This window comes from Zalophus californianus, chromosome 5 (genome assembly GCF_009762305.2).
Source record: "Zalophus californianus isolate mZalCal1 chromosome 5, mZalCal1.pri.v2, whole genome shotgun sequence".
NCBI classification, from domain to species: domain Eukaryota; kingdom Metazoa; phylum Chordata; class Mammalia; order Carnivora; family Otariidae; genus Zalophus; species Zalophus californianus.
In genome coordinates this window covers 56,376,114-56,952,829 of record NC_045599.1, presented here as the reverse complement: position 1 = coordinate 56,952,829, position 576,716 = coordinate 56,376,114, and the positions used below count along the sequence as shown (strand labels likewise).

At 38.7% G+C, this 576,716-nt stretch overlaps 6 protein-coding genes, 1 non-coding gene and 4 pseudogenes across 19 annotated transcripts; 4 read left to right on the top strand and 7 right to left on the bottom strand.

The window, feature by feature from the left end:
- Nucleotides 1-193,936: 193,936 nt before the first annotated feature.
- On the bottom strand, nucleotides 193,937-194,697 carry LOC113928424 (annotated as a pseudogene).
- Nucleotides 194,698-200,846: 6,149 nt separating this feature from the next.
- Nucleotides 200,847-240,436, top strand: POC5 (POC5 centriolar protein). Of its 6 annotated transcripts, none has more exons than XM_027606775.2 (13): nucleotides 200,847-200,984; nucleotides 201,720-201,943; nucleotides 204,554-204,647; nucleotides 210,538-210,679; nucleotides 212,640-212,726; nucleotides 214,798-215,003; nucleotides 216,926-217,102; nucleotides 219,193-219,297; nucleotides 220,885-221,064; nucleotides 223,381-223,534; nucleotides 226,917-227,191; nucleotides 234,470-234,646; nucleotides 238,101-240,436. In XM_027606775.2, exons 3-13 carry the CDS (start codon nucleotides 204,564-204,566, stop codon nucleotides 238,239-238,241), a joined length of 1,728 nt encoding a protein of 575 aa, XP_027462576.2. In that variant the 5' UTR covers nucleotides 200,847-200,984; nucleotides 201,720-201,943; nucleotides 204,554-204,563; the 3' UTR covers nucleotides 238,242-240,436. The 6 variants fall into 6 exon arrangements, with proteins under 6 accessions (XP_027462576.2, XP_027462581.2, XP_027462575.2 ...); XM_027606776.2 differs by lacking the exon at nucleotides 200,847-200,984 and adding an exon at nucleotides 201,033-201,146; XM_027606777.2 differs by lacking the exon at nucleotides 200,847-200,984 and adding an exon at nucleotides 201,162-201,247.
- On the top strand, nucleotides 222,132-223,134 carry LOC113929187 (annotated as a pseudogene).
- A 1,114-nt stretch (nucleotides 240,437-241,550) lies between the features above and the next one.
- On the bottom strand, nucleotides 241,551-307,602 carry ANKDD1B (ankyrin repeat and death domain containing 1B). The gene is given in 17 exon segments (XM_027604413.1): nucleotides 241,551-241,669; nucleotides 242,688-242,754; nucleotides 242,757-242,821; nucleotides 245,015-245,154; nucleotides 245,156-245,214; nucleotides 249,126-249,221; nucleotides 253,362-253,460; nucleotides 255,952-256,050; nucleotides 258,570-258,668; nucleotides 269,248-269,346; nucleotides 270,095-270,193; nucleotides 280,689-280,793; nucleotides 280,900-280,998; nucleotides 289,384-289,482; nucleotides 292,215-292,318; nucleotides 303,659-304,073; nucleotides 307,492-307,602. Coding segments are annotated over 17 exon segments (1,974 nt in total).
- A 2,194-nt stretch (nucleotides 307,603-309,796) lies between these two features.
- LOC113928438 lies at nucleotides 309,797-310,483 on the bottom strand (annotated as a pseudogene).
- A 679-nt stretch (nucleotides 310,484-311,162) lies between these two features.
- On the bottom strand, nucleotides 311,163-377,169 carry POLK (DNA polymerase kappa). 5 transcript variants are annotated; one of them, XM_027604368.2, is made up of 16 exons: nucleotides 376,387-376,623; nucleotides 369,934-370,042; nucleotides 355,745-355,907; nucleotides 349,153-349,272; nucleotides 340,862-341,014; nucleotides 337,628-337,759; nucleotides 334,342-334,495; nucleotides 330,008-330,247; nucleotides 328,701-328,825; nucleotides 326,933-327,099; nucleotides 323,890-323,922; nucleotides 317,286-317,382; nucleotides 314,921-315,092; nucleotides 312,368-313,324; nucleotides 311,480-311,522; nucleotides 311,163-311,299 (listed from the first exon to the last, which is right to left on the bottom strand). In XM_027604368.2, exons 3-16 carry the CDS (start codon nucleotides 355,877-355,879, stop codon nucleotides 311,215-311,217), a joined length of 2,613 nt encoding a protein of 870 aa, XP_027460169.1. In that variant the 5' UTR covers nucleotides 355,880-355,907; nucleotides 369,934-370,042; nucleotides 376,387-376,623; the 3' UTR covers nucleotides 311,163-311,214. The 5 variants fall into 5 exon arrangements, with proteins under 5 accessions (XP_027460169.1, XP_027460171.1, XP_027460170.1 ...); XM_027604370.2 differs by having other exon boundaries at nucleotides 376,494-376,585; XM_027604369.2 differs by lacking the exons at nucleotides 369,934-370,042; nucleotides 376,387-376,623 and adding an exon at nucleotides 376,733-377,169.
- On the top strand, nucleotides 377,029-490,573 carry CERT1 (ceramide transporter 1). Of its 2 annotated transcripts, XM_027604374.2 has the most exons (18): nucleotides 377,029-377,520; nucleotides 383,089-383,223; nucleotides 409,061-409,177; nucleotides 431,663-431,770; nucleotides 432,573-432,711; nucleotides 438,180-438,263; nucleotides 450,241-450,398; nucleotides 454,441-454,533; nucleotides 465,922-466,008; nucleotides 468,388-468,480; nucleotides 468,991-469,068; nucleotides 475,393-475,488; nucleotides 478,614-478,746; nucleotides 479,699-479,769; nucleotides 482,304-482,432; nucleotides 482,960-483,089; nucleotides 484,007-484,143; nucleotides 487,557-490,573. In XM_027604374.2, exons 1-17 carry the CDS (start codon nucleotides 377,425-377,427, stop codon nucleotides 484,132-484,134), a joined length of 1,875 nt encoding a protein of 624 aa, XP_027460175.1. In that variant the 5' UTR covers nucleotides 377,029-377,424; the 3' UTR covers nucleotides 484,135-484,143; nucleotides 487,557-490,573. The 2 variants fall into 2 exon arrangements, with proteins under 2 accessions (XP_027460175.1, XP_027460174.1); XM_027604373.2 differs by lacking the exon at nucleotides 468,991-469,068 and having other exon boundaries at nucleotides 377,285-377,520.
- On the top strand, nucleotides 403,154-403,346 carry LOC113930097. The gene has a single exon (XR_003522463.1). It is a non-coding gene; the product is annotated as a U2 spliceosomal RNA (small nuclear RNA).
- LOC118356989 lies at nucleotides 423,521-424,904 on the bottom strand (annotated as a pseudogene).
- Nucleotides 444,097-445,835, bottom strand: LOC113928437 (glucose-6-phosphate isomerase-like). Its single transcript, XM_035727600.1, has one exon. The coding sequence runs from the start codon at nucleotides 445,788-445,790 to the stop codon at nucleotides 444,114-444,116; it is 1,677 nt and encodes a 558-aa protein (XP_035583493.1). The 5' UTR covers nucleotides 445,791-445,835; the 3' UTR covers nucleotides 444,097-444,113.
- Nucleotides 490,574-496,971: 6,398 nt separating the features above from the next.
- HMGCR (3-hydroxy-3-methylglutaryl-CoA reductase) lies at nucleotides 496,972-523,830 on the bottom strand. Of its 3 annotated transcripts, none has more exons than XM_027605386.2 (20): nucleotides 523,720-523,830; nucleotides 518,124-518,311; nucleotides 517,337-517,448; nucleotides 516,972-517,059; nucleotides 515,963-516,047; nucleotides 514,944-515,049; nucleotides 512,060-512,166; nucleotides 511,833-511,949; nucleotides 511,248-511,408; nucleotides 510,880-511,127; nucleotides 510,501-510,679; nucleotides 509,050-509,244; nucleotides 508,105-508,263; nucleotides 507,800-507,957; nucleotides 506,717-506,822; nucleotides 501,507-501,677; nucleotides 501,062-501,202; nucleotides 500,820-500,978; nucleotides 500,225-500,379; nucleotides 496,972-500,078 (listed from the first exon to the last, which is right to left on the bottom strand). In XM_027605386.2, the coding sequence occupies exons 2-20, from the start codon at nucleotides 518,286-518,288 to the stop codon at nucleotides 500,024-500,026; spliced, it is 2,667 nt and encodes an 888-aa protein (XP_027461187.1). In that variant the 5' UTR covers nucleotides 518,289-518,311; nucleotides 523,720-523,830; the 3' UTR covers nucleotides 496,972-500,023. The 3 variants fall into 3 exon arrangements, with proteins under 3 accessions (XP_027461187.1, XP_027461189.1, XP_027461186.1); XM_027605388.2 differs by lacking the exon at nucleotides 523,720-523,830 and adding an exon at nucleotides 523,307-523,435; XM_027605385.2 differs by lacking the exon at nucleotides 523,720-523,830 and adding an exon at nucleotides 520,202-520,310.
- Between the last annotated feature and the right edge of the window lie 52,886 nt (nucleotides 523,831-576,716).

The following is a 576,716-nucleotide window of genomic DNA, read 5'->3' as shown; positions in this document are numbered from 1 at the left end:
AAAACAACATAAACAAACAGAAAGACATTCCATGGTCATGGATTAGAAGAACAAATATTGATAGAAAATGTCTATACTACCCAAAGCAATCTAGAGATTTAATGCAATCCCTATCAAAATACCAATAGCATTTTTCACAAAACTAAAACAAACAATCCTAAAAATTTGTAGGGAACCTCAAAAGATTCTTAATAGCCAAAGCAATGTCAAAAAAGAAAAACAAAGCTGGAGATATCACAATTCCAGATTTCAAGTGATACTACAAAGCTGTAGTAATCAAAACAGTATGGTACTGGCACAAAAACAGACATAGTGATCAACAGAACGGAGTAGAAAGCCCAGAAATAAACCCATGATTATATGGTCAATTAATCCTTGACAAAGGAGACAAGAATATGCAATGGGAAAGAAACAGTCTCTTCAACAAATGGTGTTAGGAAAACTAGACAGCTACATGCAAAAGCAGGAAACTGGACCACTTTGTTACACCATATACAGAAATAAACTCAAAATGGATTAAGGACCTAAATGTGAAACCTAAAATCATAAAAAGCCTAGAAGAGAGCACAGGCAGTAATTTCTCCGACATTGGTCATAGCAACTTTTTCTAGATATGTCTCCTGAGGCAAGGAAAACAAAACCAAAAATAAACTATTGGGAATACATCAAAATAAAAAGCTTTTGCACAACAAAGGAAACAATCAACAAAACTAAAAGACAGACAACCTACTGAATGAGAGAAGATATTTGCAAATGGCATAACTGATAAAGGATTGGCATCCAAAACATATAAAGAATTTATACAACTCAACACCAAAAAACAAATAATCCAAATAAAAAATGGTCAGAAGATATAAACAGACATTTCTCCAAAGACATGGAGTTGGCCAACAGACACATGAAAAGATGCTCAGCATCACTAATCATCAGAGAAATGGAATCAAAATCACAATGAGAGGTCACCTCATACCTGTCAGAATGGCTAGAATCAAAAACACAAGAAACAACAAGTATTGGCAAGGTTGTGGAAAAAAAGGAACTCTTGTGCACTGTTGGTGGGAATGCAAACTGGTGCAGCCACTGTGGAAAACAGTATGGAGGTTTGTCAAAAATTAAAAATAGAATTACCATATGATCCAGTAATTCCACTACTAGGTATTTACCGAAAAAATAGGACAACATGATATATGCACCCTATATTTATTGCGGCAATATTTACAATAGCCAAATTATGGAAGCAGCCCAAGTGTCCACTGATAGAAGAATGGTAAAGAAGATGTGGTATATATATATATAATTGAATATTAATCAGCCATAAAAGAAAGAATGAGATCTTGCTATTTGCAACAACATGGATAGATCTAGAGACCATAATACTAAGTGAAGTAAAAGTCAGTCAGAGAAAGACAAATACTATATGATTTCACTCATGTGGAATTTAAGAAACAAAACAAATGAACAAAGGAAAAAGACAAACCAAAAAACAGACTCTTAACTGTAGAAAACAAACTGATGGTTACTACAGGGGAGGTGGGTGGGGGGATGGGTGAATAGGTGATGGAGATAAAGAGCACACTTACCATGATGAGGACTGAGTAATGTATAGAATTGTTGAATCACTATATTGTACACCTGAAACTAATATAACACTGAATGTTAACTATACTGGAATTAAAAGACAAAAACATTTTGCCTCTTATATAGCATCTCCCACTGAAAACAGGTTAAAGGAATTGGTGGACAAAGGTAGAATATGAAAACTATATGTATGTGAAGGCAAATGGTAAGTTCAGAACTGAGGACATGGTTACAACACATGTGTCCGTGAGGCCGACCATTGGGCAGAGTTTTCAAAAGTTGACTGTCACTGTGCTATAAAAAAAACGCAATGGGGCTCCGTAGGTTAAGTGTCCGACTCTTGATTTCAGCTCAGATCATGATCTCAGGGTTGTAAGATCGAGCTCCGTATCTGGCTCCACACTGAACATGGAGCCTGCTTAAGATTCTCTCTCTCCCTCTCCCTCTGCCCCTCCCCACTCACTCACACACATGCACTTTCTCTCTCTCTAAAAAAAAAAAAAGGCAAAATGTTCAAATTTCCCTAAACGAAAAGCACTACTACCCTCTGGGAAAGTCAAATGCTCAATCATTAAGACTCACTCAGAAGCTACACATGTTGAGACAATGGCCCCCTTCTTGAGGAGCTTGCTTCTTGGTTGAGGAAACAGATGGGGTCTACATTTGAAATAAATTAAGGACAGGTTTGGGTTTTTTTAAGATTTTATTTATTTATTTGACAGAGAGAGACACAGCAAGAGAGGGGAAAATAAGCAGGGGAAGTGGGAGAGGGAGAAGCAGGCTTCCCTTGGAGCAGGAAGCCCGATGCGGGGCTTGGTCCCAGGACCCTGGGATCATGACCTGAGCCAAAGGCAGACACTTAACAACTGAGCCACCCAGGCGTCCCAAGGACAGTTTTTTATAATAGCATTCTCAACAAGCACAAATGAGTAATGTGCAAAGCCTTAAATGCCAGGGATGGAGCAGATACAGCAATCAAGATTAATTGGATTAATCTTGGAAGACATCCAGGAAGAGGTGAAGTCTTGGCTCATTTAAATGGAGAATCCAGAAATGAACATGGTTTCAGGTCCAACTGGATCCAGGAGCTCAAACAATTTCATCAGGATTCTGATTTTCCCTCCATTCTCTGCTTTGCTTATCCCTGCATGATTTCATTTGCCAGCTAAAGCTTTGAACACTGATATAGGAAAAGACTCAAATTTGTTCTGCTTCAGCCACAGATCAATTACTAGATGAGTCAGTTTGCCTGTGGGATGGGATACATGACCAGCCAAGGCTGGGTAAGGAGCCCTCATAGAAGTATATGGTATTATGAGAGGGAAAGCATATTAGTTGGGAAAAATCAACATGTCTAACACAGAAATTACTATAAATCTAGGAAACCATGAAGGGTATATATAGCAGAAACAAGACAATTATTCTTGAAATCTTAGAATGCAAGAAATGAGAATAGGGCATATTTGAACAATTTGGCTTTGAGAAAATTAAATACAAGTATTACCAACAATAGTTGGTAATAGAGGCTTTGGTTTTCAAACATTTATATTTTTAGCAGCAGATCATTCTTTTCCCTTCAAAGATATTTTCTTACATGGAACCCTAAAACACAAACCAGATGAAAGTGGAACAGTTCTGAATGGAGCGGACAGGGGTGTGACTGGAAAGGGCACCCACTTGGTCTTCTCCTCCTCTGAGGTTGTGTCAGAAAAAAACCCACACTATTTACTTATTTATTTATTTATTTATTTATTTATTTAGATTTTATTTATTTATTTGAGAGAGAGAGAAAGAACGAGCAGGGAGGAGGGGGAGAGGGAGAGAGAGAGAGAGAAGCAGACTCTCCTCTGAGCAGGGATCCTGATGCGGGGCTCGATCCCAGGACCCTGAGATCATGAGCTGAGCCGAAGGCAAATGCTTAACTGACTGAGCCACCCAGGCGCCCCAAACCCTGCACTTTTTAAAAAACCTACTGGCTTGGAGAATTTGTTAATATAAAGACCAGTACACACTAAAAACATGAATGGCTTCCAGAAGATTTTAGGAATCATAATGGGTAAATCTATAGACCCATGACAAATTTATAAGGAAAGTGAAGGAATTGCTGGTACCAACCTAACCTTGAGATTTAGACTGTGCTCCCCAGGCCCTAACAAGGTGCCCTCAAAGCCACTGTGAGAGCAAAACACCAGTCTTGTGCTCCTGTGGTTGCTCTCACTCTTAAGAAGAGGCGATGGAGTTATACAGAACTAGATTCAAGTTCCACTTCCAAACTTACTAGTTGGGGGAACTTGAGCAAGTCGCTTAAGTTTCCAAGCTTGTTCTGTAATGTGTAAAATGGGATTCTTTGTATCTAAAGGGTCATCCTGCAGATAAAAAGAGATAATCTAAAATCTAAATAAAACACACTAGAAGGCCTATCACACAACGAGCACGCAGCAAACCAGTAACTACATTTTTTTTGGTCAACAGTATTTTCAAGAAATTTACAGATACTGTTATTTGTCAGATAGAAGGTTTTTTTGAGTAACACGGGATATGTGCCTCAGTAGTACTAAGAGCAAGAGAAACACTAACACTAGGACTGATTCTGATGCCGAAAGCAATACATACCCTGTGCCAAGATCCAATCTGTATGCTTTGTAAATCTCAGCTCATTCAATCTCTCCAATAACCCTGTAAGGCAGGCCCTATCATTAAGCCTATGGCTTCCCACACCTTCACCAGCTGCGTGTTGATGCCCAGCCAATAAGTGGCCAAGGTCAGAAATGGGTTTGACTTGAAGCAACTGTGCCTTTTTTTTTTTTTGTATTTTTTTCTTTAAATTTTTATTGTTATGTTAATCACCATACATTACATCATTAGTTTTTGATGTAGTGTTCCATGATTCATTGTTTGTGCATAACACCCAGTGCTCCACGCAGAACGTGCCCTCTTTAATACCCATCACCAGGCTAACCCGTCCCCCCACCCCCTCCCCTCTAGAACCATCAGTTTGTTTTTCAGAGTCCATCGTCTCTCATGGTTCGTCTCCCCCTCCGATTTACTCCCTTTCATTCTTCCCCTCCTGCTATCTTCTTCTTCTTTCTCTTTCTTTTTTTTTTTTTAACATACAATGTATTATTTGTTTCGGAGGTACAGATCTGTGATTCAACAGTCTTGCACAATTCACAGCGCTCACCATAGCACATACCCTCCCCAATGTCTATCACCCAGCCACCCCATCCCTCCCACCCCCCCACCACTCCAGCAACCCTCAGTTTGTTTCCTGAGATTAAGAGTTCCTCGTATTAGTGAGGTCATATGATACATGTCTTTCTCTGATCGACTTATTTCACTCAGCGTAACACCCGCAACTGTGCCTTTTGATGTAAGGAAGAACTTTTTGGTAGTAAGGGTGGTTTAGCAATGGATCTGGCAACCACTCTGGAGGTCCTTAAACATCAACACTCTTCTCCTTGGAGGTTTTGCTGACTGCCGGGCTGGTGAATGGAACTACTAGATTCCATAATTCTTTAACTCAGCCCTTGTGTAAGAGGTGAAATGGAACAAGGAATAGGCTGTGCCATTAACAGTTCTTTCCCCTTCTTTGCCCCTCTTCATCCCACCTGATCCACTGAAATGGCCTCTTAGCCCCACTTCCAACTCCTGATTCGACCCTCTTGTCTCAAGTGGGTTCTCTCTAGAGCCTATGTATTGAATTCTCCCTCTTGGCCTGGCCTCTTCTGATGGGCAAATAGCTTGAATAGTCTGCCTGACTTATGCTTTGGTTTCTCCCAAGGCACCCCACAGTTCTCTCAGCTCTACATGCATAGCTCCGAGAAATGGGACATCCTGACCCAGGTGCCTAGACCTTGTACCCCTACGGGCCCCCACTCTTCACTGAGGGGGGTCAGATGAAGCTAGGGTTGCTCAATACTTGTTTCACTTTCTGATGCTTCCAAGGCCACTAGGTTCATTACTTCATAGTAACGCATTGTTGTTCTTCTACCTCCTTCTCCCACCTTCCAAGTCCTAAAGTGTTTTGGGTGATAGGCTTAAAGAAAAGACATTACTGTCTCTGAGCCCTACAAGCAAAAACAAACCAACACAGAGGGTTTTCAGATCCCTAAAACTTTAACTGGCAGCAAGGGATATAGGCTAACAGTCATGGTTGCCTATGAATTTCTGTTTCTGAAAATCCAATTATTCTAATAACGGTACATGAACAATCCCACTCATCTCAATCCACCCACACCATCTCAGCGTCAGCTCTTGAGATACACTGTATCCTTAGGAAAAATAATAAAATAAATTTTTACTGAAATATAGCCCACATTCTCACCTCCTCTTTCTAGTCCCTCTGGTGACTTTACCTACTTAAAAAAATACAGAAGTAATGGGTAGGTAGTGCAAAAGAAACAGGCATTCTTATCTTTATCATTTTTATCTATGCTTCTTAAAAAGTTTCATAATTACTTTTCTCCTGTCTTGGATGACAAGCGTCCTACAATGTGTCCTTAGCTTGTCTGATGCGTAGGTATCCATGTTTGGCCAGAGAGTCACATTATAATTCACAAAGAATTTTCCGTTCTTTGAACTCCTAGGTATGTTTCCAGTGACTTTTAAAATTATGTTACAGCTTTGCGGTGGCTGGGTGGCTCAGTCGTTAAGCATCTGCCTTCAGCTGAGGTCACGATCCCAGGGTCCTGGGATCGAGCCCCTCATCGGGCTCCCTGCTCAGTAGGGAGCCTGCTTCCCCTCTCCCACTCCCCCTGCTTGTGTTCCCTCTCTGTCAAATAAATAAATCTTTAAAAATAAATGAATAAATAAATAAAATTATGTTACAGCTTTATTGAGATATAATTTACACACCATACAGTTCGCCCATGTAAAGGGTACAATTGGTTTTTAGTATGTTCACAGGGTTGTAGAGCCACTTCCACAATCAACTGTAGAACTTTCATTAACCCCCGAAGACACCCCATATCCACTTCATTCACTCCTCTTCTTCTTCCCAGTGGAACTCACCCGTCATAAGTGAGCAGCAGAAATTATGGAAATGGTATTGTACCTTTGATTAGCTTTGATTGGAAACTTCATTCAGTTTCCAATCCCACATGTTCCTGATTGGGTTGGGGGGAGTGGTGCTCTCTTCCAAGAGGCCGAGGAGGCATTGCACTAGGAGGAGCTCCAGTACTAATGGCTAAGGACGATATTTCAATAGCCACAACCATGGTCCACAACCAAGAACGTGTCTATATGGACCCAATTACTTGGAAATAGAGTATTAAAAACTTTTCTTCTTTCCAAGAACCATTCCTGAACTGGAAAAGAAGTTTTTATAATTCCCCCTCAGAAGTCTGTACACAAATTTTCCCAGGACCCTCTGTCCCACCCTTGGCACCCCTTCCTCCTTTGTAGCTCTCTCAAAATGCCACACTCTTTCAAAACGCTGGGCCCTCTCATGGCCCCAGCTGATGAGGGCCCCAACTTTAGTGTGCCACCAGGCTCAGACATAATTCCACACTTCCAGTATGTTCTTTCTGCCTGTCCATTCCTCAAGCCCCATCAAAGCTTAAGTGTCCCATATCTTATCTCCTCTGGGTACTAGTTTTGTCAGTTGCAGTGGATGGTATAAGGTTACTATGTCCTCCTCCTAGTTAATATAAAATCTTAACTCAGTGTTAAGAAAGCTGTTGTTCTGTTTAAAGGTGACAATCAATGTTCTGAATAATCGTATTGGGGGAATGACAGCAGGTACAGTAAGAGAAGAGAAGGAAGCTGTGATTCTTTTAGGAATTAGATGCATTTGAGTCAGAGAGCTGTGTCAGAGGCCACACTACACATCTGGTAGAACAAGCAGTGCATGAAATAGCTCCCTGATGAAGCAGTCAAGGCTTCTCGAACTTGAGTGTGCCAAAGAATCACAGGGCACTTGCTATAATTCCAACTCTTGAGGCCCACCTCCAGAGTTCCTGCAGATCTGGGGCAGGCCCAGTGTCATGCAGGCTCACCAGTGGTTCACAGACCACACTTCGAGAAACACCGGGCCAGAGAAACTCCAGACATAACAGTTGTCTGGTGCCAACTGGGAACTTGTAGGCTTCAGGAGCTTCCCTCTTTTTTCTCCTCTCTGCACTCTCCATGTGCCATAGGGAGGATAAACACACACAGGGAGAGGTCCCTGGGAAACATCACCAGAAAGTGCATAGGACGTAGCTAAATGTCTCAAAGGCTTAAACAAAGCAGCCTGAAATTTTCTTTTCTTTTGGAAAATTGTTAGCCCACAGAAAGATTGCTACCACAGTATGTCCCACACTAGGTCCACCAGCTGCTAGTATCTCATCGCACCCACCGCACCCCTCAGTGCCTGTAAACGTGCTCCCCTTCTAGCAAACTCTGAAACTGGACTCCAGACCTCATCACAGTTCACCCCTAAATTCTCCAATTTGCGTCTCTCAGAAACAAGGGCTCTCTCCTACACAACCACATCACCATTACCCCACCTGAAAAACCAACATTCATTCAGTAACATCACACCACACATAGTTGTACTGCAACCCCCTCCCGTGCACCACGGGCCTTTGTAGCTGTGCGCCCAGCCCACGGTGTGGGATTCCCATACTGAGTTTGGTCATTATGTCTCATTATCTCCCCCAATCCCAAATCATCTTTCTACTTCCCTTGGTTCTTCACGACGTTGAATCCTCTTTAGAGTACAGGTCAGTTGTCTACAGAATATCCCACGTTTCACATGGTTCTCTTTCCCGGAATTCAATTGAGGTCAAACATTTACAGCAAGGATGCCTCACAGCTGATGTGGAGTATCTTCCTTTCATGACTTCCGGGCACATAAAATGTAAGGTGATCACATGAAAGGAGCTGGCACAGTGCCCTACAGTGTTCTTAGGGTTTCTCCACTCACCGTGAGACCTTCTTTTTGAAGGAGTTTGCATTCATCCCTCTACTGCTAGTATCGGCCTGACGCATCACTCCAGCATAGCTCACCAGCTGGCTGTGCCGTGTTTTCATTTCTCCACTCTATATAAATTGAAGAGGACTGTATTATTTTCTATCTCCTAGGATTGTTGCAGACTTGAATTATACGTTATTGCATTTATTCTCCTTATGAAATACATGCTTTTTGGAAGATGTATGGAAAATTAGGACTTACAAGTCCTGTCATTATTTTACAAGAACTTGGAAGTCCTGAATGAGCTTTTCATGTCAAGATGTCTTAAAGCCTCTGAGAGTTTGAGCCAGATGTGAGCTATGAATATAACCAATATACTCTCATCATAAGAAAATATTTATGGTGAGTCAAAGCTTGTTTTTTACCTACATCAGAGATGAGAGTAAAGGGTAGATAGGCAGTGCTCGATTGTTCTTAAAATGGGCACAAAGACAGTTATTTAAGTGTTTATAATTTCTTCCTATTTTGTTACAAATTATTTTATAGCATTTCTCACTGGCTATTATATTAACGATGTTACATATTTTTTTTTACAATTTTATTTATTTATTTATTTGACAGAGAGACAGGGACAGCATAAGCAAGGGGAGCGGGAGAGGGAGAAGCAGGCTCCCCACTGAGCAGGGAGTCTGACGAAAGGCTCGATCCCCGGACTCTGGGATCATGACCTGAGCTGAAGGCAGATACTTAACCGACTGAGCCACCCAGGCGCCCCCGATGTTATATTTTTAATATCATTTGTTTCTATAGGGAAATCTTAATTGCCTCAGTAACGTGTTAATCTGTACTGCCAATCAAAGAAGCAATATAAAATACTTTCGAAAACCTCAGAAATCCCAGACCATGCCTTAGTTTAGTTGAAGGTAGCCATGTGCAAGGCTGGGAAGAAAAGAAACTTCCTCATATATGTAAGCCAGAGAAATAAAGTGAAAGCAAGTCACCTTAAATCCTTTGTACACCAAGGCTGGGTTTAATTCATATTTAAAACCCAACTTATTGTCAGAAACTGTCCCTCCAATTAAAAGCATTTCTCGTGAAGAACTTTAGAGAGTCACGAAGCCATTGAACTGAAAGACACTTTATTCTCCTTCGATCCTTTCGCTTTACAGATGAAGAGGCTGAGGCTGGAAAAGACAGTTTGCTCAAGGTCATACTGCTAATCAAAGGTAGATCCATAAAGACTTAAGAGGTCAAGATAAAGGCAGGAAGTCCAGGAACTTAGCAAGGACGTATATCCAATGAGACAGGTCTTTGAATTCCTTAAATTACATCTCAGCGCTGAAGTCAGAACATCTATAAATACAGAGGCCTCTGCCTTTTGTGCACCTTTACCCCAGAGATGAGGGAATGTTATGCATTTCGTCTAAGATTACATCTCACAGTCTGTCCTTTCTTCTTTGGACTCTCCCCCTCTAAAATATCACAGTACAAACATGATTTACGTTTTTAAATTTGCTCATGTGTACCACTGCAGACCTGTCTATTGGGCCAAAAATAGCAGCAGTCCCATCTGAGGCATTAAAATCAAATGACCCCATTAAGCACAGCCAGTCCTTGCTGGCCTTATAAATCACCACAGCATTGTAGATCATCATTGGGATTTTAAGGGAAAATCCTCACTTAAAGCCATTGACAGAAACTGTATTTCTTTCTTTCTCTGGTTTCTTCCTTGGCTTGAAAAATTCTTTGTGCTTTCTTTCTCCCTTCAAACCCATACATCAATCCATTCCTGGCTATCGGCCCAGGAAAGATGGGCCTGAACCCATTAGGCTGAGAGGGTTTCATTGTGTCACTGCACTGGAAGATTAAGTGGCCAGGATGACTTCATACGAAAGAACTGGAATAAATTCTATCACCCTCCCTGACACAGCAACTAAGACAGTGGGCATTTTTGACTTAGACAATCTTGACTCCTGAAGGAAAAGGAGCAAGGATGTAGACTCGGGCAACCAGAGCCAGAAAGTCCTCCTACTCTAATAAGCAAAAGCTTTAGAGAAACACTGTATTTAAAAAAAACTGATCATTGGGAAGAACCTTCTTTTTTTTCTTTCAGGTTTACTGAGATATAATTGACATACAACTCTGTATAAGTTTGAGGTGTACAACATACTGAGTGGACTTAAATAATTACCACAGTAAATTTAGATAACATCCATCATCTCATATAGATACAAAAGAAAAAAATTATGTCATGATGAGAACTTTTAGGATTTACCCTTCTTAGCCCATTTCCGATATGCAGCAGGGTTAACTACAGTCACCATGTTGTACAGTATACCCCTAGTATTTATTTGCCTTATAACTGGGAGTTTGTACCTTTAAAAAAAAAAAAGATTTTATTTATTTACTTGAGAGAGAGAGTGAGCAAGTGAGGGAGAGAGCAGTAGCGCGGGGAAGGACAGAGGGAGGGGGAGAAGCAGACTTCCCGCCAAGCCGGGAGCCTGATGCGGGGCTCGATCCCAGGACCCTGGGACCATGACCTGAGCTGAAGGCAGACGCTTCACCGACTGAGCCACCCAGGCGCCCCAAAGTTTGTACCTTTTGACCACCCTCCTCTACCTCTCCTACTCCCCTGACCTTGGGTCACCACAATCTGTTCTCTGTAGGTATGAGTAGGAGTTCCGTTTGGCTTTTTGTTTTTTGTTTTTAGATTGAAAATATAAGTGAGACCATGGGTATTTGTTTTTCTGTGGCTGGCTTACTTCACTTAGCATAATGCCCTCAAGGTCCATTCACATTGTCCCAAATGGCAGTATTTCCTTCTTTTTACTATTTCATTGTATACATATTCATTGTCTTTATCCATTCATCTGTGGATGAACACTTAGGTTGCTTCCATGTCCTGGCTATTGTGAATAAGGCTGCAGTGAACATGATGGTGCGCATAGCTCTTTGACACAGTGATTTCATTTCTGGAAGGAACTTCTTAAGCGGCAGTGTCCCCACATAACTCTGTACCAGCACATTCATCCTCCAGGCCAGTGTCAGGCTCAGGGGCATTATTTTCTCACCAAGGGGAAGAGCCTTTCCTTTTCCTGCCATCTGCTCTGAGCTGGGGAATTTTCTTTTCTTTTAAATATTTTATTTATTTGTCAGAGAGAGAGAGAGAGAGAGAGAGAGAGCACAGGCAGGGGGAGGGGCTGAGGCAGAGGCAGAGGGAGAAGCAGACTCCCTGCTAAGCTGGGAGCTGCATGTGGGACTTGATCCCAGGACCCTGGGATCATGACCTGAGCCCGAAGGCAGACACTTAACCAACTGAGCCACCCAGGGTGCCCTGAGCTGGGGGGTTTTCACTCAACTTAGTATTCTTGCTCACTCTGTCTTCTGTTTTTTCCTTAGTACAGATTGTGCTCACTTTGCATGGCAGTGCACGATCACAGAGGATGACTGTACAGGATGAAACCATGCAAAATGATCTTAATGGAAAAAATTACAGCTGCTCTGTGATCTTCAGAAAATGTTATCAGTGGCCTAACAGGAAATATGTATTAGTCTCTGCCTCCCTGTTCCTGGCACAGAGCTCCTGAAATCCTTATAATTTCCCAAGTGATAAAAGCGCTAGCAGCATCTCTCTAATATTTGGTCTTTGACCCGTCCCTGACACAGGGCTCCTAAAACCCTTGTAAACTCCTAACCGATAAGAGCACTAGGAATATCTTTTGTTCCACTGAGTCAACTGTGGGTAGGGACTGGTCACCAGAAGACCAAGCCATGATTAGAAGTTTGGAATTTTCAGCCCCACTTCCTAACCTTCAGGGATGGGGGAGGGTCAGAAGCTAACTTAATAATTGGTTATGCCTAGGCAAGTACGCCTCCATAAAATTCAAGTAGTATGAGATTCGGAGGGCTTCCAGGTTGGGGAACATCCTCACAGTGGGAGGGTGATACACCCTAACTCTGTGGGGACAGAAGCTCCTGCACTCGGAACCTTCCCAGACCTTGCCCTATGTATCTCTTCATCTGGCTGTTCATCTATATCCTTTCTCACAAACTTTAATAAACTGGTAAACATAAATGTTTCCCTCAGTTTTGTTAGCTGCTCTAGCAAATTAATTGAACCCAAAGAAGAGGTCATTGCCATCTGCGATCCACAGTCAGCTGGTCAGAAGCACAACCTGGGCTTGTGACTGGCGTCAGAAGTGTGGTGTATGTGGGGGTGGAGAGGGAGTCTTGTGGGACCCAGCCTTTAGCCTGTGGGATCTGACACTGTATCCAGGTAAATGGTGTTAGAATTGAGTTGAACTGTAGGACACCTCGCTGGTAGCCCCAAGAATTGCTTGGTGTGTGGGGCACCTGGGTGGCTCAGTCAGCTGAGCATCTGCCTTTGGCTCAGGTCATGATCCCAGGATCCTGGGATTGAGCCCCACATCGGGCTCCTTGCTCGGCAGGGAGCCTGCTTCTCCCTCTCTCTCTGCCTGCCACTCCCCTGCTTGTGTTCTCTCCCTCTCCCTCTGTCAAATAAATAACATCTTAAAAAAAAAAATTGTTTGGTGTGGAGAAAACCCCCTACCCATCTGGTGACCAGAAATGTCAGAAGTGAAGTGTTTTGTGTGAGTAGTGAAGGAAATACATAGGGAAGGAACTCACAGAAGGGAAAAACTAGGTTTTTCCCAACAGAGAAGGAAAAAGCTGTTTTTCCATGTATGTTATCCAAGCATTAAAAGCTCTTGCTGTTCACGGGGGTGCCTGCATGGCTTAGTCAGTTAAGCATCCAAATCTTGATTTCAGCTCAGGTCATGATCTCAGGGGCATGAGATCGAGCCCCGAGTGGGGAATACACGCTCAGCAGGGAGTCTGCTTCTCTCTCTCTCTCTCTCTCTCCCTCCCTCTCCTTCTGCCCCTCCCTCTGCTCGCACGCGCTTTCTCCCCGTAAACTAAGTAAATAAATCTTTTTAAAAAAGCTCTTGCTCTTTATAATAAATGTACAGAGAAATAGAAAAACGGCAGAATTTCATATATTTTGATTAAAAACATTAGAAACATTGAGAATTAAATTTATTTCATTTCTCTATTTCTCAAGAGTAACTTAAGCGGTGATCACTTTCTTCTTGTCATATAATTTATGACTCAGAGCAAGCATCTTTCCAACGCTGTGGCAGATCATCTCAATCTTTAAGTTTGGATCAGCTTTCAACATTTTATCCTTTGTTTTCAATGTCGTGAAATGTTTCCAAGAGTTCCTTTAATGTGAGGGTTTTGTTGTTTTGGGTTTTTTTTTTTTTTTTTTTGCCAGTGTTACATCCTCTGAGACTTGTTGACCCTTCCTGTCACTACCACTTGAGGTTCATGTAAGTCTGATTTGTTCCTCTGGCTGCGGATCTGGCATCTCCTGAATAGCAGCCGGGTCAACGTCCCCGCAGAGACGATTCCTTCTGGAATTCCGTTTACCTCCTATTTCGACTACACTTCCAGCATTCCGCTTCTCGTCTTTTGGGGGCCCTTCCATCTTTATTGGTCAATGCTCTCTTTCGATTATCCCCTCTCACAAAGCCTCCCGTGTGTGTGTGTGTGTGTGTGTGTGTGTGTGTGTGTGTGTGTGTTGCTGGGAGATGAGGAGGGAACACCACTGCGTACTCTGCCATGTGCGGATGAACTGAGTAACAGATATGCAGCAACCACGCACAGACAGACACTGAAGGAAGAGACATAACTGGTCACTGATCAACTTATTGATCTGTTATCACATAGTGATTTGTAGACTGAAAAGCTAGCAGTCAAGTTTGCACTTGATGCTATTACTCAGAGTTAACACACGATGATAACTAAAATTTGAACTGTGTTGTGGGGGACTCCGGTTATTAACTAAACCATGACAGCTGAAATTTATGCTTATCAAAACCAGAAAGAGGAATGCATATATATGATTATATGCATATGTATACATATGTATCATTTTATATGGTTTTTATGGTCCTGATATAAAAGGGTTTGTCCTGCTCCCACTTAGGCAAAATGGAAAAACTATGTCAACTATCTTATTGTTCTTCCTTAACCAAGGAAATTATTTACACCCCTATATCATTTAAAAACTAGCCCAAACTAACAAGACATATAGATCATGATCTAGACAGGAAAGCTCAATATTATAAAGATGTCAGCCCTTTCTTCACAAATTCATCTAGTGATATAACAAACCCAACTAAAATCTCAATAGAAGTTTAAGGGGAAGAGAAGCTTTATGAAATGGTTCTAAAATTCATCTAGAAAAATAAACACATGAGAAAAGGAGAGGAAAAAAAACTGCAAAACAATAATAGTGGTACAGGTCCTGTTCTACCAGATCTAAAGCTCTAATAATTAAAATGAGGACCTAACCCCAGAATATGGAAAGGGGTTCCAATTCCCCGATAACCAGTAGACAAAAACTGAAACAAGGCAAAACCATGTTTATCTACAAGATTGTCAAATATTTAAGAGAAAAATAACTCAGTGTGGGTGATGTTGTGGTAATAGTGCCAAGTGTCACATTTCTGAAGGTTATCATGTGTAAAAGCCTTCACACTGTGCACTTTACCAAGCATTCATGAGAAGTCGGGCTCCTGGCTAAAATCCCTATGTGTGATTTTTCAGGCCCAACCACAGGCAATTAGAAAGGCTTTATCTGACAGGCCTCACCGGGAAGCTGGCCTCCCCACACGAGACTCGGTGCAGCGCTGTGCATCGCCGTCTGAGGGGAGATGGAATCTAGGTCCCAGGGGCCCCCAGGTCAAACTGCGTATTTATAATCAGAGCCTTGCACCTGCATCCCTCAGTCTCTCTCTCTGAGGCCTTGGGCAGAGGTCTTCTTCAGATGCCTCTGGAGGACCTCGTCATGGGGTGAAGGGGAAACCTGGAAGACACTTCCCCCAACCCGGCTTAGTGCCCAGTACTTTTCCACTCTTGACCCTTCCTTCTCCTGGTTCCTGACAATCCCAGAGTCTACAAAAGTGCTGGAGACTTTTGTTCAGGGTTCCCTGAACATTGACACAACGCCCATAGGTTCTGTGGGGAAAATGGAAGATGGCGAGTCAGCGCCTCCTCCAGCTCTAGCTTTTGACTCTTAACTATTGTAGAAAGAGAGCAATATCTTGACTGTAACTTAAATTTTGGCTCATTCTTGCCTTAATTAACTTCAACACTTGACAGCTCAGCTGTCTCTTCATATCAGTTTGAACTCTTGAGAACCTCTATTTCTAAGAAATAATGCCAAGGAAATAATAAGGCAAATGTGCAAAGTGACATGTAAAGATGTTCAACACAGGACTGTTTAGAATAAGAGGAATCTTTAAAAACAAAAACAACAATTTCTCATCAATGGAAGACTGCTAAAATAAATTAAAATGCATTTATATATTGAAATACCAGACAACCACTCTAAGTGGTTGATTTATATTGATTTGTATTTATTGGCATGGAAATATGCCTCCGAAATAATGTTACGTGGAAAAAAAGTGACAATATCACATGCACAATGTTGATGAAAAATGAACAAACCTTTTTAAAAATTTTAAAGAGATAGGAAAGAGTTTTATTGGAGCCCAAGTTAGGTCAGCTGCCGGGGACAGACAATCTTCACAAAGTAGAGAGTGCTCCAAGAAAAAACATTTGGTAAAGAGTTATCTATGTTTTTTTTATATATATATATACACATATATAAAGAGTTACAAATGATCATGATGAAGGATACTCCAGAAAGCTTCCCTGGGAGCCCAAGAGAAGGACCCACAAATATTCAAAGCTGAAAATGTCCTTTCTCAAGAGTAAGGCTCTAGGTTGATTGAAACATGGGTGTGCCTGTGTGTGTATATACATGCATGTGAGCTCACAGAGAAAAGTCTGCAAGTTTGACCGTATTACATTTTGCGTATGCTTACTCTGTGTAAAGAGTTATTCTGAGTATTTTATGTACATTATGTAATAGTTCTCAAAAGGTAGGTGCCATTGTTACGTTCATTTTACAGATCGGAAATTTGATGCATGGACGATTAAACAACTTGCCTGAGGTCACAGCTAATAAATGATAGGGTTAAGATTCTAACCAGCACCCTAAACCAGACCCAGCCCATTCTGAGCCTTCCAATAAAGCAGTCTCACCAAGACAGAGTTAGTGATAATCTCTGGTAGTGGTGTTGCAATAGTGGTTGTTTTTTATGCTTTTCAGTGTTGTTTGAATTTTTCAAAAATACACTACTTTGACCCCTTAAAAAACAAACTTATTTTATAGAAAATGAATACAGCCCCCATAACATATTTCTCTTAGAACTAAATCTTTCACTTTTAATCAGAGATGCCATCAGCTGCAAGTAGAATGTCTGCTCAACATGAGCACAAACAGATAGGAGTTTCTTTTTCTCACATAAAAATCTGGAAGTAGGCTGTCCATGGTTGGTTTTCCTGTTCAAAGATTTCATCAGGCATCTAGACTCTGACTTTTTGCTCTGTCATGTTTAATGTTTTGGCTTTTGACCTCATGGTTACAAAGTAGATGGTGCATCTTCAGGCATCATAACTGAGTGCTAGGGAGAAGGAAGGAGGAGACTGATGGAATAATTAAGAAAGTGTCTTTAGCTGCACCCTCAGCAGACTTGTGTTCATAGTCACAAGCCAAAACTATGCTACATGGCTACCTCCAGCTGAAAGGCCTTCAAGAGCTGGGTGAACAGATTTTTACCTTACTGTAAAGCCAACCACCTAGTCTGCAGAAGGTCTAAGGCTCCTGGGTCAAACCCAAAGGACTGGATCATGCACAGCACAGTGGGCAGTGTGAACTTGATGTTTGCATGACTGCCCTTGCCCCCACCCACTCCGAGTCCCACAAGGGCAATGTAGAAGCAGGTCCAGGTAAATGCTGAGAACAAGCCAGGTTTGTGTCTCAAGTGAGAAACCCTGAGCTTAGTAAGGCCCTGACTTTGAAAGGGATGTTTGGCAAACATGCCCAACCTCTGCCCCAGAGAAGAACCTTATCTTTATTATCTTGCCCTCTGCCTCAGAGGTAGACACTGTCTCTATCCACCAAGAATCTTCACTCTACACATACCCTTAGAGTCAAAGTCCAACACAAACTCAGGCAGAAGACAAGAAGAAATGCAAGAGGCCCACAGGGAATGGTCTCCCAACAAAGGCCATCTCCAGCTAGGGATAAAGAGGTTATGGATGGAAGCTGTGTTAGCCAACCAGAAGTATTTGTCACCTGCCAGTAAAGGATTGTCCTCTAACTGTCATCAAGCTGAGAACAATTAACCAGCAAACAATTTCTCTACTGATAAATTAGTTTCCCATTAATGCCCTGACAGATTACCACAAATTTAGTGGCTTTAAAACAACACAGATTTACTCCCTTAAAGTTCTGGAGGTCAGAAGTCCAAACTCGGCGGTTTTACAGGGCTAACAACAAGGTGTCAGCGGGGCTGTTTCCTTCTGAGCAAACTGAAAGAACGGCCTGGTCCCTTGCCATCTTCACCTTCTAATGGCCGCCTGTATTCCTTGGCTTGTGACCTCTTCCTCCACATTCAAACCCCACCACTGAGGCCTCTGCTAACATCATCACACTGTCTCCTCCTGGGGCCCTCGAAGGGACTGCTGCGATTTCACTGGGCTCACCTGGGTGACTCAGGAGACTTTCCGTCCCAAGAGCCTAGACTGAGTACATATGCTAAGTTTCTTTGCCAGATAACATTCACAGGTTCCAAGAATTTAGCACCTGAACCTCTTTTGGCTCCCATTATTCAGCACACTACAACTGACTTTAGTAAATAAAACAATGGAGTTACTTCTTTAAATGTTATATATTGTAAAACTTCTTTAATTTAGAATGAATTCAACAAGAATGATAACTACAAACAGGACAGACTCAAGTTTTCATTTACTTAATAAGCCCTTTATTCTGAGATTCTTCAGATTCATATTTTAAATAGTATTGTAAAAATATTATTTCCAAACCCAACAATAAACTGTTTTTAAGCAGCCTTATTAAATACTATAAATGTACCTATTTCACTATTGCCCTTTATAAATCAGTCTCTGTCTTCTTTGTAGAGCCCCCTGAAGGATCTCTACTAAGCAAATTTTAGTATCACCAAACCAAAGGACTACTGAATTTTATGGCTGAAATGCACTCTTGTCTAACCTCCACCCAGAGCAAGAATACCTTTCCCCATTTCTGAAAAATGGTTAGGCAAATTATGTTTCCATATTTCTGGTAATAGTGAGGGCAATTTTAAGAGGCAGGCCCTTGTTAGAACATTGGATGAGATGATAACCAGAAGTGGGCACTGGCTTTGGGGTTAGGTTGACTTAGAATCAAAAGTCAGTTCTGCCACGTAAAGAGGGAATGACTGTGAGGGTGATGGTCACTTTTATGTGTTAATTTGGCTAGACTACAGTCCACAGTTAATCAACCAAACGCTAGCCTAGGTGTTGCTATGAAGGTATTGTGTAGATTATCAATTTTCTTTAAGGAGGGAAGATTATCCTGGATAACCTGGGTGGGTTTGATTCAATCATTTGAAAACCCTGAAGAGTAGAAGAGGGCTTCCCTGAAGAAGAAATCCTACCTGAGGATTCCAACTTCAGTTCAAGCCCAAGAGTCCCAGCCTGCCTTTCTAATAGCCTGCCCAATGGACTTTTGGATTTGACTAGCCAGCCCTCATAATCACATAAACCAATTATTTGCTGGATTTACCTACCTTCCTCACCTCACTTCTCTTTCATAGAAATGACCCTGAGACACTCCAATATTTAGAGAATGGGAAGTGAGGAACAGCCAGCAAAAAAGGGCTAAATGTACAGCTAATGGGGCAGAAGGAAAATCAAGAGAAATGGTGTCACATAGCTTAAGTGAAGAAATCATTTCAATAGGAAAGAGTAGCAACTGAGTCTGATGCTGTTGACAGATGGAGTAAGAGGAGGACTAAGAACTGACCCCTACATCATGGCAACATGGGGGTCAATGGTCACCTCAGCAAGAGCTATTTCAGTGAAGAGGTAGGGGGCAAAAGTTCAAGAAGTAATGAGAGGCCAAGAAGTGTGAAATGTGGGTAAGGAGAACTCTTAGAAGGACTTTTGCTGGAAAGGGGAGCAAAGCAGTAGGGCAGTAGCTGGAGGGTGATGTCAGGCCAAAGGATGGCTTTTTAAGATGGAGGATACTGAAGAATGTTTGGATGCTAATGGCAATGATCCAGCAGAGGGCAGATCTGATAATGTCAGAGAGAGGCGATAAGTACAAGAGGGATGTTCCTAACTCGGGGAGAAGGAGAAGAGCCAGTGCACAAGTGAAGGGAATGGCCATGGGCAAAAGCAAGGGCAGTACACCAGTTATAAGACGCATGGAGGCTATGCATGTGTCAATAGGTGTGCGGGCAGGAGCGTTCATTTGGGATGGCTCTGTTTTCTGAGTGAGGCTCCCCTTCAGGCTGCCAAACAGGATGTGGGGCTGCTCTTTGACAGAACAGAAGACATTGACTAGAGCCTCCAATAACTTTGGTAGATCTTCTTGGGCTTGGTAAATAATCTCTATTTGTTATTTATGCAAAAATGTTTAAACTAAAGAATTTCCTTCTCCATTCCAACACCCATTCCTATCACTGTGGTTTCCTTTTTATTGCATCATCCAGAATTGCTGCGATCAGGTTAAATGATAATGACTTCCAGCCAGCATCTCTGACTTGTTTTTGAAATTAATGGAAATGCTTCTAGGTTTCCCCACTGGGTGCAATATAGCTGCTATTTGGGCAAAGAGCTGCTTTTATCAAATCACAAAAGGTATTCTATTTCTAAAGTTTTAAACTGGAAACATATTTGGGATTTTTATCACATACTTTCTAGGTATCTATTGATTATATAATTTTTCTTATTTAAGTTCCTGGTAAACAGATGATTTTATTCCCTAAAGAACTTACTGGACTTTATCTCAAATATTAAGAAATGCCCATTGTATGGGATCTGGGAATGGATTTTAAGTTAAAAAAAAAAAAAGCATGGTATTGTCCAATTGATCAAGATGTTTTGTTGTGTGTTTTCTTTGGGAAGCTCTGAGGAAGAAGAAATCTAACCACTGAGATTGGAATCTATCTGAAAGCCCTGTATTGTTATGCAGGCTGCATCCTCCCTGCACAGCTCATTCCAATCTCATTACAGAGAAAATTATGAATTAACAGCAGTTGATGAAGAAATTAAATTCCATTTTTTTCTCTTGCCAGCTCTAAGGCATAAAACAACTATAGGTCTTTCTCTGTATTCAGTAGATGGTCTTCACATTTCTTATTTTGTGATTAGCCATCCTTCCTTTAAGGGAGAGAGAAAAAAATCTGAAAACAACTCTCTAAAGAAAAAATAATATTAGAGAGAGGAAATGAAGAGCAACTTGGCACTGATCCATTGCTTTTAAACAAGTCAATATTAAACAAACATCAATCCTATTTTCCTCTTTGCAGACAATTCTCAATTAAGCTATACCTGCCATTCAAAAGTGCTCTTCAAATGAGCCATTGCTCTATTATTCCTGCACTGTTTCAGTAAGTACATTTGCATCCTAGCTCTTTTGCAGTGTTGATTTAAAGTTAATGACTTGAGATTACAGCTACTGACATAAAGCCCTTCTCTTCCAGAACAGGAAAGCACGATTTAAGCTTCTCCCCTCTTTGTCTATCACACAAGACAGTTTAATGCAGGGCTATAAGGAATGGAGAGACTGATGCTGCCTGAGCCTCTGTGTTCTGAATTTGCTCTGTCACTGTGTAAAGACAGCTGTGCTCTGAGGCTTTCCCTGGAGCCTCAGCAATCCAATTCTCTGTTTTATAGTTTCTGTGATGCGTGTATCCCAAGGCTCTGTATATAAAGCATAATTAAAATAGGCTTTCCTCCTAGAAGCCAGAATGTCCTTTCTATTGCCAGTTCTTAGAACCACAGGGACAGGTTCAGGATGCTAATCCCTCTATAAACTGTCAATCCTGTTATATGGAACCTGAGAATACTTAAGAGATTCATACCCAGTGCACAACATTATTGTATTCAACATGAGACACAGGAAAAAGTCAAGAATAGGTCTTAAGCATCCTCTAAGTTTTAAATAAATTCCTACATGAATTGAAAATAAACTGTGTCTATAAACATGTAGCTGATGTTGTTGATGAATTCACAAGTCCACTCTTTCCTTTAATTTTAGGAAAACTGACCTAAAGAGTATCAGTTGCTGATTACATCATTTAATAAATATTCTAAGCCACCGAAATACACACAAATAGTGCTTCACTAGGTGCATTTCTGTGATCTTACCTGAATATATGTTCTAGAAAAGCCCCACTTATCTGTATTTGAAAATCACCAACCCTATAGTACTGTGGAAGTGTGATTTTCTCTGTAGTGGCACCACCACTAAAGCACCAGGGTCAGGGACTGCCCGCTTTGTAGTAGAATGACCCTTAGAAAAAGTTGTTGAAAGTGATGGAGTGTCAATGGACATCCTATCAGTTTACAGGAGTCAGCAGGATGCTATAGTCAAGAGCAGGAGGCCTAGGGACACGCTGTATAGCTTGGATTCCTACCTGTTGTTTTCCTGCTGTGTGACTTCAGCAAGTTTCTTAGAAGCCTCTCTTTTTTCAACTACAATATGGCATTGGCAATAATAGTAGTACTTGCTTCATAGGTTTATGAGGAGTGTCTTATATAGTTATTGGGTTGTGATATGGATGATTCATAGACAAGTACATAGATACATAAATAGATAAACAGATATATAGTTATGAGGATTGTCCTCTGTTGTGTGGCACAAAGTAAGCACTCAGTGAGGGCCACGATGATGATGACTGGACTGATATAGTCCTGAAGAGTGACCTATTAGGGGAAATGTTAGTAAAGCAAGCTGGAGTCTTTCACGCTACTTTCATGTTTAATAGTACTTGCTTTCTAGGGTTATAAGGTATGTCTTCTACAGGGTCTGGTGCTAAGTAAATATATGATGAGTGACATGATAATGATGAGGATATGCCATTGATGATGATGATTTGACTGATACAGTCCTGAAGAGTGGCATATTACGGGAAATTTTAGTAAAGCAAGTTAGAGTCTTTCAAGCTACTTTCATTTCTTCTTCAAAGATGTAGGCTTGGCTAAAGCCCTTATCTAAGGTTGTCATCACATGCAACAACCACTCTTTTCACTTGACCATAAATGACAGCGAATCTGCATCCATGCTCAGAGATCTAGTTCTCTACTTTCTTTGGGATCCTTTTACCTGATTTGCAAGAACAATGATAGCATGTTGGGGTGGTGGGAGTGGTATCACACACTGAATTCAACAATACGTTAAAAGGATCATTCATCACAATCAAATGGGATTTATTCCAGGGATGTAAGAATGTTTTAATATATCTAAAATCAATCGATGTGATACATCACTTTAACAAAATGAAGGGTAAAAAATCACGATCATCTCATTAGATGCAGGAAAAGCACCTGACAAAAGTCAACATCTGTTCATTATAAAAACTCTCAACAAAGTGTGTATAGAAGGAACACACCCCAACATAATGAAGGCCATACATGAAAAACCAACAGCTAACATCATACTCATTGGTGAAAAATTAAGAGCTTCTCTTCTAAGATCAGGAACTAGATAAGAATATGCATGCACACACTTTTATTCAATATAATACTGGAAGTCCTAGCCACAGCAATCAAACAATAAAAATAAATAAAAGGCATCCAAATTGGTAAGAAAGAAGTAAAACTGTCACTATTTGGAGATGACATGATGTAATATATAGAGAATCCTAAAGACTCCACCAGAAAACTACTAGAATCAATAAATGAATGTAGTAAATTTGTGGAATACAAAATTAATACACTGAAATCAGCTGTATTTCTATACACTAATAATAAAGTAGCAGAAAGAGAAATTTTAAAAATTCCATTTATAATTGCATCAAAAAGGATAAAATACCTAGCAATAAACTTAAGAAGGAGATAAAAGACCTATACTCCAAAAACTATAAAACATTGATCAAAGAATTAAAGATGACACAAACAAGTAAAAAGATATTCAACGCTCATGGATTGGAAGAATTAATAATGTTAAATGGCCTTACTAACCAAAGTAATCTACAGGTTCAATGAAATCCCTATCAAAATCCTAACAGCAAAAAACCAATCTGAGTAAAAGTGCGCAGAGGACCTGAATAGACATTTCTTCAAAGAAGACATACAGATGGCCAACAGACACATGAAAAGATGTTCAACATCACTAATCATTAGGGAAATGCAAATCAAAACCACAATGAAGATATAACCTTATACCTCTCAGAATGGCTAGAATCAAAAAGATAAGAAATAACAAGAGTTGACGAGGATGTGGAGAAAAGGGAACCCTCATGCACTGTTGGTGGGAATGTAAATTGGTGCAGCCATTCTGGAAATCAATATGGAGCTTCCCTAAAAAACTAAAAGTAGAAGTACTATATGATCCAGTAATTCCATTACTGGGTATTTAAACCCAAAAAACAAAAACACACTAATTCAAATAGATATATGCACCCCTAAGTTTGCTGCAGCACTATTTTCAATAGCCAAGATATGGAAACAACCCAAGTGTCTATTGATAGATGAATGGATTAAAAAGATGTGGTATATATATAATGGAATATCAAACTGTAAAAAAGAATAAGATCTTGCCATTTGCAATAATATGGGTGGACCTAGAGGGTATTGTGCTAAGTGAAGTAAGTCAGTCAGAGAAAGACAAATACCACAGGATTTCACTCACATGTGGAATTTAGGAAACAAAACGAAAAAACAAACAAAAGCAAAAACAGACCCACAAATACAGAGAACAAACTGATGGTTGCCAGAGGGGAGGGTAGTGGGGGGATGGGAAAAATGGTAAGGGAAGTAGGAGATACAGGCTTGCAATTATGGAATAAATAATTCAAGAGGGTAAAAAGTACAGCATAGGGAATACAGTCAATGGTATTTTAATAGTGTTGCATGGTGACAGATAGTACTTACACCTTTGCTGGGCATAGCATAAGGTACAGACTTGTCAAACCACTATAATGTAACAGTGTGTCAACTATACTTCAGTGAAACAACATATGTATATGTATTGCGTATCTACCAGTCAGCATAGTGAAGGGATTAGAGCTGTATCCACATCAGGTTGCAAATTCCTTCAAGATAGAGATCATAGCTGTTTTATTATGTGTCTCATTTGCCTACTCCCAGCTCTCAAGAAGTGTGTGCTCTATAAAGGCTCATCAATGTGATAACCCAACATGATTTTTATAGATAAGGGAGTTTATGTTTCCATTACTTTTTTTAAACCTTTGGATTTATCTCCTAAAGGGTCAACTCAGTACTCACCATAAGTCCCAGGATAAGTAACTCACTCAACTAGTTTTACACCACCCCACCAGAAAGGTCAACATGCAAACTCCACATTTCTAGACAATAAAGAGATGCAAGAGTCTGACAATGTATTTAAAACAGGCTGGAAGGGCCCCTGGGTGGCTCAGACGGTTAAGCGTCTGCCTTCGGCTCAGGTCATGATCCCAGGGTCCTGGGATCGACCCCCACATCGGGCTCCTGGCTCAGTGGGGAGCCTGCTTCTCCCTCTGCCCCTCCCCCTGTTCGTGCTCACGCGTGCTCCCTCTCTCTCTCTCTCTCTCTCTAATGAATAAATAAAATTAAAAAAAAAAAAACAGGCTGAAGAATCATTTGCAAAATGGACTTGAAGTCAAACATCCTGTTTTCTATGTTTTTTTATGTTTCCATTATAATCAGCAAACACACTGCTCTTGGCTTCACTGTTTTCAGTTTTATTACCCCTCAGCCTGTTACCCTCGTTGTCCTCCTTCATTCCAGACTCTGTGTGTACCTCTGGCACACCCACGTAGAGCGGAAGGATGGAGGGAAATGGGAGAAGTAATAAGGGAACACTTCTGGGAGCACTAGCGGTGTACACCCCATGACTTCTCTTTCCCTTTAAGTCAGCACTGCCAGGGGCAGAGGAAACACTTTAACTGCAGAGTTTGCTGGGGTAGGAAACCCAGATCTCCATGGAGCTGTGCTGCCTAGATGTATTTCCTTCTAGGCACACAAAAGTAAAATGACATCTTTCATAAAGCCCCTTCTCCATGGTAAACCCCCTTAAAAAATAACAAAGATCCTCTGGTCTCATGATTAATCCACTCCACCCCCTATCTTCCTACACTCCATTTTCTTTCTTTCTTTTATTTTTTACACTCCATTTTCTAAACCACCAGCAGAGGTCATTTGTAGTTAGTATAATTCATTCATTCATTCATTCATTCATTCATTCATTCATTCATTCAACAGATTTTTATCACAAGCCCACAGGGTAGCATGATGAAGAGGTTAGAACACTAATTCTGAAGCCAGACAAATTGTCTTCGTATCCCAGTTCTGACACTTCTTAACTACGGGATCCAGGGCAAGTGACCTAACCTCCTGGATCTCAGTTTCCTCATCTCTAAAATGTAACAGTTTCTGCTTTTGTACCAACAGTTCTCTCTTCCTAGAATAGTCCTCCACCAAAGAATCCCATGGCTAACTTGGTCACCTCTGTTAAGACCTTGATCAACTTTCATTTCAATGATGCCTCCTCTGCCACCTGATTTAAACTTTCAACCACCCCTGTCCCCATCCCCATCCTCCTGATGCTTCTTACCCTGCCTTTTTAATTTTCCCCCGAGCACTTGGGACATTCTAATGTGCAAAGTATTTTACTGATTATATCTATTGCTTGTTGTCATTTTCCTCCTGCTAGAGAGATCCTACAGAGTAGAGATCTGTTTACTATGTATCTCAAGCATCTAGAACAGCACCTAGCACGTAGTTGGTGTGCCATTAGTAATTTCTGAATGAAAGAATGTTCTATCATGTGAGGAAAGGAGCACTAAAGAGTGGGTTTAATTGAAGAAACATTACCTTTTTGGTCACTTGAGTAATCAGAGACTCACCAAAAAGGATATATTTTTTAATTAAATTAATCATAGTACATACACCTTGTTCATTTGTTCCTTCACATAATCATATTAACTGTGAAATACATACATATGTTTCTTAAAGAGTTTCAGAAACTTGCAGAAAGTGAGGTACTAGGAAATACCAAAGCCCAGGGCCTAAACCTGGGTCTTTGGACTGTGTGCTTTCCCCACCTACCATATAATGTCGTAGGATACCGAAAACATATGGACATCTTCATTTTTGGCCTGGTGAAAGTGTGATTCCCCACATGAAACCTTAGTTTACTTGTTTCTTTCTCACTTTAGATGAATGCATTAGATTTAATGAGATATTCGAAAGAAAGTCTAAGCATAAGTCTAAATCATAACTAACCTAGAGGGCACTTAGCATTGGATCATATAAAATGCAGTTAGTTAGTTCAGTTAGTTCAGTTCAGTTAGTTAGTTCTAGACTGGAAAAGCTTCCTTCTTTACTATAATTTCCCCCACAATTTGTATTGAAGGCAGGTAATCAATAATGTCGAAAATTCTTGGCTTCAGGAAGTCAGACTGAGTGCAGCTGTAAAAGGGACTTTGCTTCCATAGCCCCACATTGTGTTCAGAATCTCAATATAGCCACAATGTTACTGCTCCATGAAGCTGACAATCTGGAAAGGATTTAATATGTGAATGCTAATCTTTTGCCTTTATATGTGAGCATTTTTGACAGTCAAGTAAAGCCATGCTAGGTAATTGATGTTTCTTGTTTCTCTGGAAAATTGGAGATAATCTTCCAGCACTTGAAAAGCTCAAGTATTTGCTCTTCCGGTATCCCTAGCAACAGTACAAGAGTAGATAGAATCCAAAAAGTCGGTCTATAATAAATGTGTAAAATTATATCAGGAAGACTACCTTATACCCATTAGGATGACTACTATCAAAACAAAAACAAACACTGAATCAGGAAGAAATAGAAAATTTGAACAGACTGATAACAAGCAGTGAAATTAAACCAGGAATTAAAACACTCCAACAGACAAAAATCCAGGACCACATGGCCTCACAGATGAATTCTACCAAACATTTAAAGAAGAGTTAATACCTATTCTTCTCTAACTATTCCAAAAAAAAAAAAAAAATAGAAGAGAAAGGAAAGCTTCCAAATTTATTCTACGAGGCCAGCATTACCCTGATACCAAAACCAGATACAGACAGAACAACAAAAAGAAAACCAGAGGTCAATATCTCTGACAAACATAGGCGCAAAAACTCCTCAACAAAATATTAGCAAACCAAATCCAACAATACATTGAAAAAAAATCATTCACCACGATCAAATGGGATTTATTCCAGGGATGTAATGATGGTTCAATTAAACAAAAACAAAAACAAAAAACAGAAATTTACAAGTGTTGACAATGATGTAGACAAATTAGAATCCATGTACACTCTTGTTGGGAATGTAAAATGGTACAGCCATTATGGAAAACAGTAGAGCAGTTTCTCAAAAAATTAAAAGCAGAATTACCATGTGATCCAGCAATTTCACTTCTGGATATATATTCAAGAGAATTGAAAGAAGCTTCTCAACAAGATATTTTTACATGATGTTCATATCAGCATTATTCACAATAACAAAAACATGGAAGCAACCCAAGTGCCTATCAATGAATGTATGGATTAGCAAATGTGGTATATACATATGATGGAATATTATCAGCCTCAAATATGAAAGGAATTCTGACATATGCTACAACATGGATGACCCTTGAGGACATTATGCTAGGTGAAATAAGCCAGTCAAAAAAGACAAAGACTGTATGATTCCATTTATATGAGGTACTTAGAGCAATCGAAATCATAGAGACAGAATGTAGGATAGTGGTTGTATAAGGCTGGGGGGGCAGGGAAATGGGGAGTCATTGCTTAATGGGTATAAAATTTAAATTTTTGCAACATGAAAAGAGCTCTAGAGATGGGTGGTGGTGATAGTAGCACAACAATATAAATATACTTAATTCCACTGAACTGTACACTTAAAAATGGTTCAGATAGAAATCTTATGTGTATGTTACCACAATAAAAAAAAAATAGAAAAAAAATTCATTTCAGGAGGAGAGGAATCAACCTGCTCCACTTTCTTACTCCATAATGCTCTGTCCAATGACTATAATTAATGAGTTTAGTTTGTGAGAGTCTGGTGTCTCTGAGGCCTGGGTGATTAGAGTGATCATTAGGTGGACAGCAAGCCCCAGTCTCTTATAGCCACCAATAGTGTCCTTCCCCTTAACTGCTGTTCTCACAGTGAGTGTGTTCCTGATCATAAGCAGGAATAAGAGAATGTGTCTGCATATTCATGATCTGTACACGAAGGCAGATCCCTGCACATATTCCTCTAATACTGTCACCTTAAATATAAAAAAAGAAGAGTTTTTATTTATATATCACATTGGGCTCCACTAGGGAATATATTATTGTGATTATGGGTTTTGTTGGGATGATAAAGATTTTTAAATCCTTTTCCTATTACCTTTTTTCCCTTTAACTAGTTGTAAAAATTGCTGTCATGCAACTGAATACATGTATTCGTTAACCTCCTTGCCCACCCCCAAATCCACTTAAGATGATAACAAAAGAATAAAAAAGGAATAAACTCATAGCAATAAAAAGACTAAGAGGGGAGCCACGAATGGATTAGGGATTCCAACAAATTTCTGAAAGACTAGTAGACTGGTTGGTAGAACGTGGTAGAGAAAGCTTTATCCATGGATATTGTTGCTGGAGGAGGATGCCCAGGGAGGCTTCAGCAGATATGAGGGTTAAGAATAAAAAGGGGGCTGATATCAGGCTAGTTGAGAGAATGAATGGTCTCCAACTGTTATCAGGAGTGAAGGAGGGGATTTGCTGACAGCCTGACAGGACAGAACTCTCCTGCCACGTTAATTAGCATGGTATTTGCAAGAGTTGAAGATGGGAGTCAAGAAGCATTTCATAAACCAATTTATATTGCTTTCAAATTAGCATTTCTGTGGAACTAAATGTAATATGTATGGAAATGTATACTAGTTCTTTATATTGGATATTGGCTACTAGATGGATCTTGAAAACTAAAATTGCAAATGGTTTATTTAAAACATTTAATGTTACATAACTAAAATTTCAAAACAAATTAGATTTCAGATTTTAAAATTTGATTACCCTCAATTTTTATTCCTTGGGATCGTTCCCTTCAATAGAACACAAATTATCTATAAATTCTGACTACAATATAATCAGTGAGTGTGCTAAAATGAAGGCAAGAAAAATCAATTTAATGGAAGACTGTTTGTTTGCAGGGATATGCAAAAACTAATTAAACCAAGTCATCTTCGATATCTGTTGTCTTCAGTCATATGCCTTACATGTATTTTTCAATTTAACTCTTATGAAGGTATATGTGCAAGAGGAGAGAGCATATTTTATTTAAAGGTGTGATAGCTCAATATATGACCTTTAAATATTTAGATGCATAGTGTATAGGTTGCCATTTGTATTCTTGCCCTGGGCCACAAATATTAGAAGCTGACCTTCAAAGAGGCACAAGACAAGAGTCCCTGAGAGTCAAATCAATCCACTCGAACAGCCCAGTGGATGCAGCTATGGTAGGGGTGAGTGCAAAGGGGTGTCAGAGCACAAGGAAGGGCAGGGACAATGCCTTCCATTCTTACATCTCTAATACAAACATTCCATAAATGTTTGGGGAATAAGTAAATGAATGTATGTGAGCATGCATGAAATATTTATACACATAAATACAAGAAATAACAGCAACAAATATGAGAAACATTATAAAAAGCCATAAAAGAGCAGAGCAATAGACAGCATCAGGCACTTGTCTTAACGTGGTTATAGAAAACACTCATGAGTTTTGAATTTGTTGATACTTGATTGACCCTCAAGGTCATATGAAAATAGCATCAGGAGAAATTAGAATTATGAGCAAGCATGCTAGCAAAAAGATTCTATAATCCCATGAAGACACTCTTAAGCAAGTCTCATACTTTAGACTTGAATATAATTTTTCACCATAAAGTCCTTTCAGCAAATTCACTCTGCAATAAAAATGTAATGTACAAGTATTACTGCTAATTTTGTCTGAGAAAGCAATAATGATGCTCCAGGTCTTTAAAAGGGTATTGATTTTTAGTGCAATTTCTCATTGCTTTGTGAATAGGACTGGTCTTATATTTCTTTTCCCTCTATAGGAAAGAAGGACATTTGCAGAATCAGGTATTTCTATCTTTGGACTGATGGAAGATACATAAAGAGTGAGGACGTGAGCAATGGACCCCACAAAGTAACAATGAAATAATGTTGTTTGAAATGTATATTATATCATGTCTTTGGATTTACATAATTGATATTTCTCCCAACGATCACAGAAGCTAGATTAAATTCCTTGAGCAGCAGGTTTGATTAGAAGGATGTGTGTTTCATTAATAAGCATGGACCTTAGCTCCACTGTAGAATCATTTGGGGAGCATTTTAAAAGTACTGTTATCATGCTCCCTATCCTCAAAGGTGGAAACTACTGCATTAGGTACCCAGGAATTATCAGTTCTAATTACTTAACAGCACATGAGACGTCAAACAGGGTAAGTGCTGAGGCAATTGATTGCCTCGGGATTGTATTTGGGATGTCCCGAGGAGGAGCACAGAACAAAGGATGATAGCTCCAAATAAGGGGCTATTTTGGGCAGATGGCAGGCACAGAGAGCAAGTCCCCTCTTTGGACAGCCTCTACCCAGCCAAATACTAGAAACTCAGGAATGAGATCCTTCCCCGTCTGTCTTCAAGGCATAATTTGTTCAATTCTGGACTTCTTTGGATCAGAAACCCCATGTTCTTGATCCTTGTATCACTAGTAGCTACCACGGTACAAAGAGCAGGTGTTTATTAATAAACAACTGGTGAAAGAATATCAGTGTGAATGAATAAAAACTAGTATCAGTAAGGGTCTCTTCTGTCACAATTTTGGTGTGAGGTCTCAAAAGGTGGGGGAACAAAAGAGTAGGTAGAAATTAGCCCACATTTGCCAAAGGGAACTGGCAACTCACCTCCGCAAAGGAAGTGTTATGAAACTCTTACGCCAATGTGCACTTCAAGAGTATCAAAAGGTTAAGGGTGAAGAGGTCCGGGACAGGGTTTCCTTGAGGAGAAGTGCTGGTGTGTTGTGAACACTCCACTTCTATAGGAGAGGATGACAGAGACTTCAAAAAGAACTGTGGGGAACCTGAGCCTAGGAGGTCAGTGGAAATCTACACCTGAGAAACCTCCAAGGCCAGAGGCAGTGACTGGAAACTGCTCACCTAAAGGGTGAGGACAAGTAGCCAAATTGGAAGGGGTCTGCACTCCCAGAGTCTGTCAGAGCAAAGGATGCAAGAATGTCTTCTGGGAACCAGATTATAGTCCACTTGGAGGCTGCCTTAAGAGACCCATGCCCAAGAGAGCTCCCTGCTAAAGGCAAGTTTGCCTCAATGGAAGGAAGCAGGAGGAAACCAGCAGACACAGAAGTCTTGTGGGTTGAAGGGGTGGGGATGGCCAGTTTGGAGAGAGATAAGTTCCCTCACATTCACATAACTTCAGATGGAAAAAAATGACAGGTATGAGGTGTCTCCGAAGAACCTACAAATGCATTGCAAGAGAGTCGGTTTTGAAAATCTACCAAGCCCATGGAGAGTCAGCTTTGACACCCACCAAACCCAGGGAGTGCCATCTCAAGTCACGACAGTCCCAGGAAAGAAGTTCTTCCCTGACCCCACCCTCCCTGACAAACTCCAGCAAAGGACATGGGGAAGGATAATTTCAAAGCACAGATATAGAGAAGCCATCTTAGCCTTTCCAATTGCAGGCCCAAACCATGGGAGAAAAGGAGCTTTACCTTCAAGTTGAGTTTAGAGTTTTAATTATTACACAAGAGTGTATTTTCAAATTCCTGAAATTAAACTGCTTTGTATGCACGTACATATGTGTGTGTGACCAAAAGTAACCAGAAGACTATCTATGTGCAAGTGGAAAAGATTCTGGGTCTACCAGAAATTATGTCCAAGAGAGAGAAGGAACCAGTCGACCATGTGGGTTTGACCAAAGGAATAAAACTGCTTTATGACCATGTACTATTCAATGATTCTTCTTCAGTGCAATGGGTACACTGGTTAAGGTCTGAATTCAGAGGTTTCTGTTGGTTTTTAAAAAACAGATTTTCTGAATTTTAAGAAGTATACCATTCTAGATAATCTCAGTGTTTCTCAAACCATTTCATAGGGTATCCATGAGTCATTTACAAATTATGCAGATTGTACATTAGTTGTTTTTCAATTAATGGTGAAGAGTAAACAAGGAAGGCAATGCCATGTTTGAGAATGCTGATTCCGGACTCAGAGTCCAGGGTGTGAAATAATGCTTCCCACAAGCTACGTGACCCATCACTTGTTTTACCATAAGTGATTGATGGCCCCTTAGTTTGGTAGGGGAGTAAGGAAAAGTCATTGATGTCCAATGATCCAAGAAAGAGTGCATTGTGAAAACAACTTCCATCGTAGGAGACTGGAGCATAATCCCATGGCAGGCAAGAGAATCAGAAATCCAGGAAATGGAATGAAACACACAACTCAGTCACTGGTTCAGTCTGTTCACTCTCTGTCATTTCTAGTCCAGTAGCTCACGAGGGAAACACTTACCAGCTTTCTGGATAAAGTACCCAAGCACAGAGATGCAGATACTGGAAGTCTGATGTTGGTTTAAGCACGTTAAGAGTAAAGTTGAGGGACATGGTGGGGCACTAAAGTACCCACTACATGTGATGAGGCTGAGAGAGTGAACCATGAAAAGAAACAGATTTTATGGGACATAATATAAATATATTTGATACATTGAGTTTGAGGGGCCTTTGTGATACATAAGGAGAAACATCTAAAAGTATTTGAGCTTAGGAAGGAATAACTGAGCTTTGATAAGAAATCTGGAGGGGTGCCTGGGTGGTTCAGTTGGTTAAGCATCTGCCTTCAACTCAGGTCATGATCCCGGGGTCCTGGGATGGAGCCCCACATCAGGCACCCGGCTCAGCAGGGAGCCTGCTTCTCCCTCTCCTTCTGAACCTCGCTCCTGCTTGTGCTCTCGCTTGCTCTCTCTCCCTCTCTCTCTCAAATGAAAACAAAATCTTTAAATAGTAAGTCTGAAATTTGGAAGGCTTTATTATAAGAGGGGTTTGAAACCATGACAGTTAAAGCAATCAATCAGTTTGGGGAAAGCTGGAGACAGAACATTGAGGAATCTCTCTATTTAAGGGTAGATGAAGAAGAAATCAGAAAGTGGGGGAGGGAAAAGGGGGAGGAAGGGACAGAGTGGGGGAGGGACACAGGGAAGGAAAGGAAATGACAAATGTGGGAGATGAGTGTATTAGAAGTGAGAGGAAGTGAAGCAATTCAAGTTCAACAATGTCAGATGAATTATCTTGGTCAGGGTTATTTCATTTTTCTGTACTTGAGTCTCACTAAAAGCGAGTAGGGATATCAATTTTTATTCCATTTTCACTGCTATACTTACAGAACCCCTCAGGTTATAATAAAGACTTGTGAATTCTTTGGGCTACATGAGTATGATTCCTTATTAATTTTACTACCGTTTACCAATCACCTGTGAAGATTTCCTTGCTTGAATGGGGAGCTGGGGAGAAAACAATTAGCCTTTTATATGCCCTTACTTCCTTTGCTGTAAAATGAGTTCCTTGGTGAAAAGAAATGTTATGTGGGATACCATAATGGTGAAGAAAGATTTTCGTAAGTCCACAAATAGTGCTGTTGGCAGAAGCATGGTGATCAGGGAAGGCGAATTCACGTCCATATCCAGAATAAGTGTCTATTTCAGTGATAGCAAATCACTGCCCTCTTCTTGAGGGAGATATATGTACAGTTATATTTTTTTTTTTCTCTTGTGCATGTGAAGCATCTCCAAATGGTCAGGTAGATCCCTAGGTTGAGACAGTAGTATTTAATTGGAATCTACTTTGTTACTTCCTGGTTTGGCCAAAACATTCCCCATGAAGCACAGGTTGGGGTTCTGTGGCATGGGATACAATCCAGAAAGACCCTTCAACTTTGAAAAATTCGGAAACCTTGGATTTGAGAGAGCTTTGCTGAAATGGAATAATTTTTTCATTCAGCTTAAAAAGCCATGGCAGTTCCCATTTCCCAGCAGGCAAAAACAGAGTGATCAATTCTGCACAGAAGCTCTACTGAGAGCATTTTAATCAACCAGAATGAGTACAGAACAGCTGGCTCGCCACCAAAAATTCACAGACATGTTTGCACCCAATTGGAAAACAGTAAACATCGGGCATCAGGCCAGGCCCATTTGGTGAATTAATTTCTTAGTCTAAAATAGATCTTGGAGACAAACTCGTTCTTCTACCCTCATCCACAAGAATCCATAACCCTTTCTTTCTCTCACCTAGACCTATCAGGACAGAACTAACTCACACCCAAATTACAATCATCAAGATAGTTTTGATGTCTTACAGCATTTCTGTGAACAAAACTGCAGACCAAAAATAGAAAGGGAAAGGGAGAGGGGACGGGTGATGAGAATCAGCATGTGGGAATCCAATTTCACCTCTTTACCATTTTCCCTCTTTTTTAAGTTAATTAGAATCATTCATTTGACTTTGAGCATGTGACTATAATGTAGAGATTTCAGCAGCAAAGCTTCTATAGCTAAATGAAGGCAGATGCCATGGAAGAAGTGTAATTATTCCAGGGATATTACCATTGTTCAAAAATATTTTTGAATTCCTTCTTCAGAATGTCTCTCAAAGCCACTGGGAAATTCAATCTTACAGACCAAACTCACATTTAACAGTAAAATGTTTCTCAATCTATTCATCCATTTATATCTGGCTTGACTCTGAATGACTTTTGGCAGGTTTAGAAATTAAAATCCAACCTCAAAAGGCATTTTGCCATCTCTAAGGAGTCTCAAAGCCCTATGTCTACGAAGGATAGTCCAAGTGTGATTTCAAATATATTTTGACCGATTGTAATATCATTAGAAAAAGTATTTAGCCATTTGAAGGGACTACTTCAAAAGAGGCAGTATTCTTTTGAATGTAGAAGTTCTCGTATGTGTGCTAAAAATTAGTCATAATACTTTATAATATTTACCATTTTATAATTTATCAAAGTGCAAAAACATTTTCCAATTCTTCCCCTCCATGCAGGGTCTTTCTGAAAACCATAGCATATTTGAATGTTGGTAATTATTAAACTAACTGGTGATGGCGTATTCCTCAGAGGTGTTCTCTTTATACCATCTTCTGGTTTAATTCAGTTCAATTATGTTTATTTCCAAGGTATGTGCTGTGAAACACTAGATCCATAAGATAGAGCACAGGTTTATAATGGAATAAATTTAAGAAGGGCAACCTATTATATTCCCTCTTAGATATTTATTATGTCCACATTAATGGTGCCCCAAAGCCCACGTGGCTTCATCAAGACTCAGGCTTTTCTCCCACAGTCCTGGCCTCCCACAGTTATCCCCATCTCAGTAAATGGAAACATTATTCTTCCAGTTGCTTGAGCTAAATAAAATCCTTGGACTCATCCTTGACTCCTCCCTTTCTCTTAGACCCATATCCCATCCATTAAGAAATCCTTGCTGGGTCTAATTAAAAATAAATTTGTCGGGACGCCTGGGTGGCTCAGTTGGTTAAGCGACTGCCTTCGGCTCAGGTCATGATCCTGGAGTCCTGGGATCGAGTCCCACATCGGGCTCCCTGCTCAGCAGGGAGTCTGCTTCTCCCTCTGACCCTCTTCCCTCTCATGTGCTCTCTATCTCTCATTCTCTCTCTCAAATAAATAAATAAAATCTTTAAAAAAAAAAATAAATTTGTCACCCTCTTGCCATCTCCACCACTATCACTTTGGTTCAAGCCGTCACCAACTTTCTTCTAAATTGTTACACCAGCCTCCTAACTTGTTCCTGCACTTTTGTCCTTCTCCCCTTCAATCTACTGTCAGCAGCCCAAGTTATGTCACTCCTCTGCCCACACACCACCAATCTGTCATTATCTAAATCAACATAAAAGCCAAAGTTCCAAGGATGACCTTCACGTGATCTACCATAGATGGTCTGTCTTTCTGCTCCCTTGGCCCCCCCCCCCTCCTATCTCTACCTCATCTCTTTTATCTCCTTTCCTATCCCTTTCATCCTAGATTAATCCCCTCCTGGCATACCTGGTTCTTTGTCATTTCTGGAACACACCAGGCATACTCATATAAGCTTTTATATTTACTCTTCCATTAAATATTCCTTCTCCAGCTATCTGCATGGCCCACCTCCTCACCTCTTCCAGGTTGTTTTTTTTATGTTCAGTTAGCCAATATATAGTACATCATTAGTTTTCGATGTACTGTTCAACGATTCATCAGTTGTGTATAACACATAAATGTCATCTTACTAAGGAAGGTTTCCCTGCCCACCATCCTATATAATTACCCCCCCAACCTCCTCATCCCAGACTATCACTCTGCATTTTCTCAACCTGCTTTGTTTATCCTCGTGACACTGAGCACCACTCAGCACATCAAATCTCTGTTTACTTACTTATTATGTGTCTGCCCACCAGGATTTAAGCTCTATGAGAACAGTGTCTTGTTTTTATGTCTTCCGGTGGACTTCTCCCAGGGTCCAGGATGGCGGCTGGCATAATGGGTACTCAATAAACATTTGTTGAGTAAATAAAATTATGAATGTTTCCGAGAGATCCTGCAGTAAATAAACCTGTTTAATCATCATTCCTAATCATATATCAACAAAACCATTTTTAAGGCATAATAACTAGGAGCACCTTATTGAGCACACTTTGAAAACTCATGAATATGGTATATGTGCTGCCAATCTAGTGTGCGAGATGAAACATAAACATAAACAGAGAATTCGGTATAACATAGTAAGTGATGAAACAGATGTATATGAAGGCTGCTATGAAAGTACAGGATAAAGCCATTTAATATAACAGGCCTCAGGGAAGGCTGCTTGAAGAGGAAATTCTGATTGTGCTCCTATAAAAATATGCTTCTGTAACTGGCCATTATATAAATGTGCAAGTTATGTTAATTATTAGTTTTCACTGACATTTCACTGACATTCACTGACAGTGGGAGTAAGATCACCCATCCTTGATAAATATTTGGAAAACATAAAGAACATAATTTGGGGCCCTTTTAATAAAAGCAAGACATAGGAGGAGACAAGTGTTACTTAGTCCAGTAATGCCCAGGGTGATTCTTTTGTAAGGAGAAGTTTCAAAAAAATGTTAATAAGGGGTTCTACTTTTCTCATTTGAGAAAGGATGTTTTTGTCACTAGAAAAGAAAAATTACATTTGTTGTAATAAGGTACACTTTGCCCTTGGGTAACTCAAAAGGAAATGAGGTGTGGTTGCTACTGGTGGAACTAGGAATTAGGACACTCTACAGACCAGAGCACATGTCTTCGTCTACCACTCCCATCTTCGCAACCAGCGAAGCATGAGAAGAAGAAATCTCTCAGTATTCAGAGTCTTAGGCACCAGACTTTTTAGAACACAAGACGAGTTTTAGGACTATGAAGCCTCCTTAATGTGGAAAGAGATGGAGTTTTCCTAGACAGGGTATGCGTAAAATAGTAGGGACAGGGTTCTAAATTGAGACTGCAAAAAGATAAAGCAAAAGCGAGATTAAAAAAAAGAGAGAAAGAGAGAGAGAGAAAGGAAAGAAAGAAAGAAAGAAAGAAAGAAAGAAAGAAAGAAAGAAAGAAAGAAAGAGAAAGAAAGAAAGAAAGAAAGAAAAAAAGAAAGAAAGAAAAGAAAGAAAGATGAAATGAGTGATCATTCCAAAGACAAGACTGGAACAACCTCCAAAGACAAAATTTGAGGCCTTTGCTCTTCCTCAACACCATTCCCAGGGGGATTAAGTTATTTGGATCCAAACACAACTTCTGATTCTCATGCTGTGTGCTAATTAAGATATTCTTTTTTTTTTAAAAAGATTTATTTATTTACTTACTTACTTATTTTTTGGAGGGGTGCAAGCTGGGGGAGGAGTAGAGGGAGAGGAACAAGCAGACTCCCCACTGAGTGCAGAGCCCCACATGGGGCTGGATCCCAGGACCCTGAGATCATGACCTGAGCCAAAGGCAGACACTTAACCGACTGAGCCACCCAGGCGCCCCGAATGTGTGTGTTTCAACCTGGTCATTTTGAACCACAGTCCGTTTCGCCTTCTGTGGATATTAGTCCCAATATCAGCTCATTTTTAAAGACTTTACTATGCTGTTTGGATCTACTTGGTGAAGACCTGGAAGTTAGCATGGGACCTGGTCAGCTTTTTTATATGCCAGTTTACTTTTCGAAATCTTTGCTGTTTGTGTCTGGTCTACATGTGCCAAACTTGGAGGTGAGCCTGGTTTGTGCAGAGAACTAAGGGATCCTCATCTCCAGTCTTCCCTCTCTGGTATTTCTCCCACACTCTCGTTCACAGTGACCCATTTTCTCTAGTTCCCTTGGCTAGAAAGATGGGGCTCTAGCCTCCTGTGCTTTGTACAGTTCCACATAACTGGTGCTGCTTTCAGAATAAAGAAGAGAGAGAAACAACATAGAAAACTAAAAGAATTCCCTCACACTCCTTGGACAGTCCTTTTCTCAGTTCCTTTAGCCTAGAAGTCAGTCTTCTCTTGGTGTTAAAAGTGCCTTTATCACAGTGATGGAAGTGCAGTGCCATGTCTGAGGCTAGCCGAGTCAGAACAAGAAGGTGGTGGGGGGTACAGAAAAAAAGTTATTTCCACACTCTGGAAATCAGGCATCCCTTTTCCTGGTCTTCTGAATAAATGCCTTCTCCCAGTGTTTTCCCGCTGGCACTTGCTGCCAAATTGTACATGTCAGCCTACCCCCGGTTCAAATCCAGGCGTCAAAGGAAGAAAAACAAAAACAACAAAAACAAAAAAACGAAACTCCTCTTTGCTACAGCTTGTTCATCAAATTTTTACTTCAGTGTCCGTTTTCCATATTATCGCTTGCTTTTCAGAGTCCTCAAGTCGTTGCCTTTTGTCTGTTGCCCAGAATTTTAGTTGTGATCAGTAAAGAGATAGGCCATAGTCTACAGACTTCACCTTGGCCAGGAATTTCAGTAATAACCACTTTTTTATCCAATCAATGAGGAGCAATTTAGTTGTTCTGCTAAGATTAGATAGATAGATATAGATATGGACAGATATATAACAACATTCAAATTTTAGTTCCAAGTTCTTAGTCAGCATTCAAATTAGCATATATATATGATCTCTCTCTCTCTCTCTCTATATATGAAGAAATTACTAATGACTTGATAAATGAATACTAATTTCCTAGAGTATTTGTCTGTAGGCCAAAAAGACAACAACAATTTAAGCTATACTACACTCATAAAGCCACAAAAGTGGATGTGGGCAAATATTAGAATAAGTAGGTAAGCAGCTTTTCCAAGTTCTTAGTCAACATCTCACTTTTCTTTTTTTGTGTGTTTTGCAACAATTCATATCCTCTACCTTTTTTTTTTAATGTATAAAAACACCGACACACTTCTGTTCAAATAAGTTAATTCTCCCGTATCTACAGACCTTTTGGCAGCAATACGAAGTTGTCTTGTCAGAGCAAATAAAGAAGGGTGAGGGTGCCCATAAAGAGGGGGATGGAGGTGGTATTTATTACATATCAGAATGAGTACTGGCACCTCTACATGAGTCTTTAACAAAAAGACGAGGCCCTGAATGTGCTGTTAGGGAAAAAAACTATTTAAAGATCATCCAATCCCATACTTCAGGACAATGAAACTGAAATCAAGAGAGGTGAAGTGTTTTATTCAAGGTCAACCATCTACCTCCTTGTTGCTCACATTTCAGAATTTAGCCTATCAGTTACAGATGGAGTGGTTCATTTTGAGAAACACTGCTTTGTGATTCGGAAGTTTGCAGATTGTGAATCTCTTGCAATGTTGAGCAGACAGGATGGGAAAATCAAAGATGTAAAATAGGGGTAGAAGAACAGGAGAAAGCATGAGGGGAAAGAGGAGAGAATATTACATGCTGAAAAAAGGAGGAGGAAGAGGAGATGCAGAAAAGCAGGAAAAAAATCTGCCCCCATGACATGATTGTTTTAAGTTCCATGGCCGAATCTATTGGGAACAGAATATTTTTTGCCATTTGGGAGTAAAATTCCATAAAAATAATGTCCATCAACAGTTGTACCCACTTAAAAGCCAGTTGCCAATTTAAAAGTACTTAAATTATTTTATTTCTCAAGCAGTAACATGAACTCTAGACTTTTTCATCTACAGCCTCATGAATTGTTAGCTAGACCTTGCTCCCAAAAGACCTCATTCTTTATTAGCTTTCACACTAAAATACGGTCTTGCTCATGTAGAGAATTCTGAATCTGTGCAAACCGGCACCTCCAGACTCAGCCCTACACGGAGGTAGCCAAATTCTCTACCTCAACTCAGGTTTCTTAAATTGAATAACACAATGCCAGTATTAACAACAGAATCTTCCTTTAATCCAGAACTGTGAAAATGGAGAATAAAAATAATTTTAAAAAGATTTTATTTATTTGAGAGAGAGAGAGAGAGAGAGAGAGAGTAAGGGGAGGGGCAGAGGGAGAGGGAGAAGCAGGCTCCCCACTGAGCAGGGAGCCCGACGCAGGCCAATCCCAGGACCCTGGGATCCTGACCTGAGCTGAAGGCAGATGCTTACCTGAGCCACCCAGGTGCCCCAAGAATAAAAATAATTTGATAAGCTAAATCATGTCAAGAAGTTTCTGACCAAAACACTTTACTATGTCTCCTCTCCCAGGGTAGTGGAGTTTTAAGAAGAAAATCTAGATGGTATTATGCTTTAGTCCCTAGGAATACATTGTGAGTGGTAGGAATTTATGCATACTGTGTATCTGCTAGGATAAAGGCTTAGGTACAACTGTAGAAAAGGCCAAAGAAACAGCAGCTTAAACAAGATAGCAATTTTTTTCTCTGTCACATAACTGACTGAGGTAGGCAACCTAGGCTCACGGAACTGCCCCATGATGCTGGAGACCCCATGTGAGAATGACTCAACCATTCTCAGCACTTGGTTCAATCTCAGGACCTAATGTGGCTGCTGCAGCTCTGGCCATCACAACTAAATTCTACCTTGTGGGTAGGGGAGAGGGCACACACCTTTCCTTTTAAAGGAATAACCAAAAGTGCATTTCGTTTCATCAGCTGTAACAAATGAACCACTCTGGTGGGGAATGTCAATAATGGGGGGAGGCTATACATTTGTGGGGTAGGCAGTATATGGGAAACCTCTGTATCTTCCCCCTCAATTTTGGTGTGAACGTAAAACTGATCTAAAAGATAAGGCCTATGAAAGGAAGGAAGGAAGAAGGAAAGATTACAAAAAGATTAAAAAAAAAAGCTGGAGGGTCTTAGGGAAGTGATAATGCAAACATAAAATTACATTTTAAAAAATACTCTTGGGATGCCTGGGTGGCTCAGACAGTTAACGGTCCTGGGATGGAGGCCTGAATCGGGCTCCTTGCTCAGCAAAGAGCCTGCTTCTCCCTCTGCCTGCTGCTCTCCCTGCTTGTGCACTCACTCTCTCTCTGTTAAATAAATTTTAAAAAATCTTCTTAAAAAATATTCTTGTGACCTAAGGGCTATCCACTCACTTACAAAGTAACAAAAGATCAAGACTCTCTTGGAATGTAAATCCAGTCAGTCATTAAACCTTCCAATCTTGGGCACCTGGGTGGCTCAGATGGTTGAGCGTCTGCCTTCGGCTCGGGTCGTGATCCCGGGGTCCTGGGATCGAGTCCCGCATCGGGCTCCCTGCTTGGTGGGGAGCCTGCTTCTCCATCTGCTTCTCTCTCTCTCTCTGTCTCTCATGAATAAATAAATAAAATCTTTAAAAAAGATCATCATAAGGTTTCACCATCTCTTTAAAAAAAAAAAAACCTTCCAATCTTGTTTTCTCATCATGAAATAGTGCTGTAACTACTATAAGGATTATTTGCCCTTTCCTCTAACTCTCTTGTATTGATTTGGTACAAGGCAAGTCTAGTAAACAGAAGGGCAGTCACACTTTAAAGGAAGAAACACACCCATTAAGAAGTAAGTCAACTGTGACAGAGACTCCCGCTGTCTATGAGATAGTTCTTGCAAATTGTGCTTGGCCTGCAAATTTTGTTGGGAACCAAAAGGATCATTAACTGGTAGGAAATAATTTGAGTCCCATTAAAGCAAAGGTATCAGATATTAAGAAAAACAAAACCTGAAGGCACAAGTGAATGAAAGCACGAAATACCACTTTAATTGTGTTTGTTAAATAAACACATATGGAATGCCTCTTATGTGCTAAGCATAGTGCTGGTACTAGGGATCACATTGACGAAAAAGCAAAGTTTCTCTCAGAAATATTTCACAACATCGAAAGCACAAAGGATACAATGTTGGGAGCCAATGCAAATCTAGAAAGGAGTACGACAATCACCAAGGCCTAGAAAAGATGCTCGCTCCATATCAAATGTATTATAAGAAGGCAATTATTCTTCAAATTGCATTTGATAACTTTTTTACAAAGAAAGCACTTTAATTCTTTATGTATCTAATGTTATAAATCATAGTGCACTGATTATATATTTGTTTTACTATCTTTTTTCATCTCCCTATACAAATGTGACAGGAAGAGAGTTTTTAATTTTTTTTTAAAGATTTTATTTATTTGAGAGAGAGACAGAGAGTGTGCACGCAAGAGAACACAAGTGGTGGAGAGGGAGAAGCAGGCTGCCCATCAAGCAGGAAGCCCGACGTGGGGATTGATCCCAGGACCCTGGGATCATGAGCTGAGCCGAAGGCAGCTGCTTAACCGATGAGGCCATCCAGGTGCCCCAAGAGTTTGGGGGTTTTTTATCAAAAAACTTTTGATAGAAGTTTTAGAAGATCACAGAACTATCATAATTTTTGCATTGACTATTAAAATCGTTCTGCCTGGTAATTTTTAGATTCCCAACTACTGTGGGAAGTGAGGACTGCCTATGTTGAGGAGAGTAATTGCTCCGTTCAGCTAACAAGCATGTGACACACTGCCCAACTGTCAATCAATTCCTATCCTAAATCTCTGTCCTAATGGGCTAGCTTTACAGGCTACGTTCCAATGAGGACCAATAGGAGTGTAAGTCGTCAACTTCCCTTCTTGTAAACTAGTAAAGGTAAAGCAGAATGAAGAGTAAATAATCATTGGACACTAGTTCAGACTGTGTCAGTAGCAGTAAGCCCTTCTCTCTGCTCATAACATGTTTGCCTTTAGCCACACGAAGATACAAAATAACACATTTTCTGGCTTGCCTGGCCCCACCCCGTATGTCACTGCCCACAAACTTCTGACTAAATAGGCCTTTTTCTATAAATCTTGGCTGCACTTTAGTAGCAGGACTTGAACCAAAAACAGTGACTATACATGTTTGAACTTTTAAATAATATTAATAGTTGGAAATTCATTTCAAAATTTAAAAATAAAATATCAGATGGAATAAACTGGTAGAATTAAAGTCATTATTCAAAGTACATATCTCCCAGGATTTCCTCAGCCCAAAATGGTGGGGGGCCTATAAAATGAGAGAGCCAAGGATGATTAAAAACAAACGAACAAACAACAGAGACAGGCAGTTTGCAGAGGAGAACTGTGCACATGTGCAAAGAGAAACAGATGTGAGAGACCTTGGAGCTCTGGAGACAGAAATGGAGAGAAGTTTCTGAACTTCCCTGTTCCCTTGAGGCTGGATTGTACAAGTTCCTTAATATCCTCCTACATTTTTTCAATAAACCCCCTTAATTCTACATATGCTTTTTTTTTTAAGATTATTTATTTATTTGACACAGAGAGAGACAGCTAGAGAGGGAACACAAGCAGGGGGAGCGGGAGAGGGAGAAGCAGGCTCCTGGCCGAGCAGGGGGCCCGATGCGGGGCTTGATCCCAGGACCCTGGGATCATGACCTGAGCCGAAGGCAGACGCTTAACGACTGAGCCACCAAGGTGCCCCTCTACATATGCTTTTTAAATGGATTTCTGTTCCTTGTAACAAAATCTACCCTAAGGTCCCATCACAATAATATTCCAATAATGTAGCATAATTCAAATGCCACATGCACCGCATACAGAGCTTGTAATTTTAATCTAAACACAAATTTAGAGATTCGCAGTAAGAATGTTTCATTTATGTTATAAAGGTAGAAAGGTAATTCATGTATGGATAGTCAGTGGACAAAAACCTAAAGAGAAATGTATAGAAACACGGTGAATGTGACAATTCCTCTACTTCCTCACCAGACTGGCCAATCCCATTCCTTCCCTAGAGGTAAACATTAATAACAAAGTTTCTGCTCTTTCATATGTCTCTACACATAAATGTGATATATTTCTTAACCGAAGCAAGATAATACTATATTTGCTCTTTTGTTACTTGTTTTCACAATCATTAAAATAAGTCTTAAATATGTCAGTCCATTTAGATCTTCAACAGCTCTATGGTATCTGTAATACTGATAATTATTATACTCTTAATTACACTCATAATTATTACCCTTTCCTTACTGATGGTTGATCTTAGTTTTACACTACTTAAAATTATGGTGCAATGATTTATACATCAATTCCTACGCACTTGACTGAGTATTTCTGGAGGGTATATTCCAAGAAATGGAATGGCTGAGACAGAGATATTTCCCTCTTACCCCAGTAGGTAAGAGAACAAACATATTTCCCCTAAATTCATACCAATTCCAGACATTAAGCATTATCTATCTTTTGATTAAAAAATTGGTAAAATTTGAAAAAGAATTTGGTAAAAATTTTTGACCAATCTGGTGGGTGAAAAAGTTCACTTTCTGTTGTTTTAATTCTTATAATTCAAGGAGCAAATACATAATGAATTTTTAAATTTTTATTTAATTTACTTTTGAGTATCTAAGTTAAAATGCATGGCTTCATATTGGGAAATCAAACATGAAATTTCAACCGTGTGTGAGAAAAATCATTATGTAAACTCTTTCATTATAGACAGTATATTTAAAAAATAACAAATCTATGGACACTTCTTTTTTTTAAGACTTTATTTATTTATTTATTTACTGGGGGGGAGGGGCAGAGGGAGAGAGAGAATCTCAAGTAGACTTCACACTGAGCACGGAGCCCAACACGGGACTCAATCTCATGACCCTGAGATCATGGCCTGAGCTGAAATCAAAAGTCAGACACTCAACTGATTGAGCCACCCAGGCATCCCCTATGGACATTTCTTTTTTTTTTTTTTTTAAAGATTTTATTTATTTATTTGAGAGAGAGAGAGAGCATGAGACGGGGGAGGGTCAGAGGGAGAAGCAGACCCCCTGCCGAACAGGGAGCCCGATGCGGGACTCGATCCCGGGACTCCAGGATCATGACCTGAGCCGAAGGCAGTGGCTTAACCAACTGAGCCACCCCCAGGCGCCCCTATGGACATTTCTTATAAGCAAACCCATGGTGTAGTTAAATACATTGGTAACATTTCTACATATCAATATTATATAAGTGTCTACTGTTTATCCATAATGTAACAAAAGTTACTTCGCAAGAGAAAGAACACAGGATAATTTAAAATGAAAAAAAAGAAAGTTGTCTTGGCTCACTCTGCTCCTGTCCACTGTAACAGCACCACAGTGTGCTCACTGTCTCTTCCCTGACCTTTTCCACCCTTGTGGAGCAGAGGATATAAGTGCAAATGGCCCCACAATGACCATGGACCCTCCTCCCCACCCTAGAATAGGACTCAAAAGCAAAATGAGTAAGACACTAACACAGTGAGACTGATTTTTCTAAGGTAGATCATTAGAATTTCCTTTTTTAAAATTTCTCTGTTTTAAAACAAAGAAAGAAAGAAACCAAAGCATAATTTAAAAGAAACTCTGTTTACTAGAAAATAAAGCAATGCCCTTTGGACTCAGTGGAGTCACTTACACAATTACAGTCTCATGCAGTGGAGGATTAAGAGCATGGGTTGGCCCTACAATCAAACCACTTGGGTTTGAATCCCAATGTCACCTCTTACCTTGGGCGAATCACTTTCATCAATCTAGTCCATTTTCAAATAGAGATAATAATAGTAGTTACTCCATAGAACAGTTGGGATTGAATGGGAATTGAATGAGACCATCCTTTTAAAATTTTTAGCCTCTGTCTCGTACCGCCTCAATGTTAAGTAACAGTATCTGAATTGCAGTGGAGGTGAGTAGTGATCCTGGGTTTCATGGGCAGGCTGTATGTGCGCTCAGATGAGAGGGTCTCTCCAAAGGGCTATGAAGTACACAGGAATGAGGTGCTTTTACTGGGGCTGGGTACAGTGGTATGAGTCAAGGCGGGACAGGCAAGATGAGAATATAAAGCAGAAGGGGTAGCGCCTGGGTGGCTCAGATAGTTAAGCGTCTGCCTTCGGCCCATGATCCTGGGGTCCTGGGATCGAGCCCTGCATCGGGCTCCCTGCTCAGTGGGAAGCCTGCTTCTCCCTCTCCCTCTCCCTGCTGCTCTGCCTGCTTGTACTCTCTCTCTCTAATAAAAAATAAAAAATCTTAAAAAAAAATAAAGCATAAAGGGATCATCGAAAACTGGAGCAAACTGCTCTAGAAGAAAGGAGGTTATAGAGATAGGACCTTTTTTTTTTTTTTTTTTTGATGTAGTGGAGATAGGACTTTAAGAGGAGACAAGTGTGGCAGCAGCTGGCCAGGAGCCCAGATGGCTCTCCACTAGATGCAGAAGCTACTTACCCGTGTCAAAACATTCAGCTAGGCAGTTGGCTATGATGGTGTTGGTCCTACCCTGGGGCAGCCCTACCTAGTCTTTAAGGGAGTCTAGCTCTCTGAATAGTGATCCTGAGAAGTGGCCACAGGGCTAGAGATATTCAGGCTTTCCCTTAAGCATCCTCCAGTTGATTCATTCATTCAGTTATTATGGAACACCTACTAGGGGCTCAGCATTAAGTTAAGTGCTGAGGATACAGTGGGTATAAACTGATAAACAGACAAGTGAATATATAACCACAAATTGTAAATAATTCTACAGACAAAGATAAAAGAATACTCTAAGAGAGAATAGGGGAAATAATCCAATTTATACTGTTAGGTTAGTGACAATGGTGGGGGCAGGGCTAGGGAAGGCTTCTCTATGGGGTTGACAATCAGGTTGAGGATAGATAAGCAAGAATGAGACACAGTTGGAAGAAGAGCTCCCTTGAAGAGAAAACCTCAGGTACAAAGACCCTGAGTAGGAATGAACAATCCAAGAACTGAAAGTAGACTGGAGAGTAATGTACCAGGGTACCAGTGGCACAAGATAAAGTTGGAGAAGTAGGCAAGGACCAGATAATACAGGCATTATAGGCCTTTCCTGCAGTTTGGGTTCAGATGTGGAGTTTAGCTTGCAGGATATTTATTAAAGAGTTTCCTTTGGATCAACACCTGCAGGAAAGGGGAAGAAAGTAAGCAAGATGGAGCAGAGCAAGAAGGGAACTGAGATTAAGGCCCAAATGACAGTTGCAGTTAATCCCATGTGGAGTCAGAATGGTTCCTCAGGGGAGTCCAGAGCTGAGCCAAGACAGCCAAGCCTTTATGCCCCTGCATGGACCTGTCACCAGCTAGGGACCACCCTGGGAAGGGCAGGACCTTAGGCAATGCAGCTTCAGGAAGCTGAAGCCATTCCTGAAGTTCTGACAGTTGAAGGCACCTACCAACAGCACTGCCAGTAACCCAGGGCAACAAATCCTTCCCTGAAGGGGAATCTGGTCAGGATACTGCAGTGTTTACTACAGACGTAGTCTTGGAAGTTGAAATTTTATTTGTATGCAAAAGGAAGCCTCCAAAGGATGGGAGTGAGGTTAGCGGCATGACTCAACATGCATGGCCAATATGGCTGCCATGTGGCGAATGGACCAGAGGGCATAACCTTGGAAGCAGAGAGACAAGTCAGGAGGCTGTTGTCCAGGGGAGAGTTGATGAAGGCTGGGACAAGGGTAGAAGGAGTGTAGATGAAGAGAAGTGTATGGGCCATTTGAGATCTACGAAAGAAGAAAGAAAGGAATTGGTGAGGGCTTAGATGAGTGAGAAGGGGGCATATCAAGTATGCCCAGATGGAGCCTGATTACCCAGAGGTCCGGGAGGTATCATTACAGTCCTGGAGCTAGCAATCATTTCAAGAAATCATCTGGTAAGAGATCAATTCTAGAACTGCCCTGGGAAAAGAAGTGTTAAGTAGAGATGATGTGTTAACTGAAAAAGGAAAGTTAGCACTCAAAGATTTATTTCAATTTACCCTGAAAAAAATAAAGAAATCTGGAAAGCCACATTCAGTTCAAACCTGGAAAAAAATGATAGAATTAAATTCTTCGGTCAATACAAAGTCCACTGACACACTGTGGAAGAAAATGTACAAAATCAAAGGTTATGCAAAAGAATCCAATATTCTTCAAAACGTAAATTTCATTTAGTAGCTTTTGCAAGATATCACAAAGAGAATCTGACTATTTGGGGACATAGCTTTGAACTTGCCTTCTTTTAACAACAAATTTGACTTAAAGCAGCCTCAGCTTTCCATTTGACATCAACGTAATGGGTCAGCAATGGATTGGTTCTCAAACAAGTGATAAAAACCACATCTTTGAAAAAGCCAGCATCTCCTTTCAACAAAACTCTGTCAGCTAAGTCCATGAATCACAGCTTACAGAAGTGAGAACAAAGTTACATGTGGTTATAAGGGCACTTTGCACCACAACATTTTGGAGTTAGAAGCAACCTTTTGAGTATATATGATCCAACTATTCCATCTTATAGATAGAAAGACTGAGACTAAGGGCAGTTGAATGACTTAAGACCACAAAGGAGATTTGTGACAGAGTGTAAACTAGAATCCAACTCTCTTACCCTTTCCACTATGCCCAATGCCCTTCAAATGATTAGAGATGCAAGGAAAGTTGCAGAGTGGAGCTCTTAGCCAATTATTCCTAAAATTCGATTCTAGCTCTTAGAACATGATAAAGAGGATTTGCTTATTATGACTCTTCAACAAAAGAAACTGACATCAAAGTAATATAGATGGCCCATAAAATATTTAACATTTTATTCTCAAATGTGTTTTTCTCTTGAATGTAAACTCTGTTTACATTTTTACATTTTCTTGAAAGCTCCGTCAAGCTTTAAATGTGCCATTAGGACAGTGCTCATGCCCATGAATTTTCCAACTTTCATACCATCAACTTGTAGCATCTTTCTTTTTCATAAAGTTCAGTGAACAAAAATTGCCCTCTGAAACGCAATCCCCTGGATCACAAACCATCCACAGAATTCTGTCTGATGTTCGAGTCATCACTTAAACTGTGGAACCAACTCCTGACCCATGAAGAAAACAGCATGTCACACAGACCTTTTGTATGATTCCTTTTGTTAACAGAACCAGTGAGCTAGATTCAATCTTAAATTTCTAGTGCACCACGGCTGAATGTCTACAGAGGAGCATGGGCCCTTCTAGAGTATCGTAAAACTTAAAATTGGTAACTTTTGTCTTTTCTCAGAATAATGTGAGGAAGCAAAACACCTTTTTGCTTGTGTTTGTAGATGGCCTCCTTCCCCAATGTCCCCACACTACACCTGCCACTATTTTAATGGCCATTGCCAGACTTAGTAGGGAGAGAGGAGACAGAGAGGAGGGGAGCAGAGGAGAGGGGAAGGATTGGGGTGGGGGAGGGGAGAAGAGGAAATGCTTCTGAATGAGCTCTCATTTAATTTCTTCTTTCATTGTTTCCTCCTAGAGGCTAAGAAGAACTTGGAGAAATTCCTACAAAAAAATAAAAGTTATTTTTGTTGATGTGACCAATATAAATTTGACAGCAAATTTCTGATAAATGACAATTACAAATACAATTAGTCAGAACCTCCAGGGCTTTAGGATCCAGGCATTATTTTACAAAATATAGTTTGTTTCTCTTAAAGTTAAAAAAAAATAGTGACCATATTCAATGAGTAACTGAAGACTAAAAACACAGAGTATAAGACTAAAATAAAATAATTTATATAATGGTACTTGGTGCTTAGAAGGAGCTCAGCAAATAACTTATTATTACCATTACTATTTGTGTAATGGTGCCTATGCCAATAAAACAACAAAATTAACTGGACAAAAATTACCCATAAATGTTAGTACATGTGGTAATTAGCCATAAATAGTAAATTCTCACAAATTCTTGTGATTAATATTACCTTTACAGAACAAGACTCAGTTCTTCTATTTTCTGTTTTAGAGCTCTGCATCTTTATAATGTATCATTGTTTATGTATTCCTTAGGTGCAGTTTAATCCCCTTTCCACATTCATGATAATGCTATTCCTGAAAAACCATAAAGGCCACATAGGATTTCCCCAAGTACGTGCCCCTGCTTCTCCACCTAGCCTTAGGTGATCATTCCTGGGCCTCCTCTGGAGGAGGCCTGGCCTGGGTACCAGAGGAAAAAGGTCCCCAGACTGCTGACTCTGGAGTGTGGACAGTACAGAGCAAGCCAGCAGCACCCCCTCAGAGAAAGAGCAGGTGCAGGTAGGGGACAGGGAGATTCCGAGCCATGGGGTTGAAGTGCTCTGGGAAGAGACCAGGGTGATATTCAACCCTGGCCCTGATCGATTCTGAGCAGAGTCAACTGGCAGGGTGGGCGGATGGGATCCAGCTGGGTCAGGACCGGGCCAGGGATGCCGGTAAACCATTTACTTCCTCAAGAGAAATTCTGCAGGCAAGGAGAGAGTGACATGGTATATTCAAAGTGCTAAAAGAAAAAAACTCCAACCAAGAATACTTTTACTAGCAAAACTGTCCTTCAGAAATGAAAGGGACATAAAGACTTTTCCAGACAAACAAAAGCTGAGAGTTCACCACCACTAGCCGTGCCTTATGAGAAATGCTGAACGCAGTTCTTCAAGCTAAAATGAGAAGATACTAATTAGTAATATAAAAACATGAAAACATAAATCACACTGGTAAGGCAATTATATAGTCAAATTCAGAATACTCGAATACTGTAATATGGTGGTATGTTAACCACTGAACTCTGGTATAAAGGTTAAAGGACAAAAATATTTTTAAAAATATAGCTACAATAATTTGTTAATAGATACACAGTATAAAAAGATGTAAATTATGACTCAACAACAAAATAGAGGGGAGTAAAAGGGTAGAGTTTTTGTATGAGATTAAAAAGTTAAGTTGTTATCAGATTAAAATAGACTGTTATAACTATGAGATGTATCACGTAAGCCTCATGGTCACCATACAGCAAGTACACAAAAGAGAAAGAGAAGGAAGTCAAAGCATAGCATTACAGGAAATTGTCAATTCACAAGGGAAGAACACAAGAAAAGAACTATGAACTAGCCAGAAAACAATTAATAAGATACCATTTTTCCTACTAATATTTTCTTTCCTTTCAGTATTTACTTTAAATGTAGACAGGTTAAATTATCCAATCAAAAGATACAGAGTGGCAGAATAGATTAAAAAAAAAAAAAACAAGACCCAACTATAAGTCTCACTTCAGTGTTAAGGAAATAAGCAGGTTGAAAGTGAAGGGATGGACAAAGCTATTCCATGCAAATGGAAACCAAATAAAAATGGGGGGTAGCTATATTTATATTAGACATAACAGACTTTATGTCAAAAACTGTAACAAGAGACAAAGAAGGTCATTTTATAATGATAAAGGGATCAGTTCATCAAGAGGATATAACAGTTGTAAATATTTATACACCCAACAACTGAGTACCTAAACATATTAGATCTGAAGAGAGAGAAACAGCAACAGAATAAAAGTTGGGGACTTCAATACTGCACTTTCTACAATGAACAAATTGTTCAGACAGAAAATCAATAACAAAGTATTGGATTTGAAATACACATTAAAACAGATGGACCTTACATATATATACAGAACAGTCCATCTAAAAGCAGCAGAATATGCATTCTTCTCAAGCATTCATAGAACATTCCAGGATAAATCATGTTAGGTCACAAAACAAATCTTAACAAATTTAAGAGTACTGAAATTATATCAAGCACCTTTTTCAACGACAAAGGCATAAAAACATAAATCAACAGATGGAAAGCTGGAAGATTCAAAATATGTAGAGATTAAATAACATACTCCTGAACAACCAATGGGTCAAAGAAGAAATCAAAATAAAAAGATACCCGAAGACAAAGGAAAATGGAAACACAGCATAACAAATATGTGATGCAGCAAAATCAGGTCTAAAAGGGATGTTTATAGCAACAAAAACCTACATTAAGAAAAAAGAAAGACCTCAAATAAACACTCTAACTGTACACCACAAGGAACTAGAAGAAGAACAAACTAAGCCCAAAGTTAGAAGGAAGGAAATAACAAAAATCAAAGTGGAAATTAATAAAATAGAGACAGGAAAGGCAATAAAAAAGATCAGTCAAACCAAGAGCTTTTTTTTTTAAAAAAAGAAAAACAAACCTGACACACCTTTAGCTAGACTAAATAAAAAATAGAGAAGATTTAAATAAATAAAATCAGAATAGGGGAAACAATAACTGATATCACAGAAGTACAAATGATCATAAAAGACTACTATGAACAACTATACACCAACAAATTGGATAACCTAGAAGAAATGGATAAATTCCTAGAAACATAAAGCCTACCAAGACTGAATCAGGAAGAAAAAAAAAAAAAATCTGAACAGACCGATAATGAGTAAAGACTTTGAATCAATAATCAAAAACCTCCCAACAACAACAACAAAAAAAGCCAAGGATACATAGGCTTCACAGTGAATTCTACCATTTAAAGAATTAATACCAATCCTTCTAGAACAATTTCAAGAAACTAAAGAGGAAGGAACACTTCCAAACCCATTTTATGAGGCCAGCATTACTCTGATACGAAAGTCAGACAAGGATACTACAGGAAAAGAAAATTACAGGCCAACATCCTTGATGAACATAGATGCAAAAATCCTCAACAAAATATAGCAAACCAAACTCAAAGGACATTAAAAGGATCATATATCATGTGGAAAACAACATGGAAGTTCCTCAAAAAATTGAAAATAGAACCACCATATGATCAATTATCACACTACTGGGTATTTGCCCAAAGAATATGAAAACATTAATTCAAAAGAATATAAGCACCCCTATGTTTATGTCAGCATTATTTACAATAGCCAAATTAAGCAAGTAGCCCAAGTGTCCATTGATACTTTGTCCATTGTCCATTGATAGATGAATGGATAAAGAAGAAGTGACATATATATATAATGGAATATTATTTAGCCATAAAAAATAATGAAATCTCACCATTTGCAACAACATGCATGGATCTAGACAGTATAATGCTAAGTAAAATAAGCCAGTCATAGGAAGACAAATACTATATGATTTCACTCATATGTGGAATTTAAGGAAAAAACAAATGAAAGAAGGGGGGAAAAAAGAGACTCTTAACTCTAGAGAATAAATGGATAGTTATTAGAGGTGAGGTAGAAGGGGAGATGTGTGAAATAGGTGAAGAGGATTTAGAGTACATTTATCTTGATGAGCACTGAGTAAAACATAGAACTGTTGAATCGCTATATTGTACACCTGAAACTAATATAATGCTATATGTTAACTATACAGGAATTAAAATAAAATAAAATAAGGATCATATATCATGATCAAATGGGATTTATTTCTAGGATGCATGGATGGTTCAATATACACAAATTTATCAATACGATACACCATATCAGCAGAATGAAGGATAAAAATTATATGATCAGCTCAATAGATGCAATAAAAGCATTTGACAATATTCAATATCCTTTTATGATAAAAACCCTCAACAAATTGGGTATAGATGGGATGCACTTCAACAGCAAAGGAAATCATCAACAAAATGAAAAGGCAATGAGAGTCACTAGAGTAGGCATCCTTCATAGAGGATGCCCAATATTCAACACAATATTGTCCTAGCCAGAGCAATTAAGGGAAAAAAAGAAATAAAAGGCATCCAAATCAGAAAGGAAGAAGCAAAATCATCTGTTTGCAGATGACTTGATCTTATATATAGAAAACCCTAAAGACGCCACCAAAAAACTTTTAGAACTAATAAATGAATTCAATAAAGTTGCAGGATGCAAAATCTGTATGCAAAAACCAGTTGTGTTTCTACACACTAACAATAAGCTACTGGAAAGAGAAATTAAGAAAGGAATCCCATTCACAAATGCATTAAAAGAATAAAATACTTAGAAATAAATTTAACCAAGGAAGTGAAAGATCTTTATACTGAAAACTATAAGACATTGATGCAAGAAATTGAGGAAGATGCAAAAAAATGGCAAAATATCTCATGTTCATGGATTGGATTAATAATATTGTTAAAATTGTTAACAATAACAATATTGTTGATACTGTTATTAATACTGTTAAAATTCTATTGTTAAAATCAATATTGTTAAAATGACCTAAAGTGGTCGCAGATTCAATGCAATCCCTATCAAAATTCCAATGACAATTTTCCACAGAAAAAGAAAAAACAATTCTAAAATTCATATGGAACCACAAAAGACCTAGAATAGCCAAAGCAATCCTGAGAAAGAAGAGCAAAGCGGGAGGCATCACACTTCCTAATTTCAAACTATATTACCAAGCTCTAGTAATCAAGACAATATTGTACTGGCATATAAACAGACACAAACCAACAGAACAGAATCAGAAGCCTAGAAGTAAGCCTACCCATCAATGAATCTTTGATAAGAGCACCAAAAACACACAATGGGGAAAGGATAATTTCTTCAGTAAATGGTGTTGGGAAAACTAGATATCCACCTGCAAAACAATGAAACGGCCTCTATCATACACCATAGAAAAAATTAACTCAAACAGATTAAAGACTTAAATGTAAGACCTGAAACCATAAAACTCCTAGAAGAAAATACAGGGAAAAATGCTTCCTGACACTGGTCTCGGCAACAATTTTTTGGATGTAACACCAAAAGCATAGGCGACAAAAAGCAAAAACAAATGAGTGTGCACTAAAGTATGGGTTAGCCTGGTGATGGGTGTTAAAGAGGGCACGTACTGCGTGGAGCACTGGGTGTTATGCACAAACAATGAATCACGGAACACTACATCAAAAACTAATGATGTAATGTATGGTGATTAATATAACATAATAATAATAAAAAAATAAATAAAGTAAAAGGCTTTTTCCGAGCCTAGATAGATTTCATATATATAGATATATGAAACACATATATAAAATGAAGGGGTGCCTGGGTGGCTCAGTTGGTTAAGAGTCTGCCTTCAGTTCAGCTCGTGATTCCATGGTCCTGGGACTGAGGCCAAAGTCAGGCTCTCTGCTTAGCGGGGAGTCTGTTTCTCCCTCTCCTTCTGCCACCACCTCCTCCCCCTCCCCCAGCTTGTGCATTTAAAAAAATGAAAAGGCAACATACAGAATGGGAGAAAATATTCTTAAACCACCCATCCAATAAGAGGTTAATATCCAAAGTACATAAATATTTATACAACAGAATAGCAAAAGAACAAATAATCCAATTGAAAAATGGGCAAAGGACCTGAACAAACATTTTTCAAAGACAAGGTACAAATTGCCAACAGGTACATGAAAAGGTGCTCAACATCACTAATCATCAAAGAAATGCAAATCAAGACCACAATAAGATACCACCTCACACCCATTGGGATGGTTTTCATCCAAAAGACAAGAGATAACAAGTGTTGGTGAGGATGTGGGAAAAAAGGACCGCTTGAACACTGCTGATGGAAATGTAAACTGGCTAGCCATTATGGGAGACAGTATGGAGATTCCTCAAAAACTTAAAAATAGAACTACCATATGATCCATGTTAACAAAATGAAATCACTATCTGGAAGAAACACCCGCACTCCCATGTTCATTGCAGCATTATTCACAATAGCCCAAAGGGACTCTGTGGGCTCCCTCAGACCATCTGCCTAGAGGCTTCATCTACCCATCGCTACGCTATTGCTCCCATGCCATTTTGAACACTGGCATTTTTAGATGCTTGACACCTGGCCTGGCTTTAATCACAAAACAAAAGCAAAGCACACATCCTGCCTGTTGTCAGAAACCCAAATCTGTATATGGTTTGGAACACACATACACCTCTGATCTTCAACCCTGGCTTCTGCTCCACTCAGGAGTCAGAGCACAGGACCCTCTCTCAAAGAAACTCCATTGGCATTGAACTGTCTTGCCTTCCAGTTCTCTTTTCTTCTCCCCAAAACTGTAGGATCCTGAGTTCCTCTTCAACAGGAAAAATGCTCTGACATCCACGTGCTTTTCTTCCAACTAATGTGTTAATGGCAAACTTTCAGGCACTGAGTCCTTCAGGATCTTAGCTTTTGATATTCAAAACTCAGGCTTTTGAAATCAAAACTTTTTCTTTCAAACTACAAAGAGGCCCAGAAGTCCATTTTGAAACTCAAACCTGAGAATTGCTTCCTCATTTTTTCCCTGGATAATACTCCTTTCCAGAGGAAATTGATGTCTCTGGTTTGGTATAAAGGGGAGAAGAGCCACAGGGATGAAAAGAAATTACTAACAGGATTTTTTAAAATGGTTAATATATTAAAATGTTATGACCTATTCCTCATCTGTGAGTATTGCTCACCAAAGGATTTTGGCCCTTTCTGGCTGTGCACACATTCAACTTGGCAGGAATACAGCCTATATGGATTGCTCTGGCCCACATCAGCCTTTCTTTTTTCTATTCATTGGCAATATCTGGTTATATACAATATTTATATTTTCTGGAACATTTGGTCCCCATCATTATTCAAGTGCCTTGGATTCAGAACCCACAAGATCCATAGAATATATGGATAAAAAGTAGAGCCAGCCTATTCAGTAGATTCCACTACTAGCCAAGAAAACTCTGGCACCAAGCAGGAAAAACAAAAATGGAAAAGATGTATGTGTTTAAGAATTACTAAATGAGTATCATTCTTTGAAGCAAATAAGAAAGCAAAAATTCTCTATCAATAGCAAACTCATCAGTTCTTTTGATGTCAAGTGAAATGCCATGAATCCCTCCTGTCTTTGCAAGAATGTTTTGTTATACTTGATAATTTTTTATTGAAATTTACTAAAATAACCCTGAAAGAAACTTCTATTATACAGCTCCAAGCCTTGAAGCAAATGTGAGTTTGGCTAAGCTCAGTGATGAGAATTTACATCTGTGTCAAGCTACCCTGGCTTATAATTCTTTTCCTAAATTACAACCAAGTTTGATTAAAGTGAATACTGCTATTTTCTATCAACCACAGTTAAATGCGACTTACATGGAAACCATTATAATCTGAAGATCAAAGAAGCCCTGATGTCAGTGTTTCAACAACAATTCCAATGTTCAATAATTCATACAGAGTCCTACTGTCTCTGGCTTAGATATGAAGTCAAAGAAAGAAAAAACTCAATGAAACCCAAGAGTTTTGCAGAAGCCTAAGATGAAGAGGTCATCCAGTTCATTTGAAGGGTCATATTTCAAATCACCCCAGGGGGTGATTTGAAATCATCCCTATTTCAAAAATCCATAACCTTCTCAAATTGCTTACTCTATGTTCTTTGTGTTTTTTTCTTTAAATCTTTCCTGCTTATAAAATTAATACTTTAAATATACATAATATAGAAAATAATAAAGAGGAACTCTCCCTTTCCACCCCCATGATACCTGCATCCAATGCTAATCAAAGAAATACAAGCTGAGTTTGAGCACTGCATCCATGGTGACTCAGATGTATCTAAGGTTTATCTCTGTCACTTCAGCGCTGTCCTCCAGAACCTTATTTGTATGAATATTGGGAAGTCTTCAGGAGGGAGCTCTCTTGAGGAGTGCTCATGATGAGCCCGATCTGGTGAGAAAGCCCTTAGTTGTTGGACGAAGGGATGGTTCTACACACAACATACATGGGTATTGGACTTTCTCATTCAATTACTTTCTGAGCCCTATAAGGGTATGGGGGGATGCTGTGAATAAAAACTGTAAAAGCAATTTCATTATATTCTGGACACACTGGGGCCCAGACACCTCTTCCTTGAGACCCCTTTACAGATTATGACAGAGAGCCTTCCTGGGGCCCGGAGATGGCTCAAGTGCATCTGTGATGGGCCTGGCATAGAGGTCTAGCCCCAGTGCCCACTGGGATCATCCTTGTTGGTAAGTATATATAAGAACCTGCACTTCCAGAACTCCAAGATATAATCCAGAACATGTTTTATAAAGAGCAGAAGTTCTTTATAATACAGGAAAGAAGCAAGGCCCGGGAAATAGGGTTTTTACTATTGTTGTAAGCTCATTAGTATCTATGGGCAGGTGAGGGCTATGAAAACATATTAAATAGTCATAATTTTTCATGATACTGGAGTTTCATTTTCTTAGGTGCTTTGTATCCTATTCTTCCTATTTTTTTTCATTTACTGCATCATGAACAGTTCCTTATTTCATTAAATATTCTTCAAAACGTGCTTTTTTTTTTTTTAATTAGCTCCTGGATTTCCAGTCTTGACTCAAGTCTCTCCCAATCCTGAGTGAAGCAGCTTGACATGGGGGGAGGGGGCGCACAACTAGACTTTGAGTTAGAATATTTAGCTTTGAGTGCCAGATCTAACATTTACTGCCCACATTATCTAGCCCTTTAGTAATTTAATCTATAAGATTAGGGGAAATAATACATATTTCACGGGACAAAATAGGGCTTAGTAAAAATATATGAAGAGTACAGATATTTTAAGCATCTATTATTTATCTATATTTTTATAAAACTTTATATGTTCCTTTATCAAGACATACACTCTATTTTTCAATGATTTGTCTTTATATCTGTATCTTCCACTAGACTGTGAGCTTTCTGAAGGGATAGAAGACTCATTTGTGTTTGTGTGCCTAGAGCCGACCACAATTTCTGACATAGAGTAAATACTAGGTGATTATTCCATAAATGAATGGATAAGTAAATGAATGGTACCTGACACTATTTTACTTACAGGTTTAAAAAAATAACCTCCTGCATACTACCTTATTGAATCCTCACAGCAATCCTTGGGACAAGCATGGTAGATACCATGAGTCGCTGAAATAAAATGCTGGAGGAACCTCAAATATTTGGCACCGTCTGGTCTTTGCCAGTTGGATCCATTGCTGTTAACAAATAAAGTGGGCCCAATCTTTAAACAATGATGTTAGTACCACATTTCCTTGTTCTCCGCTCCTAAATAATGCTCTCTTCTGTAGCTCTACCAGGGTCCACTATGAGAAGGCCTGCTATGTCCTCAGCCCCCTTCTAAAGAGTTCTTGTCCACAGACGTTTGCTTAAGTGCCTGAAGTCAATTCCTTAAACTTTGTGTGCCCATGCGTTGTACCACATATTTTACCATCTGACTATGTGTTTTGGACCAGGGGAGGGATTTGACCCAAAGGCAATAAATCCCTGAACTGACCATCAGTCCATAAAGATGCCTTATGCTTCAGCTTTGTCCAACAGGGATGACAGCAGTTAATCAAAACTTATCAAACTCTTACATTTCTGTAAATTGGGATTTAAAATATAGAATTTGGCAGGGAATAAAGTAGAAACTAAAGAGGTAGAGAATGCAGTACACAAATACCACTGTCAAATGGTGGCTCCTCAAAATATCACCAAACAACCTGTCCATAAGAGAAATTTGAGTTTCTTGTTTACCTACTTGGTTTACCTACTGAGTGAGAGAGAATACCACCTCAACAGAGTCTTAATAGCATCGTAAAAAGTAAACAGCAGAGTCAAGATGTTGATTGAAATTTTTAAGTCTGGTTTAAAGCGGGTCCTTTTGATGAGTGGGAGGGGCTTAATTCGGGTGGGGGCGGTCAGGACTATGATATAATAATTTAGAATTGGTGTGCATGGCTAGGTGAAAATTTTGAGGGGAAGGGTTCAAAGAGTCTTCACTGTAAACTGGTTTTTGATGCCTTCTATGGAAGAGTTGATGGATCTTTCAGGAAGTTACTGGAATGAACAATAAAGTTATTTACAACTTATATCTTCCTGAAGAGAATCTCCTGAAATAGTAAGTTATGGCGACAGTCAGCTCTGTGAGTGGTTTTGGTTCTTATCACAAAGCAGGAGAAGCAAACCGGTAAGTAGAAGCATAAGGTAGAGAAACGTTATACAGAGCAGAAACAGAAAGCTGGATCACACTGATGGCGGAGGGCCAGAACAACCAAAATATGTATTTTTTTCTCTCTGAGGTCAAGCCTGCTTTGCCCCCAGACAATTGGGGTCGTCATGCAGCCCAACCCTTGACTGATACTATTTTCTTATGTTGAGCAAAAAGAATGAACCAATCCAAAACAGAGTACTCCATGATAAGCCTTAGGCTCACAAGTTCACATTCTTACTCACAAAACCATTCACTGAAGTTTTGGAGTTGGTGAGATCCCAGCTGGATATGAGAGAAACAAATTACCAAATGAAGAAATCATGGATTCTGAGGGCATATTTGACACTTCCCTGGAATCAAGCAGGCAAAGTAAGCTCATTATGCAATGACTAGCGGATCTCACATTTGCTTCTAACACTCACTACCTTGTAAACTGTACATGTTCCCAGTAGAAGTGTATTTGCTTTGGATTTGGGAACTGTGTCTGGTCCTTTTCCTGCAGTATCCACTCTCTGGAGTAACCCATTTTCCCTCCTGTTTTCTGACCTTTGTTTCCCCTGGGAGCATCTGTAACCCCTCTCATCTAGCAAGAGCCCCCCAAATTCCATAACTGAAGAGCCAGTTCTTTTAATTTGGGTTAATTGCAACAGAATGAGTGGTAGGTTACAAGTGGAGAAGAGCCACTCAAAATGAGCAGCCTACCCCTTCTCATATACCAAATGGCATGAGGGGTGTCATATGCCAGAAATTCTTTGTGATGAGCAAGTTCCTCCTCTTATTTCTCCAACTCAGCTTTTTTCCCCATAGAGCCTACATCTTTCATCAAGATGTAACATTTGCTTAATTAAAAAGTCACAGCAAATTGTTTGTCACTGAAATGACAATAAATATGCCACTAACATTCTGTTCAATTGTCTATAAATTACATTAAACATAGGGAGAAGAGTGTACACCCCTTGCTTTTATTTCCTGAGACATCAAGAAGAAATCTGTTCAGGCTTACTGTATTTGTCTAAGTTTTATAGTGTTGTTTGGGGCAACCTATAGAAGGTTACTGTTCCTAGAGTAGCATGACATGGTGCAATCCCAGCTCTACGAACAACTATTACAAATAACACTCTCTACTAATAGCTCTCCTATCCAGATGGGATCTCACCAACTCCAAAGTTTTGTTGCATGGGAACTGTAAGTGAGAATGAAAACTTGTGACCTTACTCTGGGATCCTGAACAAGCTACTTTAAAAAATCACTTGTTCATTCACGAAACAAATATTTTTTAGGTTTTAATTATGTCTCACGCTCTGTGATAAGAACTAGACACAAGGGCAAGGAAGATACAATCACTACCTTCCTTGGCCTTATGGTATAGCAGTGCCCTCAGTTGAAAAGGCAGTAGTCTCTACTTCCCAAGGATGTGAAGTTACAATGAGATTATTTAACGTGGAGAGTGTCTGATTCAGTGCCAAATCCGTGGCAAATATTCCTTTAATGTATTTCTCTTCTCTTTCTTCTCTTCATAGCCTTCCAAGTACATTTCACTCTGGGTATGTGCTCCTTAGCATTTCAGAGGTTATATACAGACAGAGAAGATAAAAATGTCATGCACGCCTATCAGATACTCATGCTACCTTCCAGTGGCTAAATTCTCTATTTTTTGTTTTAATTCTCTATTTTTGCGTATGCTGACAGTAGGGGATGTCGTAAAAAGAGTCTGCTGGGTTTTTTTAATCTATCTTAACCTTAATCTATTTTAAGTAGATGCTGAGACAAGGATTAAAATGTAAATAGTTTCACTGGAAGGTTAAGAAAAACCTGTTTCTCTACTCACAACATTTCTGACACCAAATATATAGCTTTTCTACACCAAGCAATTCTCTAATTTTCTGCAAACACCAATTCAGTGTCCTAGAATTTAATTTATTCTCATACTAACTACCCAGAATTAGTACAGACTCCACAAGTCAAAGACTCAGTCCCACAAGACTGCCCCCCACTTCAGATGCCAATTCAAATACCGGGCCTCCTATACTTCTGACCAACTGGCTAAAATCAGAGGTTCCCATGACCCCCTCCATGGGTTCAATAACTTGCTAGGATATCTCACAGAACTCAGGAAAACACTTTACTTACTATTAATGACTTAATACAAGGGTTGTAACTCAAGAAAGGCCAGGTGGAAAAGATGTATAGGGCAAGGTATGGGGAAGGGGTGTGGAGCTTCCATACCCTCTCTGGGCACTCCCCCCTCCCAGTACCTCCTAGTTTACCAATCTGGAAGTTTTCCGAACCCTAGTTTAGTAGGAGTATTTGTGGGGCTTCATCACATAGGCATGATCATTGTTGACTCACTCTCCTATCCCCCTTACCTCCCCAGGGGTCAGGCTGAGAGTTCCAAGTATGGCTTGGTCTTTCTGGTCATCAGCACCCATCCTGAAGCTATTCAGAAGCCTACCAACTGTCATTTCATCAGAACAAAAGATTCTATAGGTCTTTATCACAATAGTGAGAAGAGTTCTTCTGTGTTTTGTATTTCAGTGCTATGTAGGCTACAAGTCCTATTCAAATACTCTAGGCTTTTGAGAGGAATCTTTTGCAAATGTTCAGCTCCGATATAGCATTTCTAAGAGCTCTGTTTCTAAAATACAGGGCCAAGGGATGGTTCACAAGTCCTGGTCTCCTCCAACTATGCTTCAGCACATCCTACCTGCAATCCGGAAGCCTGGGAAGTCCCCAGAAAGTTCGGGGAGATCATTCCCATCTGAAGATGGGGTCTGGAATCAGTCTTGGCATCCTACACACAGTGTGCCTGTAGTGAACTTAGGGCTTTCACAAGCCTTCAGAAGTACAGCTCCGCTCTACCCCAAAACTGCTCCCATGTCTTCCTAATCCTTAATCCTTCCAAGGCTTTCTAGTTATCTCCCCAGCTTCCAGCACCTGGACTTAAGCCCTTTATGAGCTCCCCTTCCTGGGACCCTGAGACTTACCTTGCTCTAATTTACACCATCCGGTATGGGTTTAATCTTTTCCCCCAAATGCAATGGATTATCCAGAAGCATGATACTGTCACCTACCTGATTTCAAGTATGCAAGTATGGCCAATTTCTGGAGACTTCTGATTTATATCTTACTCACTGGATCAGATACTGGGGACTTGAACATTGACCAAACCCACTTTCACCCTGCTTCTTAGGACGCTATCATTTGGGAAGCTGGGAAAGATTACTAGCCTCAGCCCAAGCCCCTGACTTCTTTCTCTCCAAATGGTCCATTCCTGTGATCCAGCATGCCTCACAGAAAACCTGCTTTGGAGTGACTACACCATGGATCAAGGCCATTCTTGGATTCTTGCCCTCATGGCTTCCACTATATCCTAAATCAAATGTACTCTTCAGTCACATGAAAAAGAATTCGGTAAATTCAGGGTTATTCCAACCCACCTGATTTAATCTTCCTCTTGAGCAGTATAATCTCAGACTATACCTCAAAAGCTACTTAGATGAAGTACATTATATTGGCTTTATTCTGAAATAATTATGCAGACATTTTCTGTGGAAAACTTTAAGACAGATTCCTATTTCTGTTTAGTTTCCTTTCTTCTACTTCACTGACTACTACTCAAAGGTGAGAAGAAAAAAAAATTGGGGTCTTCCAGAGTTTTCATCTGGAGACCACCCCCCACTGAATAAATTCTAAAGAAATGATGTGAGGTAAAAACAAAAATGAGGTCATAGCTGATTATATCCCACATTCTGGTTATACTTGCTCTAATAGTTTCATATTTTTTGACATTTCTCATGGCCAAGGGACATGTTCTTTTTTTACTTCAATAAGAAGATGTAACTACTTTACACATGAGAAAAAGAAGATGGAACCAATCAAACATTTGTTGAACCTACTACGTACTCTGGTTCATTCATTTCACAAATATTTATGGAGTGCCTGGTCTGTGAGAGTCATCATCCTAGGCAGGCCCCCCATCTGGGGATACAGCAACAAACAAGTGGGCATAGTCCTACTGTTGTGGAGCTTCCTGGGCAGAACACACTTAGATCAAACAGGGGCAATTCTTGTATTTGTGGATGGTCATCCAGACTCCTTTGTATCTGGCTGTTTGGTGGTGATGGTATGATTCTTTGCGATTTTATGTCTCTTGTGAGGCAGGTGGGGGAATAGGTACAGTTTTACCCATTGTTTGGGGAAGTTGAGAAGGATAAATGAAAGAGATAAGAGACATATTAATTAGCTATTTAGGAAAGTGATATCACCAAGATGGCAACATAGGTTGTTCCTAACTCTGCTTCCCTTCACAAGAACAATGAACAACTATTCATGAACAAGACACCACTGAGAAAATCCTAGAACATACTTAACAGTAGCTTGGGCTTAGAGGAAAAAAGAAACTAAAATTTAAGGTCAAAACATGTATTCATGCTATGCATGCTCTCCTAGTGTGCCAACAGCAGTTTAATGGAAAAAGACTGAAATCAAGAACCATTTACCCCCCACAATAATGTTAAACAAACAAAACACCACCAAGAGCAAACCCTCCTTCCCTCCCTCCCTCCTCTGCCTTTAGCCCACTTGTTGTCTCTCCCACAGACATACCGTTTCCCAGTCCTCACACTCCCACGGTGCCCCGACAGAAATAGGAGCGTGTGCTCAGCCACTGTAATTACCTCGTCACCGAGACCATGCTGATCCACTCGCCTCCCCTGTTTAGACTAAGTGACATAACTACATCTGAGAAAAGGCAAGCAGGAACACAGATGCCACTGCTACCTCCAAATAAGAAGGATAATTCTTAAGGTTCCCGCTGAGGAAGCAAGGAGAGCCGTCAGGACCTTGACATACATGGACAGGTTGTCATTCACAGACCAATTCAGTCCCATCTTGCTGTGGTTAGCGCTGCACTGTGGAGTCATTGTGGGACATTAGGAAAGAGAAGAGAGGGTTGGTCAAGAAACTTGATTCTGGAGCCAACACTGCTGCTGCCTGGGGCTTCCGAGTCCTGGCTTCTCTGCCAAATGAGAACAGTACTAGCCACCTTCTTATCTCTCTGCACAGGAATGAAAATCAGATGGGATAATACGTCAGTGTGTTTTTGCAAATCGTAAAGCATGATGCCTACAGGAATCGTTAACACTGAATGACATGTTGAATGTCAAAAAGCTTGTAAGTACAAAATGAGGCAACTTCCTAGGAATTTATGATACGAGATTATATGGAAAATCTCTGCACCGCTGGTGAGGTTACCCAGCACTTGGAGGAGAATGTCAGTGGCTGGCAAACCCCAAACCACTGGCAATGATAAAGCTACAGTGTTAGAGGAGAGGACAAAACAGAAACCAAGGGAATTGTGGAAAGGGCTTAGTGGTTGGCATAACCAAATCCAGACGTCCACGGAAGGAGAGGAAGGAAAATCGTTGACAGTTGAAATACACTAACAAGCCCTGAGTCACCAGTCAGGTGAGAGTTCTCTCCCCAACCCTACAGCCAGAGTGGCTCACAGGTAACAAAACCAATGGACAGATTTGGACTCATCACTTGCTCCTATGGCACATACAGCTAACTAATTTGTAAAAATCAGTGCTGGAAACAACCCAGATGTCTGTCAACTGATGCATGGATAAATGAAATGTGGATCATCCACACAATGCAATATATTTCGGCCATGGAAAGGAATAAGGTACTGACACATGCTACAGTGTGGATGAACCATGAAAACAGGCTAAGTGAAAGAAGCCAGACACAAAGGGCCACATGTTGTATGATTCCATCTGTACGGAATGTCCAGAACAGGCAAATCTACAGGGACAGAAAGTAGATTAGAGGTTGCCTAGTGCTGGAAAAAGAGGGAAAGAGTGGTAATGGGCAATCTTTCAGAGGTGATGAAAATTTTCTAAAATCAACTTACAGTCAATTTATAGTTGCATATATCTATGAATATACTAAAAACCACTGAACTGTATACTTTAAATGGGTGAATTGTATGGTATATGCCCCCAAAAACTTTATACAGCTATATTTTTCAAAAAGTCATGCTCCCTTTCTGACCTACTCCCACCTAACATTAGCATTCTCTGGCAGAAGCCCAGAGCATCACACAGTTAAATCCACCCTTTCTCATCAATGGCCCTACTAAAGATAAGAAGGAACAGGGACAAGGCTATCCATGCAGGGACAGGGCTCAGAGACCTTATTGCAGGCCCATGCTAGCAGTTCTTAGGTTAGGCCTCCTTAAGGCACTTTTAATGTTCTGTCTTCCTTCAAGCTCCTACTGAATTAGGACAACTTAGGTATTTTGCTTCATCTATTTTCTTTCCTGGCTTACTCAAGCATCAGATTAAAGAAACAAAAATGAACTACCACCTTCTTTTCAAAACCTATGGTGGTTTGAAGAGGATCTGTCTAGGTTAGGGCCAACCCTGGTCCACACCAGCAACCACTAGCTGACATTTCTCCACAAATGCAGTTATCACCCTTGTCTCTCACAAATGCCCAATAGTAAGTGTCCCATCTACAAGATAAGTCATTCCCATTACTCTGTCAGGGCTCTTTTCTTTCTTAGCACTTACCTCAGTTTTAGGTGGGTGTTTATTTCTACCTACCTCCTCCATTAGCCTGCAAGGGTCACCATAGTGTAGTAATCTTGACATCAAAGCTCACCACCTTGACCTCTGCACCAGGCACAGAGCCTGCACAGACTAGACCTTCTGTAGGCATTTGTTGAAGGAATAACAAAGCCCCGGATGTGCTGCTTTAGAGATGAGTCATGATCAAGACCACCTGGTTTCTTTTAAGTACTATTTAACAGTCAAAAGAATCAGAGCTCCTCCACTTGTCTCCTTAAACCAAATTTGTCATGTGCATATATTTTCCCCCAAGCATTCCTCCCTTTGAGAACCACCCCTCTTCTATGTAGTATAAATGGGGCTGTTCATGTGATCCTGCACCTGGCTGTTGGTATGGCGCAGGGTTGTTATTATGGCTACTTTGATTGGTTCAAGCTGGACACGTGGCCAAAACTGGGCCAATCAGAATCACCTAGAAACATCTCCACAAGCACTTTTAGGAAAGCTGCTCTAAGACAGCGTTTTTCACTATCAGCCCTGTTAACTTTTTGGTGTAGATAATTGTCTGTTCTATGCATTCTAGGATGTAATATTAGCATTACCAGTAACAAGTCCTAATTATGACAAGCAAAAATATTTCCAGACATTGCCAAAGAATCATTAGCAGTGCAAAATTAACGCCAGTTAAGAACCACCATCACTGGAGGGGGGCGGAGCAAGATGGAGGAGGAGTAGGAGACCTGGATTTCGTCTGGTCTCAGGAATTCAGCTGAATAGGGATCAAACCATTCTGAACACCTACGAACTCAACAGGAGATCGAAGATAAGAAGAGTAACAACACTCTGAACAGAAAAGCGACCACTTTCTGGAAGGTAGGACGTGCAGAGAAGTGAATCCGAGGCGATATTCGGGAGGATAGATGCCGGGGGAGGGGGCCTCCGTCGGCCGCTTCTGGCAAGTGATAGAGCCGCGGAGCATAAAATTGGAACTTTTAGAAGTCGGGTCCGCTGAGGGACGTCGCTCCAGTGGCTAAGGGGGGGGTGGAAACCTCGCGGGACAGTGTGGTCTCAGGACCCTCGGGGTCACAGAAAAACCGGGGGGGCTTGAGTGCGGCAGAGCTCCCAGGTATCGGAGCGGGGAAACCGGCTGCAGAGACGGAGCCAAGGCGCGGGCTCTCAGCTCAGGGGTGCCATAAACTGTGATCCACAGCCCAGTCGGGCCACTGCTCCTCCAGCAGGGACCCAACAAGCGGCAGAGCCGGGGAGACTCCCCTTCCTCCCCCAGGAGGAGCGGCACGGGAGCACACCGCAGGGATCTGCTGGGTTTGGAAACTCCACACGGGGTCGGGTGCCAGAGATAGAAACGCTCGATCACAGGCCGGGTGAGCACGGAGTACGGCCGGAGACCAGGGAGACGGGAGTGACTGCTTTTCTCTGGGGGCGCACTGAGGAGCGGGGCCCCAAGTTCTCAGTTCCTCTGGGCGGAGATTAGGAGGCCACCATTTTCACCCTGGTCCTCCAGGGCTTGCAGGGAACAAAAGCTCCTGAGAGCAAACCGGAGCAGCTTGCTTAGCCCGGACACACAAGGGTGGGGCAATTCCACCTCTGGCAAAGACATTTGGGAACCACGGCAACAGGTCCCTCCCCCAGAAGACCAGCACGAACAGCCAGCAAGCCAAGACCAAGTTTACCGATCAAGGAGAACAGGAGAACTCCAGCGCTAGGGGAATACTGCACATAGAATTCATGGCTTTTTTTTTACCATAATTCATTAGTTTTTCAAAGTTAATTTTTTAACTGTTTTTTTTTTAATTTTTCTTTTTCCCTTTTTCAACCAACATCTTATCAATCCCTTTTTTTAAAAAAACAGTTTTTATTTTTCATTTTTAGAGTCATATTTTTATCCCTTCAGAGTAGTTACCCTTATTTTTGGCATATATATATATATATAAGTTGTTCTCTCTTTAAAATTTTGAGATACAATTTCTTCTAACAGATCAAAATATACCCTAAATCACTAGTGTATGGCTTTGTTTTAGTCTCCTGCCTGATCACATTCTCTCCCTTTTTTTTTCTTTTTTCTTTTTTCTTTTTCTTTTTTAAATCTTCTTCTTTCTTTTTAAAAACAACTTCTTATCTTATCAAATCCTTTTATAAAATCTTTTATAATTTTCATCTTTACACTCATCTTCCATCGCTTCATTTTATCAACCCTTATTTTGTACATATATAAGTCTTTCTTCCTTTAAAATTTTAGCAGGCACTTTCTTCTAACAGACCAAATATGCCCAAAAGCTAGTGTGTGGCACTGATCTATGCACTAGCCTGATCATATTTGATCATATTCTGTTTTTTTTGTTTTGTTCTGTTTTTGTTTGTTTTTATCTTTTTCTTTTTCCTTTTTTTTTTTCTCTTCTTTCTTTCCCTTTCTTGTCCCCTGGTTTCAGGTCTTTTCTGATTTGTATAGAGTATATTTGCTGGAGACGTTGTTAACCTGTTAGCATTCTGTTCTCTCATTCATCTGTTCTCCTCTGGACAAAATGGCAAGACGAAAAAAATCACCTCAGCAAAAAGAACAAGAGGTAGTACCGTCTGCCAGGGACCTACTCAATATTGACATTAGTATGATGTTGGACATAGACTTCAGAATCATGACTTTAAAGATACTAGTTGGGCTTGAAAAAAGTGTGGAAGTTATTAGAGAAACCCTTTCTGGAGAAATAAAAGAACTAAAATCTAACCAAGTGGAAATCAAAAAGGCTATTAATGAGGTGCAATAAAAAATGGGGGCACTAACTGCTAGGATAAATGAGGCAGAAGAGAGAATCAGCGATATAGAAGATCAAATGATGGAAAATAAAGAGGCTGAGAAAAAGAGAGAAACAACTACAGGATCACGAGGGCAGAATTCGAGAGATAAGCGATACGATAAGACGAAACAACATTAGAATAACTGGGATCCCAGAAGAAGAAGAAAGAGAAAGAGGGGCAGAAGGTATATTGGAGCAAATAATAGCAGAGAATTTCCCTAATGTGGGGAAGGAAACAGGCATCAAAATCCAGGAGACACAGAGAACCCCTCTCAAAATCAATAAAAATAGGCCAACACCCCGACATCTAATAGTAAAACTTAGGCATCTCAGAGACAAAGAGAAAATCCTGAAAGCAGCTCGGGAGAAGAGATATGTAACCTACAATGGTAGAAACATTAGATTGGCAACAGACCTATCCACAGAGACCTGGCAGGCCAGAAAGGACTGGCATGATATCTTCAGAGCACTAAACGAGAAAAATAAGCAGCCAAGAATACTATAACCAGCTAGGCTAACATTGGAAATAGAAGGAGAGATAAAAAGCTTCCAGGACAAACAAAAACTAAAGGAATTTGCAAACACAAAACCAGCCCTACAAGAAATATTGAAAGGGGTCCTCTAAGCAAAAAGAGAGCCTAAAAGCAGCATAGATCAGAAAGGAACACAGACAATATACAGTAACAGTCACCTTACAGGCAATACAATGGCACTAAATTCATACCTTTCAATAGTTACCCTGAATGTAAATAGGCTCAATGCCCCAATCAAAAGACACAGGCTATCAGATTGGATTAAAAAACAAGACCCATCCATATGCTGTCTGCAAGACACTCATTTTCGACCCAAAGACACCCCCAGATTGAAAGTGAGGGGGTGGAAAACCATTTACCATGCTAATGGACACCAAACGAAAGCTGGGGTGGCAATCCTTATGTCAGACAAACTAGATTTTAAAACAAAGACTGTAATAAGAGATGAGGAAGGACACTATATCCTACTTAAAGGGTCTATCTAACAAGAAGATCCAACAATTGTAATTATCTATGCCCCTAACATGGGAGCAGCCAATTATATAAGGAAATTAATAACAAAAGCAAAGAAACACATTGACAACAATACAATAATAGTGGGGGACTTTAACACCCCCCTAACTGAAATGGACAGATCATCTAAGCAAAAGATCAACAAGGAAATAAAGACTTTAAATGAAACACTGGACCAAATGGACTTCACAGACATATTCAGAACATTCCATCCCAAAGCAACGGAATACACATTCTTCTCTAGTGCCCATGGAACATTCTCCAGAATTGATCACATCCTAGGTCACAAATCAGGTCTCAACCGGTACCAAAAGATTGGGATTATTCCCTGCATATTTTCAGACCACAATGCTTTGAAACTAGAACTCAATCACAACAGGAAAGTCACAAAGAACTTAAATACATGGAGGCTAAAGAGCATCCTACTAAAGAATGAATGGGTCAACCAGGAAATTAAAGAAGAATTTAAAAAGTTCATGGAAACCAATGAAAATGAAAACACAACTGTTCAAAATCTTTGGGATACAGCAAAGGCAGTCCTGAGAGGAAAGTATATAGCAATACAAGCCTTTCTCAAGAAACGAGAAAGGTCTCAAATACACAACCTAACCCTACACCTAAAGGAGCTGGAGAAAGAACAGCACATAAAGCCTAAACCCAGCAGGAGAAGAGAAATAATAAAGATCAGAGTGGAGATCAATGAAATAGAAACCAAAAGAACAGTAGAACAGATCAACGAAACTAGGAGCTGGTTCTTTGAAAGAATTAACAAGATCGATAAACCCCTGGCCAGACTTATCAAAAAGAAAAGAGAAATGACCCAAATCAACAAAATCACGAATGAAAGAGGACATATCACAAGCAACACCAAAGAAATACAAACAATTATAAGAACATATTATGAGCAACTCTATGCCAGCAAATTAGATAACCTGGAAGAAATGGGTGCATTCCTAGAGATGTATCAACTACCAAAATTGAACCAGGAAGAAATAGAAAACCCGAACGGACCTATAACCACTAAGGAAATTGAAGCAGTCATCAAAAAGCTCGCAACAAACAAAAGCCCAGGGTCAGATGGCTTCCCAGGAGAATTCTATCAGACATTTCAAGAAGAATTAATACCTATTCTCCTGAAACTGTTCCAAAAAATAGAAATGGAAGGAAAACTTGCAAACTCATTTTATGAGGCCACCATTACCTTGATCCCAAAACCAGACAAAGACCCCATCAAAAAGGAGAATTACAGACCAATATCCTTGATGAACATGGATGCAAAAATTCTCACCAAAATACTAGCCAATAGGGTCCAACAGTACATTAAAAGGATTATTCACCAGGACCAAGTGGGATTTATCCCTGGGATGCAAGGCTGGTTCAACATCCGCAAATCAATCAACATGATACAATACATTAACAAAAGAAAGAACAAGAATCATGTGATCCTCTCAATAGATGCAGAAAAAGCATTTGACAAAGTACAGCATCCTTTCTTGATCAAAACTCTTCAGAGTATAGGGATAGAGGGTACATACCTCAATATCATAAAAGCCATCTATGAAAAACCTACAGTGAATATCATTCTCAATGGGCAAAAGCTGAGAGCTTTTCCCCTAAGGTCAGGAACACGGCAGGGATGTCCACTCTCACCACTGCTATTCAACATAGTATTGGAAGTCCTAGCCACAGCAATCAGACAACAAAAAGAAATCAAAGGCATCCGAATTGGCAAAGAAGAAGTCAAACTCTCAGTGTCTGCAGATGATATGATACTGTATGTGGAAAACCCAAAAGACTCCACCCCAAAACTGCTAGAACTCATACAGGAATTCAGTAAAGTGGCGGGATATAAAATCATTGCACAGAAATCAGTGGCATTCCTATACACCAACAACAAGACGGAAGAGAGACAAATCAAGGAGTCGATCCCATTTACAATTGCACCCAAAACCATAAGATACCTAGGAATAAATTTAACCAAAGAGGCAAAGGATCTGTACTCAGAAAACTATAAAATACTCATGAAAGAAATTGGAGAAGACACAAAGAAATGGAAAAACGTTCCATGCTCATGGATTGGAAGAACAAACATTGTGAAGATGTCAATGCTACCTAGAGCAATCTACACATTCAATGCAATCCCCATCAAAATACAATCCACTTTTTTCAAAGAAATGGAACAAATAATCCTAAAATTTGTATGGAACCAGAAGAGACCCCGAATAGCCAGAGGAATATTGAAAAAGAAAAGCAAAGCTGGCGGCATCACAATTCCGGACTTCCAGCTCTATTACAAAGCTGTCATCATCAAGACAGTATGGTACTGGCACAAAAACAGGCACGTAGATCAATGGAACAGAATCGAGAGCCCAGAAATGGACCCTCAACTCTATGGTCAACTCATCTTTGACAAAGCAAGAAAGAATGCAATGGAAAAAAGACAGTCTCTTCAACAAATGGTGTTGGGAAAATTGGACAGCCACATGCAGAAGAATGAAACTGGACCATTTCCTTACACCACACACAAAAATAGACTCCAAATGCTTGAAAGACCTAAACGTGAGACAGGAGTCCATCAAAATCCTAAAGGAGAACATAGGCAGCAACTTCTTCGACCTCAGCCACAGCAACTTCTTCCTAGAAACATCGCCAAAGGCAAGGGAAGCCAGGGCCAAAATGAACTATTGGGATTTCATCAAGATAAAAAGCTTTTGCACAGCAAAAGAAACAGTCCACAAAACCAAAAGACAACCGACAGAATGGGAGAAAATATTTGCAAATGACATATCAGATAAAGGGCTAGTATTCAAAATCTATAAGGAACTTCTCAAACTCAACACCCAAAGAACAAATAATCCAATCAAGAAATGGGCAGAAGACATGAACAGACATTTTTCCAAAGAAGACATCCAAATGGCCAACAGACACATGAAAAAGTGCTCAACAGCACTCGGCATCACGGAAATCCAAATCAAAACGTCAATGAGATACCACCTCACACCCGTCAGAATGGCTAAAATTAACAAGTCAGGAAACGACAGATGTTGGCGGGGATGCGGAGGAAGGGGAACCCTCCTACACTGTTGGTGGGAATGCAAGCTGGTGCAACCCCTCTGGAAAACAGTATGGAGGTTCCTCAAACAGTTGAAATTAGAGCTACCATTCGATCCAGCAATTGCACTACTGGGTATTTACCACAAAGATACAAATGTAGGGATCCGAAGGGGTACGTGCACCCCAGTGTTTATAGCAGCAATGTCCACAATAGCCAAACTGTGGAAAGAGCCAAGATGTCCGTCGACAGATGAATGGATAAAGAAGGAGTGGTATATATACACGATGGAATATTATGCGGTCATCAAAAGGAATGAGATCTTGCCATTTGCAACGACATGGATGGAACTGGAGGGTGTTATGCTGAGTGAAATAAGTCAATCAGAGAAAGACATGTATCATATGACCTCACTGATATGAGGAATTCTTAATCTCAGGAAACAACCTGAGTGTTGCTGGAGTGGTGGGGGGTGGGAGGGATGGGGTTGCTGGGTGATAGACATTGGGGAGGGTATGTGCTATGGTGAGCGCTGTGAATTGTACAAGACTGATGAATCACAGATCTGTACTTCTGAAACAAATAATGCAATATATGTTAAGAAAAAAAAGAAGAAGAAGAAGATAGCAGGAGGGGAAGAATGAAGGGGAGTAAGTCGGAGGGGGGAGACGAACCATGAGAGACGATGGACTCTGAAAAACAAACTGAGGGTTCTAGAGGGGAGGGGGGGTGGGGGGATGGGTTAGGCTGGTGATGGGTATTAAAGAGGGCACGTTCTGTGTGGAGCACTGGGTGTTATGCACAAACAATGAATCATGGAACACTACATCAAAAACTAATGATGTAATGTATGGTGTTTAACATAACAATAAAAAATTATTAAAAAAAAAAGAACCACCATTACTGTAAAATGTGTCTGTGAGGATACAATAAACTGGATTTGCTCACATCTGTGTTCCCTGGGGCTCCGTGGAAAGAAGCTTTCTGCAGGAGGAGAGAATGAAGCCAATAGAAAAAGAGAAAGAAAGCTGAGAGATGGAGAGAGACATAAGGACATCTTTTAAATCTCATTTGGATTTGATTTTTAGGTTACTTGCAACTAAAGCAGATTCCTGATCTATGTCCATATGTGACTATTTCCTCAAGCCAAGCATGACCCTTGTATCTCTTCCAGAGCCACATGTGCCTATTCTAACTAAAGAAGGTGAGCTGGTCAAAAAGACACATGATCAGCCAAATCAAACAGACACAGAAACCCTTTGCATATCCATGGGGGCATCTAGTACAACTTGTGTATTCTTCATATGTTTTCTAGGACACCAAGTGGTATCATCCAACAAGTGGTTGAGGAAAGTATGTTAGTTTCCTAGCGCTTCCTTAACAAGTTACCACAAACTGGGTGGCTTAAAACAATGGAAATTTATTCTCTCACAGTTCTAGAGGCCAGAAGTCTGAAAGTAAGGTGTCAGCAGGATTGGTTCCTTCTGGAGGCTTCAAGGGAGAATCTGTTCCCTGCCTCTTTCCTAGTTTCTGGTGGTGGCCAGCAATCCTTGACATTCCTTGGGTTGAGGCTTGAGGCTGCAGCACTCCAACCTCTGCCTCATATGGCCTTCTTCCTTGTGTGCCCATGTACATGACTGTCTTCTCCTCTTATAAGAACATCAGTCACAGGATCTAGGACCCACCCTAATTCATTATGACCTCATCTTAACTAATTACATCTGTGAAGACTCTAATTCCAAATAAGATCACATGCTGAGGTCCCAGATGGATGTGAATTTGTGGGACTCTATTCAACCTACTATCGATGACAAAATAATATCTTATATTAGAGAGCTTTAAAGCTGTCAAGGCATTTTCAAGAAAAGAAATAAAGGAGGTAGGCGTACAATCATCTTTTTCCAGGATGCCTTGAAGAACCCTGAGCTTCATGGAGCAAGGTAGATAGCCACCTCGTAATGTCAGCTGGGACACTGGAGACAAGTTGGATTGGCTGTCTGAACACCACTATCTCTCTCTTACACACTCTGCCTAAAATTTCATCAGCAGCCTCAGCTCAAGGATCTAAATGTTCTGTATATTGTTTCAAAAGTCATCTGGATTTCCATTTAAAATTCTGTCCAAAGCAATATAACACCATAGCCAGCCAAAGGAGCTGTTCTTTTTCCAGTTTATTTGGCAACATGGATACTCATTTCTTAATGCGTGTATTAATCAAACTGATTAATTACTACATGATTTGCCCCAGAGGATAAGGACGAGGACTCCAGCAGAGGAGTAGCAGCCGGAAGGCGTCTGAGGGTTTTTATATATCAAGAGCCTTTGTTCTCATATGATCACTACCAGTAGCTCCTGGGTGGAAGCAAAGGAAAAAAAGGAAGACAACTTCGCTTTGTTTTATGGCAAAATTTTGGGGTAAAAACGTTCAACAACATTAGAGAGTCCTGGAACATTCAAGAGTCCTTTAATATAAAAGAATTCATGTTCCTTCACAGCTATAATATCACATGGAAGGACTAAAGCCTAAACTGAAGCTAAAAGCAGTACTCTATGGATACATTTTGAAGCAGGGTCATACTTACCTCCAGTTATTGATAATCATTTGAAGTGTTGGGATTATCTACAATCATTCTTGCTCGCCAGTAAGAAATAGGACTAAAATTTCACTTTCAAAAGTGAATTCCATGTTGTATTTACAATCAGGATCTAGTCAACTCAAGAATTTATAAGAATGATAATTCTCACTAAGATCTACTGTCTTTAGGTAACAAAGTTATTCATCACAGCCAGACCATAAATAGTACTTTAAGAGATAGATTTATTAAAATTGGTTCTTACATCATAGACATTAGCTCTGTCTGTAACTATGTCTGCCTAGAGGTAGGATGATAGATGGGAACCATGTTCTCCCAGGATCCAAGTCCCAGAAGTGATGGCTCAACCTTAGGAGGAAGATAAAAAGTCAAGTCACTGAATCGTGCAGAGAGATGGATCACTTTTTGGGGTCTGAAGTTCCATGTTACCACTCACATGAATAGAGCACAACTCTGTTCGTGACATTCTGGATAGAGGGCAGTTCTACTCAGTTTGCACCAAGACAGTGAGAAGTCATAAGACACCCAGAGTTACTAGGGTATTTCATTGACTTAAGCCTAACCACAGTCTCTCTTTTTCAGGACTATGGCCTCTGAGATCTCTGATTCCAAGTAATCCAGATCAGAATTATTTCAAGGGGCCCCTAACAGTGAACTAGTACCCTCCTTGCCTTCTGAAGACCTGTTTTGAGCAAACAAAATACTGTAGCCAAAAGAAATAGTTTATAGGCAGGAACCTAATCATCTGAATTGGGGTGGGGGGAAGCCCATCTCTCCCTAACCTTCTGAAAACATATCAAACTATATCAAAACTATCAAAAATTCATCCTTAAAATGTGAAAAACACAGATTTGGTCTTGTGCTGTAATGTGTAATTCATGCTTTAAGCATACATGTGTGTAATTGAAACTATGATATTGGCATAAAAATATAGATCAATGGAAAATAAAAGAGAGTCCAGAAATAAACCCATGATTACATGGCCAATTAAGCTATGAAAAAGAAGGCAAGAATATACACTGGGGGGGGGGGGGGGCGCGCCTCGGTGGCTCAGTCGTTAAGCGTCTGCCTTCGGCTCAGGTCATGATCCCAGGGTCCTGGGATCAAGCCCCGCATCGGGCTCCCTGCTCCAAGGGAAGCCTGCTTCTCCCTCTCCCCTCCCCCTGCTTGTGTTCCCTCTCTCGCTGTGTCTCTCTCTGTCAAATAAATAAATAAATTCTTAAAAAAAAAAATATATATATACAATGAGGAAAAGATCATTTCCTCAATAAATGATGCTGGAAAAACTGGACAGTTACATTCAAAAGAATGAAACTGGGCCACTTTCTTACATCATACACAAAAATAAACTCAAAATGGATTGAAGACCTAAATGTAAGACCTGAAACCATAAAACTCCTAACTTGCACAGTAAAGGAAATCATCAATAAAACAAAAGGCAACCTACTTAATGGGAGAAGATATTTGCAAATGACATATCCAATATGGGATTAATATCCAAAATATATAAAGAACTCATACAACTTAACACTCAAAAAAAACCAAATCCCATTAAAAAGGGGGCAGAGGACCTGAATAGACATTTTTCCAAAGAAGACATACAGATGGCCAACAGACAAGGAAAAGATGTTCAACGTCACTCATCCTCAGGGAAATGCAAATCAAAACCACAATGAGATATCACCTCACACCTGTCAGAATGGCTTGAATCAAAAAGACAAGAAATAGCAAGTGTTGGCAAGGAAATAGAGAAAAGGGAACCCTCGTGCACTATTAGTGGGAATGTAAATTGGCACAGCCACTGTGGAAAATAGCATGAAGATTCCACAAAAAACCTAAAAATAGAAATGCCATATGATCCAGTAATGAAGAAAACAAAAACATAGGTTCAAAAAAATGTATGCACCCCTATGTTTACAGCAGCATTATTTACAATAGCCAAGATATGGAAGCAACCTAAAAGTCCATCCACAAATGAATGGATAAAGATGTGGCATACATACACAATGGAATATTACTCAGCTATAAAAAAGAATGGTATCTTGCCATTTGCAACAATATGAATGGACCTAGAGGGTATTATGCTAAGAGAAGGAAGTCAGACAGAGAAAGACAAATGGAAAGAAAACTTATACGTGGAATCTAAAAAACAAAACAAATGAACTAACATACAAGCAAACAACAACAAAAAATAGAAACACACTCATAAATATAGAGAACAAACTGGTGGTTGAACCAGACAGGAAGGTGGTGGGGGAATGGGTGAAATAGGTGAAGGGGATTAAGAGGTATGAACTTCCAGCTATAAAATAAATAAATCACGGGGATGAAAGGTAAAGCATAAGTAATACAGTCAATAATATTGTAATAATTTTGTATGGTAACTACACTTACTGTGGTGAGCATTTTGTAGCATATATAATTGTCAAATCACTATGTGGTATACTTGAAACTAATATTATATGTCCACTATACTCCATTTAAAAATTGTCTTAAAATTTAAAAAAAAGAGGGGTGCCTGAATGGCTCAGTCAGTTAAGCATCCAACTCTTGATTTCGGCTCAGGTCATCATCTCAGGGTCCTGGGAGTCAGTGGGCAGTCTGCTTGTCCCTCTCTCTCTTCCTCTGCCCCTCCCCCTGCTGGTGCTCTCTCTCAAATAAATAAATAAAATCTTTTAAAAAAATAAAAATTAAAAATAAATAAATTTTTAAAAATACATGTGTGCTCACATAAACCTCTTCAACAACTCTCCCCAGAAGATTTTACTCTATAACACTGTGCTAATTCACAGCTTTTCTCTCTCTTTTTTTTTTGAAGAGCAATAGCAAGTAGAAAACTGAATTGTAAACAAAAATTTACATCTCGGGTGCCTGGGTGGCTCAGTTGGTTAAGCAACTGCCTTTGACTCAGGTCATGATCCTGGAGTCCCAGGATCGAGTTCTGCATCAGGCTCCCTGCTCAGCAGGGAGTCTGCTTCTCCCTCTGACCCTCCCCCTTCTCATGCTCTCTCTCTCATCCTCTCTCTCAAATAAATAAATAAAATCTTTTAAAAAAATTACATCTCAAAACAGAATTCTAAAGATAAAGTTGATAATTCTGCCTCCCTTGCGGGCATATTTCCCACAATTTCCCTTAACACACCCTCAGCTAGACTAGTTGCCATTCACAGATCCAAAATCCTTGTTCTCCTTGGTGACGTCTCTGGTCTCTTCAGCAAGAATATCTCTCTTCTTTGATCTTATTTACTTTCAGAGTCTTTCCACTGTGCTTTTCACCTAGCAGGTGTGAAGTAAATTTGTTGAATTAAATCCCACTGTTACGAGCTGGTCAAACCCACAGGATCTAGGAAATTTTACAGACCTCATGATGGCACATTTGCTTCATGTAAACAGATAACTCAAGCATCTCAATCCCAAATCCAGAGTTTGAATAGCAAACTGATTCAGTTAAACTTCTGTATTCTTCTCCAGTGCATTCCAAGATCCATCGTCACTGTGCCCTCTCCCCGACCCATCACTGTAATAGTGCATGTTCCATAATGAATAGAATACAGTAGCAAGAGAAATAAAAGCAGTGAGCCAAATTTTCCCCTTTGTAGGAAGAGATGAGTCCCCCAGGAGCCTCCCCTGTTGATCTTCTGTGCCGTTGATTAACACCAACCCAATTGGCAATTGAAAGTTTCCATAGATCAATGGGTTCCTGATTTTTTGGTCCAAAGGCTATTACTCAGAACCTTGAGCCTCTTATCCAATATCCAGGTCACATATGAGTATAATATGAACATCAGTTGGAATCTTCAGCCTCTTGAGATCTGAGTAAAATTGTCTCATCTCATTCAGCTCTCTGGCCTTCAGGACTCCAAAACTCCTCCAAGACAACTGGATCTGAGGACCCCTGGTGTACTTTCTCCCCAACTCAGGAGGCTTTCCCTCACGTGACACCTCAACATGATCAACCTAAACATGAAATGAGTTTACCTGCTTTAAAACCCATGTATTCTTACCCAAAACATTCTTAATTTTTTTTAGTATCTGGGATTCAGATTACAGATGTGACAAGAAAGTCATCTAAAAACCTCTATTAATCATTCTTACTCTCCAAAATGTTTGTGTTCACCTTACCTTGAAGGGTTCATCTTTTGTTCCTTCCCCCTCTCAGAGACCAGGTACCTCTCCTTTCATCCTTCTATTCTTCATCACCTCTTCTCTCATGAAAATGACAAATACAGTCCTCTCCTCATTCACGCGGGTCTGCCCTCTTTCCTCAAGTTCTGTCACCAGCTGACACCTAGGCTTTTGCTGCCTCACCTCCTACCCCACGTGCTTATCTGGGTATTTCTCCAAACATAATTCTCTCCCTGAGAGGAACTATCTTGCCAAATACATCAAGAAAGTACAAGTTTTTTTTTTTTTCCCCAACTTGTTTCAGAAGAGAAGAAAGTAATTATACATCTAACTCTACCTAAATCACATAAAGAAGCCAATATATGCCCCAGAATAAAAGTAGAAGTGATCTGCCAACTAGAAATCAGCACATTGAAGAATACAAATATTATTTGGATGGAATAAAAGGAAGACGGACTACATTGCAGGGTATTATTTAAAATAATCAGTGTCTACAGAACTCACCCCTGCAAGATGTCAGCTACCCAAGATAGCTCACCAGAGTTCCACCTGAGTAGCCTCTTTTATAAAATTTCCCATCAAACAGGTCAATTAATAGGATAGCGACTGACATGACATATAACAAAGCAAGTCCCAAACCAGGGACACATGAAGAGGAAATGGAACCCTTTAGCCCCTGAAGTAAGGGATGCAGGAGTTCTAGTGCAAGGCCAAAATCAAGTCTGAGGAATCAAAGAAGCCAAATGTCACAAAATGCAAGGAGAAATTCTCACTAGGGAATTCAGGCCAAAGTTTAGGAATCTGGAGAGCAAGTAAAGCAGTAAGAAACAGGTGATCACATTTTGTTATGGAGGTCAGGGTTTATCTGGCCCTAAGATGTTTTTAATGGACTAGGGTGACTTATTAATGGCCCCTCCTGGCATCAGATAGATCTCTGCAACACAAAATGGGTGGTGCTAGCCCACAGTCTAGACACAGCCCTAATAAAGATGAAAAAGGAGAAAGGAAATTTATTCTACAATTCAATTATGCCAGTCAGTGGCACGTTTCTTTCCCAAGTCACAAACACATTTACATAGTCTACGACTGCAAGGCAGATACCTCAAAAATAAACTGGAATGAATGAAAATGGATTTTAAATTACAGAGGTAAGATTTCTATTTCACGCCATCTGTTATAACTCAAGTTTCCAACAAATGGATTATTCACCAGAAATGATGCAAAAAAACGAGATCAAAATTATATTATAGGAAACAAAGATATTTTTAATGGTGATAGATAATTTTAAAAGTACGGACCCAATCTATTTTTTTAACTTAAAAGTTACTTATAGATTAATGACTATGCATCAGTGTTCTTGGGTAGACCAACATGATGATAAATTAAACCTTTTCGTGAAATAATCCTAGAAACACAAGTGAACATTTTATCTATTTTGCAAATCTCCTAGCACTAGTACTAAAGTATGGGTGTTTGCCTGGAGAATGTTCTACTCCACAGATTCCCTTTGAAATCTGAGATGGTAGGTAATGGCAATTGGGCAAGGATTAGGAGACCTGAACATCTCTGTGTTTCTCCACCATAGCACGGGGCACTGAGTGTTTCAGATCTGATCAATAAACAAAATCCCAAACTCCCTAGTTTTAATCATAATCAATACCAATTGCTGATATGTATCAGAAAACAATTAGGACACTGTAATTTAGTGCTGGCGCTAGTACCTCAGAATCAGAACTAATCAAAACATTCAGGCCACCACAGAATGTGGTTTAGAACAAACAAACAAAAACAAACAAACAGGGTGAGATATCTCCTACGAACCTCCCCACCTCATCAACACAGCAAGGTTGCTCAGAAGAGGAGAGAATACTTCAGTAATGTCTTGACTCTAGTATTTTCACATGGCCAGGCAGGAACAAGATAGCAGGGGAAGGCTTTCTTAGCATGATAGGAGTTAGTCATTGAGTGGTTCATCCTCATTCACCTCTCTACTGACACTGATACAGAGGCTCTCACCCACGTCAATGACAGGCGCATAGAGTAAGCAGGCCCCCAAGTCCAGTGACGCTCCCCATATTAGACATCACAGGAGCTCACACGGGGAGACTAAACAAGGAGGTACAAACTCTGTAGACCCCCAGTTTGGAGGACAGCACACATAGGCTCCTCCACGCAGGGGACTGACCTGGTGGTATTTATCTGCCCTCCCCTTTTGCTGCCCTTTTTCCTTTCTTCTACCAGAGGTGAAATGATAGAGATTTATAGAAATAAGGATCGTGGATCGTGGGCATTTGGGATTGTATGCAGGTGAGCATCAGCTTTGAAGGCTTTCCAGCTGTTGTCATGTATTCTCAAAAGCAAAGGCTAGCCCTCTTCTCAACTCTGCCTAGCCCAGGAGGAGAATAAAGGTGATTGCCACACTATTCTATAGACTATCGCTGTATTCTATGTATAATACAGATTTGCTACAATAGGAGGAGGTTCGCTAACACTTTCTCCTCCAATGAACAAGTGTACCTACTTTGCAAAACACTGACCTAGGCAAATGAAGGCTCAGTGGCATACTCCTTGAGTGCTGACTTCATTTTCATACATAGCTTAAAGTCTACATTTTAGCATTAGCCAGGAAAACGTGGCTCTCTTTGAATATGATGCACCAGAAAGAGCATAGAAGGCCAGGCATTTTGGTTTACATACTAAATCTGCAACTCCTTAACTGTTTGATCTTGGACAAGTCCCTAAATTTTCTAGCCTTTTTTCTTTTCAAAATCAGAGGGATTGGAATGGATCCGTGATCCTCAAGACTATGCATGAGAAGCGCCTCTGGAGTTTATACAAAAACAAATGCCACTGGCCAAACACTTAACCCACTGTCTCTACAGCAGGGACACTCAGATAAACATCAAGCTTCCTTTCTGTTTTACAATCTTTGAACTCTGGTGATTGTGTAGTCACTTATTCATTCAGTGTACACTTGTGCAGTGTCCATTATGTGCCACTGTTTTATAGGCCGAATTGTGTCCCCTAAAAGTCATATGGTGAAGTCCTAACCTCTAGTACTTCAGGATGTGACTGTATTTGGAGATACGGTATTTAAACAGGTAACTAAGTTAAAATGAGGTCATTGAGGTGGGCCCTAATCCAATATGACTGGTATCTTTATAAGAAGAGGAGATCAGGACTGAGATATGCACCAAGGGAAGACCATGGGAAGAACCAGGGAGAAGACAGCCATCCACAAGCCAAAGAGAGAGCCTCAGAAGAAACCAATCCTACCAACACTTTGGCCTTGGACTTCCAGCCCCCAGAATTGTGAGAAAATAAATTTCTGGTCTTTAAGCCATCCAGTTACCCAGATTTTTTTTATGAAAGTATATTCTGTGGTACTTTAGTATGTTGTTATGGAAGCCTTAGCAAAGTAATGCACAGGGTAAGATACAAGATTCTGGGTGTAACACAGGGCAAAACAGAAATGGTCTCCATTCCCATGGAGTATACGATAGAGGGGAGGGTCGGAGGAGAAGAAAATTACAAGCTACGGTAAGTCCTGTGAAGCTCACATACTGGTTGCTGTAATAGGGACAAGAGAGGTGAGGCTTGACTCACTCTCAGTGAAGTCACCAGAGAAGAACTCCCTGCAGAAATGACCTGTAAGCTGTCAAGCTGAGACCTGAAGGATGACAATGAAGCAGCCATGTGATAGAGGAAGGAAGAGCCTTCCACTCCTGAGGAAGCAGCAGATGCAAAGGCCCAGAGCTGAGAAGGAAAAGTGCTTACTTGAGGAAATGAAATGCCTAGCAGCCAAATGCAGTTCATGATGAGGGACGTGACATGAAATGCGGTTGGATACGTGGGGGGTGGGGGTGGGGCACAGTGCCTTGAAAGCTATGGTAGGGAGCTTGAACTTTATTTCAAGTACAGAAAAAGCAATTGAATTCAATTTTATTTTAAAAAAGGAACAAAGAAGTTTTTGAGCTCAGCCTCAGTTAAGCCATGCCTAGAGAATAATCTTTTTACTGGAATCCCAAGGTTGTGACCAAAGCATGGCTATCCCCCAGCTGCAGTGTACTAAAGTACCCCTTTAGTTCTTCTGAGTGGTAATTAAGCCTCCCGTGGCAAGTTTAAAATTTATACAAGGGCCTGAGATAAACAGAAATGTTACTTTTTAAATTTGTTATACCCAAACACAACTTATGAGATCTTATTTTCAATGATAACAGAATAAAAGTTTATCCCTATTTTTAAAAAATGGAATGCTCTTAAGCAGGGAATTGGCATTTATGCATAATGAAAATAAGGCTCTTGCTATCTGTTTTGGCCACAGCATGAAGACAACAGACACCATATTGTGAAGTTAGACCCACACCGATATTTCAAAGTCGGTGTCTAAAAACTGCTTAGATCACATCTAAGCTCTTCTCTCACATTTTGTGTGTAAAAAGATCAGAATCTGGAGATTAAAGAAAAGGTTTTTTTCTTTAAGGATTTTTGGGGAGAGCTGTAAGAACATCCTAAGTCCCACCATACAATGTTCCAAATATCACATTAGTCTCCTATATTACTGATATCACATCGATTTGACTGGATGAGCAAGAAGCAAGTATAACGGAGGCATTCTTAAAGTACTGAATTCCAGAGGATGGGAGAAAAACTCAAGAAGATACAGGATCCCGCCTGTATCTGTGGAGATTTTAAAGGTTCCATGCTCTGGGGTATGCCAAGGCATCCCACCTAAAATGAAGGTCAAATTATTACATCTCATACCTCCCACCACTGAGAAAAAAGCACCAAGCCTGGTAGGTCTAGGCTGGCTAGCCATCTCAGTTTGTCCGGGCCTGAGGGACTTCCTGAGTGCAAGACTTCCAGTGCTAAATCTCAAAAGTCCTGGTCAGCCTTGTAGGCGTCTTTGTTTTTAAAAGTCACTTTGAGTCAGGTGTACGTTTCTTGCAGCTACAAAGCATTCTAACTTATACTGCCCCAAAGTCTCAGGAAGCCCTGCACAAAGTAGGAAACTCTGCCAATGTCTGATGATTGAATTGAGCTCTAGTTGAATGAACTATTCCCAAACAAACCAGAAGCATCCATTAGATCTAAAGTGTATAGCACAATTCCTAGACCACAGACGATATTTGCAAATATCTGTCTAAAGCCAGAATAGCTTCATGATTTACCAAGCAAAAGAGAAACTTTAGGAGTCTTGAATGGAAGGCTGAAAATGAGAAAAAAAAATAGCTCAGTGAAACTCAAGTTTCAAGGAAGAAGAATCTTTCTGTTCAAATGGACACAAAAGAAGCTGCATCAGGCAGGTCAGGGGAAAAAAAAAACCTGAAGAGGTCTCTAGCCTCCTCTGGTGGCTCAGCCTGGATGGCAGCGTGTCACTCAGAAGTCTGTGCTAAGGCAGAGATGCAGAAGGGGAGTGGAAAGAACACCCACAAGAGACATTCCCAAGGAAACAGAGTCAGAATCTGATGTCTGCAAACTATCTTTACAAGAAGGAGAGGGATGAATTAAAGGAAACTCCAAGCCGTCCTGCCTGCACCCATTCCGTTAGCTACCAGGACTGCGGGCAGCTGAGAGCTCTCAGCAGAGTCAGTCTCCTGGACATGCGAGCTGATTGACCCCAGGGCAAGCCTCCTTCCTGGGAGCAGCCCAAATCCAAAGACGGGTCCGTGCAAACAGCACAAAGTCCCAGGCCCTTCAGTGCAACTGGGAACAACTGTGAAAGGCCATCCTGGCTTTGGAACTGCCCGTAACCGGGCTGGGGCTTCTGCTGCAGTTCAACAGCTCAACTTCTTCTCCCTCAGCCCAGCCCGCTTTCCTCCTCCTCACGCTGGTGCTCATCTCAAGAGCCTTCCCCACTAGCTGTGTGCATGCAAATCTCCTGCTCAGAGCCTGCTTCTCTGGGTCAGAAACTGTGACGGGTCTGAGATTCTTATCCTACTTCCAAGCTGGCACGTTAACCTGCCGCAGGTTCAGAGACGCTGGGAGAAGACACAAGAACCCCGGGGTCGAGGACCAAGAACGTCATTGCCTCTGGCACAGGGGCTAGCGTGAACTGCTTGTTCAAACTGGTTTTCCTTGCTCCACACATCTCAGCGGTGCTGCAGAACACACAGTAGGCTTATGTCACAGCTAAGGAGCCCTAAGCTCAGGAAATCCCCCATCTTTTTTTATTATGCAGTTTTACATTTTAATTCCAGTGTTGTGAACATACGATTTATATTAGTTTCAGGTATACACTATAGTGATTCAACAACTCTATCCATTACACAGTACTCACCATGAAGTGTGCTCTTTATCCCCATCACCTTTCACCCAACCCACTTCCACAGGAAACCCCAATCTTTTAAATGGGACAACTACCAAACCTGCCTACCCTTTACCCCAGAGGGAGACACTGTATTTATTATACTGGTCAGGAAACAAATCTGCCTTCTGTCCTGGAAGCAGATACTACATCTGTGAGCCTGTTTGTCATATACACGTCCTCGAATAGGTAGCTCAGAACAAAACTGATAGAAGCTGGGCAGAAATATGAGAGAACCATGGAGGGTGGTCTCCCAGCCCTCGGGGAACCCAGCCTGTGCGACACACACATGCTCATAAAGCTGTTATATTTCAGCATTCACATATATTTCAGCATTAATGTCTCTATTAATTTTCATAGGATAGTGTGTGTTTTCATTTTCAATTATATATTTGGAAGTTACCATAGCCTTTTTAAACTGGATTTTCACTTCTGTCTATTATATAGGTATATAATTTTAAAAATAAAAAAATAAAATAAAAATGAGAATGGGAATGGGAATAAAGAAAAATAGGAGTTCCCCAAACCTAGAGTAATCAAACAGTATGGCACTGGCACAAAAAGAGACATATACGTCAATAGAACAGGATAGAAATCCAAGAAATAAACCCACATTTACATGGTCAACTAATCTATGACAAAGGAGGCAAGAACATACAATGAGGAAAAGACAGTCTCTTCAATAAATGGTGCTGGGAAAACTGGTCAGTTACATGCAAAATAAGGAAACTGGACCACCTGCCTACACCATACCTCAAAATAAGCTCGAAATGGATTAAGGACCTAAATGTAAGACCTGAAACAATAAAACTCCCAGAAGAAAACATAGGCAGTAATTTCTTTGACATTGGCCTTAGCAACATTTTCCTAGATATGTCTCCTCAGGCAAGAAAAGCAAAAGCAAAAATAAACTATTGGAACGACACTAAAATAAGAAACTTTGTACAGCAAAAGAAATCATCAACCAAAAAAAAATGGCAACCTCCTGAGTGGGAGAAGATATTTACAAATGACATATCTGATAAGGGGTTAATATCCAAAATATGTAAAGAACTCATACAGCTCAACACCCCAAAAGACAACTAATCCGATTCAAAAAGGGTCAGAGGACCTGAATAGACACTTCTTCAGAGAAGACATACAGATGGACAACAGACACAGGAAAAGATGCCCAACATCACTTATCATCAGGGAAATGCAAATCACAACCACAATGAAATATCACCTTATACCTGTCAGAATGGCTAGAATCAAAATGAGAAGAAATAGCAAATGTTGGCGAGGAAGTGGAGAAAAGGGAACCCTCTTGCACTGTGGGTGGGAATGTACATTGGTGCAGCCACTGTGGAAAACAGAATGGACATTTCTCAAAAAATTAAAAATGTAAATACCATATGGTCCAGTAATTCCACTACTGGGTATTTACCCAAAGAAAACAAAAGCACTAATTCAAAAAGATACACATGCCTATGTTTATTGCAGCATTATTTACAATAGCAAAGATAGAGAAGCAACCTAAGAATCCATCCCTAGATGAATGGATAAAGAAGATGTGATATATATATATATATAATGGATAAATAAATACATGCATACCCAGTCAAAAAAAGGGATGAATCTTGCCATTCACAACAACATGGATGGACCTTAAAAAGCTTATGATAAAATAATCCACGGGACGACTGAGGTTCAGTTGGTTAAGCGTCTGCCTTCAGCTCAGATCATAATTCCAAGGTCCTGGGATCCAGCCCTTCGTTGGGCTTCCTGCTCAGCGGGGAGCCTGCTTCTCCCTCTGCCCCTTCCCCCAGCTCATGCTCTCCCTCTCTCTCAAATAATAAAATCTTTTTTTAAAAAAACAAGTGTTTTCTTTTACTCCAATCCACTAACACAGAACTCTATTCCCTACGGTGTAATTCCAGTGACAGTGTCACCAAAAGAAAAGCACATTTCCTTAACTATTGTATTCTCCAGACTGCTTGTTGGCTCAGGCTGACTTTCTCTGCTCTTCCATTTCCTGCCAAATAAATAACCTTACAGCCATACGCAGAAATGGAATTGCCAGGAGTAGAGGGGAAAGGTCAGGCAGTGAGAAAGGTGAAGGAAGGGCAGGCTCAAAAAGTGACAAGGACACATGGGATGGAAAAGGACTCAACGTGATGAATGCAGGAGGAGACGGTAGCAGCTGTAGGAAAAAGGGGGATCCAGAGAAAGGGCCGGGATAATCAGAAGACCGTGCAACGGGGCAAGGGGCTGGTGCAATGGGAGACCAAGGAAGACCTCAGGGCGGGTCTCCATCAGGAAACCCAAATACTCTGAGCTCTGTGGCCCTCTGAGAGTATGTCTGTGGACCGTAAGGATTCCAGGGATTCAGATTTGAGGAACACTGATTTATGAACCTCAAGTCGTACGAAAATGACTCTTAATCATGAATTATCTTTGTGAAAAAGAGTTTGGGGCCTTCACCTGGTTAAAAAAAAAAAAGTTTTAGATTTTCATGAAAAATAAAAATACCAGGTTTGAAGACCCTTACAGAACTCAAGGACCCAGTCTCTGGTTTGAGAGATATCATTGCAGAAGGCCAGGGAGAGAGAGAGGGTCCACAGACGCATAGCCTAAGGAAGGCCGAGGTGTAATGGGTGGAGGACACAACACATGCAGACATTTAAATGAAAGTAGATCACCTGGATTTCTGGCATGACCTGTTGCTTAAAAAAAGAGTAGGTGAGTAGGAAGGGTGGTGACAGGGACCATGGCAGGGAATGGTAGCAAACAAATAAAAGGAGTACTACTTCCTAGTAAGGTGGTTATAGATTCACAAGGCACTTACTGAAAATTAGGCTATGGAGGCACACCTGGCTGGCTCAGTTGATAGAGGATGCAACTCTTGATCTCAGTGTCATGAATTTGAGCCCCTCCACATTGAGGGTAGAGTCTACTTGGAAGGAAGGAAAGAAGGAAGGGAGGGAGGGAGAGAGGGAGGGAGGGAGGGAGGAGGGAAAGGGAAGGAAGGAAAGAAAGAGACCAAATGACATTTAAGTTTTAACTTTTCTTGGCCCAACAATGAAAAACTTAATAGTCACAGATCGTCAGAGCTATCCAAATGGGAAATCCAGCTTTCCTTACCACTGAGCAGACATTATTATAAATACAGCCTGTCTAAAAGCCTCTGTTGAGAATGCCTTGCAATAAACAAGAGAAATTCTGCAGCCCAAGGCAGTGACTCAGAATTCCTATGGTGTGCTCTCTAGCTGCATCCAGAAGCAAGATTGGGAGTTGCAGCACTGTTTGTCCACTGAGCCCTCCCACAGCCACATTCACCCACGCTCTGGTCACGGAGCAGAGGACACTGCCTACATGTGGATGCCCACAGGACACTGTGCCAAGGACATGACTGATGGCTCTAGGGTGGACTGTGCTGACAGCCACTCCTGTAGTCTGGCAGGCCTTTGCTTGAGCCCTGACTCCACGACTTGCTAACCTGTGACTCCAGAGGAAGTAGGAAGGGGGAGAAAAGTGTAAAAAGTCAGAAATAATAGTAACTGCCTCATAGGACCGCTGTAAAGGTAAGATGAAATAATGTATGTAAAAAACTTAGAGTACCTGGCAATTTCTCCAAAATACATCAAATTCCATTAGTATATCAGCAGCAGCAACATCACTAGTAGCTATATTAGATATCAGAATTTCAAGATTATTAGAGGGCTTAGAGGGTACGGTTTATTTGGAAAGGGAGGAACGGTGGTGGGACAGTCTTTGGTTGTATTTGTGTAGTAAGGAGACATGTAATGCAGGCTTATTTGAAATGGTTTAGCAGAAAGGCAAGATGCTCTTGATGGCACCACTTACCATTGTTGTTACTGCTTTGTCCTTGTAATTACTATGATGACTATTGTTGAAGTGGCAGAGTACCGTAAGTCCTAGCTGCCTGCATTTAAGGTACATTCAGTTTTATATCCGCACACATAGGTGTGTGTGTGTGTACACATATGTTTATTTTCCTAAAATAGCTAACAGGTATTAGCCTTCATTCAAATATTAGGTGAATTTCGGCTTTAGAATTGGTGATTGAATCCCTCTGATGTTCAGAAGCAGCATATGCTCACTCCAGGGAGCAGCTGGTGTGTCGGGGGAGTGAGAGTCTGCTGGCAATGGTTTGAAATTAACCCACTTCCCTACCCACTTCCTTAAATCCAGAGCTTCACAGAAAGCAACTAGCACAAAGACAGCCAACTTTCTCCTCCTTGCTTATGTAATGAAGAGGGCTTATTTGCTACCTAGAATGTTTAGCTTCTGTGCTTCCCTCCGTTGGTTTCTCCAGATTTATAATCAAGGTAAAACAGGAAAAAAGATAGGAAGAAGAGAGTAAGAATGAGGAGAAAACATCAATTTGTGTAACATATTTACTGAGGAACTACTATGTGCTTGGCTTTCAGCATGGTAAACCTATCCTGAAGCAAGGATGTGTGGGATGGGGGGGGTGGTGGTGATGAAAAAACTAGGTAGCTCAGACTCTGTTAGAGAAAGCTAAGAGTTAGAGTAATCAAGTATTGTGAAGACAGTACAGAAATTACATCCCAAAAGACAAAAGCAGACTGAAATTTGGATGACAGAATTAAGTATTCAGGATTCACATCACACATTCACAATTGCTTATTATGGCAAAGGTTCTATTGTAGTGCACCAGAGGAAGGATAACCTTTTTCATAAATGGTTCTGGATCATTTGGATATTCTCATTAAAAAAATAACCTTGACCCCTGCCTCACACCATAGGCAAAAATCAGTTCCAGGTGGATTGTCAACTTAAGCATGAAAAGAATAAAGCTTCCAGAAGATAACTTAGAAGCATATCTTGATAATTTCAAGGTAAACAAAGATTTCTTAAATAGGTCACACAAAACTTTAATCCAAGGAAAAGATGATAAATTGGACTACACTAAAATTAAGATTTCTACTTATCCAAATATACCATTAGGACAGGGAGAAGGTAAACCACAAAATAGGAGAAAATATTTGTAATACATAAATCCTGCGAAGGACTTAAATCTAAAATATATTTTTAAAAATCCTAAAAATCAATAAGGAGACAGACAATCCACTTAAAAATGGACAAAAATGTCAAACAGCACTTTACAAAAGAGGATTTCCAAATAGTCAATAAACAAATAAGGTATTCAACATCATTAGTCATAAGGGAAATGCAAATTAACACCACAATTAGATATTATACCACATAGCCACAATTATGGCTAAATTTATAAAAATTGACATGCACTGCTGGTGGGAGCATAAATTGGTATCAACACTTAGGAAAACTATTTGGCAGTTCACTGGAGTTGAACATAGGCATACCCTATGACCCAGCATTCATTCCCTAGGTATATACGCAACACAACTGCATGCATGCATTCACCAGAAGACATGTGCAGTGATGTTCACAGTAGACCCAAGCTGAAAACAACCTAAATGTCCAGCAACAGCAGAATGAATAAAGAATAAACTGTGGTCTACTTATGCAACAGAATACCACACAGTAATAAGAATGAACACATTTAACACATACACACAGAAGAATCTCATAAGCAACTTGTTGTATGAAAGAAGTGAAACAGAATAGAGCCATACTGCATGCTATCATTCATACAAAGTTCAAAAACAGACACGACACATCTATGCTGTTAGAAGTCACATTAGTGGTTACCCTCAGAGCACAGTAGGCATGCGAGAGATTTCCAGGGTACTGAAATGTTCTGTTCTTTTCACTTCGTAAAAATCATCACACTGCACATTTATGTCCTATACACTTGTCCATAACTGTGTTATATCCCAGCATAAAGTTTAATTAAATTTACACAAATAATAAAGTAATTCAGGATTTGGAGGGGCATGATTTGGAGCCAGGACTGCTCAAAAATAATCCTAGAGAGTCTAGAAAAGAATTCCTCTTGTTTGCCATGAAGGTGGTGGTGACAGTGGTTGTATGTGTAGGGGCTGAGGGTACCCATAGTCTGAATGGTGTAAGATTGTGTCAGGCTAAGAGGTCAGGTAAATAAAGCAGGGTAAAAAAAAAAAAATCCATTAAATTCCAAATATTGGGGATAATTTCATCTGGGATTTGTGTGTATGCATGCACATGTTACGTGATTGTTGGCACTGATTTTCCTGTTTTCTATACAAACCGGTATAAATTGCTAATAAGGCTGAGTGTGTTCACTTTCCCAGGAAGGTTCCAACTTCATTTCATCAATGGACTTCAGCTCTAGTTGTAGAACTCAGGCATCAGAGAACCAGGTGGGGGAAGCATTCTGAGGATAGTGCAGTGCTCAGGACACTGGAAATTATACCGCATAGCCACCACCTACTTGAAAAAGAGTTTGGATGATTCCAAAGAATCACCGTGGGGCCTTAGAGCTGAGCACCATCTTTAAGATGACCAGAGTTGTCTTTAAACATGTAAATTGCTTTTGTCTGGAAGGAGCAGGGGACTTTGCACGGTCCTTGAGGACGCAATGGGAGAGATTTCAGCTCACGGGAAGAAAGAACAAGGGGCTCTGTCAGGACCTATTGAGTTCACTGGGTGATTTCAAGCACAGTCTAGAGAACCACTCGGTGGGGATGCTGGGGTGGGAATTCAAGCCCTGCATGTGTGGCTAGCTGTATCATTCTAGAACAGTGGTTCCCAGCTGGGAGCAATTTTGCAGCTCAGGAGTTTCAGCAATGCTGAGACATTTTTGGTGGCTCCCACCTGTAGTGGCAGCAGTTCCTGGCATCTAGTGGGGAGGGCCAGAGATGCTGCTAAAGAGACTGCAAGGAAGACACAGGACAACCCCCACGCATAACAAAGAACTGTCTGGCCAAAAATGTCAATGGTGCTGGAGTTGAGACAGGAGGGAATGACAGGATTTACTTGGTAATTGCTAGAATTTGTTCTGCCACCAAAAGCTACACTTTGGATCAATAAGCACTAAATTTCTTGTATGTGTCACAGCTTTAGGATAAACCAGTTATGTAAAATTTTCAGATGTTAAGTCACAAATGCATTACAGATTCTCAAAATAGCCTTTATTTTATTGTTAACTTGCTTTTGTTGCCTTCAATTTCAAGTCTTACTTAGCATCTAAAATGTCACAAAGGTTTTCCATATTATTAACACTCACGGTGCTGTGAAGATCCAATGCTGTCTGCATACTAGAACGAAGTGTGTTGTTGAATTCTATACCTATGTTTCAAGTTCATCCTTTAGTTAAGTTTGTAACACAGTCAACAAGCACACATCAACCTAGTTTTACATTGTGAAATAAAAATAACCAAGCCATCAACCTTGTCTGTGAACAATATCTCAACAGTCTGAAAAAGCAAGTCTTCCTGTAATAGGCATATTAAACCATTATTCTATGACATGAGGATGTTGCTTCTGTAGGATATTATCTAGCTACGTAAAAACAAAGTGTATTATTTGTTATTAGAGTTAAAATAGTCTGTCATTATGCACAGTTTGATACCAATGGCATAAACGCAATTATGTTGCAATCAAGTAAAATGGCATTGTTGGCAGGCTCCACTTAATCATTCCTAAATTACCACACTGGCAAAAGTCAAGCAGTTATTAGTGCTACTGCAAAGCCAATCAAATAGTCTATTCACATGGTCCCCTTTGGTGTTTCTCAAAAGTTGTGCTCACACCTGGGGAGCATAATTATTTCATGGTGTTATTTTTTCAGTTTCCCTTCCTCAAGAACTGCTTCCCCACCCACCCACCAAGAATGGGGTTTATCTTTCTAGAGTTTAATAAGAACCAAATTCACTTTTGTTGAACCCCAGTCTCTATTAACTTCTTTATTAACCAGAATTTTCAATTTCTTGAATATTCTTCATTTATCAGGTTGACAAGGAAATGATACCACTGTGAAAATGCCACTGGGTATAATGTTCAGACAATGGTCTGTTCCAGTTCATTCTATTCCCCATTTAACAGGGTAAGCCAACAAGAGACCTAAAAGAATTCATTTTCTTGAAAGCCTTTCTATAATATATTACTTACTTTCAAGGTTTAATAAGTATATTAATACAAATCACAGCTAACACATGTTGTACTTACCATGGGCCAGTCACTGTGCCTTATGTGTATTAACTCATTTAATCTTCACTGCAAAAAGGAAAAAGCTATTTTTCTCTTTACTTCACTGAGAAAATAATTAACTTATAATTGATTATTGAATAATAATTATAAATAAATGATTCACCCAAGGGAAATAAATGCTAAGTTCACGTGGAGATCTGAACCCAGCACTCAGGCCCCACTCATTTAACCCCTATACTGTATGTATGGCCAGGGTAGAGTTTATGTTTATGTGCAATAGCTTCTTAATGATCTGATAGATTCTGTCAAGACTATCATAAGGGACATGAATTGCCATTGAAGAATATATAAATAAAGTAAATGTAAGAAATTGGGTCAAGGGTGGGTCCTGGGAAAGGGGAGGAGGTGGTTTAGGGCCTGAGCTCAGTTAATACAGGGGATTTAAAACTGTTGCAGTTTTCCCTCTGATATTAATACCTATACACTAATTGGGAGAAATAGAAAAGTATATAAAAGAAGGAATTAAAAATTACCAATTATTCCATTAGTAACATTTTAAAGAATGTTTTGCCAGTCTTTTTCTATATCATATTGATGCATTAAAAAAATTAAAGGCAGTTTATAATATAGTAGTTACATGAATTCTCAAACAGAAGCCTCTAAACCTCACATCTCTAGGCTGCAGCTTCCTCATCTGCAAAATGGGTATCAGATTAGAATTTACACTCGCTGAAGCACAAGGAGACGTTTCATGTAAAATGCTAAGTATTATGCTTGGCATATATAGCAAGCACACCACCAAAGGTAGGTACTATTACATTATCAGCTATATGTAGCATTTTAACTTGCCTTCCTACTCAAGTTTAGACTGTTTCCTCACTTTCATTAACTGTTCTTCAAAACAGTTAATAATAGTGTGTTACAGACTTAGTTTGTTTCATTTTGTAGTCTTCTAATTTTTTTCCTCAGGATAAAATTCCACAAGTGAAATGGCTGTTTCCAAGGATACAAATATAAGTATGTTGAAACTTTTATTGCATATTTCCAGATTATGCAAGATTATGCAAATAATATTTCCATCTTTGCAAACTGATATCCAGAAAGAGCATGCCATTTACATTGTTATCCGGGGTATGAGAATGTGTGAATCCGCGGGATTAAAATATTATGATTATTTCTAATATTTGCCAATTGAATTAGTTTTAAAATGGTGACATTTTAATTAGACTGATTTTATACTAATGAATCTGAAATTTTTATATGTTTGTTAAGCATTTGTATTTCTTTTGTGAATTCCCTATTCATGTCCTTTGTGTTTCCACCAGGGCATTCGTGTCTTACTGTTTCAAAAGAGTGCTTTCTGTTTTCACTTATTAATTCTTGTGTTCAACAAATATTTATTATTGGCACCTCCTCTAGGCCAGTTTTATAACTTGTTACAAAGACTATGACACATTTTGTTTTCATTTGCTTTCACATTTTGTACATAATAATTTTGATATACAGATATTTTTAATTCTTTGGTAATTAAATCTATCAGTGCTCTCCTCTAGTTTCTGACTTTGGTGCTGGACTTTAAAAGACCTTACTTAGAGCTGTATAATATATTCATTTATGTCATCCGAATTTTTTAATGACTTTATTTTCATATTTAAATATTTAAACTATCTAGAATTTATGAAGTAGGAATCTAATGTAATCACATTTTTCTTTCTAAGTAGCCAGTTGTTGATTTTCTCTACAAGAAAATTTCCTGACCTCTTTATTTCCTGAAAATTTCTTTTCCTACATCCACTCTGTTCTCTTTTCTTAGCATTTTGTTGTTGTTGTTAAAGGGGGAGGGGGACAGGGGTAGAGAGAGAAGGAGAGAGCAGGCTCCTTGCCCAGGGTGGAGCCTGACACGGAGCTCACTCTCACAACCCTGAGACCAAGAGTTGGATGCTTAACCAACTGAGCTTCCCAGGCACTCCTAGAATTTCCGTTATAGGTATATTAGATCTCCTTACTCAGTCCTTCATTACTTATCTTTTGAAATTTTTTCACATTGTTCTAATATCTTTATTCCTTGCCTCTGAAACTTGGATTAATTCCAGGAGTTATCATTTACTTCATTGGCTGAATGTCCTGCAACAGCAAATCTGATCTTCATTTAGGTTTTAAAAAATGGCAATCAATTCTTCTTCTTCTATGTTGTTTTCTGAACTCAGATTGTTGTTCTTCACAACCACCTTGTTTATTTCTTTTTTAAAAGTTTATTTATTATTATTAATTTTTTAGTAATCTATGAACCCAACATGGGCTCGAACTTATGACCCTGAGATCAAGAGTTGTATACTCTTCCAACTGAGCCAGCCAGGTGCCCCCCACCTTGATTATTTATAGACTTGACAACCTCTTCTCCATCATGTTAAGATCACAGACTAAAAACTTGAAAGTTTTTAATATAGTCCAGTAACTATAGCTCATAAGAAGACATCAGCTCTGGTTCTTTCAAACAGAAATACCTTTTCATATGTCTGATGGATTCTGCCTGTTTCCTTATCCTTAATGAGGCATTTGTGCTTCTTCAATTCTGGGAATTAAGACGGTTTCTGTCAAAGATTATTTGGATGTTAGTCTAAATCTTTCAGATCCAGATAATAAGTGAAATGAAAGTTTGGGCACTAATGCAATTTTCTTTCATTCGGAGTATAAATACTGAATGGCCTGGGTCATTAAAGCCAGAGGTGGACACAGCAGGAAGAGCAGTCTCCAGGCTGGAGCTGAGGTTGTTTGTTTGTTGGGCAGCCCAGAATTAGCTGCATCAATGCCTCAATTTTTTCTTTGTCATGCTCATCTTCTTGAGGAGCCAGATGAGACTCTCTGTCTGTGTTTAGCATAAGCCAGGAAAAACCAGCCCTGGCCCACCGAGTGTGACATGCCCTGACCTTGCTAGCCTGTGCCAGACCATCACACCAGCAGTCCTCCTAAACGAGGGCTGGACAGGGAGATCTACCAAGAACCATGCCCCCTGACTTCCCAGTCTCAAGTGGAAAGCCTTGATTCCTATAAGTCCGTCCTTCACCTGAGGCCACCTGCGCTATCACTGACAAACTGGCAAGGTGTGGCCACTCCTTCATACTCTCCACTCTCAGTTTCTAATACTTTTTTGTGACTATTTTATACTCAATCAAGTGGAAATCTAGGGAAGTGGCAGACTTCTTGACTGGGCTCCATCAGCTTCTTATCCAGGAATTCCTCAATTCCCTTCCAGCCTGCACTTAGGAAGTGCCAATGTGGATGGGGAGAAAGCCGTGTCCATTTTCTCTAAGAACACAGGGAAAATCAGCTTCTTTTTTTTTTTTTTAAATAGTTGCATTTCTTTTTTAAATTTTTTCTTTTTAGATTTTATTTATTTATTTGAGAGAGAAAGAGAGACAGAGATAGTGAGAGACAGCACAAGTGGGGAGGAGAGAGAGAAGCAGGCTCCCCGTAGAGCAAGGAGCCCGATGCGGGGCTCGATCCCAGGACCCCGGGATCATGACCTGAGCCGAAAGCAGTCGCTTAACCGACTGAGCCACCCAGGCGCCCCGGAAAATCAGCTTCTTTACTTAAAGAAACTAACTACAGAATTTTTCTACTCTTAGTATGGAGAACTTCACAAGCTGCTTTTTCTTTCTTTCTCTTTTCTTAATTGAGAGCAATAATGCAGAGAAACTCAGATAAAGGGTGTAGTGGGAACTTCACAGTCCTTTCTAACTTACTTGCCAGAGATAGAAATTTAGTCCATTTTTTTCAGCATTAGCAGGTAGACCATTATTCCGTCTGGCTGAAACAAAAGGTTACCACCAGGTACTAAAAATACATAGTCCTCTGACTTTTGACCCTATGATAGAATTCAGGCTGAATTTCTTAAAAATTATGAAAGTAGTCCAAGTATAAGGTTGCCAAAGAAATGAGAAGAATTAAGGAAGCACATACCTAAATGTACGTGGCATTTCTTTCTAATTAAAACTTGCAAGAAAACAATTACTTGCTTTCTTGGTTGCTCTTTTTCAGGTTTGGTCGTTTCAATAAAGAAATTGTTCCAGTTAAATAAAAAAGGAAAACTCACGATTGTGATATGAATCTCTCAAGCAAAGCCTGTACTTTGGAATTCATGCCACGAACCAGAGGAAACTTCTCAGGAGAGTAATGGCTGCAGACGTGGCCAGGGAGTTGGTGGGACGGAACCATGGGGGGCAGGTCCTCTGGAACAGAAGGATGGCACTGAACGAGCAGTGGTTTGGAAAACCACAGAGGGCAATAAAAAGCTTAGCTGTTTGGCCTAGAGGGCATTACACTAAGTGAAATAAGACAGAGAAGGACAAATACCATGTGATTTCACTTATATATAAAATTTAAGAAACAAAACAAATGAATAAACACACACACACACACACACACACACACACACAGAAACAGACCCATAAATACAGAGAACACATATGGTTGCCAGAGGGGAGGAGGATGAGGGGCTGGACAAAATGGGGAAGGAGAGTGGGAGACAAAACCTGGAGTTATAGAAGGAATAAGGCGTGGAGATAAAAGACACAGCACAGGGAATATAGTCCATGGAATTGTAATAGCACTGTATGGGGACAGATGGCGTCTACACTGACGGTGAGCACAGCACCACGTATAGACTTGTCAAATCACAATGTTGTACACCTGAAACTAATATAACATTGTGTGTCAACTCTACTTAAATTTTAAAAAAGTCTTAGTTTTGTATTATTGCTAAACAACGCAGAGAATGTAGATAAGAATTCAGGATCAATTTTCCTAGCAGAAACTCTTTTGCCTTTTATTTTGTCTTGTTATCTGGTAAATCGTGACCCCAGATTATGAAACAGGCTATGTTCCTTATATTGTTTCTCTTGACTTTTATAAAACAAGAAACTGTAAATAGGATGTATAGAATATTATGTTAAATTTATTTTACACAAAATAAAATAATGGGGAAACATAAGGTTACATTGGTTGGGACTAACTATAAACTGCTTTCTTTATATAATGAGTAGAAAGTTGGATATGTCCAAATTTAAAGTTGTCATTTATTGAAAATCAAAAACTTGATATATTTTAAAAACACTTTAGTAAGCAAATTGATATAGCAGAATAAATCAACAGGAAAACACAGTTTGGGGTTATGGAAAACAGGAAGGAGTGACATTTAATATGCTCACAATGTTGTGTGGGTACAAAGCCTTGTTCGGTAATGAGCTATCATTTCACTCTCAGAATGTTAGCCTTTAGAAATATGTCAGGCATCAATGTCACAAAGGGAGTCAGAACAAAATAACTGAGCAAACCTCAAAATGTGAAACCAAGACACTGTATAAAAACCCTTCTGAACCAGAGCAGCTAAAAGTAAAAAGAACAAGTGAGAAAACCACAAGTGAAGGAAAATGGGCCCCCAAACCTATTAAATGTTCTACATAATCAGATTATTTGCCAATAATAAGACCTTACCTCTTCATTTCCAGTACTAAAAACAAAGGTAATAAATACTCAAAACTCCATACCTTTCTAATTTTACTTCAATCTCCTGTTATCTATGCCCTTGAGATGATAGTGGTGTGTTTCCCTGATGGAAATGCTAAATATGGGCTCCTGTGCTTCTCTGCCTGACCCCAAGGTTAGTAACATAACACTGGTAGCTTGAAATCGGCCACAATGGGAGGATCTATCCCACAGAAAATGGCTAACACTATAAATCTGAGTTTTTTCTTTGTTCAGAGACGTGGTTGTTAAACATCTACCAGAAAACCCTGGCAACATTCTTTCTGGTCCTAAATATTTGGGAAAGGTCCCAGTCTGCACTTACCAATGACTGAAACACTAAATATTTTGGAATCCACACCAGCTGACAGATGGTCTGAGTTCACACTAGCAGTGTTCGATGTGCTCCCTTTTCCATGATTCCGAGAGCCAAGCACTGCACTGTGCCATGATCATAAAGAGTAAAAATTGCGATCCAGCAATTCTACTTTTGGCTATTTATCCAAAGGAAATGAAATTACTATTTTGAAAAGGCATCTGCACCCCCCCCATATTCATTGCAGAATTACTTACAATGGTCAAGACATGGAAACAACCTAAGTACCCACCAACAATGAACGGATAAAGCAAATATATGTGAGAGAGAGAGACATATCTCGCATTTGGAATGCAATGGAATACCATCTAGCCATAAAAAGGAAGGAACTCCTGCAGTTTGCAACAACATAGATAGACCTTGAGGGCATTATGCTAAGTGAAATAAATCAGACAAAGACAAATACTGTATGATCTCACTTATATGTGGAATCCTAATTAAAAAAAAAAAAGCTGAACTTACAGATACAGAGAACAGATTGGTGGTTGCCAGAGATGGGGGTGGGGGCAAGGGTGGGCAAAGTGGGTGAAGGGGGTCAAAAGGTACAAACTGCCAGTTATAAAATAAATAAGTTCTGGGAATGTAATGTATAGCATGATGACTACAGTTAATAATATTGTATATTTGAAAGTTGCTAAGAGAACAGATCTTAAAAGTTCTCATCATAAGAAAAAAAAATGCAACTGTGTGGTAATGGATGTTCACTAAAAGTACTGTGGTGATCGTTTTGCAATATATACATACATCAAATCATTATGTTGTGTACCTGAAACTAATACAATGTATATGTGAATTATATCTCATTTAAAAAAAAAAGAGTGGAAATTCTGTTCTGATCACAAGAACCAGCTCTACTCCCTATCCCACACCTGTTATCAGAAGGCTTTCTGTGTCTACTCAAAGACTGTGATATCATTGTGCTGCATAGGAAGCAGAGGGAAGGCTAAAGATGTCTGTCACTTGGGGATGTTAGTCGTCTACGAAAGGACAGAGAACAGATGAGGATGGAAGCTTCAACCGCTGTTCCATCTTCTCCAGCAAGAGTTGCTGGGGGTGAGTTTTTCCCGAAAACACCCAGAGGCAATAAACTGCCACAGTAAAACCTTTTTTCTTGTGAAGTCCAGCCAGTTTAGCCTACATGAAACACACTCCAGTTTCTTTATTTGAGATTTGCTTATTTTGCCTATTTATTTTACCATTTGCCAAACAATAACCATGGCCTTATTAGATAAAGGATGTTCAACTCTCTCCTGATCTGTGTTTTACATGTTAGCTTTGTTAATAAAATTCCCCACACTAAGTAACTAGATTTATCCCAAAGCTATCTTGCCATCCATCTAAATAACATGATGCTCACATAGTTTCTCTCTAAACCCAGGTTGCTTCCAAAATAAAACTGCTATTTTATTAGTATATTTCAGTTCTTCCCACCAGCAAGATAAATCCACAGACTAATGTTAAATTAACATTGGCTGCTAATAGTATTTGCGGGGTGGCGCCTGGGTGGTGCATTTGGTTGGACATCCGACTCTTGGTTTTGGCTTCGGCCATGATCTCAGGGACATGGGATAAAGCCCCGCGTCAGGCTCCATACGCGGAGCCTCCTTGAGATTCTCTCTCACTCTCCTTCTACCCCTCCAATTTGTATGCGCTCTCTCTCTCTCAAATAAATAAATAGATCTTTAAAAAAAGTATTAGGGGGATGGTTGGGGCTGAGGAGGGAGGGCAGAGGAATGTAGAGTGCACTAAATTCCTTGTCAAGCAAAGGAAAGAGTCTGAAATTAATAATTTATTCTTACTCTACTTTTAGATACGTTAATTAGGTTCTTTCAGGTACCATGAGCAGGGAAATGATTATGCTGCCTCAAGTACGGGAATTTATTTATGATGTAGCAGAACTAAAATATACACAAGTTCTACAAGAGATGGCAAGTAATTAAAGATAATTCTGACCCTGATCTTAAGAGAATTTATGAATGTTCCAGATGTATTCCAAAGAGTTGTTCATTTTTCTCCTGAAGACATTAGAGAGACTTCTAGAACATAAGTGCCCTCATGTGTGAAGAGACATAAGACAGATCAACAGATATTGGGATTCTAATTATTTAATCTGGATATCATTCAAGTGATGAACAAGAACTTTAGTGACACAACAAAAGTGAATCATATATCCTTAGTTATATGTACTCAGTCAAGAAATTGCTATTTCCCATTAAAACAAATACAATTTCAGATTGATGACAATTCACCCAATAGTAGATTTTATCTTAAAAAAACAAAAGGAATCAATGTATTTGATATTTGCAGAAACATTACTGACTATAGAATAGAATTGTATACTAGACTAAATGGATCTTGGGAGCTTACAAGTTGCTACTTTATGGTTAATGAACAGCAAGATGACTGAATTACTAAAACAGATTGTATTTTCAAATTGATGCTAATTTCTTATGTAATGGTGAAAGATTAAATGCATTCCTCTTAAAATTGGAAGGAAGAGAAGCCAGCTGGGCTTCCTACAATTCAACTCAATTGTGACATTAGGTCCCCAGAGACAGCACCCAGACTCCGTCCCACAAGACTGCCCTCCCTTGAGATGCCAAGGCAAGTCCAGGTTGTTTCCTGGACCAAGTGGCTATAGTAGGAGACTCCAATGACTCCCTCCTTGGGTTCAATTAGTAGGCTAGAATGGCTCACAGACCTCAGAGAAACATTTTACTTCACTGATTACCATTTATTATAAAAGGCTATAACTCAGGAACAGCCAGATGGAAGAGTTTCATAGAGCAGAGTATAAGGAAATGACAGGGCGTGTCCATGCCCTCCCCCACCCCACCACTCTCCCAAATCTCCATGTATTATATTCACCAACCTGGGAGCTCTCCAAAACCCATCCTTTTGGGCTTTTATGGAGGCTTCATTAAAAGAGGTATGCTTGATTAAGTCATTGGCCATTGGTGAATGAACTCAACTTCCACCCCCTCTACTCTCCCAGAAAACAGGGCAGGGAGACAAATGGAAGTTGCAACCTCTAATCACATAGTTGGCTCCTCTGGCAACCAGCCCCGATCCTTAGGTACTTCCCATAAGTCACCTCATTACCATAAACCCAGTTGTGGTGGAAGGGGCTTCTTATGAATAACAAAACACCCATTTGCCCTTCATGGCTCTGAAGTGATTTCAGAAACTGAGGACAAGAGACCAAATATTATGACAAAAAATGCTCCCATTGCTCTTATCACTCAGAGAATTCCAAGGGTTTGGGGAGCTATGAGCCAGGAATCATGGGGCTAAGACCAAATAATATGAAAAATATATGTTTGGTCATTCAGATGATTTACAATACATACTTTCTGTAAATCACAACATTCCGTTTTCCCATTTTAGCCTGAAGGGGACTACCTATACAAGTTATTTTATTTTTTAATGTGGTCTTATGAGAAGAATATGGTCTCTTGGATTTAGACATGAATTTAAAACTTGAATTTAAATTTTTTAATTCAAAACTGCACTTAGTAGCAAAACAGAGCTTAGCTAGTAGCTAATATATAATACATTATCTAGGTGATAAAAACCCTTTAAGATGTCCCACTCAAGAATTCTTTCACAGTGTGTATAGATATCAAATTATCACATTGTACACTTTAAATAAAATCCAATTTTATTTGACAATTATATCTCAGTAAAGGTGAAAAAAAATTAAACCTTGAAAGGTTAAAAAATATATATATCCCACAGAAGAAGAATGGGCTACTGTTAAATAATTTCTGCTGAAATCTCCTGGGTCACCTTGCACAGCTAGAACTCTAGCTAGTGATGCCATCAAAACTGAATACCAATCTGTATGCTAGCATAGGACTTAATAAATTCTTAGCAGAATTTATGTAGGTAGTCATAGTTACAAATTGGTCACTTTGTTCTTGGAGATGAAAGGTGATGGTCTACTAAAAAAGCTGATTTCATGTCATTGGTTAGAAAAAAAATATGAAGCTACAGTTTCAAACCCTGTCTTTAAAACCCTAGTAAAACATACATATTTTGTGGCTGTTAAAAATGAGTACTTTCTAGAAAGTATCTTTTTTTTTTTTTTTGGCATGTATATAACACATATTGACAAAACCTTGCCTTGGAGGTAAAAAGAAGGATCACACCAATCAGCTGGAGCTGACAGGGCCTGAATATATTTCTAAAATATATATTTTGATACAGAGCTTCTAATTCAATAAATCATTCTGCACAGGAAAAAAAATACATAATAATTATTTGTTGGTCCACTTCTAATGAATCTTATTTTATCTACTAAATCTGCTTAATAAAAATCTGCAGTCAATAGAGAAACAGTAAATATTCTACGAGGAGTAGTAATCTCTGAACCTCTAACTCTATTTTAGGGCGGGCTCACCTTCCATTCATAGACATGTTTATTGAACACCTACTGCATGTCAAACTCTGTGTTAGGAACTGAAGATAGAGCTGTAAGTCTTTTATGGCCTCTATCCTTAAAAATTAACAATGTTCCAGAAAGACAGACATCGAAACAATCATGACAATGGTGGTCAGTGCTACCTACGCAGAGGTACAGGCTGTTGCTGGAGGGTTACAATAAAGGCTAACCTAATCCAGAGGTCCCCACCCAGGAACCCAAGTTCAAACTGAGGTTTGAGGATAACCAGGAGTTAACAGGCTCTGTGAGCACAGAACACCCACACAGCAGGAAATAGCAGAGAGGAGAGAAAGCAATGCAAACCAAGTTTTCATTCCATTTCCAGAGATCCTGGGCAGTTTGATAATCTAAATTTATTGTATTCGACTGACTTATGGAACATCCTGAACTTGATTTCTCTTCCATCCAAACTTAAAGCATCTACTAAAGCAGTACCATTAAAATCACGGTCCACTTCCCAGCAGCAACAGCTTGTAGGAAGTTCACATTCTTCATCCACACCTGTACTAGTTTCCTAGGGTTGCTGTACAATTTAACATAAGCTAAATGATTTAAATCAACGAAAATGTATTCTCTCACAGTTCTAAGAGCCAGAGGTTAGAAATCAAGGGGTTAGCAGGACTGTGCATCCTTGGAAGTCTTTAGGGCAGAATCATTCTTTGCCTCTTCTAGCTTCTAACGGCTCCAGGTGTTCCTTAGCCTATGACTGCAAACTCCAATTTCTGCCTTCACATGGTTATCTCCCCTGCATGTCTTTTCTCCTTCAGTGTGTATCTTATAAGGACATTTGTTTTTGGATTTAGGACCTACCCAGACCATCCAGAATAATCTTGTCTGGAAATCCTTAGTTATACCTGCAAAGACCCCTTTTCCACATAAGGTCTCATTCACAGATTCCAGGGGATAGAATGTGTGACTATATCTTTTTGGAAGCCACCTTTCAATCAACTACATCACTCATTCAATCAAAATCTCTGGGTATGGGGTCCAGAGATCTGTAGTTTAACAAATTCTTCGGGTGATTCTTGCGATGAGAAAGTCTGAGAATCACTGGACCAACGCCTTCCTGCTCATCTGGAGTCTATAATTAGCTTCTCCTAGTCAACTCTTGGCTACTGCTGGTCTCAGAGAAATATCTTTAGAGGAAGCATGAAGTGTTCATTCTACATTATTAAATGATGACCTATTCAAATAATTACTTTCAAAAGAACCCAAGAATTAACCTTTTCCTTTTCTCATACATAAAAGAACATTTACTTATGGCTTGATGATAATGTCATAATATAAGGGCAAACCATTTTGTATGTAGGGTATTCCTTATGTGCAACGAATATGAAAAGCAAATGATGACAATTTTCAAGAAAAACAGAAGTAAACAACATCATTTACTATGTCAAGGACATTAAATCTTTAATCATTAGGAACATAAAATTCTCTTCTTTTAGGAAACCATTACCCATCATTCCCAGCAGTTATGATAAAAATAATAAAAACTACAAATGTGAGATTTTAAAGGTTTTTTTATTTAAAAAAAGAAAGAAAAGAACGAAGGTATACTATGCCCTAATCCAATTACCCATGAAGACTTTGCTCTTATTCCCAGATCAAGTCTGTTACCCATTTTGTAAATGAGCCAGGCCTAAAGGTTAATTGTGTTCTAAAAACCTACAGTAGTCTTCAAATGTCAAAGGAAAATCTTTCTAAAATGTCTTCATCTTTACAAGCTCTTAAAGATCCTTAAAGCATCAGTAATGACCTTGCAACATAGTTAAATTCTATATACATTTTTCATGTAGAAGTACTTAGCTTGCATATTATAGATGATGGAGAGATAGAAGATACAAAACAATCAGGTAAGACTGAAAAATCTAGTCCAAGTATTTTGCAGACATTCAGAAAGACACACTAGAAATAGACATAACACGTACTTTCTCACAAACATATACACACTGTTGGAAAACACAACCAGTAGTCTATAAAACTATGCTTTTATAGCTCAGGATTCTTTTGTCTATACAGACCACGGATTTCTGTTCCCTTTCTATTGTAAATATAAGTGTGCATGTGAGTATGAATGTGTTCTGTTTCCCTCACTCTAATGAAAATCTGCACTCCTGAAACCTACCATTTACAACCACCTGTGCTTCCATTCCTCCCACCCAGGTCTAAGTATTTCCCTTTCATGAACTTGGGACTTACTCTATGGGTAGACTCTACTTTAATACTCCCAGCTACCTCCCTAGAGCTCTGCCCCAATTTATTCAGTCAACAACTATTCATTTGACACCTACTGTGTGCCAGACACTATGGATACAGAAGCAAATAAGGTAGATGTTCCGCCCACACGGAGCCTTCTTTCCTGCTGGGGGGTGGAGGACTGTGGAGGAGAGAGGTGGTAAGGGGTGAGAATGAAGGAAAACACTGGAAGTCAAGAATATGACACACTGTGATTATATTCCATACAATATGTGCCAAAAGTGTAATATATTGTATCTCAAAACCTCACAATAACCCTATGAGGTTGAATATTATATTTCTGCCAATGAGGAAAATCAGATTCAGTAGAATCAAATACTCGGCCCTAAAACACAAAACTGGTAATTGTTGAGGCCAGGATTCAACCCAGGTTTCCTTGTTACAGATCATCTACTTTTGACCGTATCATCCACATTGTCCCATATGAGAGAGAAACTTCAGTACACTCCTCTGCTTCCTCCACCCACATCCCCTCAACCCCTTCTGTCTTAACACAAAACTAGGCTGAGCCACACAGGTACAAATGAAATGGGGTGCAAACATTCTTTATTTGTATAAATCAGCTAGAAATCTGTTTCTCCAGTCTGCCTACTAATGCAACTTAAAACAAATAGCTCCCGGATTTTCTAAGTCCAGCACTGATTTTTCTCTCCATAAATTCCAACTTGTAGTCAAATCACCACCAGGTTAAATCGTAGTGAACTGAATGTTCCATCTTCCATCATCACCTCTGGGGTAGTAACTGAGTGCTAGGGAAGTATATGGGAGCATTACAACATCGGTAAGCTATATGTCACTTCTCTGAGGTCATGTTTCTGCTGGTGTCTATTCTTATATTGAACTTTTGGTTCAAGGTATCTAGTGCTTCCCCAAGCAGAGCTCAAAGCTCTTGACCACCAGCTCCTCCTCAGTTCTCTGGTACTGCCAGTCATCTGGGTTCAGTTCTGCACTCCTTCTCATCCCTGGCAGAAAGTACAAGCAGCATTCTTTTTGGTGAAGGCTTTCTCAACAATGCTAGGTGGCCTCCTCCCAAGTGGTTTATCAACTTTCACTCTTAGCTATCTTGGAGGCTGGCAGTTGCTCTAGATTTTGCCTGATACTTTCCTCTCTGGGATCCTGAGGTCTAAGGTAGATTTGAGAGCGTGGAGACACATACACAGATGGGATCCAAAGAGTAAAGTCACTACACTGCTTCTAATTTCCTTTGTCTTCTCCCAAACGCTCTCCTCTCCTCTAGCTTAGATGTCATTTACTAAGTTTGAAGACTGGGGGCAGAAATATAAACATGTTCTTTCAGTTCCTCAAATCCTTTCTAGTCTCTTCTATCTCATATCCAACTCAAACTTAGAATCAAAGAGTAAGTCGACTTTGTTCATGCTATGAATTACTTCTACATCAATAGGAGCATTTTGCCTACTGGAAAGATGGGGAGCTATAGAAAGTGGACTGGAAATGGTGCAGTAATTCAGGATTTGAAATATCCTGTCCTAACAACAGCTATTTAACAGAATTATAGCTTTTAACCATTTCATCATTCAAGTCGGTTTATATGGGTAGACACAACTATAAAAAGCGAAGCTCTGTGCTAGGTATCTGCATAGACTCCATATTCTCTTAAATAGCAACATAGATGTTCAATTAACAGCAAGAGGTGGATCAGGAATAGAAGCCAGGAAAACACTCATATGGTACAAATTTTGATACTCAATTCAGGAAAACCAGATTGGTGGTGTTAGAAAGCATCTAGAATCTTTCATAGTGAAACTGGGGATTTTCAAGATTGTTTTTAAATATTTATCCTCAACTCTAAAACTGCAATAAGAGATACAAAAAAACAACAACAAAAAAAAAACAAAACAGTGGTGGAAATGACAATGGACAGACAACTACTTGAAAGCCTCACTTTGTTCAAAAACAAATAATGATCGTAACAAAGGTGGTTACCTTAACAGATTTTAAAAGGCAAATAATTTGAAATAAAAGGCACAGGATGTTTAATATGTGGAGTCGCTTAGAAAGTGGTTCAGTGCAAATTAGCTGGATCAGTGTTTCCCGAGCAGAGAAGCAATGACATTTAAGAAAATTTTAAAAGGTGGTTACTAAGCAACTACATTCAGCCTACACGCATTGTTCATACTCTCTGGTAAATTACAGAAAATGACAGCCTGTCATTATGGAACAGAGACATACAAAATTAGGGCATTGTTATTCTATGTTCCTCCTACAGGAGAAAGATCAATTATATCTTTGGCACAGTGATTAGGTTAAATAACTACAATAAGGATTAAATGTTAGTGTGTCATGGTAAAAATGTGTAAAAAGCCCGGGAGTTTTTCAAAGAATGACCCTTGTCAGCAGTTACAACCCTACTTTGACCTGCCTTCACATCATATCTTTCCTGTCACAACAAAAAGAGCTCAAAACACTCTACTTTATTGGCAGAATCTTACATGAGTCTTTGGCAGAACAGCTCTATAAGAAAGAGACATGTATTAGTATTATTTACAACTTAGAATTCTTTGTTCCCTCTAATAAGTTAATGATATTCTGGGAGTCAAAGCTGTTTTGATGGTACTGCCTTAATGACTGCCTAACTATTCCTTTACGTGAGAAGATCAGTATGTAGCAGTAGATGAAATCCAAATGCCCCTATCTTAAGAGTATGAGGAAAACACCTCATTTCTTGGGTGACAAAATAGTTCTTTTAAAAGAGTATGCCACTGAATTTAGTAAACATGTGACCAATATACCAGATAATAATAAGTATTCTAGAATTTCAGGGAAAATCTATTGAATGAATGTATTTTGAAGTTTTCGTCATTCCCTATTGGCAAAAATAATTCCTGTGGTTGGATAAAAGCAGATCTCTAAGTTTTCCATATCCTCTTCAAAATGCATTACAAAATAATACATCTTTAAAAATAATACAGTATTTTCTTGTGCCCACTCCCTATATCTCTTCCTAGTCTACAATGATCAAGTTCAGAGGGCAATAATGACCACAGAGTGGCTCTTTCTTACTACTCAGCAACAACCATTTTACACAGTTATTTCTCTCTAACGGTGGCTCTCACTATCACGTCAGTAAACATTCTGAGGAAAGAAGAAACTTGTTTCCTAGCCCCATTCATTTCACTACATTTTACTGCCAAGGAGGACACCATTATTGACTGTGACCTAGAAAACTGTGTAAGAAAGGTAAGACCAATGTCAAAACCAATGAATGAACTATAACTGAACAGGAACTGCCAAGCAAGGGGCCATTCCAGAGGCTCCCCTGCCTTATCATGGTCCCTCTCCAGGGCTACATGAATCTTCTTTTATTCCATTTCTCCTTCCCCCTTCATTATCTCTACTCAATACAGTTCTCTTTTCTCATAGTTTCTGCTTCTTCATAACCTTGGTTTACCCATGGCCTTGTCCATACAGCATGGTATTCTTTCATCTCTACCTCTCACTTCTAACTAGATAATTGCTTTGTATTACTTAGTCTAAATTTTGGAAAAAGGTAAAATAATTTACCCAGTTTATCATTTTGAGCCAGATCATGTTATAGACCACTATCTAGCCTATGGTTTGGAGTATCCAAAATTCTTGGACACTACGCCCACCCAGAGATGGAGGTCTATGTCTTCTCCCCTTGAATGTGGGTTATTGTGAACACAGAAGTGACACTGTCCAGGTCCAGGACCTGGCCTTAAGAAACTAGCAGCTTGCTCTTGAAATCCAGCCATGGTGCTGCGAAGAAGTTCCAGGCCACATGGGGGGCCAGGCAGGTAGGTATTGTGGCTGACATGCCCAGCTGAGGTCCTAGTCAACAGCCAACATCAATCACCAGGTATATGTAAGTAAAGCTGCCTCCAGATAATATCAGTCCCCAGCCATTCAAACACTCCTAGCTTTTGAGTCTTTCTGGCTGATGCATCAGATGTCATGGAGCAGTGACAAATCATCCTTACTGTGCCCAGTCTTAATTCTTGATCGACATCACCTATGAGCACAATAAAATGCTTGCTTTGTACCACTGAGTTTTGGGATAGTTTGTTGTATAGCAGTAGATAATTGGAAAAGATTTGGTACTGTAAGTCAATTATCTATAGCTATGTCCATTAACAATATATGTTGGTGGCCTAAAACAACAGCAATTATTTTCTTTTCTCTCCTGTTTCTGGGGGTCAAGGATTTGAGAAGCCCTCAGCTGGAGGGTTGAGGCTCAGGTCTTCAGTGCAGTTGCAATGACAGGAAGGCTGGAGTTAGGAGGCTAGCAGGGCTCAAACAACTGGCAGCTGGCCAGGCTCCTCTGCTGGTTCTGAGGTTTCAAGGGCTCTCTGTGTGGTCTCTCCATAGGGGCTAGTTTGGGCTTCACTGCAGCATGGTAGTCTCAAGGTGATAAAATTCTTTCATGGTAGTTCAAGGCTCCAATGTGACTCTTTCAGTGAACCAGGTGAAAAATATATTGCCTTCTAAGACCTAGTTTTCTAAGTCACATAGCATCATTTCCACCATACTCTTATTGCTTAACTGGTCACTAAGTCCAGCTTAGATGCAAAGAGTAGGGGAGATTTAGACCTTTGGAAGATTTAGACTTTCGAAAAGAGGAGTTTCAAAGAATTTGCCTCCTAAACCATCATTGTTTAGTTCTGGACCAAAGCTTACTCCTATCCTAATGAGCTATGCCCAGGTTGGTGGGATCATAGATGCATCCACAGCCACTCTTTTGTTAAGAGCTGGGGGTGGGGATGTCTCCCTACACTGGCTGACTCGGAGCACTACACTCTTTCCCTCCCAGCACCCAGGATCCTTCTTCTTATTATTTATGTCTTACACTCTGCATCCTATTGATCCCATTTGTTGGACATTTTGGAAGTTCTCTTCATTGATACTTAATACTATTTATACGAAATTTACAAAGCAGAGAAAAATACCCTTCTTCCCACATATTCAGTTCTAGACATGCTACTTCCAACATGGTCTAACTGACATGTTAACAAGTACAACTACGATAACCTTCTGATAATAGGAAAGCAATCCAAAGTCATGCCCAGTTATAGCATCCAGAAAAAAATTGTCAAAGAACTGCTTTAAAAGCTGCTTGCCTAACTCAAAGTCCAGAGTTGTCAATGATATGTAGCTTTTTTTCTGGTCTGTTCTCCTTTTGCCCTGCTCCCACCCAGATATTAGTTCTCACCCTTTCGTGGACAAAAACTGACCAATTGTGAACATTAAAACACTCTAACTATGATGAAGGAAAAATAAGTAATATTTATAATAACAATTTATATTTGAGAGTAGAGGCAAAATAAAGAACCATTTGTTAATCCTGAAATTCTAGATTTATATATTTGTGATCAAGAAATATTTATAAATTTATATTCTGCATTTTACTTTTAGTATTGTAATTTTTTGTTGTTACTATAAACTTGTAAATCATGTGTTCCCTTTTTATATTCTATGACAAAAAAATAGTCACATAAAGAGAAAAACTGAAGTAAATACCTAATAAGCAGTTCACTATTTCTATTTTTCCTCATTACCTTACTATTAATAATAAAATATTTTACTTTTAAGTTGAATTAGCTAATAAACTAATTTGCCTAATTATAACTGTTAACCATTTCTTTTTATCTCAAGGGTTTTTCCTCTCAATTTAAAATGCAATACACATAAATTCATGGGTAAACTTAGTGGATTGAAAATAATTGGGTTTTTTCCCGTTACCTCCTGAAATTCCACTAAAATTAGAGAAAAAGGAATTAAAAACCACACACACACACACACACACACACACACACACACACACACACACACCAGGAGCTAATTATAGCATATGAGAGACGTCAACAAATTCTGGAAACTGAAAAACAATAAATGAGAAGTAGCTTAACTGACCAGAGAAAGATGAAACCTGAATCTGTAATAGGAAATCCAATAAGAAGTAAGCTAATTATATCTCAAAAACTTCATAAGTTACAGAACTTTGGGAATTCTCCAGAATTAGATAAACCAGATATCTCTGAGTCCACAGTTTAGGTTGAGCTGAAGCAAGAGAATTGTTTGAAAATCTTTATAAGAAGTAGATAGGACACGTTTGCCCAAAGCACTCACCAGTCCATTCAGACAAGGCAGGAAGATGAATAAAGGACCAGAAATCAGAAGATCAGAAAATTGATCAGGAGACTATGACCTGGGCAAGACCAGTCATAACTGAGTGCAGAGATGGGGTGATTTACTGAAAAAGAGAATTATACAGACTGAAACCTAATCCATACTGAGCTCCCAGGAAACTGTTGCTAGTTCTATATCACCCCAGACAGGAAGGCAGAGAGTTCCTCTTTGAAGAAACTGGCCTAAGAAGAAAAACTTGTAAGTATTGATATTTAAGGTTCCCCTTAGAAGATGGCCTAGATTCCCCACCAAATCATACAACTTGGAGTACTCAATTCAACAAGCACCTAGAATTTCCATTCAGCACATAAAATTTCTATTCAGTATTTTAGGACCTCATTCTTAAATATGAATGGGCAATCACTAATTACCAGATATGTGAGGAAAACCCTAACACAGAGACCAATAAAAAGAGTCACAAACAAAAGGAACTCTGGTAAAAAAAAGAGAGAGAGAGAGAAAGCAGAGAGAAGAAACAAATAAACAAAACAAAGCAAAATCTTGTAATTAAAATATCAATCAGAATATAAAAATACTATATCCATAAAATAAGAAGTCTATAAAAAAAGGGAAAAAATCAACAAAGCAAAAACTTTTATTTAAAAAAAACTAAAAACTTCATATCAAAGGGCACAAATAACAAAGTGAAAAGGAATGGTACAAAATAATTGCAAAGCATATCTCTGATAAAGGATTAATTTCCAGAACATATAAAAAATTCCTTAAACTTCAACAACAAAAACAACTTAATATAAAAATAGGCAAATGTCTTCTTTCTCCAAAGAAGATACACAAATGACCAATATATATAAAAAGATGAGCGACATCATTACTCACTGGGGGAATGGTTACTATAAAAAACAATAATAACAACAATAGAAAGTAATAAGTGTAGGTAAGGATGTGGAGAAATTAAGCCCTGTGTGCAAGGTTGGTGAGAATGTAAAATGAAAGCTACTATGAAAAACAGTATGGTGGTTCCTCAAAACACTAAAAATAGAAATACCATAAAAGCGAGCAATTCCACTTCTAGATAATACATCCAAAAGAAGTGAAAGCAGGGTCTCAAAGAGGTATCTGTGTACCCTTGTTCATAGTGGCATTATATACAACAGCCAAAAGGTGGAAGCAACTCAAATAAACATTGACAGGTGAATATCCCAAATATGGTACATGCATACAATGGAATATTATTTAACCTAAAAAAATGAAGGAAATTCTGATACATGCTACAACATGAATGAACCCTGAGGACAGTATGCTGAGACAAATACTATGCAATTTCACTTAAATGAGGTATCTATAATAGTCAAACTCACAGAAACAGAAAGTAGAATGATGGCTGTTAGGGGCTGGGGAGAGGGGAAATTGGGGAGTTTTCAGGTATGAAAAAGGTCTGGAGATCGGTTGCACAACAATGTAAATATACTTAACACGAACTATATACTTAAAAGTAATCAAGATGATAAGTTTTATATTATGTGTATTTAGCTGCAATTAAAAATATTTAATGGAAATGTAATCATAATGCATTATGTGGCTCAGCTGTGGACAATGTGTATATATATATTCAGAATAATCTAGCACTCACTATTACTTTAGACAAAAATTCTGATATAACTATATTTGCAAGATAGAGGAAGTTTAGAGTGGGGGAGGATGGAAGCAGTTCACGAAAATAAAATTTTCAATGATTATCAATGGATAATGTCTAAAATTGAAAAATCAGTAGGGCAGCATAAACACATTATTCAGAAATAAAAGATAAACCCCGTGCTGGTCTTAGGGTGTTTGCTCTCAGCTCCATATTTAATCCCTCACCTGCTCTGTTCTATTTAATAAGGGAGGTATCTGATCTCTGCAGGCTGCATTCTCCAACTGTTACGTCTATTGGAAACAGCTTGTTTGTCCAATGGGTGGCACTGTCAAAAAACTGAAAGGCAAGAGGAAGAAAAAGTGTTTTTTCTCCCCTTCTACACCACAGGTGCCACCTCAAGCAATGTCTGGGTTTCTTCAGTGGCTCCAGCTCCCACCAGACAAACGCTCTATGGTTCTAGGTTCTGCTTGGGTAATGTAACTACCAGGCTGAAAAGCACTTCTTGTTGCAAATCTTTGAGTTGTTCATTATTCCCTATTTGGCTTCTCAGCTTTTCTATTTCTAATTCTTGCTCTAAAGAGAGTTTTGTTTCTGCCTAGCACATAGCTAGAAAGGTATCTGTCCCATCCCAAGTATAAGAGAAAAATGAATGAACTATAAATTCATAACTTTTCTGTAACCCATCAGAGAACTGAGATCAGAGGGCAACCAAGTAGAAAGCAAGCCAAGGAAAGACAGGAGCCTCCAAGAAGCTGGAAGCACTAACTTACCTGTGGCAGAGTATGGAAGAAAGAGACACCGAGGACCATAAAAGTGGGCAAGAGGAATTCAACCATAATTTTTAACAAGTTTCTAAAGTCCCCATGTGGACTACTGTAGAGATCATAGAACCCCCTGGGAGCTTCAGACACAAGGGGAGCTTATGCCCACTTGCAGTTCTTCTCCTTAGACCTTCAAAGGTATTCATGAGAAAGATCTGGGTAGACTGGGAAAGGCATGAAGCCCGCCCATACCCTTCTCTTCTATGGAAAAAAAGCCTTAAATTACTGGGGAGGAAGAGCAGCAAACCATGTCACCCACAGCAGAAAGTTGAAAAGCAAAGGATGCACATTCTAGACTTGAAAACAATCTCTAAAAATAAATGAATAAAACTAAATACAGCTAATAAGTCAATAGAGAAAATAAATGAAATATAGAAAATACTTAATTGACCCCAAAAAAGAAGAAAAAAGGAACGAAGAAGGAACAAATAACAAAGAGGTGACAAGGATCATAGGGGAAGGGAGAGAAAAATGAAACAAGGGAGAGAAAAACAAAACATGGAAGATACCAGAAAACCAAGTAACTTCAAGAAACAAACTGAGGGTTGCTGGAGTGGAGGGGGGTGAGAGGGATGGGGTGGCTGGGTGATGGACATTGGGGAGGGTATGTACTATGGTGAGCGCTGTGAATTGTGCAAGACTGTTGAATCACAGACCTGTAACTCTGAAACAAATAATACATTATATGTTAAAAAAAAAAGAAGATAGCAGGAAGGGAAGAATGAAGGGGGGGAAATCAGAGGGGGAGACAATGAATCACAGACCTGTACCCCTGAAACAAATATTACATTATATGTTAATAAAAAAAAATAAAAAAATAAAATGCTTTTATTTGACTGGGGGAAAAAAAGGTGACAAAATAGTAGTTTTTATTTTATTCATTTTTAAAAATTTTTTAAAGATTTATTTATTCATTTGAGAGAGAGAGAGAGAGAAAGAGAGAGAGCACAAGTGGTGGGGGAGGGGCAGAAGGAGAGAAACCCAAGCAGACTCCATGCTGAGCATGGAGCCCAATGCTGGGCTCAATCTCACGACCCTGAGATCATGACCCGAGCTGAAATCAAGAGTCAGATGCTCAAGTGACTGAGCTACCCAGTTGCCCCCAAGTAGTAGTTTTTAATTCAACTATACCAATATTCACACTAAATGTAAATAATCTGAACATTCTAATTAAAAGCCAAAGATTATCAAAGTGGATTAAAAGAAATCCACAAATAAGTCAAAAGCAAAAGTATGGAATATGATATACCACACAAACAATAACTGTTAGGAACCCAGAGTGGCTATATTAACATTAGATAAAATAGAATTCAGAACAAGAAATATTACCAGAGGTAAGGAAGTAAATTTCATAAAGATAAAGGGATCAATTCATCAAGACAATAACCCTAGATGTGTATGAAATATTATCGTTTATAAAAAATGAATATTTGGACATTCAGATGACCAAAATATATTTTTCATACATATTTGGTCCTACCATGGTTCCTGGCTCACGGCTCCCCAAACCTTGGATTTCCTGAGTGTTAAGAACAGTAGAAGAATCTTTCATTATATTTGGTCTCATGTCCTCAGTTCCTAAAATCACTTCAGAGCCATGAAGGTAAAATGGGTGTCTTTTTATTCATAACAAGCCCCTTTCCACCACAACTGGATTTATGTTAAAGAGGTAACTTTTGGAAAGCACCTAAGAATGGGAGTTGATTGCCAGGGGAACCAATCATAAATAGAAGACGGGAATTTTCACTCCCACCCCCTGATTTCCAGGGAGGAGAGAAGGGTTAGAGGTCGCCGAAGGCCAATGATATAATCAATCATGTCTGTGTAATGAAATCTTCATAAAAAGCCAAAAGGGGGATGTTTACTGAGCTTCCAAGTTCAGAAACCAGAACTGTTCCATGTGCCATAGTACCAGGCCCCAAACTCCATGGGAACAGAAGCTCCTTTGTTTGGGATCTCATTCTACATATCTCTTCACCTGGATGTTGATTTGTATCCTTTAATATCCTTTGTAATGAACTGGTAATCTAGTAAGTAAATAGGTTTCCTGAGTTCTGTAAGCCACACTAGCAATTTAATCAAACCCAACAAGGGGGTCATGGGAACCTCTGATTTAAAATGAAGCGGGGGTAATATGATTTTCCCTCTACCCTTCTAGGTTTTTGGCTGAGACCTCTTCCCTCTCCCCAATAATACAGACAGATTTACAGGGGAAAAGCAAACAGAAGTTTAGTAACATATATGTCTCCTGTATACATGGAAGATACCAGAAAACCAAGTAACTTCAGAAATAGACCAAACCATCACCTTACATACTATCTTAAGCCAAAAACAAAAGAAAGAGGTTGGAGGTTGTGGGGCAAGGGAGGGAGGGTTGGTGGGGGGGGGGGGTTGTCCAGTAATGGGAGGTTACCAGGAAAAGCACAGTAAACAAGGGTATTGTTGTTAAGCAGATTTAAGTCACGGCCTTCTCCATTGATGAATTTTAGAAATTCAGTCATCTTCTTCCTTACAGAGAGGGACACATCCTTACATATGGGGATTTCCTTTATAAATATAAATTTCTCTTACAAATGGGTAACTTCTACTCAGTTTTCAGAACTTTTCCTGTGTCTGCTCTTTCTTAAAAACAACCAGCCCAAAATAATCCTTATGCCAAAGAAGCTTATTTTGGGATAGAAAATTCTATTTCCCTTCAATAGCCAGTTAGTCAGAAGTATAGGTAACAATCTGACCTGCCATTGACATCCTGAGTTGAAGGGGGTCATTGGAACCTCCAGTCTGTAGCTAATTAGTCAGAAGCACAGGTAACAGCCTGGACTTGTGATTGGCATCTGAAGCTGGAGGTTTGGGGGGGGAGGCAGTTGTGTGAAACTAAACCCTTAATCTGTGGAATCTGATGCTATCTCCAGGTAGACAGTGTCAGAATTGAGTCGAATTATAGTACACCCAGTTAGTGTAGTGTAGAGAATTGTTTGATGTGGGGGGAAAAAAAAATCAACCCCTCCACACATTGGAAATATGGTCCCAGAAACCTTATTTAGCGTTTGTACCCTATAACAGAGATTTAAGGAAAAATAGACAAATACACAAATATAAGTGGAGAATTCAGTGGTTTTCTTTCAGTAATTGACAAAGCAGGTATACAAAATAATCAGTACAGATGAAGACTTGAAAAACACAACCAACTAACTTGACCTAACTGACAAATATAGGACATACCACCCAGAAAAAGAATAAGCATTCTTTTCAAGCACATTCAGTTCACCAAAATAGGCCATTTGCTGGGCCCTAAAATAAGTCTCAAATTTAAAAGAACTGAAATCATATAAAGTATGTTCTCTGACCCAAGGTAATTAAATCAAATAAATATTTAATAATTAATATTAAACATTAACAGAAAAATATAAAGAAGATTCCCAAATATTTGGAAGTTAAACAACATACTTAATAATATATAGGTCAAAGAAGCAATCACAAAAAAATTAAATATTTCAAACCAAACGGCAATACAATATATCAAAACTTGTGGGATAAGGCTAACACAGAGCTTAGAGGGAAATTTATAGCTTAAAGTGCTTGTATTAGACAAGACCTAAACATAAAAGTAAAACTTATAAAACTTCTAGTAGAAAAACATAAAAGAAAATCTTTACACTCTTTTTCTTCTTTAAGATTTTATTTATTTATTTGAGAGAGAGAGTTAGCAAGAAAGTGCATGAGCAGGGAGGAGCAGGAGAGGCAGGGTCCCTGTGAGCAGGGAGCCCAACGCGGGACTTGATCCCAGGACCCTGAAATCATAACCTGAGCTGAAGGCAGATGCTTAACTGACTAAGCCACCCAGGCACCCCAAATCTTTACACTCTGGATATAAGCAGAAATTTTTAAGCAAAACAGAAAAAGCATGAACCGTAAAAGAAAAAAAAATTCATCACAATTAAAAACTCCTGTTTTTCTAAAGACTCCATCAAGAAAACAAAATGACAGGGCGCCTGGGTGGCTCAGTTGGTTAAGCGACTGCCTTCGGCTCAGGTCATGATCCTGGAGTCCCGGGATCGAGTCCCACATCGGGCTCCCTGCTCGGCGGGGAGTCTGCTTCTCCCTCTGACCCTCTTCCCTCTCGTGCTCTCTATCTCTCATTCTCTCTCTCTAATAAATAAATAAAATCTTAAAAAAAAAAAAAAAAAGGAAAACAAAATGACAAACCACAGACTGTGTGAAAATATTTGCAATACATATATGAACATTAATTTTATGTGTCAACTTAATTGGGCTAAGGGATGCCCAGATAGTTGATAAAACATTATTTCTGGGTGTGTCTGTGAGGGTGTTTCCAGAAAATATTACCATTTGAATTGGTGAACTCAGTAAAGTAGATGACCCCAAAGTAAGTGAGCATCATCCAATCCTTTTAGAGCGCAAATAGAACAAAAAGACAAAGGAAGACTTAATCTGCTTTCTCTCTACTTGAGTTGAGACATCCATTAGTGTTCCTGGTTCTCAAATTTTTGGATTCAGATACGGACTTAAACCATCAATCCCGATCCTCACTCCTTCAGATTTGGATTATCCTACCAGCTTTCCTGGTTCTCTGTTTTGCATATTGGAGATCCAGGGACTTCTTAGCCTCCAAACTATGTAAGCCAATTCCTGTAATAAATCTCCTCTTATATATGTTCTATTGGTTCCGTTTATCTGGAGAAGCCTAATACAATACACAACTGACAAAGCATTTGTATCCAGAATACATAAAGAGCTCTTAAACTCAATTATAAGAAGACAAACAACCCAAGTAAAAATTGGCCAATAAGCACATGAAAAAAATATGCTCAACATCACTAGTCATAAGGGAAATACAAACTAAAACTGTATTGAGATTTGCCATACTTCCACTACAATAGTTAAAATTTAAAATATTGACAATACCAAATATTAGAGAGAACCTGGGACAACTAAAAATCCATTAATTGCTGGTGGGAATGCAAAATCATATAATGTGACAACCTCTGATGAGGTTAAACCTACCCTTACCATACAATCCAGCAATTCCACTCCTAGATATTTACTCAATTCTTTGTCCACACAAATAATTGTACATGAATGTTCACAGAAGCTCCATTCACACTTGCTGAAAACTGGAAACAATCTAAATGTCTGTCAATAGGTAAACAGATAAACAAGTCGATCTACTCCTGCCCCAGTGACACTGTGTTTAAAAAAAAAAACAAAAAAAACACGACAGTTTATGGGCACCTGGGTGGCTCGGTCGTTAAGTGTCTGCCTTTGGCTCAGGTCACGATCGTAGGGTCCTGGGATCGAGCCCTGCATTGGGCTCCCTGCTCGGCGGGAAGCCTGCTTCTCCCTCTCCCACTCCCCCTGCTTGTGTTCTCTCTCTCGCTGTGTCTCTCTCTAGCAATTAAATAAATAAATAAACTCTTTTAAAAAAATAAAATGACAGTTTGTATGTCCTAATACTTTGTGTGGCAAGTCTTCACTCCTTACTACCCTTTCAGAATTTTGGGGGTGATTTCATTTCATGTTTTTAGAATATTCTTTTCAATCCCTCACCCACAAAACTCCTGTAAGTCTTAATTTAAAGAAAATAAATTGGGGCACCTGGGTGGCTCAGTCGGTTAAGCGTCTGCCTTCAGCTCATATCATGATCTCAGGGTCCTGGGATCAAGTCCCGTATCAGGCTCCCTGATCAGAGAGGAGCCTGCTTCTCCCTTTGCCCCTCCCCCCCACTTCTGCTCTCTCTCAAATAATTAATTAATTTTAAGAAATTAAAAATGAAGAAAATAAGTTGTGTACAAGATTGAATCCACCTATCCAAGGATAAGACATCATCTTCACATATTCATGCGCACCTCTGGAAATGGAATCGCTCCTACTGATGATCTGCTAACCTATCCCAAAACCTCACTCCCAATATCTCACCCAGGACACTTTAACTTTTCTACTAACATAGTTGTTTTCCAGAATTTGTACCTGTGGACATGAAGAGATTCGTTGCAATCCTAGCAGTTCATCATGTATTTAGGGCCAGTTCTTCAGAGACATGATCAGAATTAGAAAGCAAGATGTCTATTACCTTAATTGAATTAAGTTTAACTTAATTCAGTAATCATGTATTGTGCACCTCCTATGTGTTAGACGGGGAGCTAATGTCTGTGAGGAATCAAAGAGGAACAAGTCATGGGCCCTGTTGCCAAGGATCTTTGTCTCTACGATGGTGGCAACCACAGAAACAAAACAGCTTCACAGAAGGCAACATGTCCTAAGGATACAGAGGGCCTGTGTAGGCACAGAGGACAAACTTGCTATTTAGTAAGGAAAAAAGCAACACGATAAAGCCAAAACTTTAACATTCTGTATAAAAACACTGATTTAACTTTTTTTATCTTCTTTCTAATAAACCCGAGGCCTAGAAATTGCTGAATTTTGTGCTTTGGTGACCAAGTCCAATTTGCTTCATTGCTCTTCCAACTGCAAGGTTTTGAACACCCTGAGCTTGTATTTTATTTTGCAATCATATTCCTCACATTACATGCTTAGGAGGTAATTCTTTTTTAGCTAAAAATAGAACTTGCCAAAGAAATTTCACAGAGAAATTAATGCAGGAATGAAAGGTGGGGCAACTCTCCATTCAACATTTTAATTATAAATTTGCTATATAATTTCAGTTCCTACGGCAACTTAAATTTTGTTCTAATTATAAGAGGCAAGTGGTGTGTATAAGAAACAGCTGCTCCAGAGAGAGTTTTTGCTAACAGTCATTCCCCAATTGCACACACACAAATGTATTCAGCTTTGTTTCTTTGCCTTTCAGCCTTGATATGTATGGGTTTGTAATTTCTTTACATATAATGTAAAGAAAAATCAGCTAGTCTCTCAAGATTTTATTATACACATTCACTTAATTTTCTCAATTTTATGAGTAGCTATGCAGGATAACCCAGCTGAAGTCATTTTTTAAAGCATAGGGTTGAAGGAAGGAGGGAGGGAGGGAAAAGAGGGACCGAGGGATTGAGGAAAAGAGAGAAGGAAAGGAAAATATGGGAGAAAGGAAACAGGAAAAGGATAAAAAGATGAATGGAAAAAAGTTCAGAGAGAGGGCAGGCTGCTGGATGAGTACAGAATGAAGAGAAAAATATGCCTCCCTGCATGGTTTCTGCATTATAATAACACATCTTGGCCCAACAGTGAAGCATAAGCTAAAATGTTTGCTCGGGGATCATTTGTAACTTCCTATCCCCTACTAACTATGAAGGCGTGGACAAATTTTTCCAAGTCTTTGATTCCCCAACAATAAAATTGGGTTGGGGCACCTGGGTGGCTCAGTCGGTGAAGGGTCTGCCTTCCACTCAGGTCATGATCCCAGGGTCCTGGGATCAAGCACCCCTTGCTGTCTCTTCCCCACTTGTGCTCTCTCTGTCGTTATCTCTGTCTGTCTCTCTCTCTCAAATAAATAAATAAAATCCTTTTAAAAAATAAAATTGGATTAATAACAATATCTGCTACAAAAAAAAGTTGACATCAGAGGAAAATAAGAAATATAATGTGGTGCCATGTGGTACCATATCACACCCATAAGATAAGCAAAAGGAAATAAAATTCTTATGCACAGTCGATAGGAATATAAAGTGGAAAACGATTTAACAATAGAAAAAGTTAGGAATGCACATACTTCGACTCAGCTATTCCTCTCCTAGGTATAGCCCCTAGAAGAATTCTTGTACATGTGACCAAAGAGACACACACGCAAGAATGTTTACCACTGTATTATTTGTGATTGCTCAAAATGGAAAAATTCAAATGTTCTTCAACAAAAAAATGGTAAAAAGGAATAAATCACAGCATATTCAGATAGTAATGAAAAGAAATGATTTAGAGTCACATGTGTCAATACAGATGACTCTCCTACACATAGAGTAGGAAAAAAGAATCAAGTTTCAGACTTCAGAATGTCAAGGCAGAATCACAATGGAACTAGAAGAGCAATGGATTTCACCCAGAAAGGCTGAACTTGAAGCTGGACACAGTAACTAATGTGTTCTTGGTTGTACACAAGACAGATTTTCTTATATTAGTAGGAGGCATTTAAAAATTCTGAAGGCATGAATCCATTTCCATAGCTCATCTAAGGGGAACACAGGGCTCTGTTGGCTCTAGGCCGAGAGAGGATACACTGAGGGATGAAAGGAATCTTCTACTCTGGGCTCTATCTAGCACATTCTTTCCTGGAGGGTCTAAATCATTAAACACATTTTGTCACCATAAGGATTAATTTTCACCCTCAAATCCCCCTGGTAAATTCATAGCATAATTTTGATGTTATTTTACACCACAAAATATCATAGCCTTATTGTGATGAGAATATTTGATCCTGCTTGTTACATGAGAAAGCATCCTACATTAACTGATGATACATCTTGCCATGCCCAAATTGTCTCTCATTAAGTGGTTTCCCTCAGAACTGGTAGAGGTAGAGGATTTGTTTAATTTGTCTCACTGCCCATGTTAATGGCAGTCTGACTGGCCATGAATTTTCTTGGGCCATGATAAAAGACAAATTTGGTAAAATGGTAAAAGATGCTTCCTATGGGAACAAAACCTTCACATTTTTATCATGGGTTATCATTTAAGAACACTTGAGTAGGCTGCCATCTCACCTCCAATGTTTTCACATTTGCCAGTGGAGAGCTGGTGTTCTCTGCCATTTTATATATCCTTAAGTGTCCTATTTTTCTATCAACAAGAAGATCTCTATACCCTGAATTCAACAATTGCCCATCAAATGATTGTCTGCCCCGAATTCCAGATCAGGGAACTATGGAACACAGCTACTGACAAAACTGTCATCATATTTTTCACAAGGAATCAGTTTTTGAACAATAGCATTGTCTTGGTCAAGAGATGCTATAGTCAAGACATAGGAAAGAATAGGCAGGCTGCGATTTTTGGAGTAGATTCAGGGCATCATTTTGATGACAGCTGTTACTGTAAGGATTTATCACACTGCTCAAAAAGTTCCCCTATAATCTGACTATCTTATGAGTGCATGGTGTTTTACACATAAAAAATACCACTGTAATGGTGTTCTGTTATACTGAAGTACAAAAAGACTCTATAATGAGAGTTTTGAGACAGGAATATAAGTATTCATATACCACCTTTGATTCTGATTGTGAAATGTAAATCTGATGATGCCCATGAGAAGCACACCTGTGGAAGCCAAGTCTTAGTGTTAAAAGAAGCAGTTACATACCATCAATATGATTTGGAACCACTGATGTCTACCCTGATCATCTGGCTGAAGTAGTGTTTGTCAGGTTTCTCCACTGTAAAGTTACTCTTCTCTACTCTTCTCCCCCTCCCCTTTTCAAACTGGGCTCTTTGGAAGGAAGTCACTACACATAGCCCACACTTAAGGAGTAAGCAGTTATGTTCCCCCCTCCTTTAGAGCAAAGTACCTACATAAGTTATTTGAAATTCTTCTGTATGGGAGATACTTAATTGTTCAATTCCAGTATAAATGTACAGTAGTATCCGAATTGTTAACTTGTACTGGGGCATCTGGGTGGTTCAGTTGGTTAGGCGTCTGACACTTGATTTCAGCTCAGGTGACGATCGCAGGGTTGTAAGGTAGAGACCCACATCGGGCTCCACCCTGGGCGTAGAGCCTGCTTAAGATTCTCTCTTTCCCTCTCCTTCTGCCCTTCCCCCACCTCTCTCTCTGTGTGTCTCTCCCTTTCTAAAAAAAGGGGGGCATTGTTAACCTGTACCCCCAAAAGACACACCTTAATCAACTAGGATACAGTGCTTATATACCATTTCTTTTGCCTTTAGTCTTATAGACTCCTTCTCTCCAAAGTTACTTAGACCTACGCTCTTGAGTGAAACTCTTTAAAACAATTGTAATACATCTGAATTTTCTTGTGTCTTTCTTGTGTCTGTGTTCCATGCATGAATCTCCTGACCTCCTAAATAATTTTTTTTAATTCTCATACATTAAGGTTCATTTGTCGTTCTGTAAAGTTCTATGCATTTAGACAAATGCATAATGTCAGGTATCTACTATTCCAGTATCATACAAAATAGTTTTGGCACCTTAAAATCTCCTGCATTTCCCCTACTTATCACTCACTCTCCCCTCAAATCCCTGGCAACCACTGATCTTGCTACTATCTGTACCATTTTGTCTTCCCAAAATGTCATATGGTTGGAATCATATAATATATAGCCTTTTCAGATTGGCTTCTATCACTTGGCAATATACATTTAAGTTTCCTCTGTGTGTTTTTATGGCTTTATAGCTCATTTCTTTTCATCATTGAATTATATTGCATTGTATGAATGTACCACAGTTTACTTATCCATTCACCTATTGAAGGACATCTTATTTGCGCACAGCTTTTGGAGATTATGAATAAAGCTGTTATAAACATGCATGTGCAGGATTCTGTGTAGGCATAAGTTTTCAACTCATTTGTGTAAATACCTAAGAGATTTCTGGATCATATGGTAAAACTATGTTTAGCTCTGTAAGAAACTGCCAAACTGTCTTCCAAAGTGGCTGTCCCATTTTGCATTCCTACCAGCAATAAATGAGAGTTCCAATAACAAATTTATTTAATGGCAAGAACAAGTAAGCCTTCAATTATACAGGATCTCACTGCTATAAAACAGCTCTGTCATGGGGATTAGGGAGACGTTCAATTTCCATGGTTCATGCCTTATGAGAGATGAACATAAACTTCTATAATTGTGTGGAGACAGCACTTATATTTGAGGGAAGAGAAAAGTATAGTTCTTTTCCTTCTCTGCACAGCAAACAAATTCTGGCCATAGCAGCATGCCAAATGCTAACTGTAAAAGGTTACTGGGAATACCAAGCAAAGAAATCCAGACTTACTCCCATACATAGTGACATTTTACCAGTGAGGGAGGGGGTACACCATCAACATCACCTTTTTAAATATATGGAAGTTCAGGAACTAAAAAGACGAGGTGATTATCTCCAGAAGACTAAATGCAAGACAAGCAGAGAAGTGTTATAATTATGGGCCCTTTACCTGAGCCCTCAGTTCAAAATATGTCTTTGCTACATACTGCCCATGTGCCACTAGGCAAATTTCTTAATTTCACTAGGCCCTGATTTCCCAGTTGTTAAATGAGAATAACAATAATAATACTCTTCTCATAGGGTGTCACCGGAATCAACCAGCATATGACTATTAACACCTTGCACCCTTGCCTCAATTCAGGACATCTCTGAAGGGTCATTCCAGCTCCTAAGCTCCAAGCAGAATCAGCAGAATTGGCTGTTGGGATACATCTTATTGCAACTTCTTCCTCTGCCCAATCCTGCCTCCCTCACTCCTTTGTAAGTATTATTCCTAAGAGCGCTTCCTAAGAAATTTCTTACACATAAATCTCCATCTGGAGAAATATGACCTAAGAGAGTGAGCATTACCATCATAACCACTACCATTATTAGTGTTTATTCCAAGGCCCCCAGTCCATGGCTGTATGTGTGAGGCAACAACACACCCTTCAGTCCTTCATTTGAAGGATCACTTCTTCCCTATGAACAGAGTGGTCCTCACACTCCCCAAAGTGATGACCCACCCGCATTGTTCAAGCTAGTCCTCAGCGTTGGTCATCTCCTTGGCATAGCTAGTAATGATGGAGGAGGATGGTCAAGGATGAGCAAAGAAGAGGAAAGAAGCTTTCAGCTAATGAAAGTTCCCCAGTGCAGCCTAGACGAAATCAATAGAATAGAATAAAAAGTGAGATCTGAAGGAACTTTAATGGCAGATGGCAATTTATCAGAAATAGTCCCCTTACCAGCAAAGCCGAGATGACTGGAAGTTAGTTATACAAACAGAGATTTAAGAATGAACTCCAGAAGGATGGGATTTTTAGAACTGTGTTGATTTTCACACAGCCAAAAACCCACAAGACAATGCCAGAGGGTGGGATCCATGCCTTGGAATGGCAGCAACCTGGAGCAGGAAACAAAATGATACCTAATGGCAACCAGACACTATAGAGAGGAAAATGTGTTACTAAGTATCAGAGTTAAGTGATTCTATTTTCTTGCTGAGAAAAGTAAGCTGCTTGCATTTAGCAATTTACAGGATATATAGTTTGTATGTATGAATATGCAGAACAGTTGATAATTTCCTTAAAAAAAGTTCAGAGTTTTCGGCTCAGGTCATGATCTCAGGGTCGTGATATCAAGTCCCAAGTTGGGCTTCACACTGGGTGTGGAGCCTGCTTAAGATTCTCTTCCTCTCCCTCTGCCCCCCCCCACCCCACGCTCACATACACACAAACACACACACACACACACACACACACACACACACACTCTCTCTCCCTCTTTCTCAAAAAACAAAAACAAGAACAAGAACAAAACATTCAGAGATATTTCTAATAAACTTACTCATGGCCATTCTGTTTTGTGCATTTCACCCAGAACTATGCGTGTTCTCTCTTTCTGCCAACCTAAAATGTGGGTCTTTAAGAACAATAATAAAGGGGGCCTCAACACTAGCAGTCACCCTGTCAAGAAATTTTTCCTTTTAAAACTAGGATTTCAGCTTCTCTTTTCTGCAGACAGCATTAATTATCTGATCACTACAGTTCTCAGGATTACTCTAAACAGCTTTCTGGAATAGTAACTATGAAGGTACAAATAGTAGACACAGGGAAAAATTGTCCAACAAAGGGAGCACTTTTGGTGACCTCTAGGAGTATACCACTTGCAGTTAATCAATTCCAAATTTATAAAGCATGCTCACATTTCAGATTTCCATCTCATAGCTTATTACAAAAGACACTTATGTTTAAACTACTTATGAACCCCCCAAAAATGCATGAAATGTATAGACTCTTTTTTTTTTAAAGATTTTATTTATTTATTCATGAGAGACAAAGAGAGGGAGAGAGAGAGAGAGAGGCAGAGGGAGAAGCAGGATCCCCTCTGAGCAGGGAGCCCGATGCGGGGCTTGATCCCAGGACCCTGGGATCATGACCTGAGCTGAAGGCAGACGCTTAACCATCTGAGCCACCCAGGCGCCCTGAAATATATAGCCTGACGAGAGATTCAGTTAAGCTAGCTCTGCTACCCTTGAATTTACCAAGACATGAAAACTACTGCCTCTCAGTTAGACCATATGCTGAAGGCCGAGCTCATAAACTGTCTTTCCTACTAATGAACTAAAGCTACTTTTGCCAAACTCAAATCCCAAGAAGAGGGTGTGGCTTAGGACAATCAGAGACCCAAAGAGTTTGTCCACTGGCTCCTGGGGACCTAGAAGAGGTAATGAATGTTCTATTGTCTCAAATGTCAATGACGATAGTGACACAACTGGATAGAAGATGCAAAACTGAGCTCAAGATCATCCAGAGGCACAAGCAGGACACTGGAAACCTTAAGTAAAAACTAAATTGGAAGCTGATGTGACCTGAGGTTGAGGGAAGTGCTGAACACAGAGCAGCACACAATAATATTTGATATCCAACATGCAAAAACTAACCAACAAAGAGAACAGATACTAAAGAATTTGTAACTGTAAAAGAAAAACAGCTAAACATCTTTTTTATCTCTATACTACCTCTTACTCTGATAAGTTCAGAACAATTAATGAGTCCTCACAGTTGGAGATTTCTCATAATTGAGATGATTTTTCCATGGATGCTATTCATGATTCATAGAAGAGATTCTTAAGGAATATTTTTTAAAAAGGAAAGAAACACTTATAAATCAAATCAGGTCATTTCAGTCCTCAGTCTGGTGGGAGAAATACAGTCCGCTTAGAGTTGTCACGAGTGTTCTCAGGTCTGGCACACCCTTAGGACTAGAAGAGAAAACTGCTTGAGCCATGTCCCTTATTGAGCAGTAGCCACTGGACGCTGGGTATTGAGAGGCATTCGGAGACCCAGTGCTGGCTTTGTGAATAAGGACACCATGATGGACTTATGTCTTGCGTGGACAGAGAAACATAGCAAATATCTGACAGCAAGCTTACCCTGAGACGTTCTGCTACAGAAGACTTATCCCAGAAGTGATAACCTCTCCATGTTGCCAACCTGCCAACTAGGGCAGATTAGTCTGTAATGGTACATTTACCTGGGTCATAGAGACTGGGCCAGGACTCTATTAACATAGAGCAGAGAAGCATGGGATGATAGGTGTCCAGCTCACACTACAGCAGGGTGGAGTTTTCAGTCCCCTTCATGTGGGTCATTCCTCCCCAGGTAGTTGCAAGTCTGTAAGTCACCGTTAAGCCATGAAGCTTAATCTTTATTGGCAAGAGAAAGATTTGCTTGAGTTTTGGGTGTTCCTATTGCAACAGAAGACCAGAGAGGGCTGCTGACTCCAAGAGCCCACTCTGGCCTGTTCAGGGTATGACCAGTGCATTCATTCCCTGTAGCTCCCATAACAAATCACCGCAAATTGGTGGTTCAAAGCAACATACATTTATTCTCACATAGCTGACAGTTCTGGAGGTCAGAAATCTGAAATCAATTTCACTGGCCTGAAGTCAACATATTGGAGGGCACTGTCCCTCCAGAGGGTCTAGGGTAGAAGCCCTTCCTTGCCCTCTCTAGCTTCTAGAGCTGCATGCCTTGCGTTCCTTCACTCATGGGTCCTTCTTCTCCATCTTCAAAGACAACAGAGTAACAGTCTTCACGTTGCCTTCTTTTGTAGTCAAATCTCTCTTTGCCTCCCTTTTATGAGAACAATTGTGATTACATTTAGAGCTCACTGGATAATCCGGGACAATCTCCCCATCTCAAAATCCTGAATTTCATCTGCAAAGTCCCTTTTGTCATATAAGGTAACATTCATGGGTTGCAGGGATTAGGATCTTGATCTACTCCGGAGCCATTATTCAGCCCACCATAGCGAAGAATATGATTATGCCGGCCTTCACCACACTAGCAAAATAAAGCTGGGCATGTGGGGAAAGGGAAAGCATAGGAAAGGGAAGAAGGAAGGGCATTAGGAAAGGTGGGTAGTTAGTCAGATTGTCCTCTTTCTGTAATATAGCCCATCTGGACATAACAATGCTCACCAAGGAGGTTTGGGTCCATTTTTCTTGGCTAAATAATATGCATTAATTTTTCCTAATTATAATATTAATACCTATTCATAACAGAATTTTGAGAATTACAGAAAATAAAGATAATCTACACTACCTCCACTGTTACTAGTTTCATATATTCCCAAGCCATATGAGTCCACCTTTCTTGAATTAAGTCCTTAGAATATTTCAAGTTCAAGAAAAAAAAATCAAAAAAATATTTCAAGTTCAGCCCTCTCAAAAAATTCTTACTAAGAAAGTTATAGACAGTCTTTAAATTTGTGTTCTATTGATGAAAAGACCATGATATCAAAAAGGTGAAATGCTTCATCCAGAATCAGTCATTAGAATCAACACTAAACAGTGAGACTTTGGCCTCTTCCTTTTCATCATTGTCATCTGGTCGTCATCAATGACTTCCTGGAATTCCACATCCAAACTCCTAGCCAAGAGCTCAGTGATTCATTTGTTACACGTGTTGATGGCACATCAATGTTTTGACCATTTTTTTTTTTTTGGCAAGCCATAAAGCAATCTTTCTTTCCTTATTCAGAAGCTACACTGCTATTATAAATCATAAAGTAGAATAGGGGTGCCTGGGTGGCTCAGCTGTTAAGCGTCTGCCTTCGGCTCAGGTCATGATCCCACGGTCCTGGGATTGAGCCCCATATCGGGCTCCCTGCTCTGCAGGAAGCCTGCTTCTCCCTCTCCCACTCCCCCTGCTTGTGTTCCCTCTCTCGCTGTGACTCTCTCTGTCAAATAAATAAAATCTTTAAAAAAAATAAAAATAAAAAATAAAGTAGAATAGAAACTGATCATTATTTAGACTGTCAAATCCCTGGAGAAAAGAGGAGTAACGATAAACCTAATACAACGTTGCTGTTGTTGTTGTTGTTGAGTACACTTTTGAAGGTGAGAAAATAGCAGTGTTATTCTTCACTGTTGGTCAATTTGAATCTCACCCACAAATAAGTAAAACCAGCTTTAAGATGGTAAACATATTCATCACCTCAAGAAGTTTCCATGTGTCCCTTTATAATCTCTCTCCCACATCTAAGTTGACCCACCCTATACCCCATAACACCAGGCAACCACTATTTTGTTTTCTGTCACTATAGATTAATTTACATTTTTCTAAAATTTACATAAATGCAATCACATTGTATATATTCTTTTCTGTCTGGTTTACTTCACCCAGCATTACTAATTTGAGATTAATCCATGTTGCCACATGATTCACTAGTTCATTCTTTTTTAATTGCTGAGTAGTATTTCATTGCATGTATATAGCACAATTTGCTTATTCACTCACCTGTTGATAAGCATTTAGGATGTTTCTAGCTCTCAACTACTACAAATAAAACTGCTATGAACATTTGTGTTCAAGTCGTTGTATGGAAAAAATGTTTTCATTTCACTTGGGTAAATTGGGATGGAATAGCTGGATTACATGGTGGGAATATGTTTAATTTTTTCAGAAACTGCCAAACCATTTTCCAAAGTAGTTGTTCCATTTTACGTACCCACCAGTAGTGTATGAGAGTTCTAGTTCCTTCATATCCCTGTCAACACTTGGTATGGTCAGTCTTTTTAATTTTAGTCATTCTACAAGTTATATAGTTTTATCTCCTTGTGGATTTAATTTCCATTTCCCTAATGACGTTGAGCATATTTTCATGCACTTACTTGCCATCTGTAGGTCTTTGGTGAAATGTCTGTTCAAATCTTTTCCTCATTTTTTAAATGTGAAAGTTAGTTCTTTGAGATTTAGAGTTCTTTATATATTCTAGATACAAGTTCTTTATCAGATAGATGATTTGTAACATGTTTCTTGCTAAATGTGGTCCACTTTTTCATTTTCTTAACAGTGTCTTTCAAAAGCAGAGGGTTTCAAGGATGAATGCCAACCTACGAATATTTTAATTTATGAATCACGTTTTGGTGTCTTTATATCTAAGAAATCTTTGTTCAACTCAAGAACACAAAGATTTCTTTCTTTCAAAAGTTTTATAAAACTTTTACAGTAAGATCTATTATCTATTTTGAGTTAACTTTTGTATATGGTATGAGGTTTGAAGTTCGCTTTTTTATATATGAATGTCTAATTACTCCAGTACCATTTTTTGAAAAGACTATACTTTCTTCACTAAAATTGCCTGTGCACCATTGTCACAAAAATCAGGTGTCAATATATGTGTGTATTCATTTCTGAACTTACTATTTGATTCCACTGATATATTTGTTTATCTGTATGCCAATACCCCACTGTCCTGATTGCTACAGATTTATAATGTCTTGAATATAGTGTTAGTCCTCCAAATTTACTCTTGTTTATCAAAGGTCTTGGGCTATTCTAAATATTTTACACTTTCATGTAAATTTTAATAGCATTACTGAACTCATAACTTGTATACCACAAGATTACTCATTGTAAGTGAACAATTCTATGGGTCTTAGCACATTTACAGATTTGGACAGCTGTTGCTGCAATCTAATTTTAGATTTTTCTCACCTGAAATTCAAACCTCATGCCCATTAGCAGTCACTCCCCTACCTCTTGCACAAACCACTAGCCAATTTACCCTCTCTGTAGATTTTCCTATTTTAGACATTTCATATAAGCAAAATCATATAAGGTGGTCTTTTGTGTCTGGCTTATTTAATTTAGCATAATTTTTTTATTTACTCTATGATTATCTTGTATCAGTATTTCATTTCTTTTAATAGCTAAGTAGCATTCTATTGTACAGATATACCATATTTTGGCTATCCGTTCATCAATTGGTGAATATTTGGGTTGAATTGTTTCAACTTCTTGGCCATTATGAACAATGGGAATATAAAGTGGTATACACCCTTTGGAAAATAGCTTGGCAGCTTCTTATAATGTTAAACATATGCTTAACATATAACCCAGCAAAAGCATTCCTGACATTTATCCTAGACAAACGAAAACTTACATTCACAAAAAAACTGCACATGAATGTTTATAATAGCTTAATTTGTAATAGCAAAAAAACCTGGAAGCAAGCCAAATGTCCTACATGGAGTGAATGGATAAACAAACTGTGTGGTATATCCTTCCAGTGGAATACTACTCAGAGAAGGAATGAACTTTTGTTACAATCAGAATTTGGGTGGATCTCAAGGATGATATGTTACATGAAAAGAAGGCAATCTCAAAGGGCAAGATATTTTATTATTCCATTTACAAAACATTCTCCAAGTGAAAAATGTATAGTGATGGAGAACAGGGGAGTAGTTATTAAGGGGTTGGGAAGAGTGTGACTCTTCAGGGGTGGCACAAGGGGGTTTCTTTGTGGTGAAGGAATACTCCTGTATCCCTATTGTGGTAATGGTGACTCAAATCTAGACATGCAATAAAATATCATAGAACTATACACCAAAAAGAAAAAAAAGTGCCCATAAAACTGGTAAAATTCAAATATGGTCTGTACCTGAATTAATGGTATCATACCAACATCAACCTCCTGGTTATCATGATATGCTACGCTTACGTAAGATACTATCATTTTGGGAAGCTGGATAAAGTATAGTAACTATATTACTATTTTTGCAGCTTCTCTGGAGTCTTAAACTATTTGAAATAAAGAGCTCTTTCTCTTTCTTTTTCTTTAATATTTTATTTATTCATTTGCCAGAGAGAGTGAGCATAAGCAGGGGGTGTGGAAGGCAGAGTGAAAGAGAGAAGCAGGCTCCCCGCTGAGCAGGGAGCCCAATGAGGGACTCGATCCCAGGACCCTGGGATCATGACCTGAGCACAAGGCAGACACAACCAACTGAGCCACCCAGGCGCCCCTAAAGAGCTATTTTTCAAAAGTCATAGCTTGATCTTGACTGTACTTTGGGGTACTTAGAGGAAAGGCCTGTCCTGCTCATGGAATAGATAAGAAGTTAAGAATTCAGTATACAGGGGTGCCTGGGTGGCTCAGTCGTTAAGCGTCTGCCTTCGGCTCAGGTCATGATCTCAGGGTCCTGGGATCGAGCCCCACATCGGGCTCCCTGCTCAGCCGGGAGCCTGCTTCTCCCTCCCCCATTCCCCCTGCTTGTGTTCCCTCTCTCACTGTGTCTCTCTCTGTCAAAAAAAATAAATAAAATCTTAAAAAAAGAGAGAGAGAGAATTCAGTATACAGTTTGGCTAACCCAACAATCATTTATATATATAACATAAATATATATATAAATTCCTCAGACTCAATGGCAACTAAATATGGCCATTTGACAAAGCCTGAACAAAATTACATAAGTAATAGTCAGCTAGTGCCAACTCTTCCCCATCTGCCTTGTTCCTACCCAGACTGTGGACATGATCTGGGGGTGCAAGCAGCCATTTGCAACCATGAGGATAAAGCCCCAGGCTAAGAATGGTGGCACAAAAGGAGTCAAGGCTATATACCTCTGAATTTGTCTTATGACAAAAACAGATCTGTATCCATTTAAGCCACTATAGCTTGGTCAGAGCTGAATGTCATCTCTACAAGGAAAAAAAAAAATCTATCTTTTCTCCTGAGGCAGTGGGGGGTCAGCTGTGCCATGCAATGCTTGAAGGCCATCAGCCAGAGAGGCACCACTGTGAAGGTGTGACAGGGAAAATGGAGGGCAAGGGGTTGGGGAAATAGGGCTCACCACCTAGAAGGCAGCATCTCAGAACCTCTCCAACATATGTGAGTATACCTTGGGGGGGATAAATAAAGCCAGTGGGTCTTGAGTCATCATAATGAGGTGATCTAGTTTCCTTGCTGACCTTCAAGATCAGCACCGGTGGGAAGGGCAGGGTGAGATCAAGTAGAAACTACTCGCTACACACCAAGCTCAGCAGCTCATTTCAACCTAGGTGACCAAGGGAAGAAGGTCTTTTCTCCTGTGGGTTGTGACATTAAGACCAGTCTGCAGTCCAAGCTTCAGTAAATGCCCTCAGTTCCCACCCACCACCTGCACCCTCTGAATTATTCTCCCTCTTGTCTTAAGGGGAGAGAGGCTGCTCTATTAGAGCTTACTCTGTCTTTTCTCATCTCCTGCTACCAGCTTTGAAAACTTTTATGACATTATTTCAGACTTTATCTATGTATGGGGTCTGTTTTTTTTATTTGCCGTGTTTAATGTGTGGTTTCTTCGTGCTTTCTGTAACACATTCTTATAAATGTTCCTATATATCCTAATGATCATTTTTTGAACTCTCGGTGACATTCTGGAGCAATACTTCCCATGGCCTGTCACTTCTGGCATATAGGCCAGGGGTCAGCAAATTCCAGCCCTCCTGCCCTCCTGTTGCGATGATAAAGTATAGGTTTAATGGTTCACTGCTACACCATTGCTTACTCATTGCCTGTAGTTGCTTTTGCACTGTAATGTCAGGGTTGAGTAGTTGCAACAGAGGCCCAATGGCCCCACAAAGCCTACAATATTTACTCTGGCCCTTTACAGGAAAAGTTTGTCAACCCCTGCCATAGGCTATCAAGTATTCAGGGTTAATATAAAATATTAACATATTCAAACTCCAATTTGTGTTGTTCATATACTACCCAGTTGAGGAAAACTTCATTTACTTGTTTGGTGATTGTTTTTTGCCATATTTTCTGTGAAAGAACATTTATTCTCTTACTCAGTCCCCTCAACTCCTACATAATATTGTGAATTAAGAACCTGATATTAAAATAAAGTTTACTCCTTGCAATATATGGTATGGCTTTCACACATAAAGCCTAAGATAAATGTGAAATATCATTTGTGGATTTGCTGTCATATTTTTTCTGAATTATTACTGTTAATATTGGTTTATTTTTAAAGGTACTTTTTGTTTTGGCAGGAGGAATCCTCCTAAATTATTTATATAAAATGTATTATCACTCTTGTTGGATCATTGAACTAGATGACAGCTCAATTTGAGGCATTAAAAAAACCTTTAGGGGAATCGTTTGTGGTTTTGGCAAAAAATAATATATTGCCTTTCAGAACGGAGATCATGTGATACTGAATAAGAAAACTGTAAGACAATAAATAATTGTATGACAATAAAATGTCTGCTCACTGAAATGAGATTTTTTTTTAATAAGCCAGCAACAGAGGAAAATAAAAAAGGGATGAAAATACATTTTCAATCAATTCAAAAGACAGATGTAGAATTTAGGAAGCCTGAAAACAATGCTCCCCAAATTTAATTGCTTCCTTGTTTGGATGCAAAAAGACCACATCAAAAATATGAGTAGAAATTGTTCCAATTTCTAGAAGCAATTTTGCAATATATACATTGTTTTTGCCATATGTATATTATATATATATATATATATATATATATATATATATATATATATTTAGAGTCTTAAATATACATACCTTTTAAACCCAGTTAGTTATGTTTAGGTATGTATCCTGAGGAAATAAGCTGAGATGTGAATGGAGATATGTGATGTTGGCTGAAGCATTAGTCATCAGCAAAAATAGGAATAAAATTAATTAATTAAATGTCTACTACAAGTACTGTGCTAGAGCTGATTGAATGAAACAGTCTTTGGTGAGGGAGTAACATGTCAGCTGAGACCCGAAAGAACCGGAACTTAACCACCTAAGAGAGTTAAAGAGCCAATAACCATCTTTGTAAAGCATGAGAGAGGAAGCTGGGAGAGATGGGATGGGCTGGTGACAGTTCTGATGACAGGGGACAGAGGTGAGATATCTTTTAAGAACATTCCAGACACAAGGACTGGGAATATTTGGAATATAAATACCAAACACAGAGTTAAAGTTCAGGCCTCCAGGAATCCCCTGGTTAGCACTACTGAGGAAGGGTAGCCCCACACCTTCCCCTAAAGGCAAGTGACCTCACCTGAAACAAGAAACTTCCTGTCTTACCCCTCTTTCTGCCTATAAAAGTCTTATGTTTTGAACAGCTCCTCGGAGCTCTTTTCTATTTGCTAGATGGGATGCTGCCCAATTAATGAATCATTGAATAAAGCCACTTTGATCTTCAAATTTATGCAGTTTTGCTTTTTAACAGTAGCAGTGCAAAAATCATGACAAAATATGCTTCATATTCAAATGTATAGTTGCTCACATAAAAACTAACCATCAGTAATATTAACTCTGCCTCCATTTTTTTTTTAATAGACTTGACAGAACGGGAATGTTTGGGAATATAAGATATCTTTTTCTTAATGCTTTACTTAATTACATCTTCCTAACCCCAATCCTTGGTGCTTCTCTTCAGTACTAATAAGTATGACAAGTGTACTTGGAAATTTAGTTCTAATAATTATTCTGTTATATAAAATGCTAACATAAGGGGAAGCTGGGTGAAAAGTGTATGGTGGGAAAAAAAGAAAGGTGTATGGGAACTCTCTCTACTATTTTTTGCAACTCTTCTGTTAAATCTAAAATAAAAAAGTTTAAAAAAAACCAAGAACCTCTTGTATAGTGTGCTGCCATTTGTATAAAAGGAAGAGAAAAGAAATAGAAATATGGATGTGATTTTATATAGTTATAATATCTCTGGAAGTACACATACAGAACTAGTAGCATAGGTTAACTCTGGAGAAAGTATCTGGAGGCTAAGGTCAAGGGTAGGAGAATGGACTTCCTCTGGCTGCTCTTTTTGAATATTTTGAGGGGTTTTTTTTCCATGTGAATACTTTACCTATTCAAAAATAATTAAAATGAAAAACTGGACACCTTGGAAAGGCCATTCCAGCTCCAGAGTCTGCAGTCAGCACAGGCAATTCAACTTCTTTCTGCTCAATCCTGCTTTCTTCCATTTTCATCATGGGTACTGACCTTAAGGGCACTTACTAATAAACACAATGTGTGCTAAACAGCTTCTCAGAGTATGCTTCCCAGGGAAGGAATCTTATAGCTACTCTTTCTTTCAGCGGATTTGTAAAATTTGCCAAAGTAAGATATTTTCACTGCAGTTGGTTAAGGTTGCTGACTCCTTTCCCCTCAACTTCCACTCCACGCCTCTGATCTTACCGTGTGATACTGGAGTGGCTTTGGGCATTTGGAGATCCAGTTAAGTATAAGTTCACTTGGGGGATACATTTCATCTGAGATGGTAGACTACCTTTATGTGATTCACAGAGATACTTCCTGCATAGACAAGTTATGGACAGCTATCCGACTGTAGGAATAGTTTTAGGAATACTCCACTGTATCAACTCAAGTGTCAGGACACAATGGTGCGAAGATAGATGTCATACCAAGATGTGAATGTGTCCTATGGCACTCAGCACTGGAATTTTGTGGGTAGTGGTAGAACAGTGCAATATGTAAGAAGCCAGAAGCTAGTTTGTGGAAAATACTTTCTACCTCAGACATGTAATAGGTAAAAAATATGATTCTCGTCAATGCCTAGTCAAAATGGAATTTCTCTCCTGTCACATAACAAAACTCATAATGTGCCAGGACAATGAGGACAACCCACGATGTGCTGGTAAATGAGCATCATCATTTTAAAAAGTACTTAAGAATAGTTACTGCTTAAGAAAATTTAAAATGCCCTGAAATTTTATTGCTCATATCAGAGATTTTCCAAAGTTCAACAAGAACCCTAACTAAAACTTTTCTAAACTATTATGAAATAAATGTTGATCAATTATGATAGAGGAAAAATTAAATCCTCTTTCTAGTCTCTCTATAGAACATAGTACAAAACCATTATCATATGAAGAGTATGATCAAAGATTATACAGCCAAAAAAACCCCACAAAAAACAGTAAGGGTTAAAAAGTACTAGAGAGGTATGTCAAGCAATTAGTATTTTAATTAATATTATGTTACCTTTCTGGAGTTCTACTTTTCTGGATATTTATGTACTTGTATATTTGTCAGTTTTATTTGTTTGTTTGTTTGTGTAGAGCTAGAGAAAGAGACAGAGAGGGGAGGAGCAGAGGGAGAGAGACAAGCAGACTCTGCACTCAGGAGCCCGACACAGGGCTCGATCTCAGGACCCTGAGATCACGACCTGGGCTGAAATCAGGAGTCAGACGCTCAACCAACTGAGCCACCCAGGCATCCTTATTTGTCAGCTTTTTAAATTTATAATTTATTTTTATTATCTTGTCTCATTTTAAATAAATTTTTACATCTGTACCTATTTTATATTCTTTTCTTAAAGAAAGCCTAAGAATTTGATTAATCTTCAGGCCCTACAAAAACCTAAACCAACCTATGAGAGTCATCCTTTGAAAATATCTTTTTTAAATGGGAAAAATAGCATTATTACTACACTAAAAGTCTATAATGGTTCTCTGCTAGAGTGTCTTTCGAGACAGAAGTCCTTGTAGTGAGAAACGCATATGTTCCCAGGGGATGGCTATGCAGGAAAATAACACAGCATTTTCCCAAATATTAGTGCATGCTCCTCAGTCATTACTGGCAACACAGCTATTAACATTTCTGCTTTAATGCCATGTATACATTTACTTTATTCTTCAACCATATCTTATGGCCAAAGCATTATACAGCAAAGTTTTGACCAGTTCTATTTAACAATTAAGTGCTGGTATGCATCCTTGATAAAGTTTTATTATTCCCATTTCCTTTGCCCCTTTCTCTTTTCTATCAGATTTATAATCTCCAACTCATGCACATTAAATAGAACAGACATACGCTTAGAATGCCACTGGGTAAAATGTGAAGAATAAAAGAAGCTTAGTGTTCCCCAAATATTATCCACACAAAAAGACAATAAATACTTTGATTCTTATTGGGAGGGTCCTAACCTTCAGCTCACACATTTGTGTACGAGTTGGTCCTTACCAAAATGGATGGTGTTGTGAACTGAGGATTGTGAATGTACGTTGATATTGCACTGAACAAGAAGGAGATGCTTCTGGTCTTATCGTTGTAAGCAGACGTCTAAGAACAGAAAAGTGGCAGAAGCTGCTGGGTGTCTGTTGATATCCACTCTCCTTTCTTAGCAACAGTATCCTTATTTTCAATGGGATGGCAATGTGCCCAGCTGTTAAACTATATTCCCCAGTCTCCCTCAAAGCCGGAAGTGTCTAGGTGACAGAGTTCTGGCCAATAAGAAGAAAGCACAAGTCACTGTACACAGCTCCCAGGAACACACTATAAAGGGAGTCACTCAGCCAGCAATATCTTTTGCCCTTTCCCTTAGGTACTGAAGTAGAGGCAGTCATCTTACAATCCAGAGGCAACAATGAAGTTAAAAAATTGCACAACCATGGGGCGCCTGGGTGGCTCAGTCATTAAGTGTCTGCCTTCGGCTCAGGTCATGATCCCAGGGTCCTGGGATCGAGCCCCACACATCGGGCTCCCTGCTCCGTGGGAAGCCTGCTTCTCCCTCTCCCCTTCCCCCTGCTTGTGTTCCCTCTCTCGCTGTGTCTCTCTCTGTCAAATAAATAAATAAAATCTTAAAAAAAAAAAATTGCACGACCTGCAGCTATGAAGACATGGAGAAAGCATTACTTACCTTCCAGACTGCCTACTTCTAGACTTCTTATTAGGTTTAAAATGTCAAGTCCTTAATTGTTTAAGCCAAATGTAGTCCAGTTTGGTTAGATGCAGCTTTACACAAATCCTTACCTGATACAGGGATGACTGAGATCACTATTTTTATTTTCCTTACATGATTTATGAATACCTAGTATTCTTTAAATATTCATAATAGTATATAAAACAAGGAGGAAAATATGGAGGAAGAATGAAACTAAATATAGCATAAAAAAACAGATACATAATCTACTTGGAGAGAAGATATACCCCAAGACACAACAAATTTCAGGACAACAAATCTTTCCTGCTTTTAAAGATATTCTCCACACCTGAAGAAATTAAAGAGAATAAAGACAATAGAATTTAACTTTTTAAGTAAAATTGTACATCTCGGGAAAAATATTAAGGATCTAGCAATATGCTAAATGCAGAAAGAAACATAATCAAAATAGGAAAGAATCAAGTTGGTGATCTGTAAGAGAACTTGGGAAAGATTACACAATGAAGAGACAAAAGCAATGTAAGGACAGTGGGTATAAGGGACAAAGGGGAGCCAACATGTGGCTTGATGCCACGGAAGCAGAGGACAAAATTAAGGAACTACTGTTCTGCAAAACATACTAACAAAAAGATCCCAAAGAAGACTTTCCTAAAAGGAATAGAATAATATTACTGAAAATTTTAAAGAGAAAAGCAAGCCTTTCATAAAGTTCAGTGTTTCTTCCTGTTTTTAAAAAAAGAAACAAGTCCTTCGTGAAATAGATATTAATATAAACCAACATTAAGCTTCATGCTTAATGGTAAAAGACTAGAAACCTTCCCAGTAAACTCAAGAATAAAATAAAGATGCCCACAAGAGCCACCAATATTATTACTTAAAGATATTATCATTACATATTTTGAAAACCAAAAAGAACCAACTGAAAAAAAAAAGCATTAGAAACAAAAGATCGGGGCGCCTGGGTGGCTCAGATGGTTAAGCGTCTGCCTTCGGCTCAGGTCATGATCCCGGGGTCCTGGGATCGAGTCCCGCATCGAGCTCCCTGCTAGGCGGGGAGCTGCTTCTCTCTCTGCCTCTGCCTCTCTCTCTCTCTCTGAGTCTAATGAATAAATAAAACATTAAAAAAAAAAAAGAAACAAAAGATCAATTGGACGGGTAGGTACAAAATACTATTTTATTTATTTTTAATAAACATAAGCACTTTATAAATATTAATTCCAGTTTGAATATTGATAAAAAAATAAATGCTTGGAGTAATAGCAAAAACTATGCTAAAGTCCCAAATGAAGACAATTTTTCAACTCAACTCAGAGACAAAAAAAGAAAACTGTTTAAATAAAAAGACACACCTCGTTTTTAGATAGGAATTGTAAACAGGTCAATTCTCCCTGCTGGATTCATAAATTCAATGTGATGGCAATTAAAAAAACACCAAAAAGTTATACTTTGTGAGGAAATGAGAAAACTTGACAAAATGACCTAAAAATAGGCATATGAGATATTTGGGGAAAATCTGGAAAAAAAAAGAGTAATAACTGAAACTAGCAAGTCCACAATTAAAACATCATAATGTTTCACTAATTTATAAAATATAACCAACCCAAATTAATAAATAGCAGTTAATGGAACATTATATAATATAGACCTAAACACAAGTATATATAATAATTTAATTTATGATAAAAGGTGGCATTTCAACTCTGTGTGGTAGAGATATTGGAGCAACAGCTTAGCCATTTGAAAAAAAAATAAAGCTAGATTCCTATCCCTCTCTTTCTATGCAAATAAACTTCAGATAAATCAAAAATCATAATAACTATAATTGGCACAAGGAACGTTTTGGGTAACGGCAATGTTCTAAAATCAGATCGTGAGGATGGCTGCATAACTCGGAACTCACTGAAAGTTGTTGAACTGTATACCTAAAATGAGTGAACTTGGTTGTACATACATTATACTTTAATAAAGCTGCTAAAAATTTTAACTGCAATAAAAGTAGAAGATGAAAACCATAGGAGTACTGAAAGAAAATATGGGTGAATATTTTTAGAATTTTTGGATTGAAAGCCCTTCCACACATGATGCAGAACCCAGAAAGCAATACAAACTTAAAACATGTATCTGGAGAGGGGCAGAGATGGCAGAGGAGTAGGGGACACTATTCCAACCAGTCCCTTGAATTGAGCTGGATATCTACCAGACCACTCTGAACACCAATGAAATCACCCTAAGATGTGAGAAGAAAAATCCAGATCTCTAAAAGCAGAATATCTCAGGCGGTTGGTTTCGAGGTAGGAAGTGGGGAGCCAATGATTCTGAGGGCAGATATCAGAGGCTAAACGGAAGGGATTGGGAGTTTCTGGGATCCTGCACCACCAGAGCACAATCCTCTTGTGCTGGGGATGGGGCACAGACTTGCAGACCGCAGACTGGTAGCGGCAGAGAAAGGACTTCAGGGCAGCCCCCCCAGACTGAAACCTGGAGCTGCAGGGGCACGTGTGCAAACTGAGGGCAGCTGGTAGTTTTAGAAGCACAAAAGGCAGAGACACACCTGGACCTGGAAGCAAGGGCTGGGAGTGCTGCTGAGGAGTGCACAACCCAGGACGCTGCAGTTTTAGCAGCACAGACAGAAACGGAGACAGTGTGGCCTGGAGAGCTCACTGAAGAACAGACTGTGATCTCTCTGTTCTGAGGCCGAGGTTTGGGAATGGTCACTTCTGCTCTGACTCTCGGAAGAGACACAGGAAGCCTCCAGGGAAAGCCACCAGAGAACAAAAGCCCCCCAAAAACGGTTTTCGCTGAACCCATCCACCCCCCACAGGGGGCAGGGCAACTCCACCCAAACAGGGTTGCCTGAGTAACAGCACAACAGGCCCCTCCCCCAGAAGACAGGCTGGGAAAACAAGAGGCCAATACCCTAAGGTCCCTATAAAACAGATGTATCTTGCTTGGGTTGTGGTCAATAATTTGGACTCTGTACATTCCCTCAACCACCCCTCAACAGAATGACTAGGAGGAGGAACCCCCCAAAATAGGAAAGACTCAGAGAATGTGACTTCTGCCACAGATTTACAAATGGATATAGATATAAGCAAGATGTCGGAAATAGATTTCAGGGTAACAATTATGAAGACGATAGCTAGGAGGAGAAATCGATTAATGGCAACATAGAGTTTCTAAGGGCAGAAATGAGAGCTGATCTGGCAGAACTTAAAAATGCTATCAGTGAGAGCCATTTTAATCTAGATACTCTAACAGCTAGGGTAAATGAGGCAAAAGAATGAATTAGTGATCTAGAAGACAAACTCATAGAAAAGAAGGAAAACAAGGAGGCCTGGAAGAAACAGCTTAAAATCCATGAAAACAGAATTAGAGAAATAAGTGATGCCATGAAACGTTCCAATGTCAGAATTACTGGGATCCCTGGTGGGGGGGGGGGGACTAGAAGATATATTTGAGCAAATCGTAGCTGAGAACTTTCCTAATCTGGGGAATGAAACAAGCATTCGTGTCCTAGAGGCAGAGAGGACCCCCTCCCTAGATCAAGGAGAACAGACCAATGCCCCAGCATGTAATAGTAAAACTTGCAAATCTTAGAACCAAGGAAACCATCTTAAGGGCAGTTAGAGGGAAGAGATTCCTTATGTACAGAGGGAGGAACATCAGAATAATGTCAGACCTATCCACAGAGACCTGGCAAGCCAGAAAGGGCTGGCAAGACATATTCAGAGTACTAAATGAGGAGAACATGCCGCCAAAAATACTTTATCTGGCAAGGCTGTCATTTAGAATGGATGGAGAGCTATAGACCTTCCAAGACTGGCAGAAACTGAAAGAAAATGTGACCACTAAGCTGGCCCTGCAAGAAATATTAAGTTGGGGGGGGGGTTCTATAAAAGGAGAAAGACCCCAAGAGTGATACAGAAATTTACAGAGACAATCTATAGAAACAAGGACTTCACAGGCAACATGACGACAATAAAATCATATCTTTCAATAATCACTCTCAATGTGAACAGCCTATATGCTCCCATAAAACGGCACAGGGTTGCAGATTGGGTAAAAAGATAGGACCCATCTATAGGCTGTCTACAAGAGACTCATTTTGAACCTAAAGATATATCCAGACTGAAAGTGAAGGGATGGAGATCCATCTTTCATGCCAAGAGACCTCAAAAGAAAGCTGGGGTAGCAATTCTCATATCAGACAAATCAGATTTTAAGCTAAAGACTGTAGTTAGAGACACAGAAGGACACTATGTCATTCTTAAAGGGTCTATCCAACAAGAAGATCTAACAATTGTAAATATCTATGCCCCCAACATGGGAGCAGGCAACAACATAAGCCAATTGTTAACCAAAATAGACATACTGATAATAATACATTAATTGTAGAAGACCTCAATACTCCACTCTCAGCAATAGACAGATCATCTAAGCAGAAAATCAACAAAGAAACAAGACCTTTGAATGACACACTGGACGAGATGGACCTCATAGACAGAACATTCCATCCTAAAACAACAGACTACTCATTCTTCTCAAGCGCACCTGGAACTTTCTCCAGAATAGACGACATACTGGGTCACAAATCAGGTCTCAACCGATACCAAAAGATTGAGATTATTCCCTGCATATTTTCAGACCATAATGCTTTAAAACTGGAACTCAATCACAAGAAAAAATTTGGAAGAAATTCAAACACTTGGAAGCTAAAGACCACTCTGCTCAAGAATGTTTGGGTCAACCAGGAAATCAAAGGAGAACTTAAACTATTCATGGAAACCAGTGAGAACAGAAACACATCAGTCCAAAGCCTATGGGATACCACAAAGACGGTCCTAAGGGGGAAATACATAGCCATCCAAGCCTCACTCAAAAAAATGGAAACATTCCAAATTCACCAACTAACTTTACACCTTAAAGAACTGGAGAAAAAACAACAAATGATGCCTAAGCCACGCATTAGAAGAAAAATAATTAAGATTAGAGCAGAGATCAATGAATTAGAAACCAGAAATACAGTAGAGCAGATCAACAAAACTAGAAGCTGGTTCTTTGAAAGAATTAATAAGATCGATAAACCACTGGCCAGACTTATCCAAAAGAAAAGAGAAAGGACCCAAATTAATAAAACTATGAATTAAAGGGGAGAGATCACGGCTAACACCAAGGAAATAGAAACAATTATTAGAAATTATTATCAACAACTATATGCAAATAAATTAAGCAACCTGGAAGAAATGGATGCCTTCCTGGAAACCTATAAACTACCAAGACTGAAATAGGAAGAAATTGACAACCTGAATAGACCAATAACCAGTAACAAGATTGAAGCAGTGATCAAAAACCTCCCAAAAATAAGAGTCCGGGGCCTGATGGATTCCCTGGGGAATGCTACCAAACATTCAAAGAAGAAATAATACCTATTCTCCTGAAGCTGTTCCAAAAAATAGAAATGGAAGGAAAGCTTCCAGACTCATTCTATGAGGCCAGCATTACCTTGATCCCAAAACCAGGCAAAGACCCCATCAAAAAGGAAAATTTCAGACTGATATCCCTGATGAATATGGATTCCAAAATTCTCAACAAAATCCTAGCTAATAGGATCCAACAGTACATTAAAAGGATCATCCACCAAGACCAAATGGGATTTATCCCTGGGATGCAAGGGTAGTTCAACATTCGCAAATCAATCAGTGTGATAGAACACATTAATAAGACAAGAGAGAAGAACCATATGGTCCTCTCAATTGATGCAGAACAAGCATTTGACAAAATACAGTATCCTTTCCTGCTTAAAACTCTTCAGAGTATAGGGATAGAGGGAACATTCCTCAAGTTCATAAAATCCATCTATGAAAAACCCACAGAGAATATTCATTCTCAATGGGGAAAAGCTGAGAGCCTTTCCCTTAAGATCAGGAACATGACAAGGAGGCCCACTCTCACCACTACTGTTCAACATAGTATTAGAAGTCCTAGCAACAGCAATCAGACAACAAAAAGAAATAAAAGGTATTCAAATTGAGAAAGAAGAAGTCAGACTCTCTCTCTTCGCAGATGACATGATACTTTATGTGGAAAACCCAAAAGATTCCACCCCCAAATTACTAGAGCAATTCAGTAATGTGGCAGGATACAAAATCAATGCACAGAAATCAGTTGCTTTCTTATATACTAACAATGTAACTGTAGAAAGAGAAATTAGAGAATCAATTGCATTTACAATAGCACCAAAAACCATAAGATACCTTGGAATAAACCTAACCAAAGAGGTAAAGGACCCATACTCTAGCAACTACAGAACACTCATGAAAGAAATTGAAGAACTCACAAAAAGATGGAAAAACATTCCATGCTCATGGATCAGAAGAATAAACATTGCTAAAATGTCTATGCTACCCAGAGCAATCTATACCTTCAACGCCATCCTGAACAAAATACCAATTGTGTATTTCAAAGTGCTGGAACAAACAATCTTAAAATTTGTATGGAATCAGAAAAGACTCCCAATCGCCAAGGAAATGTTGAAAAAGAAAAACAAAGCTGGGGGCATCACGTTGCCTGATTTCAAACTATATTACAAAGCTGTGATCACCAAGACAGCATGGTACTGGCACAAAAACAGAAACACAGACCAGTGGAACAGAATAGAGAGCCCAGGAGCACCTGGGTGGCTCAGTCATTAAGCATCCGCCTTCGGCTCAGGTCGTGATCCCAGGGTCCTGGGATCAAGCCCCACATCGGGCTCCCTGCTCAGCAGGAAGCCTGCTTCTCCCTCTCCCACTCCCCCTGCTTATATTCCCTCTCTCGCTGTCTCTCTCTCTGTGTCAAATAAATAAATAAAATCTTTGAAAAAAATAGAGAGAGCCCATATATAGACCCTCAACTCTATGGTCAAATAATCTTTGACAAAGCAGGAAACATATGCAATGGAAAAAAGACAGTCTCTTTAATAAATGGTGCTGGGAAAATTGGACAGCTGTATACAGAAGAATAAAACTTGACCATTCTCCTACACCATACACAAAGATAAACTCAAAATGGAGATGATGGACTCTGAAAAACAAACCGAGATTTCTGGAGGGGAGGAGGGTGGGAGGATGGGTTAGCCTGGTGATGGGTATTGAGGAGGGCACGTTCTGCATGGAGCACTGGGTGTTATGAACAAACAATGAATCATGGAACAGTACACCAAAACAAATTATGTAATATATGGTGATTAACATAACAATAAAAAAATTAAAAAAAAATAAACTCAAAATGGTTGAAAGACCTCAATGTGAGACAGGAATCCATAGAAATCCTAGAGGAGAACATAGGCAGTAACCTCTTTGACATCGGCCACAGCAACCTCTTTCAAGACACATCTTCAAAAGCAAAGGAAACAAAAGTGAAAATGAACTTTTGGGACTTAATCAAGATAAAAATCTTCTGCACAGCAAAGGAAACAGTCAATAAAACAAAGAGGCAACCCATGGAATGGGAGAAGATTTTTGCAAATGACACTACAGAAAAAGGGCTGATATCCAAAATCTATAAAGAACTTCTCAAACTTAACAGCCAAAAAACAAATAAGTCAAAATATGGGCAGAAGACATGAACAGACACTTCTCAAAAGAAGACATACAAATGGCTAACAGACACATGAAAAAATGTTCATTATCATTAGCCATCAGGGAAATTCAAATAAAAACCACCTTGAGATACCACCTTACACCAGTTAGAATGGCAAAAATTAACAAGGCAAGAAACAACAAATGTCGGAGAGTTTGTGGAGAAAGGGGAACCCTCTTATGCTGTTGGTGGGAATGCAAGTTGGTGCAGCCACTCTGGAAAACAGTGTGGAGGTTCCTCAAAAAAGTAAAAATAGAGCTACCCTATCACCCAGCAATTGCACTCCTGGGTATTTACCCCAAAGACACAGATGTAGTGAAAAGAAGGACCATATGCACCCCAATGTTCATAGCAGCAATGTCCTCAATAGCCAAACTGTGGAAAGAGCTGAGATGCCCTTCAACAGACGAATGGATAAAGAAGATGTGGTCCATATATACGATGGAATATTACTCAGCCATCAGAAAGGATGAATACCCAACTTTTACATCAACATGGATGGGACTGGAGGAGATTATGCTAAATGAAATAAGTCAAGCAGAGAAAGTCAATGATCATATGGTTTCACTTATTTGTGGAACATAAGGAACAGCATGGAGGACATTAGGAGAAGGAAGGGAAAAATGAAGGGGGGGATCAGAAGGAAAGATGAACCATGAGAGGCTACGGACTCTGAGAAACAAACTGAGGGTTTTGGGGGGGGGATGGGTTAGCCCGGTGATGGGTATTAAGGAGGGCACGTACTGCATGGAGCACTGGGTATTATATGCAAACAATAAATCATGGAACACCACACCAATAAAATAAAAATTTAAATAAAAAATTTAAAAAAAACATGTATCTGGATAAAGATATTCAATAAAAATCAAAGAAAAAAGGCAAACTGTGTCTGAGATAGGACTAATTTCTTTCATATCATCAATAACAACAAAATTAATGTATAATAACTCAAAAATTTAATAATGCCTGGGTCCACCCTGTCTCCACACATGATAAACTGATTAAAAATACACTGTCACCAGTTCATACCAAGGATTACCAATCTGATAGCCAAATCACACAATATGCCCGTGAAGAGGAAAGCTTTTCAAAAACCACTGTGGTCCACAGAGCAACAGGAGCTCACCCAGGAGCTTGCTAGAAATGTAGAATCTCAGGCCCCACCTCTCCCATTCTCAGCCAGAATCTGAATTTTAACAAGATCCTAGGTGACTGATACATACATTAAAGTTTTCAGAAGCACAGCTTTCAAGCATCACATTCCTTTTCTGCCTGGCAATTTCTGCTTCAGAAGAAAAATTCTCATCTAATAGTATTCAGGCTCTTCTAATCTAGGTTTGTTATCATGGAATTAATTCTCATATGTAAAAGACCCTAAGGAAAAACATCACATTTGAGGTTACTCTGAATAGCCTAGCAAATGTGCATTATGCTCCCATGTATTAGACCAAAATGATATTTTATCATATTTTTCATACTTTATTTTATATTGCCTTTTTTTATTTTTATTGTTATGTTAATCACCATACATTACATCATTAGTTTTTGATGTAGTGTTCCATGATTCATTGTTTGTGCATAACACCCAGTGCTCCACGCAGAACGTGCCCTCTTTAATACCCATCACCAGGCTAACCCATCCCCCACCCCCCTCCCCTCTAGAACCCTCAGTTTGTTTTTCAGAGTCCATCGTCTCTCAGGTTTGTCTCCCCCTCCGATTTCCCCCCTTTCGTTCTTCCCCTCCTGCTATCTTCTTCTTTTTCTTTTTTCTTAACATATGTTGCATTATTTGTTTCAGAAGTACAGATCTGTGATTCAGCAGTCTTGCACAATTCACAGTGCTCACCATAGCACATACCCTCCCCAATGTCTATCACCCAGCCACCCCATCCCTCCCACCCCCCACCACTCCAGCAACACTCAGTTTGTTTCCTGAGATTAAGAATTCCTCATATCAGTGAGGTCATATGATACATGTCTTTCTCTGATTGACTTATTTCACTCAGCATAACACCCTCCAGTTCCATCCACGTCATTGCAAATGGCAAGATCTCATTCCTTTTGATGGCTGCATAATATTCCATTGTGTATATATACCACATCTTCTTTATCCATTCATCTGTCGATGGACATCTTGGCTCTTTCCACAGTTTGGCTATTGTGCACATTGCTGCTATAAACATTGGGGTGCACGTACCCCTTCAGATCCCTACATTTGTTCTTTGTGGTAAATATCCAGTAGTGCAATTGCTGGATCATTTCATACTTTATTTTGATGATAAAACGAGTTTATACTGCAGAAACATTCTGGTTTTTTATTTTAGCAGAACTTTTCTTAACGTACCAATCCTACCTACTCTACTGTAACTATCACTGCTCTGAACCATTACCGGCAACATCACTGTGATTAGACACAGTTGCTTCTGACCATGGAACTGTACCTTAGCTAAGTATAAGGAATCTATCAGAACCATCAGCACTCATGTTTCACTACCTTCAAGTAAATGGTCAAGCCAAACTGTAAGAATGATGCAGGCTCCATGGAGGATGCTCAGGAGCAGACTACATGAGTAGATTCCCCTATAAAGGATTTCTTTGCATTTAAATGCCACTCCATGTTCAATAATGAGAATTTTTCCTACTGAAATACTAAAAGAGCTGGTTGGCCTATACTTCCCTAGATGAAATCTTTCTATACTGAAGACTTTGGGCACCAGAATTTTGACTCTAATATACAGGTAGGCTATATTCAGTTTATATGACACTACCTATATGGATTATTTAGCCTGGGCTTGACAGGGGCAACAAAAGCTTTATTGGAACAACTGAACCCAAACTCTGTAATGTAATGGTTTCTAAATGCTGATCCACAGAACAGTGCTAGGCCAGCTCATAAGAATTACCAGGGAAGTCGGCGGGAGCAAGATGGCAGAGGAGTAGGAGACCTGGATTTCGTCTGGTCTCAGGAATTCAGCTGAATAGGGATCAAACCATTCTGAAACCTATGAACTCAACAGGAGACAGAAGAGAGTAGCAACAACTCTCTGAACAGAGAAGCGACCACTTACTGGAAGGTAGGACGTGTGGAGAAGTGAATCCGAGGCGATATTTGGGGGGATAGACAGCGGGGGAGGGGACCTCTGTCGGCCGCTTCTGGCAAGTGATAGAGCCGCAGAGCACAAAATCGGAACTTTTAGAAGTCGGCTCCGCTGAGGGACATCGCTCCAGTGGCTAGGCAGGGGGTGGAACCCTCGTGGGACAGTGTGTTCTCAGGACCCTCGGGGTCACAGAAAGACCGGGGGTGCCTGAGTGCAGCAGAGCTCCCAGGGATCGGAGCGGGGAAGCCGGCTGCAGAGACGGAGCCGAGGCGCGGGTTCTCAGCTCGGGGTTGCCATAAACTGTGATCCACGGCCCAGTCGGGCCACTGCTCCTCCAGCAGGGACCCAACAAGCAGCAGAGCCGGGGAGACTCCCCTTCCTTCCCGGGGAGGAGCGGCGCGGGAACGCACCGCAGGGATCTGCTGGGTTTGGAGACTCCACACGGGGTCGGGTGCCAGAGATAGAAACGCTCGGTCACAGGCCGGGTGAACACGCAGTGCGGCCGGAGACCAGGGAGACAGGAGTGACTGCTTTTCTCTGGGGGCGCACTGAGGAGCGGGGCCCCAAGTTCTCAGCTCCTCGGAGTGGAGATTGGGAGGCCACCATTTTCACCCTGGTCCTCCAGGGCTTGCAGGGAACAAAAGCTCCTGAGAGCAAACAGAGCAGCTTGCTTAGCCGGGACCGACAAGGGCGGGGCAATTCCGCCTCCGCCAAAGACATTTGGGAACCACGGCAACAGGCTCCTCCCCCAGAAGATCAGCAGGAACAGCCAGCAAGCCAAGACCAAGTTTACCGATCAAGGAGAACGGGAGAACTCCAGCGCTAGGGGAATACTGCACATAGAATTCATGGCTTTTTTTACCAAGATTCATTAGTTTTTCAAAGTTAATTTTTTAACTGTTTTTTTTTTATTTTTCTTTTTCCCTTTTTCAACCAACATCTTATCAATCCCTTTTTAAAAAAACATTTTTTATTTTTCATTTTTAGAGTCATATTTTATCCCTTCAGAGTAGTTACCCTTATTTTTGGCATATATATATAAGTTGCTCTCTCTTTAAAATTTTCAGATACAGTTTCTTCTAACAGATCAAAATATACCCTAAATCACTAGTGTATGGCTTTGTTCTATTCTCCTGCCTGATCACATTCTTTCCCTTTTTTTTCTCTTTTTTTTTAAATATTCTTCTTTCTTTTCTCAAACAACTTCTTATCAATTCCTTTTATAAAATCTTTTATAATTTTCATCTTACACTCATCTTCCATCCCTTCATTGTATCAACCCTTATATATAAGTCTTTCTTCCTTTAAAATTTTAGGAGGCACTTTTTTCTAACAGACCAAAATACGCCCAAAATCTAGTGTGTGGCACTGATCTATGCACTAGCCTGATCATATTTGATCATATTAGGGTTTTTTTGTATTGTTCTGTTTTTGTTTTTATCTTTTTCTTTTTGTTTTTTTTTCTTTCTTTCTTTTCTCTTTCTTTTTTCTTTCTTTCCCTTTCTTTTCCCCTGGTTTCAGGTCTTTTCTGATTTGTATAGAGTTTATTTGCTAGGGACGTTGTTAACCTGTTAGCATTTTGTTCTCTCATTCATCTATTCTCCTCTGGACAAAATGACAAGACAAAAAAATCACCTCAGCAAAAAGAACAAGAGGTAGTACCGTCAGCCAGGGACCTACTCAATACGGACATTAGTAGGATGTCGGACCTAGAGTTCAGAATCATGACTTTAAAGATACTAGCTGGGCTTGAAAAAAGTGTGGAAGTTATTAGAGAAACCCTTTCTGGAGAAATAAAAGAACTAAAATCTAACCAAGTCGAAATCAAAAAGGCTATTAATGAGGTGCAATCAAAAATGGGAGCACTAACTGCTAGGATAAATGAGGCAGAAGACAAAATCTGCGATATAGAAGACCAAATGATGGAAAATAAAGAGGCCGAGTAAAAGAGAGAAACAACTACAGGATCACGGGGGCAGAATTCGAGAGATAAGCGATACGATAAGACAAAACAACATTAGAATAATTGGGATCCCAGAAGAAGAAGAAAGAGAGAGAGGGGCAGAAGGTATATTGGAGCAAATTATAGCAGAGAACTTCCCTAATGTGGGGAAGGAAACAGGCATCAAAATCCAGGAGGCACAGAGAACCCCTCTCAAAATCAATAAAAATAGGTCAACACCCCGACATCCAATAGTAAAACTTACGAGTCTCAGAGACAAAGAGAAAATCCTGAAAGCAGCTCGGGAGAAGAGATATGTAACCTACAATGGTAGAAACATTAGATTGGCAACAGACCTATCCACAGAGACCTGGCAGGCCAGAAAGGACTGGCATGATATCTTCAGAGCACTAAGCGAGAAAAATATGCAGCCAAGAATACTATATCCAGCTAGGCTCTCATTGAAAATTGAAGGAGAGATAAAAAGCTTCCAGGACAAACAAAAACTAAAGGAATTTGCAAACACGAAACCAGCCCTCCAAGAAATATTGAAAGGGGTCCTCTAAGCAAAGAGAGAGCCTAAAAGTAGCATAGATCTGAAAGGAACACACACAATATACAGTAACAGTCACCTTACAGGCAATACAATGACACTAAATTCATACCTTTCAATAGGTACCCTGAATGTAAATGGGCTAAATGCCCCAATCAAAAGACACAGGCTATCAGATTGGATTAAAAAACAAGACCCATCGATATGTTGTCTGCAAGAGACTCATTTTCGACCCAAAGACACCCCCAGATTGAAAGTGAGGGGGTGGAAAACCATTTACCATGCTAATGGACACCAAAAGAAAGCTGGGGTGGCAATCCTTATGTCATTGACAAATTAGATTTTAAAACACAGACTGTAATAAGAGATGAAGAAGGACACTATATCCTACTTAAAGGGTCTATCCAACAAGAACATCTGACAATTGTAAATATCTATGCCCCGAACATGGGAGCAGCCACTTATATAAGGGAATGAATAACAAAAGCGAAGAAACACATTGACAGCAATAGAATAATAGTGGGGGACTTTAACACCCCCCTGACTGAAATGGACAGATCATCTAAGCAAAAGATCAACAAGGAAATAAAGACTTTAAATGACACACTGGACCAGATGGACTTCACAGACATATTCAGAACATTCCATCCCAAAGCAACGGAATACACATTCTTCTCTAGTGCCCATGGAACATTCTCCAGAATTGATCACATCCTAGGTCACAAATCAGGTCTCAACCAGTACCAAAAGATTGGGATTATTCCCTGCATATTTTCAGACCACAATGCTTTGAAACTAGAACCCAATCACAAGAGGAAAGTTGGAAAGAACTCAAATACATGGAGACTAAAGAGCATCCTACTAAAGAATGAATGGGTCAACCAGGAAATTAAAGAAGAATTAAAAAAATTCATGGAAACCAATGAAAATGAAAACACAACTGTTCAAAATCTTTGGGATACAGCAAAGGCAGTCCTGAGAGGAAAGTATATAGCAATACAAGCCTTTCTCAAGAAACGAGAAAGGTCTCAAATACACAACCTAACCCTACACCTAAAGGAGCTGGAGAAAGAACAGCACATAAAGCCTAAACCCAGCAGGAGATGAGAAATAATAAATATCAGAGCAGAGATCAATGAAATAGAAACCAAAAGAACAGTAGAACAGATCAACGAAACTAGAAGCTGGTTCTTTGAAAAAATCAACAAGATTGATAAACCCCTGCCCAGACTTATCAAAAGAAAAGAGAAATGACCCAAATCCACAAAATCATGAATGAAAGAGAGATCACAACCAACACCAAAGAAATACAAACAATTATAAGAACATATTATGAGCAACTCTATGCCAGCAAATTAGATAACCTGGAAGAAATGGGTGCATTCCTAGAGATGTATCAACTACCAAAATTGAACCAGGAAGAAATAGAAAACCTGAACAGACCTATAACCACTAAGGAAATTGAAGCAGTCATCAAAAATCTCCCAACAAACAAAAGCCCAGGGCCAGTTGGCTTCCCAGGGGAATTCTACCAGACATTTAAAGAAGAATTAATACCTATTCTCCTGAATAGGTTCCAAAAAAATAGAAATGGAAGGAAAACTTGCAAACTCATTTTATGAGGCCACCATTACCTTGATCCCAAAACCAGACAAAGACCCCATCAAAAAGGAGAATTACAGACCAATATCCTTGATAAACATGGATGCAAAAATTCTCATCAAAATACTAGCCAGTAGGGTCCAACAGTACATTAAAAGGATTATTCACCAGGACCAAGTGGGATTTATCCCTGGGATGCAAGGCTGGTTCAACATCCGCAAATCAATCAACGTGATACAATACATTAACAAAGGAAAGAACAAGAATCATGTGATCCTCTCAATAGATGCAGAAAAAGCATTTGACAAAGTACAGCATCCTTTCTTGATCAAAACTCTTCAGAGTATAGGGATAGAGGGTACATACCTCAATATCATAAAAGCCATCCATGAAAAACCTACAGTGAATATCATTCTCAATGGGGAAAAGCTGAGAGCTTTTCCCCTAAGATCAGGAACGCGGCAGGGATGTCCACTCTCACCACTGCTATTCAACATAGTATTAGAAGTCCTAGCCACAGCAATGAGACAACAAAAAGAAATCAAAGGCATCCAAATCGGCAAAGAGGAAGTCAAACTCTCACTCTTTGCAGATGATATGATACTGTATGTGGAAAACCCAAAAGACTCCACCCCAAAACTGCTAGAACTCATACAGGAATTCAGTAAAGTAGCAGGATATAAAATCAATGCACAGAAATCAGTGGCATTCCTATACACCAACAACAAGACAGAAGAGAGACAAATGGAGTCAATCCCATTTACAATTGCACCCAAAACCATAAGATACCTAGGAATAAATTTAACCAAAGAGGCAAAGGATCTGTACTCAGAAAACTATAAAATACTCATGAAAGAAATTGAAGAAGACACAAAGAAATGGAAAAACGTTCCATGCTCATGGATTGGAAGAACAAACATTGTGAAGATGTCAATGCTACCTAGAGCAATCTACACATCCAATGCAATCCCCATCAAAATACCATCCACCTTTTTCAAAGAAATGGAACAAATAATCCTAAAATTTGTAAGGAACCAGAAGAGATCCCGAATAGCCAGAGGAATATTGAAAAAGAAAAGCAAAGATGGCGGCATCACAATTCCAGACTTCCAGCTCCGTTACAAAGCTGTCATTATCAAGACAGTATGGTACTGGCACAAAAACAGACACATAGACCAATGGAACAGAATTGAGAGCCCAGAAATGGACCCTCAACTCTTTGGTCAACTCATCTTTGACAAAGCAGGAAAGAATGTCCAATGGAAAAAAGACAGTCTCTTCAACAAATGGTGTTGGGAAAATTGGACAGCCACATGCAGAAGAATGAAACTGGACCATTTCCTTAGACCACACACAAAAATAGACTCCAAATGGTTGAAAGACCTAAACGTGAGACAGGAGTCCATCAAAATCCTAAAGGAGAGCACAGGCAGCAACCTCTTCAACCTCAGCCACAGCAACTTCTTCCTAGAAACATCGCCAAAGGCAAGGGAAGCCAGGGCAAAAATGAACTATTGGGATTTCATCAAGATAAAAAGCTTTTGCACAGCAAAAGAAACAGTCCACAAAACCAAAAGACAACCGACAGAATGGGAGAAAATATTTGCAAATGACATATCAGATAAAGGGCTAGTATCCAAAATCTATAAAGAACTTCTCAAACTCAACACCCAAACAACAAATAATTCAATCAAGAAATGGGCAGAAGACATGAACAGACATTTTTCCAAAGAAGACATCCAAATGGCCAACAGACACATGAAAAAGTGCTCAACATCGCTCGGCATCAGGGAAATCCAAATCAAAACCTCAATGAGATACCACCTCACACCCGTCAGAATGGCTAAAATTAACAAGTCAGGAAACGACAGATGTTGGCGGGGATGCGGAGAAAGGGCAACCCTCCTACACTGTTGGTGGGAATGCAAGCTGGTGCAGCCACTCTGGAAAACACTATGGAGGTTCCTCAAACAGTTGAAAATAGAGCTACCCTATGATCCAGCAACTGCACTACCGGGTATTTACCACAAAGATACAAATGTAGGGATCCGAAGGGGTACGTGCTCCCCAATGTTTATAGCAGCAATGTGCACAATAGCCAAACTGTGGAAAGAGCCAAGATGTCCATCGACAGATGAATGGATAAAGAAGGAGTGGTATATATACACAATGGAATATTATGCGGTCATCAAAAGGAATGAGATCTTGCCGTTTGCAACGACGTGGATGGAACTGGAGGGTGTTATGCTGAGTGAAATAAGTCAATCAGAGAAAGACATGTATCATATGACCTCACTGATATGAGGAGTTCTTAATCTCAGGAAACAAACTGAGTGTTGCTGGAGTGGTGGGGGGTGGGAGGGATGGGGTGGCTGGGTGATAGACATTGGGGAGGGTATGTGCTATGGTGAGCGCTGTGAATTGTGCAAGACTGTTGAATCACAGATCTGTACCTCTGAAACAAATAATGCAACAAATGTTAAGAAAAAAAAAGAAGAAGATAGCAGGAGGGGAAGAATGAAGGGGAGTAAGTCAGAGGGGGAGACGAACCATGAGAGACGATGGACTCTGAAAAACAAACTGAGGGTTCTAGAGGGGAGGAGGGTGGGGGGACGGGTTAGCCTGGTGATGGGTATTAACGAGGGCACATTCTGCGTGGAGCACAGGGTGTTATGCACAAACAATGAATCATGGAACACTACATCAAGGACTAATGATGTAATGTATGGTGATTAACATAACAATAAAAAATTAAAAAAAAAAGAATTACCCAGGAAACATTTTTAAAATACAGACTCTAAGGCCTTATCACCTGGATTCAGATTTCTTAGATTTGGGGTGAAATCCAGAATGGGCATTTGATGCACAACTAGGGTTGGGTACATACGCAAGAACTTGAAAGGCCATTTACTGGGGTCCGATATCGAATTCTCACGGCTCCACACTTTAATAACCATTAACATGGCATTTCCATACTGTAGTCACCAGGACACACTTCCCTCAAGATGCTACTAATAAATATCCAAATGAGCAAACAAAAATAAGGTTCTATATTCAAAAAGGTTTAAGAAACACTGGGTTTAAATAAAATTAGAATGTTTTCTTTACTTCATATAACTAATGTACATCACACATCTCCAGCTCAGAGACTACGGTCGGTAGCGTTTCCCTAACGTATTTGACCACGGACTCCTGCTTTTGGTGTGTCCTATCTCGACATCCGCCGGAAGCGGTGTTCTGCAGAGTACAGGTCGGGAAGCTGTGTTCACCAGAGTGACGAGGAAGCAGCATGCAGGATGCTCAGTCCCATCGTCCCTGTCGTTCTCTCCACTCCTTCCCCACTGTGCTGGGATGTCCCTTTTCCTCAAAGCCCCTTGTCCCTGGCACAGCCAGCCCTCACTCTTGGTCTGTGCACTTGTTGACGCATAATCATTGAGGATTAAATCACCACCAAGTAGCATGAAAGGGTTTGCTTCCTCTGGTCAGCTCTGCAGTATTACTGTGGCTATGATGAGTAGAGCTTGGTCCTTCCCCTTACCTCTCTCTCTCTCTCTCTCTCTCTCTCTCTCTCTGGAGCACAGGTTCTTTCTGCATGCTGAAAAGGCAACTGAAAACGGTCCTTCCATTTGAGGTTCTCCAATTCCTGCCTGACACCATTAAACACCCTCAGATAACCCCAGCTATGACAGTTTTTGTTCTTCATGCCAAATATTGTATGGGTGAAACCAAAAAGTGTTACAGACACAAGAACCTAATTCTCCATCAACCACAATCTCTGAAGTCCTGGAAGGACTGGGTGGGTGCTAGAAGACTTTTTTTAGAAAGATGGTATCCTTCTCATAATAGGGATCAGTCAATGTCCAAGTGAAATAAAGGTTCACATGGATTTTTATAAGCTTCAAATATTATTTTTAGTTCTAGTTTTCTCCTAATTCTCTCCCCCTCCTATCACCATGGCAATCCATAAAACAAAAGAGAAATCAGGAGAGGCTTCTGATCCTGTGGTGGTGTTTTTTTTAAGCACATAGTATATGCAAGGTATGATAGGGATTTATATATGTATGTATGTAGGTAGGTAGGTAGGTAGGTATCATTAGTTTTTGTTTCCTTTTGAACCCCTTCACTCATTTCTCTGATCCTGTCCTGACCAGAGACCCTTTTATTCCTTTGATAATGAAAACAGGTGGTTACCATATATGGAAAAATGTGTATGTTTTGCTTTTCCTAACCAATATTCTACTTCAGAAAGGCTTTCAAATAGTTTGATGTAAAAAAATCGTGACAGAGGAAAGGGAAGGAAGGAAGGAAGGAAGGAAGGAAGGAAGGAAGGAAGGAAGGAAGGAAGGAAGGAAGGAAGGAAGGAAGGAAGGAAGGAAGGGAGGAAAGGAAGGACACCCAGCAAAACGACCATGCAATTATGAAGCCACTCAAAACCAGGCTGCCCTATGGAGGGCATGTCAGATGAAAGAGAGAGGACAAATTTGAAAGGTTTTTAGCCCTCAATAGTACTTTAATATTAGACCCTCATAGGATTAGTATTAGTGCTCTACATGACTGCTTTGTAATTACGTATCTCCAAAAGTGACTACAGAGCACAGCCTAACATCAAGGTCTGTGAAGTCTGGGTCATGCAAGAGTGCAAACTGACCCATGTGCTATCGCCATGGTGACCAGACTTGAAACTGTTACTCCAAAGGTGATCTGATGACAGACTGTAGCAGAACCATTAACAAAATTGCTCTAGAGACAAATGGAGCTGACGGTTCAGTTATAACTACTGAGGACAGATGAATCCCTAAGAAGACAGGAGCTGGTCTTCTTCAGGCTTTTCTGCGTGCTGAGATACTATGCCCTGTGTCTCCGTACTTCTCCAAAGAGGAACTCACTGCAGGTAACAGTTATCAGCTACTACAGGCACATTTACAGTTAAACGTTTCTGTATTTCTGTTCCTTTGAATTCCCATTGTTATCAAATTATGAAGTGTTTAACACAGGGAGCCTTTACAACAATGAAAGACTGTTTGTTAAAGGCCTGCCTTGACTCCTCATTGGTTTTTCACTGTTCCCTAACCCAACACTGGAATAACCAAGGACCAGCCTGTCAGTTCCAGGTAGTAAATGGACCGGTGGCCCCAAAGAAGTGAGATCCAGGCTCTCTGCACCATGCAACGAAGTGATGGCAAATAGCTGGTAGGCTAGAAAACTTGGTGGCATTAACTGATTAAGTTCAGCCCTAGTCAAAGAAAATACACCCATGAATTACAAACTGGAAATCAGGGAATGTCAGCCCTGCCCCCAGCCGTGTGTAGAATGACCTGATAGATAAATTAGAATATGATACTGCAGATGGTGTTCCTCCCAATTTCTGTGTGTGGTGGCCATGAGAACGCCCCACTCAGATCTGTCGGCAGGAGTGGAATGGACCAACAGCCCCAGCTGCAGCCCTCTGGATCCATCATCGTGTCTGCACAAGGCATGCTTCCCTTAGACTGTCCCAAGACTTGACTGTGCATGGCAAGGGTACTAGTGCAGGACATTGTGTGGCTGAGAGACTCCGGTAACTGCCAACTTGGGCTGGAGAACTCTACATTGATCCAGCTGACACATTCTTAGAACTGCACTGCAGTCTGAGACTCCCTGCCGAAACCTCCTTCCTTCCCCCTTCTTCACAGGCGGCAGACTTGTTCACAGGCCGCAGCTCTCCCCACCTCCTTCCGCTCTCACTCCCCTTTATCTTTCACAGGCCTCTTCTTCAACAAATCTCCTGCATGTCTCAGCGCATCTTGGTGACTATTTCCCAGAGAACTCACCTGATGCAGGGAGTTTACATGAAATATTCAACACTGGATATTGACTTTAACTCCTCCAAAGTCTTTTCTTGTATGTAATCTTATTTGATCCATGCATGGAACTATTTGTAAGGTTTTCTTGAGATCTTTCATGAACAAAGAAATCCTTCCTTTTCAAATTAATAATAATACTCTACAAAAGTATCTGTGGCCATAGACAGCCATCAAGGATAAGGTATGTTGTTTATTCATCTGTTCAACAAATACTGAGTCACTTCTACAAACCTACTGACAAAGATTCTTTGCTTGACCAAATGTGAGTCAGCCTCCTGAACTTTCTTCTAGATCCATCTGTGCACTTTCTTGTAAAATCCAGTCTTAGCAAGCACCCTGCTTAGTCAGTTTAACCAGAACCTCCCACCCTCGACACCTGATCATGTCCCATCCCCCTGGCCCATCCTCAGTAAGAATACTGTTAGATTGGTTTAGCCAAAATGCCCCCGATCCCTGATGTTTCCTCTAAGTAATTTTCCATGCACTGACTCCCACACTACTCCTCGGCTATAAATTCCCACTTGCCTATGGGGTATTCAAAGTTGAATCCAATCTCTCTCTCCCCCACTGCAAAATTCTGTAGAAATGCTCTCTACACCTACCACAGCAGTACTGAATCAAGTCTGCCTGATGATCTTTAACAAGGGTTATGAATAATTTTTTCTTTAACACCACTTCCGTGCTGGATTCTCTTGGAGATATAGCAGTGGGTAAGACAGTGAGTCCCTGCCCTTATGGGATTCACATCGATTTTAAAATCATAATTGTGACAAGAGGTATAGAGAAAAAGATCCAGGTGTTATGGGGTTAGGGAAGAGTCTAAGGAACCTAATTTGGTAATCTTAGAGAACACTTCCCTAAGACCTATCACCGAAGCTTGGTTCAGAAGGAACAAGTGGACATCATCCGGAAAGGGTGGTTGAGCTAGTCCTGGGGGCAGATTGGTGCCATTGAGTAGATAGGGATAGGGGGAAAGGCCCTAGGCAGGAAGCAATTAGGAGCATTCAGAGAACTGAATAAGGATCCATATATGTTAGAAGCAGAGAGCAAATGAGTGGCAGGCACCAGATAAGGCTACCAGGCTGTACTTCTTGGCCAAAGGAGTTCCCAAGATTCTGCTTATGTATCCCTGTAAAATAATTTGGGAAACTATGTACCCACTCATACACGGTTAATTCACATCTAAATTATTTTAAATTTAAATAGTTACAAATGATTTGATTTCTGATATATTATAAATATTAACATCTTCAAATAATGGAATACTGTATCCAAGAAAATACCGAAGCTATTGCTACCCAACACCATTCACTGAAAAATAAACATATATATGAACAGGCTGATCTTCAACACTTAGAAACTTTATATCATTCTTTTTTTCTCCATGAAGTCTTTTTCCATTCCCCCTTCCCCACAGAATATCTTCATGTAAAATATTTTTAAACTTGAAAATTCTTTACCGATGTCATTTCATCCTTCAAGGTAAAATTTTCCTTCTGGATTAAGTGATTACAATTATTATTAATAGGTACTTTATGAAAAGCAATATAAACACATTGTAAATTTTAAACATTTTTTTTAAATTGGAAATTCTTTTGTTAATGGAATGAATGAGGATTTTTCATTTCATTTCATTTTTGGTGGATAATTATTAATGGCTATAATGAGACTGGGTTCAGTACCCATTCTAATATGTTTTTTGGGAGCTCTGAGAATCTTTATTCATACATATAAATAGATAGCATTAGAGCAAAATTTGCTATAAAATGTCATTCAACTCTTTGAACTTCTCCTACTTTACATGCCAAAACCACACAATGGCATATCTTCAAATACTATTTTTGTGATCCATCAGCTGACAACTCAATTAGATCTTCCTCAATTTTGTTGAAAGCAAAGGAATGGAAATCATCCTGAATTGTGAAGAGACTTGTTACCCATCATTAGAGATATCAATTTCTCAATTTCTGGGAATATATCAAAAAGGCTTTGCCAAGATTGATCAAATAACTATTAATTATACCTCTTACTCTTTCATCTAGAGGCATCTTCTTTAGCCTAATATACTCACAACAGGTTGGGAAAACTAAGATATTCAGTATTATTAACATGCTTTTAATAAGTTGAGTTAAATCTGTAGCTTGCACGTCTTTTTAAAAAGGTATTAACAAAAGTATATTGAAGAAAACACACTGTATAACCTAACTAGCAAAATGATCCCTCATTGTCAAACCAATAACCAAAGAGAATTCTGACTCCATTTTTCATTTCAAATAAGCTTGCCATCTGAATTCCAATTGTAGATATATGGATAGATAAGGCATGGAGTCCTGCCTCAGTTTGTAATCTGGATATGAGAGACATATTATAGACAGCATCCGGTCCAGGAGCAAATATGGCTTTTGGTGCGATTCTTATTAATTTGAGAAGGAATTATATTCATTATACTATGCAAGTTTAAAGACATATATTGAAAACTTATAGAGATAGGTATTTACAATAAAACATTTATATAATTATTATCATTGACATCTGTTTATATTCAATTAGAATTGTTTAATGATTAGGCTAATGGCATAGTTACAAAATGTGACCAAGTAGAAAATCTTAGATCCAGTTTTTTATGGTGGGAAAGGAAATGGTTCAGAGTCGACTGGAGTAACCATCATCAGCTTCATGTAAAATGCTGCAGTGGAATCTTCTGGATCAAGAGCAGGGACAGCTTTTCATTACCCCAGTCCAGTTCAATTCACTCACAAACCATAACTGGGTGTCACACAGTATGGTGCCAGTATTATGTACAAAATAAGCCATGGTCTATGTCCTAGGAGAACTTAGATTTTTACGCATGAAACGATACATATTCTTACCCACGTGAAATCTAAAGGGCAAATAAAATGTTACAGAATACAGTCCTTGAAAAGACAAAAGGGGAAACTGAACTGGTATAGTCAGAACAGGTTTCAAGGATCTTGCCCTGAAGGACAGCATAGATGAAAGGCAGCATTCCAGGCAGAGGAAAGAGGATAAGGAAAGACTAGGAGGTGTTCGAGGATCAGAAAAGAAGCCAACCAGGGTGGCAGAGTGGCTTTGAATAGAGGAACAGTGCAAGGAAAAACTCAGATTATAAAGAACCTGAAGTGAACCCGTAAAGACTGAGGCTTGATTTTATAGGCAATGAGAGCCACAGGAGGCTGCAGCACAAAGGAAAGATATAAAGAACACAAAATAGCTCATGGAAATGGGGAAGTACAACAGGAGAGATTCAAGACCACCAAGAGCATACTGCATAAGGCAGGCATCAGGGGCACCTGAGTGGCTCAGTCGGTTAGGTTAGGCGTCTGCCTTCGGCTCAGATCATGATCCTGGGGTCCTGGGATTGAGCCCTGTGGTGCGGAGCCTGCTTGTACCTCTCCCTCTGCCCCACCCCACCACTTGTGCACGCTCTCTCTCGGTCTCTTAAATAAATAATAAATAAATAAATAAATAAATAAATAAATAATCTTTTAAAAACAAAAAAACTAAGGCAGGTATCAGATGGTAACAGTGATGATAGGGGTAATGGAACCAAAGGGCACTAAACTTTAACTTGACTTCTAGCCCCAGCTCTGCAATTACTGGCTTAATGGTCTTGGACAAGACACTTAACCACTGAACCTTTGTTTCTCCCATTCTAACGACCCCTCGGGATTCAATAAAGCATCTCTGAAGGCAACAGCTAGCCAGCAAGAACGGACCACACAGATCGAGAACCGTGACCCTCCCTTCCATCCTTGCTTTAACCAAATCAACTGTCACAGTAGTAGCAGTAATTTGAGGGCTTCTGGGTATCATTTGCAGAAAAGTTTATGCTACTTTACAAGTGCTGAAAAAACTGGACTCCAGGAACATCCTTCAAAGACATAAAATTCTGAGATGCTATGGAAAGCAGCTTTACAAGAGAACAGGTGGTGGGACTTGGCAACTGCAAATAGAAGGAAAGAAAGGGGTCTCAAAGAAGACTGAATGACTAGAAAACATGAAGCGATAATGAGCATAGGAGCAGGAGTTCATTCTTGGGAGAAAATATTGAGTTTTCCCTCAAGTTTGAAGGGATAAAGTAGCATGAAATTTAGTGTCTTCTCTTCATTGTTTTCTAACCCTTTCAAAAATAGGTCTTTCTCTATAATCTGCAACATTCAAAAAGAGAATAATTTTATTCAAACATACAATTATACGATACCTACAGCATTAATTAGAAATGGAATCAATATAATCTCCAATGAGGGATAACTTTAAAAAATTTTTTTTTTAATTTTTCAAAAGGCAAAATGCTTTTGCTTCAGTGACATAGGTATTTGCAGTAAACCTCTGGGGCTTAAATTTTTGGCTTGAATTTTCTGTTTCCCACATGTAAACCAAGCCACACACTTGAGAAATATTTTTTTCTCCTAAGATATTTCTTGTAACGTAAAAGGAATATTAATTTGGTATCCTCTTTCAAAATGTTATCTGTGCCCTGGGTTCAGACTAGATTCTAGATGGTATATGTGAGAATGCTTTGAACCAAGCAAAACTATAATCCTTCCATATGTAAAGTCAGCATGTATTTTAAATTTTCGTTCACAACTACAGTATCACATGCAACTGGGAACAAAAGCTACAGGGAACAAAGTGTAATAGATCCTGATGACTGTTTTAGAACAGCTTGAACCTCCTTAGCCTACAAAACGGCTATGTGAGCTGAATTCAGAAGAAGTGCTGAAAATGAATTTTACTGCAAGCTACGCTGTCTCAGAGGCAGATCTGCTTTTTTATAACTTATAACTATAGGACTCTCAAGTAAAAGTTTTCATGCTAATGAAAAGATGGTTATCCCCCATGTCCTTCCATTATCAGTATTTCTTCTTAATACAAAGCATACAGATAATCACACACAGAATGGTTTCTAAACTACTAATACATTTTGTTCCAATTGCTTGCCACTAATGCAACAAATTGCATTTTTCTATCATTTTACTGGTGTTATGGTTCTTGTCCCTCGGGAATGGAAGTATTACTGCTATGGCAGATCAACTGGATTTTCATGTTTTGAGGTAAAAGAGAGGTCAAAGAGTGAGTTTTTGATTCATTGTCTCCACTCATTCTTTTAAATGTAACATAAAAATAATTGTATCAAGAACAGAAACAAGGAAAGGAGAGAAATATACCACCCTTGCATTCTACTGTAGCTTTTAATATCCTCAAGGGATAATGCTTTGTCCTATCTCCTTGGCAGAAACTGTCATTGAGTATAGGGCCACTTCTGTTCAGATTAAATTTTCCAAGCTAGGGCTCAGCTTCAGCAGATTCTTAATGAACGGAAGCCTCTCACGTCCCGGAAAACCATGTCTCTTCAGTGTGGCTGGGATGATCTCTTTCAATTCTCTACTGAGAGATTACAAGTAAGAGTATCTGGGGAAGACTAATGACCAAGGAGACTTGACACAGGGTAATGTTGTTTTGCCACTGAGGTGATCTCCCCACCTCAGCCTCCAACTGGAACCAGACATACTCAAATGGAATCTTTCACCAGGAGAGAATGCTATTATCGATACGTACCTTGGTTGCTTGAGAATCATGACACACAAGAGAGACAGATGCCCATCAAGCACATTAGTCCATTATTTTTTTCCTAGGAAAAACCCAGAAAACTCTCTTTGTTCTGCCCATTTCTCTTAATTCAAGTCTTCCCCAGCAGAACCCTGGCACTTCCATCTTCTTCTCCCTGTGATGGAACTTTCCCAGCCATTTCTGATAGAAAGACTCAAGCAGGCATTTAATGGTGCAGAACAAGCCGGCCAGCCCTCTCCACAGTGCACCTCATTGCAATAAGAGTGTGCTCCCCATGACTCAGAATGAATCAGATACCGAGTAAAAAAATAACAGCACAAAACGGCAGCTTAAGGAATAATGGCAACCTGTGATCTGGATAAAGAAGCCTGCCCAACTGATCAGTTACCCAAGAGCTAGCTGTCCTGCCTGCTGCATTCTTCAAAGACTGGAAAGAATGTAGAGTAGACTTCTCTTCCCAAGGAAATCAAAACATTCTCTTGTTTAAATACACTGTGGCAAAAAAAAAAAAAAAAAAAAAAAAAAAAAAAAACTCTGATCTCCCAAGCTATGCTATATCAAAATCAGAGCTATAGGTCAAAATCCTGTTCTTTGCATTTTCATTTTTTACTGCCTCAATTTTCTGCCCTTTGTGAAAGCTTTGTATATACTTAAATACAAAATCTAAAACGTGTGTATCTGTATTTCAAAATATTGTAAAAGGGAAGTTCTTTGGGTTATGCCTACTTTCTCTTGCATCATTTCTAAGTGAAATACAGGAAGTCCTTCACTAGAAAGAGTCGGCAAATTTGCTTATATGTAAGAGCATCCAACCTACACTGACCCAGACCTATTCTTTCTACTTGCTACTGGAACTTTCCTTCATTCCATCCTCCCCTCTCCCTTTGTTCTTGTGTTCCCACTGCTGACGGAATCCTCACTCCCCTTCTCATTCCCACAACTCCACATTCCATGCCTCATTTTTTTTAAGATTTTATTTATTTATTTGTCAGAGAGAGAGAGACAGCGCGCACGCGCACAAGCAGGGGGAGTAGGAGAGGGAAAAGCAGGCTCCCTGCTAAGCAGGGAGCCGGTTGCGGGGCTCCGTCCCAGGACCCTGGGATCATGACCTGAGGCCTGAGGAGAAGGCAGTTGCTTAACCAACTGAGCCACCCAGGCGGCCCTCCATGCCTCACTTTTGACTTCACTTCACAGCTACTAAATTGTGGAAGTTACAATAGGAGGACAAGTGGTCAAGGGAAGATAGGGAGCTCAAGGCAAGCAAAACTTCTCTGAACACTCCTTGCTTTTTGGCACATCACGGTGCAATCTGAGAGAGAAAATGGAAAGAATTCCCCAACCTTTCCTGCCCCTCGTGGCCTCGCCCCTAGTGCCCTGGCCTCAAAGCTCACTATAGGGGGAGAGAGAAACGGAGAAGAGACCAGTGAAGGAGGTGCAGTGTGGATAAGATGCCCTCCCGCCACCCCGTGCACCCTGGTACCACCTAAAGCCCTTGGGAAAGGAGAGGAGTAACGTGAGTTAACAGAGATGAAGGTCTCGCCATCTGGCAGAATGAAGCCCCAAATACAAATTTACCTCTGTTACTTTTCTTGAACATCTGAGTTCCTGGCCTGAGAGTCATACTTGGTGCACTAGGAACAGGGTGCTTTCTCAACAGAAGAAGTACCTATTCTAGGCGCTCCGGGGCAGCTGCCTTCGGCTCAGGTCATGATCCCAGAGTCCTGGGATCGAGCCCATGTTGGGCTCCCTGCTCAGCGGAGAGCCTGCTTCTCCCTCTCCCACTTCCCCCTGCTTGTGTTCCCTCTCTCGTTGTGTCTCTCTCTGTCAAATAAATAAATAAAATCTTAAAAAAAAAGTACCTATTCTAAACTAACATCAACAAAATAACTTACAGTGAGAAACTAGAGGCATTCTCATTTGAAATAAAGATCAGAACAAGCAAATCTACTACTATCATTCTTCTGTTGAACCCAAATAAAAAGGAAGGAAACTGAAAGTAGTAGTAGCACTTTACTGAAAATTAAGACACAAAGCCATCATTATTTGTAGCCCATATGCGAATCAACCGAAAAGCTCTTTTTTTTAATTTTGGCAAAAAAATCAGATAAATTTAAATAAGACGAATATACACTTTCAAAGTGTTGCCTACACAGCATCAATACCAAAAAGGTGTAACTGGAGAAAACCAAGTTGTGTAAAACAACAATATAAACCATAAAATAGCTAAGAATAAAACTAACCAAAAAAAGTGTGATTAATATGAAAAAATGGAATTTTGGTGAAAGGTATAGAAGATTTACATAAAAGGAGAGACATTCTACATTCTACATATAACAATGGAAACACCAAATACTACTAATGGTAATAAAAGGCATCATTTAGTAAGAGGTAATTTTTAGTTATTTTAATTAATAAGCCTCTATTATATGCCAAGAATTGCTCAAGGTATTTTATATCCTATTTTCATTTTATTTCATCTTTCCAGCCAATCTACAAGTATTGCTATCCCCATTTTACAAATAATGTATGTCAGATTTCAAAATATGTACTTTAACAACTTTGATATATTGTATCTATTAAAATATCAAGTTTTCACCCCTAAAGCATTTAGCTTTAACAAAATACCTACATAAATTGCATGGAATATTTAACATGATAAAATTATTCAAAATTTCTTCTGAAAGAAGGTGTGAAGGGAAAGACAAAAATTTCAAAGAGTAATGCCATAGAAGAATTAATAGAGAAATTTAAAAAGAAACAGATCCTAGCATACACAACTTTTTAATATTTGGTCGAGGAAGCATCACAAACCAGTGGGGGAAAAAATCAATGATTAAATTTTAAATGATGCTGAGAAAATTGACTAGTTTAGGAGAAAAAAAAAGATCCCTTGCTTCATGTCACGCATCAAACTAAGTTCCACAAGTTTTAAAGAATTAATTTAAAAATACACACACATCAACATCATAAACTAGAAGAAACCATATAGGGATAGACTGAGCATAAAAGCAAAAGAAATTACAATGAAAAAATTCAGCAAATTTAACTTATAACATAAATTTCCATATTTTATAAATAAAATGTGAAAGTAAAAACACTGGGGGAAATACTTGCAATATATATGACAAAGGGTTAATGTATTTGTATTTAAAGAAGTCCCATCAACCGATTTTTTAAAAAAACAAAAATCTCAATAGAAATATGGGCAGAGTATAAATAGGCAATTTGCAAAAGGATTGTTCACATTTTCTATTTCTACTTATGTCAGAAATAGATGTCAGTTTGGTAAATTGTGTTTACTAGGAATTAAATTATTTCACTTATTTTTTAATTCAATGGAATGAATTCTTATAGCACTCTCATTTATTTTTAATGTCTATAGGATCTAAAGTTGTGTCCCATTTTTAATTCCTGATATTGGTAATTTGTAGCCTCTCTTTCTTTTTGGTCAGTCTTTCTGGCACAGAACCAACTTTTATTTATGTTGATCCTTTCTACTATATGTTTGTTCTATTCCATTAACTTCTGCCTTTAACTTTATTATATCTTCCTTTTTCCTTTTTTGGATATAGCCTGCTGTCTTCCAACTTCCTGAGATGGATATTTAGGTCACTGATTTTCGCCCTTCCTTGTTTCCTAACATATGCATTAGGGATTATAATTTTCTTCTAAGCAAGGCTGCATTCCTAAACTTATAATTACAGTGATCTGCCTAAACGTGAAGCTAAAGTCAGTTAACTAAGTGAATTAATTTTTTAATAGCAATGATAATGGGAAGATAGTGGCAAAGGAAATAAAACATTTGGTTGAAGACAAAAATGGCAAGAGCAGAGATTGACCATAAATGAGCCATGATTTCAGGAAAACAAAATAAGAAGATAATGAGAAAATTTCTCCTACATGTGAATCAGATTTTGTCTTTATTTCCTCATTAAGGAAAGTAGTCTTACAACGATGCTCCACCCTCTTTTTTTTTTTAAGATTTTATTTATTCATTTGAGACACAGAGATACAGAGAGAGAGAGAGAGCATGAGCAGGGGGAGAGGCAGAGGGAGAGGGAGAAGCAGGCCCCCCACCGAGCCAGGAGCCTGATGTGGGGCTCGATCCCCCGACCCCAGGATCATGACCCAAGCTGAAGGCAGCCGCTCCATCCTCTTTTGATGGAACTAATGCTAGTTTCTCCCAAAGCATTGAGATTACCATATACGATCCCTGAGGTAGCAAGCATTAGGGGAACAGGTTGTAAAATCATTGACCAGAGTTCAATATGTGACAGAAAGGGAGGGGCATTCCTATTGATATACTCTGAAATTTTAATGCAGTTGACAAATTACAGAGGAACAGAGAAAGAAGACCATAATAACTGAAAGAGGTTCAAATCTATCAGCAAAACTATCTACTGGTTGGAACAGAACTCTGTCAAGCCACAAAGAAACACACACACTGACACACACGTACGTACACACACACGCACACAAGCACGCCCACCAAAGAGTTTTCAATAAAAGGGAAATGCTACACTTGAAACTATGACCTTCTCCGAGCTCTATTTTCTGAAGTCATCTGATAGTGGAGTATCCTAAGGTTCTGTCCTGACTCTGCTTTTCTTCTTGATTTATATTCCTGCCCTACATGAGCTTATCCAATCTCCTGGCCTTAAATATCATTTCCCAAATGTATATCTCATTCAGATTCCTCTCCCAAATTCCAGACTTGTACACATAAGCATATAAAATAGACATCTCCAATTTAGGATATCCAAAACTGAACTCATCTCCTCTAAAATCTGCTCTATATGCAGCCTCTTTCATCCCAGTTAATGGAAATGCTATCTTTTTTCTTTTCATTTTGAAGTAATTTTAGGCTCACAGAGAATTTACAAAAATAGTATAGAGTTCCTGAGAACCCTTTCCCAGCTTCCCCACAAAAGAACATCTTACATAACCATAGTACAATTATAACAACCAGGGAATTAGGATTGGTGCAATATTATTACCTAAATACAGACCTTACTTGGATTTCACTAGTTTTTACATGCACTTTTTAAAAAACGATTTATGTATTTATTTGGGGGGGGGGGGAGTGTGGGAGGGGCAGAGGGGGAGAGAGAATCTCAAGCAGACTCCCCTCTGAGCGCAGAGCCTGGCATGGGGCTCAATCCCATGACCCCAAGATCATAACCTGAGCCAAAACCAGGAGTCGGACACTTAACTGACTGAGCCAGCCAGGCACCGCCACATGTGCTCTTTTTTGTCTTTGGTACACAGTTCTGTGAAATGTTATCACATGTTTAGATTTTTGTAGCCAGCAGTAGATACAATGTATAAAGAGCTGTTCCATTACCCCAGAGAAATTCCCTGGTGCTACCCATTAATAGTCACATCCTCCTTACTTCAGCCCTAATCCCTAGCAACCACAGATTTGTTCCCCATCGCTATAATTTTATCATATCAAGAATGTTAGGGTGCCTAGGTGGTTCATTTGGTTAAGTGACTGCCTTCAGCTCGGGTCATGATCCCCAGGGTCCTGGGATCAAGCCCCCCATCAGGCTCCCTGCTCCTTGGAGAGTCTGCTTCTCCCTCTCCCTCTGCCACTCCTCCTGCTTGTGCTCTCTCGCTCTGTCAAATAAATAAATAAATCTAAAAAAAAAAAGAATGTTATATAACTGGAATCGTATGGTATGTAATCTTTTGAGATGCACTTTTTTCACTTAGCACAAGCTAATACCCTTGACATCATCCATCCAAGTTGTTGCGTGTAGTCCTCTTTTCTTTTCTTTTTTTCTGAGCAGTACTCACTTATATAGAAATACTACAGTTTGTTTATCCATTCACTTGCTGAAGGATGTTTGGATTATTTCCAATTTTTGCCTGTTACAAACAAAATTGTTATGGATATTCATAAACTGGTTTTCACTGAATATAAAGTTTAATTTCTCTAGGATAAATATCTAGGTGTGGGATTACTAGGTTATATGGTAAGTGGATAATTAACTTTATAAGAAACTACCAGTTACCTGCACTCCAATGTTTATAGCAGCAATGTCCACAGTAGCCAAATTATGGAAAGAGCCCAGATGTCCATCAACAGATGAATGGATAAAGATGTGGTGTATATATATATAATGGAATACTACTCAGCCATCAAAAAAATGAAATCTTGCCATTTGCAACGATGCAACTAGAGGGTGTTATGCTAAGCGAAATTAGTCAATCAGAGAAAGACAATTATCATATGATCTCGCTAATATGTGGAATTTAAGAAACAAAACACAAGATCATAGGGGAAGAGAGGAAAAAATAAAACAAGAAGCAATCAGAGAGGGAGACAAACCATAAGAGCCTTTTAAGCACAGGAAACAAACTGAGGGTTGCTGGAGGGGAGGTGGGTGGGGGGATGGGGTAACCAGGTGATAGACACTGAGGAGGGCATGTGATGTAATGAGTACTGGGTGTTCTCTGCAACTGACGAAGCACTGACCTCTACCTCTGAAACTAATAATACATTATATGTTTATTAACTGAATTTAAATAAAAACAAAAAACAACAAGAAAGAAAGAAAGAAACTGCCTAACTGTTTTCCAGAGTAGCCATGCCATCTTCCATTCTTGCCAACAATGTATGAGACCCAGTTGTTCACGTCCTTATCAGCACTTACCATTGCCCGTATTTTTTATTTTAGGCATTCTAATACATACACTGCAGCACCTCATAGTGACTTTAATTCACATTTCCCTAGTGGCTAATGATGTTAAGCATCTTTCCATGTGCTTATTTGCCACTTTTTGTGGGAGTATCTGTTCAAATCTTTTTCTCACTTTCAAATTTGTTTTCTTCCTGTTGAGTTTAAAGAGTATGTGTGTGTGTGTGCGTGTGCGTGTGTGTGTGTGTGTGTGTGTGTGTGTGTGTGTACACATACAGAAATATCCTTTTGGGATATGTAATTTATAAACGATTTTCCCCATACTGTCACTTTATTTTCATTTTTTAAAGATTTTATTTATTTATTTGACAGAAAGAGAGTGCGCACAAGCAGGGGGTGTGGCAGGCAGAGGGAGAAGCAGACTCTCCACTGAGCAGGGAGCCCGAAGTGGGGGCTCAATCTCAGGACCCTGGGATCATGACATCTCTATTTTCATTTTCTGAATGGTGTCTTTCACAGAGCAAAATTTTTAATTCTGATGAAGTCCAATGTATAGAACTTTTATTTTATGAATCATGCCTTTGGTGTCATGTTTAAGAACTCTTTACCTACCCAAGGGTCATGAAGGTTTTCTTCTGTGTTTTTTTCTAAAAGTTTTATAATTTTATACATGGACCTATGGTAAATTTTGAGTTAATTTTTGTGTACAAGATATGCTACACTCAGACCAAAAATTCTGAAGTTACCTTTGACTTCTCTCTTACACTCTGTATCAAAGCCAAGTTCTACTGATTCCCTCTTCTTGCCTGTTCCACACCTGGCCCAACACGGTTATCTTTCATCAGCTTAAAGCACGAGTCTCTTAATTAATCTCCATTTTCTTTCCTTGTCCTGGAGAGTCTATCCTCAATACAAAATCAACATACAGCAATCTGTTGCATTTCTATACACTAATTATTAAGCAGCAGAAAGAGAAACTAAAAAAACAATCCCATTTACAATTACACCAAAATAATAAGATACCTAGGAATAAACCTAACAAAAGAGGTGAAAGACCTATAGTCTGAAAACTATAAAGCACCAATGAAAGAAATTCAAGACAACACAAAGAAATAGAAAGACATTCCATGCTCGTGGATTGGAAGACAAATATTGTTAAAATGTCTATGCTACCCAAAACAATCTATAGATTTAATGCAATCCCTATCAAATACCAACAGCTTTTTTCACAGAACTAAAACAAACAATCCTAAAATTTGCATGAAACCACCAAAGACCCCAAATAGCCAAAGCAATTTTGAAAAAGAAAAGCAAAGCTGGTGGTATCACAATTCCAGATTTAAAGTTACATTACAAAGCTGTGGTAATCAAAACAGTACGGTCCTGGCACAAAAAAAGGTACATCCATCAATAGAACAGAATAGAAAACCCAGAAATAAACCTACAATTACATGGTTGGTTAATCTTCAACATAGCATGAAAGAATATCCAATGGTGAAAAGATAGTTTCTTCAACAAATGGTGTTGGGAAAACTGGTCAGATACATGCAAAGGAACGAAACTGGACCTCTTTCTCACAGCATATACAAAAACTCAAAATAAATTAAAGACCTAAATGTGAGGTCTAAAACCATAAAAATCCTAGAAGAGAACACAAGCAGTAATGTCTCTGCCATTGACCATAGCAACGTTTTTCTAGCTATATCTCCTGAGGCAAGGGAAATAAAAGTAAAAAAATTATGTGACTACATCAAAATAAAAAGCTTCTGCACAGTGAAGGAAGCCATCAACAAAACTAAAAGGCAACCTGCAGAATGGGAGAAGATACTTGCAAATGATACATCCAATAAAGGGTTAGTATCCAAAATATATAAAGAACTTATAAAGCTCAACACCCAAAAAACCAAATCATCCAATTAAAAATGGCATAAGACACGGACAGACATTTCTCCAAAGAAAATATACAGATGGCAAACAGACACATGAAAAGATGTACAACATCACTCATCATCAGGGAAGTGCAAACCCAAACTATAATGAGACATCACTTAACACCTGTCAGAATGGCTAAAATCAAAAGCAAGAAACAAGTGTTGGTAAGGATGTGGAGAAAGGGGAACCTCTTGCATTGTTGGTGGGAATGCAAACTTGTGCAGCCACTGTGGAAAATAGTATGGAGGGTCCTCAAAAAGTTTAAAATAGAACCCTACAATCCAGTAATCACACTACTGGGTATTTACCCAAAGAATATAAAACACTAATTCAAAGGGATACATGCACCCCTATGTTTATAGCAGCATTATCTATAATAGCCAAAGTAGGAAGCATCCCAAGTATCTAGTCCACTGATAGATGAATGGATAAAGAAGATGTGGTGTGTACATACACACACACACACACACACACACACACATACACTCTCACACACACACACACACACACACACACAATGGAATATTTTTCAGACATGATAAAGAATGAAATCTTTCCATTTGCAACAAGGATGGAGCTAGACAAAATGCTAAACAAAATAAGTTAGAGAAAGACAAATACCATATGATTTCACTCACATGTGGAACTTAAGAAACAAAAGAGCAAAGGGAAAAAGAGAGAGAGAGACAAACCAAGAAACAGACTCTTAACTATAGAGAACAAACTGGTGGTTACCAGAAGGGAGGTGTGTGGGGGGTGGGGGAAATAGCCGATGGGGATTAAGGAGGGCACTTGTCATGATGAGTACCAGGTGGTTATATGTAAGTGTTGAATCACTATATTGTACACCTGAAACTAATGTAACACTGTATGTTAACTAAATTGGAATTAAAATCAAAAAATAATATTAAAAAAAAGACTTTCCTTCCATACCACCTTTGCAATTAGGTCTATCCTGATCAGTCTAAAATTTCCACCTGCTACTTGTCACCTCGAGCACACCCAATCGCACTTACCTTGCTGTACTCCTGTATATCCGTAGCACTTATCATCTCCTGATGTATCTCCCAATTTACCTATTTATTATATCTATTGTCCTATTGTCTATCCCCACCCTCCTAGACAATAACCTCCATGAAGACAGAGCTCCTTGTTCACTGACACATCCCTTGTGCTCAGAAGTGCCTGATAAGGCTTTTTCTGAATGACAGAATGATGGCATTTCTTAAATCAGTGATTCTCAAAGTATGGTCTGCAATCCTTTGGGGGTTCCCAATTCCTTTCAAGGAATCCACAGGGTCAAAATTATTTTCATAACAATATTAAGATGGTAAGTGCCACTTCCACTGTATTGACATCTATGCTTGACGGTGCAAAAGCAATGTGGGTAAAACTGCTGACATCTTAGCACCAATCAAAGCAGTGGCACCAAACTCTTCATTGTATTATTCTTCATTGCCATGTGCTCGCAGGGAAGAAAAAAAAAAAAAAGCCAGTTTCACGTAAGAATGCCCTTGATAAAACACTCAACCCTTGAGTACACGCCTTTTTAACATTCTATGTTATGTTCTCATAAAGCACTTCTGCTCTATACCAAGGTACAATCCCTGGTTCAAGAAAAACAACCTGTGTGAGTATTTAAGTTGTGAGCTGAACTAGACACGTTTTTGATAGAACACCATGTTGTCTTGAAAAAACAGTGGCAAAGTATGGTTATTTGGATTTGTGTCTTGGTGGACATTTTCACTTCACATTCTAGTTACTTTAAGGAGAAGAACACAGTAATTGCTGCCAATTACAAGCTCTAATCTTTCAATATAAATTAGGATATTGGAAACTCATATCCTACACCATGTGCTTGTAAGCTTCCCAATACTTAGATTTTCCTGATCTAACTTCTAATACCGTAAACATAAGTGGATATAATCCACATAAACAAAAGCTCTTTGAATTTTTCCATAATTTTTAAGAGTTTAAGGGGTCCTGAAAACAAAGTTTGAGAACAGATGATTTGTCTCAATCATTGTGTGACCCTCCTTGCTTTTTGCAACCTAGGTGTTTCCATGGATATGTTAATGGCAGAACTCATACAACTCTGAACTTCTGCACTAAGAGGTTCCAGCCCACTGCCCCTCCACAGATTATTCATGTTTGCTGTACAACTACGGATCACTTTTAAGGTAAGGCACCTATAGCTGAGATCATTGCTTGGTGGCAGTGAGAGGTCTTGGTGATTAGGAGAGAACAGGGATTTGCCACAAGATTGACCATCCCATAATGAACCTTTGAGGTTTCCAAGGCCAGACATCCACTGAAATCTCAAGGCTTTCTGACAAATTCTCAAAGGAATTACAAGTACTATATGATTTACTGGACAACGTAAATATTGCACATCAAGAAATGCTTTTCGTGTTTGGGAGTAACTTCACACCCTAATCCCTTACCCCTGGAAATAAAGTCGCACATAGGAACTAAAATTACAAAAGAATATATGTATTTACTCACCAGCTTTCACAAACTCATTGGAACTGGATGCCAGGAGACGAAAATATTCAGGAGTCACTTTCTGTAAGTAAACATAAATATTAGCTATCTTTTTTCCTAAGGGGTGTTGTAATGCAAGAGCCATTGAAAAGTTGTCATAATTTCACACCTATTCTGGTTTCAAAAAACATCTTGCTAATTGATATTAAATCAGTTTTTATTGTATTTAAGGAGATTTTTAATCAAGCTAATTTCTCAAAAATTTTTCCTGATACATTTTCTCATTTTCATCTTCAGTTTCTTGCCAGTTCTGAGTAGGTGTTTTAGTCGGAACTCTTTCTACTGCCATTGCTAGAAATCTAAGTTAAACTAAACTGAAGAGGAAGAGAAAGAAGAGGAAGAGGAATTAGCTCACAGAAAAACAGCCCCTGGTGTTGAGCTCAAGCACAGCCAGATCTAGGGACTGAAGTCTCCAGGACTTTTTATCTCCACTACTTGTCTCTACTTGGTTGCATTCTGCATAGAATCTCTCTCCCCCTAAGGGAGGCAAGAGAGTGACCACAGTCATGCCTAGTCTTTTATTATCAGATTAGCACGTGAGGCAGAAAGAGAATTTCATTCTCCCAGCATCCATAATCATTCTCTCTCCTTCCTTCCATCCCTCTCTCTCCCGCTTCCTCTCCCCCACCCCTTTCTCTCTTTCTCTCTCTCTCTCACACACACACACACACACACACACACACACAGGTTGGCCATGACTGGGTCATGTTTCCACTTCTGTGTGCTCAACCAAATAGTGTATTAAGATTGGCCCACCCCGGTCACATGTTGCCTTAGTCAGGGTTTTCCAGAGAAATAGAACCACTAGGATATTATATATATTATATAATATATATGTGGAGATTCATGATGATGCATTAGCTCATATGACTGTGGAGGCTGAGAAGTCCCACAATCTGCTGTCTGCAAGCTGAAGACCCAGGAGAGCCACGGGTGTTGTTCCAGTCCGACCTCACAGACCTAAAAACCACAGGAGTTGATCGTGTAAATCCCAGGCCAGGGGCAGAAGACCAATGTCCTGGCTCATGCAAGAAGGCGGGACAGGAATGAATCCTCCTTTCCTCTGATTTTTGTTCCATTCAGGCCCTCAATGGATTGGATGAGGCCCACCCATGTTGGGGAGGGCAGTCTACTTCACTTGGATGTATGGCTTCAAATGCTAATCTCATCCAGAAACACCCTCACAGACACAATTAGAAGTAATGTTTAATCTGGGCACCCCTTGGCTCAGCGAAGTTGACACATAAAACTAATATACATGCCAACCCTGTAAGGGTATGTGGATGTGTGAGACCCCACTGGAGAAATACCTCGAGGGTCAAATGGATTTGGGAAGGAATGGATCCACACACAAAAAAAGATGCTAGCCAATAAAAAGAGCTCTCTGCTACAACATACGGAATCCCTGTTTATTTGTACTCACTGTTCCCATAGACAGTATAAAGTTTTCATAAATAAGCAGTGCTTGACATAATATTTTTCAGAATCATTACTCTATAATTTTAAAAACTACCTGATTTGAGGGAGTGGAGCAAACTGACACTCGAAAGTCAATCACCCCTCACTCATCTCACCACAGCTGACTATTCAAGACAGAATACATTCAAATTGGCAGTAGTTAAATTATTATAAAAGTAGAGGGCTGAGTTAGACAATTTGCTGGATAACTTATTCGGGAAGTCAACCAGAAAAGATAGGCAATGTGGATCTACTTAATAGGAATTGAGTTTTTCCTCCAGAAACATTACAGACCAATGCTTCTAGATACTAGTATACAGCTAAAGGAAACTCACAATCATCTCTTGATTTTGTGAAAGGATTTCAATCTAAGATGGAACCAGAGTTTATGAAACAGAGAGTCTCATGCATGTGCCATTGGGAAAACAAAACTTGAAGAACCGAGAGACTGATTTCCCATAAAGGCCTGATTTACAAAAGACTCAAATATATCTCCAATGAGATCCATGGATCTCACTGAACATCCATCAAGAATCTCTCCCTATTGGGGAGCGCCTGGGTGGCTCAGTTGGTTAAGTGGTTAAGCGCCTGCCTTTGGCTCAGGTCATGATCCCAGGGTCCTGTGATGAAGCCCTGCATGGGGCTCTGTGCTCAGCAGAGAGCCTGCCTTCTCCTTCTCCCTCTGCCTGTCGCTCCCCCGCTTGTGCTCTCTCACTCTGTCAAATAAATAAAATCTTAAAAAAGAGAGAGAGAGAATCTCTCCCCTCTCTTCAAGCCAATGAGCTTATTGGCTGGACTCCCCCCTTCTTTGCACTCTTTGCCCATAAATACAAACCCCTGCAAACCCCCAAGGGATTCACCTATAGCTTGCTACAATTCCTGCTTCCCAAATTGCAATTCCTCTACTGTTCCAGAATAAACTCAATTTCAGGTAGTTTGAGCTTCCCTCAGCTTACCTCTTTCTTTAGGTTGCCAATTTGTTCTCAAAATGCAAGTCTACAAATCACAGGGGCCACTCTCATGTCAAGGTCTCCAGCTACTGTAGATATTGAGGGTGACGCACCTTTACCGCCTCCCCATGGCCACTTCAGGGCAAGAAACCTGTTAAATTAATTAAACAAGGAGGCCACGTGATAGGCGGCTTCAATGCTGTGGCCCACTTCCTAAGCAAACCAAAATCTAAGTTTGTAAATGCCTGAAGGTTACAAAATTGAAACCTAAGTTCAACCAATCACAAACAGCCAAGTAGGCTTTAAGCTAGAGCCAATCATTTCCTTACCTTGCTTCCGCCTTTTCTCTATAAAAGTCTCTCCCCAGCTCCTGTCTGTGCCAAAGTGCTCCTCACTACTCTTCAATCGGCAATGGGGGATTCCTGTTGATTTCTGCTCAGATTAACTCTTAAACTGTCTACTATGTGGCAGTTTGTCTTTTACCGTGCCTTACTTCTACCTCACCTGGAACTGCATCCCTTCACCTGCGGGCTCTCTGTGGCCGCCTAAGCCCCCCACATGCACCACGCAGGCAAGTGCAGGGGGCGGAAATCCGAACACTGCGCGTGGACCAAGAAGGTGGTCGTGGTGACTGCGCGTGCACTCTACTGTCTGCCCAGTGCCCAGCCCGCCCACTCCCCCCCCCCCAGCTGCCCACAGGGGTGACTGGCTGCGTCATACACACTCTGCACTGCCTCACTACCCATGTATCCTTCGCCTGCTTATTTGAATCTTTGTCCCAGGACCTGCTTCTAAGAAAAGACACAAACAGAAAAAAACTTTAAAAAGCCATGTCTTAAGAGACGCATCCATGCTTTTCTTACACTTTAGTACACAGGTCTTCCCCCCACAGCTTTCCTGAGATATAATTGACAAGTAAGAATTGTATATATTGGGCGCCTGGGTGGCTCAGTCGTTAAGCGTCTGCCGTCGGCTCAGGTCATGATCTCAGGGTCTTGGGATCGAGTCCCGCATCGGGCACCCCGCTCCGCGGGGACTCTGCTTCTCCCTCTCCCACTCCCCCTGCTTGTGTTCTCTCTCTCTCTCTCTCTCTCTCTCTGTGTGTGTGTGTGTGTGTGTGTGTGTGTGTGTGTGTGTCCTGGGAATGAGAGAAAAAGGCCTATAAATATACGCACTTGATACCTGCATGACAACATTTAGAGTCGCCCTCGCACCCCTCCAAAACAACAATGTGAAAGAATATAAAATAAAGTTAGTGAGGGAATAACCAAGGTTATCTGGCTCCTTGTCTCCACCCTCAATCTTCCTAAGTTTAAATGAATAGATTAGAAGTCAATGAGTATGAGAGAGGGGAATGGGAGGAGAGAGGAAACATTTAATAGATGGCCCCATCATTTACTATGTGGCCCCCAACTGCTGTGCTGCTTCATTGATCTCCTCCTTTGGTCTGTGCCCTTTAATAAACCTCAAGGGCAACACCCCTTGGTGAACTGACATGCATAATTATCACCTGTAGAAGGTGTAGAAGGTGTAGATTATATTCTATTTGTTCTGCTTAAGATGGCAGGAAATCAAGCAATATATTTTGAAAGAATATCATTCACTTAGTTAAAAGAAAAAAAGCAGCTCTTGAAGGTGTTGATAAAAATTACTCTAATAGATCCTTCCCCACAAAGTCAAAGAAGCTATTTATATTGTGCTCTTCCATTTCTTAATTAAATATTTTAAAGGCTAGTCATAAAGCACTTGTGTTTCACATGTACTAAGTATTTACTCAAGTGATGTTTGGCAAGTACTACACTAAATGAGCAATTTAATAACAGAAGGTATTTCACTCACAATTGGTCATAGATATTCAGTATAAATATAAATATACAAACAAAAGCCTACAAGTATTGTACTCCTGTCACAAATAATCACAGACTTTAGAATATCAATTTACCTCAATAGTCCAAGCAGCTCATGAAAATTCATTATCAGAGAGGAACTGAAATGAGTCAGAACAATGTGTTCTTTATCTTTTACCTCAATTATCTTTACATAATTCCTAATTTTGTGATGAGACATCTTAGAATATTGATTACTTTCTTAAAAATTTACTGATTGCTTCAGTACATGCCAAAGATTCCGTCAGGTATTTAAGAAGTATACAGGAAAGAGAAGTTGCAGTAAATTCGTTATAAATCTTAACTTGCAAAGAAAATTATTTACTGTGGAATAAGTAATCTTTACTTTTTGGGAATCTGACAGGTTTCAAAGCAGTAACACTCCCAAGACACTTCACACTTCAGAAAGAAGACATTTGGGGCGCCTGGGTGGCTCAGTTGGTTAAGCAGCTGCCTTCAGCTCAGGTCGTGATCCCAGGGTCCTGGGATCGAGTCCCACATTGGGCTCCCTGCTCAGTGGAGAGTCTTCTTCTCCTTCTCCCTCTGCCCCTCCCCCCTGCTCATTCTCTCTCTCTCTCTCTTTCAAATAAATAAAATCTTTAAAAAAAAAAGAAAGAAAGAGGACATTTGATCCAGTGTCAATAGCTGTAACTCCATGGATTCAGAGCGACTGTACTTTCTCTGAACCCACCTTTGGATACAGTGGTATAGTGGTTACACCCCCACAACTAAAAACAGTGTGTCTCATGAGGACATTTTTTTTTTGACATTTTAAATTATATCAGTAGCCCCCCAAAAATGTACAGTTTCCCTCTGTACAGCCTTTCCCTCTCATGGAGGGAGTCAGAGTCATTTTAGCAGTCAGAGACTGCCTTTCCATCAGAAGATCATCGACTTACAGATTGGTTGCCTAAGAATTATATGTACATTGACCCCCAAAACCTCAAAACCCAGAGATTGGAAGGAGCGTAGAGCAAGTCTACTTAGTTATGAAGATGGAGTCTTGTGGCCTCTAAATCTCAGCATGACTCCTCATTGTCATGGCCATATTATTCATTTCTTGTACCTTTCTTTCTGTGGTGATGGATGATTCCATCCAGTTGGTATGTATTCTGGTTTCACCAACCATTGCTTAGGATTAAGGGACTGTTGCTACGATGGCTCCCACACAGGTAAAGAGCCAAAAGGTTAGTATTGCCTCAACCTCCCAGCAAAGGACTAAATGTTTCCCTCCTTGAATGATAGTCATGGTGACTTCCCTTGGCCTTGGGAATACAGACATGAAAGCCCTAGATAAAATATTAGCAAATCAAAGCCAACAATATGTAAAAACAGTTAATGCACAGCAGCAACTATAGTCTTAGGTATTTACCCAAGAGAATGAAAACATATGTCCCTAAAAAGACATATATGAAAGTTAATAACAGCCCAAACTGGAAAGAGCCCAAACGTCCACCCACAGGTGAATAAACATTGTACATTTATACAATGCAATGGCACTCGGTAAAAAAAGGAACAAATTATACTGATAAACAAACATAACATGGATGAATTTCACAAACATTACACTGGGTGAAAGTGGCCAGGGTGAAGGTGCATACTCTATATTCTACTTATTTGAATTTCCAGAATAAGTTAAAAGTTATCTATAGCAATTTAAAAAAATCAGATCAGTGTTTCGTTGAGGTGAGGGCTGCGTGAATGTTTAATTCATTGGGGATACTACCAACAAAAACACCAGAGACTGTGTGACTTAAACAGTAAACATTTATTCCTCACAGTTCTGGAGGGTGGACATCCAAGATCGAAGTGATCAATTCAGTATCTGGTGAAAGCCTGCTTCCTGGTTCATAAATTTGGGGATAAGTTGTAAAAATTTTATCATGTTATAACCTCCTGCCCCATCCTTCTCAACAGTTATTTCTTATCCTCTCAAGGGTTCCCAAGAATAAAGAGGGATTCTGTAACTCGAAGGGAAATAGGGTACTAATCAGACAAAAACAACAGTTTTCTATTTGGCTTTTCTAAAAGATTGGTACTTTGCAAAATTACTCTTTGATATCAAATTTCAGTGTTTCCTGATATGACATTCAAATCCTAGTTCCAAACATTAAAATTATCTCTCCCTTATTTATAGAAAGCATGCTTCTTATAGATATCAATATTAAAATGACTTTATTTTCACTGAGTTGCAGTTGCTTTATCTCATTTATTGGACCTTTAATTAGGTCCAGGTTACAAGTATTATATTGTATTCTTTCTTTCCTCCTTTTTTATTTTCATAAGAAAATTTCCCTAGACCCATGGTACAATTTTTACAGGTTATCCCAAAATTTATGTCTTAAAAAAAAATATGTCCTCTCATTCCTTGTTTCCATCAAGGTTTTAAGTGGCAAACAACAAAATCTACCTTGGCTGGGTTAAGAGGAAGAAGAATTAATTAAAGTCTAGTAAGTATTTCACAGAAGCTGAGAGGGCTTGAGACTAGGCTTGGACGCTGAGCAGCTGGGAACAATGTCCAATACCCTGCAGGAGCCACCACAGCTCAAACGTCCCTGCTTGTCACTAGTCAGCCCCCCCCCCCCACCATCACTGGCACGGATGGGGTCCAGCTCATGCTGTGTGATGCTCAGGAGTGGATGCCAGAAACTGGCAGTAATGCCCCTAAAGAGCCCAACGCCCTCGTTGCCACACTTGCCAAATAACACATTCTGCGTGCCTCCTTTCTCCCACTGCTCATCTCCCAAACAAAGTCACAGGCAAGTGTATCTGATTGGTGGAATCCAGGCCCCACATCTGTACCCTTGCTGCAAGGGAATCTGGGAAAGCCAGCTTTCAGCTTCAACCTGGGAAAGGGAGACTCATAAAAGAGCATGTTTGCAAACATTAGAAGAGTGTTCAGAGGGTGCTGGGCGATCAGAAATTTCCACAATGACAAATGTCCACAATAAGCCCTGTAGGAGAGATTTCTCCCTGTTAGTGAGTGCTTCCTCTATCTTACAGTTCCAATAAATACTCATCAACTGAAATGTGGAAGTGATGATACCTGACAAGTATTACACAGTGTGCTACTTCATAGGAGAATAGGGTACTGATGCCAGAATAATGCAATTGTCCCTTATTTCACCATATCTCAAATTCAGTGGGACTTCAGCTGGAATCCCAACTTGGAGGCAACAATGATATCTGTAGGCATAGAGAAAAATGTGCACAAATCATTCACTTGCTCCAAAATTCAACCATTTTGTAACTCAAAAAATACTGCATATTGAGAAGCAGATTAATCTCTTATTTCATAGGTAAGATGCTCTGACCATTTGAATTGTAAATAATAATTGTGCCTTTTACAGCTATTCCCATATTTACAAAATAATAGAACATTAACTTTCAATATGATCACTTCTATTCCTTTATATAAACGCAAAGATTGACCCTTGTCTGCCCAGATACATACCTATTTCTGTGTACCTGTTGACAGCACAAATAATAAAACTTTTTTTCACTTTTCCCTGTCAGCAGCAGTGATATAAATCATGGCAGTCTTGGGATGTCTGATTAAAGTACAGAAAATTAAGGTCATTTATCCCCCTGTAGTAAATTATTTTCTAAATGTTTTCTTTGCAGAATCACTGCATTGTTTTTCCATTGTTTTACCTGCCTGGATGGCCATGCCGATGTGTGTCACACTGCCCCCTGGTGTGGCTGAAAGACTCTTCCTTCCATTCTGTGGAAGCTACCAGTGCAGGGAATGCGCAGAGACCCTGTACGCTGACTCATGCCGCAGGCTGGGCTTTGTTCTGAAGGGATTTGCAGGCCTACATAAGTGAAGAGAGGTTCGGATCAACAGCAAACACAAATTATTGTAGAGAGGACTGGGAAAACTGTTATGTACTTAACACTTTTAATTCAGCAAATGTTTATTTAGGGCCCACTGCACATAACGTCTGTGCTTGGTCCCACAGGTGACACAAAAAGAAGTCACAATCCCTGCCCCCAGAGGACCTACCAATGTGCAGCATATACACAGCACAATACAATGTGAGTTAAGCAGACGGAGTGCATGAGGTGGGAAGAGATCATAAGAAATAATATTAAAACGGGGCACCTGGGTGGCTCAGTCGTTAAGCGTCTGCCTTCGGCTCAGGTCATGATCCCAGGGTCCTGGGATCGAGTCCCACATCGGGCTCTCTGCTCGGCGGGAAGCCTGCTTCTCCCTCTCCCACTCCCCCTGCTTGTGTTCCTGCTCTCGCTATCTCTCTCTCTGTCAAATAAATAAATAAAAATCTTAAAAAAAAAAAAAAAAGAAATAATATTAAAACAAAAATGGTCTTCTTAGGGGGAGTAGTATTTGAGATAGGCCTCGAATAAGATTTGGGATTTTATGGGTGGCAATTGGGAACTGAGGAAGAAGGGGGGAGAAATCCATGTCAAAAGTAATAAAATAATAAATTAAAACCTCTAATTTAAAAAAAGAGTCTTGGGGCACCTGGGTGGCTCAGTCGGTTGAGCCACAACTCTTGGTTTCAGCTTAGGTCATGATCTCAGGGTTGTGAGATGGAGCCCCATGATGCCAGATGCCCACCCTTGAGGCAGAGCCAGCTCGAGAGTCTCTGTTTCTGCCCCTCCCCGCCTCACGCGCATGCTCTCTCTCTCCCTCAAATAAATAAATAAAATCTGAAAAAACATAAGAGTCTTATTTTATTTTTATCTTATTCTTTTCTATCAGCAAAGTGTACAAGAGAAAATTTACAGTTTTCACAGTTACCTAGGATTAGAATTTTATTATTAGAAGGGAAAAATATTTAATTAGCAATACAATTGAATCTTCTTTCCTTAAAAAGTAATTTCTAAATGACAGTGTTGGATAGCAATATTTCCATTAAGTTTTCTTCAAACCCCTTTTTGCCTCAAAAAAAAAAGATAAAAACCCTCCCATATAGATTTTCCATAATTTTATTCAGACAGGATTATTTGTAATTTAAAATAATTTAGATTATATATTCATATTACATTAATATATATCATATATTCACTGGCCAGAAGTGAATTAATATCTGTTAACTTTTAAACCTCTTTTTAAAGAAACGTGGGTAATCTATGTGACTTGATTCTTAGAAATTCAGCAAATTGACTACATCCCCTCATTTATTCTCATGGTGAACTTAATGCCTTTATACTGTGTATGTTTTTGTCAACATCTTCAATTGTAATTTCAATTATTTGAATTATAGTTTAGATAGGGTTGTCATGGTATTTTGCAATCTTATTTAAATTTGATTTTACAGAAGAGCATGTTTGGAAAAAAAAGAAGAGCATGTTTTGGCATATGTTTTTCTTAGAATTCTATGTGTTTACATACATTTGATGAGTATACAATTCATAGAAAATAAACCAATGACTTTTAAATTTTCATTAAAATAGTTTCAAATACCTGCCCACTCATCTTGGGAAAATAATGATCCATGTAAGCTGAATGATAACCAACACAAAGTTCTCTTTAAATATAAAATTCTATCAACCCATAGCTTAAAAAAAACTTTTTATTTTTTTCATGTTAACAGAATCTACATATTTTTTAAAGGGTTTATGATAGAACTTGCTTTATATACTATCAGGATTATGTACCTAATATATCTCAGTGGATAAAGATGACCCTCGAGGAAGATTGCAAAATCTCACTTTTCAGAGTCATTCTCTTCTGGTGTTTCTAGAAGATAAATAACTTTTAATTGACTTGCTTTTATATACTTGCTTTTTTCTTATTAACAAAAATTTTAAAGGGTAAATAACATTCTAAAAAAGAATTCTTATACTTGGCAGGTAAATATATAATACAGTATTGTACTTATAATAATGGTTAATATTATATCACAATTCCCCATATATCACCCAACTGTTGTGAAAGTATTTCTCATCTCATGATTCAATTATGCAGAATTTTGTAACAACTAAGAACAAAATACGTGACATGGCCTCGCACAATCCTTGATACATAACTCAGGTACTTCTGGAGTTGAGCACCACAAAGTGCAAGGATATGCCCTTCCCCCAGAGTGGAAATCACATCTGTTATTAATATGGCATTTTACTATTTTGTAGGAAGAAGCTCAGCTCAAATTTAAATTGTTTATCCAAGATTCACACATGTGTGACCAGAGGAGCTGTGAATATTATCAACAGTGAAACAGTGATGTGTACTTCAGCCAGGTATGTGTACTGTACATCTTTTGACTCATGGAATCCTCACAAGAACCTCTAAAGGTAAGTAATAATATTGCCTGATGATTTTGCGCTTAAGACAAGTGACACACACAGAGGTTAAGTAACTTGCCCAAGGTCACACAGCTAGTAAGGGGCAAAGGTGAGATTCAAACCCAGGAAACCTCTCTTTGGGGCCTGTGAGCTTAACCACTACGCTATAATACAAGAGTCTGTATCTAAAAAGGTCTTTAAAGGAGCATTAAGGAAGCCCAGGCACAGAAAGACTTGCCAAGGACAAAGGGCCAATGTGAAAAGAAGAAAGGAATTTTGAGTGTTGTTTCTACTACACTCTGTGTAACCTGACGCAAGGCTCTGGGAAATGGAGCCCTAAATGAGAACAAATTTAGGGAGACGAGAATTAATTAGGGTAACATTAGCTACTGTACACATAAGCCTCAAATTTTTAGTAGCTTAGAATAGTAGAAATGTTTTTTTTAAATTGTGGTAAACGATTCTTAACAATTTATCACTTTAATCACTTTTAAGTGCACAGAAAATGTAGTTTTTACTTATAGAACAGTCTGAGGTGTCCTGGTTCCTTCCATCCTATACTCTGACATTCCCTGAGGTCTTAGGGCCAGCTGAAGGGGAAAGAAAGGAAAAAGAAGGTACACCTTCTTCTTAAACTCCTTGGCCTGGAAATGATACACATCGGCTCCGCGAAACTGCGATTGTGAAATTGCGGTGGACTAGTTCCGTAATTCTACTAAACGCACAGGAGGGGTCAGGGGCTCAGAAATTTTTTTTAATGCTCAGGCAGCGACTTCTTAGTACTAATTGTACATAATGGAATTCTGGTAGACAGCTGGCCATCTCTGCCAAAAGCTCCTTCGCTAAAGTCTTTCTAGGCACTGACACCACCAGAGGTACTACTTTGGAACCCAGGAAAAACACGTAAGACAAAAGATAAAAGGATCCTTCCCACATTCGTAGAGAACCGATTGGTGCCGTGAAGTCTTTATCAAGTCAGGGCCACTGTCAGGGTCTGTGTCAACAGGGCAGAACACTAGCAATTTTGCCAACAACAGGTGCCACTACATTCAGCAGAGACGTTAGCACCTTGGCCAGAGCAGGCTGACCAGCAACAGTGCCTCCGGCAGATGCAGGAGAGAGCAGAGCCATCTTTCGTGGGCGCGGAAGGTGAAGGTACTTTTGGCGGGCATCAGCAGTGTCTCTGGGGCTATTCGAGGTCCCGGGAGCAGGTCACTTGGGGAAAGGGGGGAATTCCTGGGTACCTGAGAAGACACTATGTGATTGTGTGTGAGCCAGCCCCTGTGACTCACAGAAACCAGTCAAGAAGAAGGCTGTCTTAAGATAGGTTGGTAGGGGGGGGGCGCCTGGGCGGCTCAGTCCGTTAAGCGTCTGCCTTCGGCTCAGGTCATGATCCCAGGGTCCCCACATCGGGCTCCCTGCTCCACGGGAAGCCTGCTTCTCCCTTCCCTGCCTGCCCGCTTGTGTTCCCTCTCTTGCTGTCTCTCTCTGTGTGTGTCAAAATAAATAAATAAAATCTTTAAAAAAAAAAAATGTTGGTAGGGACCAAACAAAAGAAATAGAGACTTTGGCTCTACTCCAAGGCTGCTCTGGGCTTGAAACTGAAAAAAAAAAAATCTGAAAAATCATCACAATTTCCTGTATAGCATCAAATTAAATTTTATTGGAAATGTAGTTGGGGTCCCATGGTTTATTTACGCAGAATTTTGTGTAACAACTAATAGCAAAATATATGTTTCCCTAGGAGAACAGTCACCATCTGAGTGATGAGATAGTACATGGGAAGAATCCAAACTTACAGATCGGGGAGTCAAGGCTGTAGGCCTGGCTCCCCGGAAGCCACTTCATAGCTTTGAGGCAGGGGACAGATACCTGCTAAAAGCTATTGGATGTGACACAAACTGGCTTTCAGGATCAGACCCCCACCACAAAGAGGGTGAATTAGGACCTGGGGCTACTTGGAGGAGGAGGTAAAAAGCTGAGCTTCAGCGAGTGGATTTGTAGGGGGGTGAATATGTCGCAGTCAACTGAAAAGAATAGAGGGAACTAGGGTGAAGAGAGGAGACTTCCAAGCCCCAGGACCCCAGAGGTGTCCAAGGTGGACAGCTGTCAGAACAGGTCTCCGTAGTCTTCAGTCTGGAAACGAACGTATCTTTGGGACTGAGGAAAGAAATGGACTTCAATGTTCAGAGCACTAGATAGGAGGCCGGCAGGTCCTGGGCAGAGCCTTAGAGATGTCTGATTGCGACCCTGGTGGAGAAGGCTGAAGCTTGGAGCCACACAGAATGCTACTCACAATTCAGAGGAGGACCTGGACTGACCTAAGCCAAAGTGTGGCCCCAGGAACAGAGCATCAGTATCACCTGGGGACTTGTTTGAAATGCAAATTCTTGGGTTCCACCCCAAGAGTACCTAATCAGAAATCCTGAGGGTAGAGCTCAGCAACCTGTTTTTAGTAAACGATTCAGGTGATTTTGATGCAGGCTAGGGACTCAGAAGACCCAAGGGATTGGAGGGGGATATATAATGGGGATTAATATCAGACTGAAGACAGACCCTGAGTAGTAAGCAACACGATGGAGGCCATGATCTGGGAATCCCAATCTTCTTTCACCGATCTTCCAATATATTTGGAAATGGTGAGACCATTCTCACCAAAAGTGAGACCAGCATTTCAATTTACGCCGTAAACTTGTGTGAGATCAGCAGGCACAGACGCTCACAAGGGGCTGGGATCATGGCAGCCCTGGGTGATATCTTAGAGCAGGAAACATAGATGGGTTTCATGTCTACTCATCTCCTGCCATACCCCATCGATTCCCCGTGTTCCATTCGCTTTCACTCGCTCCCTCTGGGTGCACCGCATAACCCCACTCCCATAACCGTGTCCTTTTCATCGGCATTCAAGATAAACACACAATGAAATTTTGTTCATTCACTGTTACTTCTCCTCCTCATCAAACTCACTAGTATGGCAACAGTATTATTTTCTACTTTATTTTATTGCTTGTGAATGACATTTCAGCCCCATCATAGAATCATAACTGAGCTTATCTTGGAGTTACAATATTTTCATTTTCTGTAGAAAGATGCATTTCAACTTACAAACAATACATTTACAATTGAACTTTGGAACATGTTCATAGATGGGAGGCGGAATGATTGGCATGACCCCTCACAAACTGAAACAGAAAAAAAAAATCTATACAAATGGTACTATCAAGGAGATGAAACAGGTTCTACCACAACACTCCAAATCTGCTCTCAAATGCTGGATCTACCTTCTCTTTCCTTCCCTCCATTGAAAAAAGAGGGAAGAAAAAAAGAAAGGAAAGAAGGAAGGGTGGGGGGGCATAATTTAGACTTGCATAGGTTCTTTTTTTTTTTTCTGATACATGGATAAGCTTTTATTTACCTACCAAAGGGAAAACCAATGTTCACTAAAAGCTGCTTAACCTATATTTCCAAGAGTGAAGGTGTTTAATTTACTATCTACCTTTAAAGGCTTCAAATAAAATATAGCTAGGAGAATACTCAAAGAATGCAGATTATAAAACTCTCCAGATAATTAATGGTCATAATAATATCGGGACTGCAATTTAAAAAAGCCATTTTCCATAGTTTACTTGGAAGTACAGATAAACAGTACCAAATCTATATATTAAGTTGTAATAGGCAACTGTAAGCAAACAATATCAAACTGTACAACTTTTTTTTTCATTTTTATTTTAAGTCGGTGCCACACCCAACATGGGGCTTGAACTCATGACCCTGAGTTCAAGAGTCACATGCTCTACCAACTGAGCCAGCCAGGCATCCCTCAAACTGTATAACTTTTAAAAATTAACCTGAAGTTGTTATGAACTATGTGAAATCAATACTATTTTTCAAGTTCTCCCAAAAGCTCTACAAAATTAGTGTACCCTTCTGCGTTATATTTTATTTGTTGTCTGATCACATTTCCTCCAAATCCAATGGAAACATCAGCAGGAGGACAGGCTTCCATGTCTACAGCTCCATCTCCAATCATGACTATTCCCTCAAAATGAAATTTTTCCTTCACAAGTTTAAAAACTTTTCCTTTCCCACCAGATTTGGCTGTTGGCTGCAACTCCTCAAAACCTGCATAGTCACCATCAAAGCAGAAGTTCAGCCTACTGGCAAATATGTTGTTTGATGGGATACTGAACTTTGAAGCAACATGCCCTACAATGCTCCTAAAGCCACCAGATAAGAGGAAAACCTGAACATTTTGCTCTTGCAGGGGACTTACTAGCTCCCTTATGCCCAGGTCAGGTGTGGGGGGTGCTCTACTATGAACACCCTACTCCCAGGAGGGCTAGATCAGAGCTAAGCACTCTGTGAGGGCAGCCGTGAAAGGCATTGCCCCACCCATGGCTCCCCGTGTCATTTCTGACAGAGCATCCTCAACTCCCCAGAATTTGGCTAGCTCACCAATTCCATCTTCTCTGATGATTGTGCTATTCACAGCAACACATACTGCATCAGCTGAACAGAAAAGTTTCCTCAACTCTGAATGGGAGACCATCCTTGGAAGAATTTTCCTCATTTCTCCAGTGCTGGATTCCTAGGAAATGGCACTCTTCTCTTCCTCTTCTTTCCTGAATAAAAATGCAGCATCAAGTTCTGACTACAAACTTCTTTATGAGAAATCTTGTGAGTTCTGCAAGAGCAGGAGCCTGCATGCAGCTGCTCCTTCCTGGGCCCCTGTCCCCTGCTCCTGGGCTTCTGCAGCTGTAACCTCTGGACTGCAGGGGGCTGAAGGCTGGCTCCGAGGTTCAGTCCCAGAGTCCGGAGAGAGGTGACCTGTGCAGACCTGCAGAGCTTTTACCAAACAATCATATGAAATCTGCTGGTAAGTGCGGTGGCTTCTGGTAGGTTTTGCATCTGCTTTCCTAAACTCCAATTGCACAGATTCTTATCCCTGGGCTGATTTACCCCCGATCTGCAAACCCATCTCTGAAGCCCTAAAGACCCAAGAATACAGCATCTGTGTAGTACTCAAAACATCAGTGGGACTAATTAAACCTGTTCTCTGAAAAACTATTTAATCCTGCCTCTCGCAGCTAGGCCTAGATGGTTTTATCCCGGAGAAAGAAATGCTAAGGGTAGGGAAGATTTTACATGGCTAGAGGATGCTAATGGAGAGGGCCCAGGATGAGTCCCTATAATTAGGAAGAACAGAAGGCTGATGGGGAAGCTAAGAAATGAACTCGCTTCTGCGATAAAAGGGCCAGGGAGTGCTGGGTAAGAAAATGTAACTGTGGAATCCAGGGTATCAAAATATCCCGAACAAGCAAATTTACTCCACGGCAAATACTTGCCCCCTGCACAGTACGGCCATGGCGCCACATCTGTAGACCTCAGTGCCCATGGTGCCCGCTACCACACTGTCTGTGTCTTGGCTAAGGGACAGTCTTTCTCCCACCGCTCTGCCTCACTTAAATGTGTTCTATGAATCCATGGTTTTGGCTCTCAGTGTGTGGAGGATTCTATGAAGACTGTGTGGTCCAGCTACAGAAGTTCTACTAGGGGATATGCACTGTGAGCCTCTTGCCCCCAAATAATCCACCCTGTTCTTTGCACACCTTCCTGCTGGAACTCAAATTCCACCTTCCAGTCATTTTTCTGATTGAAAAAAACAAAACATTGTTTCCAGAAGGCCAGTGTTCACAGCTCACAGGGAGAGGAGCGCTCTGGAGACTGGTTCCTCTCTCTGTGTATAGATTAAATTATTACGGCAGCCACCTGTGACCGGGAGAAACAAAATCCAGCCTTAGGGGCTGTGGCAAAGGCAGGTACATTTGAACTGAGGAGTAGCTGGGATAAGAAAGAAGGGAAGAAAATCTGAGTCTGGGAGTCTGGTGGAAAAATAGGGAAGATTATGGCGGCCTCTATCCAAATAGAGGCCCTGGCAAGGGCTCTGACTCTGAAATCTCCCCATCTCCACCCCTATTCCTTTCCCTTCCTCCGGACTTGCCTTTCTTTTTCTGTCTCCAGATTTGCAACTCAAGAAAAGCAAATCTATTTCTCTCTAGATCTAATTTATCCCTCCATAAAATCACAGTGATGGGCTAAATTACAGTTGCTACCCTCGGACAAGTCATCAGCATTAAAGATTCCCAGGTTGAGGAATGTTCCCTTAAAGTCCCAGTGAAACAAGTCATAGGGTAAGGAGACAGAAACCCTTTTAGATGAGTCAGGGATGACCTGAAAAAGAAACAGGTTTTGAATCAGTCCCCTAACCCAGATTTAGCAAAAATGACATGGGTTTCAAATCCTGCCACCACGAATAGTAAGTATTCCCAACAGGTACCAAGAGCCACGTTAGGTTCATGCTGACTTCTTGGAAAAGGTTAAACACCAAATCTTATATATCCAAACCCTATGTGATTTTGTCTCACTTTAAAAAAAATTTCCAAATACTTTCACATACGTTGCCTCCCAACAACAATGTCATATATCCATCTATACACACCTAGAAGCGATATTAGAGTAACGGCTGTAACAGACTGACCCCAAAATACAGTGACTTAAAGGGAAAGGAACATTTTTTTTTTTTTTAATATTACAGAACTGGCAAAGGAGTTCTATTCCACATGATCATTCAACGCAGTGGGGAAGGAGAAGGCTCAGAAAAAAACATACCTAAAGTCTTTTTTTTTTTTAATTTATTTATTTGACACAGAAAGACACAGCGAGAGAGGGAACATAAGCAGGGGGAGTGGGAGAGGGAGAAGCAGGCTTCCCGCTGAGCAGGGAGCCCGATGCAGGGCTTGATCCCAGGACCTGAGATCATGACCTGAGCCGAAGGCAGACACTTAACGACTGAGCCACCCAGGCGCCCCCATACCTAACGTCTTAAAAACCAGTTCAGGGAGTGGTACATTTCACTTCCACACGTATTCTATTGCCTCACTCAACTGCAAAGTAGACTGGGACACGTAATCTAAGTAGGTGGACATCGGGGCGCCTGATGTGGTTCAGTCATTAAGCGTCTGCCTTCAGCTCGGGTCATGGTCCCAGGGTCCTGGGATCGAGCCCCACATCGGGCCCCTTGCTCAGCGGGAAGCCTGCTTCTCCCTCTCCCACTCCCCCTGCTTGTGTTCCCTCTCTCGCTGTCTCTCTCTCTCTGTCAAATAAATTAATTAAAAAAATAAATAAATAAATAGGTGGACCTCTCCCCAGCTTCAAGAGGGAATAATTTTCATAGGTAGATAGGTTGATTCAGGTTCAGATTTAGATTTAGTTTTGGTAGGTTCTATTATTTCCTCAACTTTAAAAAAATGAGGCTTAGGCTCATAAAAGATACAAAGCTTCCCTAAAGTTTTACACCTACTACATGGACAACTGAAAGACTCCAGCCTAGATCTTCTGAGTTTAGGAGGGCTTCACATGCCATATAACACCATGGAGGGTTTTTGAGGAAGAAGTTATGCAATGCAATGTTATTTTAAGAAGACAATTTGTCAGCATTGTGAAGGGTGAATTGTAGAAAGAAGAAATGAAGATATAGAGGTATAGAAAGAATCCAAGCCGAACTCAACAAATGGCTGAATTTAAAACGGTGGCGATTAAAAGATGAAGATTATTAGAGCAGAGGTTCAGAATTCAGGGCCCGTGGAAAGGCCTCCATATCGTCAAACTCATGAGTCACTTCACCGGCATTTTACTGAAGCTTCTCGAGGTTCTCCTCCCACTTCTCTGGCCCCTCCTTCTCAGTCTCCTTTGCTGCTCCTCCACTGATACCCACCCCTAAACATCAGCTGACTCCAGGGTTTGTTCTCAACCCTCTTCTCTACTCACCTTGCTCTCCCCACTCCCTGCCCCCTCCCAAAGCTGTCTCATCTAGTTCCTTAGTTTTAAATTGCATCTTATCAGTTATCTCTTACACAGTAAATTTATATAACACACCACCCAAAACACAGTGACATTAAACAATCAACATTCACTGAGCTCACGACTGCAGATTGGCCTGGTGGTCCTGCCATCTTTGACTGCACTTACATACTCTCTGGGTGTCCCCTGGCTATAGACCGATATCGAATGGCCTCCACTGGGATGACCAGGCCCCTCAAGTCTAACACACATGTCTTTCATCTTCCAACTGGCTAGTCTAGGATTGTTCCCATGATCATAAAAGAGGGCACAAGTAAGCCAAGCCACGTGCCTTCAAAGCCTTGGCTTCCATCATGTTTGTTAACATCCCATTGGCCATTAATGAGAGGGCAGGGCAAAGGACACTGATAGGGAGAGATGAAGAATTGGAGCCATTCTGGAGTCCTCCACAGATTTATATGCAAAGCCTCCCCATTTTATTTATCTGAGTCCTGATCTCTTCTGAGCTCTAAACATGTATGTCAAATGGCCTAATGGGACAGTGCAACTGAGTATCTCCAGGCATTTCAGACAGCATATTTAAAATTGAACTTTTCTTTTCTATCTGACTCTCAGTAACACCTCCATCTTCTTCCCTGTAACTGTTTCTCTTATAAGGACACTAGTTACTGGATAGGGCCTACCCCAATCCAGAATGACCTCATTTTAACTTGATTACATTTGCAGAGACCCTATTTCCAAGTAAGATCATATTCACAAGTACTAGGGGTTATGACTTGACTATCTTTTTTGGAGGATACCATCCAATCCATAACTGTCATGCTATCAACAGAACATACTGAGTGATAAAAACATGGACTTTGGAGTCCAGACTACCTTGATTTGAACACCAGGTCTGTTCTGATTGGCTGTGTGATCCTAGGCAAGCCACATAAACTCTCTGAGCTTCAGTTTCCCCATCTGTAAAATGTGGATGGGTATAGCATCTATATCATAGAGATAATCTGAGAATTAAATGAGTTAATGAGTACAGTGCCCAGAACATAGTAACACACGTGTGTTTATTAGATAAAACAAGTTCTTCACCTGTTCATTTTCACACCTCAGCTTAAATGTACTTTCTTAGACAGGCATTTCCTGATTTCCCCTCTCTTCAAACATAATTCATAATTTTTTATTCACATGTGTGGGGGTCTTTTGCTTTTTTTTTTCACACAAACACAGAAAGAAAACAGATTTATTGAAATGTCTACTCTACCAAAGAGAAAAAAAAAAGAGGAAGTCCAGGTTAAATGAAAATGGAAAAAATAAAGCATTATAATCATGCATAGTTGTTAAAGATGGGCTCTCTCTTTTCCCATTAGACTCTAAGTTCTGTGAGGGCAGACTGTGTCTATTTCGTTCACCACTCTATTCCTAGCACCAACAAAACGTTTTGCATACGATGAATGTTAGATAAATATTTGTTGAATGAGTAATTGTGAAGGGTTCAAGCTAGCAATTTAATTACTATGAATTTACGGGTGCTTGATTCTCTCCCTCCATCTCTCCCCCTCTCCCCTTCTCTAGGAAGCTTGGGAAAAGAATCAGTGTTAAATTCATAACATCCAGATTAGGTTTGGTCTCTTTCTCTCTGTAGCTTCACAGAAGAATGGAGATGTCTTACCCAATGGTTTTCGAGGAAAACCTACCCCCAAAAGAGAGAAGAGAAAGAAGAGCAACATGGTGCCAAGTGGCAGGAGAGCAAAAGGATAAGTGCATCAGTAACAATCACAGTGTATGAAGTCACCAGGTGGCAATTCAATTCAAAAAACCGATCTCAACTAGGTATGAATTCATATGCATTAGTAGGAATTTGTTCTGTTTATAATAACCATGGGCAAGAGGGGATTTGGGGGAGGAACACAAGCATAGCTTGTTCCAAAGAAACTGCTGGCTCTTCTTCATTGTACAAGAGAAGTCTGGCTCTGCCAACAAGTAGGTAGATGAGATCCAGGTTATGCCATTTCTATCTATGGAAGCAAACAAACAAATAAAAAAACCCCGATACCTCATCCTCCAGGTAACAAAGGGAGCCTGAAAACTCACCCAGACCTCATTACTTGGTCTCCAGATTGGGGTGCTCCCTTTGCATCCTAGATCCTAATGTACCTTTCACCATATCTGTTGCCAGTATAAATCTAAAGGCTAGTATTTTTGATGTTGTGTAATAGGTATTTTAGATATATTAACTCATTTAATCTCCCTACAACACTATTATGTGGGTAGCATTATCCAAGGTGACAGTGAATAGGTGGTAGAGCCAGGATATAATTATGACTGATAATTCTAAGGTTCATAGTCACTTTGCCAGAAGGGCCTGACTTGCAATCTGACACCTTTGAGGTCATTAGTAAAACCTAGTCCAGCAGTTTCTTAAATCGTGGTCCGCTGACCGCTCCATCAAAATCACTGGTGGTCTTTGTTAAAAATTCAGATTCCCTGGCTCTAAGACGGAAGGAATCAAGCAGAGGGGTGGGTGTCAGGAATTTGTACTTTTGAAAAGCACCTCCGAGTGATTCTGTCGCAGGGCATTAGGGACGCAGATGATTCTTATGCATGAGGACCACACGCCTGGGCTTCGGGTATTATCGAAAGATGACAACATACCGCCCGGGCGGACTTTAGCCCAGCTGGGCATCCTCTAACCGAATCTGGTCCCAGAGCCGCCTCAGTCTGCAGCCTCAAGGAACTGAGCACGCGCAGTACTTTAGCTCCCAGACGCTGGGCTGGGCTTCCTAAGACCCCGCCCCCTCGGTATCTGCCGGCGCCGGGGGCGGGGCTCTCCTTAAGAAACCTAATTCCGGCGTCTCCCCGCAGTTGTCCAGAGCCCCGCCCCCGAGTCTGGGACCAATCAAATGCCAGGTTGCTGAAGCTCGGGGCCAATGCACAGGGCCGTCCTTTATTCCTCTCTGCAGTTTGAAACTGTCAGGTTGCTGCCAAGGTAGCCGCGGTACCGCTGTTGTTTCGCCGGAGACGCAGCGACGAGACGGGGAGGCAGGCGTCCGGGTTTGTGGAGAGCAGCGACGGTGGGTAGCGGCGCCGCGGCGGGCCTCGCGTCCCCGGCGGAGGCAGTGGAGTGGGGTTGCAAGTGCCGCGGCTCGGGTTTCCGCTCCCGGGACTCGTACACCACGGAGCAGGGGGCGTCTTCCCCGAGACATGGGCTGTGTGCTCCTCTGCGGGTCGACAAGGTGCAGAAGTTTTCCCTCCAAGGCGTCCGGGAAGAGGGCAGGAATGAGGGGTACTTGAAGTATATCGGTGACTGTCGCCATAGGTTCCGGTCGTTTAAAACGTAAGGGGAAAAGTAACCCTGGCTAACGCTTTAAGTAAGAGTTTGAGTCAAACAAGGGTGGGCAAGAAGGTGATCGAAGAGAACTTCTAGCCCTTTGGTTACTCACAACTGCTGTCCTCCTCTGCTTCTAGTCCCTTACGTGGGGCGGGGCTGGCGCATCCCCTCTCCAGCAGCTAAGATGGGTGAAGAGCGCAGAGACGTCACCCTGCTGCCAGCTTGCACGTTAATTCACCCTTCCTTCCTCTGTCTCTGGGGGTTACATTTGAATTCCCGGACCCCTCTCTCCTTATCAGCCAGATATTTACCAAGACGTAATTTGATTTCTTTGGCAATCGAGAAGTACCCACAACTTCTTATCTCGTGGTTTCTGGTACCTTGGGTTAGAGAATATTGGAAATTTAGCCAACTGATTAACATCTGCCACCCATTAAAGCAAGCTTCATTTTTTTTTCTCCTTTCTTTCTGAACCTAGAAACAGTAAGAAAATGCTACGGTTGTAGAGTTTCAAAGAAACTGTCGTACCTTGCTGGCATCAAAGCAGGGCAGATGGAAGACTTATGGCATATTTTCCAAAAATACAGTAGTTGTTTTATGGCTGCAGTATCTATTCAGAGACTCTTTGAAGTCAGACCCAACTTTTCAGCTTGTTTTTTGAGTAATCAGCACCAGCCCACTTCCGCTCCTACTATCTACTCGGTATGCAAATACATCCTAAAAGAAGTGAATGAAAATAGAAATGAACCAGGTTACGGATTTGGATGTCCGTGAAGCAGCCCTTCCTTGCTGGGCATGTGTGTGCTTATTTTATCCTCCCTAATTGGCTTAACTAAAGACAGTCATGCTGCGATTTAGTTTACTTATCACTTGTGTACACAGTAATACTCATTGAATAAAGCTAAGTTTCCATGAACAAGTCCCAACCTATGTTTCCATTCTAATATTGTACTTTTCCCTGTATCTGCCCTTTCTACGTCAGTTTCCTTATCTCATTTATTTTTCAGGCCGCTGTGATTGAGACCTGTTTCACCTTCCGCTGAAATTGGTTGGATAAATATCCGCAACTTCCTTCCTGCCATATTCAGGAGACCCCAATTTTCATCTTTCTTTGGCATCTGACTTTAAGCACTCCCTTCCCCAAGTTTTTATGATGCTTTTCTTTCTGATAATTCTACCATTCTGACCTCCTTTTCTGCCTCTGCTGGCTCTTCACTTCCCCTTTAAATGTTAAGTGTTTCTAGTTTTTAATCTCTTCTCACTACAGTAGTAGGCCTTTAACTTTATTAGGGTTATAGTCCCCTCTGAACACATATTAGAAGCTAAGGATCCCCTTACTAGAAAAACACACATGTGCATTTATACTAAAAATATTGCATATAATTTGGGTATATGGACCTCAGAATAAGAACTCTTTTTCACACTCCTTTTCATATGTGATCTTATCCTCTCCCATTTTCAGTATTTCCCATTATGCTGATGATTCCTCAAACTTTATCTCTAGCCTGTACCTCCAGGACAGAGCTCCCTCATTGCTTAACTCCAGAAAGCACCATTCATATTGTAGCCATTGTGAAGGGCAGTATCTGCGGCTTCACTTCAGTGCCTCACAGGTGCCTCACACCCAGCTCATCTGTTACTGAGCCCATTGTCCTTCCCTCCAACCTGCTTACCTTCCTACATTTCTTGCCTTGGAGGGTGGCACTATTATCCATCTGATTACCAAGCCAGAAATCTGGAAGCCGTCAACATTACAAACAAGGCTTATCATGTCATCACTTGTTTAAAACATTTCAGTAACATCTCTAGAGTAGAGACCACATGTTTTTGACCTGACATAATCCTGATTTTCCATGTTCTGGCTGCCCCTTACCTTGCCTGTTCCATCCTTAGCCAAGCCTTGCTCTGCACCCTTTGCTTCAGCCTTACAGGCTACTTTTGTTCCTGGTATACATGCCTGTGCCTCTGTGTCTTTGCTTCTGCTGCTCTAATGCACGTCCTTAACATCTTTTATCTGTCTGGCACATCCTTAACATCTTTGTCTGTCAGGTCTCAGTACCCGGTTCATCTCTTCAGTGAAAACCTACTCTGGCTCCATTCCCGCTTCTTCACCCTCATGATCCCACCCCATGAAAAATAGCTACTCCTTCCTCCCTGCTGTGTACCTCTGTTGTTTTAGGGTCTACTAGCATTTTTTTATTTGTTAGTCATTTATATTCTATATATGTCTGGCTGTCTCTACAGATTATAAAGTCCATGAGGACAGGACTTCATCTTATATTTCTCACCATTGTCTTCCATGTAACTGGTGTTCAGATAGTTTGAATAGTTACTACTTGTCCTTTATTTTTTTTTAAAGATTTTTTATTTATTTGAGAGAACAGAAACAAGCAGGGGGAGTGGGAGAGAGAGAGGGAGAGAGAATCCCAAGGAGACTCCACACTGAGTGCCCAGTCCCAGGACCCCGAGATCATGACCTGAGACAAAACCAAGAGTCAGACGTTCAACTGACTGAGCCTCCCAGGTGCCCCACTACTTGTCCTTTAAATATATTTATGTGTTACTAAAAGTGCTTGTTTTATTTTTTTGGTTAAGACTTTCAACAATTTTTCTATGGCATATAAGAATCTGTTGTTCTGAATAGTCTTGCTTTCCTTAAAATAATATTCCTGAATTGTAAGTTTCTCAAGCAAAGAATTTGCACAAATTGTTCATTCTCTCTTGGTTCAGTATCTTACAGGAAAACATACAGCACACAGGTTGCCACACATTGCTCAAGAACACTGATCATGGGGCGCCTGGGTGGCTCAGTTGGTTAAGCATCTGCCTTCGGCTCAGGTCATGATCCTGGAGTCCCCCGATCAAGCCCCGCATCCAGCTCCCTACTCAGTGGGAGGCCTGTTTCTTGCTTCTCCCTCTCCCTCTGCTCCCCCCAACCCCCCGCCCTCGTGCTCTCTCTCTCTTGCTCACTCTCCCTCTCAGATAAATAAAATCTTAAAAAAAAAAAAGAATATTAATCACAATCGATTATTCTCAACAGACCCCATTGTGGATGTGTCTGACAAACTCCCATTTCTCTTTAACCTTTCATATATTTGTGTTATCTCCTTGACTACATTAAAAACTCACTGATGTTGGGAATTGAGTCTTTTACTATTTTTTTCCTTGCCTAGTTATTTTGTGGGTGCTCAATATGTTGAGTGATTTTAATATCTCACAGGATTATTGTTTACAGGATAGGATGTGTATCTATATCTATAGAAAACATGTTATTTTAGTTTAAATATCAAGTGAGTTTCTATTGTGTTATAGTTTATGCAGAATGTCATCAGATGAGGAGAAAGGCTCACTTCCTGTTATACAGAATGGCTCTGACCGGCGCAGTTCTGTGTCTTCAGATCTTCAGGTAGGAAGACATGTCTAAATTTGTTGTGGCTTATTTACTTTAAGCAAAGGACAATATGAGGGAAAACTAGGAATACATTTTTCACTTATTCATGTAAATTTACATTTATAATTATGATTTGTGTATAGTGTATATCAAATTATACTAATACCAAATGTCGAGAATTATTTCACAGACTTTGGGACATACCTTACGTTGTTTGAACCTTTCAGAAAATAATCAGAACTCTTCAAACACTCTTCGTGCAGAAGCTGCAAACAGCACAATGAGAGAAGCTGGAAATCTCAAGAATTTTTTTTTTCTTGAGGTTTTTTCATGGTAGCTATCTCTTCTGAATGCTGCATTCGCTTTAAATGCAAATTAGTACAATATCAAACCACCCAGAGTTCTGGGGACTTAGATTCCCTCGTGTTCTACTCGAGGTTCTAATCCCTGTTGCTACAACGTTCAGCACATTCTGTTGCACAGGACCTGGACGGTGACAGATAAATGGTGTGGTTTTTACATGAACTGTTTTAAATTTCTTTTTATTTCTAAATGTTTTATTATCAGAAATATGGATTCAGATTTCTAGAATAGATTTTAAATGAGAGAGTTTGATATGGTATATCTTGAGTTTTATAGTTCTGTCACTTACGAGGGGAAAAGCTGGACATTATGTTTTTGCCTAAATATGAGTAAGTTGTTTTTGACTGTGTAATATGAGAAAAGTTTTAGGAGGATATTTTATGAAACATATATGTTCCTTTAGTTGAAATTACAGATTTAGAAATGGGAAGCTATTGGAAAAATACCTGTGACTATTTACTAGGATAAAAGTAGTCTAGAATTGTGACATAGATGTTTCATCCTTGCTTTCCCTTTGGATGTACTTCTACTAGTGCTGTCTTTTAAGGTAACAGTGCTTTCCTGCAGTTTTTATCTCTGACTTTTCCAGACTTCCTTCAGGAGAGAACTGATTAACTCATCTATACTTGTGATTGACTTATAATAAATGCATTTTGGTTTTCATCCCTGTTTTTTGCAGTTTCAAAAACCTTTGAAATTTCCTAAATAATAAGAGTGATAAATGTGTTTGTTATGCTAACGAGTTGTCTTTTGGACCCCACCTAAGGATAGAGGCTGGTTGCTGAGGAGCCAACCACATGTTGAGAGGGTTGGAACTTTTAGTCCTCCCCACCCTGAGCTCCAGGAAGGGGAGAGGGGCTGGAGATCGAGTTCGGCCAACAGTGGCCATTGACGTAATCAATTGTGCATGTGTAATGAAGCCTCCGTAAAAACCCAGTGGAAGAGGGTTCAGAGAGCTTCCAGCTTGGTGAATGCACAGAGATGCTGGGTGACTGGCTAGGAGAAGCCATGGAGGCTCTGCCCCTCTTCCCCATACCGTGTCCTGTGTCTCTCATGTGGCTGCTCTGAGTTATATCCTTCTATTATAAACTGGTAATCTAGTAAGTAAAATGTTTCCCTGAGTTCTCTGGGCTGCTCTAGCAAATTAAACCTGGGGAGGGGGATCTTTGGAACCTCCAGTCTGTGTAGCTGGTTGGTCAAAGGCTTAGTTAATGACTTAGACTTGCTACTGGTGTCTGAGGTTTGGGTTGGGGGAGGTGAAGTCTTATGGGACTGAGCCCTTACTCTGTGGAATCTGATGCTATCTGCAGTGGATAGTGTGAGAATTGAGTTGAATTGTAGGACACTCATCTAGTGACTGAGAATAGCTTGTTGCTGGTGGGGAAAAAAACCCCACAGATTGTCGTTGTTGGGTTTAGAACGCTTTAAAAAATGTAAACACCTTGTAAGTTCTCAAGTTGTCATTTTGTCAGGAGACAAAGCTTTACATCGAAAGAACAAATCTCCAGAGTAGAATTTGAGAGAAACATGACAAAAATAATTTTGTGTTACTGGTTACCGGCTTAGAATGTCAACCGAACTGAGATTCTCTTTATTAGTAACCTTCAGCTACCCTCAGCCACAACCCCATTAGTTTTCAATGACAGTTGAAAACCTGCCTATATTTCCATCACTGGAAACATTTCAAAATATAAATACCAAAAATGTTAAAAATAACAAAATAACTATATGCTTTTACATATATAGTAAATACGTAAAACTAAACATTTAATACTAAAGCCCCTTATAAATCAGTATTCCTTCTAAGGGAGTTTTCTTCACTGTCTCAATTATGTGAATGATTCATAAAACTATCGTTGATAAATGCTGAGGAATGGGCAGCATCCATGGTACTTACTGACTGATAACTTCCTCTAAGCACAACTCCACACTGTCAGCTGGTTGCCCTGACCTTATGTGGTGTGTATGGGTTCAGCTATAGTTCAGGGTGACACCAGTCCCAACTGTTGTTGGTGGGGAGCAAAATTACAAGTTTTGGTTGTTCCTGGGGAGCAAAATTACAAGTTTTGGTTGTTCCTTTAGGATTCTTGTTTACCTTAAGACAGGTTATCTTTGACAAGTAAGAAAGACAATATTATTTATTTTGATCCTTAAATAAAAAATAGCGTATTTGGCCCATATCTACATATATGAAACTAAAATAGTTGTTTAAATACCTGATATTTTAATCTTACCTAAGATAAGCTAACATACATACATAGAATACTGTTAATATATACCTACTTACTTCTCCCTTAAGTCATAGTGATTGTTGTGGAAGCTTTGAAATATATGTTTGGTTTTTGCTTTTTTTTTTTTTCCTTTTCTGATCCAGAACAGAGGACGGATTAGGGAAGCTCCAAGTTAAAGCCACTGACTTTTACTTCCCCTCCCTTTATAGGCAGGAAGTTGTAATAAACTAATTCTGACTGAGCAAAGCTGATTTGGCTAAATCTAGTTATAATTGCCACCAACTAAAAAGTTAATTGACCTCAAAATACAAATACAGGATAGCCACTGTATTAGTTTGCTTGGGCTGTCATAACCAAACACCATAGACTGGGTGGCATAAACAACAGAAATTTATTTTCTTGTAGTTCTGAATGCTGGATGTACCACAGCAAAGTCTGGCAGGGTCCGTTTCTGGTGAGCTCTCTCTTCTTGGCCTACAGACAACTGCCTTCTCGCTGAGGCCTCCATATGGCCTTTCCTCGGTGCATGTGCATGGGCCGAGAGAAAACTCTTGTCCTCTCTTCCTAGGACACTAATCCTGACATATCAGCACCCCACCCTTATGACCTTATGTAACCTTAGTTATTTTAGAGGCCCCATCTCCAAATACAGCTGCTCTGGGGATTCAGGTTTCAGTATATAAATTTGGGGAGGACACAGATATTCAGTGTCTAACAGCCACGTTTTTCTATGTTCTTAGCCAAAATCAAGTTTATTTTGGCTGTTTGGGAAGTATAATAGGGTGTTATTTTGGCCACTTTAACAGGAATCAAATAAGAGTTGCTTAAGTGAATTGCTTCAAAGCCTGAGCTGATATATAGCCTCTTATAAGTCAGAGCTGATAGAGAGTCCTGAGTTCATCTGAGGACCCAGCCTCTTTCTCGTGTTGCTCCGCCATGCCCAGGGCTGTTGACCAGGTTTGCATCATCAGGTGCTAGCTCACCACCACCTCTAACCCGTGGGAAGAGCTGAGTCGTAAGCAAGCAGCTTCCTTTCCAAGGACATAACCTGAAGTTGTACATATCATTTCCACCCAGATCCCATAGACCAGGTCTCTTGGCCATACCTGCTGGAAGGGCGCTTGAGAAATGCTGCTGCATGGCCAGTAACAATCTGCCTAGGTCAAACCCTGAGGTTTTAGTAACTTAAAGGAAAAAAGGGAAAATGGATGCTGCTGGACTGTTAGCCTTCTCTGTGGTAGGGAGTTACTGAACTTGAAATTTTATATATTTTGTTAGGACTGACTCATTCAGTTTTATGGAAACCAGTAGATTATCTTGTGTATGGCTTCAATTTATCAAACAATTTGGCTATTTCCTTTTATTGTAATAACTGGGAAACTGATGTGATTCAGGAAATGTATTTTTAAAATTTAAGATTATTTAAATCTAAAGAATTGTAGGGATGCCTGGGTAGCTCAGTCGGTTAAGTGTCTGCCTTTAGCTCAGGTCGTGATTCCAGGGTCCTGGGATTGAGTCCCACGTCGGGCTCCCTGCTCCGCGGGAAGCCTGCTTCTCCCTCTGCCTGCTGCTCCCCCTGCTTGTGTTCCCTCTCTCGCTGTCAAATAAATAAATAAAATCTTAAAAAAAAAAAAAAAAGAGTCTCCTGCCTCAGTGATAAGGATCATGTGAAATACTGGCTTTTATTTTCTGTCAGGAAATGGAAGTTTAAAATTCAGACATGTGTTTATTATTATAAAGGGGACATCTCTAACAAAGGAGTTGACCATAGCAATATGAAGGTGATTCTTTTTAAAGAGTTATTTATTTATTTTAGAAAGGGTGGGAGGGAGGGGCAGAGGGAGAGGGAGAAAGAATCTCAAGCAAACGCTGTGCTGAGGGGGAACCCACGCAGAGCTTGATCTCATTACCCCGAGATCATGACCTGAGCCGAAACCAAGACTTGGATGCTTAACTGGCTGAGCCACCCAGGCGCCCCAAATTCTGATGATTGAGTTTTCTTTCTAATGATTCTCCCTTTGGAGTATCTGTTTCTCTTCTGCCATTAGCCATGACGTGTAAAGAGCTGTGTTATCTATGTTAAATATGCAGATCAAGGTTGAAACTGAAACCAAGTCACTTCTTTGCATTTAATTACCCTAAAGACTAGCAGTTTTCAAACATCTACCAGCATAAAACCTCTTCTCAAACAATTTTACTTCAAATTCCAATAGGAAAAGGCTAAAGCAGAAATACAACTGTATAAATTTATGTTATAAATGCAAATTTGTGACATTCCTCACAAAGTCAGCAAAAAGAATGAAGCTGCTTTTATAAACGCACATTTGACGTTGGTGGATAAAGAAGACCAGCATAGTTTGATAAGCCTAAGTGACCTTTTTGCTTCTATATTTTATTTGGGCTATGTGATATCAAGAAAATTCTAATTCTTAATATAAGCAGTTGAAAATGGAAGCTTTTTTGTTTTGTTTTGAGTATAGTTGACACACAGTGTTGTTAGTTTCAGGTGTACAACATAGTGATTCAATTTCTCTATGCATTATGAAAAATTGGTAGCTTTTTAAATAAACTGATCCAAAGCATAAAAAAGGATTGATAGAAAGTGTTTGATTCAGTGTTGAATCACCAACAAAATCTGTCGCTTCTTCAAACTTTAATAAATATAAAAATCACAGAAGAAGCACCCAGAATACTCAAATTTGGAAGAAGGGCTAAAACTCTTTGTATTATGATAAGCGTGTACCATGGTCTGAAGTCGTTTGCTACTGCACAGCTCATCACTCTCATAAGGAGGGACTGGCACCATCAGATGTGCTTGAGCTTGAGTGGTTTGAAATTGATGTGGCCACATGTGTTACAGTGTGTGTTTACCTGTACAGGTTACATGAGCAGAAATGTGTACAGGTGTGACTTCAAAACAAAAGACTTGTGCAGAGCTACAACCATTCTAATCCATGACACGTTTACAAGACTTTGACATGTACATGGATGGCAGAAGCAGCTTTATTCCAACCAACACAAGAATTTAAGAATTTATACTTTTGGGCCTGTTAGAATTTAGCATATATGGTATATCTTTTAGTTCATGCTCCTTTTATTACTGTTTGTAAAAGAGCTAAATAGCTTTAAAAATAAAATTTGAAGAAAACATTGTGGATCCCCTGAAACACTTCTTGGAAACCAGTTTGAAATGCATTGATATTGACTACTGACATGGTATACAAGGTAGTTCCCGCTATAGAACTCTTGTTCTTTGCCTGAATGTCCATTGTGACTGTGTTATAATATTCTTTGTTATCGGCTTCTCACAGGAAGAGTACGAAGAACTGCTTCGTTATGCTATCGTGACTCCAAACATCGAGTCAGGTGCTTCACAGCCATGTCATTCTAAGGGAGAGCTGGTACCAGATGTGAGGGTTCCTACTATAATTGATGATATTCTTCATAATCAAGGTTATGTATAGTTTTAAAGATATCTCCTAATTTAAGATGTTACTAAGCTCATGAATGCTGTTGACTTAGGATTGCAAAAATGCTTCTCCAGTGATTCTTCTCAGTCAGTCCTGTGTCTCACTATCATCTGGGGAAAATTTTTCCATTTTATTATGTTACTCTTGGCTCTTAATGTGACAGCTGGATTTTTATATGAACTTTGACTATTACTTTTATGAAAAATAATAAAGCAACACGGTAGCCATTGTGTGTCTCTCAGTGGAAGTATACTTAATCTCTACTTGTTCCAATTGGTTGTATACCAGGCTTATCTAAACTAAGTCCATAGAAGTGGCTAACCACTTAAAGATGGTCCGTAGGTAGCCCTCAGAACCTTTTAAGTTTATGAACCATTGCTAGTAGGACTTTGTTGGCAGCATTTCTATGAGTACGGAAGACTGTTTGGGTTATCACCACAAAGGTGAGCCCATTTTGGACTATGTCAGAGACAGAATTGAAAGCTAATATATACCAGGAGGTATACTGATAGATGAATGAAAGGTGGAAAAAGGAGGATAAAGCTCCTTTCACCTATCCATTATTTATTCAGTAAAGTACAAGATCCCAGACAGCTCACTCTAAGGAAATATTCCTTAAAAGGGCACGGAAAGCCCTCCTAAGATGGCCCCGGCAATAGGCAGTTATCAACAAAAGGCATAACTCCAGTGATCTCTCCTTGAAGGCACATGACACAGCCTACTCGGAGTCAGCAGGCTCCTGGGTTTCTGGGCGGTTACAGCCCTGGTATTCGGTTCCTCTCCTTCTGTAGACATGAAGTTTTCATTGCTCTTCAGTCTTCAGCCTACTGCACTGGATCATCAAATAGGGCCAGAACCTCACACTGAAACATGCTAACACTGAATATTTTCTGCCCAAATTTTAATTGATTTCAAGAGATAGAATCCTGGGATTTATTCATTCTACATCAGTGACCTTGACCATGTTTTGATTACACTAGGTACCTCAGCCTGTAGTTCCTACTGAGCAAACCCAAAGTGCTGCATACTGTCTTATAAAATGTGTAAATAGTCAGTCTGTATGTTTGCCCTCTGTGCCTCTACCCTTTTGGTGGTCACCAAAACCTTGTTTCCTTTTCCCCTGGCTGCAGTACTACTGTACTGTTGTTCCCAGTGACACAACAGGGGAGTCCTATCCTTGCCCCGACTCTCCAGCCTTTCAGGGTCATCACTTGGGATTCAAGACCCCAGTTCTTTTCTAGCATGCAAGATAGGATTTATTCATTACTACTCTGCGTTTTCCACAAAGGGTTTGAGATCTAAGCATACAACATGCAGTGAATTTAGACATCCCGATTCACATGTAGACGTGGTTAGAATTTATAAATTTATCATCCCATTTCCTCCATTGCTGTTCCTTGGTATAAGCACAGTATATGGAAACTGACAAAGTATATATAAGCCTCCAACACAGCCATCCTTGGGAAGTTTTCCCCCGTTTTCTTTTCACCATGTATTGAACAAGGGTTCCTAAGTTGGAAGTGAGGCAGTCCCTGTTCTGGGGGAGCCGGTGTCACTTTAGTTTGATTGCAGCTAGTGAAAAGCAGCAGGCCCCTGAAGATATCTGGTGTTGTAAGATAGCATAGCTTCTTCTAAATTCTAATGTCATTCACCCACTTAGTCTCTTAGTGCGAATTGAATGCTATAGTAGGCTGAATTCCCTTTCATTTGTGTTTGGTGGGTAAAGTTGAGTTTACTAATGATACAGTAAGACGTTTTCTAGTCTCAGATTTTTTCTTTCTTCTTATTCTTTGTCTTAGTGTTGCTCTTTCCCCAGCATGTTGTATTTTGCTTGTTCTAAAATCTTAGATACTGTTACCTTCTTAAATTAGGTATGTGCAATTAGGCATTTGATATAAGAGTCGTTTGGTTTAATAAAAATTTTTTTTAAATTTTCTTTTCAGCAGGAAATAGCCCTGCAGTAAGAGAAACAGAGATGGAAGTTGGAAAAGGAGGTGATTTAAATATTTCAGGTCATCTAAAGACAGATGGTATGACTTTTCCTTAGCTTCTTTTTATTTGTATACAACATTGTGTGCTTTGATGAATATTATTTGTGTACTAAGAGGAATAATTTCAGCATATTATTTATTGGCAGGATTCTTAAATGTTGCTGTTGCTAATTTATTAATTAATAACTGTTTAAAATAATTTCATAAAATTCCAAAATTAGTACAGTTGAGACAGGTTAATCTATTACAGTGTGTGGCAATCTTTCTTAAAACTGCTAGGATAGAGGGAAAATACTTTAAAAGAATTATTGGGATGTCAGAGAGTTTGGCCAGTTTAAATGTTTTCATGAACCAGTGCATTATTTCCCAACATTCAGGCATTTGTGTATGATTTTTGTCCTACCTTCATACCACTTGTTCTATCATTTTGTGTTTTTCTTCAGATATATTGACTTTTAGCTTAAATTCATTAAAAGGAAAATTTGTGTCATTGCTGATTATAGCATAAAACTAATATGCCCTTTTTACAAATAGAAAACATGGTAAAAATAGATGAAACTAAAACAAAATTAATAAGTTTTGATTGGATACCACTGGTGGTGTTGTGTTCAGCCTGAAGTCTGCTTTTTCTCTGTTGAAAGGCGGGAGGAGCAAGCGTTACAGAGGTTATAAAAGCATACTAGCACCAGACTGAAGCTTTTTCTTTGACACAGAATGTTTAAAATAATTAAAATAAAACACTTTCCTTGCCCTGTGACTCAATGTTATATAATGTTCGGGCCATTTAAGCCACCACATAAGAAATGCCTCTATCCTTTAGTTTCCTCACTTGTCAATAAAAGGCTTGGGCAGTGTAATCCCTGGGGGATGTTTCAAGTTCTTCATTTATGTGATTCTATTTTTTAAAAGGTGAATAAATGTTTAAAAATAAAAAATAAAAAGCAGGGCCTCTTGCTTTTCCCATGAGTGCACATCTTATTGGTGAAATCCAGTGAAAGAGAACATTCATGTACTTTGTCACTCTGCTTTATTCTTTGGGTTTTCTTCAGAATATGTAGGTAGTATCTCATAGTTGACTAGCCTAAACCATTTGTTGATAAATTTTTATGTAAAAATATATATTAGGGAATGATTTTCCCTTTCGCAAAGAATTCTTGATGTACTTTTAAGTAACAAGTTCTACAGTAGCTTTATCTTTGACTCATCTCATTCACTAAGGAAGACAGGGAGGCCTTTTAATCTTGATTATTAGCACCCTCATAACAGAAGCAAGATCTGTGAGAAATGGCAATTCCAACCTGCATGTGTGATAAAATAGTAACCTTTTCTAGGTTGTGCTTTTTAAGGTAGATGCCAGTTCTTCTTTTGGTTCTGGCTTTCACCCCTACCTCCATCCCCCACTGTCCCACCATGTATATGGGCAGAGGGTGGGAATTTTATGTATATATGGATATATATATAGATATATATAGATACGTATATTTTCACCTATATGTTGAAGGCCAACAGTGTGTCTTAAAACTGATTATCTGATCAAACTAAACTACTAGTCTCTTTCTACTTAGAGAGTTGAATTTTAGTGGTGTTAAAACCCATACTAGTGTTTGACATAAGGTAATAATGACCTGTACACAACCACTGGGACCTCGGTTAGTTGCTTAACCCTTTCTGAACCTATTTCCTCATCAGTAAAGTGGAGATAATAATGCCTGTCTCTTCGGGCAGCATGTATTAGGAGAGCTCATCTTTACAGGAACATAGTAAGCACTTAGTAACTGTTGATATGATGATGTGGATGATAATACCTTCAGCTCAGGCTGGACCTGGATATATGAAGCATCCTTGATTAGGATAGAGGTCATTTTGGGGGAGGGAGGGTAGGAGGCATCCCATGCTGGTCAGTCCCAAATCAGTGACAGTACTGAAATTACAGTATTAATTTCAGCCTAAGTGCAGTTTAAGAGTAAGCATACTGAAAAAGAAGCATAAGCATCTCTGCATTTTGCTCCACCTCCGTGGGTAACTGCCGTCTCACCCTCCATTAGAACTCCTTACATTTGGGTTATATCCATCCTCCAGCCTGACCACCACACCTTTCCCTCCTCTTCAGGGTCATCGCCAGTGTCGTCACCGAGGAAGCCCTCACACCCAGTCATGGATTTCTTCAGTTCTAACCTCTTAGGTGACTCTTCCTCACCAGCATCTATTTCTAGTCATGCAGACGTCCATGAAATCGTTGTGAGCGATTTTCTTATTTCGGATGAAAACCTTCAGAAGATGGAAAACGTACTGGATCTTTGGAGTTCAGGGCTTAAGGTATTACACTTGTTCAATTACAGTCGTTTAATATGTAGGGTAACAGTTCTGCTCTTGATCCCACTCTTTACTGTTTTCTTTGAATCAAAAAATTTTGTGAAAAGAATCTTTAGTTTCCTGAGAAGATCAGTCCAGTGTTTTAAATCTGTACTTCTCAGTCTTTAATGTCCATACGAATCATCTGGGGATTCTGTTAAGCTGCAGCTTGTTGTTCAGTTGGTCTTGACCAGGGCCCGAGATTATGCAATTCTAACAAGCTTCCAGGTGATTCTGTTAGTTCAGGACCTATACTTTGAATAGCATACTTTTCAATAGTTGCTGGAACAGCTCTGCAGGTTCCATTGCATTTCTCAGATGTTTTTAAAAGACTTAGCCTATGTGTGACAGAGACACTTAGTGAACCCTTACCATATCATAGCTGTGACTAATGGAAATGTCTACTTTTATATGAAATACAAGATCCAATTTTAGCAACGTATATTCATTTTATAGCTGCTTTTAGCAACCACAGTGTGTAACTGCTAAGACTATAAAAACTAATTATTTTAGTGATATTATTGGCCTCTAAATAAAACAAAGTATTACAGATACGGATTTTTTTTTGTGCTATTTAACATATAATGGAGAAATACAGTTTTTCTGAAACATAGTTTGAGAAAACTGATTTCACAGTCACAGTGAAATTACAGTCATGAGAGTTCTATGGCATTTATATTTCTCTATTATTTGGTAGCATAAATTCTAGAAATAATCTTTTAGTATAGTTGTTCGCATTTTTCACCCTTGGAACAGGTGTCATACTTCTAATCGTGGTGCAAGTCCAGTGGAGGAGCTACTGCCAGTCATTTAATTTGTTCTATGTTCAGTTAATCATATTGTTACCCAGTTTCTTCGATAACATGACTATTTGTGTATTTTTACTTATGCCAGTCAGTAGGGTGAAAAGGGATCAGACTTAGCAATTTGTTGTAAGATGTCCTTTGTGATAAATGATTTGGGGGAAGAAAGCATCAGCCCCCATGGTTTCCACTATCTGCCTCTATCTAAATAACTTCCCATTCCTATGGCTGAGCCTAGGCCATACCCCTGCATTTCTGCTTTCCCTGATCCATCTTAAGATGGACATCAAAGTCCTTGAATAAACAAAGTATCTGTTTACTAGTCAAGGAGACCTGAAATTTTTTTTAAACAACAAGGTTTCATACAAAATAAAATAGGGGAAAAAAATTCATTTCCCTAGTATGGTGAATGTGAACTGAGAAGAGCCATGACTGTTGAACTTGGAAACGTTTTCATTAGTGGTCTTTATAAATAGCTCTTATGTTGATTGCTTATTCTGATTATTTTTAATGTTTCTTAATTTCATTGTAATTTTAAGAAGCAGTGTTACATGTATCATATGACCTCACTGATATGAGGAATTCTTAATCTCAGGAAACAAACTGAGTGTTGCTGGAGTGGTGGGGGGTGGGAGGGATGGGGTGGCTGGGTGATAGACACTGGGGAGGGTATGTGCTATGGTGAGCGCTGTGAACTGTGCAAGACTGTTGAATCACAGGTCTGTACTTCTGAAACAAATAATGCAATATATGTTAAGAGAAAAAAGAAGAAGATAGCAGGAGGGGAAGAATGAAGGGGAGTAAGTCGGAGGGGGAGATGAACCATGAGAGACGATGGACTCTGAAAAACAAACTGAGGGTTCTAGAGGGGAGGGGGGTGGGGGGATGGGTTAGCCTGGTGATGGGTATTAAAGAGGGCACATTCTGCGTGGAGCACTGGGTGTTATGCACAAACAATGAATCAGGGAACACTACATCAAAAACTAATGATGTAATGTATGGTGATTAACATAACAATAAAAAATTTTTAAAAAGAAGCACTGTTAAACAAACTACTTAATTGCTGGTGTATTTATTTTTCAGACAAACATCATATCTGAACTAAGCAAATGGAGACTTAATTTTATTGACTGGCACCGAATGGAAATGAAAAAAGAGAAAGAAAAACATGCAGCACACTTAAAACAACTGTGCAACCAGATCAACAGCTTAAAGGAGCTGCAAAAAGCCTATGAAGTTTCCATTGGGAGAAAAGATGAGGTCTTCACTTTTAAATTTCTTTTTAAGTGAGATGCAGTAAAGATCTTGCTAGGTAATAAATGCCAGGAACTGATTATTTAGGTCATACAGGATACAAAGGGAAGATTATTTCAGAAACTGGAAAAAAAAAAAAAACAGATGCATAGAAATAAGATACATTCATCCTATTAAACATGCCAGGGTCATGTCATTTAATCATTGTCACCAACATCAGCGTGCTTAAAGTTTTAAAAGTGCGTGCTAAATGTGGGGACACTGTTTTCCCCCAGTCTTCTAACTGCTCTTAAGAGAACATCACGGAACCAGCATTACCCCCATGTTAAACGATGTTTTTAGGGGCCATTTTAGGTATCTCATATTTTATTTGTGATATTTCTTTATTCATGGATGAAGTTTTTTTCCTTTTATTACAGACTCAGCACTTTTTTTTTTTTTTTTAAGAGAGAGCTCAAGCGCCCTAGGGGTGGGAGGGACAGAGGGAGAGGGAGAGAGAGAATCTCAAGCAGGTTCCACGCCCAGGGAGGAGCCCAACACTGGGCTCGATGTCCCCACCCTGAGATCATGACTTGAGCCGAAATCTAAGAGTCAGATGCTTAACAGATTGAGCCACCCAGGTGCCCCACACAGAGAGTACTTTTTACTTCACCTTCTTTTAGCCTCTTAAGAATGAGAGAGTAAGGTTCAGGTCTTTGCTAATTTTGTGCTTCCCAGCAGCACCTTCAACAAGCAGAATGGGCAATATATCCACTGCTTCCCTCCCCATCCCCCTCACCCCCACCCAAGGATGGTGGTTTTCAGAGGTGACACCTCAGCTACTTATCTGCAGATACAGCATTCACTGTTTTAATGAGCTAGATAAAGATTATATATTTTTTAAAATGTATATTTATTTTGGTGTTCAGGGTATCATGTAAAATCAAACATTTTATATAGTTTCCTTTTTGGAAACAATAGATACTAACGTCAGTCATTTTCTCTATTGCCCTCAAAAATCTGTCCTAAGGTTTTAAAATATTTGATTTGATTTGATTTTAAATAGTTTATTTATTTGACAGAGAGGCACAGTGAGAGAGGGAACACAAGCAGGGGGAGTGGGAGAGGGAGAAGCAGGCTTCCTGCTGAGCAGGGAGCCTGAGGCACGGGGCTCGATCTCAGGACCCTAAGATCTTGACCTGAGCCGAAGGCAGATGCTTAACTGACTGAGCCACCCAGGTGCCCTAAAATATTTTAAATATATATATATATATTTTTTTAAATATATATTTTTAAATTTCAAAGTATCACACACGAGGGTGTACATGTGTACAGTTTGAAAATGAGTAAGATGAACAGCTGTTTGCCACCATAGAGCTCAAGAAATAGAATATTACTAATGTCTTAGCATGTGTACCCTTTTCCACTTTTGAAAATTATTTAAAGAAGAGCCAGAATAAATGTCTCTCAGTAAATATGCCCAATTGACTAAATCTTGCTTTAATGTGGCCAATTTAAAAAATATATTTCAGCTACTCAGTTCTTTGTAAGATAGAATATCATTTTAGGATTGAAAAGCCTTCATAGATTTTTTTTTTTAAAGAACAGGAAAAACTGAAGAAGTACATTATAGTATAACTATTGTTTGCTTTTATGAGTTTGTTGAATCCAGAAAATCCTTAGCAACTTCTAATCCAAGGTACCAAAGGTGTTTAGGGACCAGAAAGATGTTTAAAACCTGGTCCCTACTGTCAAGTCTAATGAACCAGGACTTTCTGTATACGTAGCAAAATATTCAAATGTGTAGTTGTCTTTCTTGAGTTAAACGTCAATGACCATATTAATTTTCATATACATAAACTTTTTTGATTATTGCAAAGATACACATAATGAAGATTTTTCTTTCTTTTCTCTTTTGTTCCTCTTCACTCATTGATATGTAGTGCATTCATGTGGTCAAGTTTTTGGTCTTTTTAAAGATAATAATGAAGGCAACTGGATTAATATACTTGTGATGCAGAGGTATTCTCTTGGGCATTTTTTGATATATGAGAAAGTCACTTTACCAATTACTGTTATTGTAGCATCACAATAATTGGGTTAATTGCTGTTTACAGGTGATTTCTAGCTTGTCTCATGCCATAGGCAAGCAAAAGGAAAGGATAGAGCTGATGAGAACATTCTTCCACTGGCGAATTGGCCATGTTAAATGCAGACAGGATGTAAGTATGGAAACAAAATGGAAACTGACAGATTTTAGACTTCTGAACTCAAAAGGGTTTAGGATCACATTTTAGAGTTATTGTGAAAGCCAAAGAAAGATTTGTTTTCTAATAAATCAAAATGAATTTATAATTTAATGTTGCTCTTATTTCAAAGGATTTTAGTGTAGTTTGGGAAAAAATACCTCATATTTTGTAGACCAATTGATCTGTCGTTTCCTACTTCGTAGTAAGTTAGTAAGGATTATACTTGACTTATAGATGCCCTCTTCATGGAACCCCTTTAACAAATTTAATGTCAGATGTGATTATGTGGAGAAAGAATTTATAATCTTTAACATATCATATGCTTCTTATATTGTTTCTACTTCAGAAATGCCTGAATATATCCTCTTCATAAAGAGGCAGTACTGTATCAAACATTTGATCCTTAGAGAATCAAAGAAAGCTATGTCTATGTAGCTTCATAAAAATTATCTTTCCTTTATAATTTAAACTTGAACGTCTTTATTTTCATTAACTAAGAGCTGAATCAGTATAGCAGAGTAAATACAAACTAAAAATAATAAATTACTGTATCAGAAGTGGAAAAGTATGAGAACATATGTATATCCCACAAGAAGACAGTATAGAGACTCAAGAGTATAGAGGATTGATGTGTGTGTGTGTGTGTGTGTGTGTGTGTGTGTTTTATTTAATGCTCACGTGAGCCATAGAGTGATCTCTGTGTGTTTACTTCTAAGAGATTAATACTTAAGGAAAAGGCTGCTACTATCATGGAACAGGATTTCTCTTTAAAGGATATTTTCTAGTGCTTTCATTGTTTTTTATTAATCCCGGTAGATTAATTCTACACTAGTCATATTGAAAAGAGCTATTTAAATGAGAATGTCATATTTTGAAAGTGAAATAATGAGAATATGTTTAAATGTTAGTGAAATAGTTGAGACTGCCATCAGTTTTTGAATAGCTTTTTAAATTTAAGAAAATTGAAATTGGAACTACTTCTTGAAAAGAATTTAAATTCATTGATAAAAAGAAGACTGGCATATGCTTCCATCTGGAGCTCTTTAGCACTCTATGGTGGCAAAGCGTGTGAATTAAGTTAGCCTTGCTTATGGCGGCGGCCACCAGGATGAAGAGAAAGCAGTGGCACCTGAAGCAACAGGCACCACCCTCTCGGCCTTACAGCCACTCTCTCTCGTTCATCTTGGCCTGCTTTCAGCTAAAAGGTGCTACAGATTCGTAACTCCGAGGGCAAGTTACTCGTTTCCTTTCATTTGTTATTTTGTTTTGTTTTTTCCTCCTAACCTGATTGGTGGCATACAGCAGTGATGTAAGGATAAGAGCTTAGGTTCCGAAATGAGGCGAGGCTGGCTTTTCCCTTTCTACTTGGGTGACCTGGGCAGGTTACGTAACCTCTCTAAGCCTGTTCTGTCTGCAGATGAGAATAACGTGATCACACAGGCTTAGATGGTAATGTATGTACACTGCTTACCACAGGGTTACATTATGTTTTTTTTAGTATCCCTGCCAACGTATTTACCAGTCACTGTGTTTTTGAGGTTGTGTATTACTTTCATTTAGGTCTACGAAGGTAAACTAGCTGACCAGTACTTCCAGAGAACTTTACTGAAGAAGGTCTGGAAAGGCTGGCGGTCTGTAGCACAGAAGCAGTGGAAAGAGGTAGTAGAACGAGCTTGTCAAGCAAGAGCGGAACAAGTTTGTGTCCAGATTTCCAATGATTATGAAACCAGAGTTGCTGTGGTAAACTTCTTTTCATACTTTGACTTTCTTTTAATAAAAATTAAAAAAAAAACTGTTTATACTTAGGCAGAGTAACCCATTTCCAGTTCCATTTAGTGCCATGTAGGTTCAAATTAGACATCCTGGCAGAGAACACTAGCAAGTCAGACCTGCAGACTAACTTAACTCTGACCTCCAAATTTGTGTTGGCTCTCCTGCATGTACGTTTCCCTTGGAAATGTAAATCACCTATAGACCCTTATATTTCTAAGAAAGCATGCTTTCTTAAGATTCTTCATTTGGCCTTTATTGAGCCAAAAGTAAAGACCCAAAACAAAAATGTTTATCCTTATGTTAATTTAAGTAAATTATGTTCTGATAAGGTTGATGTAAAGCAGTTGCATATAAACTGAAGTTATTTTCCTATTGACTTTTAGTAATCAACATTGTTTCCAAAGGAAAATATTTGAGGCCCAAAATGAAATAAAAATGCAGTAGGCCTCTTAAAATCAAATAGTAAAAGAAAACCCTTTTTTCATCATTATAGCACTAAGTTCTTAACGTTAAAAATAAGATTCATTGTACAAATAATTTTTTGCAATTCAAAATGACATGCGAACAAAAAACAAAAAATGGCGGTCCCTTCAGATTTGGTCTATGGGATAGAGTGTTGTACTTAATGTCACTTTGCACTTTAAATTCTATAGATAACGTTTAAAAGGAAGGAAGGAAGGAGGAACAGGAAAGAAAGATTCTGTTAATAGTGCATTTAGGTATTTTTTTTCTGAAGAGATGAGAGTCTGTCTGTGGCTCTTAATGTATTTTGTTTAATATTCTACATAAGTTTTATGGTAAGAAATTACATATCTGTTTGGTATAATTAAAACACATCAGCAAGATTTGGTGGGACTGGCATGAAATTCCCCTTGTTTGAAACTTGATTTTATGGTTAGAAATGAAAATGGTTTTTTGATAGAGACAGTAGAGGTAAAATGCACCTTTTAAAATTAATTGAGATACATAGCAGAAGAGGTATGTGGTAAAGTGTTTTTAGTATTTCACATAAAATAACTTCAGAGCCTGACAAGATGGCCACACTGCCAATACCAGCAAGTACTCCTGCCACTACTCCAGCCCTGGCCCTGCCCCTGGCCCCAGCCCCAACACTGGCTCAGCTCTAGCCCTGGCACTGGTTCCAGCTCCCAGCGCTGGCTCCAGCCTCATCCCCAGACCCAGGGGCTAAAGCAGCTAGGACCATGGCTTGGATCCAGACCCGCAGTCCTCTTCCCTTCCCCCTGCCCCCCCCGCACCTCCCCCCCACAGCCATGTGGTCCAGCCACACCAGGTCATTTTGGCATCCATTGTGGAGAGCCATGATGCAATGGGGGCACTGCCCCAGTTATTGAGACCCTGCTGAGAACTGTTGCCAAGCATTCAACGGAAGTCACTAACAGCTTCTTTTCAGTACCTCCCAATGAGTCAGAAGATGAGGTAGCTGTTGACATGAAATTTGGTAAAGAACATGTATGAATTACATAAGAAAGTCTCCAAATGAGCTCATCCTGGGCCAGTACGGCGACAGGCCATGATGTTACAGAGTACCCTGTGCTGATACATGAGTACTATGGCAGGGTAGTCTCCATCCCCATTCACCTCATTGTGGATATGAGCCTCCATGAGCATCAAGGCCTAGGTCAGCACTTTAATGGGTATCCCTGGGAGTACCCTAGGGGTGATATTCACACCTCTGACAGTGAAATATTCATATTATGACACTGAACACATTGGAGTCAACCTGATCATGATGACCTGTTTGAGCCCCAACCAGGTGTTCACACTCTCAAGCAATCTGCAGCAAGTAGGAGGGGCATCGGTTCACATCCAGATGCCCTAAGCACAGGGTTGCAGTATACAGAGGATGTGCTGTCTCAAAAGGTGTCAGTTGACAGTACTATGGGCCGTTCCTTGAGGAGCCTGGTTAACCAAGTACCCAAGATAATTCCCAATGACTTTGACACCATGCTCAACAGCTACTTGGCCAATCTCATAGAGTCACAGATTACCGTCACTGAGAAACTTATAAGCCTGTGAATGGGCCCCAAGCAGCACTCCAGCCAGTCTGGGCCACCCTAGGACTCAGAATGGAGTGAAGTAGAATGGTTTCCTTGTGGTTTGGGTCACACTGAGTCAATCAACTCCTTGTGACTCTAAATAAACATAGCCTGCCTTTTGTAAAAAAATAAATAACTTCATAATGTAAGTCTGTTTTTTGAATTATTAATATCCTTCCGTGTGTCTCAAATCTTTTTCTTCTTTTTAAAAATTCCCCTTATTTAGTTATCTGGAGCTTTGGAAAATGCAAAAGCTGAGATTCAAAGAATGCAGCATGAAAAAGAGCACTTTGAAGATTCCATGAAGAAAGCTTTCATGAGGGGTGTGTGTGCATTAAATCTCGAAGCCATGACTATATTTCAAAACAGAGGTGATACAGGTTAGTATTTTGTATAAGGTTCTCCGCCTACTTTCAAAAAGGATTTGAGGAGATTTCAGTGATTGGTGTGGTCTGTAGTACTGATTTTCTGCAGTGACTATGTCTTATCCTGGTACTGGTATTTTTAACTTGATGGTGTCATATCTTTTTAAATCTGCCATGAAAATTCACCCAGTTTTGGTTACTTATGGTATCTTAGATCTGGTCAAGTAAACTGTCAAATCTTAAGTGTTTACGCTCAATGTTAAAATGATGTTTCGAATACCAAACATTATTTTAAGGCTCTTTTAGCTAATAATTGCAATGCTTTCAAGTACAAAATTTTCATTTATTTATTTATTTTTAAGTAGCCAAATTCCTTGCACCATTTTGTTGATTAAATATTTATCTAGTCATGGTTTCCCATTTTAAAAATTGCTTGTTTTCAATTTAAGAGAGACCTCAACTAAAACTAATTTTCAGCAAATAAAATATAGGCCTATGTACAGAAGTCAAGTAAAATACTTTTATTTCAAGAAAAGAAAAGTCCACGTTTTGGCTGGAATCTGTGTGGTTTATGTGGGTGTTTCTTCAGCAGGGTTTGGAATAGCACATGACTAGAGTCTTTGCCACTAATTTGGACCGAGGCCTATTTTCCTTAGTGGGTTTTAGTTTTCTTCTCTGAACAAAGAAAATAATATAAATCTTCCCTACCTGCTTCACAGAGGGTTCTTTTGGAAATGCAGTGAAGTATAATTGGAAGCTCTTTAAAAGACAAAACATACTTTGACATGTAAGATGATAGCAATGATATAATTATTGCTGTCTTGATTCAAGTCAGCCTGTTTTATGTAAATACATGAACATTTTTTGCAGTATATCCTCATATTAAATCATATTTGAGATTCGCAGTTTATTTATCAATGAGACAATTTCATTTTGTAATATCAACATTCCAGTACAGGGTGAATAACTTTTCTGTGGTTGTCATACCTTCATTTTAAAGCATCTTCAAACATTTATTATTTAAATTGTGTGTGTTGTTGATACTAGCAAGTTAAGGCAAATAACTTTTTTCTGAAGCAGTCATGGTGTATGGTCCCCATGTAGCTTAGAAATTTAGAATCCTAGAATCTCAGGCCAGAAAGTTTATCTTGCTTAATACCCAAAGGAGTACTTGATTTCTCCAATAAATGGTCTTTTAATTGAGTATCAACACTGCAAGCAAACTCACCACCACCAGTTGTAATTATTAGCAAGTTGTATATATTAAATTGAAGAATTTAAGTATCTACTTATAACAGACCTAGATTTCACAAGTTAAGTGACAAATTATACTTCCTACATTCAATTGTAAGAGACCTGTTTCTCATAACCTACAGAAGAAGGTTATGAATTGACTAGGATGGAGTGTTTTACCACCTTAATAACTTTACTGTCTTAAATTTTAAATTCAAATACAGCTTTCTCTCCTACAGGCAAATATCCAGAACAGGATTTGGAGAAAATGTATTCTGATAATTACACAACATGATTTGTTTTGCCCCTGTTGCTTTTAAATCTCCTTTTATCTGCAGCTAATGCCAAGTCCTGGGATCTTAACTGTGTGAGTGGCCTGGTGGTTTGTTTATCATCACACGGGGGATAAAAATGACAGGAGTAGTAAGACACACACTAGCAGTAGCGTTGGTAGAGCTACCATACCAAAAGCAAAAGTTCAATGTTAACTAATGCTAGGTTTGCTCTGTGATGTGTAACTTTGTGGCATTTCATTAACAGCTTTAAAAAAAATTTAATTCTCACAAGAAAAAAAATTACTTCTGGCCCTTCTTCCCCTAAAACAACTGTTTTTTATAACACAGTTTTTAATAATGTTCTATCTATCTTGTCATAACAGAATACTTGGTTTTTTGTGTGTCCTCTCTGCTGTCCATGATCTGCAGTGCATCTCATGCTGTGTAGTATCCTAAATCTTTAAAGATTAGAAATTAGAAGTTTCATGAAGAAGGCAAAATGTGACAATAAAAATGGCCTTTAAAATGGTACCTGCCAAATATTAAAGCAATTTTAGGAACAACAGAAAAATGCTTTACAGATGAAAAAACTTATCCCAGTTAAAACGAGAATAATTATTAACCTTACAGTGATTGGCCAAAAAGGAACTGCATAAATCAGCCCACATTAGGAAGAGTTAGTCAGCTACCTCTATTCCAGGGAATCCCAACGTGAGAACTCACCTTTGTACTGGCTCCACATCTAAGTCTGCCACCCACCTAAAAAGACACAATCAGAATCACTTGCTATCAAAAACATGTTAAAATTCTGTATGTGTGTTTTGTTTTTAAAGTAAAAGCAGTACTTTATATTGAATTAGTCCCTCTTCATCAAAGGATTTCAAAGGATCTATGCATTATAATCCTCATTAAACGTTGTTAATGAGGTACTATTACTCTGTTTTATATAAAGATAGCCTAAGAGAAGGACTTACACAGAAGCCCAAATTTCCAGTACAAAGAGGACAACATCAAAAACCATTTAAACGTAGGGCTATTTAACACCCTCTCTTCAGACATTCTGAAACATCTCAGTGACTGAATTTCCAAACCCTCACCCTGGTGTTAGATGCCACATAGATACAGACTTAAGTGGAAATTTTAATACTGGGGTGGGGGGGCGGAATCTAAATTTTGAAGAAACGCTTTGCTCTAGCTTCTGGAAGCCAATGTTACTCCTTTGATCTAAGGGTAAGGTTCATTTTTGAGAGAAGGTTACTATATAGGGTGTCACTAAAATCAGTTAAGTGTGCAAATATACCTTAATTCATGAGTTATATAATCTACTTGCAAGAACTGATTTCTTTTACAATGTTAAAAGTAAAAATTTTAGTGTTACTTACTGATTTATTATTGTGTGCTGAAAAATCAAGTTTAAAATATGTTGAGTTTGTTTGGATAGGAACAACAGATGGAAATGAGAGGGTATAGTGATACCAGAAAAAAAAATTCAACAGTTCTAAATACCAGGCCATCAATCAGGACAGTTGTATGAAATGATGCAAAAGGACATAAATCCTTAGATTGATTGTGACCATATTATTGTAATGGCTGTTTTGGCAATACATTTTACTCAGCTGATATCCTAGCTGAGTACACACTTGTTTTTATCTTTTACATAAGAGCAAATCTTCATTAGCTTTCACATATTGAAGAAAATGGTCTGAAGTCTTTAGTGGTTAGTGCTAACATTACCCAGTTAATAATGCTAAACATAGTATGCAATACATGACAAATTTCTACATTTTCTTTAGAACCAAAAGTTAGCTATTATGTATTTTCATTGTTGGGGGGCATGAAACGAATCTTAACCTGGAAGAATTTTAATGGAATTAATTTGTAATTTATAGGGATAGACTTCACAAATAGAAAAGAAGAGTATGGCCCTGGCGTTCAAGGCAAAGAACATTCTGCTCATTCGGATCCTCTGGCCCCTCCAGTGCCCCCAGTGGTTGCACTGCCACAGTCCCCGCCCCCAGCTGCCATGGGAGCGGCCGGGGCCGCTGCGTTTCCTTCCGCCGCTTCCATCCCGTCGGCTGGGGCTCCTTCCACTTCCTCTGCTCACCTTCCTGTTTCTGCAACCCTCGGCGCTGGGTCTACAGCGGCTGCTGCACCAGAAGAAATGGTTAGTACAGGGACTACAGGCGCCCACGTGGGGAAGGGGGCTCAAAACTTGCTCGTATATTGGAGACTTGGAACATAGAACCAACCTATTCTCTCATGGAGGAAAAGTCTGTATGGTATTTAGGCCCAGCCACAGAAAATATTTAATACATGAAGTAGCTAAAACAATTTTTTTTAAGATTTTATTTATTTAGAGAGAGAGAGAGAGTGAGAGAGCACGAGAGGGGGTAGGGTCAGAGGGAGAAGCAGGTTTCCCACGGAGCAGAGAGCCCCATGTGAGATTTGATCCCGGGACTCGGGGATCATGATCTGAGCCGAAGGCAGTCGCCCAACCAACTGAGCCACCCGTAGCTAGCTGAAAGTTCTATTATAGTAGTGATAATTAAAACAAAAATAAATTTTTTATATCACATTTTTCAAGAACTATTCAGGAAAATAGATTAGAGAAAGAGTTGATGACAGGGCGCCTGGGTGGCTCAGTCGTTAAGCGTCTGCCTTCGGCTCAGGTCATGGTGCCAGGGTCCTGGGATCATGCCCCGCATCGGGCTCCCTGCTCCGCGGGAAGCCTGCTTCTCCCTCTCCCACTCCCCCTGCTTGTGTTCCCTCTCTCGCTGTGTCCCTCTGTCAAATTTAAAAAAAAAAAAATCTTTAAAAAAAAAATAAAAGAGTTGATGACAGACTATTTTGAAGGGAACTCTAGTGCATATTTCGAAGGGCTTAGAAGATTAAGGGCTCCTTTGTATATTTTGTATTCAACTACAGCTTTGCCTTTTCCTGGATGTAGATATATCGTTAACACTACTCTGTAGTTACTCCGTCTTGATTTGATTAGGTTGTAATTCACGATTGGAATAAAGATGGAAGTAGTTTTTCCTAGTCACTGAGCTACTTGCAAGGGAAGTACATAGAGCATGGAACTGTTGAATGGGGATGGAGTATTTGTGTGAGAACTTGCCTGAAGGGAAATTAATCAAGCTAATTAATATGGAAGAGTTACAAAGCATGTCACGGTTCTGACTCCTGAGCCTCCTCTTGTTAAACCTGTATTCTTCAAACAGCGATTCTCAAAAGTGAAGGGAGTGGAGATACAGTCCAAACTCACTTCTGCAGGGCTTTTTTAAAAACAATGTATCCCCTTCCCTACAGGGGCTTGGGTTAGGCACAAAGGCTGTCTAGTTTTATAAAGCTCCTGAGGTGATTCTGATTTGCTTGTGTCCCTCTCCTGCTGGACCCTAACCACTTACCTGAGGGGACAGAAGATGGCAGAATAGGTTTTATGTCTTATGGCGCCCCTGGCAGACCCTCAGAAGCTGCCATTGCCCTGGACGGCTCTCTGGAGCTAAGGAAGGCATTGAGTCAGTCAACTGGTCATCTGGAGTAGTCCAGCCGACATGAATTTCTGCCTTTTGGAAGCTATTAACTTCAGGGAAAAATATGTTGAGATGTGATGCTTATCACGTTTGCTCTTGATTCAAAGAGGTTAAAAAATATAGCTGTTAAGAGAAATTTGAATGTGTGAGGGAGTTTTGACTTAGAAATAAGACACTAAAATTCAACTCTGACGTGTTCAGCTGTGTTTATTTTTCATGATTACACATTTTCAAGTGTGATCCTATACAGATGATCTCATTTAAGTAAACACAGTGAGTGTTTATTTAAATTTCTGGTTTGTCATTCATGTTGCATATTCAGATAATACACAGACCTGGATTTTTCAAAATTCCCTTCAAATATGACTACACCATTTGTACATCTGCATTTATATATAAACCTGAACATGCACAGGAAGAACTGAATGAATGAGTATGCTTACCACCCTATTTGTTACTTTTTTAAACCATTTGAGATAATTTTGAAGTCTTTGAAACCTGAAAAACACAATATTGTGTAGACAGCCCTTCCAGCTACATCCTCCTTCATTAATAGATACATTCAATTTTGTTCACATAAATACAGCCTTTAGGGCTAGGGGGAGAGGAAAATCAGAAGTAAATCACTCTAAGTATAATGCTAGTTTTCTTCCTTCCTTATATAATTATAGTCATCAGATTCAGATTCACCTCAAATGTGTCTTCTTGTTTTTAAAAAGAACCATAATAACAAAAGGAGGAACAAGAATATTAGTTGGCTAACTTACCTAATGTGAAACCATCATTGTTAGGACTAGGAAAGGAGAGATTTGTGAGGTAGGCCTGGTTACCTTTCTTTTCATTTTAATCACAGAGGCTTCCTAGGAACTATTCAAAACTTCTTCCAGTCTTAGTATTTTCAGTTGCTAAAAGGAGGTGTTTACAGAGAATAAACTGCAGAGCCTGGGAAACAAATAACTGGAGAAAGGAGGATTACCATCCTAGTAAAATAACACCTTCATCTGTAAAATTTTTAATTTCTGCAGACGTCCTCAATATGTTAAATAACATACCAGAATTTCATGGTGGAAAGCACTTTTCAAGAACTACATTAGGCAGTTACACAAGCACATATGTTGCAGTTCACAAGGCTGGACAATAGGTGGCACTTTATTTTTTCTAACTCCCAGTTGGAATAATTGAGGGGTTCCAGTTGGATTTTTAAACTCTTTAGTAAAGGTGCCCTCTTAACTTTCCTCTTCATCTGAATGGAAAGTGAGAGGGTGTCTTAGGCACCCAGCACTGCTTTCCTCATTTTACAAATGGAAACTGAGGTTTAGGGAGAGAAAGGGAATAACTTGCCTGTGGACACAAGCAGTAACAGAGCTGGAATTCAGACTTTGACAGTTTGGTCACAGAGCCCTGTTTCTTAACCGATAATCGGGTTTGTCTCCATGTCAAATATTAAGAAACAAATACTGAGGGGTTCCTGGGTGGCTCAGTCGTTTAGTGTCTGCCTTTGGCTTGGGTCATGGTCCCGGGGTCCTGGGATCGAGCCCTGCATCGGGCTCCTTGCTCAGCGAGGAGCCTGCTTCTCCCTCTCTCACTCCCCCTGCTTGTGTTCCCTCTCTCGCTGTATCTCTCTGTCAAAATAAATAAAAATCTTAAAAAAAAAACACACAAATACTGAGTTTTAAAAAATATGTCATTTCCCTTTGCTTTCTTAATCCTTTTGATTTTGTTGCATTTGTTGATATGGCATAAAATGCTAGAATTTCCATTTTAGGGCATTTTTTTAAGTCACTTAAGCTGATAAATTTAATGAGATCCAACATGACTGGGACGAGTAAGTGGTCATTTAGTCAAAAGGTCAGTTTAAAAAAGTTAAAGCAGGAAATTTTTAAAAATTATATATACATATATTACATACCATTTTATGTTCAAACATAAGTGTATATATTAATTTGCTAGTGTAGCTGAACTGAGTATGGGTTCACAGATTGTAATTAAGCCATCTTTTTTATATAAGCTACACTCAGTGGACTATTTTTTCTGTAATTTCCAGTTTCACTTTTTGTAAAGTAAAGCAAGAACCTAACAAAACTTGCAACGCAATCTGATTATAGAACAAACCATTTGAAAACAAAAAGCAGACCTGGTAAACATGCAAGTCAATTAAGACAACTATTTCAAAGAAGTGTATAGAGGTTCCTTTTTAGTCTTTATTTCTTTACTGGAGTATGTATTTCCATCTTACTGAAGGCATTTTATTTTATTTTTTTAAAGATTTTGTGTATTTCAGAGAGCAAGAGCACGAACCAGGGGGAGGGGCAAAGGGAGAGGGAGAAGCAGACTCTCTGCTGAGTAGGGAGTCCCACTATGCTTAACCCACTGAGCCATCCGGGCACCCCCTGTTGAAGGCATTTTAAAGCAATTCTCAACTGGTTGGGTGAAGGTTATCAGCCATGGGCATTTTCCCAACTACTCTAGTTTTTCTCATTCCACATGTCTCCCTCTCAAAACTTACATAGTTTTTCGTTCATTCCTTCATCCTCCAAGTAAGAACAGCTGTTATAGTTGGGAGTGTTTACACCCCTCAAATGTGACTGGGCAGGAATAAGGTTACCAGCTTAATTGTACTTCAGTTTTCAATTTTTCATAAAAATACTCTTACCGGCACATTTTATATTTTACATTTTAAAATGGTTTTTAAAACTCTTCAGCAGTTTATAAAGTCTTTTTTATACCTTCTTTTAATAAGAAATAGGATAAAGTTTCCCTAAGGTCAAAAGCATGAATTTAGTCCACAAAAACATATTGGTAAATATTTTAGGATCAGAGTTTTGGTTTCTTAAATTCATAAGACCCACAAAAACTTAGTTTAAATAGCCAAATAGTTTCTACATTATTATAGTGAGAAACAGTTGTCTAAACATCTCTCCCTAAATTCTATTAGCTGTTTCTCCTATTTACCTTTTTTTCCCTAAATAATATGCTCATATCATCATTTCCACATGCATCAGTTTCAGACATTATCTGTTGGACTTTTTATTATGGATGAAAGAATTTGGCCTTTTTATACCACCTTATTTCTTCCCTTCCCCTCCCTCATCCACCGTATGAATGTATGTATGTATTTGAGAGAGAGAAAGCATGTGAGCAGGGGGAGGGGAAGAAGGAGATAGAGAATCTTCAGCAGGCTCCACGCTCAGCACAAAGCTGGACTTGGAGCTCAATCTCACAACCCTGAGATCATAACCTGAGCCAAAATCAAAAGTCGGATGCTGAACCAACTGAGTCACCCAGGCGCTCCTCCACTTTATATATTTAGATACAGATATTCCAGCTTTGCATTGTTAAAATTTATGATGACTATGTAAATATGGCTAAGCTACAAATGTATACTATGCCTACATTTCCTTTCTAGTACAATTTTTTGTTCCTGGAACTGATTCCTTCATTTTTCTTTGCTTGGTTTTCTGTGCGACTGTAATTAAGTCTCAAATCCAAACTCTCCAAGGATTTACAAAACCTCACTGAGTGCTATTTTCCTAGAGTCCTCCCGACACATCAATATTCTATCATTTTAATTTTCCCAGAGACATTTCTCATGGAATCCACTATCTTCTTTCAATATACAGCTGTGACCATCTGTAGCTAGATGCAGATATGTAAAGAACTTCAGTGAATGAAACCTCAGATGGACTAGAACAATGAGGAAAGATCACTATTTAATAATGCTTTTGGAAAAACTATCGTTAGAGGGAAAATTAATTTAGATTCATAATTCACACTGAAATTTCAAATGTTTTAGTAAGTTGAACCCAAATAAATAAATGTTAGAAGAGTATAATTACCACAGCTGTCCAAAGCAGGCTGCTTGATTCAATTATGGAAGAAATTAATGATAAAATAAGCTATAATTTTTTAAATTTATGTGCATTGAAAAATAAAACAGATAAAATGAAATAGGGAAAATTCTATTAGATAAGTATCTGTATCAGGAGCAATTAAACATTCATCAGGAGCAATTAGACATTTTTGAGAGCAATATCCGTTCCTGGCAAGTAATTAAAGAACATGGATAGTTGACAAAATGAACTGCAAATATGAAAAATTAATAAGGGGGCTCCTGGGTGGCTCAGTCATTAAGCGTCTGCCTTCAGCTCAGGTCATGATCCCAGGGTCCTGGGATCGAGGCCCGCGTTGGGCTCCCTGCTCAGCAGGAAGCCTGCTTCTCCCTCTCCCTCTGCCTGCCGCTACCCCTGCTTGTTTGTGTTCCCTCTCTCGCTGTGTCTCTCTCTCTCTCAAATAAATAAATAAAATCTTGAAAAAAAATTAATAAGGAACCACAAATTAAATCAAATATATATGTTATTCCTGATAGAAATATAATCTTTCTGGAGTATCATCCAGCAGTAAGTAACAAAAGCTGTAAAAGCTGGCATTACCTTTTGATATCATCATCTCATTTTTGCAAAATGTTCTATAGAAATAACTCAAAAGGGGAATCCTCATTTACAAAAATTTGTTTCCTATTAAAATAGGGAAAGAACTGAGTTAGATAAACCTCAGTTTGTTGGTTATTAAAACCTCTCATTAAAAATTATAGCAGGTCTTCTTCTTGAGAAAAAGTATATTAACAAAGCAATAAAAAAGAACACAAAAGCATATGTCTAATGAGAAGCATATGTGTAAAATTAATTATACATAAGGATCAAAAGTGTTCATAAAACAATAATGGTTGCCAAGGGTGGTTGAGGAAGGGAAACGGATACGATTCTAAAGAGTCACAAGAGGGAGACTGTGGTGCTAGAATAGTTCTGTGTCTTGATTACGGTGATAGTTACAGTAATCTAGACGTGATAAAAATGACACGGATCAAGACTGTTGAATCACAGACCTGTATCTCTGAAACAAATAATACATTATATGTTAAAAAAAAAAAAAAGAAGGGCGCCTGGGTGGCTCAGTTGGTTAAACGACTGCCTTCGGCTCAGGTCATGATCCCGGAGTCCTGGGATCGAGTCCCGCATCGGGCTTTCTGCTCGACGAAGAGCCTGCTTCTCCCTCTGACCCTCTCCCCTCTCATGTACTCTCTCTCTCATTCTCACTCTCTCAAATAAATAAATCTTTAAAAAAAAAAAAAGAAGAAGATAGTAGGAAGGGAAAAATGAAGGAGGGGAATCAGAGGGGGAGACGAACCATGAGAGACTGTGGACTCTGAGAAACAAACTGAGGGTTCTAGAGGGGTGGGGGGTGGGGGGATGGGTTAGCCTGGTGATGGTATTAAAGAGGGCACGTTCTGTGTGGAACACTGGGTGTCATATGCAAAGAATGAATCATGGAACACTACATCCAAAACTAATGACGTAAAGTATAGTGACTAACATAACATAATAAAATAAAGTTAAAAAAATAAAATAAACTGCTAATCAGCACCAAAAAAAGAATGACATGGATCTATAATACCAAGGCATTATACCCATGGCAGCTTCTTGGCTTTGACATCATAATTATACTATACTTATATAAGATGTAATCATAGCAGGAAACCCGGTAAGGAATTCACAGGACCTCTCTATACTATCTTTGCAACTTCCTATGAATCTATCTATTTCAGAATAAAGAACTTTTTTAAAAGTTTGCAGGAAAAAAATAAATAAAAATAAATAAATAAAAAGTTTGCAAGATCCTATAAAATGGTCGGTACACCCAGGGTTAAAGGGATGTTTTGGGGTGCTTGGTTCTTTGTTCTGCTTTTTGTCTCATTGTTTTAAGTTTATTTTTTCCATCTTACAGTTGGTTAATATACAGTTATTTTTTAAGTGCCTATGTATTTCCTTCATAAGTTATAGAAGCAAAAGTACTATATATTTTACCATGAAATTTCTACCAGTTGGGTATTTTTTTTTTTTTTTTTTTTTTAGTATGTGCCCAGAGTTGTGACATCTGCACAACAGAAAGCTGGAAGAACAATTACAGCCCGGATCACAGGGAGATGTGATTTTGCCTCAAAAAACAGAATTAGTAGCAGCTTAGCTATAATGGGAGTTTCTCCTCCCATGAGCTCAGTTGTTGTGGAAAAACATCATCCAGTCACAGTGGTGAGTACATATTTGATGACCTTTGTCAAAAAAATTTTTTCCTCAGAGTTTATAGACTAATAAACACTTAAGCTACATGTTGAGAAGATGAAAATTCATGATGACTCCTACTTGTTTTACCTTTTATTATGATACTTTGTATACTTACAATTATCAAACCTGTTCTGAATCTCCCTTAACTCTTTTAGGAAATTAATTTCAGAAACACTGTTTCTTCTCAACAGTGTAAAAATTATCAACACAAAAAGTAATCCACTGTGTTGGTGACCAAAAGAAATATACAAATGATTTCTCATTAATTTAAAAAGAAGAGACAAAAGCTGTTTACTCATTACCTGCTGTTCATGTAGCAGGTATTTGATTATAAGAAGCACTTCCCTGTTTTTATAGTCTTTAATTTTTGCTTTTTTTTTAAGTCTTCCCCTTTTTTCTTTTTTTTTAAAGATTTTATTTATTTGAGAGAGAGAATGAGAGAGAGAGAGAGCATGAGGCGGGGAGGGTCAGAGGGAGAAGCAGACTCCCCGCTGAGCAGGGAGCCCGACGCGGGACTCGATCCCGGGACTCCGGGATCATGACCTGAGCCGAAGGCAGTCGCTTAACCAACTGAGCCACCCAGGCGCCCTTCTGCCCCTTTTTTCAATACAACTTTCAGCATATTTGTAGTTTGGGAAAAAATTCAAGTTGCAGTAAATTCACATGATATAAAAGACAATACCTGGAATTTAAGCAAAAATAAACAAAAAAGCCTGAGTTAGTATCTCAGTTTTGCTACTTACTTAAGCCTTTGTGATCATAACACAAATCAAGTAAAATATTTGAGCTTCCATTTCCTGTTGTGTAAAATGGGAGTGTAAAGAGTACTTAGCTCCTAGAGTTATTTTCTGGATTCAGGATTAAATGAGATAATGTGAAAATTGAATGAGATATACTAAAAAAAAAAAAAAAAGCACTTTATAAATTGTAAAACCACAAGCAGATTTAACTTAATAAAAATTACTAGAGAAAGGTACATGGGATACCTCTGTATTATTTCTTAACATTGCATATGAATCAACAATGGTCTCAAAAAGTTTTAACTTTCGAAAGTTACAAGATCACATCCTTAAAGAGAAACAAGAATTGACTTTAAAAGAGAATGCCCCCTATATAAATTTTCAGTGTTAGACAACACTCCTGTCTACTTAATATGTCAAAATATTAGCAAAAATATATGTGAAATGATTTTACATCCTTTTCTTTCTGGCAGTAGATGATTGCTAGATGATTAAGAGGAGCTGGAGTGTTTAAATTTAGCCTCAGGTAAAGAATGACCACAGTGAAGTGGAGACTGACACAGAGGCACCAAGTCCAGATGGAGGGTATGGAGGGTGGAGGAGTATCAGCCTTCAGAGGTTGCAAAGACTCAGAAAGTCCTTAAGTGACTTCTCAATACATGTTTGAATATGCGAGATTTGGTATCAGAAATAAGAAATGAACTCATTTCTATTTTTATCAGCACATATGTGTATAGAGAGGGAGAGGGACTGTCCATTTGTAAGATAAAGAAGGCATAAAGAGATCACATAATATGCTTAATTTTAACTTAGGCAGCCTTTTGTTTTTGTACTAATGATAAGAATTCATATTCCAAAGGAAAAAAAAAAAAAAACAACACAAGGAAATAAAGACTTACAACCCCTGTTTCTGAGATTTACCTCCCCAGCTGCCCTTTGCTAATTCAGTATATATAGTACTTCTCGTACTTCTCTAGTAATTGGTCGTGAACGAGACAGCCAGAAACTGCTTCATGATTACCTAATTGGGATTATATAACAGACACTGTGGCAGTCCTCTGTACTACTTTTCTTTTTTTTAAAGATTTTATTTATTTGGCAGAGACAGACACAGCGAGAGAGGGAACACAAGCAGGGGGAGTGGGAGAGGGAGAAGCAGGCTTCCCGCCGAGCAGGGAGCCTGATGTGGGGCTCCGTCCCAGGGCCCTGGGATCATGACCTGAGCCGAAGGCAGACGCTTAACGACTGAGCCAACCAGGTGCCCCTGTACTACTTTTCATTTTATCCCCAAAATTAAGACCTGTAACTACCAGAAACAGTTACTAATAAACCAGTAGTCAGATTTCTGACACTTTAGCCCCATCTGCTGGATAATTGCTTGTTCCTAGTGCTACTTCATTTTCTGCCATATTTCTGGAGATCATGAAACCAGTGGTAAGGTGAATCTGTTTCTGCATTTCCTCTTGCCCATCCTCCCCAAGGAGAAATAGCTCTTTTAACAGGGTCAGATTAGGTTGTTAGCAACTAAATTTTCATAGTAGTTGGAAGAATCTCCTCCATCTGTAATGGTTATCCATTTATCTCTGTACAATGAAACATTTATATAAAATAGTTTTAAGACAGGAAATTATTTTTCCATTTCTTTAAAGAGGAACTCTTAAAGCAGGATCTGTCATGAAGACCTTTGTTGTAAGAGTTTTCATTATTTTTTTTAAGTAAAGTGTTTTTAAAATATCCAGTGAATGTTTTGATCAAATATATATAATTCTACTTCAAGTATTTTAAAGATGACTTTTCTAAGTGAACGACCCAACTAGGAATGTACATGTACTACTCAGTGACGTGGACTGAGACCTGGATAACAGGTCCCACTTCTGCCTACTGAGAAGCTGTATCCAGTATAATATAGGAAATCCTTGTACTTGTACATTTTACACATACGAATGCATGTAATATCTACTTGTATAGATGAAGTGAAGTCGGTTGCGCACTGACTAATGCTTTGGTGCCTGGGTCCAAGATGTTCCCCTGAGCTCTGAGATGGTATGGGCATCCTCCTCTTGAGATTTGTCCTCAGCGTCTAATTATTTGTATAGAAAGTTGTAATCCACAGTAAGGAGCACCAGGCTTCTGGAAATATCTCCTCTTGTATAATCATAAAAGGTTTAGTCAGCTCCCAGGTGAACCAGGTTGAAATACGAGAGATGTGCTTTACTCGGTTTGAAGCAAGGACCAGGCAGGATTCCTCAGAGCTTTCCCATGTTCCCTGAGATTGAACTCCATTTGTTAACAGATACAGGGAGAAGAAAATTGATTGGAGTGAAGGGAGGGAGGGCTTGGGGCTGACCCTTCTCCCAAACACCATAAAGTCCATTTCTGTACTTGGCCTCTGTAAACATTACAAGATTCCACTGGAGTCCTCTTTGAGGAATGACTTCCATGGCTTTTTTTGTGATCCCCTGGAATATAGCTCTGATACTGAATTGTGGGTATTGAGCACATCAGTCTAACTTACGGATTAAGGACCACATCTTATTTGTTTTAATGGCTGCTTCACCAGCTTACCGCATGTATCTACTGGATGCTTAACAGATACTAGTTTGGTTAAATTATATATAATGAAATGGTATTTAATAGGTGTAATTTTATGGGATTGTTAAAGCATATTTTTACCTTTTCAGCAAACCATTCCTCAAGCTGCTGCAGCAAAATATCCCCGGACGATTCATCCTGAAAGTACCTCAGCTTCTAGATCCCTTGGAACCAGGTCAACTCACACCCAGTCTCTCACAAGCATTCATTCCATAAAAGTGGTTGACTAAAATGAATATGCACATATTGAGATTTTTTAATTCTTCTGGTTTTACCAAGAATTAGAAGTCTCTAGTTGTTAAAATTTCATATTCTCAGAACATCATAGATATATCATGTTCATCTTTTCAAAATTACAAGAGACTTTTTCAAGCCATACCATCCTTTGTAACTATATGTAGGATTATTTTAATTTTAATGTTATTTTTTTTAATTTAAGCAATTAAGTAAAACTTTTTTAAATTAAAAAATGACTTAATTTTTTAATAGGTTCAGCCTGTCACTGATTACACCATAAGAGTATATAAATTCTGTTTTCTCAACGTTATTTCCAAAAGGCTAAATCATTTCCAGTGTTACTGAGTAAACTTTGAGAACTTTACTAAAAATATTAAAACTAACAGAAAAATTAAGGTATTTTTATTTTAAAATTTTAAAAAAGTAATAATGATACTTTAATACAAAGTTTTTGTGATGGTAGTGTATTAGTCTTCATTTTCCTCAGACTATTACAATTAAAAATGGGAATTGGTGAGACCTGTGAATAATTTTAATGTTAAAAGGGAAAGATTTTTTTTTACTAGCACAAAAAGAGAGACACAAACATCAAAAAAAATTTCCTCTTGGATTGATCCTGTTTCTTTTTTTTTTATGTAGTTTGTTTGTTTGTTTATTTATTTATTTATTTTATGTTCAGTTAGCCAACATATAGATCCTATTTCTGATGTTCTTTCTTGCCCTTCTGAAACTGTATGGCATTAAACCCTTTTTCTCTCTGAACATCTAAACATCGCCCTGTGGGGGAAGGTATAGCACTGGGCAACTCAGCAAACCTTCTAGGCCTGGGCAGAGACTTTTCCGTAGAAGAAACTGTCTGGGTAAAAGTGGTTGAGGAAATCAAGACCAGGCTTCTAATGGCTTTATTGCTGGCTGACTGGGTTATCTTGGGCCAGACATTTAATTTCGTGAATCTTAGGATTACATCTGTGAAACAGTGAGCTGGACCTACCCCTCCTATTTCACGAAGTACTTTGGGTTACATAAAAACAAGTCCATTCTAAAGAATCTGTCCAGAGCCTCAATTTTCGTATCTTTGACAGAATTGGATGGACTTACTTAGAAACCTCTTTTATTTTGAACATGATCTAGTTCTATGCTCTAACTTTATTATAGGAAATAGTTTCTCTTACTGCCTCACGTTGTAATAGAACATGAGAATAAATGGGAGATAGGCAAATATCCTGTTTTCTAAAGGGCACACCAAGGCTTCTCTGTACTTTTCTGAACTAAAGAATCAGCGTATTAGACCCTTCTTATGCAGCACTGTTCTGAATTCTGGCCCAGCTACCACTGTGGCAAACAGCTCCTCAGGGGTTTCAACAAACACAAACCAACAGCGCCTCTTGTGCTACCCATACCTCGGCCACACTCTTCTCTAGACTTCACCATGCACTCTGAGTGAAGCACAACAGACCACAGGCTCCATTTGGAGCCTACTCATATGCAGCCCGGAATTAACACCCCATTGTGGTAACAGATCAATTCTTCCTTTCTCCCCTGTATGAACTGCACTGAGGTGTACTGGTCCATCCCATCTCTCAGAGTACCCTGGAAGCCACCAAGTGGTGGCCAATTTGGTATTTCACCCTGGTCTGGGCTCTCCCTCCTTTCTCATCTCACTCCCTTTTTCCCTCTTGCTTCCTTGGATTTGCACTCCTAAGAAACAGCTACTCGTAGACTTTGGTCTCAAGCTCTGCTTTTTGAAGAACCTAGATGACAATTAGGAATGGTTTTCAGTATCCAAGCCATAACCATATGGGCAAACTAAAGGGAATATTATGAATATTGAAATTAAGAATATCATAAGCATCTTTTTAAACTTTAAGCTCTAGAAATTGTATATTGTCCAAAGCAGAATCAAATAATTAGTGTTAGCCTAATTTAACATAAACACCACAATTAAAACACTTATACAGTAAGTGTGTATTCTATTTGTTTACTTTTGGGTTAAGAGGTTACTCAGATTTTGGAAGAGGGAGTAAGTAGCATGGTCAGTGGAAACCAGGCATATTGAAGAACAGATCGGGGTGGGGGGGGGTGTGCCTGGGTGGCTCAGTTGTTAGGCGTCTGCCTTCGGCTCAGGTCATGATCCCAGGGTCCTGGGATCAAGCCCCGCATCGGGCTCCCTGCTCGGCGGGAAGCCTGCTTCTCCCTCTCCCACTCCCCCTGCTTGTGTTCCCTCTCTCGCTGTGTCTCTCGCTGTCAGATAAATAAAATCTTTAAAAACAAAAAAAACAACAGATGGGAACAAGACTTTTCACTGAATACCTTTTTCTTAAAACTTTTTGCCTGTGTGAACATACTACCTATTTTAAACATAAACGTAAGTGGGCCATTTACAATCAGCATGAGACAAAGATGTAAAACTATAAATTCATGATAGAATAACTATACTGATACTGCTCATGATTTTATCTCTGGCCTTGAAGAATTAAGCGTCAGAATTTGAGAATGGAGAGCCTTAAATTATAATGAACAGGTGCACATAAACTGATACGAGTTGATACTTGATTTCATATTTATTTCATAACTTTCTCAGATTATAAAAATACTACATGCTGACTGTCAAAAAAAACCTGGAAAGTACCAAAAAGTACAAAGAAAATGAAAATCACCTGTAATTACATCACCAAGAGATTAAAAAAACAACAAACATTGGTGTAATCACTTCTGGTCTTTTCTAAGCAATATACTACACATGTGTGTTATTTAAAGCCAACAGTAACTGTAAATTTCCAAAACTATTTCTTCTCACTGAAGAGAAATAACGAACAGTGGATGATTTCAATACTGTGAGCATGAGATTAGACATTTAACAGGCATTCAACCTTCATCTCCAATGCTGTGGAAGAGAGAGACACTCCCCCATTTTATAAAGAAGGCAACTGAAGATCTGAGAACTTGAGTATTAGTATGCCCAAAGGCTCACAGTTAAGAAGTGGCAAACCCTAATTAAAACCATGTCTGTCTATTCTAAATCCCTTGGTTTTTTCATATACCAGGATGCTGCTCCTACCAACATTAAAAAAAAAAAGTGGTGTGCAAAACCTAGATTATGCTATCACATATGTTGTATCAAATGGCAGAAATGCAAAAATCATATGCAATTTGCTTTAAGTAAAAGTAAAAAAAAAACTTCTGACCTTTCATTTCAGTAGTTGGAAAGTACTAATACCATTTTTTCATCCGGTAGAGCTTCTTGTCATCACCACTGTCACAGCTGAAAGGAAAATCAATACTACTGCTAGAATTTTATGGCATTAACTGAATTTAAAGGATGGTGCTGAGTGGAATATTAAATATAATTTCTTTAGGCATTTATGAAACTGCACATTTTTGGACTTTGAGTTAGTTTCATTTTTGAATTGACAGATCTTTTCTGGAAAAAATAGGATAACATTTATTATTAACAGCTAATATTTATTAAGCACTTGCTATGTGGCAGGCACTATGACTCAATCCCACAACAACCTTCGACAGACAATTTTCTAGTTAGTAAAGGAGAACACTGGCACAGTGAGGTTGGAGAACTTGCTCAAGATCACACTGCCATCAGCCCTAGAGGTCAGGGACGGGCCCACACTGCCTTGCTCCCGAGCACATCCCTGCACCACTTCAGGGGAGTGCCTCTTACTCTCCCCTGAGAATTCGTACAGGAACAAATTTAAAGTTGAGGGAACAATCCCAGTGCTACGAAGATAATGTCACGGGAGGAGCCGTTATCCATGCACGATCCCTTGAAACGGAGTATTGGATCAGTGGTGTGATTCAGGCATTTATGCTCGGCTTCGGGTAAAACTGCATCGGTGAAAATAATGGCAGGTGTGCCTATATTTTGCTTGAATAGTTATTATTGCATAAGAGTTATAGCACCCCCTAATTTATCGATCAGTTTTGAAAGCATCTTCCCTGACAGTACAGTCTTTGGGGCAAGTGATTTTCAGCAGTAACCTCAGCTGCCCAAGTAAAAGCCTGTCTGCTCTTTTAACGTACAGATAACATTTTCGAATACACTAACTTGCAGATTTCCTCAACAGGGGCAAAATGACCTTTTGAGCAAGACCATGCTTAGTTGTGGAAACTGTCTCTAACCTTAATTCCTGCCCTCTCCTGCTCCCCACACCCCACACACACCTCCACACCCTGCCACACATACACATCAACAGAAATCCTCCTCCACTTTTTCAAATGCCCAGTAGGGGGGTGACACAGAGAACTGCCCGGCTAACGTGGGATCAGTATCGACTGAGTATCGACTCACCAGCGGAGCTGCTTATTTATGAGCCACCGCGCTCATCAGACTGGGATTGCCGCTGTTAACGGACGGTATTGTTTCTGCTGACTGTCCCCCCACCATCTTAAGGGAGAAAGAGCTTCTGTCTTGAAAACTAACTCACCAGATAGTTCTGGGAAACCTGCACGTACCAGCTCTTCATACAGATGCTTGACCGGAGTGGCCTGTGTCACATCAGGGTCCCATGCAGCCAGATGAGCAGAGCCTTGTGGCCGTGTTCACGGAAACTTCCCTTTCCTGTGCCACATACATAGTCAGAGGCGAAACCCCACATGCTGATGTCCCTTTTTATTGTGATCTTAGTTCTCACTGAATTTTCTGTATGACTGTCGTTGTAACTCATTCCTCTTCTGATGGCTGTTATATAAAAAGCCCAGTGGATGAAAGCCCTTCCAGTTCCCCTCACTGGAACTTCTTTAGGGTGACCAGAGTTTGGATTCCCTCCAGCACTTACCTTGCACCTACTGTGCTTGACACACCAAAAGAGCAGATAAGACATGAAGCAGCTGAGTCCCTGCCCAACAGTAAGGAACAATCTGAGATGCAGAGCTCTCCTTCAACGTTCAGTTGGCACTGCTATGCACCACCATTTCTCACACTCAAAGTGCATATTTCAATGGGGGATCCTGTTACAATGGCGAGTCTCATGCAGTCTGCCTGGGGCTAGGATCTGCACTTCAAATGAGCACCCAGATGCTGGTGTTGCTCTCTGTTAACCACATTATGAGCAGCAAACATGTACCATCATGCTACTCCAGCTTCTGATGGAAGTATGCATCCCCTGGGCCAGGATTATTCACTGGATACCTAACCCCTGAGAGATGTTGGAGGGAAGTGCTGAGATGTGTCTCTCGCAACAGGAGTTCACAGTTAAAAACACAAAACAGGCTCCTAGTTCTAGCCAGTGTGTGTGGGAACAGGCAGATACCACAAAAGGAGGGCCTAAGCTCTGGGGAGGAAGCTTGCTTGATAGACTGTTAAAGAAGTAGGTGTTTCAGGGAAAGGGAACTGTACCCATAAAGAACATACTCCTAGGTGAATCCTGTTCCTTTCCTGATCTTGCCCTTGCCAAACTAATTCTTCAGTACCACCATCAACGCGTCTCTCCTTTGCTTAAAAGCCCACAAACTCCTTAGTGCCAGTACCATTACGCTGGATTGTATTTGGATTGTGAATGTTGCTGTTACCATGCCAACTAGATTATAAATTCCACCAAATGTGCACCTTGGCTTATAGAGCGGTTGCATCCCTCACCTGGTAGAGCTAAACGCATTCTAGACACTCCACGTTGTTTGACTAAAACACTTTAAATCCCCTTTATCCTGCTGGCAGTTACTCTGAAGATACAGTGTATTTTCAGATCATTTCTTTAGGTCAGGAGAGATTTCCAGAAGGCAACTAAATTTTCCTGAAAACTTCACAGAATGTCATATGCCTAATTACTGACAAAGGAGAAAGCTTAACAGTAAAAAAGAAATCTTTTCAGAAACTATAGTCAATATTCAACATTTTCAATGCATTATCTTCCATAATGTAGCCATAGAATTAGCAACAGAAAGTGCCATGATTTACTTTTATTTGATGTAAATAGCATGTATTCATGGGCTGTGGTTTTGCCATCTACAGTCCCAGCAATCAGTAACGCAAATCAACCCCTGAGCATGGGACTTGTTCACATCTCATAATATCCATGTAAGGAAAGTGCTCTGAATAGAATGTTTTGCCAAGAAAAGTGTCTCCTTCCTTGTTTTTAAAGCTAATTAGCTGATTAATGCCAAACACACTTTATTTCCTAAGTTTTGGTCAAATCATAAAAAAGCAAAGCTAATGACTCCAGCTGACCTGACCTCACTAATTTTGACAGCTGGAGTCTGGCTGAATTGATTCCATGGCTTGGGATCTTCTACTCGAGAGAGCCCTGCGTCTGTCTCCCACATTTCTCATGGGACAGCTGGTCTCACCCAAGTCTGCATCCTACAAGAACTCTATACCCAGATGTGGCTTGGATTCCTCCTGGAGTAGAAGCCCTAAACAGTGAGCCTTTTGTTAGAGAATGAACCTTTTCACCCCAAGACAATCTCAAGGAACACTACGAGAGGTTGGTTTCCCAGGGACAAGCCAACTGTTAAGTCCTTGTTTCCTTAATGCCTATTCAGTTGGGAACCTTCATTTCCTTAAAAGGGTAAATGCCAACTTTTCAATATGGCTCAATAAAAAGTAATTATCCTTTGCAAACTTCAGTTTATTGCAGAGTCCATGAATGTTCATGGTTTGCAAAGTTCTCAATCATCTTTGTGGTCCTAAGCTAACTGTCCCAATTCCTGGGCCCTTGTAGTCTGCTTGTTGTGAGCACCAACCACTTACTTGGAAGATCTGCCACCAGGAAGAACTGCTGCTCCTTCCTGTCTGCATTATCTAGGCCACGCTCACCTGACCACTGCTCCTCAATCGCTCTGATCTGGTCATCTGTAAAGTTCTATGAACGGGCCAGCTTCTGCCACTCATTGGCCTTTAGCTGATGGTAAGCCAGGTTCCAGAGAAGACTGCAAATATGTCTGGTCTCCAAACTGATCTTGCTTGAATGTCAAAGTAAAGCTGGTTGATGGGTCCCTGATGCTCTCACCATGCTCCTAAATTAAAGGTAACTACGTTAGACGATTCCAGACATTTTCTGCTTATCGCCTTATTTCATGGTATGTACACAGTTGTCCAGATGTACCAGGTACGATGGTCCCCAAGACTTACGTTTTCAGTATTATCTGTACCTGGATCACTTTCCGTCACTCAGGATGGAGACAGATGTCTGAAATGAAAAGCTTGAGTACTAGCTGTCTGACAAAGGAAATGTGAGGGGGTTTGCCATGTCGTATGCTTCTATCCCAGCTTGCTGATGTTTATTTACTCGCCCAACAGAAGACAGAGGGGGTGCCTTAGCTAAGGAAATGTCACAACAATAAATTCATCTTTGAAGTCCTTACTTTCAGCCAATATCCCCTGTTCTTCTTGTGCGTGTTTGATTTTCTCATATCAGAGATTCAGAGGGGCGCCTGGGTGGCTCAGTCATTGAGCGTCTGCCTTCGGCTCGGGTCATGGTCCCAGGGTCCTGGGATCGAGCCCCGCGTCGGGCTCCCTGCTCCGCGGGAAGCCTGCTTCTCCCTCTCCCACTCCCCCTGCTTGTGTTCCCTCTCTCGCTGTGTCTCTCTCTGTCAAATAAATAAATAAAATCTTTAAAAAAAAAAAAAAGATTCAGAGAGGCCCAGATTGGATATACTCTTAGAAAGACCCCAAAGCTGATGCCTCCACTCATCCTGCTCTCTGGTGTGAGGAGAGCAAAGTAGAAGCCTAACTCTGGGGACCGAAAGAATGGAGAGGACAGGGGTCGATAGAATTTTGTTTTAAGTCACTGCAGCCAGGCTTAGTCCAAATGCCCTGTGCCTGGACTGATAATCTTGTTTTCTCAGTTTTCCAAGGTTCCTTTTGTCCCTTCTGCAGAATGCAGCCAAAGAAACTGGAGAAAAATCTCAAAGTGAAAGCAGGTGTCATGGTTTCCTAGAGCTGCACCTGCTGTACGTGCTGTCAGGCCTCCAGATCACCGTCCTTCGGGAGGCTGCAGATCAGTTAAGGACACACAGGACACACAGCCCAAGAAGGTTGGGACTTACTATCTACTCTCCTTTTTCATATATGGCAACTCCTATTTTTGTCTTTCACTTAATTAAAAATGAATCTTAAAGATAATCTGAACAGCAAGACAGGAGTCCATGCTGGGGCAGGAAGTGGACTAAAATGATACGGGCACCTGGTTGCCAAAACCTGAGAAGAACGTGGTGGGGCTTGCACCTCCGCCCCCATCACAGAGCAGTCTTTGTCTTTCATAGCATCTGCAGTCTCCTCGGAAGGTCTCCAACATCCTGGGAAGCATGCCCAAGGAGACGGGCCAGTATTTTCTCTAGTATCTGGACCTTGTGAAAAGAAGTTGGACTAGGAATGGGAGATATAAATTACCCGTAATTGTTTCAGAGGTTGTAAAAGGCAGGCAGGGTCTACCCTGTCCCAACCTTAGCTTTACTCCCGCAGTGCCTAACTCCCAGGGAGTCCTGAAAGAGGAAAGGCTGAGGGTGAGGGATCCCACAAACTTGGGAGCCGTGGCCACTTCACTTTTTCCTTTTCTCTTCATTCCCTCTCCTGAAACAATGAGGATTCCAACAAGAACAAAACCTGAAACACCACAAGATAGAGGGAAGAACTGCAAAATGCATTAGCCTTTGCACCACAGCATTTTTATTTCTTTGAGAAACACACATGCTCTGCATTCCAGGATTGGGCTGGGTGGTCCTTCAGGCTTCCAGAGGAAAGGGTCATGGATTTGGAAAGCCCAGGTCTTTTTCAGCAGTTCAGAGAAGCATTAATAGTTTGTCTGCCAAAGCACTTATCATATGCCAAAACTGGTGGAAATTAAAATAGCATAAGCCAGATTTTAGGAAGCTTCCCATTTGCCTCTGAACCACTGGATTTAATGATGGATATAAGAGAGGATATTTCAATCCTCTCTTTAATGTTCTTTATTAGGAATCATTTTATATTAGGCCAGGATATAAATTTGTTAAATAAAGAGAATTTGAAATCATAATAAATGCATTTGGTTAAAAAAAAGATATAATTGTTTAATGAACAAAGTGAACTTAAAGTAAGTAATAAATAGGGGCGCCTGGGTGGCACAGTCGGTTAAGCGGCCAACTCTTGGTTTCAACTCAGGTGGTGATCTCAGGGTTCTGGGATTGAGTTGCCCTCAGCTCAGAGTCGGCTTGAGTTTCTCTCTTCCTATCCCTGTGCCCCTACCCTCTGCATGCTCTCTCTCTAAAATAAATGAATAAATCTTTGAAATAAAATAAGTAATAAATATATTTGGTTAAAAACATTTAAGAATATATATTAAAAAACAAGCCTTCCTCCCACTCCAGATGTCGGTCCCCAGTGGTCACCAAGGTTAACAACTCTCATTTCTGAGGGTCTCCTTCATACATTTATATATTGTATAGGATTCCCAAAGTTCATCTAACTCTCACATCTCAAAGATTTGTTAGGAAAAGGGGCTTATTCATTTGGTGGAAAAGTAATTTATTCTCCTCTAGGAAAAAGAATCTAAAAATGCTAGCAGACATTAAAAATAGAACCAATGAATATTTCTATTTTCAAAGAAAACGTGAAAACAGTCACTTAAAAAGCAAGAGAAAATGTGGAAGTTGGGGAGGTTACCTTCAATCAAATACGGTGATGATCTAAGAAAATGAGAATGAAGCTAAGGCCAAGAAGAAGAGAATGAAGGAGCAGGAGGAACAAAAATCAACTAGGAGGAGGAGAGAGAACTTTAATGGTCATAAAAATGTTGTTTTGTTTTACAGACAAGAAACGTTTGAGGAGGATGGTATGGACTTCAAATGACATATATGTCATATCATCCAGATATATATATATATCAGGACTGCAGAGCCAATTAAATAGGATTGTGAGCAAGAAGGAGGCAAATCAATGCATTTTGCCTTAAAGGATTTAAGGGAAATTTCTCAGGATTGGCAAATAAGACCACAAACCAGGCCTGAGGCTCCTCAGGGGTAAACACCTGAGGGTTAGGACCTGAATTCTGGCACCAACCTACTGGACTAGGGGGGCCATTCAGCCTAGGATGGCAACAACCCAAAGTAGAAACTGAGCGTGGTGCCCAGTAATGCAAATCCTGCCTGAGGGCTTAGATTTCGATGTTGGAGGGAAGGGCATTCTGTTGTGAAGCTGTATGCGTGGCAGCTATCAGAGGAAGTAATGATGAAAGAAGGCAGAGAGAATGTCTTGGCAAGTTTTCTGTGTTCTCAAGATGAATAAGGTTTTTGTGACTATCACAGGATACTTGAGTAGCAGCCAGCACAACGGTGTGTTGAAAACAGCAAAGCCATGAACATAAACTTCTTTATCACTCATTAGAATGATGAGAACTTTGGTTTGTCCTGAGGGTTCTAGAGGGGAGGGGGATGGGATGGGTTAGCCCGGTGATGGGTATTAAGGAGGGCACGTTCTGCGTGGAGCACTGGGTGTTATACGCAAACAATGAATCATGGAACACTACATCAAGAACTGTTGATGTAATGTATGGTGATGAACATAACATAAAAAAAAAAAAAAAAAAGAATGATGAGAACTTTGGGTTTGAGAACTTCCAGAAGGTACCAGAGCCAGACTCCATGACAGACGGCACAACCTGGGAGCCAGCTATGCGGGGCCAGTTAGAGCCAACACGGGCCAGCCTGCTTAGCCCAATGAGCTCTACACACCTCAGTTCTGACTCCTGAAGCTGGCAAAGGAGACGGAGGGAGGAAGCAGCAGCTGTTCATTACATGAATGGAGCAGCACAGGCCAAAAGGACAGTTATAATTTGACCAGGACCCTGCCCATTAGAGCAGAAAAAAGAACTACACAAACCCCACACTGCCCATAAGAAGATGGTGGTTGCAGAAGAGCTCACTGCTGAGCTGGAACCATGCTTCCTTACCTCTTTCCAGGCATAGTATCTCTCTGCTTTAATGATCATGTCCACAACAAGGCTGTGGTTGCTCCTGGAGGCCACGGCCATGGCAGTCTTCCCTTGCTAAAAAGTAAAAATGAAAGTGTCAGGCAGTATGGCCTAGTGTTCAGGAGCTCCAGGTTTGGAACAAGGGGACCTGCATTCAAATCCTGATCCCTACTGCTTCCTTGCACTTGGGAACTTGGGCCAGTCCTTAGCTCCTCTAGGTCTCAAAGACTACCCCATGGTGTAGTGGTGAGGTGTAAATGTGATCATTCATATCAAGCCCGTAGGACTGTGCATGGCACATGGTAATTATTCAAGAGGTGCTAGGTATTGGTAGTGTCAGGTGCTGTGTCAACAGGGCAGGGGAAAAGATTTGGGCTTAGGAACTGACCATCAACAGATGATATTTTACACATGCTCTATCAGTGAGAATCCAAACATTTCTCCAAGACCCCTGGGCGGGGGTCTCCCTGGCTCACTGCACTGGGGAGTCCTCGGCAAATAAATAATATGATCACACATTTTTCTACTCAGGGCTGACTCTACCTGTAGCTGAGACTTTAGTCAGTGTGCCATACTTCCTTCCCCCAATAGCCTTTTCCTTCTTCTATGGGAAAAGACCTCCCGATTTTAGCTAGGCACTTGGCCACTCCAAACATTTCCTAGCCTCCCTTGCACTTAGATATGTGACCTAAGTTTTGGTATATAAATGGAAGTGGCACATGCAATTTCTGGGAAGTAATTTTAAAGACAGGAAGGTGTTATTCTCCTTCCTTTCCTCCTCCTCCTGAGTGGAATGCTAGCATGATGGCAGGAGCTTCAACAGCCATCTTAGACCAAGAAGTTGCAGCCATGTGTTGTGGAGAGTAGATAATAAGACAGAAGATGCTGGTTCTCATTGAGAATAGTAATATCCATGACAACACTTCTAACTCGTACAGAATTCAGCTCACTAGACTCCTACCTAGAATTTTTTTTCTATTATACTGCCTCTAACCAAGGGTGAGGAATAAGAAACTTAACCAAACGGAATGAGCAATAAAGGATATTCTGGACATAATTTTGGGCATGAGTGGCCTGGGATCCCCTCTGGTATCTTATACAAATTACAAAAGGTGCACCTTTGTCAAGATCGATATAGCTCAAAGCTACAGCACACAGTTTTACAAGTAATGTGCCCTAGGTTTTAGGCAGTGTACAATCTGCACATCTATACATTTCTTTTCCTGAGCAAAAGACGGTGTTTTTCATCTATTTTTTAAATGGCACGTTAAAAATTTGCTCAGGGATCCTGAAGGTAATCAAAATGAATGTCAGAAATAATCCCACAAAAAGTTCTTAGCAACCCATGTCCCTATGCTTAGGGATCTAGCAATTTATCCCAGTAATTCTCTCACATGGCTGAGCAAGTACAACTCCCACCAACCCAAATGATCTGGCTGTTAGTGGAGGTGCTAAGACCCAGGTGGGCCAGAAGGTTAGGGCTGACAGTTACCAGGTTCTAGTCAAAAGAGACAGTAATGAATTAGGAAGAACTGTGCTCTGCAGGCAGTTAGCAAGTCCTTCATTGCAGGCGGCCTGAATTCTGGCTTAGGAAGCCATCTGTGTAACCGTGATTAGCAGCATTCAGCTTCAGCCAGTGTTCTCAAGTTCCTAGGAAAACCTTCCCAGGGAGTGTGCCATGGAGTGGAAACCCAAATAATCCTGCCGCTGATGGGGGGAAGCCCTCCAGGAGCTTGGTGACACCTCTGACTGAGAGAACAGGTTTCTGGGAAAGTCATATTCACACCAAACCCTGGCTCCTTTTTCCCAGCCCATTCTGATTCACTCTTACAGCCATTTATCCTTGGTAAAAATGGTGGGAGTGAGTAGAAAAGGTAGTTTTTATTACTTAACTAATTAGGTGTTGGGGGCCAATCATGTGCCAGGCCCAGAGAAGAAAGGGAGGAGGAGAAGGGAAAAATGGGAAAATCAAATTGTGAGTCAAGTTACAGCACTGACGGCATTTGCCAGGACATCCAGTCCACTAGCACTGGGGGCCCAGCATGAATTCCCTTCCCAATGCTACAGGCTCTTCACCTACAAGACTGCCCCAGAGGGGTTAAGTATTAATGAGAAAGTGGAATCAAGTAGGAAGAGAAAGCATGGGAAAATATGAATGTGAACTATTAATACTAACGCCAAATATTAAGGGCCAGTAACAAGCCACAATGGCGGAAGTGGTGTAATTCCACCCATGTGACAGAGTTATGGGTGGTTGCGTTTTCCTTCCTTATGCTTCTCTGTGTTTTCCAGATTGTCCACAGTGGGCTTGTACTACTTTTTATGATAACTTAAAAAATTGACCTCTAGAGAAAAGTAAAATAACACATCAATCCTTCAAGTCCCACAAATGTAAAATGTGAGATTCTGAAAGAGTATGGAGGGCGAACCTTGCTTGCACTAGGAATTAAGGATGTGCTGAGCTGATGAAGAGTGTGGGTGAAGACAAGAAAGGGAAAAACTGCAAGTTGTAGAAATAGTTAGCTCTGCTCACAGCTGTGGTAAAGCGCTGGACAACCAACAAGCAGCCTTGGCTTTGAAGCCTGGCTCTGCGTCTTACTGTGCATGTGACCCTTGATATCATTGAAATCTCTTGGAAACTGGGATAATTTTGCCCACCCCACAGAACAGATGTGAGGAATGAAATAAGGTGCACGTGGGTGAGCACCTGACAGGACTGCCATACCTTGGTCTCCTGTGTTTACGCTTTTCAGTAAGCTGGAACCTAGCGGACGATGGCCCCGCAACCCTCCTGTGATGGAGCCCACCTTACTGCATCACTTAAAAAAAACAAAGTTGTCTTTCTTTAAAAACAAGTCTACACAATGCCCAAAAGGTGGAAGCAACCCAACGTCTGTCCACAGATGCAAGGATAAACAAAATGTGGTCTATACACAGTGGAATATCATTCGTCCTTAAAAAGGAAGGATATTCTGACACACACTACAACACGGATAAACCTTGAGGACATTATGCTACATGAAATAAGGCAGTCACAAAATGACAAACACAGTATGATTCTATTTATATGAGGTACCCAGAATAGTCAAATTCGTGGAAACAGAAAATAAAGTGGTGGTTGCCAGGGACTGGGAAAGGAGGAGGAAATGGGTAGTTGCTCTTCAGAGTTTCAGTTTGCCAAGAGGAAAAAGTTCTGGAGATTGGTTGCGTAACAGTGTTAACAGACTTAACATTACTGAACTGTACACTTAAAAATGGTTAAGATGAGGGACGCCTGGGTGGCTCAGTTGGTTAGGCATCTGCCTTCGGCTCGGGTCATGGTTGGGGTCCTGGGATCGAGTCCCATATTGGGCTCCTTGCTCGGCGGGGAGCCTGCTTCTCCCTCTGCCTGCCTCTCTCCCTGCTTGTGCTCTGTCTCTCTCTGACAAATAAATAAATAAAATCTTTAAAAAAATGGTTAAGATGATAAATTTTATGTTATATTGATTTTACAATTAAAGAATTTTTAAGTAAGAGCAAGTTTAGACATGTGTATGTTTGTTCATTGCAGCTCTTTTTATAACAGCCAAAGCTTAGGAACAATTCAAATGCCCATCGGCTGGGAACTAAACAAATTATGATATGTCCATGCCACAGTCTATTGTGCAGCTATATAAAGAAGAATGAAGAAACTCTCCTTGTACTAATATGGAAGTTTCCACTTTATATACTTAAAGGAGAAAAGCTAAATGCAGGACAATATGGAGAAGTACATCACCACAATGTAAAAAGGATGGAGGAATATGGTAAGAGTATAATATATTTATGTTTGCTTGTTTATGCATAAAGAAACTGGAAAGAACTAAGAAACTGATGACAATAGATCCATGTGGCAAGAGTAGTGTGGGAACCAGACAACTAGGGTCAGGAGTGGGTGGGACATTTTTATTGTAAAACCTTTACTGATTATGTTTTTTAATTTTTGGACCACATGAATCTATCATCTTTCCCAAATTAATAAATAATTTTAATTTTTAAGAAATACATATTTTATTATTCAGAGTAAAATATCTTACCTACATACCTCAATCGAAATCAGGATGTTTTACTGATTGCCAGGACAAAAGGTTTCTCCAATGTGTGTCCATCTCCCACAAGGGGTATACTAAGGCTTACAGCCAACAGGAGGTTCTTCACAACCATCTCTGTTGAACACAGTGAAGGCCATGCACTTACCTTATCAACAATCTTCAGGTCACAGCCTGCCTTCAGCAAGGTTTCCACCAGTTCCACATTGCCAAGATCAGCAGCAACATGCAAAGGAGTCTGCTGCCTCTGCCACGAGAAATTTCAAAAATGTAATCTAAACACATTAAGGAGGGGAAAAAAACTTACATAATGAAAAGACACAGGGAATGCAGAGGTGTCCTATATGGGCATAAGGGAAAATAGATTAAGATCACATTTTTATTTTATTTACTTTTTAAAATATTCTATCTATTCATTTGAGGGAGAGAGAGAGAGCACGAGCAGGGGGGAGGTACAGAGGGAGAAGCAGGCTCCCCACTGAGCAGGGAGCCAAACCCAGGGCTCGATCCTAGGACTCTGAGATCATAACCTGAGCCGAAGGCAGACGCTTAACGACTGAGCCACCCAGGCGCCCCAAGATCATACTGTTACATAGGTACAGGGGACATTCACTGCAGTGTTATTTTTAACAGTGAAAAACTGAAAGGAAGTTGCATGTTTCACTAGGAGACTCATTTGATAAATTATGGTATATCCAAATGCTGGATTAGTAAGCAACAATTAAAAATGATTTTTAAAAGATTTCAATATGAGATACTAGAATAGTAAAGTTCATAGAGACAGAAAGTAGAGTTGTGATTACCAGGAACTGTGGGGAGGGAGAATGGGGAGTTAGTGTTTAATGAATACAGAGTTTCAGTTTGGGAAGATGGAAAAGTTCTGGAGATGGATGGTGGCCATAGTTGTTCAACAATGTGAATGTAGTTAATGCCAACGAACTGTACATTTAAAAATGGTGAAATTTCTTTCTGGGTTAATCATTTTCTTACCAAGAGGATAACAGTGTTTTAAAGAAGTATACAAAATCACAAGAAAGTCACCCACTTTAACCTTTCATTGAAAGGATATGCTAATGTGCAGATATTTCTAAGATATTAGTACTGAAAGGAACGCTTTTTATGGTCTAGGCCAACCCTTGAACCAGAGAGAGGAAGCAACTTCCCCAGAGTCACACAGCTGGGCAATAGCATCAGTACTCTTCCAACCAGAGCACAGGGCCAACCTGCTTGGGGCATTAGCATAATTAATATCAGAAAGCATTTATTAAAGACTCACTTTTGGGTGGCAATGTGCCCCTCTGGGGGCTCATCGACAACATCACACTTAAATGACAAACTATCAAAGGTCTATATCAACATGGAACAGAGATACAAGTGTCATACATCAAATACCAATAACATTTCATTGCGACGATACTGCTCTAAGTCTAAAAGGCAGGAAATGAACCAAAATATTAACAAGAGTTGTCTTTCTTTGGGGGGGAATTACAAACAAATATAAGTTTTTACCTTATTTACGTTTTCTTATTGTTATACATTGAGTGTATTCCCAATATAACAGAAAATTGAAATGATAAAGTCTAATTCTGTAACGGGGGGGGGGGGCGCAGACTAATAAACCCTCCTTCTCTGGAGTGAATCTAGCCAATTCTGGTGAAACCAAAATCCTATGTGAGTTCTGTGTATGGAACAAAGATTCTCCTCATTTGGAAATATTTGGGGCACTAACAGACTCGGACACATAAGTATATATAATAACAAAAAGGTCCTCCCCTGCCTCCCCCAAACATTTGGGATAGTGGAACACAGGGAGGAAGGTCCGTGGGGGAAGGAAGGGACGGAAGTGTAGATAAGTGTCCATTCTGCTCCCACACAAAGGAACTCCTAGGTTGGAGATGGAAGAGACTGGAGAGACCTGAGGCAGTGCTCTGGGTTCCCCAGATTCGGAAGCTGAGGGCCACCCAGCGGGTTAGGACAGGCATGCACACTGGATCTGGCCGTTCCCTCCCCTCAGGGCGCAGGCTGAGGCTTCTGTAGGGAGAGGCAGAAAGGCAAGAGGTGTCCAGAGTTCTCATCTGTCGCCAGGGTTCCAGAAGGGCTCCACCCCCCAGGGGTTTCTCTTCCTACTCCCTACAGCTCTTGGGAGAGGCAGCTCAGCCCCAGAGTTGACCCTGATTCACACAGTGCCCACTCCCATCCTCTTAATCTTCCACCTCAGCATTTGCATTTCCAGCCAGTGATGGATTCCTTTACGGGGCATGTGATTCTGCTCCACTGGATTGAATGGTGATTTTTATTATTATTATTATTCAAAGAGGTCTCTTTTGCCTTTGGGTAAAAGGAAGACACATTTACAGTCTCTAATATAGAAACAAAGCTTCCTCCTTGTGGCAAAGGGCTACCACCAGCCAATTATATTTCATACTGAGGGAGTGGCTTTTGATTTAAAGAGCCTTTGGCGATTTACCTCTGAGCTACTGTTTATCTATCAGGGGTGCTGGGACTGTTAAGTGCAAACAGGTTTAAGAATGCACTAGCTGAACCCCAGCTGTGTGTTTGAAAAAGTATGCGTGTGCAAGTGAGAGTGGGGGTCACAGAAGAAAAGGGATAAAGAAAATATGTATATTCCACCTGGAAATTTTTAGGGTACCTTGAACTTGCTCAAAACTACCCCTAACCACACAATGCATCGAATCATAAGAAAACAGACTCTCCGGGTTCTGATATACCTGGCTTACCTGATTTAAGATGTCAGTGTTGTGCTGTGCACTTAATAAGCTGTTCACAACTGAGATATGGTTGTTGATAACAGCTAAATGAAGAGGGGAGTCCTTTGGCTGCAGAAAGAAAGAGAAAGAAAATTTCAAATCCAAAAGATTCTGGCTTCATCATTCAGACCAAAAAGCAATTCATTTTGACAGAGATGTCCTGATAATCTCCTAGTACTGGAACTGCCCAGCACAGCAGCAGGTCAGTAGTAGCAAGTGTTCAGCATCATTTCCATCCCAAGGTTGTGCTCTCCCCCTTCATTTGTTCTAGAACTATATGCTGAACACCTACTATGGGCCAGGCTCTTTTCAGGAGGTTAAGGATTCAGTGGTAAACAGGGCCCATTCTCAGGAATCTTTCAATCCAGTGGGGTAAGAAAATATTAATTGAAAAAAAAATCACAAAATATACAAATTGTGAAAAGTGTTTTTGGAGGAAAAGGAGAGTGGCAGGAGAGCATGTGTGGGATGGGCAGACGGCTAACCTTTCTGAAGATGAAAAAAAAAGCCTTCCTGAAGAACTGACACTTTCACTTAGATAAGAATGATAAGAAATATGAAATAGGCTTAACTGCAGGACTTCTCAGTGCCTTCTAAGACATAATTTATGGTGGGAATAGCTACAAGGCGGAAAAAGCATGCACATTCAGCATTTCCTGAACTGATGTGATTTAGAGCTCTTTCTCCCCATAGCACTCTGTGGGACTAATGCCCCACTCACCCAGGGACACCATTCTCATGTGTAGCCCTCCCATGTAGATAGAGTATACAGCCGCAGGATGTTCACCAAACCCCTCCAGCCCACTCCCCTTTCCTCCTCATTTGCGGTTAAGCTGCTTGTCCTACAGCCTCACCCTCACTCACCTGGAATGTCCCAGCCCCTCTCAGCCATCCCCACAGGCAGGCTTCTTTCCCAGCCCCACCAGGTGGTCATGACCACCTCTAGGACCCCACACTTAGCTCCTGCTGCTTCACCACCACCCAGTGGCCGCTGGCACATGGAGGCCCTAGAGAAAGGTCTCCAGGGGTACTGAAGGCAGCCGAAAAGAAAAAAAGGTGGGGAGAAAGAGGTTAGGTGTGAGAGTGAGCTGAGGGGCAGTCAGGGTGGAGGGAAGGCAGTGGGTGGCAAGGGGGGGGTGCACGTGTGAAAGAGCAGGGCGCTCAGAAGATCCAGGGAGGCCATGCACAGAAGGCGAGCTGAGAGCCAAGGCAGGTATGTGCGAGGGCAGGTGATGGGGACAGAGGGCAGGGTTGCTCAGGGGAAAGAGATATCAATAATAAGCACCAGGTAGGCACATGGAACATATTTTTATAATTCTAGTTAATGCATACTCACTTCCCCAACAGTTTATACTCTGTTTTAAACTCTGGGCTAATAGTTTTCATTCACAATAACCTTAGCAGTTAGATCTTCTATTCCCCACTTTATATACGAGGCAAAGGGCCGTTCCATAACTTCCACAAGGCCTTGGAGCCAGAAAGTGGCAGAGACAGGATTCGAACCCCTATCCGACAACCTGACTCTAACACTGGCACCAGGCTCCTTCCCAGGAAACCTACTGGGAAAGAAACCTATGGAAGAGAGACGTACTGAGTGTGCAAGAGCCACACCAGGACACAGAGGAAGAGGAGAAGAGGGGGTGGTAGGACTCCACAGCTGCATAGGTCAGGCTGCCACAGGCATGAACAAGGATATGGACATGCTGGGACTGGTTGGGGCAGGGTGGGAGGAAGGCTTTCTGTGCAGGCCTCTTCTACTAAGGAAGAATGTTCTCTCTTGAGGCACCAAGCATGAAAAAAGAGAAAGCATCTGTTGGCCCAGGGAAGTGGGCAATGTTCTTCCTGCCGGAGCCACCGGCCTTGCTGGGACCCAACTGCCTCCCCACCCCGCCCAAGAAACAGGAAGCATCCTTGGATAGACCAGGTGAGTTCAGAGCAAATTCCCTAACGTTGTTCTCCAAAAACTACCAGATGTGATCAAATCACATCCCTTCTCTCCAGTTCATATAATAAATAGTAATGGCTAAGCAAGATCAGAAGAAATAACATTCTCACAGGAGAAATGAAAATAGGGTAAAAAATAGAGGAATGTTTTCCATCTAATTTCAGCACAGAGGTCCTTTGTTAATGCTACCAAAGCCAACTCAAACTTCAGAAAACCTAAATCAGTAAAAAGAATTGACTTTCAAAAAAAAAAAAAAAAAACAAGATCACTCGGTAAAGAGGGGGAACATGATCATTCTCCTTTCCATTTATAGCAGTGTCCTTTTTTTCCCAGACTGATAGATTTAATACAAGAATAAAAGCGTCTCTAGACACCTGAGAAAGTTTTATTGCAGCAAATATCAATATTTAAAACACAAAGAATTCATTTTGTTCCGGAACTTCAATGACTTTCTAAAATTCATCCCTTGGATTTTATTTCTCAAAATTAAGACTCAGTCTCCAAAAGAAGTCAGTCAGCTTTCCCAGAAAGAGTTCCTCTTTTGTGAACATCTCATCCCCCCAAAGTATCTGCAAGGAGCATCTCCCCCACAGCCAGCCTCACGGCCCCAGGATCAAAGTCCATGTTACTAGAATAGACTCACTTCTGCGTTCTGGTGCAGATCAACATTGTCACTGAGAAGAGAGCTGACAAGGGATGTATGGCCATTCTGGGTTGCCATCTGCAAAGCACTGATGTTGAGCTGCAAGACACAGGTGGAAAGGGCAAGGAGGACCCCCATTACAATCCAGCATGCTTTCTGGTATTCATCACGTGGTAATTAATTAATACAATGAAACAGAACAACAATTTAAGAAATAAAATCCAATGTGTTTTTGATTATTTTGAGGGCCTCTTTTTTATTTCCCCTAAGTGTTTCCCATAGGAGAGTCCCAGGTAACACATGCCTCAGGCAAATATGAGCTAAATCCCTGTTTCCCTTCTCTAAGAAGTACAAAGTGGACAAGGGCCAAGTCTTCTCTCCATACACCCTGCAAAACCCCCCCTTGAACCAAAACGGCTGACTTGGTATTGGTCCCAGGAAATGCCTCAACAACCCCCTGCCCCTTGGCCGGCTTACCTGCAGCTCTCCCTTCTGCCAGGTCTGGTTTCAAAGCTTAGCATGACTGCTATCTTTGTGCAGTGTTCCCTGATGGCCCCTTACCCAGCTTCAGTGCCTCTCCTTCCCTGTTCTGTGTGCTCAAGTCTCTTCACTTCGTGTCCACACTAGATGGCAAAATTGCTCTTGATTATCCTGCCAACCTCCAAAAGGTTTTAGCGTGGTGCCTTGCACTAATGTAAGGTCACTGGATAGTTGCTGATTGATTAATTGTAAGATTGCTATGAGGTGTTTCTAGGTCCACCAAACAAGGTTCTATAGGATGTAACATTTTCCCAAAAATGGCTGCATAAGTAACTGCCATCTCATGTGCCTGTCTGCAATGTGAGCCTTCCACTCCCCCAACACGAGGTCTACCCTTGCATCTGGGTGGACCCTGTGAGTGCTCGGACCAATCAACAGAGTACGGCAGAAGGGACTGTGTGTCAGTGGCAGGTGTAGCCGCTAACCGGCCGGGCAGCTTCTGCTTCCTGCCTATTAAAAACCAGCTGCCAGTCTGGGAGAAGAGAGACCACACGTCAGTGCTGTTCCACAGCCCGAGCTGAGCTCCCAGCTGACAGCTGCCACCAACTGCGGGGCACGGGAGCGAGCCACCGGCGACGTCCAGCTCACTTAAGTCAAATGCCCAAAGCCCTGGCTGACACCTGACTGTGACTACATAACACACCCAAAGTAAGAATCTCTCTGCGCAGCCCAAGCCCCCAAGCCGTGAGCGGTAGATAATAGCGTACTGTCGGCTCAAGCCACTGCACTTCCGGTAGTTTCTTATGAAGCAACAGATAAGATGCTCCTAAGAACAGTACACACACTGACCACCTGGACTCTAGCTTGAGCTGCTACTAACTGTGTCTATGGCCCTGAATAAGTGACCTCTCAAGTACAGGCCTCTTTGTCTTCATCCGTACAAAAGGACATAACTACCTGTATTAGTTTTTATTGCTGCTAATAACAAATTGCCACAAACTCAGTGGCTTAAACAATACAAATGTATTATGTTACAATTCTGGAAGTCCGAAGTGTGAAATCGGTCTCACTGGGCTAAAATTAAGGCCTTTCTGGAGGCCCTCAGGAAAATCCACTTCTTTTTTTCCAGTTTGTGGAAGCTGCCCACACTCATGGCCCCTCCCTCCAACTTCTAAGCCAGCTAAGTCCTTCTCACCCTGCATCGCTCTGACCTCCTCACCTGCCTTCCTCTTCTGCTTTAAAACACCTTTGAGTACACTGGGCCCTCCTGGATAATTGAGGATAATCTCATTTTAAGGTCAGATGATTAGCAACCTTAATTCCATGCACAACCTAAATTCCACTTTGCCTTGTAGCATGACATCTTCACATGTTCCAAGGATTAGGAAGGGGACCCCCTTGGGGTGGAGCATTATTCTGTTTACCACACCATCATACCTCTTTTTCTCAAGCCATAGTAATATTGGGAGAATAAATGAGCTAGTAAATATGTACAGTAGTCATAACTATCATATTATTCATTTCACACACACACACACCAAAAACAAACACAAAAACTTGAGCACTTATCATGTGCCAGGCACTATGTTAGATAGTGGGGAAACAGGATGGTAAATAAGATCTCCACTAGTACATTCCAGCAGAGGTGGACAATCAGTAGACCTAGAGACTGGCAGACAGATCAATCAATCAGTAGACTGAGAATAAATCTATTAACTAGATCTAGATGTTATGAGAATAATAACAGCTCGTACTAAGTGCAACAACACAAAGTAAAACAGCAGGACTGGATGGCTACTTTCCAGTGAGTGATCAAGAAAATCCTCTAGGATAGGGTAACATTGGGGCTGAGATCAGAATGATAAGAAGTGCCCCCTCCAATGAGAAGATGTGAATCAGAAGCAAGTTTGCATAGAACCCAAAGCCAGGAGGTAGTGGGAAGAGCTGTGAGAGTCTAGCATCTTACCCCGGGGGCACCATCAACACTGAGTTAGGGCCTACAGACTTTTTAAGAGCCACAGAAATGTTTAAAACCTTTACCAAAAAAATTATTGATTCCAAGATACCCAAAGAAAACTGTGAAATTGAAGTGAATAAATATTTAATTGACATATTCATACTTCATTGATTGTTAAATGTAAGTCATAAAATATTCATTACATTTGTAAACAATTTGTAGGTTAAATTTTTTCACCTCTTCAAATTCCCAAGTATACACAGAGTTCTTACAAACCAGAGTCAATCATAAATTAGGGGAGTTTATCATAACCAAATAATTATGAAAGCACCAATTAAAAAGCCTTTTAAAATAATTTACAGCAAAAACAATTTTTTAATGTGGAATGTTGGGGCATTTAAATATGTTTAATAAGATGTAAGGGTAGGGCCTCCAGAAAGGAGTTGTTAGCATCTACAAAAGTCTTCCCTGGACCAGGGGCATTTAGTACGACCCTGAAGAGAACCTACAGCCCAAACTCTGGGCAGCATAACATCCAGCACAAATGGAGGAAGCCTCTGCTGTCAGCTAAATCCAATAATCTCCAATTACCTTCCCAGAAATGGCTCAATCCTTTACCCCTTCCCCTTAGTTGGGGGTTAGGGCACAAAAGCAATCTCCTGGACAGCAAGAAAAATCACTGTCAAGAGGTGAAGCATTTCCAAGATCAAACACAGTAATCACCTACAGATGTAAGAGCAAAATAAGCCTAACGTGTCCCCCCAGTAATTTGTCCATGCTGCTGGTTTCTTGTTGCACACCGCTCGGGTCCCCCAGGGTCTTCCCTGGGTTAGGCGGAGACAGGTGTGAACAGCAAGTGGGGGCTGAGGCTGTTGATCCAGGAAGTGTGTTAATGAACTCAAGGGAAAACTCAAGAAAAATGTAAAAGCTGAAAAATGGACTCAGGACAATTTCCAGGCTGCCTAGATGAGGCTGAGGCTGTAAGGATATGGACAATGTGGAGTCTGCAATCCTAGTTGGGTGGGGAGAATGTGAGCATGTGAAAGCCATTACAAAGCAAAACCTCTCTGGAGGCTAACAGAATTAAGTACAGAAGGGAGGGAGGGCATAGAACAATGGAGTTAGCCAAAAGGAGTGAGCCCAATAGGACCCTGATAATGAGGGAGGCTTTTCCAGGGACTCCAAGGGTGGCTGAAGACTGAGGGCAGGGAGGCACCTGTGAATGCCTGAAAAACAGCACAGCTCTCCACACTCTGAGAATTTCATGGGCTCCATGAATTCTTAATGTGGTGTTCATTTACTGCATAAATAATGGTGCTCATTTACTGCACAAATAAGCCTGCAACTCCAGTGGGAATCAAGTCATAGTATCTTTATTTTCCACTCTCTCACAGTCTTGTCCATGTGTATATAAATTTCAGACAGTGAAGATGTATGCACAAATACATACTGGTTTTTTTTTTTAGTGTTCTATTATGAACATTTTTTTAAAAGATTTTATTTATTTATTTGACAGAGACAGCAAGAGAGGGAACACGAGCAGGGGGAGTGGGAGAGGGAGAAGCAGGCTTCCTGCTGAGCAGAGAGCCCGATGCGGGGCTCGATCCCAGGACCCTGGGATCATGACCTGAGCCAAAGGCAGACACTCAATGACTGAGCCACCCAGGTGTCCCATATCATGAACATTTTTTTATTGTAATATATTTAGTATTTACCATTAATATTTTTAACAGCTACATAACTTTCCAAGAAAAAGGTACACCAAACATTATTTGGCTTTCCTCTAGAATTCATAGCATGTACAGGCTGTATCTAATTCTTGGCTATTGGAGATAACTTTATTATCTATCTTAATGCATGTAGCTTTTTCCCTTTTTAAGATTATTCCCTTAACAGAATTTTTCAAACCTGGGTGAAAGGTAAGTGACAAACTGCTTTTTAAAAGCACTGTACAAATGTACACTTCCACAAGCAGAATAAAGAGTATAAAACATTACCAGTTTGGGACTCTGTTCTCGATCCTAGCGTTTATCCTTACACCTTTTGAAAAGGCATTGTTTCTATAGACATACCTCCTTTTATTGATTTGCTTTATTGCACTTCACAGATACTACATTTTTTTTTTTACAAGGTGAAGGCACAAGACTTCAGTGGAGGAAGTAACTGCAGATGTGGTGGAAACAGTAAGAGAAATAGAATTAGAAGTGGAGCCTGAAAATGTACTTAATTGCTGCAATCTCATGATAAAAAAACTAAGAGATGGGGAGTTGCTTCTTACAGATGAGCAAAAAAAGTGGTTTCTTGAAATGGAAGCTACTCCTGGTGAAGATGCTGTGAAGATGTTGAAATGACAACAAAGGATTTAGAATACTGCATAAATTTAGCTGATAAAGCAGGGGCAGGGTTTGAGAGGACTGACTCCAATTTTTAATTAAGTTCCCCTGTGGGTAAAATGCCAAACAGCATCCTTGCTCCAGAGAAATGGTTCACAAAAAGAAGAGTCAATCACTGCACCAAACTTCACTGTTGTCTCATTTAAGAAACTGCGACAACTACCTCAACCTTCAGCAACCGTTACCCTGATCAGTCAGCAGCCCTCACCGCTGAGGCCAGACCCTCCGCGCCTGCCCCCCCCACCCCCGGCGAAAAGCTTATGACTTACTGAGAGCTTAGAGGATGGTTAGCTTTTTTAGCAATAAAGTATTTTTTAATTAATGTATGTACATTGTTTTTAGGGGCCTAATGCTATTGCACACTTAACAGACCACAGTAATCTTTTATACGCACTGGGAAACCAAAAAATTCATTTCACTCACTTTATTGTGATACTTTTTTGCAATGGCCTGGAACCAAACCTGCAATATCTTAAAGGTTTGCCTGTCCATTGTACTGACATGGAGAGAGTTCCAAAACATACTGGTGCACTTAAAAGAAAAAAAAAAACAACAACGCAAGGTGCAGAGCCGCAGATCCATGTGGTAGTGTCAGTACTCACACATGTGCGTGCTTCATCACAGTTTCCATGTGAATGCATGGAAAATTCCTGCCAGATTCAACAAACTATTAATCCCATTAGTTCTGGGGAGGTGAAACCAAGATGTGCAGTTGGAATATACCCCCTTGGTACTATTCAAATTTCTTGTTACTTTCACTGTAATTTAAAATTACTTCAAGAAATAGAAAAAGAAGGTAAAACCATCTGAAAGGCAAGGCCACCACAAGGGTTAGAATCCTCACCATGGCCACTGATTAGTCAGATAACCCTAAACGAGTTCCTTAACTTTCCTAAATTCCAGTTCCCTCACCAAAAAATGAAGGTAAGTGACACAGGATCTTAGCATCATGCCTAAATACAAAAGCATTCTGCGTTTACAAGAAGGCACCATCATGTCTTCTTCAGGCTCCAGACTGACCACTTGGGCTTTCACACAATAATGTTTTATTTTGTTTTGTTTTGTTTTGTTTTTAGCATTTACTATGTGTAAGCCAGGCATGTATAGTTGTTAGGGAGAAAACAAGGTAGAATGAGAAAGTCTCTGTATTTGAGAAGTATCAACTATCTGCTCCTTTTGCCCCTGTTTTCAATTATTCCTTTCAATAGGAAGAATGGCAATGCTTCCAAGGAGAAAATAATTAGGGGAATATCAGAGGTAAATCATTAATTCTTACCTCAAACAAAGCAAATTATAAATATTAATTCTACAAAAGCCTAGTGAGTGGATCAGTTCAAGACCAGATTGCCCAAAGAACATTCTGAGTCCCATGCCCCCCACCCCCACCCCGTGTGAGTGAACACGGCACGGAGCACATACTTTATTTGGAATGTTGACATCGCTGCCCGCTGCCAGAAGCACTTTGCCGCCTTCTTCATGACCTCCTTTAACAGCCAGAAAGAATGGTATTTCTCCATTCTAAAAAAAGGAAAAAAATTAAAATTAATCGCCCTTTGGCAAGGAATGAAATTACTTGAGAAACAGCATGTTTTCTCCCTACCTTTTATGTATTACTCTTAATGGATAGCATTTGTTGAGCATCTATATGCCAACTTATATTGCCAAGACTATATGCCTTGGCAGAGTTAAAAGCACAGCTCTGTGAGGTCAGGATTAATATTAACCCATTTTACAGAAAAGGAAACTAAGCCTTAGCTGGAAAGGGACAAGACTAGTATGCAAATTCAGCTGTTTGGCTCCAAAGCCTGCACCCTCGCCTATCCTGTTATGCTGCCTCCTTGCAAGCTTTCCATCCACCATTTATACCCTTAATCTTTATTAATTTATCTAGCAAACATTTATTTCTCACTTACTGCCTGTCCGGCGAAGGCATTGTGATTGGAAAGATGAAACACTGCCCACAAGAAGGGAACAGCCTAGTAAGCAAGATAATCATGGAAATACTAGTTACAATGCAGTGTGAAACTTATCAAAATAGATATATAGATACAAATGGTGCACACTTGTACCAAGTACAGCTTTAAAGTTTAAAACTGATTTAAACTGTTGTGTGTCCTTTAAAAAAAACAAACAGTAATACTCTTTCTCAGTAATTAGGTTTCCTGAAACTCATTATGATAAATATTAGTAGGACAAAGTGAGAGCTTAGTTTAGGCCAAAACGCAGAAAGAAAAGAAGGAACTGGTATCACACAATACATGGATATTTCCCCCTCCTCATGAAGATTCTTTCCTAAAAATACCGGGAAGAAATGCAGAATTCCTTCCCATTCCTTAACCATCTCCCTCCTTGGGCAGTATTCTGCTTAACAAATGCATTAGTTCAAATTCAGAAGGCTTTACTTGTAGCTAATTAGATATGAACAATCCTGTCAAGACGGATGCAGGAGCATGGAACTAATGTCCCCATCTCAAAGGGATGGAAAAATTGTATCCATGCTGCTTTACCTGAGTGCCTGGGCCTGCCATCTGTTACAAAGGAATTTCTCCCCATAATAGGCCTTCTCATTTTCCAGGAAAAGAGATGCCAAATGGCAAACCACAGTGGGGAAAAGCATTAGCAAAAAAATGTGAAGGAAAGAATTCACATCTTTAATATATCAGGAGTCTAATAAACATTTGTACCTTTGACCCAACAATCTTACTTCTAAGAATATACCCAAAGGAAATAGTGAGGAATTCAAACTACAGTTTTTATACAAAGAGGTTTGTGACAGCATTACTTTTAAGAAAAGGAAAATGAAATAAAACGTCCAAGAGCTGAAGAAGAGTCAAATGAACTCTGGGCAGCCGATAAAAATATATATGCATAGGAACACAAAGAAAATGGAAGGAAAATATTTCCAACATCTCTAAAATAATCATTTCAGTGTGAAAAAATACAAGAACTACTATTTATATTTATTTTTATCTTAAATTTTTAACTGTATATTTCTGGTTTATGTTTTGTAGTGTATTAATTTAATTATAAATGTATATGTGACAGATGCACACCCAAACTTTCCTTACTGATAGGAGTTTGCTACCAAGCCTCTTTAGAGACAACTCCTCTAGGGTATATTCATAGGGGTCACTCCAACTGGTGCAGCAACAGCTTACAACAGGAAACACAGGCAGCCAAGGACTGTATGAATATTGGGGTCCTATCCAAAAGGCTAATATTATCACTAGTCATTATTTTGTGCAGATGAAACCTATCATAATCTGCAATGACAGTTAGTTGGATTTTATGAGCTCTCTCCAATGTGCCCTAACTCAAAAATAGCTAAAAGGTGAAGTCCAAGTGCACACATTCCAGTGGTAAAGTATTAGAACAGGGCAAACATGATTAAGACTTTCAATTAAATCCTGTGACTACAGGGGGCATCTGGGTGACTCAGTTGGTTAAGCATCTGCCTTCAGCTTGGGTCATGATCCTAGCATCCTGGGATCGAGTCCCACATCGGGCTCCCTGCTCAGTGGGGAGTCTGCTTCTCCTTCCCCTTCTGCCTTCCACTCCCCATGCTTGTGCTCTCTCTGTCAAATAAATAAAATCTTAAAAAAAAAAAAAATCCTGTGGCTATGATACCTATATTGGTTTGTGAAGGCCAATCACACCTAAGATTTACCCTAGGTGATTCATGTTTTGTTTTGTTTATAGCTTCTCACACATCATTCATAACTTTTATTCAAGAGGATCAAATTCTCGAGATCTTCTTTAAATAAGTTAAACCAATTAAACCTGATCATCATTATGCCAGACAGTCAGAAAACACACACAAAAGTAAACAAATGAAGGCTCTATTTTTGTCCATGATCCTCAAGTGAAAGCTTGGCTTAACTGCCCCCAGAAACTTGAAGAGAATAAAATGAGGATAATAGCAATATATACCACGGGTCCAAACTCATATACTGCACCCAGACCACACCAGTGATAACAGACGCCATCTGTTGCACACTTACCATGTGCCAGGCGCTATTCCTGGTGCTCTGTGTGTGACATCGCCTTCCCATTTAAACCTCACTATGGCCTTAGGAGGCTATTTGACAGAAGAGGAAACTGAGGCTAAGAGGGGCTAAGGACTAAACCCAAGATCACCTACCTAGAAGACTGATGGAGCCAAGACCTGACCCACACAGTCAGAGCCCTGCTTTTAATCTCTGGGTGTGCAAGTCCAGGGATGCAAGGGACTAGCCTGGTGGGCTTCTCTGGTCCAAAGAGAACACCGACTTGGCCCAGACATCATGGAGGCTCACTCTCATACCCTTCCATTTTCATTATGTTGCCCACAGTTGCTACTTTTATGGTCATAAGCCACCAGTTCTAAGTACCAGCTTATTTTAACGTATCTGGGATCAGGATGCATCTCACAATCTCAGTCAACCAGATAGTAGATGTGATTTTGTTGTCACTGCTTGCAGTGTGCATTAAATCAGAATGGGTGTCAGCTTAGAAGAAAATCTCAGAAACTCTAGTGGGGTACCCTTTAAAGAAATGTTGCATCGCAAGCACCTCTGAAGGCAAAAAGGACAGTATTTTGTTTGGAAAAGCAAAGACATCGAGACTCTGAGTAAGAAAGTGATTTAGAAGAATCAAGCTCAGTGTGAAGTTCAGGAACCAACTTACCTTTTTTATTTGTTCCTTTATATGTGTCTAATGAAAAATCTAAGATAAAAGTCCAAAAAACTCTTTCAAGAAGTATTAACTATTCTAAGGGACAAAAAAAAGCTTGTATGTGTCATGGTTTAAGTGGCGGCATTATTTTTTCTTAGTGTCATATAAAATAATGATATACCTTATAATCACTGGTGCCTTAAATTAAATGATTATCTTCTTACAGAATTGCTCAGAGAGATACCAAAGAGCTCTTTCCAAAGAGACCGTGTAGAATTCATTGACCCAAAGGTTAAAAGTGACTATCTAGAGCAGATGACTCACAAATCTGCCTCCACAGCCACAGCTTCTCCACCTAAGCCTTCGCCCAGTTTCCATCCCCCTAACCTCCACTGAACCCCAGAGAGTTTCTGTCTCCCCACTGCTCCCCACCTGAATGTACGTGCACCCTGCAGGTGCCTCAGAGTAAAGTCCTCCAAAATCCTTATTACCGATTTCAATCACCTGCTCGCCTCTGCTCAGGGGCAGGCACTACCCCTTCCCAGTAATCCAAACCGGCGAATTGGGCATCAAAAATTCTTCCCTCTCTCTAACCCTAGTCACAAATCCTACGGCCTCTGCCTCCTCCTATTACTTCATCCTATTTGCTCCCTGTGAGTGTCCTGGTGGTAGGTTTTCTCCATAGCTCCTGATTTAGCAATTTCCAGTATCACCTGACTGGGTGTCCCCACCTCCAGGCTCTCCAGGCACCAAGCCCCTCTTCAAACCACTGTGACAGTCACAGGCCTATACCCAAAATGGAGTCCATCTCTCTTTGCTGCTTAAAACCCTGCAAGGTCTACAAATCAAAGCCAAGCCCGCCCCCTGGTGAGCACAGCCCTTTTTAATCTCTGCCTTGGCCCTCTCAGCTCCCACCTCTTTTCATGCCCTTCTTGGCCTGTAGGCTTCTAGAATAAGAATACATACTCTACATAGCATAAATTACATATTAAATATTTTTGAGGGAATGGGTGAATAAATGAATGGATTAACAAATGACTTGCTGGGATACTTTAAAGAAAAAAGAAGGGATTTTTTAGCATGACATTTTACACTCTGCAGCACTAACACCTTTGTTTTCCTCCCATGAAAGCCACTCCTCCCACCCTTCCACTTTTGAGTCTTGTGCTTACCTATAATGAGCAACTTCACGTACCTCATTGATCTCATTTATTTCTTGCCATTGGGTTAGCAGCACCTGGACTGCAGGACTGTGACCATGCTTTGCCGCAAGATGCAGGGCAGCATTCCCCTCCTGCAACAGAGACAAACTCATGATAGAGCCCTCTGCACTGAGCAACATGCCCCTCCAACAGGGCTGAAATGGGGCTCCTGAGAGGTTTCATTTTGATTAAAGCTGTGGTCCAGAGTGTGGGCCACATTATCCATGGTTTCAAGTGAAATTTACAATTTTTTAAAGTTTCAAATGAAAAGACATAGTTGTTTGAACCAGTAGGGAAAAACCATCCATGCTCCTTGTTCTACCTTTGCTGCTAATTTGCTAACAAAAAGTGAAACAATTTAGAAGCAATCCCATATGACCTATGTGAAGGTAAACTGGTGAAAGATTTCTGGGAGATAGTTTAGCAATGTATACCAAATGATTTAATGTGCAAAACTTTTGGACGCACAATTCCATGTGTATGTATGAATTCCTCTTAAGAAAATAATCAAAGATGTGCAGAAAGATATGGGTGTCCATTAGGGTTTCCCTCCCCAGTCAGGTGAGACTGAGTCTCCAGCAGACCTCAGGGGAGGAAAAGAGGAAACTGGAGTTAACAGCGGAAAAATCCATGTAGTCTGTTGACTTCACAAACATTTATGGAGTGAAAATTAGCAATCTGGATGTTCCACTGCAAAAGTAGGTTCATTTTATCTGGATATTCCATACTCTGACTGTAGTAACAACTGAACATTCCTGACCAAAATGACATCACTAAATCTATATACCAGGTGTCACTCCCCTTTCTCTTGTTTTCAGCAAAGAAATGAGTCCAACTCACCTTGTCCTTTTCTGAAGTGTGTAGATTAAGGAAGATAAGTTTTTCTATCATTTCAGTGTGGCCCCTGTCGGCTGCCCAAAGAAATGGTTTTCTTCCTTTCTGAAAATCAATCACAAACCTCCAGTGTTAATTACACATTTATTGGACAAGCAAGACAACTGACAAGATGGACAGCAGTTTGATGGTTACAAGGAGACCAAGACGGTGCTTCTGGTCATGGCGTGTAGGCCCTTCCCAGGCAATAATAATCTCTGTAAGTCCCAACCAGATCCAGTTCTGAGTTGTTGCCCAAAATTGTGGGAACTCCCCATCAGCACAGAATCATTTTTATGGGGGCAGAAAAGTACTGTTCAGAAGCGTTCCTCCCAAGCACCTGGGGAAGTGCCAACTCACAGCCAGACAACAAGATTCATTTTCAAACGTAGGATTTCTACCAACTTTCCGTGTTTATTGTTTTTTTTATTTTTTTATTGTTGTGTTAATCACCATACATTATATCATTAGTTCTTGATGCAGTGTTCCATGATTCATTGTTTGTGCATAACACCCTGTGCTCCATGCAGAACGTGCCCTCCTTAATACCCATCACCAGGCTAACCCATCCCCCCACCCTCCTCCCCTCTAGAACCCTCAGTTTGTTTTTCAGAGTCCATCGTCTCTCATGGTTCATCTCCCCCTCCGACTTACTCCCCTTCATTCTTCCCCTCCTGCTATCTTCTTTTTCTTTTTTCTTAACATATGTTGCATTATTTGTTTCAGAAGTACAGATCTGTGATTCAACAGTCTTGCACAATTCACAGCGCTCACCATAGCACATACCCTCCCCAATGTCTATCACCCAGCCACCCCATCCCTCCCACCCCCCACCACTCCAGCAACACTCAGTTTGTTTCCTGAGATTAAGAATTCCTCATATCAGGGAGGTCATATGATACATGTCTTTCTCTGATTGACTTATTTCACTCAGCATAACACCCTCCAGTTCCATCCACGTCGTTGCAAATGGCAAGATCTCATTCCTTTTGATGGCTGCATAATATTCCATTGTGTATATATACCACATCTTCTTTATCCATTCACCTGTCGATGGACATCTTGGCTCTTTCCACAGTTTGGCTATTGTGGACGTTGCTGCTGTAAACACTGGGGTGCACGTACCCCTTCGGATCCCTTCATTTGTATCTTTGGGGTAAATACCCAGTAGTGCAATTGCTGGATCGTATGGTAGCTCTATTTTCAACTGTTTGAGGAACCTCCATAGTGTTTTCCAGAGTGGCTGCACCAGCTTGCATTCCCACCAACAGTGTAGGAGGGTTCCCCTTTCTCCACATCCCCGCCAACTTCTGTCGTTTCCTGACTTGTTAATTTTAGCCATTCTGACTGGTGTGAGGTGGTATCTCATTGAGGTTTTGATTTGGATTTCCCTGATGCCGAGCGATGTTGAGCACTTTTTCATGTGTCTGTTGACCATTTGGATGTCTTCTTTGGAAAAATGTCTGTTCATGTCTTCTGCCCATTTCTTGATTGGATTATTTGTTGTTTGGGTGTTGAGTCTGATAAGTTCTTTATAGATTTTGGATACTAGCCCTTTATCTGATATGTCATTTGCAAATATTTTCTCCCATTCTGTTGGTTGTCTTTTGGTTTTGTGGACTGTTTCTTTTGCTGTGCAAAAGCTTTTTATCTTGATGAAATCCCAATAGTTCATTTTTGCCCTGGCTTCCCTTGCCTTTGGCGATGTTTCTAGGAAGAAGTTGCTGTGGCTGAGGTCGAAGAGGTTGCTGCCTGTGTTCTCCATTAGGATTTTGATGGACTCCTTCTCACGTTTAGGTCTTTCAGCCATTTGGAGTCTATTTTTGTGTGTGGTGTAAGGAAATGGTCCAGTAACTTTCCATGTTTATTGAATAGTTCTATCATTCAACTATTTATTGAGAAGCTACTAGGTGCCTAGCAAGCACATCACACATTAAGCCTTGCTTTACTGATAAAAATGTTTGAAGCAGAAATTCTCCAGGACTTAATATTTAGATGGCTCAATCAGACATGGAATTTTATCTACTGCTTCTTTTTTTTTTAAGATTTTATTTATTTATTTGAGAGAGAGAATGAGAGATAGAGAGCACGAGAGGGAAGAGAGTCAGAGGGAGAAGCAGACTCCCTGCTGAGCAGGGAGCCCGATGTGGGACTCATCCGAGACTCCAGGATCATGACCTGAGCCGAAGGCAGTCGCTTAACCAACTGAGCCACCTAGGCGCCCTCTATTGCTTCTTTTTAGGCCTTCCTTTCTTGCTCATATTTTTATCTCCAACATTCACCAAAAATCAACAGGAATACTCTTGAGAACAGGTCTATATGAATTGGAATGGAAAAATTAGGCAACATCCAGAGAACATAGCTTAATAAGGATGTTTAGGTATGATTTGTTGGGGAGGAAAGTTCAAATGTAGAATTTTCTGACTGTGGTAATTTCTTAAATTTTTCACACTGCCATTGAAGGGTCCATTTGCAATAGCCAAAATGTCATCAAGAAAGTGAAAGACCCACAGAAGACTTAATTTTCAAACTCAGGATATTTTTTTAAAAGATGTTATTTATTTAATCTGAGCGAGAAAGTGCTCGCACATACACAAGCAGGGGGAGAGGCAGAAGGGAAGGGAGAGGGAGAGACAATCTCAAGCAGATTTTGTGCTGAGCATGGAGCCCTACTCAAGGCTCAAGGCAGGGCTCAATGTGGGGCTGTCTCACAACCCTGACATCATGACCTGAGCCAAAACCAAGAGTCAGACATTTAACCAAATGAACCACAAGGCACCCCTCTAACTCCAGATATTTAAAAGAAGAAAAAGGAAGTTGGGGGGCAAGATGGAGGCAGAAGTATTTTCTTCAATTAAAGAAAACACTCACAAATTGGCTTGGTGTGTTATTAACCAAAAGCTTAGCAAGATGTTTGAAATGTGGAAAACAAGATACAAGCCTCTTTATAAGAAGGTTCCTAAATCTGAGATTTGTTATCTGATCTGCTAATGCAGGGTAATGAAAAGATCATGGAGACTGTTAACTTGAGACAAACAACACATGATTCCCCATTAACTGGGAAAAAAAGGAAGGATAAGGAAGGAAAATGCTGAAATAATAATGGCAAAAAAAAAATGTCTACAAGGATCAGCCCTATGGAACTCTGTACTCACGCATTTATGGAAGCTGGAGAAACAAAGTAGTACAAAAATTTTTCCTAATTCATTATTCTTGAGCCAGACATGTTTGCCAATGAGGCCTACATCCCCAACCTTCAACCCTGGAAGGCTTGGCTCTCATCATCATTCTCATGAGTTCACTAAGGAAGTGGAAAGAGAAGAAACGGATTGCTTGGGCCCCCAGTTTTCTGATTTTCTGCAAGTTATTAGACACCTAATTGAAAAACAGAATTTAGTCTTAATCCCTGAACAACACTTTGGAAATGACAGACCAAAAATTATTGTGTCTGGCTTATACAAATATCTGCAAATGGTGACAATGGATAAAGGTTTATATTTAAAAAAATCACAAAAAAGGATGTGTGAGAGACATGATTATACACTACATGAAAACATTTAGTCACACACCCTTATAAATTATTTACTTATTTGTTCCACAATTATTGAGCATCCATGAATATGCCAGATATTGTGGTCAGCAACAAGAAGCTCTGAGTCCAACAGGGAAGATGGACACATGAGCAAGTAATTATAATGAAATGCAGTAACTGAGAGCTGGTGATATGTGGGGGTACATAACTCAGTATGAGTGTGTGTTTGTGGGTGGGAAGGCAAGTGACAAGAAATGATGGAAGAAGGCCTTTTAAATTGCTAATGCAAGGGAACAAGAGACAAGAGCACTGGTGGTGACATTTTCCCCTGGGAGCCTGTGCCCTGTTTTTCTAGAACTGTTAATCACAGGCTCCTGCTTCTTCCACAGTCTATCCCTTGGTCACATTGTTTGGCTCAGGGATGGTCACATGCCAAGCTACACCAATCAGAGTCAACTATGGGATATTTTTCTGGCACATTCTGTTTGTATCTAGAGTCATCGGCTAAGCAGTCATCAGCCCTCTTTGTCACCTGACAAGAAGAACCCACCTAAGAATGAAGCCAGCACAGTGGCAAGCACACATGAAAAATGCAAAAAGAGACAAGAGCCCTGCTGACATCATGGGCGCTGCTGGATTCAGACATACCTGAAGTTACCTGTGCATGAAGTATTTGAGTGAGTCAATCAATTCCTTTTTTTTCTTTTTTTAAAGATAGATTTATTTATTTATTTGACAGAGAGAGAGAGATAGCGAGAGCAGGAACACAAGCAGGGGGAGTGGGAGAGGGAGAAGCAGGCTCCCCGCTGAGCAGGGAGCCCAATGCAAATGCAATTTCCTAATTAGGGGTCATTTTTATCACAAGCAATGCTTATCTTGTTTGCAGTGACACAGAGCCAAAAAGCTAACCAAAGTTTAAATTCTCATGCAGAAGCAAAAGGGGTTTTGTTAGCCCTTTACCCACAGAGACCATAAATAATACATGAGGGTGTTGTGTCCTAGAGTAGACATCTGCTGCTTTGTCTCTATGTTTCTTTCTTCTAGTAACAGCAGCTTCATTTTCCTTTAGAGAACTTCCCCAATTATATACACATGTACTCTGCCATTTATCCATTTAGTGCTGTCAACTGCCAGGTTTTAACTGGCCCATGAAGTTAACCCATGCTGGTCACAGTGATCAGTTCAGGATTGGGCAGATGATTCAAGCAGGGCCAAACAGAGTCGTTCCTGAGATTTATATATGAACATTTGATGATAGGAATTTTCTTTTTTTTAAAGATTTTTTTAATTTATTTATTTGACATAGAGATAGAGAGCACAAGTAGGCAGAGAGGCAGGCAGAGGGAGAGGGAGAAGCAGATGCGGGACTCGATCCCAGGACCCTGGGATCATGACCTGAGCCGAAGGCAGCCGCTTAACCAACTGAGCCACCCAGGCGCCCAGGAATTTTCTTTCTTATGAATCAAAATCCATAAGAATATCCGTAAGAGGGGCACCTGGGCGGCTCTGTCAGTTAAGCATCTGACTCTTGGTTTCAGCTCAGGTCATGATCTCAGGGTTGCGAGATCACGCCCCAAGTCAGACTCAGCACTCAGTAGGGAGTCTGCTTGAAAGTCTTTCCCTTTCCCTCTGCCCCTCCCCCCACTCATGCACACATGTGTGCTCTCTCTCTCTAATAAATAAATAAATAAAATCTTTAAAAAAAAAAGATTATAAGAATATCTTGAAACTGCTAGGAGCAAGCTTTCCCAGCATGTGGAGAGTGTATCTATCAATAATGCCAACAGAGAGACAACAGAGAGTTAGAGAGGAAGGAAAAGAAGAGCTGGATCCAGCCATGCCTCAAGCCATTCAGATACATCCTCACACTCTTCAGTTAGCAATAAATAAATTACCTCTATTGCTTAATCTAGACTAAACTAGATTTTTATCACTCATAACAGAAAAAAGTCTAACTAATACATAGTTAGCAGTTTGGGGACAAATACTATTAGAAATACCAGGGGTCTGTTCAACTTTTTTTTTTTTTAATTATGTTCAGTTAGGGGCGCCTGCGTGGCTCAGTTGTTAAGCGGCTGCCTTCGGCTCAGGTCATGATCCCAGGGTCCTGGGATCGAGCCCCGCATCGGGCTCCCTGCTCCGCGGGAAGCCTGCTTCTCCCTCTCCCACTCCCCCTGCTTGTGTTCCCTCTCTCGCTGTGTCTCTCTCTGTCAAATAAATAAATAAAATCTTTAAAAAAAAATTATGTTCAGTTAGCCAGCATATAGTACATGATTAGTTTTTGATGTAGTGTTCAACGACTCATTAGGTGTGTATAACACCAAGTGCTCATCTGTTCAACTTTAAAATGGCCTTACTCTTGGGGGCACCTGGGTGGCTCAGTCAGCTAAGCATCTGCCTTCGGCTCAGGTCACAATCCCAGGGTCCTGGGATCAAGTCCTGCTTCTCCCTCTGCCCCTCCCCCTGTTCCTGCATTCACACTCTTTCTCTCTAATAAATAAATAAAATCTTAAAAAAAATAAAATGCCCTTACTCTTACCCTTGGCTGCTACAAAGACTTGCATTTCTGCATGGCTAAACAAAGTGACAGAGGACCCACCCCCAAAGAAAGCCTAATCTGATAAGTAATAGGAGGTTATCACAGATGAAATATTTTTCCTCACCAAGAAAACAGCTATTACTTTAAACTTTGGATGCCCTTTAAAAATGTTATCAGCAAGAAAAAAAAAAATGTGAAAGCCAAATTACACAAAATAAGGGCATTTAAAGTAATCCATATCTTAGAAACATATCAGAAGGTAGAATAAAGATGAAGTGACAGTAAAATGAGATATAAATCTTTTCTCCCATTTTAGCCTACATTATTAGAGAAAATAACATCAACTTTAAAAATACATGTTTTTTAAAAAAATATATAGTTTCTTACCATGTCTTATTTCCTTTTTTAACCACCAAACCCTTCTAAAATGCTATTCAAGTTGGCCTCTAGCCAGTACAGTCCCCCGGGACTGACTCCTACCTGCAAGGCAGGGAGATCTTCCAGCCAGGACAGTGGAACCTGGCGTCAGAACTCCCATTTCAGAGAAACCACAGTGCCTTCCCAGCTCAGGATCCCGATTCCCTTTCCTAATTAATGAAAATAAGGAGGGGCCAGAATTTCTGTTATCTTTTTTCCTTAATTAACACAATGTCTATTTAACCTGTTTTAATTCAATGTATTTAAATTGTTAGCATGTGAATAATTCTGAGAGGTTGCAACTGTTTATTAGAAATTATTTTTCATTTTTAAGTTTATTAGCAGGGTTATCAAATCTGACAGGTTAACAAATTCAGCAAAAATTTCATAAACAGCCACTATAAATGGCTACCCAAAGTCCAAACTGACCATCCTTTCCCACAGCGACCCCAGAGATGATGGGAGGAGAGCCTCTGAGAGGAAACCAGGGAGAACCCAGCACAAAGCCCCCCAGTGCCCCGTGTGCAGGTCTACCCCCCACGACATTTCCCGTTACCCTGTGACCCTCATAACAGAACCCCGGCATAAGGGAAAACCAAGCAGTTTCCTTAATAATTAGAGATTTGAGAGGGAAAAAGAAAGTTGCCATGAATTAAAAAGTGCCGAAGGAGGGGCGCTTGGGTGGCTCCGTCGGTTAAATGTCTGCCTTTGGCTCAGGTCACGATCTCAGGGTCTTGGATCGAGCCCCGCTTTGGGCTCCCTGCTCAGCGGGGGTCTGCTTCTCCCTCTTACTCTGCCTGCCGCCCCCCCAACACCCCCCCCCGGCTTGTGCTCTCTCTCACGCTGTCTCTTTCTCTCTTTTTTTAAAAAAAAAGTGCTGAAGGAGCAGCGTGTTAAATATGCAGTCACGAAACTAGGGTGGGTGGGGTGAGGTCCCCCCCTTGCACACTGGAGCCCTTAAATACCGGCTTCAGGTCCATGTAAGTAGGTATGTCTTCCCAAATCCCCTCATGCTCATTATTCCCAACCCTCCAAAAAGGGAAGCTTCTTTGCATTTTGATCTCTAAAGACTTCCTATAAGATTCCTTTAAACCAATGGAAGTTCCCATAAGTCTACAGCTGAAACCAACCTAACAGGGTACCACCAAACTCTTATGAAAATATTCAACAACTATTCATATACTCTAAGGCCATTCCTTTCTCTGCCCCTGCTCCACCCCAAACATTTTGAGTACTTATTTTGACCACTAGATGGAAGTTCACATGTAGATTCAAAACATCTATACTACTTTACCAATAACTTCTCCTGGCTGCTCTAATCTCTCTCCCCTGGAGAGGCCACAGAGCTGGAAGAAACCTCAAAATATTTTCCAGTGTCTTCCATCTCTCTCATCCCCACCCACACTCTTCTGGGCCTAGTGAAATCTCTTTTATTAATAAAGACCTCCTCCCCACAAGGCTTTCCTTGCTAGCTTTTGGAGTTCCCTCTGGGCTAAAGAGAATTTTGCCAATGCTGGTCAGGTCAGCAGGCTCTCCATCACTTTCTGCTGAGAAGAAAGTAGGCAAGAGGGCCAGCTGTGAAGGTGAAGCAGTCATTTCTATCAAATGCATTCAGTGAGTTCCACAGTACTTTTAAGCAAACACAGATGGAAAAATGTAATGATAAATTAATACACCTTGAGCTCCTGATCCCAGATCCTATTGGGTTTTGCCAACATCCCTGACCCACTCACAGATCTCAGAAAAAGAGAAGACTTTGTCTTTTGCATTGATCCATCTAGGTTTCTTACAGAACTAAAAGTGGACTCAGAGATTCTTCTCTCCCTAAATGAGCCAGGGGACTCATTATTTGCTCATTCCTCATATGTCTCTGAATCCATCTTAATTTTAACATCTCTCAGCTGGACATGTCTGCAGAGTCTGCTGCCAAGACTCCTCCGCATTTTTCCCAACACACAGGGGAGGAGGGAGAGGGGTGGGGACAGGACAGCCCCAAAGCCAGCTAAAGAGATGGTGGCCAAGAAGGCTGCTGGCCAGCAGAAGCTGCAGATGTGGCCAAGACTTCCCAGAAACCTGCTCTGGTCCTTGAGCCCCTTCAGCCTACCTGATCCTCCCCACACCCTGCTGTCTCCTGTGAAATCAGCCAGAGCCCACTGAAAGGAAAGACTGTCATGTGTCTCCTAGATAACAGGCCCTCAACAAAGATCTGCTAAATTGAACTGAGTGGAATTCATTCACAGGTCACATCCCTATTTAGCATCAATCAAACTAGAATGATCTAACTTCCTCACTGTGTCACTATTTGACTATGATTATCAATTAGAGGATATCAGTGTATTTTATCCTATAATAATTGTCATAATAACTACCATTTAGTGAGCACTTACCATGTATCAGGCTCTTGGCTAAGTAAGTGCTTTATACTCATTAACTCATTCAAACATCCCAACAGTGGCTGTTCCAATATTGCTACGTAGGAACGGCTTAGGGGTAGTGTGTGACTGGAAAGGGGTGGTGGAATGGCTTAACAATGAAGTTCAATGGCACAGGCCTTTTTACATAAAACTGGGGAAATATCAATCATCTATGTGAAACCATGGAGGTATTGCTGATAAAAATTATATGGAAGCCAAAACACCCCCCTCCCCAATCATCCCTTATACACACTGAGGCTTTCAGCAGTTGGAAAACTTGCTTAAAGCTCATAGCTAATATATATGCCCAGACCACAGTCCAAGTCTGTCTGCCTCTAAGCTGTAAATGTATAGTTACTCAGTCATACTCAGAGGAAGTAAAACAAATTTATAGACTTCATTTGAAGAAAGAGTTGTTGTTGTTGTTAAGACTAAGGTCAGGGACACCTGAGTGGCTCAGTCGGTTAAGCATCTGCCTTCAGCTCGGGTCATGATCTCTGGGTCCCGGGATGGAGCCCCACATCAGGCTCCTTGCTCAGTGGGGAGCCTGCTTCTCCTTCTGCCTGCCGCTACCCCTGCTTGTGCTCTCTCTCTCTGTCAAATAAATAAATAAAATCTTTAAAAAAAAAAAAGACTAAGGTCAGAAAAGAATGTGAAAGTTTTTTACAAGAGGTGAAATGAGGTATTACTGCTTAATTTCTGGAGAGACTTTATGGAGAATAATGTTCTAGGCACAGTGAAAAGGAGGTCCCATTTGAAATCAAAAGTTCAGTCTCACAGGGTATTCTCCCCTAGACAGAACAGGGGAGAGAAAAGCCTAGAGAAAAGTCTAGAAGAAGATATTCCAGGAAAAAGACAGTCCCTGGCACATAGGGAATGCCCATCTGAGAAGGGAGACAGGACAGCATGCCGGCATGGTGACTGGGGTCAGCTAGACCTGAATTCAAATCCTAGCTCTCACTTTCCAGTTTTGGGACATTGGACGAGGTACTTAGCTTCTCTGAACCTCAAATTCATCACCTTTAAAAATAAGCAAAATCTTTCTGTATATGATTATGGGAATTATGGGAATTAACAGGATAATTCATTCATTCAGCAATGATTTGTTAAGCATCCATATACACCAGGCCCTAGACATCTCAATGAAATAATGTATGTAAATAGCTTTCCTCTGTACCTAGCAACACTAATAAATACTCAATAGGTGGTGACTGTTATTAGTATATATCTCCTTATGAAAAGAAAAAGAATGTACACAAATATGGTAACACCGCATTATATTCCCTGATTCCATTACTGCATAGTCTTGGATCAAATACACTCCCAAAAGGCCAAGCATAATGGAGTAAAATGCAAACATACATTCTGAATACAAAATAGGGTGGATGCTGTCCACAATCAGCCAGGACGAAGGGACCGGGAGGGAAAAAAGAATCTGGATGCTTGCTCAATACTTCCTGCCCTTCCCACAGGAGATGCCTGGGCCCCCACCAACACCAACACTTCTCATCTGTTCTGTCCTCTGCCAGAGTGATGGAGGAGCTAGCTATAGGGCCAGGTCTGTCTGTGCTGGCTGCTTTGGCAGCTCTAGCAGGAGTAGGAAGAAAGAGGAATTTGGGGGCGGTATACATAGGACCTGTCCTGCTATAGCAAACACACCTCATCAGGCTGGGCCAGGTCCTTCAAATGCAGATCTTGAATGAGGTACTCCACGATGCGTACATTATCACTCTGAGCTGCAAAGTGGAGGGCATTCATTCCATCCTGAAGAGAGCCAAGGTGGGGGACATATATACACAATGATCTGAGAGCTTCCCCATCCTGCACTGGGGCAGGGAGAACTATGTCCAGGTGTGACCCACATACCTACCGGATTCTTGGCCCTCTGGTCTGCTCCAGCTCTAATGAGCATGAGCATGATCTCGAGACTTCCAGACCAGGCTGCAAGGTGAACTACTGTCAAGCCGTGCTTCCCCAAGAAGAGAAAAGAAAAGCGTCTATCACTGGAATGAGCTACAACACACTACCTCAGTTAACAAAGGCCAAGATAATACTCAAGTGTTGAAAATTAACAAATAGGGAAAAAATTTAATATACAGCAAATGTGATACTTCAATTCTATGGGGGAAAGGAAGACATTTAATAAGTGGTACAGGCACAAGTCATTCTCTACAGGGAAGAAAATAAAATTAAATCCTATATCATATTATACACACACACACAAAAGCACACAAAAATATTAGAAGAAAATCTAGACTGTAAGGTACAGTGTCTTGATCCACAAGTTATAAAAGGAAAGATGATAAAGTCAAGAAACAAATGATAGATTTTTTAAAATGTATTTTAATAAAGATAAATGGTTACTTTTTCTAATACATGAAACCTCTTACAAATCAACAAAAAGAAGGCAATTAAACCAATTGAAAAAGTGGACCGAAAAAAGGTGCTCTCTTAAGGTATTAGTGGAAATGAACAATTATGGTTTCAGCAATCTGGCAATAGCTATTGAAATTTTCAATTCAACCAGCAATCCCACTACTAGGAATCTATCCCCTGAAAAAGAGTTTTAGAACCTAATGTTATGTAAACAAGGATATTAATTGTAACCCTTAAAAAGGAGAGCAAGGTAAATGTCCATCAATATAAGAACGCTGAGCAAATTAGGGCACAGTCATATCACATCAAGCAGCCATTACAAATAATGAGTTAGAGCGATAAAAACTGACTTGGAGAGATTTCCGAGGTAGCTGTTAAATGTGAAAAATAAGATGCACAAAAAAATATAATCCCATTTTTTATAAAACAAGCAACGACAAAAACTCACATGTGTACACATATGTATCTATATCTGTCTAAGGTGGGCATGTAGATAGATAGATGTTCGCTGCCAATATAGATATGATTACTGAGCATGAGCAAAAGTACAGAAATAAACACACATTCTCCGCGTTGTTAAAGGTAGTTACTGGAGAAGGAGCAGGTGCACAAAAAAGAAAAAACAGAGAAGACTGAGGTTATAAAAAGAATCCTATTTCTATATAAATCATTTGAAATACTCTCTCTAAAAATTATATAGGTGTGCATGTGCATGCACACATGCATGGAATAGACTGACAGAGACTCAGTAAGGACCTACTGACCCTTAGGGACGCTGTGGGCAGTTAGACTTGTAGACTGAATGAGCAGGAGAAAAGTGTGAAAGGAAAGAGCCAGCAGTTAACATTGGCTATCTCAGGAAGGTGGAATTGGAGGGTACTAAACTAGGAAAGCTGGGACTTGCATCCTAGGCCCCAAGTTAGAGAAGTAATATAGAGCACACTTTATGAGTGTGATCTGTAGAGTCAAAAGAAACTGACCTTCAATTAATTTGGCTCTCCTACTTCAAATACTATGTTCTAGTTAACACTCAGCCTCAGGTTCCTTACCTGTAAGTTCCTGTGTCTGCTTCTCTGTTTCCTTTCATCTCTGTTAAAAAATCATCCAGTGCTCTGTTAAAGTCCTTCTAAATGCCTTCTGAATGCCATCCTTCCAAAAAGTAAGCCTTCTCAGCACATCTTACTTGCATCTTAATTGACTCTGTAAGCCATGAAACCAGTTTGCTAGATGTATACAATATGACTAAATCAACAAGGAAGGAGGGTCTGTGGGGGGCACTTTAATTTGCCTTTTGGCATTTACTTTGGCTACCACAGAAACTGCATTAACGTATTCTCTGCTTCTCAGGGAAGTACAGATACAGAGAAGTGAAAAGGAAATCCCAGATTATTGAGGTGTAACTCTAACTCAGTTGTTCTCAGTGGGGGAGAGGGGCAATTTTGCCTCCAGGGGACATTTGGAGATGTCAGAAGATACTTTTGATTGCTGGGGCTGAGTGGAGATATTGGCATTTAGTGGGTAGAAGCCAGAGATACCGCAAAACATCTTATAATCCCAAACAGCCTCCCACAACAACAACAAAAAATCATCTGACCAAAATGTCATAGGGCCACTGTTGATAAACCCTGCTTTAAATGTCATACTCTATAAAATTTACATTTCGGCTGCCACACTACCCAGTGAGTTAGTCTATTCAAGCCTATTTATATATTTACAATTCCAATATGCAGAAAGTGCTCACCAATTTCTGCACTTTTTCCCAAGGACTAATGATGTACAATAACTAGTTGAGGTTTTTCAAGAAATGTGCCCTAAATACAATTCTACTCCTTAATTGCTCTTCTCTACAAACTAATGGTCTCTATTCAGGAATACTAAATCCAGTTTCACATATGTCAAAAAATAAGTCAGAAATATATTTTTTAAAGATTTTATTTATTTATTTGACAGAGAGAGACACAGCAAGAGAGGGAACACAAGCAGGGGGAGTGGGAGAGGGAGAAGCAGGCTTCCCGCGGAGCAGGGAGCCCAATGCAGGGCTCGATCCCAGGACCCTGGGATCATGACCTGAGCCGAAGGCAGACGCTTAACGACTGAGCCACCCAGGCACCCCCAGAAATATTTTTGAAAGAAGATAATTCACACTTTGATAGGAGCTCTATTTTTTCCTAATAGGTCATTCCTAATTTCAAAGCAGGCAACACTGAAAGATTTCAAACACTAATCATAAAATCCAAGAGCCAGGAATTCAAACTGCCAACAACAGGAACGTTTGAAGCCATATATTCCAAGTGGAGCCATCATTCCTCAGAGGAAAAGAATCACTGCTCACAAATGTTAGTTCCCTTACAAAAATATTCATAAAATTATGTCTTGTGATAATAAACTGACATGCCTAGGACAGTTTGTGAGCATGTGTCACGGATTACACTCAGAGTGTACAGAATGCTCTGTAAAGTGTAAAAGGTCCACCGTCGGTGACACTCTGTCCCTATCACCAGTGTGATCACAAGTGAGAAGGTCATTAACGTCCCCTGAGGAGCACATGCACGGAATACCTTCCCAGAGATAAGAAGCTCTGAGAGCTGATGCCTGTCATTATCCTCTAAACGCCACCTGCTCTCCATCTGGGATCCTTGATTCACATCTGGAGTAAGAGCCTCCATTTATCTAGTGTGCCTGTTCCCAAGATTCAGGGATGCCACCAACTTTGAACCTGAAGCTCTCAGCACCTGGGCCATGCATTTGATCCTTAGCTTGCAGTGCCTTGAAAGATACATCATGTCAATGGTCTTGGTCCTTGCTCCCTTAATAGACTGTACACCCCTCTGAGCAGGGACTGTATCTCCTGCCAGTGCTTCCTGACACAATCACCTGGGGATCTTGTTAAGTCACAGATTCTGATTCAGGAGGTCTGGGGTAGGCTCTGGGATTCTGCATGTCAAGCTCCGAAGAAATGCCAGTGTTTCTGGTCTCAGGACGACACTTTGAGTAACAAGAACTTAAATGCTGTTAAATCCCCAGTAGTTGGCATTGAGACTTACCCAGAGCAGGCAATGAATAAATACTGATGGTGAAGGGGTTCAATTTTTGGCTCTTTACAAATAGGTGTTAGAAGACAGATCTGCCAAGACAAACTCAAGGCTCATGACCCAGATAAAGAAAGTTTGACCAAACACAGCATTGCTTGAATTATAAAAAGCAATTTATTAGTTATGTTCTAATACCACTGTGAATAATTAAGTTATAGAAATATTAAACTTAGTGAAACTTTCAAGGTGGAGTACAGAGATACATCTGGAATATATATGTACTAATACCATATTTCCCATCTGACAGCATTTCAATCTCACAAGACCAAATTACAAAAAAGTTGATGCTAGCTTCCAAATGTATGTTTGGAAAAGCCTCAAAAAGAATAAGTCGTTAGAACATCTCTTCATCATTTCAGGAATAACTGACTTACACTCTGACAGAAACCAGTAGTGTATTTAATATATTAGAAACATGGTGATCCTCAGACATGCTGTGTCTGAGATGCTATCAACCTGGGCAATGGATGTGTAAGTGTTCATTGTACAATTCCTTCCACTTTTTAGTATGTTAAAGATTTGGGATTATGGTCTTGGGTACGATGGAGTAAGTACACTGTCTCTCTCACCAGATGTGACTGAAATCTCCAGACAAAATGCATGGAGTAGCTATTTGAGGACTCTGAGAAGTAAATGGTAGCAGGTAGATTGGGAAGTAAACCAAAACTAAAAAATATAAACAAAGAGGGTTTCCTGATTTGGTTTTTGTTTTTTTCCTTCCATATCTTCCAGCTTGAACTCAAGGCAGTATAAGTCACAGAAGTGTGCTCTGGGCACAGACAGAAAGAACTCCAAGAGAAGCCCTCTCTTTCTGGGCTAAGGAGCAAGACAGAGAAAGTAGGGGAAATACTGTTTCTCTATTCTCTTCTGGTCCTGTTCCAGGCAAGCCTCACTCCCAAAGCTGGAACCCTGTGGTAGAAGGGACAGCAACAGCACTAAGTGGGCAAGCACCTAAAACTGACAGAGAAATCCTCTCGGACCAAAGGAACTGTGGTCATAAGAGTGGGTGGGGTGGGACCCATGTTGCTTATTTTTCTCCCTCAGTCCCAGAGGCAGACCTAATCATGGGAAGTACATAGCCGAGCTCAGAGACCACCCCCTTGACTTTCTAGTCAGAACACCAGGAAAAGGGGAGGAGGGGCCCTGGAGCCGGGGAATGTGGGGGTGATGAGGCTGGAGAGGTGGAAGCTTGAGAAAGTAAGCCCATAAAGTTGTGTGTGAGGCCTCACTCCGATCCGTACATGGACCAGACCCTACACAGCATGACAAAGGCCTGGAATGCTGAACTATGGGGCAGACCACTGCCCAGGTCTCAGACTGGACCCGTGGGGCAGGTCCAAAGAGCACTGCAAAAGTGCTGAAACCTGAAGTGACACTGGTGTCAAATGATGAAGAAACTGGTCATCCCTCTGCAAGAAAAAAAAGAACCTTGACCTATTCCTCATACTTTATACTTAAAATAACTCAAAATGGACAATAGATCTAAATGTAAAACACACAACTCTAAACATTTTACAAGAAAAATATGAAAAAATCTTCATGACACATTAGGCAAGTCTTTCTTAGATATAACACAACACCTAGATTCATTTTTAAAATACAGGTAAGTTGGGGGGTGCCTGGGTAGCTCAGTCTGTTCAGCGGCTGCCTTCAGCTCAGGTCATGATCTCATGGTCCTGGGATCGAGCCCCACATTGGGCTCCCTGCTCAGTGGGGAGCCTGCTTCTCCCTCTCCCTCTGCTTGTACTCTCTCTCTCTATGTCAAATAAATAAAATCCTTTTTAAAAAAGATTTAAAATACAGATAAGTTGGAATTCATCAAAATTTAAAACTTTTGCTCTGTGAAAAAGATAAGCTACAGAGTGTGAGAAAATACTTGCAAATCACAGGTCTAACAAAGGACTTGTATCTGGAATATATAAAGAGCTCTCAAAACCAAACAGTAAGAAAACAAACAACTCTATTAAAAAAAGTACTCAAAAGATTTGAATAGACACATCACCAAAGAAAATATACAAATGGTAAATAACACAAGAAAGATGCTCAGTATCATTAGCCATTAAAGAAATGCAAATTAAAATCACAAAGAAATGCCAATACACATCCATTAGAAAGGCAAACATTGAGGAGAAAAAAATGAAAGCTACAAGAGCTGATGAGGATGTAGAACAATGGAGTTCTGTTACACTGCTGCTGGGAATGCAAGGCACAGCCACTACAGAAAATAGTCTGGCAGCTTCTTGTATACAGCTTACTACATGACCCAGTAATCTCACTCCTAGGGCTTTATACTAGAGAAATGAAAACTTACGCCTACATAAAACTGGTACACAAATGTTGATAGCAACTTTATTCATTTTGTTGTTGTTTGTATAAAAATTTACATTTAGATTTAGCCAGCTGGACTCAGTTTAGATGATCCCAATTTTTTTTAAGATTTTATTTATTTATTTGAGAGAGAGAATGAGATAGAGAGAGAGCATGAGGGTGGGAGGGTCCAAGGGAGAAGCAGACTCCCTGCTGAGCAGTGAGTCCGATGCAGGACTCGATCCCGGGACTCCAGGATCATGCCCTGAGCCGAAGGCAGTCGCTTAACCAACTGAGCCACTCAGGTGCCCAGATGATCCCAATTTTATTGGCAACATCCAAAGCATCATAGTCAGGAGCCAGTTGAACATATGCCTTCTTCTCTCCATCAGGCCTGATCAAGGTGTTGACCTTGGCCACATCCATGTCATAGAGCTTCTTCACAGCCTGTTTGATCTGGTGCTTGTTGGCCTTAACATCCACAATGAACCCAAGTGTGTTGTTCTCTTCTGTTTTCTTCATGGCTGACTCAGTAGTTAGGGGGAACCTGATGATGACATAGCAGTCAAGCCTGTTTCTCCTGGGGGCACTCTTTCGAGGATATTTGGGCTTCCTTCGGAAATGCAGTGTCGTGGGCCGTCAGAAGGTAGTTGATGTGCAGATCATCTTTTTTTGTGTGACTGTGCATGCCTTTCAGCACTGCTTTCTTGGCCTTCAAATTCTTTGCTTTGGATTCACCTTTGGGAGGTGCAGGGGCTTCCTTCTTAGCCTTTGGCGCGATCTTCGTGAAAGGGATAGCAGCTTAATTGTAATAGTCAAAAACTGAAACAACTCTAACATCCTTCAACAGGTGAGTGCACAAATAAACTTGTGGCACATCTATATACTAAAATACTATTCAGCAACAAAAAGGGAGGAATTATTGATACATACAATGTGAATGAATCTCAGAGAGATTTTGCTGAGTGAAAGAAGCCAGTGTCAAAATGTTATATGCTACATGACATCATTTATATGGCATTCTTAAAAAGGCAAAATTATGGAGATGGAGCAGAGATCAGTGGTTTCCAGGGTGGGTAAGGGTTTGACTACAAAGATGCAGCATGAGGATATTTTCTGGGTGATGCAATTGTTCTGTATGTTGATTATGCTGGTGATTACATGAATCTACACATACATCAAAATTCATATAACTGTACACCAAAAAGAAAGAAAATTGTACGGTCAATTTAAAAATTAAAATAAAAAGTTACTGTATCAGGGTTTCAATGTCAAAATTAAGAATAGACTCTTGGCAATCAGGTCTATTACCAAGTCATCTTTTGCAGGCTAACACTGCAAAATAATCAAATAAGAATCTCCAGACCCAAACAACATGTTAAGTACAATAACCATAATACAACTTATTACCCTCACAAAATTGGAGTGCTTTCAGTGCCAATTTTTAGTAAGGGGTACTTCTTTATTCTGATTCTATTACATATCAATTGACTTGCCTACCAATCTCAGAGGAATAAAACAGAGAAGGATGTGCTCCCCTCGTAAAACAAAAAAAAAATTTCATCATTATCATGTCTAGGCCATGTCTACACCAACAAAACCAACAATATGACCAGCTGGTTTGATCTGACTTCATTTACTCATCTTCCAAAGATTTACTAAGCACATACTAAACCCAGGACCTGGAAGAATGAAAGTAAAGCAGGGCTGAGTTTTATCTTCCAATGAGTCAATCCAGACAGAAAATAGAATAGCTCTGTGAAAACCTTCGGAACACTTTAGGAACAATGGCCCATTTGGTTAACTAAGAACCAGGAGCCACAGTCCATAGGATTCTAAAAATCAAGACCATCATCTTTCATTGCAACTGGAGATGATGAATGTGATATTGGGTATATCCAGCCCAGGTGGTTTTCTTGCGCCATGATAAAGTAGTAAGTGAAGTTGGGAAAAGTAGGGAGAAAATCCTTAGGGTGGGTTTTGATATCAAGGCAGACAAATAGTTAAGCTGCTTTAGGGCTAACAGCATGGTCTTTGGAACCAGGTAAACTTGGTTCAAATCCTGCCTTCACCCCTTCTTAGATGTAATTGTTGGGCAAGATATTCAACTTCTCTGTCTTAGACTCTTCCTATGAAAACTGTGTATTTTTAGTAACACTTTTCTCACAAGGTTGGGAGACAAGGTTGGGCACTCAGTATCAAAGTCCTAAGACTGGTGCCCAGTACATAGTACGTACTTAATAAGCTTTATTAGAGTTCACACAGCAAAGTCAAGATTTAATGTCCATGAGGCCAGTTAGCTTCTGTCCCCCATGTCCCAAATTATACTATGGGCAACCACCTTATTCTTACAAATGCATATTACTGGCCATAAGGTCAATATGAGAAAATTAGCAAAAGCCTAAGTCCTACAAGTAATAGGTAAACAATTTAGTTACCAAATAAGAGATCTTTCCAAAGTGAAAACTGAATGTGGAAATATTCTGTGTGTATGTGAAAAAAAGATAACTGAAGTGACCAGATTTTCCCCATACACTGGTTATGCTCCAATCCATTCTACCAAATGAAGATGAGCTTACCTTATCAGCAATATCCACTCTTGCCTTGTGATTAAGCAAGAAATCCACCGCAGATAAATTATTTGCCCCCACTGCAAAATGCAAGGCTTTGCGGTTCATCTGAAGAAACATAATTTGTGTTTTCAGTCATCTAATTGCTATTTAGCCTCTTTATGATTCCTGTGTCTTAAACGGCCATACTTTTCTATCATATGTTTATATGTGCATGGCATAACCCATGATTGATTGTAACAGTGTAATGGATTTCAATTAAAAAAAGTAAAAGTTGTAGGGGTGCCTGGATGACTCAGTCCGTTAAACGTCTGACTTCAGCTTGGGTCATGATCTCAGGGTCCTGGGACCGAGCCCTGCATCAGGCTCTGTGCTCAGCAGGGTGTCTGCTTGTCCCTCTCCCTCTCCCTCTGGCCCTTTCCCACATGTGTTTTCTCTCTCTCTCACTCAAATAAATGAAATCTTTAAAAATAAATAAATAAAAATAAAAAGCAAAAGTTGTATTTTCTCCCATATGCAATTATTAATAACAGCAATTTTTTTCTGCTTAGAATATATTGATAATGCAAAACAAAAATTTTCCTAGATATTCAACCCCATATATGGTCTTCCTTCTATAATTTTTTGTAGTTTATTTTACTGAAACATACTGCTTCAGAATGAAAGAAAGAAAGAGAAGACAAAAGAAAAGAAAAGAAAAGAAAAGAACGATGCAGACACAGAAAAAGAAAGCTATGACTATCTGTTGCTTCAAAGGAAAGCCAACAAGGTGCTCCTGGGATGTCCAGAGACAGTTCATTCTTTCAGAGAAGAGATGTTTTGCTTGTAAGTAAAACACATGTCATATTTCCCATATTCTAGACACTGTTTTTGCTTCCAAAGAAGGTGCCTGCACATGGATTTCCTCCTTTGTTTCGAATAAAGTATTGCAAAAATTAAATATCTGATATCCTTGGTAGCTAAACTGATGATAAACTGGAGTTTGACAAAGCATGAGTTATCCTGACATTGTCTGCAATTTAGAGTTGTGTTCTGGTATGTCAAGCCAAAACAGCATCCAAGATAATTCAATAAAACCACTTATAAATATTTTTTCATCTCTATCATCACAGATTTTAAGGAACTCTACAAGTAACCATGTAAACAAATTGCTGTAAATGGGACTAAAAGAGATGTCATTAGAAAGTATAATACAGTTCATTGAGAGTTGGTAACTTGCCACAGTGACCATAAGTTAAAATGCCCTGATTGTCTCCTAAATCATGCTTCATTTAGCATTAAATCTTTTTAACTACTTTAACATAAGAATATGGTTTAAAATTATCAGAATTTCTTGGAGCACCTGGGTGGCTCAGTTGGTTAAATGTCTGCCTTTGGCTCAGGTCATGATCTCAGGGTCCTGGGATGGAGCCCCACATTGGGCTCCCTGCTCAGTGGGGGGGGGGGGTCTGCTTCTCCCTCTCACTCTCCCTCTGTGCTCTCTTTCTCTCTCAAATAAATAAAGTATTTTTAAAAATATCAGAAAGTCTTATGTGAAAAAATTTTAAATTATTATAAAAGTACATTAGAGAATCTATTTCCTGCTACTTGGAAAAATGATTATTGCTTTACTTACTCAACAATTTATCTAGATATTACTTGCAAAGGCCCCTGCTCGCTTCTTTCTTTCCTTTCTGATTCATTTCCTTTTTTTTTGTTTTTGTTTTTGTTTGGTTCCTAAAATTGTTATCCTGCAAAACTTTGTTATTTTTCTACTCTTTCTAGGATACCTACGGACAATGAATATTATATATAACCATATCAGAGATACACATGCATACAATATACACACAGACACATAAATTTCCATATACATATGCACAACCAGTAAATATCTTTCCACTGCATATGATGCATGACTTCAATTCATATGACGTCACTGTCTGGGACAGATCTACGTGTTGTGAAACGTAGTCTACACTCTCTAGAGAGCCCTCTTTAAAACCAGAGTCAAAAAGCTGAACTGATGGCAATTAAAGTTTCTTACTTTTTTAGATTTTACAAAACCATATAAGCATGAGAATACATTGCTAGAGCCCTCCCCCATGCCTTGGAAGGGGTCTGTACCAGTAAGGACACTAAAGCTTCTGCTTCATTTAGCATTAAATCCACCTCTGTTATCTCCTCTTTGATCCACTGCACAGATTGTCCTAGGCAATTAACACAGCCCTAAACCTGTCTACTTTGATAAACCTTGCCCCGAAAAGCTGTCAGGAAATCTCTACAAAACCAAGCAGTAGGAAATTCGTATTTCTAGCAGTAGACTTCTCTCCTAAACCCAGGCACTTGAAGAACAATAAAGTAAGAGCCAAGCTTTAGAAAAGGCCCCAGTGTCCGACATGCAAAGGCACTATATTTCAAAAGCGATAAAATACAAACCCATGCTCCTTTGGATTTTAAATTTGGAAGGCCAAACAACAAAGGACATCCCTGGAGAGAAAGCAGTGACGAAACTGTGAAGCAAAAGATGTTCTGCCTTTCCAGAATGTGTGAGGCCAGTGATCCAAAGGCTGCAATCCAGGATCAAGTCCAGGCCCATAACCTTGACAACTGGCTTTACTGCCTACCCACAGACTTTGCACAGATGCACATAGTGACTATATATTTCCCCTCTGATAAGATTGTATATTCCTCTGCTTGATTCCACCTTTAGCTTACACATTCTGGAATTACCAACAACAGAGCTCTCCCTCACCTCATCCAGCACAATCATTTTTATTTTTATTATTATTTCAGTTGGACTGTGTAAATCCAAACCACCCTTAGAGTACTCACTTGTCACATCTGTGACTTCTACTCACATTGTTCACAGCATTAATGTTAACCTTCTTTTCAAACAGCTTCTCCATAAGATCCAAATTATTGCTTTTTGCAGCATTGTGAAAGCTTCTCTGATTTGGCAGTACTGAAAGAAAGCAAGCAAGCATGACTGAAGGAATTTGGGGGGGGTGAAGAAAAAAAAGGCAAACCTCACGTGGCAAACCTGGTGACTTTAAAAACGACACAACAGCCTTGAGCCTTTCACATTCTGCCAATCTGAACATAGGAAATTTGCATCAATATTTTACAGAGTTGTATTATCAAGATTTCACTTGAGGCTCACAATGCAAATGTTTTCACACCCTTAAAAATATTCCTGGTCCAAAACAAAACATCATTTCCAAGGACCACCCTGAAGTCAGCAATGTAGTATCTGCCTCTAGGAGGTCGGAGGGTAGCCATGGACTTGCGGTTTTTTTTTAATGATGTCTGTATAAGATTAGACAGGCAGGAGCCCAAATGCTCCATACAAGTTTACAGAGATAAAATTGTTGTCTGCAGAACCCACTGCAGATGCCCGGCCAGCAGAAACAAATCATTAAAATGTAGCACATCATATAAACATATACAAAGGCTAAAGGGATAAACATGTTTTATTTTCATTTATATAAAAAGAGATAAAAGTAGATTCATACCTACTATAAACATTACATATTAAACACATATACACATTCAGGTGGCAGGTTTTATTAACTAGCCTAGAGAAGATTTTAGGATTTATTGAGTATTTTTAATATGCAGGAGAACTCGGGATCTCTCAGGGGACATAAAGTCAGAATTGGAATGATCTGAAAGTATTATTGAGTATTTTTAATATGTAGGGTCTCTTAGGAGGATAAAGTCAGAATTGGAATGATCTGAAATCAGCAACAGGCCATCTCTAAAAAGAAAGCCCCCTAAGAGGTTTTGTGGATGAGTTGCCAAGTAGTTTCCCAATAATAATAATGAAAATATAATCTGCCAAAGACTCTAGAATACTACCAAGTCTAATCAAAGACCAAGAGTATCTTCATGGGGGAAATACACATTCATTCTCTCACCTGGATCCCCCTCTTGCCTTCTAACCCTCCTGTGGGCCCCACTCTAAGTGACTTCAACATCCACACAGATGACAAATCCCATACTCTGGTCTCCCAGTTCTCTGACTCCCTCATGTAGAATAATCTTTCGTTCCACCTGATCTCAGCCACCCAATTTCAGGGTCATACTTTTTTTTTTTTTAAGATTTTATTTGTTTATTTGACAGAGAGAGACACAGCAGAGAGGGAACACAAGCAGGGGGAATGGGAGGGGGAGAAGCAGGCTTCCCGCCGAGCAGGGAGCCTGATGCAGGGCTTGATCCCAGGACCCTGGAATCATGACCTTAGAAGAAGGCAGACGCTTAATGACTGAGCCACCCAGGCACCCCAGGGTCATTCTTTTGACATCATCATCAAAAACTACATTACCTCTGACATCTTCAAGAATCCCATTGTCTGAGGCTGCTGGGAAGATGGTGGAGTAGGAGGGCCTTGGGCTCATGCCTTGCCATGTGGCTGCCTACAGACCACCCACATCGTCATAAATAACCCAGAAAGCAGCCCGAAAACTGGCAGAACAGACTCTCCGCAGCCTGGCATAGACAAGAGGCCACAGAGAAGCAGATCCACCCACTCCGATCGTTCTTCACAAGATCCCATCAAAGCAGTGCCACAAGCCCAGTAGTGTGCACGCAGCCCAGACAAGGGTCAGCACTACTCCAAAGTGAGTCCTGCTCCAAGGAGAGGGGAAGACAACCACACATCAGTCTGACTGTGACCCCAGCAGTGGGCTGGGGGCAGGCAGCTGGTCTGACTACAGGCCCCACCCATCAACAAAAGCTTCTCAGGGGACAATACAGGGAAAGTGCCTGCAGTTTGGTGCTACTTCATCTCTGGTGAACACCTGGTTTGACTCAACTCAAGCCCAAGGCAGCCCAGGACCAGCCCACTAACACCACAGGCACCAGACTCTGCCCACAACAGGCAGAGCGCCATCACAGGCTGGACTGAAGGCAAACACATCCCAGCCACAATGGTAGGACACCCCTGTAGCAACACACATAGGAGACACCTCCTGAAGCACATTTTCTAGTGAAAAAGAGACGTTACGCTGCAGGACCTCTTCTTCATAAAGCCACTACTTTCAAGTGCAGGAGATGTAGCTGACTTCCCTAGCACATAGAAACAGACACAGCAATAGACAGAATGAGGAGACAGAGGAATATGTCCCAAATGAAAGAGCGGAACAAAATCAGAGCAGGAGACCTAAGGGAAACAGAGATAACTAATCTGTCTGATAGAGAATTTAAAGTAATGCTCATAAAGATCCTCACCGGACTTGAGAAAAGAGTGCAAAACTTCCATGAGACTCTCCATCAAGAGATAGGAGACGTAAAAAAGAACCAATTAGAGCTATTAGACTCACTAAATGGAAATAAAAATAGACCACCTCAAATAAATAGCAAACAAGAGGAAGTAGAAGAACGGATCAGCCACCTGGAGGACAGAGTAATGGAAAGTAATCAAGCTGAGCAGATGAGAGGGGAAAAAAATACACAAAATGAGAATAGACCCAGGGAACTCAGCGACACTGTCAAGCGTAATAGTCGTATGATAGGGATCCCAGAAGGAGAAGAGCGAGAAAAGGGGGCAGAAGATTTGTCTGAAGAAATAATAGCTAAAAACTTCCTGAATCTGGGGAAGGAAAGAAAAATCCAAATCCAGGAAGCACAGAGACCCCCAAACAAAACCAACCCAAAGAGGTCTGCACCAGGACACAAAGTAAATAAGATGGCCAAAAGTAGTGATAAAGAGAGAATTTTAAAAGCAGCAAGAGAAAGGAAAGCAATGACATACAAGGGACACCCCATAAGGCTATCAGTGGGTTTTTCAGCAGAAACTATGCAGGCCCGAAGGGAGCGGCATGATAAATTCCAACTGCTAAAAGGAAAAAATCTACAGTCAAGAATACTCTATCCAGCAAGGCTTTCATTTAGAATAGAAGGAGAGAGAGAGTTTCCAAGAAAAACAAAAGTTAAAAGCAAAACCAGCCACGTCCCTGTCACACATGATGCCATTGGCCTTTGGGTCCAAAATTCACAGTCCAGCCGCCCTCCTGCCCAAGTCAGCATGCACGGCCTGCCACCTGCTCAATGCCAAGTCAACACCCCTTCACTTCAGATTGCCAAGGGCTCAAACTGGCACTCTTCCCCTCAAATTCCAGCCCCGGTGCTCTAGTTTGTGCACAAAAGTAGGTATAATTATAACAGCAGATGAAGGAACCCAAACAGTGACACTATTTCTGTGGAATACAGAATGGATAAAAGGAGTGTGCTAGGCTGAGAACATCTCCAACAAGCACATCAAAGAACAATACATAGAGCATGATTCTGGTTAGTAAAAAAAAAAAAAAAAAACCTGGGAAGAATAAAACAAGACGAAATCAGAGAGGAGACAAACCATAAGAGACACTTAAGCATAGGAAAGACACTGAGGGTTGCTGTAGGGGAGGAGGTGGGGGGGATGGGGTAACTGGGTGATGGGCATGAAGGAGGGCACATGATGGAATGAGCACTGGGTGTTTTATGCAACTGATGAATCACTGAACTCTACCTCTGAAACTAATAATACACTATATGTTAATTAATTGAATTTAAATAAAAAAGGAAATGCCCCCCCAAAAATCCCATCGTCTGACCACCACCTCATCCATCCAACTCACCTGCTCTAATTCTCCCAGTCCTGAAATTCTACAACCTCATCGAGTCCTCCAATCTACTGTTCTTACCAGCTTTTCATATAAACATCCCTTATTCCCTTACTCCACTCCTTACCCAGTTTAGATCCTATAGTCCACCTCTGAAATCCCTTCTACACAAACACCTTTACCTCCCTTGCCACTCTCTTTCCTCATCAGACTAGCTGGCAGAATCCTAATTCTGAGACTAAACCCACCTGCTATCTGTTCCGTTTCTGCACCTGAACAGCTGAAGAGTACTGGAGAGAAACACACAACTGTGCTGTGGGAGACATGGCTAGTGCTCATCGACATCTGGTTTTCCCCTCCTATCTGAGTGCATGGATACAAACACATCCCAGTCTGGCTGCAGTTTAGATGAGGTCCGTCCCCTGTACTGAAAGCAGAAGTGATGGTATGTTCCTTGGGCCAGAGTTGGTGAAAAGCTCCCGTGTCACCTTCCAGGTGCTCTCTTCCCATTTTATCAACCCTGGAAGCCATGTGTTTAAATGTTGCAGTGTTGTAGCTGGATTGTAATCCTTCAAAATTTACATGTTGAAGCTCTAACCCACAGTACCTTAAAATGTGACTATATTTGGTGATAGGATCGTTCAAGAGGTAATTAAAATGAGGTCATTAGGATGGGCTCTAATCCAATATGACTGGTGTCCTTAGAGGAAATTTGGATACAGATATGATACAGGAAAGACCACGTGGAGACACTGGGAGGAGATGGCCATCTAAAAACCAAGGAACAAGGCCTCAGGGGAAACTAACTCCGCCGACCCCTTGATCTAGGGTTTCTAGACTCAAAAACTGAGACAAATTTTTTTGTTTAAGCCAACCAGCTTACTTTATTACAGCATCCCTAGCAAACTAATACAAGGGGCCCAGGACCCCAGGATCATGACCTGAGCCAAAGGCAGATGCTTAACTGACTGAGCCACTCAGGCACCCCCATTTCTTATACAACTTATAAGCAGAAGCACTGACTGCTTTTGTTCTAGACCATCTTTTCCAGGATGTTGGCACAGTCAACTGTGTCAAAAAAGAGAGCTAATATCCTCCTTTGGAGCAAGGGGCTAGTTTGCTTATGGCTTGCTTTAAAACATAGAGAGAGTAAGGCATGCTTCTGGCCCAAGAGAAAAGGTTTGGGTTCCCTAAGTGCAGGATTCGTCCATAACACAACTCACAGCTTATGCAGGTGCCACTTGGTGCGCTTAGCATCTCCCTGTGGAACGGGGACTTGGGGAATCTACACAAATGTGGACACTCTGGCTACCGCTCCTCCTGTGAGTACTAAAGTCCCCTGTGTCTGATCCAGAAGTGTCTTCTGCTAGTGTCCGTGATGTCCATGATACCATGGTTGGCTAACTTGTTAGCTTGCAAGTAGAGTAAATGGCCTCTTCTTACTTTTTTTTTTTTTAGAGATTTTATTTATTTGAGAGAGAGAACAAGCCTGGGGGGAGGGGCAGAGGGAAAGGGAGAAGCGGCTCCCCCCAGAGCAGGGAGCCTGGCACGGGGCTCGATCTCAGGACCCCAGGATCATGACCTGAGCCAAAGGTAAACACCTAACTGACTGAGCCACCCAAGTGCTCTGGCCTCTTTACACTTCTTGACACACAGTTTCCTGAGAAGCTAGGCAGAGCAGGGACCCTCCTGTTAGACATGTTGTCTGAGCAAGAAGGAGATCTTGATTATATTCAGTCACTCAGATTTAGGCGTTATTTGCTGCTGCAGGAAAAGCTAGTCTACCCTGACTACAGAGACTAACATACTGCATATAACTAACATACTCTTAAATTATTTTACATAATGATCTATTTATTTATTTTAGAGAGAAAGAGAGCCCACACATGCGTGCACAAGCAGAGGGAGTGGGGGGGGAGGGAGAGAGAGAATCTCAAGCAGACTCCACACCGAGTGCAGAGCCTGATGCAGGGCTCAATTCCATGACCTTGAGATCATGACCTGGGCCAAAATCAAGAGTCGGACACTTAACCAACTGAGCCACCCAGTCACCTCCATACTCCTAAATTCTTACCCACTAATCTCAAGTACATTCTCGTCACAGGAATCCTACTTCATTTCCCTAGCCTTCCATTCTTCAATTCCATGACTTTTCCTTTCTTTTCAAATATCACAATCTACTAATGTACCTAATTTAGTTTCCATGATCACCAACATCCAATTCTCAATTGATAATATTGCCTACAGAAAACATAAGCAATCAGATAGTAACTCCCTTATTTTCCAACCACTAAGTCCACCAACCTACCTACCTACTTTTATACACACTCTCTGCTTTTACTATTATTATAGTCAATGAAGCATCCCCACACCTAGCCAAGGCTAACTCCTCCATTTGAGCACTGGATCCCACCCTTCTCATCTTTTCAATTATTTCATGTATCAATCTCCTGGAAATTGTCACATTTTCCTCTGCATCATTTAATCTCTCTCCAGGGGACCATTCCCTTCAACATATTCAGAGACACTATAATACTCCAGTGGAAAAAAACTCTCTTAACTTCACATCCTTTCCAAATGCCACTCCATTTCTCAACCTACCATTTCCCCCAAAACTCTTATAAGTGTTCTATAATTGATGTCTATCCTTCCTCACCTCACAGTTTCATCTCACCTCCGTGCTAATCAGACCTCATTCCCATCACTTCACTGAATCTGCGCTTATCAGGATCACTCCACCTTGCCAAAAAGCCCAGTCATCGCTTCTCTTTGTGTGCATTAAACTCTTGGCAGATTTGACAGAGGGCCATACTTTCCTTGTAACATTCTTCTTCAGGCTTCTGATAGACTACCTGCTGCTTTCCAGTCTCTTTTATTGGCTCTTCCTCTTCTACTTGATCTCTAAATGTCCGAGCACAGTGGGGTTTTTATGAAATTAACAACCTGATGGAGTAGACATTATCACCCCCATCTTACAGATGAGGAAAATGAGACTTAGAAAAGCTAAACCACTTGCTCATTTCTTAAAGATCATAAATAATAGAACTATCCCAGGCAGCCTGAATCCAAACCCCAAGCTTTCAATCACAGCAAGTGTCCAGGGTGTCAGCATGAGAGTCTACTACTGCAGTGGAGATTCAAACTGCCCACTGTCACATGCTTTAGCTAATGCATTCTGTCAGTTAGACTAGACTTCTTTCAACTCTCTCCTCATTCCCACATAGCCCTGACCCCAGCTCTTTGTCCCTCTATATTAATCCAATGGGAGTATAGTTCTAGTTCCTGGTCTTTTCCCTCCTGCGTACGTCCCACGGTAAATCAAGACCTTGTGGTGTCCTGAAATATGACACGTGGATTCTATTCCTTCCCTGAAGTCAAATATCTTGTCCCTTGTCTACCACATCTATAAGAAAAAGTAATTTTGAAGGAGCTTCTAAGACAACTGGGAAGCACCGTACAAGATTCTTTTTTTTTTTTTAAGATTTTATTTATTTATTTGACAGAGAGAGACACAGCGAGAGAGGGAACACAAGCAGGGGGAGTGGGAGAGGGAGAAGTAGGCTTCCTGCTGAGCAGGGAGCCCGATGCGGGGCTCGATCCCAGGACCCTGGGATCATGACCTGAGCTGAAGGCAGATGCCTAACGACTGAGCCAGCCAGGTGCCCCATCATACAAGATTCTTAATCCACTAAATCAATGGTTCTTAGCTCTGGCTTCACAATAAAATCAATTGAATCCCTTAAAAAAAAATTGATGCCAAGTTCTTCAACCCAAGCCAATTGCATCAGAATCCCTAGGCTTCAAAATGTTTGCAGACTTGCCCACAGTTTACTGAGTTATCTTGTAACAATTCTGAATGTTTACGTTCAAATGTAAATGGAGATTATAAAACTACCTTTGGCAGTGTGAAGAAGCCAGTTTGTACAGACTAATAAGAACTGGCTGTAGCTCTTCCCAACTGTGTCCAATGATACTGTAGCTTTAAATCAGTCATGGTGAAAGTATTACACAAAGGAAACGGGAAAATACTACAAATCAGAACTCATTCCCCCCCACTCCACCCCACCCCCCCCACCCCCAGAGCTGGTAATCAAACATTTACCAACATACCACTGTCTACCTTCTAGCTAGTAAGTGACAGATTTAAAAAAATAATCTAGACAAATAATAAGCATATCAATTTTCAGCTTGATTAAATAACATTTAGATTACTTTACTATATATGTCTCTTTTTTTTTTTGAAATGTTTAAGATGAAAATAAATGTTCAGCCCAAAACAACAGGTTACACAGAGTTGTATCATTCACTTAAACTTTTAGGGGTCAAAAACTCCAATACCTTCAGGAGCTGGGCAAGTATGAAGTAAAAGGACCAGAAGAGGAGGAGACCATGCTGACGTAGAAAAACAAGGCCCTGGGTGCCTGGGTGGCTCAGTCAGTTGAGCATCTGCCTCCGGCTCAAGATTCCAGGGTCCTGCGATGGAGTGCCACATTGGGATCTCTGCTCAGTGGAGAGCCTGCTTCTCTCTCTGCCCCTCCTCCCTGCTTGTGATCTCTCTCTCTCTCAAATAAATAAATACAGTCTAAAAAAAAAAAAAAACAGAAAGAAAAGAAAAAGAAAAACAAGGCCCAGCTCCCTCTTGCATTTCATTCAGGTCTCTGCTCAACTGGTACCACTTCTAAAAAATCGTATCTGACCACCCAATCCCCTTTCTCCTGTTGTTCTCTGCCCCTGTACCCTACTTCATTTTTTTTCTTCATATCACTTGATATTACTTGACTTTGTAATACATATATATTTGCTTATTTGCTCACTATCTGTTTCCTTCACCAGAATACAAAGAGGAAGCTGAAATAACTCCAGTTCTGAGTGTTAGTAGGTGTTCAATAAATATTTGTTAGATGGATGAATGGAAGGGTTGGGAAGCCACTATCCACCCCCAGAAAAATATAGCCAAGAGGGAAGGTATTATGCCCAGCACTATCAAAACTTCCAACATAAACACACACACACACACACACACACACACATGAACCATGTATCAAAGAGGAAAACCCAGAGAAATTAGAAAATACTTTGAACTGAATGAAAATAAAATATATCAAAATGTGTGGGATGCAGCTAAAGCAAAGCTAAGAGAGGAATTCATAGCATTAAATTATTAGAAAAGAAAGTCTCAAATCAGTAATCTAAGCTCCTACCCTAAGAAAGTAAAAACCTGGGGCACCTGGGTGTCTCAATCGGTTAAATGGCTGACTCTTGATTTTGGCTCAGGTCATGATGTCAGGTTACTAGGATGGAACCCTATGCTGGGCTCTGCACTCAGCGGGGAGTCTGCTTGAGATTCTCTCTCCTCTCTCTCTGCCCCTACCCCCTGCCCACATACATGCGCTCTCTCTCTAAAATAAATAAATCTTAAAAAAAGAAAGGAAAAACCAAAAAGGAAAATAAACCTAAATCAAGCAGAGAGAAGAAAGATACCAAAAGTAAAAGCAGTAATCAGTGAAATTGAAAAGAGATAAACAACAGAAAAAAAATCAATGAAAACAAAAGCTGGTTCTTTGAACATACCAATAAAATCAGTAAACTTCTAGCAAAACTGACAAAAAAAAAAGAGAGAGAGAAAGAAGACACAAATTACCAATATAAGGAATGACAGAGGACATAGCACTACAGTCCCAACAGACAATACAAGGATAATGAAGGCATATTATGAACAACTCCATGAACATAAATTCAACAACTTTGATGAAATGAAATAATTTCTTGAAAACCACAAACTATTCAAATTTATTCAAGATTACATAGATAACCTAATAATACTATAACTATTAAAGGAATGGTATTTGTAATTTAAAATATTCTAAAAAGAAATCTTCATGCCCTTAAAAAGCATTCAGATGTGCATTAAAAAGAAAGAAAGAAATCCTCATGCCCAGATACTTTCACTAGTGAATTCTACCCAACGTTTAAAGAATAACACCAAATCTATACCATCTCTCTCATAAACCACAAGAGGAAAAACTTCCCAACTCATCTTATGAGATCAGCATTTCCTTCATTCTAAAACCAAAAACATTGTAGTAATATAAAACTATAAACCAATATCCCTCATCAACATAGATTCAAAACTCCTTGAATAAGCATTATCAAATCAAATCCAGTGATACATAAAAAATATAACACACCAAGTGAGGTTTATCCTGAGAATACAAGACTAGTTCATTATTTGAAAACCAAGCAATGTAATCTATCATACAAATAGTCTAAAGAAGAAAAACTATATGATCTATTGATAACATTTTAGCATTTTAAAAAATTCAACATCCATCTATGAGTAAAAACAAAAACAAAAACGCTCTCAGCAACATGGCAATAGAAGGGAACTTCCTCAACCTGATAAAGAACATGTACAAAAAACTGACAGCCAACATCATACTTAATCATGAAAGTTTCAAAGCTTTTTTTGCTCAGGAAGAAACAGAAATGTCCACTCTCGCTCTTTAAAACATTGTGTGGAAGTGTTAGCCAGTACAGTATAGCAGTAAAAGTAAATTAAACGGCATACAGATTGGCAAGAAATCAAACTGTCTCTGTCTAGTTGCAAGCAATTTGATTATCTCCGTATAAAATCCAAAGGAATGTACAAAGCAGCTCGAAAACTAATAAATGAGGTTAGCAAAGTTGTGGGATACGAAGTCAACACATAAAAATCAATCATATTTCTATATACTGGCATCAACAAATGGAAACCAAAATTTGGTTGAAACAGATGTCCAAATGAAAAAATTCGAACCTTGATGTAAACCTCATACCTTATATAAAAATTAATTCAAAATAGATCATAAATGTAAATGTAAAACATAAACCTATAACCTTTTAGAAGAAAACACAGGAGAAAAACTTCATAAGCTGGGGTTAGGCTATGTGGCCTCCGCAGCAATTATCACTGCCTTGAAAGACGTTCCTCACTTATTCGCTCACTTATTTTAGCGTCTTTCAACCCTCCACCCAAACCAGAAGGTGGACTGTCACGCTCCCACCGCCTAAGTCGCATCTAAAATATGTCTAGTAAATTGTCAACTCTTGAGAATATTTCTAGATGAACGAACCGACGGATGGATGAACTAATTGAACATTATTAAGGGACTAGTGCTCTGTTAACAGCCTTGAAATCATTCTCAACTTTTGAAGACTCTTCAACAATGTGCCTCAGTTTATGCTATAAGTTTATTCTCAAAGAGGCACAGAAGACTCACCCCATGCTTTAGAAACCTAAGCACAGAAAGATTAAGTGATTTAAAGTCACACAGTAAGTCACCGCGTGAGTCAGGATATAGGAGATAACACCACATGAAACTCTCTTCCTTATTTGCAATAGGGCTTAATCATTTCTTCAAAAACCCTCTTCCCTAAAGTGAAAGAATAGCTCTTTCCTTCCAACCACAGTATATAGGTTTCACCTGAAATAAAACAGCCGGAGTCAAAACTTGGGGAGGGGGGTTGCCAAGTGGCAAACCAACCCACAGGTGATGCGGTGGCGGGGGATGGGCGCCCAGATCCCGCGGGGTCCTGAGGCGGTCGGGCGGCACCTTGCACACGAGCCCCCACCGCCTGGCCCGGACTCCCTCCGCCCCCGCCCCCATCCGCCCACCGGCGCCGCCACCGCGCGGTCTACAGCCCGCCTCCTGGAACTCACGGATCTCGTGTGCCGCCGCCGCCGCCGCCTCTCGAGGCCCCTCCGGCTTCGGGATCCAGGGCCGGGCCGCCGCACCCCTCAGGTCTGTCCCAAGGCCCTTCACGGCCGCGGCCGCCCCTTGCAGCGGCTCCCTCGCGGCACCCCGGTGACCCGGGATGGTCGGGGCAGGGTCCACGTGCGCCCTCGTTCGCCGCCCGTGGAGAGCCGGAGGCACTGCTGGGCCGCTCTCTTTTCCCTGCGGTGTCCCGGTAGCTTGCCCCCGTGCTCCTGCCCGGGCGGCTCGGCAGCCTGGGAGGGACCACCTGCGGGTGTGGCCTGCGCCGTCCTCGGATTTGGTTTTCCCTGAAGGAGAGCGCTCTGAGAGAACGCCCCGCTCACACTTTAGTTCTTCGTACAACTTTGAGAAATGTCCAGGCTGGATTTATAACCACCACTATAAGAACTTCAATATTAAATCATTTCTAAATGGGCTTCCAGAATTTTCTTTTGAATAAAGTAAGACCCTCATTTCTTCTCTGAAGGTGTAAACTTTGGTATCCCATTTTATTTTTTTAAGATTTGTTTCAAGAGACAGAGAGAGAGAGCATGAGTGCGGGAGGGGTGAGGAAGAGGGAGACAATCTTAAGCAGGCTCCCCAGTAAGCGTGAGACCCAAGTGGGAATCGATCTCAGGACCCTGAGATCATGACCGCAACCAAAACCAAAAGTCAGATGCTTAACAGACTGAGACACCCAGGCTCCCCCTTGGTATCCCATTTTAACCCAGTCATAACCTATTGGACTACCCATCTTAGGTAGTATTTTCTTCTTAGTGGTTTATGAAATAAAAAAATTGATTAAATGCAGGATTCTAGGCAACTATGTGCCTAGCTAAAATTCTAACAATATTAAGGAAGAGTAGAATACTGAAGGACAACCAGGATCTCTGCCCTGAATCCACCGCACTCAAGCACAGGGGGTTTGATGCATTATAAAACAAAATAAAACCATGGCACATCTCACACCTGTGGATGGTTTCAGAGGTCAAAGAAGTTTAGCACGTTCTAGGAGTGGAAAAAAAAATTAAGTCCTCATAAAACGGAACTAGATTTGACCCCAGAACTGACTCACCCTTTTATACACACACACACACACACACACACACACACACACACACACACACACACGCCTAAGAATATTAGGAAAGCATTGTCTATAAAAATGCACAAGATGGTTTAAAGAGAAATAAACTAATGAAAGCTGAGAAATGTGTTGGATGAGATTAGGCAACTGATGAGGACTTGACAAAAGGAATGAAAATAAGTGGGCATTTTCTTTTTTTTTTTAAGATTTTATTTATTCATAAGAGACAGAGAGAGAGAGGCAGAGGGAGAAGCAGGCGCCCCGCTGAGCAGGGAGCCTGATGCGGGACTTGATCCCAGGACACTGGGATCATGACCTGAGCCGAAGGCAGACGCTTAACCATCTGAGCCCCCCGGGCGCCCAGAAGTGGGCATTTTCAAGAGGTCCTACAAGGGTAGACAGAATTCAATAATAGACAAGGGTTTGGCATAGGTTGTGTGTGTATACACACACATGTAATGTATGTATTTCTATGTATATGAATGTATTCTGAGCTTGAAATCATAATAAACTTAAGAAACTGGCGTTAGAAGTAGAGTTAACACTATTTGCCTCTGAATTTACTTCTGTCTCTCTGAGCAATATTGAGGAAATAAAACTGTTATTAACAGAAAAGAAGAAGAAAAGACTGTCATAAATTACTTCACATTTGTAAGGAGAACAGTTCAATATTACGGTTTGCTTAATAAATAGAATTATGTTTCCAATACTCACCATAATAACATTTTTTTTCTTGAACAACTGTTAATCCAACTGTTTTGCTTTGTATTACAAAGCAAAAGTGATTATCCCTTAATTATACAACAAAAGGACAGTTTTTGCTCTGGGAAATAAACACCATTGTTCTGTGAAGTTCACTAAAATCTTACCAGCACCAGGTATGTTCAAATTTAGCACTACTTTTCCAAAATGGAATATTACTTAAAAGAAAATCAGCACTAGGCACCAAGTACAGTTTTCAAAATGGAATATTTCCTCAAAAAGCATTTTTTTAGCCTTAGGTGAAAGAGTATGTTTTGGAGCCTTCTTCCAAATACTTCCAAGCCACCCCAAAAGGCCATAGTAATAAAACCTTTATAACGCAATGTTTCATTGTCCTCATAGAGAAATAGGAGCACAAAGGAGTGACTGACCAGTTTTTCCAGAGGGCAGGGACCCTCTCCTGAAGGTGGCCCCTGGGCTGAGTTGAAAGATGAATAGTTGTGTATGGTGGGAAAAGAGAGTGTATGCCCAGGAAGCACATTCTGGACAGAGGGAGCAACCAAGCACCATACCAGAAGGAAGAAATAGCTTGGTCTATTCAGGAAACTATAAGCTATGCAGTGTGACTTGATTGGCCTTGAATGCCAATCATGATATGTGGGCGCTGGCTTGTATTGGCTTGCAAGAGCAGATTGTTAAATTTTCAGGAATTTTGTGTACTGGCTTTTTATTATGATTTTGGTCACATATGTACAAGAGTATATAAAATATATATGTACAGTTTAAAGAATAGTTTTATGGTAAACCTTTATGCAGTCAACCACCCAAGAAACAGAACACTGTCAGCATCCCAGCAGCTCTATGTACATTCCCCAAGCACATTTCCCTATCTCCCCACGGAGGAAATCATTATTCTTTCAGGACAATAACATATTTGCTTTTCTTAATAATCTTATTTCATACAGATAAATCCTTAAAACAATAGTTTTAACTGTTTTGAACTTTATATAAATGTATTCATGCTGATGGCATGCTGACTTGCTATCTATGACTTACTTTACTCCAGATTGTTCGTGATATTCATCTACTTTCCTTTTTTTTAAAGATTTTATTTGAGAGAGAGTGCGCGTGCGGGAGAGTGCATGAGTGGGGGGGAGGACAAGCAGACTCCCCACCGAGCAGGGAGCAAGATGTGGGGCTCCATCCCAGGACCCTGAGATCATGACCTGAGCTGAAGCCAGACGCTTAACCCACTGAGCTAACTAGTAGATATTCCTCTACTTTCTTTTTCTTTTTTTTCCCCAGGGGAAAGCGCAAATGCAGTCCCCCACTACCACAAATTATGCAGTCGAGTTTCCCACTACTTTCTGATTAACTATTTCCTACCTTTTTACCACTGTGTAGAATTCTATTGCTTGAATATACATGAATATACAATGGTAGAATTAAATTAATATTTATTTTCCCTTTTTTTGCTATTACAGTGCTGCTAAGAGCATTGTTGTACATACTTCTTAAGGAACATGTTCAGTAGTTTTCCCAAGACATTATATCAGGGCTTTGGAAGGAAAAAAAATATTTTGAGATGAGTTTTAAAAAAGGACCATTTACAAAGGTGTGGGGAAACACAAAAGATGCTGCAGCACCCCAAAACTAATAACAGCAAGGCTCTGTTGCCACCCCTAGGCTGAAGGGGTGAGGGAAGGAAAGGATCATCAGAACCTGAAGAGAGGGGCACCTGGCTGGCTCAGTTGGAAGAGTGTGTGACTCCTGATCTTAGGGTCAGGAGTTGGAGCCCAACATTGGGTACAGAGATTAAATAAATAAAGCTTAAAAAAAAAAAACTGAAGAGACAGGAGAGGACACAGTATAAAAAACTTGTGACCTTTGGTCAAGGGACCTAACCAGCTCTAGATGATCATATAATAAGGTACATGTGGGAATAAATACCCAACTTCATCTTTTCTCCCTGAAATCTGTAGTGGTTCCCCCATTGCCATAGCCCCTTACTGGACATAAAGCAGGGTCAAGGGTCAAGCGTAAATCTGGAGAGCAAATGGAAGATAACCAGCAAAGGTGTTTATTTAGGAGTGCAATTGCTGGGTTGCTAAATGTACACATCTTCAAATTTACCGAAGAAAAGCAAACTGTTTTCCAAAGTGATTGTCTTCAAAGAAGAGTTCACATTGCTCCACATCATCACCAAAATTTAATAACATTGGATCTTTTCATTTTTGTTAATCTGGTAGGGATGTAATGATACCTCTTTGTGGTTTTTTCATTTCCCTATTACTAAAATGGCTGAGAATGTGTGCATGTTTGCTGGTCATTTGGATTTCCTTTTATGTAAAGTGACATTTAAAGTCATCTGGTCAAATTTCTACTAGCTATTTGTCTTTTTCTTACTTAAACATAGGAGTCATTTATATCTTCTGGATTACATATTCTGGATCTAGTTTTTGGCCACTTGCATGTGTCACAAATATGTTCTCCCAGGTGGTTCCCTGTATTTTGATGCTCTAAGTAGGTAAGATCATAGGTGCTTGTCCTTTGCAGTTTTGCTTTATTTCCTAAAAATACCCCAAAGCAAAATCATAATAAAAAGTAGATGAGTTGGGTACATTAGATAAAACAGATAGAAAAGAATGTGGAGAGAATTCTGGGGAAAGAGAATAAAAGAGAAAGAATCAGAGGTGGGAAAAGAGTAGAAAAGTAAGGAAACCATTTTTATTGGCTAAAAGATCAATTCAACACTTGCAATTTTATTTTAAATTATTATTAAATATTACTAAATGATAACATTCAATTAAATGAATCATTGAAATGAAAATAACACAATAAAAATAAATCTGAGGCAAGATAGGAACAATTAAATATGATGCTATTAACTTTTCAATACATGAAATCAGCACTTCACTGAACTTAATTTTGTAAAGAATTTAGATATGTAAATCACACAATCAAGACCCACAGCTCTACAATTCTGAATTTGCTATAGCATATGATAATATAAGGCCTAAAACTGGCATGCTAATAAATATTAAATCTAACTTTTTTTTAAAGATTTTATTTATTTATTTGACAGAGAGAGAGACAGCGAGAGAGGGAATACAAGTAGGGGGAGTGGGAGAGGGAGAAGCAGGCTTCCCTTCCCGCTGGGCAAGGAGCCCGATGCGGGGCTCAATCCCAGGACCCTGGGATCATGACCTGAGCTGAAGGCAGACGCTTAACGACTGAGCCACCCAGGCGCCCCTAAATCTAACTTTAAACAATCTATTTCAAGTCAAGTTACCACTTTGGCCAAAGCCTGTGTAAGATCCTATTTTAACCTATTTCTAAAATATTATGTCTTCATAAATTTAGATAATGAGTTATAAAATATGAAAAGAAAAGAGAAAACAAAAATATAAGAGACAAAAATTTCAGTTCCTTAAAAAATAACAGAAAAATGGTCCCATCTTCATGTTTCCGTTAAATAATTGTTTTTTGGAAAAATATTGTATTAATAGCACAAAAGTATTTGGATTAATTATTTAAGCTAATTAGTATTAAGCTATCTTCTTTCACGAATATTAATAAAATGTGATAGAAATATAGCTAAGATAAATGAGATATTAATACACACTAATCTTTTGTATTGCACACTTTTCTCTGAAGGGTTATAATAAAAATAAAGAGTACAATTTATCCTTTTTTATAGATCTGTGTAAAGTATAAACATAACTCTCAAGAAATGAAATACCACCATTTTAAAGTCCTACAAAGAAATTTAATTACCTTGAATTTTAGACTAAATATTTTGTAAAGTGAACCATGTGCTTATTCATAAGATAAAGGAATTCTAAGTAAAAAAAAAAAATCAAATGGATAATCCTATTTTAAACAATTCTTTCAATACAGAAAATAATACTGTGATACTATTTTCCTGAAGGTAACAAAACTTCCATCCCTGTTCTGCCAAGCTCATATTCTTCATAGAACTTATAATTTTTTTAAAGATTTTATTTATTTGAGAGAGAGAGAGGAGAGGTAAGAGAGAGAGAGAGCTCTCAAGAGCCCATGAGTGGGGGGAGGGGCGGAGGGAGAAGCAGACTCCTGGCTGAGCAGGGGGCCTCACTACCACTTAGGGCTTGATCCCAGGACCCCAGAATCATAACCTGAGCCAAAGGCAGACACTTAACTGCTTAACTGACTGAGCCATCCAGGTGCCCCACACAGGGTCTCTTTTCAAGAAGTTCATGATACACCCACAATACCTCAATTCTCATGACACCTCCCATCAAGGCAGAGAATGAGGGCAACAAGGAGATGACTGGTCCTTGCCATGAGAACTATTTATCGGAGTCCACTCTCAGTGAGTCCATCCCTGGAAGGTGGGTTCAATGTTTAGAGGCAGGGCCGCTGGCTGGCTTAGCAACTTGTCCACTACGTTGATTTTAGCATCGTGCTTCTTGATATCCTCATACAGAGTCCAGGACAAGTCATGCTGTAGCTTGTAAGCACCAAGGAAGTCATGTGGACAACCTGTCCCCCATTCTTTTGGAGAAATAATAGAAAAATACTGCTGACCACTCTCCCCTTTATAAGGGTAGTAAATGTTGCCAGGTTTTTTGTTTTTTTGTTTTTACCATGTTACAAGCTATGTGGTGCAAGTCAGCATCTTTGTAAGCATCTTCCAAAACCTTCCTGGCTTATTCTAGTAAATGTTGGATTTGCTCATCTATGACTGTCAGTTTGTTGGTGGCATTTGCTCAGATTAATTCATCAGCCTTCTGCACCTGCTCTGCAAGTGCCACAAGGTCTAAGGGGTCCCTGGCCCAGTGGGTGTGGTAGGGGCTCACCAGGGCCAGGCCACTGGGGGTCAAGGTGCACCCCAGGAGGGCTCCTCCCCAATCTGTTGCCGGCTGAACTCTCTGGTTTTCAGGGACCTCCTCCGTCTGCCCCAGCTTTGCAGCATCCGCCATGTAAACACCTGAAACCTCCCTACCACCCGCCCCAATAAATTTTAATTATGAATGCTCATGAGGTATCTGAAGACAGTAGGATCTAAAATATGAATATACAAAGTTGTAGAAGTTACTAAAATAAATATAGCAGTCCAGTACCAACAAAGTGGTTAAGTGCTGAAAAAAAAATTTTTTTTTAAGATTTACTTATTTTAGAAAGAGAGAACATGAGCAGGAGGAGGGGCAAAGAGAGAATGAGAGAATTCTTAAGCAGACTCCCCACTGAGTGTGGAGCCCCGCTCAGGGCTTGATCTCAGGACCTGAGATCATAACCTGAGTGGAAATCATGAGTCAGATGCTTAACCTTAATTGACTAGGCCACACAGGTGCCCCAGTACTGAAAATTCTTATGCTAACCTAGGTTTGTGTGAACCTCTGCGAGCCCTTATAAATATGCTTTTACATTCACTATAAAACATGATAAGGAAACAAATCACTTTCTGATTCCATTCCTAATTTCTCATTTTAAAATTATCTCTAACAGGACTGATTGTCTGATTGATGTATAATAGAAGTGCAATTCTCATGGCTATCCAAAAGGTGTTTACAAAAGTTAATTAGAACATATTCCAAATTCATATAAAAGAAATGTCATTTGGGGAAGAATTATTGCACTTGCCTTTCACTACATCAATCTATAAACTTAATGAAGAAGAAAAGATTAATTGATTATAAAATAAAAAGTTTCTATTAAGAATAAAATGTTCAATGATAAAATGTTCAATGTTCATTTAAAAAATACATCAAGAGTGTGTCTGGGATTATTTGGTTTTGTTTTCTTTGATGCTGAGTACTTTGTCATCAATCCTGGCCTGGAATAGAAAAGAACACACAGTTAAAATGCAGGAAGATATTTGAAAAATGTTTTACGAATCATTGATTTTTTAAATTTTACTTGATTTATAAGAGCAAATTTTAACAACACCTAAAAATTAAACCTCAAAATATACCAATTTTATAGCCAGCTCTGTTAAAACTCAAATTAGCCATACCTTTTTGGTTTTGTTGCAGTCTTCTGAACTCGGCCTGAGTTATCTTTGGTGGAAGAAAAGTCAAGAAATGCCATAATGAACATGAAATAATTAAAAAGCTCTATAAAAATCTAAAAAGTTAAAGCTGACTGATTAGAGATAATAAAAACTTCTTTAGTACTACATAGTTCATATTTAGACACATCAAAAACTAACTTTATTGCATAACTTCTTTGTAATTTACTTATTTTATGGTATTACTAAGACTTAATTTTATTTTTGAAGTTGGGCTAGAGTCAGACTACCAAAAAACAACTTAAAGAGGCTTTCTGGCTGTGTGATTATGTTAATTTACCACTGTGCCTTAGCAAAAGGAATTTCTTTCTTTCTTTTTTTTTTAAATTGAAGTATAGTTGACACACAATGTTATATTAGTTTCAGGTGCACAACATAGTAATAGAACAAGTTTATACACAACGTAGTAATAGAACAAGTTTATACACAACATAGTAATAGAACAAATTTATACTCTATGCTGTGCTCACCACAAATGGAGCTCCCATCTGTCACCATACAGCACTATTACAATACCATTGACTATATTCCCTAAGCTGTACCTTTTATCCCTGTCTTATTCATTTCATGGGAATTCTGACTTTGATTAGATTACTCAGCTCCCAAGCTTTCGAGTTCGTTCTGTGCTAAATCAAGCCCAGAACAGTTTTGCCAAAATTTAAAATCTAATGGCTTCAGTTAATTCTAACCTATGCTAAGGTAACTAACATTTCCCTAAATGGCAGCATACACAAACTGTCCCTTTAATAGTATGTGCTTTAGATTTAACAACAATCTTAATTTTAATAAAACATTCCTAGAAAATCGAGTTCTTTAAAATGACTGCAAACTCACCAGTACTTTTGGTGCTTTCTCTGGGTTGGTTAGCTAGATTAACTTTATCCTCTCTCAGTTCCTGGATAATGCCTTTATTTAAGCATACATCCACATGCACATTGAACAGGGTAAGATCTGAAGTCTTTTGTTTTAGGTTACAAACAGGACAAACTAGAGCTTGGTCTGTTATCACTTCATGTAAATGAGGCTGGGAGGATTCTTGCCGACTTAATGACCCAGTATCTTCCAGTGAAACAGTAGAGGAAGAATTGTGACAACATTCCTCAATATTAAATGATTTGCTTGGAAGACTAGCACATTCCTCTTTGCTGTGCTTATCACTTAAACCGTCTACACTTTCTGCTTTACGTGGGTTATCTTCAGTCTCTACTAGCTCTATACAATCTACTGAATTGATTTCTGAATTCTTCTGATGGGTTTCACAATCCTGCTTCTCATGGAGTGAGAAAGAAGGATGTACATTTTCTTTCTTGTTAACTTCTGTAGAGGAAGCATGTGAACATGAGAACACATTGGAATTTTCACTGATCGAAGGTCCATCAAGACATGCATCTACATGTTTATTAAAGGCTTCCAGACTGACGCTTCTTTGTTCCCTAAAGCAAATTGGACAGGTAAATATCTGAGAGTTATTTGAATTCTCCGATGTTTCTAAATTCTCATTCATCATCTTCTTTAAAACTTGAAATGAATGTGATGTCTGTAAACTTTGTTTATCCACAGCCTCACATTTAAGTGTGTCTTGGTGGCTCCATTTCCTTTCTGATCGCTTTTTATCGAAGAAACTCTTCTTATGAGACATTTCTAGAGGTTTTAGAAACTGATCTTTGTTTGTTTTCTCTAGTATATACCCAGTGCCTGACAGAGTTTGGTTTCCAGCCTGTAAGAAGCCAATAATGCTCCTTTGTTGGTGTTTCTTGTTTTCTTCATTGGGAAAACTGGATAACCGTACACCTAAATTAAACCAACCGCAATTAATTTCTTAACAAAGCCAATTCACTCATAATGCATAACAATGTTTTGCGTAAAATTGTTGTGACATATATACAAAAGGATGTTTAGAGAAAAATAAGCAATACTGCATATTTTCTGAATTAAAGTATACTTTTTCAAAATGAGTACTTTGTACGAAATTTACCTTCCTTTATAAAACTGGGTATCACTAAATAGTATCTGTTGGAGTTGGCATGATTATATGTCTTTCAATTAATATCTGATACAAGATACTATTAAATACCAACTCCAGCTCTTTTTTCCCAGTAGCCTTTGTTTTTTAGAGCAATTTTAGGTTCACAGCAAAAATGAGCAAAAAGTATAAAGTTCCTACATATCCTCTGCCCAGTATATAGCCTCCTCCAATCAACATCCTGCACCAGAGTGGTATGTTTGTTACAACTGATGAACCTATGTTGACACAACATTAAAACTCAAAGTCCATAGTTTTTATTAGGGTTTATTCTTGGTGTTGAACATCTGATGGATTTTGACGTATTTAATGATATGTATCCACCACTACAGCATCATACAGAATAGTTTTTACTGCTCTAAAAATCCTCTGTGCTACCTATCCTTGACATCCACTGATCTTTTCACTGTCTCCACAGTTTTGTCTTTTCCAGAATGTCACACAGTATTTAACCTTTTCAAATTGGCTTCTCTCACTTAATAAAATATATTTAAGGTTCCTCCATGTCTTTTCATGGCTTGATAGCTCATTTCTTTTACGCACTGAATGATATTCATTGTCTGTCCCAGTTTCCATTTACCTACTACTGAAGGACATTTTGGTTGTTTCTGAACTTTGGCAATTATGAATGAAGCTGTTATAAACATCCACTCTTTAGCTCTCTCAATCAACATACTTTAGTCAATCGATTTCAAGTGTGTGCAATGTTTCATATATGAAAGTATGGCTAATGATCCACTCTTGGCAGTAAAGCTGGCATGTGGAGAGCTTATCCATGGACATCCTCTCACCCAATTCACTTTAGAAACTTGGTTTGTTAATTTGTTTGTTCACCATGCCATGGCTGCAGATATGGTTTTATATTGTCACAAACCCTTATCTGTAATTCTGAAATCTAAATAGCTCTGAAAATTGTAAGCAACAAAAGGTAATTGATGACTGAATTGATGTGAGGCTATTTAGACTCTTTCCAACCTAGTGTGAATATTTTCTTGTTTTGCTACAAAAATATTAATGTGTTTATCATGAGGTGCTGCCTCAGATACCAAAGAAGTATTACATAATATACTCAATATGTACGATATATGTTTCCTAAAATCTGAAAGGTTTTAAATTTTGAAACATACCTAGCCCCAAGGATTTCAGTAAGTAGGAAGGAAAAGAACAACTGTAATTGGTTCTTACAGGAATTAAATTAATGAGTATGGTTTCACATACATCAGGTTTTAAGAATTAAGAAAAATGTCAGCATAGGTACAAACTCCTAAACAGGTTTAAGAAATAAAGTGAAGGAGAGAATATTTCCCAAGTTGATTTCTTTGGGAAAATCTAGCAGATTTAAGGAAAAACAAGAAAAGGCATACCCATAAGTCTTAATCTCAAGGGATGTGGAAAATCGGCATCAATTTCTGTTCTTAGCAATTCTCTAGCAATAGCAAATATTTCTTCTGCAGTAGAAACAACAGATGAAACCGTAGATGCACGAGTTTTTACTTCAAAATTTACATTCTTCAGTTTAATGGTAATAGTTCTACCCTATAACCAACAAAATACATTGTTATATACAGTTTTCTAACTTCTAGAAAAAAGTTATTTTGTAGGTTAGAAAAAATTCAAAAACATCTCTTACATACACATAATACAGAAGTATAATCAATTATTTATGAAACGTGGTAATGAAATCTGTCAAAAAGAATAACTGAAATACATGAGTAATCTAAAAATCGCATTTTAGCGAATAATTATTACTCCCCTACCCAAATGGATTTTTATAAAAGAACTTTTTATATAAAAGGCAACATTAACTGATCACTTTTATTTTTACTAAATCTCTTTCAGAATTCAGTACCTAAAAAGAGAAGAAAAAGGCTTCTTAAAGGGGTCTCCATTGAAAGGGTCTTGTAGACAGCTCACACTTATTGTGTGCCTACTATATGCCAGATACTATGCTAACCCATTTACATGTAAGAACTCCCTTTGCAGTTATTGTTTAATGGGTACAGAATTTCAGTTTGGGATAAGGAAAAAGTTCTGGAGATTAATAGTGGTGATGGTTGCACCATATGAATGAACTTAATGCCACAGAAATGTAACTTAAGAATAGTTAAAATGGTAAATTCTGTGTTACATATATTTTACTACCTCCTGGAAGTTCTGAGAGTAGGCTGACTTACTGACTCACTTCCAAAGAATAGAGTATGGGAAGGGAAAATAGTAACTTCATAGTGGAGAGGCCTAGCGAACACTAACTTAATCAAGTGACAAAGGTTACTATCACTCGTGATACCTTGTGGCTATCCTATACCTTGAAAGGATGTAATGAGGACATTTCACCTCTGGTATTCTTTCTAAAAATCCATAACCCTGGTCTAATCATAAGAAAAACATCAGGCAAACCTAGAAGGAAAGACACCATGCAGAATACCTGGCCAATACTCCTTAAGACATCAAAGTCATGAAAAACAAGGAAGTACTGAGAAGCTGTTACAGATTAGAGGAGATAAGGAGACAAGACAACAAAATGCAATGTGGTTCCCTGGACTGAATCTTCGAACAGGAAGAGGACATTAATGGAAAAACAGGTAAAATCCAAATAATGTCTGGAGTTTAGTTAATAGCAATGTGCTAATGTCAGTTTCTTGGCTTGACAAATGTACTATGACAACATGGCTAAAATAATATAAGATGTTAATAATGAGGAAAACTGGGTATATCAGAACTCTCTATATTATCTATACTACTTTTCTGTATATATGAAATGATTCTAAAATCACAGGTTTATTAAAAAATTTTTAAATCAACTCTTTTTATACTCAAGGTGTCATAGAGAAGGATAATAAGAAATATATAGGGGAGGGCACTAGGAAAAAAAAAGAAATATACTTATATAGATATCCCATTTTTTGTAATAAACTTTGTTTTCTGTTTTTTTGTAATAACCTTTGAATACGTTTGTATTATACTTTGTAATAACTCCACCTCTGGTTTCAGAGTTTGGAAAATACTAAATATGGATTGTTGTGAGTGGAGATTATAAAACAGAAATTTAAAACCTTCTGGGTTTTGTTCTCAATGTGTGAAACAACCTGGAACAAGGGCCTTGAAACAAAATGCTTATTCTAGAAAAGCATTGTCTACCTGAGAAAAACATTAAAGGATGGTTGGAAAGATATTTATAATAAGTATAGTTCTACAGAAATCCTTACCTTTGCCTTATTCTCAAATGTCAATATAACTCTGATTTTGAACTTACTCAAGTGTACTCCTGAAGTAGTATAAATTCTGGAATTATACTGGAGCCAGCCCACCCTTGTAAGTTGCTTCTTCATCTAATCATCTTATCATAGGCCTGAATTACAGGTCAAAATAGAATTTGTCTCTATTGGGAATGGGGAATAATCCTTTCTAAAGTTTCTTAATTTGTACTCAAATACAAAACCTAACTCTTCCTTTAAGGTAGCATTTTATTATTAAAAATTTTTTAAACTAGGGGCACCTGGGTGGTTCAGATGGTTAAATGCCTGCCTTCACCTCAGGTCACGATCTCTGGGTCCTGGGATTGAGCCCCACGTTGGGCTCCCGGCTCAGTGGGGAGTCTGCTTCTCCCTCTGCCTCTCCCCCCTCATGCTCTCTCTCTCTCTCTCTTTCTGTATCTCTCTGTCTCAAATGAATAAATAAAATCTTTAAAAAAATTTTTTAAACTAAGAACACCACATCAAAATAAAGTACCTTTAGTCCTTCTTTCTGCAGATCTTGAGCAAGTTCACTGCAAAGCTCCTGGCACAAGCTATATTGTTCTTCTGCTTTACTTATCTCACTGAATGTCCTAGAAAGACAAAAATCATTTTGGTGCACAGAGTAAACTATAATTCAGGATAATATAGGAGTGATATAGTATGTTTAAACAGCCTAGCATCAAGTTATATTTTCTGCAGTACAAAATAAAATTTTCAGATGAAGTAAGATATAATTAAGTAAAAACATCTAAAATCTACCTAAATAATGGAAGATCATTTGTAGTTAAACTGATTACCAAAGGTACATTTGCTTTATTTATAATATTTTTTAAAAAGTTGATTAAAGTCTGATATATCACATCAATAAGAGAAAGTATAAAAACCATATGATCATTTCAATAGATGCAGAAAAAGCATTTCACAAGGTATAACATCCACTCATGATAAAAACCCCTAACAAAGTAGGTTTAGAGGAAACATATCTCAACATAATAAAGGCTTTATATGAAAAACCCACAGTTAACATCATTCTCAATGGGGAAAAACTGAGAACCTTTCCTTTAAGGTCAGAAACAAGACAAGGACGTCCACTCTCACCACTTTTATTCAATATAGTACTGGAAGTCCTCGCCACGGCAATTAGACAACATAAAGAAATTAAAGGCATCCAAAGTGGTAAGGAAGAAGTAAAACTTTCCCTATTTGACATGATACTGTATATAGAAAACCCAAGATTCCACCAAAAAACTACTAGAACTGATAAATGAATTCAGCAAGGTTACAGGATACAAAATCAATGTACAGAAATCCATTGCATTTCCGTACACTAATTATGAAACAGCAGAAAGAGAAATTAAGAAAACAATCCCCATGTGCAATTGCACCAAAAACAGTAAAATACCTAGGAATAAACTTAACCAAAGAAGTGAAAGACCTGTACTCTCAAAACTATACAACATTGATTAAAGAAATTAAGAGGACACAAATGGAAAGACATTCCATGCTCATGGTTGGAAGAACAAATATTGTTAAAATGTCTACACTACTCAAAGCAATCTACAGATTAAATGCAATCTCTATCAAAATACCAACAGCACTCTTAACTATAGGGAACAAACTGAGGTTTGCTAGCGGGGGTTGGGGGGTGGGGAGGGTAATTGGATAATGGACATTAAGGGGGACACTGATGTAATGAGCACTGGGTGTTATATGCAACTGATGAATCATTAAATACTACCCCTGAAACTAATAATACACTATATGTTAGCTAACTTGAATTTAAATAAAATCTCAAAAAAAAAAAAAAATACCAAGAGCATTTTTCACAGAACTAGAACAAACAAACCTAAAATTTGTATGGAACCACAAAAGGCTCCAAATAGCCAAAGCAATCTTCAAAAAGCAAAGCAAAGCTAGAGGTATCACAATTCCAGATTTCAAGTTACACTACAAAGCTATAGTAATCAAAACAGTATGGTAGTGGCACAAAAATAAACACACAGATCAATGCAACAGAATAGAAAGGCCAGAAACAAACCCACAATTATATGGCCAATTAATCTTCAACAAAGGAGGCAAGATTATGCAATGGGGAAAAGACAGTCTCTTCAACAAACGGTGTTGGGAAAACTGGACAGCTACATGCAAAAGAATGAAACTGGACCGTGTTGTTACACCATAGACAAAAATAAACTCAAAATGGATTAAGGACCTAATGTGAGACCTGAAACCATAAAAATCCTAGAAGAGAGCACAGGCAGTAATTTCTCTGACATCACTGACAACATCTTTCTAGATATGTCTCCCAAGGCAAGGGAAACAAAAGCAAAAATAAACTACTGGGACTACATCAAAATAAAAAGCCTCTGCACAGCAAAGGAAACAACCAACAAAACCAAAAGACACCCTATGGAATAGGAGAAGATATTTGCAAATGACATGTCCAATAAAGGGCTAATGTCCAAAATATATAAAGAATGAGACAACTCAACACCCAAAAAGCAAATAATCCAATTAAAAAATAGGCAGAAGACATGGACAGACATTTCTCCAAAAAAGACTTACAGATGGCCAACAGACACATGAAAAGATGCTCAACATCACTCATCGGGGAAATGCAAATAATGAGATATCTATGAGGTATCACCTCATACCTGTCAGAATGGCTAAAATCAAAGACCCAAGAAACAACTGTTGGCAAGGATGTGGAGAAAAAGGACCCCTCTTACAGTGTTGGTGGGAATGCAAACTGGGGCAGCCACTCTGGAAAACAGTATGGAGGTTCCTCAAAAAATTAAAAATAGAACTATCCTACGATCCAGTAATCACATTACTGGGTATTTACCCAAAGAATTTGAAAACACTAATTTGAAGGGACATATGCACCCTTATGTTTATTGCAGCATTATTTGCAATAGTCAAATTATGGAAGCAGCCCAAGAGCATCGACTGATGAATGGATAAAGATGTAGTGGTGTGTGTATATATAGATATAGATATAGATATAGATATGTATATATATTTTATTCAGCCATAAAACATAAAAAAAGAATGAAATCTTGCCATTTGCAAAGGCATGGAGGGATCTTGAGAGCATAATGCTAAGCAAAATAAGTCAGTCAGAGAAAGCCAAATGCCACATGATTTCACTCATATGTGGAATTTAAGAAACAAAACAAAGGGAAAAAAAAGAGACAACAAAAAAAATACACTCTTAACTACAGAGAACAAACAGATGGTTACCAGAGGGGAGGTGGGTAGGGGAAACAGGTGAATAGGTGATGGGGGTTAAGAATGCACTTATCTTGAAGAGCACTGAGTAATATGTGGAACTGCTGAATCACTATATTGTATACCTGAAACTAACATAACACTGTACATTAACTACACTGGAATTTTTTTTTAAAGTTGATTAAAGTCACCAACAGATAATGATAATGCCCTCAGAACTTATAATACATTATGGTATATATGTATATAGACTGCTACAGAGGGTTATCTTAAGAAAGTATACAGGAGAACATTATTCTAATTATTGTACATATATTTTTTGGAATAGAAGTATCTTCAAGTAGATGTAAGGGGATGGTTCCTGGCACCTACGTAGAGTTGTCTAATAGACAACTGGAAATGGAGGGCTGGTAAGATTAAAAGTAGAAATTTGAATTCATCTGCACAAGAGTGTTGAAAGAAGGCAAGAGGTCATATTAACATAAAAGAGGAAGATGCTAAAGAGAGCTCAAACCCTGAGCAGATGACTATTCAGTGAAGAGTCTCCCTTCTAACTCTAACCCCAGCTACCCAGTTCTCCTCCAACCAATGTTTCCAGCTTCCTATTCATTTAAATTTCTCCAGAATATTCTTTGTATAAGCAAACAAGCAAACATTTCCCCTGCATTTTTTACATAAACAGAATATTAGACACAGGGGCGCCTAGGTGGCTCAGCAGTTAGGCCTCTGCCTTCGGCTCAGGTCACGATCCCAGAGTCCTGGGATGGAGCCCCGCATCGGGCTCCCTGCTCAGCGGGAGGCCGGCTTCTCCCTCTCCCTCTCCCCCTGCTTGTGTTCCCTCTCTCGCTGTGTCTCTCTCTGTCAAATAAATAAATAAAATCTTAAAAAAAAAGACTATTAGACACATTGTTTAGCACCTTCTTTTCTCAATTCATCCTGGTGAGAGTTCCTTATGAATAAGTAATTCCCTCATTTTTATACAGCAGCCTAATATTCTAATTTAAAGATGTAAGATCATTTAACCAATCCTCTATTTTTAGATATTTAAGTTACTTTCTATCTTTTGTTATCATAAAAAAAAATAACAAATAACCTGATATACTTATAAGATGACATATGATTACATGTGTGGAATGAATTCCTAGAAAAAAAACTGTGGGATCAAAGTGCATGTATATCTGTGAGTTTAACAGACATTGCCAAAATGCTTGCCCCCTGTGGTAGGTAAAATAATGGCCCCCAAAGATGTCCAAATCCTAATATCTCGGAACCCAGTACATTACATGATAAAAGTGACTTTGCAGATATGATTAAATTAAGATGGAGAGACTATCCTGAATTGTCCAGGTGGGTCCATTGTAATCCCAAGGGTCCTTATAAGAAGACAGGAGGGTGAGAATCATAGAAAGACGAAATGCTAGGTTTGAAATGGAGGATGGGGCCATCAGTTAAAGAACATAAGCAGCCTCTAAAAGTTTTTGGTAAGAAAATGGATCCGCTCCTGGAGACTTCAGAAGGCTTGCAACCTTTCAACACCTTAATTTTAGGACTCCTGATTCAGAACTGTAAGAGAATAAATTTGTATTGTTTTAAGCCACTAAATCTGTAGTTATATGTTACAGGACCAATAAAAAACTAGTATACTCCCTCCAGAGTTTATAGCTATTACACTTCCATAGTCTGGCCAATAGAGTATCTTTGCCAACCCATTAGTGAAAAAGGCTATCTTGAGAACCTTCAACCTGTATTTCTTAAATTATAAAAAAGACTGGGAATATTTTCAATGTTTCAAGAGGCATTTGTACTTCCTTCTTTGTTAACTAATTAGATCTATTGGTTTGCTGGCCCTTTCTCCCCACCAACCCCCAGTATAGTTTCCTTTTTGTTTCGTTTTTTTAAGTTTTTATTTAAATTCCAATTAACATACAGTGTAATATTAGTTTCAGGTGTACAATATAGTGGTCCATTGCTTCCATACAACACCTGATGCTCATCACAAGTGTCCTCCTTAATCCCCATCACCTGTTTACCCAACCCCTCACCCACCTCCCCTCTGGTAACCATTAGTTTGTTCTCTGTAGTTAAGAGTCTGTTTCTTGGTTTGCACCTCTCTTCTTTTCCCTATGCTTGTTTTTGTTTCTTAAACTCCACATGAGTGAAATCATATGGTATTTGTCTTTTTCTGCCTGACTTATTTCACTTAGCACAATACTGTCTAGATCCATCCCCATCATTGCAAATGTCAAGATTTCATTTTTTGATGGCTGAGTAATATTCCACTGTATGTATAGGTATATATATGTACATACCACCTCTTCTCTATCCATTTTCAGTCAATGGACATTTGGAGTGTTTCCATAATTTGGCTACTGTAGATAATGATTCTATAAACATTGGGGTGCATGTATCCCTTTGAATTAGTATTTTTGTATTCCTTAGATAAATAACTAGTAGTGCAATTGCTGAATAGTAGGATAGCTCTAGTTTAAACTTTCTGAGGAACCTCCATACTATTTTCCACAATGGCTGCATCTGTTTGCATTCCCACCAACAGTGTAAGAGGGTTCTCCTTTCTCCGCATCCTCACCAACATCTGTTGTTTCTTGTATTGTTGATTTTAGCCATTCTGACAGTTGTGAGGTGGTATCTCATTGTGGTTCTGATTTGTATTTCCCTGATGCCAAGTGATGTTGATCAACTTTTCATGTGTCTGTTGGCCATGTGTATATCTGCTTTGGAAAAATACTATCTTCTGCCCATTTTTAAAATTAGATTATTCATTTTTTGGGTGTTGAGTTGTATCAGTTCTTTATATATTTTGGATACTAACCCTTTATTGGATATGTCATTTGCAAATATCTTTTCCCGTTCCGTTGGCCCTTTCTTAAATTAACTAATATTAATATACTTGTATACTAAGTGTATTAGTATAACAAAAAGAGAGAAGACAGTATAGTATAACTAAATGGAAGAAAAAATTCATTAAATAGGACAGTACCATCTCACTTTTAGAATCTTTTCCCCCTCTTTTCCTTTGAGTGTTTTTATGTAAATCACAGCCTAAAACAGCAATGTTTATCAAAGTCATTTACTGAGTATGTTGTCTTATAAAAGTCATTCAGCCTTTCTGATAAAAAATAACATATATGGGAGGTTCCTGGCTGGCTCAACTGAAAGAGCATGGACTCTTGATCTCAGGGTCATGAGTTTGAGCCCCACGCTGGGTGTAGAGGTTACTAAAAAAATAAATAAATACACTTGAAAAAAACATATATGTGAAAAAGGAACACAACCTTGTACTAATTCAGTGGTTCTTAAACATCTCAGTGGAACTTTGGTGTTTGGAGGAGATAATTCAGGGACTTTCAAACAGTGACATATTTCTGAAAACAATAAAGTCTCATCAAGATTTCATTTGTCTTCCAAACAAGATTGTAAACCACTGGACTATGTCCCCTGTAACCTCTCTTTCATCAATATCTTACTATTTGACCCTTTCACTAACATTTGAAGAGTTTCAGGAAGAATTTCCATGGTCCCTTCTTAAATTTCCCAAATAACTACTCAGTAATTTTTCTTATAAACAACGCTAGAAATTAAGATTTAGAATCCATAAGATGACTGGTTTTCGTTGAATAGGAGGAAACCAACATTAAAAAAAATAACTGTAGTTAAATTTTTTCCCACGGAGAGCATAGCAAGCAAAGATAATAAAGCATTGTACTGGAATATTTACTTTAGTAATGTCAACTACTGAAAAATGTCATTTGGTTTGCACACAGATTTTTCTATTTCAGTGATATTTTACTAAAGATTAAAAGTTAAAAATAACATGAATTATGAACAATTAAAAATAACAACATTACCTCTCAACGCTCATGCTTTTCCTTTCTCCATCCCTTGAAATGAAAAAAAGAAAAAAAAAGTTTTCTTTGCTTTTTCAAAGGAGACTCAGTTCTTTTTAGTCAACCAAAAGGATTTAACATATCAATTACCATTTAAAGATCTCTTTAATGTTTTTGGTTAAAATTTATACACCATGAAGAACAGGGAGGTTTTGTGTTTTTTTTTTTTTTTAAGATTTTATTTATTTATTTGACAAAGAGAGACACAGCAAGAGAGGGAACACAAGCCAGGGCGGGGGGGGGGCGGTGAGTGGGAGAGGGAGAAGCAGTCTTCCCGCGGAGCAGGGAGCCCCATGTGGGGCTCGATCCCAGGACCCCGGGATCATGATCCAAGCTGAAGGCAGACACCCAATGACAGAGCCACCCAGGCGCCCCAAGAACAGCGAGTTTTTAAAATCTCAAAATAAAACTACCAACAAAAAATACAGATAGATGCTAATATGATTATATGTATAATGGATCAAGTCTATATCTATCAAAAAGAACAAATTTGAAAATAGGTTATTATAAACTGCTTCTACTGAAGTGTGAATATAAAAACCATGACTTATAAAAACCAGTAAGAGTTAGTAGCGTAATGGCTTACAGTTATATGATATGATTAAATATCAATTACCTAGTTTTTGGCCTAGTATATAACTGTGTTCTCCTATAGCTATTTATTTTTCATTTATACCACTCTATAGAACTTCAGTTAGAATTTGGACACAGCAATAGGATGGTGATTCGGAATCTGAACCATCTAGTTTGGTTGAATTCTAGCTGTTCTGATAGAAGTAGTTGAAACTAAACAGCTGAAATGACATGTAGATTATTCATTTTCCACATATTCAAAGAACCTATTAGGAATGAAGTACTGTTCTAGGCATTGGGTATACAGTTATGACCAAAACAGACCAAGTTCTTATCCTTAAGAAACTTATATCTTACTGGAGGGAGACAAATAAACAAATATAGAAGTAAATCTGGAGTATGTCAGAAGGTAAGAAGTATTAAGGATTAAAAAATAAAACAGAATAGGGGAATAGAGAATGTACATAGAAGGGAAAGGAGGTTTGCTATTTTACATTATTATAAATCACCTATGAATTTCACTTCAAAGCATTACCTGCATCTTTAAATACCACAGATTAATATATGCTATGTTATATCAAGAACTACATTGTTTTCAAGCCCTATGGAAATAAAAAAGAGGATAATTCTTGGGTTAAAGAAAAAAGTTTTATTTCCCATTACCTTAAATACTAGATTATTTATAGTGGTGTGATTTCCTTCTCTGATCTTTTCATTATATCCACTGAAGATCAAAGTCAGCTAACTATGAGCTAAAGAATGAGGAACAGGGGGACGCCTGGGTGGCTCAGTTGGTTAAGTGTCTGCCTTTGGCTCAGGTCATGATCCTGGGGTCCTGGGATAGTGTCCCACATGGGACTTTCTGCTCAGCGGGAAGCCTGCTTCTCCCTCTCCCACTCCCCCTGCTTGTGCTCTTTCGTGCACACGCTCTCTCTCTCTAATAAATAAAATCTTTAAAAATAAAAAAACAAAACAAAACAAAAAAGAATGAGCGTGGACAGATGAGTAAAGCGTACCTGCAATCTCTGTAAGATTTAGCAGGTTTAATTATTTTATCAAACTTATTTCATATGCCTCCTCAGTAATCTTGCTTTCTTTTAGTTTAGGTATATAAAGGAATTATTTTGGGGGCAGGCTGACAGGATGATGACAAAATTATAAAAATAGTGCCCCATGTTAATTCCCATTCTTTTTAAAAATTCCCTTCTTTTCACCCACTCTCAACAGTGTACCCTTCTAGCTCTAGGATATTTCTTTTTAAGACTGAGACGAGGGGCGCCTGGGTGGCTCAGTCATTAAGCGTCTGCCTTCGGCTCAGGTCATGATCCCAGGGTCCTGGGATCGAGCCTCGCATCGGGCTCAAAGCCTGCTTCTCCCTCTCCCACTCCCCCTGCTTGTGTTCCTTCTCTCATGTGTCTCTCTCTGTCAAATAAATAAATAAAATCTTAAAAAAAAAAAAAGACTGAGATGAAAGAGTGGCAGGGAAGAATCACAGGACCTCTCTTTCAGCCATTTCCTCTTCTCCTACATCTTTGCATGGCTGGCCCCTTCAGGTCCCTGCCTCTGGATCATGGCTGCCAACACCCACTCTTACTCCCCAAGTCATTTTCTAGTCCCTTCCTCTGCCTTACTCTCTTCATTTGTTTATTTGGTTACTTCCTACTTGCCACACTATTCTGCAAACTCCATGAAGGCAAGATTTTGTCCTATTTTCTACTGTTCTTCCCAGTGCCTAGAACAGTAACTAATGAAGTAAGTACTCAGTGCTAAATGAATCAGCCAATCATTTACACGTCTGGAAAAAGAAAAGAAATATAGTTGTTCATGAAGGCTTTCAAAGAATCATTAAATCTCCTCACTTATGGGGTAAATTCTGGAATATAAGCCACCTTTCTTTCCTCAACAATCAGACCACCATTAGTCTCGTGTTCTGAACAAAAAACAAGGTAGGTACAAAAAAGAAAGTACTCATCATTCTTCTTGTCTAACCAATTGCTGTAGCCAACAGCCAAAGAGTGATTCTTTGTTCCTCTTTTCCTTTCCTCCCACCTGCAATCTTTTGACTCTAAGTCAAAAATTATATTCCAGAATGAACTAGCCTAAAAAAATTTTAAAACATGTTATCCTATAGGGGCGCCTGGGTGGCACAGTCAGTTGAGCATCTGACTCTTGGTTTCAGCTCAGGTCATGATCTCGGGGTCCTGGGAGCAAGCCCTGCGTTAGGCTCTGTGCTCTTGCGGGGTCTGCTTGAGATTCTCTCTCTCCCTCTGCCCCTCCTTCTCTCTCTCTCTCTCTCTCTCTCTGGAATAAATAAATAAATCTTTAAAAACAAAGAAAAAAACATGTTATCCTATAGCCTCCATGTCAATGGTTAAAATTGTTATTTCAGCAAATGATAAGGAAAAAACAGAATGACTATACATACAGATACCTTGCCAGGTGTGTTGAACCTAGACCCAGGGAAATATGAAGGAAATGATGCCAAGATGTTTCAGAGAAAAGAAGAGAAAGCAATGTCCTCTGTTGGTAGAGTTCTGTACAAGTAGTAATTCCAAGTGCCTTTAACATTTTCTCTGTAACTTTTCCTATTCCAGAAACCTAGAAAAGAGTCAATATTTATCATTAATACAGTTTTACATTAAGGCAAGAACAGATATTTAATCTCATTATACCTTTTATAACCAATAAAAGGTATAAATAATGTGACCATCTCCACAAGTCATACAAGAAAACTACTTTATTTCTAGGCACATCTCCTAAACTAGTGTTGCATGGAAATTTAAAATTTAAAATTTCACAAAACTTTAAAAAAAGCATTAAAGAGGCGCTTAGGTGGCTTGGTCGGTTAAAAGTCTGCCTTCAGGCAAGGTCATGATCTCAGGGTCCTGGGATCAAGTCCCACATCAGGCTCCCAGCCAGCAGCGAGCCTGCTTCTCCCTCTCCCTTTGCCCCTCTCCCCCACTCATGCTCTCTCTCTCTCTCAAATAAATAAATAAAATCTTTTTTTAAAAGGCAAAAAAAAAAAAAAAGAGTTCTATGGTCATAGAAACTTGGTAAATGGTGGAATAAGCAAATCTAAAATAAACTTTTTACTGCAAAACTTATTAATCTTTAATATAATATTATCTGTTGTTACCCACTAAGGCTGATATGTTCCAAAGTTCTCTGACCCCAGAAACTTTTTTAATGGAATAGCTATTCATATCTTGAAAAACACAATGGAAAACACTGCTTTATAGCTACACCTTACATATTCTATTCAGTGATCATACATTATATTCTCTGATACAGCCTTTCTTCTGGGCATTGAAAAATGTTTATTTAAATTCACTCCTGCGGGCGCCTGGGTGGCTCAGTTGGTTAAGCGACTGCCTTTGGCTCAGGTCATGATCCTGGAGTCCCGGGATCGAGTCCCACATCGGGCTCCCTGCTCAGCAGGGAGTCTGCTTCTCCCTCTGACCCACTTCCCTCTCGTGCTCTCTATCTCTCATTCTCTCTCTCTCAAATAAATAAAATCTCTAAAAAAAAATAAAAAAATAAATTCACTCCTGTATGTGATGTGAGAAAATCAAGCCCCAGAGCATCAAATAGAGTGTAGTGCAATTATTGTTTTTAAAAAAAGCATATATGCAGAGAAATCTACAAGCTGTAAAAAATAATAAAACACGCCCTTTCTATAACCCCTAAGGGATCGTTTTACCATTTTAAAGATAGAAACGTATTTTGGGTTTTTTTTGTTTTTTTTTTTTGGGCAAAAACAATAAATTTCTAAATCTCTTTGAAGTATCATACCTATTAATCTGATGGCAATTTAGACTTTAGAACCAAGATAGTATATTGTTTCAGCTGAAAGGACCCTTAGAAGTATTCTTCTTAATTTCTGTTCTTCTTGGCAGAGGTACACTTAAAAGTCTTTCATCTGTTACTTTCTTAAAACTTTTTGGCAAACAAACTTCCTAAACCTCAATTTTAGGGTTTCATAGAAAGATTTCTTCAGATCCAAATTCAATCATCCATTATACTTTTTGCTTGTTACCTACTGTTCTAAAACTTTTCAGCAAAGAATGATTACTACCATCCTAAGTAGCATCTCTTCAGAATATATATATATGTGTTTATAAATGTAGTTTATATTTAAATATGAATAACATTATATTTTATATAAATAAAATTTCTAGAAATTTTATACAAAATCTTACCTTTCTAATGGGTAAGTCCTTGATGAAGTCCATCACAGCTTGTCTGCTGGGGAGAATTTGGTATTGTCCATTTGGTTTATTCTTATCACTGCATACTTTTGCTAACATTGTATTTGGGGCAATGCCTTAAAAGAAGAACACTCTGATGACTCAAAGAAGTTGACATGTATCATTTTAAAATATGAGATGACAATACAGAAATGGTGAATGCAAAAAGTCTGAAATGATGTGGAATGGTACTTTAAAAATAACATCTGATAACTACCTATGTCCCCAGGGCTCAATGCAATTTTAGGAAAAGGAACTGTATTACTTATTGTGGAAGCAGAAATGAGGAATATTTAAATCTCCATGGTATTTTAAAGTCTAAGAGTAATTTCTGCGTTTATTTAAGTGATATTATTATTAGTTTACAGACTATCTTTAATACAGGGTTGACTTATAGAAAAGATCCAGAATATAATTTAGGATGGATGTTCACTCTTTGAAAAGGTCTTTTGTATAGATTATCCACATAAAGAAAAACAAAAAAAAACAAAGATTCTGGGTTGTATTATATTTAAAACAATGATAATAAAATATATGCACTCTTTTTATGTTATTCACAAAGCAAATTAGAATTTATCAGAAAGGTGTTTTAAAATTTCTAGGAGATTCAATGATTAAGATAACTTGAAATAGGTATATTCAAAAATAATCATTAAATGATTCAATTCAATTTTTATACACATCCTACTAAAATTTGTTACTTATTCTCACACTTTGGTACAGAAAAAAAAAGATTAACCTAATCATAATGATAATTTAGGGTCCTCATGATGAATATCAGTTTCTATGCTAAGACACAGTGGTACCCTCATGGGTTACTGACATTTGTAAAACTCTTTTTCCTTTCACCAGCTGGCCCCAGATTGCTATGTTGCTAGTTAGGGCTTCTTCTATTTTCTACTCTGTGGTCACCTGGGGTCTCTCCTGCACAGTAATCCTGGACAGGGCTGAAGACTTCAAAAGGAAAACTAATAAAGTATTATGTACTAAACCAGTTAAAATATATTGTATGCTTTAAAAAGGATAGCTACGTGAGATTTAGGATAGATTTTTTCTTTTGGCTCATAGGCTTTTCTGCTTAATTCCAATTTACCTGTAGGTTCACAGTATTCTGACTACATAAAGTCATTAGAGGTTGAATCAAAAAGGATAAGTAAAACATTACTATATGCTTCATAATGAGAAAATACTAATATCACACTTGAATGAGCCAGTCTGAAAATTTTAACTATGGTAGCCACCAAATCTCTCTTAAGTACCTGCACTGGCTGTCAGTGTTGTTTTCTGCTCGATTCTGAAACGAATTTCCTTTACCACTTCCTCAGCTGATGTTCCAAAAACAATTGAATTTTGGAGTATTTGAGGATTATTCTGTTCTTCGGAGTTCACTTGCAAAGGATTTCCTTGTGGCTGCAAATCAGGAGGACTATCATCAAAAAGTAGTGGAGAGATGGATCGCTCATGCTCATTCAGTTTATTAGCTTCTTTTCCTGGTTTCTCTAAATTATAAACAGAACAGTAATTATCTTCATTTTAAGAAGTACATACTTCATAAATGAGGTTTTCCTACATTCCTTCTAAAGACAAAACAAATCTACTTTAGTTTTGTTTCTAAGAGCCAAGATCAGAAATGTTATTTATATTTCTTTGTTTACCAAAGAAAATACTGATTCTAAGTTTTTCTTAAAAAGAATATTATCTACTTCCATAGTATACATTTGAAGAGAAAACATCTTATGTAAAAATCATGAATTTGTGTTATCTTACCTAAATTAACTGAAACCTAGAATTGGGCCCAGAGTCACATTACTTTTTTCTTTAAAAAAAAAGAAAGCTTTTTTTTCCTTTACCCATTAAATTAGAATTTAGGAATGAGAAAAAGGAATTAAGCAATTAAGAATAATTATGCCTGAGAAATAAGTTTTGTTTTTAGAGGGAAAAAACCTTAAATTTTCTTCATTCATGGAAGAGACTTCTCAGATATTAAAATACTTTCACTTTTCTTCTTTTAAAAATGCTTTTTTAGGGGCGCCTGGGTGACTCATTAAGCGTCTGCCTTCAGCTCAGGTCATGATCCCAGGGTCCTGGGATCGAGTCCCGCATCGGGCTCCCTGCTCAGCGGGAAGCCTGCTTCTCTCTCTCCCACTCCCCCTGCTTGTGTTCCCTCTCTCACTGTGTCTCTCTCTCTAATAAATAAAAAATCTTTTAAAAAAATGCTTTTTTGATTTTGACTTGCTTATGTATAAAGTATCACTTTTACTGAGGGCACTTTTGAAATAAACAGTAATTACTTCTGGAAGTTACACTTCTTCAAACATACAAATTCTTTTTTTTTTTAAGATTTTATTTATTCATTTGAGATACAGAGATAGAGAGAGACAGAGAGCATGGCCGGGGGAGAGGCAGAGAGAGAGGGAGAAGCAGGCTCCCCGCTGAGCCAGGAGCCCAACGTGGGGCTCGATCCCAGGATCCTGGGATCAGAACCTGAGCTGAAGGCAGACACTCAACCATCTGAGCCACCCAGGTGCCCCTAAATATACAAATTCTTAAAGTCTAATCAGATTAGCTATAATATTATCAGTAGGCTACAACCTAATATTACTATTAAAAAGTAAAGTAAAAATAGTAATCTGGTTTTTACCTCATTTTATTTGCCATTTTTCACAAATGGACTGTAAAATATATTTAAATCTATACCAATATTAAAAATGTCCTCATGAACAAATCCATTAACGATTACTTTCTGGGCTTAATGGAAGAGAAATACAATTTAATGTATTTATAAAAATTAAGATTAACAACAGAGCTTTCTGATCTCATTTCATAATTTTTTTACATATAAATGTTTTCCAAATTGAGGTAAATGCAGAGCCAAAAATTAAATTTCTAGTTTCAAGACACATATAAATGCATATTATTTTAAAAATGAACTAGGCCTTTTAAGGAAGGTTTTCTAAAGATAATATAAATAATATGACAAACACCAGATTAGTTTTAAATTATAAAGCACATAATATGAATTCAGTTACAGACAAATGTTTTCCAAATCTGAATTCCCAGGCCATATACAAAATAAGCCTTATTTTCAAACTTAATATTAGCTATTATTTAGGTCCTTCAGTTACTTTCATTTTCCATAGTCTGGTTTTAAAATGCAGAGCATCAGGGCACCTGGGTGGCTCAGTCATTAAGCATCTGCCTTCGGTTCAAGTCATGATCCCAGGGTCCTGGGATCGAGCCCCACATTGGGCTCCCTGCTCCGTGGGAAGCCTGCTTCTCCCTCTCCCACTCCCCCTGCTTGTGTTCCCTCTCTTGCTGTGTCTCTCTCTGTCAAATAAATACATAAAATCTTTAAAGAAACAATAAAATGCAGAGCATTTCAGAAAGCATTATGGCTGCGGCACAGTTGAAGTGGTGTCTACCTGGCCCCCTTTGCCCCATCTGGATGGGTAAAAGTCAAGGTAAAGACAGTTGCACAAAAATTACAAACCGAGTAAGGTACCTGTGACATTCATAAGCCCCTTCTGCAGAGTTATCCCGTGTTTTGTACCTCATGTGTCCATCACAGTACCCTTAGGTGGGTCACTGATGGAACACTTGAGTAGGAAGCAAAGCATGCTGCCTTCAGGTTCTGTCCTTGTTAGAGCAGCTACTGAATGGCCCAGTTACCTATTATTCAATCTGTCTACTTCTCTGTGCGGCCTGGCTATATGACTAATGCTCAAGTAGTTTCTTATTTGCTTTCTGAAAAAAAAAAAAAGCCTTTATAATCCCCATAACTGAGGTGATCAGAGTACAAAACTAAGGTTTCCTATCATCTGAAACACTAGGATGAAAGCATCCCATCTTTATGTGGACTATATGGATGGCGAGTGCTAAAAGTATATGGTATTTCGGTTTCTTATATTGCCTCCCGCTTACCATGCAGATTTATATGGCAGAATAAACATAAAATAATAATAATTATTTTATTTGTTTATAGACAAAGTATTTAGCAATACTTTTCCAAAGACTGCACCTTTCAGAAAAGGGGCAAACAGCAGAAAAATGTCTTGGACTTCAGAGGAAGATATATCAATCAGCTGCCATGGTGCCAACTCACTGTTGACAGCTTCCCATGGCATAATGTGAAATCAGATATGCTGAAAAGTCCAGCCCACAGGGATTTATATATGAGAAAAAAAAGTTATAACTACTTAAATTGCTTAAAAATATGAAATACAGGAAGAGTAAAGTACATAAGTAATTGAAAGTTCACATCTCCAAGAAAGTTTGCACATAGTGTAATAAATGAAAAGAACATTAATAGAGAATAAAAATATTTACCTTAGTCCCAGGGTAATTTTTTTTAACATATTGTGAACATAATTGTTATAGGAGGTCCTCAGGGAGATGCTCTGATATAACCATATAATGGTTTCCCCACCTTCTCTTGTGAAAAGTAAGGAAATAAATGGGTATGTAAAGCAAACTGACATCAGGCTTTGTGTGCCTCTTCCACCAAACAATAAAGATTTACTTCAGAAAATCTTTTGCTCTAAGCCTCTGTGTTCAGGAATGATGATGCTTGTTTATTATTTAATGTTTCTATTAAAGCGAGAGACTTGTTCCCTAGAGTTCTAAATAAGATAGTGAAGTTGTGATTTGATGTCCACACTAAACTTGCTCCAAAGATGTGAGCCCCAAACAATATGAGAGTTAGAATGTTATGCCATCGAAGATCCACCATTTTTGCCTCAGGGAAGGTTACAAACAGGTTTCCCTACTACTGGCTGTCCCCACCTGAAGAAGTCAATGAGTTGTGCACATGAAATACAGCTGTGGGCTGTGAGTAAACCCTCTGTTTCTACCTTTTCATCCAGGTGAACTTTGCTCAGGGGTCCAGGACAGCTATTTGAAGTAATCATACCTCTGACAGAGGGTTGAAAGCAGTATGTGTAATAGCTACATGTTCTTTGACACTATTTTGGATTAGTAACAAAGGGATCATTGGAAAAAACCTCAGGGTGATGAAACTTCTATATCAGTGTATACGAAAGAATCACAATAAGTTCTAAGGCAAAGAAGAGAGTTAGGAGTCATTAATTTTGGCAAGGTTGAAAACAGTCATAATCACTGTATAACCAGATTACAGATAATTTTGAAAACGGGAAAAAACCCCATCCAATGTTTTGATATGTTTGAGGCTAATTTTTAAAAAATTTAATTTCTTTTAACAACTACAACAAAAGGCCACCTTAGATAGATACCTCCTCAGATTCAACACGATTCAATCCTTTCTTATTAGATCTTCGGAAAAGAACTGCTATGAAATTACTTTGTTCAGGGGCTCTGCACATTCTTAAACTCTAGAGATTTAACAATCTCATTTGGTTTAAAAATGATTTAAACCAATCTCTTTTGTTTAAAAGTTACAAATTTAACTTAGAAATTCCACTGGTATACTGTAAGTTTCTGATTTCTCATTTTTAATACTTTTTCATAATAAAGGTATATCTAGTTCTACCACCTATGCATGCTGATAAGTTAAATGAGTTAATTCAAAGGGCTTTTTGTTTGTTTTTTAGTTTGATCATTCTAATAAATTGCTTACCATTTTCTAGAGAGTTCCCTGTTTTGATTAAATACTTCCTTTTGTCCTCAGGCCAATTTTGTCTTTCCTGTAAGTGCTTTGTTATATTCAAGTAGGCTTCATCAAGACTCATGGCCATAAAATTGGGATCATAATCAGCAAGTATTTCCTTAACCTTCAAAAGGAACAAAATGGTTTCAATTCTGCTGCCATAGCCTGTAATATAACAGCTGATAAGAAACATTAATATTCTTACTTTGCAACTATAGTAAAAATCCTGCAATCAATAGCTCATGGATTTAGGGAATAAATAATTTATTGCTAGCACAAGTTTGTCCAAATTCTCTTTTGCATTAAAATAGATCAAGAGGGCGCCTGGGTGGCTCAGTCGTTAAGCGGCTGCCTTCGGCTCGGGTCATGGTCCCAGGGTCCTGGGATGGAGCCCCACATCAGGCTCCCTGCTCCACGGGAAGCCTGCTTCTCTCTCTCTCACTCCCCCTGCTTGTGTTCCCTCTCTCGCTGTGTCTTTCTCTGTCAAATAAATAAATAAAATCTTTTAAAAAAATAAAAAATAAAATAGATCATGAAGGCAGAAGACCATGAAAGAGCTTCATTTGATACAAGCTCTATTCAGCCACCTTTATCTAGATATAATGAATGATTCAAATAAATCTCAGACATCATTCTGGTTAAGTAACATAATTTTAAGTAACTGGTCAAAAGTAGAAGTGGGAACAATAGGATCCTGCTCCCCCTCACCTTTTTTGTTTATTTTAAAAAGGAATAATCCTTTTTTTTTTTAAGTAGTCTCCACACCCAGCATGCAGCCCAAAGCAGTGCTTGAACTCATAACCCTAAGATCACGACTTGAGCCGAAATCAAGAATTTGATGCTTAATCAACTGAGCCACCTAGGTGCCCCTAAGAAGGAATAATCTTATATAATAGTACTATGTTGCTTTAGAAAGTAGTTTTATTTTAATTAATTATAATATGCACATAAAACTCCACTCAAAACACACTAATGCATGTATCCATTCAGAAAACAAAGCTCAATTATCGAGATTTGGAATGGAAAAGATGACAAAATCTACAGTGGAAGTTTGTGACTATATTAAACGGGAAAAGTCTGGAGCTGCATCTTGAGATAAATAAAGAGATCAGAATTTCCATGGTTCCAGAAATGCCATTTATGAAAGATAGTTTTATTACATGGAACTATAAATTTTTTTAACCACTGAAGTATTAACTGAAATTGGAGGAAATGGTTGCCAAAATAATATATACATATTTGTGAAAAATGTATTTGTTGAATTACGTTATCCTTCCATCTAGTATTTAAAATCTGTCTGCTGTATCATGAGGAAACCTTTTTTGAAGTTTTATAAAATAAAGCTTTTTAGCTTAATTTAATTATGAACAGCTGAGTCAAAGGTAATTTTAGAAAATGGTGATATAAAACTTGGCCAAGCTTTACTCAGAGAGTACCTTAATTAGCTTTGTTCTTCTGGAAGAAACCAGTTTTATAATGTACTCAAATGGAATCTTTCTAGTGAAAATGAAACTCTGGAAAGTCGGGAGTTGGCAGCCAACTAAGATTATTCTGAATGAGAAGTACTCCCTAGAGACATGGAGTACTCACTAACTTCCTTTTCATAGGATACTGCTTGAAGAACAAAAATAGACATGTTCCAGTAAAATTCAAGCACTTAGGCTTCCAACAGTTAAAGCTGTTCCATTCTTTTGGATAAAATAAAAATGGCTTTCCTTAAACTTTTAAACCAAGTCATATATACTAATATAGTTAGAGTCAGTGAATTTGTGCTGTAGTTCGTTCACACATAAGAACCCATTTGCGGGTGCCTGGGTGGCTCAGCTGGTTAAGCAACTGCCTTTGGCTCAGGTCATGATCCTGGAGTCCCAGGATTGAGTCCTGCATCAGGCTCCCTGCTGAGCAGGGAGTCTGCTTCTCTTTCTGACCCTCCCCCCTCTCATGCTCTATCTCATTCTCTCTCTCAAATAAATAAATATTAAAAAAAAAGAACCCATTTGCTATCTGCAAATAAACTAGTTACATCCTGCTCAAATTTGAGAAAGATTTCTCCAATTTCTGTAAGTAACTAGACAGAAAAGAACTAAAAACAATTTAGCTCTCATTACCATATTGTCATAAGTTTTACTGAGGTAAAGCAGGGCTCAAAAAAATTCTTTCTTAGAAGGTCTCTGAAGGATTTTCAAACTTAATGAAAGCCCGTAATACTTATGGTTAGCATTTTATCTCTTTCTCATCAGGAATATGGTAAAAAAGACAAGCAGTAACCACACATAAACGTGCTTCCCCCTTCTCCACCACCTTTTCAGAGATAGGCAAAAGCACTTGCTGCCACAGACTGTTTTTGAAAGAATGAAAAACAGAATTTTTTAAAAATTTGGGGTGGTGTACCATTCCAATTTGGGGAGGTTTCATTTCTAGAGTACATGAGGTGGAATACAAATAAGAGGAGCGAATATAAAGATCATCTACATGACTAAATGGTAGTAAGTGCTTAAGCCATAGTTTTTTAAGGGTTTCAATTCAGACAGCAGTCTTTAACACAATACATTTTACTACAGTAGTCTGAAACTGTTTGATGTAGTATTCTAAAATTTTAATTTATGATTTAAGTTTTAGCACTATCTAAACGAGTTATCAAAAATAGAGAAAATGGCAATTTTTCATATATCACAGTTCAGACAATTTTACTAAGTAATCAAATCTTTATATTTCAGAGATCCTTTTCAAAGCAAGATGATTCCCTTTTTTCCTTGATTATCAGTCTCTCGAACATTAAAGGCTCATAAGCATCTTCACTAGACTGTGGAGCAAGGAAAAGAGTTAATCAAAATAAAGGAATTTCATTACTGTTTAAGAACATTTGATAAAAAATTTATTCACAAAAGAGGTTGAAATTAATAACATGAATAGATTATGTAAATTATAAATATAAGGTGATTCTAGAAAAAAATGTATGTTGCACATTAAGAAAAAAACAACTAAGGTTAATATAGATTATAATTAAGACAATTCAAAGTTTTCTAGGTAGATAAGAGTTTCTAAACAGATGAAAAAATATGTGGAAGAGCAAAGATCTGGGAAATAGAAGGGTGTATTCCGTATACTCAGCTCAGTTATCAAAAGTGGTAGGAGGTAAGACTTAAAGGGATAAATTAAGGCTGAATTCTGATGTGCTAAGGCCATTTGGACTTGACTCTGTAGGTGACAGGAAATCAGTGAAAGGCCGTAAGTAAGAGTGCTTCATCAGACTTACCTCTGTACTCACAGCTCGGTATTTGTCAAAGTTTGGAGGCACAATAATAAGTTGTGGGCAGAGTCTTTTAGCAATAAATCCTGGCATGGCTGCGCGAACACCAAATCTCCTTGCATAATAATTCGAAGTAGACTGAAAGAAAACGGACCACATGGGAAAAAATATACAAACCTAAATGGACATACCGATCAATGCATTCATAAGAAAGACATTACTGATGGGCATTTTCAAGTCAAGGACATTTGTTTTATAGGCCACAGTTTTGAATCAAGCTTTTACTTTATCCTATCATGGTATTGTGATACCATGACCCTCTCTCTCACTACTGTCTCCATATTTATGTGATACCAGGTAATAAACAAGACTAATAAAAAGGTTCTCTTACATTTCCAATAACTAAACTTGATTGGTTCTAAGGCATACCTGTAACATAGTATATATCAAAGTTTGGATGATAGTGGGTGATACTACATGAAAATAATAGTTATAAAGTAATGTTATAGTACAAACAGTATGGATGTTAAATGAAAGTAACAGTATAGAAAGTAACAGCATGGTATAATAGTACAGATTTGGAATTTGCAGTATTTGAGGTTTTGAAATTTTTCATTTAGAACAAAAGTCAAAGGTTCTATTATATAGTCAGCCAAATTAAATTTCAAAAAATGAAGTGATGAAAGCTTAAAAGAGCTTTTAAAATTACATTTTATTTCTTAAGGCTTGAATATCCTTTTTGGTGAAAACATTTTTAGTAGGAGATGGAACTAAAAATTTATGAAAGTAAGAAGGAGAACATTACTTTTAAATCCTGTTGATGATTATACCACAGTACCATTTATAAAAAAGTTTTTTTTATCACAAATGAAATCTCTAGTGAAAATTCAAAGAAATGTAAAACAGAATCTATCACATGAAGGGATTACTTCAGAATAGTATCAATTTGCCGTAAGTGGCTTTCAAATGGCATTTAAAAAAATCTTGATAGTACTCAAAACTATGTTAATCTTTGATCAGTATTCTGGAAGAGAAAATGCAGATGGCATTAGAAAGACAAATCAGTGTTTTAAACACAGATAAGTCTAACAGAATGGATATGAAAGCTAGATCTGTAGTAAATCTGGAACAAAATTTATGATACGACTTCCTTTATCTTCTAGATTTGTGGTAGATTGTAAATCACAGCCACAATACTTTATAGTTCCTCCTATCCAAGGGTAGGTTCTAGTCCCTCATGCCAAGTGACTTGCACTATGACTTGTTTTGACTAGAAGAATGTGAGGGAGTGACATTATGTGAGTCTTGAAGCCTAGGCATTATGAAGTCGCCTTTGCTTCCTTGGGGATCCAGCAACTATGTAAAGGTCTTGGGTTAAATTGCTAAATGATGATGTACCATGTGGAGAGGGGAAAGCTCAATGGCTGGAAGCCATTCCAGCCACCTTGGCTGAAAGGCCAAGGGTGTTAATAAAGCCATTTTGGATCCTGCAGCCCCAGCTAAATAACTGTAGCCAACCCCAGATAGAGTAAAATTATCCCCTTTGTACTCTGCTCAAATTACAGAATCATGAGCAAATAAATGGTTAACCACTAAGTACTTAAAGGGGTTTGTTATGCAGCAATAAATAACTGCTAAGGGTCTATGTTCCAACTATGAGTGCTAACTTAGAACATTTTGAAGATCCATCAAATTATTCAAAAAAGAATTCTAACTGTAATAGACTGAAATAATCATATATGCACCATCACTACCATTAATTTGTAAAAACGCTTTTATGAATTTAATAGAACAAAAACAATTCTACTTCAAATCTCATTAGAAATGAAGTCTATTAGTTGAGAATACAAAAGGAGTAATCTTTGTTTAAATATGGCAAATAATCATTTTGAATTTGGAAATAATTTTTAGGAGGATATAATTTATAGGAAGGAAAATATTTTGCAGATCTAGCAGTGGGTTTAGCTTTAAAATATATATACAGGGCGCCTGGGTGGCTCAGTTGGTTAAGCGACTGCCTTCGGCTCAGGTCATGATCCTGGAGTCCCGGGATCGAGTCCCGCATCGGGCTCCCTGCTCAGCGGGGAGTCTGCTTCTCCCTCTGACCCTCTTCCCTCTCGTGCTCTCTGTCTCTCATTCTCTCTCTCTCAAATAAATAAATAAAATCTTTAAAAAAAAAAAATTAAAATATATATACATATGCACACATAGATAATTCCATATAAATATATGGTGATATATATTCTCAATAAAATTAAATACATTTTTTTCAAAAATCAGCTGATGATTTGTAGGAAAGGGAAATAGTCTTTCGGTAAACATTGTTTGGAACCTGAATTGTTAGTAGCCTGCATACTTATGGGAGCAGAGATGATAAACAAAGAGATTATAATAAAATAGTAACTCAGTAGGAATTAGGTTTATAGCTATCTAAAGCATTTGAAGGAGTTAGGAACAGGGAAGAACTCTCCTTGTTTCTCTTACATGTTTTTTCATACCAAAATCCATCTATTCCAGGGGCCATTATTAATTCCCCACACACTTTTAGCCACATATAGCAATCCTGGTCATCTTTACCTTCTATGGTTAGGGTGGTGATAAGGTAGAGCAACATGGTAATCAGAAAAGCAAAGGTTCCAAGTCATGAGAAAAACTAATTACAGTAGTACTATAATAAAATATATTACCCTAGACCTAAGGTTGGCAAACCTTTCCTGTAACGGTCCAGATAGTAGTTACTTTGGGCTTTGCAGATCATATGGTCTCTCTTGCAAGCTACTCAACTCTGCTCTTTTAATACAACAACAGATGAATGGGTGTGATTGTTCCAATAACATTTTATTTACAAAAAAAGACTAGATTTGGCCTGCTTGCAAACCTGCTCTGGAGTAACACTTCCTTTTCTTTCTTCTCCAATTCCCTTTTACCGGAACAGTTACTTAAGAAAAATACAGCTTGCAACAGAAAGATACAATGCCACTCTACCATTCACCAGGTTTGTAACTTTGGGGAAGATTTTAAACACCTCTCTGAGTTTGTTTTTTGTCTGTCAAATGGAAATAAAAATTTGTACCGCAAGAGATGTTGAAAGGATTCAGTAATTGAACACATATAAAGCACACAGGAAAATGCCCAGCAAACTGGCAGAGCTTACTAAAGGCTTCTCCCTTCATGAACCAGTAAGGCTTACTCGAATATGTTATGAAATTTCCTTTTTGTCTTTGATCTTTACCTACTTACCAACATAGTCCTTGATCCTACAGCAATAGGTTTATCCTTCAATTCTGGATTGTCTCTCATTTCTACAGCTGCATAGAAAGCATCCATGTCAATGTGCACTATAGTATTGTTCAGATCCCGGCTCTGTTCTAATTCCATTGCAAATCTGTCAACCTTAATTTTTAAAAAGTTAACATATTTTGAGTCAACATGCTATTGAAACAGCACCAGTCATCACATTAATCTCACTTTTAGTAGGCATCTCTCTCTGCCTGTCCATCCACCCGCCTATCTATATATACTTGATTGTTGTTTATTAACACTGGTAATTGCATCTATTTTCATGAAGACAGGCAGTTAAACCTCAAATATCATGCCCTACCAACACTTTAATCTCTCAATAACTACAACCACATGATAGGTAATAAATATTTACTGAATAAATGAACTATTCCAACTGATTGTATCAAATGATTCTTCTGCTTTATAAATCTGAGGACCAACTTACTGTAAAAAAAAAGCTTCAGGTTAGGTAAAATAAACATCTCTCATTTGACTCATTAACATTAATGTCTTAAGACAGAAACAAAGGAAATGTACAATGAATGATTATATACTTCTTTGGCATATTATGTTTATGCTGAATAGTATTGTACAAGTGAATATACCAACCATAATGTAAACATTCCCTCTGTAGAAATGCCTTTATAAAGCTAAAATTTGGTAACTGTTAGTCAATACAAATCAAAATTGAAAATTTAAGCTATAATTTATTCTGTCATGAAACTTCAATATGTATGTCAAATATAACAGTGAAGAACCTTAATCTTTAAAGCACTTTTTATTTCTCTAGTGAGAAAGCATCGGATTGATAAGAAAGAAGAAAGGGAAATGAAAGGAAGTAAAAATAACCAAAGTAGGGCAGTAAGAAAAGGGTTTATGTAACACATTTCCAAGTGTTCCTTTTTTGTGGCCTCTACTATAGAGGCTGAAGAAGCTAAATATGCTTCCCTGCTTTCCCTGCAGCCAAGGGTGGCTGGCTGTGTGACCATTTTGATCTATGATCACTTTGAATAAGCTAGAATACAGAAAGAGCATGGAAGAGTGGCTGGCACATGGTACAAGTTTAATGAATGTAATCTATGACTAAAGGATCAATGGATAGCTGCATAGCAAAACAATCAAAAACTGAGGGGAAGGGGCGCCTGGGTGGCTCAGTCGTTAAGTGTCTGCCCTCAGCTCAGGTCATGATCCCAGGGTCCTGGGATCGAGCCCCGCATCGGGCTCCCTGCTCGGCGGGAAGCCTGCTTCTCCCTCTCCCACTCCCCCTGCTTGTGTTCCTGCTCTCGCTGTGTCTGTCTCTGTGGCAAATAAATAAATAAAATCTAAAAAAAAAAAAAAAGAAAAAGAAAAAACTGAGGGGAAAATAGCCAGATATAAGCAAGTGAGCTGGGTGGGCTCTGGAATGAAAGCAATTTCCATCATGTGGCGATCCCTATAGCAGGTTTTTTCAAAAGTGGAAAGTTACAGGGGTATAATTTGCCTTTTTCTCCTTGTTGGACTTCAATCTTGCTTCCATTCTGCAAAATTTTTTTTCATGGCCTTCCTTCTTAGCATTTTAGTGATACTAGCTTCCCACTAGCTACAGGTTAAGCCTACACTTCTCTTTTAGAAATAATCACCCTGACTTCATCAAGATAAAAAGCTTTTGCACAGCAAAGGAAACAGTCAACAAAACCAAAAGACAACCGACAGAATGGGAGAAGAAATTTGCAAATGACATATCAGATAAAGGGTTAGTATCCAACATCTATAAAGAACTTATCAAACTCAACACCCAAAGAACAAATAATCCAATCAAGAAATGGGCAGAAGACATGAACAGACATTTTTCCAAAGAAGACATCCAAATGGCCAACAGACACATGAAAAAGTGCTCAACATTGCTCAGCATCAGGGAAATCCAAATCAAAACCTCAATGAGATACCACCTCACACCAGTCAGAATGGCTAAAATTAACAAGTCAGGAAACGACAGATGTTGGTGGGGATGTGGAGAAAGGGGAACCCTCCTACACTGTTGGTGGGAACGCAAGCTGGTGCAGCCACTCTGGAAAACACTATGGAGGTTCCTCAAAAAGTTGAAAATAGAGCTACCATATGACCCAGCAATTGCACTACTGGGTATTTACCCCAAAGCTACAAATGTAGTGATCCAAAGGGGTACATGCACCCCAATGTTTATATAGCAGCAATGTCCACAATAGCCAAACTATGGAAAGAGCCTAGATGTCCATCAACAGACGAATGGATAAAGAAGATGTGGTGTGTATATATACAATGGAATATTATGCAGCCATCAAAAAGAAACAACAGAATCTTGCCATTTGCAACGACGTGGACAGAACTAGAGGGTATTAGGCTAAGCGAAATAACTCAGAGAAAGACACGTATCATATGATCTCACTGATATGAGGAATTCTTAATCTCAGGACACTAACTGAGGGTTGCTGGAGTGGTGGAGGTGGGAGGGATGGGGTGCCTTGGTGACAGACATAGGGGAGGGTATGTGCTATGGTGAGCATTGTGAATTATGTAAGACTGATGAATCACAGACCTGTACCTCTGAAACAAATAATACATTATATGTTAAAAAAAAAAAAAAGAAGACAGTAGGAAGGGAAAAATGAAGGGGGGAAATCAGAGGGGGAGAGGAACCATGAGAGACTATGGACTCTGAGAAACAAACTGAGGGTTCTAGAGGGGAGAGGGGTGGGGGGATGGGTTAGCCTGGTGATGGGTATTAAAGAGGGCACATACTGAATGGAGCACTGGGTGTTATACACAAACAATGAATCATGGAACACTACATCAAAAACTAATGATGTAATGTATGGTGATTAACATAACATAATAAAATTAAAAAAAAAAAGAAAAAGAAATAATCACCCTGAATCCTATTTGTCTCCAGTAGCCACAGTGAGCCTCTATAGGGTCTGCTTCTGTTTAGGCTGCAACTCACTGAACGACCTGGGGTGCTCTGTGCCTTCTTCAGGCTGTTTCTCTGTCTAGTATGTCCTTCCGAGTTCTGTCATAAAGCCTTGAAGGGTCAGCTCAGATATCTCTCTGTAGCTTAATTAGATCTCTGTCCTTCATGCCACAGAATTCAGTGTTCCCTTAGTTGTTTTCCTGCTGTACTATGCACTTACTGTATTAGATACTAAATTATGAGTTCCACCAGGAAAAGGACCTTATTTGCCTTCAAATTCTTTCCTTATCAGACAGAAAGAGGTGAGCCTCATAGCATATATACATATATACATTTCTGCTTAAAAAAGAGAGGGTAGGTTGTGTAGAAAAATTTTGGAGAAGGCTGATCTCATGCAGTGAGACACCACCCTAATCAATGGAACTTTTCAACATTACTCCAATCTATCATCCAGATTTAAAACAACTTCTTCCAGTACCTAAACTGTAAATTAGAGAAGAGCATCCTGACGTTAAAAAGAAAAAAAGATGTAAACAAATCATGGAGACTAATGAAAATAAGGGTGGATTAAAAACTACTATATGTTAATCCAGAAAATATACCTAAGATACGAGTCGACTGAGAATAAGGGAGCAGCATTTGAAGTATGTTAACCCAGAAATATTGGAAAGGAAAAAGATAATAAATAGAAAGCAAACCAAATGGAAAAAAGTTCCCCTTAGCCTCATACAATAATTCTATGACAGTTTCTTCAGCAATCTATTATCTTTTCTGTGCCTAAAGCACAAGTGCAGTTGCCAAAAGGAAACCTCCCCACTGAGTGACTCACACATTCCATTTTCCTCTACTCTCATTAGTCACCCTCCTCTCAACATTTTTTTCTCTGCATCTACCAAATGCACACCACCCTGCTTTTTTCAAATTTCTTCTACTGAAATCTTCGTTGATGTTTTCATGATTTTTCCTTCCAAATGACTCCCAAGTTCTGATCTGAGCCTCTCACATGTATGTATGTTATCCCTTTTGCCCCAGTTAAGAACCATGTTTAAGAATAAGAGCTTCTTGTGGGTTTCAGCTCTGCCACTTATTAGTTACATGAAAATGGGCAAGTTAACCCTCATTCTCATTTTATTTGTAAACTGGGACTAAACCAACCCCCAAAGGTTTAAAGAGGTACTCGTGTAATGTACTTATCCAGGGATATGGAAAGGGCTTAATGATATAACCTATAATTTTAGAAATAAAAGTGACACTTATTGAGTATATCAAATGTGTTATATAACATGCTAAGTACTTCTTATGTTAACTCATTTAATGATCAAAATAATTCTGAGATGATAACTATTCTCATTTTAGAGAAGAGAAAACTAAACCTCAGTAAGATGCAGTAATCTGCCCTAAGTCACACAGCTGGAAAATGTTAGCAGTGGACCTGTAAATCAAGTTACTCCAAAGGCTGTACTCTTTCCATTATTTTATGATGTTTCCCTAAAAGGGATCTTAAAATGTCTTTAACACTGAAATAACTTCAAACCAAGCTCCAATAGTGTTTTATATCAATATTATGTTTTATTTGCATTAAAAAAAAATCCCCTTTTTTGATTACATTCAGGAGACTATTTCAGAAATATTGTTTTTCATTTTCTTAACTTATAATTACCCTAAAAATTGTTCAGGAAAACTGAGTTCATAAAATCAATTGTTAAAATAGTCAAAATGCACTGATTTGCTGTGTAGTTGCCATTTAATACAACAGGAATGGCTGTCTATTCAATTTATGAATCCATGTTATAACAAGATGTTTTGGCAGCTACAAAAATGATTGCATCTTTAACAAGTCTAATGAGGGTAGGATGGAGAGAATGCTTAGGTTCTGATTAAACTGTGGGAGTTCATGCCAACAGAGGTTAGTTACCACAGCTTGACTAGCAATAATAGTTCCTACCATCGTAGTACACAAAATAAAATCTATTATTTGGAAATTGTATGACTCTAGAATAGAAATGCATTTCCCATGAAAACCTCTCTTTCTCTCAGATCTTTTAGATTCTTTAGGATTTCCTTAATCTCCTCCCATTTATACAGTTTCTTTTAAAGGAAGTTCAACAAATGAAACAATTTAACAATTAACATAAAACATATTTCCTGCCACTTCCCTTGCAAAAGATGTCAGAGTCTCCCAAGAAATAGTCAACTAAAACTGTAACAAAATGTGAAGCTCTGTTATACAATGTAAAGTATTTTCTAATCCTTCAAATTATTAGCATATTTAAGGATAGGAGCTTTAAAAAGAGGAAACAGCAAAAAGTTATTTTATTGCATGATTCATATGCATTTTATCTTTAAAATTTTATTAGAGATATTTGTATAGATCAATAAAACTTACCAGAAAGAAGTTCTGAAAATAAATTGCCAAGGATTAATATCAATTTAAAAACAATGTTATTACAGACAGAATGGAATTTTAACTTGTTGAAATGATGCTCAAATTTATTTGAAAGAAACAACGTATGAGAAAAAAATTTTAAAAAATAGTAGCGAGGTAGGATATTAAAGTGTTATTATCATTGAATAACTAAAAGTGCATGGTACTGATACAGGAAAAGATTCAATCGAGTAAGAGAGAGAATCCAGAAACAAATCAATGAGTACAATGAGAACTTAGTATATGGAAGTGCCTCATTTCAGTTCAGTGGAGAAAGGACTCATGATTCAATAAATGGTGTTGGGACAAATGAATCACCATTTAGAAAGAATAATACTATTAGTGAAAATGTAATACTCTCCATTTAAGAAAAAAATACTTAACATCTCACATTAAAACAAATGCCAGGAGCACCTGGGTGGCTCCGTCAGTTAAGCCTCCGACTCTTAATTTCGGTCCAGGTCATGATCTCAGGGGCATGAGACAGAGCCCCATGTCTCAGGCTCTGCGCTAGGCAGGAAGCCTGCTTAAGGTTCTCTCTCTCTTTCCCCCTCTATCCTTTCCCCCTCCCCACTCCCTCTCTCACCCTCTAGAACAAAAACAAAAACAAATTCCAAATGGACTAAAGATAAACAAAATCTATAAAGATACTAGAAGAACATATAGGCTTGGTTGTAAGGAATAACTTTCTATGCTTTCAATACAAAAGCCAAGAAAAAAATGTTTTTCAATACTGCCGTTTTTGATTACATAAACATTTAAAACAGTATAGAAAAAAAACCTGCATGATTAAAAGACAAACAACATATTGGGAAAATATTTACAACAAATGGCAGAGGAAAAAATCTTTAACTTATGATAAGATGTATTAATCAAGAGAAAAACACATAAACTCCTCTAGAAATGTAGGCAGAGGATACTGTTTTGGACTGCTAGTTGAACCCCCAAATCCATTCTCTCTTCCTTTCATAGTAATAGATTTTTATCTGGGCATATGGCCACCCAGCTGGAAAATATTCTGTACAGCTTCTCTTGCAGTTAGGTGTGGCCATGAAACTTAAATTCTTGTCAAAAGAATGTGAGCTGACGTAATATGAGCAACTTCTCTTTTACTTGCTGAATAGCAAATTACTCACCTTTCATTTTTTTTCCCTCATTCTTTCCTCCTTACTGGGGGCTGAAATATAGACTACAGATAATCCCATTTTGTCAGTCCAGGTAAGGATAACACTTAGGGGATGATAGAACAATCCGATGTAGAACCGAGGTCCCTAAATTACTATGGTGAGCAGAACCACCCAATCAGTTGAGACTACTTACTATTATGTGAGAAAGAAATAAACTCTTATCTGATTTGAACCATTGTATTTTGGGGTCTCTTGTGCCAGCTACTTAGCCTATATACTAACAGAATAAAAAAGGAAGGAAATGCCCATAGGAATGAAATATTAACGGCTAATATGAGAGAACATATTCTTTCCCTCTTATTATCTAAGAAGGACAAATTAAAATAACCATGAAATAATATTTGGACATTACCAGCAAAAGCTAAAAGACTGATAAAATTAATAAAATCTAGTTTTAAACAAGTATGTGAGGAAACTAGCATTCTTGTGTTGAAAATGTAAAACTGTACCATGTTTGGTGAAAATAACAGGACAAGAGTGCAAACATATATAGATAAGAATGATCATCACAAGATTATACAAAACAAAAAACTGAAACCCTGGTGGGATTGGGTAAATAAATTCTGGTGCCTCCATATAGTAGAACACTATGAAGACTAAAAATGATGGTTTGAAAGACAAAGGCAAATGATCTTTTGTCATGATAGCAGACCATTTAACACATAAGATAAAAAATTAGCTTGTGCTCTAGGAAAGCATAAATGAAAAAAATGACACAGTATAGTTTGATAAAGAAGAATAAAATTTATCATTTCTGAACTCTATCAGGAGAATAATTTTGTAGCATAGAAGAGTAACATAATTTTATCATTATTAATGGCCTAAAGTGCTTTGTTAAATTGAATCAGATTTTGATAGAGGGTAAAAACTGTCTTTAAAAGTAAACTTTATATCATGTAATATTACGTGACAGATACAATTAGAAAGGAAGTCTATTGTGAGAGTAATATACATATAATTAGGAGTTTATTGTTATTTATGATTGGAAATAAATAACATATGATTGGAAAATAATAAAAGTAAACTTTATAAAAAATAAAAGTAAACTTCAGTTTTACTAGCAGAAGCTTGACTACTTTGAGTTCTCGATCTATGAGAACTATTGAGAACACAATGCCCTGCAGCTTTGCTCTACTCAAACCTTCCTCCTGAAATAGTTTTAAATACTGGAGGAAACTCTTGAGTATTTATTCCCCAAAGATGGTGGAGAAGCCAAAAGCCTCCAGTCTGGTGTTTTATCTTAAAAATTCATGCACGTTTGGCATTCTACCCTAGTTTTAGTACAACACAATTATGTGTTAAATTTCTAATTTAATTAGTTAACATGTTCCCCCAAATCATTTTTGTAAAATCGGCATTGAAGAAACCATTTATCTTATGGCCTTTTTCTAGCTACAAAATATGTATATAATAAAAAGAACATAGGCTTTGGATTAAATCCTAGCTCTGAAGCTAGCCAAGTTATTTACCCCAACTAAGGCTCCATTTACTCTTCTGTATAATGGAGGTGACAATGCCTAGGTATGGGGTCTTGATATAAAAGAATAGAGTAATATTTAACAAAGTATGCACCTCTGTCAAACTTTATTCCTTACAATATAATGAACATTTATATATTACCTTGTTTTCAGTTATGACTTGACCATGATGCATTTTAACTATCAATTACTATTCTACCAGCTTCCACTTTATTTAACAATTAAATTAATACCTGTAATTGTGCTTCCCTTAGCTGTTGGCTGGTAATTTGAGCTTTTTGTTGCATCATATTTTCAATTCGTTGGTTGACTTGCTTTTCTTTCTTGAGCTCATTTCCATAAAATCTGGACCCCTACATAAGAAAACAAACAAAGCATAAGAAAAGTGTCAGAAGGAAAGCATCAGTAGTATAACCATGGTGGCTAACAGTATAGACTAGAATCAGAATAACTGAATTCAAAACTTAGCTCCACTACTTACTAGCTAGGAACCCTAAAACTACTTAATTTTTCTATGTCTCAATTTCCTTGCCTGTAAAATGAATTTATAGTTACCTAGAATTTTGGGGGCAGTATTTACACAGTACAAACTCTTTGAGATGAGTACAATATGTTACTTAGAAAGTAACAATGTGTCCTAGACAGGACCCACGGGGCATATCCAAGGCCTTAGTCATTTGGGTCATCGGTCACCTCCTTCACTTTTACTTAAAAAGCACTTAAGGGGCGCCTGGGTGGCTTAGTCAGTTAAGCATCCGACTCTTGATTTCGGCTCAGGTCATGATATCAGGGTTGTGATGTTGAGCCCTGTGTCGGGTTCCATGCTGGGCATAGAGCCTGCATAAGACTCTCTTCCCCACCCCACCTTTTCTAAAAAAATAATAAAAAATACAAAAATAAAGTATTTAAAAAATTTTAATGTTAGCCATTAAAGAAAATGTAGAAAATCACTTTTAGAAAATTACCTATCATCCCATCACTAAACATAACATCTACATCTATCCACTCATCAAGTTGATGGAAATTTAGATTGTTTACTTTATGGCTTTTATGAAAAATGCTGTAATGAACATTTGTATATACATTTTTGCATGGACATATGTTTTCACTTTCCTGAGGTACCCAGAAGTGGAATCTCTGTGTCATATGCTAACTCCATGCTAAAGCTTTTGAGGAACTGCCAGACTGTTTTCCCAAGTGGCTGAACCATTTTATAATCCCACCAGCAATGTATGAGGTTCCAATTTTTCCATATCCTTACCAATATTTGTTATTGTCTATCTCATAGCCATTCTAGGCTATAATAGTGTGAATGGCACCTCATGTGGTTTTAATTTGCATTTCTCTGATGACTAATGATGTTGAACATCTTTTCATGTGCTTATGAGCTATTCTTATACCTTTAGTGAAATGTCTTATTTATATCTTTTGCCCATTTTTTATTAGGTTGTCTTATTAATAATTTGTAAGAATTCTCTCTATATTCTGGATGTAAATCCTTTATCAGATAAATATTTTGCAAATATTTTATACTAGTATGTTGCTTATCATTTTCTTTTTTAATTGTGTCTTTGAAGTGCAAAAGTTTTGAAATCTGATAAGGTCTGACTTGTCGACTTTTTCTTTTATTGACTGCGCTTCTGGTGTCGTACCTAATAAATGCTTGTCTAACCAAATGTCTCAAAGATTTTCTCCTATCTTCCAGAAGTTCTTACTGCGTTAGCTCTTACATTTCACTCAGTTTTGAGTTCAACTTGTGTATGGTATGAATTGAGGGTCTCAGTTCATCTTTTTAGCATTTGGATATCCAGTTGTCCCAGGATTATTTGCTGAACAGACTATCCTCTGCCTTGGTACTTTTAGCAAAAAATCAATAAAGTATCAATACAAAAATTTACTTCTGGACTCTTAATTCTGCTCCATTGTTCAATACGTCTAACCTTATGACAGTACCACACTGTCTTGATAACTGTAGCTTTATAGTAAGTTCTAAAACAGGAAAGTCAAAGACTTCCATGTTTTTCCTTTTCAAAACTGTTTTGGCTATTTTATTTTATTTTTAAAGATTTTACTTATTTACTTGAGAGAGAAAGAGAGGAAGGGAGAGAGCATAAGTAGGGGGAGCAGCTGAAGGAGAGGGAGAAGCAGGCTCCCCACTGAGCAGGGAGCCTGACGTGGGGCTTGATCCCAGGACCCCAGGACCATGACCCCAGCCGAAGGCAGACACCTAACCAACTGAGCCACCCAGGCACTCTGGTTTTGGGTATTTTAGATGTTTTTGCATTTCCACATAAATTTTAGGGTCTGTTAATCAATTTCTGCAGAAAAAAAAAAGCCTCTGTAATTTGGATGGGGAATTACATTGAATCTGCAGATCAATTTGGGGAGAACTATCCTTTTAACAATATTAAGTCTTCTCATTCTTGAACATGTAATGTCTTTCCATTTATTTATTTTTTTAAGATTTTTATTTATTTGACACAGAGAGAGATACAGCAAGAGAGGGAACATAAGCAGGGGGAGTGGGAGAGGGAGAAGCAGGCTTCCTGCAGAGCAGGGAGCCCGATGCAGGGCTTGATCCCAGGACCCTGAGATCATGACCTGAGCCAAAGGCAGACGCTTAACCGACTGAGCCCCGTCTCTCCATTTTTTAAATCTCTACCCGCCCTCAATTAATTTTTGTAATTTTCATGGTAAAACTGTGGCATTCCTTTTGAAATTCCTTAAGAGCTTCTACATGTAACATCATGTTATTTGTGAAAAGATAGTTTTAGTTTTTCCTTTCCAATCCAAATGCCTTTTATTTCTTTTCATTGCCTGACTACACTAGAACTTTAGGACTATGTTGCATAGACGGCATGAGAGGGGGCATCCTTGCCTTGTCCCTGATTTTAGGAGAAAAGTGCATTGTCATGGTATATAACCTTTCTTTTATATTGTTGGATTTAGTTTGCTAACGTTTTGTTGAGGACTTTTCTATTTACAATGATCTATAATCTTCTGCTTGTCTGGCTATGATGTCAAGGTGATACTGGTCTCATAGAATGAGTTTGTAAGGGTTATATCCTTCTTTATTGTCTGAAAGGACTTGTGGAATACTGGTATTATTTCTTCTTTAAATGTCAGATAAAATTCATCACTGAAGGGAGGCCTGGGTGGTTCAGTCAGTTAAGCATCTGCCTTTGGCTCAGGTCGTGATCCCAGGGTCCTGGGATCAAGCCCTGCATTGGGCTCCCTGCTCAGCAGGGATCCTGCTTCTCCCTCTGCCTGCTCTCCCCTTGCTTGTGCTCTCTCCCTCTCTCTCTGACAAATAAGTAAAAAATCTTAAAAAAAAAAATTCACCACTGAAGCCACTGTGACTTGTTTTTTTTTGCTGGGGGGGAGGGGTACAGGGAAGATTTTTGATTACTAAATTATTTCCTTGTTAAAGATCTATTTAGATTTTCCATATTTTCTTGAGTCAGTTTTGCAAAAATTGTAAATTTCTTGAAATTTGTCCAAGTTATTGGGATTTGTTTTAAAATACTCCAATTTCCATCTCCAAAATTCAGTAGGGAGGGTAACATAGATGAAACAACATTTTCAAAAATGTTGGTAACTACTGATGGTGGGTGAGGATTACCCAGGAATTCACTTTAGTATTCTAATTTTGTGTATGTTTAAAATTTTCTGATAAAACTTTTAAAGAAGTAAACTGCATTGCTGTGAAGCAGTAACAATTAGAAAATTTCAATTTAAAAAAGATATTTATGATGAACTTCCCATCCACCCACACTAGAGAAATAAGATATAAAATATATAAATATGTTAATATATTAATATATAAATATATGTAAGGCATATAAAATATAAATCATATATGTATATGTATATGTATATGATTCATACATGTCAATCAGATGATATGTATCTATCATTCTATGATTGATATGTCTATACAGTTGAACCTTGAACATCATCATGGGTTTGAACTGCACAGGTCCACTTATACATGGAGTTTTTTCAATAAATATAGTACAGTACTATAAATGTATTTTCTCTCCCTTAAGATTTCTTAATAATATTTTCTTTTTTCTAGTTTACTTTATTGTAATATATAATACACATAATATACAAATTTTGTGTTAACCAACTGTGTTGGTTAAGATCTTCTGTGGTAAAGCTTCCAGTAAAGCTGGAAAAGCTGGTAAAGCTTCCAGTCAACAGTAGGCTATTAGCAGTTAATTTTGGAGGATTCAAAAGTTGTACATGGGTTTTCAACGGTGTGTGTGTGTGGGGAGGGGGTCAGTGATCCTAACCCCCACATTGTTCAGTGGTTTATGTGGTAGAGCAAAGTTTTGAGAATATCTAAGATACCCTTGAAAAAGAACAAAGAGCAAAAAAAAACTTGTCCTAGCTGTTATCAAGACTTATTATAAAGTACTGTAATTAAGATCATGTCGTAAAGATACAACAACAAATAATCCAGTGGAATAGAAGAAAGCACTGCAGATCAGTAAGAGAAGGATGAACTATTTAATAAGTGTTCCCGGGACACAGAGAAAAGAGAGGAAAGATAGGGAAATCCAGGATGGCTTAAATATTCTATTTCTTAACCTGAAAACTAGGGGCATAGGTTTTATTCCTATTTTTAAGTTTTATGGTTAAAAATTCACAAAACTCTCAGAGAAACAGAGTAGTACAATAAACAAATATATAAAACTATCACTGAGATTTAACAACAAACATTTTGCCTTATTTCCTTCATTGATTTAAAAAAAATTTTTTTAAAGATATTTGATAGAGACAGATAGTGACAGAGATAGTGAGAGAGAGCACAAGTATGGGGAGAGGCAAAGGGAAAGGGAGAAGCAGGCTCCCCGCCGAGCAGGGAGCCGGACATGGAGCTTGATCCCAGCGTCCTGGGATCATGACCTGAGCTGAAGGCAGACGCTTAACCGACTGAGCCACCCAGGCACCCCTCTTCATTGAGTTTTTTTTAACTGAACTGTTTTAAAGTAAATTACAGATATAATGACATTTAACTATTCCATACAGTATTTTATTATGCATCTTTAAAAATAAGGTCATTGTGGGGCACCTGGGTGGCTCAGTTGGTTAAGCATCCATCTCTTGATTACAGCCCGGGTCATAATCTCAGGGTCCTTAGATCAAGCCCCATGTGGGGCTCCAAGCCAGGTGTGGAGCCAGCTTAGAGATTCTCTCTCTTTCCCTTCCTTCTGTCCCTCCCCACTGTTCGCACGTGCTCTTTCTCCCCCCCCAATTTTTTTAATTAAAAAAAATAAAAATAAGGCCATTTTCCTACATAATCATAATAGCATTTTCACAGCTAATACAATTAACAATAATTCCTTAATACTATCTAGTACACTCACTGTATTCAAATTCCCTTAAATGTTCCAAAAATATTTGTTCAAACCAAGATCCAATCAGGATCCATATATTTTGTTTGCTTACTTCATCTCAATTCTTTTACTTTTAAAATGGTATCTCTACGTTAAACCCACTTAAAATAATTTTTGCTCAACTTTTTATTTTGGAATTTCCAAATTTTCTAACAGTTGGGATAGTACAATAAACATCCATATGTCCTCACCTAGATTCCTATTACGTTTAGTTTCTCCCACAACTCCTATGTATATGCACACAAACACACTCCAACTCCTATATGTGCACTTGCACAAACATGCATACACACGAACACACACAAATGCTCCTCTTCCTCTTTTTGGCTAAACCATTTAAAAGTGAGTTGCTGTGGATACTGGTATGCATTTCTTAAGAATAAGGATATTTTCTTAAATTTTACACCTTTCTACATGGATATTTCATAATATACAAATGAAACAAAAAATGTTAGAAGAAAACATTTAGGACTTTGGAGAAAAGCATATGTAGTTGAATAATTCAAGTACATATAAAAAAGCAAACAAAAAAAACTTCTGCACAGGAAAAAGTACCATAAGCAAAGTCAAAAGATATACAATAATTTTAGTGGAAAATTGTGCAAAGGACAAGAAGAGACAGTTTGCAAAAAAAGGAAAATACAAGTGGCTTTTTAAACCTATGAAAAGATGCACTATCTCACTTTTCATAAAAGAAATGCAAATTAATGCTACACTATATTACTGTAGACTGACAAATCCAAAAGCTTAGTTACACACTGTACTGGCACAGTTGCGCCATGGTAATACACTCTCATGTACTGGCAGTGAAAATTTAAATTGATACATCCACTATGGAGGGCAACTGGCCAATTCATAAAAATTGCACATGCATATATCCTTTTTTGCTATCTGTATTTGGTAGGATAATTCCACTTCTAGAATCTCTCTTACATGTGTAATGTTATAAAATACAAGGTTATTTTCTGTAGTACTGTTGCTAAAAACAAAAGACTAGAAATGACTTATATGTTCATAAATAAACATTCTGACTGGTTCAATAAATTTTGTTATATTCACACTGCAGGCATAAAAATGAAGATCTTTACTTATATAGAAAGACCTCCAAGTTACAGTAATTGAAACAAAAACAAAAAACACAACAATTACAGTATTCTATTAAGAAAAAGGGTGAGAAAAGAACATGTATGTTATTTTACTTTTACATGCATACTATGTGTATATGAGGCAGAAAACTGGATGGCCAGAACAAGAGTAAAAGAACAGAAGGGAGATTATTCCATACCTATTTGTTTTAATAAGATACATTAAAATATTAAAAAATACAATAAAAAAGATATTTAAAACTTACTGATTTTATTTTAAACAGAAAGTTAAAAAGTTACTAAATTAGTGATAGCAAAATTAACAAGAAACATACTTTTGTGGCTTCCATTATAATTTTGTTAATCTTCTCTTTATCTAATCCTTCCATTCCGGCTTTATTATCATTAAGTCCCACCCTAAGCAGAAAATCATCTTTGTGATTGCCATTCTTCTCCTTGGTCCTATCCATGGTGTAAACTTAAAGCTTTTTTTATTATCTGAAAAAAACACAAAAAATAAACAGTGCTTTTTAAAGCATTCATGGTGAGGAGGTAGGCACTTAAAAGTTAAAATGATATAGAATCAGCCAAACAAGTAAAACATTTAAGAATTTTTAGTCATTGAGAAATTATTACTCAGATTTTTAAATTACTATCCCTAGATTATTGTACTTTCAGAGGGAAGAAAGGAATTAACATTTCCTGCAGGTTTTGTGCCAGCTACTATGTTTGGCACTTTACACTTGAACCTCACACAGCAACCCTGCCCTGAAAGGTAAATGTTATTATCCCCAATATAAAGAGAAAAGAAAGCTGAGTCTTAGAACATGTCTACTGACACAAACTTGCTAATAAGCGATAATATCTGTGTTGAAACCCAGGCCTGAGTCCAAAGTTCATGTTTTTCACATATTAACACACTGTATAGAAAATAAATACAAAATAACACTTCCTCTACTAAACATAAGTTCAACAGCATTCATTACCTACTGTATACAGAGTTCCTTTTTTTTTTTTTAAGATTTTATTTATTTATTTGACAGAGAGAGACACAGCGAGAGAGGAAACACAAGCAGGGGGAGTGGGAGAGGGAGAAGCAGACTTCCTGCTTAGCAGGAAGCCCGATGCGGGGCTTGATCCCAGGACCTGGGATCATGACCTGAGCCGAAGGCAGACGCTTAATAACTGAGACACCCAGGCACCCCAGAGTTCCATTTTTTAAAGCAGTGGAAAAAATATAGAAAAAATAATAATCTGTTCACTTCTAGGAAATTATTACATTTTATGATGTCACTTCTAAAGTTAAGAAAAATCCTTTTAAATAATAATTCTTTAATATCTTTAAATAGTTCTTTATTGTTTACTTTCACATATATTAGCTTTTTAAAATATTTATAGTAACCGTGCAAGACAGATTTGGTTATTCTCATGCTAGGGAGATAGAAATTGGAGTTTCAGGAAGGTTAAGGGAATTGGCCATCCTAAGTCAGCCAAAGAGCCAAAGAACTGGTGTGAATCCAAGTCTTACTTCAAGTTAATACAGCCGCCATAACATCACAGCTGCTTCCAATTTGAGTTCACTTATGCGCTAAAGAAATGACCAGGTGCACAGCTGCCATGCATCTAACAACAAATTATGCCAGGGATTTCTTATTTGCAAGATTTAGGGAGGGCTCATTTATTCTATTTATTCTATGCTGCCTTAAGGACCTTTTCTTTTCCTTTTTTTTTTTTTTTTTTTGGTTGACATCCATCACCACACAGTTATACAATTTCTTTTCTTGTGATGAGAACTTTTAAGATCTAATCTTAGCAACTTTCAAATATATGATACAGCATTAACTATAGTCACCATCCTATAATTATACCCCCATGATTTATTTATTTTATAGCTGGAAGTCTGTACCTTTTGACTACCTTTACCCACTTCACCTACCCCAACCCCACCTCTAGCAATCTGTTCTCTGCACCTATGAGTTCAGGTTGTTGTTGTTTGATTCTACTTATGAGACAAATAAATCAGAAGGACTGGGAGTAGGAACCAGATATCAGTATTTTTTAAGGCATGCTCAGGTTATTCTAATGTGCCCAAAATATAGGAACCACTTGGTACTATAGTTTCCCAGTGCCCAAGAGAATATAAGCTAGTTTTCTCTTTTTATCATATGACTTTTCTCTTCAACTATCGCATTCAGCCTAATATCATCCTATATTTTGTTATGCTTTAGTAGCCCAATTACTTACCATTTTCTAATAAAACTGGTGAAGGTAATTCATTCATATTTTCCCCAAACCAACACCACTGAAGAGTGAAGATGCTGAATGCAGACATACTATATTTAAGTTGCCTTGTCCTTTATTTTTTTAAAAAAGTTATTTGCTTGAGAGAGCACGAGCGGGAGGGGCAGAGGGAGAGGGAGAGATAATCTCAGGCAGACTCTGTGCTCAGCACCAGAGTCCATCTCAGGGCTCTGAGACCCTGAGATCATGACCTAAGTTGAAACCAAGAGTCAGACAGACGCTCAACCGACTGTGCCACCTAGGCGCCCCAAGCTGCCTTGTCCTTTAAGTGATGAAATGCATGAAAGGAAAAGAAACATTTATTGAATGCCTACTATTGCATAAAGAATATTTTAGTTAGCCCAAAAACTCTGAGAAGAATTACTTTTGGTCCCTAATTGGGTCAGAAGAACTGGGTTATTACCAGCAATGCTGGCACCAGGCAAAGCTGTGGCAGGTAAAGTTAGTTTTCAGCTATCTTCTGTCATGTTGATGCCCAATTACCAGACCATTTATGTCTAGTTTCATGATACGTTTACTATTCTCTACATGTTAATGACTTCCAAGTTTATAGCTACAGTCCAAATGCCCATCTGGCATCCTAAATTTAACATATCCAAAACTGATCTTGTCATCTGCTTCCATCCCTCAAACCAGTTCCACTTGGATGCAGCCTTGAGCCTCATCTCAGTTGATGGCAACTCCATTCCCTTCCAGTTGCTCATGTAAATAACCTTGTCGTCATTCTTGAGCTCCCTCTTTCTCATACACCCCATGAGTGTATGAGATCTCAATCAATAGTTATGACCATCAATTTGTATGACCATCCAGATGGTCAGCAAATCCTATGGACTCTGCTTTCAAAATGTACCCTGAATTTAACCTATTGTGTATTGTCATTGCTTTCACTCTAGTCTGAACCACCATTATCTCTTGCCTGGATTAATGCAACAGACTCTTAAATGGTCTATTTCTGCCCTCCATGTAGGCAATTATCAACACAATAGCCCAGCCTGATTCTTCTAAATCACAAATGAGGTCATATCACTCTTCTGCTGAAAACTACAACAGCACCCCAATCTTACTCCAGAATAAAAGCCAAAGTCCCAACAGAATCTGGATTCCAATTACCTGTTACCTGTCTTCCCTCTTACTTAATACTCTCCGCCCTGCTCACTACTCTCCAGGCACACTGGTCTCTTTGCTGTTCCTCAAATCTGGTAAGCACGTTCTAACCTTGAACTCTCTCCTTTAGGGTTCTTCAGCTAGCTATTCTCTTGACTAAACTCCCTTCAAGTCTTTGCTTAAATGTTACCTTCTCAATGAGGATTTACCCTGACATCCTTATTTAAATTTCAGCCTGATTAAATACCCCCCTCTTCCCAATGACCCATTTTTTTCATAGCCCTTATCATTTCCTAACAGAGCAATAAATATAGGTTTACTTATTATGCTCATTGTCTATCTCTCCTGTGAATATGGAAGCTCCAAGAGGGCAGGGAACTTTGCTTTTTGTTTGTTTTAACTGATGTATCCCAAAAGCCTCAAACAGTACTTGGCACAAAGTAGGTGCTCAATAAATAATTTGTTGGATGACTAAACTCAGTTTATAACATTTTTTCATTCTTTTATTCACATAGCAAGGTTACACAGCTATGTTAAAAGATTGTGACAAAAACTACTTTTCTGAAGTTAATAATTTTAAAATACTTGTAGTTTTTCCTCATTTCAACATTAAATATGTAAGGACAGGTATATGAACTAAACTACCTTTGATTTTATAAACCTTATTTTCCTAGGATATTTGATAGTTAAAATGATTAAAGCTTTTGGGACATATTTTGATTTTCAGTTAGAATGCTTGCTAGGTTCCATTAATGTTCAAAGGAGTCTAGCTTATATTTATTCTTTGGGAAATTAAATTGCCTTTAATTTCTTTGATTAAATATGTTCCAATTATATCTAAATCTACAAAAAATTATTGGACAAAGTTAATAAAACATACTAAGTTTTACTATACTTGAATTCCTATGAGTTCCTTTTAGTATTATCATTTATGTCCTTGTGGTGAACCTGCTTTTGTTTTTATTGGTTAGTGTTTCTGTTATTTTCAAATTTCTAGAATCTCTCACTAGTCCTGGTTATGTCTATTCTCCCCATTAGTTCTGACTGAATTTCTTTAGACATTCATAAATTGAAAGGGAGAGCTAGCTCCCAGCAGAGATGATCACATAATATTCACAAAAGATGCACAAAAGATTATCACAAAGTATTTTCCATATTTTTCTAAAGGAAGTGAGATTTAATACTACTTTAAATGGCTTTGTGAGGGAAGTATATAAGTGCCTAGTGGCATCTGGGATATAATAAACTCTCAATCAATAGTTATTATTAAAGTTAAGCCAAATTTCCAGGGCTGTGATAATCACTAGTCTGACTTTCCTTACTTCTCTCTCTTCAAGATACAGAGACTGTGGAAGGAAAAAAGGTTCACTGTAAGCAACCTCAAGAAAAAGCCAAAGTTCACGGATCACATAGATGAAATTTTGTTTTGCTCCCAAAAAAACTATTTGTCCTATGATTATGAAAAAGAAAATAAAACATTTTTATAGCTTGATACTACAAAGACAGTCTGTTTCACTTCAACTCAGAAGCAGAAATGGTTATACACAATGCAAAGGAAAGAACTTGGGTTCTTGTGGTTTAGTATATTGGTTTAAAAGTACATTTTCTCTGAAAATATTCAAGTTCTTCCCAGTCTGATTCTACCACTAACTATTCAGGTTACCACTTAAAAAAATATAAGGCGAACCTTTGTTTTTGGTGGTAGTAAGGATGGAAAATTAGATTTTTAAGCAGGAGTTCTGAGGAACAAGTTTTGGAGTGGTAGGATTTCTCCTACCTATAAAAAGCTCACAAAACTATGTAAACAATATCACAAGTGATTAGCACATTGACCAAAGTCACCTAGAATAAATCTACCAGAAAATGTGCAAAACATACTAAGGATAGTGAGAGAGATAAAGGAGAGAAGATAGAGAGGAAGCCGGGGGGGGGGGGGGGGGCAGAGATCGAGAACAAGGATAGAAAACTAAACTACATTGAGTTCCTAGGTGGAGCTTGCTTCCTATTTCTAACACACATAAATAACCAAACCCAAAAATTCTTCCAGAAAAACCTGTATATTTCTTAAGAACAAATATTATTTTTAATCCTCTAAATGTTCAAATATTTAACAGGTTTGTTTGAACAGATTAAACAGATTAAACAAAACTTCAGGCTGTAATTAAATGTTTTTACTATCTACATTTAAATACTATGAATTAAGAATATTACCCTAGTTTTAAAGTAATTTCCCACTTAATGCCTGACTAAAAAATTCCTTTTTCATTTTCATTTACTGTAAAAATATTTTTAAAATTTTCAAGAAAATAAAAATCACAACCCCCAAATTTTAACAGATTATTTTCTATGTTCCTCTCCAATTATTTTACACACATCTATGTGAACACATGTACTCAAACTACATGAACACAATTTTTATATGATGGGAATGAAGGCATGGATGCAACTTTGTATTTCTGGCTTTAATTTTTAATATCTTTGCAAAATAAGACAAACAAAAAATTTAAAATTATTTCAGAATGATTTGAAAGATTTTAAATGTATATGTATCACCAAGAGAAATAATAGAAATAATGTAACTCGGTGGCACCTGGGTGGCTCAGTCGTTAAGCGTCTACCTTCAGCTCAGGTCATGATCTCAGGGTCCTGAGATCGAGCCCCACGTCGGACTCCCTGCTCCGCGGGAAGCCTGCTTCTCCCTCTCCCACTCCCCCTGCTCGTGTTCCCTCTCTCGCTTTCTCTCTATGTCAAATAAATAAACAAAATCTTAAAAAAAAAAAAGAAAGAAAGAATGTAACTCTACAGATCCCAAACCATGGGGATGTATGCTAAAAGAAAACACAAGTTTTCACCGAGGACATAAAGTGTTTGAGAGAACTATGCATATACTCTCTTCGATTGCCTTTTTCCTTCCTGAGCTTTCTAACCATTTAATTTATTCCAATGAAGAAGAATGGGACAGAAGGCTGTTAAAAAGCCTACACTCTATCTAATTCTACAGACATATAAAATTCACTTTTATATAATAAATAATTGAATTATCTGCTTCTTTAGTACAGAATGAAAAATATCCTGATACAAAACACATTCACTAAAGTGTCAATTCAATGGTAAATTCTCCAAAGCTCAGTGTATAAGTTCCTATTTTGATGATGAGTTGCATATTTGGTAAAGTCTTCCAGAATCTCTAACAATGAAGACTTTGTTTACACTCAGAAATAAGGGCACTCAGGACCTTTAACAACTGTGAAAAATTAACTTTATATCTTATAGAAGTTGACTGTTTCTGAGGACATTGATTCATTAACATGAAGGAAGTATACCAAGAGGTTCTCTCTTTGGGTATTAGATCAAGTCAGCAAAAATATTTACTTACATAGAACTGATACTGCACAGACTAGTACACAGTAAAATGCATAAATTTTAAGGGACAGTTGAAAACGTATGTTCTTAGAAAAGGAGAAAAGGGTCCTCTTGTAGTACCTTTTTTGGTACTGTAATGGATTTTTTAAGTTCTACAATCTCTAGTGTTACTTTCAATATAAAATTGCAAATGAAGTCAGGATAATAGGTGGGGTTACACTACTAATAAGAAATTGAGCTATTATACTATTTATTACTATACTACATCCTACATTATTGGAAGGATAGTATTTAATAACAAAGTTGTACATGATATTATTTTATTTTCCTATCCTGGAAAAATGATCCTTTCAATTATCCCCTCTGCTACATTGTTCTAGTGTGTCCTTGATACTGTTCATGATATTATTTCTTGATCCAGTGCTGCTGATTTCTTAGGTTTGAGCTCTAATTAGTCTACTGCAGGAGTTTATTTATTTATTTATTTATTTTTAAAAATTTATTTATTCATTTGAGAGAGAGAAAGGGCACGCACGTAGGCAGGAGGAGGGGCAGACGGAGAGGGAGAGAAGCCTCAAGCAGAGCATGGAGCCCAAGGTAGGCCTCTATCCCAGGACCCTGAGATCATGACCTGAGCTGAAACCAAGAGTCGGATGCTCAACTGACAGAGCCACCCGGGTGCTCCTCAGAGTAAGATTTTAAATTATATCCAGAATATTCCCAAAATAATCTATAGAATTCTACTTTAGGACATGTATATTTTTAAAAAGTAAATATATGCTAAATGTTTATATTAACAGATAATTTTAACCCTTAATCTAAAAACGCACTTGTATTATATAATCTTAACAGGTAAGCAAGATGCATCTCTGCCTCTGGAGGACACCATAATTTTATTTAAAAAAGGAAAATGAATTCCATGCCGTGGTTTCCTTCTGGAATTTTTTTTTTTCTAATCTAGTAATTGTTGGAAATGTTTTTCTCTTCCTGACCAGGCCTCAAAGGGTGAAGACTCAAAGTAGACACTGAAATCCACTTATTTCAGCAGAGATTAGAACCATATAGCTTGTCACCTCCTTTACTCAAGTCTTGAAGCTAAGAATAATAGCAACCTAGTTTTGGGATTTAAAGTCTGGCTTCTTACTATACAACTATAATTTTTAAAAGGTTAAAATAAAATATTCATAATTATTAAAGTTAACAGCTTCAATTTCTCAGATTTCAGAATTTTAAACCATAATGGCTTTAGCATATTTGCAAAACCTCCTAAGTTAATATTTTTGCTAAAACCACTTACCTAATGCCAATAAATTATTACAGTTCATTCTGACCCTCTTATTTAATCTGCACATAGTATAGCATTATGAAACTGGTCAAATGTTGACAGTAGCTTCCAGCATAAGAATTACTCATTTCTGGGGTGCCTGGGTGGCTCAGACGGTTAAGCATCTACCTTCAGCTCAGGTCATGATCCTGCGGTCCTGGGATCAAGTCCCTTTGGGGCTCCCTGCTCAGCAGGGAGCCTGCTTCTCCCTCTCCTCTCCGTTTGTGCTCTCTCTCGCTATCTCTCTCTCTCTCAAAAAATAAATAAAATCTTTTTTAAAAAAGAATTATTCATTTCTATACTGCCAAATATACTAAGAAACAAAATTTAATCTACAAATGAAATACGCATTTTTTTTTTTTTTAAGATTTTATTTGACAGAGAGAGACAAAGCGAGAGAAGGAACTCAAGCAGGGGGAGGGGGAGAGGGAGAAGCAGGCTTCCCGTGGAGCAGGAAGCCCAATGTGGGGCTCAATCCCAGGACCCTTGGATCATGACCTGAGCCAAAAGCAGACGCCTAACAACTGAGCCACCCAGGCACCCCTATGCATTTTTTTTAAAACAGATTTTATTTATTTATTTGAGAGAGTGAGCAAGAGAGAGAACACAAGCAGGGGGAGCGGCAGAGGCAGAGGGAGAAGCAGGCTCCCCACTGAGTAGGGAGCCCAATGCAGAGCTCTATCCCAGGACCCTGGGATCATGACCTGAGCTGAAGGCAGACACTTAACTGACTGAGCCACCCAGGTGCCCCATACAAATGAAATATGCATTTCTTACTACTACTAAGATAATTACCTTTAAAAGTACTTCATAGATGGTAGGAAAATGAAGAAAAAGTTACAACAAATGAATATCATAATATATAATTAAGTGATCACTGCTTACAAATAGAAGAAGCAGAAGCAGGAGTGATGGGATGTCACACATGAAAATGAGTTATAAAAGAATGTGACTTCCATCTCAGATGTTCTCATTCTCATGAATTACTCACTCTGGGGAAACCAGCTGCCATGTGAGGCAGCCCTGACAGAAGGTCCATGCGAGTGAGTTTGGAAGCAGATCTTCTTCCAGTCCAGTCTTCAGATAAGACTGCAGTCCTAGATAACACCTTGACTGCAACCTCATGATCCAGAGACACTCTGTTAAGCCATGCTGGGATCCTTGATCCACCCAAACTGTTAGATAATAAATGTATAGCTTACTTTCAAATTCTGTAATTATCTCATTATGGATCAGCACTGTACACAGACCAAAGTTTGAGTAACACTGCTATAAAACAGTTGTATCCTAAAGATTATTAATGTCTTCATTTGAATAAAGGTGAAAATTTTAAATATACTAATAAACTAATCAACTTGAATAACTTTTACGCCAAATGCCTTTTCCCGCTAGAATTTGTGTAAGAAAAAAATAAGGCAAGTGTTTTTTTGTAGTATCTAATACAACGGAAATATAAATTTCAAGAGGGCAAAACCTGGTACAGTGCTAGGCCACTGAGCTTGTTTCTTAATAAATGTTGAATGAATGAATGATGGGCAGATTAATATACAGAACATAATACAATTAATGGTAACACCTCAGTGAAGTCTTTTTAAATGCAGTAACTATAAAAAAGTAACATTTGGATCTTACATGTATATTACATGTATATTTCTATTTAATTTTCCTAAGAGATGAGGAAACTAAGGTGTGAAGACTTAGATGTATCTTAGATAAGTTAACAATTGGTGGACTTGAGACTGTATTTCAGGCCTAGCTTCAAAACCCTCATGTTTAGCCATTACATGATAAACACAAAGAAGGTAAAACAGAAAATTATCGACATCTTTTCAAAAAGGAACAGTGGTTTTTTTTCACATGGAATGTGAAAGGGGTATAAATGATAGATAAAATCATTTATAACTGTAATATAAAACAAAATTTATGGCCTAAACTTACTTTTAGATGACATCATGATTTTAAAAACTCTCTAAAAGCCTAAGAAGTCTCTAAATGAAGAATATGAAATAATGACAAAGAAACTAAAATAAAATTATTAAGATATGATGTTCCATTCAGACTTTACTAAAATATATTTAGGAATCAACTACAGACCTTTCTAGTGATCCAAAGGGTAATATATTCAATAATCATGGCATCTAAAACAAACAGTTCTCTTCTACCCGGGACTGCCTTATGTAATAATACCAGTAAAAATCAATTATCTAAAAAAGCCCTACATTTCTGCCTAAAACAACACAAAATAAAGGGAAAACATTATTCATAAAAAGAACGAATTTTCTCTGAAAATGAGAGCTTCCGAAATCTGGTCTCTGTACAAGTCAAAGTAGCAGCAGAAGTGATTTCTTGTTTACAATATTGTCAGTGGTTTCTTCCCTTTTCAAGATATATCCAACCTCTCTAAAGCTGGGGGGGCGAAAAGATGAAAATAAAAAGCATGAAATTCCATAAAGGTTGCGAAAAGATGAAAATAAAAAGCATGAAATTCCATAAATGCTGGCCATACTTGCTAAAAATACATATGAATAAATGATAATATTTTCAAACAACTTACCATATGCTAAGCAGGTACTAAGTGTTTAAAAAGCATTCTCTCATTTGTTTCTCATGATTACTCACTAATTTAGATATTATCTCACTAAAGTATATACTGGTAAAATACATAAGGGAATTGAACCTTAGAGAATTTATGTAATTCACCCTTGATCACCAGAGGTGTCCAAGCTGAAATTCAAATCCAAAATTCTGTCTCCGGAGCCCACATTCTTAATCAGTATGCTAAATATTTAACTAAGATGACAGCAGGTTTATTTTACTTTTTTATTCTTGAAAGATATTTTCATCAGATATAAAGTTCACAGGTCTTTTTCTTTCATTACTTTAAAGATGTTGCTCCACTGTTTTCTAGCCTCCATTACTTGTTAAGATCATGATAGTTCATACTGTTGTTCCCTGTATGTGATGTGTCATTTCTTTCTGACTGCTTTCAAGTTTTCTCTTCATTTTTGGTTTTCATCAGTTTGGCTATGATGTGCCCAGGCACCATCCCCCCCCTTCAAAAGACAGAGCTACTCCAGGTTCCTGTATTTTGCACGAACACTTTCCCTTACTCCTGCTTCCTCTTCATCTGTCCTTTTAAAAATCTGAAGGTTTTCTCTGTCCCTTGACATATAGCAGCAGTGCCTTCCTCATCCTCTCCCATCCCATATTGCATATATTTACATTTTTTCCCTAAAATTACCCCCAGGGAGGAAGAGAAAAAAACGCTTCCCGAGACTTAAAAATATCCCGACCCTTTTGTCAAGAAGGTGACTAACAAAATCTGTTTAAATTATGTACCTGTTTAACCTCTGTCTGCAGTATCATATACTAATCTTAATCACAAAATAGTTTGGGTTTCATCCCATAAAAAACTAGCAATAATCACTAGAAAGAAGCAAAGGTCTTTTTAGAAAAGGCCTTCGTCTCTGGAATTTATTAGCATTTTTTCCTAGATTTTCACATGTCTGCTTGCGGGCAAAAGAAAATATTTCTACATGTAGGGCACTGATCCCCTTGACTTCACTTTGGTTTTTGATAATTCTCTCAGATCATGACTTATAAAGTGTGGTTCTACTGTGAAATGCTTGCTATTGTGGGATCCTATGATAGCCATGCTTTTCTTATGTAAAAAACTAAAAAATTCTGTTAATATTTTAGGTATTGCTAACTATTCTCAATGGGCAAACATTATATACTTTATAAAAGATTTTTTATATATCTACTTTAATACATCTATTTTTTAAAGCAAAAATTTCACTGGATTGGGTAAAGATAAATGAACTAGTAGTATATCAATATGTACTTTGATCTTTAAGACGAATGCCTTATTTGTTCAAATTATTATTATTTTGGAATTACAATGGCTAACCCTTTTACTTGAGATAGAAGGAAATCCAAACTAGTTTGTGTTTGGTTATAAAAAAGATTAAGGAACATAGTTAAATTAACCTTTGGTATAAAAGGATCTATTAGATCCAGTTTTAGTTTCTTCTTTGAGCAACTTTACTGTAGGCACAGATATTTCATATCGTATTTTTTCTTAGAAATCTTCCAAAGAACAAAATATTAAATTTTTAACAGAATAAAATTCACTCTATCTTGCAACTTCTATATGGATTTGACTCTTTTATAAATTGAAGATACATTATAGTGATCCCTTTATAAATGAAAGATACATTATGGTATCTTAGGGATCTTACTTTCCTGTATCTTGAATATTTTGCTATTTCATTATCCTAGGAATTATTAATCATTATTCATCATTTATGCTAAAAGATAAAATCATAAGAAAGTGAATAATGGAATCACCAGAAAAATGACCTGTGAAATAAATCATCATTATTATATCATCCTTCAGTTTTCTAATTGTGTTGCCCACAGTAGTACATCTTTGAAGGAAAGTATAAGAGAAGTATAGAGACACCATTTTTGCAGGGGGGTGGGTTTTGGTAGCTTTCACTGATAAAAGCTTTTAATGAAAGCTAACCATAGTTGAAAGTTCTGAATTTTTCATTTTCTGCCCATACAGGCAAAGAGAAGAAAACTGACAGAAAAGTTTCACAATTATTAGACAAATAGGAAGATGAATGTAAAGAAACTAACAGCACTCTTGACTATAATGATGGTGAAATTGATCTTACAAGCAAAATCTCAGAGTATGAATTTTCAGATGATTCAAGTAGATATCTTCTCAAACTTAAGAATCAATGAGTAAACAACGAATTTTTAAGAAAAGCTAATATGGCATCCCCATCCAGTTAGTCACTCAACAGGAAGGACTTCATCACAGAGTATTTTGCAACTAGAACTTGGAACATCCCAAGGACATATGACAGTGTCCTTTCATCTTTTATGATATTTATGCACTAAAAGTTACTTAATATGGTTTGTAAGTCAACAAATGTCTAAGGCAGATGTGTATATAAAAGGGAAAGGAAGGAAACAGATGATGTAGAAATGAAAACCTTATTAGACTTGTACTTCTAAGTGGTGTTTGTAAATATAAAAATGAAAATATTTTACAATTATGGAGGAAAAAAATGGATGTCTTCTCTTTAACAAGATTATGAGATGTCAAGGTTTTCAATGTTACAGCGTTTTGATGTTACAAGTGCAAGATAAAGAACCAGACATAATGATAAGCTAGAATTTATTAAAGAGGCATATTATACCTGGAATCTTTATTTATAGGATGGAAACATCCAGGATCATGCATAAAAGTTGATGAGCAGCTACTTGCTTTCAAAGGACATTCATTACTCATTTCAGGAAAACATAGAATAAAAATTTGTTTACTAAGTTTTAATTTTTATTGCAATTCCTAATAAAGTTATTGTTCACCATCCCTTGTTTGTTACTTCTCAAGGTTATTCATAAAATTACTCAAAAATATAAAAAATAAAATGCTGATAGATACCAATGACATTTTTTCCTGAGAAATACTCTTATATCAAGAGTTAAATCGATACATAATTCCTTTATCAACATTAGATAAAAGAATAATTGCAAAAGAAATCACTTAAATTATCTATAGATAATTAAAACATAGACTTGGTAGCACATCCCTTTAGTTATCATAGAAATACACTGTAAACTGCCTAAATAATATACTACTGCAACCTAAAAATGTATGTGGATGAATTTTCTTCAAAAGAAAAATTTCAAACTAAAGAAAAACTATGCAACATACCCAGAATGTAATCAGGCTCTAGCAGATTCTCAAATGTTTAATCATTTCAGGATAATAGTTGTCTTTGTTTTTGTTTTTTGAGTCTAAAATCAATTTTATATATATTGAAAGTACATATTATAAGTCTCCGAGTTTCAAAATCTTAACTAGACTATTAATTAGCTATGACTTTGGGCAATTCATTTAACTTCTTTGAACTTTAATTTCTTTGTATGTAAAATAAGGAAGTCTATTTTGCAGGATTTTTGTGAAGAGTGAATACTAAATATAATAAACCTAAAACAATGTTTAACATTGAGTAGGTTCTTAACAAATGATACTTATTCCTTACAAAAAGTCATGCTGGAATTTGGTTCTTTAGTCTCTCATTAATTTTAACCTGTTAGTGATTTTTTTCCTGAGCCTCGTTAATTGTAGTTCCTACAGCTTCCCTTTAATCATCAACCACATAAACTTACTCCATTCATCCTTAAATACTTACTGAACACTTACTATGTGACAGACAATTTAAATCTTTACTTGTCCTTTAATAATGCTGTCACTGTTAAAAACATATCAATATCTTTTTACACTTAATTATTGCCTGTATTCCTAGACAGTAAAATGCTAGATAGCAACGAATCTATGAAATGTGTGGTATATATCTCCTATTTTCATAGCACCCCAATCAGGACAATTACATAGCAAGTCTTAATAAATACCTTAAATGAGGATGAAGGTAAACTGTATATTCATAAACTGTATCACCATAACAATATGTATAGTTCTACCACAGTATTTTTCAGCTTACTTGACTAAGGAGAAGAGGATCTGAAATTATAGTAAAAGTGAAACAATGAAAGGGCTGGGGAGAAAAACAGGAAGCAAAACCACATTTACAAAATAACCATTATGAGGATCCTATCAATATTTAAAAATACCATACTGCTTATATAGTAGGACTTTAACATATTAACAAGTGAATTTCTCAATATAAGTTAAAGAGATTAAAATTTAGAGACTGAAAAGGTTGAGGGTTAAAAACAAAGAGTGTACATGCAGAGAATGGGTATTAATAGCACTGTTCATCTATTATAGATGTGTACTATGTAGTTTTTAGACTAAAGGATTTTTTACTGTTATAGTGAAATCTATGAAATACCAACCACCCCTGACAAGTTTTTATCCCACAAAACCAAACAGATATAAATAAAAGATAATGGAATATAATTTCAATTTTATTCAATAGTAAGAAAGAATATTTCTGCTTGGAACATGCCTGGCTTGGCTCTCCTCTATACAACAGGAAACATGATAAAAGGGTAGCCCTATATGCCCTTTGAAATTCTGTTTCTGAAATCACTGTCTTACTGCCAAATGTTAGAACTTTCTATGGGATGTGACATTTTCCTAAGTAGCTACATGCAGTGCATTAAGGTATCGATGAGTAGCCCCCTCCACCCCATACAGTTGTCCTTGAGTTAAAGATGTTAAAAATCAATATACAAGGGGGTTGCTGGAGTGGTGGGGGGGGTGGGAGGGATGGGGTGGCTGGGTGATAGACATGGGGGAGGGTATGTGCTATGGTGAGCGCTGTGAATTGTATAAGACTGTTGAATTACAGACCTGTACCTCTGAAACAAATAATACATTATATGTTAAAAAAAAAAAAAGATAGTAGGAAGGGAAAAATGAAGGGGGGAAATCGGAGGGGGAGACGAACCATGAGAGACTATGGACTCTGAGAAACAAACTGAGGGTTCTAGAGGTGAGGGGTGTTGGGGGGATGGGTTAGCCCAGTGATAGGTATTAAAGAGGGCATGTATTGAATGGAGCACTGGGTGTTACATGCAAACGATGAATCATGGAACACTACATCAAAAACTAATGATGTAATGTATGGTGATTAACATAATAAAATAAAATAAAATAAATCAATACACAAGGGAATCCAAGACATATATGCAAAGTCACCTTAGGAATGAGAGTAACAGAATAAAACCTAGCAGTATCAGCATAATATAATAGTAATTGATGTTAATAAAACAAAAGTGTTTTGATCCAAATGGAGTATGGGTGGTTAGAAAACAGAAGGAAGAAAAAAGAAAGCAAGGAAAGTAACTATTGGCAGTGCCTACTTAAATATTCATCTCCATAACAGGAATAACCTAACTTAATGCTACTCATCATTTAGAATCATAATTATTCCCCTTGGAGGAAAACAAAAATATGAGATTAACATGTAGGAAGAAGATATCAAGCCTAGATTTGAGACCAGGAAACAAAGAGCAATCACAGAGCCTGAAAAAATGTGAAAGGATTAGGGGCTCCTGGGATACTGAGGCAGGAAACAGGATTGAAGTAAGAATTAAGAATAGCAATAACATAAGCTTCCCTTCTCTATTCCTATGAGTCAATTAAAACAGGATGGAAGATTCCATCACAGATTACTTTTCTCCCAGCTTCTCACTATTTCTCATCTACTCCTTCCTCTGCTTGTCCCATCACTGCTGCCAATGACTGCTATGGTAGACAAGGAATACAAGAGGGAAAATATTAACAGACAATAGTAATACACAATACATATAAACAATAGTAATGCAGGAGAAGAGGAGAAATGAGGAGAAAGAAACTAGTAAAGCATATGCAGGAAGGAAAGAGAAATTTCCACAGCTGTCTGGCTATGGGGACCATTCATATGTAAAGAACGCACATAATCTGGTCAGATTAACAACAGGTTTTTATTCAACCAGATTTTATGACTAGCTTTTGGTCTTTTTTTTTTTTCACCAAGTGCAAAAGTTTGTTCTATTACTCAAAAAATCTGATAGATCCTGTGAAAATGTGTTCAGGAAGCCATGAAGGGAGACTATCATGCACATACCACTTGTCAAAGCTTGCATAATCCAGCTGGAAGAAAGATTTTCCCTTTGTCTAGCAATAGCAAGCTGCCCTCACCAAAAAACAATTCAAGAAATCTGTTCACACTGCTCCTGGGCACTTTAAATTGCCCAAAGGACTATTTGAGGTTTCCTAAATGGTCTCTATTCAGCTACCTCCATCTCATGAATACAAATATGTTTCGGTAATGATTTGCATGTTTTCCCACTGGTTTGAAGCCTTTCCACATAGACAAGCTACTGCTTCTTTGGTAACTAAAATGCTATTGGAAAAAATCATCCCCATCTGGGGAACCCCTCCTGAGCTCCACAGTGACTGGGGAACCCATTTTGCTGGTCAAATATTACAGCAAGTCTGTGCTGTTTGACCAGTTCTACAGCATTTTCACTGCTACCATACTCAGTGTTTAGAACTAGTCAAACCAACCAAAAGCATCATCAAAACTCAGCTGGCAAAATTTGTGGAAACCCTCCAACTCCCTTGGCCAAAAGTATCGCTGATGGTCCTAAATCTCACTATTTCTTTAGAACTCATAAACTTTCACCCTTTGGAATAATTACTGAGTGCTCTATACCTCCAGCTTCCACCTCTTTTGACCTGCACCTAATAAAAGGAGATATATTTCAGTATTGCAAAGGCCAAATTACATCCCCCCAAAATAATTATGCTCTAATAGGGCAATCTTTTCACAGCACACTCCCGGAAGATGAAGCCCTCCAACACCACAAACTGCAACCTGGGGATTTCATTTCTTGGAAAAGACATCTCCAAAAAGATTCTCTTCAACCACATTGGAAAGGCCCTTATCAAGTGTATGGACCAACCTTGGGCCACTAAACTCCAACAGTTGACTCCCAGATTCATGCGTCTCATCTAAAGAAAGCTCCAAACCCTGACTAGACCTGCACATCAACTACTGACCTCAAATTAAAGATTTCCAGGAAATGAAGCATAGGACACTGAAGTAGACAGCTTCCCCAAGACGACAGGATCAGACCCGTATGTTCTCTTCTTTCTGCCCTTGCCTGCAGCCAATGAGAAGCCACTACCACTTCCAACTCATTTTCCTCCAAAGAACTTTTGTTCAAAATAACCCCTCCCAACTTCCTCCTTTCCTCTATAAAGTGAAGCTCTTCTCTGTTCTCTAGATGTGCCTATGGTTCACCATGGTCTGCTTGTCCAAAATTGCAATTCCTCTGCTATTCTTGAATACACTTGATTTTGCTGGCTGAATCGCTTACCTCAGAAAGTTGACGATCCTTTAAAGTTCATTCATAGACACTTGTGTAAACTTGGGGTGCCTACACTAGATATGAATATACCTGTTAAGATCTAAGTTTAACTGAAAACCATGAATTTGGAAGATAAGCATGCCAGATGTTAATCATAGATAGGTGAAATACAATCTTTTTTTGCACCAACACAAAAGATTAAGATACTATGGGAAGCAATCACCTCAATATTCCTGTATTCACTTTACACAGTGTACCCAGTTTTGTGAGTACACTTGTAAGGGTATTTTACAATAATTCTGTATAAGATCACAAAAGATGAAAACATGCAAGTTTCTTGTAGTCCTTTACATTTCTGAAACTAGTGTTTACATGTTCAGACATGGACATAGATGCATTCACCACCACACAAATGAGTATCCATTTTGATATACTTATGCAAATATTCATTCACAAATGCATTTAACAGCACAACAGTTGGGATATATATGATAAAAAGCGACTGGTTAAACTAATAATGCTATTTGTTAAGTTAGTATTTATTAAATACACATCCAAATTCATATGATTATTAAGGATGAAGCCAGCTAGTTTTTATACCCAGGGACTATCTGCTTGCTCACTCTGAACTCACATGAATCACCATAGTGGCAGTTCTTGAACAGGCCTCACAGGAACATTGAAGAGAAGCTAATATGATTGATTAGTATTCAAAACAGGGGGAACAATGCATTTAAAGGGTCAAGTAGTTCTGGTTAAATTGAAAAGGCAGAGAGGCTTGAAGAGTAGCTTTTACATTGAACTTCATTTAGGGGACACTCTGAATGTCATAAACACAGTAACAAGTTATTTAAAAAGATCAATTTATATTATTTTGAATAGTTTACATGATAACTTGGTGGAAAGAGATCCCCAAATATGGACAATCCCTTTTTCTTTAGAATTCCAAATGGCCATTGTTTTTAACTAAAAAGACCTGGGGCAAGGGGCCTACAAAGATCCAGGAGAAGGATTAGATAACAGGGTTAGAAAACAGGGTTTGTTACTGTCAAGTGGTAGGAAAAAAGTTTACCTTCTTTCAAACACTAGTTCAGCTGTTAAAGTTACATTTGTACTTTTCTTACATTGTTTTCTGTTATAATCTCCTGGAAGGCCGAGCCCTGCCCCCCCCCCGCCCCCTTTTTAACTTTTTAGTATCTTAAAATCACCCAGTCTTCAGCATAATATCCTGGATGTTGTATGTTTGTTAAATTATTAACTGAAAGTTAGAATATAATACCAATTATATTGAATGCCTTCTATGCGCTGAGTACTATTCTAGGGACTAAGGATAGAAAAAAGTTATGAAAAAAATGGATGAAAAAAATTTAAAATTCTTGCCTCCATGGAACTCACATTCTAGGGAACAAAGTAATATATGCAGTCTAATACATCCATTTAAACATTTATCATGGGATTTTAATGTATGTTAAATGATTTTTTTCTCAAAATGCCCCCTCCCTCAGCCCTATAGCTAGAAACAGACTACTACAGTGAAGCAATTTCCTACTAAGTGGGAACCTCAGAGATGTAAGTGCTGGTGGTTGCAACCACACACAACTTAGAAATGCACAAAAGACAACAGAAAGTTCAATTTCAATATAAATATATACTATGCTCCCATGATTCTAAATCACATTATGAAGTGGATTTCTCAATAATTCACAATCATTTCCTTAAGACTAATGTCCTTTTAAAACCTAGAGCTCAAAAGAATCAAACATGGGCGCCTGGGTGGCTCAGTTGGTTAAGCGACTGCCTTCGGCTCAGGTCATGATCCTGGAGTCCTGGGATCGAGTCCCACATCGGGCTCCCTGCTGAGCAGGAAGTCTGCTTCTCCCTCGGATTCCCCCCCCATGCTCTCTCTCTCTATCTCATTCTCTCTCTCAAATAAATAAATAAATAAAATCTTTAAAAAAAAAAGAATCAAACGTTACATCTAACCATATTAGGTAACCAAAGGGAAAGTAAAACTTAATTGTTACAGTATTCAAAATTCTAAAGATATATTTTAGTAATTCAATAAAGAGGAAAACACGCTAAGTGGGTTTCTTCTTTTTTGAATGACAACCTTGGGATTATGTTAATTAGCATGTTGTCAAAGTATTTTCAAAAGCATTATCTCAAGGTTTTATTCAACTGTATGGCTTTCAATTATGAATTACTACTTGATTTCACAATGGAAAAACGATCTGTAACTTATTTACAACAGATTCAGCATGTATAAGCATCAATCTAGGGGAACGAAAAGGTATCATAGGTACTTCTCAGAGACACTTCCCATCATTGTTTCTTCCTGAAGATCCCAGTTAAGTTGGCCTCTACCGCCACCAGAGTTATTTCCGGCCACTGTGCCTTTTCCCTTAGACTCAAAATTTCACTATTCTCCAGCCACTGCAGTACACAGGTACTCTTTCTAACGTTTAATAACGAATTTTGTTGTTGGCAATTATTAGGAAATTGACATGATGTAAAAGTAGGAAACCAGAGGAGAAAGAACAGAAGCGACAAATTAAAGATCTCACAATAAAAACTGTCCCTATAATTTATGCAAAAATAGACAAAGATCCGTTAGATCTTCTATTGGTCTTTCTTTGTACTAATTCAATTCTAGTCTTAAAGCCAGACTCCTATTGCATAATCTATTATTCAGTAAGACTATTGTATTTTGGTTTTTCTTATACAATGAAGTTTCTACTCTACAACCTTTCCTATCTCTGAGATAGGTCCGTAGATATGGTTAATCTGGCTTTCAGTAAGGTACTCATCCACAACTTAGAATAAACTCCAGTCTATCATTTTACATTCCCATTTTACTTTAAAAATTCTTCAAACTTCATTTATTCTCTGACATCTTCAAAATTTCTACCAACAAAATGAACACTCTGTAACAATCAACAATATGAAGTGCTTGCTCTGGTAAGAAGGGACTGAGAATTCTTCCTCCAAACGCGGGAAACATCAAGTTTGAAGTTTAACTTCTAAAGAGCGAGATAAAAAGACCTTCAACATTTGCAGAGGGAATTTGGCGGAAAGAAACCCCGTTTTCACTAGAGAGGTCGCAAACCACTGGCCCGGGGTAAAGGCAGAAGCGCCCGGTACACTCCCACCCCGGAAAAGTGGCAAGATGCTCCCGGGCTTTCAGGAAACAGCCGTGGAAGGCAGGCCCGGCATCCTCAGCAGAGAGTTATCTCACGTCCGGGCCCGCAAGCTCCGCAGGTTCGTCATAAACACACTAGGCAGAGATAGAAGGGTGGCCGAGGGGACGGATCACACGACTGTCCAACGAAGCCCACCCACCACTTGACCGGTCCCTAAGGCGACAGCCTTCCGGGCGCGGAACACTCACCGGTTGCCTCAGGATTCCGACTACAACTCCCAGGAAGCTGCGCGACTGACGGAGCAGCGTCCTTCCCAGAATGCAACAGAACGGGGACTCCATCCCTCCTCCTTTCTCTGCTCCTCCCACCTGTCCACCCTGCGTCACCCGGGAGAACCGGAGGTAGGGTGCGGGGGGGGGGGGACCTCCAGCCCTCGGCGTGCTTCGTCAGACGTTGGGAGGGGGACGGGGCGGGGAGCAGGGGGAGAATGGGAGGACGAAGGGGAGGGGAAAGGGGAGGGGAGGGTAAATAGTGGGCCAGGCAGGAAGATGGCGGCGGTAGCGGAGGTGTGAGTGATCCTGGGTTTCTGCAGCTGGATTTTCTCTTCCCTTCTTTCCTTTTCCTTCTCTGTTTGAGATTGGCATCGAAGGGGCTGAGTTCGGGTGGTGGCGCCGGGCGCAGCGCAGGGGTCACGGCAACGGCGGCGGCTGACGGCTGGAAAGGCAGGCTTGTCGTCCTTCCCCGGTCCGCTCGGTGTCAGGCGCGGCGGCGGCGGCGGGGGCGCAGCGGTCGGACTTCGTCCCTCCTCCAGTTCCCCCCCGCGCCGGAGCGGCCACTCTTCCCTTCGCCATTCTCCGACCCTTCACCCCGGGTAGTGGGCGCTTCCTCCGGCGCAGCTCAGGGAGCGGGGGCCGGTCTCCTGCTCGGCTGTCGCGCCTCCATGTCGGATAACCAGAGCTGGAACTCGTCGGGCTCAGAGGAGGATCCGGAGACGGAGTCCGGGCCGCCTGTGGAGCGCTGCGGAGTCCTCAGCAAGGTGAGCAACCCGCGGGTCCGAGGGGCCCCCTCTTCAGACTCCACCTGCCGCGAGGCGAGCCGCTGAGGGGATGGGGTGGGGTTGGGCGGGAGTCACGGACTGTCCCGGGGCGGGGGCTGCGGAATGTGCCGGGGTGCGGGGCTGAGTACTGCCGCAGGAGTGCCAGGGTTGGGGTGGGGGTGGGGGGAGAAGGGGACTGTCCTGTTCACTTGCCCTGGGCCCGGGGGTGGCGGCCGAAGACTGGAGAAGACGTGTCCCAACCCCGGATTCGGTTTGGGAGTAGGATGCGCACCGTGACCTGGGACTCGGCGACATCTGTCCCGGGTGTAGGAATCCGGGTTGGGCAACAGCGGTGTGCGAACGACCGGGTATGGGAGCAGTACATATCGGACCTTTTCAAACGAGGTTAGTCCGGAGATGCAGAGCAGGTTTGGAAGATTCTGTGGATGGGGCGGTATGGACAGTAGCCGGAGCAACTGGGCATGGTGCGGAAATCTGAGGTGGTAAACTATGCCAAGTTTTATATAGTGAGAGGTCTCAGTGAGGAGGACTTTTGTACTTTTTCCCCTCATCCTTTTCCCCAGTTCAGAAAAGAGCTAGTGAATCGACACGTGATAGGTACAAGAAATAGAGTAACTTGGAACATGTCAGAATAGAGGCTGACCTTTAGTCCAGGAAGAAGAGAACTATTAATAATAAAATATTCTTGCAAAGGGCCAGAGTAAGGAAAACACATCTTACCTTTGCTGAAAATTTAAAAAACACTTTTTCAAAATTTTAGCAAAGCAGAATAGTAGTAGGACTGTAAGGCTAATTAGTTAAAGTGGATGAGGCCCTTTTTAGGAGAGAGGATGGATGATTTCTTCTTTTGATAGTACATGGTTTGGGGCTTGTTCGTTCATTTAAAGTTTTTGCTATGAGAAGATCCGCATTGCCTTTTTTACTTCCTTCTCTCTTCCTATTAAAGTTTTAGAAATGGCCAGTCCCTCAGCAAGCTGGTCATAAGATACAAGATCATGTGCAGCCACTGACTATTAAGAAACCACCCTGCTTCCAGTATACATATTTTGGCTAAGCATTTGGACATTTATTGTAGAATTGTGTCATATTAGGTTTTTCTGTTATCTTTAGAAAGTGGTGAAAAAGGGGTTAGGTAAGACATGAATGTCAGAATTAAGACTTGCAAGTGTTAACTTTAATTTACATAGAAAAATCAAGATGTGTCTTGTGATCATTGGAATTGCAGTGAAAGCCTTTCAGTAAAGTGAAGCTCCCTAGGGTTTCTTTAGATTGAATGTAGGATGTAGTTTAGAATCTATTGAACACATTCTGTAGGAGCTATACGTTTTCAGGTGGAATTTCAGGTGTGTTCTTTGCTTCTCAATTCTGGTAGATTCCTCACTTTTCTCATTAAATGAAAGCTGACTTCCAAACTAGTACTCTGGTGGTGGTAAGTATTTTATAAAACAGGCTGAACTTTTGACCTATTTGATACTACCATTTTGGGGGGCTGAGGGGTGACGGGTGGAAAGAGTCCCCAAAGCTCTGAGTATTTACTGTTTGCAGAGCAGTATAGTTGGTATACCGTATGACAAAAAATGGAAAACTATCTCCTTGATATTTAAATGTCGAGAAGTGTACTTTCTGATCACTTCTGTGGTAGGTAAATAACTTTGATATTGCTGCATATGTAGAATCAACAGGAATATAGTTTTTGGTATTTTTGTTAACAGCTATGAAGGAAATTTCTGTGAAATGTAACAGTGTATGGTTACATATAATGATTTCTGGAAGCTTTTTAATCAAGAATATTTTATATTGAGGATGCCTGGGTGGCTCAGTCGGTTAAGCGTCTGCATTCGGTTCAGGTCGTGATCCCAGAGTCCTGGGATCGATCCCTCAGTTGGGCTCCTTGTTCAATGGGGAGTCTGCTTCTCCCTCTCCCTCTACCTGCTGCTCCCCTTGCTTGTGCGCGTGTGTTCTCTCTCTCTCTGTCAAATGAATTAAAAAAAATCTTTTTTTTTTAAAAAGAATATTTTATATTGAAAACAGGTTTTAAAACTTAAAGTACGTATATATTTTGATCCGTTTGTATTCACCTGGTAATTTATACAAGAGTTAGAACTCAGCCACTGTTCTTTTCCTTCAATTGAGTAATATAGGTAAGTCTCAATACTAACGTGTTTTGTTTCTTCCCTTCCCAAATGGAATGAATTTGGAGTGGGGGGAGGGGATAAACTTATATTAGAAATATACCACTCCAGAGTTTTTTTTTCTGTATGGTAATTTAAAATACATGGAAATATCTATGAAGCATATTTTCTATGGAATCACTTCTTTTTTTTTAAGATTTTATTTGAGGGAGAGAGAGAGTGAGCATGGGGGAGGGGCAGAGGGAGAAGGAGAAGCAGACTCCCCCTTGAGCAGGGGGCCTGATGTGGGGCTCAATCCCAGGACCCTGGGATCATGACCTGAGCTGAAGGCAGATGCCTAACTGACTGAGCTACCCAGGCGCCCCTATGGAATCACTTCTTAAGCATGTAGGTTCCACGAACACTGGAGAGACAGTAATTCTAGTTGGTTATAACAAATATCGGGATGGATATTGATGGGAAAAGATTCATGCCTTAGTGGGACTTGAGAGAAACTAAGCCTGGATAAAATAAATGTCATCAAGCTTCTTGTGAATTCTCTCCATCCTTCAAGGTTTACCGTCTATTTCTCCACATACCTAGCTGTGACTGAAATTCTATCCATCTTTAGAGGTTTGGTTTTTTAAAAGATTTTATTTATTTGTTAGAGAGAGAGGGAGCATGAGCAGGGGGAGGGGCAGAGGGAGAGGGAGAAGCAGACTCCCCGCTGAGCAGGGAGCCCAATGCGGGGGCTCTATCCCAGGACCCTGGGGTCGTGACCTGAGCCATAGGCAGCTGCTTAACCAACTGAGCCACCCAGGAGCCCCCATCTTTAGAGTTTATCTCAAACTCTATTCTTAGCATGAAGCCTTTTCTTATTTTGCCAACCATTTTAGATCTCCTTCCCTTGAGCTCCCATAGTATTTTATTTGTAACTTGTTCTGACTCTTCCTCTAAATGTATTGTTTTCCTCTTGAAATTATGCTCACTGGACTATTGGGAACAGAAATCTTTGATTCTGCTTCTGTGTATAGCATATTGCCTTGTCTCTGTTAGATGGGTAAGAGTGAGGGAATGTTATGAGAAAGGCAAAAATCTGCCTTCTGGGAGAAGCTAACATTTACTGAGTAAAGGGTCTTGAAGCTTATCTAATTTATTGGGTCCTCTATAGAAAAAAAACTTAAAAAATGGACACAATTGCTGGAACCCATTCTGTCACTTTGCAAGAGGTCTGTTCTAGTGAACTGCACTGAAGGTTAAGCTTCATTAGTTCTGCACAACTCTATCTCCAACTGAGAAAATACTGTGTCCCTGGCAGTGTTGTAAGTCTATTCTTGTTTAATCTTGACAACTTTAAGAGAGAGAGTTTGACAAAGAAACAGAGGATAAGTAACTTGACCACAGTCACACAGTTACCAGCCTTCTGAGGGGCAGTAATTGGAAATGAGGTAGGATTAAGGTATACCACTCTAAACAATATTATAGGCAATGGGGAGTTGTCCATGTAAGTTTTGGAGCTAGTGGTTCAGTGAGACTAATGTAAGATAAGTAAGCCAATGTGCTTAATAAGTAAATAAGATTGTGTAAGTTATGAAAGAAAATACAAAAGATGCTACAGGTAAGATTGTTAAACCTTCTCAGGAGTCTAGTAACCTGATAATTTGATTGGACTAATTGAAAATAGAGAAGAGCCAAATTTAAGGGTTTAATATGAAGGAAAGATGAATAGGAGTTGATAGGCTATAAAGATGGACAAGAAACATTATCTCTTATGAATATAGTAGGGGTATTCATGATTTTTTTTCAGCCATTCAAATAACAAGCAAAGAAAGTAAAGCTCGGAAAAGTAAAATAACTTGTAGAAACTCCTTACGTAACTAATAGAGTCTATCTGATTTTGTATGCACTACTCTGTCCATACAATACAGGAACACTCAGCCAGGTTTGAATCTGAATTGACTGCAGAAATACCAGTATTGCAAAGGAAATAGGAACATAGGGAAGAAAGTGCACCTTATTGGGGGAGATGAATTCGGTTTTGTATGTAACCATCATTGTTTTGAGTCAGTGTATAAGTGGTGGTAATTCATAGGGATTTAGAAATAAGGAAATGGTGATTAGGGAGCTCATAGGAAAGAATGTGTTAAATTGCCAGCATGGATGAGCTCTCAGTGAAGGGTTGTAATGGTGGGCCTTAGAAGATTTAAGAGCTGAACTGTCTCAAACATGCTGAGTAGGGAATAGAAAAGTAAAGATTTCTCAGTGGGTAGAGAGCCTGAGCCAATGCGCTATATTTTTGACAGTCCATTTTTAATTAGTTTTTGGCAGATAGTGTTGGAATTAGATGGTTTTTAGAATTATCTATACATACATAAAACCCCCAGAGCATAAAAATATACAAAATCAAGAATTCCCATAGAGGTTGCATTTCTGGCTTTGCAAGTTTATTGATTGTGATCTGTAGTGTGCAGCAAGACTTTAGCAACACAGAAACCATTTATAGGCACTGGAAACTGATATAATTCAAGTGTTTTTGAAAACCAGTTTTTTTTAATAGTTGTATTATTACTCTTGGATTTAAAAAATAAATCTTCAGAGAAACTTGGAAAATGAATTAACTGTTTTTAATATGTAGTATTGAGTTCTATGGACGAAAAAGTAAAGTTGATATAGACTTAAAGATTAATATCTAGTATTTTTGCTTGGATGTAGTTATAAATATACATGTTCATATAAGAACAACTTAAACAAAAGTAGAATTAGGCTATGATTAGCTTCATACTTCTGTTGATTTGAAAGCTTCATGCAGTACTTGGAGTAGGAGAATGAGAGGCTATAAACCAAACTTACTTTTCTATTGAATATGTTAATTATGGTAGAGACCAAAACAATCTTAAGTGTCATGAAGTTGGTGAGGAGGGGAGGATGAAGACACACAAAAAAAGCAGATTTTTTTTTTAAAGATTTTATTTATTTATTTGACAGAGACACAGCGAGAGAGGGAACACAAGTAGGAGGAGTGGGAGACAGAGAAGCAGGCTTCCTGCTCAGCAGGGAGCCCCATGTGAGACTCGATCCCAGGACCCTGGGATCACAACCTGAGCCAAAGGCAGATGCTTAACAACTGAGCCACCCAGGCGCCCCAAAAGCAGAGTTTTTAACTGAAATCTGTGTCAGTTTTATTCCTCAAATATTAAAAAGAAGAAAATATAATATTTAAAATTTTGTAAAAATTACTGAAAATCATACAATCTAGAAAATCTCAGCTTCTCACTTTTTATAGTCATTTATTCTCTTTATAATTAAGCTAGAACTCCTCACATTTTGGTTCTAAAATTAGATTGATAGCTGTTTCAGAAAGTTTGGATTTCTAAAATACTGACTTTTATATTTTGTTTTCCTTTTCCCTCCCGCCCCCACACCCCCTTACCTCCAGTGGACAAACTACATTCATGGGTGGCAGGATCGTTGGGTAGTTTTAAAAAATAATACTCTGAGTTACTACAAATCTGAAGACGAGACAGAGTATGGCTGCAGAGGATCCATCTGTCTTAGCAAGGCTGTCATCACAGTAAGTTCCTCTTCTTCATTCAACAAGTATTTATTGAGCATCAGCTGTACCCTAGGAATTGTTCTAGCTGCTTGGATATATCTGTGAATAAGAGAAAGATCTTTGCCTTTGGGGAGCATAGTCTAATACTTCTTTCCATAAAGTTATAAAGACAGGTACTGTTTTTCTAGTTGTTATAGCAAGCCCTTAAGAGATTCAGAAAAAAAATTTATTTGAAGACTTCATATCTGATGAGATTAGGACAGTTATGTGGCAGGTTATTGAAGAAGTTAAAGCAGAAAACAAAAAAAAAATGTATCAACATTTAAAAATTTTAACTTAAAATACTTATATCTATATTCATTTGCCAGCTTTTTGATGTAATGTTAACACCATCTCTTTGAATGTGGAATTGAGAGAAGTTGTTCTTGTAAACTATATCCATAATGCATGATTTGCAATTTCCAGTTTTGATTTTTCTAAAGTGGAATAAAAACTTAAAGATAGTTTTGAAAAACCCAAAGTATATGTTCTTCTGATTTTTTATGGTTTCCTTAATATTTTACAGATGTCTCATCTTTGTCTAATTCAGTACCTTTTTAAAGAATGACTCACCTTTATTGAGTCATTCTACTTAGTCTGCATTCAACTTAGTTTACATAGAAACAACTCTCTTTGCATTCGTATTCCATAGACTTATGTAATATTAATTATGTAAGGACCACATCAGGTAAACTGGCATAAACAGGTTTGGGAACAACCAACTGATTTGTTAAACATAACTCAACCTGTGGGATCAGAAGTGGTTAAATATGCTAAAAATAGCATATAAGTTGAGAATAGTCAGTGTGCCATGGCATATTTAATAAAAGAACAAAAAAAGGTGTTGGCTAAAGCAGGTCAGTTAAGTGGAGGTCAGTTAAGGGTGGTATTATACTGAAAATCTAGAAATGGGTATGTTAAAACCTAATCATAGATTTTACTGATACATTCAAAGAGAATTTGCAGGATAGAAATTATATTGCTTATAAAAGTGAAAAGTATACTTTGAGTCTGTTGACTTCTAAATCTGACCTACATATGTTTATGTTACACATTTGAGGAAAATCTTACAGTATTTTGCTCTTATTTTTCATACATTCTACCCCTCATGTATATTCAGTTTGAAAACAAACTTAGTTGGATATTGAGTTGGAAAAACTTGCAGAGGAATTGTTTGTGTTAAGAATGAAACTACTACTCTCCATTCTTGGGAACAATTTTAAAGAAATTTAAATTTAAAGAAATTTTAAAGAAACTTTGAACGTAAAAGCTCAGTATTGACTTGTATGTATGTTGTACGTTATATGGTGTATTTTGAAGTTGTATATAGTTTTGTATTTTGGGGTTTTATTTCCCCTGAAATAGATCATTATGCTAGAGGACAGAATAATGGATGCAAACATGTTTTTAATTTTGAAGTGTCTTTCCTTGATTCTTACTCTCCTTCCTTTTGCATATTGTCAGATGCTTGTTAGTTATTACACTTGATTCTTTGAAAATACATTGTTGGTTGATGTGAAAATGGGAGGAATGAAATTTTATCTTTATTGTTTACTAAATATTAGTATTCCTAGAGTACTATGTTGGTTTCTGTAGAGTTAAATATAGTTACCCTGTTTTGAGTTATGAACTGTGGTAATAGTGCATGGCTTATTTAAGGAAAAGAAAAAATTTTAATAAACAATTATATTGCATCTGCTCAGAAAAAAACAACTTGTTAATTTCTTTGTAGTTTTTTGTTGTTGTTGTTGTTATACCTATCTTTGCATGCAGAACTTTTATTGTGGTACATGGTCAAAGAAATGGGTAGGAGAGTGATACAATATGAAAGGAGATGAGGAAGGGACCTAGTGGTATTCAGTAAGCTAAGTAGTGATAGAGAAGGTAAAAATATGAATGAGGCAGCAAATTTGAGTGGTAGCCCTCCATACAGTGAAACAGGTTGTAGGGAGAAACACAAACATTTATATTCCTGAAACCCTTCAACTTTCAATCTCTTCCTTGCTCTGTGGGTTCAAAGGTTCACTGTTACATATGTCAAGGAAATTACAAAATATAACTGAATTCAGTGAACTTCTCACAGTGGTTTACAAATAGAACATGCACTTGAGTTAAATTACAAAAATGTAATGCTAATCTTCTCTGTTAAATAGGTATCTTTCGCTTTTCTTAAGTATGGGCTATTATATGTATCACTTCATCTCGGAAGACAAAAAGTAAATGTCAATGTTGAATTTGCCCACATGGCACCCTTATAAAATTGACAGTATTCATATGTGAAGAAATCTGGACTTGAAGAATTGTAACCATTAACATATTACTTGTTGGTGAACCTGTTGTCTGAGCCCACCTTTTCTGATAGAACCTAATTCATTGTTAAATTCACTCTTAACTTTAGTTTAACAATTAAGTCATTCTTAATTTATTTCAATCACGTTCTTTGGCTATGTGATGATAAATTGGGTGAAATATTTTCAAAGAATAAAGTATTTCCTGGGAGGATTTATTATTTGGAAATAATTCTTAATGTAAAGGGATTGTAAGTGAGTGAGTGAGAAACTACTTTTTCATTTTATGAAAAATAAGCTATCTGTATGTAGAGTAAAGGTATAAAGAGTATTGAATTTCTGAATTATTATAGTTTGTTATTTGCTTAAGACCTAGTCCATGCTACAAAACTTGCCAAATAGTAGATGTTCAATATATGTTAGTTGTATTTTTTCAGTCAAAAGTAGTGTTTTTGTAGTATTTAAACTGTTTTTTATTTTTTAAATTCTATTTTTAAATAAAATACTTGTGGTAAAAAAATGTGATCCATGGCATGAAAAGGTTTAAAAAGTAAATGCTTCTCTTTGCTCTTAGTCCTGCATTCAAGAAATAAAAAGTTAAATTTCTGTTTTGTTCTTCCAAATAATTTGAATGCCTTTACAAGCATTTATTTGTTTATATCCTTCATTTTTATTTACACAAATAGCATCATATTAAATCTGTTGTTCTCTACCTTGTTTTCTTTTAGCATTACTTGGGTGTTAACTACTATATTCTGTTGAATTGTATGGATGTACCCTATCTTGTTTATTTGCCCCCTCCCTCTTTTTGGACATTTAGATCATATCTATTTTTTTTATTGCAGATGTGTGGGAACTGTTGTGGGAACAAACATTTATTTTAAAATTTGTTAATAGTTACTGTCAAATGACTTATTCAAAAGAGTACCACTTTTCAGTCTTACCAGTAATGTATGAGTGTCTCTTTTCCCACACCCTCAAGTATTGAGGAAGTTGGGTTTTGGCAAATGTTAAAATATTTGTCAGACTGCTAGATAAAAATAATATCTTAATATTTTAAATTGCATTTTCTATTTATGAGAATAACTTCATATGTTTATAGACCGTTTAATTTCTTTTTCCTCTTCCATATAGTCATTTCTTGTTCTTTCTTTTCTTTCCTTATTGATTTATAGAAGCTCCTGATAACATGGTAATTGGCCATTTGTCATATTTGTTGCAAATACTTTCCACAATTTGTCATTTGTGTATTCTTTCCTTGTTTTATAGTCCTTTATAGCCTTACAGAAATTAAAAATTTTTACATACTCTTATTGACCTTTTCCTTTATGGCTTCTGCAATTAGTTATGTTTAGATAGTATTTACCACTTAAAATACTACAATATAATATATAGCTATATTTTCATCTGAAATTTACATTTCAATTTTATTCCTACGAGAGTTATTTTAGTCTAAGGAGTGATGTGGGAATTTAGCTTTTTATTGTTTTCCAAATGACTGTATATTCTAATGCCATTAGTTGAATAATTCAGCTTTTCTCTACTGGTTTGAAATGTCACCTTCATTATATATTACATTCCTGTGTGTGTACTTGAGGTTGTTTCTGCTCTCTCTTCTGTTCACTTGGTTTGTGTATTCCTTCTCTTTGTAGCATGTTTAAAATTATATTACTAATATTTCATCAACCAACATTTCATGATTCTTTCATGAAGATAAAAGAAGTGATTTCTTTGCATTTACTGAGATAAGATGTTTTGGGAATTAGGTAGGTAGAGATATTGGTATAATGAAAATAGTAATGTCTTTAGAATTGGTTTGCCTAGGGTCTGTAGTCCCAACTCACTCTAGGTATCTGACTTTGTATACCTGAAACTTTGTACAACTTCTTTAATTACCAAATGAATGGAATTCCTATTACTCTTGTAGGTTGGCTATAGGGAAATATATCCACAATTTCATGGTTTAATATTTTCAGAGGGAAAACTGCAAGGTAGTGAAAATGTTCATTGCTGGATTTTAAAAATTTAAAGCCAAGTAGTTCTTTGGTAAGTAGGGGTTGAAGGAGAAGTTGAAAGATCTTGGCAAAATTAAAGAAGCTAATAGAGATGTAAAAGCAAGGGAAGGAGGTATTCAAATTGAAGAAAACGATAAAACTAAACAAAGAAGTTTTAAAGTGCCAAATAAAGACTAATCAGGTCCAAAAGGTTTTTGAAGGTGGAATTATAAAGTAAGAAATTATGATACAGAATAATGTTTAGCAAATTGGATATCACCAAAGATGAGTAATGTGCCATAAATAATCGTTACACAAGGAACTCTAGATTAGTGAGAAATTTAAGAAGTTGGCCTTTTATGAAGTATGTAATTTTGCTATATTGAACTGGTAGAAAGAGTAAGGTATATACAACAAGTAAAAGTACTAGATAAGATATTAGTTGGTAATTCTTATTTGAGGAGCATTTGCCTATGAATTTCTAAAGAAATTAGAATCTTAAACTAAGATTTATGCCTTGAAAAACTAATAATATCTGTTCAGTTCATTTGGAAATATCTTCTGTGTTTAGATAGCTTGAATGTGCCTCTAATAATGTAATTCAGATAATTCAAATATTTAAAATATTTGGTAAAGGCTTTTGTTTTGTTTTGTTTTTTAAGATTTTATTTATTTATTTGATAGGGAGATCACAAGTAGGCAGAGCAGCAGCAGAGGGAGAGGGAGAAGCAGACTTCCCGCTGAGCAGAGAGCCCGACTTGGGGCTCGATCCCAGGACCCTGGTATCATAACCTGAACCCAAGGCAAATGCTTAACCGACTGAGCCACCTAGGCGCCCCTGGTAAAAGGTTTTGTAAGTGGAAAAATATAAAAAAGGATACTTGTTGAAATGTAGGACCCAGAATATTGAAATAATTTGCCCAAAATTATGTAATTACAGAATGTAATTAGCTTGCTAGGTTTGCCCTAACAAAGTACCACAAACTGGGTGGCTTAAACAGCAAATTTATTGTCTCCCAGATCTGGAGATTCGAAGTCAGATCAAGGTGTAATCAGGGTTGGTTCCTTCTGTTGCTTTTAGTGGTTTCCTGGCCATCTGGCATTCTGGTGCTTATGGATGCATTAGTCCCATGTTTGCATTCATGTTCACATAGTGTTCTCTCTATGGACATATTCATGTCCACATTTCCCCTTTTTGTAAGGACACCAGTCATATTGAATTAGGGACCTACTCCAATGTGACCTCATCCTGACTAATTACATCTCTATTACCCTGTTTCCAAATAAAGTCACATTCTGAGTTATGCAGGGTTAGGGCTTCAACATATACATTTTGAGCACGCGATTCAACCCATGATACTAAATACTTGAGTTAAGACTGCAACCCAAGTCTCCTGATTCCCATCTGGTGTTATTTTATCACATGTCACTGAGCATGGGAAAAAATGTATATATATGATGCATTTTATTTTGTGTAAGATTTGCAAGAACATGCCTGTTAAATATTTATAAAGCAGCTCTTTAAAATTTGTGATCTACTATTAATGCCTTCTGTTAAATCTCTATGATAAATATAGTCTATATTTTAGCATTGATGTTTCCATAAAGCAAGGAATATACATAATTTTCTAGATTTGCCTGCTTAAACAGTTAGAAGGAGGCTTATTTTCTTAGTTTTCTTGAAGGTCTTTTAAGCTTCGCATATACCAGTTTTTTATGTTTAGTATTTTTATTTAGCATTATATCTTTTAATTTCCAAAGTGCTTAACATTTCATTCGTGGGCTCTGAAGTCAGACGTGGGTTTCATCTTGTCTCTTCTTATGACCAAAGGTACCTTTCTCTGAGTTTTCACCTTAACTGGTTAAGGATGGGGAGGATATAAGATCTAAGTATGGGATGCTTATGTGTATTCAACAGAATAACATAGAAGCACTTGTACAGTTCTTAGTATATAATAGGCACTCAGATTTCTTTAAGTTTATTTTAATGTTTGTATTAGAAATAAAGCCTACAGTTTAAAAATAAAGAAAAGGGGAAGCTGGCAGAGGCTTTTATTAAAGGGTGACAAAGATGGCAGATAACTTATTAGAGCCAGGATATGTTCCATTTCCTATTTGAACAGATTCTCATTCATTTCCTTTGACCACTTTTCTTCCACCACGTTGTTCTGTTTCTCTCGTTCTCTCTTTACATATATATGTGTGTGTGTACATATATGTATATAAACAGTTTTTATATGCTTTCTGCATGTTCCTGACAAATTTTTTCCTTGTTCTATTTTTTTATTGTTTTTTTAAGTCATGTCATGCCTTCTTAAAACTCATTTATTGAAGTATAATTTACATCCAGTAAAATTCACCCCTTCTAAGTGTACAGTTACAGGTTTCATAAATGTATACAATCATGTAATCACTACCACATTTTCCATCACCTCAGAAGGATATAGACAATTTCCATCACCCCAGAAGGTTCTCTCCTGCCTCTTTGTAGTCAGTTACGTCCCTATCCCCAACCTCTGGAAACCACTGTTCTTGTAGTTTTGCCTTTCCCAAAATGTTATATAAATGGAATCATACAGTAATGAAGCTTTTTTTGTTTGGCTTTTCATTTAGCATAATGCTATTGAGAGTCATCCATGTTGTTGCATTTATCCCTAACTTGTTCCTTTCTGTTACTGAGTACCATTCCACTGGATAGACGTACACACTTGTGTATCCTTTACCGTTGAGGGATATGTGTTCGTATCCAGGTTTAGGCTACCATAAGTAAGGCTGCTGTAAATATTCATGTGCAGCTGTTTGTGTAAACCTTCGCTTTTATTTCTCTTGGGTAGACAACTAGGAATGGGATTTCTGGGTCGTACAGTAAATGCGTGTTCAGCTTTATAAGAAACTGCCAAACTCTTTTCCAAAGTGGCAGTACCATTTTATTTTCCTACCAACAGTGCATGAGAATTCTGGTTGCTCAACATTTTGTCATTGCTTGTTTTTTGTTTTTTGTTTTTATTTTAACTAGTCTAGTAGCTGTGTAGTAATATCTCATTGTTGTTTCAACTCGCATTTTCATAATGACTAATAATTTATAATTTTTCATCTGCTTGTTATTTGTATCTCTTTGGTGATATGTCAGTTCAAATCTTTTGTTTCTGTTTGTCTTCTTAATATTGAGTTATGAAAGTTCTTTGGATATTCTGGATACTGTAACTTTTATCAGACATGGGTTGTTGTTTTTTTTTTAATCAGACACATATTTGGCAAATATTTTCTCCTAACCTAAAAGGCTGGTTTTTGTCACTATCATCAGAAAATCAGTTACATTTAAAACATATTTAAATGTATATTTTGCAGACTTTGTGCTCGAATTCTTAGGAGCCTTTGAAGGCTATTTATTTCCCAGTATAGTTTACAGATACCAGCACTATTATTAGGTTTTTAAATAGGTTATTTATAGAGAGCTAGCATTTCTCACATTCTTTAAATTTTTATTTTTTAATTTGGGCATACAGTGACACTAAGTGACAGAGCTTTAGGTTTAAAATTACCTGCTTACAATTCATCATGTAGTCAATTCACTGGTATTGCTGTTGAGCTTCTTTGGAGTAAGTGCTATGTGTGCTTGACCTTTGTTGTTTCGTCACTGAAACAAGAAAACCATGGCTGACAAAGAATGATATATTCTCTTGGTCCCCAAGTTAGAGAATATATATTATCCAACAATTATTTCTTTAAAAGTATATGTACCCACTAGTGAGAATTTATAACTTAAAAAGGAAAAAGATCACTTATAAATTGGTCATAAGGTACTAAGAGACCAAAAAGCCGTGATTAGTTGAGGCTCATCCAGAAATTAAGGTGGTCTCTAAAATGATAATGTATTGAGGGCAAGGAGACAGGGTTGGGTAATGATTCTTTTTTTTTTTTTTAATATATTTTATTTATTTGAGAGAGAAACAGCATGAGAGGGGAGAGGGTCAGAGGGAGAAGCAGGCTCCCCACTGAGTTGGGAGCCCTATATGGGACTCGATCCCAGGACTCTGGGACCATGACCCAAGCCGAAGGCAGTCGCTTAACCAACTGAGCCACCCAGGCGCCCCTGGGTAATGATTCTTGAAACTTGTATATAAACCCAGTTACACGCAGTGAAGTTTTCTCCTGTTGTTAAAGTTGTTAAGTGGTTTCATTTGACTTTTAAAAAATTAGGAAATTCATCTCAGTAAAGATGCATATACTTGATCTCCTTGCCCAAAGTCAGTGGGTTAAACCGAAAAGGGAGAACCAGAGATAAGACAATAGAAGAGAGCATTTTAGAAGCTGGAAAACAGATGGACAAGTGCAAAGTGAGTTAATAGGTCCTGGAAACCAAATCCTAAATTATCAGTTGGGAAATCTGAGAACTAGATTTACATTGCAATAATATAACACTTTAATAAGAATTTGGATGTGAAAGTTGTAAAAAATAAGGATACAGAGTATCAGTTTAAGAAGCAGTCAGATCCGCAGATTTTTCTCTCCCAATTCTGTGCAGTTGGGTGTTTGACCTACCCCTGCACTAACCTGGTAAAGATAGGAGGTTTATTCTATAGGGATAATAAAATGGTGGTCTCTGGGCTGGAGAGTGCGGATATACAGTTAGAAACAATTGAAAACAAGGAATGATACTAAAATAGAGGTGGTTAGGGGAAGTGTGCACTGAATACGGACACCTTAACTTCACCCTATTCACTTACGTGGTTCAGCAAGCTCTAAGTGACAAACTTTCATACTGAGGGCAGGAGATTGCTGGAGACTTGTCTAGAGAATCTGACCAGCCCAACAGGGAAGACCTAAAGATAACATCAGAACTTCTTCAACGAAGTAGCCCAACTGGATTAGCCAGCAGTGAAGTTCATCTTTGATAAACTGCCCATACGTAACTTTTCAGGTTCCGGTCAGCTTTGTGGATCCCCAGCTCTTAGAAATGAACAGTCAAGGACCACCAGGCATATGAGGTTTCCAGTATGAAAAAGATCAAGAGAATAAATACAAAATGAGGCAACAAATTTTCAAATATCCCACAAAAAGAAAGAAAATTTGGTTTCTCTGTATTCTCAGAGAATTTGGAATCATGAAACAAAAATGTATACTATAAAAGAGAAAGGATTAAAAAGAACTGTCAGAAATTATAAATACGGTAGCAGTGATGAAAAAAATCAGAAGGGTTAGAAGATAGAATTCTAACCATTTCCCAGAAAATCGAGAAGAAGATAAAAAAGATAGTGAAAGAGAGGGGCGCCTGGGTGGCTCAATCGTTAAGCATCTGCCTTCAGCTCGGATAGTGAAAGAGAGAAAAGATAAAATTAAGGAATGATCCAAGAATTTTAATAGTTGAGCAGTAGAAACTTGAGGAAGAGAGAAGAAAGGTAGCGTCAATAAAAGAATACAAGAGTATAAAAATCTTGATTTCAGAAACATGAGTTTACTGAGATGAATGTAAGAAAACATTTTATAGAAAACATAAAAAATAAAAGAATGCAAGAAAAATTCATAGAAATAAAGGACATGAATTTTGGGGTGCCTGCGTGGTGCAGTCGGTTGAGTGTCCAACTCTTGGTTTGCACTAGGGTCGTAATCTCAGGGTCCTGGGGTCAAGCCTCATGGGGCTCTGCGCTCAGGACAGTGTCTGCTTGGGTTGTTCTCTCCCTCTGCCCCTCCCCTCCCTTTTTCTAAAATAAATAAATCTTAAAAAAAAAAAAAAGGATATGAGTTTTCACTTTGAAAGGGTCAAGGAAGGCCCAGCATATTAGATGAAAAAAGACTCATTATTAAAGACACGTCCTTGTACTGAGTCAGACCACTGGGAAGAACGAAGATCCTGCATGCTTCCAGAGAGGGAGAACAAATCACAACAAAGGATAAGGTTTCAAAATGACTATGGACTTCTCAAAACACTAGAAGCTAAAACGCAATGGGCCATGCATTCATGCTTCTGAAGAATTATTTTCGACACTAAATTCTATATCCAGCCAAACCATTAAGGCACTATAAGGGTAGATAAAAGCATTTTAAGATGTCTCAAAAAATTTACTTCTTGTGGCTTTTAAAATGTCTTATTTTAGAGATACATACTCACGTATCTACAGATGAAATGATATGTTTAGAAGTTGCTTCAAAATAATCCATCTGGAAGGGCTTGAACTGGTGGGGGGGTAAAAGGGGGTTTGTTACCCCATTCTTTATTTTGCATATGTTTGAAAATTCCCGTAATAAAAAGTAAAAAACACGCAAATACACATTCTACAAAGCTTTCTTTTTAGAAAATGTGCCCTATCAAAACAAGGAAGTATTAAATAACAAAGAGGGAGCTATGGCAGAGAACATTGTTCTCAAAGTGTGATCTCCAGGCCATTAGCATTAAAATCAGCTGTGAACTTGACAGAAATGCAAATTCTCGGGCCCAATCTCAGACCTAATGAATCAGAAACTCGCCATGAGCTTCAGCTTTCTGTCTTCTAGGGATTCTGATGCATGCTGAAGTTTCTTGCTCTCCTAAAACAAGAAAAATAGCTATGCTCAAGTAAAAAATGGATATCTCATTATCTTAACTGCGCTTATTCTCTGGACTTTGATATTTGATCTGACATTTAAGTGAATGGAGTCATTACACATAAAGGCAGAGGAATTGCTATTAGTTGTGTTGGTGCTAGCGGTCGAATGGACAATGGATATTAAAGGTTCAGACTTTGGTAAATTGTTAAGTGATTGTCTCAGAAACGGAGTAGTTATGAGTCGAACAGATGAACATCCTCCAAATCAACCTGACTGCTGGTCTAACTGGCACCTTGACATTCTCTGCTAACAATGTTCATTGAATTTTCCATTATCCAGAATGTCTTTTCCCTCCTCCACTATCAAAACCCCGTCTTTTCTCTGGGTCCAAACCAAGCCACAACTTTTCAACAAACCATTCCTCATCTTTTTGTCTTAACTGTAAGATTCTTAAGAAACATGGACTAAGCAACTGTTATGTGCTAAGCATTGTTAGGTATTTCATATGTTACCTCCTTTAGTCATCCTAATAATCTCCTTGTGTCTATTAATTGATGTCTTCAAGTAATTTAAGATGAAAGAATTAATATCTAAATTTCTCAAGTGAAATGAAGTATTTCAGGCTCAGTGAAAAAAAGAAAATGCATTATACTATCCTTTCTCTGCTGGGCTTCAGGCTCTCTTGGGTTATAAGGTTTTGCATGATCTGCCGTCTTCTTAAACTTCATTTCTTGCCAGACTTCCTCCTCTCCTAGTGTCATTTCAGTCATGCTATACTTTCAGGGTTTTATCTAGGCTTGCTCTTTCCTGCCATGGATCTTTATATGTGCTTTTCTTGCTGTTTGGAATGTTCTTTCTTTCTTCCTCTGTTCATTCCATTTCATCCTTCTCTTGGCTCAGGTATTACTTCCTTGGAAACCGTCCCTGGCCTACCTGACTAGATTACTTCCTTTATTATAGGCTTTCTTAACATGATGCACCTTTCTTGTTTATGGCTTGTTACCAGTTGAAGTTTTACATTTCTTGTGTGATGATTTGGTTAATGTGAGCTCCACAAAGTTAAGGACCTGTTCATTCTTACCATTGTATCCTCAGTGCCTCAAATGGTACTTGGTAAATCATAGATGTTCATAAATATTTCATTGATTGGCTGGTTACATAGATAAATAAATGAATGAAAGTTTTAAATCATGGTTGTCCAATGGAAGTATGTGAGTCACAAATACAAGTCACATATGTAATTGAAAATTTTCTAGTAGCCACATCAAAAAAGGAGAAATAAATGAGATTGATTTATTATATTTTATTTAACTTAATATATCCAAAATATTGTCATCCTAATATATAGTCATAAGAAATTATTATTGGGGCGCCTGGGTGGCTCAGTTAAGCATCTGGTTTTTTTAAAGATTTTATTTATTTATTTGACAGAGAGATACACAGCAAGAGAGGGAACACAAGTGGGGGAGTGGGAGAGGGAGAAGCAGGCTTCCTGCAGAACAGGGAGCCCAATGTTGGGCTCGATCCCAGGATCCTGGGATCATGACCTGAGCCAAAGGCAGACACTTAACGACTGAGCCACCCAGGCGCCTCAAGCATCTGACTCTTGATCTCAGTTCAGGTTTTGATTTCAGGGTTGTGAGTTCAAGCCTCATGTTGTGCCCCTGGGCATGGAGCCTACTTAAAAAAAAAAAAAAAAAAATTACTACTAAGATATTTTACATTCTTTGTTTTCTGCCAAGTCTTCAAAATCCAGTGTGTATTCTACACTTATAGCTCATCTTAGTTCAAACTAGCCACACATGGCTAATGACTACTATATTGGACAGCACAGGTTTAGATGTCAGAGCATGTTGAAAATACATTCAGGGCTGCCTGCATCATGGTCCAGCCTTTACTTCAGGGTAAATATTAAAAGCAGAGTTTTGTTTATTCAGAAATTCCCAAAATTGAGGTAAAAATAGGAGACAAAATACCCAGAGGATACATCAAGGCAATATGTTAAATGAAAAAAATTGAAATGAATACTGAATACTTATAATTTGCTTTCCTATACATTTCCCTCAATATTTGTGTGTTAGGTTTACAAACAGAAAAGGAAAACAAAGTCTTAGGAAAGATGTTATGCAACTGGGGACAGTGAGATTATGCAAACTAACCTTGTCTGGGAATCTTAGGTTCTGCTCTCTTAAAGTAGGTAACATTTTTATTAAGTGGCTCTTGTTATTTTAGCATCTTTTATTGTAGGGTGAGTCTTGGAAGGTTTCTCTGGCAAAGTATTACTTGTATTTTAATGAGTCTGACCATCAACTTTAAGATGCACTGTTATTTTATATGTCACATTGCCAATTCTAGTTGATACCATTTGTAAGACGACAGCCTAAAATTTGTGTGTATGGCGGGGAGTTCTATAATGGGCGAAATGAGGTATTTGAGTAGAAATCTCAAAGAGAAAAATTAATGTGAATGGAGCCCTGGTAAGGAGTAGCAGTTGTTAAGTTCCTCCAGGGCTAGTTGAACTATAAGGAGGTCTGTCTGGCTGGAGGCCTGTCTGGTTTATAGGCAAGGGGAAAGCAGTAGGAAAAGTAGTCACAGAGGTGGTGCTCCTGGTTGTCTAGAGCCTTGTGGATCATTGTAAGGACTTTGACTTTTTGTGCTGAGTGAGAAGGGAAATTATTGGAAGCTTGAGCAGTAGAGTGATTTAATCCTAGTAACAGGATCACTTTTGGCTGCTTTGTTAAGAATAGATTGTAGAAGGCAAGGATGGAAGCAGGAAGCCAGAATTAGGCAGCCCTAGGTGGCTATGCAAATAATCCAGAGGAGAGATAGCAGTGGTTTGGATCAGAGTAGTATTGGTGGAGATTATGAGAAATGATTGGATTCCAGATTTATTTGGAATGTATAGCTGACAAGGTTTGCAGATTTGCTGATGGATGCCTCATATCATGTGAGAAAAATGAAGGGTCAGATGATTCAGGTCTAAGCAATTGGTAGTTACCATTTACAGAAATACAGAAGCCTACAAGAGAAGTTTGGTGAAGCAAATCAGATGGCCATGTTTGGATGTGTTGAGATTCCTCTTAAGCATTCGGGAGAAGATATAGAAGAGGCAATTAGGTAAAAGTTTGGAGGTTGGAGGAAGAGGCCTGGTTGAAATTATAAATTGTGTACATTTGTGTGCACATGAATGTACGTGTGTCACATGGTATTGTCTGTGTAAGTTTATCTTTTGATCCTCAAGTCATTGACTGTTTCTTCAGAATTCCTTTTTTTCTCCTGTGTGTTTAATCTTTGATTTTAATATTAGTGATTTTGTCAACTGTTTGATGACATTGTCTCCCTTTGATAGTGGGATATAAAGAGAGATTAAGCAGCTCGCTTTCAGGGGACTCTTGTAAGGAAAGAGACAGCTCTTTTTATAAATCATTTTTAACTTTTTATTTTGGAATAATTATATACAAAGAGTTGCAAGAGTAATGTGATAACTTCTTTGACACCTAGATTCAGCAATATTTTAACATTTCTTTTATCATTCTCTAGATACACACGCACACATGCCTTATATTTTTCCCTGTGTCATTTGAGAAGTAGGTTCCATATATCATACTTGATTTATCTTAGTACTTCAGTGTATAATTTCCAAGAACAAAGATACTCTCTTAGTAGGTATTACCATACTATAGCTGGCAAATTCAGGAAATTTCATATAGTAATCCTTTTTCTAACTTATAGTCTGTATTCCAGTTTCATCCATTGTTCCAGCAGTGTCCTGTATAGTATATTTTTCCCCTTCAGTACAAAGTTTAGTCTAGAGCATGTATTGTATTTAGTTGTCATGTCTCTTTAGTTTCTTTTAATCTAGAACAATTAGTTCCTTAGCCTTTCTTTGTCTAGTGTAACATTGCTATTTTTTAAAACTACAGGCCAGTTATTTTCTAGAATGTTTTTTATTTGGGGTTTGATGTTTCTTTGTGATTTGATTCGGGTTATGCATCCTTGGCAGAATACACTAAAATGATGTGACGTCCTTCTCAGGCTATCACATCAGAGGCACAGATGTCTCTGCTCTTCTTTCCCTCCAACCCCTAGCCTATCAGCTTTTTATTTTTAATATATAAATGTTATCGTTAAGACTTGGAGGGTGTGGAGGAGAACAAGGGTTCTATGACTTAAAAGGAAAATTGGAAAAAACGCTGGATTAAGTTTGGTATGCTACTTGCCACTAAAAATCTTCCAACTAATTCTCCTTATTTTGATTCTGTGCTGAAACTTTCAGATTATCGTTATCATATTTCCGGGTGGAATTCTTATAAGGAATGCATTTACCAGAAAACTGAAATGTCTGCTTCCCAGAGCATTTATTCCTCCCTGTAAATTATATGATATGTTCACTGATACATGTGTCAATGTCTTAGGGTGCTGACAGGATCTAGTTTCTACATTTATATAGTAATATTTTCATTCCCTAACTGGGGGGACTTTCCCAAGATCACACCATGTATGTTAGATTCTGAATATAGCCAGTCAGCCTCCTTTAATGCCTCTGTCATCAGCCTGCACAAGTGATGATAATCTCATATAGTCCACTTTGAACGTTTTGTTGAATATCTTTTTATTAAAAAAAAACTTTTAATTTCGAAATAACTGTGCTTTCACAGAAATTTGCAAAAATAGAGCACAGGGGTTTTATTTATCCTTCATCCAGTTTCTGTGCATGGTAAAATCTTACGTAGCTGTAGTATACAGTTCAAAACCCGGAAGTTGATATTGGTACAACCCACAGACCTTATTCACATTTTAGCAGTTTTACGTGTACTCATTTGTGTGTGTGCACATGTGCATGCATACAGGTGTGTGTGTGTAGTTCTGTGCAATTTTATAACTTGTCACCACCAATACAATAAATTACAAAACTGTTCCACCAGCAGAAAGAACCCGCATTCTACCCCTTTGTAGTCACTGCTCTCTCTCTTCTCTCCCTCCAGCCTACTCTCTCATCCCTAACCCGTGCAACCAGTAATCTTTCCATCATTTCTATAACTTACTCATTTTGAAAATTTTACATAAATGGAATCATACAGTGTTACCTTTTGAGATTGGCTTTTTTCCTCAGCGTGATTTCCTTAAGATCCCCTAGGCTATTGAGTATATTGATAATTTGTTCCTTTTTATTGCTGAGTAGTATATGTATAACAGTTTATGTACCATTCACCGGTTGAAGAACATCTAGGTTGCCCCCTTTTGGGGTCTGTTACAAATAAAGCTGTTATGAACATTGGTGCGCATGTTTTTATGCGGACGGTAGTTTTCTGAATTTCAGTCTCCACATTCAATAAATAAATGTTTTTTCAGTGTAGGTCACTGTCCTAGGACCCGAATTATACTGGTGTGCCAAACAGGGCCTCTGTTGTACACAGTCTTTAATCACAAATGGTTGTATAGATACTTTAAAGTGCTCTTAAGGCAACAGGCATGATTAGGATCGCATTGTACATGTGCTTTTGTAACCTCTTTATTTTCTTCCCACATATTAAGATGTCAAATTTCCAACCTTTGGAAATACTGTTTTTGAATGGTATCTAATACTCTATTATGAAATGAACATTTGCTATTTTTGGACTGCTTATTGCATCATCCAGAGGTCCACTCAGGGAACCAGAAACCACTGCAGGTATTTCAGCAGTAAGTGTTCAGAACTCAAAGAACAAAAGAAAAACATTGTGGGTAGTGTGTAGGTAGTAACTGCAGAGACCAGCTTTTACAAATCCTAGGGCCAGAGGAGTGAAGGGATGAAGTTGGGGTTATCAGAACCTGTAAGTTGGAGAGAGAGCCCTGTAGAGTTGGGAGTTGGATCTCTGAAGAGAATGGGTTGCCCACTGGTGCTGGTACCAGTATCACAGGAGCCTTTTGGGACTAAGGCTTAAACCTGAGTTGAAAGGACTGCCTGATTAGGGAGTACTTTCCGAAGCTGAGGCTCAGACATCTGGAGAGGGGTTCACTGTTTATCTGCTATCTCAGAAGGAAATGCACTCTGCAGCTGAGTCTCAGACATCTAGAAGGAAAAGTATACCCAGCATAGTTGGTACTAATATCTCAGTAGTTTGAAGGGGGACGTTGTAGAGCTCTACTTCAAATATCTAGTAAGTGGCCCTTGCACAGTTGATGCTTGTACATCTGAGGTGGCTAGGTGAGTCTGGTTCACAGAGTTCTAAAAGAGGCTGGAGACTCGAACTAATTGCCCCTGCCGGGACGAAGGACCTTTGCTGGACAGATGTTGATGGAAACAGTATGCTATCAAAAACACAAGGTTTTTTTTCTACCTTCCTCCTGACTTCGTCTCCTTCTAGCATGTTGTCCCTATTGGCAGAACCTAACAAAGGAGACTAGTGGAGGAAAATGTAGTTTGTAGCATCCCAGTCGCGATAGCATAAAGCAATATAAAAGGGTGGATTTAAGGGAGACAATGTGATAAATAAGTGGCATGCTCATTATCAAATGAGCTTTTAAAGAATTCCCTGCTGTGGGTCTGAGTAGAAGGTCTTCCAAATCATCTGCAAAAGCCAGATTCTCATTTTCTCCTCTCAACCCCAGCATCCCTCCAGCCCATCAACTCCCCTTAATTAGTATATGGGCATATGAATTAGGCCTACATTATCAGGCTGCTGTTATGCTACCCTCCCCACATCTACTGCCCCTTGTCTCCCCCAGCCCTACCTTGATTGTGAAGCAGGATCATAAAGAAAAGCAGACAGGGAATTTTTCTCAAGACAATATTGGCAACTGCAGCATCCAGTTTCTAGTAGCAGCAGTGCCAGTAGTGGCTTCCAAGGTCCAGAAGAGGAAGAGGCCCTTATCCACACCGATGACACTTGTGGTGTAGTCTCAGAGTTCTCTTACTTAGTCTCCCCTGGCTCCTTTCCCTTTTTTGATCTTGTTTATTTATATTTCTTAGCAATATGAGCTGCCTGATACCTTCAAAATCAACCCCAGTGAGCAAGAATCAGCTTCTCTTCTTGTAATTTAGAGCATCTGTTTGATGTATTTTATTCAAATCTGATAGGGTTTATTTAGTTCCTTGATTAAGTCATTGAATTGGTTGAACAAGGAAATTTTAATATTTTGTGTTTATTTGTAAAAAAAAAAAAAAAAGATGTTTGGCTTAGGTCATTTTAAGTCTTTGACTTCCATGAGCTCTGGACAGGATATTTGGCAATGAGTAGAATAAGGATGAAGTCTCCATTGTGGTGGTACTGGGTGGCTAAAACTTTAACAGAAAAACCAGACAGGCATCTTTTTGACCAGCAGAACCTGAGAAAGGTTCTGGTACAACCAGGGCTGATGGAAAACGAGGAGGGAATCCACAAAGGAGAAGCCAGAAAAGGGGAATTCAAAATTGTGTAAAAACTCTACCCAAATCTCTGGATGTGAGGCAGATGAAAAGTAGTCTGAAAAGTGATCGGAATAACTTGCCACCTTGGCAGAGATCAGAGATGTGGGGGAGCTATAATTCCTTTAAAGAACACCTGCCATATTTTTTTTTTTTTTTTTAGCTGTAGGTACCAGTAGAAGGAATGCAGTTAGTGAGTAGATAATCCAGAAAAAAGGAGCTAGAGAAAGGGAACCCCAAATTCTGAATATAAAACTCTGCCCAAGTTTGTACCTGACCCCTCATTTGTGTGTGTTGCAAGCCAGAGTGAAAGTACTCTGAACCGAGATCCTAACTGCTGCCCATTAAACAAATGACAGAATTAGCAATTTGGGTCTGAGCATGTTAATTGCCTGCTGAAACAAAAACAGTATTTTTCAGAACAATATAACAGAATCCAGAGTTCACAACCTAACATTCACAATATTCAGGGTCAACTCAGAATTACTCAGCATACAAAGAGCCAGGAAATAACACATTCTCAAGGGAAAAGACATAAATGCCAAATTCAAGATGAACAAGATGTTAGAATAATCTGACAAGGATTTTAAATAAGGTTTTATAATTATGTGAGGTAAAAGAAAATAGTCTTGTAATGAATGAAAAGATAGGCCATTTCAGCAAAGAAAAAGAAAATATACGAAAAGAACCAATGGGAATTTTAGAAATGCAAAGAGCGATACCCGAAATAAAAACCATTCATTCTCTGGGACTTACAGTAGATAAAGATGACAGAGAAAATCATCAGGATTTTGAATATAGATCAAAAGAAGTCATTCTTAATCCAATTTGGGTTTTTTTTTTTTGTTTTTGTTTTAAATGAGCAGAATTAAATGGGTTTTTAGGAGTCTTGAAAGAAAAGGAAGTGAAAAAAATATTTGAAGAAATTATAGTAAAACTTTCAAAATCTGGTGAAAAATATAAATTTACAGATTCAAGAAGCTCAACAAACAAGACAAATAGAAACTTAACATATAGTCAAACTGCTGAAAACCAAAGATAAAAAATCTTGAACATAGCTAGAGAAAATGGCACATAAGTGGGGGGATTCAAAGGACCGTACACTGCCTGGTAAGATCATGGAGGCCAGAAGACATCTTATAATGGAATGAAATAAAAAAACATTATCCTTCCAGAATTCTGTATTCAGTGAAGATATTCTTCAAAAATGAAGTTAAATAAAGATACGTTTAAATAAAGGAAAACTAAGACAACTTGTGGGCAGACCAGTATGTCATTAAGAAATGCTAAGAGAACTTTTGCAGGCTGAAGGGAAATAACCCCCAGAGGCAAACAGATCTTTAGGAACTAATGAAGAGTATCAGAAAAAGTGAATGTATATCGGTAATTATAGGATTATTTTTTCCCTTTTAATACTTTTAAGATACAGAAAATCTGCATAAGCCAAGGTCTAACAAAACTGAAGTTGCTAACAACTCCTCCACCAAGAAAACGTGCCCGCATGACTTCACTGGTGTGTTCTTTAATACATTCAGAGAAATAGTCCCAATATCATGCAAAGTCTTTCCAACGCTTGTTATGTTGCCAGCATAATTGTGAAACCTAAACCTAATAAAGACATCACAAGAAAATTAATTACAGCTCTATGGTGGACATAAATACCATATTCCTTTACAAAATATTAGCAAATCAATAGTATGTAAAAAGGTTTATGTATCACTTCTCAGGTTTTTGGCTATGATAATGTGTAGTATCTATTCTTGCCATTTTAATATCTGATATATACTCTATCCAAGGACAATATAGTAAATGGATTTTGGGAACAGAGGGGTGGAATAGGAGCTTGTTCCATCTCCACTTCATGCGTCAACCTTGTATTGTAGTATCTCCAGGAATGGTACATCCCCTTGGGACAAAAAGAAAGGAGGGGAGATCATATGTCATGACCAAACGGACTTTATCTCAGGAATTCAAGGTTAATTTAATGTTGTAAATCAGTCATTGTAATTTGCCATTTTAACAAACTAAAGACAAAAATTCATAACAAATTTCAGTAGATGCAGAGCAAAAAAAAGAATCTTTTGACAAAATTGAACATTCATTTAAATTGAAAAAAAAAATTCTTAGGGAACTAGAAGTAGAAAGGAAAATCAGCCTAATGGAGGGCATCTACAAAAACACATAATTTAACATCATACTTAATAGTGAAATATTTTATGCTTATCGCCTAAGATTAATGTCAGGGCAAGGATGTCTGCCTTTACCACTTAAACGTTAACCTTGTTTTGAACATCCTAGTCATTTCAATATGGCAAGAAAAATGTAAGAAGGCATAAAGATCAGAAGGGCAGAAGGAAAACTATTTGCAGATGGCATCAATGTTTTATAGATTCCTTAGGTGTATTATTTAAACAGCTGGTAGAAGTAATAAGTGAATTTTGCACAGTCATGGAACATAAGGTTAATAAACAATTACGAGGTGTATTATATACTATAAACAGTGAAATTTTAAAAACAATTCCATGTACAGTAACATAAAAAACACAATACTCAGGAATCAGTCTGTCATCGTGCATTGTACCTGTACAATAAGGCTAAATGAGATTGCAGAGATAAAGAAGACATGACAAACTGGAGAAATGTCCATGGATTGGAAGGGTCAATATTGTTAAGAGATCACACCGTCCCATAATACACTGTAGAAAACCTATCGAATTACTACAACCCGGTACTAAATGTGTCTGGAAATATATATGTAAATGCAAACTACCTAGATTAGCCAAAGCAGTTTTTTAAAGGGGAGTAAAGTTTGAGGATTTAACACTACATGATTTCAGGACTATTAGTCAGCAATAATTTAGCATTTTTGGAGTAAGAATACACATTTTTTTAAAAAGCTTTTATTTTTAAGTAATCTCTACACCCAACGTGGGACTTGAATTTACAACCCGCAGATCAAGAGTTGCATGCTAAGGGACCTCATGGCGCAACAGTAGCGCGTCTGACTCCAGATCACAAGAGTTGCATGCTCTCCTGACTGAGCCAACCAGGTGCCCCAAGAATAGACATTTAGATCAGATGGAACAGAATAGAGTCCAAAAGTAAGCCCAAACAAGGATGTGGAGTAACTGGATTTTGATAGACTGCTGGTGAGAATTTACAACTATTTTTGGCAGTTCCTTAAATGTATACTACTTTTATGAGTTAGGCATCCTACTCCTAGGTCAGAAGTGAAAATACATATTCATACAAAGATATGAATTTTCACAACAAATGTTTTCAAAATAACAAAAAAGTGGAAAAAAATTTTTCATCAACAGGTGAATAAGCAAAATATGCTATATTCATTATAATTCTGAGCAATAAAAAGAATCAGTTACTGGTAAGATATAACAAAATGGATATATATATAATATCAAAATAGACTGAGTAAAACCACTGAAGGACAAGAGTACAAACTGATTTCATTTACATAAATTTATTTAAAAACGCAAACTAATAAATAGCAGATGAAAGCAGATCCCTGGTTTCTGGAAGGTATTGTCAGAGGGAGGGATTTTACATAGAGAGGATGAGGAATCTTCACAAGGGCTCATGTAAATGAAAACCTTTCCATCTTGATTGTGGCAGTGATTAAAATGGATAAAGTTTACTATATATTAATGATAAAAGTTCATTAAAAATTTGGTTGACTTTCTTTGAATTTCTAAGTCTTCTTACATTCTGTCCGCTGAATTTAACCTTTTAGATAGTCTTTTCATTCTACTCTTGCCTCCACCACAGAAATTTCTTCTAAAGCACCCTGTCATGCTTTTCTAGTGTTGGCTTTTGCGTCTTCTCCATAACTCTGGTTCTGGCATTTTCCTTGTTGTCTTCCTGGGAAGTCCCTTTCTGCTCCTTTTCCTGGATCTCAGATGCTTCTTAATTCTCTTTGTTACTCTCTCATTTTGGTTACACATATCTACCAGATTTGAAAGGTAAATTTTTATTTATCTTCATGGTTTAGAACTATCATACTGAGTAAGTGCCTGGGTGTAAAACCCTTAAATATCATTACTATACACTTTTTTTCTTGGACTACTTAATTTTCTCATAGAAGAGTCTTCGTGCAGGCAGAATGGGAGAGAAGGAACAAGTGTGGCTGCTAGCTCTCTGGGAGTCAAATAGGGGGAAGAAATGAATATGAATACTTCCTTAATATGAGTACTTCCGTATCTGCTTTTTTTTTTTTTCCTTTCCCCACACCCACTACTATGTAGGACTGTCCTTACTTCTTAAACCTGTCTGATATCATCTCTCTGAGAGGTAAGAGTGGGGCCTCTAATATTGCACACTGGTAGAGCGGTAGGTGAGTAGTCACCAATGCTTGGGATTACAGGGATTTAGTTGCATCTTTTAATGACTCTTGATCAATTTTGTTTTCATCTACACCCTTACCTTTACCTTTATGGCTACCTGATGCCTCCAGTTCCCTTGCTTTTCCATCATTGCATACAAATTGGCTTGATTTCTTTTTCTTGTAGTTGTTTAATTTTTAGCTTTCTCAAGCCTGCTAACTCAGTTACCACATTCCACTTTTAAATCTTGTCAAGAGGCGCCTGGGTAGCTCAGTTGGTTAAGCGTCTGACTTTGACTCAGGTTATGATCTCATGGTACTGGGATGGAGCCCAGCATCAGGCTCCCTGCTCATCAGGAGTCTACTTGTCCCTCTCCCCCTCTCTCTGCCCCTCTTTCCACTTCTACGCGTGCTCTCTCTCTCTCTCTCTAATAAATAAATACAATAATAAATATTGTCAGAAATTTTTGTTTATTTTTCTCTGTGGATTTATGCGTCTTGTTCCTGTAAGGTTATTTTGATTGATAGTGGAAGCTTTGGACTGAATGTGTCCTCCCAAAATTTATGTTAGGCTTTAATTTCTCATTGTGGTAGTATTCAGAGGTGAGACCTTTAGGAGGTAATTGGGTTTAGGTAAGATCATGAGAGTGAAGCCCACATGATGAAATTGGCACCCTTCTGAGGGGATGAGGAGACCAGAGAGCTCTCTCTCTTTTATATGAGGACACAGCTAGAAAGCAGCCATCTGCAAATCAGAAAGAGGGCCCTCACAAACACCCTACCATGCTGACAATAAGATCTGGACTTGTAGCCTCCAGAACTGTGAGAAATTTATGTTTAAGCTACCCAGTTGTATTTTTGTTACAGAAGCCCAAAGAACTAAGACAAACCAAGACAGTAGATATAAGTGCCATTTCACCTTTTGATAAATTTTTTTGTCCCTAACAGTGAATTTTGACAGGGTGAAGTATGAGGCCCACCTACATTTTCCTTGATATTTTCCTTTCTGTTGTTGGCTTTCTTCTATAGCATGCATTCTCAGTGGGGACACAACTTGGTTTTTGGGAGAGTAAAGTAATCTGACTTGTGTTCATTGCATTTGTGTTTGAATCAAGCAATTATCTGTTATATGTTGGGAGGTGTTGTATGTGCACTGACACATGTTGTGAGCTTGGTTGTCTAGACTTCAATATTCTCTGAAACACGTCCTGTTAAGAAGTCTGTCATTTTCTTTGCCCTGTAGACTTAGCTTGCCTCGCTTTTACACATTTTGGGAACTCAAGGCTTCTGTGTTTACAAACTCTGTATCCCCTGACAATTGGTGCATCCCTCTTTTATGCCACCAACCTGTCAGATTGTTGATGGTAGAACTCGCTACCTTTTTTTTGGTACATTTTCTGTCAACCACCATCTCTGTATATAGGTATGGAGATACTGCATCTCATAGTAATGGGTGACATTCAATTGAAGTTTTCAAATTCTTTTAATTCCAGCTTTCTAGACTGTCATTTTTTTCTATCTCTATGCAACTCTGTCTATCAAAAGCTTGAATTTTCCACATTTCTAAACTTTGAAACGAGAAGAAATCATAATTGGTATACTTGGTAGATTTAGAAATTTGGCAAATTTTACATACTGATTTTAGATTTTATTAAGTCACACATATCCAGAGGAAGCCTAGTGGTAGGTTTTTGTTTTCAGGAATATTTTAAATGTGGCACTGTACTCACTGGAAGATGGTGAGGAGGTTTTGAAGATGTCAAGGAGGAAAAAGTGTTTGCTAGAAAAACTAGTAAATTTTGAACTAATATGTATTTTATTTTCTAAAGCTTTAATGAGTTTACTAAACAATACAAACTGTAAAACATTTTCAGGAATGGTAGCTAGAAATATAATGAGAATGATTATGAAGTGAAAGTTTAAAAACTTCTGGGCTATTTAGAACAGTAGACTGATCAGTTAAAATTATTTACTTGGTTGTTCTTTGCTCCCTCCAAGGAACCTCTTTCAGTAGCTGGATTCCATTCTTAAGGCTTGAATATTTGGCATTTCATTAAATTTATAGTCATTATTGATGAGCGTTTAAATGTTGTCTATTATGTGTTTCTTTATTCATAATTACTGAAGCAGGGTATGCAGTCTTGTTTTTTCCTTTTTCTTCTTTCTATTATATTCTACCTCCCACCATAATCCGAACTATGATGTTGAGCACATTGTGATTCAGAAAATGCTTAACTTACATCTTTAGCCAGTCAGAACTATGATTTGTTGTTTTAATCTTAAAAGAGAAACTGTTTCGTAATCAAAAGAACATTGTGAAGCTACAGTGTTTTTGCTAAACATAAGAGATAAAAGATTGATGCTGTTAAAAGGAGGAAAGAATAAAGAATAAATCCTGGAAATGCAATATGTAGATTCAATTCATCAAATAAGTTTATTATTACTTTGACCAGAGAGGACTTTCTGCCCTCTAAGAATAAGATTATTCACAGGAGAAGAAATTGATTGACTCTCTGTATACTCTGTCTGGTAGAAGAAGAGGTGGTATATGTGATGTGATCCCATCATATTTGAATTCATTTACTGAGCAAAAATCAAGGATGTAAAATATTCATTTTATATATTCTTACGAAGAATGTAAAAGACTGAACCAAATAATTGATATTTTCACTAGATGTTTACTTTTTGATGCAGGCAGTTTCTTCTATCTAACGTAGGTCTAATGTAATGTTTATTTTATTTTTGCTTTTCATTGGAAGCTCTCCTGGCTGTTATTATCAAAGACATTTAAAAAGTTAGAAGTTAATTTGAGATACTCTGAGGAAATGTTAACATTATTTTGTGATAGAATGTAAAAATATTTTGTTTATCACATTTAATGAAATACAACTATTCATTATGAGAATTTACTTTTGAATAATGGAGGCAGGGAAAAAAGTAGTAAACACTTTCCCTAAAACTTATTTTGGTGGGTTTTTTTGTGCTTATGGTGACGTTCCCACTAGTTAAGCTAACTCAAAGCATTTGATGAAAATGTTAGCTCTGTTTTTGAAATAAATTTATGTATCAACTTGTTTGTAGGAATAGTTGAATGAAATTTAGTTTTTGGAGCTCTTGTGCTCTTTATCTGAGACATCTTCAAAAAGTTATTTGAGTAGAAAAATAAAAAAAATAACAGGAGTCTCCCACCAGCCAGAATGGATATGTTCATGTTTTTGCTCTTTGGTATAACACTTCTAAGAATATAATTAGCTTTGCTTTTCCTTTTCTATTTTTTTCTCCACAGCCTCATGATTTTGATGAGTGCCGATTTGATATTAGTGTAAATGATAGCGTTTGGTATCTTCGTGCTCAGGATCCAGATCACAGACAACAGTGGATAGATGCCATCGAACAGCACAAGGTAGGGGCTCCAATGTCTACCTGTCCATGGAGGGTTAGGCAAGAGATTGATAGTAACTCCTTTAAAAAGTTTTGAGATGTAGGGGCACCTGGGAGGCTCAGTCGTTAAGCATCTGCCTTCGGTTCAGGTCATGATCCCAGGGTCCTGGGATCGAGCCCCGCATCGGGCTCCCTGCTCAGCGGGAAGCCTGCTTCTCCCTCTCCCACTCCCCCTGCTTGTGTTCCTGCTCTTGCTATCTCTCTCTCTCTCAAATAAATAAAAAAACTTAAAAAAGTTTTGAGATGTAATATGTGTTATTAAAAAGTTGAACATTAGGGGCGCCTGGGTGGCTCAGTCGGTTAAGCGTCTGCCTTCAGCTCAGGTCATGATCCCAGGGTCCTGAGATCAAGCCCCACATCGGGCTCCCTGCTCAGCAGAGAGCCTGCTTCTCCCTTTCCCTCTGCCTGCTGCTCTGTCTACTGTGCTTTGTCTCTGTCTCTGTCAAATAAATTAAAAAAAAAAAAAGTTGAACATTATTTGGGTGGTAAAGATTAAAAGCAGTCCAGATATAAGTTTTTGAAATAATTTTTTTTCTAACACTTCAGTTGCTCTAAGGGAATTTGTTATGACAAATGTTTTTAATTGGTTTTTTTTTGAAGATCTAATTGGCTTTATTAAACAATTCATGAGTTGGGTGGCACTCCATCTAGCAAGTTGAGAGGCACACCAACAAATGTTCTTCATTGTTAATTGAAACAAAATATACCCTTTTTTTAATAAAACAAATCTTGATTTTTATACTTAGGATTTGCTTCATAGTGAATGCCTTTTGTATGATCTGGATAAAAGGTTTTGAAATAATATTGGATGTATAACCCTAATACTTATAAGCTTCAGTGTTCATTTTTGTAGTCATCTATAGCCATTTGGGTAATTTCATAGTGTAGACGTGTAAATCATTTACTTTTTTCAAATAAGGAGCTGTTTAATAATAAACCTTTAGAAAGTATTTCCTATGTAAATGTGAGTCACATTCTTGTTATTTAAAGTGTGAATAAGGGGCACCTGGGTGTCTCAGTCAGTTAAGCGTCTGCCTTCCGCTCAGGTCATGATCTCAACTCAAGTCCTGGGATGGAGCCCTGTATGGGCTCCTTCCCTGCTCAGCGAGGAGTCTGCTTCTCCCTTTCCCTCTGCCCCCCTCCCCCATGCTCTCTCTTTCTCTCTCTCTCTACCTCTCTCAAAAGAATAAATGTTTAACAAAAAATGAATAAGTCGTATGTAGACTAAAGAAACGTGTGATATCAAATCTGCATTATTAGCTATTTTAGTTTATTATGATAAAACAAGGAATAGGGAAGGATGTAAATTCATGATGCCATTCCTGAGTGTGACTTAAAAGAACTTTGTACTTATTCATATGCTTGTCTGTACTTGTTTGTTTGGGTTTCACAGAGTTGTAGTTGAAACACCTGTTTTGGTCATTTAACAGGTGCAAAACATGTACCCACACAACATACACACACTAAAACAAGAAAAACCTGTCTTGTTTGAGGTATCACAGGTATATTCTTTTTGATATTGATCATGCATTAGCTTTTATTTCTTGATTATTGATAATGAATTTTTCCTGGCATAAAGAAAACTGGCTGTGATGCCCATTTTTTCCCCTCTGTTTTAGCTTTAATATTTTACTGATTTAAAATTCTGTTAATGTTGGGGCACCTGGCTGGCTCGGTCACAAGAATATGCGACTCTTGATTTCAAGGTTGTGAGTTCAAGCCCCATGTTGGGTGTAGAAATTACTTAAAATAAGATCTTAAAATTTTGTGAATGTTATCTTTATTACTTCAGAAAAGACTCTAAAAATGGGAAACAGTTTTCTTTTATGTAAAAGAGATGAGCTAGAATTTCAGATTCTTAATGCTTTGGATCTAGGCTGACCTTAATTCAGAACCTACATCCTCTGCTATGTACCATATGCGACTTTGGGTGTATGATAATTTACCTCTTCTTAGTGTGTATAAGGAATACATGAGGTAATAGATGTAAAGTTACTTACCAGAGTGGCTGATATATTTTCTCATTTATGACAGTAAAGTATAAAAGGCTTTGGAGTGACAATTAAATTTACTAAATTATACCTGTTGTTTTTGGATGAAGAATTCTGCATTCAGTGAGTTACTAAATGTGCACGTAAAGAGACAGTATTGTGTATTTAATCAGGGCCAGCCCTCTTACAAATGATTAAAGATGTTATTAAGTAGAACTAATTTTTATATTTTTAACTTATGACTTAAAGGCTTAATCAGCTAATATAGATTACACGGCTGGTTTTTCTGTTTTAATTAAGCATATTTTATTTTGCTTGTTTTGCTTAGTAAAGCCAAACCTGAATTCTCTGCAAGTTCCCGTTTTGTATTTTCTCCTTGAGTGAAGAAGGATGCATAAAGCATATATTTCTTCCCTGTCATTGATTTCTTTGCATCTTTGAACAATGGATAGGTTTAATCTTTGGGTATCAGGGGCATCTGGGTGGCTTAGTCAGTTAAGCGGCTAACTTTTGTTTTCGGCTTAGGTCATGATCTCAGGGTCCTGGGATCAAGCCCTGTTCAGTGAGAAGTCTGCTTGAGAATTTTGTCTCTCCCTCTCCCCCCATGCACATGCGCACTCCCTCCCTCTCTCAGATAAATAAATCTTTAAAAAATAATAATAATAGTAATAATCTTTGGGTCCAGAGCAGTGTGACTTAAACTGAGATAACAGATTTTGGGTGAATTTAAGTTCTTAGAAAAAGGCTCAAAAAAAAGAGAAAGATTCAACAGCAGGATTTCAGATGCATTGTACAGACTTTTCCTTTCTGATTTCTAAAAATAGTTGATTAATAGTGAAGGAGCTATCATGTTAATTGTTATTAAGTTATTTAATTGTAATATAAATTATGTGATATGTGCCAACTAAGCAACATATCAGCGAATATTTAAATTGATATGAATTCCAAAAATAAATTGCCTGAGTTACTAAACTAATTCTTAGAAGGGAGAAAATTCAAATGCAATCACTACACATATTCAACAGTTTTTTTCCCCATAGACCAGGAAGGGAGGTAGTGAGGAAATGTTTCCTAATTCATTCTTCAGTATCACTAAAGAATATTGAATGTGGAACCTAAATTTAGTAATTTTACTATTTATGCATGCATTGTTATATTGATAATTCAGAATTAATACCAAATTGTTAAAGCATGATGATGATGTTGATGATAACGACGACGATAACAGCTCCTACTTACTGAGGATCACCCAAGTACTAATCATTGCATTGTGTACTTCATGTGTTTATTTTCTCCCTGCTCTCCTGAGAGGTGAGGGAAGTGCTGTTTTATAGTTTTATAGTAGAGGAAACGAGGTTTAGATTAAATTTAAGTAACTTGCCTGAGATTCTACTACCTTTTAGTTCATGGATTCTTTGGATTCAATTTTATGTTGATTCTGCTTTCTATCAGTTCCACTGGTAGACTCTGAATATTTGGAGGGGCAACTCGGTGGTTCATTCAGTTAAGCATCCGACTCTATTTCAGCTCAGGTCTTGATCTCAGGATCATGAGTTCAAACCCTGCGTTGGGCTCCATGCTAGATGTGGAGCGTACTTAAAAAAAAAAAAAGTGACTATTTGGAAATAGTTCCCATAAGCTTACCTCCTTTAGATTTTATCATTTGAGTTCTGCCATATATGTGAAAGACAAATAGGAACTCATCTTTCTGCCCATGGACTGTCAAAAAGAGCATTATATTGTTTCGATTAGTGTTGGAGTGGTGGATTCTGAGGTCTGATAAATATGGGAATGAATTCTGGCACTATTGCTTATACTACTTAATAGCTGGGTGACCTTGTTAAGTTACTTAGAGGAGGAAAGACAACAGTATGCTGTTTGTGTGCCTTCCCCCTCACACCACCCTCACCACCCCCACAAAAACAGAACAAAAACAAAGCAAACAAAGTAACTCATCCAAATTTGTTGTACTTCAAAATTGATGAGTTCCCATGCTTCCAGCTCATACAGTTCTATTTACACTTACTTCCTCATTACAGTGACACAAGACACTTGGAACAGTGGGCCTTTTTCTCTTCTGATGTCATCAGGTGGGCCTTCATTCCTTTTCTTGTTCTTAAGCCTTTGTTAGGGCTTCCCTGACAGGTTTTAGTAATTTTTAGTATCTGGAAGAAGTTGGAGGTCTCTGTTCTTTCCTTCCCAGGTGGCCCCTTTTACTCATTCTAATAACTGTGTATCAGTCTGTTTAACACACACTCATATACACCAAAAGTGTTATCTTATAGGACTTCTTTAATAATAATAATGTGGTGGTGATAATGGCTAACATTTTTGAGGATTAATGTATGTCAGATATGGTGATAAACATACTTTATCTCCATTTGCTCTCACAGTCTTATAAGGTTAACATTATCCTATATTTATAGATGAAGAAATTGAGACAGAAGTTAAGTAATTTGTCCAAGGTCAAATTGCTAATTAAAGGAGCCAGCATTCAGACCCAGGTCTGTCTGACTTGAGAACCAGAGCTTTTGGCCAACAAGCACTTCTGCCATCCTATAAGTATGTATTTATGTGAAATTTATGTGAAATATTTTGTTGACGTAAACCGTCAGACTTCTTGAATCACAATATTCCCATAGTTTTTATATGTTCTTCGTATCTCTAGTATTTATTTTAGACCATAAGCTCTTTAAAGACTCAGATACACAACTTTGTAGGAATCAGCAAAGCATTGGACACATAAATTTTCCACTTGAAATAATTTACAGTATTTTGTAAAACAGATTTTATGGAAGAAATTTATGATTTTTGAAGTTTTTGTTTTTCCTTTAATCTTCATGTTTGCTGTTAGAATGATTTCTGACAGAAATACAGCAGGTTCTATATTCTCTGTCTGCTGCTGTTTTTTCTCCTTGGTATTCATTCCAAAATAACTTGCTCACTAGAAAAAATTTTTAAAAGATGATTCTTTGATTTAAATGTTGGCATTATATTGGAAGTTGCATAATTCATTGTGACATTAGACAGTAGCCCCTGTGAAAGAAAGATATTCCTGAGGTCATTCTTAAATTCAAAGATTCTATTTCAACTTAAAATATACCAAGGGATGTATGTATACCAGACCAGTAATTTTATTTTGATATAGTGTGCTCGCTTTATTGTGTGGAGTGCATTTGTATTCTGCATTTCTCCTTAAGATTGGAGACACTACTAAGTAAACGATTTTTATTTTATTTTTAGAGAGAGAGAGAGAGCTAGCAGGGGGAGGGACAAAGGGAGAGAGCTATAGAGAACCTCAGGAGGCTCCATGCCCAGTGGGCTCCATCCCAGACCCCGAGATCATGACCTGAGGTGAAATCAAGAGTCAGACACTTAACTAACTGAACCACGCAGGCACCCCTAAATAAATGATTTTTAAAAAATAAGGTTTTTGTTGCTGTTTTTTTAATCTCTTGGCCGTCTCTCATGTTGTCTTGAGGTCAAATGAGATGGTGTTTGTGAAAATTATTTGAAAACTAAAAGCTGTCTGAATGTAAAGATTAAGATGTTGTTTTTATTGGTTATTTTATTTGGGTTTTATTTGGGTTATTTGGGAAACATACTTTTCTACTAGATGTGTCTGTGTATTATCAAAGGGCCTCTGTGAACATTTTTTGCATGATTAGCTTATCAAAGAAATGTGATAAGCTATTGATGCTATTATTTAAAAGAATCATAAGATTATTCCTAGGATCTTCAATTGCAATAAATGTGATTTTGACTAAACATAGTTTCTTCTTACCATGAAAGAAATATACTCTGCCACCCCTCAAAAAAACTAGCAGGAAGGTTCTCCTGGTACTAGCGGATTTAAGAATCATGTTGAGAGGGGCGCCTGGGTGGCTCAGTCGTTGGGCGTCTGCCTTCAGCTCAGGTCGTGATCCCTGGGGTCCTGGGATCGAGCCCCGCATCGGGCTCCCTGCTCCACGGGAAGCCTGCTTCTTCCTCTCCCGCTCTCCCTGCTTGTGTTCCCTCTCTCGCTGTGTCTCTCTCTGTCAAATAAATAAATAAAATCTTAAAAAAAAAAAAAATCATGTTGAGAAAGTTATGCTGTTTGGCTCCAACAGTTTGTTTGTGGTAATCATGACATTCCTTTATTTCCATAAGGGAGAACCTTAGTAGATCTGAAATTTTGGTGATCATGGGCCACGCAGACTTTCCCCACATTTTGGAAATTATCCAAGGATTGAGGAATCATAGGAAGATACACAGTTAGGGAGGAAGAATCCAAATGGTAATTATTATTAGTGTTTATTTTCTGTAATGGGAATCTGCAGGCAGTTGTTTTGTAATTTAATGTTTATAAATTTATTCATATCCCTTTGTGAAGGCCCACTAATTCATATCTGAAGCTCTGTTGAATACTTTCAGAAGAAAGGTTTATTCTCAGCCTGAGAAGTTTAGGGATTTCTGAGGAAATGAAGTGGAAAACAATTTTTGGAAGAGAAGATACATATTTTGCTTGAAATGAGATGGAGTATGAAAAAAATTTCTTACCAAAATACTCTCACGGTTGAGCCGCCTAAATGATGCCCAAAACTCACTTTAAAGACCTCTTAAAAACTGTGTTGTTCTTTGCCATAATGAAATAATTTTTCCCATGCTATCTCAGAGTCAACTTGATTTTCGTGCTTTTTCTCTGTTTTTAAGAGCAGTTTCTGCTTATTTGACACTTTAATTTCTTTTGTCTTAAATTTGACATAAGCTTATTAGGAAACTATTTTAGAATAGCTAGATGGCAGAATATACTTGTTCTTAGCACTTCTTAAATATCAAAGTCATGTAAAGTCATATTATCTCTGCCATATTTAATCAACTGTAATACTGGAAAATGTTCTTAACAGATACTAGAAATTCTTTCTATACTTGTCTGCTTTATAAATGATTATCGTATAAACTTAGCTTTGCATTTTGAGTCTGATTTACTTGGCAAAGCCTTAAGAATGCAGATATAAATTTTTAACCACTATTTTTAGTTTAGTTTTGTTTTCATTTATTTAATCTCTACCCCCAACATGGAGCTTGAACTCATGCCCCCGAGATCAAGAGTTACATGCTCCTCTGATTGAGCCAGCCAGGTGCCCCTAGTGTATTATTGTTTGTATAAGTAATTCCATGTGACTGGTGGACTACAACCAGTTCTCTGTTTACCTGTTTGCATCATATCATGGTGATAGAGGGAAGAAGATGGAATCAAATTTTACTTTTCCTTTACATTCACGAGTTCTCATTTTTGAGAGAAGTGCAAGTCTAGCAGCTGCCAGAGTAGTCAAGGGTCTGTCATTTTCTCATAGAAGTTGTAGAAAAACCAAGTAGTTGGGATCACAACTGGACTACATTAACTAGCAAAAAAACTTCCTTATGTTTCTGGATGTTTCTCTCATTAAGCTCAAGAATTTGGTCAGTTCTTACCAGTGGGAGTTAGTTACTAAATTGTTTACAGTAGTAATCTATACATGGTTAGTAAATTTTTTTTTTAACACCTAAGTGTAGATCCTGCACACTACCAGCCAGCACTTTTGAGGTTTGAGGTGAAATCAACAAAACAAAATACCAGCCTACTTTAATATTCTTAGTGTTCTGGAATAAAAATAATTTAACTGTCAAGGGCTTTTAAAATAACTTTGTAAGTTTTTGTTAACCTGGAATTTTTGAAAGCTGAATTCACCTGAGCTGACATCTGCATTTTGTACTTCCGTATGGTGCCTAAATACTCAGTAAAGTATATCATATAGAAAAGAGGGAATGTCACTAATTTATATCAGCCATGCTCTTTTATCTTTGGAAGGTGTTTACCTTTTACCCAGATGGTAAAAGAGGAATCCAAGGATTATACATTGGTGAAAAAACAAAGATATTTAGGTAGCTAACTTTGTAACCAGTTGAAATATAGCTTGACAACATTTTATGTCAGAAAGACAAGGAGAGCCCTATAGATCAGTAAGAAAAGTTTACACAGCTCAAATAAAAACAAAAATAGCCAAAAGACTTGAACTGGCACTTCACAAAACAGGATATTCAAATGGATAGTAAACATATGAAAAGGTACTCTATGCTGTTAGTCATCAGGAAAATGCAAATTTAAGCCACAGTGAGGTACCACCATCCACCAGGCAGTGTAACTTTAAAAAATAAGAAGAAATAAAAAGAAAAAAAGGACTTAATACCACCTGTTGGTGAGGATGTGGAGCAACAGGTGTAAAATGGTGCAAATGCTTTGGGAAACACTTTTGCAATATCTGCTAATGCTGAACATAGTTGTCCAGATCAGATGAATATTGAAAATTTGAGAAGATCACACAGGTATTGATGTCATAGGTCCATTTATTTTAATTAAGTTTTTTAGGTTACAGGGAATACAGGCCAATCCATGTTAACCTTGAGAAATGGGAATATTGCCATGAACCAAGAAAAATTGCAGTGCGCTACCTGCAAAGAAAACTGGATCTGTATACTTAACTCTGAGTGTTGTTATTGTTAACAAAACTCAGTTACTCTATCACCCACCTCTCCCACCTACAGTTATAGCTTAGTTTCATTCTGTTTTCCTCTTTCATAGTTCCTGTTTAACAATGACTTTTGCTCTCCCGTCCTCTTAGTTTCTTTTTTCTTGGTTTGTCATGACCTTTTCCTGTTTGGTTTCTTTTCAGCTTCAGCTCCTACTCCTCACTGCTCGAATCTCTTGGCATTTCTCAAAGTGAATGTCTTAAGAAAATCTGATTGCCCTTTCACTCCAGGTTACTATGAATTGGCCACTCTTGGTCCATTTATAATTAATTGCATATTTACTTGTGCTTAAAAGGTAAGGTGGGATTGGCAGTTATACAAATAATAATGTTCTGAAAATGTAATGTATAATTTTGTATAGCATTTACCAAATTTGCAAGTTTTTATAATACCACATATTTGCTGACGTGGGAAACAAAGGCAAAAGAAAAAAATTAAATTTCCTTACTGCCTATAGCCCATTGACAAGTCCTTAAAACAGGCAGAGTGACATTTCTCTAGAAACTTGGCTGCCTCGATGTTAATACTTTCCTAGGGGTAGGGGCGCCTGGGTGGCTCAGTCGTTGAGCGTCTGCCTTCGGCTCGGGTCATGGTCCCAGGGTCCTGGGATCGAGCCTCATATCGGGCTCCCTGCTCCGCGGGAAGCCTGCTTCTCCCTCTCCCAGCCCCCTGCTTGTGTTCCCTCTCTTGCTGTCAAATAAATAAATAAAACCTTAAAAGAAAAAAAAAGTACATCAATGGAACATATGCTTGGAGGATGATTACCAACATGTATCTTAGAGGGTAGAGAAAAAGGAAGTTTCCAATGGAATTTTTATACGTTAAGGGAGACTTACAGGATCCTGTAGGATCATGATAATGTTAAGCTAAGATTACCTTTTGCCTTTAGCAAAGTATTTTTTTTTTAAGATTTTATTTATTCATTTGACAGAGAGAAACACAGAGAGGGAACCCAGGGAGGGCGTCAGTCACACATCACAACCCCAGTGCAGGTCTTGCTGCCCACCAGGTCCTGTCCCTGTGCTTTAACAAAACTACTTTTTTGCACCAGAGACATCTCAAGAATTCTCTCTTGGCTGTTGGCTCCGAACCCCATTTTCTACATCACTTGCCACTGACAATTTAGATGAATATTACTCTATTCTTTATTAGTCTATAATTAGCTTACAAAATGTTTCTTTAGATAAGAGAGATTTTTAAAAGATAATCTAGAGTTCAATAACTGTCCTATATTATTACTGTAGAAATTATTAAAATGAGGCTTTATGCTACAAAAGTCATTTTTTTACAGTTTTTGTATTTGAATTTTTATTTAATCAGGAGGGAATATTTCTGACAGTCACCAAGACAGATGGGATTCTGTTTTTTATGGTTGATGTAGAAAAGTAATGGTGGGTGGCATGGCTTACGCATTTGACATCAGTGGAAACTATTCTGTAATTTTACTTGCTGAGTTTATTGGCCATTATCTGGGAGAAAATATTTCCTAGAAAAATCAAAGAACACAAAACAGCTCTTCTTCATCAAATCTTTTTAGCTAATAGCCTAAAAAAAGATTTTGCTCACATGGTCTTTATTGTCTGGTAAATATTCTGGGTTGGTTTGGAATTGCAGGGTGAAAGATAGCTTTGGGTTAGAAACAGTAAGAATAGGTAGCAAAATAAATAAGTATCCTATAGGTTAAAATGTTATCCTAGCTGAAAACAATTCTTGTCATTTTTCAGTCATGGAAAGCCCATGACCTTGACAGACAAGATAATATGGTTGATAGGAATTCTATCACTGTTCATTTTCCAGCCTCTTTTTCTTTTCAGAAACATCCCTTTGGTCTGTAGAGGGATAGAGGAGTAATTAGGTATTGTCATCATTTAATTCCCTTTCTGTGTTTTCCCATTGCCATTCTTTAGTTCTGGTCTCTCAGTGACTCGTTTGGATAAATTCTCCAGCTTTCTAACTGCTTTTAAGTCTTGTTCCTCTTAAAATCCTATCTAGTATAGCCAGAGTAATTCTTTAAAAATAGATATCTGATTCTTTACTTCCGATTTTAAATCCTGTTTGGCTTCCTATTTCCCATAAGATCAAGTCCATACTATGCTTATAAGGCACTGTTAGAGGGAGAAGTAGAATTACACCAAACTCCTATCAGCATCCATATTCATTTACTATCCATTATTTAAAATGTGTTACATCAGGATTGCTGTAATGGGAGTCTTTTGTTCTAGCATATCTCTGTTGTAAGGAGGTATTACCTGTTTTGAAATAGTGGAACTTGAAGAAATAGACAAGGAAATAAGACAGGTGCCTCACAGTGAAGAAATCTTTAGCAATACTTTTCAGTATTTATATTATATCATAAGTGCTTGATAAATGTAAGCTACTGTATTCCCCCTTCACCCCCAACACAGGCAGGATTTTCCTTTATATTGCTACTCTAGGAACACTTAATAGGGGAAAATAAATTTTTAAAAAGCTAGCAGCAGACGTAACAAAGTATCAGTAGTACTCTTTTAACTTTCTTATTTTATGGTTTGCCCCCCAAAAAACGGGCCAATGCATATTTTCTTTCAGAAGGAAATTCCGCAGGCATGGGATAAAAAAGGCATAATTCTATTCTTTTTATCTAATTGCAAAGAGGGGATAGTGGCAAAACAGTTATTGTTGCTTTTTGAAGCTCCCTTAAACGTCCCAGTAAGAGAAAAACCAGGTTTTACAAATGTTTAAGAAGTATTTGCAGGTTTATTGAAATGTAAGATTATAATTAGCCAAGGAAACTGGAATTCTTAGAATCCTAAATTCTTCTCCGCAAAGATCCTGAAAGAAATACATGCACATAAAATGGTCAGCAGATGAACATTCTTTTTTATTCTGGGACTTTGGCCCCAAACCTAAAATTTCCAAAAAAGGCATGTATTCCTTTTTAGGGAGTAGGGGAGAAATTGAGATCTCTATCAAACATGAAAAAATACCTATAACTTATTACTGAGTGGAAGAAAAGCTACAAAACAGTATAGTATCATTTATGTACAAATGTGAGGCTGTACATGCAAAGAAGTATCAGGAAGAAGGAACATTGGTCATTTCTAAATGGCCTAAATTTTCTTTTTTGTAGTTTTCAGTATTGTCTATATTGTTTGAAATATTTACAGTAAACATATATCACCTCTACAAAAATAAAAAAGCAATGGAACACATTTTTAATCTACCTCACTTAAAAAGGGTCATAAAAACTAATAGTACTGGTAAAGTTATAGTGAAATGACGACCTGCATATTCTGCACATGGAATGTACATCAGTGCACTCTTTTTGGAAAGTACATGACAGGAGATATCAAAAGTGCTCATACCCTTAAATCTAGCAATTCTACTTCTGAGAAACTATCATAAAAACACAACTCACTGCAGAAAAATGCTTTATGTAGGAAGGCAATAAATACTAAATGCAAAGACCAAAAAAATCTACAGGCCTAATAATTGGCCTAATAAATTCCAAAATTATAGTACAATAAAACACTAACAAAGCTATATTATAAGGAGAAAATTATATTAGATGGAAAGGAAAACAGGATATAAACTTTATCTCAGGGGCTCCTGGGTGGCTCAGTCAGTTGTGTCTGCCTTCGGCTCAGGTCATGATCCCGGAGTCCTGGGATCGGGCTCCCTGCTCGGCAGGGAGTCTGCTTCTCCCTCTCTGCTGCTCCCTCTGCTTGTGTTCCCTCTCTCGCTGTGTCTCTCTCTGTTAAATAAATAAAATCTTTAAAAAAAAAAAAAAGAAGAAAAGAAACTTTATCTCAATAAGATTTTGAGGGGGAAATGTACAGAGAATAAGGAAATACACCACAGTGAAGAATAACTCTCTCAGTTAAAAAGATTGAAGGTAGTTTTGTACTTTTTTCCTTATAACAGGCAGGTACTACTTTTAAAAACTAGAGTGGGAGTGGGGCAATAAAATCTAATCAGTAGAACTATTCTCAGGATTGGTTTTAAAAAGAGATTTGAAAGAAATAGAAGCAAAGTCTCTGGATATTGAGACAATGTAGCATAATGATTAACATCATGGGCACTTGAATCTGGAATTAAATCCTGGCTCCCTTACTTACCTGTTGTGTGACTCTGAAGACATTAAATAAAATCACCTGTAAAATGGGTATAGTAATAGTACCCATTTCACATAGGCTATTATAAGAATTAAATGAGATAATGTACTTAAAGTGTTGGCATCGTGCCTGAGACAAAGTAAATATCCCAAGTTTAGCTTTTACTGTTGTTAAAATGCATTCAAGGTGGCTTTCTGGAATTAATATCTAAAACTTTTTTTTTAGAAAGTTACTCAACCCTCATCAGCTCTCCTCTCAGAGCAAAACAGAAAAGATCTCCCTATCCCTTAGTATTTGTTTTCTAAAACTAGGGTGGAAAAAATTGTTTAACAGACTGTCTTTATACCACTTAATTTGATAGTTATCTAGTTATTTCTTACCTCTATTTTAATGTCACAGAAAAAAGACAGTTGGACCTCCAGACTCCCTTAAAGGAGGAATTTTTTTAAAAGATAAGTCTGAATTTCAGAGTGTCAAAATTCTTTAGAATAATGATTATCTTTTGTGTCACTGATCGTGACAAACAGCTTTTAGTACAGAGGAAGTACTTGGTAGCTTACTAATTTCCCCTTTAGCTATAAGGATGCATTATGGAATCCAAAGCCCCAAATTGTAAGTGCAAGAAAGGGAGTTCTGAAGTCAAGAAAAGAATGGGGGTAGCTGTTGTTACTCTCTACTTCTATGGTACCATATTGTATTTGGGCATTTTTGTAGTACTTTGGATTGTAATAAGGCAGTGTCTAATTTCCTTATTTAACATTATTTGAACACTTAACTAGGGTGTGTGACAAGGCCCTGTTTAACACCTCCAGTTTCATCTCACTACAACACTTGGCCTGTTTAGATATTTCTGTAAAGGAAAGCTCATCTCATGTTCCAGTAGAAGAAAATGCAAAATAAATAATCAAGTTCCATAAACGACCTTCAGATGATCTGTGTGATACTGGCTTTTAAATTATGATACAAGAATGGGATCTGAAAAGAAAAGAATCTTTCTGGGACTAATCTGAGCAAATGTTCAATTTTCCAGTATTATTTGAAAAAAATATCTTGAGAGTAAGCAAATATTCTACTTAGTGGAGTGCTGCTGGGATTTAGGCAGTTTAGAATATGATAAAATCCTCTCTAATACCATTTTCTTAAATATATTTTAAATTTTCTTTGATTCATAAGGTGATGTAATTCCTGGGAATTATTCTGAGTTGACCTTCTCCTCATATGGTACATTATATCAGTGAGTTGTGTTTTATCTTTCCATCTGGTTCAGCAAAGGACTGCCTTACATTTGGCCTTCACTGCGTATGTGCATTTTTAGCCTATGTTTAGGTATTCAGGTTTAATACAGAGAATTACAGTCCTAGACTACTCATATCATTTTTTTCCTCATTAAACTTTTGTTTTAATGGGTCTCAAAATTCTGTGACAGATTTTTGGTCAAGTTGTTTCCATTAAAAAGTACTGATTTTAAAAACTAATAACTTAAAACTGCCACACACACACACAAAAAAACATGGTCCACAAAACATTCTCCTTTCCTTCTGAAGGTTTTACGATGCATTGTTATCATTAACCAGTCTTTTACTATTAAACTTGGACAATTGACACAAACAGTTCTGAGACCGTTCTTCCACCACTGATTAAGACTGGGGTGGCAGGTACTGGGGATAATATTCATTTAGCCTTCTGAGCTTTCTGGGCAGACTTGGTGACCTTGCCAGCTCCAGCTGCCTTCTTGTCCACTGTTTTGATGACACCCACAGCAACCGTCTGTCTCATGTCACGAACAGCAAAACGGCCCAGAGGAGGATAGTCAGAGAAGCTCTCAACACACATAGGTTTGCCAGGAACCATATCAACAATGGCAGCATCACCAGATTTCAAGAACTTGGGACCATCTTCCAGCTTTTTTCCAGATCGACGATCTATTTTCTCCTTCAGCTCAGCAAACTTGCAAGCAATGTGAGCCGTGTGACAATCCAGCACAGGTGCATATCCAGCACTGATTTGGCCTGGATGGTTCAGGATAATCACCTGAGCCGTGAAGCCAGCTGCTTCCATTGGTGGGTCATTTTTGCTGTCACCAGCCACATTGCCACAATGAACATCTTTGACAGATACGTTGACATTGAAGCCCACATTGTCCCCAGGAAGTCTCACTCAAAGCTTCATGGTGCATTTCAACAGACTTTACTTCAGTTGTAACATTGACTGGAGCAAAGGTGACCACCATCCCAGATTTAAGAACACCAGTCTCGACTCGGCCCACAGGGACGGTACCAATACCACCAATTTTGTAGACGTCCTGGAGAGGCAGACGCAAGGGCTTGTCAGTTGGACGAGTTGGTGGCAGGATGCAATCCAGAGCTTCAAGCAGTGTGGTTCCACTGGCATTCCCATCTTTACGGGTGACTTTCCATCCCTTGAACCAAGGCATGTTAGCACTTGGCTCCAGCATGTTGTCACCGTTCCAACCAGAAATTGGCACAAATGCTACTGTGTCGGGGTTGTAGCCAATTTTCTTAATGTAGGTGCTGACTTCCTTAACGATTTCCTCGTATCTCTTCTGGCTGTAGGGTGGCTCAGTGGAATCCATCTTGTTAACACCAACAATTAGTTGTTTTACACCCAGTGTGTAAGCCAGAAGGGCATGCTCACGGGTCTGCCCATTCTTGGGGATACCGGCTTCAAATTCACCAACACCAGCAGCAACAATCAGGATAGCACAGTCAGCCTGAGATGTGCCTGTAATCATGTTTTTGATAAAGTCTCTGTGTCCTGGGGCATCAATGATGGTCACGTAATACTTGCTGGTCTCGAATTTCCACAGGGAGATATCAATGGTGATACCACGTTCACGTTCAGCTTTCAGTTTATCCAAGACCCAGGCATACTTGAAGGAGCCCTTTCCCATCTCAGCAGCCTCCTTCTCAAATTTTTCGATAGTTCTTTTGTCGATCCCACCACACTTGTAGATCAGATGACCAGTAGTGGTAGACTTGCCCGAATCTACGTGTCCAGTGACGACGATGTTGATGTGAGTCTTTTCCTTTCCCATTTTGGTTTAGGTTGAGCGGTGGTTTTCACGACACCTGTGTTCTGGCGGCAAACCCGTTGCGAAAAGCTACTCATATTATTTTAAAGATAAGAAAATTAAGCCCAAGAAGATAGTGACTGACTTGTAGAGTTTTTAGTGGTTATAGTGGTACTAGAACCTTCTCTTTTATCCTTGGGTTCTTGCAACTTCGGAGGCAGCTGCTCTGTGGGGTGGTGGGGGTTGTGGTGTCCATAAGTATTTAAAAGGCTAAGTAGATGAGATTTTAATGTTTACGGGCATGAAATTGTTATGCCAAATTTTCTTATCTCAAATAATATGTTTATGTTTACTTAGACAAAAATAGAATTGTTGCCGCTGCAACTTACATGATATTTTAAATCACAGTTATATTGGTTAGTGTCTTGCTTCTCATGTGGTTTGCTTTAAAATAATACTGAATGTAAGGTGTATGGATGCTCACAGCTTAGCAAGCTTATTTGGTTATATTATGGGTTTCAGAATTTTAATTTCTGGAAAATGCTCCATTGTTTTTATATTAGCATTTAATCTTGTATATTCTCTCTTTCCATAGTTAAAATGGAAGGAGACAGCATAGTTGGGGGCAGAGGGAACTATGCCACTAATAACTAGATGATTTTTGACACCATAAGGAAGTTACTTCATTTCTGTCTCAATTTCTTTGCTGTGTTTCTTGCTGGAGAGTATTATTAGGAAAAAGGATAAGCTTTTCAAAAGGTGGATGCTGTTAAAATAAGTCAGCCTTTTTGCTATATTTTTTAACCACTGCCTTTGGAGTCTAGATGGGATGATGAACAGATTGTATAAAATTATAACATATAAGTTTTCTCTCTCATATGATTAAGCCAAAATACAAAATTTAATTGTGACTTTGAGGAAGTTTTCTTTTCAAAGCAGTTCTTAGGTATTTCTGTTGTTTTATTAAATTCATAACTTTGAACCATGATTTAATTTATTGCCTTTAATTTTTCTCAAAAAGTCAAGATACAGAGGGTAAAGGTACACATAAAGGAATTAATCTAGAGGTTACTATTGTACTTTGACCGGTAGTAACCTTTGTATCCGTTTTCCAAGTATACTGCTACTGATCCCCTCTAGTGGCCAAAAGATTGTGGGTTTTTTTGGTTTTAATAAAAAGGAATATTATAATAAAGGTGTGGTCTCATTGTAGTATTTAAAAGCAATAAACCTTGTTCTATATAGGACGTGTATAATTAAGTGTTTCACTGAACAAAAATAGCATTCTTTGTTTATGCAAAACATGTTCAGGAATCTGGCTTATAAACACGCAAATTGGGAAAGAAGGATATTTTTGCAAAGTAACTGTATTTGAATTCCACATTATTAATTTTAGATAGAATTTTGTGTTTTCAAAATATTATATATTGGTAATTAGTGGTTTTAAGTAAGCTCAACTTCTTTTTTCTTGTGGAACAGTGAGTGGGATTAAGAAAAAGCCAGCATACCTTTGAAGTATTAGTCCCAAAATCATACCAATGAGGTTTTGAAAGCATGTTACAATTTTTAAGAACATTTAACAGAATATCAATTGTGGCAGTAAAGTAATTTTTTCCCATTTCCATCCTTGTTTCCCTCACCCCACTTTGCCTTCAAAAAGCATACCTTATAAATTCAGGATGAGTATTGTTGCCTTCAGAGTGAACATCTTGGAAAGCCAAAGGAGATGTCAGAAACATTGCCCCTTTTCAGAATAGTTTTATAACTTTTCTTTTAGAAATATTTTTAGCACCTATGACCAAATATTTTTAAAATATTGATATCTTTGATGATAGATTAGATTTTTTAGAGAAATCTAAAACTAAATGAGAGCCACATTATGTGAATAAGAAAGGCAGTCAAGCTTAACTATGCAGTTTGAAGATATTTCTTTAAAGTAATGAGAGTGTTCTTTTTTTTTTTTTTTTTAAGATTTTATTTAGTTATTTGACAGAGACACAGTGAGAGAGGGAACACAGGCCAGGGGGTAGTAGGAGAGGGAGAAGCAGGCTTCCCAGCCAGGGTCCTGGGATCGAGCCCCACATCAGGCTCCCTGCTCGGCGGGAAGCCTGCTTCTCCCTCTCCCACTCCCCCTGCTTGTGTTCCCTCTCTCGCTGTGTCTCTGTCTGTCGATTCCAGGACCCTGGGATCATGACCTGAGCCGAAGGCAGCCGCTTAACGACTGAGCCACCCAGGCGCCCCAGTAATGAGAGTATTCTTTAATTTTTATTTTGTGACTCTCAAAAATGATTTGATCCATTTTGTGGCTATGTCATAAAATTACTCTAAATGTTGTGGTAATACTGTCAGCAATGTTTTCTGCAATGTCAGTATCATTGGCACAATTATAGACATTCCTAGAATGAGTAGATTTTAAACAGTGAGGATACGTCTGTGTGAATATATGTATATTTAACATTTATTTGTATTTAAGTTACCTTTGTGCAGTTGTTGACTGAAATAGTGTGACAAATGAATATCCATTATTGAAATTGGATAATAGCACAATTGCTTATAGTTTATTTCTTTTTCCTTGGAATGATTTTTTATGCTTCATAATGGAATTTATTTAAGTGAAACTTTATTAAAGGTAGAAATACAATTACACTAACAGTTATTAGCCATTACTTAAAATGTACAACACTATCAGTTATTGCTGTTAGAGTCTTTTTTCTATCATGTCTTAGTTGTGAGGAAATATTACTTGTTTTGAAATAGTGTAACCTGAAAAAATAGACGAGGAGATAAGTATGTTTTATGGTGAACAAACCTTTAGAAAAACGTGGTATTTCTGTTTTGTTTCAAGATCTTAAAAGAAAAGATCTTTAAAAAATAAGTAGTTTTTACTTCCTCTAAGACTCATTGACAAAAAGCAACTAGATGGAGAGTGTAGATTTATTTGGATTTAAATTTCAAATTGTATGGTTTTGAATATTTTGCAAATAAATAATCCAAAATCTATTTTAATACTATAAAATTTCAATTGTAAATTAGAGGATGGTTCTGTATTTAAATAGGAAATTCAGATTAATTTCTGTTTAGAAATGAATGACACATAGGTATCTAAACAACTGAGAAGTACCTTATGTTTTTATTCTGTTACTGATAGATTCTTCTTATTTTTAACTCCAGTCTTCAGTATTTAAATCTAATGAGAAACTTTACCAAACCAATACGATTAAAGTGTAGAAAGACTACACTTAGTTAGTGTTATTGTCAAAAGAGAGGAGAAGAAACTAGAGCCATTTTAGGTAAAGAACCTAGTAGCTTAGGACACAGTATTTCAAAAGTCTTACTTTTTGTGAGCTATATGATTGGTGTAATTAGAATTATCTTTTGGTGGGATTCTATTATATGGAAACAAGCTTACCTTTTTTCCTTTATTTTATTGAAGTACAATTTACATTCTTAAAATGTGTCCATTTTAATTGGACAGTTGAGTTTGGACAGTTGTAATCTGTACCCCCAAATTTTCTTGTGCCTCTTTGTAACCATTGCCCCCATTGCTCCCTGGCCTACTTCTTTTGTCATAGATTAGTTTTATCTTCTTCTAAAAAAACAAAATCAATTTTCTTAAATTGCGCTAAAATCAAATTTCTTAAATGCACTAAAATAAAGTGCATGCTTTACCCTTTCATTAATTTTTTCTGGCACAAAAATACTTATTTTGCTTCATCACTAAAACATTGCTTTGCTTTGAGATGAGGAGTGGTATGTCTTGGAGAAGAGCTTTGATTCCAGGCAGTCTTAAGTTTATATGTAATTTGTTAGTAAATTGATAGTTAAAAATGTATTGCACTATAATTCATAGAGTTTTTATATAAACAAGCATTATTGAAGTATGACAATTTCACTTTGAATGTTTGGCAAACATTATATCCTGGAAGTTTGAATTTTAGGAGACTACTGGTTTTCACATGGATAAATTTCTAGTCTCTTTGCCTAAGATATTTATTTCTTTTCCATGAGCTGTTGTGTGCTCTTTTGGTTGTGGATTCCTCTTCCTCCTTTCTCACTCTTCCTCCCTCCTTTTCCTTCTTCTTCCTAGAATAATAAACTTAAGTTAAATGAAGTGTTACTGAACTGGAAAAATATTCTGAACTAGTATTAATATCATTTACATAAAAATGAGAGCACGAACATTTTATTTATTAATTAAATCGGTATAAAAATTTAATGTTCTTATACCTAAAAGAATGTTTTTCAGTTAGAATGATGTCTTGGGCTGATGAATGGATAAAGAAGACACACACAATGGAATATTACTCAGCCATCAGAAAGAATGGAATCTTTCCGTTTGCAGTGATGGGGATGGAGCTAGAGTGTATTATGCCAAGCAAAATAAGTCAGAGACGTACCATATGGTTTCACCTCATAATGTGGAATTTAAGGAACAAAACAGATGAACATATGGGAGGGGGTTAAAAAGAGAGGGAAACAAACCATAAGAGACTCTTACCAGTAGAGAGCAAACTGAGGGTTGATGGAAGGAGGGGGATGGGGGATGGGCTAGATGGGTGATGGGTGTTAAGGAGGGCACTTGTGATGAGCACTGGCTGTTTTATGTAAGTTTTGAATCACTGCATTCTACTCCTGAAACCAATATTGCACCATATGTTAACTAACTAGAGTTTAAATTAAAAATTTGAAAAGGGAAAAAAAAGAATGATGTCTTGGGTAAACCAATAGCTGTATAGGAAATGTAATGGATTTTCAGGAACTAGAACACAGAGGATGTAAAATATCAGTGGAAATAGTTTCTATAATATATTGTACTTAATTTTAATGATTCCTAATCTTAATCTTGAAAATCAGATAAGCTAAAAAAAACTTCTAATTGTTGCTACTGGGTGTGATACCGAAAATGATTAGATATTATTTTACCTCTTGAGTTTAGTGACTAGAACTAAAGTTATTCATAGTTGTTTTTAAAAGTAACTGTAGAAAGTAAGCAAAGATCCAGAATACTTGAGCAGGTTTTTCAGGTACTTGGAAGTTACTTTTTTCAAATGTTCAGTTCTTTCGTCTATATCATTAGTACTGCTTTTGTCTTAACAAAGGTGGGCTATAAAATTGGTGCTCCGAAGAATGCCAACCCCAAGTATTATTACAGTGTGGAGTTTAACTGTACCCCAATATCCAGGAGTTCAATTAACTATTTTCCATGGTGTGATTACTTAACAGACTGACAAAATTGACAACTTTCTTTTTTTTTATTTTTTAAAGATTTTATTTATTGGGGCACCGGGGTGGCTCAGTCATTTGGCGTCTGCCTTCAGCTCAGGTCATGGTCCCAGGGTCCTGGGATCAAGCCCCGCATCAGGCTCCCTGCTCAGCGGGGAGCCTGCTTCTCCCTCTCCCACTCCCTCTGCTTGTGTTCCCTCTCTCGCTGTATCTCTCTCTGTCAAACAAATAAATAAATAAAATCTTAAAAAAAAAGATTTTATTTATTTGAGAGATAGAGCAGGTGCACAAGGTGGGGGGGAGGGGCAGAGGGAGAGGGATAAGGAGCCCCATGCAGAGATTGACACAGGGACATGGGGATCAATTCCAGGACCCTGAGATCATGACTGGAGCCGAAATCAGACACTTAACTGACTGAACCACCCAGGCACCCCGAAATTGGAAACTTTCTTTCTGCCATGAACTATTGAAGTGACTACAAAAATTTTTAAAAGATACAGTCTTCTAGAAGATCCAACTCTGATTGTAATTACAAAATGTAAGCTATAATAGTCGAGTGGTAAATGCCGTATCGTGATATAGAATGGTTGAGGATATGGAGACAAACTGCCTGGTATAAAAAGAAAGGTTTCGGGGTGCCTGGGTGGCACCTCGTAAAGCGTCTGCCTTGAGTCATGATCCCAGGGTTCATGGGCTCCCTGCTCAGCGGGAAGCCTGCTTCTCCCTCCCCCACTCCCCCTACTTGTGTTCCCTCTCTCGCTGTCTCTCTCTGTCAAATAAATAAATAAAATCTAAAAAAAATTTTAAAAAAGGCTTCACTGAGACAGTATATTTGAGCTGTGTCAGGATAAGTGATTAACCTATAAAGAAATAGTACTGAAAGTTTTTTTATTATCTTTTTAGCCTTATTCTGTCCAGTTTTTTTTATTGTGGTAAAATATAACAATTTGTTCATTTTAGCCATGTTTAAGTGTACAATTCTGTGACATGAAGTTCACTCACGTTGAACATCACCATCCATCTCCAGAACTTTTTCATCTTCTCCAACAAAAACCCTGTGCCTGTTAAATTCCTTCTCATTTCCCCCTCCCTCTAGTCCCTAGTAACTACTGTCCTACTTCATCCTTATGAATTTGCCTACTCTAGGTAGTTTTCCTGTTATTAAACACTTTCAGCCCACTAGCCCAACATGTTGTTATTCAGTAAATTTCTAAATTAAATGGCAGTTAGGAATGGAAAGGCATTACTAACGCCAGTGGCTTGGTAATATTTCTTGAATGGACTCAAAACTGCTAATTATTGTTATTAATAACCCTATTGATTTGTAGGAAAACTTTCGTTTTCTCCTGTTTTTTTCCAGTTTTATTGATACATAATTGACATATAACATTGTATTAAAGTATACAACATAATAATTTGATATATGTATATATTGTGAAATGATTACCATGATAATTTTAGTTAACATCCAACACCTCACATAGTTACAACTTTTCTTCTTGTGATGATTAAGTACTTTCTGCTTAATTTTTTTTCACCTAGTTTACTTTCATTTTTAGACTGAATCTGGGTATGGGTCTGAATCCAGCTTACGTCGACATGGCTCTATGGTGTCACTGGTGTCTGGAGCAAGTGGTTATTCTGCAACATCCACCTCTTCATTCAAGGTTTGTGGTTATGTATGCTTTAAGGCAGCATAGAGTTTACTACTGAATGTTGTGAAAAGAACTTATGTGATAGTTTTTTGAAAGAAATTTTCTACAGTGTAATTTATTTTATGTTGTTATAGAATAGTTTTTAAGGGGCAAAATCATGATTCTTAGAAATATAAAATGAACATATCAGATTTTATTTCTTTCCTTAATGAGTTAAGATATAAAGAAAAATTGGTTCAAGGGAGAATATAAGGAATATTGAAAGGATTTTGCTAATATATGCAAAGCTGGTCAGTATTCAGAGATTAGTAACTAAGTATATCCACTGGACAAAGTTCATTTGTACCTATATGGAATCGAATCATTTACGTTACTCTCAGTCTTCTACTACTTAAAGAGTTGTAAAGTAGCTCCATTGCAACGAAATCAAAGATTCTGTTTGACCAAACAACACCCTCTTAAGAGTTGTGTAGATGACACTCACCATTCCTTTGGAAGGTCACCCAGTAACATATTTGCCCAAAGTCTTACACAATTTTTTCTCACGGTGTTTAATTTGAAAATATTAAATGTTATATTAGCAAATTGTCAGACTTACTGCTGCCTTATTTCCTTCAAGCTTATCACTGTCAAGCCACTAATTAGTCATGTTCAAGTCTTTTCCTGGAAGTATTATATTGAACCTGACAGCTCTCCTTACCCCATTCTCTCAATAATAAGATGTACACCTTAAAAGGTGATGAAATATCATAGGAGTAAATCATTTCCAGTTTTATTAACTTGGATTTCATGCCCCCTTTTATGTGTTTTTCAGAAAGGCCACAGTTTACGTGAAAAATTGGCTGAAATGGAAACCTTTAGAGATATCCTATGTAGACAAGTTGATACTTTACAGAAGTACTTTGATGCCTGTGCTGATGCTGTCTCCAAGGATGAACTTCAAAGGGATAAAGGTTAATTAGGCTATTACCACTATTATTACTTGGAGAATGAATGGATTTAAAGCCTCTTGATCTTAAAGGGTAATGTCTTTAACTGATAAAGGTAATTATAGTCACTTTTGCTGAAAACTCCCAATGTAACAGATTTTGGTGTCCATATAACTTATATACTTTAATAATGCATCCTAAGTAATCTGATCCCCACATACCAGATACAACTGAAATTTTTTAAGTGATTTTTAAACTCTTTATTCCATTAAAAAATACATCTATCATCTTGGTAACATGGGACATTTCACATGATCATGTCTAATAAATTTACCCCATGGGGCACCTGGCTGGCTCATTCAGTAGAGCATATGACTCCTGATCTCAGGGTCATGAATTCAAGCCCCACATTGGGCCTAGAGCTTATTAAAAAAAAAAAAAAAAAAGATTGTACCCCATCATGAGTCTTAGAGAGAAGCATGTTTATGTTAAATCCTCCAAGTCTGAAATCAATCCATCTCTTTTTTCCACTCTTCCTTCTCTTCTTCTCCCTTTATTTTTCTCTTCACATTTCTCTCCCCATCCCTTCCTCTGGCCTTTTTCTCATAGAAGAAGAAACCAATAATGGAGCTACATAGAGATTTAAAAATAATATTTAGTGAATTTTTTTTATTTAAGCAAGATGATCTTCTTTTAACTTACTCATAATGTGAGTTTTTAAGTTATTTTTTTGTTGTTACTGCTAAAGATACTACTGTTAACATCTGTTCTTCATTTTTCCTTTTATTTGCCGTGAGGGCAAAAATGAATTACTCATAGCAGTATTACTAAATAGCACTAAGTATAACTAGGTTACTTGACATGGTTTCATTTCTTGGTTTTATTAAATATGTTTGGTCTGAGTTCAGATTCTTTGGTCTTCTCTCTTCTTTTTCCTCCTTTTGCCTTCTTTTGGATTGAGTATTTTTAAAATAATTTTTATTTGTTATGTCCTTTGTTGGCTTTTTAGTTATAACTCTTTGTTATTTTAGTGGCTACTGTAGGGTTATAGTATGTACATTTAACTACACATAGTCTGCCTTCAGATAACATACCACTTCCAACATAGTATAAGAACCTTACAATTATGTGTTTTAATTTTTCCCCACTACTGAGGCAAGAGTCTTCAGTGTTCTCTAACCAGTAGCCTATGAATTACGAGGTTTTCCACTCTGTGTTGTGGAAACAGGAACTTTTCCCTGTACCATGTAGGTTTTGGATACTGTCCCTGGAATTTTTTCATATGGTTCTTTCCCTGACCTCTATAGTTTCTTCACTTGTATGTGCTAACAGTACTCTACTGAATTCTCAAGGGGACCTTCTGTTTTCTCTGGAATTCTTTCTCTGTACAGGTCTCTCGTCTGTAGTCCTCTGTCTGACCTCCATTTGCCTTTGTCTTTCTGTACTGTCATCTACTCCTCACCTTAGAGAGTCTGCCAGACTCCTTCTGCTTTCCTCCTTATTCTACCACTTGGAAATTCTCCCGAGACAGTAACCTGGAGCAATCATAGGGCTCATGTTATTTGTTTTCTGACTCTCAGGAATCACTGTCCTTTGTTGCCTAATATCCAATATCTTGAAAACCATTGTTTTGTGTAGTTTCTCCAGTTTTTTAGTTTCATGCTTAGAGGGTAAACCTATTTATTTTACCTTGGTCAGAAGCAGAAGCCCATATTCCTCTTAAAGTACTTAATTTTGTCTAAATTAAGTAGCCTTGAAGTTCTTTATATTTGATATGCTTTAAGTTTTAGGCTCTTTAACATTTGATATTTATTTCTCTAAAAATAAAGGCAGTTGAACTTCTTTCTCCTTCATTAAGAAAAATGTGTGTATTCCTTTTTAATCAAATTAAACACTACACATCATTTTTCATTTGCTTGTAGATAGCCTTTTAAACAAAAACAGGATATATACGGAATTGATTTATTTTTAAGTGATCATATCAATAGTATATAACGTGTCAAGGGCAAAAGTGATAGTGGAAGGAGTAGAAGTTGGGATGCAGTGATAACCAGGTTGTATAGAAGTTTTGAAAAATAATTTTAAACTATTCATGTTTGAATAAATAGCATCAGTGGTAGACTAACATATATCACAAAGTACTACAGACTAGGTGGCTTAAACAACAGAAATTTATTTTCTCACAGTTCTGGAGGCTAGAAGTCTGAGATGAGTTGTAACCAAGGTTGGTTTCTTCTGAGGGCCATGAGGGAAGGATCTTATTTAGGTCTCTCTCCTCGGCTGTCTTCTCCCTTTGTCTTCATATCATCTTCCTCCTGTAAGTGCCTGCGTTTAAGTTTCATTCTCTTACAAGGACACTGGCCATATTGGATTAGGATCCACCCTAATGACCTCGGTAAAGATGCTGTATCCAGATAGAGTCACATTTGGAGGTATGGAAGGTTAGGACTTCAACATATGAATGTTGCAGCTACACAGTTCAACCCATAACAACTGATGTCCCTGTAAATGCTATCTTAAGAAAAACTGATGCTTTTAAGAATACATATTAGGTAAAGATGAAATAAGGACATGGACCATAGTTTCCTACTTTGTAGATCAGAGTTGATGAACTGAGTCTAAGGATCTTTCATTAAATTATCAATACTAAGTCTATGACAGCAGTGGATTATGGGTGGTGAATTCATCTACTTTTGTTTGTTTAGCCTTCATGCTAACTTGATAAGTGATTAATCCACTACCTTTACTCTGTATTTACCTTTCCAGTGAGATTTATTCTTTCATATTTTTTTTTGTTGTTGATAATGAGAGTACTTTCTGTTCAGCCTACGGAAGTCCCTTTAACATTTCCTGTAAGGCTGATTTAGTGGTGATGAACTCCTTTAGCTTTTGCTTGTGTGGAAGACTGTCTCTCCATCAGTTCTGAATGATAACTTTCCTGGGTTGAATGTTTTTGGTTTGAAGTCTTTTTTTATGGCTTAAAGAATTTTAAGAATCGCTGTTTTTTGTTAAGTGTGTCATTGAAATAATAATAGCAAATTCTCATTTTATTTCAGGTGTTCAGTGTTTTTATATAAAATGTTTTATCAGAACTGTTAGTAAGGCACTTTCAGTCCAACTTCCTCCCTACCATTCCCACACATGCTTCAGTAGGATTTAATTAACCCTTAAAGTCTTAGATATATGGATTTACAGAAATAGAAGACATTATCTCTAACCTAAACTTACTGTTTAATTTTAAAGGAAGACATGTATCACATTAAAGGAAAGTTTCTATTAATCTTGTTCTTTTGTTCATTTTAGTTTGATGACTTTAAATAGATTACTTAACATTTTTCCACATTTCTTTTCTCAACTATAAAGTGGATATTATATCCCGCACATATGACTGTGAGAATTAAGTAAGAATATATAGATTAGCACTGTGCCCAACAGCAAAACTTCAGTAAATAATAGCTGCTATTTTTAATGTGGTTCATTTGGATTACTGCAAGGATAAGGAAAGCAGGAATGATTGGGTTGGAGGATTTGTATTAGGGCAGTAGTTTCAAACCATGTCAGATATCCCTTAAAGGTGCCTCAGGGATGGACAAGGAGTACTTGGTTGGGAAGGAAAGGGGCAGTCTACTCTTTTAGCCAGAACAGCTCTTGTTTTCATCAATTTTATATATTAAGTGTTGGGCTAGAAAAAGAAAGTTGAAAATTCCCTGTTTGGTGGTACTAGGCTATTAGATGGTTAGAGATACGAAACCCAGAGTAGATATTAATGAGATAAATGAGGCACAAACCTTTCAGTAATATTTAAGAACAGTTCATCCGAATAGTATTGAATCAAGGTCAGGATCTTGTCTGGTGGTAAGTACTGATTTAAAAGCAGAGCAGTATGCTGTGAATTTCTTAGAATTGACCATATGAATTGTCTGTTCATTCATAGAAATGAATAGTAGGTGTTAGTAGATAATAGTTTATGATTTGAAGAAGTTGTTGTAGATGAGTAGCAAAATTTTTAAGTGATGAAAAAATGAAATAGCCCAGTAACTAGAAAATGGCAGCACAGAACAAAAGTATTTTCCATAGTGATTGCTACCATTTAGGGGAGGATTAAGGAACAGGAGAGGGCTCTGCATCTATCGGAGAGAGAGAGCACGAGCTAAAGTAGCTGAAATGTTTGTTGTAGAGCAAAATTACTCTTGATGTAGAGATACAGGCAAGAAGTAAGACATTAATTTAGAATGAAGACTTCTTAATGTTTAGGGAGTACCGAAGGAAGGAAGGAAGGAAGGAAGGAAGGAAGGAAGGAAGGAAGGAAGGAAGGAAGGAAGGAAGGAAGGAAGGAAGGAAGGAAGGAAGGAAGGAAGGAAGGAAGGAAGGAAGGAAGGAAGGAAGGAAGGAAGGAAGGAAGGAAGGAAGGAAGGAAGGAAGGAAGGAAGGAAGGAAGGAAGGAAGGAAGGAAGGAAGGAAGGAAGGAAGGAAGGAAGGAAGGAAGGAAGGAAGGAAGGAAGGAAGGAAGGAAGGAAGGAAGGAGAGAAAAGAAAAGGAAAGAAAGAAAGAAAGAAAGAGAGAGAGAAAGAGAAAGAAAGAAAGAAAAGAAAGAAAGAAAGAGAAAGAAGCCAGGGCACCTGGGTGACTCAGTCGTTAAGCGTCTGCCTTCGGCTCAGGTCATGATCCCAGGGTCCTGGGATCGAGCCCTGCGTTGGGCTCCCTGCTCCGCGGGAAGCCTGCTTCTCCCTCTCCCACTCTCCCTGCTTGTGTTCCCTCTCGCTGTGTCTCTCTCTGTCAAATAAATTAAAAAAAAAAAGAAAAAAAGAAGAAGAAGCCATTAAGTGTGATAGAAAGCAGAGAATAAGGTTGGGGGCTGAGGTTTATAAATTTGCATTAAAAGTGGAATACATAATACAGAGGATTAAAGTATGTTAGGTAGTAGAAAAAGGGATAGTACATAGAAAAAAAGGTATGCAGAAGGAAAACATGGGGGATTCTGTTTTTTCTGGAATTGGGTAAGTTAAAAGGGATGTCCAGGTACAGACACATTAGGATGAATGAAAACTGATATCACACCTGTAAGTCATTCTGTTTTCCCTATATATCCAGAAATAGTAAATTTAAGAACTCCCAGAGGCAGGTTAAGGCATCTTCTGCATGCAAGTTATTCTTTTACATTCCTTTTCAGCCCTTGCAGGCCTCTGGTAGAATTATGAAATTGCCCAAGCTAGGTAGGAAGGGATAGGAAGGCTAAAGGACAAAATAATTCATATCTCAGTATTATCCCTTACACAAATGAGAATGGGTGCAGTTTTTATAATAATGTATTGTATTTAAAGACATTCCACAGCATGTTTATTAGGCATACCTTGACAACCACTGAAAATACAAAGGTAAATAAGGTCTTGTACTCACAGAATCCAGAATATATTGACTCATTCGAACATAAGAATAAACTGGTTAATTCCTATTTCCTTTCACCCTAATATCCTTAAATATATTTTATTTAGTTGTAGAAGATGATGAAGATGACTTTCCTACAACACGTTCTGATGGAGACTTCTTGCATAACACTAATGGCAATAAGGAAAAGTGTAAGTAGTACATTTTTTTCCTCTCAGCTACATAAAGTGTTTTTTCTAAAGTTATAACTAAGTATATAACAAGAATAATTATCTAATTGAGCAATTTTTTAAAAGCAGTTTAACTACTGGAAAATGAAAGTTCCTTCTAGGAACTTTACATGTAAGTAAAATATACATTCTGACATTAAATAATAATGGCCACTCATTATCTAACAACACTCATTCTGAATTCCAGACATTGTCCCACTTACTTATTTCAGCAGTATTTGGTAAAATCAGTTTCTAGTACTGAAAGTTTATTTCTTGGGGGAAGAAGCATTATAATGGAGTTGAATGTTTATTTAGGGTATACGTCTTTGTTCAACATTCTTTTCTGTCTCCACTCAATAAACTGGTATTGAAAAGTACATATTCAGTGTTATTAAAGGAAAATTATTAAAAATAGATCTGATTTCATAGCGCAGTTGTTTTCAGACCCAGGAGCAAGGTGGCTTATTTCATATACTCATTTATTGTTGTTCTGTTTATAATGGCTAACTTATTAGATGGAATTCTGAATTGTTCATTTGAAACCTGTGATTTGTGAGTCCCTGCATAGGGGCTCCTTGCTCAGCGGGGAGCCTGCTTCTCCCTCTTCCTGCCCCTCCCCCTGCTTGCGCTCCCTCTGTCTCTTCCTCTCTCTCTCTGACAAATAAATGGCATCTGTGAAAAAAAAAAGGAAAGAAACCTGTGATTTGTGACAACATGGATGAACCTCAAGGGCCTTGTAGTAAAAGAAATAAACCAAAGACAAATACTGCATGGTATCACTTACATGAGGAATCTTAAACAAACAAAACCAGAAACCTGTGATTCCTAATCAGTACTCTTCTTTTGACATATCCTAAGAAAAAATGAATAGGTTTGCAAAATATTTTTTTAATTACAAAAATAAGGCTTTGTGAAAACAAATAAGTTAATCTAATTGTGCTTATTTTTGCTAAAGTTATGAAAGAATGTGAAGTATAATTTATACCTATTTTTAAATAATTTTTCAAATTGTTGTATTAATGGCATTAATTTTCTGTTTCAGAGATCACAGTGGAATATTCCATTATTGATACTAAAGTCTGATGCTTCTTTCTCCCCATTTTATCTTTCTTTCCCTCTTCCTGTTTCTTATTTTCATCATGGCTCTCTTCCTCCTTATGACCTGCCCCCTCCCAGTCTTGCAAAATACTAGCTTCTTACTACAAACTGGTCCTTCCAAATTGGGACTAAAATATTGAACCTTACTGAGTCATCTAGATTTGCCTTTGTGAAATTAGAGGATTATTTTGGAAAGATTCTTTCAAGTTACATTTTAACTTCACAATGTATAATCTGCTTTAATAGAAAAAATATTTTGTTTGGACATTGAAAAAATTATTGAAAAAATTGTAAAACTTTCAGGTCCAATCTTCTGTCCTGGTCAGCTCCCCTACCTACATTCCCCAGAATTGAAAGGAAACTTACTTTCTGTAGAAATTAAACTGGAGGGTTCTAGATTCAGGAATACCTGGCATAGTAAAGGATAGGCCTTTCATTAAAGGGATTATGTGGAAATTTATATACTGATTGTTGAAATTTAACAGCCTCATTGTTCTGTTTATCTCTAAGAACCCTAAGCCGGGCACTAAATGAAAGTCTACTTACTGCAGCTCCTTTCTTCTGTTGTGTTTCCAGAATACGCATCAACCAAACATATATTTTCTGATACAAAATTAGATCATAACTCTGTAGATGCTGAATGACCACAAAGAAAGGACTTATTAATAGAGATTTTCTATGTCTACCATGAAAAAGCTGTCTCACTACCAGATCACCATTTGATTAAGTCCACTAATTAAAAAACCCTGCTAATGCTTACAGAGCTTCCAGTAATTTACTCTTAAATATGAACAGATAGCCAGATATCCAGACATTTGAGGAAAGCCTCCCGTCTCTTTTTTTTGAAAAGAGTCTTGAAACCAAGCAACAGAAGACAGGGTTATTAAAGTCATTTAGAGAAATATCCTACAAGATGTTTGCATAATTTTTTAAATCATGAGTCATGTTTTAAGTACACTTCTGGAATTCACTGCTTAAAGTAATTCCTTTCTTAGTGTTGATGAAAATTAACTCTTGTTAATCACCATAGATGGAAAGTATCTTTCTGTGGTTAACCTCTAGAAATAAGTTGGAAGCTTTGTATATAATCTGGTAAAGTGAACAAAACATGAAGTCTTTAAAAACCTGGTACTACTTAATCATAGCCTGGGATTAGGGTGTCTGTCATCTCTCAAATAAAGACAGGGTCTTTCACTAGATCCAGCAAGCATCAGAAAAAGGAGAAATGATACTTCATTCTTGAGAGTGGTCATTATAATGATACTCACCATTATAGCCATCATTAAAGATTTGGTTTAGATCACATATTGTGATAGTGAATATGTTTAAGTTTTTCTAGTATACCAACCTGATAGTAAGTTGTATGTATTTCAAGAATAGGTTTAGGGGTGGGTTTTGAAGAGTAGAGTAAAACATCCACAGGTTCTAAGATAAGAAAGGCAATTAAAGTAATTTGAATTTTAGACCAGAGGAGGAATTTTGGGTTACAAAAACACCTTCCTTAGTTAAAGACCTCAGGAGTTTAGATCATGGTAGAAGGACTGTTGGCTCAGTCTTTTGTGAATAAACTTCTTATTTACCTCTAATGTAAATTTTCTTCTGTTGTATGCTGTGTTATCTTTTTTTAATTTATATTTCTAGGGTCAAAAGGGGAGACTTTATGATAACAATTTCAATTCATCAGAAATATATAACAATTGTAACATGTAGTTGCATGTAATAACAGAACCCCAAAATACATGGACCAAAACCTGACCAAATTGAAGAGGAAAAAAAAAAAGACAATTCGGTAATAATAGTTTGAGACTTAAATATCTAGCTTTCAGCAATTGATAGAAAAAGTAGGAAGAAGACCAATAAGGAAATAAAATGCTTATGAACAATCAGACCTGGTAGACATGTACAGAATACTCCACTTAACAATAGGAGAATATATGTTCTTCTCAGTAGTACATGTAACATTCTTCAGGAGAGAGCTTATTCTTGGCCATAAAACAAGCTTCAACTAATTTAAAAGGATTAAAATCATACAAAGTATGTTATTTAACCACAAAGGAATAGAATTTGAGATCAATGACAAATTTAGAAAATTCATGAGTACATAGAAATTAACACACTCCTGCATAACCAGTGAATTAAAGACAAAAATCACAAAGGAAATTAGAAAATACTGTGAGATGAATGAAAGCAAAAATACAAGATACCAAAACAGATGGGCTGCAGCTAAAGCCGTGCTTAGAGGGAAATTTATAGCTGAAACACCTTTATGATAAAAGAAGAAAGAGGGTCGCCTGGGTGGCTCACATGGTTAAGCATCTACCATGGGTTCAGGTTGTCCCCGGGATCAAGCCCCTCATTGGGCTACCTGCTCAGTGGGGAGTCTGCTTCTCCCTCTCCCTCTGCCCCTCCCCCCACTTATTCTTTCTGTTTCACTCTCTCTCAAATGAATAAATAAAATCTTAAAAAAAAAAGAGACTCAAAAAACAACACAAACTATAAATTGGTTCTTTGAAAAGATACCAAATTAACAGAATTAAAGATATCAAAATTAAATTTTGATGAATTAATCAAAAAACACAAACTATAACTTTGTTCTTTAAAAAGATACCAAATTTTTTTTTTTTGAAGATTTTATTTATTTACTTGAGAGAGAACATGAGCAGGGGTGGGGGGAGCAGAGGGAGAAGCAGACTCCCCACTGAGCAGGGAGCCCAATGTGGGGCTCCATCCCAGAATCATGACCAGAGCCGAAGGCAGACGCTTAACCCACTGAGCTGCCCATGCACCCCAAAAAGATATTAAAATTATTAGCTAAACTGATCAAAATAAAAAAAGAAGATTCAAATTACTAAAATCAGAAATGAAAGGAAGGTTATTACTACTGACCTTTTAGAAATAGGATTAAAGGGGAAAGCAATAAATAAATGTATGCCAACAAATTTGATAACTTAGATGAAATGGACAGAAGTCTTAGAAAGGCACAAATGACTGAACTTTACTCAAGTAGACATAGAAAATGCAAATAGACCAATAATAAATAAAGAGATATAATTAGCAATAAACTTCCCACAAAGAAAAGCCCAGGCTCAGATGGCCTCACTGCTGAATTTTCTAAACATTTAAAGAAGAATTAATGCTATTTCTTCACAAATTCTTCCAAACTTTAGGAGGAATACTTCTTAAATTGTTTGTTGAGGCCAGTTTTACCTTGATACCAAAACAAGACAAAGATATTGCAAAACTATAGACCAATATCTCTTATGAATATAGATACAAATACTCAATAAAGTACTGGCAAACCAAATCCAGCAACATCTAAAAAGGATTATATACCATTACCAGAAGGGATTTATCCCAGAATGCATGGGATGCATTAGCTTAACATGGGAAAATCAGTTGATACAATAATCATATCAGTAGAATAAAAGCCAAAACTGGTGGTCATCTCAGTATATGTTGAAAAAACATTTGACAAAATCTAATACTCTTTCATGATAAAAACACTCGAAAAACTAGGAATGACTACTCAGAGTATCTGTGAAAAACCCACAATGAACATCACATTTAATGGTGAAAGACTGAATGCTTTTCCCCTGATATCAGGAACATGTCCATTCTTGACACTTCTGTTTAGCACTGCATTAAAGATTCTAGCTAGGACAACTGGACAAGAAAAATAAATAAAAGGCATCCCAATTCAGAAGGAAGAATTAAGACTATTTCTATTTAAAGATGACATTATCTTGTATAGAAAAAAAGCATAAGAAATCCACTAAACTATTAGAACTTACATGAGTTCAGCAAGATTGCAGGGAATAAGATCAATATATAAAAAATCAATTGTGGGGTGCTTGGCTGGCTCATTTAGTGGAGTATGTGACTCTTGATCTTGGAGTCATGAATTCAAGCCCACATTGGATATGGAGCTTACTTTAAAAAAAATTGTATTTATACACTAGCAATGAACAATGTGAAGATTAAGGTAATGGTTTCATTTATAGTAGTATCTTTATGGCAGTTTATAAAAAGAATTAAATGCTTGGGAATAAACTTAACAAAAGAAGCAAAAACCTTATACTCTGAAGACTGTAAATTGGTGGGTAGGTGTAGGACTCAGAAGTGACTGCTAATGTGTATGGGATTTTTCAGGGTGGTTTGTGAAAATGTCCTGAACTTGATTGTTGTGATGCTTGTACAAACCTATGAATATACTAAAAACTGTTTCATTGTACATGTTGAGTCCATTTTGTGGTATGTGAATTATATCTCAATAAAACTGTTATTAAAAAAAATAGACTAGCTGACTTAATATGCTTAGATTTTTTGGCCTTTAGTTTAGATTAAAGCAATCTAAAATGAAAAATTCCCTACCTAAACCCTCATTTTTTATGATTAAATTGTATTAAATGTTGAAGACGGCCACGTATGTGGATTTTTTTGTGTCTTTTTTTTTTTTTTCTCCTTTGTGGCATCTTTATTTTTCTATCTGGTACATTAACAAAGTGAACATGGTCAGAAAAATCAGCTGCACCGAAACACTTCAGCCAGTTGTAAAACAGAGGGCACGTGGACATGGAAGGGCAGGGTGGCAATTCCAGACTAGCTTCCCCCAAAGGGCTTATGCTCCAAGCCCGCAACCAGAGGCTGCTCTGGGCAGGACTGTGCAGTGCATCTCTGGGGAGGAGCGACAAGAAGGACCAGTCACAACAGGGACTGCAGCCGGGCATGAGTTTATTGGCTTCTGGCCTCACGCTCCTGCTTGATGAAGTTGATGAGCCCATTGGTGGAAGAGTCGTGAGAGGTCACTGGGCTACTGCCGTCAAGCTCAGGCTCGTTTTTCTTGGCCAGCTGCTTTCCCAGCTCCACCCCCCACTGGTCAAAGCTGTTGATGTCCCAGATGATACCCTGAACGAAGATCTTATGCTCGTACATGGCAGTCAAGGCTCCCAGAATGAATGGCGTGAGCTTGGTGAACACAATAGAGTTGGTTGGCCGATTTCCTTCAAAGACCTTGTGTGGCAACAGCTTCTCCAAGGCCTCTAGACTCTTCCCTGCGGCCTGCAGCTCCTTCCGGGCCTCCTCTGTTGACTTCCCCTTCATCAGGGCCTCAGTCTGGGCCAAAAAGTTGGCCAGGAGGATCTTGTGATGCAAACCCTTCCTTATCGGGTGCTGGGTCTGGACGGGGATGAGGAAGTCACAAGGTATCATCTTGGTGCCTTGGTGGATGAGCTGGTAGAAGGCATGCTGGCCATTGGTCCCTGGCTCCCCCCACACAATGGGGCCCGTCTGGTGGTCCACACGAGTGCCGGACTTGGTGATGTACTTCCCGTTGGACTCCATGTCACCCTGCTGGAAGTAGGCCACAAAGCGGTGTAGATACTGGTCATAGGGCAGCATGGCCTGCGTCTCACACCCGAAGCAGTTGATGTACCAGACACCCAGCAGAGCCAGCAGGACGGGGGCATTCTTCTCCAGGGGCGTCGTACGGAAGTGCTGGTCCATCCAATGGGCCCCTGAGAGCAGCTGCTCGAAGTTGTCAAATCCCACATGTAGTGCAATGGAGAGTCCAATGGCTAACCACAGCGAGCAGCGTCCTCCTACCCAATCCCAGAACTCGAACATGTTTTGAGGGTCAATCCCAAACTCCTTCACTTTGGTCGTGTTGGTAGACAGGGCAACAAAGTGCTTCGCAACTGCAGAAGGTTCCTTGGCCGACAGGAGAAACCACTCCTTCGCCGTCTCCACATTCGTAATGGTCTCCTGGGTGGTAAAGGTCTTGGAGGCAATGATGAACAGGGACGACTCAGGGTTCAGAGTGGCCAGAGTTTTGGAGATGTGGGTCTCGTCGATGTTGGAAACAAACCAGACCCGGGGACCTCCTGAAGAGTACGGCTTAAGGGCTTCAGTCACCATGAGGGGTCCCAGGTCAGAGCCGCCAATGCCGATGTTAATGACGTCCGTGATGGGCTTGCCTGAGTACCCCTTCCAGTCACCACTCCGGACTCGCTGGCAGAAAGACTTCATCTTCTCCAGGACCTTGTTGACCTCTGGCATCACATCCTTGCCATCTACCAGAATGGGTGTGTTTGCCCGGTTCCGCAAGGCCATGTGCAGCACCGCCCGATCCTCTGTGAAGTTGATCTTCTCGCCGCTGAACATGTGCTCCCGGGCAGCCTCCACACCCCTGGACTTGGCCAGGTCCACCAGCATCTGCATCACAGTTTCGGTCACAAGGTTCTTTGAGTAATCCACCAGAATATGCCCATGGTTGGTGTTCAGGTTCAAGCTGAAGTGGCTGAAGCGTTCCTTGTCCCCCTCGAAAAGGCGACGCAAGTTGAGGTCAGAGCCGTGCTCGCGGTACCATTTCTGCAGCTTCTGGAACTGCGGACTCTGGGTGAGCGCGGCCATGGCGACAGCAGCGGGGTACACGGGCTCGGACGAGCTTGGAGGAGGAAGAGACTTTTTTGTGTCTTTTATATTTTCCAGTTGTTACCATTTAGCTGTATTTTCTGACCAGTTTTCTAACTTAAATCTCTTTGTATTTTGTAAATAATATACAAGAGCATTTTGTCATGTCGTCAACTATATAAAAGAATGACTATAACTGATCAATCAAATCAAGGTATACTCTTGATGAAATTCACGAAGAGGAAAAGTGTTAATGAAACATGCATTACTCTAGGAAACATGAGCAATAATACCCTGTTCTTTCTTTCAGCCTAATCTGTGTGCCTGTGCATTAACCGTCCAAACAGAAAATTTGTACCACCAGTCACTTTCATCCCCATTTAGCTCGGAGACCTTTTTCATGTGAAAATATTTTAAATTCAGTTTTTTAGCCGACTGTATCTTAAGAGAAAGCACATCTACAATAGGCCAGTAGTCCAGAACTAACTGATTATTGACCCTAGTGTGATTGATATCAGTGTCATAGTCTTCAACCATGTTTCTTCTTTATCATAGTAGACAGGTGAGAGATTTAAACAAATTACCATCCTGTATGTTCAGAAGGACTTACCTGCCAATATTTTTCTGTTCCTGTGTGTCTGTGTACCATACACACACACATACAGACGCATATACAATCTTTTTGATGCAAGGAAATGAAAAAAAACTCACTACAGAAACTGGGGATTCCCCCTTATGTTGCCTGCTATTCAAAAATAGTGTTTGAGAGTCTTAATGAAATGAAAGGATTTCAAATAGCTCAGCTTCTCTCAGCATTTGTTTTTATTTTTGACATGTTGATATGAATTTATAGGTTCCTTAATTTTCTGAGTGCTCATACCTTTAAAAGAGTTTTAAAGTATATAAGGTTAAGAGTTCAACTGAAAGAACTATAAATCTGAATGGTAATCTTTGGAGCCTAATACTTACAAATCTAGATTTACAGGTCATTTTCTAATTTCTTCTATTTCTGCCTTTCATTGACGTGGTTACAGTCACATATTTTTGATTTCCTTATATTCCAGTGTATCATTTTGCCAGAGGAAACTATGGCGTGTCACTTTGTCTCTTTTAAGAGTCCCCCCCCACTTCCCTCTCTTAAAAAAAAAAGGGAAGGAAGAAGAGGAGAAAAGAAAGAAAGTAAAGGGGGGGGCGGGGCACCTGGGTGGCTCAGTCAGTTAAGCGTTCGACTCCCGATTTCGGCTCAGGTTATGATCTCAAGGTGTGAGATCAAGCCCTGCATCAGGCTCTGGGCTGGGCATGGAGCCTGCTTAAGATTCTCTCTCTCCCTCTCCGCCTCCCCCCACCCCTTCCTTTCTCTCTCCCCTTCTCTAAAAAAGAAAAAAAAATAGTCACTTCCTGTTTTTAGCTGAGATATTTAGATGAGTATGCTTATCTAAAATTACCAAGTACTTCAGAGTTCTGCTTAAGTTTTCCCATCAAGATTGATATAGTTCTACAGTATAAGGTATAAGAGACTTGGAGCAAAAATCAAAGTAACCAGTACTTAGAGGAGCCCAGTGGATAACAGATTAAGGTGAGGTTTTGTCATCATGACTTTCATTTACTAACAGATGTAACATGAGAGATTTATTTCAGAGACATTACTGTGTGTGAGACACTAAAATAAAGTGTTGAAAATATCAACTGTTTGAAACCTTAGTCTATGACATAATCCCTGTATCATTCTGGAAAGGATTTTAGGTGGCTGCTTCTGAAAGTAGTAAGTACAGCTGAAGATGTACATTTCTGTATTTCTAGAGTTTTTTCAAAAACATTTCATGTCACTCTTTCATCTTCTATATATAGTTTATATATATATTAAATATATAAATTAGCATTCAGCAGAAGAGGACACATTATTTTAGTTGAACACATTCTTTTATGCAGAACACAGATGACCTTTGATTTCATTGCATTAATAAAAATAGTTTATAATGAAACTGCAGTTTTGGTAAGAGTGATAGAAAATATAGAAGTTACAATGATAGGCTTTTCAGAAAATATAAGAAAAAATATGTTTTTTAACAGCTTTATTGAGATATAATTAACCTATAGTAAACTGCACATTATTTAAAGTACATGATTTGGTCAGTTTTTATGTTATCCTGAAGATATTATAATCAAGATCATTATCATATCTATCACCCTCTGAAGTTTTCTCCATCTCTTTGTCATCCCTCCTCTCCCTATTCCCAAACAACCACTCTGATCTCTTTATTTGTCACTATAGGTTAGTTTGCATATTCTCAGGTTTAATATAAATGGACTTATGCAGTATGTGGGAGGGTTTTGGCCTGGTTTCTTTCTTAGAGATTCATCGTGCTACTGTTTGTATTAGTATTTGATTTCTTTTCATTGCTAAGTAGTATTCCCTTGTATTGATACAACACAGTTTGCTTATCCATTCATCTCTTGATGGACATTTGGGTTGTTTTATAGTTTTTGGCTGTTACAAATAATGCTGCTATGAGCATTCATGTGCAGTGTTTTTATGGACATACGTTTTATTTGAGGTCAATACTCAGTAGTGGAATGGCTGAATCATATGGTAGGTGTATATTTAACTTTTTTAAAAAACCACCAAGGGGGGCACCTGGGTGGCTCAGTTATTTAAGTGGCTGCCTTTGGCTCAAGTCATGATCCCAGAGTCCCAGGATCAAGTTCTGCATCAGGCTCCCAGCTCAGCAGGGAGTCTGCTTCTCCCTCTGACCCTCTCCCCTCTCATGCTCTCTCTCTCTCTCTCAAATAAATAAATAAAATATTAAAAAAAAAAACCACCAAGGTTCATTTTGCCAGCTATATAGGATAGTCCTGGTTCCTCCAAATCCCCACCAATACTTGGCATGGTCAGTCTTTTTAAATTTTAGTCTTGGGATGCCTAGGTGGCTCAGTGGTTAAGTGGCCAACTCTTGGTTTCCACTCAGATGATGGTCTCAGGGTCCTGGGATTGAGCCCTGTGTGGGACTCCATGCTCAGAAGGCAGTCTGCTCAGGGATTCTCCCTCTCCCTCTGCCCCTCCCCTGCTCACATGCCTGTGCGCTCTCTCTCTCTCAAATAAATAAATCTTTAAAAACATAGATCAAATCTTATAATAGGTATGTAGTGGTGTCTTGTATGGTTTTTATTTGTATTTCCCTAGTAACTAATGGTATTGAGCATCTTTTCATGTGCTTATTTGCTGTCCATATCTCTGTATTGAAGTGTGTTCAAATCTTTTGTCCAATTTTTTAGTTGGGTTATATATTTTCTTATCGTTAAGTTTTGAGATGACAATGTATATTCTGTATTGAAGTATAGAATGTGTCAATATTCTATATTAATATATGTTATATGTAACATTGATAAAGGATACAAATCCTTTATTAGATATATGCTGTGCAAAGATTTTCTTATAGTCTGTGGTTTGTCTCTTCTCTTTTTGTACGTTTTTTAAGTGGAAATTATATGTATTTAAGATATATAACATGATTTGATATTCATAGTGAAATGATTCCTGCAGTCAAGCTATTTAACATATCATCTCACATAGTTACCATTTTTGTTTGTAATGAGAGTACCTGAAATCTGTCTCAGCAGATTTCTAGTATTCAGCACAGTATTATTAATTATAGTGATAGTGCCATACATTAGACCTGTAGACTTATTCATTCTACATAACCTTCATTCTTTTAACAATACTTTTAAGAGCAGAAATTTTAAATTTTGATGAAGTTCACTTTATCAATTTGTTCTTTTGTGGATTATACCCTTGCTGTCATATCTACATGAGTTTTTAAAGTTGAAAGTATCATTATTTCACTTATAAGTATTCTATTGGAATGATTTCTTATTAGGTAAGAGTATAAGATACTATGCTGTCTTGCTTGCATCTTGTTGAGTTGTAAGATTTTTCATTAATTCAAAGGCGAACTCTGAGTTAAAATTATAAAATGTAAACATAAGAGCCATTTAATGTGTGCATTGGTCTCAGACTTAATTGTGGATATTTATTTAAAAGTTTTACATGACCTTATTCGGTTCTACAGTTTATTGTTAGATATTTTTAAAATTTTAGGTCTCTCAGAATGTACGGTAGTTCTTGCTGTAATTTGGTCCTGCTTTAGGCCGGCAGGGTGTTATTGTTAAAGTATTATTCCTCCTACCACTTTGTTCACTAGGTGCAGTACAGCAAATAGATTTTAGGAAACAGAACCCAGAAAAAAGATATGAAAGTACATCTGCTGCCGCAAGCTTCTTTGCTTATGAAGTATGGAATGGAAATTTTTATATGTTGGCCAACAAGAGGGAAATTATAATCCAAAAGTCTGCTCTGACTTGCTGGCTTTCAAACATTTTCTAGTTTTAAGTTTTGATGAAGAGTTATTTCTTCATTAGAAAGACTTTCATTGAGTAACTTTTTTCCCCCCAGTATTTCCACATGTTACACCAAGAGGAATTAATGGCATAGACTTTAAAGGGGAGGCGATAACTTTTAAAGCAACTACTGCGGGAATCCTTGCTACACTTTCTCATTGTATCGAGCTAATGGTAAAACGTGAGGACAGCTGGCAAAAGAGACTGGATAAGGTAAGTCTCATTTTTCTTCCTTTTAAAGAATGATCTGATTTTATTTCAGCTTTATATATTGATTGAACATTTAAACTAACTTCTTAGGGAAAAATCTGTTGGGATTGATAGAAGTAGCAGGGGGTACTACTCCTCTGAAAGTTTGTAGGCATCTTAAACTCATTTTCCTAGTGAGATTTACCAGTTATGTATTCAGTTACTATACAACACAAATTTATGGTAGGATTTTAATACAGAAATTTTTGTAGTAGTAATAGTAATGCCTTGGAATAGAAATGATGAACCACTTCACATTACCTAGCTTTATTATGAAATATGTGAAGCTACATTTAAGTTATATGAACTGAAACACCAATTTATCAAGTTAAACATTAACTTACTGCATTTGTAGCCATATATACTTTCCAGGGTCATTGTGCTATTATTTAACATATGTTGTTCATGGAACATTTGCCTCATGTTCACCTGCTTCCACCTTTGTTTAAGCTTGAGCACTGACAGTAACATTACAATATGAATCTTTAGTTCCTAGCGTCAGCTATGGCTCAGTAAATTTGGTAGGAAAACTTCTATTTAGAATTCAACATCAGGAAAATAATAAAATGTTAGAACTATAACATATCTTAGAAGATTTAGTTCTGGTCTAATGCCATCATTTTATAGAAGGAACTGAGAGGCCCAGAGACTGGTCCAGAGATGCTAAGTAGCAGTTGGAAGAATTTTACTCTGTTTTATATTTCAGCTCTGAATACTAGGCCAGACACTAGTCAGAATCCAGCCTTAATGAATGAGTCAAATTGCTTTTAGTGTTTGAAGGTCTTATCAATTTGAGCAGGAAACTAGGTAAAGCAATGTTACCACTGATGTAATGGCAGGATGGCCAGGGGTTTGATTAGTACTGTGTATTTAAGGAAGTCCCTCTGTGTAGAAGAAAAGAATTCTCAAGTGTAGGTGACAGTAAACCATATTGACTGGTAATAGATATTCTTTAAAAACAAGCAGTGAAAATGTATATTTAAGGTACAGACATTATTCTGGAGTCAAACTATTTTATCTTCAGAGATTTCAACTCTCTAACAATGTGAATCAAATTTACTTTTTAGAAGATTCCATGTACACACAAAAATAATGTGTTGAGAAAACAGGACAACCCCTTAACTCCATTAGACATAGCTCAAGAGAATCGTTCAACTTGTCCAGACTAGCTTATTTTAAACTTTGTGGCACTTTTCTCTTAAGGTTTCAGTCTCTCGTCTTTTCATCCTTCACTAAGGAATAATCATCTTCATTCATATATTCTAATCACAATACCTAAAAAATATTCATTAAAAATGAAACCTGGCTTTCCCATCCTTTCAGCAATCAAGTTTCTTACTTGCAGCGCTGAAAAGGGAAGTGAACTTTTGCTTAACTTCATTGTTGTCAGTCTTATTTATCTATTCTTTTTCTTCATTGAGGAGCAATAAAGGATCTGTGAAAAAATGATTTTGTTGCTTTTCTATGCAACATCTAAGCAAAGAAAAGCCACAAAAGATGGCAATATTAATTGAAATTGAGAAACTACTGCATTTTACAGTCTTTTACAGGTCTGATGTCAAATCTTACTCGCTATAATTTTTTCTCTAAGTTGAAATAGGATCCCAGTTACGTTTTATATGAAATGTAAGAGTGTGGGTATGTTTGATACGTAGTATGTATGTGTGTGTGTATACCTATGTATATATGTGTGGTGTACATACATGTATACGTGTGTGTGTGTATACACACTTAAGGAATAGAAAGTTCTTGAATGGAGAGTGTTTATCAACAAATTTTGAAGTAATTGATATATTTGGGAAGGAAAGCACAGTGATAATTTAATATTGTTTAATTGAAATTTCTGTTTCATTCAAAAAGTATTTATATGCTTATACTGTGCTAAGCTCTAAGCTAGAAATGGGGAAACAGCAATAAACAGGAAATTGTCCCTCAAGGAGCTTAATCTAAGGAGAGCAATTAAATAGGTAATAGGTGATATAATAACAGCTGTTTGATAGCAGAATTGTTTATACTTTGATTTCTAATGTCAGTTCCATTATTCTTTCAGCTGAATAATAGAAAATTAATATCTAGTGGTGATGATTTTTCTTGGTTACCTGTAATGATAATCCCTTCTGTTATAGAAGTATACTTAATTGTTAGCTAGTCACGTCCAAGAAGACCAAAAATTGTGAGATTAAACAATTTTAGTAACAATGTTAGCAAGAGAAAATCTATTCGTCGAAGATGTTTGCTTGCATTAATAGGCTCTCGTGTGTGTAATTTCACATGCTTTTTCATTTTCCCTTTGAATATTATTGCTGTGCTATATGTTTTTGTTGTGTTCAGTTTTGAAAATTAAGGTAGAGCATAAATACGGTGAGATGCACCAAGTGTACTGCTTGCTGATTTTTGTGCTATGTATACACCCCTTTAACCACAACTCAGATTAGATAAGGAATTTTTATAGCACCTAGAAGGTTCCTTCATGCCTCCCTGGTCCATACCATACCACCATCTCAAGACGTGACCATATATACACTTGTGTTTGACTTTTTTTCCCCCCTCAACATTGACTGTGAGACTCGTTTGTGTTGTTACATTTTATTCTTTTTCATTATATTTCATTGTAAGCCTTCAATTTGCTTATCAGTTTTTCCTGTTGATAGACACTTAGGTTTTTTTATATTTTGGCTCTTATGAATAAAGCTGCAGTGAGCATTCCTGTACCTAGCTTTTGGTGGATATAGGTACATACCTAGCAGTAGAATTGTTGGTTCATGGGGTATATGCTAGCTGCAGTGGATATTGGCAAACAATTTTCCAAAGTGGTTATATCAGTTTATACTTCTACCAGCAATAGATGAGAATTCATTTGCTCTTCACCCTTGGCAACACTTGGTATTGTCAGGTTTTTGTGGGTATTTCTTTGTTTTGTTTTGTAATTTTAGCTATTCTGGTGGGTCTATAGACCCGCTTTCTCTTGAGTATGCAGAAATTACCCTTTGGTTTTAATGAACTAATTCACTGATTTGCATGAACTTTAATTCAGATAGGTATTTGGAAGTAGTTAGCTTTGTGTGAGTTCATGTGGACTTTAATTTAGCCCTTAAGTATTTGAGGTAAGAGAATAAAGGCATTAGGTTCCTTACAAGCTTGTTAGACTTCAGTTATCAGATTTGACCAGTGCAATCCATTGTTGTAGAAATAAGTTTGAGATTGGTGTCAGAGCCAACCTTTCTAAGTTGACCTTGGGTCTTTTAACCACTTAGAACTACAGATTGAAGGAGAGGGTTAAAGTAGAAATCTGAGCTCTTTTTCATCCCTGAAATAGTTTTAACCAGCAGTGGGAAAGTACCAGAAATTTATCTTTCTTAGAATATATTTTAACATTCATTGATTTCATCTGTTAATTGAGTTATTTTCTTCCTGGTATCCATTGCTTTTTTTCTTGAAAGCAAAATAGATACAGCTTTTACTGGGGGGGAGGGGGGGGAAGCAAACACATGAATACCTTGTAGGCATTTCTGTGGTGTTAATTTATTTTTTTCTTTGTTTTTGTTTTTTTTTTTAAGTATAGATACTTAATCCATCTAAATCCATAACCTAGGGCTCCTGGGTGGCTCAGTTGGTTAGTCATGATCCCAGGGTGCTGGGATCTAGTCCCACATTGGGCTCCCTGCTCAGCAGGGAAGCCTGCTTCTCCCTCTCCTGCTCCCCCTGCTTGTGTTCCCTCTCTCACTGTGTGTCTTTCTTGTCAAATAAATAAAATGTTTAAAAAAAAAATAAATCCATAACCTACCTATAAGATGGATCTTAGTAGTGATTTAAATGGTATCTTGTGTGTAATGTATAGCTCAGAGAAAAACTGTTTTCTAGGGCCGAATCAAGCTCATTTTTCACAGGAATAGAGTGGGGTTTTTGTTATTGTTGTTTGGCCAAATTATAAAATTTCAGTGAAATGCAGAGAAAATCCCCACCCTAAATGATAATTTTTCACTTGCTTCTTTTTAAAACAAAACAGGAAATTGAGAAGAGAAGAAGAATAGAGGAAGCATACAAAAATGCCATGACAGAACTGAAGAAAAAATCCCACTTTGGAGGGCCAGATTATGAGGTATGAAGTTATATTTTTATTTTAGAAGGAGGAAAATATAGGCCATATCTGTCTCAAAAGTGATTAATTTTTAAATAATACTTTTACAGCCTTTAAATATTCTAGATATGTAGTATGTTCTTCAGTGTTTAATTAAATGTATATTTCATAATATATAAAGGCTTATTCTGAAATAGATTTTTTTTTTTAATTGACTTCAGAATTTAGTGTAGGCTTTTCAAAGACTCATTTATTAGGCCTGTCTGCATTATAGGACAAGTTTTTATCTTTCCTGTGGAGGACGGTAATTTTTAATGTTGTCTTCTAATTCTTGTTTTTCTTTTTTTAATAAACGCGACTTAGGGAGGAAAACCCTGAGTACTATACAGACAAAAAGATTTAGTGTGTGCTGTATATACTGTGAGGTCCTGTCCATAGCAGAGCTCGAACTGTCCTCATTGCCTTGTCCTTGTTGTTTGAAAATACCTGAAACCAACTTCTTTTCCTCTTTTGTTTCTTTGTTGAACGATTAATAAATTCTCCCTCTCTCTACACACGCACAGATATTAATATTTTATAAGCTGTTTTTCCACTATATTTCTTTAGAGGGAAAAAGGTATAAGAAATATATTTGGTAATAGTCACTAATATTGTTGATATTCCTGAAATGCATTTTAAAAATGGAGTGGTAAAGGGTATCATTGAGATAGAAGTAGAATGTTAAAAATTATGTTTAGGGGCGCCTCAGTGGCTCAGTCAATTGGGCATCTGCCTTTGGCTTGAGTTGTGATCCCAAGGACCTGGGATCCCGCCCCACTTCTAGGTCCCTGCTCAGCAGGGAGTCTGCTTCTCCCTCTGCTCCTCCCCCCCCCACCCCCCGCGTGTGCATGTGCACGCGCGGGAGCGCTCTCTCTCTCTCAAATAAATAAAATATTTAAAAAAATAATTATGGTTAGTTTATATTTTAAAAAATAGGGAAGAGGGGCTCCTGAGTGGCTCAGTCAGCTAGCAAAACTCTTGGTTTCAGCTCAGGTCAGGATCTCATGGATCTTAAGATCAAAGCCCCAAGTTGGGCTCTGTGCTCAACAGGAATTCTGCTTGAAGATTCTCTCCTGCCACCCCCCCCCACTCTTTTGCACTCACTCTCTCTCTCGCAAATAAATGGATAAATCTTTAAAAAAAAAAATTGAAGAAAAATTTCTCGCTGTCTTTAGAAAGGAAAAAAATAGAGTTGCTATTGACTGAGTATGTTTTATGTTGGAATTGATTTCCAGGTGTGGAAATTCATAAATGATGAGACTTGAGCTGTGATACGTCACAGTTATTGAGCTGTCAATTATTCCTTCTAGAATGTGTAAAAATCGTATAATTAGCTACCCTTGGGGTTTTAAAAAACAAGGTTACTGGAATATAAGCTATTACAATTTTATTTTTATTCTGAAGCTAAGCACATTGTTTTTGCTATTTTTGGTTTATTTTGGGGGTGAACTGTCAACTCTTTTAAATTACCTAATTTTTTTCATATTATAAGTAAAACCAGATGTTCATGTAGGAAGATTATAGAAAATACAAAAAGCCCATGTGTTTAACAATATATGGTATCTCCTACCAGCCATATATAAGTGTAATTGTATGCTTGTTTATCTTTACTTCTATCAACAAGGGTTTTGTGGGGAAAAAGCAAGATGGAAAAAGGAGGTGATGTGGTTTTGGAATATAGATGAAGTTTGGTGGGGGGAGGTCTGGAGCCAACAGCCAGGAAAGAATTCTCCGGTGCAGAATGGTGGTTTTATTAAAGCACAGGGGACAGGACCCGTGGGCAGAAAGAGCTGCTGCCTCTGGGGTTGTGAGGGGTGGCTGATTATACACTATGGGGTTGGGGGAGGTTAGGAAAAAGGGAAGTTTCAAAAGGATTTTCATGTGTTAAAGAAGACTCACAGGATACTGGAGGCCTTGCCATTGTCAAGTTAAGGTTGTTTTTCCCTCTAGCAAGACATTAACATTAAGATAGTTGGGAGATTCTTGGAAGGATGTCACACGTGTCCCACCCAGGAATAGGGGGTGGGGGGAGGTTGCAGGGTGTCAGCTTGTGCTTTGTCTTCAGCTTGCCTTCTGTTCCCTCATCATTTACCCCCTGAACAATTTTGACCCTTAAATCTTCAAGGTTGTTGAAGGTGGAAGATCTCATCTTCTGTAACGTCTTCCTGCTGAATAGGGCATAGAGATGTCCCTACATATGAGTCAGTATTGGTCATTTGGGGGAACATATAGGGGAGTTATGAAAGGGGAGGCAGCTGAATCCAACGAGATCAACATAGATGAACCTCCTTGAGTAGAAAGGATCTGTTAGCTGGAAGTTATGGCATTGGAGAAGTCTTCACACTAGGAAGGGAGACACCGGAAATGACAAAATAAGGTTAATATTGGTCTGAATAAAAGACCTTGGATAGTTGACCTTTGATAATTTTCCTCCAGTTTAGGAGTTTTAAGCAATCACTACAGGAAGGAGATCATTTAAAGTGCCAACTTGAGGGCGCCTGGGTGGCTCAGTTGGTTAAGCGACTGCCTTTGGCTCAGGTCATGATCCTGGAGTCCCGGGATCGAGTCCCACCCACATCGGGCTCCCTGCTCGGCGGGGAGTCTGCTTCTCCCTCTGACCCACCCCCCTCTTATGCTCTCTCTATCTCATTCTCTCTCTCAAATAAATAAAACCTTTAAAAAAAAAAGTGCCAACTTGAGTATTCATGTCAGTTAGAAACCCAGAAATATTTTTGTGGTAGTCTAGAATGTATACACAGCATTGTTTTTATGATAGCGCAAGTTTTGTAAAACTACTTCACGCATTTGTATTACTTTCGTATTTAATAGAGAAATGCTATTTTGAGTGTCATTTAGGGCTTTGACCATGTACTTAAGAGTTTTCATGTGCCAAACAATCTCCAGTCTCAAAGAGGGAACAAAGATGGTTGCTAGGTGTGGTCATACCAATGTCACACAAAACATGTCCACCATTGTTTTAAATTTGGAAGGTTAGCTGGGTTGGTAATTGTTTTAATAATGTGTCTATGCCTCCAGGCAAAACCCAGAGTACAGTGACCTATCCAGCCCGGGGGAAGCTATGGACAAGTTAGAGTCGCGTAGCCATTGGGTCCCAGCAAGGAGCCAGTCATATAATACTGGGCCTCTTTGAAGTGTAGTCGGGATTTCAAGGGCTACTCGGTTTTGGAAGGCCATCCTTTAAATTTGTGTAATAATTTCAAGCCCATATTTGATTGGGGAGTTATGTCTTGACAATAATCCCCTGTTCTTTAAGTTGCTCCATACGGCATATAGTACTAGGAAGGCATATTTGGAGTCACTGTAGATATTAATTTTTAAGACTTCTGCCAATTGTAAAGCACAGGTGGGCGCTGTTAATTCTGCTTTGGGGAGGTGTATTTGCTGACAGGGCTTTGGCTTCAGCAGTCTGAGTTAAGACTGACTATAGCATACCTGGTTTTTCTTACCCCTCTTTTCCATGAAGCTACTGCCATTGGTAAACCAACTGTCACCTGCATTTTTAATAGGGGCATCTTAAATCTGGTCGGCTAGAATAAACAAGATCAATAACCTCTGAACAGTTATGTTCTATACTACAGAAGTATGATGGTCAGGTCCAGGCCTAAGGGTAGCTGGGTTTAAAGTTTGACAAGTTTTAAATATATTTCAGGCATATCTGTAAGCATTGCCTAGTGTTTAGTAAGTCGTTTCCCATAATCTCTTGGTGGCTTTTGGTCTCTGGACCTGATGTGAGGTCATTACAGTTGGTCATTGTCCCAAAGTAAGCTTTGAGGCTCCTACCAAAAAGACTGTTATATGCTTGGCTAGAGCCTCTATTTGCATTTGTACCTCAATAGAGGTGGCTTCTAGGATAAATATGACTAAGGGATAATTCCATCTGTTTGAGGTAAGGCATTAATATCCTAATTACAAGGAATTACTGGCAAATGAGAGAAGACTTATCAAGAGATAAGGGCATCCAAGTACATCATCCAATCCAGTCATAAAGAAAGTAGGGCCATCCATTATCTCCACAGGTCCATAGTTAACCCTATGGAGTGGGGTGTGCTCTGGCTTTTAGGGAAGGATTTTGTCATCTCAGCCACACAGAACTGGTCAAGGTGCTAGTTGAGTTATATAATTGTTGGGAAATTAATCCTAAATAATCATATGCCCATGGGGTCCTGTTATTATCCCCACAGAATAACATGCAATAAGATTATCTATACAGGAGCTATTGTGTAGAAACAGAAAAGCTATTTCTGTGAAGTTTACCTCAAGTTATCTAGCTTAAGCAAACAACATCTAAGGACAATCAGAACTAAAGGTGCGTTATTGAAACATAATTTTTCTCTTTAAATAACCCTCATTTCCAGAAATAGCCAAATCAAGACTACTTCTTTTGTAAAACAAGTCCAATTTTAACAAACCTGGCATAATTATTTACATAAGCTCAGCAAGAATAATGATCATATACATCTTTTAGAATCTGCTCTGCTGGAACCTTTATGAGGAATCTCTAGGTTGAACTTTTAGTAGCCTCTCCAGGCCAGAAGCCAAGCCAAGTACTTGCCATCAGACATGCCTGCAATACCTGTAGATTTGAGCGAATTTCTCTTCACGAGGTCCCCAAAGTATCCTGAGCTTCCTGCACCTGCCAGGAAGTGGCATTCTTTACTCACCTGTTGAGGCTGCTGGTAACTCTGTAAGCAAGGTATCAGGCCAACATTTCCAAGGGGCTTTATGGCTCCAGGTTTCATAAAGTCAGTCTTAGTTCCTTAAAGGTGTTTGGTCAGGGGCGCCTGGGTGGCTCAGTCGTTAAGCGTCTGCCTTTGGCTCAGGTCATCCCAGGGTCCTGGGATCGAGCCCCGCATCGGGCTCGCTGCTCGTCGGGAAGCCTGCTTCTCCTTCTCCCACTCCCCCTTGCTTGTGTTCCTGCTCTCTCTCTCGCTCTCTGTCAAATAAATAAATAAAATCTTAAAAAAGGTGTTTGGTCATATCTGAGTCTATGCATGTCTCTCAAATATGACATTCCAGTCAAAGCCTTGGTAAAATAACCAACATTTCCAGTGGTGTCCTGTTACAAGGAGAAGATTCTTACTGAACTTATGCAAATGATTATGATTGCCATGGATGAACGAATACTCACTGAGACCTTTTGAATGAGAGGGTTCAGGTAGAGAGAAAAGTTAAATGCTTTAATATGCTTTATTGTTATTTCTGTATATTACTGATGTCTTAAGAGAAAGTCTTAGTCTGGAAAAGCAAATAGTAAAGAGCCAGCAGTTTTTCAAACGAGAGTCACAACACTATAATCTTTTAGTTCTTTTAGTCCCATGTTACTAATTCTTGTTTAGTTTGAATGCAGCCTTAGTTCTCCTTGAAGGTGTAACATTTTACAAGAGAATAGCTATAAATGACAAGACTAAAAAATGGACATGGTTAAACATCTGATGAGAGGTTACAATGTAGCTGGCAAGGAAATCTGGTTATTTCTGTGACACATAACACTTTAATAATCAAAATGGAGTGATGATGACCTTTTACCAGAAGGTAACATACCAAACAAACAAGCCTAATTAGTCAACGAGACTTAGTTCATGATTTAAATCTTGGGCAAGTTTATTAAAACCTTAGAAAGTTTTAAAGCACATACCTAAATAGGATTAGGATGATAAAGACCTGATAAAGGCAAAACATAAACTGGTTTTCTGAGCAGACAAAAGAGAAAAAAACCTTTGTTTACATTTTCTTATCAAGAGCAGACAACAGTTCAAGAAAACTTGTCTTTTTGAACAGAGAGAAAGCAGACTTTCAAGCTTATACCAATGTACTTGAAAATCCACTCATTTCAATCTTAAGGTCCATCCTGACCACACCTAAAATTCCGTTCCAAAGTTGTCCCATCACAAACCTTCTACAACTTTCTTTTGCATTCAGATTTTGTCCCAAGCCATCTCTTCAAACAACCATCTTATTTAGGACAAAATTACCTTCTTTTACCTTCATTCCCATTCCTTATTTCTTCCTTACATATCTTCTACTTTCTATATACAGAGTTGTTTCCCTTATTTCCATCAGTCTTAATTACATTTAGCAGAATTTTGCACTCTTAGAAACCTTAGTCTCCAGTGAAGACTAAGTAGTAACCAATTGTGGCCTGTTACACCAGAATTCTTTAGATGGCAAATTTATCAATCAATTAAGCATAAAATATGCTTACCAACAGATTTAAACATCCTTAGTTCCTTTGCAGTAAGAAGTCAAAAGCACAAACTTACATCCAGTAATCAATGATTTAGCCCTTTTATCCTATTTGGAAGAGACCTAGATGTCCAACAAATTTAATCCCATTTATCATCCAAGCAAAACTTTAAAGTTTCAGGTTACCAGAGACTTTGAAAGCTATGTTAACAATTACCCATGAAAACTTTGAGACAATCATCATTTTAGTCATCTTTTTGCTAAACAATTTGCAAAGAGATAATACGAGCTTATTTGACCTTCAGCAAACCTGGATAGAATTAAAGTTTCACGTTTACTGCTGATAACTTAAAAGACATGTCTATCTTAATTAAGCCAACAACCTTAAATTAGTTTAAATATTGAATTATGTTCCACCTGGATCCTCCTCATTGTCAGTTTTTACCTGAGACACTAGTGGGGAAATCTGGAGTAGGTGGTATTAAGTCCAGGGGGTGCTCTTCTTGCTCCTTGACAGTGAAGGGAGAAGGAGCCATGGTGCTTGAGGTACTGAGGATGGTCTAGAAGCCAGTTATGCAGGTCGCACCCAAGGTGGTGCAAAATCAGGGGGAGGGGGAGACAGAAGAGGCAAAGTGCTGGGGCGCCTGGCTGGCTCAGTCGTTAAGCGTCTGCCTTCAGCTCAGGTCATGATCCCAGGTTCCTGGGATGGAGCCCCACATTGGGCTCCCTGCTGCACAGGAAGCCTGCTTCTCCCTCTCCCCCTCCCCCTGCTTGTGTTACCTCTCTTGCTGAGTCTCTGTCAAATAAATAAAATCTTTAAAAAAAAAAAAAAGAGGCAAAGTGCTGCCAGAAGGCAGAGAGAGGGTTCCCGGTTCTAGAGCTTACCAGCTCCAACAGAGGAGCAGACGCCATGTTTCCCCGCCAACAAGGGGGGAATAAGCAGTCCATGTCAGCCAAGAGAAGACAGGGAATTTCCCCAAAACAAAGGGAGTTTCAGCAGCTGCTTGGGAATATTCCTTAAGGTCCTTGTCCTGAGGTAGACTAATCACAGATGGCTCCAGTTATAGCCATTAACCCGGGAATTGAGGAAGAAGCCCCTACATCTATTAGGAAGAACAGTGAGAGAGAGTCAGAGTCCCCTTTGGGATGGCCTGTGTTTCTTCCAGCAAACCTGGGTTTACTTGGAGGGGCCTATTTAGATAATTATCATCCAGTATGTTGTGGGGGCGGGTTACAAGCCAACACATTCGGGCATACACATTCTGCAAGAGGCCCTTAGGTCGGGGTCCTGGTGTAGAGCAGTGAAGGCCTATGTACAAGCAGTGAAGGTACCGTAGGTCCATTTGCCCTGTTTCCTGCAGAAGAGATCTGACAGATCCTGAGGCCATGCAGTGTTACAGGAGCTCAGTCCTTTCCTAAATTTTGCAATCTGAATTGTTTCCAGTAGGTTAAAAGGCACCCCAAGGGAGAGTCCTTGGGAACCAAAGAAGAAGCCTACTGAGGCCGTGCTCCCAGAAAAGTAAAGAAGGTCCATTACCAAATCCCCCCTGGCTCCCAGGTGGCGTCCCACGCAGGTTATGTCAGAGGTTTCGTGTGTCAAAAGAGATGTCCCTCAAACAAAAATCACTATTGATCACCATCCTGCCTTCCTGTGAAGGCATTCCTGCCATAAAAGGCCCTGAAGGGATGCCGGCGTCCCTTCCCCCCACATCACATCCTAGGCTGCCTATGGGTGCCTGGTGAACGGACTGAAAAACATGCTGTGCCGTCCTGTGCCCTGATGGTTGCATACTGCTCTGCCATTTCTAACCCATGGAAAATACTGGAAAAGTTTTACAAGGGGGAAATTACTAAATTTTGTAGCTTTAAGTAGTAGAGGATCTTGATGGGAAATAGTAAAAATGGAAATCCATCATGGTCTAAGTGACATTCCAACACATGTGGTCTTTATAGTCAACTTCCCTAGGAAATGGTCCCCAGTTGGGTTTTAATTCCATCTGGTACTGGTTTCAGCTGGCTCCCAGTGGAGGTCCCACGGCCAGAAGCAGCTAGACCAGGGATGTGGACGGGATCACATTAGATCAGTCAGGAGGAAACTTCACATGGGAGTCTTAAGGTTGGCAGCCATCCTGGTGACTTAGGTGTCCCCAAGACAGACAACTTTGTATATAGGACAGGAATACAGAGTGGGCATCAAGTTTCTGGGTCTTATTACCATCCCGGACAGGGTACTAACTTCCAGCCAAAAGGCAGGCTTTCTCCTCCCCATAGAGTAGCCATGGGCTAGAGGATTGCAGCCTGAGCAATTGACATGAAAATGTTCCAGTAAGACCATACTCCTTGAAGAGCAACAGAAATTGAAAGTAAAGGAAAAGAGAAAGTACTCACCAAGTTTGTACTGAAGCTCAGAGTTCAGTTCCAAAGACTCAAAAGCCCCACATTGGGCACCATATGATGTGGTTTTGGAATATAGGTGAAGTTTGGTGAGAGGAGGTCTGGAGTCAAGAAAGAATTCTTGAGACCGTCTCCGGTGCAGAATGGTGGTTTTATTAAAGCACAGGGGACAGGACCCGTGGGCAGAAAGAGCTGCTGCCCCTGGGGTTGTGAGGGGTGGCTGATTATACACTATGGGGTCGGGGAGGTTAGGAAAAAGGGAAGTTTCAAAAGGATTTTCATGTGTTAAAGAAGACTCACAGGATACTGGAGGCCTTGCCATTGTCAAAGTTGTTTTCTCCTCTAGCAAGGCATTAACATTAAGATAGTTGGGAGATTCCTGGAAGGATGTCACACGTGTCCCACCCAGGAATAGGGGGTGGGGGGAGGTTGCAGGGTGTCAGCTTGTGCTTTGTCTTCAGCTTGCCTTCTGTTCCCTCATCAGAGGTACGTTGTGCTAATAAGTACATTTGTTAACTAGTTTCAGATTTTTTAAAATTATTTATTGATGTGATTAGGTAGACTTTCTTAAAAAAAAAGTTTACTGGTCATTTGCATTTCTTCTTTAATGACTCATTTATCCATGCCCCTTAATATTTTTACCTGGTTTTGGGGTTTTTTTCCTCTGTTGATTTAGAAGATGTGGAGGATTAGCTTTTCATTTTTCAATTATTTTTTTCCTTTTTTAGTTTTTTAAACTTTTGATTGTTGGTTTTGTCATATAAAAGTTTTATACTTTCATGTAATTAATCCCTCAGTCTTTTGATGTACTTATTTCTACATTTGGTATCATGCTTAAAAAAACATTCCCTACTTTAAATAATTATGTTTACTGGGTTTTTAATGGTCTCTTCTAAATATATTGTTAGTACATCTGGATTTTTTAGGATTATGGTATAATGTAGGAATCTGTATTTTATTTTAGTGGCATTTGTTGAATAAACGATCATTTTTCCATCCATCTGACATGTACTTCCCTCTTTCTTTTTTAAAGAAGAAAATGGTTAAGGGTACTTCAGTTTTTTTCTCACTGACCCCCTGTAGTATCAAGTTAAATATCCAGTTCTTAAGTGAACTAGGGCCTTTAGGGCCTCTGTTTTTATACTTTTTTTCCCCTTCCTTTTGATATTTTGAGCCTTCTATATTCCTTTTTTTTTTTAGATTTTTTTTTTAATTTATTTATCTGACAGATATAGCGAGAGAGGGAACACAAGCAGGGGGAGTGGGAGAGGAGGAAGCAGGTTTCCTGCTGAGCAGGGAGTCCGAGATGCAGATGTGGAGCTCCATCCCAGGACCCTGGGATCACGACCTGAGCCAAAGGCAGACGCTTAATGACTGAGCCACCCAGGCACCCCTATATTCTAAATTATTCTATATTCTTGTGTGAGTACTACGTTTGCATGGATTTTAGACACTGATTCAGATTATGACCTTATTTTGGTTCTTATCAAACATTTATGATGTTCTAATTATTGAACAAAACCTAAATGTTTCTGTCATCTGTAGCTTCAGAAATTACTTTTCAATCTTAAATTCATTCCTTAAGGTTTACTATGTATGTAAGACACTGTACTAGGCATGGGGATATACATGATCCTGCCTGAGGGCCCTACCTATGTAATGGGAAAACAGGCTAGTTAACAGGCAGTTATGAAGCACTGTTAGCACTAAGAGGTTTTTGAGTCGGAGATGATGGCCTCCCAGAGAAAACAACATCTTAAGTAAAACCGTGAGAATGAGTAGGCTGAGTAGCTATTAACCAGGTGAGTAGCCTAGAGTGTTTGCTTGTAGGGGCTGAGAAGAAGGAAAACATTTGGAAGCCAGAAGCAAAAAAAAAAAAAAAAAAAAAAGCATTTTGCCCCGGGGAAACTGAAAGGCCTTATCTTTGGAGGGCGGAGCCGATGTAGAGGAGGGAATGGTTAGACTGGCTAGCAAGTTATGGAAGAATCCTTACAGAGCCTCAGGCAATGGATTTTAAGCAAATGAAGTTTTCAGATTTAGAGTCTAGAAAAATCATTCTTGCTCCCTGCAGTGAGGAGAATGGATTGAAGTTGACAGTTGTGAACTGGGGGCTTCCCAAACTTTTTCAGTCTTACAGGTTAGAATTAAAAATAGCCTAAATTAACATAGAGCAGTAGGAATAGACACTGATAAACTTAGATATCTAGAAAGTAAGATTAAAGGGTGTGGTGAATGAATGAAGGGAGCGGGAGGAATCCAGGACAGGCCCAGCAGTCTGCCTTAGATTGGTGTAGAGGTAGGGGAGGAAACAGGTTTTAGACATGTTGCATGTGAACTGCATCATTAACCTGAGGAGGTCTTAAGTGTTATTGGATGCAAAGGTCTAACAGGAGAGAGATGGATAAGCTATGAATTTGGGAATCACCTCATGATGACCAAAGCCTTAGAAATGAGTAAGTGCTGAGGGGAGAGCAAGTGTGGAACCCTGAGGAACACCCACATTTAATTCCAAAGAAGAGGCTTGGGCAGAGAGGAACTGGGAAATTAGGATCCAAGCGGGGAGAGAACTCTTCGAAGAGAGTCATTCACATAAATGCTGCTAATGGGGCAAGTAAGCATAAAGATTGGTGTGCCCTGTAGATTTAGTAATGAATAGCTCTTTTGCTTGGTAATCATGATGAGATAAAAGGGTCTTTTTTTAAGTTGCTTTTCAATAAGGGAAATTTTTTCTGTTTTCTTTAAGTGATTTTTTTCTCCCATGTGTTTGAATAGGAAGGTCCAAACAGTCTGATTAATGAAGAAGAGTTCTTTGATGCTGTGGAAGCTGCTCTTGACAGACAAGATAAAATAGAGGAACAGGTATATCTTTTATTAAAAATTCTAACACTAGGCATTCCTTGATGTATGTTATTTTATATAAATGGAATTTGAAAACTGTGAACCTAATAGAAATGAACTGTGAACCTAGAAAATGAACTGTGTCTACACGGAGTCACAAATGTAGAAGAATCTTTACAGGTCAGTTCCTTCATTGATGAATTTTTGAGCAGTAGAAAGGAGACCACTGATCACTTAAAGGAATGATGCATAATTAACATGAACCTAAATGGAAATATTCTGCCTCTTCCCTTTGAAGTATCCAACTGTATTGTCTGTTAAGAACAAGCATATGTTTAATCTGAGTGAAACAGTCTGAATTTCTCTGTATCACAATTACCAACCATAGGAATTCACAAGGAAGATGACCAAGAATTTAACTCCCTTATTGCTTTTACTACCTTCACCTTCGATATCTTCCTCACTTTTAACTTTGTTCAGTATTTTATCATTATCAAATTCACAGCAGTTATACCCAGCTATTTCTGTGGAAATTGAAGGAAAACATTTCTTAAATCCTTCAACTCTAGTCTCAGGATCAATTTGATCCTTTGCATCCTTTTAATTCTGTAACAATGCAGTTACCATATATCACCACTAGATGGTATTTAAGGGTGAATTTTAGTTACTCTTCCCAGGGCTTTAAGCATCTTGCAAATAAATTCGTAAGTGTATTGGTTATACTACAAATGAACTTGCATAGAAAAGTTGGCTTTTTCATTCCTGTCATTGCTAAGGTAGTCATGGCCATTATGCCCATTCACTGGTCTGTCTCCCTGAGGGTAAGTCACCTGCAATAGTGACTTTTGCTTTTCATGTTTATCTTTCATTATTTCTTTTCTAAATCAGTGATAAAAAGTTTTTGTTACATTCATTTATAAAGCTTATTAGTCATTTTTTATGCCAAAAAAAGATGCTATGCAGCATTCAATAAGAATGGAAGCTTTCAGTTCCTAAATGAGCTCCATTTTTAGATGCCTAAAGTATTACCTGAAGAAGTATCTTTGTGTTGGCTTTTTAAATGTTTTTTCTTCTTCTTCTTCTTCTTCACTTTGATGTTTTTTTGTTTTGTTTTTGTTTTAATCTAAGTTGTGGTATTTTGGGGAGAGTAGGTCAAGACAACTTCAATCTTAGTCTTGCCAGTGACTATGTGGCTGTAAACTTACTGCCTAAATTCTCTGGGCCTTGGTTTTCTAATATGTAAAACAAGGAGTTACACAAGATGGGTCAAATCATTGCTTCTGGCTCTAAAATGCTACTCTACCAAATAGGGTGGTTGAGTTGGAGTTTAAGAGGATCGATGAAAACTTTTGTAAACTTTAGAAAAAAAAATATTCATGGGTCTATTTGATTTTAGTCTGTTCTTGACACTGTGGTAGATATTCTACAAAATGGGTCATTAAACAGACCATGATCTTCCTTGCCTCATGGGCATGTTGATATCACAAGGGTAATTATAGTGTGGTGATGCTCTAGAATAGTAAGCGTCAGTAATCCATGAAATTAGTTCCAAAGATTCAGATCATTTCCCTCGTTGTATACCGTAGATTTTGCACACGACTCCCCAACAGCACAGCCACTACTAAGGTATTCTTCAGTGACACATTTTTGAGTTTACATTGTTCTATGTTATTTACCAACATAAGGAAAGAAATTTTCAGTGAAGTGGTGAGTGAGAAATGAGATCTTAGCAGTTCTGTTCAGATAGTGTTGAATAGAAATTACCCCTTGTCTTGTGCATAGTTAGAAGATGAGCACACGCACAGCACAGCACCGCTTCTGGTACTTTAGTAGATACTGAGTAAGTGAGAAGAAACTGGGCGAGTTCAGGAGGAGGAAGGAAGTTAAGTGGCAGCTTAACAGGAGTGACACAGTGGGTTGAAGGCCGAACACGTTCATGGAAAGGAGATAAAGATATCCGTGCTACGTTCTTTGTAACACAGCTGAAGCAAACAATGACAGTGGTTCAGATGGTATGGCCCTGCACAACCCTGATGAAGTGGAATGATTAGAATAATTTGGCCAGAGTTTAGATATAAGAAATTACTTCAACAGCAGTGTTAGTACGGATTCGTGGTAAATAATGCCATACTGGTATTGGAGAGTCTGGCAAATTCAAAGAACCAGTCCCTACTCAAAGTGTTATGTATGGAGTCTGAAAGAAGAGATTGAATTAGAATACATGAAGTAAGTGTCAGGACATGGCAAGGCTTGAACCTTCAGAGTATTTTTGTAATTCAAATATTTATAAGTACTAAAGTGTTCAGTCATTAAATGTTGGTAGTTTCAGGTTTTAGTATTCATTCTTAGCTGCAAAGTACACCTTAAAACCCTCCCACCTAATGTTATATGTTTTCTTAGTCACAGAGTGAAAAGGTCAGATTACACTGGCCTACATCCATGCCATCTGGAGATGCCTTTTCTTCTGTGGGGACTCATAGATTTGTCCAAAAGGTAAGCTAATGTCAGAGTTTACTGAAAATATATATTGTTCTTCACTGTTGATGGAACTATCTTGTTGTATAAGTTTTCCCTTTTCTTGAATCTAGGAATGAGATTTTTTTGGTATTGTATACTTTCTTCCATATACATCCTCCAAAACAGTTAGAAATTTTCTTCTGAATATAATGTTCTTTCTTTTTTGTTTAAGGGGAAAGGGGGTTGGGGGGTATAGGGAATGGCTAGTCCAAAATAGTTAGCCAGAAGTGGAACCAGTTATGTTAAATCACTTTTTCTTTGGGGTTAAGTGATATTATTTTGTATTATTGGAAGCACTGCATTCTTTTTAGAAAGATTTTGGAGCATAAACCATAATAGGTGCATGAAGTCAGCACTTGCTGCTAAGCTTGTTTCATATAGTGCTTTGTTCTCTCTTTCTTTATCTTGTGTTTGGAAGTTGGTACTGAATGCTCTGTTGTGCCTTTGTTCTGATTACTTGGTTTTTTCTTTGTCTGTCTCTGGTAGCCCTATAGTCGCTCTTCCTCCATGTCTTCCATTGATCTAGTCAGTGCCTCTGACGATGTTCACAGATTCAGCTCCCAGGTACTGTATGACTGTATAGAGTGGACTTGAGTCTGTCTGTGCTATATTTCGGCCTGCTTTCCCAGTTCCTAGATATCTTTTGGTTAGGCCACTTGTTTTGGTTTTGAGTTAAATAGTAACAATAAGCATTAAAAAGGCAAAAAAAAAAAAAGGCCTTCCTTATCTACTAAATAGTTCCTCTGTCAGGCTTGCATGTGCCCTTTGTATCCTCTGCTGTGAATAGCTTAGAATTTTGCCATATAGGAGGTACTCCTGAAAGATTTCAAATTGAATTGAAACAAGTAGAAGATACCTGGTTTTTAAATATCATGTAGTATCTGTTTCTTCAGACAGGATTCAGCAACTTTGATGAGCATGGTTTACAGGATACGTTACAGCATAAAAGCAGGTTTAAGCAGCCCCACTTCTAATCTAATTTAAAGTATCTGATAATTCAACAAGGAAGTTTCTTTTTAAAATATTTGTCTCATTACTCTTGTCATACTAAGCTCCATTGAACTGATTTTATTTTTGTTATGCAAATTACCCTTGGATGTTATAAATTAATATTCTTGTTCAGATGCATTATTAAGTATTTAGGAATTTAAGACAGGAAGCTAGATGATTACAGTCCCTGCCTTCATGATAAAGTCAAAGTATTATCGAAGGAATGTTTTTTAGTATCAGCATTAGTTTTTAAAGTTTTCAATCCTTATATCTTTGCCATTCAGCTTTGTATCTTTATAGTGATTGTATTTTACATTATGTTAGCTTATGTTAAGAAGCTGAGCTCTCTAGTCAGAATGACTGAGTTTAAATCCTGGTTAGTTGTGTGATCATGGACAACTTTTTTAACTCTTCTGTGCTTCACTTCTGTGATTTGGCTAGGACTGTGATCTGGCTAAAGCCTGGCATTTTGTAAAAGCTAGATAAGTGTGAGCTTTTATTAGCTATTATATAGCTACTAGCTATTATTATAATAATTTCTTTGAATAACCAAAATTTTCTGCATTATTTTTTCTCTATCAGAGTATACTTGACCCTTGAAAAATGGGGGGGCTTGGAGCACTGACCCCCCCTCAGTCAAAAATCCACATACAACTTTTGCTTCCCCAAAAACTTAACTACTAATAGTTCATAATAGTTTATAATAATATAAAGTTGATTAACATACAACTTTTGCTTCCCCAAAAACTTAACTACAAATAGTTCATAATAGTTTATAATAATATAAACAGTTGACTAACAAGTATCATATACTGTATTCTTACAATAAGGTAACTTAGAGAAAGAAAAATTTTATTAATTGTAAAGAAGAGAAAATAAATTTACAGTACTGCTCTATATTTATTAAAACAAATCCACATACAAGTGGACCTGTGCAGTTCAAACTTGTATTGTTCAAGGGTCAACTGTATTCTGTAATTGTTTTTTAAAGTCATAATTTAGAACAGATTTCTTAGTTTACACTTATGAATAAAATTTACATTTGTTTTTTAACTATGCAGTAAAGAAGAAAATGAAGGTTAAGACCCAAAGTGTATTACTTTTGCTGCTTTTTTTCTCCTTGAACTTTTTTGAGAAAGAGATGTATCAGTTCTGCATCAGAAATCGCCCAGAACCAAACTTATTCCAGTATTTCTTAATTTTGTTCATTTATGAAAGCTTTTTAAAAGCATTTCATATTCGCAATAAATCAGTGACAAAACTAGATAATATTGGGATACTTTGGTTTATTCTGCTACACTCCACCTGGCATTAAAATAATAAAGTAACAGACTAAAGCTCATCAGGACTGGTCACCATTTACCCTTAAATTATACAAATAAACGGGCTATAAATGAAAATGTAATGAGAGCAGTAAAAGAGGGTAAGCCACAATAGATGCTTAAGAATTAAGGCTTCAGAATGCCCACCTTGGACCCAAACCAAAGAGCTTTAAAACACCTGAAATTCTTCAAGTATAGATGAATATTTTAGAGACACAGGAGCCCAGATTTTTACAAGACTTTGCCAAATTGTAGCGTACTTTTTAATATTTTGTGTAACTCGTGTATAATTTGAAAAAGATCTTTCTGGTGAAATTTTTTTAATATATGATGCTCATGATAATTCAGATTCTGTTTTTAGCTTTTAATTGTTGTACTGCTTTATATGCCAAAAGAGGCAAAATTGCAGAAAAAATGACATTGAGCTCTTTAAGTATTTATTGTCCTTGCTAAAGTATTTGTTGTCATTAGCAGACTTGGGCTCTGGCAGTTAAGCTCTTTCCCCCCTTTATGTCCGTAGTGACACTTTATTATTGTGGTAATTATTTATTTAACCCCTCCCCTGTTTATTGTACAATAATACATTCTAATTTAGCAGAACTTGAAAGTAGAGTAAATAAAATCACATACTGATAAACACACACACTTTAGTAATTGTCTTTTTCTACCGAAGTAGGCAATTTCATATATACTATTTTGTAACCAGCTTTTTTTTGTTTTGTTTTTTGGTTTTTTGTTTATAATTAAGCCCATTTTCCATCGGTAAACATGGGTCCTAATCTCCTTGTCTGTTAATATGGATGTGCATACAGGACTTACCTACTCACCTAATATTGAACATTTATTTTCAGTTTGTCTCTATTATAAATAAATATTATAATAGTGTTACAGGAGCATCCTGATATACAGACCATCTGTGTGTGTGTGTATATATATCTTTGTACACTCTGTACAGTTGTTTCCTTAGAATACGTTCCTAGAAGTAGAATTGTTAAGACAAAAGCCATACACACTTCTGAGGTTTTTTTATTCTTAATGCCACGGTTCATTTAAAAAGTTGAACCAGATACACTCCCAGTTCAGTTTTCTTTTGTTATATTGACACTGAATATTATATATAATTCAGCCAATTTTTGCCAGTCTGATAGACTAAAAGTAGTATTTTTGCTTCTTGGCCTTTTGCATTTCTTCGGTGAATTGACTATTCATGTCCTGTCCATTTTTCTTTTGGGTTAACAGTACACTCTTAATTTGTTATTAATAAGTTATTCTATCCAACAAATCCCTCTGACTCTGTAATAAGCATAGTTGTATTCCTTTCACATGAGTAAGAGAAAAGAGGTCTGAGCAATCTTTGAATCCTTCTGGACTTTTGTTCATTAGAATTTTGTTCATCACATTTTTATTTTATCATCAATAAAAATTTTTGTATTGATAATGTTAGATCCAGTTAGCCTCCATTTGGCATACTGAGTGACTCAAATGGGAGGTGGAAGAAAAGACTAGAATTGGTGTGCCATCATCTCTTATTTTAAATGTGCTTTATCTCCATTTTTCATAGTTCATTTACTAAGATGCTGTGATGTCAGCTTATTTTCAACTCTAGGTCCAAAAAAATCAAGGGCACGATTCCTGAAATTATTTTAGTCTAATTAAAACTAGTGAACACTATTAAAGCAGATGAAACCTGCCTTAGTAATTTTGATCCAGTCTTTTGTTTTTTAAAGTGACAGCAGATGTTACTAGTAATAATATTTCCTAGTGTATCAAATTTTGAGCCTACTAAAATGGTAAATTTGGCTTGTGTTTATTCTTGTCATTCAACTTAATGGCCCTTGTTTCCCAATTATTTTTGATATGTAGTCATAACAAAACAATAAACAGAGCAGATCATTAGGGTAGATTCAAATTGTCAGTGTGGTCACGAATGCCCGAGTCACTGCCCCAATAGTAACACTTACTACTTCAGATTTTATTGCAGTGAACGTGAAATTCATTATAGTGAGATTTTACCTGTTATCACCTCTCTTCTTAATCTCAGTGATATTACCTCAAGGAAGATGCCATAATGGATAAAGATACCATGATGAAAGCTTTGCAGAGATGGTTACTACAGTAATTGGGTACTTCAATTTCTTTAATTTCCTAGAAGCACAGCACTAAATTCATCTTGTTTATTTCTTTGTTGAACTTTTTCAAGCCCTCTTAAGTCAGGGAAGTACGTAAGAACAAAAGGCTGAATGAACACTTCTCTGTAGGTGCGGTGGTAACACAGTAGTAATATAATTTTTCATCTGTCTAAAAAGACGATGTTAAATGTGCTTACTGTACATTCTTTTAACCTATGTAAATAGCTTTCACTTGTGGAATCTAGTTTCTTTGGGGTCAAAACACAAAAATATCTTCTCATTATTCAAACATTTGAAATAAGTTAGCAGGAATCATCTCCCCAACAAAAATACAATTACCTACATAGTTTCTGACAAAAGAGCTGAAACTGGCACTAAATTTTTTTTAAAACAGAACTCTTTTTTAGCAGAGTAGAATCCTTTACATTCTTCTTTCACAAGTGGTCTACTTAAAGTAGGTCTTTTTCTGGGAAGCATTTCTTTCTGCTTCTAATCTCATAATAAATGTTGGTGTTCTCAACTCCTAGTATCCCACCTACAAAGTACATATTCATATCTTAAAATTTTTAAGATCTTTGGATCTAAAAAGGGTAAAAGTTTTTCCCAATCACAGTGTGACACAGACAAATGAGGCAAGCCAGTGCTACAGCAGTTGTTCAATTGATGCGTACTAACTGGAACTCTCTTTGTTCTTTCCTCTTTGGGAAATCAGGTACGTTTTGAATGTCTTCATAACTTGGAAATCCTGCATTAGTCCTCATTTTCTCAGAGCAGATTTCAAAATTAGGCACGCAGATTTTTCCAGGCAGCCCCTGGAGTTATATTTTCTAATGAAGCCTTTATACAATTATTGAATATGGAGCGCCTGGCTGGCATGCACCTCTTGATCTGGGGGTCATGAGTTCGAGCTCTACATTGGGTGTAGAGATTACTTAAATACATAAACAGTGTAAAAAAATTTTTTTTTAAGTTTTTAAATTATAGAATGTACTGTTTGTCACATTTTGAAATTTCTTTCAAGTCAGTAGCCCAACACCATTCACAGTGTTTTGAGGATTATGAATAAAGGTATAAAATGTTACGTTAGTGCTTTAGTTAATACAAAAATAGATTGTAGAACCTCAGTATAAAATTTTTATCAAAAACTTTTTTATGATTATTACCAATTAGGGAGATTCTTAAAGTCATACCTCAAGCAAAAATGCATTCTGAAATCTAGAAAACTTTATGTAGGCATACATGTCACTGTAACATATTGATAACATCCTTTTGTGTAGAAAAATTATACCCCCAGAGTTAATAATTTTAGCAATTTTTTCCCTCAAACCATTACTGTATTTATTTCAAAATATGTGTAAACCTGGTTCTTATTCTGTATCCCTAACGAATGCAGTAGATTTTATGTAAAATAAGTAGTTAAACTTAGGAATAAATTAAGTGGAAGTATATTATACACATTTCCAACTCTTTCCTGCCTTCTCTTAATGTACTTATTATATAAAACAAAATTATGATGTAAAGGTTAGAAAATGGAGCTTAGAAAAAGTGTCTCTGCATACATGATTAAAGTAGCAAGTCCTTCAGAAACCATCTTTTTATCACTTCTGTTTAAAAACACGTTTCAAACTAGGAGAGTTTGCAAATAGCACTCACATGAAATCTTACCAGCGAATGTGATTGTGGATTCTAGGAGTGTGAAATACTCAGTTTTATTTGCTTATATAAAATGTGTAGGAGTAATTTGTGACAGTTAAAAGCACAGGTTTTATTTAAATTTCAGTAAAAAGACTAATAATTTAAAGGAAGACACTAAAAGGTGATTATTTGTAAATGTTTGCATATATGAATATTTGCATTTTCCCTAAAAGAATGTGAAACAGTGAAATTGGAGTCAAAAGGATGGGGGATTGGTTATTTTTTAATGTGGCTTATATTCATGGTAGAAGTGAAATTTATCAGCAAAGTAATGAAAGTTATCTTTTCGTAGGGAAGTCTTGCCATATAACAAACTTTCTATTATCTTTGTAGTCTTAAATGTAGACACTGGACTAGATCATCTCTTCGTGTCCCTTTTACCCTTAGGGTCACGTGATTTTCTGTTTTAAGACATTATCTCTGTAAGGAAGCATTTTATGGTGAAGGAATTTTTTTTTCCAGAAAATGCTTATTTTGCTCACTTTATGCACATTAGGCCAATGTATGTTATTTGAGTGAAGCATCTTCTTTCTCTCCGTTTCTCCCCCCTGTCATTAACCTGGATATGATATCTGGAATGTGGACTAAACTCTTCAACTCTATATAAAATCTACTAACCTTTGTGCATTTGGTTGCTCAGCTTTCTCAGAACATTTCTGAACTGAAACAAACTGAATACCATTCTGTTTTAGAGATTACGTCATGGCTATTCATTGGATATGGATTCTTAGGGCTTTATTTTTCTTTCCAAGGTTGAAGAGATGGTGCAAAACCACATGACTTACTCGTTACAGGATGTGGGTGGAGATGCTAATTGGCAGTTGGTTGTAGAAGAAGGAGAAATGAAGGTAATTCCCAGTAAAATTTTATAGGTTGCTAACTGCAGCTCTGTTACAGTCATAGTATCATTACTAACCATTGATGTGAATGAGGGTAGCATTTTTAAAATTCCTTTTAAACAAATTACTACATATGATCAAAGAAACACCAGATATTAAGAAGTAAAATGTACTTTGGTTTTTATAGAGTTTATTTTTTTTAATTTTTATTTTTTAAAAGATTGTATTTATTTATTTGATAGAGACAGTGAGAGAGGGAACACAAGCAAGGGGAGTGGGAGAGGGAAAAGCAGACTTCCCGCTGAGCAGAGAGCCCAACTCAGGGCTTGATCCCAGGACCCCAGGATGATGACCCGAGCCGAAGGCAGACGCTTAACAACTGAGCTACCCAGGCGCCCCTTTACACAGTTTCTTTATGATCACAGTAAAAATCTATGTACAAACCATTCTGTTTTGCCTGGGCCATGGAGAAAATAAAATTTGGGGTTTAGGTATGAATAAGTCGTAATTAGTTGATGGCTCTCCATTTGGGTATTTCTCTCTATTTTTTAGTGTAATAAATATTGTACCCAGATGTCACTTTGTTCCCCTTTTTTCATCTATCCCTCACTTCTTGTCCTTTCTCTCATTGCATCCTCTTTCAATATTTGGAGATGAGTCTGCTAATCTTGTTCACATCCTTAAACACAAGAGACAGAGAATAAGAGCAAGGAATAAGATTTAGAGATGGATTCAAAACAGCAGCTGCATTGAATTTTGGAATACCTTATGCCCAAGGCACTATGCTAAAGATAAAGAGATTTTTTTTTTTAAGATTTTATTTATTTATTTCACAGAGAGAGAGAACGAGAGCAGGAACACAAGCAGGGGGAGTGGGAGAGGGAGAAGCAGGCTTCCTGCTGAGCAGGGAGCCCGATGCGGGGCTCGATCCCAGGACCCTGGGATCATGACCTGAGCTGAAGGCAGACGCTTAACTACTGAGACACCCAGGCGCCCCCAGACAAAGAGATTTTTAATAAGACTTTCTCCAAGCTGAAACTTTCGTTGGGGAAGGAGGATATTGACATTATTTGTTTCTCTCTGATAATGTATTCAAGGAAGAGCACAGATAAGTAGTGGAGAAAATTGGAAAAGAAAGATCTCTATGATTTGAAACAGATTGTTTTATACTGAGGAGAAGCATTTGAACTATGTCTGGAAATGGAAGCAAGATAGTGACAAAGGTGAGGCAAGGATATTTTAGATAAAAAATATAAACACAAGCAAAAACTTGAAAGCGATCTTCTTATTCAGGAGTTTTGCATAGACTGTGTTGACCAGAATTATTCTAGCAGTAGAGATACAATATCAGATGTTGGAATTTATTTTCCTCCTGAATAGGGAACTAATTAAGAAATAAGAAATAAGCAGATGAAATGCTAAAATATTAGCTATAAATCTCATAAGCTGATTGGAGAATATAACTTCAGAGCAGCAGTGACAAGGTCTTGCTAATATGTTACCTGAGAATTAAACATAATGTTTCTGACATAGCTAGATAATCACAGGCCTTCCCCACAAGAGTAAGTCCCAGAGGAAAACCAAGACACATGCTCTCTCTAAAAAAAAGGGGTGAGGCAAGCCTTCCAGTTCTTATTCTATACTCAACATTCCAATAAATCATTGTTGCCCCCCTAGGGAAGAGAAAGTGAAGGGATGAAGAGAAACCAGGAGTGATAGTCTAGATAAAGTCCCTCCATGGGAATGAGAAATAGAGACTAAGTATTCCTACAGCCCACAACCTTAGAGAGAGAGGGATTGGATTATGGAGAGTATAAAATAGCCCACCAAGGAGAATAGTCTGTTGTCTGTAGCAGTAGGTTAGCCACTGTGTGCAAAGTAACATTTTAGGAAGACTAAACTGATAAGGAAGAAACTAGAGACCAAGTATACCACTTAAGAGAATCAAGTACATGGGGATGAAAGCCTACCTAAAAGAAGTAACCAGTAGTATAAAAGTCAAGCTGTTGGATGTCTTATAGAATTTTAGTGACAAGTTTAAGAGCTATGTGAAGTGTGAGGGGAGGAGTTAAAAGTCTAAAGTTTCCAATTTGGGTGACTGGGAAAATAGCAGTCCCAATAACATGAATAAGCATGTAGGGAAAAGTAGTTTGGTGAGAGAGATTTTAAGAGAGAAACTAACCTAACAGTGTCTGGACCCATAAAGCACTCCATAAATTGAGAGCTGGTTCTTCCTATAGTAACATGATTACTCATTTCTCAAAAGAACTTAAAACTCCCTAAAGTAACAAACCTATAATTTTGAGCTAATTAATTTTACTCAGCACTTTAGATACACAACTTCAGTATTTAAAAGAAGATATATTGAATGGAGCACTGGGTGTTATACGCAAACATGATTCATGGAACACTACATCAGAAACTAATGATGTAATGTATGGTGATTAACGTAATAAAATAAAATAAAAGAAGATATAGCATAGGGGTTCATGGGAGGCTCAGTCAGGTAAGCCTCCAACTCTTGATTTTGGCCAAGGTCATGATCTCAGGGTCGTGAGATCAAGCCCTGTGTTGGGCTCTACCTTAGAAGTGGAGCCTGCTTAAAATTCTCTCTCCCTCTCCCTCCCTTCTGCCCCTCCCCACTACTTGCGTGCTCGCTTGTGCGCGCACACTCTCTCTCTCTCTTTCTAAAAAAATTTTAAAAAGCAAGATAGCATAGATCTTCATGTCATTTTAGCTTTGAGTCATTCAACAAATAATTGAGAGCCTGCTGTGTTTCAGATACTATTCTAAATACGGGGTATATAGCATTGAACAAAACTGCCTTAAATCAGTCTCCTTAAGGAAATGATGTTCTAACCAGGCTTAATTTAACCACTCAGGTAATTAGGTGTTCATTGCATATGCATGTTTTTCATTGTTGAAGTTTACCCCAAATTTGTAGTTTTAAGTATTTTTATGTGTTATCAATAATTTGAGATTTTAGATTTTGTTTTAGCAGAATATTTACCATAAATAGATTTTCATAAATGAAATTCTAAAAAGCAGCAAAACTTAAAATCCTGCTTTCAGGTTTGTACTTTAGGAGTTTGATTTTTATTTTTTAAACAGGTTTTTAAATATATCCTCTTTAGGTATATAGAAGGGAAGTAGAAGAAAACGGAATTGTTCTGGATCCTTTGAAAGCTACCCATGCAGTGAAAGGTGTTACAGGACATGAGGTCTGCAATTACTTCTGGAATGTTGATGTTCGCAATGATTGGGAAAGTAAGCTGCCATTATTAATATATCCTAATATAATTATTATTTTGAATAAACCCAGTGTTTGCATCTCATCTACAGTTTTATAAAGTTCATGTAGAAAATATCTGGAAAATCTGATAATAGCTTGCATTTACTTTTTTTTTTTAACTTACATTTATATAGAGCTTTACAGTGAAATAAAGCTTGTACAGTGAAAACACTGTACAAAATGCTTCTAACTATATTATAGCATTTGATCCAGTACTTCAATAATCCTGCATGATAGGTAGGTAAAAAAGTAAAATTCAGATAGGTTAAGCGACTTGTCAGAAGCCACAGAGCCTAATTAGTAGAAGGGCCAGGACTAAAATTAAAGGTTTCTGTTTTATCATCTACTTTCCCAGACTGTTTGTTTCCTTAGTAAACCCTAGACAAGTCCTGCTGTGGTCTGTTTAGAGTTATTCTTGGCATATGTGTGTTGTGTGTGTGTCATTTGTGCGTGTGTGTGTGTGTGTGTGTGTGTGTTTCCTCTTAGGCACCAAATTTAATAAATACAGCTAGTTTTGAACATCTTAAGATGTTTATCAGTAACAGTTTGACGTTCTTTTTTCACAAATATAGTCACCTAAGCCTATATAGAACAGTTTATTCAGCTTCAGTAAATTAGAGATTACAGGAAATGGTCATAGTATTAGATAGGAATTTGTGTTTTGAATAATGCAATGTGATTAGAATTGCTTTCTTGTGTGGAAGCTAGATATTGGGCCAAAGAAAGTGAGATTTCCTGGTGATCAGGTCTCATGGCCACTGTCTGTAGCCCTAATTTGAAGTATTAACTCCCTTCCCTTTGGACTTAGGCAAGATAGGGCAGAATCCTGCTCATGTTATCACAGTGTCCATCAGTATAACTGAAGTTAATCACATTCAAGGAAGAGGTAATATCTTTTTGGCTACTAATATTTTCTCTTCATTTCAGCAACTATAGAAAACTTTCATGTGGTGGAAACATTAGCTGATAATGCAATCATCATTTATCAAACGCACAAGGTAAAGATCTCTTCATCCCAAAAGGATTTCACTGTAGTTCAAACTGAGACATAGAAATTCTCTTAAGTAAAATTTGGTAGGAAATTAAATGCCATAAAAGATCCAAAGACTTTTTTAATGATGCATGAATGTCACCTATTTGAAAGGATATCAGCTCCTTTAAAGAGAACCTGAGACAAGAACCTGAGAAATATCCAGGAACAGTGTGTTTGATAAAGATCTTCAGCTAGTTATGTGCACTTAAAGTTTAGAAAATACTGATACCCTGCTAAATGTTTTTGTAGCATCTCGTATTTATAGATGAGTGATTGTTACCAAATACAAAAGTGAATCATAGTTTCCTGTGACCATAGTAATGAGGGGAATGGAAAGTATGTTATTAATATATGTTAAGACTGGTGGATAATGAAAGTCATCTAAGTGGATTATCTGAAAGCAAGTGAAAATTGCTAAGCATAACTTTAAGGAATTGGTCATATATCAGAGAATACAGAAACATTGTCATTTAAATTGGTTCACCTTTCATTTCACTTTTACTTCATCTCTTCCTCTGCTATTCTAGATATTTAAAATAGAAGAATTAGTATTTCTCTTACCTTATTCTGCTTTGTTCCCTGAAAATTGCCAAATAATATATTGTGTAAAGAACAATAAACAGGGGTGGTACATGGGAGGATGGGCAAAATAAATGAAGGGAATTAAGAGGTACAAACTTCTGGTTATAAAATAAATAAATCACAGAGATGAAAAGTACAGCATAGGGAATGTAGTCAGTAATACTGTAATAAGGTTACAGTAACAGATGGTGACTACACTTACTGTGGTGAGCACTGAGTAATGTATAAAATTGTCAAATTCAATATATTGTACACCTGAAACTAATATAACATTCAATTTTAAAAAGGAACTATAATTTTGGAAAGATCCATTCGGTGTAATATTGTAGGTTATATAAGAAATACAGTAATTTAGTAGGTACTTCATTTTTCTCTTATTTAAAGCTTTTTAATTGAGCTGAATATATGACAGTATTGTGGGTTCTGTATTTCTTGAACTCAGTTTTGTCATGGGAGGCATCTTGTATGTAATGATTTTGAACTGGGCTTGATTTTACATGGTAGCTGCTCAAGAAATGTATAAAAAATAAATTATAGGTCACCTTTGCTTCAATTAAAAAAGTGTGTAACAATGAAGATTCTGCTTCACTGTACAGATTTGGGGAGTCTAAGCGAAACTTAAAATTCAATAAATGTTAAAAATACTAATTAATTGCCTTATAATTTAGAATGAATAGAAATGACCGATAATTTAGAGTCAGAAGAATCTTACAATCTGAAGATAATTGATCTTGGAAAACAATCTGCTGGAAGTATTTCATTTCATAAAAACCATCAAAAAGGATTTATATAGGTTGTATTACGATCACTTTTTGAAAAATAAAGCTAAAAACTATTAAAATAATGTCACTTAAATGTAAGAAAATTTAAGTTAGGGTTACAAGTGTTTGAATAATTCAAACAAATTGTCCTGGCATAATTTTTTTCAACAAAATTCAGTAATGCTGTACAACTTTACCTTTAAATTTGGCTTATTTTATAATCTGATCTTAAAGAGAGCTACTTCTCTCCTGATACTTTTAAGTCATTCTCATTCTTTAAATTTTCATCTTACCATCGTCCCGTGGATTTGCATTCATTACTTCTAACACAGCCAGATTTCCCTTTATTATTGGCTTCACATAGATTTGCTCAGCCTGCTTTCTTCTATTTTTTAAATTTAGCATCTTTAAAACATTAACCATTTTACTTTCCGAATGATTTGTGTTGTATTGACACTGTTGTTGGCTATTTATTATACTCAACAATTAGGAAAGGCGTTGCACATATTTTCTCTCACTAAAAGTACATAGTCTCACTTTTCATAGACCTTGTTTCCATATCATTCCAACATGATATGTTTCCTTGCATACCATAAAGTTGAAAGATTCAATCTAATTGATTTGGTATTCTTCAGATGTGATTGTGGTATAAAAAGGAGCAGTCTTCTTACACTGAAATCTTAGCTTTTAAGTCTCTGAACACTTTAAACAGAGGTTTAATACTGTACCTAGAAGCAGAACATTACCAGGGACTTGGGGAGGGGGTAATGGGGAATTAATTGTTTACTGAGTACAAAGTTTCTATTCGGGATGATAAAAAATTTTGGAAATAGTGGTGATGTTTACATAATATTATGAATGTAATGTCACTGAATTGTACACTTAAAAATGCTTTAAATGGCAAAAATTTTGTTACATATAACCACAGTTTAAAAAAATAGATTATTCCTTTGATGCTATTATTCTGCAAAGCCATTAATTCATTGTTCATAATTCTTGGCTGGGTACTTTCAGATGCTTTCCATTTAAAATTTGACAGATTTTACCTTTGCGTAAGATATTTATTGGTTTTACATTTGTTTCTCTGTTAGTTCCATATTACATATGAATTTAAGAGTGTTTTATATTTTCAAAAGATATTTTACTTCTTCCACAGAGAGTGTGGCCTGCTTCTCAGCGAGATGTATTATATCTTTCTGCCATTCGAAAGATCCCAGCTTTGACTGAAAATGACCCTGAAACCTGGATAGTGTGTAATTTTTCTGTGGATCACGACAGTGCTCCTGTAAGTGCACTTGTATAAATGTGTATGGTCGCACAGTATAAAGCTAAACAGTGCAGAACAAGAGTGATAAGCACATATGACACACATTTCTTAGATTTTGTTTTATATCCGATTGGCTCCTTGGAACAGTATAGCCCATGTGTTAGCCAAGGGCAGCAGTGATGGCTGTGAACACCCGGCAAGGGCCTATTTTCCTTTCCTTCTGAGGTTAGATGACACAGAACTGAAGAGGTGGATAGTGGAAGGCTGCTTCCACAGTTCTCTCTCAAGCCATGATCAACTGCTAGCAAAACCTCTGGGTTTCTATCTCGGGTTAGGTCCATCTACTACTTAAGAGGAGAGAAAATTATTTCTGCTGTCATAGAGGCTTGGCATGTGTTATCTATTGGTCCTTATAAGATTTGGTTGGAGAGGTTGGTGATGAGCTGTGGTTTTGGATAACCTAATGTACTATTAGACCAATAGGGAGTATAAAATACTAGGCATCTCCTATACTGATGTTTCGTTTCTGTTACTTGTTTTGGCAGCTGAACAATCGATGCGTCCGTGCCAAGATAAATATTGCTATGATTTGTCAAACCTTGGTAAGCCCACCAGAGGGGAACCAGGAGATCAGCAGGGACAATATCCTATGCAAGATTACATATGTAGCTAATGGTATGTATTTGGGGGTTCTTTTTGCAACTTGGTCATACAGATTTTCTTTTTCTTTTTTTTTTACTATTATTTTTAGTAATCTCTACACCCAACATGGGGCTCGAACTCACAACCCCAAGATCGAGTCACATGCTCTTCTAACGGAGCCCCAGCCAGGCGCCCCTGGATTTTCTTACTATGATCTAAATGTCTTTTTAGTATTTTTATCATTTAGATTAATGATTTTTAATTTGGAGAGATGTGTATCAAAATTATCAGGAAACTTGAAAATACCCATGTCTGAATTTCACCCCAGAACTACTCTTATCAGAATTTCTGAGACTGGGGCTGGGTAGATAAATTTTAATATTTCATCTCTAGATCACTTTCACATATGCTTGGCTTTAAGAACCATCTTATTATATATTTGTCTAATAAAATATATGTATAACTGGGAGTATAAGCAATAATGATTAAGGAAATTAACAATTCTTTTTCTCATTGTCAGGCTTTTTCTGAATCATTGCCTGCTTAGGTTTCTTACTACATCCATTTCCGACCTGCAAGAGTCATTGGATTCCCTTTAATCAAATCCTCGAACCTTCTTTTTATACAGGGACATAACTGCTACTACATTTAAAGAGACAGTTTGAATATAGTAGAGTTTGACAAATCTAACATAACCTAAAATGTTGCTTTATTAATATTTGCATATAATTTAGGCCAGAAACATTTTAGCCAGGTAATAAATGCCTTCTTATTTGCTGTGTGTTCTTGTCTGGTGGTAGCATGAAGGAATTAATGGTCAGGTCAGGACTTTAAGAGATGTTAACTATTCCAACGTGAGAAATTTTTTAAAAGCAAAGGAACAAAATGAGTGCTTCACATACATTTGGAGAATTGTATCTTAACAGGTTTAGTTTTCTTTTATCTTGCAGTGAACCCTGGAGGATGGGCACCAGCCTCAGTGTTAAGGGCAGTGGCAAAGCGAGAGTATCCAAAGTTTCTAAAACGTTTTACTTCTTACGTCCAAGAAAAAACTGCGGGAAAACCCATTTTGTTCTAGTATTAACAGGTACTGGAAGATATATATTATCCTTTTTAAAAAACTTTAACCTTGCAGATATTAAAATTTAGTTAATTGTTGGAAGTAGTTTCTATGTTTTATGATGTTCCTAAAGTTGTAGTAGTTTTGGCCTTTAAAATGTGTTTTTTTCCTGCTTATGTTAGATAGTATCTGCTTCTGCTAAGAGATTTTAACATTATGAAGCCATAGAATTCCAGAAGGACAAATTCCCCATATTTTTCCCTTCCCAGAAATTACTTTAGGTTTGTTGTTTATTCTTCCATACTTCTGTATGTATGTTGTGAGTGATGTATATTATTATTTTTTAAAAATGTGTTTATTCTATACTTATTGTTTGCAGCTTGCTTTTTCTACCTAACAATATATCTTGACTGTTGTTTCATATAAAGATATGAGACATATAAAACTATCTCATTCCTTTAAAATCTGTTATATGAATGCTGCAGAATATATTAGCCAGTCCCACATAAATGTCTGGATCGGTTCCATATTTTGACTGCCAAATATGCACTGAATGTCTTTGCACAAAGAGCTGGAATGTTTATTATTATTATTTTTTTAAGATTTTATTTATTTTTTTGACAGAGAGACAGCAAGAGAGGAACCCAAGCAGGGGGAGTGGGAGAGGGAGAGGCAGGTTTCCCTGTGGAGCAAGGAGCCTGATGCCGGGCTCAATCCCAGGACCCTGGGATCGTGTTTATTATTATTTTTAATAAAGATTTTATTTATTTATTTGGGGGGAGAGAGAGCGCATGCGCAAGCATGGGGGGAGGGGGAGAGGGAGGAGCAGACTCCCCACTGAGCAGTGAGCCCAATGCGGGACTCGATCCCAAGACCCTGGGATAATGACCTGAGCTATGTTAACATGGTTCATAGTCTGAAAAGATAAACAGTGACATTTATCCCTTGCCCCCTACTCACCCAGTTTTGCCCTCCCTCCAGCCCCAAACAGAAGAGCAAAACTGCTATTACTAGTTTCTTGAGTATGTTTTCAGAGAATTTTGTATGCCTGAACAAGCAAATACATGTGTATTCCTCCCACGCATACTTTTTTGTTGTTGTTTAAGAAAACACACTGTTCTGCATCTTGTTTTTGCACTTGCTTTACTTTAAAGGTCTTTGCATAACACTGTGGACCTCCCTCCTTATTTTTTTGTGGCTATACAGTATCCCAGCATACGGATGTGCATAATGTATCTAACCACTGCTAGACATTGAGGTTGTTTCCAGTTTTTGCTAGAACAGTGTTATAATTACATCCACTTGCAAGTTGATATGTGGGATAAATTACTAGATATAACACTGCCAGCACCTCTAGGGGGTTTGTGCATTTATAATTTAGGTATCACCCCCTGTAGAGGTTGTAGTAACTTACTGTCTCACCAGCAATAGCGTATTGGAGTGCCTATTTCCCTGGACCCTCTCATTCAGTGTATGAAATAGAACTTGGATTGTTCCACCTTGGTAGGTAAAAAATACTCTCTCAGTGTAGTTTTTGTTGTATTTCTCTTATTATGAATAGTTTGAACATTTCTTGGTCCGTTTGAGAACAATTTGTATAATTCTGTTGCTGTGAACTCTCAGTATGTGTCAACATTTAAATTTTTGATAGAGATTACCAAAATATAATTCATAAGTCACAAGTGTATATGAATGGCCTCTCATTCTCTTCTATATTGAATATTAAGTTATTGGCTGAGAAATGTATATTCTTGAGTCACTTTCTTTAGATAAAAGTGATACATTCAATAATTGTATAATGACTGGTATTTTTAACTAATTCTGATTTCTGATGCTGTTTTTGGTATGCCTTTCTTAAAGGAAAAAAAAACCTCAAAGGCTAACTTTATTGTCATATACTAACACAAGAGTTGTTGCAGTGATGTCGCAAATACTTAGCTTTTCCCAGGAAAAAGCTTACCTGAAAATGTTAAACAGATTCTGGTCTTATCTGAATGCTTAGTGTTTTGGGATACAGCCTAAGCTTTGAGAGACTCTTTCTTCAAGCATAAGTGCACTGCATAAATGTGCTGGCAATTTTTAGAATATCTTGTACTTTAGAATTGTTATGGCTAGATCTGGACATGAAATGTGCTGGTTTTGTCTCTGCACTGTTATCTCAAATAAACCAGAAACGTGATGCCATGTGATGGCAGCAGGCTTGTCACCTGACTTAACTGGATGTCTCTCCCCACAGCCTTAAGATGGCTAAAGAATGCTGTTTGCTCTAATCAAGACCAAGTGTGCTGCTGTAATCTGCTTTCTCACTTCTTCACCTCTACCCTGAGCCTTGCTGATAAGCAGGGCAGAAAATATAACTGTGTATTAAGCAAAAGAAATGAAAATGCAGTTACAACTAGAACATGCTTTCAACTGTGTTCGAAAAGAACAATAATTTTCTTAAGCATTTGAAAAATACATGCTAATAGTCTTAACAGTATTTGCCTCAGAACTGTTGGATTTGGGGCATTGTTTTATTGACTGTGTGTGTGTATGTCTGTGTGTGCACACGCATATATATGCACACAGGACCTGGAGGGGAGGGGCTTGAAATTTATCTCAGAGGAAGGGGGAAGCATTGTTTTTGGGTGAATGTGAGTGTATGTAAAGAGAGACCTGAAAAGATTCACTGGCCAAAAGTTAGCTCTGGCCTTGAATCCAGTTGAGCTTTCTGACAAAGAACCAAATTCAAACCTTAACACATGGTGAAAAATCTTTGTTTACCTGTAGTAGTATTTGTTTCACAATGTTTGGATAGATGTAGGTATGAAGTGGATCTTAGCATAGGGTGGGGGTCAGAGGGAGAGAGAATCTTAAGCAGGCTCCACGCTCAGTGCAGAGCCTGATGCGGGGCTTGATCTCAGTACCCTGAGATCATGACGTGAGCCAAAATTGAGAGACGCTTAACTGACTAAGCCATCTAGGCGCCCCTCATAGTCAAAACTCTAAAACTTATGTGACAATGTCTGAATATGTTTGTTTAAGATAAGACAGACTCTTTCCCAGAGCTTAAATAAAACTTTAAATTCTTGATAAATGGTATTGTATAGCATAATTTTTATTGAAGACTAAGAAGAAAGAAATGCTGGTTTGGGGGGGTACAAATCCAGAGACTTCTGACTTATTTCCTCTTTGCTTATTTATCTGTGGCGTATTTCCTTTTTTTTTCTAGCTTTCAAAATATTCCTTAGGCCTTCTATTCCTTGCTGATGAGATAAGTTTTAAATATGTAAGGTTAATAAGTTTATGTTTTTAAAGGTGGAAATCTTTAAAGCATAAATTTGTAATGGAGATCTATGCATTCTATGAATTCAGAGGGTAGGAGGAACATCTTTGGGTAGTCTTGCAGCTGTTAGTAATAATATATTGCTTAATTATTTTACTTATTTTCTTTCCTGCAGTGACTGAAGCAAGGCTGTGTGACATTCCATGTTGGAGGAAAAATAAAAAACAAAATTGAATGCTCTAAGCTGGAACATAGGATCTATAGCCTTGTCTGTGGCCCAACACCCTGGCCTTGTGTACAAAAATGAAGAAATATTGCAATAGCAAAGGTGAACATCTAACACTAGCTGTCTCCTGTTAGATATCCTCGCTCAGCATATAACTATAAATACATGTAAAATTACATGTATATGGCTATATTTTTATTTGCTTGCTCCTAGAAGAGAAAAAAAATCAACTTTGAATCACAACTAGGAATTGATGCTTTAATTTTTGGAAACTTTTTCAGAATTTTTAATTTACTATGGTCCGGCCTAAGATCCTCATTTGTATCAGGTTTTGTGCACAAAAGAAAAGCACAAAAGTTGAATGCACATGGGGCATGTGTTTTCTGTGCACCAAATACCTGGATGGGGCTCTTTTTTCAGGCCTATGGTTAAATCTGTGTTCAGAATTTTTTGACTTTTTTGCTTTGTATAATCATAGAATTCATTGCTGCTGATTTCTATAATGATTCATGTTGTTACCTAGTGTCTCTTAATAACTGAGGGCTGTCAGTAACCTGTGATTTTGCCTTTTCTATAGTCTTACTCCTATGAAGAACCTTGGTTCTGATGGAGAAAGTGTGAAAAGCTTTATTCCCCCCCCCCCCCAGGTATCTTTCTATTTCTGTTGTATTTTTAGTTGTGTACTGTGTGCTACAGATTTTTTTCAGTTTGTTTACAAACACAATTTGGTAATTCCTCAATTGGTTCTGCCTGCCTCCAAACAGAAACATACAAATCTTGTGGGTATAAACTACTTTCTGGTACAATGGTAAGGATAAAACAAGCTCATGTTTTCTTGAAATTTGTTAGAAGATACACGGTATTTCTCATTAAGGTAAATCAGGCTGTCTGGGTTTGACATTTGATTCAGTGTCTCTGGTATTCGTAACAGGCATGTTAGCTCTTCTAATTTGGGTCCGTTTAAAGGCTTTGTTGCAAGATGTGCATAGAAAACGTGAGCAGTGCTCCTCTTTGCCTCTTGCTCAGAATTTTCAGCAGAGCGGTAAAGGATTCCATGTGATTCAAACTGAAATTCTTCCCTTAGTTGCTGTAAGAACTTAAGTGTAAAATACCTTCTTTAGTTTTAGGCCTCTGAAAAACCTTGAAGCATGGAGTTGAGGCAAGGAATGGGACTCACTGAAGTAGAAATGACTGCCCACTTCAAAATCTTCATTGTGTTTATACACAAATGTGCTTACATACGTCAGAGGCATTTTGTAGATGCTTTGCTGACTTGTTCATCTCTGTAGAAACACAGAAATCAGACCCATTTTGTAAAGCAGAAAGTCATGTCACTTGGAACATGTCCTGTATATATTTCATACATGGTAATGGAGTCTTAATGATGAATGCAAGGTGATAATTTAATGATGGGATTAGTCTGATCACTTAATATGCACAATCCTGGAAGAGAATTACTTGCATCAGATATAGTGGTATTTATTATTCTGTACAGAGAGAAATAATACATATAAAACATATGCTTATATTACATGCACGCAGATTTCATGCTCCATAAATCTTTTCTATTTTTTAATTTACCTTTCTCTAAATGATGTGCATGGAATATGCCTTATTACAGAAAAACGCTGTTCATAATTTGACTGTGTGGAAAAGTGCCTATATGGTGGTAATGCTAGTAAGGCAAATAAGACAAATTATCATATGAGTTTACTACATCACCAGTTAACATTTTATATTGTGATGTTTGAAAAAGAAAAGTTTATACCTCAAATGTGTATTTTATTTTACAATCAGCTGTGGGTTTGGGATGGGATATGGGAGGGTTGGGAGGGAGGGTTTATTCACCATAGCCGCTGATGGGAATCTTCAAAAAAATTCTTTATGCCCACTATAAATGTTTCTCTGTTTGCCATGTCTGGTAACTATCATGAACACGGAGAAGGAACTCATAACTCAATTGGATAGCTTCATTTTACAAAGGTATGGAAAGCTTACAAAGCAGTGTCTAAATCTAATTACCTTTAGTTGCATTTGCACTAAATGTTAATGATACACTTTTGCAATTCTGTAAATGAAATGATCACACTAAAAATACTTGTATTAAAAAAAAAAAGACATGTTTACCTTTAGATAACTGTACAGGTACTTCACTAGAGCTTAATCCCATCCGATCAGATTTAGAAATCAGTTGGGGAATACAAAAAGAGTTTTAAAGAGGTCAAAATTTGGAGAGGTACTAGCCGTTTGAATGGACATGATGTTTTCCCAAACACAGTAATTTCTTCTCTTCCCCAAACAAAACACAATACCCTTTTACTCTCTTTTCTACTCACTCTTTTGTACTGTGATAGAAACTTGAAAAATATTGGTAATGATGGATTTGTCCCCGAGTGCCCACTGTACAGGACAAGAGAGCACAGTGTTTCACTTGGAAATGAGGACTCCTAATTTTGATCACAGCAGCTCTTGGTTTGGGATCGCCACAAAGACCACCAGACTAAGGAGGGGATGGCTGGGAGAGAGGCTTAAGAATACAAAATAAGGGAAAGGAGCAACAGATTTTCCACTTGTTCAGTTTCAGTGGCTAATTTGTACACCTGTACAAACATCAGTGTCAGCTGCTATTAAGAAAATTGTAGTTGGGCTGAGCTGGTTCTCTTGTGAAATTGTGCTGGTTATCTTTAAGCTTATCAGTTGTTTGTCCAATTAAACACTTTCACCAGTATTTAGTCCGAGTTGTACAGACAATGTATTTGGAATACTGTCATTGTTCATCTACAAACTCAAAACATAATCATTTTAAAGTACCTTGGGAGTGTGTAGAGTATAACTATTCTATAATAGCTTTATGATCCTGATGATGTTTTTAAAAAATAATAAAGTTGGATCTTCCATGTTACAATCACAAAATTAAAACCAGTATTTAAAAGTGGAAAAGTATTAAAATACTATGGACAAATGTATTTGCTTGATTGTTTTCCTTAACCCCAAGATACTGCCTGCATAATTCTGAGCAGTTAAAAGCTTAAAGGAACTCGACTTCAGTAGTTTTTAAACTGGATTGTAACCGAGTTAGGGATCAAGAAAACATAAATTTTTTTTAAACAAAATAGAATGGAATAGATCAAGTACATAACGTGAATATTTTCATATTTTGTGGGTCTTTATACATATATACATATGTATATATATACACACACGTGTGTAGTGGATCACAGTGTGAAATGAATTTACTAAGGAAGCTGGTCCGGAGTTTTTTCAAATTGCTAAAAAGTAAAGCCATATGCAGTTGGGTATTTCTAAAATGAAAGCACAGTGCCAGTCATGCACACTTATAATTCAACTACATGTACTTAGCCATAAATAAATCATCTCATTAATTTATTTAAATAATGTGGCCAACTCCACTTGGTACACTTAGGAAATATATGCTCTAGAACAACCACAAGATGGGAAGTATGGATTTGCAATTCACTCAGTGAGTTCCTCCATGGGTTATATTGAAAGGCACTGAGCATGTTTCTCTCCTAGTGCTCAAAGATACATGCCATCTTAAAAGGACGTGACCTCTAAACACAGGCTGACTACTTAATCTGGTAGGGTGCTGGAGAGAAAATCTGGCTGTTGTATTAGACTTTTTTTTTTAATGTGTTACATTTATTGACAAATAGTATGTGGTCCTCATGGCACACTTTAAGTAATTTTTAAAGAGTGATTTTAAGTACCTGCACTTTTTGCCTTAGGCTTGACCTGAAATATAACGTGCAAATAAGTATAGTTCTAACTAGCTACTTCAGATTGAGTTGGTTTTATGGCATCTTCTAGATTTTGCCATTGTTTTGAACTAGATTACAACAGGACTCATTTTGTTTTGTTTTGTTTTTTTTAATTATTTATTTATTTATTTATTTGAGAGACAGAATGAGATAGAGAGAGTACATGAGAGGGGGTAGGGTCAGAGGGAGAAGCAGACTCCCCGCTCAGCAGGGAGCCCGATGCGGGACTCGATCCCGGGACTCCAGGATCATGACCTGAGCCGAAGGCAGTCGCTTAACCAACTGAGCCACCCAGGCACCCAGGACTCATTTTGTTAGCATTTGCATTGTTTACCCATTAAAACATTTTCTCTGCACCTTCCATGTCTGTATACTCTGGATAGCCTTAAACAAATATAAAGGTACTTTTTGGCCTCTTCACTCTCTTCCACAGAATTCAAGTTTAGTACTAGAACAAATGTTAACAGTCTTTAAACATCCTAAAAGATGTCCAGCCAGGATTTTTTTACCCAGGCTTTCTGATTGTCGAGGTGCTGAATGAGGACGTCTCCATTCAGTGTCTGTACCAGGCACCATTCCTGCCTTTTAATGAACGTCTTCCCTTACAGTGCTGCTGCTGCCGGTTGGTGGTGAGGCCAGCCCTATTCTACCATGAGGGACCAGGCCACCAAGGGTTCCAGGCCCACTGAGGGACTCCGAAGTCTTGTCTTTTCATTAGATTCTGCTGATTTTTACTGCCTTAGGTATTTAATATCTAGAGTATAGGGTTTGTCAGACTAGAAAGAACTGACATCCTTGAAGACTAGCATTTTTGGGATATGGGTCTTAACATACTTCACTGTTGGCTTCACAAAAATCCCAAATACCTATGTGTCATAAAATCCCACCAGATGTATAAATTTTATCTTAAAGAATAAATCTGACCATCATTAAATGCCTTAACTGCCTTCCCGTCCTCTAGCTCAGAGGGGTAAGACAGAGAACTCATATCATTAAAAAAACAAAAGCCACCAACAAGCCCAAGGAGGTTTTTTTATTGAATTTTTCAATCCAAGGACAACCTCCAACATAGCTATCATTGTTGGTGTGAGCCACCTACTGCTGCCAAATGACCACTGAGGTATCAACTAAAGCAAGCTGTAGATCCCCTTCTATCAGTTCGCTATGGTTCTTTCATAGCACTCTTCCTTGGAATTGGAAGGCCAAAACGGGAACGGGGTCCAGCAGAGGGGAGTCTGTGTGCAGCACCTACATTAGGATACAGTCAATGTCCAAGGCATATTAGCCATGAGCATAGACCATATATAGGTAGCATTAATTCTCCAGCACTCAGCAGCAATTCCCAGAGCAAATGTTTATTGAGCACCTACTACATGCCACACAGTGTTACAGGAGTGGAGCTATAACAGTAAACAGAACATCTGGCCTATGTTGTTTTTGTCATAACCAAGCTTCTTAGAAATGTATCACAGAGGAAATAGGCTTTGTAATCAGAAGCATTTAAGTAAGGTGCATTGAATGATATATTTAGCCACATTTAAGACATGCAAAAGTGTTTCTGTTGTTTTTTTTGATTCTTCTCAGCTGTGTTTTAACAAGTCCACCAACTTCTGTCCATGTTGATAGCACCAAATTAATTGGTAAATTGCCTAATTATTTGTTTTAATTTAAAACCATTATTTGTGGTTTGTGACTTTTCACTTTTCATTCCTAATATCCGGTAGAGTTTGTTATTTCTAAGTGAATTTCTTATCAGGTTCTGGTTACCATGTGCTTAACGTACCAAAAAGGAATGGCTTAGAAGACAGAAGATTTGAGTTTTTCAGGCTCTCTCACTTAAACAGTTTTGATCTTGCCAAGTCATTTCAGTGTCTGAATTTCTTCTTTTCTATAAAGGAATACAAAATCACCTACGTCACAGGGTTGTTCGGTGAAGAGTGAGATAATGTATTTAGAACTTTTTGAGAACTTAAAGCACTCTGCAAATGTCAGGAATTATTTAGTCAACCATACACTTACTAGGTATTGTCTTTTGAGCTGAATGACAAGATGCAAACATTTGGGGGCTTAGGGCCGAACTGTAAGTTACTTGGCTTGTCCATGGTTTTGCGTGCAGGTGTATGTCCAGGAAGGGAGAAAACGAGAGGCAGAGGCAGTTCGTGGAAAACCTCGAAGGCTATGTGAAGTAGTTGGGAGTTGATTAATTCTACCAGCACTGAACGGCTTTTTTGAGCATTACTGTTTGACACATCTAAGAAAAATCAATGGGGCTTGGTGCCTGGTTTTGTTTGGATGTGGAATTAAGTCTATTGCTAATGTCATTTTTCCTTGTAAATAATTCTTGTGCCAGTGTCAGAAATGGGGAGGGGAAATAACGAGTTTTTAAAACTGGAGAAATGGAAGTGCTAGCGTTGTGCTTCAAACTGGAGCAGGCAGTTAGTCCCATGTTTATGAAATAGCGGCTGAATGGGAAAGAGTTCCAAACTGGAGAATCGCATAGAGTCTCCTCAGTGATGTCTTTGCCTTTCTCCTACGATCAGTTCTTTCCTCTGCCACTATCAAATTACCCTATAATACATAATGCCTCTTGCTTTTAAATGTTTTACCAGTGCCGTTAATCTCTAGAACAGAGTCCACTCTCCCTGACTTCAGTCTGATACAAAAGTTACTTGTAAGATTTTGGCCGCACCTTGTCTGCCTTGCCAGCCTGACGCCCCTTGGTCCCCTCTACGAATGCATCACCCCAGTCAGGTGGATTTCCTCCATGTCTGTCAGCAGTCAGAAGCAAGTTACCTTCTAAGGAACTTCTCTCTCCTCCCTTCAGTCAACATTCAAAACATACTTCGGGGTTCTAATTTCTGACCTTAATTATACCAGCCCCTCAACTCTCCCTCTTCAGTTCTGTTTTGCTTTTCTTCCTCCAGAGTTGGATTCCAGAACTACTGAGACATTGTTGTATTAGTCTAGCAGCTAATAAGCTAGATTCCAGCTTACAGCCCCACTGGCTGATAAGCCTAAGAACACAGCCCCCCCACCACCACCCTAAAATCAGCAGTTTCAATAGAATGTATGTTTGAGGCAGTAAATAACTACTGAAAAAGAAGAGATGGATAGGTTGTAAAACATAGTCAATGGAGCTGAGAGGGGCAGAGGGTTTTTAACTTCAACCAAAGGTATGTATTTGAAAACGGGGATAAATGGAGAAGGGGGTAAAGCTGCCAAGAAGGGTATGTCACATACAAAAGGAGGAGACGCAGGAAGAGGGACACCACTATCTTCTTTTCCCCTGGGATGTAAACTTCAGGAAGCCATGCAGCTCTCCCAGCCAGGGATGGTAGCCATGTGCAAGGGATCGCAGAGCCGGTGTGGCAGCCCAGAGGGGTCTAGCTGAGCAGCTGCTGAGATCTCACGAAAAGGGAGGCCACTGGCTAAGCTGCCGCTGTCCACAGCCCCTGTGGTGGTCTGTAGAAGGTACTGGGCTGTCCCCTAAACCAGACAGACATGAGATCCATCCCACAGCCACTGACAAAATACCTCCTGTTTCTGTCGCTGGGTAATAGAATGATTCTGTTTATACAGAAGAGCCTAAATACAGTGTTTCATAGAATATGTGGAGTTACATAAGGCCTTAGAAGCCACTAATGCATTGTCTCACTTCATAAGAAAAAGAGGAAGAGACATGAAGCAAAATAACCTAAGGTCTCTCAACTAGTTAGCACCAGAGCCACGGCTGGAATGGAGGTCTCTGAATTCCCATCTCCCTCCACACTGCCGCCCTCTTCCCCTGTGAATGACTGTTATTTTCTCTTCTGGATCAGTCTTGATTATACTTACTGTGCCAGCCATTCAACAGCACTGAGGACCTTTAAATGTAAGGTACTGCACTAAGGGAACAAGAAGGCATGGTCCCATCCCTGTCTTCAAGAGACCTCCATTCAGTCTAAAGGAAAATGTGGGCAAAATTTACCACTGGAATACAGAAAAGATCTCCAGTTTTTATTTGTATATACTTTTATCATTTTAGTCCTTTGACAATGTACATAATTCAATATAATTAATCAAGAAATACACATTTATTGGAGATATGTGTCCAGAATTTTTTTGATGGTGTTCAAGGTGTGTAATCTACTGGCCTAAGTAGGCACTGTCCTAAACAAGTTAAAAGATGGGCCTTTCCCCAAGAGCTTTCCATTTAAAATTACAAATACCCAGCAAGGCAACTTTAAGCTTTTGCCACTTACCAAGGATTGTAGTGTGGGTGAGAGCATCCAGATGGCCAGAGGTGAGTGGGCTGCTCCAGATCTGAGTGTATTTATTTCTTACGAGCAATAAAGGTTTAAGAATGAGGTAGAACTCTCACAGGTTATATATACCCTACATCAGAAAAGACTAAGGCATGGGGCACCTGGGTGGCTCAGTCGTTAAGCGTCTGCCTTCAGCTCAGGCCCTGATCCCAGGATCCTGGGATCTAGCCCCTCCATCGGGCTCCCTGCTTCTCGGGAAGCCTGCTTCTCACTCTCCCACTCCCCCTGCTTGTGTTCCCTCTCTCGCTGTGTCTCTGTCAAATAAATACATAAAATCTTAAAAAAAAAAAAAAAAAGACTAAGGCAAACAATGCATTAAAACTTGATGGTTTTACTCTAAGAGCCCTTTGAGGCTACAGCCCAAGTCCAGGCAGTGAAATGGGCAGGGAGGAAGAGGTTCCTGTGTTTTATCTCCTTTGTGAGCTTCAGGGGTAGGAGAGCGCTGGGAAGGGAGGTTCTTCCATCACACATTATTTAAAGATTTGCTTTATTGTGTCCAACGCTTCTAACATATGCAATCCCAGATAATTTTAAAATGGAGACTCAGAATTGCTCCCTCAACTGTCCCCTATCCCCACCCCATCCACTAAACCCTGTTGACCATTTCAAATTTCAAGTGACAGGAAAGCAAAGGAATTCCATAATCAACATAGGGTAGATGACTACAGCCCTTCTAATTTGATTACTTCCTTGTGCTTTCTTGCTAAGAGTTGCCTCAACAAAACACAGGAGGTACTCTGTGTTGGCACCTGGCACAAGGCCCTTCTCCCTTTATGCTTGCTGACAACTGGCTTCAGAATTAACCAATTAGAGTGGTCTGTCAAATCAGCTTCTTGCTGAGTAATCCTGCTCACTCCAGGGCTGCAATCCTCAGAAGTTAAACTACAAAGAAGTCAAACTTTGGGGCTACAAGGTCAGCGAGGTGAGGCTAGTGAGTAGATAGTGGTAGTTGCAAACCTCTTTTAAAACACACCTGTTTCTTTTCCTTCCCCCCCCCCCCACTCTTGGCCCCTTCGGAGAGAGCAGGGACCAAGGGGGAGGAGAGTGAGGCAAATAGGCTGCTAACACTGGAGATGTGGACACTTTATTGTTGGGGGGGGGGGAGGCGTGTCTCACCAAATCCAAGTAACGCACTCTTCTAGTAGGTTAGGTATATTAACGAAATTAATTCTAGGATCCATTCTAATTAAGTCTTATTAACCAGTACTTGGTCCCTCCATAGGTGTTTTCCAGCTGTGTGCTTCTGAATCAACAATTTTCTAATACCCTCATTCACAGGAATGCCAGGCACCTCAGAGTGAGATCTGAAACTGTTAGAGCAGCGGCAACATTAATGTAACTGCTCACGTCCTGGCCCAGCCCAGAGCAAGAGAACGAAAACCCTGGGGGCAGAGCCCGGCAATCTGTGTTGTGACAAGTCCTCCAGGTGTGTGCTGCACACTGAAGTGGGAGAACCACTGGATGAAAACACTCTCGTGTTCTGCCTCCTGAGGCCAGCTGTTAGCACAAGGCTCTAACACTGGCCTTAGGGAGCAGCTGCTTGAAAATGTCTCAGCTCCTGACACAAGAGTGCCCGTGCCTCCGTCAGTGGCTCTCAAACCTGCTCGGGAGGAAAAGAGAAAAAGGGGGTGGCAGGTTCCATGTACATCACGATGAAAAAGTAATCTGTTAAAATAGAATTGTAAACGAAATCATTTGCGATCCTCTCAGCTTCCAGTGCAGAGGTTATTCGTTAATTATCTTTGCTAACTGGGTAAAGTTAATAAATTCAAGTCTTATCCATAGCAGATACTTTCGGAAAAACATTAGTATTTAAAAACCATTCTATAACGAGTTTACCGCTCTTATTTCAACCTTACGCACACAGTGGATTCGTACTGATGTGTTTTGCTGTTCTGTGTCCTCTTGTCTGAACTCAGACCCTTTCACATGAGACGTTCCTTTCAATGTAATTCTCTGTCCTCTCCTAAGATGAAGAAAATCCTGACCTGTGTCCCCCAAGCAGAAAAGGGCATGCAAACTCTCCACTGTCACCTGTCCACACGTGATGACATGTCACTTCAGGAGACAAATTCAAACGGATTTTCTAGTGTCTGGGTCTTGGTTCTTAAGTGGTTCACACACACCTTTCACTTCTAAATATAGCGGAGGGCAGTCAGCCTTTAAAGAGGCCAGCTCCAGCTGTGCTAAGATTTACTCCCCACGGAAGCTGAGGCAGCTTCAATGCCCAACAAACAGCCGTTTGGTTTTGGCTGCCGGTCTTTATGCCCTCTTCCTCTCAACCAACCCTCATGCCCCCAGATCCAAAAGTAGTCCAGCTGAGATGAGATAAAGCTGAACTAATCAAATTCTCTTGAGTAAAAAAAAAGTTATTTTAATACACATACAACACTAGCCTGCCATTAACGTCGTAGGAATTGGGAGCATATAACGGAAAATGATAAATGGTCACAGGACACTCAGAGGAGTTATTAGGTTACCACTCTGGCCAGACTTGATTTCAAGCTTCCTGGGCCTCAGGCCAAGGGGCAATCCAAACAAAAGAAAAGGTTACTGCTTACACTGAACAGCATTACTTTCCTTTTCATAATTTACTGGAACTGAGCAAAAAGTATAGCAAAATGTATACAATTTAGTAATTGTACAAAACATTAATTTAGCAAGACAATATTGGTTACAGTCACCAGAATAAAGACTCACACTTCACTGCCACTTCCATGAAAAGTTCAGATAAATAAGAAGTCACTGGCTCAAAGTCACAACAGAGCAATTTAAACTTTACATACAACAGCAAAGGTCAATCCTCCCACAACAGTACTGCAGACACAATCACTCAGAGGCTCTCCATGCTGCCACGGCATTCCTGGAACGTTCTTCAGAGTCCATCTTCTCTCTCCAAGACCAACACTTGAAGCATTAGATGTAATATAAAATAAGGAGTTCTTTATTATTTATACAAAACTTGCACATTAAAAAAAAAAATGAAGATTCAACAACTCTGCTGACCCCCCTGAGGAAGCTAAGAGCTTTTATGGGTCTATCAAAGAGCCCTGTGTGAATGTTTCAGTCTCCAACCTCCTGGCCGCAGGAACGAAGCACTCTCCTCCAGGGCCATTCACGTGGCACCTTCACTGGCTCTGAAAGCTGATTTCCCTTTCAATGGGCTCAATGAGCAAGCCAGGGTTTCCTGGACAACATTAAAGAAAACTATCTTCTCTGGCCCAAGCTTAGAATGTTTTATCAGTATACAAGTTGATTTTTTTTTTATTTCTTTAACACTTTCAGTAAACTCCTAGCAGAAGCAGCTTTATTACAACATATACAGATTTGATACAGTTCTTTACAAAAACCCACCTAGGTTTTTCCACTAAATAAATTCAGTTGTCTTTTAAGTAATTAAAGTTGGCTTAGAGAAATGGTATTTTTCTTTCAAACCTGTTTTCCACCCTCTGAGCTCTGAGAGGTCACAGACTTATACGTTCTTGAGGAAGAGAGTCACCTTTGTCTAGGCGATATTAAAAGCTCTTGTATCTTTAACAAAGAATGCAAAACTGTTCCTTAAAGCCTTACGCTAGAAGATACGTTCTAGCAATCTAGACATTTATACTTAGACAAAAGGCCTCTCTGAATAAACAGTCCGCAGAGATTAATGCAGTGATTTGTTTTCTTGACAGAGAACAATTCAGCACTGCTTAGCACATAATTCAGTAGTTGGGGAATAAGAGTAATTCTTCCCTTGAAGAAAGGAAGTCCCCTCCTGAAGAATCACAATGGCTACCCCCCTAAAAAAAAATCAAAATAGACCAGCACCAAATGAAGTATTAGTTTACAAAAAAATAAACTTAGCTCTTATCTCTTAAAGTCCTATAACCCAGACTTAATAAATTAACTATGAAATCAGTTTGTCAGCTAGAGTATAATTTAAAAATCCATTTTCAACCAGAGGGGAAGGGAGGATGGAGAGGGTCAATCTCACACTGATCATCACGAGCTCCATGGATTTCATCAAAAGAAAACACTTTTTTCCAGCCTGTATTCTCTTTCAGAAGTGAGCTGTAGATTACCATCTGTGGATGCCTTAAAGCATGGTATTCATGTTGAGATCCTTCCAGAGCACAGCATGTAAAGTACTATACTATTTTTAGATCTGAGAAATCTGCATGGAAAGAAGGATCTCAGACCTTTCAGAAACAGCCAAACACCAAGCAGTTGGCTCACAGATCATGTCTATTCATCCTCAACATAACACCGCATTGAGCTTATTAATTCACAGATTTTATGTTAGTCCTTTAGAACCCAACGCCCATGTTTTAGTTCAGAGCCGCTGGGCTATTCAAGCAGCCTTCTTAGTGCAAGTTCCTTGAAGGTCTTGTAAATTTATCTTTGACCTAGGGCAGAAAAAGACAAAGTAGAGATATACAAAATACCAAGAATGCAGAATTTTAAGTTAGGACTACTGTACCTGCATAGTAGGTCTTTGTACTGCAGATCTTAAGTATAGGGAAAACAAGTTATATAGATCTTTAAGTCTTACCTGTTGTGAATCATGTGACTTTTGACAAGATGTCCGGCTGACAACGCTGCCATCAGTGACAGTTCCCCAGCCATTACTGTACCGCACACGATCCTGGCAAGCTGCCGGGCATTTTCCCCAGGATTGTCTTTGCATGCTCCTTGAACGCCAAGCATCTGCAGCCAGGGACAGACACAGCAGGACTCACCCTTAAAGTCATGGCAACAACTTCCTTCTCTACCAACTGAAATAAGGGCAACTACAATGGCATCAGAGTAGAACCAGACCCCAGCAAAAATACTCAGTTTCCAAGATTTGATAGCCAGTACTGACAAGAGAGACCACAGTACACATAACATCCACAACCTGGTTTGCAGGGCACTTACTCAGTGTAGATGAACATTCACTCGCTCTCTTAAACTACTTTCTCAATTTACTAAGCATATGCCTCAGCATGCTTACTTGGACACACTAGATTAGGCTGGCGTGAGAAGCAAAAGAATGAAAAGACCAGCTAAAATACAGGTGATTGAGAAGATGTCAGGCAGAAATAGAGAATCCCAGGAAGTCAGAACTAGGCTTGAGGTCAACCGACTTTGGGGCTGAGGTGTCATACCTGCAAACAGGCTTGCTGAGGGAGCAGGTTGGTCCCACCACCCACAGTTCCTATTTCTATAGATGGCATGGTGCAACTGATATATAAATCTTCATTTGTGGGACCACTTGCTTCCATTAAAGTAATACAGTTTGAACTACCAACATTTTGTGCTGCATCCTGAAAAAAATAAAAAGGAAAAGTATAGAACTTCTCTTCCTTAGAAGTACAAAAGAGAAGAGGAGTGGAGGCTGAGCCCTCACCTGTCCGCAGGCAATGTAGATGGCAGTTACAATGTTCGCCGCGTGCGCATTGTAGCCTCCAATACTCCCGGCCATGGCAGAGCCCACCAGATTCTTACTAATGTTGACCTCAATCAGAGCTTCTGTCGTAGTCTTTAATACCTAGCAAACAGAGGTGTGGACATTTTACATGTTCCACCAGAAGATTCAGGGCACACTACCTAGATCTATCTTTCGGTAAAGCAAGAGAGTTTAGATATGGCCCCACTTAAGCCTTGTCCTCAACAAAGAGTATCAGTCAAGTTTGTTCATGTGAATACCACACACAGATGGGCAAGATACAACACTCATCTTTAACATAGAACACACCCATATATTAAGCTTTACTTAAAATGTTAATATTCCTTTCCCCAATCCTTAACCCAATTAAAGATTAACAAAATAAAATAATCATCTAGTCACTCACTTCTCTGACAACCCTGGCTGGAATGACAGCTTCACAAACCACAGACTTTCCTCTTCCCTCTATCCAATTTATAGCAGCAGGTTTCTTGTCGGTACAGTAGTTACCGCTAACTGCTAGAATCTGCATTTCAGGGAAATACTCATGAAGCTTTGAAAGTGCCTTCTCTGTGCCCTGTCAACAACACATAAAATTAAAATGCATAGATCAGAAGCTTTATTTGTAGCTAATACTAATAAGTACAATAACTATAATATTTCTAAATACAAGAAAGTGAGCATAAAATAAAAACAGCTTTATTAGCCATCACAGCCATGAAGTTCTCAGTCAGGTATAGACTCCTACTGTTTCTTTCTAGGAATGAAAACAAAGTTCTTTGTAGTCACTGATGAACAGGGATATACATGAGAATATAATGAGAACATTAAAATGGGAGAAGATATTTGCAAATGACTTATCAGATCAGGCTACTCTCCAAAATCTATAAAGAACTCGACACCCAAAAAACAAAAAAGCCAGTCAAGAAATGGGCAGAAGACATGGACACTTCTCAAAAGAAGACATACAAATGGCCAACAGACACATGAAAAAGTGTTCAACATCACTTGGCATCAGGGAAATACAAATCAAAACCTCAGTGAGAGGGCGCCTGGGTGACTCAGTTGGTCAAACGACTGCCTTCGGCTCAGGTCATGATCCTGGAGTCCCGGGATTGAGTCCCACATCGGGCTCCCTGCTCAGCAGGGAGTCTGCTTCTCCCTCTGACCCTCTTTCCTCTTGTGCTATCTATCTCTCATTCTCTCTCTCAAATAAATAAAATCTTTAAAAAAAAAATGGGCGAGAATGCAGAGAAAGAGGAACCCTCCTACACTGTTGGTGGGATTGCAAGCTGGTACAGCGACTCTGGAAAACAGTATGGAGGTTCCTCAAAAAGTTAAAAATAGAGCTACCTTATGACCCAGCAATTGCACTACTAGGTATTTATCCAAAAGATACAAATGTAGTGATCCGAAGGGGTATATGCACCCCAGTGTTTATAGCAGCAATGTCCATAATAGCCAAACTATGGAAAGAGCCCAGATGTCCATCAACAGATGAATGGATAAAGATGTGGTGTGTGTACACACACACACACACACACACACACACACACACAGGAATATTACTCAGCCATCAAAAAGAATGAAATCTTGCCATTTGCAATGACATGGATGGAACTAGAGGGTGTTATGCTAAGCAAGATAAGTCCATCAGAGAAAAACAAATACTGTATGATTTCACTCATATGTGGAATTTAAGAAACAAAACAGATGAACATGGGAATGGAAGGAAAAAATAAAATAAAACAGAGAGGGAGGCAAACCATAAGAGAGGCTGAACTCTAGGAAACACAACTGAGGGTTGCTGGAGGGGAGGTGGGTGGAGAGGGATAACTGGGTGATGGGCCTTAAGGAGGGCGCTTAATGTAATGAGCACTGGGTGTTATATGCAACTGATGAATCACTAAATTCTACCCCCGAAACTAATAATACAGTATATGTTAACTAAGTTGAATTTAAATAAAATTTTTTAATTAAATTTAATTTAAAAATGAATTTAAAAATACTCAGAATATTAATACTCGTAATCATGTCACTGGGAGTAACTCAACCCATGATCGATGTGTAATAAATTACCTCTTCCAGTTATTCAAGTGTTACCCAAAAGCCCAAGTTACCAAGTCAGTAAAGAGAAGTCAGACATAAAAGTAAATTCTATTGTAAATAAAAGTCATCGGGATTAACCTTACAAAAATGTAAACAAGACTTCCAATTAAGTGAAATTAACTCAATTACCAACTCGTACCTCAATAACCGAAAACATACTTACTGGCAATTAAAAAAAAATGTGTTTTACTTGTGGTTAAAACACATGTGACATAGAACTTACCATCTTAACTATTTTTAAGTGTATAGGTAAGTAGTGTTAAGTACATCCACACTGTGGTACAGCCCATCTCCAGAACTCTTTTCATTTTACAAAACTGAAACTCCAAACCCATTAAACAGCAAATCCCTATTTCCTTTCTCTTCAACCCCTGGTAACCACCCTTCCACTTCCTTTCTCTATGAATTTAACTACTCTAGGGTACCTCATAAGTGTAATTTTGCATAGTATTTGTCTTTTTTGTTAACCAGATTATTTAACTTAGCAAGTGATCCTCAAAGTTCATTTAGCATATGTGATAAGTTCCTATTTTTTTAGGGTTTAGTAATACCCCATTTATGTACTCACCACATTTATCCATTCATCTGTCCATGAACACTTAGGTTGCTTCTACCTTCAGGCTATTGTGAATAATGCTGCCATGAACATGGCTGTACAAATAAGTCTCTGAAACCCTCTTTTCAATTATTTTGGGTAAATACCCAGAAGTGAAATTGCTGGATCATAATTCTTTTTAATTTTTTGAGGAGCCATTGTACTGTTTATTTTTAAGAACTTTTAAAAGCTACATATTTAGTCACTATCCTCTTTCTTTTCAAACAGTCCTCATATACAGGTAAACCACAAAATAAATTCTGCTAACCTAATTGACTTTAACACATTTGCGAATATTTGTAAATAACAAATATCAGTAGAATAAAATGTAAGCCATACACAATCTTCTAATAAGAAAATAATTAAAATAAATGGATTATACAAATGAACTTGGCCTCTTACATACAAGTCTTGGGGTCTCTAGAAGAGGTGAGCTTTTAAGGCTTATAGGACAACGTTAAGAAGCACTAACCCCAAGATTTGTCCCAGCCCTTTTGAGTAGACCCAGAACACATACAATGCCAAATCTAAATTAAACATATCAAATACAAATACTATTCAAGAAATGCCTGGGGCGCCTGGGTGGCTCAGTTGGTTAAGCAACTGCCTTCGGCTCAGGTCTTGATCCTGGAGTCCTGGGATCGAGTCCCCCATCGGGCTCCCCGCTCAGCGGGGAGTCTGCTTCTCCCTCTGACCCTCTTCCCTCTTGTGCTATCTCTCATTCTCTCTCTCTCTCAAATAAATAAATAAAAAATCTTAAAAAAAAAAATGCCTGATGACACTAATCAATGTGACTGAAGAAAGAGAAATTAAGGAATCGATTCTATTTACAATAGCACCAAAAACCGTAAGATACCTAGGAATAAACCTAACCAAAAAGGTAAAGAATCTGTACTCTAGAAACTACAGAACACTTATGAAGGAAACTGAGGAAGACACAAAGAGATGGAAAAACATTCCATGCTCATGGATTGGAAGAATAAACATTGCAAAAATGTCCATGCTGCCCAGAGCAATCTACACTTTCAATGCAATCCCTATCAAAATACCATCGACATTTTTCACAGAGCTGGAACAAACCATCCTAAAATTTGTATGGAACCAGAAAAGAACCCAAATCACCAGGGGATTGTTGAAAAAGAAAAGCAAAGCTGGGGGCATCACAATGCCTGACTTCCAGTTCTATTACACAGCTGTGATCGTCAAGACAGCATGGTACTGGCACAAAAACAGACACAGAGATCCATGGAACAGAATAGAGAGCCCAGAAATGGACCCTCAACTCTTTGGTCAACTAATCTTCAACAAATCAGGAAAGAATATCCAATGGAAAAAAGTCTCTTCAATAAATGGTGCTGGGAAAACTGGACAGCCACATGCAGAAGAATGAAACTGGACCATTTCCTTACACCACACACAAAAATAGACCAAAAATGGATAAAAGACCTAAATGTGAGGCAAGAATCCATCAAAATACTTGAGAAGAACACAGGCAGCAACCTCTTTGACCTCAGCCGCAGCAACTTCTTGCTAGACACGTCCCCAAAGGCAAGGGAAACAAAGGCAAAAATGAACTATTGGGACTTCATCAAGATAAAAAGTTTTTGCACAGCAAAGGAAACAGTCAACAAAACTAAGAGGCAATCCACAGAATGGGAGAAAATATTTGCAAATGACATTACGGATAAAGGGCTGGTATCCAAGATATGCAAGGAACTTCTCAAACTCAACACCCAAAAAATAAATAATGCAGTCAGTTAAATGGGCAGAAGACATGAACAGACACTTCTCCAAAGAAGACATACAAATGGCTAACAGACACATGGAAACATGTTCAACATCACTAGCCATCAGGGAAATACAAATCAAAACCACAATGAGATACCACCTCACACCAGTTAGACTGGCAAAAATTAACAAGACAGGAAACAAGTGTTGGTGAGGCTGTGGAGAAAGGGGACCCCTCTGACACTGTTGGTGGGAATGCAAACTGGGTGCAGCCACTCTGGAAAACAGTATGGACGTTCCTCAAGATGTTAAAAATAGAGCTACCCTACGACCCAGCAATTGCACTACTAGGTATTTACCCCAAAGATAATGTAGTGAAAAGAAGGGGCACATGCACCCCAATGTTCATAGCAGCAATGTCCACAATAGCCAAACTGCAGAAGGAGCCGAGATGCCCTTCAACAGACGAATGGATAAAGAAGATGTGGTTCATATATACGATGGACTATTACTCAACCATCAGAAAGGAGGACTACCCACCATTTGCATCGAAATGGATGGACGTGGAGGGGATTATGTTAAGTGAAATAAGTCAAGCAGAGAAAGACAATTATCATATGGCTTCACTCATATGTGGAACACAAGAAATAGCAGGGGACCACAGGGGAAGGGAGGGAAAACTGAATGGGAAGAAATCAGAGAGGGAGACAAACCAAGAGAGACTCTGGGAACCAAACTGAGGGTTCCAGAAGGGGGGAGGGGGGAGGGGATGGGGTAACTGGGTGATGGGTATTAAGGAAGGCATGTGTGGTGATGAGCACTGGGTGTTATACACAACTAATGAATCGCTGAACACTACATCAAAAACTAATGATGTACTACATGCTGGCTAATTGAACATAATAAAAATAAATAAGTAAATAAAATAAAATAAAATATAAACCCTCTTCAAGACCTAAAAAAAAAAAATGCCTGATGAGTTATATGAATCAATATTTAGCTTTCAATAAAAATCTTTTAATCAATTAACTCTTTGAGTAAGTAGTATATATACACGAAACAAAATTCAAAAATAAAGGACATAAACAGCAAGTCTGCTCCCCACTCTTATCTCCCTGACACCCTGTTCCCCTCCCCTGGGACAATCAGTCTTGCAAGTTCTAATATAGTCTATCCAGGCTCACCTTTGAAATCATGTTCATCCCCATGGCATCACCTGACCTGGACTGGAAACGAATATAAAGATTGCGACCAGCCATACTCATATGAAGTTTCTGTAGACGTGCAAATCTGTAAACAAAAGCAAAGATTTTTTATTTTGTTATTTTTTTGAGAAGATGGAAGTTATCTTAAAAAATCCAGTTCAGCTGATTTATTTTATACATAAGAGCATGCTCACGGAGATTACTTATTAAATGTATTTTCTTCTTTAAGTAAACATTACATTAGAACACTAATTCAACTATCTTATTCTTATATGTCACAAGAAGAGAGAGCTGCTGCAGACAGCCATCATCACAGACACACCTTAAAAGTCAAAAAATAAATAAATAATTAAACAAACATATAAGCTTCAACTAAAATGGAGCTATCAATGGCGCGCCTGGGTGGCTCAGTTGGTTAAGCGTTCAACTCTTGGTTTCAGCTTGGGTCATGATCTCAGAGTCCTGGGGTGGAGCCCCACGTCAGACTCCATGCACTATGGGGCCTGCTTGAGAGTCTCTCCTTCTCCCTCTGCCCCTCGCCCCACTAATACACACGTGCTCTCTCTAAAAAAAAAAATAATAAAATAAAAAAATAAAACGGGGCTATCATTTATACTGATGATGCTTCTTTATAAATTTAATTTTCTGTATTCAAAGTAAATCTACTATACAAATATTTACTTCTATCCTGCTTGGAAAATCTTTTTCAGGCAACTCCTCCCTAGGGCAATTCTAAGTCAATGCTCTTCTAGGACAAAGTAACAGTATAATCAAAGTGAACCTTGTAAAAACAACACACAAACTGAGTAGCTCACACTATTTTTTTCTATTTACTCCTATGGAGGTATTCATTTGGATCAACATTATGTCCCCACCCACATCCCCCAAACCAAGCATAAATATTATTCATTTTGAATAAATAGACTTCAAGTTAATATTTTGTTAGGTCACCTGAAGCAGACAATATATGTTAACAGTTACATTTACCAATCACAGAAGATGACACTGGCTCTGAAATAAACATAAATGCATATACAACCCCCCCCCCCGCCCCCGCCATACCTGCTGGTACTGTCAAAAGCCTCCTTTATCACTGTGAATCCTTCAGGTGTCTCAAGCCAGGCCTTCACTTCCGCAGAGTCACAAGCCCGGGGAAGACGCACCACAGGGCCTCGAGTCATTCCATCTGCGAGGATTCGACTGCTGGCACCCCCACCAAGCTACACAGAGGATGTTACAGAAGCCCGTTAATCCTGCAAACACTTCGGCTCGTCGCAAAAGGTGTCCTTGACTGTCCCCAAATCTTTTCTCATTACCTAGCCTCAGGGCCAATCTTAAAACAGGCAAATATATAAATGCCAACTTACACCTATTGCTCTGCAGCCTCTATTAGTGCTGGCCACCAGACAACCTTCTGTTGTTGCCATTGGAACCTGAAATTCTTTTCCATCCAAGCACAGAGGTCCTGCCACTCCAACAGGGATGGGCATATAGCCAATAACATTCTCACAGCAAGCTCCCATCACCTAAAAGGTAAAGTCAGGCACCAAGTGAAAATCTGTATTGCAAATACACAGCCCTTGTCATTAATAATTTTCTTCAAACTTAAACCTTAAGTGTATTTTTCAACAAAATCATTTACTCTTTTTTTTTTTAAGATTTTATTCATTTTGGGGGGCGGCACACGTGCAAGCCGGGAGCGGCAAAGGCTGGGAGAATCTCAAGCGGATTCCCTGCTGAGCATGGAGGCCAGCGTAGGGCTTGATCTCATGATGCTGAGATCACCACCTGAGCTGAAACTAAGAGTTGGGATGCTCAACCGACTGAGCCACCCAGGCGCCCCTTTAATTTACTCTCTAGTATTTAAAAAGTATTGGGACGCCTGGGTGGCTCAGTCGGTTAAGTGTCTGCCTTCAGCTCAAGTCATGATCCCAGGGTCCTTGCTCAGCAGGGAGCCTGCTTCTCCCTCTGCCTGCTGCTCCCCCTTGCTTGTGCTCGCACACACACACAGACACACACTCTCTCTCACTCCCTCATAAATAAATAAGGGCTTAAAAAAAAAGAAGTAGGTAAAAGTCCTAAAATCACTAAGTAACTATATGACTATATAAGTAACAGGAAAAATATTTTTCCTTTCTAGGACCTATAATCATAAACAGAATACAAAGTTACAGTAAAATGATTGAAAAAAATGTTTTATACGCTATGTACATATAAAAGACTAGTCGAGAAAAACACTAAAAAGCTAAAGAGTAAAGCTACAAGAATAAAAGCTTCAAAGCAAACTTTCCCAAATGAAGAAAACAACATACCAAAGAGTAATTATAGTCCCTGTACGGTAGATACTGGAGAGAAGAAGGCTCCGGAAGTTTTCTGGAAAGTAACTGTCGGCGAATAGATACACCTCGTTCATGGGTTTCCATCAGAGTTTCTAATTTGTAAGCTGGGATGTGCTTAGCATTGACTAATTGAATGATCTCAGCATCACTAAGGAATTTTGCACCTTTCTAAAGAAATGAAACAAAAAAATTGGCAGGGATTGGTGGGAAGGGGATGACAAAAAACTTGAAGAAGTGCATTTCATATTCTTCATAACAAATAAGGCATTTAATACAAACAATGTTCTCAGTAGAGGAGAACTCAAAGAACTCTGGAGTTCTAAAGGAGATGATTTGTATGGAAATAAGAGTATCAAAATGAAAGCAAATTCTTTATAAAAAATGACACTAAACAGGGCGCCTGGGTGGCTCAGTTGGTTGAGCGACTGCCTTCGGCTCAGGTCATGATCCTGGAGTCCCGGGATCGAGTCCCGCATCGGACTCCCTGCTCGGTGGGGAGTCTGCTTCTCCCTCTGACCCTCTTCCCTCTCATGCTCTCTGTCTCTCATTCTCTCTCTCAAATAAATAAAATGTTTAAAAAAAATAAAAATAAAAAAATAAAAAATGACACTAAACAAATATAAAACCAAAACACTAAATTTTGCAAGTCAAGTTCGTAGGAAAAAAAATTTGCAATTAAGATTCTGAATCCCACCCTCTAAATTTTGTTAACCCTGTATATAAGCAAGACAGTTCAAATTATCGGTACGCATGTTAAGAGGAACGAGGAAAAGTGGGAAAAAAAAACAGACCTGATGCTACTCTCACTCATGGGCACATAAATTAAGAATGAACCAGATTAAGTAGATACGGATGGAACACAATATTCACACTAAAGTCTGAATGGACTCAGAACATCCATTCACATGTCAGAAAGGAAAACAAGTTTCCTCGTGAGCATCAAGCTTATTTTCAAAGCAAACAAAAAACAAACAAAAAAACCTTTCTTCTGTCTTCGAAGCTCATTTTTGAGTTAAGCCTTTTCTAGGCCCCAAAACTCACGAGAACAGAGTAGTGGGCTTGTCTGTCTGGCCAACACCAATGAAGTACAGAGGGCACTGACCTCGGGTCAGGAAACCGTGGACTCTTGGTCCGAGCTTTCCATCTCCTAAATGTCTTACTTTGGGAAATACCTAAGCCTCCCAGAGCCCCAGCTTTCTCTTTCTTCCCTGAAAAATGGAGGTAATTCTAACTATCTCACAAGGTTGTGGGCAATAAATAAACAAGGCCACTACCTGCAAACCACACAACACAATGCCCAGAATTTAGTAGGTACTCAGGAGCTACGACTTCCTTCCTTCCTCTAATAAAAAACAAAACAAAACAAAAAAACCCTCCTTTTCTTAAGAAAAATACAAACCTTGAGTTAATTTTATTTTCCTCACCTCTGAATTCCCAAGTATCTGCAGACATTCCTCATTAGGCCGAGGCTCCGTGGGAAGTTCAATTTCAGGTTCCTGTGTCTCTAGTTCCAGCAAAGTATCAAGTACGGAGGAGTTACCAACCACAAACGTAGCTCTGTTTGGGCTGTCAGTTTCTGCCACTAAGGGTTTGATGACCTCAACTGTTCAAGAGATCAAAAGGAATCTCGTAACTGTGAACATACGTTTTGTTTTGTTTTTTCTTTCCTCCCACCGCACCCTGGAGACCCTGAGCCCAGTCCCAGGAGACGGTGGGAAGGATGTGAACATAAGTTTTAAAATGAACCCAACTTCTTGACAATCAGTATTGGAAGAACAGAAAATAAAGAGAACAAGAAATCACCTTTTCTTTCTCTGTTTATCCCTGTCTCCTCCTCCGCTGCATGGACTTTCTGGCTATTTCTGACCAGTACAGGCTTACGTCTACAACAATCATCTGGGACTTTTTTGGGAGTCACTACAGGAGATGTGATAGGGTTTTTTAATGAGAGTGTAGATTCTGTCTCAGCTTGTTCAAAGAAGATGTACTTGACAGCCAGAAGGAGAGCTAAACTTAGGGTAATAACTTGTTCAATATCCATGCTGATCATTCTAAAGAAAAGAAAGCAAATTAAAATGTTATTACTCAGAAGTAAAAAAGGCACAAACTAACTTTTAGTAACAACGAGTGCTATGATTAATACCCAACAAAGCAGGTCTCAGGTGACTTACTTAGAGAGATAAAACTGCCACAGGGAAACACTTGGCTCAATTCTCTTGGACACATTTTCATCCAATCCTAAAGAAACCTTAGAATTTTCTGCCGTACTGTTTTGAGGAGAAGGATCAGCTATCCAGCGACTATGGGCATGAACAAGAACCAAGCCTAGAGACTGAAATAAAATGTTATAAATTATGTATCCTCTGCATATCAACGGAACCTCAACTTCTCATCCTTAGCATCTGGATAACCAGATACTATCTCCCATGGCCTCCCCCTTAGCATGAAAAGAGAGCCCCACACTTGTGACTAAAGCGGTGGCCCACTGAACTACTGGAGACATTGCAAACAACAGGTTTTCAAAGAGCAAAGAACAGGTTTTCAAAGAGACATAAAATGGAGGCACTTCAAAAATCTGTTTAGGGGAGAGAGATGAGGAGCCTCAAAGAAATGAGAAACAAGAAAAAAAAAGGAAGAGGAACATCAACGAAAGAGACAATTGTAGAAAGATAACCGGAAGGAGAGAAAAAAGTCAAAAAGCAGAATATGACACTGGAACTAAAGATACTAAAAGGAGAAGAAAACTATGTAATTACCATAATCATCTTAACCCTCTGAGTAACAGGATTTGGTTTATTTTCTTCTTCTTCTAAAACTCGAGCAAAATGGCTCAGTTGCCAAATTGGACGACCCTCGCGGCTTTCCCGAGAAAGCTATGAAGTAAACCAGTGTTACATTAGAAGGTACTGATTTTATCTATGTGAACGGATGTGATGAGAAACATCACTTTTCTATTGATGCCATACGTAGGCACTGCTCTTACCTCTAAAACCAAGGAAACGCAAGCTGGGAAGAAAGTCATGAACACAAAATAGTTGGCAAGAACTGACATGCAGCCAAAGCAGCACATAATTTCAAGTTGACGCACCCCTGGTTAGAGAAAAATTAAATGTATAATTAGTAAAGTACATGTATTTTTGATAGAGCATACATCACAGGGACTTTTCCTCTAAGCAGACAAATACAAGAAAATATTGGTGGGCGCCTGGGTGGCTCAGTCGTTAAGCATCTGCCTTCAGCTCAGGTCATGATCCTGGAGTCTTGGGATCGAGTCCCAGGTCAGGCTCCCTGCTCAACAGGGAGTCTGCGTCTCCCTCTGACCCTCGCCCCACCTGTGCTCTCTCTCCCTCTCAAATAAATAAAATCTTTAAGAAAAGAAAATATTAGTAGAGTAAGCTCTTTGCTATCTACTGGAAGAAGGAGGAACTCCTTCTTCCAGTAAGATGCCAAGCCTTACAGCACAGCAGGAATAGCTCCCTCAAGGAAGGAGAACCTGTCTTCTCCCATGGCTCAAATCCGTCACAATGCCAGGCACAGTTGCTGTACCTAAATATACGTGTGATAATCCCCTTTTATGAAATGGTAGTACTCTTCGGAAATAAGAACAACAAGGCCAGGCTATACTAATGTGCAAACCTCCCACAGTTAGGACCCAATTCCACTCTTTACCAGAAAAGCAATTCACCTGTGGACCAAAGACTTTTTATTAAAGTAAACCTTACTGCCAGCTACGCCATTCCTGATACGGTACCATAATAAAGACTTTATGTGTACTACTGAACCCTAATTTCAATATAATCTCTACTGTATCTATTTATGTTCTTATAATTTTGGCTAATTTCACTAATCTATCTGAAAAATTAAATAATGTGCAAAGGCAACTCAAGATCCAAAATTAACAAACATTCCACTATAAAATGTTTAAGGTATCACTTGGTAATCTTCTCAAATAGAAGGTAACAGAATTTTAGAGCTGAAAAAGACCTCTGATTACCAAATTCTATTCCCTCAACTTTACAAATAAACTTGAATATAAAACATATTCCTGATGTCACTCATATTAAATATAAAAATGTTTTGAAATGTAAATAAAAAGTTATTCCCTCCTGTTACAAAACTGCTAACTAGAATACAAGAAACTCAACAGTATATTTTATTTTTGCATTATTATAGATCATTTGACTAAATAATAGAACGAAAGCATACACTGTATTGTTCTTAAAATTCTACAGAATCGTGTCAACTATACTTCAAAAAAAATCTACAGCAATTACTCTCAAACGTGGAAATTCAAGAGAATAAACAGCTAGCTATATAACAAAAGCATTCCGAACAACCTACACTTTAGATAGTAGCCAAATGTAATCTTTTCAGACTTGAGATCGCAGAAACAATACTTGACTAATGCTTTTACAACTTAGTTATCAGCTGTTTCCGTATGCACAACAGTAACTACTGTTGTTGCCATATGCTCTGCATTCTTCCTCACTCCATCCCGGAACAGTCTCTCCGTGCCACTCGGCTACTACACGAAGAGACAGCACCAGTCTATGTATTTCCAAGAAGTTAAGACTTTTTTCTTTTTTAGTGGTTTTCCAAAGGGCTACTTCCTCATTAATGTGTTAAACCTGTCCTTTTCTACCCTAAGCCAAATCCCTAATTATAGCATTTCTGTATAGCTGTATATGTCTCCTAATTTCCAACTATAAATCTTATCATGTCCTTTGTCTACTTCTCTGACCCAGCATGCCAAAATTCATCATCCTACTTTCCACATCAATTTCAAATGAATAATCCTTGGTTTCATGGCTTACTGTCAGTTCCTGGCTAATCTTCTTCACCTTCCTATATATTCTTTTATTTGAATAAAATCACATAGGTATGTTTTCACCCAACCAAAAACATTTTTCTTGATTGTGGTGGTGGTTTAATAATTTTATCTTTGTCAAAACTCAAAACTATACCTCAAAAGTAGATTTTAAGGAATTTTTTTTTTTTGAAGTTTTTATTTATCTATTTGTCAGAAAGAGAGAGAGCACAAGCAGGGGCAGTAGCAGGCAGAGGGAGAACCAGAACTCGATCCCAGGACCCTGAGATCATGACCTGAGCCAAAGGCAGACACTTAAGCGACTAAGCCACCCAGGCCTCCCAAGGAATAGACTAGAAAAAGGGTAGCTCCCTGAGAAAACCATAAAGTCTAGTCTTAATGATTAGGAATCCTTAACAACAGCATGATATATTCATTCTGGCAAATTTCCATGCCAGGCCACAATTTTTGTCCTATATAATGGAGTCCTATGTTTGATATTTAACATCTAACTCTCTACTATCCAATTAAGGAGTAAGAAACATGTGTTGAGACTAATGCTAGGTACTCGCTAAGATGTACTGCATGCCATCTGATTAAATCATCCCAACCAGCCTATTAGGTGGATCTAACTTAGATCTGGCCCACTCCTGACTCTTCACTGTCTCCTACATGACAATTAAAACACAAGGAACCAAGTTACTAATTTAGTCTGCGCAACAGCAGGAACTGGAAGGTGCTTTCCAGATGAACCTTGGAATACAATCTTGGTTAAAAACTAAATTAAAAAAAAACACAAACGCTACAAAGTCATCGAAAGAGTGGAGCATAGAAAGAGAAGGTGGCGTTAGTGAAAAATCAGTAACCTGCTACTAAGTTTTCACTAAAGCAGACAGACATAAGGTCAGATAAACCCATATACTCATTCAATTAAAACCTTTTAAGAGTAATGTCAGACTTTTAAAGTCAGAATTTAAGAATAATCAATGCAACCTAAGATGTTCCTTTTTCCCTTCATCTACAAACTTATTTTAAAATATATTAAAAATTGCTTACAAACCTGACATGGTACCAACTCCAATCACCAGACATTCTACAAGAGCATCAAGGGTGAATGTGGGACCTAAAATTGCCATTCCACGAGCGATGTTTTCCCGCACTTCATCCTAAAACACAGACCAAACATATCAATGAGAGTAAAGTACAAAACAACTTTCAAAAACGTTGAGAGCATCCCAGGGCCTCTACTAAAATCTAATTTGCCATACAAAGAGTAAAACAGACAATGTAATACCACTAACAGGCATTCCAGATGCAAAGGATTAAGAAAAAGGTCATGTACGGTGTCCTGCTTTCCCTTTCCACTAAGTGAGATGCTACTTGGGAAGATTCCTCTGAAGCGTGCATCAATCCTGCCATTTAAATACCACATAATGAAATACGATAACATTTTATATTTGGCTACTATTGACCATTCTTAGTTGCAAATTTTTTGAGACCTTGTTAATACTATGAAACCTAAACCATATGTTTGTCAACATGCTCAAGGGGTCTAAACATCCATCAAATACATAATCAAGGCAGAATTACATGCTATTTTATACTAAGGTACTCTGATGCAAGATTATTAAAAATGTTAGTTTATTTAAAATGACTAATGAACACCAAGATAAAACTTTAGATGGAAAATAATGCTAGGGTTAATGCTAAAGTTTTAGAAATAAATCTACCCTGAGACTTTCTTCCATTACATCCTGTCCTGTTCTCTGATAGGTTTCAGTAGGCAGATACTCTTACTTATCCAAAAGTCTTACTACCTTAGTTTCTAAAACCTTCAATAGGAAAATGGGAAAGATTCCAAATTCCAGAAGCTATGGAATTATAATTAAGTTGTTAGGTAAATGGGACAGTTCCTGGGGCACCTAGGAAGACCAGTCTTAAGACTTGACAGGTAAACTTAAAACTGCGGGCAAATCCTGAATCTTGAACTATGAAGAAACTATTAATGCTTCCTATTAATGTAAACAAACTGAAAGAAAGGAATACTATTAACATTCATGTCTTAAAAATAATACTTACCTGTGAGTTGGAACTGAGAGCAAACTTTGCTAGAGCACTTGCTCTGGAAAGGTCAATCAAAAGTAGGAAAAATGGCAAAGCTTCACTGGAAAAAAAAAATCAAGATGATCAGGTACATTTAACAGGAAAAAATGTGGCTTAAAAATGCTTTCTAAAATAAAACAACCGCCTCATATACTGTACAATTCCTTAGTATGTATACCTTTTCGCAGCCTAAAAGGTACACCTTATACTCACTCCTCTTTGACATCCTCAAAACTAAACATATGCATTGCTCAAAATATTTGTAATGCTAAAAATGTAAATGTATTTACACAGAAATACTTTTTGATAATTTTATAGCAAAATATCATCCTAAGTAAAAAATATATCCTTGAATCAACATGGGAAAAAAAGTGGAATATATACAATTTTTAAACATTAATCACTATTTGTGGAAGGATAAACTGAACAAGTTTTCTGGAGAGACAGTTGGCAATAACAGCACTCAAAAGCCCTAAAAACTTAACATAGTCACTGTCTCACTCCTAGGAATATATCCTAAGAATGAATATGAACACAAGTTTAGCCACAGAGACATTCATCACAGTGTTATTAATAGATGAAATTAAATAACCTAACAATTCAATCCTAGAGGAATAAGTAAATGAACTACAATATATTCACCCAGGGGAATACTAGACAACCAATACAAATAATTTAGTTTAGCATTAAGGACATGCAAAGATGTTGATAAACTATTATTAGGCATAAAGAAGTTATAAAGACATAAAGAAGTTATATGTTCTCAGAATTTTTGTTTAAATGTAAAAAAAAAAAAAAAAAAGTAGGAAAGGATATATACCAAAACATTAACAGGTATTAACATTAGCTAAATGACAGCATGAAAATTTTCCCCATATTTCCTATAAACTTTTTGAAATGTATATATTATAATACTTTATAACTTGGAGAACAGTTCTTAATAATATATTTTGAAAAAAAGTGTATTTATGTTTTAAATACTTACTTCAAGCCTGTCAATTCTTTATCTAAGAAATGAATAACAACTGTACTGAACACAAAACTTGAGAAAATTGTGAAGAGGCCAGCGATACCTAAAATGACAAAATTCAAACGGAAAAAAATCATCCTTTATTACAAAAATAATAACGTACAGTCCCCTACAACATTCTGAAAGAAGTATTATTTTCGATGATTAAGATCTTAAATATCAAAATGTTTACTCCCAATTGGGAAATCACTAAATGCATGCAGTGCAGTTTAAGCAATATACACATTTCCACATACATGATTTGAACAAACAAAATTATGTATTTCCATAGCAAATCAAAAATTTGATAGCACAAGAAGTTAAATGTATAAAATGATTACCCAAAATATATTTTGATCCAAGTTGACGTAAATTCTGGAACTGGAAGTAAATATACAGGATTGCTATGCATCGTGTTATTGTCAGAATTATAATGTCACTGCTTAACACATCCTATTGGAAGAGATAGAAAAAAAAATCCCAATAGCTTTACCTTTTAAAATAAGCAACTATAAAAAAAAAGAAATAAAATAAAATAAGCAACTAAAAGAATTTTTATTTTGTATGTATCATTAGTTTGTATATTACCATGATAATATAAATATAGGCACAATACAAGTCAAATAAAAATATTAAACATGCAAATCAAAAATTAAATCCAATTTTTAAACAATCTGTTTAAAGCCAATCATTTTTCTGTTAGCTATTATTTTCTCAAGTAAAGTCAATTACACTCATTTTATGCAGAAAAGGCAAAAAGTGTATTTCCAAACTACGTAAGTAAATAGAAATTTGAGGTAAGTTCATGAATACTAAAAGATTTTACTTGTAACTTTTTTTTTTTTAAGATTTTATTTATTTATTTGACAGAGAGAGCGCACAAGCAGGCAGAGCAGCAGGCAGAGGGAGAGGGAGAAGCAGGCTCTCCGCTGAGCAGAGAGCACGATGCGGGGCTCGATCCCAGGACCCTGGGATCATGACCTGAGCCGAAGGCAGCCACTTAACCCGACTGAGCCACCCAGGCGCCCCTGCTTGTAACTTTTTAGATTATATGGTCACTAAAAGGAAATGAATGCTCTTCAGAAACTGAAAATGAAATTTAGTGAATATCAAATTAATTTCACAAACCTCTTCAAACTTTGGGCACTCATAATTCCAACCACAGATCTTATTGTTACCAGTAAACATGTTCATGGACATCATACAGATGGTCAGTGTCACTGTCCCCACTATGACTTCCCACGGATGGGAGGCCACAAAAAGGCCGTGCATTCGGAAAAGTCTTGACAACATTGTAGCTACAGAATTCTTGGATCCTGAAAGGAATATCAAGTGTGAACACTCAGTACACAGTTACTGTATTTTTAGGAAAAGATTTTAAGATTTTGCACTGTAAGCCCTACTTTTGTAGGCACAGTGTCTTATACATACGTATAACACTATTTGACAGTGTTCCTTATTAGTTCTGTAAAATAATTATAAAACTAAAATAAGAGGACTCTGGTATTACTTTTTTACTCACAAAACTTAAATCCTCTATCAGTCACTAGCAACCAACTTAAAAACTAGCTATTTCTTACAAGTTGTATGAATTCAAGCATTTATGATGAAACCAAATAAATATCTCAGCCCACGATATTATCTGAGCCAAGGAAGAGCAATAAAGCAGGGGGGAAAAAGTGAGAAACAACTATTCACATTTGTTTTCTAATTACCCTTGTATAAAATGTCCATAAGCACCCTCTATATTCTCCACATTCTGGTTACACAAAAGGCAAATAGCAAACAATCTACTTGTTGAGTGTCCTCCTCAAAGGTAGGGGTCCATTACACTTTTCCATCCCATCTAACATATGGCATAATGTTACTAGCAAAATGATGTTTAATAAAACTTCCTACTCTTGCTGTCACCAGAGAAAAAGTCTTTTCCAAATTTTACAGCTAATAAAATGCCACTACAGTACTGGAAAAAGAGGATGGCTGGCCAAAGTAGATGTCTATGACACTCAAAAATTCCCAACAGAACATACAGGTAATTTTTTTTTTAAAGATCATTTGAGAGAGAGAGAGAGAGAGAGAGAAAAAGAGGGCACGCACGCAGAGGGGGAGGGGCCGAAGGAGAGGGAGAGAGAATCCCAAGCAGACTCCCCACTGAGCATGGAGCCTGACACAGGGCTCAATCTCAAGACCCTGAGATCACCATCTGACCTGAAATCAAGAGTCAGACGCTTAACAAACTGAGCCACCCAGGCGCCCCTGGAGAACATACAGGTAATTTTGATCTAGTAACTACCATGACTAAACTTCCTCATGTCTGTTGGCTAAATTACAATAATTTTGATATTCTGCTTTTTTAAAAAATCTGACATAGTCACTGGTCTCTAATACAGGAACTTGTAAGTCTTCTTATACTAAAATTAATGCTTACAATAAAGCATATTTAACTACCCATAAAAATCTATTTCAAATTAAGATTTAAAAAGTAAGGCTACTGATTGAGACACTAGCAAGAATTCAAATGAATCTCATGTTTATGGTAATAACTAAGAAAATTACTCATTTATTGAAGACAAAATTAAAAGGCAACAAATGAAGAAAAACAAAGTTAATTACTCTATGTAAAGGGTTAAGGGAAAGAAAATAAGAGTAGCTTTTAGGAACCAAAGCAATTCCTGAACAACATCCCCCACTGTGTCACACGATGTTCTCCCCATTTCAGCTGCACCAAGTGGACAGCTGGCCCCAAATGGACAGCTGCCTTGCCCACTGTAGGTGACAACCTTTCACTGGATCAATTCAATCATGAAATCAATTTTGTAAGAACAAACATTGTTTAATAAAATAAAATAGAAAAAAATAGCTGTAAGAATATAGTATAGGTAGGTATTTTTTTTTAAAGATTTTATTTATTTATTTGACAGAGACACAGCGAGAGAGGGAACACAAGCAGGGGGAGCAGGAGAGGGAGAAGCAGGCTTCCCACAGAGCAGGGAGCCCGACGCGGGACTCGATCCCAGAACCCTGGGATCATGACCTGAGCCGAAGGCAGACGCTGAACGACTGAGCCACCCAGGTGCCCCAGTAGGTATTATTTCTTAAAACCTGATGTTTCATGAAACTAATATATATATATATATATATATATATATATATATATATATATATATATGACTGTGTATAGTTCCAACATAACATGTATTACTTACTGTGGGTCTCAGTTTTAAAAGGCTGGCAGTCACTAAGTTCTATAAATGTGGCATGCATCTGCCTGTTTATTCATGCTTTTTCAACCTTCCTCCCTGAGTCTTGTTCCTCATTTTATCCTCCAGAACCTTGCACCCACACACAGCAGTTGCTCAACAAATACCTGCTTAATTAAAAATAAACTCATAAACTACAGTATTTTATTGACCCATCTTGAAATAGACCTAAAAATGACTTTAAGCCAAAAAGCTATAAATATAACTGCCCACCTGCTATCACACCCCCAACCTCCCCACCCCAGTTAAAGACTGAATGTAGAGCATTCAGGGAACATATTAAAGGGGAATGGGGTAGGGAAGAGAGGCTACAGTCTATACACTGTTTCCAGAAATGAACAATAACAAAATTAGTTTCTATTAAATGAGCAGGGACTTGGACTTAAAGCTTTGGAGAGTATTAATCATATCTTAGATTTGAATCCCACTTCATTATAACCAAAAGCCTCATAAGAGCCTAGATTTTCAGGATGGTTTTCTTTTTTTTTTTTTTTTTAAGATTTTATTTATTATCTGACAGAGAGAGACACGGCAAGAGAGGGAACACAAGCGGGGGAAGTGGGAGAGGGAGAAGCAGGGTCAGAGGGAGAGGGAGAAGCAGGCTTCCTGCAGAGCAGGGAGCCCAATGCGGGGCTCGATCCCAAAACCCTGGGATCATGACCTGAGCCGAAGGCAGACGCTAATGACTGAGCAACCCAGGCGCCCCTCAGGATAGTTTTCTGTCACATAACATCCTTCTTATATTCAAAAACAAGAAACAAAATCCTACAAACTGGTCTAAAGGATCAACTAGCATCAATGTTCCAGAAAACGAATCAACTAAAAATACATATCAATACTAGGTCAAAACGATTTCTAACATTCTCTCCCCGCCAAAAAAACTCTCAACTTAGGTTATTCCCTATTATGTCAATGTATTCTTCACTATTAAAAAGTTAATTCAGTTCGATTAAAATCTGAGCTGCTAGCAGGAAGACACCCCAATCTGATCACAAATTGGTTTAGCATCATTAACCCATAATTATATATTAGGTACATTATGTTGTCCCTTTAAAAGATTTCATGGTAGCATTGTCAATTCTGGGACATTTCTTTCCTAGGTATAAACTCTTTGCAACATTCAGAAAAAAATTACACATCATTCTGTGAACCAGCCCCAAACACAGAGAAGCTCACCTATTTGGAAATACAAACTCAGTAAAAGAACGTACAAGGTGTGTCAAAAGTAACCATAATTGTACACCTTCTCATTTCTCATAAGCACCCTACCCATTTCCCTGTGATTATGCAAAGTATTTAAGTGCCAAAGAATCCAGTCTTCCACCTTCATCAGCAGTTGCAAGTGGCATTAGCAGGCTATAGGACAGCTCATGCAAATTCAATGGACACTATTCAGGCTATGCTGCAGTAAAAACATTTTACTTAAAAAAAAAAAAGCTAAATAGGCAATGAATGCCTTGCTTATACACACTGAAATATGCCACAAACATTTCACAGATTCTTCAAAAGAAAAGATGATTTAAATTCAATGGAATCCTCAAACTCCAGTCCAATATGTTAAGAAACCACCTACCATAGCCAATTGCAGAAAAGGATGCTTTGGCATCCAACTCAATCTCCTTCCTCCTACCCTGCACTCCTCCTGCACTATACATCCTAGCATTTGATTATACCTTACACAGCTCTCAAATTAAATGCTGTGTAAATTTTGACTCTTTGAAGACAAGAACCATGTCTTACATTGTATCATTTTTAGTTCCAACAGGATCTAGCATTCTGTTGCTCAACCTAGTATCCTAAGGGGAAAAAAAATCTTGCACTGGAAATCAGGAAAGCTGGATTCTACACCCCATTCTATTACACCCTTGTGAGTAAGTCACATCTTTATTTTTGTAAGTCACATCTCTCTTTATTCACTTACTAAGCTAGGGCTCCAAAGTTCTTTGACAAAGACAAGTATTAAGTGGAACCATATGAAACTGCTACTTTTGTAGGTAAAAAAAAAAAAAAGTCAAATTTCAAATACCTGCAATTTCATATGGGTCAACCTAGATAGATATTGATATACATGTAGTTGTCCATCCATGGTATAAAAAGTAGATCATACAAGAATTAAAAAAGCACACACGAGCACATTACACACTTCATCCTGAAAGGCTCATGCCACACATGAGCCTCATATGTTAATAATTAATCTTTGCACATTTTTTTAACCTTCATGTTATTAAATCCCATTGGTCCTTACTACCAAGTTTATCACAAATCCTGTGAAGACACAACACAGCAGGCCCTCAAAAACCAGTCAGTCGATCCCATAGTACACTCCAGGCCTTTGCTAGATTACCTTTAAATCAGAAAATGTCTTTCATTGCATGGAGAGTAAAATATATTCATGAGCAAAAAACACATTATCTGAATTAAGATGCTGAAATTATGCATGATTATTTAGTATAGCCCAGAAACAAATGTTTCTTATGACTTTTCAGGGCCAACTCTAAGGCGGCATGCCCTCAACCAAGCTATGAAATATTTCAGACGACCATTTAAGATGGAATACATCTGCCTTCTCCTACGACAGAAACCGACTGTTCTATATTTGAACCTCCAAGGTACGTCTTTCCTAACCCAAACCAAATAATTCCGGAAAACCTACCAGGTTTGGACTCAACTACATCAGCACTAAGGAGACTAAAGACACTTACAAAAAAGAAAACTGAGGGGGGTGGGGGAGTAGAAGAAGAAGAAGACTTGAAGTCCTTGGGCAAGTCCCTACATTGGGCTCCGCATCCTCTCAACTTGTCTCTCCTGGAAATGACCCGGCACCTCTCTGCAGATCCACGGTTCTTTTCAAGGGTCTGTGTGAGTCAGGAGCATTTATGGAAATCTTCCCCATCACTTTAAAGAAAGGTGCTGACGAACAGCAGCGCCTGGGCGTGAACGCCTGCACCTGATAGACCTTGTCGAGGCCTCTCCTCGAGCTGCGGGCCCAGCACATCACACACACGCACCCCCAGCATTTCTCGAATCGAGGGGCTTCCGAGGTCACGCTACCTGGCACTCTCTCCGCCCCGATGATCGTGACTGCCAGCCTACACCGACGACTTCGGACTGGGCGGGCGACCGCGGCTACGCCCCGCCGACCCACCGACGGTGACGACGGCAGCCAAGAAGCCGGCCCGCCGCCCGCCCCTCAGGCCCAGGCCGGCCGCCGGGCTCCCCCAGCATTGGTGCGGGCCGCCACTCGGCTGGCCGCGCCTCAAGGATGTCTCCTTACAGTCTCCGTGGAACCGGGCCGCCACACCCGCAAAGCCGCCACTGCAGCTCCCGCCAGGTCCGCAGGAGCTGCCGGCAGGGCCAGGAGGAGCCCGAGAACCGCCATCAACCCAGCCCTAACCCCGCTTCCACCCACCACTGCCCCGCTCCCCGCCGCCCCGGCCCCCCTTCGCTGCCACCGCCCGCCTCACCTCCGGATCTCACTAGAGGCCACCGAATCCGGGAGCCGGCGCTCCGCCTGTCTCCAGTCAACGGAGACGCGAAGCGGAAGGAACCTTCGACATACGCACACTCCGAGCCGGCTGAGCCTACGACCAATAAGAGAGGATCGTCCGATCGTCTAACCAATCACCTGGGTGCTGCTCGGCCTCACGGCGCTACGTCACGAACGGTCGCCTTAACAACCTCCCACAGCTCTTACTGCGGCGGAGAACGGGCACCGCACCATCTCTCACCATGGCTCGGCCAACCAATAGCCAGTCGAGTCTCAGAACTAGGGCCTGCCTATTGGTCCAAGGGCCATGGGGGCGCAAACATGGAAGTTGCTCAGGCGAAGGCGATAGGGGATCTGGCGGGTGGAGTGTCCTACAGGCCAGGACCTGACCTGTGGCCATCCTGGCTGCGAGAGTACTATGGGAAGCACCAGTGGGAAGCAGTGGGCGACAATAAACGCAGGGTCAGGTTGAGGGTAGAAAGCCCAGTTACTTAGTGGAGAGAGAGAGATGTGGAGAAGAGGTGAAGCTGAAAAAAGAGAAGGTGGCAGCCAGGTGCAACCCAAACCTCAAAGGTGACTCATATTCAAAAATCTAAAACGACACCTTCCTGCGACTTACCCATCTGTATAAATAGTTCCAGTCACTGGGGCCCCTCAGCACAGTGCTTCTGTGTGGAGCGCTCGCTAGTCACACACCGCTGATTCTGAAATGTGCCTCTCCTGTGTCTTCTGCATTCTCTGTGCCCTAACCCTCGCTGCAGGCCTTTATTATCTCTTAGATGAAAGAGTGCAATAGCCTCTCCTATCAGGTCTCTCCACTTTGAAGGCACTTCCACCTTAGGATCCTATTATTCCATAGGCCTGCCCCCTGGAATTGCTCATTGTCTACTTGATTAAAGAACCTGACACCACCAATATGTCCCCACCCCACATTTCTTGTGTATCTCTCATTACTTACCTGTATCAACCCTACATTTCAGCCAAGAGTAACTGGCCTTTTTTTCAGTCACACTCAGTACCGTTTTACCTCTCTGCTGATGTTCTCTTTGTTTAACCTGGATATGCCTACCCATTTTAATTGTTGAAATTCTAACTGTCCTTTAAGGGCCATTTCATAGGCCACCTCCTTTCTTGATTCCTTCAAACACATGTCATTCCTCCCTACTTTGAACACATATTTCCATAATATTCTGTGATTTATATTATTATGTGGAAATTTCTTAAGAACAGGAATTATAGGGGCGCCTGGGTGGTTCAGTTGGTTAAGCATCTACCGCTGGCGCAGGTCATGATCTCAGGGTCCTGGGAGAGAGCCCCTGCTCAGTGGGGAGCCTGCTTCTCCCTCTCCCTCTGCCGCTCCCCCTGCTTGTTCTAAATAAAAAATAAATAAATAAATAAATTAAATTAAATAAAAGAACAGGAATTATAATCCACTGAATTTTTAAAGCCCTATATTTTGAAACACAGTCCCTGGAACATACTATACAGTAGGAGTTTTAGTAAACTATCATCTTGCTAAATTTTCATAATCCTTATAAAACAGATATTGTCTCCATTTACCTCAAAAAGTTAAGCAACTTGTTATAGACCACTTAATAATAATTAGGAAAACTTGGATTTGAGCCCACATCTAAAGCTTATGCTGATTCTTCTATACTTCACTGCTTCAGTATAGGACGTTTATTCACATCTCTTTACCTAATACTTTTGGGTCACCCCAATGCACCACAGTTGGCATTGGAGATACAGCGACAAACATGATGGAAACTACCTTTATGAACCTTATGTCCCTTCCCAGAATAGATGGTCATTAAATATTTGTTGAATTAATTATAGTGGAAGGAAACAGTTTTTAGTGAAGAAGACTAGGGTTAACTAACCAATGATTGCAATATTCTGAGTCTTATCAAAAGGAAGAGGAAGGAGAAGGAGAAAAGAATAAGAAAAAGTGGAAGAAGTGAAGAGGAAGAAGAAGAAAGAGGAGGGAAGGAAGGAACGAAGGAAGAAAAATCTGTAAGTACTGACAGCCCAGAAATTTTGTCACATTTTTAATGTCCCTAGAAACCTAAAGGGCCAGATATTACAGAATTAGAAGTTATAGTTTACACAAATACATACTAATGTAAATCCAAATAAAGATTATGAAGGTGTTTCCACAAAGGCTTTAGACCAATATTTGGAAACTTTTATTCCCAAATTCTGCTTAATTGAGAATTCCAATGAGTATATGAGTTCAAAATCTAGCAATAAAGAAACTTTGTCTGGTTTTATGTTTTATGTACTTAAAATAACTATATGGGTCCCAAAATGTATTTCAAAAGAATCTTTATTGCACTTAACTAGTAATTTGTACTTAATGATAAATCACAAAATTTGGCATGGACACAAGATAGAAGGGGAATGAGGGGGATGGGGTCAAGGGAATCTATGTGTCTTCTTGTGGGTTTACTTGCAGAGCAAGGAGTTTATAAAAGCATAATTTTTTTTAATTTTAGAGTTTATCTATTTGAATAACTGTTTTTTATTTATTTTATTTTATTGTTATGTTAGTCCCCATACATTACATCATTAGTTTTTTTTTAATTTTTTATTGTTATGTTAATCACCATATATTACATCATTAGTTTTTACATCATTAGTTTTTGATGTAATGTTCCATGATTCATTGTTTGCCTATAACACCCAGTGCTCCATGCAATATGTGCCCTCCTTAATACCCAACACTGGGTTGACCCATCCCCCCACCCCCTCCCCTCTAGAACCCTCAGTTTGTTTTTCAGAGTCCATAGTCTCTCATGGTTCATCTCCCCCCCGCGATTCCCCCCCTTCATTTTTCCCTTCCTACTATCTTTTTTTAATTTAATTTTATTATGTTATGTTAATCACCATACATGACATCATTAGTTTTTGATGTAGTGTTCCATGATTCATTGTTTGCATATAACACCCAGTGCTCCATGCAGTACATGCCCTCTTTAATACCCACCACCGGGCTAAACCATTCCCCACTCCCTCCCCTCTAAAACCCTCAGCTGGTTTCTCAGATCCATAGTCTCTCATGGTTCATCTACCCCTCTGATTTCCCCCCCCCCTTCATTTTTCCCTTCCTACCTTCGGAAGGGAAAAATGAAGGGGGGGGGGAATCAGAGGGGTAGATGAATGTATTATTTGTTTCAGGGGTACAGGTCTGTGATTCATCAGTCTTACACAATTCACAGCGCTCACCATAGCACATACCCTCCCCAGTGTCCATCACCCAGCCACCCCATCCCTCCCACCCCCCACCACTCCAGCAACCCTCAGTTTGTTTCCTGAGATTAAGAGTCTCTTATGGTTTGTCTCCCTCTCTGGTTTCATCTTGTTTCATTTTTTTCCTCCTTTGCCCTATGCTCCTCTCTGTCTTGTTTCTCAAATTCCTCATATCAGTGAGGTCATATACTTGTCTTTCTCTGATTGACTTATTTCACAAAAGCATAATTTTAAGAGCCTCTTTTAAATTAATGGATGGCCCATACTGCCATCTTAATCCACATTACATTAAGCATTTATTTATGTAAATGTATATATATGTATATGTATTATATATGTATGTGTGTATATTTATATATATATATATAAAACTTCATTTTCCCCTCTTTTTATGGTCATGGTCATTATTTAAGACAGGAAATTATAGCAACAACAAAAATAATAATAATAAATACTTAAGTAACTCTGTGTATCAGCCACTTTCCTAAGTGCTTTATTTATATTAATTGTTATTATATTAATATTATTTATAATAATTCTCATAACAGTTCTATGAGGAAGGCATGGAGAATCTGCATTTTACAAATGATGAAGCTACAGAAACAGAAAATTAAGTAAGTTCACACAGCCTGGAAGTGGCAAACTGGAATATGAACTTTGAAATCTGACTCCCAAGTACATTCTCTCAACAACTCCACTCTACTCTCTTTTGCATTAACATAATATGTATTGCATTGTATGACACATGTAATTATTTAAGCTTCTGACACTCCATTGCAAAAGACCTTTCATAATATCAAAAAGAGTTTTCTTTCTTTCTTTCTTTCTTTCTTTCTTTCTTTCTTTCTTTCTTTCTTTCTTTCTTTCTTTCTTTCTTTCTCATTCACAGTTCCGAGCTGTGCTCAAATTTGTATCTTCCAACCTTGGACAGTTTTCTCTCTGTGTGTCTTACACAACCTTTTTTTTTTTCAGGGAATAATTTTTTAACTAGTACATTGTAAGTGATAATTGGCCATTTAGCTTTTGGCAGATACTATGATTGATTGCCTCTCTGCCTAAGGTCAAGAAATATTCACTGAGGGCCTACTCTGTGCTAGGCAAAACAAAAACTAAGCCTGGGTGGCTTAGTCGGTTGAGCATCTGACTCTTGGTTTCAGCTCGGGTCATGATCTTGGGGTTATTGGATCGGCCTCATTGGGCTCCATGCTCCACAGGGAGTCTGCTTGGGATTCTCTCTCTCCCTCTCCCTCTGCCACACCCCCTCCCCCTACCTGTCCCCCTTCCCCTGTGATTCTCTCTCTCTCTCAAGTGAATGGATAAATCTTAAAAAAAAGAAAAAAGAGAAAAGAAGAGAAAAGAAAAGAAAAAAAAAGAAAAGAAAGCAGACACAAATAGAACCTTTCCAGATAACACAGTCAGTGCTCTGAGTGAGATCTGCAGAGGGTCCACTGAGAAAAGGGATAAGGTATGGAGTTTGGGATAAGGAAGTGGTTTGAAGAAAGGCTATCTGAGCTAATAGGGCCAAGATTGTGAGAATAAGAATGGTGGTGAGATGGATCAAGAGTGGAAAGTTTAATTAAGCAGAAATCTTAAAGTACTGTGGAATATGAGAGATTTAAAAGGTGGGGGAAGTCAGGAACAGGTTAGCAGAAAATCCCAAGTTTCTACTGTCACGAAGGTGACATCTCACAGTGGCTAAAAGTCTCAGCTACTCCTCTTCTGCTGCTGCTTTAGTTCAGTAGGGAAACTGCTTCTTGTTTGTTCCTAAAACTTCCTAGAACTGCAGCACCTGGAGCCTCTCTTGCAGTTAGGAGCAAAGGTCTCCACAGGAACGGGTGCACATGATTCAAGATGTCTTCTGCCCACCAAACCAGCTTTCACTGTTTAACTGTGTTTTTGTTTGTTTTCTTCCTCACAGTTCCCCATTCCACTCTTTAGGCCTTTCCCCAGCTTTGTAGAACCAATTGGGAGTAGGTATGTGCTTTGGAATAATTTGTTTTTCTTTTAAAGAAATTTACTCGCCTCAGGAAAAAAGAATGCTCACGCAACGTAGAAGCAGCCTATCTATAATCAGGAGTGAGTGTCCTCTATCTCTGAGATTCTTAGGGATTCTTAGCTGAGGTGACTGGTTCACAAAGAAGTCAATGGAAGACCAAGAAAGGAGGGGAAAGGAAAGAGGGAAGAATGAATTTTGACCCAAATATGAGCACTATTTTTTCCTCCCTCAGTAACAACCAGGGTCCTAGTCTCAGTTGTTAAGAGGTGAGTGCACTGTTTATGACACAGGCTGTAGCCAGCTCACTTATTATGTCCCCATGTCTTCCTCCTGTTTACTTTCATCCTCCCAGTGCCATCTTCTCCTTCCAGCTTTGAATGGCTCCCAGTTGAGAGACAGCAGAAGAAAATTGTGACGGTGAAGGGGGGAGAAGAGAAGAGCTTGGAAGGAGGTAGAGAAGATCACACCAGGCAAATGTGAAACAAAGGATAATGACCCAAGGAGGCCCTCCTCAGCTTTCCTGAGCAACCCCATTGAAAGAGAAGCCAAAGAGGAATTGCCCAAGGCTGCACACAGTAGGTAATATTTTAATACAAAATTACTGTTGCTGATAGGTAAAAGTGGCCCAAGCAGTGTATAGGACCCTAACTATATCTGCTACAAATTGCAATAAACTTAGTTACAAGTAACAGAGAACCTAAACTAAAAGTGGCTTAAACAAAATAAGCATTTCTTTCTTTCTTGGGTAAAGGAAATTGGAGACAAGTAGTCTAGGATTAACAGGGCAGCCCAGGATGCTTCCAAGGACCCTTCTATCTGTCTGCTCCACCATCCTTAGCATGTCTTCCATCCTCACGGTCACCTTGAGGTTCAAGATGGCAAGTAGAGCTCTGGCCTTCATACCTTCATTTCAATCCTCTGGAGGGAGCAGAATAAAAACAAGAGGGGGAAGAAGGGCCCTTTCCAGCAGAGTCCACTCCCTTTTCACAGTTTTTATCTCAGTGACCAGGAGTACAAGGTCATACCTAGCAACAAGGGAGCTGGGAATGTGATCTTTATTTTCAGCAGCAATGTGCCCAGCTCAAAGCTGAAGAAAGGCTCCCACTTCTCTTACTTCTATGTTGTCCCTATACAAGGTGAGCACACATATTGAGGACCAAATACAGTTGCTGACTAATTTAACTCAAGAACAGGAAACAAATTTTACTATCAAGAGTATGGGGGCATAGGAAAGGACATAAACCTAAGATCAAAGACACATTATTTTATAAACAGCTTAAAATGTCAATGGAACTCTCATTAACACCTAGACTTGACTTTTAGCTAAATCCGCCAAAAATATATACTGTTACAAATGGTCCAATGTAGAGAAGTAATCTGATAAACTAGCAAAGCGGGTTCTCTTTTTAGAATAAATAGTGGGCATCAATAGTCCTATTCATTGCTCTGTCTTCAGCACCTATAACACTGAATGAATGAATGAGCTCCAGCAACTTTCTAAACAGTTTTATTGTCTTGATTTTCTCATTATCCGGACTCACTGCTTTTTCCTGTGTATTTTAAATACCTAGCATGTCTCCATGCGATTTTAACTCTAAACCACAATAGGTTCCCACTCTGAAGTTTCTTCTGCCTGTGGATCTTGCCTCCCTGAGAAGGTTTGCAGCTCTTCCCACATATGTCTCAGCTGGACTAAACTAAAGCTACAGTTAATGATGCTTCCAAAGGCCATTCCTTCGGAGGTCCAGTGAACACTGATAAATCAGTCTTGGCTCATCTCTAAAAACTGACTTTTATCCTTCCATTTTGCACTTCCTAGGCTTTGGGTAATTTGTGCTATGAGTTGTTCTTGGTAAACTCTTCCTAGTTGGGTCCAGGCATATCTGAAGCTAATTTTCCCCTTCTCACAGAAAGTGAATAGGGTTAGCAAAGTATCCACTCTTCTCAAGAAAGGCACTGCCAGGGTCTCTATGCTTCTTTCAGAAAGATAGACTGCTCATTGTCCCCAAGGGAAAACATAAAACATCTGCAAATATTCTGCTCAATGCCTCTTTTTGATCTACCACTTGCTTTTTCTTCTGAAATATACTTCACCTTAAATAATTTAGGAAGAAATCTGACCCATATACACCAAGAAAAGTTAAGAAAATTATAATTGATGTCACCATGGGCTAATAATTTTACCCTCAGAAAGGTGATGAAAGCAGCCAGGGCAACCCCTCTTCTTCCCTGGCCCTTTATTGAAAAAGTTGTTCTGGAAACTCTAGAGGCTTGGCTCCAGGCTGTGGACAAAGCCCTATGTCTTTACCCTACTCCTCACCAAGAGAAATATATTTCTTTTGGAATCTAGGACTGGTTGGACCACCAGATAATCCCAGTTTTGGTAAAGAGCTCAAAGCACAGATGGCAATACGTGGCCATTGTGTGACATTGTGTTTAATAGGGAATAAAGTGAGAGTAAAGCAGTTGGACTGGTCTCTGTCTTTAGGTGGCCTTCTCACTGCAACAAAAAGAAAAAGAGAGAAGTATAGTGTGGTACAGAGAAGGAAGGCATCCCAACTCTGACAGGCCTCAGGTACGGTGGAGGCATTCCTCTCTACTCTTTTCCTCCTGACCTAGCCACTTCCCTCTGGTCCACTCTTCTCCAGCAGGCCCAGCTGAGTCTAAAACTTCAACCTGCCTCTTTAGTGGATCCTGTTCCTCCTTTACCATAGGAAAGGAGTAGGGCCGTCTTGGTTTGGGTTCCCCAAAGGCAAAGACTGAGTCAAAAACTGGGGCGCAATGGCTTCTTTGGGGGATGACCCTGGAAAGTCAGAATAAGCATGCAAAGTGTAGAAGAGAAGGAAAGGCCAATATCCAGCTAGTTACCATTGTGGGCAAGTGGGGCTCAATCCTGCTGGGGACCCTCTGAAGAGCCCTGTATAATGAACCTCTGAAGGATGGCCAGGTGAGGTGGGACCATTTATTCACCAACCCCAGTCCCTCCTTGGTTGAGAAATGCCTTCTGGAGCATACTTCCAGCTGTGTGTGTGTGCAAGGACTGAGATACTGAGGCTTTGGGAAAGCCCCGAGGCAAAAAAGTTGAAAGACCTGACAGTGGGCACTTGAAGAGAGAAGATTTCAGCCTGCTAGGAATTGTCGACCACACTTGCACCTGAAGGTGGCACGTGGTGAAGAGATGTGACCCCCAAGTACCTCATCTGCTATGAGGACTGCATTATGAGCTACCTGTCTTCTCATTCTTTTACTTTCTCATTGGGCCTCTTTTGATTACATCCCTAAGGTACTTTAGGAAATGGCCTGAAACTGTTCCCCTGAAATTGTTATGATTCCCTCCTCATGGCTAGGCAATAGTATTCCATTCATCAATCACGTTCCAAAAGTATCTTGTTTTCTCACTCTGGTTATCCTTGGCCTCTGAGTTGGCCTGGCCCCTGTAACTGGTACCAGTCAAACTTTGTAAGCTTGCCAGTACTCTAGCTTACAAATGGAAAGTGATCAATATATATTTGTTGATGATTCTAACAGGAAAACTCTCTTAGAAACACTGTTAAGCAGGAATTTGTCTAGTCATATGAAATCAACAAACATTTCTTGCAGTAAGTATTTCAAAGAAAGGAAAAGAGAGCAGATGGGTAGTTAAATAGAAATTCATGGAGAATTTATGCACAGATGGAGTTACTATGTTTCCAGTATCTAAATTTTCATCTTTGCCAGACAGAGGAGGCATATTATCTCTGGGGCGGAGGTGGGGGGGAGTAGGCTCTAAAATCAGTGTAAAAATGGAATTCCAGTAAAATCTCAGGCTTTTTTTTTTTTTAAACAGCGTGGGGAGGGAAAATGTCAGAGTCAAAAATATTCTTGAAATCTCTTTACATTTCATAAAATATAGTGCATATTTTGTTTTTACAGATTTGACAGAAATTCTTACGCACACTAGGTCTGAAACCCCTGACTATTGGGAGAGTCTACCTAAAGATAGTTAAGCATTTTCAATCTTTCTGCCTTTAAGATTTAACTATTGAATCCTAAAATGAGTGGGAGGTAGGTGGTGAATGCTACTATGTTCCTGCTTGCCCACAGGATTGCTCTAATCTGTGTCACTCCACTCTGTGCTATTAGATATGAGATGTGCCTGTTGTCAGTATTCACCCATTACTGGTGATATGTTCTGCAAATACCTTCTTCCAGTTGGTCATATGTCCTTTGACTTGGCTTATAGTGATTTTTTGCCATGCAAAAAGATCTTTAAAATTTTTTTAATGCAGTCTTTTCTTTCATGGCATCTGGATTTTTAATTATAGGTAAAAAGCCTTTTCCCACACCTGGGTTGTAAAGGAATTCATCTGCATTTTCTTTTAATACTTATTTGGCTTTATTCTTTACATCAAGATCTCTACTTCCTTTGGAGTCTATTCTTGTGTGTAGTGTGAGGTGTAGATATAATTTTATCTTTTGTCAAGTGGTTATATTCTGGTTTTCTTATATACAAAACCCTGTGTTCTCTGCAGCCACACCTCTGTAAGCTCTCTCATAGGGTGAGTTACTTCTGCCAATAGTGAATCACGTTCATTTTTTTCTTTGGTTTCAAAGGGTACTACTCCCTGGTACTGTTTACAGATTCTAGGGGTGTACCTTATCTGGAATCCTAGTGCTTCATGAACAGAATATTGTATTTGGAAAGCACTTTTCTGATGGTCCAGCCCTGCTGATTGTGGGAATTGTAAATAAGGAGGATGGTATGGTTCCCATGTTTTAAGTAGTTCATCTGGTGGAGGAACACGTGGAGTGATTAGAAAACAATTGAAAGCAGCATAGAGTTAGTGAAATGTACATTTTGGTTACTGCCTACTACCAGGAAGTATTTCTCTGCACTAAGACCATGGGTGTTTATGGAGGAGCTGCTTTTGAATAGTTCATTTCAGCTGCAGGTAATGGAGAACCTAACTCATAGAGGCTTAAACATATCTTTCCCCTTTTATATCAAGAAATTTGGAGGTGGTTGTGAGCATTGCTTACCAGCTCAGTGTCAGGGATAACACCTCTACAATTCTGTTGGCCTTTGACACATGGTTCCAAGGTGGTTGCTGAAGCTCCAGGTATTAGATGCAGGTTCTTGAGAGTAGTGGAATATGCCACCTCAAAATATGCCACTTTGGCAGAAAAATTATTTTGAGCTAAAGACACTTGTAAAATAGCAGGTCAAAAAAGGGCATTCTGACTTTCCCTTTTCTTCTTGGAAGCAGAAGATAAAACTCCCATGTGAAAGATGCTCTCCTTATGCCAGGAGGAAAAGAACGTTCTTATGACCAGGGATGAGAAGATGAGGCCAAGGAAAATCTGTACAAACAGACCTTGTTAAAATAACCCTTATCTTCCTTTAGCCTTCCCATATGTTTTAGTTACTTTTTCACCATTACTACTCTTTATTCAACCTAGTATAAAAACACTCGGATCCAACCACTTTTTGGGACTTCATTTTCCTATGAAGTCTCCCTGTAGATATAAATATAAAATTTGCATGCCTTTGTCCTCTTAATCTATCTTATGTCAACTGAAGAGACCAGGCAGAGACCCTAAAAGAATGGAGGAAAAGTTTTCCTCTCCTACAGTTCAAAGGAAGAATAAGATGAAGGGGCATACCAATTGCATCTATCTCTTTAATGAGAAAAAAACTTGCCCTAAACTTCTTCAGAAGCCTTCTGCTTATGTCTTCTTGGTCAGAACGCCATCACATGGCCACCATTAGATGCAAGAGAAGCAGGAAAAAGAATATTTAAATTTCTTTATCTTATATTCTCTATCAGGAGAAACTGCAAGGGAGAGGGGTTTAGGAATGGTTACTCAAGTCAGCCAATCAGTGGAGCCAGCCACAATGAAGTATCTCTTTTCTGCTTGCTGAAAGCAGTGCTTGGTATGGTACAAATCTGAAAATGCAAGGCCAGATCTTGTAAAATATAAGAAAAAGTTTAAATAAGTGGCTTTCAGGGAGGGTAAGAACTTCAACAGCATGAGTTCAGGGATCTTCTGGTTAAAGCTCTGCTATGACAGTAGTCCCCCCTTATCTGCAGGGAATACGTTCCAAGACCCCCAACAGATGCCTGAAACTGCAGATAGTACCGAACTCTATATATGCCAGGTTTTTCCTATACATACATACCTATGATAAAGTTTGATTTTATAAATTAGGCACAGTAAGAGATTAATGATAACTAATAATAAAACAGAACAATTACAGCGATGTACAGTAGTAAAAGTTACATGAATGTGGCTTTTCTCTCTCTCTCTCAAAATACCTTATCCTGTACTCACCCTTCATCTTCTTGTGATGATATGAGATGAAGAATGCCTACATGGTGAGATGCCATGAGGTGAATGAATAGGTACTCTGACATCTGGTGACTCATGAGAAGGAGGCACATCTGCCTTGGTATCCTGATCCAGGTTGACAGCGGGGGGACTGAAACCACAGAAAGCAAAACTACAGATGATAGAGAAGTACTGTGATGACAGGCAGCTTCCAACTCCCAGCCTCTACACCCCACAATTCAAAATCATGTGGAAGAGGCTAGCTGGACCAGCTTGGGTTAACTGCCCACTCCTGGTGAGGTCACAGGCAGGGGACAGGCCTCCGAGTGCAAGCCTGACCACTGTGGGGTTATCCCTGGGAACACTGAGGCAGAAGGAGAGCATATTTTAGTATATATAAATATAAGTAACTTAAACATGTAAACATTGTGGTATGCTCATATGTGATAATTGATGGTATGTTATCAGATCCAGAAATGCAACGACAACTGCCCTTTAAATAATTTAGGGCAATTTTTTTGCTGTTAGGTAGGAATATCTTGATTCCCAGTTTCAGAAATGTAGCAACTGATGGTCGAATTAGTTAGTTTTTGTTTTGTTTGGGATACTGTGATATAATTAAAAAATAAGGATTAGAGGGACGCCTGGGTGGCTCAGTTGGTTAAGCATCTGCCTTTGGCTCAGGTCATGATCCCAGGGTCCTGGGATCGAGCCCCGCTTCGGGCTCCTTGCTCAGCAGGGAGCCTGCTTCTCCCTCTGCCTGACACTCCCCTTGCTTGTGTTCTCTCTCTCTTTCTAAAATAAATAAATAAAATCTTTAAAAAAAATCTTTAAAAAATAATAAATATTTGATCTGGTCCTGGTTCATGGCACACAGCTACTAAAATCTTCAGAACCTGTGGAACAATGAGTATTTTGTATGCTAATGAGAAGACTAGTAGCTGGGGGCCTCTAGATACCATCAGGATGGAGGCTGGTCACCAGAAAGACCAAGGCATGATTAGAAGGTTAGAATTTTCAGCACCTGCCCCCTTCCTAACCAACCTCCAGGGAGGGAAGAGGGCTAAGAGATTTAGTTAATCACTGATGGCTAATGATTTAATTGATCATATCTGTGTAATGAAATCTCCATAAAAATCCCTAAATGGTGAGGTTCAGAGAGCTTCTGAGGTGCTGAACACATCAAGGTGCTGAGAGAGTCATGTGCCCTGAGAGGTCATGGAAGCTCCCCCATACCTTGCTCCATGTATCTGTTCCATCTGGCTATTCCTGAACTGTATCCTTTATTAAAAAAAAAAACTGGTAATATAAAGTTCTATGAGTCATTCTAGTGAATTATCAAACCTGAGAAGGGGTTTATAGGAATCCCTGAATTAAGAGCGAGTTGGTCAGAAGTGCATGTGACTGGTATCTGAAATGCGGGCAATCTTGCAAGACTGTGTCCTTCACTTGCAGAGAACTGACTCTAATGCCCAGTAAATAGTGTCAGAATTGGATTGAATTGAATTGTAGGTTACCCAGCTGGTGTCAGAGAGTTGGAGAAGTGTTGTCAGAAAAAAACATCACACATTTGGTATCAGAAATGATAGGAGTAAAAACAGCTTGTAGAGGATGAGTTAGAACCACTCCGGAGACCTCCCACTATAATACAGGAGGACCAGCCTACGCAAGAGAGGGTAGCACCCTTGACCTGTAATAGTGAGTTCAAAAGACAGATAATGGTGGAGTTAAGAACAGTGAGCTTTAACACAAAAAGAGACAATGCTTCAAAGAGATCAACGATGAGAGCTATGGGTAAAAAGGAGTTTAGAAGGACTTCAGGCATGGCAGGCAAGTTGATCAATGGCTCTGTGGTAGACATTATAGGGGTGAGGTCCGAGACCTGAGAAGTAGACTAGGAGCTGGAGCAGGTTGGCAGTGCCAGAGCTCAGAAGGGGTGACATATTAAGGGCTGGTATAAGTGGTAAAGGACCAGTGTCAAGGAGACAAGTTGGATCCAGGTCATATTCCTGAAAAGAATTTCTTCAAAAGCCAATTTACCAATTGACCAATTTGCTGAAAGCTGTCAAACACCTTAAATGAGTCTATAAAATTGTCAGGTTCCTAACGTTCAGAAACCAGAGCTAACTCCAGGACTATTGGGGGTCTGGCCATCTGATTTGGTTAGATCTTCTCAGCCTGCGCCAAGTGGTTTAGCCACTGATGGAGATCCAAGAAACACATAGTTACAAAATTATTTACCCACCATTTTATGGGAGTTTATATAGCTATAAAATTAAACAGATGGAGATAGTCACAGAATTTCTTGAATTTTTTTACAGCCTTCTGGGATCATCAGTGCTGGGGAGGCAGCTGGGGAGAAAAGTACTAATGCATTTCCTGCCTTTTTATCTTCCACTCCCTTCTGGCCCACACCTCCAGGAGTGTCTCCCACCTGCACTGGACCAGCTTTACGTTCCCTCATGAACTATAGCTGTGGAAGGGAAACCCGTAAGCCCAAGGCAGGTATAGATGGCATTGAAGAGTTGGCCCTCTCCTGGATGTGAGAAATGGATATTGATATCTGGCTGCTTGTTCTGTGTTTACCTAGACTAGCAAATCGCAGAGAAGTTCCAAATGCAGCACTTACAGAGAATATAGTGTTTTTGTGGCTCCTTTCTGCCATGGTATTTTGGCTCTTACTTGGCTGTCCGTGTGGAGACATCTGTCTCTTCAATCTTCTTCCCTGGGGCACTTCAGGGCACTTCCCATCCCTGATGGGAAGACTGTATCTATTGACAAATGGTTCCCTACACCCTGTGATTCTCAGTAAATGATTATTAGTGAGCTTAAGTGTTTTGAAGGTACAAAGCTCTCACTGGTGATCAGTACACACTGTGTACACAGCTATTTGCCGTGAATGTTTGAGGGCAGAAAGTGTGGACTCTGATGCACAAAGGTTTGTGGATTCCTCCATATATTTTGAAGAGTAATGAGGATGTTTTCTCCATATCATAGATCATACACATATGAATAGATAGCTCTGAATAGGAGTTCTCAACTTGAGCATTTAACGGTTTGGGACTAGATAATTCTTTGTTGTTGGGGACAGGAGGTATCCTGTGCATTATAGAATCCCTTTAGCAGGCCCATAACTTCTATCTGCTGGATGCTGATAGTAACTACCACACCCTTCTCCCCCAACTCCTGCCCCAGTTGTAACAACCGTTAATGTCTCCAAATATTACTAAACATTTTCCAGGATGCAAAATCACCTTAAGTTGAGAACCACTGCTCTAGAGTCTAGACATGGCAGACTACTTTAAACATGAGCAGGAAGGGAAAAAATGGCATGGCAACTAGAGAAACATACCATACTAAAACAATAAATGAATTAAGTAAGCTAGCAAGTAAAATATAGACAATGAACTCACTCTAGAAGAAAATACAACTCAAGGAAAAGAACATTCTCCCAACTCTTTCTCATTATAGAATAGTATATTAATATAAATTCAATAGAACAGAAATTCAAAGACTAGATGATTAAATAACAGAATGGATTGAAAAAGGAGGTTGCAGCACTAAGTAAATGAATTGAGCTCCAAAATAAGGCCATTATAGAACTAACAAATTTTAAATATCAGTGAATTGATTAGACAGGATTAAAATATATAATTACTGGTAAAGAGAAAGGTTTGAGATGCCATAGAAAATGCAAAGTGAAAAAACAAATCAATTAAAGCAATGTGATAATAAAATATAAATATGTAGGGCATAAAAAAATTAGCTAACATAAGAGTAATTTGCCATCCTTGACGTAAAGAACTCTCCAAGTGAAACAAAACAAGTATTCAGAAACAAAATTGGGGGATGTTGATAAATGATGATGCTGGATGATGGATACATAGGATTTCATTATACTATTTCCTCTGTATTCGTGTATGTTAAAATTAAAAGTTTTTTAAAGCAGCAAAAAACATACTAGAAAAACATTTGTGAATTCAATATATTGACATGCCAGGTGAAAGGACATGCAATGGATCAGAAAGAAATTGAAAGAAAGAATGTTGTAATTAAGACATTGTCTGGTTCAGTTGCTAAACTTCACATATAAAGAAAGAAGTCTTTCTTTTTTTAAAAAGATTTTATTTACTTATTTTGAGAAAGAGAGAGCACAAGCAGGGGGAGGGGCAGAGGCAGAGGGAGAAGCAGACTCTCCACCAAGTAAGGAGCCTGATGCAGGACTGGATCCCAGGACCCTGGGATCATGACCCTAGCTGAAGGCAGACACCTAACCTACTGGCTACCCAGGTGTCCCAAGAGAAGTTTTTAGATTCCAGGCACAAAAACCATAAGAGAAAAAATGTTTATCTTAGATTTCTCTATAGCACCATTTAATGCCAGAAGACAATGGAGTTATGTCTATAAGCTCTTAAAAAATATATATATATGACCCAAAAATATTATACCCAGCCAGGTTGAACTTAATTGTAAATGCAGCAGACAGAAATTCCTAAACATGAAATTACTTAAGGAATGTAACACTCAGGCATTCATAAAAAATGTATAGATGATGAATCCAGCTAATGAAGAGAGCATTTGGAAATCAATATTAAGAGGACAAAAGGCAATCTAATGCTGCAAGGAAATGGAGCAAAATTTACACATTGTTAGAGGGAAAATATATGTGACCAAAATCTACTGAAACCAAGCAAATTGTCCTTCAGGTATAAAGATAAAAGGCAGACTTTATCAGGATGAAGATACTCATAGAGTACAGCACTCATGAGTGCTCTTGGATATGTTACTTGTTGAAGAAATTCAGTGACCCAAGAAATAAATAAAAATAGAGAGCCCAAGTATGAAGAAAATGCAGTAATAAGACTAGTAAATTTATATCAATTTAAATATAGAATTAAGACTGGGCGCCTGGGTGGCTCAGATGGTTAAGCATCTGCCTTCGGCTCAGGTCATGATCCCAGGGTCCTGGGATCAAGTCCCCCATCAGGCTCCCTCCTCTGCGGGGAGCCTGCTTCTCCCTCTCCCGCTCCCCTTGCTCGTGCTTTCTCTCTCTGTCAAATAAATGAAATCTTTAAAAAATAAATAAATAAAAATAGATAAATATAGAATTAAGACTAATATTGGCAAAAATTATGATTCTATAACTATATAAGTATACATTTAACTATAAATATAACCTCCAATAGTATAAAAATAATGTAACTAAGAAAAATTAGGTGATGGGTATAGAGTACAAAAAGAATACATAATCAGTACAATGAGACTGATAATTTTGTCATATTTCCTAGCAAGCTGGAAGTCAATCCATGTTTGATTAGTCAGAGTATTCTTTGACGACAGAGGAATTTAGCTAGAAGTCACAAAAAATTCCCTATAACCTGAAAATTAAATGATATACTTCAAATATCCATGGGTCAAAGAAATAATCACAAAGCACATTAAAAAAATTGTTTGAGCTGAATGATAATAAGGATTCAATTTATATCCAAACCTGTGAAATGTGGCTAAAGTGGCACATAGAGGAAAATTTGTCATCTTAAATGCATATATTTAGAAGAGAAAAAAAATGCTAAAAAATCAGTTACTTAAATTTCCTTGTCAAGAGGCTATGAAAAGTATGTCAAATTAAACCTAAAGAAAGTAGAAAGAAGGAAATAATGAAGATGAGAATAAAAATCCATAAAATAAAAAACCTACAATGAAGAAACAAAGCTAAAAGTTGGGTGTTTAAAAAGATGAAGAAAGTTGATAAAGCCAACAAGACTGATTAAGAAAAAAAAAAGAGAACAAACAGAAATTAACAATATTCAGGATGAAAAAAGGGATCATTACAACATGTTAATATTAAAAAGATGAGATAATATCATAAACAGCTTTATGCCAATAAATTTGACAATTTACATAAATGAGAAATTTTTTAGAAACACAATGAAAGTATAATAGAAAATCTGAGTAATGTAGTATCTATAAAGGAAATTGAGTCTATCATTAAACACTTTCCCACAAAGAAAATCACAAGCTCAGGGGCATCTGGGTGGGTTAGTCAGTTAAGTGTCAGCCTTTGGCTCAGGTCATGATCCTGGGGTCCTGGGATAGAGCCCCACATGGGGCTCCCTGCTCAGTGGGGAGTCTGCTTCTCCCTCTGCCCCTCCCCCCACTTGTTCTCTCTCTCTCTCTCTCTCACTCTCTTTCTCAAATAAATAAAATCTTAAAAAAAAAAGAAAAGAAAACCCCAAGCCCAGAATACTTCATCAATGAGTTTTTCCAAATACATAGTGAAGAGATAACACCAATCTCACGTAAAATAGTCAAGAGAATTAAAAGAAAAACATTTTCCAACTTTTTTTAATGAGCATAGCCACAATACCAAAACTTGAAAATTACAGCCCAATCTCTCTCAAGAACATAAATGCAAAAATCCCAACAAAAAGATTGAAAATTAAATGTTATGAAATAGAAAAAGGATAATACACTACATCCAAGTGAGATTTAATCGACGAATGCAATAGATGTTTAACATCTGAAAAGCAGGTATTTTAATTCACCATACTAAGAGAAAAATTGTATTATTATCTCAATGGATGCAGAAAAAATATTTTATAAAATTCAGTACTCACCCATGATTAAAATCTCATAACAAACAATAGACAGGAATTCCCTATTCTGGTGAAAACAAAAAAAGAAGAAAATCATTTTAACAAATTTGTATACACATTAAAAATACTTTGCTATAACAAATTTCAAACATACACAAAAATTGATAGGGAAACAGAAGCAATCTTCCTGCACCCTTCAACCATCTTCCTTTGTGGCCAATCTTATTTCATCTATACCCATATCTGCTTCCCCTACTCCCATATTTTTTTTTAACTTAAATTCTAGTTAGTTAACTTTTAGTGCACCATTGGATTCAGGAGTAGAATTCAGTGATTTATCACTTACATATAACACTCAGAGCTCTTCACAAGTGCCTTCCTTAATACCATCACCCATTTAACCCCTGCCCTGCCCACCTTCCTCCGTCAACCCTCAGTTTGTTCTCAACAGTTAAGAGTCTCTTATATTTTGTCTCCTTTTCCTATGTTCAGCTGTGTTGTTCTTAAATTCCACATATGAGTGAAATCATATGGTATTTCTCTTTCTCTGACTGACTTATTTCCCTTAGCATAATATACTCTTCCTCCATCCACGTAGTTACAAATGGCAAGATTTCATTCTTTTTGATACCTAAGTATTATTCCATTGTATACCTACCACATCTTCTTTATCCTTTGGTCAGTTGATTGATGTTTGGACTCTTTCCATAATTTGGCTATTGTTGATAATGCTGCTATAAACATCAGGGTGCATGTGTGCCTTTGAATATGTATTTTTGTATCCTTGGATAAATACCTAGTAGTGCAATTGCTGAGCTGTAGCAGTTTTGTATCAGATATGTCATTTGCAAATATCTTCTCCCATTCCATAGGTTGCCTTTTAATTCTGTTGATTGTTTTCTTTGCTGTGCAGAAGCTTTTTATCTTGAAGTCCCATTAGTTCATTTTTGCTTTTGTTTCCCTGCCTCCCGCAAATGTCTAGCAAGAATGTGCTACCAACTAGGTCAAAGAGGTTGCTGCTTCTGTTCTCCTCTAGGGTTTTGATGGTTTCCTGTCTCCCATATAGGTCTTTAATCCATTTTGAATTTATTTTTGTGTATGGTGTGAGAAAGTGGTCCAGTTTCATTCTTTTGCATGTAGCCATCCATTTTCCCCAGCACCATTTGTTGAAGAGACTGTCTTTTTGCCATTAGATATTCTTTCCTGCTTTGTTGAAGATTAGTTGACCATGGAGTTCTGGGTCCATTTCTGGGTTTTCTAATCTGTGATAGACAAATAATTTGTGATATATTTCCACAATGAAATACTGTACATATAGTAATGAGAACAAATGAGCTGAAACTACAAGCAACAATATGGATAAATTTCACCAACATAATTTTGTGGGAGAAAGCCCACACAAAATAGTAAATACTATGTGACTCAATTTACATGAAGTTTTGAAACAGGTAAAACAAATCTATGCTGTTATAAGTCAGTGCAGTGATTATATGTAGGCAGGAGAGGGATTGGAGGGGTACAGGAAGGGGCTTCTAGGTGCTGGTAAAGTTCTGTTTCTTTTCTTTTTAAGATTTTATTTATTTGAGAGAGAGAGAGCGCGCGCACGTGCACACAAGTCAGGGGGAGGAGCAGAAGGAAAGGGAAAGAGAGAATCCCAAGCAGACTCCCTACTGAGCAGGGAGCCCAATGAGGGGCTCGATCCTCGGACCCTAGGATCATGACCTGAGTTGAAGGCAGATGCTTAATTGGCTGAACCAACTACGTGCCCCTAAAGTTCTATTTCTTAAGTTGGTTCCATAGATGTCATTTTGTGAAACTCTCTACACCTGTGATTTGGTCACCTGTTTTTTAAGATTTTTTTTTACTTATTTTAGAGAGAGAGAGAGCACACATGACAGCAAGTGGGGAGGGGCAGAAAGGAAGGGTGGGGAAGAAAGAATCTGAAGCAGACTCTGCAAGCACAGAGCCTGATACGGGGCTCAATCCCACAACTGTTTCTTGTCTTTAATTTTTTTAAAAATTTTTTATTGTTATGTTAATCACCATACATTACATCATTAGTTTTTGATGTAGTGTTCCATGATTCATTGTTTGTGCATAACACCCAGTGCTCCACGCAGAATGTGCCCTCGTTAATACCCATCACCAGGCTAACCCATCCCCCCACCCCCCTGCCCTCTAGAACCCTCAGTTTGTTTTTCAGAGTCCATCGTCTCTCATGGTTCGTCTTCCCCTCTGACTTACTCCCCTTCATTCTTCTCCTCCTGCTATCTTCTTCTTTTTCTTTTTTCTTAACATATGTTGCATTATTTGTTTCAGAAGTACAGATCTGTGATTCTGTTGCACAATTCACAGCGCTCACCATAGCACATACCCTCCCCTGTGTCTATCACCCAGCCACCCCATCCCTCCCACCCCCCACCACTCCAGCAACCCTCAGTTTGTTTCCTGAGATTAAGAATTCCTCATATCAGTGAGGTCATATGATACATGTCTTTCTCTGATTGACTTATTTCACTCAGCATAACACCCTCCAGTTCCATCCACGTCGTTGCAAATGGCAAGATCTCATTCCTTTTGATGGCTGCATAATATTCCATTGTGTATATATACCACTCCTTCTTTATCCATTCATCTGTCGATGGACATCTTGGCTCTTTCCACAGTTTAGCTATTGTGGACATTGCTGTTATAAACATTGGGGTGCACGTACCCCTTCGGATCCCTACATTTGTATCTTTGTGGTAAATACCCAGTAGTGCAATTGCTGGATCGTATGGTAGCTCTATTTTCAACTGTTTGAGGAACCTCCATACTGTTTTCCAGAGTGGTTGCACCAGCTTGCATTCCCACCAACAGTGTAGGAGGGTTCCCCTTTCTCCGCATCCCCGCCAATATCTGTCGTTTCCTGACTTGTTATTTTTAGCCATTCTGATTGGTGTGAGGTGGTATCTCACTGAGGTTTTGATTTGGATTTCCCTGATGCTGAGCAATGTTGAGCACTTTTTCATGTGTCTGTTGGCCATTTGGATGTCTTCTTTGGAAAAATGTCTGTTCATGTCTTCTGCCCATTTCTTCATTGGATTATTTGTTCTTTGGCTGTTGAGTTTGATAAGTTCTTTATAGATTTTGGATACTAGCCCTTTATCTGATATGTCATTTGCAAATATTTTCTCCCATTCTGTCGGTTGTCTTTTGGTTTTGTGGACTGTTTCTTTTGCTGTGCAAAAGCTTTTTATCTTGATGAAATCCCAATAGTTCATTTTGGCCCTGGCTTCCCTTGCCTTTGGCGATGTTTCTAGGAAGAAGTTGCTGTGGCTGAGGTCGAAGAGGTTGCTACCTGTGTTCTCCTTTAGGATTTTGATGGACTCCTGTCTTACGTTTAGGTCTTTCAACAATTTGGAGTCTATTTTGGTGTGTGGTATAAGGAAATGGTCCAGTTTCATTCTTCTGCTTGTGGCTGTCCAATTTTCCCAACACCATTTGTTGAAGAGACTGTCTTTTTGCCATTGGACATTCTTTCCTGCTTTGTCAAAGATGAATTGACCATAGAGTTGAGGGTCCATTTCTGGGCTCTTGATTCTGTTCCATTGATCTATGTGTCTGTTTTTGTGCCAGTACCATACTGTCTTGATGATGACAGCTTTGTAGTAGAGCTGGAAGTCCGGAATTGTGATGCTGCCAGCTTTGCTTTTCTTTTTCAATATTCCTCTGGCTATTCGGGGTCTCTTCTGGTTCTGTACAAATTTTAGGATTATTGTTCCATTTCTTTGAGAAAAGTGGATGGTATTTTGATGGGGATTGCATTGAATGTGTAGATTGCTCTAGGTAGCATTGACATCTTCACAATGTTTGTTCTTCCAGTCCATGAGCATGGAACGTTTTTCCATTTCTTTGTGTCTTCTTCAATTTCTTTCATAAGTATTTTATAGTATTCTGAGTAGAGATCCTTTGCCTCTTTGGTTAAATTTATTCCTAGGTATCTTATGGTTTTGGGTGCAATTTTAAATGGGATTGACTCCTTGATTTCTCTCTCTTCTGTCTTGTTGGTGTATAGGAATGCCACTGATTTCTGTGCATTGATTTTATATCCTGCTACTTTACTGAATTCCTGTATGAGTTCTAGCAGTTTTGGGGTGGAGTCTTTTGGGTTTTCCACATACAGTATCATATCATCTGCAAAGACTGAGAGTTTGACTTCCTCTTTGCCGATTTGGATGCCTTTGATTTCTTTTTGTTGTCTGATTGTTGTGGCTAGGACTTCTAATACTGCAGTGGTGAGAGTGGACATCCCTGCCGTGTTCCTGACCTTAGGGGAAAAGCTCTCAGCTTTTCCCCATTGAGAATGATATTCGCTGTAGGTTTTTCATAGATGGCTTTTATGATATTGAGGTATGTACCCTCTATCCCTATATTCTGAAGAGTTTTGATCAAGAAAGGATACTTACTTTGTCAAATGCTTTTTCTGCATCTATTGAGAGGATCATATGATTCTTGTTCTTTCTTTTGTTAATGTATCACGTTGATTGATTTGCGGATGTTGAACCAACCTTGCAGCCCAGGGATAAATCCCACTTGGTCATGGTGAATAATCCTTTTAATGTACTGTTGGATCCTTTTGGCTAGTATTTTGGTGAGAATTTTTGCATCCATGTTCATCAAGGATATTGGTCTGTAATTCTCGTTTTTGTTGGGGCTGGTTTGGGGATCAAGGTAATGGTGGCCTCATAAAATGAGTTTGGAAGTTTTCCTTCCATTTCTACTTTTTGGAACAATTTCAGGAGAATAGGTATTAATTCTTCTTTAAATGCCTGACAGAGGGGCGCCTGGGTGGCTCAGTCGTTAAGCGTCTGCCTTCGGCTCAGGTCATGATTCCAGGTCCTGGGATCGAGCCCTGCATCGGGCTCCCTGCTCGGCAGGAAGCCTGCTTCTCCCTCTCCCACTCCCACTGCTTGTATTCCCTCTCTCACTGTGTCTCTCTCTGTCAAATAAATAAATAAAATCTTAAAAAAAATTTTAAAAAATTAAAAAAATATCTGATAGAATTCCCCTGGGAAGCCATCTGGCCCTGGGCTTTTGTTTGTTGGGAGAAATTTGATGATTGCTTCAATTTCCTTATTGGTTATAGGTCTGTTCAGGTTTTCTATTTCTTCCTGGTTCAATTTTGGTAGTTGATACATCTCTAGGAATGCACCCATTTCTTCCAGGTTATCTAATTTGCTGGCGTAGAGTTGCTCATAATATGTTCTTATAATTGTTTGTATTTCTTTCGTGTTGATTGTGGTCTCTCCTCTTTCATTCATGATTTTGTTGATTTGGGTCATTTCTCTTTTCTTTTGGATAAGTCTGGCCAGGGGTTTATCAATCTTGTCAATTCTTTCAAAGAACCAGCTCCTAGTTTCGTTGATCTGTTCTACTGTTCTTTTGGTTTCTATTTCATTGATTTCTGCTCTGATCTTTATTATTTCTCTTCTCCTGCTGGGTTTAGGCTTTATTTGCTGTTCTTTCTCCAGCTCCTTTAGGTGTAGGGTTAGGTTGTGTATTTGAGACCTTTCTTGTTTCTTGAGAAAGGCTTGTATTGCTATATACTTTCCTCTCAGGACTGCCTTTGCTGCATCCCAAAGATTTTGAACAGTTGTGTTTTCATTTTCTTTGGTTTCCATGAATTTTTTTAATTCTTGTTTAATTTCCTGGTTGACCCATTCATTCTTTAGTAGGATGCTCTTTAGCCTCTAAGTATTTGAGTTCTTTCAGACTTTCCTCTTGTGATTGAGTTCTAGTTTCAAAGCATTGTGGTCTGAAAATATGCAGGGAATAATCCCAATCTTTTCGTACCGGTTGAGACCTGATTTGTGACCTAGGATGTGATCGATTCTGGAGACTGTTCCATGGGCATTAGAGAAGAATGTGTATTCAGCTGCTTTGGGACGGAATGTTCTGAATATGTCTGTGAAGTCCATTTGGTCCAGTGTGTCATTTAAAGTCTTTATTTCCTTGTTGATCTTTTGCTTAGATGATCTGTCCATTTCAGTCAGGGGGGTATTAAAGTCCCCCACTATTATTCTATTGCTGTCAATGTGTTTCGTCGCTTTTGTTATTAATTGCCTTATATAATTGGCTGCTCCCATGTTCAGGGCATAGATATTTACAATTGTTAGATCTTCTTGTTGGATAGACCCTTTAAGTAGGATATAGTGTCCTTCTTCATCTCTTATTACAGTCTGTTTTAAAATCTAATTTGTCTGATATAAGGATTGCCACCCCAGCTTTCTTTTGGTGTCCATTAGCATGGTAAATGGTTTTCCACCCCCTCACTTTCAATCTGGGGGTGTCTTTGGATCTAAAATGAGTCTCTTGCAGACAGCATATCGATGGGTCTTGTTTTTTAATCCAATCTGATAGCCTGTGTCTTTTGATTGGGGCATTGAGCCCATTTACATTCAGGGTAACTATTGAAAGGTATGAATTTAGTGTCATTGTATTGCCTGTAAGGTGACTGTTACTGTATATTGTCTGTGTTCCTTTCAGATCTATGCTGCTTTTAGGCTCTCTCTTTGCTTAGAGGACCCCTTTCAATATTTCTTGGAGGGCTGGTTTTGTGTTTGCAAATTCCTTTAGTTTTTGTTTGTCCTGGAAGCTTTTTACCTCTCCTTCTATTTTCAATGACAGCCTAGCTGGATATAGTATTCTTGGCTGCATACTTTTCTCGCTTAGTGCTCTGAAGATATCATGCCAGTCCTTTCTGGCCTGCCAGGTCTCTGTGGATAGGTCTGTTGCCAATCTAATATTTCTACCATTGTAGGTTACTTATCTCTTCTCCCGAGCTGCTTTCAGGATTTTCTCTTTGTCTCTGAGACTCGTAAGTTTTACTATTAGATGTCGGGGTGTTGACCTATTTTTATTGATTTTGAGAGGAGTTCTCTGTGCCTCCTGGATTTTGATGCCTGTTTCCTTCCTCACATTAGGGAAGTTCTCTGCTATTATTTGCTCCAATATACCTTCTGCCCCTCTCTCTCTTTCTTCTTCTTCTGGGATCCCAATTATTCTAATGTTGTTTCGTCTTATCATATGGCTTATCTCTCGAATTCTGCCCTCGTGATCCTGTAGTTGTTTCTCTCTCTTTTTCTCAGCCTCTTTATTTTCCATCATTTGGTCTTCTATATCGGTGATTCTGTCTTCTGCCTCATTTATCCTAGCAGTTAGTGCCCCCATTTTTTATTGCATCTCATTAATAGCCTTTTTGATTTCGACTTGGTTAGATTTTAGTTCTTTTATTTCTCCAGAAAGGGTTTCTCTAATAACTTCCACGCTTTTTTCAAGCCCAGCTAATATCTTTAAAGTCATGATTCTGAACTCTAGGTCTGACATCATACAAATGTCCGTATTGAGTAGGTCCCTAGCAGATGGTACTACCTCTTGTTCTTTTTGCTGAGGTGATTTTTTTCATCTTGTCATTTTGTCCAGAGGAGAATAGATGAATGAGAGAACAAAATGCTAACAGGTTAACAACGTCCCCAGCAAATATACTCTATACAAATCAAAAAAGACCTGAAACCAGGGGAAAAGAAAGGGAAAGAAAGAAAAAAGAAAGAGAGAAAAAAAAAAAGATAAAAACAAAAACAGAACAATACAAAAAAAACAGAATATGATCAAATATGATCAGGCTAGTGCATAGTTCAGTGCCACACACTAGATTTTGGGCGTATTTTCGTCTGTTAGAAAAAAGTGCCTCCTAAAATTTTAAAGGAAGAAAGACTTATATATGTACAAAATAAGGGTTAATACAATGAAGGGATGGAAGATGACTGTAAAGATGAAAATTGTAAAAGATTTTATAAAAGGAATTGATACGATAAGAAGTTGTTTGAAAAAAGAAAGAAGAAAATTTAACAAAAAAAAGGGGGAGAGAGAATGTGATCAGGCAGGAGACTAGAACAAAGCCATACACTAGTGATTTAGGGTATATTTTCATCTGTTAGAAGAAACTGTATCTCAAAATTTTAAAGAGAGAACAACTTATATATATATATGACAAAAATAAGGGTAACTACTATGAAGGGATAAAATGACTCTAAAAATGAAAAATAAAAAAAATTTTTTAAAAAAGGGATTGATAAGATGTTGGTTGAAAAAGGGAAAAAGAAAAATTAAAAAAAAAGTTAAAAAAATTAACTTTGAAAAACTAATGAATCATGGTAAAAAAGCCATGAATTCTATGTGCAGTATTCCCCTAGCGCTGGAGTTCTCCCTTTCTCCTTGATGGGTAAACTTGGTCTTGGCTTGCTGGCTGTTCGTGCTGATCTTCTGGGGGAGGGGACTGTTGCCGTGGTTCCCAAATGTATTTGCCGGAGGCGGAATTGCCCCGCCCTTGTCGGTCCGGGCTAAGCAAGCTGCTCGGGTTTGCTCTCAGGAGCTTTTGTTCCCTTGCAAGCTCTCAGTACAGCTTTGGAGGACCAGGGTGAAAATGGTGGCCTCCCAATCTCCGCCCAGAGGAGCCGAGAACTCGGGGCCCCACTCCTCAGTGTGCCCCCAGAGAAAAGCGGTCACTCCCGTGTCCCCGGTCTGCGGTCGCACTCCGTGCTCACCAGGCCTGTGACTGAGCGTTTCTATCTCTGGCACCCGACCCCGTGTGGAGTCTCCAAACCCAGCAGATCCCTGCAGTGCGCTCCCGCGCCGCTCCTCCGGGGGAGGAAGGGGAGTCTCCCCGGCTCTGCCGCTTGTTGGGTCCCTGCTGGAGGAGCAGTGGCCCGACTGGGCCGTGGATCACAGTTTATGGCAACCCCAAGCTGAGAGCCTGCGCCTCGGCTCCGACTCTGCAGCTGGCTTCCCCGCTCCGATACCTGGGAGCTCTGCCGCACTCAGGCACCCCCGGTCTTTCTGTGACCCCGAGGGTCCTGAGACCGCACTGTCCCGCGAGGGTACCGCCCCCCGCTTAGCCACTGGAGCGACGTCCCTCACCAGAGCCAACTTCTAAAAGTTCCGATTTTGTGCTCCGCGGCTCTATCACTTGCCAGAAGCGGCCGACGGAGGCCCCTCCCCCGCCGTCTATCCTCCTGAATATCGCCTCGGATTCACTTCGCACGTCCTACCTTCCAGTAAGTGGTCGCTCCTCTGTTCAGAGAGTTGTTGCTACTCTCTTCTTCGATCTCCTGTTGAGTTCGTAGGTGTTCAGAATGGTTTGATCCCTATTCAGCTGAATTCCTGAGACCAGACGAAATCAAGGTCTCCTACTCCTCCGCCATCTTGCTCCGCACCCTGTTTCTTGTCTTTAAAATGAGGATAATATTACCTATCAGTACAATTGTTGTGTTGATTAAATAGTTAATTTATATAAAACATTTAGAAACAGTGCCTGGCACAAAGAGAGCACTGTATAAGTGTTTTCTTTGGTTATTGTTACTAATATAGCAAGATTTTCAATCTATGTTAATTTTTTTAAAAGTTTTGAACTGTGTGTGATCCCCTCTTTTGTGTAAGAAAGGGAATATGTAAAACTAACGTATTCCAGCAAGATAAAGAAGAAACCCTCCATGGGGAGTAGGGTGCCAGGAACAGGGCAGATGGGGGACGTTGTTAACCTTTTGATGTATTACGAGTTTCCCCATGTGTGATTGTGTGACCTATTCAAATAATGTACAGAAAGAGAGAGAGCGCACACATTAGCTATGGATTCACAAGATTTATGTGTCATCCCAGCTCCACCATCCAATAGTATTCCATTTCCCAAGTTCTTAAACTTTTCTGAGGCTCAAGTTCTAAGATTTGCTAAGAATCTATGATTATCGTGGAAGCAAATGGATAAAGCCTGTATCCGCTGGGACTCTTTGGGTTGTTATGGGACAGGAAATCCAATGTGAACTGGCTTGCCCACAAAGGGGAATTTATTGGCTCACAGTACTACAAAGTCCAGGTGGTAGATCTGACTTCTACACACCTAGATTCAGGCTGTCAGCTATCCTATGTTGAACACATTCATTTTCTTCGAAAGATTTGATTTACTTAGAGAGAGCAAGAGCAAGAGTGGGAGAGAGAGAGAAAAAAAGCACGCACAGAAGGAAAGGGTGAGGGAGAAGCAACTGAGCAGGAAGCCCGATGCGGGGCTCGATCCCAAGACCCAGAGATCATGACCTGAGCTGAAGGCAGACGCTTCACCGACCGAGCCACCCAGGTGCCCCTGGAACACCACTCAATCAAACATTGTGTCTAAAAATTGTATCTAATATTCCTTAACTAATTAATAAACCCTTGTGTAGATTTCAGTAAGATATTTGGAATGCTTGTGTAGCTCTCTAGGGAGTGTGTATTCTTGATTGGAGGACTTTAAACATTAACTAATTACCTCTATGGTGAGATTAAAGTTAATTTATACACATACACCAGTCTTGTGCTGATGGACACTGTAATATTTCCCAAATTCCAACAACTGGGACATGGCTGAGTAGACTGATATATTGAAACAATGAAAGATGATAAATATATCTATATGTGGATACCTTAATATTTGGAACTCCATGTACAAAAAAATGCTAGATGGAAAAAAGAATACAATATGAAAGATGATGTAAGTTAATACATTTGTTGAACCAGGACTATTTAAATCATAGATATATACTAAAAGATGTCAAAAGATAAAATGTTTCCTTTTCCTTCTAGTATTTTTCAAGTACAAAATAGGGAAAATACCATGATACTATGGTCGTATTATCAATTTACTATGAAACATTCTTAATGTTCAGGTTCCAAACCACAACCACTCATTCATTCAACAAATACTTATTAAGTGTTTACTATGTGTCAGGCACTGAGAATATGAAGATGAAAAAGACCAAATTCTTGGCTTCAAGGGGCTAACAACCTGGTGTTTTGAAACAAGTTAATTAATCATTATAATATAGTAGGTACTAACAGAGAGACCTGAAAAATGTTGCAGAACCTCCCAAATTTCAGGCCAGAATTTCCCATAGCCTCCAGGACATATCTAGGGAGACATACTACAGGCAGCTTAAACGAAATGTGTTGGAAACCTAATTTGCGATTCTCCCTCGCTCCCAATTCCCAAGCCCGTTCTTCCTTGTGTAGTGTAATACCAGAGAGAATAAACCGTAGCCTGTGGCCATATCCACAGGCCCTTTCTGTATTGGTGATGTTGAGCCCCTTCCCTCAAAAATCTTGCTGACTCTAGAAGTCTTAGGTGTTTCCCTTATCCACAGGTTACCTCAGCCAAGTGGATGAAGAGTGAACACCTGCCTAAAGGCAGCCATTCCAGAAACGGATCATCTGCCTATTAAGTGCCCTGATAGGAAAGCTCAATTATAATAAGGACAGTGATTGATTATGCCAATTCTCTTCCTAGGAAATTTGAATGGTAGGACTGAGGAAAGAGCCAAGTAGATGGTAGCAGGAGCAGAATCCAAAAGACACTCAGAACACAGTACGCAGAAGCCATGAATAAGCAGAAACTATGAGTAAGTAGTAGACCTGAGGCAGAGGGTGAGATTGTTGATAGAAATAACACAGGGACAGAGAGAAGCTGTCACCATAAATGCAAGGGCCCATCAAGCTGCTACAAGAACAAGAACACCTGGCTTAACTGACTTGCTATCCCCAAACCCGGCCCCAGACTTTGCAGCCCAGAAATCCTCGTATCCTTATTTTACTCATGAACACACCATAAACTGCTACAATTAAGTTCCCTTAATTGTAACCTGAGTAACCCTGTTCTTATCCACAAGAATTATCTGCTTAGTTCTATTTCTGCAGACTCAGTCAAAGCTGAAGTCTAAGGGTCATTCTTGTACTCCCTTGACTCCAGTCACTGGGTCCTGCACTTTCTACCTTTTGAATTTCTCTTAATCCATCCTCTCCATTCAACCCTTATTAATCTGCTTCAGTTCTTGATCACCATAATTTCTCATCTGATCTCCATGCCTTCAAACCCACTTTCCCATCTTTCATGCTGTCTCCGCCGTGACTGGTTTGAAAACAACTTAATGAAAGGAGCCTAAATAGTCACTATTTGAAAATGATTTTGTTTACATAGAAGCCCAAAAAGAATCCATGGAAAAACTTCTGGGGGGAAAAGAAAAAGAAAGAAGAAAAGAAAGAACAGCACTTGATAAAGTAGCTGAATAAAATAAAACATTAAAAAAAGTCTTTAAAAGGAAATATAAAGCAAAAGTAATCCTATTCATGATAGCAACCAAAATATCTAAAGTATCAATGATAACTTAAAAAAACATAAATATGTGGTGGGGGGTGGGAGGGATGGGGTGGCTGGGTGATAGACATTGGGGAGGGTATGTGCTATGGTGAGCGCTGTGAATTGTGCAAGACTGTTGAATCACAGATCTGTACCTCTGAAACAAATAATGCAATATATGTTAAGAAAAAAAAAAGAAGATAGCAGGAGGGGAAGAATGAAGGGGGGGAAATCTGAGGGGGAGACGAACCATGAGAGATGATGGACTCTGAAGAACAAACTGAGGGTTCTAGAGGGGAGGCAGGGTGGGGGATGGGTTAGCCTGGTGATGGGTATTAAAGAGGGCACGTTCTGCATGGAACACTGGGTGTTATGCACAAACAATGAATCATGGAACACTACATCCAAAACTAATGATGTAATGTATGGTGATTAACATAACAATAAAAAATTTAAAGGAAAAAAAACCATAAATGTGCCATGAGGAGGAAAACAGCAAACTTCAGAAATATGCACAGAATGTAAATAGATGTATCCACTACCTCTTCTTATGATAAACCCCTAATTTTCTAAGGTAATATGAATAAATCTTTGCTCCTTATAAAAAAAGTGTGAAAAGACTGAAGAGTAGAAACATGTCAATTCAGCCCACATTAATATGTGGATTTAATGTAACCCCTATCAAGTTCGCCACAGGAATTGTTTGGGGAGGAGAGGGCTTGACAAAAGAATCCTACAATTCACGTGAAAGAACTGGTAAGAATGACAAGGAAAATTTTGTAAAGAAGAATCTTTAGGGAGACTAGGCCTACCAGATACCAAAATATCAAAAAACCATGATAATGAAAAGTTTAGACACAGCACAAGAATGCAAAAAATGAATGGAACCAAAAAGTAAACTCCCGTTCCATTATAATATATAATAGTAATTCAACATACCTTATAATTCAATTGAGAAGAAATGAATTGGTCAGTCAATGATTAAGGAGCAAGGGTTAGCTATTGACAGAAAAAAATCCATCATCTAAGACTTTAATGCCATCTATGTATCTATCTATCTAATGTTTCCCGGACCATAAAAACTGAAAGCATTCCTTAATACTTCCCACCCCAGGCTCCAGACCCCAGTCTAAGTGAAGTGCCTCCCATTTCACATACTGCATTGCAATAACTGGCTTACTTGTGTATCACCAAACTCAAACTGAGACAAGAATGATTATCTATCTGTACCATCCCTGTCTAGTTCATATTAAATGCACAAGAACTTTAGTGTTAAGGATGCTTGGGTGGCTCAGTCGGTTAGGCATCTGCCTTCGGCTCAGGTCATGATCCTAGGGTCCTGGGATCGAGTCCTGTATCGGACTCCTTGCTCAGTGGGGAGCCTGCTTCTCTCTCTGCCTCTGCAGCTCGCCCTGCTTGTGCTCTCCACACCCCCCTCGACAAATAAATAAATAAAATCTTAAAAAAAAAAAAAGTGTAGCATTAATTACAGAAGGAGGGCCCAGGATTGCAAGCAAGGACCATATGAGAGCTTTTATTACTCAACCAAAAGTTAATGGTTGGATTACTTAAGATTTCCCTTGAGCTGTACAAGTCTAAACAGTAACAATTTTGAAACCAAGGTATTAAGACAAACAGACACACGTATTTTTTTTGGCTTTTAAAAATGAAGATAAACAATAGTACCCCAAAATAATAGAGAGCTTTCTGCCAAATCCAATCTGTCTCTCCTTTATTCTACGTGGAATAATACCATATCTTCTTATGTAATCCTAAACTCCACACAGGTGTATTTTTTCATCTACAGATTTTTAAGAGGAAACTACAAGAATCTTTGGTATTGCATATTTTTTCCATGGTGGGCTGATAGTGTAAGTTGTCATTACTTAGCTTGTTATAAACATTCATAAAGGTTATTACTTACCCCGCTATGTTGGAGGGGACAGCTACAATGCATTCCAAAGAACCATGCATCCCCATGATGGTACAACAGAGCAACAATTCATAGTTGTGCAGGGTAGAGGCAAGAGAACATGATGTTATAGCAGATTTTCAAACAATTTAACGGCAACAACAGTGAGGTTTGTATATATGGTAAGAGTGGTGGTAGAGTGTTTTTGTTTATTTTGTTTTAATATATATCTGTTTTGGGACGATCTTTTTATGAAATCTGACAGGCGGACTGTTCCTTGATGACCTTACTGTTACGTAGAAGGAAGTGTTTTTTGTATTAAGTAATCAGGCTGCCACAAGCAATTCAGAAAGAAAATCAATGTTGCAGAACATATATATTTTTTTTACATGTATAATCCTTCATTGTCTTCTAAAGGAAGGCAGTTGGTCTATGGCTTGTTACTCTCCTCAATATGGTGACCTTTCTCAAATTAAAGACAGTATTAGTATTCATGAGCAGGTGGAATATGCAGACTAGTGTGAGAAGTTGAATAAGAAGGAAAGCTGGTGGCTGCTAGTTGGGGAAAAGAAGATTAGGGAGAAGTCTAATGAGGAATTTTCTAGAAAATTCTGTGAGCTATGTGATATAAATTCCTTCATCTATCTCTCCTATGAAGTAATCAGTAAAATTTACATCTTTAACTATTGCTGTGGTGAGTGGATTGTTTTCTTTACGAAAACGTCAGGACAGCTTAACATGAAATATCCAAACAATTACATTCTAGATTTTGCCCCTTCCCACTTTCCTGAAATTGCTTTCATTAAAATAGCCAATGATCTGATGATTACTCTGGTCAAAATTTAGGGGAGGAGTTGATGGATAACAATTAAGGAGAAAAAGAGAGACTCGTTAGTTATTGGTAGAAAAAAAAAAGATAGAACAAAGACATATCTAAAGGGTGTTTTTCAGGTTAAACGTTGGATGGGGCAGTGTAAACTTCATTTTTCATTACTTCTTTTTAACATTTTCAGGGTAAAAAATGCACAATATGGTGCCATTTTGTACCCATAAGAATGTTACAATTAAAAAGACATGTATTGGGCGCCTGGGTGGCTCAGTTGGTTAAGCGACTGCCTTCGGCTCAGGTCATGATCCTGGAGTCCCGGGATCGAGTCCCGCATCGGGCTCCCTGCTTGGCAGGGAGTCTGCTTCTCCCTCTGACCCTGTTCCCTCTCATGCTCTCTGTCTCTCGTTCTCTCTCTCTCTCAAATAAATAAATAAATAATCTTTTTAAAAAAAAGACATGTATTAAGAACATTAATGTAGCTACTAGAAAGGGTTTTCAGTTTTATATTCTGCTTGAGAAATACTAAGATAAAATCTAAAATATTATGGTACTTCATAAATAAAACACCAATGGTATAAGATGTACCATAACAACAGCATTATCCTTTGACTTGGTGTGACCTTCAACTCGTGATATGACCCTTTGAAGCAATGGACCTCAATATATCATTACGGAAAGACCAACAACCTAGCAAGGATGGGCAAAGGATATGAATAAAGAGTTTATAGGAAAGGAAATGCAAATGGTTCTTAAATATCACTTACAGTAAGATAAACCCATATTAAAACTACTATAAGATACCATTTTCACCCATAACATTCTGTCTTGTGGCTGGCACATGAACACATGGGCTATTACAAGTCACTGCTAGTTGGAGTAGAAATTGGTACAACCAGCATGGAAGTATTAATGGAAATTAAAAATACATGTATAAAGATTTCCATTTCTGATCAAGAAGGAGTAACTAGTACTGTATTTACCTTCATACCTAGACAAAATTTAGACCAAATGTATGAAAAAATGATTTGGAAGATATTTGTTGTCAAGCAGCAAAGAACAGTTGTCTGGGAGAGAGAGGAAATAAGCAAGGCAAACCTTTTGAGTGTCCAAACTCACCAGTTAGAGAGAGATTCCAGGCTTATACAGACCAGAGAAACCCAGGCAGAGCCCAGAGGTCTCCCTGAGTTGGGGAATAGAGTTTGGGACATGAAAGGCCTGGGCAGATAGAATTTGTGAGCAGAGTATCAGAAAGGAGGAAGTACAGAAAGAGTGGCCAGAGATCTGCAGTGGAGACCCCTCAAGTCCAGCTAAGTACTTATCACTGCAAACGTGTGAGGAAACCAAGTCAGGGAAAGACCCATGATTATACCTCTGGTCCATTCTTAGGGATGTATCTTCTTGACACATGCGTGTCAAGGGGCACAATGTACTATTGTGCAAGTTGTTCATTGCTTGAGTGTCTTTGGGCCAAGCTGCTGAAAGGGAAAGACCTATGATTATACCTCTGGTCCATTCTTAGGGATGTATATTCTTGACACATGCGTGTCAAGGGGCACAGTGTACTATTGTGCAAGTTGTTCACTGCTTGAGTGTCTTTGGGCCAAGCTGCTGAAATCCAGTCTGTCTTCTCCTTTTTAACCGAGCACCCTGGCACTGGGGCAGAGGTGAGAAGAGCTTAGAGAAAGGAGCCTTTCCCGAATTAACACAGAGATGCTATGAGAGGCAAGATTGCCCCAGCTTGGATGGAGCACCTTCTTCCAATTTTCTTTCTTTCTTTTTTTTTTTTAAGATTTTATTTATTTATTTGACAGAGAGAGACAGCACACAAGCAGGGGGAGCAGCAGACAGAGGGAGAAGCAGGCTCCCTGCTCAGCAGGGAGCCCGATGCGGGACTTGATCCCAGGACCCTAGGATCCTGACCTGAGCTGAAGGCAGACACTTAACTGACTGAGCGTCAGTCCCTGGGTAAATCCTTTTAATTCTTGGATTCCATGTTTGGAATTCTATCTGCTTGCGGATATAAGCAAATTTTCCAGTATTAGCTTTATCACTAATAAATATGGTATTGTAGTTTTCTATCTGACATATTCATCTGTCTTATTCCTCAATTATTCATAACATGACTAGCGGAAACAGGGATGTCTTTAATTGGACTCCCTCAAGTCCCAACGTTTAATTTAGCTCCTTTTAAGTCTCACAACCATTTTGTGAGGTATCAGGGATGCATTTTCACACCTCATTTATAGATGAGGAAATTGAGACCCAAAGGAGGAAAGCCCATGGTTTAATAGAACAGTTTCCCCCTCAGAACCATAGTGGGAGTAGGTAGCCAGAGAGGCAAAATAAGCCTAAATAAAGGCTAAAGAACCTTACTCTGGGGGAGTAAGTAAACAATCTAGGACAGGAAGTACCCCATTTGACAGTAGGATTATTTGTGTTATGCTTTTCTCCTTTTATTGTCTATTGCTTACTTTACCAAATAAGACATTTTAAAGAAGTCAACAGAAAAATACTAGGATTGGACACATTCTTGACTTTTGGTTGTATCAAAAACAGCCCACATTACAGCTTTTCAGATGCTATCTCTGAGATGACTATCTCTCAAGCCAAAAGCAAGGTCACATCAGGGGAGAATTAGGATGAGGCTTTGAGAAGTAATATCAGAGCTTCTTGTCAACTAGAGCTTTCAAAACAGTAGGTGGCCTGAGAAGAAGGAACAATGACTGTCTCATCCACTGCCCCATGTCTTCCATGAGACCACCCATTTCTAGCAGGTGCAATGAGGCAAGTAGTCCTTTACTCTCCTAAGCGTTTGCCTCTTTATTTTTTCAATTTAAATTCAATTAATTGACATATAATATATTATTTGTTTCAGGGGTCTGTGATTTGTGTCTTGACCTGCTCAGTATTCTTTCTGATTTCAAGTGAGAGATAATTGGTCTCAGAAACTCTGTTAGTTCTTTGCTTCTTAGGTAATTTTTTTTCTTTTTTTTTTGCATTTGGAGCAAAGGAGCAGTGGCCGTTAGCAGTTTCAACTGCATGCTTATTTGTGTTACAACTTTCTTTCTCTTGCTTTTTGTTGTTTACTTTGATTAGAGCAAGTCTTGAGATTTTCTCCTCTTTTTTGATGCGTTTCAGCTAAATGAATGATTTTTTTTTAAAGATTTTATTTATTTATTTCACAGAGAGAGACACAGCAAGAAAGGGAACACAAGCAGGGGGAGTGGGAGAGGGAGAAGCAGGCTTCCCGCTGAGCAGGGAGCCCGACGCGGGGCTCGATCCCAGGACCCTGGGATCATGACCTGAGCTGAAGGCAGACGCTTAACTACTGAGCCACCCAGATGCCCCAAAGGGTTTTCTTTTCTTTTTTTTTTAAAGATTTTATTTATTTATTTGACACAGAGACAGACACAGCGAGAGAGGGAACACAAGCAGGGGGAGTGGGAGAGGGAGAAGCAGGCTTCCCGCCAAGCAGGGAGCCTGATGCAGGGCTTGATGCCAGGACCCTGGGATCATGACCTGACCTGAAGGCAGACACAACAATTGAGCCACCCAGGCGCCCTTAAATGAATGATTTTTTTTTTTTTTCTCCAAGACGGTGTTTTCACTCTGAGTTCCTGTCTCCTTGATAATCTTGCTGTCTCATGTTGAACAACCTGGAGGAAAATATGATGGCCCAGCTCTTTTGTCTCTTTCCTTTGAGTATATTATCAACTCCAAGCACTAGATCCCTGTGTCCTTTCCATTAACCTGCATCCTACTCATTTAAACTCCATTAACCAAAAAAAAAAAAAAAAAAACTTGCAAGAAAACAAACAAAAATAAACTCCATTAACCATATTATTTCAATAGTGAACTACACAATCATGTATCATAAAATGTTCTTAATGATAAAATATGGTGTATGGGATCTTTCCCCCCTCCATAATACAAAGGAATGAGGAAAAGAAAGAAAATCCAATCAGTTTAGGTGACCAATGAACACCTCATTTACCACCTCAGTGGTAGTCATTGATCAATTTTGAGCAGGTCATGGCAATGCTAATGTTACATGGTATTATTTTTTTTTAATTTTTTCTATTTATTTGACAGGGAAAGCACAAGTAGGGGGAAACAGCAGACAGAGGGAGAAGCAGGTTCCCAGCTGAGCAGGGAGCCTGATGTGGGCCTAGATCCCAGGACCCCAGGATCATGACCTGAACAAAAGGCAGCTGCTTAACTGACTGAGCCACCTAGGCGCCCTTAAGTGGTGTTATTAATATTGCCCTATCCTCGTGGATTTCAGAATCATTCAGTTCATTCTTCTCTGACAAGTGTAGGTATATATAAGAATTTCCACTCATCTAGGTTTCTAGCCACACACACCACGCACCTTTCCCAGACTTCCATATGCCCTGGGTAATGTAATGTAACGTTGGGGGTTGAGGGTTGTTGTTTGGGGTTCAGGAACAGGGAAGTTGCCTACTTACAGTGTTATCAGAGACCATTCAAACAAGTCCTTAAATGGGATTTGAGACGTATGCCACAACCATATGATGACTGTTGTTCTTTTTTTTTTTTTTTAATGAGGTATGACTTACAAGCAAGAAGTGGTACGTATTTAATGTATACAATTTGATGAGTTTAAACATAAGTATATACCCATGAAACCATTACTTCACTCTATGCATTAAACATATCCATCACCTCTAAGTTTCCTTCTGTTCTCTTTATTACTATTATTATTTTAATTACTTTTTTTTTTACAAGAACAGTTAACATAAGATCTATCCTCTTAGCAAATTTTAATGAAGACTGTTCTTAAGCAAGGCATGCCAGTGTTGCCTTAGTAAATAAAACCATATAACTATACCCATGGAGCCTCCTACCTCACTTTGCTGTTTTCCCTTGTTAGACTTATGGAAATTTTCCCCTTTTTCTTTTTGTTTCCCTCAGGTTCTGTATTTCAAACTGTTGTCTCTCTCTAGGTAGTCCCTGAAACCTAGAACCCTGATCATCAGTAACTGAAAAATGAATCTCTCTTTTCTTGAGAACTAAAGTAAGTGTGGCTGGTGGCCTAATCTTCAAATCTTTGAAGGATATGAAGCATAAAGATTTGAATTTTATTTTTCTTGTGCATAAAGGGGAAAGATATAAAAATTACATTTTCATATTTAAGACAATCTAAATACTCATACAGATGAGAGAAAAACTCTCTAAAGGCCTGAATATAAGGGAAACCATTTTGGATTTATTTCTAAATCAGCGTGACTGTACATAAACATTGTTTAAACCAAAAGCCTCATTCACGGCCTGCCAAGCTTTGTAAATGAGTAGCCTAAAGAAAACCATCTTGTCCTTAAGGTATTCCCTGAGCTCCTTGATGTTAAAACTCATGATTCCTACCTATATGTTAATCTACAATTTTTTGTGCTTTTATGAGGTGTAAAAAAGTATATACCACATAAAAACTGTCCACTTTCTGGAACGCTTACTTCCCTGTTAAGACCATGTTTCCTAGGGAGTTGTCCTAACTTGGGCTCAAGTTAGGACAACTAGAACTCTCTCTTTCTTTTAGAGATTCTAAAAGGTTTGTTCATTTTGCATTGACAATATTGTAGGGAAGGAGACAAAATTTTTTCCCTCTACTCCCCTAGGGTCTCTAACTGAGGTTCTGCAAATTAGATTATAAGAGACCAATTATCAAGGGGCGCCTGGGTGGCTCAGTTGGTTAAGCGACTGCCTTCAGCTCAGGTCATGATCCTGGAGTCCCGGGATCGAGTCCCGCATCGGGCTCCCTCCTCAGCGAGGAGCCTGTTCCTCCCCCCTCTCATGTACACTCTCTCTCTCTTTCTCATTCTCACTCTCTCAAATAAATAAATAAATCTTTAAAAAAAAAAAAGAGACCAATTATCAAGAGGAAAACAGAAGTTCACTGACATTGTGCCTAGATGTGGGAGAACTCAGTGATGCGTAACTCAAAGGGGGTGGTTAGACCTCGAGTTTACATACATCTTAACAAAAGAACAGTAAATTTTTAGAGAAATGACAAGACGAAAGAAAAAAAATTGAGTTTCTAGGATGGCAAATTGTGGGAAGGTAAATTTGGGGGGAGCCAATGGAAGATAAGGACAAGTTCACAAAATTTGTTATGTAGATTTCTGTGCAGACTCTGGGCTGATAAGAGTCTAGAATTGTCTCTGATGAATACCTTGTGTCCTTCCTTGTAGAGAGGAGTGAAATTGTGATATATGAAACATATAGTTTGGTCTTTGACCACCATTCTTGGCTCATGGCTCCCCAAACTCTTGTAATTTCCTAAGTTATTAGAGCAATGGGAACATCTTTTGCTATAATATTTGGTCTTTTGTCCTCAAATAGCTCCAGAGTGATTAAGGTGAAAGTGTCTTTTCTTATTCATAACAAGCCCCTTCAACTACACCTGAATTTATATTAATAAGGTGACTTTTGGAAAGTTCCTAGATAACAACAGGATGGGGGCTGATGGCCCACAGAAACCAACCTTGTGCGTAGAGGGTTGGGACTTTCAGCCCCATCTCCTGACCTACAGTGAGTAGAGAGGGGATGGAGGTTCAATCAATTACCAATGGCCAATGATTTACTCAATAATGCCTGTGTAATGAAGCCTCCATGAAAATCCTAAATGATGAGGTTCAGAGAGCTTCCAGGTTGGTAAATACATGGAGGTGCTAGAAGCGTGGCTCACCTGGACAGGGCATGAAAGTTCAGCCCTTTCCCACATACCTTGCCCTCTGACTCTCTTCCACTTGGTTATTCCTGAGATACAATCTTCTATAATAAACCGATAATCTAGCAAGTAAACTGTTTTCCTGAGTTCTGTGAGCCATACTAGCAAAAGATCTAACCTGAGGAGGGGATCATGGGAACCTTCAATGTGTAGCTTGTTGGTTGTTACCTGGACTTGTGATTAATGTTTGAAGAAGGGGCAGTCTTGTGGGACTAAGCCCTTAACCTGTGGGATCTGAAGCTATCTCCAGGTAATTTCAGAATCGAGTTAAATTGTAGGACACCCAGCTGGTATCTGAGAATTTCTTGGAGGGAAAACCTCCCACATATCTGGTGTCAGAGTGTTCTGAAATTAGAGTGTAAGAGTAAAAAAGAAACATAAGAGTTTTTTCTTTTCAAGAAGTGAGGGGGGACACCTTTACAAATTTATGTCCTGCTTTTAGACAAATGAGGGAGAACAGAGAGCTTTTCTTGTATTTACTTCTTCTCATTTGCCTTTGGCTCAAAATAATCCTTATGCAGTGTGGAATATTTGGGGGTGGCCTATTTTTCTACCTTTCAATATCTTGCCACATGATATTTCAAGGTTCGTCAGAACCCATGGATTCTATTAATTCAGAGCTCTTCTCAATTTTGATATACTCAAGTCTCAGTATTATAAACATTTTTAAAAAGTGTATTCCAGCTCTTAGATTAGCAGTTATAAAAGAGAATGTTCTTTCACTGTTAGATGAACCCAAACATTACCTTGTGCTTGAGTGAAGCTTGCTAGAGGCTGGAATTTTAAGACAGTTTTACTAATTATATATTAATATTTATCATTTCAGGAAAGCTGTGCCTTCTCACTTAACACAATTTGGTTTCAGATCAGTTTAAACTTATTGGAAAGGTCTGTACTCCAGTTACAAAAACTTAAACAATGATTCATACTCAAAATATCTGAATTCTGGGTTTTCAAAAATGGTGATTTAATTGTGGTGCCCACATGGGGTGTCTCTCCATCCAGTGGGGCCGCCCAAATGTGGGGCAATGATTGAGTGGAAGCCAGTGGCATAAGCAGTGAAAGAATTCACCTGAGGTAGAACAAAGGAGATAGAAGTTTATTGAATACACGGCAAGGGAGCTGTGAGCAGGACAGTGGAGGAGAAGCAGTGGGTGGGGGCCATTTTTAAAGGGGGAAGATGAGGAGGTATGGTGACATATGGAATCTTCCCTTTTTTGGGAACTGTACCTAGTTGTAAGTAGCCCATTGGCCAATTAGGGACTCTGGACATTTTGAGGTGGGCCCATCTGTATTCAGCCAGGTGTTCAACATGGCCCTTTCTACATTCCATTGTGCAAGCCTGTTTGCCTACAAGTGGCCTCCACCAAATAGTTCTGCAGTGTTATCATGACCTGTGATTTCACTGAACTGATAGCAATGAAGCAGTGGGAAATACCTGTATCTAAAATTTCTTTTTGAATAATCCACCTGTCTGATTTGTGTTTGAATAGCTGCATTTCCTTAAACAACACAGTGAAGTACAATCTTGATCCCCTAGGATCTCGACTGATTTGGTTTCTTAAAGCCCTTCCACTTCAAAAAGTCTTGAGTTTAGAAGACTATAGACTGTGGAGTTGGACCTGGGAGCACACCTAGTCTCCTTTCAATCTCTCCTTCCCCTACTCTCTGTGACTTGGGCAAACTGCTTGACTTCTTTAAGCCCCTTTCCTTGCCTATAAAATCAGATGATTTACTTTGCAGAAATGTTGTAAGGTTGAATGTATGTATAGTAATTGGCATGTTCTCACTCAGTAAATTGAGATGACTGTAACTGTATCTTAGAACATTCCCAAACAATATCTTCTAGACTTTCTGCAATCTAGCCATCTGACAGCTTGCAGACAAACTGTATATACACTCTTTGCTGCAACTTCTTCAGAATATGCCATGCAGTGGTAAGCCCAGAATGGGAGCATAACCTATTTATCCTACAGGTTTGAGAAAGTCTTAGTATGATAGAGCAGAAGGCCGTAAGAATGGCAGAAGTTCCTGGGAAAAAACTCATTCTCAACCTAAGGAGTCAGGGCACGAGAGCTTTGTCTGAAAATATAGGGCCCCTTGGGAAGGGGCAGTTCTGAAGTCAGCAGGATATGCACTGACCTTACCTTTTCCAAGGATTTGAAGAAAAGTAGAGAAGGAAAAAAAAATCAGTGCCTCTTTAACCTCAGTGCTACTCTGGAATGCCTGACATTAAGTAGGGAAAGTGTCGAAGACAGAAGACATGACATCTATAGTTGAGGGATCTGTACAGTCAACACCTGGAGCCTAAGAAGACCTCAGAAACCTGGAGTAGAACCACATGGTGGCAGGCAATGTCAAGTAATGGCCTAGGATCCTTCAGTCAACAGTACAGGCAAATAAAAAGAATAGTGAGGCACCCCAGGTGACTCCCTGTATAATTTCTGAAAGGAATTTGGATTGATGTGGGAGTATCATTCACCCAGTTTACCAGGAACTACTGAGCAGAGGGCTCCTGTTTGAAATTATTTAGTGCTGGCGTCACTTGGAGAAGGTGGGGTTTCATTGTCAGCTGGGACCAGATAAATATATAATCACAAATAAGCCTGCCAGATGCCCTTCCTTTATGACACAATATATTTGACTTACAAATGTCACAAACTACAAAATGAATGGTGCAATGGCAGCTTGGACACCTGATTTCACTTTGACCTGAATAAATGTTGAAATTTAAAGGCTATATATTGCTTATTCTCTTCCACAGCTTTTCCATTTAGTTTAGAGTTTCCTACAAAGTCATAGGAGATGCCTACTAAAAATACAAGTTATTGAGCCCTTCTCCTGGGTGATTAGGCCTTACTAATTGACATATGAAAACAACTTCTACATTTGAAGTGCTTTACTAAAAACTAACATGTGTGTTATAACTGAGGTAGGTCATACAAGCAGCACAAAACAAGGCACCAGGAACCCAGTGAAGGGACTCCAGAAAAACACCATCATCCACCTTCACTCTCTGCTCAAAGACTTAAAATTCCATTCAGTCATGTGAGGTCTTAACAAGGGAAGAAGGAGAGAAGAGAATGTCTCTTCTCCCTCTTTGTCCCAGGGTAGAAAGGCTCATCGTTCTCTTCATCTTTTCTTGACCGATGTATCAAAAAGCTACTTGGCCTTTCTGCATTGGTTCGTTAAACCTCTATTTAGTCCAGACTTGGGGCACTTGATTATCACAGAACCCCTCTCTAAAGAGGTCAAATAGAGGGGTATATGTTTTCATGTCTCCCAAGTAGATCTAAGCCAGAACAAGTAGAAACTCAATCTCCATTGTCATCAGGATCTATTGCTTGAAACAAAGAGGCTCCTAATGTGTTCAGCTCGGCCAAGATTCATTTTAATCCTACAGGACCCCAAACTAGGTTTAGGAGACCAGAAAATAACACCCCCTCACTTCTTCCTATGTGCGCCACTCACCTGCCATAGAAATATCCTTGTCCTGTATCTTACAGTGCCTGTATCCCTCATGGGTGGATGTGTGGGCCTATTTGGGTCATACTTAAGTTTTCAAGGCTTAAAGTTTCTCACACGTAGTGTGCCCAACAATATGCTAGGAGAGAGTTGTGTAATATGCACTCTCCTCAGCCTCCCCACCAGATGTTGATTTCCTAGGTGTAGGAAGGGGCCTGAGTAATTTGTATTTTTTAAAAAAGTACCCCAGGTGATTTGGATGCACAGTATCAGTGGATCTCACTTAGAGAAAAACAGGTCTGAATGTCCGTAGGTAGGTCTAAGTAAAAAGACCACAGGAGAGTTTTAGGAACATAATTCAGAAGCAGAGTAGGAAAGATTAAAATTCCAAAGATTTTGGAAAGCAACTGAAGTATGCTTTTCAAACTTTTTGCTTGGGACCAACTGTAAAAACAAAACAAAACAAAACAAAAAACGTTTTTCCCATCATCATAATGTATACATAAAAAACACAGAAACATAGGTAGCATTCTTATGAGATGCACATTGCATCTCTATTCTTTTCTATTGTATTTTCAGCAGTTGCCCTCAGTATGGAATTTTGACAGCCTTGTCTGGTTGTCTTTCCAACTTCACATGGCCTAGCTGCTTGAGTCCTTTTCAGACTTTACCAAGGACCCTCATACTCATATCCCCTCTTGCATTGGACAACACCCTTCTCCATTTAAATGGATGTTCTGAGATGGGCCCCTCATGCTTTCCAATGAGTATCCGTTGGCTGTTTTGGAGCTTGCCTGTTCTCAGGTCTGTGAGACATCCTTGTTTCCCTTGGCTTTCTCCTGTACAGATCTGCTACCACACAACTCTTGCAACTGTGGGTGTTTATTTTCACCCATTTGTGTTTTCTGGTCCGTGGAGAGACCTTGTCATTTTGTTGACTGGTAAGTGTTATCTGTGAGTTTTTAGTTTTGCCATCTAGTTTCTGTCCTTATGTGAGAATTTGGAAGATTAAATTAATTAATTTGAATTAAAAAAACTGTGCCACTGCCACTTGACCTTGATTGTCTTTATAATGTTATATGATCTGTGTATCTTTGGGCAATGTATTTTGAATAGTTTTGGCTTTTCCTTTGTAAGTTATATAAATAGGCATGTTCTTACCATACCTTACTCTTTGGCCACACTTTGTTTCTGAGTTATGTGTGTCTTATAACTGTATTCATTCATTTTTGCTGCTATAGTTATTATAGGAATATTTCACAATTTATTTATCTATTCTCCTCTTAATAACTTTCCCCACTTTTTGCTAATTATGAATGAGGCTCTGGTGAATATTCTGTACTTGTCTCCTCATACACATTTGTAAGATTTCCAAGGGAATATACTTGGGTAGATATGAACTGAATGACAGGTGAAGTTGAGCATCTTTTCATGTGTTTACCCACCAGTTGGTATCCTCTTGTGTGAAATGCCTGCTCATGACCTTTGCACCTTTTTCTATGTCATCGCTTGATTTTTTCTTATTGCTATAGAATATTTCTTTATATACTCTAGCTATTAATAATTTCTTGGTTATATATTCTACAAATGATCTTTTTCCAGTTTGTGCACTGCCATTTTTTCTCTCTCCTTGTCTTTTCAAAGAGCACAATTCTTAATTTCTGTGTCATTTTATCAACCTTTTCTTTATTAATTTTGCTTTTTGTATCTTGTTTATGAAAGCCTTCCCTACCTTTAGATTATAAAGATGTTCTACATTTTCTTCTAAACATATTGAAACTTGGCTTTTTCATTGATACATATGGAAGTGATTTTTGTGTATAATTTGATGTATGGGCTTAAATTTAATATTTTGTACACAAGTAACTGTACCAATGCCATTTCTTAAATATTTCCTTTTTTCTCTATTGATCTGCATTGCCAAGCATTTTCATACATGCATAGATCTGTTTATGGGGTTCCCATTTTCTTTAACTGAGCTATTTGTTTATCTCTGCTCCAGTGGATCATGCTATTTTCTATTAATTATAGAGCTTTAAAATACATTTGGATGGCTGATAGGGCAAATCCCCCCTGTCCCCAGCCTCATTTTTGCTGCCTCTTCACCATACCGCCTCAAGAATTCATCAGTAATGCCTCTATTTCCCTGTCCCACAAGCCAAATTGGAACAAAAATGGTCCCAGACTGCAGAACTAGGTTTCTGAACTCATTTGGAACTCAACCCAGGCTCACGTGTTGATAGCCTTAAGGAGAAACTAGTTTCATACATGTGCATGGGAATGTTAATACTATTATCTTGTCTTTGTGGATTTTTCCTACGAGTAAAAGCATTTTCATAAATAATTGTTAATTGATTATGGAGAAATGTCTATAAAAATTTCAGGGCCTGGATTAATCTCTACCTAATTTGCAGCTAGAAAATTAAAGCAGAGAGAAGTTACAGAAAGTTTCTAAGGTAAGAGAGTTAAGAAGTAAAGAAGCTGAGGGGCCCAAGGTGCCTGATCTCAGGTCATCTCTTCCTTGTTACCGGATAATGTTGAGAGAGGATCCTCATATATTGAAAACATCAAAGTGCAAATTACTTTTAGGAATGTGTCACCGGCTTTCTAGGGAGAGAGCTGTCTTTGATAGGACTCGTTTTGCTAAGGACCAGAGGGGTTGCAACCATGTTTTCTTTATCTACATCTAAAGACTGAAATTCAGAGCTGCTTTTCTCTCACTCATCAGCTACTACCCATTACTTATCTAGGTCCAGAACTTTAGTGAGAGTGAGGTGGGAGAGGTAATGCAGCAAGTCAAAGGGAAAAAAAATGGCAAAGATCTTTGGGGAAGTTTATATTCCAGGAAACTTCTATTCCTTATAGATGCCATTCTCCACAAGTTCTTCCTTTTTGCTTTTGGAGGTTTTTACACAACTGTGTAACTCTTGATAATGCCCATTATATGTAGTAACACATGTCAAGTTCACAGCAGGCCAGATGAGGAGATGCCAGCGATATTTTACCCTAAGTGTTTGCATACACACCATGTATCTAAAGTTATTTAATCCCAGGAGAGATTATTTTGTCTTGAGGACTTAAGACTTATTTTGCTAAGTCAGATTTGCCATCAAAAACTGTTGCTCTTTAAATTATGTAAGAAAATGTTTGTCTTGTCCTGTCTTTAGATACCCACTAGATGTTGCTAAAGGGCTGTGGGAAAAAGCAGTCATCATTTTCATTCAAGGCTTCAGTAATAGAATCAGAACTCAAAGGAAGCATAGAGCTGTCAGAAATAGTAAAGATAGAACTTAAACACAGAAACAGGTAGTATATCTTCAAAAGATAGAAAGTAAGTAAGACTGACTAGGGAGGACTGAATATTTAAAGGCAATGTTGTCATAGTTGAAATTTGCGCAATAGCATCGTGACATTGTGACATCAAAAAAATTACTTTTTTTGGGTGCCTGGGTGGCTCAGTTGGTTAGGCGACTGCCTTCGGCTCAGGTCATGATCCTGGAGTCCCAGGATCGAGTCCCGCATCGGGATCCCTGCTCAGCGGGGCGTCTGCTTCTCCCTCTGACCTTCCCCTCCAATCCTGCTCTCTCTCTCTTTCTCATTCTCTCTCACAAATAAATAAATAAGATCTTTAAAAAAAAAATTACTTTTTTTGGTAAAAGTATTATATAACATTTAAGCAATTAGGACAATGTAGAAAATTAAAATGGGGAAAATAATTACATAGAACTCTACTACTCAGGGTGACTGTTAGCATTTTAGCACATTTATACCCTTCCATTTTCCCTCTATACTTCTTCGTTTAACTATAAAATATTATATATATGTATAGTATATGTACACATGTAATTTTTGTTTAATTAAATAAAAATACATATATACTTTTGTGTTTTATTATAAAATATTGCATGTATATTATATTTGTAATATATATAATTTTTGTTTTTTTATATATACATCATATGGAAGCTATGAAACATAATAATAACAGTCAACTGTGATTAACCACACAACCGAAGACATAGGACATTACCAATTCTTTTGAGTTTCCTGTGAACTCTTCCCCATACCACTCAACTGCCTCCCCAGAGAGGTGATCACTACCCTGAATTTTCTTTTTAAATTATCCCTTTAGTTTGAGTTTTATCACATAACAATGGGTTTAAATAATATACTTTTTATGTGTGTTTGTTTTTAAACCTTGTAAGAATGGGTTCTAAAACGTTCATCAGTGTTGGTATGTTCATTTCTTTTCTCAGCCATAAGATATCCTATCACATAATATCCCACAATTTATTTATCCATTCTCCCCCTGATAAACATTTAGGTCTATTCTCCCATGGAAGGATAATTGGGTTGTTTATATTTTGGGTTATTATGAGTAATGTCCATGTGTCCTGATACCAATGTGCAGAAATTTCTCTAGAAATAGAATCCCTGGATTATAGGACACTTGTTCTATGATTTACTCCAAATTATTTTTTGTGTATGTAATAACATAGGGGACAAGTTTCATTATTTTCTCCCATATTACTATCTAGTTGTTCTAGCACCTTGTGTTAAAAAGGTTAGTGTTTCTTCATTTAATTGACCTGGCACTTCCATATATTATTAAAACAGTCATGGCATGTTCCCTGACGTATGACAACTGCCAGTGAAATGCAGGTAAAGCATAATTAGACTATATAGTGTTTGTTTCTTCTCCTATCATCTGTATTGTGAAAAAAATGTAAATGTGTATTCGTTAGTTTAAAATATCACACTGTAGACAATGATTACAAAAGGAGAGGTGTGGCACAGTAAAGGAAAGCATTAAATGAGACAAAGGAAGATTGAGAAGAGAAAGGGAGAAAGGATATTCTAGGGAGAAAGACCAAATGTCATGGCACAGGCACAGAATGCCATAAAGTTGGAACTGGCTTTTCAGTTGGTAGTGTTTCCTAACAAAGAAAAAAGTAACATGATTTCTTTATGGCAATTCATAGTTGAGATCTAGTTCGTCATTTCACAAGCCAGTTACATAATTAAAGAAGTCGCAGTCAACCCATGCTGGCAAGCATTGACTGAGGTAGATTACGTCTAAGCGATGCAACCACAATTAACATAAGCCCAAATACAGTGGTGGTTGTTATGTTTTGTCACCTTTCTCCTTTAGCAATCATTTCACCTCTGTTTTCGTTCTTGCCTGCCCCCCTTCAGTCCTCTACCTTTTACATGGTCTTCCTACTGTAATATCTACATTGTTGAATGCAGGGCTAATTCGCTCTCCCCCAAGTAGGACTCTCAGCGAACTGAGACTTCCAAAACCTATTCTACACATTACTTTTTCTTTCCTGGTTCCCTTGCCCTCAGCTAACCATTAAGTCTTACCGCTCTGGCCCTGGGGTATGGGGAAGACAGAGAAGGGGGGAAGGAGGCGGGGAAGTTCTTACAAGGGTGGAGTCAAAGGAGCACTGGACCAGCTTCTACTAGTTTGTAAGAGCTAAGTAAATTTTCAGGAATTTGTAAGTTATTGAATATAGTCACTATTAAAAATTAAAGTATATAAACTACAATTGAATAAATCATCTTAAAAATAAAGGCAATAAATACCCACAACTCATTAGTTCCTCATTATTCTGTTAGCTTTTACTATGGAGCCAGACTCTGCGGTTAACAAAGTGAAGGAGGAGGAGAACGAGGAAAGAAGAAATAATGTGTAGAATAAGTTTTGGAGTGTTTACACCACAGAAATCTGCCAATTCTACAAATCAGAACTCCCCATTCCCCTCCCAGAGGGCCGGTTGTTAAACATTTACCAACATAGCATTAAGTGATACTGTTCTAAGGCAGCTTTGCACTCTCTGCGTCCACTGTTTGTTTAAAGATGACTCTATCATAAGTGATTTTGTTTTTTTGTTTTTTTTAAAGATTTATTTATTATTTATTTTGAGAGAGTGAGAATGAGAGAGAGAGAGAGAGTACCTGAGAGGGGGGAGGGTCAGAGGGAGAAGCAGACTCCCTGCTGAGCAGGGAGCCTGATGTGGGACTCAATCCCAGGACTCCAGGATCATGACCTGAGCCGAAGGCAGTCGCTTAACCAACTGAGCCACCCAGGCGCCCTATCATAAGTGATTTTGTAATGTTTTTGGGGACCTGATCCTCCACTGGTGATCTCTCTCCTGAAGTTCCCTTAATCTGGGAGCACATATCCTATTAATGATCCCTTTTCCATTCTTGGAAGGCAGAACACAGAAGTCCACTTCCATCTTCTCTGCTGAGACTGTTTTCCCTCCAGACAGGATATAACTAGGCTGGTTCTCTCTTGAACATACCCCCTATTTAGCTTGTGAGAAACACTGTTTTCCCAAACAAATATTGGTAGCACATACTGATTATACCCTGTGATCTACTATCAGAACCAAGCATAGCTTCTTACCCATTAGGTTTCTCAGTTTCCTCTGCTGATTTAATGGACTTCAATATTATGATATACCTTTTGTCATTTATCAGAATAACAGATGCTATTAGTTATTCTCCAGAAATTTTTCATCACAAAATATTAATTTTCTATTAGGTTACTATCTTAAATTTCATAGTACTTCTGTAGTGTTTTCATATCTTTTTTGTGCCATTTTAAAGTTGAGCTTCTATCTTAAATTCTGCACTAAGAAAGGACATACGTACAGTTGTGGTCAGCATATCCCTATACAAATGAATCAACTATAGTGACAACTAAAAAACAATGAGGGTACTGAACCTGAACCGACATCCAATCCTGTGTAAGCTTGCCTTTGTGTGCTCTCACATTTTGCAGTTTTTGAGAAATGGTTTCAGGTATCCTGATTTTTCTGGTTATGTCTATATCTCATTCACAAAACAGTTCTTTTATTTAAAAAAAAATTTTTTTAAAGTAAGCTCTAGGCCCACTGTGGGGCTTGACCTTACAAACCTGAGATCAAAGGTTGCATTCTCTACTACAATTGAATAAATCATCTTAAAAATAAAGGCAATGAGCCTGTCAGGCATCCCTCATTCATAAAACAGTTCTAATTTGTGCTTGAATGCCATTTTCTAAAAAATGTTTAAATCTTTGAGTAAATGAAGATTCTTTTGGAAAAAGCATTTTAAAATACTATAGAATACTCGGTGAAACACTTTATATAGCTTTATTTTGGGGGGATAATATTACTTGAGTGAAAAATATCTGCTGGGTTTACTCTTTTGGTGATTCATGTTGTGTTTGGTTATGATAAATCAAATCTTCCATGAAAGTCTCACATTTCATAGTTCTGAGATCTAAAGCAACCTGGATAGGATGTAAATGATATGAAGCGCTAGGCAGAAAAGAATTTTATTATAGAAGCAAATATATTGTGTAAGTACAAAATAATAAGTTTTTTTTTTTTCTAAATCCATACTTGCAAACAAATTTCATCACATTACACCTTGTATGTACTCTACTTCTTGCTTAGTGCTTGGGCCTCATCTCATACCACTCTCCCCTTACTCCCCAGCTCCAGGGACACAAGTCTCCTTTCTGTTCTTCTAGGTTGTCTCGGAACCTCTGCAATTATGTCCATGCCTTAGGTCTTAGGTCAAATGTCACCTCCTCAGAGAGGCTATCTCTAATCATATTCTCTATCTCAGCAACCTATTTATTTCTTTCAGGCATGCATCACTCTCTGGATTATCTCATTCATTCATGTACTTTTTTATTGTCTGCTTCATCCATAAGAAGGCTAGGCCAATAAGGGAAAGGCCCTTATTCTCAGCCCTCCTTCAGGGCACTGACCCTCACCAGCATTTGTGGGTTAGCATACATGCTATTGGATATGATTTTGGAATTTTTCTTCCTAATGCAAATTTGACGTGGTAGAGGTGACATTCTCCTTTTAATTCACCTTTAAAACAAGTAAAGAATTCCCATATAGGACTTTTTATTTAAAGACTTATAGCCTAAATGGAATCAAGCTATAAAATTTGATTATAGTTCTTAAGGATTAATTGGTTTCAAGAATCCTCAAAGATTTAAATTTTACTATAATCAAATTTAATTTTATTCTACCTTGTATTATTTAATTTTTTACAAATATTTGTTGGTTTAAAAAGGATATAATGCTCTTCTCAAGTTTTTTTTCTTTTTTTTTTTTTGCTAATTCACTCTGTATTAGTATTTATATTAACAATCAATTTTCCTTTTTAACTACTTGATTTTTTCCCCTTTTCTTAGGGTCTCTCTTTTTTTTTTTTAAAGATTTTATTTATTTATTTTGACAGAGAGAGGGAACACAAGCAGGGGAGTGAGAGAGGGAGAAGCAGGCTTCCCGCTGAGCGAAGGGCCTGACGCCAGGCTTGATCCCTGGACCCTGGGATCATGACCTGAGCCAAAGGCAGACGCTTAACGACTGAGCCACCCTGGCGCCCCTCTTAGGATCTCTTTAAATGTAAAAGAGTTCTCATTCCCTTTTTTTAAATCCCATGATATTTAATTGTTGAAAGAAACCAGGTCATTTGTTCTATAGAATACCCATATCCTAGGTTTAGTAAATTTCATCTTCATGGTGTTTGTATATTCCTCTGCCCCCTCTTCCTGCATATAAATAACTGACAGATCTAGAGTCTTGATTAGATTCAGGTTTTTAACTTTTTTTTTTTTTTTGGACTGCTTCACAGGTAAGTGCCATTTATTCATATAGTGTTGTGCCAGGAGGTACATATTTGGTTGTCGACTTTTAGTGATGTTAAGATTATTATTGGTTTTAAGTGTTGTCATCCTGACTTGTCTACTGTAAAATTCTCCATCAGCCTTTTACCTAGGAATTTAGGAATGATTTAAACTTGGAAGATGTAGGTGTGCAGGTGTGAAAAAACAAAGGTCTAGTTATTTACTTTACTTTTTTTTTTTTTACTCTTCTGCCTAACTATTGCAACTATTGCTGACCATTGCCTAGATCCATTGTTTCATGGGTTGCAAAATGATGATTTTCTAATTCTATTGTATCTCGTGTATTTATCAGCTGTGATTTCTCTATAAGGAAAATTTTCCCTAATCAACAATTTGGTCACCTTGAAATACTGATTGTATAGAAACATCAGGATAAATGCTTTATTTCCTCCCCTTTATTAATTTTTAAAATAATAAAATGGTACCTATCAACCTTCTAAATTACCAATTATTATTTTAAAATGAAGTTCTGGATTTTTATCTTGATGAAGTCCCAATAGTTCATTTTTGCCCTTGCTTCCCTTGCCTTTGGCGATGTTTCTAGGAAGAAGTTGCTGCAGCTGAGGTCGATGAGCCTGTGTTTTCCTCAAGGATTCTGGATTTTTATACATTTGATGTGTTTCAATTTATTTGAGTGTTTAACTCAAACTAATGAATTCAGAAGAAAGCTGAGCTAAATTTCCTCTCAACCTGGGTACTTATGGATGGTTCAGTTACATGACCCAGCTCACCCTTTTTATCTGCTTAAATCAGTTTGAATTGTATTTTTTTTTTGTCATTTGCACCGTAGATTTCTAACACAGATCGGTCATTCTTCTATCTCTGTCCTGCAGTGAAACTTTGGATTTTATAAAAACAAAAAAAAGTTTCCTTTAAAATCATTCTGGCATTTATGTGGATCATTTTTGCTATTTCTTCTTTATGCTTTGAATCTTGGCAACTGTCTTGAACAACATAAAAGAACTGA

Bases quoted from the DNA above. Each gene is read 5' to 3' on its own strand.
- POLK (XM_027604369.2), bottom strand. From the start codon at position 355,879: ATGGATAGGACCAAGGAGAAGAATGGCAATCACAAAGATGATTTTCTG. The intron at 337,760-340,861 runs GTAAGTAGGTAA...GTTTTCTTTCAG, and splicing joins TAGGATCAAGGACTATGTTG to TCTACTTCGAATTATTATGC. The intron at 317,383-323,889 runs GTAATGTTGTTA...TTGTCTTTCTAG, and splicing joins AAAAGCATGAGCGTTGAGAG to GACATTCAGTGAGATAAGTA.
- LOC113928437 (XM_035727600.1), bottom strand. From the start codon at position 445,790: ATGGCCGCGCTCACCCAGAGTCCGCAGTTCCAGAAGCTGCAGAAATGG.
- HMGCR (XM_027605385.2), bottom strand. From the start codon at position 520,259: ATGCATGCCACATTTATAGAACTTAGTGACTGCCAGCCTTTTAAAACT. The intron at 516,048-516,971 runs GTAAGTATTTAA...TTTTTTTTCCAG, and splicing joins AAAGAATTGACAGGCTTGAA to TGAAGCTTTGCCATTTTTCC. The intron at 512,167-514,943 runs GTTTGTAAGCAA...TTCTCTAACCAG, and splicing joins TGGAGTTGGTACCATGTCAG to GGGTGCGTCAACTTGAAATT.
- CERT1 (XM_027604374.2), top strand. From the start codon at position 377,425: ATGTCGGATAACCAGAGCTGGAACTCGTCGGGCTCAGAGGAGGATCCG. The intron at 469,069-475,392 runs GTACTGTATGAC...TTTCTTTCCAAG, and splicing joins TTCACAGATTCAGCTCCCAG to GTTGAAGAGATGGTGCAAAA. The intron at 483,090-484,006 runs GTATGTATTTGG...TTTATCTTGCAG, and splicing joins GATTACATATGTAGCTAATG to TGAACCCTGGAGGATGGGCA.
- POC5 (XM_027606775.2), top strand. From the start codon at position 204,564: ATGTCATCAGATGAGGAGAAAGGCTCACTTCCTGTTATACAGAATGGC. The intron at 212,727-214,797 runs GTATGACTTTTC...CCTCCTCTTCAG, and splicing joins AGGTCATCTAAAGACAGATG to GGTCATCGCCAGTGTCGTCA. The intron at 217,103-219,192 runs GTCTTCACTTTT...TGCTGTTTACAG, and splicing joins CCATTGGGAGAAAAGATGAG to GTGATTTCTAGCTTGTCTCA.